This window comes from Schistocerca americana, chromosome X (assembly GCF_021461395.2).
Source record: "Schistocerca americana isolate TAMUIC-IGC-003095 chromosome X, iqSchAmer2.1, whole genome shotgun sequence".
NCBI lineage: Eukaryota > Metazoa > Arthropoda > Insecta > Orthoptera > Acrididae > Schistocerca > Schistocerca americana.
The window spans coordinates 184037477-184614192 of record NC_060130.1 but is presented as its reverse complement, the minus strand read 5'-3'; the positions used below and the strand labels follow the sequence as shown (position 1 = coordinate 184614192).

Here is a 576716-nt window from a genome sequence, read left to right as displayed (position 1 = left end):
TCACAGCAATGCAGGCTGCTATTCTCCCATGGAGACGATCGTAGAGATGCTGGATGTAGTCCTGTGGAACGGCTTGCCATGCCATTTCCACCCGGCGCCTCAGTTGGACCAGCGTTCGTGCTGGACGTGCAGACCGCGTGAGACGACGCTTCATCCAGTCCCAAACATGCTCAATGGGGGACAGATCCGGAGATCTTGCTGGCCAGGGTAGTTGACTTACACCTTCTAGAGCACGTTGGGTGGCACGGGATACATGCGGACGTGCATTGTCCTGTTGGAACAGCAAGTTCCCTTGCCGGTCTAGGAATGGTAGAACGATGGGTTCGATGACGGTTTGGATGTACCGTGCACTATTGTGTCCCCTCGACGATCACCAGTGGTGTACGGCCAGTGTAGGAGATCGCTCCCCACACCATGATGCCGGGTGTTGGCCCTGTGTGCCTCGGCCGTATGCAGTCCTGATTGTGGCGCTCACCTGCACGGCGCCAAACACGCATACGACCATCATTGGCACCAAGGCAGAAGCGACTCTCATCGCTGAAGACGACACGTCTCCATTCGTCCCTCCATTCACGCCTGTCGCGACACCACTGGAGGCGGGCTGCACGATGTTGGGGCGTGAGCGGAAGACGGCCTAACGGTGTGCGGGGCCGTAGCCCAGCTTCATGGACACGGTTGCGAATGGTCCTCGCCGATACCCCAAGAGCAACAGTGTCCCTAATTTGCTGGGAAGTGGCGGTGCGGTCCCCTACGGCACTGCGTAGGATCCTACGGTCTTGGCGTGCATCCGTGCGTCGCTGCGGTCCGGTCCCAGGTCGACGGCACGTGCACCTTCCGCCGACCACTGGCGACAACATCGATGTACTGTGGAGACCTCACGCCCCACGTGTTGAGCAATTCGGCGGTACGTCCACCCGGCCTCCCGCATGCCCACTATACGCCCTCGCTCAAAGTCCGTCAACTGCACATACGGTTCACGTCCACGCTGTCGCGGCATGCTACCAGTGTTAAAGACTGCGATGGAGCTCCGTATGCCACGGCAAACTGGCTGACACTGACGGCGGCGGTGCACAAATGCTGTGCAGCTAGCGCCATTCGACGGCCAACACCGCGGTTCCTGGAGTGTCCGCTGTGCCGTGCGTGTGATCATTGCTTGTACAGCCCTCTCGCAGTGTCCGGAGCAAGTATGGTGGGTCTGACATACCGGGGTCAATGTGTTCTTTTTTCCATTTCCAGGAGTGTATTTATTCACAACTGATACAAAAGAGTTACAAGTTTGTACCTGTTACTCTCCTTCAAAGTAGTCACCAGAGTTGTGTAGAACCCGTTGCCATCGATGTGGAAGGCATAGTATACCGTTAGCAGAGCCTGTTCTGTTGATGGTGTGAATGGAGCTGTCTACTGCCTGTCGAATCTCTGGAACAGTTCTGAAGCGAATGCCACGAAATGGTTCCTTCATTTTTGGAATTAAATCAAAGTCACAAGTCCGGGGAGTATGGGGGATGGTATAGCACTTCCCAGTCCCATCGACCGAACAGAGCAGCCACGACTTGCGCTGTATGCGCCCGCGCATTATCGTGCAAAATGATGGGTGCGTTGCGCAGGAAGCGTCGCCCCTTCTTTCGCAAAGCTAGTCGCAGGTGATACTCCGAAAACGAACAGTAATACTGTGAATTGACGGTCTGCCGTGGAGGAACGTAATGCGTTAGGATAACACCAGCACAGTCGTACACGAGAATCACCAGAACTTTAGACCGCTCCATTCGCACCATCAACAGAACAGGCTCTGCTAACGGTATACTACTCCTTCCACATCAACCGGAAATGACGACAGAGATTCTACCAACCCTTGATGCTGCTACAGCTGAAATATACGCTTCGTATCAAGTCCTCAACCATTTCGTTCATGTTTGGGCCCCCAATAAGCAAAGCATAAACAAAATGGCTGTAAATATTACAAGTTATGGTACTTTAACATTGCGCCGTGACAGCATGACATTACCAGTTCATAGAGGCGATAATATCAGCGCCATAATACACAGACAACAGTGACAAAATAATGTGATTACAGCAGCAGTAGTGGTGGGGAATTACCAGTAATTATCAACGTAATGTAATAACATTCCATAATAGAGCAGCTGAAATGAAATCTACAAGTCATCATGTGCATATCTATGCAGTCTTGCACAGGGAGCGAACAAACGACCCATTTTGTAATGGACCCCAGCCTGGTAATACCATGTTCTATAGCCAAGGAAGACATAATAATTCGCTGTAGTCGCCTGTCTTGACACCTTGCAAAATCTGTAAGGAGGATACGAATAACGTTGCTCGCTCCTTGGCTTGTGATTTGACATAAAAATATATTAAATAAATTTTACTCTACTTTTGGAGGTCATCCATGTTAGTCAGCCCCAACTGTCTTATTGTACAGTATAATCCTAGGTGTCGTTTTATATCCGAGACGTCATCTCCAAGCGAACATTACACTCTACCTAGGACACTTTATAGAACTACCAATGCAGGCTTCTATGACTGCTGCATGGTGGTGAAGAACCATAGAGAGCGTTCAAATCTGTTAATGTAGATTTGAAGTATAGTTTAATGAGGAAGGGTAGTTTGTGTATCTGTCATAATGTATGTATAAATTAATGATGTCATAGGATATTCCTCAAAATAGTCGAGCACAACAATTAAAGAGAGTAATTTAATGGTAAATTCCATGATTTATGTGTGACAGAGCGTCAAATCACGACGGACAGACAGTGCCGATGGTGTATTGTAGAGAACAATGTTTTCCACTATTTTAGTATAACATCCCTGCATCGTATTTGTCGAAGTCGGAGTAGCTTAGTAAAGCCATGTGTACATAGAATATAGGTACTGGTCTACCTGTTCACCGGCAGACAAACAGCAGAAACGTTGTTAAACACCATATAGCACCTCTTCTGTATGTTATTCGTTACTTGGTACCTCACGAAAGCAGTTGCCCAAAAGTAGAAAGAAGTGTATCGTAAATGCTGTCTGATGGTGTTCCATACACTTGAGGACACTTGGACAGGGTCGAAACACACGATCCATACTGTTCTCAGCTATAAGATTCTGCAGTACCCTACATTTTATGCCACCACATGCAGGTAATGGTACAGAGTACAGCGAACAAATTGTAAGTAGTATTGTTGTTAGCATTTAGATATGGGTAGTCAGATTATGGTAATTATGGATAGTCAGATTATGGTAATCGAATAAGATGATGTTTAATATAACCCCTACATAGGTATTAAACATGTACAAGCCGATTTGATGCATACAGGACAGATTCTTAAGTCCTTCCCACAATACTAGCAATTTACAGGACACGTGGAGGTTGGGAGGAGGGTGCGGATCAGGAATGTACCTTACCGGTTTTATAATCCACTTGGGAGCAAGTGATGTTTCTCTAATATGGCTCCTATTCGGCCGCTCCTGCAGATGCTGCGGCTCGTGACGACGCCGGGAGCCGCCGGTGCAGCAGCGGGCAACGCCCTCCGCCGGCTGGTCCTCGGGGATAGCGTCACTGATGACGACGTGACAGCGACAGAACGCCCAGTCGGTCGAACCGAATGCCGACGCCCACCTCTGATGCCCTTAAATAGTGCAGACCGCTGCTGAATCCGCCAGTTACGCTGCGCCGTGTTTATTAGAATGTTCTTGATGAGTTGGCTAACGCAACCGCGCCACACGCGGCCCGCGCCTGCGTAATTCTGCTAACGCTGCGCTCTGGCTGTTGATGGCTGCTGCGCGCGTACACACATTGCGACGCTCGTTGCAAAACTGTAAAACTGTGTCACCTGCATAACACGCCGGCCAGCCTTCGTCTGCCGTCTGCCGTGAGGCTGGCACATCGCGCACTGAAACACACTAAATTACAATGTCGCACCATATTTCCTAAAAATAATCACTTGTCCTATACAATACCACCACAGATTGCTTACACATATCTGAAAAACTTTCTCGCGTCTCGCCACTTGTGCAGACTACCTGGACTCAGGGTCCGCCGGAGGGACTTGTAAGCACCACTCGGCGCACCGCACCACTGTTGGCTGTTATCTCAAGTTGTCACGTCCTGTTTCTGCATGCGTGAACCAACGTGACACACACCAGTGCATGCGAGAGACACCTCCTCCAAAGCAAATACCTCACTGGCAATCGATCCTGAAATACTGCTGTAGTTAATAAGTAATTAATTTCCGGTCACACTGTCGTGATGTATGGAATATAAGCAAGACGCAGTAGCTATTTCACACACACACAAATAAAAGATGTCACAAAGCTCTTAGCAGGTCGACTCGAAATACGCTTTAAAAAAGATAGGTGCATACATAGAAAGGGAGAGGGAGAGCTTTAATTTTCTTTTCAGATGACATAAGAATTAGTATGGGATATTTCTCTCTGCCATAGATTCTAAACTACCTCAAACTTCTTGAAGCACTTTCTTGTGGTACATTTCGTGAACTTCTTCAGGACATACACTACTGGCCATTAAAATTGCTACACCAAGAAGAAATGCAGATGATAAACGGGTATTCATTGGACAAATATATTATACTAGAACTGACATGTGATTACATTTTCACGCAATTTGGGTGCATAGATCCTGAGAAATCAGTGCCCATAACAACCACCTCTGGCCGTAATAACGGCCTTGATACGCCTAGGCATTGAGTCAAACAGAGCTTGGACGATGTGTACAGGTACAGCTGCCCATGCAGCTTCAATATGATACCACAGTTCATCAAGAGTAGTGACTGGCGTATTGTGACGAGCCAGTTGCTCGACCACCATTGACCAGACGTTTTCAATTGGTGAGAGATCTGGAGAATGTGCTGGCCAGGGCAGCAGTCGAACATTTTCTGTATCCAGAAAGGCCCGTACAGGACCGCAACATGCGGTCGTGCATTATCCTGCTGAAATGTAGGGTTTCGCAGGCATCGAATGAAGGGTAGAACCACGGGTCGTAACACATCTGAAATGTAACGTCCACTGTTCAAAATGCCGTCAATGCGAATAAGAGGTGACCGAGACGTGTAACCAATGGCACCCATACCATCACGCCAGGTGATACGCCAGTATGTCGATGACGAATACACGCTTCCAATGTGCGTTCACCGCGAAGTCGCCAAATACGGATGCGACCATCATGATGCTGTAAACAGAACCTGTATTCATCCGAAAAAATGACGTTTTTCCATTCGTGCACCCAGGTTCGTCGTCGAGTACACCATCGCAGGCGCTCCTGTCTGTGATGCAACGTCAAGGGTAACCGCAGCCACGGTCTCCTAGCTGATAGGCCATGCTGCTGCAAACGTCATCGAACTGTTCGTGCAGATGGTTGTTGTCTTGCAAACGTCCCCATCTGTTGACTCAGGAATCGAGACGTGGGTGCACGATGCGTGACAGCCATGCGGATAAGATGCCTGTCGTCTCGACTGCTAGTGATACGATGCCGTTGGGATCCACCGATTCCATGTTCTGCTAACAGTCATTGGGTCTCTACTACCGCGAGCAGCAATGTCGCGATACGATAAACCGCAATCGCGATAGGCTACAATACGACCTTTATCAAAGTCGGAAAAGTGATGGTACGCATTTTTCCTCCTTACACGAGGCATCACAACAACGATTCACCAGGCAACGCCGGTCAACTGCTGTTTGTGTATGAGAAATCGGTTGGAAACTTTCCTCATGTCAGCACGTTGTAGGTGTCGCCACCGGCGCCAACCTTGTGTGAATGTTCTGAAAAGCTAATCGTTTGCATGTCACAGCATCGTCTTCCTGTCCGTTAAGTTTCGCGTCTGTAGCACGTCATCTTCGTGGTGTAGCAACTTTAATGGCCAGTAGTGTATTTAATCTGGTGCGGAATATCACATCTTGAAGATGTCACAAATGTTGCTTCAGAAGATGTGTCACAGGAAATATTAATTAAATCGTTAATATAGGCGTTTAAACAATTTGTTTCACATAGTTTAAAACTACTTGAATAAAAAAGATAAACACTGCACAGTAGCAGCGTGCGTAAGTAACAGTGTCATGTTTCTGATGAGAAATTTCATTAAATAATCCAAACCTATTGTCATCTGACGTCACAACTGGAAGCGGTGACGTATGATATGATAGTTGGAATTTCAAATTTCGATATGAATTTATACAGTCACAGTTATGGGATTTCCGACAACTACAGGTCTGCTAAGCGTATTTTCTTTTTTAAAGCGCTATAGAATTTCTAAATTGGCTCTCTTTACTATACCAGGAGGAAGAAGGAGGTAGGGAAGGATCTACCACATGATGGGTTAGTAACAACAACAACAAATAACTCTGCAAGACAGAGCTCGCTGTGAAGTATTGAGAAGCACTAAAGATGACACACTTAAACCACGATCTGATCCTTAGCAGTACTTTTCATAGCCTTACGTCGGAGCCCGCTTAATCATTCGCACGTCTCACATGCCCATGCCCTGAGGTCCACTCTCAGCACGCCAATCCTCTCTCATACGCCGCTGGCGCCAGCGCTTAGAGATAAGTGAAAACTACCGCCGGCCGCAGTTATGCACGTTCTTCTGTGCCATGGAGGGCATCAGGAATGATTGGTGTAGTAGGAATTTGAAAGTTATCAATATGTCCAGCGCAAACAGCAGTTATTCGAATCTTCTGTCACTCAACACACACGTCCGCTTCTGTCGCCATTCATCCAGCACACTGGTCACTTCGCTAGCCCCTGCTACCACAGACAGGATTGGACAGTTCGGCGCAATCTTTGTATCTAGTCGCCTGACACAGTCTGAGCTAATCTATTCCTTCCTGTTGCTGACTCCTAGCGACTGCCCTTGCAGCCAGCTGCGCTGGACTGCAAAACAAGCAGCTTGGACATAAACAATAGCTCTAACCAATTCCACCACAAGATAGAACCCCCAGTTTAAAAATGCACTCTACCCAATCCGAGACAGTGATGTTGTTGACCATTATACCTCGAATTCCTCACGCGAAATGTAGATTCTCTCTTTTATACAGGTCATTTTCGAAGACAGAAGAAATCAGGCATTTACGCGTTTTCACGTCGCTAATGTATTGTTACTTGCTGTGAAAATCCTATAACAATACGGCATAGGCTACATTTCCTTTATTTTCTCCTCAGGTAGGAAGAAATCTTTTTTTTATCTGTTACGTCATGTATCACAGTGTAACGTAGAAAGTTATTAAGAAATAACATTTGATGCAGTAAGGCATACAGCCGTGTAGCAGGGTGGCTTCAGAAGGCTGTTTTTTCTTCACTCTGACTCACAGCGCAGCTGTTACCAGCCGTGAGAACGGTCTCAAGTAACATTCAGTCGACTGCGCAAATTAATACCCCTTACGAATCTAAATAAACCATAGTCATTATCATCCGATATTGTTCACACTTGGTACGCAATATTTCGTTCTTAAGTAAGGGATCCTGTCAAAATTTCAGATTTTATCTATTATAGTTACAGAGATGGAGAAAATTACTTAAAAATGTCCTAAAGCCAACACTTATGTTACAAAACTCAGTTAGGAACAATAACTAAATGTCTTTTATTATCATCCGAAGTCATAACAAAGCTCACAATATATAAAATCACTTAATTGGAATTTTCTTTTCACAATTTTAATTACTCTAGTTATGTAGTATAAAAAATCATTCAAAATTATTATTTGCTTATTATTTTGTTGTGTGAATACATGGGAATGAATGAGAGAATGTATGCGTGACATGCGTTTAAACTTAATGTCATTTTATGCAAAACCTTATATAATTGAACTGTGGGAAAATTGAGTTGCAACCACGATGCTGATGACGTATGTCGATATGCGCTTGCTTTTACATCTACATCTACATCTACATTTATACTCCGCAAGCCACCCAACGGTGTGTGGCGGAGGGCACTTCACGTGCCACTGTCATTACCTCCCTTTCCTGTTCCAGTCGCGTATGGTTCGCGGGAAGAACGACTGTCTGAAAGCCTCCGTGCGCGCTCTAATCTCTCTAATTTTACATTCGTCATCTCCTCGGGAGGTATAAGTAGGGGGAAGCAATATATTCGATACCTCATCCAAAAACGCACCCTCTCAAAACCTGGCGATCAAGCTACACCGCAATGGAGAGCGCCTCTCTTGCAGAGTCTGCCACTTGAGTATATTAAACATCTCCGTAACGCTATCACGATTACCAAATAACCCTGTGACGAAACGCGCCGCTCTTCTTTGGATCTTCTCTATCTCCTCTGTCAGACCGATCTGGTACGGATCCCACACTGATGAGCAATACTCAAGTATAGGTCGAACAAGTGTGTTGTAAGCCACCTCCTTTGTTGATGGACTACATTTTCTAAGCACTCTCCCAATGAATCTCAACCTGGTACCCGCCTTACCAACAATTAATTTTATATGATCATTCCACTTCAAATCGTTCCGCACGCATACTCCCAGATATTTTACAGAAGTAACTGCTACCAGTGTTTGTTCCGCTATCATATAATCATACAATAAAGGATCCTTCTTTCTATGTATTCGCAATACATTACATTTGTCGCAATACATTACATTTGCACTGATGCTTTTGTAAGAGAGCAGCCAGAATAAAAGTCTGAAGTGGAATAAGTTTCTATATTAATTTAAGGAGTATTTTGCATTTCGTTCTATTTTTCTAAACAATCCATTAGAAATTGAAATTGTAATGACGTAAATGACTATCTCATTAGTTGTTGGCTAAGGCAAGTTTTGCCACGAGAATGATCTGGAAGGATCATTCTAATTGGTCATTCAGATCAATAGCCAGTCAGAATTAAGCGATTCCCGCGCGCAGATAGTTAGGCAGAGAGGAGAGGAGCATCGAGATAGTCGCTCGCTAACCTGTTTCCGAGTAACACCCAGCTAAATGTCTCCACGAAAATAGTATGAAAAACGACGAGCTAGTGAGATCATTTCAAATAAAACGTGTCGTGACTAAAGCGGTTTAAGTTACGAACATTTTGAGGAAAGTGTGGTGTTTCGGAACTAATTAGTTGAAGTTTTATAAGCATGTGATCTTTTGGTTGTAGAGACAATTCCGTGTGGCATATTCCGTTTTCTTGATGGAATACTTTGGCGAGCACTTCTAACATAGAAGACCACTGAAACGACCGAATGTTCAACTCACTAATACTGGTGGGCCAGTGACTGTTAAAATTAACCGGGTCAGACATGCAGCAATTCTGGCTGCTTTTACGTGTGAAATATGTTGGCTAGACAGTGAACTTTGAATGATAGTGTATTACCATAGTAAATACGGACTTGCTAGCCATTTCATGTGCTTCCTTATGAATAAAAATACGTTAATAGAATTTTCAAATGCTTACTGCAGTTAAACTGCACTCTCCTATCGCCCGAAATTTGTGAAAATGAACATACAGGAACTGATTTGCAACTTGAGCTACGCAGCCTCTGTGTGGTAGTGGTTTCATCAACGCTGCTTTACGCTGCCTAGCGTGTATGTATTACTGTGTCACCTTCTTAGAATCTCTCTGCTAAGGACCTCAGACAGCAAAACTCCAGTGTAGTTTTAGACAGACCCTCAGCATTTTGTACCTGCTGTCCTTCCTGCAGCTTTATCCATGTGATCGTCAACTGATTGAGCAGAAGTCGAAGAGCACTACATCTAAGACCTTCTGCATCCCATGGAGAAACAGGGTGAGCTGAGTTAATGCGACAGGACCGTGTTCTGACCACTCGGTGAAAGTGGGAACATGTTGTCGAATATATAAAGCGAAACGTAGTATAAACTTGATTTTTACAACTTCCCTATGCTGTCACCTAAAGAGACTTCGTATGTGGCGAGGCATTTGTCTCTTTTAAGAGAGAGTTCGAAAGTGAGGAGGTGTCCTGTGACAGTGGTAGATCTTATCATTCCGTAAAGAGACAAAAACGAGTTTAATATTCTAGTCCTAGTGATACATGACGTAACAGATAAAAAAACATTTCTTTCTACCTGATGAGAAAATAGTTAGAGGAAATGTAGCCTACGCCATATTGTTATAGGATTTTCACAGCAAGTAACGATACTTCAGCGGTGTGAAAACGCGTGTATGCCCTGATGTCTTCTGTCTTCGAAAATCACTTGCATAAAAGAGACAATCTACATTTCGCGTGACAAATTCGAGGTATACAGTCAGCAATATCGCTGTCTCGGATTGGGTAAAGTGCATTTTTTAAACTGGGGGGTCAAAGTTGGGGTGGAATTGGTTAGAACTATTGTGTGCGGCTGATTGTTTCTCAGTTCACCACAGCTGGCTGCAAGGGCGGTCACGAGGAGTCAGCAACCGGAAGTAATGATTAGCTCAGTTTGTGATGGGCAGTTAGAAACAAAGAATGCACCGAACTGTCCGATCTTGTCTGTGGTAGCAGGGGCTAGCGAAGTGACCAGTGCGCTGGATGAATGGCGACAGAAGCGGACATGTGTGTTGAGTGGCACATCTTCTGAAGCAACTTTTGTGACATCTTCAAGATATGATGTTCCACACCAGATTTAATAACTACTGGAGCAGTTCATGAAGTGTACCACAAGAAAGTGCATGAGGCAGGCTTGGGCGGTTTAGAGCCAATGGCGGAATGAAGTATCGCATGCTAATTCCTGTGTCATCAGCGATCCAAACTACAGTTCTCCCTCCCCCTCTCTCTCTCCTTCTTTGATGCAGCGATCTTTTTTAGTGCGTGTGTGTGTGTGTGTGTGTGTGTGTGTGTGTGAGAGAGAGAGAGAGAGAGAGAGAGAGAGAGAGAGATAGCTACCATGTCCACATTATATTCCCTACATCCCGATCATGTGATCAGAAATTAATTGTTTATTAACTTCAGCAGTATTTCAGGATCGATTCCTAGTGAGGTATTTACTTTGGAAGGAAGGCATCTCTAGCGTGCACTTGTGTCCGACAGGTTGGTTCATACATGCAGAAACATGACGTGACCACTTGACGTGGCAGCTGACAGACGACAGTGGTGCAGTGTGCAGATGCTTCCAAGTCCCTATGGCGCACCCTGACTCCAGGCACCCAGTGCGGGCGGCGAGGAGTGAGAAAGTTTTTCAGATATATCTAAGCGATTTCTGATAATGTAATTGAGTGTGCTCTTATGCGATCGGAATGAAAAACCACCAAAATTGTTTGAATATTCCATACACCACCTCGCATCTCGTACATTGTTTAAATAAACAATACTCCACACATTGTCTAAATTGTTTGAGCAAACAATATTCCACATGTTGTCTAAATTGTTTAAACTATTCCATACACTGCAATCGATTTCCCACCAAAATCTTGACATTAACAAATAAATCATACTCAATACACCACTTCGTATCCCACACATTATTTAATTAAACAAGATTCCACACATTGTGTAAATTGTTTAAACAATTTTCTATACACTGCAATCGTTTTTCCGCCAAATGGCCAATAAACTGAGTCTCTTTACTGCCAAATTCCTGGTGAGGGAGGGGGGGGGGGATGGCTGGAGCATTTCCCAGAGGGGGAGGGGTTAATATTAATTGGTCGATTTAATTAATTAGTTGGTCAAATTGATAACAAAAGGGTGCTTGTATCGGCTAGGGGGGTTCGCAGGGGGATGGGCGAGGAGGAGGGGTTGGTGGAGTTACTTGAAACACCGCCTAACAAGACTGTAGGTTAAGGACCTCTCATTCTAAAGGACAGATTAGCCTCATGAGTCATACTTCTCTTAGCAGAACAATAGGTTAAGGACCTTTCAATCAAAAGAGAACAATAGGTTTGGCCTGAATGTACAGAGTCAGCCAGAAAAATGTATACACTCTTTGTCAGGCTCTATTGAGATATCGATACTGTCATTCAATTTGAGTTACGAGTCTGTTGTAGTATGGTCTTTGGCTCTACAGATGTTAGTACTGTAAGTAGGCTGTTTAGGTTTTTATATTGGTAACACCACGTAGTGCTCTGTATGAAAATCACTGGCTGTGCTGTGTGCAGTATGTGGCTGGGTTGCATTGTTGTTGGCTATTGTAGTGTTGGGCAGTTGGCTGTTAACAGCGCGTAGTGTTGCACAGTTGGAGGTGAGTTGCCAGCAGTGGTGGATGTGGGGAAGTGAGATGGCGGATTTTTGAGAGTGGATGATTTGGACGTGTGTCCATCAGAAACAGTACATTTGTAAGAATGGATGTCATGAACTGCCATATATATTACGACTTTTGAACACTATTAAGGTAAATACATTGTTTGTTCTCTTTCAAAATCTTTCATTTGCTTACTATGCCTATCAGTTGTTAGTGCCTTCAGTAGTTTGAATCTTTTATTTAGCTGGCAGTAGTCGCACTCGCTGTATTGCAGTAGTTCGAGTAACGAAGATTTTTGTGAGGTAAGTGATTTGTGAAACGTATAGGTTAATTTAAGTCAGGGCGATTCTTTTGTATGGATTATTAAAAGTCAGATTGTGTTGCGCGAAAACTATTGTGTGTCAGTTTCGTGTTGATCAGAATAGGTAAAGAGCGAACTGCCTGAGTACGTTGAGTTTTGCTCAGCTGTTTGAAAATCAACTAATGTAGGAGATTTATCAGCACAGTAATTCAATAATTTTTCTAAGGGGACGTTTCAGTACTTTCATCTCGGTATTGAGAAAACAAGATGGCTGGAGTATGCTTGACATTCGAGCAACGAAAATGTATTGTGAAGTGGTTTTACAAGTTTGATAATGCCATTGAAGTGCAACATCATTAGAGGTGGGAGTTTGAAACAGAACCGACAGCCTGTCTGACACTTAAATGCATCATTGAAAAGTTTGAATTACATGGAATGATTTGTCATATTCACAAAGGAATATCAGGAAGACAGTGTACAGCTACAAGTGCTGCTTTGTTGGCTCTCATGTTGGAAAGGTTTGTTAATAGTCTACTGAAGTCTGTTACCCAATGTGCAAGAGTACAAGTGTACAAAGAATTCTAAGCTGCAAAGTGGAAAGTTTACATCCCACAATTATTGCACGTGATTAATTATGACGATCCTGATCGCTGAATGCAATTTTGCATATGGTATCAGCAAATGTTAACTGATGATCAACAAATTGTGATGATAGTAGTGTGGAGTGACAGAGCACAATTTAAACTTAATGGAACCATGATTGGCATAACAGTGTGTACTGGGCACCAGGAAATCCGCATGTTTATGTGGATAAAGCAGTCAATCTACCATGGTTCATCTGTGGTGTGGACTATCATCTAGTTGCTTAGTAGGACTCTTTTTCTTGGCGCTTCTGTCACAGATGAAGTGTACCTGGAAATGTCATGCACCACCTTATAGAGCTGATGAAGAGCTCTCATACCAACAGGATGGGGTGCCACCACACAACCACCTAGCCATACGAGCTTTCGTGGATGATAATTTTCTGGGACATTGGATTGGACGAAGAGGGCCCATTGAATTCCCTTCATGGTCGCCATATCTAACACCTATGGACTTTTACTTGTGGGAAACTGTGAAAGATAATATCTATCAATGTAAGCCACACACCCTGGAGGAATTTCGCCAGGACATTACAGCAACATGTGCAGCGATCTCCACTGTAAAACTGACTGACGTTGTGGTGACTGCTCATCGTTCTGTTATGTGTATAGCGGCCAATGGCGAACATTTTGAACATTTAAAGTAACCATGTGCTAAACTGAAGGTTGTACAACATGTGTGATCAATTATTATTAGCTTTATTTTCTTGCATCTAACATGCTGCTGGACTCACTTGCTTTTTGTATGCGTGGGAAGGCACAGTGCATTGGATTTGCGATGAGATGGGCAGAGAATGCAACAGAAAAAGAGGGGCTCTTGGTCACCATCGCAGACCAATGTTTCATGTGTTGTCTTTACAGAAGTCATCACGCCAGGGGAAGCCAGGGACTAGTGGGCTATTGTGTGGCTTTACAACACAGCCCTGCCCAGCAGTCAAACTGTGGCAGAAGAGAACCACTTTCTCATGTATTGAGGAGAACTTTTCAAAGATAACAATGAGACACTTTTTGAAAGAAACACAGCTTGCAGAAAATAATGGCCAAACCTCATGAGCTGCATTCCAGTTTCAGAGGACCTCTGATGTGAGGCTTATTGTTGGCCACAAGGACAAACTATAGGTGAAACAGTCAGTGACGTCACAGACATGGAGCTGAAGTAGCCAGATGTTAAAGGTAGAAGGAAGTTATGTTATTTTATGGGCGTTTTATTGCGACTAATTGTTTTGGCGGGATTTGCTGCTGTATTCTGCATTTTCCACCATTGGGGGCCAGGGACTGTTTGACAGGCAAACATAGCAGGGTATAAGAATCAGAAAAAACTAGTGGGTTTGGTAGTTAGGTGCAGAGGTGAGCAGATCAAAGAGGTCTGTGTGAAGTCATAAAGGAGAATGAACCAGGAGAGTATCTGGGAAGACATGGTGGAGGGCACATCTTGGCGGACAACCAAGGACTAGAGTTGCAGCAAAAGCAACATGTTCTTGACCACAAGTGCGATTTGCATGTCAGTGGATTTCACCAAGGCAGTAATTGAATAATGTACAGTGAGCATTAATAGCAGCACCTGTGTGATAGGGCATTCTTGATCCACACTTGAGGAGTTCTGTGTGAACCCCTGTCTCAGGTAGTAGGATAATTTTGTAGGTTCTGGCTCACAAGCTCAATTTTATAAAAAATAAAAAAATTGCTCATTAACACTCATATTTTGTTATTCTTCACAATATAGACCTAATTATTCATAACCTACAAAATCATCATACTAACCCTTTACCTAATAATTAATAATTATAATTTAATATAATAATAATATAATAATATTATATAATATATAATAATATAATAATAACTACACTCCTGGAAATTGAAATAAGAACACCGTGAATTCATTGTCCCAGGAAGGGGAAACTTTATTGACACATTCCTGGGGTCAGATACATCACATGATCACACTGACAGAACCACAGGCACATAGACACAGGCAACAGAGCATGCACAATGTCGGCACTAGTACAGTGTATATCCACCTTTCGCAGCAATGCAGGCTGCTATTCTCCCATGGAGACGATCGTAGAGATGCTGGATGTAGTCCTGTGGAACGGCTTGCCATGCCATTTCCACCTGGCGCCTCAGTTGGACCAGCGTTCGTGCTGGACGTGCAGACCGCGTGAGACGACGCTTCATCCAGTCCCAAACATGCTCAATGGGGGACAGATCCGGAGATCTTGCTGGCCAGGGTAGTTGACTTACACCTTCTAGAGCACGTTGGGTGGCACGGGATACATGCGGACGTGCATTGTCCTGTTGGAACAGCAAGTTCCCTTGCCGGTCTAGGAATGGTAGAACGATGGGTTCGATGACGGTTTGGATGTACCGTGCACTATTCAGTGTCCCCTCGACGATCACCAGTGGTGTACGGCCAGTGTAGGAGATCGCTCCCCACACCATGATGCCGGGTGTTGGCCCTGTGTGCCTCGGTCGTATGCAGTCCTGATTGTGGCGCTCACCTGCACGGCGCCAAACACGCATACGACCATCATTGGCACCAAGGCAGAAGCGACTCTCATCGCTGAAGACGACACGTCTCCATTCGTCCCTCCATTCACGCCTGTCGCGACACCACTGGAGGCGGGCTGCACGATGTTGGGGCGTGAGCGGAAGACGGCCTAACGGTGTGCGGGACCGTAGACCAGCTTCATGGAGACGGTTGCGAATGGTCCTCGCCGATACCCCAGCAGCAACAGTGTCCCTAATTTGCTGGGAAGTGGCGGTGCGGTCCCCTACGGCACTGCGTAGGATCCTAGGGTCTTGGCGTGCATCCGTGCGTCGCTGCGGTCCAATCCCTGGTCGACGGGCACGTGCACCTTCCGCCGACCACTGGCGACAACATCGATGTACTGTGGAGACCTCACGCCCCACGTGTTGAGCAATTCGGCGGTACGTCCACCCGGCCTCCCGCATGCCCACTATACGCCCTCGCTCAAAGTCCGTCAACTGCACATACGGTTCACGTCCACGCTGTCGCGGCATGCTACCAGTGTTAAAGACTGCGATGGAGCTCCGTATGCCACGGCAAACTGGCTGACACTGACGGCGGCGGTGCACAAATGCTGCGCAGCTAGCGCCATTCGACGGCCAACACCGCGGTTCCTGGTGTGTCCGCTGTGCCGTGCGTGTGATCATTGCTTGTACAGCCCTCTCGCAGTGTCCGGAGCAAGTATGGTGGGTCTGACACACCGGTGTCAATGTGTTCTTTTTTCCATTTCCAGGAGTGTATAATAAAAAATCACTTATTTTACATACAGTTCCAATAGGTGAATGTAATGAAATAAATAAAATGAATTAGTTAACAAAGGTAAAATCTGTTAAAAATTTTATACTTTGAACATAAGTAAATTGATTAAAATGTGTTAGGTAACATAGGTAAATTGTATTAAAAATAAAATGGACAACAAAAAATGGACAATGTTAAGAAAATAAATAAATAAAATGTATTAGTTAACAAAAGTAAATTATTTTTAAAGTTTTTTAACTATGGGCATAAAAAATGGTTTAAAACGTATTAGTTAACAAAGTTCATTATTTTAAAATTTTCAGTTTTTATTTTTTCTACCTTGCTTAAAATCTTTCAGAAATGTAGATAAGCATGAAGTTAACATTTTCTAACTTTTTTAAGTTTTTCATTCATTTATATACAAGCGAATGTTAATAATTAAAAACTTTCAGTAAGTAATCTGTGTTGTGCATCATATGTAGGATTCCTTTTACCATACATAATTACATAAGCAAGTGTATAATTTGGAATGTTATCGTTAAGATATGCACAAAGTTTCATAGTTGTTTTTTGTGTAGTTACTACATTCTTTCTAGATGTCATATTAATTACATAAATTGGATAATTATTTATAAAACTAAATGGACTAACATCAATATCTGATTGAAGTGAAGTTATTCGTTTAAAATCTAAAAATACACCATATGCGTTTAGAAAATTATTTGGTGGATTAATATTCCATATTTCTTGAGGAAAAACTTCATTTCCTCCATTTTTAAATAAATATTCTGTAATTTAACATGATAAAATATTGATGAATCAACTAATTGATTACTTTTATGATTTGTCCGAAATACAACAAAAACAAAACATGACATATCAAATTCTGTAGAGTTATAGTAATTTCTTATATCTAGTTCAAAACTGTTTTCATTAGATAAATCAGCAACTTCTTCAATTTGAAGTCCATAAAAGGAAATAGGAATTATAGGATTTTTAAAATATTTACACGTTGTTCAAGCTCAAAATTTATTTCATATTTAACAACAGGTACACGAATTTCCATAGATTAAATAATAATTTTACCTTCTTTGGGTAATGTATCTTTTGTTTCAACACCAGCATCATTTTTATCAAACCAACATAGACTTACATCTCCAGAAGATGAACTACATGTAAAAACTACAGTTAGGTCTCCTTCAAACATAATTTCTTTATAATCTTTAAAAAATCCACCAAGTACTGATAATGGATAAAGTACTTCATTTCTTTCACTGTTTACTTTTCCTGTATTAAGTATATGTCCTTCTAAACTTATTTTATCAGTAACAGATGAAGTTAAATGTAATAAAACTGTTGAAGAAATAAAAGGATGTTCAATTCTAGATAAAATATTATTTCTTTTTCAATTGTTATAAAGTCAAACTATTTAGCAACATAATTATCAATGAAATTTATTATTTGATTTTCCATCATAAGTTGGATAATCTATACCATCATTTCCAATAACATTAAAATTCATGTATAACTGTGCATTATTTGTATGTAGCCAATGATTACCAATATTTATTTCAAATTCTGTATATTTGTTAGGAACATTTAAATTATTTTTAGTTTTTTCATTGACAGGAAGTGAATAAACCTGATATCTTCCAATTTTATTCATTATTGTTTTAGCAATTATTAATTTATTAAGGAATAAATTAATTAAGCTATTTTTAAAATAATTGTTACAGTAGAACCATTCAAGTCAGTTAAATTATCATTTTTATCAATTACAATAACATCTGAATCTTGAATTGCATTCAAAATAGAAACATTTACAGGATAATTCGGTTCATAAAAAATTTGTCCACTAAATTCTGCATTATGTTTAAATGAAGCAATTATGTTAGTTTCACTATGAAAGTGATCGTTATGTTTTACATACATTCCATCAGCAAGATTATAATATATATTTACCAATTCAAAAAGAAGTATTTTAGGAACATCTTTAACTATAGCTTGATTAGTAAAACCAAGTAAATTTCTAATACTATCTTGTATATTCATATATAATTTTACATCAGTTTCAATATGAATTCTATTTAAAATTTCTTCTGCTTTAATATGTACATTAAGTTCTTTCGAAGGAATAATTGTTTTTAAATTTGTAAAACTATATTGCCCTACAAGAATTTCTGCCATTTCTCCATCACAATAAAGTTTATTATTTTTTGTTGTAATATTTGGTATTAGGAATGTTGAATAAAAACCAACTAGTGAAACATTATTATAATTATAATATATTGGAACAGTTAATATGTTTCTAAGTACAGATGATTTATTACTAAGTTGAAATAGGCGACAGCCAAAGCTATCATTTAGACTACATCAGGCAGCTCATTCACAACTGAAAAAGTATAAATAAATGTAAAAATATAAACAAATGTAAAAATATAAATAAATGAAAATGTAAATAAATAAATAAATTAGTAAATAAATGAAAAAAACACATTGGGAAACTAAACTAAGAATTCCAGACAATACGTTAAAAAATAAATGTGGTAAACGTTTACCAAATTCTATTAGATGTGCAATAATTCGACCAAGTGGTTGTGGAAAAACGACATTAACGATTGATAATTATATTATGGCACCAGGATGTTTAAATTGGAATAAATTTAACATTTGTACGTTTATTCAAAAAGATTATAAGAAGCAAAGAATCAAGAATTTGTAAAACAAGGAAAAAAATTGAAGATAAAATTAATAAACAAATTGTTAGTTTTATTGAAAAAATGAAGAAATTATTCCATTATGTGAATGCAAACAAAACTCAGTTGTTGAAATTGATGACTTTATTTTAGAAAATCAAGATGTTGTTAGTTATTATTTTACTAGAGACACGCACAAAAGTATGGATAGTTTTAACTTAGCTCAAACTTATTTAAAAATACCTACAGTTAGTTAGAGATAATTTAAATTTTTTAAATAAATTTAGACAACATGATACGAATTTAAATCATATTTATCATGAATTTGTTGGTGGAGATTTACAGTTGGAAAATTATAAAGAAGCATGTAGTAAATGTTGGAATGAAAAATTCGTTTTTTTTTACAATAGATGTGTCTAGAAAATCAAACGAAACTAAGTTTAGAAATAGAATATAACTCTTCTTAAAAACATAAACGTAACCATATATGTAAGTGTAAACATACACGTAAATGTTATTGATGCTATTGAAAAAGTAAAACAAGGTATTGGAAGGTTTAGGTGATAATGTTGTAAAAGCAATTAAAGAAAATAGAGAAATTGAAAAACAAAAGACTCTATATCATGATAATATAAAAGCTTTTGAGGTTTATCACCAATTAAACCATTAACAGATTGGTCTGAAGATATTCCTGGAATATATAATTATACATTGAGTGAAACAGAATCTAATGGTATACTAAATAAATATGAAGAAAAAATAATAATATAAATATGAATGAAAGTAAAAATAAAAAAATTAATGAAAATAAAAGTAAAAAGATAAATGAAAGAAAAAATAAAAGTTAATGAAAGAATGTTAAAGTATATTAATCATAATGAAGATGGTTTAAAATCTGTTGGTATGTTTAAATATGTTGGTACTTTACCTGATGAATTTAATGGTGACAATTTAAAAATTGGTGATGAAACATATGAAGGACCAGATGGATTAAAGAACCTTTTATGTGATCGACAAATGACCATCGAATATTTATAGAAAATGTTTGATGCTATAGATTTATCAAATTATGCACATATATTATTCAATTCAGGAGCATTACATTCTGATAATAATTCAAATAAAATAAGATCAAATACAGGTAATATATTTACTTCATAATAGAAATTTTTGATATTTATTTTCCAAATTTAAGAAAACAAACTATAGATTCCTCAGATACCAGTTCTCCAGAGTGTAAAGGTGAATGTTTGATTGAAAACTATACAGATAAATCAATTGAATATGTTTGGGTAAATGATGTTAGACAATTAATTAATAGATTAGCAGTAATTGTTGATGAAGTACAAGCAGGAAATAAGAATTGTCATGATGAAAAAGTTACTACTGCACAAATGTTAACAAATAAATTTAGCGATTTTGTAATTTATAATTCAAAAGGAATTACATAATTAATAAATTAATAATTTAAATAATCTTCCACATACGTTTTGGAAAAGTGATAATTAAAGAAAAGGATTAGTAAATATTTAATATATAAATTACTACTTCAAATGCATCTTCCAGGTTATAATTAGTGTGGTCCAGGTACAAAATTAGAAGATAGAGTAGCTAAAGGTGATAAAGGTATAAATCCATGAGATGAAGCTTGTAAAAAACATGATATTGCTTATAGAAATAATAGCCATTTAGAAAAAAGACATATACTTGATAAAGAACTTGAATTAGCCGAAAAGAAAGAATGTATGCAAATTCTGCTACATTTGGTGAAAAAGTAACAGCAACAGCAGTTAGGAGGAAAAAGAAAATTAGGTATGGGAATTAATGTTGATGAAAATGGTTGGGGATAATAAAATCCGCTATAAATTTTTAAATTATATAAAAATCATTATTCATTTTTAAACTATATATAATCCTGTATAATTTTTGAACATTATTAAAAATTTATACATTTTTAAAATTTGTAAAAAAAATCTTTATTAAATGTTCAACTATATAAATAAATAACTTTCCAATAAAATATACTTTGCTACCTAGTGTCAAAACAAAAACAAACTCAATTAAATTCAAGTTAAATAATGAACAATTAAATGTAGTTGAAGCATTTTTTACTAAACTACAAATACATAAAAAAGATTAAAAATAAAAAACAAGTGGAAATTTACATAATAAATTAGGTATTTCTGTTAAAAAATTATTGACTATTTAACAAAAAAGAAAGAAGGTAAAGAAATGACACAACATGAAGGTGGATTTTTACTATTATTATTAGTTGCGTTACCATATTTAGCAACAATTGGTTCCTTAGGTGGTGGTTCTACAGAAATTGCAAATGCAGTATCAAAGAAAAAGAAAATGATACAGAATTAATATAACAAAAAAGACATAACTTACAAATGGAAAAGAAAGCTGCTGTCGCTGGAATAGAGAAAACAAATTAAAATTTAGAAACTTTCGTAACATTTATACGATTGATGAATTGCCAAATAAACCATTTAAAACTGAATGTGGAATAGTTGATTTAGATACATCTGATAATCCTGGTACTCATTGGATTTGTTATTAAAAAATGAGCAACAACTAAAGCAGTCTCAGACTGCATCTATAAAAAAGTTGTTTTTCAATCATTTGGTGGTAATACACCAAAACAATTAGCTAACTATTTATGTTTATTTGTTTTAAAATTGCTATGTGAAAATTATTATTTCAATAATATTTTAGATTTAATAAATGCACATTTTTGGAAATAAGATACATTTATTTAAACAAAATGAACAAACATTAATACAACTTCATATATTTAGAAAAAATTGATAATAGTATTAAACAACTTCAATCATCAATAGATCCAAAGATAAAAACCGAGTGAGGTGGCAAGGTGGTTAGCACACTGGACTCCCAATCGGGAGGACAACGGTTCATACCCATGTCCGGCCACCCTGATTTAGGTTTTCTGTGATTTCCCTAAATCACTCCAAGAAAATGCCAGGATCGTACCTTCGAAAACATATGGCCAACTTCCTTCCCCGTCCTTCCCTAATCCCATGAGACCAATGATCTCGCTGCTTGATCTCTTCCCCGAAACAACCCAACCCAACCCATCCAAAGATAACTAGTTGTATTAAGCAATTTCATAAAGAATTTAAAGTAATTTTTAAAATAACTATAGGTTTTATTGGGTTTAAAAATAGAAGACTTTCTAATGTAAATGATCCAATCGATGCAAAAGATGTAGTTAACAATTATTATTTTGATAATGGAATATTAAATTTTATTACAATACCAGAATATACAAGCTTTTTAACACAATGTTAAAATTATTTTACTAAAAAAGAAGTAGAAAAGGTTTTTTCAGGTTATTCACAAAAACAGATATAAGTCAATATTTAAGTGAGTTAAGTAATCTTAAAGATAAAGAGTATCAAAACGAATAATTAAATGTACTTTTATGGCCAGTGGTGAACAAAAATGTACAATTTTGAATATGATTTCATACTTAAAAGGTATATTATCGTTGTTCAATATATATATATATATATATATATATATATATATATATATATATATATATAATTTAAAATCTGATGAATGTGATATAACAGTAAGATTAGCTGATAAGGTATATTAAATAAATGATAATAATCAAACAATAATGGTAAACAAATCAAATTTAATAACTGCAACATTGAAAGATTCTGTTAAAACTGTTGCTGTAGATGTAAATGTAATTGTGAATTAATTTAAAATGTAATAAATTTTTTATCTGTATAAATGAATAATTACAATTCACATTTACTTCATATAGATGATCATATTTATTGATGAAAATAAACAAAGATTACAGTAACAAAAAATTCACATACAGTATTAACTAAAATTTGGAAGACAAGAATTGATGGTCTTTGTACAACTTCTAAATCTAAATAAAGTAAATATGTTCAAAAAATTTTCTGAATGATAACGGTTTAAAAAATAATTATAATAATAAATAATTGTAATAATAAAAATATTAGTGATAAGGTAATTAATGAATTACATTAACCAATTAGAAAAAAATTTTAAAGGAGAAATATTGTTTCTTTTAATATATATGATATATGGGAAACTGATTTAGTTGAATTGGATTCAGGTAATGTTTCAAGTAATTAATAAATAATTAAAGGTTATAAATATTTATTAACAACATTTGATGTTTTTTCAAAATATGCATAGGATGTTACCATTAATATTAAAATAGCTAAAAATATAGTTGTTGCTTTACAAAAAGTTGTACCAGTTACACAATCAAATAATTTACAAACAGACAATGATAAATTTTTTGATAGCTAAGAATTTTCAGGAATTAATGAAAAAATTATCATTAATCATTATTCAACTTTATCAGAATTAAAAGCATGTGTTCTTGTTGTTGTTGTTGTTGTGTGTGTGTGTGTGTGTGTGTGTGTGTGTGTGTGTGTGTGTGTGTGTGTGTGGGGTTTGAGGTTTTCGGGTGCTAAACAGCGTGGTCATACGTGCCCACCTGTTGTTGAACGATTTAACAGAACACTTAGGGAAAAGATGTCGAAGAAATTTGATTTACAAGGATATTATAATTCGTTAAATTTTGTTAAAGATTTAATTTATGAATATAATAATACAAACATTCTACAATAAGAATGAAACCAATAGCAGTTAATGAGAAAATTTTGAAATAAATAATATTTTAACTATTGAGGAATCTAAATGTAAAACAGATGATAAAGTTAGAATTAGTAAACGTAAAGGTCTTTTTGAAAAAGGATATACAGCTAATTGGTCAACAGACATATTTGAAATTGAAATGTTATTAATTCTAATCCAATTACATATAAACTAAAAGAGATAAAACTAAATTTTGATGAACAAGAACTACAAAAAACAAAATATCCAGATGTATATTTAGTTGAAAAAGTTTTAAAAAAGAAAGGTAATAAAGTTTATGTTAAATGATTAGGTTTTGATAATACATGTAACAGTAAGATACATAAAGATTAAGTAATTTTATAGTAGTTCAGTTTCATGAAACAGTTTAATATCATTAATCAATTGTTATTATGTATAGTTATCCAAAATATTGAAATAGTTCAGATGACAGACAATCGTTAAAATTTCTCTCATTATTTGATACATATTTATTCAGTTAGGATTATAGTTCAATCTTAATATTTCTTCACAATTTTGATATCTATCTTCGATTTTATATAGTTGTTTCAGTAATGAAATAATAGTAATATACACATTCATCATCAAATAATTTTAAAAGAATGAATGTTGGTCTTAAACTGTCTCCAATTGTTTTAGGACCTACATGTGGTAAAAGCCATTTATTTCTTCATTTTTATCTATTATTTCTCAAGTGGTATGAACAGTTTCTGACGAATATTGAATATGTCGATCTTTTAATTGATTTATTTCTATGCTTAATTTATTTTATGTTTGCAGTTGTTGAGTATAACTATCTTTATGTTTTATTCGACCTTTGTAAAAAGTTTTAATTTTATATTCTCCATGATTTCTAATTGATGGTAAAACTTCATGTGTAATCCTTTTTTTAACCTTTTTAGCATCTTCTTTGTTAGAAGCTAAAATTAAAAAAATAATCCACAATCAGTACCAAAAATTTAAGATTTTTTATTAACTTTAAACCCTGGTAATTTACAGGTTTAGATAAATCTTCATATTTTACTTTATTATCAATATCAACATGTTTTCTAATAGTATCATAAGTGTCCTTATACTCTAATAGCTGTGCGATATTTTTGCTTTAAACTATGGATTATTTTCTTCATCAATAATCATGAAAACTTGTTTATAGTTGTATGTAAGCTTTCTATTGATTAGACCTACAATCGGTTCCATTTAAGAGACACATTTTTTATTAGTTTTGCAAAAAATACACACTATGGAAATTTGTAGTTTTTTGTTTCTTGATGATACTGATTAAATTAAATTATAATGAAAGTAACTTTATGTATTATATTATTGTTTCTTTTAATTTTTAACAAATTAATTGTAATTCATTTTAAAATTGTTTAGCTTTATCAAGAGAATATTATACGTATTAATCAATGAATATAGTACTTTTGTTTTCCATTAAAAGTTAGACTTGGCAACTTACCAGCTATTCTTAAATCTTCATATTTTATTTTATTTTCACTATCAACAAGAATTAGTTTAATATACAGTTTAACAATCAATTAGTTTAACAATAAATTAGCTTCTAAATAATTAGTTCTTAAAAGAATTAGTTTACTATTTAGTCTAAAAATTAATTGTTTTTAAATAAGTATCAACTATTTGCATGAAATATTGAATTTGAATATCTTCTGATTTAATTATTTCCTCTTTTACTTTAATTCTTACATCTGTTAATTTAATTCCAAGACTAAGTTATCTGTGTACCGTTCAATCTTGCGACCAACTTTGCTGTATGGGAGCGAAAGTTGGGTGGATTCAGGTTAGCTTATCAATAAGGTTGAGATTATGGATATGAAAGTAGTTTGGCTGATTGCAGCCACTAGTAGATAAGAACAATGCCAGGAGGGTCTCCACAAGGAGGAAATCAAAGAAAAACTGGGAATGAACTCTATAGATGTAGCAGACAGGGCGAACAGGCTTAGTTGGTGGGGTTAAAACTGAGTTTGAAGTAATAGGCTTAACATCAGAAGAGGCACCAGTGTTATCACTGAATAGGGGATCATGGAGGAATTCCAGACTGAACCCTGTAAGGCATAATCAGTCTTAAATGTTGATGATGATGGTGATGATGATGATGATTATTTATGTTAATTATTTCATTGTTTAATTTATTTAAGCTTTCGAGTTTTGGAATACAGTTATCTATATGTTTTATTTGATTTTTGTAAAACTTTATTTTACCTTTGTGAAAAGTTCAATTTGTATAGAAAATTTTTATATATAAATTATTTTATTAATTTTCTTTATAAATAATTTTATTAATTTAATAACTTATAATGACCATATAGTAATGTGCCTATTTTATTTTCCAGTACATATCTTTTATTATCATGATGATTTAGAGCTTTTTAGTTTACTTTAATTTTGTATATTTCGTGGTTTTCATGTTTCAAATGGCTTTGAGCACTATGGGACTTAACTTCTGAGGTCATCAAGCCCCTAGAACTTAGAACTGCTGAAACCTAACTAACCTAAGGACATCACACATATCCATGCCCGAAGCAGGATTCGAACCTGCCACCATTGCAGTCACGTGGTTACAGACAGTAAGGTCTAGAACCACTTGGCCACCCCAGCCGGCTTTCACTTTTAATTAAATTAAATTTTCTGCATTGTTCTATATTGATAAACAAACAAAGTTTATAATTATCTAATCTTATTTTGTTTTTAACGACATATTTTTAATCCCTTTAGTTTTCTTTTCTATTTTTAACCAACTTTATAAACATACATCTTTGCTCTTAAAAGACAAAATCCTTCTGTTACTTTTCCAGTACTTTCATCTTTCGTTTTAGCAACCACTGTTTTGTTTTCTTTTGGAATATTATATATATTATCTGTTGTATAATCACTTGTATAAAAGTAATCAATCATTGATTTCATATATTCATAGAAACATTCAGTTGTAATATTATTAATAGACATTTCTGTATCTTGATAACATAATTCAATATTTTCTCCATAATTAGGTTTCATAGCTCTCTAGTGAAATACATACATTAATTCGTTAGATAAATCACATATACATAATCCAATATAAATAGGTTTATTAAATATAATTTTTGTTTTATTCATATATAAAGCAGCAAGGTTTTCATTAAATACAGATCTACATTTAAAGTATGGTTTAGCTAAATGTTTAACACATACTTTACTATTTGAAACTAATTTTATATCATTTCTGTTTCTTATATTTTTGATTGTTTTTTAACAAATATAGAATTATTCATTACTTGATAGAAATCTTTTTCAGAATCATTTGTAGCTTTAGTTCTTATCAATGTGTTTAGTTCTATATATTTCTTTAACCAATTAGATTGTTTAAATTTTTAAACTTTGTGTAAATTTGAAAGTTGTATTCCTAAAGATAAACATTGTTTGAGATTTCTAAATGTACTACATAATTTTTATCTAAAGTAGTCATTATCTTACTTTCATTTGTATGTGGAACAATTTTTGATTGAGGTACTAATGGTAAATCTTTATGTAAATCATGTATTTTTTTTCGATATTCTAAATCTATTTAAACTATATAACAATTTTCACATTTGTTTGACATATATTATTTTTGTGCAATGAAAGTTAATTGGTTCATTCCATTGATTTCCACCAAATGGTAAGTTTTGATAATAGCGTAACCATATAAGTTATTTGTCTCTAGTTAATTAAACAATTTTATATTTGTTTATTATTAAAATCTATTAAATATTTATTATTTGCTTTTAAATATCTTTTAAAACAATTTGAAATTTCACCTCTTCTTCCTTTTTCAACCATTAGAAGCGTATCATAATCCTATAAAAATAAAGTTCTTATTCAATAAATTTTGACATTGCATCCCAAGATAAACCTGGAGTTGCAAAATACCAGGGTGGATCTTGGATCTTGAATTACTATAAAATCTTCCTTTTATTGATAATTTTGTTTCTTCAAATTTATTCCAAGAATCTGTAACATCATATGGATAAATACCCTTTTTAACTACTAAATTAAATAATTCTGTATAAAAATACTTTTTTAATATTCTTTAATTGATTTTTCTTTAAATTTGATGAAAGTTTGTTAAGTGATGACGCCAAATATATCAACAAATCTAAATTTTAAATCTTTTGTTTGTTTGCTATTAGTTTGGTATCTTTATTATCATAAACATGTTCTTTTACAAAAAGATGTGAATCATAACCAGATAAATTATGTAAATAAATAGTTTCATAATCAGGTTGTTTTAGTTTTAAACTCAATTACAACATAATGTAACAATATATTTTCCACTTAAATGTTCATAATGATGAATTTTTTATTGTTTGTTTCTATAATAATATTTACATAATGTACAAAAATTATTATGATGTTTATTTTCTTAAGTTGGAAATGGTTTCATTTCTTCAATTTCACAATTAATTCTTCCAATTTGTTCAACTTCCTGTTTTATACATTCAGTAAATTTTTATGACAATTTGGCCCTATATAAACATCAAGATCTTTATATTTTCCATATATGTACTTAATCTAATAGAGAGACCCAACTGGCTCATGATTTTGGTGTTTTTTATTCTTTATTGTGTTCTGAATTTGGTTCAAAATTATCCATTTTTAAAATTAAATTTTCAAAATCGGGAAAATAACAAATGGAACTTTGTTTATATTGATAATTTTTGAAATATACATATTCTCCATCCATTGGCATTTCAACTTTTAATGGTTTTTTTGGTTAAAAAATTTGGTTTATGATTAATTAATTTTTCTTTACTATTAAAATGTAGTAAACATATATCACAAATTAAATTTACTCTTCATGTTTGGTAATTTGTTTTGATACTTGTCTAGATAAATTTTTATATAACAACAATATGAATTAATATCCTTCTTAATAGAAATTAATTTTACATGTTTTTTCTCTTTTAGATTTTGTTATTTTTAACGGATTCACATAATATTTTCCACCTTCATCATCAAATGAATAAAAAATAATAGATATATTATTTAATAATCCTATTTTTGGAACATGATCGACAAATACAGGAAATTCAATTTTTTCAGTTATTTATCAAGATCAAGACCAACATCTTTTTTATATTGTTATTCCTTCTACATTTTTATCTACAGGAAACAAATCTGTTTTTATAGACCATAGAAAACAATTTTCATCACTAATACAACTTTTATTACTTCAGGTAAATCAATATAAGATATCCTTTTAATGCAATATATTTATTAATTGCTAGTAGTAAATCAATAATTCTATTTAATGCCAATCCTGATATGTGTCTTGAAAATTTGAAATATTTTGTAAATTATGTCTTTTTCCATATTTAAATTTTTTATTAAAATCTTTTACTGTTATAATAGTGTAATTTGGTGTTTGTTCTCCAAAACCTTTTACCTATTTCATTTGTTTTCTCTTTTTCTAGTATATATTGACAATACAAATTAAAAATTATCCTTATGCTATGATGTACTTACAAATATTTTTTAACAATTCCAAAATTTTTTGTTTTTCTGCGTTTATGAAATGTTTGAAATTAATTTTATGTACATTATTTTCAAGATTTATTGCTTGTGATCTGGTTTCAAATGCTTTTAATTCTAAGTAATCTTTTGGCTTCGGTTTTACAAATATATTTCTAGAAAATGTAAATCTTATTTTTAATGGTTTACCTTCTTTAGTTAGAAAAACGTCATAGATATCATTAAATGGTAACTTTTCCCAAAGATTTTAATGACAAGCAGGTGTATAATTTTTAACAATATTTGTATTATCTTGTTGAGGTATATCAATAGTAACAATATTTTTATCATTTTTACCTACTTTAAGTATATTTACATTTTATAATTTTCACTTATTTCCGATTATCATTATAATTATTTTGTTCATTTTTTATATTACTTTAACTTACAACAGTTGTATTATTTCTTACAATATTTGGATGTTTACTAATAATAAAAGAATGATTACTAGTAATAAATCATATTAAATTAGCTTTACATAAATTTGAATATCCTCGTAAATTATTCATTTTATAAAACAAATGAAATCTTGCAACATTAAATTATTGTAGTTGAGCAGTGATGTTAGTTTCCTTTTTACCCTTCTATTTATTCCAAAAATTTCATTAGATTTGTAAAAATCATTTTTATTAATATAATGATAGTTATTTAATTGATGGATAAGGATTATTATTTAATAAATTATTAATTAAAAAGTGCATTGGTTTATAATTTAGTTTACAAATTATTAGTTTTTAAACAATTAGTTAACAATCAATTTGTTTAACAAATAATTAGTTTAAATAAATTATTTATTAAATCATAAAGGATTATTATTTAATGAATCATAAAGTTAAACCTCCCTTATTCCTAATATATTCTAATGTACATGTCTTGCATTTTACTTATTTTTATCTTTATGTGAAGAATTTATGAAAAAACAAAGTAAATCTCAAATTTGTTGACAACTTTTACTTTTCCTTGTTGATGTAGATGTACTTGTTTCTTCAGTTACATTTTCTTCATTATTCATTGTATATGTTGATTTTTCTTCATTATCTATTTTTAATAATATTTTTAATTGTTCTGTACTTGGATTTCATCGTAAATGTTCTTTGAAATAATATTTAGCAAAACTTTTTCCACATACACAAGAAATTCGATTATTATTGTAATTTTGTATTTGTTTTTTTTTTCATGGCCTACATGTAGTTCTATAACAGTCTTTTGTGTATTTTTGTGAAGTGAAATTATCAATTGATTTCTTTGTATTACCATATTTGCAAAATTTATATTTCACATAACAATTTTGTTGAACTTGACACAGTTCTAGGTCTTGTTCAGGTGATGATTGCCACATTTCTAAGACTGTTTCAGTTGCTTTATGTATATAGAAAAACATATTAAATTTGTGATGTAAATTTTTAGAATTTTTATTATTTTTGTAATTTCTTACATTTTAATTATTCATATAAATTATTTTAAAAACAATCATCACTAAGAATCATCAGATCAACATCAGATTCATAATGCTGATTCCAAAGATTTATATGTTCAAAAGATCCAACTATACTTGGTAAAGAATCAAGTGCTGCTATTATACTTTCTAATGATGTTTCATTCTTTTCTATAATACTTCTACTAAGTGGACAATTCTCTGATTCCTTTATCCATTTATGAAGAATATGATTGCAATTTGTTTTAAGAAATTGATTATTATTTTCATCACTTAAACAAATAGGACAATCAATATCTTTGTCACATACCTCAATTATTTCATAAGTATCTTATTCTTTAGCATGCATTCCTTTTTTGTTCTCCACATATAAGAAATAATTTTGCTTTGATTTATAAAAAAAGTAATAATTGTCAATGAATCATTGATTTATAAGTTCATACATACAACTGTTTAAAAAATATTTTAATACAAACTATAGATTTATTTTTGTAATACTAAAAAAATTTGTTATGTATAAATGGTAACTACTTTAATTAAGAAGCTAAATTATTTAAGTATTTCTAAAGAAATTAGGAAAGTAAATGAGTTAGAGATAAATGTTTTATACAATATTATGAACTGTGAATATTTAAAAACTAGATTTGGAGAACAACTTTGTCTAGAACTCAATAATAATTTTAAGGTTATTTTACCGAATAGATTTTCTAAATTAATTGATGATTTTGATTTTGATATAATTAAAAAAGTACAAATGAAATTAAAATATAAAGGAATGAAGAAACTTAAAAATATAAATTTTACTTAAAAATAGAAAGAATTTCATTATATAGAGTTTACAATGTATAATGGTTAAAATAATGTTCTATCGTTAGTTAATACATTTTAATTATTTACCTACATTCACAATGTAAAATTTTTTTAAAAAATATTTTTCTCATTAATTTAATTTATTAAAATGGACTACACTGGACCACTATTGAGACAGTCAAGTGAATGTATGATAAAAATAGTATTGAGGAAATTAATAAATATAAATACCAAACAGGTGGACATAGATATGTATGTAAAGAATGCTGCAAAAAACATCAGAAAATTAAAGTTACTTGTGAATGTGGTTGAACTGGAAATAGGTATTCCCTCAAAAAACCTTTACAAACAACAAATCATAATAATCTTATGGCTGCTAAAGCAGAAAGTAAATAATTTTATATTTGTAATTTCTTATATATTATATATGATATATATTTATTACATTCATCTATGGGAAATGTATGTTAAATAAGTGATTTTTTTATTATAGTTATTATTATATATTATATTCTATTTATTTATTATTAATTATTAGGTAAATGGATAGTAGGATGATTTGGTAGGTTCTGGATATCTAGTACAATTTTGTGAAAAATAACAAAATATTGGGTGTGTGCAAGCAATTTTTTATTTTTTATAAAATTGGGCTAGTGTGCCAGAACCTACAAAATCATCCTATTTCAGGTCTAGCATTTCCATATTTATTGTATGAGCTTCTTAGTTTGCCTGGAGGTTTACAGTCACAGTTTTTTGTTTCGGTTTAACAAAGTTTGAGACTGATTTTCTGATAGTCATTTTCGTCAGGTTGGTACCAATTTCTAGATTAGCGGTCTGCAACTGGCGGACCGCGGTCCAGGTCTGTAGATAACAATTCGTTTGAGCGCCACTCCTATATTTTTTCTAATAGTTACAATTAAGTGCTGAATATTTAGAATTCTGTATGGCTAGCGAATTAAATGCATAGTTGCATGGGGCAGGGGCAGAGGCAGAAGAGAACAAGCTGGCCGGCCAGTGCAGCACATTGTGTTGACCTACATACAAGCCCTGAACATACGAATGCAACACAAGAATTTTATATGACGAACAAGGAAATTTAATAAATTGATTTTGGCAACGTCCGAAATTTCTATTAAATCGGAGAAGACATACTCATTTAAACGCCATTTTTTGTGCTCATGGCTCAAATGATGGCTTAAAGTTACAATATGAAACTTCGGACGAGTTCACTCGGCAGCGGCGATCCTTTACTATGAAGCGCCTCCTTTGCAGTGAGGCTCCTTTGGCGTGGGGCAGCATACACTCTGAGACAGTAGTACCTCCTTTACAGTGCGCTGGCACGTGCTGTGTCCCAGGTGACAGTATTTTTTTTTGTTGTTGTAAAGAACTGATCTAAACAAAGTATGCAAATTTTATCGCCACTTCCTCAGTAGTTGTTTCGATCTCGTATGGAGCGTTTCATTATTATCGAGGCTAATAAAGTTTCTTTTGCATCGATATGGATCCTAAAAAACATAATGTTGATAGTGAAAATAGGAAGTTTTTGACTGAGTGGATTGAACAGTATTGTTTTACACTGCCTGATAGCTCTGGAGCTGTTCTAATTTGCCTCATATGCAACAGAATTGTCGCTCTTGTTGAAAGTGGCAATGTAAACTGACACTACAAAGCAAGTCATATGCAGTCTCATAAAAATTTTCCTCTAGGTAGTGAAGCTCATCAAGAAAAACTCCAGGTGTATCTAGTGTCTTACAAAAAACGCACAGCCTTCCTAGTTCACTCTATGAGCGAGCAACAAAAATGTGCAAGAAGAATGATGCATGTGTGCTGGATGCTTAACAAACACCACAATCCATTTTCAGATTCTGACACAGTAGAAAAATGTATGGTACAAAGTAGCAGTGGCACTTTTTAAAGAGAAGAACTATATTGTTGCAGCAATTATGGTATTCCATTGTCGGCAAAAAGTAATTCAAAGAGAAGCGATATTTTGGTTGCTGACAATAAAAGTAGTTTACTTGAACTTCTGCAGAATACGCCTTGTTACACCATAGCACTAACTGAGCCATGCGACGTTGTTGATGAAGTACAAATGTACATTTTCGTGCGAATTTTGGATATTGAGAGTAACGAATGTAGGGAAGAATCGCAAACAATATTGCCATTGAAAGATGAGACTCACAGAGAAGATTTATTCAATACTTTTGATGATCAAACATTAGTTATGATAAGACTGACGGAGCCGCAGCAGTGACCGTCAAAGAGAAGAACTAGCAAAGAGAACCCAAAATAAAAATGCTGCACTACTATCACATCACTGCATAGTTCACCAGACAGTCCTTTGTGGGAATCTTCGTGTGATTCTGAGAGAAGTAACAGACAGGCTGTCAAAGTGGTTACTTTTTAGAGATCTCGTTCTGCTCTTCAGAACAGACAGTTCAAAGAGGTTCTTTCTGAGAGTGATTCAGCGCATTCTGACTAACTGCAGTACAACAATGTTTGTTGGCAAATAAAAGAAGAAGTAACATCCTTCTAAGAGAACTTGGATTCACAAGAAGCAAAAACCATTTGAAGTTCCTAGCAAACGAGCGTAGTGTGCTAGCTGTGGCTTTCTTGAAAGACATTCTGAAACATTTAAATGTGCTCACTATTGAGCTACAAGGAAATGGAAAATTAATATGTGATAAAAAAAAAGTGTGTCTTTGGTCAGTACAAGATGGATATATTTTAAGAATACATAGCAAATCAAGAATTGTTTCTTATAATTATATTTCCCCTGAGACGTTTAAGTCTCTTCTTTATCTGCGATAATGATGTTCAAGTCCCAGCCACAGCACAAATTTTAATCCATTTATTCTGCTTCAATCATTATTGCAGCGAAGAAAGGTTTCACTTTCCAACAATTTTTAATGTTAAAATAATTCTGAAAGAGACATTTCAGTATTCTCAAGTTTAATGTCAGATGTTAAGATGGAATTTGCAGCAAGATCCCAAGACTTTTCAGAGATGGCGATTCTTAAAATTAAAGTTTCTTCAATGGCGGTTTGAACAGATGTGACTGCAAAGTTGTTCTGCATTCCAATGACTTCGCTTTAAATGAAGATAATAGACCTGCAGAAAAATATTTCCTTGCAAACGTATAAAAACGCAACCGCTGAAAAATTTTAGAGTAAACATGTCCCCAAAAGATATGAAAATAGCAACAAAAAAATTAGCTGTGTACCAAGATATTATGTTTGGTCTACATATATTTGTGAAATCGCTCATGATAAACGGCCGCCCATCTTGAAGACACTATTCGTGTAAACTGCTCCCCATATGAACTGTAGGAAGCGACCACTTCTGACACCAAATCTGTAGGTGCCCCGGTGGTCCAGGTCGCCTACGGTGGACTGGATGGCCAAGCGGTGACCTCTCCAGTTGTCAGGATGCTAGGAAATGGCTTCCCCGAGTCCTAGCTGACTCGTAGCGATGACACCAGATCCGGGCCGCGCAGTCTTGCTAGCGCAGCGCTGCGTGCTGTGACGTAGCGGTGGAATGGCCTTACTTCGGCCACGCGTGTCTGGCGGCGCCCGGCTGGCCGTCGGCTGCGGACAGCAAGTGGCTCCAGGTTGGAGTCCCGGCACTGTCGGCACGAGAGGCGTTCTCGTAGTGCGGAGTGTACTCTATCCCACCCCGTCTTCTTCCCTGCTCCTCCTGGTGGCTCGTCCGCGGTGGACGGGCGGAACGGGCTGCAGTCCCTCAGCGTCGTCAGCTCAGCCGATTGTGACGGCGGATGCATAGGGCCTAGGCCCCGCACTATCTCGTCGACGGCTCACTGATGTGGTCAGCATTGGCGACGAGCGAGTCTGCCGCGATGCCTGCTAATCCTGGGTTGATGATTGACAGCGGCAGCAGGGAGGACCAGAGCTGGTACTGTCCCCTCACATCTGCTGCTGGATGGACCGCCCTTACTGCAGCATCTCCTTAATAAAGATTAACATGTCGATCACCGAGCTGAGCGCTATGCAGCGACCCAGTACACATCTAACTGCAAGTCTAACTGAGAGTGCGAGTGCGAGTTGCTATCAAAGCTGGCGTATTTAAAGAAAGCACGCGCGACGTCCTGACGTCATGCTCGTTTGTAATGACCGCATTCGTTCCACTTATACTGCTGATTCATCTGTCGTACTCGCCCCTTATGTGTTCTTGCGACAGAGTTACGTGTTGTTGCGGCAGACTTACGCTAAGTTGTGAAATGCAGTACAGCTGACGCTATACCTCTGTCTTGCACTCACGAAAGTAACACAAACCCGTGTGTTAAGCACTTCTCTCTCGCCTGTTGTGCATAACCAGGCCATTGCCCCTGCGTGACGACACATTCCGATATATGTGCAATTCTCTTAGCTCTTGGCGAACCTACTGGCTCTGGCTCTCGGCATAGGCAACGAAACTTTGACAATATTCCACGTTTCCAACTCTTTACTATTCTGCGACACTACAGAACCAAGCTTTAGGAAACAGGCTCAAGATCGCAAATGTAATTTCTCCCATTGATTTTTTAATACAAATACGTCTGTATATTGTATTTCATACTTTATGAGTGAAAATTAAAGTAAAAAACAGTAGTGCATATACGTTTTTCTGGATTTTTAAATTCAAATATGCCTATCTATTTACTGCATTTCATATTTTTTTTGAGTGAAAATAAAACCAAAAAATAATGAAGAAGATAAGTTTTTCTGGATTTATTAATACCCATAAACCTATCTATTGTATTTCATATTAGTTTGAGATTGAAAATTAAAATAAATAATTAGTAAGGAATACGAGCGTTTTCTTATGGACCTCCATAAAAATTTTCAAAACTATCCAGACCACATTTAAAATTACTTGCCGACGTCTGTTTCAGCAGAATCGAGTAACACTGCAATCCGAACCAACTCTGTAGCTGGGTAAACACCGTGTGCTCCCTATTGGATTATCAACTGGCATAGTATATTCCTTCACCCCCGCCTCCTCTCTTCACCACCACCTGTGAATTGTTAGTATTGTGGGAAAGACATTCTGTTGTATATACCTCAAATCAGCTTGTATGCGTTTAATACTTATGTAGATGCAACATCATCTAATTCGATTGTTGCAGTGTGACCTTGCATGTCTAAATGCCAACAACAATAGTGTTTACAATTTGTTCACCATATTCTATACCATTACATGAATATGGTGGTGTAAATGGTACTTTAGAATACAATCTTGTAGCTGGGAACAGAATGGATTGTGTGTTTCGATCATGCCCAAGGATCCTTAAGTGTATTAAAAACTATAAAACAGTGCTTACGATGTGCTCCATTCTATTTTGTGTCAATTGATTCCATGAAGTGGCAATTAACGAATAACTTACAGAAAAGCCGCTGTATAGTGCTTAACAACGATTCTGTTGTTTTCTACTGGTGTATAGGTAAACCATTACCTATATTCCGTCTCAAATAACTTACAGGAATTCAGATTGGTGACGTCATCTATAACCACCGATACTTCGGCAAGGGCGCACCCCGCCGTTTCCAAGGCAAAGCTGCAGTAAGTAAGCACTCTGCAAGCGAATTTCATATCTCGCTCTTCACAGGAGCTCTGTAAAGATAAAACACACACACACACACACATTGTAAACACTAGCGCCATCACAAACCGAAGACGGCCGATGTTAGAAGTTATCAATAGTGAAATTAGTCATCAATGGATGAGGTGGCTTAAACTCGGTCCCTCTGTTTTTTGACAAGTGAAAGAGCAGGATCCCATATAGCATTTAGACAAAAACCACCACCTCTATTTATAAGGTTACTTGCTAATTTAATTTCAACAGCTTCCTTAATAACACTATCCCGATACCTGCAAGTGCATGCCAGACTCTCCATACTGTTATATTCCATAGAATGACTGGTGCCAAGACTCTGATCTGCAATGGCGGATTTGCTTGGCTGTTGTAAGAGTGTGTGCCGCTTATGCACAGTATACCGATCCTCCACTGTGGTAATAGTCTGACCAAAATATGTCATGCCACAGCTGCAAGGAATACGGCACACACACACCCTACACAAACCAAGATCATCCTTTACATAACTTAAAAGGACGGTGATCTTGGATGGAGGTCGAAAAACACACTTCACATAATATTTCCGCACAATATGAGCGATCCTGTTCGAAATTTTTGAAGCAATCATTAAATGAAGCCGCAACAATTCCTTGCAAATTTCGTATTTTCTCCGGATTCACTGGACGGTGCTTCATTGTCGCAGTCTGAAGGAGTTTCATTCTGTAACTGCACAGCATTTGGAGAAGTTTGAACGTTTCCATGTCTTGGAGTCTATTACACACATCAAAAAAAGTTTATATCATCTCGGTTCCGAGTGTTCCGGAACCTGTACAGAAAATTGGAATAGAGATCAACATAAATATCATTTCCGCCCTTTTTATTGCTCATGAAAACCACACATTGAATGTTGTACCAACATACAGCGAGATCTTCAGAGGTGGTGGACTAGATTGCTGTACATACCAGTACCTCTAATACCCAGTACAGCGTCCTCTTGCATTGATGCATGCCTGTATTCGTCGTGACATGCTATCCACAAGTTCATCAAGCCACTGTCGGTCCAGATTGTCCAACGCCTCAACAGCAATTCGCCGTAGACCCCTCAGAGTGGTTGGTGGGTCACATCGTCCATAAACAGCCCTTTTCAATCTATCCCAGGTATGTTCGATAGGGTTCATGTCTGCAGAATATGCTGGCCACTCTAGTCGAGCGATGTCGTTATCCTGAAGGAAGTCATTCACAAGATGTGCAGATGGGGGAGCGTCGAATGCCTCGCCAATATGCTGCCTATATGGTTGCACTATAGGTCAGAGGATGGCATTAATGTATTGTACAGCCGTTATGGCGCTTTCCATGACCACCAGCGGCGTACGTCGGCTCCACATAATGCCACCCCAAAACAGCACGGAGTCTCCACCTTGATGCACTCGCTGGACAGTGTGTCTAAGGCGTTCAGCCTGACTGTTTTGCCTGCAAACACGTCTCCTACGATTGTCCGGTCGAAGGCGTATGCGACACTCATCACTGAAGAGAACGTGATGCCAATCCTGAGTGGTCCATTTGGCATATTGTTGGGTCCATCAGTACCGCGCTGCATGGTCTCATGGTTGCAAAGATTGACCTCACCATGGACGTTGGGAGTGAAGTTGCGCATCAGGCAGCCTACTGTGCACAGTTTGAGTTGTAACACCACGTCCTGCTGCTGCACGAAAAGCATCATTCAACATGGTGGCGTTGCTGTCAGGATTCCTCCGAGCCATAATCCTTAGGTAGCGGTCATCCACTGCAGTAGTACCCCTTGGGCAGCCTGAGGGAGGCTTGTCATTGACAGTGGACACTTTCCTTGTCCCTTGTAGAGAGCCCTTCCTGGCAGAAAGTATTAATGCGGACGCGTTCGAACCGCGGTATTGACTGTCTAGGCATGGTTGAACTACAGACGACACGAGCCATGTATCTCCTTCCCGGTAGGATGGCTGGAACTGATCGGCTGTCGGACCCCCTCTGTGTAATAGGCGCTGTTCATGCATGGTTGTATACGTGTTTGGGCTGGCTTAGTGACATCTCTGAACAGTGAAAGGGCTATGTCTGTGATACAATATCCACAATCAACGCCTATCTTCAGGAGTTCTGGGAACCGGGGTGATGCAAAACTTTTTTTATGCTTGTACTATTTCTCGACATTCTGTGATAAATTCCACGGAGATAGCTTTTGATGGCGCAGCTTTATCTGTGCAAGAGAAAGTTTTAAACTTGGCACCAGCTCCTAAGCGTTAGCCAGTTGTTGATTTTCTTAGTTCTGTTGAACAGGCTGGTTTTTAACTGCCTCCTGATTTTGTAGAGGAGGCAAGGAGGGAGGTATGTCGTGTACTGACTGGGGCATGTCCACCCAAGAGAAGTATCGCAGCGGCTGAGAGGGTTTGTTTTACGTTCACTTACAGTTTATCTGAATATTGTCATTTTACCTACAGACAAGGACAACGCTGCCATTGTTTTTGACAAGCAGGATAACGTTCAGACGATGCAGTGTTTACTGTCTACTTCAGCGTATAGCATGATCGGTTCTGACCCACAAAAAGTGTTAATAGAAAGACTAACAACCTTCTGAAGAAAAGTTCCTTATCACAGGAGACCGTCAAGAGTCTCAATTCTTATTGTGCTGTTCCCCCTAGGTTATATGGCCTCCTTAAGGCCCACAGGGAAGGGGCTCCTCTTCGTCCGATTGTAACATTGGTGCACCAACACATCGTGCAGCAGAACATCTGACTACCGTGTTGATCCCTATAGTAGGTCGGTGTGAGCATCACATTAAAAACGGCGGGTTTCTTACGTCGATTAGAGGGAATACGTTTGAATGATTCTGAAATTCTAGTAACTTTTGATGTGATGTCTCTTTTCACTCGTGTTTCTCTGTTTGATTCATTACAGTTGATTGAGATTTGGTTTGGTGCTGAATTAACCAATCTATTTCGACATGTGTCAACTTGCACATACTTTTTGTTTGATGACCAGTACTGCGAGCACACAGCTCGAGTTTTGATGGGAAGCCTGTTGTCACATATTATTGCCAGTTTGTTTAGGAAAGATTTCGAGGAATGTGCCTTGCAGTCGGGGACTTTAAAACTAACGAGTTTTTTTCAGATATGTAGATGATACTTTTGCTCTCATGGCCTCATGGCAGTGAGAATCTGAACGACTTTTTAGAACGTTTGAGTTCAGTCCACTTGAATATTCGTTTCACAGTGGAAATGGAGAAGAATGGCCGTCTTTCCTCCCACAATGCGTTGGTCAGATGGAAGGTGGATGGTACGTTCGGACATGCTGTTTATAGGAAGCCAATTCACACTGACTCGTATCTGCAGGCTGACAGTTGTCACCATCCAACTCAACGTGAAGGAGTATTTCATACCTTCGTCCACAGGGTGCTTGTCATCTCAGACGCTGAGAGTTTTTCAGCTGAATTAGCCCACCTCGAAGTCACCTTTGAAAGACAGATGAGACATGTTTTGGGATATTAACCAACTGCGCACTGAGTGTATGTTGATAATACCGAGGTGGCAGCAAAGTCTATGGCCTTTTTGGCTTATGCGTTTTGTACAGAACTGGTCTTATTTTACGGAAACATGTTGTGAAGTGTGTTTTTCAACTACTATCTAAGATCAGGGTCCTTTTAAGTTCCGTAGAAAATGATCTTGGTTTGCATAAGGCTGGTGCCTATCACTTTCATTGCAGTTGTCTCATGTCATATATTGCTCAGACTATCAGCACTGGAGAGGACCACTGTACTGAGCATAAGCGGCACACATGCTTACAACAGCCATGCACATCCTCCACTGCAGAACATTGCCTTGGCAGCGGTCATCCTGTGGGACAACGCGAAGATTCTGGCATGCACTTCCAGTTATTGCGATAGTGTTATTAAGGAAGCTGTTGAAATTTAATTAGCAGTTAATCTTATAAACAGAGATGGTGGTTTTTATTTAAATTCTGCATGGAATATTGCTCTCACTTGTCAAAAAACACAGGGACAGAGTTTATGCCAGCTCACTCGTTGATTATTAATTTCGCTATTGATAACTTCTGACGTCGACCATTTTTGGTTTTTGGTTTATGGTGGAGCTAATGTTTAGTATGTGTGTGTGTGTGTGTGTGTGTGTGTGTGTGTGTGTGTGTGTTTGCCGGCCGGTGTGGCCGAGCGGTTCTAGGCACTTCAGTCTGCAACCGCGCGAGCGCTACGGTCACAGGTTCGAATCCTGCCTTGGGCATGGATGTGTGTGATGTCCTTAGGTTAGTTGGGTTTAAGTAGTTCTAAGTTCTAGGGGACTGATGACCTCAGATGTAAAACTGAAGTGATATCAGGTGCTCCCCAGGGAAGCATCCTGGGACCTCTGCTGTTCCTGATCTACGTATATAAATGACCTGGGTGACAATCTGAGCAGTTCTCTTAGGTTGTTCGCAGATGATGCTGTAATTTACCGTCTAGAAAGGTCACCCGAAGACCAGTCACAGTTGCAAAGCGATTTAGAAAAGATTGCTGTATGGTGTGGCAGGTGGTAGTTGATGCTAAATAACGAAAAGTGTGAGGTGATCCACATGAGTTCCGAAAGAAATCCGTTGGAATTCGATTACTCGATAAATAGTACAATTCTCAAGGCTGTCAATTCAACTAAGTACCTGGGTGTTAAAATTACTAACAACTTCAGTTGGAAAGACCACATAGATAATATTGTGGGGAAGGCGAGCCAAAGCTTGCATTTCATTGGCGGGACACTTAGAAGATGCAACAAGTCCACTAAAGAGACAGCTTACACTACACTCGTTCATCCTCTGTTAGAATATTGCTGCTCGGTGTGGGATCCTTACCAGGTGGGATTGACGGAGGACATCGAAAGGGTGCAAAAAAAGGGCACCTCGTTTTGTATTACCACGTAATAGGGGAGAGAGTGTGGCAGATATGATACGCGAGTTGGGATGGAAGTTATTAAAGCAAAGACGTTTTTCGTCGCGGCGAGATCTATTTACGAAATTTCAGTCACCAACTTTCTCTTCCGAATGCGAAAATATTTTGTTGATTCCAACCTACATAGGTAGGAATGATCATCAAAATAAAATAAGAGAAGTCAGAGCTCGAACAGAAAGGTTTAGGTGTTCGTTTTCCCCGCGCGCTGTTCGGGAGTGGAATGGTAGAGGGATAGTATAATTGTGGTTCGATGAACCCTCTGCCAAGCACTTAAATGTGAATTGCAGAGTAATCATGTAGATGTAGATGTAAGTCCCATAGTGCTCAGAGCCATTTGAACCATTTTTGTGTGTGTGTGTGTGTTTGGTGAAAACTGTGGTATTAAATTCGCTTCAGATAACTCTCTCAAATGCTGTCAATACCCTTTCTTTGAATTCAAGCCACATCTGATCTACTCTTATTAGTTCGTTTTGAAGTAGTTGAGATTGTATCTTGGGAAGGTCTCAAGGAAATTTTTATCTGTTTTTTTAATAGATAATTTTTTGAGTTTATTTTTGACGAACTTGGATGTTATTGTATTCATTCCCACTATTTACGATATTGTGGTCACGTGTCTGTGTATCAGTCACGATACTCTCTATTTGCATAGGATTATTTATTTCCAAGGAGTGAAGTATGTTTTTGCATCCGTTTACACTTCGAGTGGGCTCTTGAATTAATTGTTAAAATTAGTTTTAGCAGAATGCATTTATTATTATTTTGAACGACGTTTTGTGCTTACCGCCGACTTTATATATGAGTTCCACCAACATACCGATAGATACTGCCTATAGGAAAATTAAAGAGACCTTTGGAGAAAAGAGAGCCACTTGTATGAATACCAAGAGCTCAGATGGAAACCCAGTTCTAAGCAAAGAAGGGAAAGCAGAAAGGTGGAAGGAGTATATAGAGGGTCTACTCAAGGGTTACGTACTTAAGGACAATATTATGGAAATGGAAGAGGAGGTAGATGAAGATGAAATGGGAGATATGATACTGCATAAAGAGTTTGACAGAGCACTGAAAGACCTGAGTCAAAACAAGGCCCCCGGAGTAGACAACATTCCATTAGAACTACTGACAGCCTTGGGAGAGCCAGCCCTGACAAAACTATACTATCTGGTGAGCAAGATGTATGAGACATGCGAAATACCCTCAGACTTCAAGAAGAATATAATAATTCCAATCCCAAAGAAAGCAGGTTTTGACAGATGTGAAAATTACCGAACTATCAGTTTAATAAGTCACAGCTGCAAAATACTAACGCAAATTCTTTACAGGCGAATGGAAAAACTGATAGGAGCCGACCTCGGGGGAGATCAGTTTGGATTCTGTAGAAATGTTGGAACACGTGAGGCAATACTGACCCTACAACTTATCTTAGAAGAAGGATTAAAGAAAGGCAAACCCATGTTTCTAGCATTTGTAGACTTGGAGAAAGCTTTTGCCAATGTTGACAGGAATACTCTCTTTCAAATTCTGAAGGTGGCAGGGGTGAAATACAGGGAGCGAAAGGCTATTTACAATTTGTACAGAAAGCAGATGGCAGTTATAAGAGTCGAGCGGTATGAAAGGGAAGCAGTGGTTGGGAAGGGAGTGAGACAGGGTTGTAGCCTATCCCCGATGTTATTCAATCTGCATATTGAGCAAGTAATAAAGGAAACAAAAGAAAAGTTCGGAGTAGGTATTAAAATCCATGGAGAAGAAATAAAACTTTGAGGTTCGCCGATAACATTGTAATTCTGTCAGAGACAGCAAAGGACTTGGAAGAGCAGTTGAACGGAATGGACAGTGTCTTGAAAGGAGGATAGAAGATGAACATCAACAAAAGCAAAACGAGGATAATGGAATGTAGTCGAATTAAGTCAGGTGATGCTGAGGGTTTTAGATTAGGAAATGAGACACTTAAAGTAGTAAAGGAGTTTTGCTATTTGGGGAGCAAGATAACTGATGATGGTCGAAGTAGAGAGGATATAAAATGTAGACTGGCAATGGCAAGGAAATCGTTTCTGAAGAAGAAAAATTTGTTAACACCGAGTATAGATTTAGATGTCAGGAAGTCGTTTCTGAAAGTATTTGTATGGAGCGTAGCCATGTATGGAAGTGAAACGTGGACAATAAATAGTTTAGACAAGAAGAGAATAGAAGCTTTCGAAATGTGGTGCTACAGAAGAATGCTGAAGATTAGATGGGTAGATCACGTAACTAATGAGGAGGTATTGAATAGAATTGGGGAGAAGAGGAGTTTGTGGCACAACTTGACAAGAAGAAGGGGCAGGTTGGTAGTACATGTTCTGAGGCATCAAGGGATCACAAATTTAGCATTGGAGGGCAGCGTGGAGGGTAAAAAACGTAGAGGGAGACCAAGAGATGAATACACTAAGCAGATTCAGAAGGATGTAGGTTGCAGTAAGTACTGGGAGATGAAGAAACTTGCACAGGATAGAGTAGCATGGAGAGCTGCATCAAACCAGTCTCAGGACTGAAGACAATAACAGCAACAACAACATACTGAGGGTAGGTTGGGTGGATCTGAATGGTTCAAATGGCTCTGAGCACTATGGGACTTAACATCTGCGGCCATTAGTCCCCTAGAACTTAGAACTACTTAAACCTAACTAACCTAAGGACATCACACACATCTATTCCCGAGGCAGGCTCGAACCTGCGACGGTAGAGGTCGCGCGGCTCCAGACTGAAGCGCCTAGAACCGCTCGGCCACAGCGGCCGGCGTGAATTTGAAATGAGACTCAAGTTTTCTTCAAACCTTTCAGCAGCTATATCACATGTGTTGGTGGGTCGATAAAAGGAGCCAGTCATTAAGTTACTCGCGTTTTCAAGTATAACTACAATGGCCTTCGTGAAAGAAAGGCTGCGACTGCTTGTAGTGACGTCCAGCTGGAGTGCTACCCACAGGCAGAGATGCGACAGTTGCAGCAGTTCACGATGCGATTTTCAGTACAAAATATTGCTGCGAACGTATAAACTGTCAAACATTGTGTATTTCCTATAGACTAAATTACCATGGAGATAAAGTGAGAAGGGGGAATTCAAACTATAAATACTTTTCTCCAGTATTACTTTTAGTACAACTTACGTTTCAGGTAATTATTTTCTTTATTTTCGAGAATTTTTGAAATGTGATGCCTTGGAACATGATCTAAAGTGAAAAAAATCTCTTTTATATCACGTGGTTCAGTTAAACAAACAGGCAGGAGGGGAAACCAGCAAGAAAGATGCACACTACTGTACACAAATCTGCACTTATTTTTGCAAATGTATATAACTTCCGTCTACTGTTCTTTGCGAGACAGTTATTTCTTATTTTCTAATAATTATTTGTGCAAATAGTTCTCAAAATAAGACGTTTTCTAACTGGTGTGTTTCGCACCTTTATCACACGTACATGTCTTAATACAGTCGTCTGTTCCAGAAGGTGTTTAAACACTTCTCTAGGATTTACCCAAATGTTTTACATTTATCGCACTCATTAACCAATTTTAATGAAGAATGTGACAACTGGTATGTAGAATAGCATGTTGAAGTCATTCTCAGAGGTATTTGTACCTTCACAAACGTGCTCTAAATGCCTAATAGGCATTTCTACAGAATTTAGTGTTAAGGTCTGTTCCACAAAAGTTGACAACCAACACATACCTCATTTGTAATACACTCATTACTTTAAATTTCTTTTCAGAAAAGATCTGCGAAGCTGACAGTTGGTAGCATGCACCACACATTTTTTTGTAGGGACCAAACCTACTCTCTAGAGCAAGGGCAGCCAAGATTTCAGCTTAGAGCAACGGCGGCTAAGATTTCAATTTGCAGACCATGCCTGGGCACCAGTACCAAAGCGCTCAGCCTCACTTCCCATGTCCCTCACCGCCACGCCACGCTGTCTGAGGGTGGAGAGGGGGGAAGAGAAAAAAAACGGCGAACGCGACGCATTTAAAAGGCAGTGCAGTCACACTTCTAGAGTTTCAATCACTTCCATCTACTGTGGCTTATATCAGTTTGTTATCAGCGTTTTTTTTAAATCTTGAATGCACCCAACTGTCCTTGCACAAACGTTAAATGCTTACTGCAGGCATGAAGCCCACAACCGCAGCCTATGCAATTACGACTCGCCCATATCCTAGAGGATTTCACGTAGTACTTGTGTTGACTAGGGACTGGCTACATGACGTATCAGTCATCGCCAGTTCCAATCCCCCTTTAGGTGCATTTACATCTGTGCACCATGTGGCTAGTCACCCCCACACAGAAATATAGGTTTCCAGCGTAAAAATAGGTGTGAGTGGAATCAGTCACATGCGCATTTTGAGGAAAAGGTGTGCACTGAAAACGATTTTGAGGCAGCTGTAATCGAAAATCTGGAAGCAAATATAATCATAACATGTATCTATCGTTCTCCAACAGGCAATGTATGTGTCTTCCTAAAAAACCTTGAAATACTCCTAAACAAACTTCACCAAAACAAAAAGGTACTAGTTTTATGTGATGATTTCAATGTTTATTTCCAGTTTACAGGGCTTTTTAAAGGATCCTTACTGAATCTCACTAACTCATTCAGTCTGAATTCCACAGTAACATTCACCACAAGGTGCAAAAACAACATCCAAACCACACTTGACCAGATATTTATAAACTGTCCCTACCACAGAGTCGAACCTCTGGACACAGGCTATAGTGATCACTGTGGCCGAGTGCTATACCTTACAAATGTTCTCCCCTTAGACTGCAACAACAAATACACAAGTAAAGTAAGAAACTACAGCAACGAAAACATGAAAATCTTCAGTGATTCCTTAGCTGCAGAAACATGGAACAAAGTATATGAAGCACATGATACAGACAACAAAATGGAATCGTTTCTAAACACATTTCTATATCGCTTCAATATTGCCTTTCCTCTTAAACTCAAACGCACCACATCAAAAGAACCCAATAAGAAGCCATAGACAACAACTGGTATAAAGATTTCCTGCAGAAGGAAGAGAGATCTGTTGAAGTATCTACAAAATAGCAACACCATCCCCACCCCATCTGAAGAAAGATACATCAAGCAATGTGTCAAAATCCTTAAAAAAAGTCATAGTACTGGCAAAGCAAACAGCAAATGACAACTATGTGGCAATATCCACAAACAAAACCAAGGCAGTGTGGAACATTCTAAGGAAAGAAACAAATCAACAGCCACGTAAACATGAAAACACTATCCTGATCCACAACAACACCAGAGTTACTAATCCACAAGAAGTTGCAAATATCTTCAACAATTACTATGAAAATATTGTTAAAAATCTGTTACCAAACTTCAACAAACCCACACCTAACCGACAAAACAAAATCTATATTCTTCTGGGAAACTACTCCTGAAGAAATTGTACTAAGTGCAAAGTACTTCAAGAATAAATTCTCATCTGGAATCGGTGACATCCCAGCTTTTATCATAAAAAACTGCATAAACAAATAGCTCTCCCACTTTCAAATGTGTACAACTCATCGTTGATGGCAGGTACATTTCCAAAATGCATGAAAGTGGCTAAAGTCATCCCAGTCTTTAAGAAATGTGAAAAACTCAACGCTGAAAATTACAGACCCATATCGCTGTTACCTGTGTTTGGTAAACTTTTGGAAAGACTAGTTCACAAAAAACTAATAAATTTTCTTGATAAGAACCAGATACTATGTGATGTCCAGCAAGGTTTCAGAGAAAACAAACCCAAGACAAGTGCCATATGTGAGTATTTACACTCCACCCTAGATGCTCTAGACAAAAAACAAGAAGCAGTTGGGATCTTCCTAGATCTGTCCAAGGCATTTGATGTCATAGACTACAAGATTCTTTTCAATAAACTGGAGTCATATGGCATCAGAGGCACTCCACTAAACTGGTTCAGCTCATACCAGACAAATGGGAAATAAAAAGTGTCAATAAAACATAACAACCAAGGGCATATCGAAACATACCACTCTGACTATTGCAGTATTACACAAGGTGTCACACTGGACTCGCATTCGGGAGGACGATGGTTCAATCCCGTCTCCGGCCATCCTGATTTAGGTTTTCCGTGATTTCCCTAAATCGTTTCAGGCAAATGCCGGGATGGTTCCTTTGAAAGGGCACGGCCGATTCCCTTCCCAATCCTTCCCTAACCCGACCTTGCGCTATGTCTCTAATGACCTCGTTGTCGATGGGACGTTAAACACTTACCACCACCACCACCACAAGGTGTGTCCCAAGGCTCAATACTTGGACCAGTGCTCTTCCTTGTGTTCATAAATGACCTACCGTCAAACATCAATGCCAGCACCAGTACACTCTTTGCAGATTATACCAGTATCCTCATTACAAATGAACATGAACTCCAAGAGGCCATAAATGGAAATACAGACGAACTTAGTGATTGCTTTGAGAAAAACAAGCTCATAGTTAACACAAAGAAAACCACTTACCTTAACTTCCACCTAAGATCAAATAAGATTATGCGTGATATGAAATTACACGGTTCCCAAATATCCTCAAATACAGAAACAAGATTTCTAGACCTGTGGATTCAGGATAATCTAAAATGGAAAACACAAATTAATAAAACTAATAGTAAGCTAAACCAAGTGTGCTATGCCCTACGAATACTCGCATACTGCACAAGCTCAGAAACTGTTCACACAGCCTACTATGAACAATTCCACAGTGTAATGCAGTATGGTATTATATTCTGGGGAGACTCTACACATAGCCCAAACATCCTCCTCACCCAAAAGAGAGCCATAAGAATAATGAACAAGGCAAAGCCGACAGATAGCTGCAGACCTCTCTACCAGAAGTTGCTCATCCTACCCCTTGGCAGCCTGTATATACTAGAACTATGCAAATTTGTAAAAAGTAATACTACAAAATTTAATAAAAATGTAAATGTCCATGACTACGGTACTAGACAGAAAATGGAACTCCGTGTTAAAGAAATGCGCACCTCTGCCTTTAAAAACTCTCACTTCAACAAAGGCATTAAAATAGATAATAGCCCGCCATCAGAAATAATAAACAGTAAGTCCCTGACTGTATTTAATAAAAAATTAAAGTCATTCCTACTTGATCATTGTTTCTACAGTGCAAGTGAATTTCTGCTCCACATGGGTGGAAAGAAACATGAAACAAATTGCAGCAAGGAATTTTGTAAAGAGTAAAACATTGATGCAAGTATGTGCAAAAAACTTGCATCTATATCATCTGCTACTAAGCAGATTAAGTGCAGAAAGAATATCCAACCAGGTACTGTTGTATATATGTGCCAGAGGAATATAGCACTAAAATACAAATGTGTAACTGAGTATGTCATGTGTGTGTCCATAAATTTGTGTGTCCATAACTTCTCAGAAAATATGTATGTAAGCTCATGTTTGTGTAAACTTTTGGCACATTACTTCATGCCAGCAAATTATCACAATGTCCAACATCAAATGTATGTTTGTGCATCACCATGTGCATGTCATGTACAGTATTGATTCAGCTGACAATAAATAAATAAATAAATAAATAGTTGTGTGTGAGGCAAGCACAGGCGAACAGCAGTTTGGTGCAAGGCGCACAGGTGTAAAAGCACCTTTAGGCTAGACTTCTACTCACATTAACTCACAGGAGTAATCTACTTCAATTTCACTACATCATAAAGTATTCCTAACAGCAACAGTCTTTCACTACTGTAACCCATAGGTGCCAAAAACTGCGTAAGCGGCCTAGACACTTCGACACATTGTGATGGGAAGACTGTGACAGCGTACATGAGATTAGAAACTTCAATAATTCACATACAATTTCGAATTTCGCGTGGAATAAATCAAACAACTCCTTGGCCTAAAGGCGAATGTAACTGTTCACAGCCGGCCTTCAGAAGATGCTACGAGCTGCAGACCCAACGCCAACCTAGCACAGCTGATTGGCTCATCCGATCGGCATCAGTGTTGCGAATTTGGGGAAAAGTCGCTAGATATGGGGTGTTTGACAAGCACAACAGTCACAAAAATTCGTGTTTGGGATTGGCGACATTTTGGGGTCTGCTTGAATATATTATGGAAAATTTGAAGACTTTTCACTATCATAACTCCCAATTTATACTCTGTATTTGGTACTTCTATAATACTTTTGCAGTTATGTAGAGAGGCATATGGTGAAAATATGAACACTAAATACTTCTCTTGCAATTGTGGGCTCTTTAGCGCATGAGAAAAAAACTTGTTTTCCATTGTAAGAGGTGAGTAAGCCTTATTTCAGCTTATTCCTAACGCTAGCACTCACCCTACATTCGCTGGCCGGGGTGGTCGAGCGGTTCTAGACGCTACAGTCTGGAACCGAGCGACCGCTACGGTCGCAGGTTCGAATCCTGCTTCGGGCATGGGTGTGTGTGATGTACTTAGGTTAGTTAGGTTTAAGTAGTTCTAAGTTCTAGGGACCTGATGACCTCAGACGTTAAGTCCCATAGTACTCAGAGCCATTTCACCTTACATTCCAACAATAATCAGTAAGAGCATTGCTGAGTAAATGAACATGAGTCTTTCCTGTATTTCAGCACCCACGAAGCAAGAGCAACTTGCACTTGAACTCCCTGATTCTAGCCTGAAGAATATAACAAACAAATTACAACAATGAGTCTTGCAGAATGCTGTGTACTGTTATACAATTTGCTTGCAGTGTTGAGTTGAGTTATGTTCACTTCAAAGTTTGATTCCAAGTGTGTATGTGTGCAAAACTGTGCATTTCACTGATGTTTCATGGTGGGACCTAATCGTAAATATGAACAACATTACACAGGTCTGGGAGTTGTATCCTCCATTTAAAGGGTGGTTACATTATGTTGAAAATGACACTACAAGAGCCTATTGTACTTACAAGTGCGAAATTAATGCAAAATTAACAGACATTAAAAAGCATGTTAAAACACAGGAACACAGTCAGTTTTCGGATCCTTTCAAAAGTTCTCAACAACAGAAGCTCCCATTTAAAAACGAGACTGAAACAAATCTAGATAAATTATCAGAAGCAGGAATCAGCACATTCATTGCTGAATACAGTTTATTTCTGTCGTGTGATCAGTTCTAAGAATTATGCAAAAAATAATTTTCAGATAGCAAATGTTGGAGAGAAATCCAGTTGCACAGAAGTAATTGTAGAGAAATTGTCGTAAACATGTTAGCTCCGCACTTTTCGGATGTGTTGCATCAAGATATATGTTATATAATTGCTTGGCATTTATATACGCTATTTCAGTATTAAAGTGCAAAAATAGCATGCACATTCTTGGGATGGTGGAATTAGAATTTTGCACAGATGAAGCCATTGTCAACTCAATAAAAGCTTTGTTGGTGTGTCATAAACTCAACCCAGAAGATATGATTGGTGTAGGGGTTGACAATGTTTTCGTAAACACATGAATAAACAATGGTGTATATGAGAGGTTGAAACAAGATTTGAACTTACCACAGATGATTATGATGCATTATGTTTGTCATTCATTGCAGAAGAAACGTTGCCAAGAAATGTCGACTTTTTGGTTCGAGAAACCTACAACTGGTTTTCACATTCTTCTAATCACCAAGCAATGTACAGGGACATCTGTAGAACATTAAATGAAGGGAAGGAACCTATGAAAATTCCAGGTGTGTGTGAGACACTATGGCTTTCGATTGAGCCGGTTATTATTATCGCAATAGGAGGAAAAGAAACTCCATTTTCAGATTACCAGATCTAAAGAAAACTGCTACACAGCAGAAATGCTGTGCAACAAGTATTCCGAAATGGTGAATAAGCTATATCTGTCTTATTTAAAACCAATAGTATAGGAACCGCAAAAGACAATCTAGGCTTATGAATTTGAGAAAATAATTTCAGAAACTAAACTCAGACGTGAAACTAAAAATCTCCTTTGTAAATGGTGTATAGATTTGACAATAAAATTCGCTATAGAACTAAGAATTGGGCTTCCTAATTCTAGTCTCTTAAAGACTTAAATGGCTTTTGGTAATACTAACTCCGACGTAACTGAATCCATCATTAGACAGTAGCAGAATATCAGTTTCATAAAATGGCGCAGCCCTAGTAACATATTGGAATTTTGGGCTGACGTAGGTGGTTATAAAGATTCCACAGGCATGAATTCCTTCCAAGAGTAATTGTGTATCGCAGTTAGTGTTAAGTCTTCCCCATTCAAATGTAGAAGTGGAGAGGGTTTTCACTCAAATGAGCATTGTGAAATCAAATAGCGTATTAGGGTGACTATCGATACTCTGAATTCGATTCTTACTTTAAGAAGTGGGCTTAGGCACAGAAGTGTTGTCATTCATATGAACCACCTGGCTCCGACACTACGTTTACATGCGACACATCTTCCGAAAGACGAAAACCGAATTTTGAAAACCGTCTTTCGCTGTCGTGTCTGAAGCGAATTTGCTAGCCTGGCGCCTGAAAAAAAGCTGTTACAGTTTCTGATTTAGTCAGTACAATTAGAGGAGGTATATACAGCTTCAGTCTAATATTTCTACTTATCCTTCATTGTACAAAAATTCACTCCTTCCATATTAGTCAAAAAAATTTAGAAGCAAGACGGAACCTGACAGCCCAAGCACAGTGCAAAACCGGTTGCGTTTTCATGGGAGCTAAAACTCATTGCGGAATTGGAAAATCCGTAAATAGAAGTGGATTACCAGAATCGATTTTGTAGTGCTTACGTGATCGACCAGAAGGGGTATTGAGAAATCGGTTTACGAAATCCGGTTTTGAGAGCCCCATATAAGCGGGGTGTGTGTTAAGTTGATAGGGTCATCGCCATTAGTGTTTCATGCGTGTGCCTTCGTTTGTGTTTAGTGTTTGTTCGCCGAAACGCCGCCACTGTTCACGTGTACCATCGCCATCATCCCTGTTTTGTGCGCCGTGTCAACTGGTGTCAGTGATGTTTTCTCGTCAGGCGTGAACGGCTCCGTGTTTTTTGGTGTCTACATTGTTTTGCCCTCCATTTTGGTTGTATTCTCTGTGCCCCCTCTATTTATTACTTATTGTAAATCTCAAGGCTGAAGAGCGGCGTACTCAGCTGCTGACAGCCCGCCTTGTGTAAGGTGATACAAATCACAATAAAGAAAAAAAAAATAAGTTGATAGGTACAATGTAAAGTTACACTAGACAATCTGCTCCTGACAACAGAGCAGCTGGACCTAGTCAGTCATCTTCAAGAATGGAGGGATATGGAAGTGAGGATGAGGACTTACTGTAAATGTAAGTTTTAAAAAACGCTTTATTTTAAGTAGTATCTGATTATCGTTATCAGTTTTGTTTAAATATAATAGTAAGTTTTAAATATAATTTGTTATTTTGTATGTTTCTATATTTGTTTTAAATTTGGGGTATTTTGTTTCGAAATGCTAACTTAAATGGCTTTTGGGAACTTTCAGGATCATCTCGTTGGCAACACTGATCGGCACCAACATTTTCTGTCAGTGCTAACTACCTCGCAGTTCAGATGTTTTGGTGTTCTGGGGTTTGCGTCGTGTTTGGCGGGACTTACAGACAGTAATGTGTCGTAAGCTCGCTTGGTAGTGGGGCGTGTAGTAAGCTTTGTGGGTAGTATAATTTGAGCAAAAGTAGATAATCGTGTGAGACATGGATACCATCGAAGTACCTTTGTCTGTCAATGGTGTTGACGTTATAAACGTGATATCCTTAGAACCTAATGATACCCAGAATGACACCAACACAGAGGAAGTTGGTGAGGAGATGGTGAGTGAATTACTTAATGCTCTGCCGTATTTTCTCTGTCGATAGATAGCGACACAATAATGTAAACATTGTTGGGGTGTTACCCCTGAGGTCACAGCCTCCTTCGTTGTAGTATGTTGAAATGTTCTGTACTTATCTACTATTTAGGATTTTTATGTGGGGGCGTGGTGCTGTCTTATATTCCTTAAAAATTAAATACTGCGCCCTTATTTTTATGAGATTAACATTTCATTTATTTGCGCCTTTCGTTCAGCACAGTCGTTTACCGTTGTTATTAGTTTTTATTTTGGATGAGTTGGGTGACATGACAAAAGTGAGTGAGTGTGTATTTGTTTTTAAAATCCAATCGTTTTTAAAATAGTCAACTTTACAAAATAGTAAGATGCACACCGCGTACATGATTGATCGAAGCCATCTTTTTAGTACCCATGTAACTAAGTAATAGTATTGCAGATTCATTCATAAATATACCCCAAATGAGGTAGATAGTGTCAAGCAGCTATTATTTCTGCCTTGTCTTGGAGTTAATTTTATTATCTCCATTTAAACTGCACAAGGATCGTTTTGCAACTCCTAAAACAAGTTGGTTCAGTCACATTTGCAACAGAAACTCAGTAAGTCGACATATTTTGCATATTTCCATTTAATAATGTCATATGGAATAAATAGTGTTCTGAGGTAACTCGCCTTTAAGAAAGAAAATCTTCATTATAAGATACATATTTACGCCAGTGGCTGTAACACTTTTTTAATCTCACGATTGCAATTTCGGCCTTAGGCCATTATCAAGTGCAGCTGAAAAATACAGGTTCTTTATAAATTATTTAACAAAATCGTTGTGTGTCTTCATATTCGGGCGATTACACAGAATTAAAAATGAAAATTGCGTAAACATGTTGCTTACATCTTTGTGGCTGTAAGCCATGTCAACTTAGTGAGCTTACACATTTATGCCATTGTCATTACTATTAATTACATTAGTGACACTGTTACATATTGCGAGCACACAAATCCATATGTCATAAAACAACATAGTCTGTAGACACTCATGTTCGTTAACCCATCACTAGTCACTTATGCTCTAAACAGCAGTAAATATGATGTATTTTATAAAGTTCTACATGATTGTGAATCCCAGGTATAAAAAGTTAAAATCTTCATTGTTCAAAAACGTGCTGCAAGAAAATATATATATTGCTCATCCATGAAGTAAATAGCAAATAGTGTAGTCAAAGATGGGTTAATGAAATTTTCATGGACTTTAATAATAAATGGTTCCTAACCAGTTTTCTGACACAAAACTTTGAAAAAATACACTACGTGCAATTCAGAACATGATTACAGCTTGATAATACAGAACTGCTGAAGCGGCCAAAGAAATCTCTATTTGCAGTGTGACTGTTGTCAGGTATAGAAGATATGAAAATGAAGAAGCAGACATAATACGAATACTTTCATCCCGTAATGCCATATAGGGTAATTTTTTTGGTGTAGATTATCAAGCCAAGCGAATATGTTCCAGGTACAAAAAAGTGTGATAAGAATTATTTGTGGTGTGAACTCAAGAACATAGTGCAGCGGGAGCTGTTTAGGGAACTAGGAATATTAACTACTGGTTCCCAATATATTTATCCCTTAGTGAAATTTGTCATTAAAAATACTTTTTTCAAGCAGTGACTCAGTTCATGGAATCAATACTAGAGGTTGCTGCTTCGCTCATATCTACATCTACATCCATACTCCGCAAGCCACCTGACGGTGTGTGTCGTTTGTAAATAATCCTCTGCAGCTCGAATGACCATTGATGCACATAATTATCAGGAGAACAAATTGTATTCATTATTCCAAATTAAGGTTGTCTTTGGCACAGGAAGGGGTGCACAATGTTGTGACAAAAATTTTTGATCACATATCCATTGATATAAAATGTCTGAGACAGCAGAGTGAAGTTTGAAAACAAACTGGAAGAATTTTCTCTGTAACATATTCTGTTCTGTAGAACAATTTCTAATATTGTAACCTACACGTGAAGGTGAAAGATGGTAGTTAGGAATTACTAACACAATCTGTTAAAAGAAAAGAAAAGTGGGGGGAGAGGGCTCAGCATGTATCCATATTAACAAAGTAATTTGTTGTTTGAATGTATATTACTTGTGCCACATTATTACAGTTTTCTTTCAAATTATCAGAGGAACATGAAACAAACCAACTTCATGAAATAATTCACATCACTGGGTAAATGGTCAATAACTTTAATGGCTGAATACCTCGCTCATTTTTGTGTGACAAGAAAATTGGGTAATGTGCATCATTTCTCCTTCAGATATTATAGTTATGAATTTTACTGTTTTCAGATTTTAATCAATTGTTGACAACAAAATTTTGTGAGGCCCTCAGTACGCCCAATTGTTTGAGGATTTGTCTGTAAGAAGCTATTGAGTGGACGCCACGTATTAACCTTATTACTCACTTCTGTGCGACACAGACCTTCTTGAAAAAGGCGTATTACTGTCTTCAGATGCTGGTAAAATTCTTTATTTACAGAACCATTTTTGGTCAATGGACCCTCAGGTTCCCATGTATCAAATAAAACAACACACAAGTAACATTACAGACTTAAAGTGTCACAAATCTGTTAACTGGTGTAAATGTTAACAACACACATTTGCACCAATTAAAGGATTCATGGCAGTTTGTGCCTGTGGTGTTAGTTATGTATTATTTTATTTGACATTTAGAGAACTTATAAATGGTCAGTCGACTGAAACTGGTTGTGTAAATAAAGAATTTAACCAGCAGCTCAAGGCGGTAATGTCATTTTTCAAATATACATTTTGACTGAAGACACTGAAATATCTTGAAAATGACACACTGTATCAAAAAAGTTATAACTCTAATTTGTTTTTGGGGATCGTCAAAAAATACCACACTCAACCCACCACATCACCCCCTGTTTGTGTGGTAGGGGGCAACTTTGAAATCTTCCATGGGGACCCCCATTTTTTATTGTAGATTACTGTTCTATAGAAAAATCGACAAAAGTTTTGTCTGAAGCATTTTCTTCATTGGCCACAGGTGATGCTGTAATAAGAGGAGCAGAAATGAGTGCACAATTGTAATTTACGACATGCTACTCAATGGCACGTGGGATGCCACCTCCATGCTGCGAGGGTAGGACAGGCCAGTATTTCATAACTTCTAATTGGAAACCCCATTCGCAACGCCCTATTCCTCCAGCATATCAAACAGTGGACTACTCAACGCACGATGTTGTATCAAAAGAAACTGGAACTCATGCATTGTGCAGATGTAGAACAGACAGCGGTTCTAAACATTACAATACTTGTACAGTGTAAATTGCTTGCACACCTAACTATCGTTTGCAGAATAGATGTGCAAGTGGATGATTACTGTTGCAACCATGGAAGAAAAAATTGAAATGGTCTTGACTTATGAAGAATGTAGGAGAAATGTCACCTTGTATGCTGAGAATTTTCCGGGGAAATCTCATTCTCACTGTTCTTTTACAAGGTTGTGAATGCCTTTATATCTAATGGCACTGGCAAAAGGAAACAATGCAAATGTGTTACAGGAGAAGCTAATGAAATAGCTTTAGTAGAGACAGTGCTACACATCCCGTGGATAAGTGCCAGCAATTATACCACAATTAGTATTTTCACAGTAATACACATTTATAGGTATCACCCATAACACGTGTCAGTGAACCAAGAACTTCATGGTGTTGATTTCCATAACTGGACAGTGTTACGTGAGTGGGCACGTCAACAAATACAAATGACCCTCACATTCTTTGCCGAGGTACTATTTTGTGATGAGTGTATATTCACAAACCATGTTAGTGTTGTCTGGCAAAACATGCATTATTAGACTGTAGACCATCCCCACTGGTTATGGCAAGTTGACCATCAATGGCCTTCATCAGTTAACGCATGGTGTGACATCATGGGAAACAAACTCATTGGTCTGTGTTAAATCAATGCATGCTGAATGGATGAAAATATCAAATGTTTTTGGAACAGAAACTACCAGTACTAATGCAGGATGTTGCCCCGAAAGTTCGACAACATATGTGGTTACAGCACAACGGTTGCCCAGCGCTTTACGCAGCTGAAACCCAGGAAGTGTTATACTTTGTTTACACTCTCAGCAGATCGGCAGAGGTGGCCCTATTAATTGGCCTGCGAGGTTGCCAGTTTGATGTCGCCAGTTTCCTTGTGTGGGGATATTTAAAAGATAAGTTGTACTAGCAGGTACCAACAGGCCACCACATCAGAAATGCCTGTGCTGACATTCCCACGGATATGCTTCTGCCATTTGTACAGTCATTTGAAAAGAGAATCGCGAGGTGTTTTGAAGTTGGAAAAACAATGTTTTAACACGTACTGTAATTGGAAAAGTAGACTAACGTTCGCATTGAGCCATGGTGGTACATCGAGTAGTGCCCTGTTCGATATGTTGGAGGAATACAATGTTGTGGATGGAGTTTCCACTTGCAAGGGAACCTCCCCATCGCACCCCCCTCCGATTTAGTTATAAGTTGGCACAGTGGATAGGCCTTGAAAAACTGAACACAGATCAATCGAGAAAACAGGAAGAAGTTGTGTGAACCATGAAAAAAATAAGCAAAATATACCGAGTAGTCCATGCGCGAGATAGGCAACATCAAAGATAATGTGAGCTCAGGAGTGCTGTTGTCCTGTGGTTAGCGTGAGCAGCTGCGGAGTGTGAGGGCCTTAGCTAAAGTCTACCCTCGAGTAAAAAGTTTAATTTTTTATTTTCAGACAGTTATTCCTGTGGAGGAATTGGTTGACCTATGACCTTGCGATCCAATGTTTTCAGTTCCCATTGGAGAGGCGCGTACTTTCGTCTACTAATTGCATGGTTTTGCGGTGCGGTCACAAAACTTATTACAGTGAACAGAGACGTCAATGGACAGATCATAACTTTGTGAATATAAAGAAAGTAAACTTTTCACTTGAGGGAAGACTTGAACCAAGGACCTCGTTCCACAGCTGCTCACACTAACCACACGACCACGGCGCTCCTGAGCTCACTTTATCCTTGATGTTGCCTATCTTGCGCATAGACTACTCAGTTTGTATATTTTGCTTATTTTTTCACAGTTCCACACAACTTCTTCCTGTTTTCTCGATTGATCTGTGAAATTTTTCAAGGCCTATCCACTGTGCCAACTTATAACTAAATCTGAGGGGAGTGCGATGGGGAGGTTCCCTTGTTAGAAGTTATGAAATACTGACAAGTCCTACCCTCGCAGCATGGAGGTGGGGTCCCACATGCCATTGGATGTTAGAGGGCCATTGAGTAGCATGTTGTAAATTGCAATTGTGTACCCATTTCTTTTCCTTGGGTTATAGAACCATCTGTGGCAAAACGAAGAAAATGCTTCATACAAAACTTAGGTAGATTTTGCCGTAAAATCATAATCTGCAATAAAAAACAGGGGTTCCCATTGGAGAGTCCAAATTTGCTCCCCGCCACCTACACACGGGGTGGGGTCGGGGGGGGGGGCGCGGCGAATTCCTGTGTGGTGTCATTGGATATCCCCCTCAGATACAAACAAATTGGAATCGTAACTTTTTTGATCTGATGTGTAGATTTTGAGATACATCAATGTCTTCAGTGAAAATGAACACCCTGTATATGACCTGTGGGACACCACCACCTGATCACTGTTCTCCAAAGATATGTTACCCCATAATTTGATGCCATAAGGTATTACTAAATGAAAAGTTGGGCAATAAGTCAACTTTTTGACATTTTTTTCTCCAAACTATGCCTTTATCTCTAATGCAAAAGCTGCAGAGCTTAGAAGTTTTGGAAGATATATAAAATATTTCCAGCTCAAATTCTTATGAATATAAGCACCAACAAATTTTGAATATTGCGTTTCATTCATAGATTAACAGCTGTACAATACATGTGAAGGTGTGGTCAAGAATTTTACATGACAGCATATTGTTCCTGCCGTGCTCCTTGCCTAACTCAAGTCTTCTTGGATAGCTGTAAACATCCCACTTTTCTGCATGCCCGCATTTGTGTCCTCCAGTCAGTCCTCCCAAAAAAACTGGTTCAGGATTTCCCTGTTAAAAGTGAGATGTTGCGGTCACGAGAATGAAAAGGCACTTCTGTGACGAAGGCACTACTTTGATGCACTTACAGATGCTGAAATGCAAGTGTTGCCCTATTGTAATGTGACAATGTGTTGTAGTTAACCCCTTTCATTCTTAACCACCACTCTGAAACCCCTAAGTAATCGCTGATTGAGTAGTATGGGTTACTTATGAAAATAAACTTTTTTAAACAGTTGTATTTAGTAGGTCCTAATCTTCTTTGTCTCCTTGGGAAATGTATTATATATTTTTATTCTGTAATAGAACATCCTGTTTTGACTATTTTTGTCTTTTTCCTTGGCAAATACAAGTGCAAACTGGCCGGTGTTCCACGGTTATGTACATAAATACTAGCAAAATACTAATTAATGCTTCCCGGAATTGCAGATTGGTAGATGTACTCACTTGGTGCATTAAGGATATCAAGTTTCTTAAACAGTTCCTTTCAATGAGCCAGAACACTACTTGTAGTTAATATTTGAATGACCTTTCTCTGCATCTGAAAAATTTATTTATTTATTTACAAGTTAAGTTCTGTAGGACCAAATTGAGGAACAAATCTGAAAGGTCATGGAACGTGTCAGCACATGAAATTACAATTAGAAGTTTAGTTTCACTGAATTCAACTGCCACTCCACAGCATTCAAATACCTGTTCAGTGCAGTGCCATGATATGTCTACAAACTCAAATCAAATACTGTTCTTTACATGCATGTCCATTCCCCCATTCCGCAAAGAACTCCTTGAAAAACAGCCAGCTAATCTGTACCCTGGTAAATGAACCCTTTGAATTGTCAAATTATTTAAGTGGTGCTCTGATATACCAATAATTTCAGAGTCAACATCTATAAGCAGTTCACTAACTTTATCTCTAATACCTCTTATATTTTGATGAAGCAGGTATACCTATCAGCTGACTCAAATCTAAAAAAGGTGCAGCTCTAACACCAACTACTATAGGAATTTTTTTGTGAGTGATACCACCACCCACTGCACTGTCACCTCTAAGCTTTGCAGCCTCCCATTCCCATACCTATTGAGGTGCAGGACATACCTAGTGAAACCCGATCTACTGATAGACTCAACTTGCACCATTGCAATGTGACCCACGCGCTCTGCCATCAGTGCCTTCTCCAGCCCCATGTTAATGTGCGTAACGGCCGCATTAAGATGAGGCTGATCGTAATGCTGAAACAGTTGTACGAAATGCACATTAGTACCACATCACCATGTACATCATATTCCCCGTCCCTATCAAGACGATTTCCTGCTCCACCCACTATGACTACCTGATCTTCCTTTGTAAAATTCCTACATAACTCCCCTATGCTGTCAGTCACCTGAGCCAACCCTGCACTATGCTTCACAATACTGGTGACCTGATACTACGTTCCCAACACTTCCTTCAACTGCTGGCACACACCTCTACCATGCGAACTACCTAGCAGCAGAACCTTCTTCTTTCTGTTAGACTCTGCAACTGACCTAGGCCTCCTGACTGCTGAGGACTGCTGCACGTTTCCTACATCTACAGCTACAAGAGGCTCCTCTCCACTCAACTCTGATAGTTGGTCAAATCTATTGCATATACGTAAAGTGTAACTGTCTGAATACCTCCTCCTCCTAGCCTTCAATCTCCAGAAAAGACTCCCTTGTTTTAGAACTGTGTGTACAAACGAGCAGGTCACCATGACCCACTGGCTGTTGCAAAATGATGATTGAACAGCAAGGGCAAACATTGCTGATGGTATTGTTTTTACCAGTGTCTTGGCATGTTCATTCTGTGTTACGTGACAGTCAACGTTCTTTCCTAGAAATGTTATTTGTTACACAGCTGATAGCTTTATCATGAATGCTGAATGTGACAGAACAGTCTCCCCTCTTCATGCCGATGTGCATAATGTTTGTTTTCCTTATGTTCAATTTTAATTTGTTAAACACTACCTAATTGTAAAGACCCTTGAGGGTCTCATTTGCTTTCTCTAGTGAGAGTTTTTATGTTTGATCAGTGACTATGAGGATGTCACCAGCAAAGGGAACATTTTCTCAATGTCTTGTACTGCTGGAAAAATCCTTGGTACATATCACGAACAGAATTGGACCTAATACACTACCCTGAGGAACTCTGCCTGTTTCTTGCCAGGTGGACCTAATACATTACCCTGAGGAACTCTGCCTGTTTCTTGCCTGCTAATTGTTTTACTAAAAATTTATCAGTGGATGTTTGAATCCTGTTTTCTTAATAAGACTGGAACTTGTCATTTCCTATTCCTCTTGCACCTAGTGCTTCTAGCTTGTTTTGTAGTAATTTATTTTCAACAGTGTCAGAAGCCTTAGACAGGCCTAAGAATATGGCTGTAACACAGTCATCCTTGTCAAGAGCTTGAGGTACCACTTTCATGGACTCAGCAATTTCTGACATTTTACTTCTCCCATCTGTAAAAAGGTTGCATTTATTCATGATTGATTCAATTATTTTTGAGAATGCAGACAGTAATGAAAGTGGCCTGTAATTTTAATACTCTCCACAGTACCTTCCTTAATAACAAAGGTTCGACTTGTGCATGCTTTAGATACTCAGGAAACATACCTGAACTAGAGGACTCATTTATCATGTTTATTAATTAGGCTTGTTACTCCCTGCACATGCCTTCAGAACAAAGACTGGAGCCTCACCTATCTCTAAAAACTTCCTTTTTTATTTCTGTGTTGTGCTCCCGACTTCAAAGTCTGTTGGGGGGGGGGAATCATTATTGTGGTTTGCTGTGTAAGTAATTGAGGGTGCTAAAAGTGCTTTAGGAAGAAATTGTTTCAAGTTCTCTGAAATACCAGAAAAATAATCATTTACAAAATTATCTAGTTCCCGAGGATTTTCTAGCTTCGGTGAAGTCGAGAGCTATGCCGGCGGTAGCATAGCTACTGGCAGGGTCTCCCAAGCCGGACTGGTCTCGACAGAGGAGCCAGACAAAGTGTGTCCCTCAACATAGGGCAGGGAGGGCTCTAGAGGCGTAGTGAAGCCAGCTTCCCTAGAGGAGTAAACCTCATACAAATCCTGGTCCTCCAGGTTGGGGGTTGGGCGTGGGGCTAATAACCCCATACTGTAAAAAAAAAAAGAATATTATGGAAATTCCAAAGAAGCCTCGGAAATTGGATGGAAAGCATGTATCACGACCCCGGCAAAGGAAACCGATAAAGGATCTAACAGTAGCATCATGGAATGTGAGGACAATGCTTCAGCCTGGAAAAATGAAAGAAATAGCCAATGAAATTTTAAAATTCAAATATGATATTGTAGGGCTACAGGAAATAAGATGGCAGGGGAATGGGCAGATAGATAAACCTGAGTACTCTTTGGTATATAATGGACCAGAAGAAAGAACAGGCCAACTTGGAACAGGGTTTATAATAACTAGGGAAGCTAGGAAAAGCCTTCTAGAATTTGAACCCATAAATGAAAGGACGTGCAGACTCGGACTAAAAGGTAAATTTAGGAATATATCAATAGTTAATGCACATGCACCAACAGAGGAAAAAGAGGATATAATTAAAGAACAGTTCTACGAAGACTTGAAAAAGTATACTGTGCACTACCTAAATATGACCTGATGCTAGTAATAGAGATTTTAATGCAAAAATAGGGAAGAATGAACATCTGTATGGAGTTTCTGGAAAATATTCACTACATGAAGAAAACAATGAGAATGGAGACTTACTATGCCAATTCGCAGCAAGGAATAATATGACTATTTAAAAGTACCTGCTTTCCACATAAAAGGATCCATCTGGGTACTTGGAAGTCTGCAGCCAATGGAGTAGTCAATCAGATTGACCATATTTTAGTGATTGCACGCCACTCCACGTCAGTTACGGATGTACGGAGCAGCAGAGGACCAAACTGGGATTCAGACCACTTTTGATAAAATCAGTCTTGAGAGAGAAACTGTCACTAACAAATGGCAACAGAATGGGAAAGATGATGAAATGGAATACAGACAAACTGAACATCCCTGATGAAGTAAAAAAAAAATAACCAAGTAACACTAAGCAGAAAGTTGAGCAATGAAGAGACCACAGTAGGAGTAGATGAAAGGTGGAACAGGTTTGAAAAAGCCATTAAGGATGCTGCAGAGGATATAATAGGCATAAGAAGGAACAGAAGAACCCAGGAGTGGTTTGATGAAGATTGCAGGTCAGCAATAGAGGAAAAGAACAGGGCAAGAACAAAAATGCTACAGAGTGAAACCAGAAATAATGTGGAACAATATAGAGAATTAAGGAGAAGAGCTAACAGACTGTGCAAGAGAAAGAAAAGAGAGTGGAATAAGAAGAAATTTCAAGAACTAGAAGAACTAAAGGAACAGAGTGAAATACGAAAGTTCTATCATGCCATAGGCAAAATGAAGAATAGATTCCAACCAAAAACAATGGCCTGTTCCAGTAAAGATGGGAAAATGATAAGGGAGGAAGAACAGATAGTGGGAAGATGGGCAGAGTATTTCAAAGATACGCTGAGCACCAGCCTAGAAGATGAAGAGACAGCAGCACAGGAGGGGAGAGTGGAGCTGGAAGTAGACAATGAAACCAATGAGGCAAGAAAGCCAACACTACAAGAGGTCTCCCAGGCTGTGCACAAGTCAAAAAACAATCGAGCCCCTGGGGAAGACAGCATAATTGCTGAATTAATTAAAAACTGGTGGTGAGGCTGTAATAAAGGAACTGCACACATTAATATCAGATATATGGGAAACAGAAACTATGCCAGATAATTGGAAAATTGGAATAATAGTCCCCATTTATAAGAAAGGGGACAGAACAGCATGTGAAAACTATAGAGATGTAACACTCCTAAGTACAGCTTATAAGATCTTCACAAGTATATTAAATGAAAGGATACGGAAGTGTGCAGAAGGCATACTAGGGGAATATCAGTGTGGCTTTTGACCGGGCAGAAGAACAACTGATCAAATATTTGTGATAAGGCAAATGATGGAAAAGTTCTATGAATATGATGTAGATCTGCATTTCTTATTCATCGATATAGATATAGAGTACTGAAAGAAGTTGGTATATGTGCTAAATTAATAAGACTAATCAGAATGACAATGACAGAGACAAGAGCAAAAGTAAAGGTCCTTAGCAGAACAAGTGAAAGCTTTGACTTTAATAAAGGTGTGAAGCAGGGGGATAGTCTCTCCACTGTCCTATTCAACGTAGCCCTGCATAGTGCAGTAAATAAAATCAACAAAAGAGGCACCATATTTATGAAAACTAGCCAGATATGTGCATACGCTGATGACATTGCTATAGTAGGAAGAAATACCAATACACTCCTAGAAACATACTGGGCAATGGAAACAGAAGCCTTAAAAATTGGTCTCATAGTAAATGAATACAAAACAAAATATATGGTAATGTCACAATCTGAGGCCAGAAGAACCCCTAAAAACCTAAACATCAATGGGAAATGCTCCAATGGAGTGTCCTCTTTTAACTACTTGGGAGCCCTAATAACAAATAACAGTATTGGAAAGGCTATAAGGGAAAGAATACAAGCAGGAAACAGAGCTTACTTTGCAAATATGCAGCTATTCAAAAGTAGCCTTGTTAAAAGAAAAACTAAATTGCTAATATATAATTCCCTAGTCTCACTCACCTGGGCACCTCACCAGATGGGGTTTGAATAACGCTGGCTGGTACTTGTTCTCCTACATTGCCACTCTTGAGCCTCTTTCTCATGGCGCCATTGATGTGGTGGTTCACACGATCGCCACTGGCATCATTTCTGCTACGAAATCTTCAATTCCCTGTTCTTCCTCGTCTCCTCGGCGGAGGACTGTGCCTTGGTGGTCACCGGAGATCGCTGAGGCAATTAGAGATTGCAGGTAGGACCTCCAGCATCATAAGCGCCACCCATCATTGGAACACCTAATTACCTTTAAACAGCTCCATTCCCGAGCCTGGCGCCTTATTCACCGAGGGAAGCAGGAGTGCTGGGAACGGTATGTCTCCACCATTGGCACCTGTACCTCTGCATCGCAGGTTTGTTGCAAGATTAGGCGACTCTATGGGTACCAGACACCCGTCAGCGTACCTGAATCAGACACGATTGCAGAACTCTTAGCAGAGCATTATGCTCACAGTTCTGCTTCTACAAATTACCCACAGGCCTTCTGAGCCCTGAAAGAGTGGTTGGACAGTCAGAGCCTTTCATTCCATACGCACCTACCCAAATCGTACAATGCTCCATTCAGTGCGTGGGAATTCCACAATGCCTTAGCCGCTTGCCCTGATACGGCTTCCAGGCCGGATCGCATCCACTATCAGATGCTCAAACACCTCTTGGTGGACTGCCAGCGACACCATTTCGACTTTTTCAACTGTATCTGGGATGAGGGTGAGTTCCTTCTTAATGGCAGGAAAGCGTTATCGTCCTAGTTTTGAAGCCTGGCAAGAACCCCCAGGAGGTCGACAGCTACCACCCCATTAGCCTCACCAACGTTATGTGCAAGTTGCTGAAACACATGGTGAGCCGGAGGTTGAGTTGGCTACTTGAGTCTCGGGCCTTCGGGCTCCGTCCCAAGGTGGGTTCCGTAAGGGTCGCTCTGCCACTGATAATTTGGTCTGGCTGGAATCTGCCATCCACATGGCATTTGCCCGCCACCAGCATCTCGTTGCCGTCTTTTTTGACATGCGGAAGGCGTACGATACGACGTGGTTACATCACATTCTCACCACACTTCATGGGTGGGGTCTTAGAGGGCTGGCTCCCACTTTTTATTGAAAATTTTCTGTCACTTTGTTCCTTCCGCGTGCAAGTTGGTTCCTCCCATAGTTCCTCCCAAGTCCAGGAGAATGGGGTTCCACAAGGCTCTGTCTTAAGTATCTGCCTCTTTTTAGTTGCTATCAGTGGGCTAGCTGCAGCTGTGGGAATGTCCATATTGGCTTCTTTGTATGCTGATGACTTTTGCGTGTACTATAGTTCCACTGGCATTGTGGTTGCTGAACGGCAGCCACAGGGCACAGTCTTGGGCCACCACGCACGGCTTCCAGTTTTCGGCTGCCAAGACCTGCATCGTGCATTTCTGCCGGAATCGCACTGTTCACCTGGAGCCACTGCGAACCTCTTGCCATGGTGGAGAGACATAGGATTTTGGGCTTGCTTTTTGATGCATGGTTGACTTGGCTCCCTCCTATTGGGCAGCTTAAACGAACATTGTGGTGCCGTCTTAACGCTCTCCATTGCTTGAGTCGCACCAGCTCTGGTGGCAATAGGTCTACCCTTCTACGACTGTATCAGGTGTTGATTCAGTCCCGTCTTGATCATGGGAGCCTGGCTTATGGTTCGGCATCGCCTTCTGTGTTGCAGTTGCTTGACCCCATACTTCACTGTGGGATCCGACTCGCAACTGGAGCTTTGTGCACAAGCTCTGTAAACAGCCTGCTTGTGGAGGATCCGGCGCCAATGACTACCGGCCACTTATGCTGCACATGTTTATTGCTTGCTTGGGCATCCAAATTACTGTCTTCTGTTCCCCAACTCGGGCGTCTATCTTCCAGAATGCTGGCTCTGGTCAGGGTGTATGATCGCGGTTGGTGTCCGGGTTCTTCTCTCTGGGCTTGAGTTTTTCCCTCTCCCACCTCTTTTCCAAGCCCATATACGTATACCCCCATGGTGTGTGCCCCGACCATGCCTTTGGCTGGATTTGGCACAGGGCCCGAAGGACTCAGTCCCTCCTAAGGCCCTCTGCTGCCACTTTCTTTCCATCCTTGCCGCATTTCACAGCTCTGACGTGGTCTATACTGACAGTTTGATGGTTGCTGGTCGAGTTGGTTATGCTCTTATTCTTGGGGATCATTCTGAACAACACTCGTTGCCTGCTGGCTGCAGTGTTTTCACTGCTGAGCTGGTCGCCATCTCTCGCGCCCTAGAGTATGTCCGCTCCTGCTTAGGTGAGTCCTTCATTATCTGTAGAGTCACTCCCTGAGCGGTTTTACGAGCTATCGACCAGTGTTTTCCTCATTCTCGTCTGGTGATGGCTATCCAGGAGTCCATCCATAGTCTTGCCTGTTGCGGCCACTGCCTGATACGCTCCCTGCACTTCTAACGGATGACACTGCCATGGCAGGCTTAGTTTTGAGTTTTATTCTTGCAGGGGGCTTTTATCACTTGATCTGAGGGTTTCTCTCTTCCTTTTGTGTTGAGTCTGGCCTTTGGCCTACGGTTTTAGATTGGGCTTTTTAGTGTGTCTCTTGGTGGTTGGCTTTTCTTTTCCATGGTCGGCCAACCACTGTAATACTCTGTGTGTTTTTAATTCCTCTTTTCTGGTCTTTTCTATGTCTTTCTTCTTCTATGTCATCCCATGTCGTCTCCGTTGCTTGTTTTTGTTCCTTGTGGACATTTCATGATCGTGGAAAATGGGACCGATGACCTTTGTAGTCTGATCCCTTCAATCCCCACAAACCAACCAACCTTTGACCCATGATGTACCAGTGTTGTGTAGGGATCACGTTCATAGAGGGCATCTTGGAAAATGTGTTGGCATTCTCTAGTGTGGGACATTTATGTTTTTCAATTATTTATGGGTGCTACTCATGAGTCATTGGACTTCTTGAGTGTTAAGTTAAGAGAACAATATTGACAGTGTTTTGTGGCAGTTTGTTAGGGAGTTATTTTGTTATTGGTGGTTATGGGCAATGCATTTGTTTTTTGGTATGGAATTAAAAGTGCAGAGTGTTGTTTACAGCTGATATTTAATTGCACGTTTTGGTTTTTGTTAATTACGGATATGGCAATGAACTTCACAAGCAGGCTCCTGCATGCTACAATGACAACATGTTAATCACGATTAAATTCCTACAATCATTTGATAAAATTGACAAATATGTGAAGTACAGTGTTTGTGGAGAAGGTATGAGATGCACCAAAGCTGCTGCATCTCGGACCATTATACAGTGTGATCCAAAAGTCGGTATAAATTTGAAAACTTAATAAACCACGGAATAATGTAGATAGAGAGGTAAAAAATTGACACATGCTTGGAATGACATGGGGTTTTATTAGAACAAAAGAAACAAAGTTCACAAAATGTCAGACGGATGGTGCTGGACAGCAAAACTGCTACCGTGACGGGTGAGAGGTACGCCGATACGTTACAGAATCACATCATCCCCTGCCTGGCTGATAAACACCTGCTGGAACGTACGATGTTTATGCAGGGTGGCTCTCCACCCCATATTGCTAGACACGTGAAAGATCTCTTGCGCCCGTCATTTGGTGATGATCGTGTGCTCAGACGCCACTTTCGTCATGCTTGGCCTCCCAGGCCCCCAACCTCAGTCTGTGCGATTATTGGCTTTGGGGTTACCTGAAGTCGCAAATGTATCGTGATCGACTGACATCTCTAGGGATCCTGAAAGACAACATCCGACGCCAATGCCTCACCATAACTCCGGACATGCTTTACAGTGCTGCTCTCAACATTATTCCTCGACTACAGCTATTGTTGACGAATGATGGACATATTGGGCGTTTCCTGTAAAGAACTTCATCTTTGCTTTGTCTTACTTTGTTATGCTAATTATTGCAATTCTGATCAGATGAAGTGCCATCTGTCGGATATTTTTTGAACATTTGTATTTTTTGGGTTCTAGTAAAACCCCATGTCATTCCAAGCATGTGTGTCAATTTGTACCTCTCTATCTACATTGTTCCGTGATTTATTCAGTTTTCAAATTTATACGGACTTTTTGATCACCCAGTATGTGGTGTTGTTGGTGTGACAAAAGAATGGTGTTATATCTGGAGTGGTTTCTGGTTTGAGAAGCCTAGGCTGGCCATTCAAGAGATTGGGTTAATGAAATATTATTTTTACTCTAGCTAGATTGCTAACTGTGTGTAATCTGACTTTGGTTATTAGTATGTTTTAGTTTCATTCATTTCCTGTAGTATGTAAAGTGTGGGTGTTAATGCACGTAATAGTGTTTCTTGTATATTGAAATTTATGTAAATGCAGGTTTTTTTTATGGATTAGTGCATTTTGTTGTTAGGTGTTGATAATTATGTGGTATTGTGATTTGTAGGGGTCATCATGTTTTTTTCTTACATGGGTGAGGTGAGGTAAGGTCTTTAATATTAATTATATTGGCTTGTTTTGGATTATGGTATTATGTGGTGTATCATTTGGCCCTCTGATTCCCACACTTGTCCCATTGGTTTCATGTTGTTTCTGCAGTTAAATATTTTTAGTGTTATTTGTCTGTCTGTGTGTGTATTAAGAGCTGTCATGGTCACCATATTTTATATGCTTGAAATAGGGGTGTCCACTATCTTGGTGATGTCAGGAGTCAAAGCTGGTGGGTTGTACTGCAGTCTTTGTGTCTGCCCACTTCATTTCAAGTGCCCAAGAAAAAGTATGTATTTTATGTTCAGGGAAGATCCTTTTGTAGGCCTGCAGTTTTGCAAGATTTGTCAAGCGTCTCTTTAGCTTTGTAATCTGACAATAATGATCAGAAAGGCCAAGAACATTTTAAAATATTTATAAATGTTCCGTATTGATATCTGTTAAGTACATGGTCTAACACTGGCATTGAGTTTTTGATACCCTAGAGGCAGTGTTTGATACCCTAGAGGCAGTGTTTGCTATTTGTGCCCTGCCAAAAGTGTTCAGAATGTTTAGGTAGTTATTACAAATTTTGCCCTTAATGCCTGTGTTAATTTACATGTCTCCACACAGGCCCTATTATTATGTGCATTTTGTGGGTGAGGCTACTTACAGGACTTAAGGTAATATGTTGAAGAAAGTGTCCACATGACCACTAGGTCAGCAATACACTTGCAGAATGATAATCTTCTTAGAGGTATGTAGCTTTGTTAGTTCAATGGCTGCCAATTCAAAGAATGAATTTCAAGAGTTAGCTGAATTTTCTCCATTAGGCTTGAGTCTAATACTTATCATCAGCAAATACAACTATTTTGCATCTTGTGTCATTGTGTACATTACCTGGGTTTGTTGATATGAAACACTGAATTGATTTATTTAAATGGCTGAAACCCAATTACCAACAAAGATGCTTGATACCCCAATATTTAAGCTTGTGGGTTGATCTGTACCAAGTGGTCCAGCACTGGTTGCTTGATCTCAGAAAATTGACATTAGCTGGCTGTATTCCCTCATGTTTGGTGCTAACAAACATATTTTTAAAATTTTTTATTGGATATCATTTAGAAACAGTGGCCATTTTTTTCAGACTGCTAGCAGTTTTTTGCATTTATAAGCATATGTGGTTTTTTAAATTATTCAGTAATAGGTTACCTCAGACCTTCGAAATAAGAAGCATGGAGTTCAGCATATGTTGGACTTGAAATTAAAACTGTGGTCACCTATCTGAATGTATTTGTAATGGCTCAATGTGGTGTAATGGTGTGTCGTTAAACTACACAGTATAGTTACTTTTTATAGAATGTCAATGGCGAGAACCTTACACTTAAAAGAATACACATTTTAAAAAAAGGCTTTTGAATTTTTTCATTCTTTGGCCTAAAATATCTGTGTTAGGGGACCACATAAAAATGTAGAAATTACACACTTACTAGACCTTTATATCAGAATTCAGTAAACATTTCAACTTTGATATTCAATGGGAAGTTGAGGAAAAAAATACCAAAGTGAGTCAGAAATGTGTTTCTTAGTATCTGCAATATGTGGACTAATGAATAAAGTTTATCAATTACGTAATTTAAACATATCTATGATAACTTTTTTTAAATGAGTCAACTAATTACTTTATCTTGTTCTCATCTTATTTGTTTTTGCTGCGTTGTTCATTGAACAACAGAAAAAGTTTGGGCATTTGGTGAAAAGTTGGCCCAGTTGCAGTTGTAAATTCCAGGGGAGACAGCTTCTTCAGTACATTTCTCACAGGCATCCAGACTTAATCCTTTCCAACTTTTTTGTAAGTGAGGTTCTTGGTTTTGGTGGGTGGTAAAATATAAGGTGCAAATCTTTGTTTTGACAAACAGTATTATCAACTTCAGCAATCCATCACTGTTTGCCACAAACAAAATCTGCTGTCTCCTTATTTGGAAGTGTCAGTGGTACATGTTTTCCACATTCATGTTCAGTATCATGGGCCGTTAAAGTGAACTTTGAGCAATTAAACAATTAAATGCTCGGGTGTCTTTAATCTTGTGACAATTATTGAATCTTTCCTCCAAGACCTTGGTGTAGAGTTCTTGTATTTCCTTGTATTTTACAAAAACATGGGTATTCCTTTTTACCTGTTCTTTACAGATTTTTTAAATTTCTCGAGGTGGCGAGATCTGATTCTCATAAGTCGACTGCAGACTAGCTTTTTTGACAGCTTGCTTTGTTGTATACCTGATGCCATCACACACGTTCTTCCCATGGTATGATGCAAAAAAAGTACCATTCTGCATCAAGTCCATGGTCTTCTTCGTGAAAGTGTGTGTGTGTGTGTGTGTGTGTGTGTGTGTGTGTGTGTGTGTGTGTGTGTGTGTGTGTATATAATTTTTGTTACATTGGCTTGCATCACCATCAGAGAATCTCTGTTGCATTGTGTTAAAGGTAGTCACTTATGGCACAAAAATTGTGACTCTTTATTTTAACTTCGTTTTTATAATAGAACACAAATGGATCGACTGTGGCGTGTTTGTTTACCCAATAGTGCCTTGTACTTCATCTTGAACAACAAAGGAATAGTTGCCAGATAAGTCAGCAAGAATGAAGCATTCATCAGTTTCCAAGGTTTGCATTTTGTCTTTCAGAAATTTACCCTGAGATTTGGCAATAAAAGATGCATTTTCGGGTTTTCAATGTAAGCTAAAAAAAGTTAAAAAAACTCTTCTCATGGTTTTGTAATTGTCAGAATTTCCATTCTGTCTTGTCACCCATTGTTTGTATTCTATATTGTTAGGCATGAAATTGTCTTCTTCAGATTCTTCAAGCATGTCAAGTAAAGCTTGTTTATTGGGACAGTATTGACATTTTCCCATGATCATACAATTGTCGCTGTCAATATTGCAAATTAGAAATTCCAAAAAGTCTTTATAGTTAACTCGAAGACTGTCCCCATCTATCATCTGGTGACACAGACTAACTCTTAACATTATGGGTATCAGATGCCCCTGCAACAGTACAGCATTTCAGTCTCAACTTGCAAAATTTTGACCTTCCAATTTTAATGTCAGAATTTTCTTTTTTGATTTCAGTGAATAGTTCATTTAAATTACACAATATTAACATTTTTTGTCTCTGAACCTTGGTACCATTTTCTGTCACAGTAACACAATCTTTTTAACCAGGCATGAAATGGCTGTGTCATCTTCATAAAACCTAATAACCTTTTCAATCATGTTTTAATCTATGCAGTTACTCATTTTTCTTCTGTAATGTGGGTAAAATTCCCTGCTCTTCAACCGCCTTGTTAATTTAACCAAACATGTTGACACATTAAGTTCATCACTAACTTTTGCTAAAGTCCAAGAATTTTGGTAGTAAACTGATAATCTTAACTTTATCCGCTTTGTTTGAAATATGAAATTTAGTTTTTAGCTTTTCCATCAAATCACCATATTTGCACGGAGAATTTTTAGAACTTCCATCTGCTTTAGTGCAACCTTTCTTTTGAAATGAAACTTCCAAATTCTTTTTGACAGTGGTTGACACTTTCTCAATTTTTGCATTCAGTGCAAAAAGGTCTTTTTTCTTCACTTAGTTCTCTAATTTTAGTTGCAGCTGATACACTTAGGATTTCAGAAGCTAAATCCACTTTTTCTATAGTTTCTGGTGAGTCACAAAGTTCTATAACTGAACTAACATGATCCCTTTATTGTTAGTGACAAATATCTTAGAATAACATGTTGGACATAATGAATTTCCCAGTATTATATTGACAAAAGGGCTTTTATTTTTAGAATAGTGATAATTTTTTCTCTCAGACCTTCTGTTACAGGCTCCTTATGTTTCTTAAAAGGGTCCAAGCAAGACAGGCCAAAAAGATGATGAAATTTCTGTAAGTATTTAATTTCATGCTATTTTGCTATTTGCAAGTTGGGTTAACCTCTGGAGCCAACACTTCAGTGAAACAACACTTTTTCTTCTTCATTGTAGGCTTCAATTAAAGTAATGTCTTTAGGAAACACACTACTCACACTTTCAAGGCAAGCTTCATTAATAAGAACACCAATAGAACACTGGGACTTCATTGTTAAACTGCACACTTCAAAAGCTTATTGTTATCTAAGTGTGAGTGACAGATGTTGGTGGAAGGGGGAAGACAACACACAGACTTACACAGGCTTGTCTGTGAACCCATACAGTCTTGCAGATGCTGTCTGCTAGCCTGTTGTAACTTCCTGCAGAGAATTGTTTCAATAAATTATCATTTATTACTTTAACTTCATGGGTTTTTTCGTGCATTTAAATTGTATGATTGATATACCTCACTCCAGTTGCTACTCGACGTATAGTGGCTAGTGGAGATAATGAGTCGCAGATAGGCACAACTAAGAGACTGTCAGAAAGTGAGCTTTTGGCCAACAAAGACCTTGTTAGCTGAAAGCTCACTTTCTGACAGTCTTTTTGTTGTGACTATCTGCAACTCAGCATCTCCACTGTATGGTGAGTAGCAACTATCCTTTTCATGATATTGTTACATTCCATCCTCGATTTTCCATTGTTTGATATACTGTAGTCCATTAGTCCAGAGATTGCAGATATTAAGAAACATATTTTTGATTCATATTGGTAATTTTTTTCATAACTTCCCATTGAATCTCAGAGTTGAAATTTATACTGAAGTTTGATATCATAAAGGTCTGTTAAGTATGTAATTTTCTGGTTTTTATTTGGTCCCCTAACAAAGATATTTCAGGCCAAAGAATGAAAAAATTAAAAAATCCTTTTTTTTAAAAAAAAAAAAAAAAAAAAAGCTTGTCACCATTAATACTCTGTAAAAAGTAACTATACTGTGTAGTGTAGTAGTGCACAAAATATTATGGATGATAAATTACTACTCCTTTGGAAAAATGCTGTTCAGAAATTGAGTTTTTCGTAATTTTGACCAGTAAGTTTGAACCATTACAAATACATTAAGGAATCCATCCTATGCCAACCTATTCATGGGCCATTTAGAGGAATCCTTCCTAAACATCTAGAATCCTAAACACCTCACCTGGTTCAGATTCATTGATGACATCTTTGCGATCTGGATTGGTGGTGAGGACACACAGTCCACATGCCTCCAGAACCTCAACAATTTGTCTCCCGTTTGCTTCACCTGGTACTACTCAAGCCACCTTCCCAGATGTTGACCTCCACCTCAAAGGTGGCTTCATCAGTACCTCCGTCCATATCAAACCTACTAACCACCAGCAATATCTCCACCTTGACAGCTGCCATACATTCTATACCAGGAAGTCCCTTCCATACAGTCTAGCCACCCGCGGTCGCCGCATCTGCAGTGATGAGCGGTCCCTCTCAAAATATACCAAGGCTCTCACTGAAGCCTTTACAGACTGTAATTATCCTCCCAACAAAAACAAATCTCCCATGCCTTATCTTCCCAGTCTCCCACCACCTCCCAGTCCCACTGTCCGGCCACAGAGGAGCATTCCCTTCGTAACTCAGTACCACCCAGGACTGAAGCAACTGAATTAAATTCTCCATCAGGGTTTCGACTACCTGTCATCGTGCCTTGAAATGAGAAATGTCCTGCCCACTATTGTTCCCACACCTCCCACAGTGGTATTCCGCCATCCACCGAACCTACACAATATACTCGTCCATCCAACCTACGCAATATACTCGGCCATCATTACACAATGCCTGTTCCCAACCGTGTACCTCATGGCTCATACCCCTGTAATAGACCTAGATGCAAGACCTGTCCCATACACACCACCACCACCACCACCACCACCACCACCACCACCTGCTCCAGTCCAGTCACAAACATCACCTATACCATCAAAGGCAGTCATGTGATCTAAAAGTGAAGCTGCAACCACTGTGCTGCATTTTATGTGCGCATTACAACCAGCAAGCTGTCTGTCCGCATGAATGGCCACCGACAAACTGTGGCCAAGAAACATGTGGACCACTTTGTTGCTGAGTCACTGCCAAACATGACATCCTTCACTTCAATGACTACTTCGCAGCCAGTGCCATACGAGTCCTTCCCACCAACACCAGCTTTTCTGAATTGCTCAGATGGGAACTTTCCCTACAATTTATCTTACATTTCCATAACCCTCCTGGCCTCAACCTTTGTTAGTCATTATCCTCTCCCATCCAGCCCCTTCCCTGTTCCCATTCCAGTACTACACAGCCCTCATTCCACCATTGCACTGAGTCCTTCCACTTCTCTCCTTTCCCACTACTTCCTCCCACCTCTCCCGTGCCCTCTGCCTAACCTACCGTCTGCACATAGCTGCCCTACCCTGTCTCCATGTTATCGCTGCGTGCTCCCCACCAGTGTGTCATTGTCCGCCACCCCTCCCCTACTATCCCTCCCCTCCCCTTCCCTGCCCCAGCCTCCTCCTTACCCTCACCCAGTCGCCACACCCATCATGCACTGGTGCTGCTGCTTGCGACTGCTGGCTCTGTGTGTGTGTGTGTGTGTGTGTGTGTGTGTGTGTGTGTGTGTGACAAAGGCCTTACTGGCTGAAAGCTTCCTTTGTGGCAGGCTTTTTGTTGTGCTTATCTGTGATTCATCTTCTCTGCTATATGGTCACTGTAATTCGGGATAGATGAAGCATTTTAATTTTTGACGTACGTTACTGAAAATTGGTATTGAAGAGACTCTCTCTCTCTGGCTTCCCATCTCCTCCATATATATGGTCCAGCTGTGGACACAGTGGCACCGATATCAGTAGATTCCGCTGATGGCTGACATCCTCTGAAGGTGACTGTTCTTTCAAAATCAGTATGTCACAAAACTGATCTCATAGCTTGATCATACTAATTTCAGACGAGAGTCGGCAAAATTCAGATCAGTTTGTTTGATCCGGTCAGATCGGTTGACGCAACACTAAATATGGACTGTGAAAAGGTGAGAAGTTTAGTCAGAAAAAGAGTTTGTGGTGTCCAGGGGGATGAGAAATATCACAATCGAGATATAGTTTGAGATCTGTGGACTGAAATCACAAGCTTCTTGGAAACTGCAAGACGAAATTTTTCTCAAAAATTTAGGCTTTAAGTATAACCTCAAAAATAATTTGTTAAAGTGGGAAGTGTGACATATCTGGTGTTTAAAGTCACTGTGGTGGCTCTTTTTTTTTCTGTTTTGGTGGGGGATGGGGGGGGGGGGGGGGCTGACATTAGGTGCCTACAGATTAATATTATTACTTACTGGGATTTTAATACCAGTAGGAGGGTGATTGTGTTACATCAAGTTGTTTGCAAATGTAATATGGATTACCACTTTTCAGTGCTTTGTGGTCAGAGTATCTTATTCTGAACTTCATTTGTCTTTCACACACGTGCTGAGTGACAGTCATTGAAGAATTGAAGATTACTTGACGTATGTCTGCACGACTTCAAATAAATTGAACATAATTGTGTCTGTAATCTTGTTTTTCAAGGCCACCGTGAGGTCTTGATTATGTTGCAGAATGTTTTTCGCTTCATATGTTTGTAAAGCTTGTCCTCATTCACATGCATTCAAAATCCGCATTGCAGCACTCATCTCAAAGCACAGAAGCATCATAATATCCCTGCACTAACAGGTTAAAATGGAACTTGCTTCAGACATAGAACAGATTCTAACCTAGACTAATTTCCTTGACCCTGCCAAAAATTGATGGAGGAGATCAAACCCAGTGTAACCAAGCTGTTACCGGGCAACCTCTGGCGACAGCTTCTGGGTGCCACTGTGAAATGCAACCTTAGGAGTGGTGACGGCTTGTTTTCATATTGTCCACCAGTCACCTCCACCTCTGGAGCCAACCAGGTTGCGATTCTCGTCATGGCCATGAGATATCTTTCCATAACCCATCAAACAGATTTTTACATTTATATTACACGCTTAGTATTTCAATTACAATATTAACTCTTTCTTAGTTCATTTCTCGATGTACGCAACTCCTGGTGCGAACAGCTGAGAATATATGTTTTTGTACTGAGAAAAACGCTCCAGTAACAAATGGGCCATTCAACTGTATACTCTTACTATTTTCCAAGATACTGAATTTGTTACTTAATTTAATCTGATATGCGTTGCTATTCTTAATAGTGCTATAATCTGCATTTCTGATTTTGTGCCTGATTAAGCTTCTTTCTCTCTAGTTTTGTAACTGTTCTTTTACTCTTCATCTTTCTAATGTATGATATTTTGGAAGTCTAAAATAATTTAGGAATGTCACCTTCTATACAATTCCTTTATTTTTTGATAGTGTTTATAGCAACTTCCATTTGTATTACCATTGATTTTTTTTTTTCCAATTTTATATTTGTCTACGGGGGTTGAATAAAAAGTAATGCCTCCACCGTCGTTAATTGGGTTTTGATGGGAATATTTTAACAAGTGCAGAAATAATCCTTAGAATGTGAACTTTAATTACCAATTAGAATGTGAACTTTAATTACCAATGTTCACTTTTCCACATAATCACCAGCCAATTGGATACATTTCTGCCAATGATGAAAAAGTTTTCTGAAGCCATCACGGAAGTAGTAGACACTCTATTTCCACAACCACAGTCTCACAGCTCTCTCAACGTCTTCATCAGAAGCATAATGATGTCCCTGTAGATCGTCTTTCATTATCAGGAACCAATGGAAGTCAGACTGTGCTAAATCTGGACTGTATGGAGGATGCCGTACGGTGGTGAGATTCAGTCTTTGAAGTTCTGCTGTGGTGGCACCTGAAGTGTGTGGTTTGGCATTGTCATGCTGCAGGAAAACTTTTCCCTTTTCCTTTCGGAACTCTTAGCCATCGTTTCAGAGTTCGCAGCATTGCAATGTAACGCTCTGTATTTATTGTTGTTCCATGATCAAGGAAATCAACATGGATAACACCATCTGCATCCCAGAACACTGTGGCCATGAGTTTTCCAGCTGAGGTCTGTGTCTTGAATTTCTTTTTCTGGGGGCGAGTCTTTGTGTCGATATTCCATAGACTGACGTTTCGTCTCTGGGTTGTAATGGTGTACCCAATGGTGTCACAATTGAATGGAGAAAAGCATCACCTTCATTCTCGTAACGCGAGAGGAGTTCCTGGCAAGTTTCAAGTCTGTGCGCTTTCGTTTCAGGAGTCAGCATCCGAGGTACCCATCGTGCACAGATCTTCCAATAGCCAAACAAAGCAATAATGTGACCCACACGTTCCTGTGAAATACTGATTGTGCTTGCAATTTCTCTCTGAGTGATACAACAATCGTCCTGAAGCAATCTGCCAACATTTTCCTTGTGAAACTCGGTGGATGCTGTCACAGGACGTTAAACTCTTTGTTTGTCGCGCAACATCTTTAAACTTACTTCCCCAACAATGCACAGTACTCGCATCAACACACTCACCATAAACTGCCTTCATTCTCTGATGAATCTCCTTTGGGGTGACACCTTGCGCTGTCAAGAATTCAATGACTGCATGTTGCTTAAATCACATAGACCGGCCGTCTGCGTAAGGTCCTATACTTTACACTGTAACAACACAACCGTTCAGTGCTAAGGTTTCCCGCCAACTGGAGCTGTAGAGAAGAGGCTACGGATCAAGCCGCATACTAATGCTGCCAACTGATGAAGAGTTATGAAGATGGAGGCATTACTTCTCCGTCAACCCTCGTAGTTTGAATGAAGATTTTAAGGGTAAACATGTTTTTCTTCTTCATAAATTATAGGAATGGATGGCCTCTTATAATATGTGCTGTCATATTCAAAATTTCCCACATAAAAAGTGTTGTTTGGTTTTTGTCTTACTTCCACATCAAAATCTCCCAATTCTTGAAGTAGTATTTGCTGTCATTTGAGAGTTTGTATAACTATTAGTAGAGCTGATCTACTTCCTGAATATAATGTGCACTTATAATTGGAACTATATTCTAACAGCATTTTTATAGCTTTTCAAATTATGAGTGTAGTGTCGTTGGTGGTGAATATAACGAGAGGCTGGCACGAGAGCCCAACTTACTAAAAGGAGTCTTACATGTTTCAGCCTTATGTGATGGTCCCCTGTAGGGTTTGACCTCCATTCTTTAAAATTTTCCCAAAGAGCGAGCCAATTGGGGAAGGGCGCCTTACGTCGTGCATTGTGTCAATCGTGCTTTGAGATATTCAGCCCACTTTCTCGTCGTCACATTGCAGTCCCACCCATTCTCCATCCCTTGGGCGAGGACACCTTCCTGAGTGAGTTTTCCACCAAACACTATGCAGTCTCGCATTCTGCGTCGACGATGACTATGGACTTCTTTGCACCTTATATCCAGCACTGCAGCCAGTCCGTTTTGGTGGGGCTGCCATGTACCATGTTGGTTGTCGCCCCCTCACCACACAGGGATCGATCTGCTGATGCCTGCGCCATTAACTCTCCACATATGCCAAGGGGTAGATGTCCATCCCCCTGGGGCATCAGGACTCCCAGCAATGGCCGTCCTGCCAGGTGGCCTTTGCTGCGGCTGGGTGGTGTCCGTGGGGAGGGCCCCTGGTCAGAGTGGGTGACATCAGGACGGATGATACGCGATGAAGCATAGTCCATCATCTCTTGCTGGTGGTGAAACACCAGCAGTCTCTAAGCGTTTACAAGCTGAATTCAGTGCACAGAAGTACGGCCCTAAATTGTTACTCCCCCTGGCCACACCATGGTTGGAACGTCAGGCTAAGGATGGCAGCGGATCTTATTCACCCCGGTACCTTGTATGTTGGAGACCTGATGGGGAATCTGTCATGACAATGAAGCCTCAGTTTTTTGTTGAGCATTTAGAGGACAAGTTTGGGGAGGTGGAGGGCTTGTCCAAAATGAGGTCTGGGCCAGTCTTGATCAAAACAGCATCCTCTGCTCAGTCACAGGCTTTACTCACTTGTGACAAGCTGGGGATATTTCTATAACCATCATGCCTCATTGATACTGTGGTCTTTAGTGCAGAGACTGGTTTGATGCAGCTCTCCATGCCACTCTATCCTGTGCAAGCTTTTTCATCTTCCAGTACCTACTGCAATCTACATCCTTCCGAATCTGTTTAGTGTATTCATCTCTTGGTCTCCCTCTACAATTTTTAACCTCCGCGCTGTTAAGCTGTGCCACAAATTTTTCTTCTCCCCAATTCTAGCTAATACCTCCTCATTAGTTATGTGATCTACCCATAAGAGTTTAAATATGGTCCAGGGTATCATATTTCACAGGGACCTTCTTTTGCAGTCTGACGATGAGCTGCGCACCAATTTAGAGCGGCGAGGTGTACATTTCTTCCGGCGTGTCAACTGGGGTCCGAGGAATAATCAGGTTGCTACTGGTGCCTTCATCCTGGCCTTCGAGGGCGATACATTGTTCAAGAAGGTCAAGGCGATGGTCTACTGGTGTGATGTGAAGCCATATATCCCTCCCTCAATGCGGTGCTTTAAGTGCTGGAAGTCTGCATCCTGCACGTATGACATCTTATGCCGCCGCCACAACAGTTTTGGCACCATCAGCTCCGCCAACCCAAGTCACCTCTCAGAGCTGGAATACTAAACCTGTCCCCTTGATGGTGGGGGGCATTTCCCTCGTTGCTCCTGCACCACCTACTTCGGGAGCACCCCCCCTCCCCCCCCCCCAACCATCGAGGATGTCCGTCCCCACTTCTAAGCCGGAGAAGCGTAAGTCTTCTTCGGCTTCTCTCACTAGGAAGGGGTCCCTTGGGTAACTCCCTTCCCAGGTTTCTGCTATTGGGAAAATGATACCTGCAAATAGCTGAAGAGCCCAAAAGCAGCTGGTCATAGAGCTTCACGTTCATCCTCAGTCGCGGTCACTGAGCCAGTGAATTCCTCCAAGCAAGGGAAACCCAAGCAGCAGCGAGAGAAATCCAAAAAGAAAACCCCTAAGACCAAGGAAAATGGGGTGGCACCCACACCACCGCTATCTACAAGCTCTGCATCTGAGGATGGGGTGGAGATTTTGGCATCCACTGAGGACCTAGATCTCGCCAGACCCTCAGACAATGGATATAGACTGCTCAGGCAATAAGTTGGTGGCATCAGGTGACCCTGAGGTGTAAACTACCTCATTGAATGTTCCATGCCTTCCCAGTCTCACGATGTCGTCATCCTCCAGTGGAATTGCGGCATTTTTTTCCACCATCTGGCTGAGCTACGGCAACTGTTAAGCTTAACACCTGCTATCTGCATTGCCCTCCAGGAAACGTGGTTGCCGGCAATGCAGACCGCTGCCCTCTGTGGCTATAAGGGACATTGCAGGAATGTAGCGACAATAATAGTGTCAGGTGGAGTTTGCATTTGTCCTAAACTCAGTCTAGTGACACTGTTCCCATTCAAACCTCTCATGAAGCTGTGGCTGTCAGAATAAGCATGACAGAGGAAATAACTGTCTGCAGCGTATATCTTCCTCCAGATGGTGCAGTACCCCTGAATGTATTAGCTGCACTGATCTACTCCCTAAACCTTTCCTACTTTTGGGAGATTTTAATGCCCATAACCCTCTTGTGGGGTGGCATTGTGCTTACTGGCCAAGGCAGAGATGTCGACACTTTAATGGCTCAGCTCAACCTCTGCCTCTTAAATACTGCGGCCGCCACACATTTCAGTGTAGCTCAAGGTAGTTAATCAGCCATTGATTTATCAATTTGCAGCCCAGAACTTCTCCCATCTATCCACTGGAGAGCACATGATGACCTGTGTGGTAGTGACCGCTTCCCTATCCTCCTGTCACTGCCCCAGTGTCAGGCACAAGGACGCCTGACCAGATGGGTTTTGAACAAGGCGGACTGGGAAACTTTCACCTCTGCTGTCATCGTTGAATCTCCCCAACACTGTAACATCGAAGTGATGGTTGAGCAGGTGGCTATAACAATTGTTTCTGCAGCAGAAAACGCGATCCCTCGCTCTTCAGGGTGCCCAAGGCGTAAGGCAGTTCCTTGGTGGTCATCAGAAGTTGCTGAAGCAATTACGGAACATTGGCGAGCTCTACAGTAGCATAAGTGGCACCTTTCCCTGGAGCAACTCGTAGCCTTTAAATGGCTCCGTACCTGTGTTTGCCAATTTAGCAAATGACGGAAGCAGGAGTGTTATGAGAGATATGTCTCGACCAATGGGTGCCATACGTCACCTTCCCAAGTCTGGGCGAAGATCAAACGTGTTTTCGGGTACCAGGCCCCAACAGCTGTTCCCGGTGTTACCATAAATGGCGAGTTATGTACCGACACAAACGCGATTGCCGAGCCCTTTGCCGAGCCCTTTGCCGAGCCTATGCATTGGAGAATTACCCCTCAGCCTTTCGCACACTCAAATGGCACCTGGAAGCGAACATCCTCTCATTCACTACATGTCACAATGAATCCCATAACGTTCTGTATTGACTCTCTCTCTCTCTCTCTCTCTCTCTCTCTCTCTCTTATTTTTAGTGGCCATTAACGGTCTAGCAGCAGCTGTTGGGGCCCTCCTTCGCACCTTCTCTGTCTGCAGATGACTTCTACATTTCGTACTGCTGCTCCAGTACTGTTGTTGCTGAGTGGTTCCTCCAGGGAGCCATCCACAAGGCCAGTCATGGGCTCTAGCCCACGGCTTCTAGTTTTCATTTCGTACTGCTGCTCCAGTACTGTTGTTGCTGAGTGGTTCCTCCAGGGAGCCATCCACAAGGCCAGTCATGGGCTCTAGCCCACGGCTTCTAGTTTTCAGCTGCAAAGTCATGTATCGTGAACTTCTGTCGATGTCATACCGTTCATAGGGAACCTGCACTTTACCGTAATGACAATCCACTCACTATAGTGGAGAGAGATCAATTCCTAGGACTGGTTTTTGACACTTGATTGACTTGGCTTCCCTATCTCCATCAGCTGAAGCAGAAGTGCTGGCAGCACCTCAACGCCCTCTGTTGTCTGAGCAACACCAGTTGGTGTGCAGATCGCTCTACGCTGCTGCAGCTCTACAGAGGCCTTGTCCAATCCCGAATTGACTATTGGAGTGTGGTTTATGGTTTGACAGCGCCCTCAGCGTTGCATTTCCTTGACCCTGTGCACCACTGTGGGGTTCGATTAGCGACAGGAGCTTTCAGGATGAGTCCGGTGACCAGCATACTGGTGGAGGCTGGTGTCCCTCCACTGCAGATCAGACATGCGCAACTGCTCGCCAGTTACGCAGCACACTATCATAGTTCCCCTGAGCATCCGAATTACCATCTCCTTTTCCCGCTGACAGCAGATCATCTCCCGCATCGGCGGCCCAGGTCGGGACTAAAGATTGCGATTCGCGTGCAGTCCCTTCTCTCAGAACTGGACTCCTTCCCTGTACCACCTCTACTTGCAGTCTGATCATGTACGCCTCCATGGTGTACGACTCGTCCGCAGCTTCCTCTGGACCTTTCACGTGGCCCTAAGGACTCTGTTAACCCTGCGGCTCTCCGCTGTCATTTCCTCTCAATTTTTTACATGTTCCGGGGCTCTGAAGTGGTTTACACCGACAGCTCGATGGCTGATGGTCAGGTAGGCTTTGTGTATGTTCATGGAGAGGACATATGGAACAGCACTCCTTGTCAGATGGCTGCAGTGTTTTCACTGCAGAGCTGGCAGCCATATCTTGTGCCCTTGAGCACATCTGCTCATGCTCTGGAGCATCATTTCTGCTCATTTCATTGAGAAGACTACAAGCTATCGACCAGTGCTACCTTCACCTTCTTCTGATAGCGTCCATCCAGGTGTCCGTCTATGCCCTGGAACGGTCCCGTCATTCAGTGGTGTTTGTGTGGACCACTGGACATGTCGGAATCCCAGTCAATGAACTTGCTGACAGGCTAGCTAAACAGGCGACGCGGAAACCACTTCTGGAGATGAGCATCTCCGAAGCTGGCCTGTGTTCTGTCTTACGCCGCAGGGTTCTGGGAGACAAAATGGCATAACAGTACACACAAGAAGCTGCGTATCTTTAAGGAAACAATGAATGTGTGGAAGTCTTCCATGCAGTTTTCTCGCAGGGAATCACTTCTCCGTTGCCGGCTCCGCATTGGCCATACGTGGCTAATACATGGTCACCTACTATGTCGCGAGGACCCACCTCAGTGTCGCTGTGGCTCCCAAATGAGTCGTCCACCTCTTGCTGGACTCCCACTTGTAGCTGCACTGCAACAGACTTTTAACTTTCCCATCACCCTGCCTTTGGTGTTGGGGGACAAGGCCTCCACAGCAGCTATAGTCTTACATTTTATCTATGAGAGTGGGTTTTATACTTCATGTTGGTTTTAGTGCATGTCCTTTGTCCCTCTGTATCACCCTAGTGCTTTTAGGGTGGAAGTTTTAATGTGGTGAAGAGTGGCTGGCTTCTCCTTTTTATTCTCTTCGTCGGCCAGCCAGTGTAATTTCCTTTCTTGTTTTACTCTCTTCTGTTTCTAGCATCTGTTGTTTTCTTGTCCTCTTTTGTTCCTTTTAGGGTTCGTTGCCTTTCCTTTGTTCTTGTGGTTTTTCCTCAATTTCCGTTTTGTGTTATATGTCTCATCCATTTTAGTCTCTCACGTGTGGCATTGTTTTATTAGGAACAAGGGACCAATGACCTTGTACTTTGGTCCCTTCCCCCCTGTTTTAAACCAACTAAACTCAACCCTGTCTTTCGATGTTTACAATTTTTCGGTTGTTAGATGCTGTACCTACTAGCATTCAACCATACATACATGTCCCTTGTACTATGTAACTGTGTGTTACATGAGTACATGTTATCATCTTCAGTTATTCCCATGTTGACTCTTAACTCGTGTTATCTGCGTTTTGTGTTCCACAAGAAATAAGACCATTACATACAGGCCATGGCACCAACTTCTGAGATTCAGAGGAATTTGAAGTGATCTGTTTAGAACAGAAAATGCATGAACATTTTTGCACAGTTTGTATTTCACGCATAGTACATGCATCAGAGCTTTGCATATGGTAGTGCACCAGCAGTGCCTGTAAGTATGCCAACAAATATTAAGGTTACTTGTATTATGCCTTTGTAGCAGTACATTTATGCTGCCAGGATGACTTTCTGATAAACACACTTTTGTCTGAAATTGACTCAGAAATACCTAGTAATAACTACAGTATTAATGTTGTTGCAAACATTCATTTCTATTGTATTATGAGCCTTGTAGTGTATAAAAACCTTAGAAACTAATGCTCTTTCACAAATATTATCAGTTAAGAAAAGTAATGGCTTGACACTACTATTATATTTTTCTAGAATGGAAAGGAAAAGACATTACCCATACAAGAGAATTTGGAGAAAGCTGATGACGACTTGCCCACAGATGAGCAGCCATACGGTAATGCAAATAATGACCAGGCAGATAAAGCAGAGAAACTGGTCCGTTTGCCTATTGGGAGAATTAAACACTTGATGAAAATGGATCCTGATGTTTCTCTTGCCACACAAGAAGCAGTTTTCCTAGTAGCAAAAGGAACTGTAAGTTTTATTGATTAATTATGCTATAAATTAATTTTATTGTTGCTAGTTCTGGAAATTTAGAGTTGTATTGCCACTTTGTATAATGTTGTACTGGCAAAATTTGACTCGGACCTCTTGAACATACCATTTTATAAGACACTGACTTTGTAACAGTAATTACATATTCCATGAAGTTTTGAGATTGCAGCCAGATGGCATCAACTACTTGTCAGCTGAAATATCATGTCAACTATTCAGCCACCTTCAGGTGAGTGTTTTGCACTGAAGACTGCTGTTTGACATCACTAACTTCTTACCTAAAGCTGCACGGAGACGCATTTGCAAAGGTAGCTGCTACGTGAAAGACTTCTGTTGAGTTTAGTGCAGTCTTCAAAAAATTGCTCCACATATGCAGTGCAGGCACATGTGTAATGGTGATCATACATGTATGCTCCCTCCCCCCTGCGGGTCCGGGGATTAGAATAGGCCCGCGGTATTCCTGCCTGTCGTAAGAGGCGACTAAAAGGAGTCCATCCCCCTCACGGGGGTAGTTCGCGCCTGCGTCCGGAGACGGACGGTTCCACGACCTATCATCGTGGTCCTTTTGGTTTTTTCACTTCTCGTTTCTTCCTTCCTTTTGTTGGTTCCTTTCTTTGCTCTTCTCCACCTCACTGTCTTCCTTACTCTTTCCCTTGCCTTCTCCTTGCCTTCTCATTGCCTTTTTCTCCTTGCCTTCTCATTGCCTTTTTCTCCTTGCCTTCTCATTGCCTTTTTCTCCTTGCCTTCTCATTGCCTTTTTCTCCTTGCCTTCTCATTGCCTTTTTCTCCTTGCCTTCTCATTGCCTTCTTCTCCTTGCCTTCTTATTGCCTTCTTCCCGTTGCTTTCTCATTGCCTTCTTCTCCTTGCCTTCTCTGGTCTCCGCCTCGGCGTTTGAGACAGTCTGTCCTCTTTCTCCCTCTCTCTCTTCTTTTTCCTCTTCTTCCTTCCTCCCTGTGCGTGTCTGAAGGCCGACCCACGCGTTCGCACGCGTAGCCGGTGACGGGGTAACGCGTAAGTCCCCGCCCTGGGTAGACATGTAAGGCACGCGCGTACCCCCTGGTAAAGGCCAGGCCCGGGGAGGGGTGATTGCCTGAGCTGATACCTTCTGACCATGCCGATTGGTCCCTCCGTCTGTTTCTCGGGAGGTGTGACCTGAGGTGTAAACATTCACCTAAGGCGGGAGTGCCCTCTGAGAGGGTCCCCACAAGGAAGGAGCGCGCCATCGGAGACGCTGGCAATCATGGGGGATTCCTCCGCAATGGATTCTACTCCATCTCTTTCGACTTCGACCCAAAAACGGAAACGTGACCAGCCAACAGTGACAAAAGTACTACCGCCTGCCCCACAGTTCCTCGTAGTTTCTCGAACTGAGGACGGAAAGGATTTTTCCTCTGTCAACCCTTTCGTTATTCAGAAGGGCGTAGATGCCATAGCCGGATCTGTCAAATCCTGTGCCAGGTTGCGTAACGGCACCTTATTACTGGAAACTGAGAATGCCTTTCAGGCACAAAAACTGCTTCGGGCCACCCTCCTGTACACGTTCCCTGTCCGGGTGGAGGCCCACCGAACTTTGAATTCGTCTCGTGGTGTGGTCTATACTGACTCCCTCGACGGATTGACTGACGAGGAGCTTCAATCATTCCTCGCTGAGCAGGGCGTGACGGCTGTCCATAGGGTCATGAAAAAGGTCAACAATGACCTTGTACCGACCCGGACAATTTTCTTGACCTTCGATAGTGTTAAGCTGCCATCGCGCATCAAGGCGGGCTACGAGGTTATTTCTGTTCGCCCCTATATCCCGACACCTACGCGCTGCTACCAGTGTCAGCGTTTCAATCACACTCGACAGTCTTGTTCCAATGCGGCTAAATGTGTCACCTGTGGCAGGGATGCCCATGAGGGTGACTGTCCACCTCCGTCTCCTCGTTGTGTGAACTGTCAGGGTGACCATGCAGCATCCTCCCGCGACTGTCCTGTATATAAGGAAGAACGCTGTATCCAGGAAATTCGGGTCAAAGAGAAAGTGTCCACCTCGGCTGCTCGCAAGCTATTGGCTAGTAGGAAGCCCACGCTGCTCCCAGCGGGGAAATACAGTACTGTCCTCGCCTCTCCTCGGACTACCCGGGAGGTAGCAACCCAGACATGCGATCTGACCTTCAGCACCACGGTCGTCCGTTCGGCCAGTGCTAAGATCGCGCGGTCGACGTCTCCTCTTCCTCCCATCACCCCACAGACACGAGCACCTTCTTCAGCTTCTGCTAAAACGAAGACACCGAAGTCAGATGCACGGGCCTTCAAGAAGGAACCATCCCGTGCAGACTTCCTCCGTACCTCGACCTCACCGCCTTCGACCGGTACTTCCACTACACGTCCTTCCAAAAAGGCGCATAGGAAGCACAGTTCTCCTTCCCCGCCACGGCGCATTTCTTCTCTTGCGCCACCCAGCGGCTGCCGCCCCAGGCCGTCTTCCGTTTCGCCTGGCCGCACCGCTGGTCGCCGTACATCTGGCCGTTCACTGGCGGAGGAAGCTCCCCCTCCCGGCCATCCTCCCGAGATGGCCGATGACCCTATAGACCCAATGGACGATGACTGTCCGCCTACTGATAGCGGCGGCAGTGCTCGCTCGAAGCCAGGCCCTAAGCGGCCTTCGAGGTGACCACTTCTCTCATCTTTCTTTTCTTACGATGGCACTTATTCACTGGAATATTCGCAGCATTCGCTCCAACCGAGAGGACTTGAAGTTGCTGCTCCGCTTGCACCGTCCGCTTGTCGTAGCCCTCCAGGAAACGAAGCTACGCCCATGCGATCAAATTGCCTTGGCACACTACACCTCTGTGCGTTTTGACCTACCCCCTGTGGTAGGTATCCCAGCTCATGGAGGGGTTATGTTGCTGGTCCGGGATGATATTTACTACGATCCCATCACGTTGCACACCGGCCTGCAGGCAGTTGCCATCCGCATTACTCTCCCCACTTTTACGTTTTCCTTTTGTACCGTTTACACTCCATCGTCATCTGCCGTTACCAGAGCAGACGTGATGCAACTTATTGCTCAGCTACCTGCACCATTTTTGTTAACTGGAGACTTCAATGCCCACCATCCCCTTTGGGGCTCTCCAGCATCCTGCCCGAGGGGCTCCTTGTTAGCAGACCTTTTCAACCAGCTCGATCTTGTCTGCCTCAATACTGGCGCCCCTACTTTTCTTTCGGACACATCTCACACCTATTCCCATTTAGACCTCTCTATATGTACTCCCCAACTTGCACGCCGGTTTGAGTGGTATGCACTTTCTGATACATATTCGAGCGACCATTTCCCGTGTGTTATCCATCTCCTGCAGCATACTCCCTCTCCGTGCTCCTCTCGTTGGACCATCTCCAAGGCAGACTGGGAGCTCTTCTCTTCCAGGGCTACCTTTCAGGATCAAACCTTCACAAGCTGCGATCGTCAGGTCGCACACCTCACGGAAGTCATTCTCGCTGCTGCTGAATATTCCATCCCTCACCCTACTTCTTCTCCACGTCGCGTACCGGTCCCCTGGTGGACCGCAGCATGTAGAGATGCTTTACGTGCTCGTCGACGTGCTTTACGCACCTTTAAGCGCCACCCTACAGTGGCGAATTGTATTAATTATAAACGATTACGTGCTCAGTGTCGTCGTATTATTAAAGAAAGCAAGAAAGCCAGCTGGGCTGCTTTCACAAGCACCTTCAACAGTTCTACCCCTTCTTCTGTTGTCTGGGGTAGCCTGCGCCGGCTATCTGGCACTAAGGTCCACTCCCCAGTTTCTGGCTTGAAGGTCGCGAATGAAGTCCTTGTGGCCCCTGAGGCTGTCTCCAATGCCTTCGGCCGCTTTTTCGCCGAGGTTTCGAGCTCCGCTCATTACCACCCTGCCTTCCTCCCCCGCAAACAGGCAGAGGAGGCTAGGCCACCTGACTTCCGCTCCTCGAATTGTGAAAGTTATAATGCCCCATTCACCATGCGGGAACTCGAAACCGCACTTGGCCGATCACGGTCCTCCGCTCCAGGGCCTGATTCTATTCATATTCAGATGCTGAAGAACCTTTCTCCTGCGGGTAAAGGTTTTCTTCTTCGTACATACAATCACATCTGGATTGAGGGACATGTTCCCGCATGCTGGCGCGAGTCTATTGTTGTCCCGATTCCTAAGCCGGGGAAGGACAAGCACTTGCCTTCCAGTTATCGACCTATCTCGCTTACCAGCTGTGTCTGTAAAGTGATGGAGCGAATGGTTAACTCTCGATTGGTTTGGCTGCTCGAGTCTCGACGCCTACTTACCAATGTACAATGTGGATTTCGAAGGCGCCGCTCTGCTGTTGACCATCTGGTTACCTTGTCGACCTTCATTATGAATAACTTCTTGCGGAAGCGCCCGACCGCGGCTGTGTTCTTTGATTTGGAGAAGGCTTACGACACCTGTTGGAGGGCGGGCATTCTCCGCACCATGCATACATGGGGCTTTCGCGGTCGCCTCCCTCTTTTTATTCAGTCCTTTTTAATGGATCGACAGTTTCGGGTACGTGTGGGTTCTGTCCTGTCCGACACCTTTCGCCAGGAGAATGGGGTGCCACAGGGCTCAGTTTTGAGCGTCGCTCTCTTCGCCATCGCGATCAATCCAATAATGGATTGCCTCCCAGCTGATGTATCAGGCTCCCTTTTCGTGGACGATTTTACCATCTATTGCAGCGCGCAGTGTGCACGTGTCCTGGAGCGCTGTCTTCAGCGTTCTCTTGACCGTCTTTACTCCTGGAGTGTCGCCAATGGCTTCCGTTTTTCTGCCGAGAAGACGGTCTGTATTAACTTCTGGCGCTACAAAGAGTTTCTCCCACCGTCCTTACGACTCGGTCCCGTTGCTCTCCCACTCGTGGAGACAATCAAATTTTTAGGCCTTACCTTTGACAGGAAACTTAGCTGGTCTCCACATGTGTCATATTTGGCCGCCCGTTGTACCCGTTCTTTAAATGTCCTCCGTGTTCTCAGTGGTATGTCGTGGGGAGCGGATCGAACCGTCCTACTTCGTCTATATCGTTCGATCGTCCGCTCCAAGCTGGATTATGGGAGCTTCGTATACTCCTCTGCACGGCCATCCATCTTACGCCGCCTCAACTCCATACAACATCGGGGTTTACGACTTGCGATCGGAGCATTTTATACCAGTCCCGTAGAAAGTCTTCATGCTGACGCTGGCGAATTGCCACTCACCTACCGGCGCGATATACTGCTTTGTCGGTATGCCTGTCGGCTACTGTCAATGCCCGACCATCCGTCTTATCGTTCCTTTTTTGACGACTCTCTTGACCTTCAATACGGGTTGTATGTCTCTGCCTTGCTACCCCCTGGAGTTCGCTTTCGTCGCCTCCTTCAACACCTTCGTTTTTCACTCCCTGCAACCTTTCGAGTGGGCGAGAGCCGCACGCCACCTTGGCTCCAGGCTCAGGTCCGCGTTCACCTCGACCTCAGCTCGCTCCCAAAAGAGGTCACCCCCGGTTCGGTCTACCACTCCCGTTTTTTGGAACTTCGTTCGAAGTTCAACAACATGACTTTCATTTATACAGATGGCTCTAAGACCAATGACGGGGTCGGGTGTTCCTTTATTGTCGGGGCACAAAGTTTCCAATACCGGCTCCATGGCCATTGTTCGGTCTTCACAGCTGAGCTCTTTGCCCTCTACCAGGCTGTTCTTTACATCTGCCGCCACCGACATTCTGCTTATGTCATCTGCTCAGATTCCCTGAGCGCCATCCAGAGCCTCAGTGATCCGTACCCGGTTCACCCTTTCGTACACCGGATCCAACGCTCTCTTCAGCAGCTGGTGGACGTCGGTACGCCGGTTAGCTTTATGTGGGTTCCTGGCCATGTCGGTATCCCTGGGAACGAAGCTGCAGATGCCGCGGCCAAGGCTGCGGTCCTCCAGCCTCGGACAGCTTCTTGTTGTGTCCCTTCGTCCGATTTTAGCAGGGTCATTTGTCGGCGCGTTGTGTCGCTGTGGCATGCCGATTGGGCTGCACTTACCGACAACAAGCTTCGGGCCTTAAAACCTCTTCCCGTGGCTTGGACGTCCTCCTCACGCCCTTCTCGGCGGGAGGAGGTCGTTTTAGCAAGGTTAAGAATTGGACACTGCCGGTTCAGCCATCGCCATCTGCTGACGGCTGCGCCGGCGCCGTTCTGCCCATGTGGGCACTTGCTGACGGTTAGACACATTTTAATGTCCTGTCCTGATCTTAACACACTGCGCCTCGATCTTAACCTGCCTAATACTTTCGATGCCATTTTAGCGGATGACCCACGAGCAGCTGCTCGTGTTCTTTGTTTTATCAATTTGACACACCTCGCTAAGGACATTTGATGATGTTTTTTAATCCTATGCCTGTCAGTCTGTCTTTTATTGTGTTTTCCCCTTTCGTTGTTGTTGTCAACTTGTGCCTCGCGGTGCATTCTTAGAGTAGTCAGGGCGCTAATGACCATTGAAGTTGTGCGCCCGAAAACCACAAAAAAAAAAAAAAAAAAAAAAAATGTATGCTCCCTGTTTTAATGTTGGCCCCTATTTCTAAATATATGAAAAAAATCACTAGGTCCCACACCTTATCCAGTTGAAAGCCACCATCTTGATTACAAAGGTATTCCACCAACATGTTTTCACAATTCATTAATAATTGAATCCCAGAATCATCTTGTCGAGACCAAGATTTTCTTTGCAGAACAATCTGTAGAATATATGAATATGATGATTGAAAGAACATACGCCATTGGTGACCTTGGAGCTCCTTAAGTATGAAATTACATTGAAATCCAGACCCTTGTAGCTGCTGACAGATGTTCATAAATATTAATGAGGACAGTTGAAAGTGTGTGCTCCGACCAGGACTAGAACCCGGGATCTCCTGCTTATATGGCAGGTGCTCTATCCGACTGAGCCATCGAGGACACAGAAGATAGTGTGACTGCAGGGAATTATCTCTGGCATGCTCCCCGTGAGACCCACATTTCCAACTTACAGGATTCGATAGACTGAATGTCGCGAGTAATGGGTATAGTGGGCAGGAGCACTACAAATGTAGTTTGTGGACAATAAGTTGGAAATGTGGGTTTCATGGGGAGCGTGTCCTTGATGGCTGTCGGATAGAGCATCTGCCATATAAGCAGGAGATCCCAGGTTCGAATCCTGTTCGGGGCATACATTTTCAACTGTCTCCATTGATATTTATGAACACCTGTAAGCAGCTGAAAAGTCTGGATTTCAATTTAATTTAATCAGTAGAATGTCCTGTGGAGATACAATGCTCAGCTATGGCTGACTTACAGGGTTGCGATAGAATAATGCGACGATCATGTTTAATGCAACTTTCACATATTTTGCATGTAGTCTGACCAGTGTAGGCTTTTCCATACTGGCAAGGCATTCTACAGATTCTAGCCCCCGCAATCCCAGGTTGTCCTTCATGGAACAGAGAAGAGCACAAATCTTTGTAGGTGGCCAGAAGATTACTTTGACATAATGTTTCCTCATCATTCTGCATAATTTTGCCAAAATATTGCTGACACAGGAGGAATGGCCTGGACTTGAACAGGCCCTACTCCTTTGGATCTTGTGGGTGGTTTCATTTCTTCTTCATTAAAGCTGTGCTGATCTGACACGTGGAATCTCCAATATTTCTGAAGAGTTTTCAAGCCCACATACCAAGAAAGAGCAAGTAGTGGGGCAATGTTCATCCCGGCGTCCTGCATTGTTTACAGATTATTTCAAGATTTCTGACAATGATGTCGTGTAGTGTTGCCAAATTTCTTGTCCCCATCTGTCCTTATCATGCAGTTGACTGGCTGTACTTTTAAACTGGCTTATTGGCATCACCCCTTCACCTCCAGCCCACCTTTTCAGGCGATTTTGTTGTGACAGCACAAGATTGCTGCGGAAAAAATGGCAGTGGCAAAAAGATAAACAGGGTAATACAGTGGAACCTCACTTAACAAGCACCTCCCATAACACACAATTGGCATAACAACAAAAACAAATTGTAAAAAAAGACATTGCTTAATGAGGTGATGTTTCACATAACAATTGACAATGATTTAGTATGACTAGTGCATCTTGTGGTTGCACATTTTGCTAAACTTGTGTTCACACTGGTTTTTTGTGTGTGTGTGCAAATTTTAATATTGTGGAAGTGTCCCTGAAGATGAGTCACATGAAGACGACCATAAGAGAAAGAAAATGACCTTAGCAACAAAACATAAAACCATTGCCACCCCCCCCCCCTACACACACACACACACACACACACACACACACACACACACACAATACATCAACCATTTCCATTATTCTCAAGAACAAGGATAAGATTAAGGAGATATATGCTTCAAAGGGAGTGACAAGAATATCTAGACAATAATTTTGTATTCTGGACGATGTCAAGCAGTTGCTCCTTATATGGATAAAAGAAAAGTAATTGCAAAGCGACACAATTAACAAGAATATCATTTGTGAGAAGGCGAGACTGATTTTTGCTGACCTCAGTAAGAAGACACCAGGATCATCAGCAGCCAAAGAAGTGTTTAAGGGAAGCTGTGGGTGGTTCAGGCAGTTTAAGAGAAGAACCGGCTTCCTCAGCGTTGTAAGGCATCGCGAAGCAGCCAGCTCTGACACAAAGGCAGCAGAGAACTTTTATCAGTAGCTTCCAAATGCTCATAGATTCTGAGGGTTATCTGCCGTAACAGGTTTTTAATTGTGACAAGACTGGTCTATTCTGGGAAAAGATGCTGCAGCGTACCTTTATAACAGCAGAGGAGAATGCATTGCCCGGTCACAAGCCAATGAAAGACCTTCTTGCACTGCTATTATGCGCCAATGCAAGTGGTGATTGGAATCTAAACCACTGCTTGTTTACCATTCAGAAACTCCATGAGCCTTCAAGAAGTGTAAAGTCCACAAGAGTAGGTTAAATGTGATGTGGAGGTCCAACAACAAGGCTTGTGTGACACATGTTTTTTTTAGTTGGATCAATGAAGTGTACGGTCCTTTGGTGGAAAAAATATTTGCTTCAGATGAATCTGCCACTCGTCTTACTCGTTATGGACAGTGCTCCTGCCCATTCTCCCGTCCTACAAGATCACTTCCTTGAAGAATTTCAATTAATCAATATCCATTACTCCAGCCTGTGGACCAGCCAATTATTTCTAACTTTAAGAAGTCTACACTAAAGCACTCTTTGAACGATGCTTTGAGTTGACTAAAGCTACCAATCTCATTCTCAGAGTGTTTCGGAAATATCATTTCAACATCATTGTCTGCATTGAGATGATTGTAAAGGTGTGGGAAGGGGTTACCAAGAGATGTCTCACTCCTACTTGGAAGAATATTTGGCCAGTGTGTGCCATTGAATGTGTGACTGAATAATTTGAGCATTTAGTCAACGAGATTGTGTCTCTGGCCAAGAGTGTGGGACTAGAAGTGACTAACAATGATATGGATGAGCTTGTGGAAGATCACAGTCAAGAAATGACCACCGAAGAGCTTATGGAGTTGCAGTATGTTTCACAGCCGGAAGTTTTTGAGAGGACTTCGGAGGAGGAGGAGGACTAGGCGGCAGTCACAGCAAAGGAGCAAAATCTGGCGTAATAAGAGAAATGCCGACAACATGGGAATCGATTGCGTCTAGTCCTAGTAAAAAAGAATTAGTTAAGTATTGTGAATAATAAAATACATAATACTGTATGTATAATTTTCTTTGAATAAATGGCATGAATAAGATAAAACTTTTAGTGCTTTTTCTGCGTGGAATGCATTGTTGTATTTTACATCAATTTATATGGATAAATTGTTTCAGTAAATGAGTGTTTCGCCCTACGAGTAAGATTCTTTAACGAATTATGCCCACTATGAGAGGTTCAGTAGTGGTGGTGGTGGTGGTGGTGGTGGTAATAATACCTTGTCCTAAGGTAAAGCCAGCTTAATGTCTACCAAAAAGCTGTAGGTCCTTCAGGTTGCCTGCACGAGTTTAAAACAATGCGTTTACACACACACACACACACACACACACACACACACACACACACACACACACACACACAGTATTTGCATGCTTTAAGTTTAAAAGAAATGCCCATCAGCCACTGCAAAACAAAACGTTGCACTCTTATCACACATTGTAGTTGATTAAGCTCTCTTACCTGAGTTTAGAAAGAACACCCACAATACACCACTGTTAATTCCCTCACCATAGGAAGTATGGAGAGGGGATAAGTGAAGTTGCAGACTGTGTCCTGGCCATCTCATGTCACTTGAGTCCAGCATGCAGTACAATGAGGAATAAAACTGCTACATTTCCCTGTCTTCCACCTCACCCCTCGATGCCTGAACCGTCACAAAGTCGCACACAAGGTGGGAGGTGGCATTGTGAAGTGACATGCCCAGATATGCCTGTTGCTCCTTGTCATTCAGTTAACACAGATAGGGGTGCCGACCCCAGCCAGCATCGACAGTAACGGGAAGACATTGTATTTGGTAGGAGCCACACCAAGGCCAGAAGCCTTCCGTGCACATTTTTCAACACGTTAATTATCCCATATAGGGATCCTGACAGCGGATTCTCAGGCAGGTGGCAGTTTAGTCAAAAGGTGGCCGCTGACTACCAAGGTTACATGCATAGTACAGAGCAACTCTAAATCACTCTCGCCCTTAGCTGGTGTGGTATACCATTCACCTCACAACAAAACTGTGCCTCAGTGCAGGCTGCCTCTCTGGAAAAAGTTTCGCAATTATTTCAATGACATATTCAGTCACCTCACAAACTTGCCTTCCATGCAACAAAGGCAGGGTTCTGCGCCCGCCATGTCCTGTAGGTTGGCAAATTGTCGCAAGACAGTGTGCCTGTATTTGATGCTCACCTGCATGGTAGAGAAAGGACTATCATGGCAGGGAGGAAAGAGTCTACACTTCTGACTTCAATGTCCTTGTGTTACAGATACTACCATCACCACCTTCATGTATTACACTGACCAGGCTAGACGTGTAGCAAGGGTAGAAGTAGACTCCAGCACCTGACGTATACACACATGTGGCTGTGCTATGTCACCTGTAGTGGAGCAGGAACATTACTATGCCTAATGTAGTGTGGGAAGGCCTTTGGCATTCAGAGAGTTCCCAGTTGTCTTGGAATGGATAAATACACATCCATGAACACATCTTGTATGGTTTTCTTTTTTCAAGGGAATCTTGTTCCATTCTCGTGCAAAATACTAACATGATCAGGTGACGATAGTTTTGGAGGTGGATAGTGATCATGCACCCTTCTCTTTGATGTAGACTGGAAAGGCTCAGTAATATTGTGATCTGACAGAAACCAAACACTGCCACTAATAATATGTTAATGACAACACACCTCCCACTGATTGTGGTGGTCTAAAATAGATCACGGCAGACTACAGTAGGCTGTTGATATCAGTTCCTTATATGGCTTTTTCCATGGCACTGTGGTAATGGGAGAGGGCACACAGACACGCAGCAATCATATTCCATATATCCTCACACAGCTGACGTGTTTATATGATTCACTCTAGGCATGTAACAATATGGAGGAGCATATGCTATGGAACCCACAGTCCTTCACATATCTGTGCAGTAAAATTGCCAAACTGACTGCGTGCAAATATATATTAAAGCAAATTATCAGACCAGAACTTCTGATTAAGCCTCTTCATTTTCAAATAACTACTGCAACCCATATACATACATATATTTGAAGCCACTTACAAAAAACAAGTGCTTGCATACATACACATTTATAGTTGCTACATTCAGAGAGGTACTGTATGCTTTCTGTGTGTGTGTGTGTGTGTGTGTGTGTGTGTGTGTGTGTGTGTGTGTGTGTGTGTGCGCGCGCGCGCACGTGTCTGGAGGGGGGTTTATTCCTCAACTTGTGTTCTTGATATTTTTAATGAGTACAATGTATAGATGACTTACTTTTGTTTCTGATTCATCTATAAGAAGTGCTTCTGTCATATTTGTAGACCACAGTCTGATGCATACAAACATGCATTTGCGACTGCCATCAACACACCTCACGCAAAGAGCTTGTAGATGTGGGAAAAGCAGTACTCGTACACCAGTATACACTCACTAAAGCATCTTTACTTGATAGCCGAGACCTTGACAGGCCGGCCGGAGTGGCCAAGCGGTTCTGTGCGCTACAGTCTGGAACCACGCGACCACTACGGTCGCAGGTTCGAATCCTGCCTCGGGCATGGATGTGTGTGATGTCCTTAGGTTAGTTAGGTTTAAGTAGTTCTAAGTTCTGGGGGACTGATGACCACAGATGTTAAGTCCCATAGTGCTCAGAGCCATTTGAACCACTTTGAGACCTTGACTCAACACAGGAATTCTATTTGATGGGAAGATATGTTGATTACATGGAACACATGAAATATATAGCTGTGCTATCTCTACTTCAGATATAATGAAAAATACCCTGGACCTTTGTAATTTTTGAGTCATAGGGCTCACAATGTGCATACTGCTATAAACACTTTTCTAGAACTTTGACATTGTGACACCACCCCACTGCCAACTGGTCCCTAGACTACAACAGCACATGAGAAGACTTACGCTACATTCAGATACAACAGCTCTTAAGGTTTCTTTCAAAGATGTCTGTGAGGTTAATGAATAAGAAAGAAACAAATATTCTTGTACAAAATGTTTATTAGTTTGTGCATATAACATGGTGACCATTCTGTAAGTTATCAAATGTTTGTGGAGTGATATTTCTACACCTTTAACTAAGCAAAATGTATTCTAATGGGCTCAGTGGATATGGCTCAAGGAATGTAAAGTAGTTCAAACCGTATCAAAGCACCTGGTATGTAAAAACTATTCATCTACATAGGATCAAACTCTGCATCTCCCACGCTATCGCAAACACGAATGCCGAGCAAGGAGTACCAATTTCTCTCTCCTCGATATACATCTGCCTTTGTCACCCTTCGAACCCTTTTCATGCTTCACCCACGTAACACGATTTTTCCATATAGAGCCTTCCATAACGACTTCAGATCGAAATGTCTGCCAACTAAGGCTGGCAATTGTCAGAAGCAAGTCACTCCTGCTTGACTACTGGTATGGCCAGTACTAGCATCCCCCATAATTAACTGCAAGCTACACACATTATTGTCAATATTTCTACATGTTTGTGACACATAATACAAAACATTCTATAGATGTGGAAATAACATAATAATTTCCCTTGCACATGGCAGTAGTTGTCAGATTTTAGACAATCACACTTCTCAATTTCATTAAAAATCCAAGCAAAATCCTACATCATAGAATGTAAAGTGTGTAATGATTTTGGTGCAGCTTTCCTTAATGAATTCTGGTCAAAAAGCAAACAAGATGGCATAAATTGAGTATCCTTGTTATGGAAATATATAATGATATGGAATACAGTAATCATTCACTACATTTTTCAGGGAAATTGTAAATCATCAGTATGTGAACACACTTTGAGACCCATGAGAACTAATTTGATTGTGTCATAACTTTTTTAAAAACTCTGCATACATCGTACACGTGTGTTGGAAGTCTATGTAAAACCTCAGATCACTGCAGATGGAATTCAATGCAGCGCAATGTGCAAGCTCGCCTGTAGAGAGGATGAAACAGCCTTGCCTCTACCGGCATATGTTGATCTCAAATTTTGTCTAGTTCAGACTGGGTGAACACTCTCCATCACACCCAAACACTTACCATCAACACTGCTAAAATGCATGCACACAGGTCATAACGTTACGTCACTTTCTGGAAAAATCACCTAGCCCAAATCCCCCCTCCCGCCAGGGGGCTCTAGTCACTTTCATGAGTTACGTGCTTGGCAGTCATGGACCATCATCCCTTGCAGTGCTGCTTCACTTTCCATGCTGCAAGTCCAACTATTCTCTTTCGCCATCTGCCTTACCATTGGATGATCTTCGTGATGCCAACCCTACTTTGATGTGGTTTTCAGTTTTGGACACTTGGGTTTCCCGAGCTGGTGGCCAGAGTGCGCTGCTAGTTCTTTGTAACCATAAGCTGTGGGCACGTTTAAGTGACCACCATATAGCACGGTGTTGGAAGGTGGTATGTGACAGGTAATGGGGAGCTTGGCTTAGTCGTCTGGATTGTGAGGATGGTAAAGACCTATATAAGAAAATCCGTCAATCTCTAGGTGTGCTACGCACCAGTGAAATGGATGTCTTTTAATCTGGAACAGTTGTTGGGGGCAGCTTGTAGGAACCTGTCACACCTCAGTTGTGAAACACTTACCCAGGCAAGAGGGGCTTTGTCTGGGTGGACATTCCATGCGTAGTTTCTCTTGGGTACATCATAAAATGACTAACTTTCTTCTGTTGTTGGCTGCAAGGCCCCAACAGTCTTTTGAGATAGAGAAGATTCTTACAATGCAGAGGGATTAGAGCCCACAAAGTTTCTTTCATGGCTACACCATGGGAAGAGGGGCAAGCCAGATATCTGGGAGTGGCCACTTCACACAATACTTTGTGTGAACTCTGATTGGGAGACACTTCCTGCAATGAAACCATTTTTTGTTGTTGTTGTTGAAAACATTGAAGAAAAATTTAGTGAAGCATGGTTCTATTTAGTTAAAGGTTCCTCTGCTGTTGAACCAACAGCACTTCATACATGATTGTCTAGGCAACGTACCTGTGAGGACTGCCCCACACACAACTTTGAATGTGCTTCAAGTAATCAGCTTTCATAGAGCTCTTGCACTCCAAAAAGATTAAGAACTTCACACTAATCTCCAGTGGCAAGGGGTACATTTAGTCACATGTGTACAAAAAGAGCCCAAGGATAATTGTCAGGATACAGGGAATGTTCTCCTGGAGAAGGTTAAGGACATGTCACACAGGTGTGATGTGAAACCATATGTCCCACCACCTATGTGGTGTTTCATGTGTTTGTACTTACGGCATATGTCATATAGCTGCATGACACTCTCAAAATTCAGCAGTTGTGAACAATCACTTCAAGAAGGTATTAGAAAAAGGCAGAGGAGGAGAATTGGGACAAGTCTCCTCTAGTGCCCCCAAAGGTGCTAGAGCCCCCCACAAAGTCGGATTCTGGGCCAATGTTTGTGGATGTGGTTCCATTCCCACTGGCGACAGGCAGTGCTGCTTCCTGGTCCCTTCAAACCAAACCGGGCTACCAATCATGTGATCATTCAGCAGTAATGTAATGAGTATTACTGTCACTTACCAGGGCTAAAACACCTTATTTCCTCCTCTTCTGAGATTTGCATTGCTCTCCAAGAAATGCACTTCGCTAGTGACCAATCTCCAATGCTTCGTGATAATTGTGCGTTCTGTCGGAACTGTATTAGTCCTGAGAGGGCATCAGAAGGGTCAGTACATTGATTCGCACAGATGTCATCAGTGATTGGATTCCCCTGTGTACTGCATTGGAAGCAGTAGCAGTGTGGGGCGCAAGCAACATGAGCAATCAGCATTTGCAACTTTTCTCACCTGCATTCGGGCCACCTTCATCCAATAACTTTCCTCTCCCCTCTCCCCTCCCCCACCCCTTTTCTCCTACTTGAGGACGTCTGTGCACGCCACCCCTTGTGGGGGGAGTACTACTTTGTCATATAGGGTCCTTCTGATTGAACAGCTTCTCATGGACCATGAACTGTGCCACGTCAGCAATGGTTCTCCCACCCACTCCAGTGCCACCCGTGGCACCTTTTCAGCTGTTGATGTAACAGTCTTTTCTGTAATATTGTGGCCTTGGTCATTTCCATGCCAACGCCAGAGTGACTGACTGCCGTTGTTGGGTGCTTCAAAGAACCAACTGACCTTTGTATGCCTATGCTGGCTCTTGTCCACCAGGGTAGTCTTTGCACCGGTTCATTGCTTCTTGCAGAACACCGTGCAACCCAATTTGCAATGGCATTTTCACCTTCTTTCTATCCGGCTAAGTTTCTACTGCAGAAATAACAAGTTGAAGCCCCCTTACAATATTTCTGATATATTATTTTTTTTTTTTTTAATGGTATTATAAACTTTATTAATCACTTCTGCTGGTGGCAAAGCTCCTGAAACAGTAAAATGGTGCATAGAAATTTTTTTTCGTTTGGCATGAAATTGCATTCCACCATACAGCATCAGATCGATGAGAACATTGACCGACAGCATTGTTTAGAGACCAGCGACAGATCTCAGTTACACAGTTTGTGTAATTACGATTCCTGGATACTGATACCAAAGATCGGTAAAAGAGATCTTGAGGACGCTGAAATAAAAGTTTGATAAAGTAAATGCCAATTGAACACTACTAGCGTTTGGCTGTGGTCACCAAACAATTCGTTGGCAACTCTCCTCCTTCGGTGCAGCCTGAAAAGTTCGAAAATGCAACATAATAAATTGAGATGTGGCATTAATGGAAAACAGGTTCTTAATTCAAACGTGGCTCTTGTAGTTACATTGGCATAATTATTTAACCAAAAGTTACAGATACGATAGGAACACTTGCATTTTGTGAAACAACCATCGAAAGCAAGAGAGAGAGAGAGAGAGAGAGAGAGAGAGAGAGAGAGAGAGAGAGAGAGAGAGCTCCCAGCTCCTGCTTTTATATAGTCCAAAAACAAATTATGGTGACTGCCTTCAACTTGCTTTACAGAGCAATATATAAAATTTCTCTGGAATATTCTGTATTGGAGCAGCACATAAATACATTCCCTACCTTAATTCGTGACCTTTTCTCCTTATTTTACAGATTTATTTACACAGAGGAAATTTATTCTCGATGTATTTTAGCCTTAATTAAACGATTGGGACATACTCTATTAATTATTCAAAAAGCATATTTCACCCTTATAGGCTGAATCCTATTATGAATCTTTCACTGCCTGGTAACCACTCCAGGCTCTTGTCTCACCCCACATCGCAGCTCCGGGACCTGATTAAATTCACAATCAGATGAATCCAACACCTGAACATCTCCCCAAGGCAACATGTACTAAAGGTCTGCAATCGTTGGCTCGCTCTTCAGCAAAATTTTGAAGAATGGAGGTCAAACCCTACAGGGGACCATCACATCAAGGCCGAAACATGTGGAACTCCTTTTAGTCGCCTCTTACAACAGGCAGGTATACCTCAGGCCTATTCTAACCCCCGGACCCACAGAGGGAACACAGCGTGGTAAAGAGCAAGTGTGAGCAATGGAATGTTCTGCAGCAGTAAGGATAATGTTGGTGAAATAGTCCACCTGGTTATCACAACTGGGGAAATCTTGTTTGTTTGAAGGTTGCCAGGCAGAAGTAAAGCCTCCAGTCGGCCTTAGTAAGCTGCGATTTGGGTGTGCATGCAGGTGGGGTAGGAGTCAGCAAAATGATAGCACATGGGAAATGGCCACTCTAGTAGGCATCAGAAAGAACGGACCACTTGAGATGAAGGGCAAGCTGGGCAGTGCAGAAGGACAGGCCCAAATGGGAATAGGTGTGTGAGGAGTCTGAAAGGAATGTGGGTGGTTATGTTGTTAAAGGATGTCGGCCACAAGGTCACCTCTCAGACAGGTTCTGGAAGAACCCCAGAGAGGATGGTGCACATTAAGGTCACTGAGCAGCAGAAATGGGTGAGGCAGCTGTCAAATAATCTGGAGGAAGTCTGCCCTGGTGACATTGAATGACAGATGGATGTAAACGATACAAAGGGAAGAGGTCAAATGAGGAAGGAAAAGAACGGCAACAACTTTAAGATGGATAGTCAGGGAGATGGGTTAACTATGACTGTCATCCCCTATGAGCAGCACAATTCCCCTATGGCTGCGTTCACACTGCCGGCCGGGCCGGGCCGGGCTGACGCATACTGGCTCGGCTCGTGCCTAGCCAGCTCAGGCCGACGAGTAGTGCATTCACATTGCGCGCCGCGCCGAGCCGGGACGGCGAAATGGGGGAAAATCCACTTCTCCGATTTTCATGTTTTAAAAATTCTTAGCGGTATATAAGACTTCGCCACATAGTTTTATGAACTTATTTTTTCCTTAAAAGCTTTACTTACGTCGTGAAATAAGAAAAAGTCTACTTTTCGTTTCGCGTGATTTCTTAGTTTCGTAACGCTTCCCAACCGATTTTGAAGAAAGTATGCGGCTAAAAAGTCTGATTATTGTACACGTGGTAGTGCAACATCTTAGCTTCGTATTGAATCATTTATCTTTCCATATTTCTTAACAGTCATTGTGAAATGATGCTATTTGTCAACGTTCTGCACTTGAGTTACAAATCTTGTAGTGAAAAAGTTATGTAGCGGGTAGCTTACTGTTAGATCCGTTTTAGACCATACATTGTTGGGAATGAAATGTAGCTAAAAGTACCAAAAAGTTTTTGAAATGATAATGATACTGATATCTGTCTCTGGTCTCAAGTAATGCGAGCTATTCAGTGGCGTCAGTGCCGCGTCCTCAAGCCACGGAGTTCGCGCGGTTACAGCTTGGTTTAGTGTAGTCATATAATGCAGGACAGAAAAAAACTAATTACTAGTGATCAGCGCAGACCTAGTGCCGGTCCCTCTTATTATTTTAATGGTCTCATTCTCTAGATAAATCCAAATGTATAAGAATTTTTCCCTCGGCTACTGGACAATCATCTGCTATGCTTTTATAATTGGCCACACGTCGCATCAGAAAAGACAAACAATTATTTGTCATCAACATCCTACAATTAGTATGATGTACATTTCGTATTTCGAACTAAAAGATAACTGAAGCGCAATTCTGTAGTCTCGTTGTCTACTTTGATGGAAAAAATAATGGAGAGTTAATGAAACTACTGTAGATCGGCACAGATGTGCGTTTCATTGTTCTTCATAGTTTTTTTTTTTCCCTTCCTTGGCGGGCTGCGCTGCACTGTCAAGGTAATCCCCACTCTTTGGCTAAATGGCTGGCCGGAGGCCAAATAAATAAATTTAAAAAGATCCCCACCCTTCGACAGCTGACAAGCAAGTCAGTAGAAAACGCAGCTGCAGTCAACAGTTGCTCGCCTTTAGCTAGTCTGTGCTGTCGTGTAGAACAATGTCTTCACTCTTTTATTGGTATTGTTTTGACTCTGCAGTAACTCGTCGAGTTTTGAAGTACAGAAGAACTAGGAGGTTATGGGTTCATCCCATAAATAGCGACAGACATTTAGGAGAGTTTTTTTCTTTATATGAAGAACTTAAAAACTATCCTGAAAAATTTTATTCACATTACAGAATGAATCATAATACATTTCAGTATATGCTGCAGAACATTCATGACAAAATTTCTAAACAGAATACAAATTTTCGCAGAAGTATAACAGCAGAAGAAAAATTGTGTATAATGATAAGGTAAGATTCGTTAGTACACACTTTTTGGTTTGCAGTAGAACTTTGTACAGCATTCACTACATCCAATTAATTGTAGCCATGCTTTTGTATTTTAAATTTCACAAACGCTTACCTCTGAGGGGAAGAGAGTTTATGGGACTCCTGAGAATCATTAGGAAGTAATTAGCTTCGTCATTTTGGGTAATGTCTTGCTGTGCCTTCAACAAAGAATCGCAGAAATACTCCTTCAGAATTTTCCAACTTTTTTCTTCTTTTTTCTTCATGATGCAGCGCTTGGCAGTGGTGATGGTTCATCATGTGGAGCCACTGATGACCTCACAGAATCCTTTTCATTACCTTGTAAGATAGACAGATTGATAGGCGAAGAGTTTTCAGATAATGCCCTTTGACTCAGTGGTTCTATTTCCACTGATAAGGAGCTGCCACAGCATGACTTTACAATGCATTATCATCTGGTAGGGACACATTTCCGTCCCTCAGTGACACTCATATCTGTCTCCGTTTGCAAGTAAATGCGAACTATTCAGTGGCGGCAATGCCGCGATCGCTGGCAAGCTATTGTTGTAAATGCATGTAAATACGGTAGATTAAATAAATGAAATAAAAATAATTTCGCATGTATCATTATAATAAACGTAATTTTTCCTCACTGATTGTGAAATGTGAGGTAACATCTTAAAATAAAAGATGTGTGAAGTCACACTTGTGATGAAAGCAGAAGGGAGACGTGTGATGCGTGTACTGCAAAAGCTGTAGTGCTGCTCCACAGGCTCGCGCCTGCGGTCGGCTCGCGCCGGCAATATTAAACACTCGGGATGTCGCCGGCTCGGCTCCGGGAGGCTCACGCCGTGTCGGCGCGGCCCGGCCGCCAGTGTGAACACCGCAATTCAAAACCATGTGTTTGATATCGAAGCGGGCGGCGGCCCGGCCAGGCTCGGCTCGGCCCGGCAGGCAGTGTGAACGCGGCCTATGAGATAGGATGCCGACCTCGGGGGTAAGGTCAAAACGGATATGGAAGAAATGCAATAGCTCAAAGTGGTCTTGAGGATGCAATTTTGTTTCCTGATGGCAGAGTACAAATGGATGCTGCAATTCTAAAAGCAGCCATAAATCCTCTTTGTTGGGTCGAAGGCCACGAACGTTCCATTGGAGGAGAGTCAAGACAAGGAAAACATGAAGGGGTGTCATGTCGGTGCCTGCCAAGTGCCAGCCTTCAAAGGTTCACTGCTACAATGCACAGACTGGAGGATCCTGTTTCATGAAGGCTACAGAGGCATCGGCATTCTTCTTCTGTCTGTCTGGGGAGTCCAGGGCAGAAAAACAGTTGGTGGTGCGCACCAGCGACACAGATGTTGGCCGGGCGAGGGTATCAAGTTGCGCCACCGTCGATGAGGACATCAGAGTCTCAAAGAAGACCGTTTTCCTTTGTTGGGCATCTTAAAGCCTTTCCAGTTAGCAGAGGAAGACTCAGGTGTTGGTTCGCTGGAGGGACGTGGGAAGCTTTCGCGGGAGTACTCCTTCTGTCCTTTCCGGCCCGACGATTTTGTAGCAGGTGACTTCACCCCATGAGGCGGAAGTTTGGTGGCTTGTTGCACAGCTGAACGAGGAGACTGTGACCCTACCTTGAAGAAGGGCATTTCACACTGGCAGTGCTAAATTTAAGGTTGCATGTCTGCATGACAATGTCCTCCATGGAGCAAGATGTAGCAAAAACAGTACTATAGGTGCCAGATGGTAGAATGCAGCATTTCCAACTAGCCAACAACTGGGTAAGGCATGTTTTCCTCCACCTGGATCTCCTGGACAGCCTGCTCATAGAGATACACAGGACAATCTCAGGAAGAGGCGGATGGTTGCCATTGCAGTTGATACAGTGGGGAGGAGGTGAACAATTGCCCTCAGGAGCATCCCTACCGCAGGCTACACATTTGGCCAGGTGTCGACAGGACTCTAGACTGTGGTTGTAACAATGACACTGGCAGCAATGCATCAGGTTCAGAATGTACGGTTGGACTGTGTTAATTTCATAGCCTACTTTTATCTTTGACAGAAGCACCACTCTATCAAATGTGAGGAAAAGAGTGCGTGTGGGCACTAAGGTTGCACCTACCTTTTTCATCACCCAGTGGACTGCAATGACACCCTCATCAGAGAGGTACGTTTGGATTTCTGTCTGTCAGACCATTGAGCAGCCTAATGTAAGTAACACAACAAGAAGAATTCAAGGTTCTATGGGCCTCAACATGAACAGGATAACCATGGAGGAGAGAAGCCATAAAATGTTGTTGGACTTGATAATCACTACTGGTTTCCAAAAGCAAAGTGCCATTGCGTAAATAAGAGATACAATAAACAAGAGATAAAAAAACGGATTGATGTAGCGAAGGACTGACCGTCTTCAGTATGTGAAATGAAGAGGAACCATGGTGCAGCTGGGAGCATCTTGAATCATTAGCCTCATTCTGTTTACATTTGGTAGATGTTCACAGTGAAAAAGATGATTGGCTCATTGGGATAAAATCCTTCATGTTTCCAGGATCTCCGATGGCATGCTCCTTCCAACCGAGGGGAGCCACTCAGAGTGGGGCACACCCACTTTAGGTGATTGTTCACACCTCAGGTCATACCTCCCTACCACCTGACAGAGGTACCAAAACCCTGGGCCTGGCTTTTACTGGAGGTACATGTGAACCCTACCTGTCAACCCGGGGCAGGAAAATACGCATTAACCACTCACCTGTTATGAGTCAGATGCATGGGTTGGCCTTCAGAAGCACACGCGGAGGAAGAAGAAGAAGAAACTCAAACACCAAAGTGGAGAAAAGACAGGAGAAGGTGAACAGAGAAAGAAAGGTCGGGGGGGGGGGCGGTGGTATGACAGTGGTAGTTTGGCAGTTTCTGCCTACAGACTCTCAACTGGGCTTGTGTAAAAGGCCAGTGGCCAAACGGATGCCACAATGAGGGATTGTATTGAGACTGCGTGTAATGGACAGAAGTGCAGATGCATAAAGGAAACACCTGTAGGCTAGCTTTGAACAGACAAAGGATCATTACAAATGGAGGAGGGTGGTTCAATCTGTTCCCCAGGAAGTACCACTGAGGACACGTGGGATACTGAGGGACCGCATACAGCGGGCTGCCAGGTAAGATGTGGGAGGAACCAGAAAGTTTCCTATAGAGCATCAGCCCCAGGTATTTCGTAGTTTCAATGAAAGGAAGAGCAACAGGCCCAAGATGTGAAGATGGTGGAAGAAATAACTACACTGCCAGAAATTTATACAAACAGTTTTGTCAGTGGAAAAACGAAAGCCATTGTCGATGCTCCATGAGTAAAGATGATACATTGCTGAAGATGCTGCTCATGGAGACAAGTCCATGGAGAACTGTAATAGGTTGCAAACTCATTAACGAAAAGGGCGTGGGAGATGCCTGGAGGGAAACAGGCCATTATAAGGTTAATGGCGATAGCAAAGAGGATGACGCTCAGGACGTAACCCTGAGGCACACTGTTTTCCTGGTTAAATGTGTCCAATAAGACAGACCCCACACGTATCATGAAGACTGTCTTTTAAAATTTCATGAAGGAAGTGTGGCAGGTGGCTTCAGAAGCCCCACATATAGAGAGTACTGAGTACACCAGTGCTCCAGCAGGTGTCATAGGCTTTCTCCAAATTGAAAAACATGGACAGTGTCTGGTATTTCTACAGAAAACCATTCATGACATGGGTGAACAAAGTGACGGGATATTCAACTGCATAACAGCTTCCTCGAAATCCACACTGTACAGTGACTAGTAAATTGTGAGACTTGAGCCACCATACCAGCCAGGCATGAATCATACATTCCATCACCTTCTACACACATCTGGTGAGAGAAATGGGACAGTAGCTAAAGGAAGGTGTTTGTCCTTACCAGGTTTAGGTATGGGTATGACTGGCTTCACGCCAGCATCTGGAAAATGTGCCCCCCTTCCCAGATGTGATCTCACGTACAAAGGAGAAAGTGTTTGCCTTCAAGAGAAAGAAACTGCAACATCTGAATGTGAATGGCGTCCAGCCCTGTGGCAGAGGATCGGGATGAATCAAGAGCGTGATCTAGCTCCATCCTAGTGAAGGCGGTATTGTAGCTCTTACGATTCTGAGAAGAGAAAGGTATTGCCTGAGCCACCTCCACTTGTTTCTGATAGAGGAAGGCAAGGTGATGGTGAGTGGAGCTCGAACTCTCCACAAAATAGTGACTCTGCCATGAGACTGAATGCCATCCTCAATGGGAAGGTCAAAGCACAACAGAAAGGAATGCGAGAGGTCAAAGCAGTCACGAGGATGCAATTTTGTTTCCTGACTCCTGTGATTCGAAGAGCAGTCGTAATTCCTCTTTGTTGGATCTAAGGCTGTGAACGTTCCATTGATGGAGAATGATGATGGGGGAAAGGGCATTAGGGAAAAACTGAAGAGGTGTCACCTCGGCGGTTGCTGAGTGCAAGTCTTCCAAGACTAACTGCTACAGGGTGCAGAGGTTGGAGGATTGTGTTCCATGAGATCTATGGAGTCATCGGCATTCTCTCTGGGTTGGCCTGCAGATTCCAGGACAGAGAAACAGATGGCGGTGCCCACCAGCAATTAGAAGTTCAGATGGGTGAGGGTATCATGGTGACACCATTGAACAAGAACTCTTGAAGTTGGCGAAGGAATGGACCGTTCATTTTAGTCTGATTTTTTTAGAACCTTTAGATGAAGATTCAGATGCTTGTTGGCTAGAGCAAACAACCAGTGGGATAAAAACTGATTAGTAAAACTTGTAGGGTGCCTTGAAACCTCCAGTCATGGAGAGCAAGTAAACTGTGAGCCTGCCATGCTGTGTCATATGCCTTATGCAGATCTAAAATATTGTGATAAGGTGTTGGCAGTTAGAAAAAGTCTATGAGATTGCTGCTTCCCATCTAAGCAGATGATTGGTTGTGGATCATCCCTCCTGAAAACAGGACTGATAGGAGGTCAGAAGGCCACAAGATTCGAGAACCCATAATAATATGCAGTTAACCATCCTTTCAAGCAGCTTACAGACTATGTTGATCAGGCGACTCAACCAGTAGCTGTTGAGAGAGATTGGGTTCTTGCCTGGCTTAAGAATTGGGGCAACTATGCTGTTTCGCCTTACAAAGTGCTACGTGTCCATCGTGCATTGAGATCTTCAGCCCGTTTTCTCGTCGTCGCATTGCAGTCCTGCCCATTCTCCGTCTCTTGGGTGAGGACACCTTTCTGGGTGTGTTTTCCACCACGCACTATGCTGTGAAGATTTCTGCATCGACGATGAACGTGGACTATTTTGCACCTGATATCCAGCACAGTAGCCAGTCCATTGTGGTGGGGCTGCCATGTACCCTGTTGGTTGTAGCCCCCTGGCCACACAGGTCTCCCTCTGCTAATGTCTGCTCCACTAACTCCCCACCTATGCCAAGGGGTAGATGGCAATCCCCCTGAGGCATCGGGACTCCCGGCAATGGCCATCCTGCCAGGTGGCCTTTGCTGCAGCTGGAAGGTGCCAGTGAGGAGGGCCCCTGGTCGGAGTGGGTGGCATCAGGGTGGATGATACGCGATGAAGCGTAGGACATCATCTCTTGCTGGTGGTGAAACACCAGCAGTCTCTAAACAAGCACAAGCTCAATTCAACGCACAGAAGTACGACCCCAAATCGTTCCCTGCCCTGGCCACGCCATGGGTGGAACGTCAGGCTAAGGATGGCAGCAGATGTTATTCACCCTGGTGCCTTGTATGTTAGGGCGCTGATGGGGAATCTTTCATGACAACGAAGCCTCAGTTTTTTGTTGAGCATTTGGAGGACAAGTTTGGGGAGGTGGAGGGCTTGTCCAAAATGAGGTCTGGGTCAATCTTGATCACAGCAGCATCCTCTGCCCAGTCATGGCAGTTACTCGCTTGTGACAAGCTGGGTGATGTTTCTGTAACCATCATGCCCCATAAGAGCTTAAGTATCATCCACGGTATCATGTTTCACAGGGACCTTCTTTTGCAGTCCGACGATGATTTGCACTCAAATTTAAAGCGCCGAGGTGTACATTTGGTCCGGCGTGTCCACCGGGGTCAGAGGGATAACTAGGTTGCCACCAGTGTGATGTAAAGCCCTATACCCCTCCCCCGATGTGGTGATTTAAGTGCTGGAAGTTCGGCCATGTGTTTTCCCATTGTACTTCCAGCCTCACATGCTGAGATTGCGGACGCCCATCACATCACAATACACCATGTGCTCCGCCTCCCATCTGTGTCAACCGCAGAGAGCACCACTCGCCTGACTCCAGGATTCTCCAGAAAGAAAGGAAAATCGTGGAGTACAAAACCCTGGACAAACTGTCCTACACTGAGGCTAAGAGAAAGTTTGAACACCTGCATCTTGTGCATATGACATCATCTTACACCGCTGCTACAACAGTTGTGGCACCATCAGCTCTGCCAACCCAGGTCACCTCTCAGAGCCGGAAGACTACACCTGCCCCCTTGATGATGGTGAGCATTTCCCTCTCTGTTCCTGCACCACCTACTTTAGGAGCAACACCCCCCACCCCACCCATCGGGGATGCTCGTCCCCACTTCTAAGCGTAAGTCTTCTTCGGCTTCTCTCGCTAGGAAGGGGTCCCTTGGGTCACTCCCTTCCCAGGTTTCTTCTAGTGGGAAAGATGATACCCACCAGTGGCTGAAGAGCCCAAAAGCAGCTGGTCGTAGAGCTTCACACTCATCGTCAGTCCTGGAGAGTGAGCCAGTTAAGTCCTCCCAGCCAGGGAAAACCAAGGAGCAACGAGATAAATCCAAAAAGAGAACCCTTAAGACCAAGGAAATTGCGGTGGCACCCACACCACAAGTACCTACAACTCTATGGCTGAGGATGACGTGGAGATTTTAGTGTCGAGTGAGGACCTAGATATCGCCAGACCCTCAGACAAAATGGATATAGACTGCTCAGGCAATAAATCGGTGGCAGCAGGTGACCCTGAGGCATAAACTGCCTCATTGAATGTTCCATGCCTTCCCAATCTCACGATGTCATCCTCCAGTGGAATTGTGGTGGTTTTGTCCACCGCCTGGCTGAGCTACGGCAACTGTTAAGCTTTACACCTGCTATCTGCATTGCCCTCCAGGAAACCTGGTTCCCAGCAATGCGGACCCCTGTCCGCCGCTGATATAAAGGATATTACAGGAACCGTAGCGACTATAATCGAGTGTCAGGTGGAGTTTGCATTTATGTCCTAAACTCGGTCTGTAGTGAACATGTGCCCCCTTCAAACCCCTCTTAAAGCTGTATTAGAAAAGTTCAACCTCTGCCTCTTAAATACTGTGGCCGCCACGTGTTTCAGTGTGGCTCATGGTAGTTACTCGGCCATTGATTTATCAATTTGCAGCCCAGGACTACTTCCACCTATCCACTGGAGAGCACATGATGACCTGTGTGGTAGTGACCACTTCCTCATCTCCCTGTCACTGCCTCAGCATCAGGCATAAGGACGCCTGCCCAGATGGGCTTTGAACAAGGCGGACTGAGGAACTTTCACCTCTGCTGTCACCGCTGAATCTCCCCCACACGGTAAAATCGATGTGATGGTTGAGCAGGTGACTACAACAATTGTTTCTGCAGCAGAAAATGCAATCCCTCGCTCTTTAGGGTGCACGAGGTGTAAGGAAGTCCCTTGGTGCTCGCCGGAAGTCGCTGAAGCAATTAAGGAGCGTCGGCAAGCTCTACATCGGCATAAGCAGCAGCCTTCCCTGGAGCACCTCATAGCCTTTAAACTGCTCCGTGCCCATGTTCACTACCTTATCAAACAATGGAAGAAGAATAGTTAGGAGAGATATGTCTCCACCATTGGGTGCCACACACCACCTTCCCAAATCTGGGCAAAGATCAAACATCCTTTCGGGTACCAGGCCCCAACAGCTGTCCCTGGTGTTACTATAAATGGCGAGTTATGTACCAATGCAAACGCAATTGCCGAGTACTTAGGCTCGAGCAAAGTGCTCAGCTCTGTGTTGGAGAATTACCCCCCAGCCTTCCGCACACTCAAATGGCCCCTGGAAGGGAATGTCCTTTCGTTCACTACACGCTGCAGTGAATCGTATAACACCCCATTTACAGAGTGGGAGCTCCTCAGTGCCCTAGCACATCACCCCGACACAGCTCCTGGGCCTGATCGCATCCACAGCCAGATGATTAAAAATCTCTCATGTGACTACAAGCCACATCTTCCTGTCATTCAACCGGATCTGGTGAGCTCCTGGGCCTGATCGCATCCACAGCCAGATGATTAAAAATCTCTCATGTGACTACAAGCCACATCTTCCTGTCATTCAACCGGATCTGGTGAGCTCCTGGGCCTGATCGCATCCACAGCCAGATGATTAAAAATCTCTCATGTGACTACAAGCCACATCTTCCTGTCATTCAACCGGATCTGGTGCGATGGAGTCTTTCCATCGCAATGGCAGGAGAGCACCATCATTCCAGTGTTCAAAACACTGTAAAAACCTGCTTGATGTGGATAGCTAATTGGCCCATCAGCTTCACCAATGTTCTTGGTAAGCTGCTGGAACGTGGAATGTATGGTATGTTGGCGGTTGGGTTGGGCCGGGTCCTGAAGTCACGGGACTTGCTGGCTCCATGTCAGGGCAGCTTCCGCCAGGGTCGCTCTACCACTGATAATCTTGTGTCCATAGAGTCTGCCATCCGAACAGCCTTTTCCAGACAGCAACACCTCATTGCTGTCTTTTTTGACTTACGTAAAGCACACAACACAACTTGGCGACATCATATCCTTCCCACGTTGTATGAGTGGGGTCTCCGGGGCCACTCCCTATTTTTATCCAAAACTTCCCATCGCTCCGTGCTTTCTGTGTCCAAGTTGGTGACTTCCATAGTTCCATCCATATTCAGGAGAATGGAGTCCCACAGGGCTCTGTATTGAATCTCTCTCTCTTTTTTAGTGGCCATTAACGGTCTAGCAGCAGCTGTCAGGCCCTCTGTCTCTCATTCTCTGGATGCAGATGACTTCTGCATTTCGTACTGCTGCTCTAGTACTGTTGTTGCTGAGTGGCACCTCCAGGGAGCCATCTACAAGGCGCAGTCTTGGTCTCTAGCCCACTGCTTCCAGTTTTCAGCCGCAAAGTCGTGTGCATGCACTTCTGTTGGCGTCGTACCGTTCATCTGGAACACGCACTTTACCATAATGATGATCCACTCACGGTAATAGACATATCAATTCCTAGGACTGGTTTTCGATGTTCGATTGATTTGGCTTCCTCATCTTCGTCAGCTTAGGCAGAAGTGCTGGCAGCACCTCAATGCCCTCCGCTACCTGAGCAACACCAGTTGGGATGCAGATCACTCTACGCTGCTGCTGCTCTACAGAGCCCTTGTCCAATCCCTAATTGACTATGGGAGTGTGGTTTGTGGTTTGGCAGCACATTCAGCATTGCGTTTACTGGACCCTGTGCACCACTGTGGGGTTCAATTAGCGACAGGAGCTTTTAGGATGAGTCTGGTGACCAGCGTGCTGGTGGAGGCTGGTGTCCCTCCACTGCAGATCAGACGTACACAGCTGCTCACCAGTTACGCAGCACACTATCATAGTTCCCCTGAGCATCCGAATTACTGTCTCCTTTTCCCACCCACGGCAGTCCATCTCCCGCATCGGTGGCCCAGATCGGGGCTAACAATTGCAGTTCACGTGCAGTCCCTCCTCTCTGAACTTGATTCCTTCCCTTCACTACCTCTACTTGCGGTCCGTTCATGTACGCCTCCATCGTGTACGCCTCAGCCGCAGCTTCGTCTGGACCTCCTGGCCCTAAGGACTCCGTTAACCCTGCCGCTCTCTGCTGTCACTTCCTCTCGAATCTTGGCGTGTTCCGGGACTCTGTAGTGGTTTACACTGATAGCTCAATGGCTGATGTTCACATAGGCTTGACATATGTTCATGGAGGACATATTGAGCAGCACTCCTTGCCAGTTGGCTGCAGTGTTTTCACTAAAGAGTTGGCGGCCTTACCTCGTGCTCTCGAGTACAGCCGCTCATGCCCTGGCGAGTAATTTCTCCTGTGTACTGAGTCCGCAGCTTGTGGTCTCGCGATTGCGTTCTCGCTTCCTGAGCTCTGGGTCCCGGGTTTGATTCTCGGCGGGGTCAGGGATTTTCACCTGCCTCGAGATGACTGGGTGTTTGTGTTGTCCTCATCATTTCATCATCCTTCATGCAAGTGGAAGATTGGACTTAGAAATGGTTGAGAATTTGTACGAGCGCTGATAACCGCGCAGTTGAGCGCCCCATAATCCAATAATAATAATAATAATCATCATCATCATCCTGTTTACTGACTTATTGAGCAGCCTACAAGCTATCTTCCAGTGTTACCCTCGCCACCATCTGGTAGCGCCCATTCAGGAGTCCATCTATGCCCTGAAACAGTCCCGCCGTTCACTGGTGTTTGTGTGGACCCCAGGGCACGTTGGAATCCCCGGCAACGAACTTGCCAACAAGCTGCCCAAACAGGCAGTGTGGAAACCACTTCTGGATATAGGCATCTCCGAAGTTCACTTTCTGTCTTACACTGCAGGGTTTTCCGGCTTTGTGAGATGGAATGGCATAACAGCACGCACAACAAACTGCGTGTCATTAAGGAGACTATGAATGTGTGGAAGTCTTCCATGCAGGCCTCTCACAGGGAATTGGTTGTCCTCTGCCGGCTCCGCATTGGCCATATGTGGCTAACGCCTGGTTACCTACTCTGTCATGAGGACTCATCTCAATGTAGCTATGGCTTCCAAATGACAGTTGTCCACCTCTTGCTGGACTGGCCACTTTTATCCGCTCTGCGGCAGACTTTTAACTTTCCCAGCACCCTGCCTTCGGTGTTGGGCAACAATACCTCCACAGCAGCTTTAGTTTTATGTTTTATCCATGAGAGTGGGTTTTATACTTCTATGTAGGTTTTAGTGCATGTCCTATGTCCCTCTGTGCCCTCCACACTAATGCTTTTAGGGTGTAGGTTTTAATGTGTTGCAGAGTGGCTGGCTTTCCCTTTTTATTCTCGTTGTGGGCCAGCCACAGTAATCTGCTTTCATGTTTTACTCTCTTCTGTTTCTAACGTCTCTCTGTTGTTTTCATGTCCTCTTTTGTTCCTTTTAGTGTTTGTTGCCTTCCCTTCGTTCTTGTGGCTTTTCCTTTCTTTCCGTTTTGTGTTATGTGTTTCGTCCGTTTTATTCTCACACTTGTGGCATTGTTCTATTAGGAACAAGGTACCGATGACCTCATAGTTTGGTCCTTTCTCCCGCCTTTAAACCAACCAACCAACCAACCAACCAACCACGCTGTGTCCCGGTCCCTTAGTGGACTGAGGCATGCCGTGACATGATTCGCGTGTAGATACATGCTGTGTGTTTTTAACTGTCATCCTATGATGGCAAACTGCATTCATTATAAACAGATGTGTACAAAGTGTTGTCACGATCTTCAGGATAGCAAAAAAGCTAGCTGGGGTTCTTTTAGCAGCTCTACTCCCTCTTCGGTCATGTGGCCCAACCTCCAATGGCTCTCTGGGAGCAAGATTCATTCCTAAATTTCCAGCCTGACAGTAGCGACGATGTCGTTGTGGATCCTATTGTTGCCTCCAACACCATTTTGCAGAAATTTCGGGCTCCTCCCACTATCACAGTTCCTTCCTCCGTCTGAAATGAGTGGAGGAGGCTCAGGTGATACCATTCTTTTCTCAGGATCATTAATACTACAATGCCACCTTTACTATGACGGGGCTAGATCATGCTCTCACTTCATTCTGATAGTCTGCCCCCAGGGCCAGGCGATGTTAACATTCAGATGTTGCAGCATCTTTCTCTTGTGGGCAAGCAGTTTCCCCTCCATATGTACAACCACCTCTGGGCAGAGGGCCTGTTTCCCGGATGCTGGCGTGAAGCCACAGTCATGCCTTTACCTAAGCCCAGTAAGGACAAACGCCTTCCTTTAGCTACTGCCCCATCTCTCTAACCAGCTGTGTTTGCAAGGTGATGGAACATATGATTCATGCCCGGTTGGTATGGTGACTCAAGACTCGCAATTTGCAAATGTTTGCACAGTGTGCATTTTAAGTGCACAGTTCTGTGGTTGACCATCTCGTCACTTTGTCCATGCATGTCATGACTAGTTTTCGGCGGAAATCCCAGACTGTGGCTGTGTTTTACGGTTTGGAGAAAGCCTAAGGCACCTGCTTGAGTACTGATATCCTCCGTACTCTCTACACATGGGGCTTCCGTAAGCACAGACTCTAGGGATACCTGTATCTGTGTTGAGCACCATTATCAAAATCAAAGACTTCATTTTAGGAAGTGCAAGTGCAAGTACAAGTAGGCCAAATTTTTAAAAAAAGGGAATTAAAAAGAAAAGTCCAGAGTTAATCTCGGTCAAGCACACAGTTTTAGTCTGCCAGGGAGTTTCATATCAGCACACACTCGGCTGCAGAGTGAAAATCTCATTCTGGAAACATTCCCCGGCTGTGGCAAAGCCATGTCTGCAATATCCTTTCTTCCAGGAATGCTAGTATTGCCAGGTTCGCAGGAGAACTTCTGTGAAGTTTGGAAGGTAGGAGACGAGATAGTGGTGGAAGTAGAGCTGTGACGCCAGGTCATGAGTCGTGCTTGGGTTGCTTAGATGGTTGAGCACTTGCCCATGAAAGGCAAAGGTCCCAAGTTTGAGTCTTGGACTGGCACACAGTTTCAATCTGCCAGGAACTTTTAAAAAAAAGGTACTCTAAATATGTGGAGTTGGAAGAAATCACGGAGAACTGATTTCGGACAGCAGATGCTCACAACATGCCTCTGAACAGTGTGATGATGCACAAATTACATTGAAGATGGCCAGTATGCTTGGAGTCGAGCACTTCTTCACATCCAACAGATGCATCAATATATTTGAGAAGAGGTATAATATGGTGTACAAAACTATACATCACAGAGGAAGTCCTGTTGGTTCACCGCTACTTTGCTAACATTGCTGCAAAATGATGTAATTGTGTAAGAGATTTTGCTGCATAGTCCTGTTCACATAGCATTCACCTGTCCCACTTGTATCACCCTCACGCTGCAACTCAAGAGTTCCAGAGTCATATTTATTTGCTATGTTAACCTTCGATTCTGTTTTGTTCATTTCAGGAGCTGTTTATTGAGTCATTGGCAAAGGAAGCTTACAACTTCACAATAAAGGGGAAGAGGAAGACCGTGCAGAGAAAAGACATTGATGCTGTGATTGAAACTGTAGACCCTCTTGTATTCTTGGAGGGTGTACTTGATGACTTGTGTTGAATGTTCCAAATTAATTTCAATTAGCAAATGTGCTTATAAAAATGCATGAGCTATTTCAAAGTATGTTATTTTTTTAAACAGTTGTAGGGGTGCTAGTGTGAAGTTACATGCCTCCGTTACCTTTAAATGCCTGTAGCATGCTAGTAAGTTTGTTTTGTCACCACCTGTGGAAGATTATATTTCAAATGATATTCATATGCAAGGTGAAGTTTGATACTTGAAATGTGCGTGGAGATTGATATATTATGCTGTTATCTATGTAAAATCCTTGCGATCATGCTTTTGCTTGTAATATCAAATGTCATGTTTTAGCACAGCTAATGGTTTTGTCAGACATGTATTCATAGTTTAGATACAGTTATTTATGATCCTTCCAAGATGTAGTATTCTGTTAGAGTGCAATAAAAACCAACTTCCTACCTGATATAGGATAAAGCTATCAAACCTTACATACCTAATGTTTAAAATGGTATTTATTCTATGTATGTGTAGTTGGAAGAAATTACAAAGAACTGTTTTCAGACAGCATTTGCTCCCACCTTTCGTGTGGTTCTAGTTAAATGAGTTTCTGCCATGAGTACAATAGGAGACTACTGACTATACCAAACACAAAAAGGAAGCTAAATGGTAAATCATAGCAAAAACAAGGAATAAAATAAAATTCTGCGAAACTGTTTCACAACAGGAAAATTGAAATTATAATTTTAGTCAGATAGCTGAGACAGTGGTAGGCTAAATAACCAAACAAATATTAACTATTAAATATTGAGAATTACTTCAGTTATGCCACTATAGAACTCATATGTATAAGTGAATAAATTACTGGTCACCAATTAGGAATGATGATCTGTGATGAACAGTGCCCAAAAAAGAAGAGAATCGGGTTTGGGACAAAGCCTTTGTTTGAAATTGCTTGCACGTGCGTGTGGGGAGAGGGATTGCCATGTATTTGTGTAGTGACCCATATGTTACTGCACGTTCGCTTTCACTGCCAAGGTGCATGTCAGAGTGCACGGGTGTGGCTGTGGGTGTTATGCTATGTAGTGACCCATCCGTTACTACACCTTCACTGCCAAGGCGCACACACACCATACAGTTGGAGTAGTGCGCCTTTGGGGTACACCAGGCTGCTGCTAGAGATTGCTGATTGTGGTCCTTCGCCTCAATCACCTGCAGCCAAGAGCTGGTGGTTCTCCCTCATTGAAATCTAGGCAGCTGGAGGGTCAAGGATGTGATCCTTCCCTAGCACCCAACAAAGCCGTTTATCAGTGCACCCTTCACTGTGAGGATCCGTCCTTGCCCACAGTTCTTTGCACTGCAGGCCATCAAATCAAAGTGGGCAGAGAGGGAGGTGAGCAGCACATCGAATCAGGCTCGCCAAGCGAAGGGGAAGTTGCTGTCGATCACACCTGTCGGCAGTGGACAACCCTGTCAACAAACAACAACAACAACAACAACAACAACAACAACAACGGCACCGTGCAGCACTTCTGTCATGCTGCTCTAGTTTTGCACAGCTTAGAGAGCTGCATGTGGATGTCAGAGTGGCTGCTTCGCTCCTCAACACTCAAAACAGATGCATGACTGAGCTCCCCACCATTGGCTCCTGTCAAACACAGTTTGTTAACCTAAAATAAACAGCATATTCCTGTTCTTGATCAATTTACCACTGCTATGGCTTACAAACCTGTAGTCCATCTTGGCACTCACTTGGTTGTTAACAATCCTTATATTGAGAAATTGTTTTAGTTTGACACTTTCGTTGCTTTTGAATTTTTGGTTATTGTGACATATTATTTGAAACTTCCTGGCGGATTAAAATTGTGTGCCAATCCGAGACTCAAACTCGGAACCTTTGTCTTTCTTGGGCAAGTGCTCTCCCGATGTAGCTACCCAAGAATGACTTGTGATCTGCCCTAATAACTTTAGGAAGGCAGAAGATAAGGTACTGGCAGAACTAGAGCTGTGAGGGTGGGTGACGAGTTGTGCTATGGTAACTCAGATGGTAGTTGCCTGCAAAAGACAATATCCCGAGTTAGTCTCAGTCCAACACACAGTTTTAATCTGCCAGGAAGTTTCATATCGGTGCACACACTGCTGCAGAATGAAAATCTCTTTCTGGAAACACATTCTTTTTCTTTCCACCTCACATCATATGGGATGCCCGTGGGGCCTGATCTGTTGTTTGCTCAGGACAAATCATTTCATTTTCACTTGCTACAGAAGCATGACAGACTATTGCTGGTTTCTCCATTGTGAGATGCAAGATTACATCTCCAGTAACTACAGATGCAATGCTTAAACACATTGATTGTGAGATGGAAAGCTTGCTCATGGCTTGCCACAAGTGTTCAAAGCAACATACGGCATCATGCAATGTTTTTTTTCCCTTTGCTCGGCACTGACACTACATTGGCACAGAATCCCTGTTGATTTTGTAGGGCCTTCTAGAGGCAGTTTTTGGTTTTTGGTTGTTGACTCCTTTTCTAAGTTTCCTATGTTCTTTATCGTTCATCTGCCACAGCACTGTCGACCTTTTTTTTTTCTGTCGAACACCTATCTTGTACAGTGGTTTCAGACAATGGTCCTCAATTTTTGCCTCGCCCCCTTCAAGATTTTTGCTCCCTCAGTGGCGTCTACTGACATCACAGTTTGTTGTTGGCAATGTAGGCACCCACTGAACCTCCTACTGGTGGACTCCCACCATGTGGACAGTGTGATCCACTCACTGTCTCTTCTTCCTTGGAGAGGGGGCTTGGAGGGTGGACACTGGGGCTTCTTCGTTGTGCCTGCAAGTACCTGCCACCCTCCTGCTGGCACTGCCTTTCTTTCTTCCAGACACCGTGGCTGACCAGCTCATGGCATCTGGGGATGAGTATGCCTTCTTCCTGCCTCAGTCTACAGGGTGCCGGGATCATCCACCTGCTCTCTTTATGCCCTGTTAGGTGTAAATTGGCCATCCGCAAAGCAGATATATCTGACCAATTTCTCATTCTGCCTATAGCCAACACATCATTAATGAATACCATTACATCCTCTGTTTTGCTGGAGAAGGATGTGATTAGGTTAGCTGCTGAAGGATCTACTGAAAAGTGGAGCATTGCTCCTGGCAACTTAAATTCACTCAAACCCGACTGTGGCACTTGCACATCCCTCAAAGATCCTGCACTGACAAAAAAAAATCATAACACCAAAAAATAGTTAATGCAGAGTAATGATATTTCAGGAATGGATGTGTCTAGGTAACATATTTAAGTGATTAACATTGCAAGATGACAGGCTAATTTAAGCACGAGATAGCCCATTGTAAATGTGAAAAACCAGTACATTAATAACTGGTGTAACCACCAGAATGTTGAATGCAAACATGTAAATATACGTACATTGTCATATAGGTGCTAGAGGTCAGTTTGTGGGATGGGGTTCCATGCCTGTTGCGCTTGGTCAGTCAATACACGACAGTTAACATTGTTCATTGATGACGCTGGAATTGTCATCCAGTGTTGTTCCATATGTGCTGGAATGGAGACAGATCTGGTGATCAAGCAGGCCAAGGCAACACGTCCACACTCTGTAGAGCGTGTGGGTTACAATAGCAGTATGTGAAAGTGTGTTATCCTGTTGGAAATCACACCCTGGAAAGCTGATCAATGGCAGCACAACAGGAAAAATCACCAGATTGAGGTACAAATTTGGAGTCGGGATGTGTGGGATGACCACGAGAGTGCTCCTGCTGTCCTACAAAATCACACCCCAAACCTTACCTCGAGGTGTAACTCCAGTGTGTGTAGCACAGAGACAGGTCAGTTGCAGGCCCTCAGCCGGCCGCCTCGTAACAAACACGTGGCCATCACTGGCAGAACCAGCTTTCATCAGAAAAGTCAACAGAAGTTCACCCTGCCCTCCAGTGAGCTCGTACTTGACACCACTGAAGTCACAAATGGTGGTGGTTTTTGGTTAGCGGAATGCACATTACAGGTTGTCTGGCCTGGAGCTGTCCTTGAGGTAACAAAATTTTAACAGTTCATTGTGACATTGTGGTGCCAGCTGCTGCTCAAATTACTGCTGCAGATGCAGTACCATGCGCCAGTGTCGTGCACGGAGTACAATGGTATTTACTTTTGGTAGTGCCCCATATCTGTCCAGAGCCCAGTCTTCTTGTGAGCATACATTCTCATGACCACCGCTGCCAGCAGTCGTGTACAGCGATTACATTCCTGCCAAGTCTTTCTGCAGGATCGCAGAAAGAACATCCAGCTTCTCGTAGCCCTATTATATGACTTCGTTCAAACTTGGTAAGTTATTGGTAATGACATCTTTGTTGCCTTAAAAGCTTTCTTGACTATTATCAAATAATTGCAACGAGTCTTGAAGGTAACTGTCTCTCACAACTAGTAATGTGGGTCAGGCAAATGTCCAGTGGGCAGGACATTTATAAAGTCATTTGCCCGGGAATTTACCCAAACCAGTTTTATATGCCCAAAATCTGGGCATTTATAAAACAAGTACTTTTTAATGTTTTTACTGCTATAATGTATAAAGTAGGGAAATAAAATGAAACTCAGTATTAAAAGTTAGTAAATATTTACACTTTCCTTAATTACTAAGAACAAACTTCTACAAAGAAAGGGCACATGTTGCTGACAGCTGCTTGTCATTGATAATGTCCTGTTTATTTTTACCTGTTCTACTCTTCTCTCTCTCTCTCTCTCTCTCTCTCTCTCTCTCTCTCTCTCTTTCTTTCTTTGAGATTTTGAGTGAGTGGATGGTAATTTCAGGTAATTCATGAAATGCTGTGGGTTGTTTAGTTACATGGAATTGGAAACACTGCTCTGATCATCTGACATTCATTCAAATCTATGTGGTTGAATGAGAAGGAACATAACCTCGTCTCCGTTTTATTCACAGTCCCATACACATTATGCTATTGAACAGTTGCAAGATGAGGAAAAAAAAACCTGTTTGGAACTTTTAAACAGAAAAAGAGAAATATTTTTGTAAAGAATACAAAGTCACATTCCAACAAAATGGAAAAGCAAATCAAAAAGTGTTAGTGTCCTCAGAATTCGAAAAAAGTGCTTAAGTTGGGCACAGTGATTGAGAACAACATTTTAATTTTTTTATGCAATAGTATAGTATAAGTAAAAATGCTATCTACAGGTTTGCTACGTAACATAAACTATACTTTATTACAAAAACTACCTTTAAACTTGCGTCTCTCTCTCTCTCTCTCTCTCTCTCTCTCTCTCTCTCTCTCTCTCTCTCTCTCTCTCTCTCTCTCCCCCCCCCCCTCCCTCCCTCCCCCTCCTCCCCCCCCCCTAAAAAAAAATTGACCTCATTCAAGATGTAAAAGTTAAGTTTACAGTGCAATTTATTTCCCATTATAAGTCTTCCCAATGCTCGAAGCAGCTTTCTCAGCTTGGTTACCCAATCACAGAAGAAAATGTTGCAAAACACCTTTTCCAATACAATATATCAGCTTAAAATTTATTTGGAAGTGCCACTTATCAATTAATCTTTAAAATGCATAAATGACTGGGCATTTACAAATTTTGGGCATTTGCCCCAACTTACAAATGTCTAGGCATGTTACACCACTGGTTTGCATTCTCATAGTGAAAGTAGTAGTGCCACTCTTATGCAACTGGTACAAAAATTGAACAGACATCATCTTTCGGTTGTAGAAACATGCCTACCAACTTTCGTTCATGTTACACAACTCCTCCTTGGTGTTGCGATTTTTTTTTTTTTTTTTTTTCCGTCAGTGTAATTGAGCCATCAAATCATCATGGCATAACTTCTGTTGACCATTCTCTTCTAATAATTGTGACAATTGTTCAGAGTAGCTATACTGTTGCTAGTAATCGCTGATGTAGCACCTAGCATTTTTGCACAGTTTACCACTATCTTATATGAGGTGGGATTGGAAAGTTTTAAGAATGGATCCGTTACTGCTTACTGGTTTGCGGGCAGATACATGGAGGGTGGGGAGTGAGTCATTGCCTTATCCTTGAACACCCTCTGACAGAAAACTGCGTTTCCTTTATTCAGTTCGTTGTGGCAGCTGGTTGAGTGCGGGTCTGTTGGAGCTTGTTGCTAGATTCTGCCTGCGTGAAAATGGACGTAAAAACGGAGCAACGAGTTTGTGTGAAATTTGGTTTTAAGACCAGGAAATCAGCTTCTGAGACTTACGAACTGTTAAAAACAGCTTTTGGAGATAATTGTATGAGCCAGTCAAATGTTTTTGTAGATTTAAAAATGGCTGCTAATCATTTGAAGATGAGCCCCAGTCTGGCTGTCCTTCCACCTCAAAAACGAATGAAAATGTTGTGAAAGTTCATGATATAGTGTGCTCTGATCGTAGACTTACAATTAGGGAGATGGTTGATGAACTTAATTTAAGTTTCTATGCAGTTCAGTCAATTTTTACTGAAGATTTGAACAAGTGTCTGCAAAATTCATTCCAAAAGTGATGTCAAGTGACCAGAGACAATACTGGCTGATGTGTGCCAAGAACTGATTAATCGGACTAAAAATGACCCAGATTTGTTAAATAGGGCAATGACAGGTGACAAATCGTAGGTATATGGATACGATCCTGAAACCAAAATGCAGTCTTCGTAGTGGAAGACTCCAGGTTCACCACGACCGAAAAAAGCACGGCAAAGTCGGTCGAAGGTGAAGACAATGTTGTCGATTATTTTTGATTCTACCAGTATTGTCCATCATGAATTTACCCCTGGAGGACAGACAATTAACTAGGGCGTTTGTGCGAAAAGGTGCGGAGGAGGTGGTCTGCATTTTGGAAAGACGTGCTGCGCGACTATCGTCTACAAGCAGAACAGGTTACTGGTATGAACTAATGCATGATTCACTATGACCTGCCAAATTACAAGTAGTACATCTCACTAGTACCATTATGTTTCTTTACAATTTCCTATGAATTCTGATAAATCAACAGGTTTTACAAAAGTTAGTTGCGATGCCCATCAGTACACCTAAATTCTGCCATTTCACAACCAAAGTAAGAGAAAGATGTCTTTCATGCTTATCACACTGCGGTTACTGCTGCAATGTCAAACAGTAGAGATGCTGACCACTGCCCCCAAATTCCAGTCGTTGGAGTCTTAACACCTCTGATTCCAAATCACTCTGATGAGTGCCAGAGTGCACACTTCGGTACCAGTTTATGGAGGAACCAAGCAGAGACACCTCTGCATGAAGTCAGGGTACCTGGTGGAGCCTGTGAAGCTCCTTGAAGCCAGTAAAACATTATTACAGTTACATTATTTATTCACAATGTTTACAAGTTGTCAACATTCCACGCCAGCCTCAGTTGATGCTTCAGTCAGCTGCGTGTTGGATTCTGGCCGATGTTAGTCAAGTCATCTCCGCATTTGCATGTCCAGGTGGTGTTGACAACCCCTGGCACTGCGGTGGGTTTCCGGCGAGCAGGCCTGACCATTGTCCCACCTAAAACGGTCTCGTACCAGCTGCTGGAGTGTCTTCCGTCTCACTCCAAATTTTCAATGACCCATTTGCGATGTACCAGGTGTTGCTTAGTTGATCTCTTCCATAATGCCTGATAGGTTTCATCACCGAGGCACCTGAGTGTTGAATGGGAACATGGACCCCCAAGAGGCTGGCTGCCATGTTAAAGTTCAGTGCTGACAGCACCCTGCAATATGGTGTAGTTGAAAGTCAGTCAGTTTCTCCAACAGTAGATAGTAGGTGTCAAGGAGCAGAAAGTTCATCAGCAGAAGACCATCATATTAAATATATCATCATCTAGTTCATAGACCGTGATGGAGCACCTAGGACATAGATTCACTGCAGTATTGTTATCGTGGAATCAAGTGCTATTATTGTGAATGCGTCCATCACAATGATCAACTCATCACGATAGCCGGAGACCTGAAGTATTTGAAGGGAGCTAGTGTGAGGGTATGACACGAGGCCCGGTTCGTAATTACTACGTGTGTCGTCCTTATTCTTCCTATATTCACCAGGCCCTGATGCAGAGGGACGCGGCGGCGGCAAACAGAGATATCTGTCCCGGGCGGCAATTTCATGCTCTTGAAGAGAGAGTGAAAAAAAAATTGTTTCACAAAGCGCCTAGTATCCAGCGCATGTTGCTCTATCGATTATTTAAATGATTTTGAAATGTATCCCTGTTGGTTTCTGAACACATTCTAAGTTGATTTCTGAACGACTCAGAAGTTGATTGGTGAACGCGTACATAGTGTACGTGATGTCTCTGCCAGGGGAAGCCCCGTCGCATCAAAAAATAAAAAATTCCCACAGACAAAAGGAGAGGGGGCTATACGAGCTGAGCCAAAGAAACCCGAATGGGTGAATACCAATCGCTGTTTGGGTGATTGATTGGGTGTGCAAATCATAAGCGTCTTTATAATAGGGTATTTCACTGTTTTTCTGGAAATCATCGTAAATGGCTGATTGTCATTTTATTCTCATAATATGCTTTTTTTTCCTTCTTGAATTTCAGTATTCCTTTATAAAAACGCGAATGAAATTCAAATAATTTGAAAACCCGCTAAAACGCTCCATTCGAATCGTGATGCCTGTGACTTCACTGGCTACCTCGCTGCTCCTATTGGCATAATCCTAATTCACAGTGATATCTTGTTTTGGAATTCACGTTTCGGAAAATGGATTACAAATTGTGTGTAGCACCGCACTGTATAAATACACCCATAAAAACTCTTGAAAAATTGTTTTTGAGTGTTTCAGAGAATGAGAATGTGCGTAAAAATTGCTTGCACTGTACCGGCAAAATGCCACCACGTCGATGCCCCAGTTCCCGTAATTAATTACTTAATTAATTAATTAAAATGTCTTGCACTCTGAAGTTAACATTAATTTACCTCCGAGACACACTTTCCTACAGTCACAATGAAGCATAGCATCAGTCGACAAAATTAAACCCATAGTAAAAATATTGTTATATCCGCTGATGTGCACATCATTGGTAGCTCGGCTGATAGAGCGGTGGAATTTCTAATATTAAAAGACATCCGTTAATCGCTGATTGGAACCTAGCCTGCAACAATATTTTGATTTATTTGTAAAACAAATCACAACTACAAAAATTCAGCACACAGAGTACTATCGTGTTTCCCTTGGAGTTTACATGCGCATACATTTGCAATAGCTTGTCACACATGTCACTTTCGAAAAGATATTTTCTAGTTAATGTGACCACACACTTTTTACTGTAATAGAAACAATGTTTTTTTAAACATCGTACTGTCCAGCAAGGATCCTTATTGTTTTAAGCTTCTGAAGTTTCATTGTTATACGTAAGACGAAGTAAAGTCTGCTTAAGACACTGACTTTAATTTACACTCACAAACAGCACAGCTCTTAAAGTTCATTACCTCCATGTTGCATATGCTTTATATCTCGCCGCATACAAAACCTCATCGTCCTACACCTCATTTTACTGTGGGATTATGGTTGATACCTTCATTGCTAGCAATGCTTCCCAAAAAAAGGTAATTGCTTTTACCCAAAGTAGAGGCATTTATCCTCAGTTATCCATTTCTCAGACTAAGATCAATGTGAAGCTGTACAAAATATATATTCCACCATCGAAACAACTGCTGCAATTAGTTCTTGTGAAACTATTAAAAATGTCTGACCTTTCCAAGACTGGAACCTGTTTTCTCATCCATAGTTACATGCGCTAGCGGATGCGCCACAGCGCGCACCTTGTACACCGCAAACCAGCGCTATGACTTGCCAAGAACAATTCTATTGTGCTTTGGGTTGTATTTCACGACTGGTAGTCGACACTCTATGTATAAGATACGGACCTATTTGTAAAAGTTCCCCAATTCCTTGGTTTTGAGCGTGTTTAATGATGTTGCAGGGAAAAGAATCCCCAAATAAGTGGAGCATAAACGCATCGATTTTCGTAAGGTTTCCACTATTCCTTTCTATCGTTACTTAAAAGTTGTAAACGTGTTTTCCCAGTACTAAATAGCTAAAGTATTTGCGGAAAAGTACGTAAGAACCTAATAACTTCGTCTAACACTCCTGTAACACACTTGTAGCTTCGTCTTACTCCTAGTCTGTGACGTCACCAGAGCTTCAGCCAATTAGTTTTCGATCACGTGAACAAATCTTGATGTTTAATGATTTGTTAAGCTGTAATTACATAAAAATAAGATATTTTGTGAGAATATTGACCGTAAACGCGATTTGAATGCTGTAATCTCTCCGAATAACAATAATCCGATCCATACTTTGGACATAGGTAAATAGCCTATTATTAGCGAAATCCGTAGATTCACACTACCAGAGTGGAAATAAACGACCAACAGGAATAACAGGTTAGAAAGATTACGTATTATCTTCTCTGTGTTTCCAAGAAAATATAATTTTGACAGAAAATTTTGCCAGATCGCTACACTACTGAGGGCCATGTTGTACAGTCCCCGGTTAGCAGCCGCTTAAGTTCTATTCTCGAATAGCGCGGAAAGCGCGTTATACGAGCACATAATAATACCTAACCAGAGAATAAACGCGGGATAACTGAAGCGATGATTCTGGCAAGGTTAGCGAAGTGAACCGGAGAATAAGCTTTGGCAATGGCAGGAATAGTTACAGAATTAGTGATGACAAGATTGTTTGTTAGAATGAGCAAGGAGAAGAAACGGGGACATCACACAAATTATATGGAAGAATATGACGATTGCAAATTTACATAAAAATTTCATACAACCACCACCACCAACTACTTTCGATCTTATGCTTGAGAAACTGGAGCGTATGAATGAAATGTGGAACTATTTCCAAACTTAAACCTATTTGCTTGCAGTAAGCCTATTAAGCGCTTTATGCTTGTACGTCGTGAATTATGTTCTGTCATGTTATTTATGAGATAGGTAAAAATGGCAATTTGTGCCAAAGCAGTCTCGCTTATTTGGCGTGTGTTACTATTGCTACAATATTAGAAAGGCCTATTTCGTTTAAACTCTCAGACAGCGTCAAAGTAGACGTAATCAAATCGAGAAACCACACCAGTCTTGGGTGCTATTCGTATTGACAGCTTTTTCAGTATTAAACTAAGACATTTTGAATTTTCATGTAGAAAAACGTTTGATGAGCTTTCATGAGGTAATAGATTCTTTCCCAGAAAGGACAGCAGAGAAAAACTGTAACAAGATTACAGAAAAAGATTGCTGGGACCCAATGATTGAAAAAATGCACTGTCTTGCTTCTCTCTACTAGTTTTTTATTTCCCATATTTAATTTTATGTCACACAAAAGGGAAAGTTGTTAGCTAATAGGCAATAAAGAGTACAAATTTTCTGAAGAAGTCTTATTCTCCCGGTCACAAACAATCCCACCCAGTATTAACTGTGAGGACTATACATGGTAGGATGTCAAACCGTTCAACTTGAAGTAGGAGAGGCAACACAGGACATCTTGATTTCCATGTTTTGAATGTATGGTTCAAATGGCTCTGAGCACTATGGGACTTAACTTCTGAGGTCATAAGTCCCCTAGGACTTAGAACTACTTAAACCTAACTAACCTAAGGACATCACACACATCCATGCCCGAGGCAGGATTTGAACCTGCGATCGTAGCGGTTGCGCGTTTCCAGACTGTAGCGCCTAGAACAGCTCGGCCACCCCGGCCGGCTTGAATGTATGTTTGATGGCTTCCATTACATAATATACACGTTTGAATTCCATAGACCGTAGTACAGTGACAAGCGATAGAAAAACGCTCTGCGAAGGGGCGTGGCACTGCACTTTGGCACACTTACGACCAAATAACATGTCTTACATTTCCTCGAACATATGTTTTATATAACAAACTCTTCAGAAATATGTGCGCTACAAAATGAACATATTTTTGAGAAAGTGTTTTTATTTTATTTTTGACGTCCTGTCTCGAACACTGTAATAGGAGGGGGCGGGGGAACCACTACCATAGTTTTTACCCTGGTTCGGAAATACCGTAGATCCAGGGCTGATATTTACTTAACAGACTGTTCACTGCTGTGTCAGTTCCTCGCCATGTGCTCTTACGTAAGAGAGAATTTTCTTGCACAAAGTATTACGAGCTAAAAAATATGCTTGTCTCACTTCCTTTGGTTTTATGTCGCAGTTTCCTTTCTGTTGAATGCATATCCTCACTTGGCAGCCGGCCGCTGGTGGCCGAGCGGTTCTACGCGCTTCAGTCTGGAACCGCGCGACCGCTATGGTCGCAGGTTCGAATCCTGCCTTGGGCATGGATGTGTGTGATATCCTTAGGTTAGTTAGGTTTAAGTAGTTCTACGTTCTAGGGGACTGATGACCTCAGATGTTAAGTCCCATAGTGCTCAGAGCCATTTTGAACTCACTTGGCAGACGGTGGTCTAATGTGTAAACGACCTGACCCACTTGTGACGTACTGGCTCGCTTCCTCCTCCATCTCTGGCATGACACACATTTGCAGTCTTAATTGCTTTTAATAAAAATGTGCCGTAGCAATTTGCACGTTCCTGGAAGAAGTGTAACGGTATACCAAGTGCACTACTAATCGCTGTATACCATCCGACAATAGCGCAGTTGTGCTGTTTGAGGCTTTCCCGGCGCTGCATCTGCTTGATAGGTTCCTGGGAATTACGCCGGATAATTCTTCTACAATATTATCCGGCGTAATTCCCGGGACCTATCAAGCAATAGCGCAGTTACATGCAGTCTAGCAGCACCCTCCACGACATTGTGTCCACATTGATTTCCAGTATGCTATGGGTCAAACAGCAGCCGGTATCGATCCAGGCAGCCAGCTTTACCAGACCAGTTGATGATTCTCAGTCCACCATCGCGGACTTAGGCAACAGTGGGAAGTCATCCCTGAGAGGCCACAGCAGCAACAAACTTCAGCCTTGGAGGATAACAGTTCACAGCAGGACGAACATACAACCTAGTAACTGGGGCCACCTACGGGAATTAAGTGGACGAATATGTCACTGGCTCTGCTAACTCGGGTCCACACGTTACTAACGCAGGCAGACACACTCTTCTTATTGATGTAAACAAAGCAGGACACGGATGCCAAGTGGCCATCACACCGCTGCAACTTTCTGACGTCGTCAGTATTCCTGTTGACCACAAGGCAACAGAGGGCGTACCCAGGAGCACCACAGCACTCTGATGTTGTGATGGAGGAAATCTGTTGAATGACTCACCACCGAATTTAGGTGTGGAAGAGGACAGTGCATATTTTCTGTCATATTCATCAGCTTGTACCTCTTAATTAGATCATAGATCTGGCTTCATGTTGTGTTATTTAACTAAAGGAATGTAGACTGGATGCTGCAAGTGGCATATTGTGGTGGCGGGAATTTACTGAGCGATTTGCCAGTGAGGTAGGGTCCTGACCATTAATCTGTCTTCAGGTTTTGTCACTGAACTAAAGGAGCGTATTATGTTTGCTCTAAATGGCACATTGCGATAGGGGAAATTTATTAAGTTATTAACCTATGAAGTTAGGAACCTGGGTGGCTGGCGCGTATTTTTTGCCGTATTTAGCTACCAGCACTCCCGAATTGGACCGTTAATCTGGCTTCATGTATTGTTATTGGACGCCGGCCGAAGTGGCCGTGCGGTTAAAGGCGCTGCCGTCTGGAACCGCAAGACCGCTACGGTCGCAGGTTCGAATCCTGCCTCGGGCATGGATGTTTGTGATGTCCTTAGGTTAGTTAGGTTTAACTAGTTCTAAGTTCTAGGGGACTAATGACCTCAGCAGTTGAGTCCCATAGTGCTCAGAGCCATTTGAACCATTTTTTTGTTATTGGACGAAAGGACTGTAGACGTCGAAACTACAGGCGACAGATAACGCTTGTGTGAATTTATTTACATATTGACCTCTGAAGTTAGGGATTGTGGCTCGCCGAGTGCGTATTTTCTGCTATAAACGGTCCGCCCCCGGTACCTGGTCAGCGCGACAGACTGTCAATCCTAAGGGCCCGGGTTCGATTCCCGGCTGGGTCGGAGATTTTCCCCGCTCAGGGACTGGGTGTTGTGTTGTCCTCCTCATTTCATCCCCATCGACGCGCAAGTCGCCGAAGTGGCGTCAAATTGAAAGACTTGCACCAGGCGAGCGGTCTACCCGGCGGGAGGCCCACGTCACACGACTACATCATCATCTGCTATAAACAACTGCCAGTATCACCTGATTGGACCGTTAATCTAGCTGCATGGTTTGCTATGAAACTAAAGAATGTAAGTCGACTGGGTGCTGCAGGTGATATTTGTAACGTCAGAAATTTTTAGAATGGTTGATCTTGGGAATCTAGGAGCTGGAGCGAGCAGCACTTATTCTGTGCCATGTTCAGTTACCGGTATCTCTAAATCCAAATGCTACTCTGGCGTCATGCTTAGTTATCAAACTAAAGAAGACTGCTAAAGTCTTGAATGCAAGACTAAAAATATTATGAAAAAATATGCCTGCAGAGAAATCGGGTTTTAGATATGACATTCGCCAACTGACAGTGTTTTTACACTACAAGAAGTAATAGAAAAGATACTTGAATTCAACAGGGAAACACTTTTATAGATTTTATAAGAAAAGGATTTGCTAACATGAACAGAGAAACGATGTGAAATATTATGCCAGTATGACGTTATCCATCTCACCTCATAAATGCCATAAAGAGTTATAAACAACTCTGAAATTGTTACAGATATGGGAAATATAAACTCAAAGTCATTGAATACAATGCAACTCTCGTAAATCACCGAAATAATGCATGTAAAATGCTCTGCAGACACGCTCACTAATTATAAGCTGTCGCCCCTCTAGTAACTCAGCTCCCTCCCCCTCCCCTGCCCCCTTCAATCTGACCCCTCCACTCCTCTACCTGGAAATTGGCGGCTCTGCGGTGGAGAGGAAGGATCTCACGAAGGAAAATTCAAGGATATATTGTTTATTTATAAAAAATTCACTATGTGGGGGTTGGATTTCTCTAGCCCATCATTCTCTGCTGTTTGGTAAGATTCAGGTATTGTAAGAAGTACGCGACTGGCCATTAAAATTGCTACACCTCGAAGATGACGTGCTAGAGACGCGAAATTTAACTGACAGGAAGACGATGCTGTGATATGCAAATGATTAGCTTTTCAGAACATTCACACAAGGTTGGCGCCGGTGGCGACACCTACAACGTGCTGACATGAGGAAAGTTTCCAACCGATTTCGCATACACAAACAGCAGTTGACCGGCGTTGCCTGGTGAAACGTTGTTGTGATGCCTCGTGTAAGGAGGAGACATCCGTTCCATCACGTTTCCGACTTTGATAAAGGTCGGATTGAAGCCTATCGCGATTGCGGTTTATCGTATCACGACATTGCTGCTCGCGTTGGTCGAGATCCAATGACTGTTAGCAGAATATGGAATCAGTGGGTTCAGGAGGGTAATACGGAACGCCATGCTGGATCGCAACGGCCTCGTATCACTAGCAGTCGAGATGACAGGTGTCTTATCCGCATGGCTGTAACGGATCGTGCAGCCACGTGTCGATCCCTGAGTCAACAGATGGGGACGTTTGCAAGACAAAAACCATCTGCACGAACAGTTCGACGACGTTTGCAGCAGCATGGACTATCAGCTCGGAGACCATGGCTGCGGTTACCCTTGACGCTGCGCCACAGACGGGAGCGCCTGCGATGGTGTACTCAACGACGAACCTGTGTGCACGAATGGCAAAACGTCATTTTTTCGGATGAATCCAGGTTCTGTTTACAGCATCATGACAGTCGCATCCGTGTTTGGCGACATCGCGGTGAACACACATTGGAAGCGTGTACTCGTCATCGCCATACTGGCGTATCACCCGGCGCGATGGTATGGGGTGCCATTGGTTACACACCTCGGTTACCTCTTGTTCGGACTGACGGCACTTTGAACAGTGGACGTTACATTTCAGATGCGTTACGACCCGTGGCTCTACCCTTCATTTGATCCCTGCGAAACCCTACATTTCAGCAGGATAATGCACGACAGCATGTTGCAGGTCCTGTACGGGCCTTTCTGGATACCGAAAATGTTCGACTGCTGCCCTGGCCAGCATATTCTCGAGATCTCTCACCAATTGAAAATGTCTGGTCAATGGTGGCCGAGCAACTGGATCGTCACAATACGCCAGTCACTACTCTTGATGAACTGTGGTATCGTGTTATAGCTGCATGGGCAGCTGTGCCTGTACACGCCATCCAAGCTCTGACTCAATGCCCAGGCGTATCAAGGCCGTTATCACGGCCAGAGGTGGTTGTTCTGGGTACTGATTTCTCAGGATCTATGCACTCGAATTGCGTGAGAATGTAATCACATGTCAGTTGTAGTATAATATATTTGTCCAATGAATACTCGTTTATCATCTGCATTTCTTCTTGGTGTAGCAATTTTAATGGTCAGTGGTGTAAATAAATCGATCACCCTTTTTTCTGATCACGCAAGGAATACAGTCATGAAACACACATTACACGTAATTATACAGTTAAACATCTTTCGATCGCGAAGCACGGACCACCCGCCGCCACCCTGTCCACTGGACCACACAGAACGCCACCACACACACCTACAGGTGTTGGGGTGCGCCAGTGGCCCTCGCGAAGTGACGACACGGCTGTCAGCTGCCGAATCAGGCACAGGTGTCTGGTCGGGTCCCACAAGCATGAGGCGGCGGCATTCCTTTTATACTTGACACCTTAGAAATTCCTGTTGAAATACGTGTTCACCTAGACACCAGCGAGATGTTTGCATAGTGGCACACCCTCGCAGGCGCAGCTAAAAGGTTGTCAGTGTTACACTGATGTCACATCTCTATGTAAATAAGAGCCAAATCTTCCACCCAGAAATCTTAAAGTGTTGCAGAAATAGTTAACGGTTGCTTTTGTAGGAGTTTTTGTAATATCTCAGCTTGTCTGCATGGAAGTTCTGGTTCTAACAGGACCTGTTCACGAAAATAACCCAGAATAACACCGACTGCATTCTTCCTCACGAGCCTTATAGGACAGCCCGTCCATTACTTATCAGTCCCTTCTCAGAATTCGTAAAGTGTCACAGAAATAGTTAACCGTCGCTTTTGTAGGAGCTTTCGTGATGTCTCAGCTTGTCTGCATGGAACGTTTTGCCCTAACAAGACCTGTTTACGAAAATGCTCAGAATAACACCGAATGCCTTCCTCCTGATGGTTCTAACGAGAAATCACATGTTCCCTTCCTGAAAATCGTGACCTCCTGCGTTCAACACACGTCTCAGGAATGGTAAACGTTCTCACCGCTGAAAGCCTTCACCATGTCTTTGCACCCTCGCGAAAACACCGTTAATCATAAGAGCATTCTTGTCGTTTAGAAAGAGAGCACTGTCTAAGCACAGACGGGAAAATCGGAACAATTATGCAAACAGAATTCGAAGCACTGTCCTACAGAAGAGAAAAATGGCTGGAATTTTCGGTGCCCTACAGCTACTGGTCTGGAGATGTTCTAATGCCATAGTGGCGGATGAGTTACGGCATCCCCGCTGGAGATGGATGGACTGCTTCAACTTGTCTCTGAACACTTGCTTTCTCAGAACTTTCCATAGATACCTTGCATCCATGTTGCAAGTTTGTAGAGGCTCCTATGCCCCAGCACGAAGGACATCTGGTGAATGAATGGAGCATTCTGACGGGATTTTACTGAATTTACCCTCCAAATTACTGATGCTGCCGGTGTGGTAGCACTGTCCGCCTCTTTTTTCTGGAGACGAGACTTTCAGCGGCAAAAAACTATTTTGTAGGTGGTGGTTAGTGTTTAACGTCCCGTCGACAACGAGGTCATTAGAGACGGAGCGCAAGCTCGGGTTAGGGAAGGATTGGGAAGGAAATCGGCCGTGCCCTTTCAAAGGAACCATCCCGGCATTTGCCTGAAACGATTTAGGGAAATCACAGAAAACCTAAATCAGGATGGCTGGAGACGGGATTGAAACTATTTTTTACAGATCGTCATATTGCACTGACAGTTAAACCTCACAAGGTGGTCTACATATGTCAAATACATTCCATGTACTCACTGTGCCCCTGTGGAGAGCCGACAGAGGAAACGGCCGCCATAAACGCGGCCCATGACCGCAGCTGTGGAAGCGCATGTCAACCAGAGAAAGGCCAGCTGGCCGTGGACGACCCTCACACCCCAGGAGGACTTGAGTGGTAGCAGTTCGACTGCTATCAATATTCTCAGCACAAACACTCGTTGTATTGAATCTTCTCAATTTTCCACAAGCTATATAGGTCCCAAAGGCAGCTGGGTATTAGTCCACCATTTGCCCGCCCAGGGGGAGCCGCGAGCCAAATCGTCATAAGCCAGAAGATTTCTCGGACTCTCTGAACTGGTGTACAAAGGATGGGCAAGCCCCATCTGGGAACAAAGGCGTCCACAGAGATGCTGTTTCAGGCGCTGACCTGCTTGCTTACTGCTATGCTCTCTATGGGTATTTCCAGACTCTCAACAATATTTGTAACCGGACACATATTATCAGTGTACCTACAATTAATTATTAGGAATGCTGCCGCAGTCTGACACCGAGCAATGTACTGGATATGTCTCCTCTTTACGACCGTGGTTAAGGAACAATCTCAGTATCTATAGTACACATAATTTTCAACGTAAAAAAAATCTTTTATTCACCTTATGACTATTGATGTGCTGAATCTATACCTCCCTCACGATAGGACACGCAGCAGCGGCCACCACACACTCACACATATACTGCAATGACAGTTGGACAAAGTCTGGGTCAGTTTCGCCTTGGCACAAAGGCATCACTGCTTCTGGCCCTGACCTATTTGCTTACTTGCTTTCTACACCCATCTCCAGACTCTGGGATTACAAGAACACATGTATTTTCACACGGTGTGCCAGAATATTATACCATTTACGCGATACTTCTTGATATCAAGCACATAGCAGTACGCTCCCGATCGCTCACGCAACATAATTTCGTAGATATAGGCTGGAAATTATTTCTCTAGAAACCCGAAACTTTAGCGAGGTGGAACGTGGGGTAAAACATTGAGTAACTAGAAAGACCTTAACGTGAAAACTCGAAAAAAGAGGCAACTGATATTTCCACTAGCGAATACCCATGTTGGTGATTTAACAGATTCCAAATCATCCCTATAATTTACAAAGTCAACTAAGGTGTTTCTCACGTCTAGAAAACCTGTAATCGTGTCTTCTGCCCGTCATTCACCTGCTAGATGCACACACCACAATCGATATTCTCTCAACTAAATAAAGGCGCGAAATGTGTAGAAGCAGTCAACAGGACAATTTACATGGGAGGGAGTAATAGTCCAGCGCAAACACACATCCATATTGAATCTTCTCAAATTTCCACGCGATCACGAAAGCTATCCACCACATACTGTTAGATCGCTATTCGGCCGTCTAGAGGACGACACGGTTAAGTCAGATACATTCCTGCATCCCAACAGGCCTCTCCATTCGAACACCTCCTACCACTAGCCAGAAACGTGAATCATTCCCGCCACAGGCCACTGGCGCAGACAGAATCATCCTAGGAAACCGGCCACATATATATTTTATCACTGTACTTACAGATAATATTACGATCGTGGTCTCAATTGGACGACATTCGACAATGAGCGAAGTATCGGAAATACACCCTGCTGACGGCTGTGTCTCTGGAAATATAAATATCTGTACCATTCTTATGACCTTCAAAGGGTACAGTATCGCCCGACATTGAAAATCGGTACAACATTCTTCGTTATTCTTGTCAGTACAACATACTTTTTCTAATAATAACTCAATTTCAATTAATACAGCGAAGCCGGATACCAGTGTGGGAAAGAATGACTATTTATTTATTTAATTGATCACATGTGCACTCCCACAAAATAAATCCCTACATCCAGTTTGGTGAGATCTGTGAAATGAATGAATGTATGGTCGTCTGCTAACTGCAGGTAGTGAATGTGAATATATGATCATCTTTGAGACGATCCTTTGGTCACCTTTGGTGGAACCAAAGAGATGAAACTTACCGGAGCTTTGAGCGCCTGAAATGTGGCTGACCAATACGGTAGCATGGTCTTCCCTCACCTCGACAGAGGTGCGAGATGACCTGAAGAACAGCCATTTTTCAGCACTCTGCCGCTGGATCTAGTGTTGGTAAGACCTGTCTTAGGTGTGCTCCGTAAAGACAAAAGAGTGGAGACATGGTATGCATGTGAAATACTTAAGAGTAGTTTGGAATAATAATTTCTCTATTTCAGGAACTTTTGTGGGGAGAATTAAATGTCAGGCATGTAATATTAAGGGGATCGTAGTAATCTTTGGAAGTGACCAATGGTCACAATGAAACCACATGTAGCAATAAGTTGAAATGCTTCCGAGAGCTTAAGTTAAGCTGAATTACTAGCGTGTGTACTATAAGTTGGAAATATTTAAGAAATGGCGTGTGCAGGACTTGAAATTAGAGACGAGTACTTCCACGAGGTGAGTACTGCGTGAGTCTCAATCTGTGTATGAGACAAGGGATAAAGAGAAGTACTCGTCCATGGCATCAGTTGAGGACTCGCGTGTGTGATGAATATGTTCTTAATATTACTTTGCGTGTTATGTTTCCGTGTGACGCTTGATTGAAACTATAATACTCTGAGAATGAAGCAAGGTGAGTCAGCCGTCTATCCAGCAACGCCACTTGGCTTGCATTACACAGGAAGACGTGCATATATCCTCCAGAGTCCATAGTAGCAAAGAAAAGTTACGAAGTGGGGCAGTGTCGTGTGAAACTGGGATGAATACTAATTGAAGTGGGAAAGCTGAAAGTGATGTGATTATAACGTTGTGACTATTCTTTGTATTGTATGCTGCCAGTGTGATGTATTTCATGAAATTTAAGTATGTGTGATTGGCATGGGAGAGTAACAAGATAGTTTCAGAGGCAGTGGGTTACGCATGTTCCTTTTTTTTGTACCACTTGGTCTGGAGGAAATTTTCGTGATGATGGGTGTGAGAGTCGAAGAGTGAGATATAGAAAAAGATCCATCATCCTACCCAGGAAGTGCACTGTAGCGTTAAATAATTACGAGACCATAAGATAGAGAATCACCAATGTAAAGCCATGCTCACTGGGCGGAATTTCTCATGTGTTATTGTTGTACGTTATAGAATTTGTGTGTTTAGGTTATAGAATTTTTCGGAATAAATAAGATAGTGAAAAGAAAAAGATTGGTGGCCTTTTCCTTCGAATAGTATGTTGCCATGATACCCAGAATTTATAATGTGTGCGCCATTCATATTCAGTGCGCTGGCCATGTGTTGATCAAAGCCGTTGAATAAGAACGAAAATGTGGTATTGCCAGTGCGTAGTGAACAATCAGAGTTGTGTAAATTTTTAATAGTCAGATGTGCGTTATCCGTTTCCATTGGTTAATATTCAAACAGGAAAAAATTTGTAACTTAATTGTGAGTACTAGAGCTCATGTTACTTGATAAATAAAAAATGAATCCACTCGCTTGGCAGACCACTCATCTTGCAGGCCTGACTGCTTGATGCCACAGTATGAGCAAGGCATGTTGGTGCCTCTCAACCCGACATACTGTCCCCTTTGCTATCACACTATTCCACGTCAAATCCATACCTTCCTCACGACTGGACATAACCATTCCCTTTGCCCATCTCGGAACACACACACATACTTTATAAGCTGGATGCTCAAGGCGAACCTATCATGCATCCCCTGCTACTAAATATAATACTCCGCCAATAACTGATTGCTGGCGATATGAAATAATACTGACCGAAAATCAGCGATGGGTAGACATGTCTCACAAGTTTTTCTTGCGAGTGGTACCACTGTGTCTTAGAAAGAGAGACGCAATCGTCTTATAAACCACCAGATGTTAAAAAAACATGACCATATTACTATCACAAGCGGTCTTGGTTCTGCAAGTATCCATGTTAAACGCTATATCGGCTATATAAATCGAGGTATGGCATTACCTCCGAATGAAATGGTTTTTCCAGGCAAATACTGCGACACTGAATACTGATGGTGATCACCGGAGTGTATATTATCAAACCAACAGAGCGATTACACATCGGAAATGGTGTAAACTCGTAACACAATTACCAAATTTAGAAAGTATTCGGCTAAGGAGTGTCGTATGAAACTGATATTTGCAACTCTCTCATGCCGCCGCTAGATATTTCTCCAGTATTTATATCGCATTCTGTCTCAATGCCACGTCAGAGGTTCAGTAATATATCGACTGGGTTATAGGCGATGGTTGATTGAGAAGGTACACGAACAGTAGATGGTGTGCTGATTGAGGTCGTAAGGAATGTACACTAGCTTTCCAGATCTCTAGTGCTACGCTTTCGGTAGAAATGATTTCTATGATTTGGAATCAAGTCTTTCCATTTAACCACATACCTGCGTTGTATCCGATGGAGAAGGTCTTTATTGATTACAGCCGCTAGTGAATCATATTTCTGGCACTCTCATATCTCGAAACGAGCCACCTTTTTCGAACCTATTTGCTTCAGTAAAAGTTTAGATAGTTCCTCTATCTCTTGCAACTGCTGCCATTTCTGCAGCTTTGTGCATGTGATTGTTCCAATTTAAGTCGGAACTAAGCAGAAGTCGGAGAAAGCTATATCTACCACCTTCTGCAACCCCTGTAGAAATAGGCTAAGCTCAGTTAGTGCGACAGGACTGTGGTTTGACATTCGATGGAAACAGGAACACGTTGTCGTAGCTCCGCCAACTGTGCAAGATGTGTAAGGTCAGAGCCAAATGAAACCTGCTCCTGCAGAAAAGTAGTATAAAAGACAGTACGGGAACTGGGAGAAGGGCGAGGATTTTGCTATTGCATTGTTGTGCTTCTCCAAACTACATACAGATACTGCATTCCGAAGCAGATTCGCGCCCTCAGGGCCCATTCACGTCTATCATCCCGACTTTCTATCATTGTTATTCTATACCATCCAACAGAGAAAATTACGACCTATGAAAGCTCCACTAACTGCATCCGATAGAGAACTCGATATGATTTTTACTGCATCGCCCTCCTCCTATACATCGAAAACAAATTCCGTATGTGTTCCAGCACCAAATGCATGTGATAATCCTATTAAATATACAGGTATTGATCCACTGCACAGACCAATTTAAAGTTTCATCACCTGTATGGTAGGATGGTTACCTTATCCCACAGACTATACTGTAGTTTGGCAGTGTTGTGGAGAGTTTCCAAACTGCTGTCCGAAGTGACGACCTCTGCATTTATATTCATCTGTCACAGTGACGGAGTAGCGGATGGTTTTGCATTCCATTTCGACTAATTCCTCATATTGCAGTCATGTACATTATCACTTTTTCGGTGCTAGTCATCCCCAAAAAGCTTCCACCAAAACTTTTTCTCCATCTCAAACAAACGATGCCAGTCAGTCATTATGTGGTAACCAACAGCGTACCAGTGGATGGATGGGATGGAAAAGACACCGTCGATATACTGTAATAATAAGCATCACAGTTGGTAGTGTGAACAGTTTTAGCAATTTTACAGTAATTTCAACACCGACCAATGATGCGACAGTGTGTTTCCCAGTTTCAGTATCATCGCTAAACCGCCCATTCTCTATTTTGCGAGTATCACTGCACATGTAGATATATGACTGTGCAGGACATCCATTAATTGTTAATTCTCGAACATATGCATCATCAAAGTGTACCAGACAGTGCTTTACGTATTTCTAGCACCTTGAGCATAGTGCATAATTTACAATCTATCTCTATGCACATGGGAGTCACAGAGCATTCTCACAGTCGTGGGATAAAATTAGAGACTGAAAGACCCCTTCACACTGTCTTTGACCAACCCGCCGTGCAGCACCGTCACCGATTTAATCTGCAGCTGACCAGAAGTAGACCGCTACATTCCGTGTCTCGTGAATGAATGGACCTTGCCGAGTCCTCGTCCATCCAAGTGCACAAGATTACTCCAGAAGCGCCCATGTCGAGGAGGTTAGCACCCCTTATCGGTGTATACTAACAGATTTGAAAGTGTTTTAATAGCAGACTATTAAGAAGAACAAGAAACAGGTAGTTGTTATGCATAATGGAGCTCCAGACTGATGGGGTTCAAAACATTTTATGTACATCAACTACGCTATCAATTTTAAAGTATTTTTCTATTGTGTTGGATCAGTACCAGGAGTTTATTGGTAAGAGAGAACATAAACACACAATAGTCGTAAGGCTACATGGTTCTGTACTTAAAACAGTTTAAAATGTTAGATCGCTTCAGTTTCCGACCTATCAGTCATGTGGAATGCATCGTTGTTAATATCCCATTGTAAGAGAATATATTTCCAGCGCATGACACACATCCTTCTTGCAGGTTTCTCTACGATAAACTATGGTAACAAACTGTAAAATGAGAAAAACTACTTCTTTAAAACATTGGCTCTGTGTGATACATTCATAATATAACTTTCCAGAGATGTATAGCATCCACTGTTCACATCCAATCACGGTTCAGAAATTATACCATGCCCGCATCAGTCCTATATAAAATGATTGTTAGTAACAGAGAATACCTCTTACAAGGAAACAGATAAACGCGTACCAGCAGCATCTGACATGCGAAATTACATTTCATGCCGCCACTAACTCTGTAAACAGCACATCTGTCAACCAGATGTATACAAGGGGATTGTGGTGTCTCACAAACGCCTATCACTAACTTAGAATCATCTTAGTTATGAATCTGAAGTCTCGATTTTATAATCAAGATGCAGCAGGGAAATTGAGTACATCACATAAATCTTCGTTCGTTTCGAGGAATGTGTCGAAACAGGATCGACACATTTCATCACACACGAGATGGAAGTTCTCTGATGACCAAGAGGTTTGCTGTTATCGATAACAAGTAGACAGTGCTCTAAGTCACAACATAAGGAACACATGGTTGTATACGAGTCGAACGAAGGCTATGTCACGCAACTGATGCATCCTGAGAGAACAGCAGAATAAATGGTCATATGATCTGCAGCAACATCTCCCTATCTAGAATGCATCATCAGTCTACCATTAAATTGTACCTCGTTACAGCTGCATCTCAATCGATCACCCCGTCCACACTCTGACATCCTTTAACGCAAATTCATGTAAGTTTAGATGCAGATGGTTCTCTGTTTTCCTGAAAATCGTCAAATACAACAGTCAGCTCACGTGTATCACTGTTACATCAATAGACATAGAGTAGAATGCTGCCTCGAAGGGAAAAAAGTGACTGTTTCTGCGAGTAGAGGGACAAGGTTCGCGTCAAGACACACTGTATTGTTGCCAAATTTATTCAAGATGGCGGCGATGACGTAATCCAAGATGGCAGCATGTAGACTTGGCAACATCGCATGACGTCATTCAAGATGGCGGATTTTGGCGGGACAATAGTCCAATTGTGCTACGTCCACTAACCTAAGCCTCCAGAAGAAAAAATGGCGGGAAGTTTGAATTCCAGTACGATAATGCATGCAAAGACCATACTTGTCTTTTTATTATTATTGATTATCATTCATTAACATTCATTATTATTTATTATCATTTATTATTATTGACCTGCCTCCACTAGAAAATGCCCTCCTAATTCAAATTCCAACATGATAATGGCTGCAAAACCTTACTTTTGTTTATTATTATTCATTATCATTTATTAACATTGATTATCATTCATTGTCATTTATTATCATTCATTATCATTTATTATCATTTATTACTATTCGTTATCATTTTTTATTATTATTATCATTTATTACCATTCGTTATCATTTATTACTATTATTATTATTTATTATTACAGGTTTACCTCGACTAGAAAATTGCGCCAAATTCAAATTCCAACACGATAATGTCTCGAAAATTGTTCAGCTATTTACTATTATCAATTATTATTTATTCAAGATGTCCGATTTTCTCGGCGAGAAAGCCATTTTCATTACATCCATAACAAAAATCTATCACAAGATCAAATCCCAACACCATAATTGATCACACGTACGAACTATCTCCGTCACTTAACTTTTTTCACCGGTAGCCTATCATAATTGCGTCAAATAATAAACTGCACTTATAGTAACGTCCTTTGACTTTGCAGGGGGGAACGGACTGAACACTTTATTTCAAGCAGTACGGTCATCACATGTTCTCCAACACAGTCAGCACACACATCTTAGATATAGCATTGCAGTCACCACGACGTCCGCGCTCCAACAGAATTAGTTCAAATCCTCGCCACCCCGCTGGCCAGCACGCGGAGACACTGCCTACGCCTGTCACGTGAGGCGGCCGGCCAGTAGCGCGGGGGGCGAGCCCAGCGATCGCTCCCACGTCGTAAACATGTTTTCACTGGGCACGCTGGAACTTGGCGAGTTTGACGTCACAGCGTCCCCTTGTCCGCTCTCCACTTGCATTCGTCGCCTCCGCACGTTTCCCGCCAAAATTGGCAGCCCCGGAGCTGAATCACACAACGGTCGGCCGTTTCCCTGCAACACTTTCGGCGCCACGTTCAAACGTGTCTATGCCGACCGCTCACCATCCACCACGTGTCCCTGTGCGAGCGAGAACGCAGTGCTACACTTTTGGCAGCAAAATTTGCTCACACAGTCGCATTCGCACCTATCGCCGGAGAAATTGATATCGCCTATGCGCCTTAGATTACGCTCCAAGGCGGGTCGCGCGCGCGTGCGGTCGGCGGGGAAGGGGATTCCAAAGTCTGCAGCCATGTTCAGCTTCCGAGCGCTCGTGACAGCCGACACATGTAAAAGCTGCATTGTTCTTCTCATTTATACCGCCGGTGTCCCAGGTCTGGACCTGCCTTCACGTCTATTCTCAGAATAGCTCATAGCTCGTTCACCGGATTGGCCGAGCGGTTCTAGGCGCTACAGTCTGGAACCGCGCGACCGCTACGGTCGTATGTTCGAATCCTGCCTCGGGCATGGATTTGTGTGATGTCCTTAGGTTAGTTAGGTTTAAGTAGTTCTAAGTTCTAGGGGACTGAAAACCTGAGATGTTAAGTCCCATACTGATCAGAGCCAGCTCGTTGACACACTCGATTAACGCGGCCAGGAAAACATTTACTACTCGCATGCAACCGAGATGGTGACGGAAAACTAAATCACTCTGATCTGTGCTGCAGGCGCGTGTAATCATTGAGAACACTCTATTTATTTTTTTCGAACAACTTATATAACCATACAGTGTATCTATCACGCTATCACAAAACACCAATCCCAGATGTGCCCTGGGCCATGTTGCACAGCCCACAGACACACACCCAATCATAATTTCAGTACACACTACAGCAAACTGCTACTAAATAATACATCACACAGATGTGTAGATACGCTCAGTACTCGTAAATTATCCTAATAACACATAGCAGCGCCTGCAGATCTGCTCGCAAAATCACTCAGCAGACGTGCGCAGGTACCCCTACTCCGCACCCTGCCCACAGGATCGTGAAGTCACCCATCCGTCTGATTTCAGACCTCGCACAGCCCCTGCTCGGCTTCCGCAAGCGTGAGTTGGCGCGGTCAACGCGCTCGTCAGCGGTCAAAGCACACACATACGTCCGTCCAGGACCGCGATCCCGAGCCGCGGCCACCGAACGCGGGTGAAAGTCAACTTTATGTCAACATAGCATAATTCCAAAACGCAGTCTCCATACACTAGACACATCATAGCAGCACATGTCCTTATCTCCTATGACACTGTAGCACACTGCACATTGCTCCTCGCAAGACATTACACGGCCCTTTAACTAAACATAACTACACATCCCTGCCCTCGCCTCATCGCGTGACCAGCCATCTAAAAACTTTCTCAATATTATTCTTACTTAACAACATTTTTTTTTAAATACACTCCTGGAAATGGAAAAAAGAACACATTGACACCGGTGTGTCAGACCCACCATACTTGCTCCGGACACTGCGAGAGGGCTGTACAAGCAATGATCACACGCACGGCACAGCGGACACACCAGGAACCGCGGTGTTGGCCGTCGAATGGCGCTAGCTGCGCAGCATTTGTGCACCGCCGCCGTCAGTGTCAGCCAGTTTGCCGTGGCATACGGAGCTCCATCGCAGTCTTTAACACTGGTAGCATGCGGGAGGCCGGGTGGACGTACCGCCGAAGTGCTCAACACGTGGGGCGTGAGGTCTCCACAGTACATCGATGTTGTCGCCAGTGGTCGGCGGAAGGTGCACGTGCCCGTCGACCTGGGACCGGACCGCAGCGACGCACGGATGCACGCCAAGACCGTAGGATCCTACGCAGTGCCGTAGGGGACCGCACCGCCACTTCCCAGCAAATTAGGGACACTGTTGCTCCTGGGGTATCGGCGAGGACCATTCGCAACCGTCTCCATGAAGCTGGGCTACGGTCTCTCACACCGTTAGGCCGTCTTCCGCTCACGCCCCAACATCGTGCAGCCCGCCTCCAGTGGTGTCGCGACAGGCGTGAATGGAGGGACGAATGGAGACGTGTCGTCTTCAGCGATGAGAGTCGCTTCTGCCTTGGTGCCAATGATGGTCGTATGCGTGTTTGGCGCCGTGCAGGTGAGCGCCACAATCAGGACTGCATACGACCGAGGCACACAGGGCCAACACCCGGCATCATGGTGTGGGGAGCGATCTCCTACACTGGCCGTACACCACTGGTGATCGTCGAGGGGACACTGAATAGTGCACGGTACATCCAAACCGTCATCGAACCCATCGTTCTACCATTCCTAGACCGGCAAGGGAACTTGCTGTTCCAACAGGACAATGCACGTCCGCATGTATCCCGTGCCACCCAACGTGCTCTAGAAGGTGTAAGTCAACTACCCTGGCCAGCAAGATCTCCGGATCTGTCCCCCATTGAGCATGTTTGGGACTGGATGAAGCATCGTCTCATGCGGTCTGCACGTCCAGCACGAACACTGGTCCAACTGAGGCGCCAGGTGGAAATGGCATGGCAAGCCGCCGTTCCACAGGACTACATCCAGCATCTCTACGATCGTCTCCATGGGAGAATAGCAGCCTGCATTGCTGCGAAAGGTGGATATACACTGTACTTGTGCCGACATTGTGCATGCTCTGTTGCCTGTGTCTATGTGCCTGTGGTTCTGTCAGTGTGATCATGTGATGTATCTGACCCCAGGAATGTGTCAATAAAGTTTCCCCTTCCTGGGACAATGAATTCACGGTGTTCTTATTTCAATTTCCAGGAGTGTAAGATCTAATTTACACCTCCCACCACACCTAACCTCACACCCATCACACCATCAGCATACGCAAATGTCCTCAACCCTATCTTGACACTCATATATTACCCCACAAACCATGCCCATCAATCAATTTACCATTCTCATCCCCACTTTTCGAATTACAAACGTAGCCTCTATCTAAACACCAATCAACTCATCTTTCTCGCACTTTCAACAGTAAAATTAATTTTACACACACCCAGAAATACCAAACGCAATTAAAGAGTCAAACTTTTATACAGAGCATCAAGCACATACGACAATATTCAAAGCCTGGTCCATATTTACCACCTCCACCTTGAATTAAATATTATTACCATTGCCGCAATATTCTGCCAGCGCTCGATTTGTACCTATTTTTCCGCTCTTAACTGTTGTCACTAGTGGTCGAATATCACTATCTGTAGATTGCATAAATTTCCACATAAAAAAAAAATCTCGCCCGACCGTTTAGAGGCTCCTATATCCGAACACATAGCATCATTCAAGTATCACTTGCTCTTATCTAATAACTCTTCCATCAGGTCTGGGGACAAGGTCATCCCTTTCTTTCTTTCAGCAGCAGACAGATATTTTTTTTACAGTGGTAGCTAAACTGCGCCATCATCTTAACATCACCATTCGCGAAACTTATCTTCAAATACGTAAACACACTTACTCAATTACACAGCGGTCCCACTGAGGACATGACCTTCAATATTACAGTTCTTAAACCAATAACCACCGAAACAAGTACTAAATGCTCAAACTAATCCCATAGCGCCTTACAAAGCGAGTGTCCGAGCGCCGCTGGCGGCATGTCAAAGCCACATAGCTGTCCATCTAAACAGCTGTCCACTCAGCCCCAGGACCAGAATGCTGAAGTGGGCTCTTCCTATACCTGCTCTCCAGCTATTGTCTTACGACATACAGTGCACAAATGGATTCCTGAATAGCTCAGATCTGTATCTCCCCCTTGCATCTCCAACAGGTCATGTAAACCGTGTCTCCCCCAGCCAGCGAACCCGACGTCATTTACCCGTCGCTGATAATTTCCACTCGCATATATAAAACCATATTCACTCCTGCCAAAACTTACTTAATAATAAATAAGCATCTCCCCTTCTAAGCATAGATGAATATGCATTTATCTTCACCCATCTGATCTTTGCAATTTAAGTCAGAGAAAGACATATCTATTACCTTCTGCAACCTGTCTACAAACAGAACGATCTCAGTTACTACAACAGGACCTTGTTTTGACCATTCGCCGGAAATGCGCGCAATGTTGTACGCCTCAAACTAGGTACAAGTACAACAGATCCTCAACACCCTATCATCTTTATCCTCTACCATCAAACAGTGAAAAAGTCACGAAGGCACCAATGTGGTCCACCTCCAGTGCGGACAAACGGAATTCACAATACTCCCCCCGAATAACTCACAGTGCAACCATTTTAGAACACAGAACTATAACTTATGGTCGCATGGATAGATCTGACATAAAATCGAAAGAAATGCGAAAACTGATTAGCGCATAGATATAAACTAACCTAATATACACCGAAATGCGGTGAAAATGAGAACGCACTTGCTTATCTTCTGGTTCGCAGGGTGGAATTTGTACATGGAGTCAAGTATGCGGCAACAAGAGGAATGCAGGAAAACGATGACTTCGAAGCGAGCCGTATAAGGAAGGCAGTCAATTTTTTCTCGTTGAGTTCGTTTTATAGTGTATGTCTACTGAGGTAGCAGTGATACACGCGAGTTGAATACTGTATTTGATGCTTTTCAGGAGGACAGAGAATCATTCACGTCTAAACTTACCCACATCTGTGTTAAATCATAACAGAGGGTGTACGGTATGGTCGATTGAGACAGAGCTGCAACTAGGTACGATTCAAACGTTGACTCATTTATTCTAGAAAAGGACAAGTTGCTGAAGGTAGATTTTTTTTCCAGTATTCTATTTGGATGCTTTAGTCACGTGATATAGCCAGTATTCTAGTCGTATGCGGCTCCGTGTTCGGTATGTGGTTTAAAGCGCTCTCTCTCTCCCTCTCTCTCCTACCGGAACCTTTGATGCACCGATCATGGACTCTAGAACAATACTTTACACATGATAGATTGGATGATTTGCTTAAAAATCTATCGAACTACGTTGTGTATAAATATCGCTCCGTTCTTGTTCTTCTTAACTGTATACTATTAAATTAAGGCACTTTGAGATTTGTTACTATAGAATGATATGGTGTGCTAAGCTCCAAGACTTGGTTACATTTCGAGGAATGTGGTGCACTTGGATGGATTACGACTAGGAAAGCTCTATTCAGTCAAGAGAGGTGGAGTGTAGCTGTATTCGTCTGCTCGGTTGAGGAATAATTGAGTAGCGATTTTGCGGGGTAGGTAGGTCAATGCCAAGGTGGGGATGGTCTTTCAACGTAAGAGGACTAGATTGCTCTGTGACCGCCATACGCAGAGAGATTGATTGAGTGCTATGCGCGAGGTCTTAGAAATATGTGTAGCGTTGTCTGGTATAATTTGATCTTCTTTATGTGTTGGAGAATTAAGTGTGAATGGACGTGCTGAGCAGTCATCTTTGAATGGTCGCAATGATACTTGCAAAGTAGAGGACGTATGGTTTAGCTATGATACTGAAATTAAGAAAACAAGCTGTCACATGATTGGCCAGTGTTGGATGTACTGTAAAATTTTTCGCGATATCAGCTGTGATGGATAATATTACAGTGGATCGGTGGTGTCTTATCCATTGCATCTGTGCATTGGGTACGACATAGTGATTGACTGACAATGCTTGCTTGAGTTGGGGGGGGGGGGGGGGGGGAATTTTGGTTGATGGACCGCAACTTCCAGGGTTGCTAGCACCGAAAACGGTAATACTGTACTTGTGTGCAAAAAAGACCAATCACTAGAAATTGAACGCAGAGTTATTAACTATTCAGTCACTGCGACATATGAGTTTAAATGTAGAGGTGGTCAATCACTTTCAAGGGAAGTGGCTACAACGCCAGCAGGCTCTTCTATTTTCCTTGTGTTGTGGGTGTCCTTTATTTAAAATCATTCAATGTTATGCTATATGCCCACTTCAGCATTCTGGTCCTGGGGCTGAGTGGACAGCTGTTTAGATGGACAGCTATGTGGCTTTGACATGCCGCCAGCGGCGCTCGGACACTCGCTTTGTAAGGTGCTATGGGATTAGTTTGAGCATTTAGTACTTGTTTCGGTGGCTATTGGTTTAAGAACTGTAATATTGAAGGTCATGACCTCAGCGGAACTGCTGTGTAATTGAGTAAGTGTGTTTACGTATTTGAAGATAAGTTTCGCGAATGGTGATGTTAAGTTGATGGCGCAGTTTAGCTACCACTGTAAAAAATAGCTGTCTGCTGCTTAAAGAAAGAAAGGGATGACCTTGCCCCCAGACCTGATGGATGAGTTATTAGATAAGAGCAAGTGATACTTGAATGATGCTATGTGTTTGGATATAGGAGTCTCTAAACGGTCGGGCGAGATTTTTTTTTATGTGGAAATTTATGCAATCTATAGATAGTGATATTCGACCACTAGTGACAACAGTTAAGAGCGGAAAAATAGGTACAAATCGAGCGCTGGCAGAATGTTGCGGCAATGGTAATAATATTTAATTGAAGGTGGAGGTGGTAAATATGGACCAGGCTTTGAATATTGTCGTATGTGCTTGATGCTCTGTATAAAAGTTTGACTCTTTAATTGCGTTTGGTATTTCTGGGTGTGTGTAAAATTAATTTTACTGTTGAAAGTGCGAGAAAGATGAGTTGATTGGTGTTTAGATAGAGGCTACGTTTGTAATTCGAAAAGTGGGGATGAGAATGGTAAATTGATTGATGGGCATGGTTTGTGGGGTAATATATGAGTGTAAGGTAGGGTTGAGGACATTTGCGTATGTTGATGGTGGGATGGGTGTGAGGTTAGGTGTGGTGGGAGGTGTAAATTAGATCTTATTTTTTAAAAAAAATGTTGTTAAGTAAGAATAATATTGAGAAAGTTTTTAGATGGCTGGTCACGCGATGAGGCGAGGGCAGGGATGTGTAGTTATGTTTAGTTAAAGGGTCGTGTAATGTTGTGTCAGGAGCAATGGGCAGTGTGCTACAGTGTCATAGGAGATAAGGACATGTGCTGCTATGATGTGTCTAGTGTATGGAGACTGCGTTTTGGAATTATGCTATGTTGACATAAAGTTGACTTTCACCCGCGTTCGGTGGCCGCGGCTCGGGATCACGGTCCTGGACGGACGTATGTGTGTGCTTTGACCGCTGACGAGCGCGTTGACCGCGCCAACTCACGCTTGCGGAAACCGAGCAGGGGCTGTGCGAGGTCTGAAATCAGACGGATGGGTGACTTCACGATCCTGTGGGCAGGGTGCGGAGTAGGGGTACCTGCGCACGTCTGCTGAGTTATTTCGCGAGCAGATCTGCAGGCTCTGCTATGCGTTATTAGGATAGTTTACGAGTACTGAGCGTATCTACACATCTGTGTGATGTATTATTGAGTATCAGTTTGCTGTAGTGTGTACTGAAATTATGAATGGGTGCGTGTCTGTGGGCTGTGCAACATGGCCCAGGGCACATCTGGGATTGGTGTTTTGTGATAGCGTGATAGATACACTGTATGGTTAAATAAGTTGTTCGAAAATAATAAATAAAGTGTTCTCAATGATTGCATGCGCCTGCAGCGCAGATCAGAGTGATTTGGGTTTCCATCACCATGTCGGTTGCATGCCAGTAGTAAATGTTTTCCTGGCCGCGTTAATCGAGTGTGTCAACGAGCTATGGGATATTCTGAGAATAGACGTGAAGGTAGGTCCAGACCTGAGACGCCGGCGGTATACATGAGATGAACAATGCAGCTTTCACATGTGTCGGCTGTCACGAGCGCTCGGAAGCTGAACTTGGCTGGAGACTTTGGAATCCCCTTCCCCGCCGACCGCACGCGCGTGCGGCCTGCCTTGGAGCGTAATCTAAGGCGCATAGGCGATATCAATTTCTCCGATAGGTGCGAATGCGATTGTGTTGAGGTCATGTTTGGGGGAGGCCGAGCAGAGACGTTTTGTCGGTTTGGCAGCTGGGGGTGTTTGGGCGCGTCTGTTCCACTATTTTGCGAGCATGTCTGTGCACTGTGCGGTGCTTTATTTGGAGAGTTTAAGAGTACAGAGCTCGTCTGCTGATATTGTGTACTGCATTATTTAAGAGCTGTTTGCTATTGTGTGCTGAAATTAGGAGTGGTTTACGTGTTTGTGGCCTGTGTCAGATGACCACAGTCGGATCAGTGTGGGTGTTTTGTGACAAATATACTCCACGACTAAATAAAAGGGCTCCAAATAAACAGAGTGCAGCCCTTCCTTACTTCCCCGAGCAGCACAGCGCAGTCTGAGCTGTTTTTGCGCAATAACGGCAATCTGGTCAGAATGTGGGTGAGTAGACAAATAACTGGACAAATTTATCTGTAGAGGAGTTACAGGTCTGGATTGGAACGAATATCTTGATGGGTGTGGTTGTGTTGCCAAGTGTAGTGCACTACTGGGGTTACGAAACTGCCTTATGTCAGCCTTACATATCGAAACCTATGGGAAGTAAAAGTTTCAAAAAGATATGTCGCAAATGAATAAAGTACACTCGTTCTTCCTTCTATCAGCCTATGCACTGAAATTATTTCCGAAAATTAGCAGTTGTTTGGCTATTTGGAGGTAAATGTTTTGCATTATTTATGAGTAGTTCGCATGTCTGTAGGCTGTGCTATGAGTTATTTTTAACTGTATACAATTAGCAAGTGTGTGTCTAGAACATTCTAAATGAGTTATGTAGGACTGTTTTGCAGGTCTGTATGATGTGGGACATGTCGGTGTGATGCATATACTCCATTCCTAAATAAAGTAAATTCGATCCTTGGTCCATGGACCTAGTGCAGGGTGTGTCCGTTTACCAGAAACGTGTAGGAAGAGATTGAGTGCTGGTGGCTTAGTTTGAAACAATTTTCTTAGGTTGGTGGCGGAAGCGCAAGTAAGCTTTGTTTACTGGCAGATTTCAAACTTGGCTCTGGTTCCTAGGAGGAGGCGGTGGCGGTCTGGTCCTCGAAAAGTAGTTGAAATTAGGGAGTTGAAGACGTTTGCATACGTATATGAAATTGTAAATTCAATTATTTAATATAGCGGGGTGGTGAGAGTGAATTAGCGAGCGTTCTCGCGATGAGCAAACGCGCTGTTATACGGTCATGGTGCATTCCACCGTCGATCAAACTCTAGCGCCAAACTTATCCTTTGTCCGGCACACGGTCGACAGGTTCCATCGTGTCCAGCGTTAAGTGCTTGCGGGCGCCGATAGATGTTTACGTAGTCGGACTCTGAGGCACCGCTCGCCGCCTACCTGGTGCGCTGGCTGTGGGGGTGTGCGGGCACTGTTGGTTGCTTGACGTCAGCCGGCCAGGGAGCTGTCGATGGAGCGGGCTCAGCCGGCCGCGCGTACGTCAGCTGCGCTCTGGAGTTTCGCTGTGTGAGCATGGAGAAGTCAGTTGGGACACACCTGCATGACCGTAATGTCTGAAACAAAGAGCCTTTTTCCAGGTATTTACAGAAGGCTATGTCCGTCGCGTGTATGGAGGGTGTGTGACATAAGCGGAGCAGCGGCGCAGCGATTATACAGTTATTACGCGCGCGTGAGAGCGAGTCAATTAGCGGGCATTCTAGTGCGGTCCAAACGTTCTGTTATATAGTCATGGCGGATTCCACTGTTGAGCAAACTTTGCTGCCAAAAGTGTAGCACTGCGTTCTCGCTCGCACAGGGACACGTGGTGGACGGTGAGCGGTCGGCATCGACACGTTTGAACGTGGCGCCGAAAGTGTTGCAGGGAAACGGCCGACTGTTGTGTGATTCAGCTCCGAGGCAGCCAATTTTGGAGGGAAACGTGCGGAGGCGACGAATGCACGTGGTGAACGTACAAGGGGCCGCTGTGACGTCAAACTCGCCAAGTTCCAGCGTGCCCAGTGAAAACATGTTTACGACGTGGGAGCGATCGCTGGGCTCGCCCCCCGCGCTAGTGGCCGGCCGCCTCACGTGACAGGCGTAGGCAGTGTCTCCTCGTGCTGGCCAGCGGGGTGGCGAGGATTTGAACTAATTCAGTTGGAGCGCAGACGTCGTGGTGACTGCAACGCGATATCAAAGATGTGTGTGCTGACTGTGTTGGAGAACATGTGATGACCGTACTGCTTGAAATAAAGTGTTCAGTCCCTTCCCCCCTGCAAAATCAAAGGACGTGACTTACGTTACTATAAGTGCAGTTTATTATTTGACGCAATTATGATAGGCTACTGGTGAAAAAAGATATTCTTGTGAGCCTGGAGATGGCTATAGAGAGCGAAGCAGCAAGCCAGCTGGTTAGGGCTGGTAACAGCATCTCAGCGGACGCCTTTGTTCCGAGATGAGGCTTGCCCATCCTTTGTACACCAGTTCAGAGGGTCCAAGAAAGCCTCCGGTTTATGACGATTTGGCCACCAGCTCCCCTGGGCAGGCGAGTAGCGAACTAATATCCAGTTGCCTTCGGAACGCGTGTGTCGCCTGTACACTCTGCGGAAATTGAGAAGATTCACTACAACAAGTGTTTGCACTGGGAGTATTAATAATGGTCGAACTGCTACCACTCAAGTCCTCCTGGGGTGTGGGTCGTCCATGGCCGACTGGCCCCTCTCTGGTTGACACGCACTTCCACAGCTGCGGTCGTTGGTCACATTTAATGCGGCCGTTTCCTCTGTCGGCGCTCCACAGCGGCACAGTGAGTACAAGGGATGTATTTGACGATCTGTAGACCACTTTTGCGAGGTTTAGCTGTTAATGCAATACGATGATCTGTACAAAATAGTTTCTTGCCGCTGAAAGTCTCGTCTGCAGAAAAAAAAGGCGGACAGTGCTCCCACACCGGTAGCATCAGTAATTTGGAGAGTAAATTCAGTAAGATCCCGTCAGAATGCTCCATTCATTCTCCAAGATGTCCTTCGTGCTGGGGCGTAGGAGCCTCTAAAAACTGATTCGAGCAAGATAGATTCAAGGTATCTACGGAAAGTTCTGAGAAAGCAAGTGTTCAAAGACAAGCTGAATCTCTGGTGGGGATGCCGTCACTCATCCGCCTCTGTGCCCTTAGGACATCTCCAGACCAGTAGCTGTAGGACACCAAAAATTCCAGCCATTTTCCTCTTCTGTAGGAGAGTGCCTCGAATTCTGTTTGCGTAATTGTTCCGATTTTCCCGTCTGTGCTTAGACAGTATTCTCCTTCCAAACAACAAGAATGCTTTTATGAGTAATGTTCTTTTCGCGAGCGTGCAAAGAGATGATTGGGGCTTTCAGCGGTGAGAACGTTTACCACTCCTGAGACGTGTGTTGAAAGCAGGATGTTACGATTTCCAGGAAGTGAACACGTGATGTCCCGTTAGAACCATCAGGAAGAATGCATTCGGTGTTATTCTGGGCTATTTTGGTAAACAGGTCCTGTTAGGGCAAGAATTTCCCCGCAGACAAGCTGAGACATCACAAAAGCTCCTGCAAAAGCGACGGTTAACTATTTCTGTGACACTTTAAGATTTCTGAGAGGAAGACTTGGCCCTTATTTACACAGACATGTGACATCAGTAAAACGTCGACAACCTTTTAGCCGTGCCTGTGCAGGTGTGCTGCTATGCAAACATCTCACTGAGGGTGATCCTCTATGAAAACATCTCTCTCAGCTATGCGTCATCATGTCAGCAACGGTGCCCAGGTGAAAACGTTTTTCGACAGGAATTTCTCAGGTATCAAGTATAAAAGGGATGCTGTCGCCTCATGCTTACGGGACTCGAACAGACACCTTTGTGTGGCTCGGCAGCTGACGGCCTTGTCGTCACATCACTGGTGCCGCTGGTGCACCCCAACTCCTGGGTGCGTGTGCGGTGGCATTCATTGTGGTCCAGAGGAGGCGGCGGGTGGCACGTGCTTCACGATCTAAAGATATTTAATGTGTAATTACGTATGATGTGTTTTTCATGACAGTATTCCCTGTGCAATCAGAATAAAAAAAGGGGTGATCGATTTAATTTTTCTTACAAGACCTCCATCTTTCCAAACACCAGAGAACGATGAGCAAGAGAAATCCACCACCCTCAGAGTGAATTTTTATAAATAAACAATATGCTCTTAAATTTCCCTTTGTGAGCTCCTCTCCACTGCAGAGCCGCCAATTTCCACGTAGAGGAGGGGTGGGGGGAGAGGGAAGGGGGCAGGGGAGGGGGGAGGGTGCTGCGTTACTAGATGGGCGACAGTTTATAATTAGTGAGTGTGTGAGTGTGTCTGCAGAGCGCTTTACATGCATTATTTCGATGATTTACGAGTAGTTTGTAGGTCTGTAGGCTATGTATTGTGATACCAAGCACATCAGAGATAGTGTTTTGTATCACTGTGAAATCCATCCCTAAATAAATCGTTCCAAAATAAATAAAGTACACTCCTTCCTCTCTCCAGCAGCCCATAACAGGCTGAGTTGTTTTCCCGCCAATTTCCAGGAGGGAGGGGAGGGTGTTTACCAGAGGGGGTGAGGTTAATTAATTGATCAATTTAATTAAATCGAATTGATATCAAAAGTGTATCTGTAGCAGCTAGTTGAAGGGGGTGGGTTGGAGGTTTCCTGGGGGAGAGGAGTGGGAAGGTGTGGGGGAACGATTGATTAAGGCCATGTCAATCAAAGGAAAGGATCCTTTTAGCAGAACAATAGATTAAGCACCTGTCAGTCAAAGGAGAACAATAGGTTAAGTACCTTTCAATCAAAGGAGAACAATTGGTTTGCCCCTGAGTGCGTACCTGCCCCTGATGTAGGCAACCTGCACTAACAAGATGTGCTGGTACGAAGTTTGTTCCACTACTATCATATACTAACAGGCGATAATCCTCCAGTCTGTAGGAAACCACACGGAATAGCGAAGCACCTGGAGCCAGTACTAGACGAATTTATTGGTCAAAAATTACGTTAGGGTTTTATTGAGTATAGTGATTGTTTGGTGTCAGCAAATATTGTTACAGTACCCAAAAAGTCAGATGATGGTTATCAGAAATGTCGATTTCGTTGTGGCTACCTTTACTTGAATGCACAAATCACAACGTTCATATCTGATCCCAAACATCACGAATATATTAGACAACCAAGGAAGATGTAAATGGTTCAAATGGCTCTGAGCACTATGGGACTCAACTGCTGTGGTCATCAGTCCCCTAGAACTTAGAACTACTTAAACCTAACTAACCTAAGGACATCACACACACCCATGCCCGAAGCAGGATTCGAACCTGCGACCGTAGCAGCAGCGCGGCTCCGGACTGGAGCGCCTAGAACCGCACAGCCACCGCAGCCGGCAGATGTAAATGTTTTTCAACCATTGATCTTAGAAGTGGTTATCACCAACTGAAAGTGTTCCCCAAAGACAGAACGAAAACTGCTTTCACAACACCTTCAGGTCATTACCAACATCGAAGAATGCCGTTCTGATTGCAAAATGTTTCGGCTATATTCCACCACCTGAATGTGTTTCCTCTATCTTGACAACATAATCGTGTATTTGAGAGGTATAGAAGGTCATGTTAAACATCTGAATGAAGTATTTAGTGGATTGAGGGCAGTACACCTTACTCTTGAGGGTCGAAAAATAGCATTCTTCTGAGACACAAATAAGTTATTTTGGGAATATTACCAGTGAAATTGGAGTGAGGACGGATCCTCGACTTACTTCCGCCATGTGTGTTTCAACGCCACAAACCACTAAACAATTACAGCCGTTTATTGGATTATGCAATTATTATGAAGTTTGTGAAGAGGTTAGCTGAAGCTGCACAGCCGTTAACTAAGTTGCTACGAAAAGCTGTTAATTTTCAGCGAACAACACAGTGTCAAGAAGCATTCAAGAAACTCAAAGACATATTTATATCAAGACCTTTATTAATATTCCTTGACTTTGAATAGGAATTCATAATTTCGTGTGATGCCTCCAACAATGTTTTGGATTGTATTTTAAGTCAGAATGTAGATTGCAAAGAACGTCTAGTGGCATAGGCCTCTAGACAGTTGGTTAAGGCTGAAACTAATTATTCAATTGCAGGAAAGGAAATGTTAGCAGTTATTTACAGAATCTCTTTTTTTCGTTGCAGTTTGTAAGGTCGGAAATTCAGTCTTTAAAACAGTTATTAGTGTTCAAAGATCCATTGAGCTGATTAATAAATTGGGCGTTAAAAGTGAGTGACTTCGACTATGAAGTAATTCGTAAACTGGGAGTGAAGCACACAAATGCCCACACCCTAAGCAGGGAGATAGCAGATTTACAGCTAGTAGGTGGAAGCCAGGTAGATTGGATAAAGGCACAGTCAGCTGACAGTGAGTGTAAATTTTGCGTATGCGACCTCTGTGAGAAATGCAAGAAGGCATATTATGCAGATCGATGTGTGGATCTTTCGTTGTAGTTCCTGCAGTGCCGAGAATGGAAGTACTGCATAATGCACGCATGAGGTCATGGTGAGAAAATAACGACTGATAGACGTGTAGCTGAAAGGTTTTGGTGCAAAAAGTGACGCAGTGATGTAGAACAATATGTAAGACAACTGCATCCCGAGTGCACAAAAAGCAGATTGGAGTCATCAGAAGATCTAAGAGACTGCCATAGTTGATGAACCATTTTCAGCGCTAGGATACGATGCATTAGTGTCTTTTAATCGATCTCAAGCTTGTGATAAATATATTTTCAAAATGTTAGATCATTTTTCACAATATTTAAATATGATAGTCATCCCCAATCAGAAGACAAGTACGGTAGCACAAGTATTGGGACAAAGTATGTTCTGCACCAAAGTACCGTTATCCAAAATGGCGGTGGTAACGTCATCAATTGACGTCAGTTGATGACATCATCCAAGATGGCGGTCGTGACGTCACCCATCCCCAAGGCGGTTTCTGGCCCAAGTAACATCATCCAAGATGGTGGGAAAATGCCATGCACCCTGCCATGACCCACCACCCCCCAGGCAGAAAATTCAGATTCCATCAGGACAATGCAACCTCTACTATCCTAAGAAAATGGCGGGAAATAAAGGTCACTTGGGTTACCTCCACTAACCTAAGTCATCCGACCGCCACCTCATCCTAGGAACTGCAACCAAGTTTGAGTTTTGGCAGTAAAGAAAGGTCATTTGGGGTTTCCCTACTAAGGTAAGAAAATGGCGCGAAAGAAGGGACACTTGGACTACCTCCACTAACCTAAGTTACTCGACTGCCACCTCATCCTAGGAACTAGCGCTAAGTTTGAATTTTGACAGGAAGATAGGTCAATTCGAGTATCTCTACTAAGCTAAGAAAATGGCGCAAAACAAAAGACACTTGGGCTACCTCCAGTAACCTAAGTCATCAGACCGCCACCTCTTCCTAGGGATTGGTGAGAAAAGGACTCAGCCTGCACTGGGCTTATTTTGGAACAATTTATTTAGGGATGGAGTATATTTATTACACTGAAACAAAATACAAGCTCTGACATGCTTGGGTTCACATCACACAGCTTACAGATGTGTGAACCACTAAAAGACTCTGCAAACATGCTTGCTAATCATCAGCTGTCGAAATCGTGCACCTGTCTTTATTTAAACAATTTGAACCACTACCACTATCCGGTGTGTTCGCCAACTGGCCAAAGACCAACTGACCTAGTACACAGTACCACCGCCAGAGAGGGCCACTCTCCTTCAGGCTAGCATGTTATGGCTATAGCAACCAGCCTGATCACAGCACCGCCTTCTCCGCCGTCACGTCCTCGCCAATTGCGTGAGGAACAGCACACCCACCCTGTCCACCTAGCCACAGTACTCCAAGGTGCACTCACACTCAAACCTGCTAATTGTAAACTGTCCAAATAAAGCATTCCGGGACCTACACTCATACATGCTACTAAACAGAAATAATTTCAGTAAAGACCTGCAAACTTCTTCTAAATAATGCAGCACAGTGATGTGTAGACACTCTCAGTACTCATAAACTGTCCAAATAGCTCACAGCACAGCCTACAGTCCCGCTGGCAAAATAATGCAACAGACAAGCAATCAACGCACACAAACACTGCCCCCCACCCCCTAACCACTGGACCACGCAGGAGGTTAGTGGCAGTCCACGTGAAGTGACGTGGCTGACAGCTGTCAAACCATGCAGAGATGCCCTCAAGCAGGAGGCGGCGACATCCTTTTCATACTAGACACTTGAGAAATTCCTCTCAAAATACGTGTTCACCTAGACACCATTGCTGACGTGACCAAATGGGAGCGCACATCGGCTCCATCTAAAAGACTTCCCAAACACACTTGCTAATCGTCAACTTTTGAACTCATGCACTGCACACCCGTTCACAAAATAATACAACAAACACCAAAACAACTACTAAACCCTCAAACCATATTGCATCTCTAACGCTCACAGCGTTAATGAGCAGGGAAAAAATCCAGTGCACAAACACTCAGTGCATGTAAAAAAACGATTCCAAACTATAATCAACCGCAGCTATCAGGGCCAGTCGGCATGAGCCAGTGCGGGAGTATGTGTGTTATACTAACGTCACATGTATGTCTATCTAAATATTCAGGAAGTAATCCTCAGGGCCGTGCGTGCATGTGAACCCTCTCTATACCTGTGGTCCAGCAAAGACCTAATTGCCTAGCGACTCACCCTCACAGACACTGCAGAAATCGTTACCAGAATATCACAGGGCCCTTTGCTCCTCGCGTTCCTAACAGAACATGCGAGCTGTGTCTAGCCATGCCTGCATACCCAGCGTGGCTCACGCTTTGCGGTGCAATGTGTCAAAATATCTCTCAGAAACATTAACTGTCACACAGCTAAAAGCCTGTGCACACTTGCGAAAACACCCTTAATCGTAAAAGCATTCTCCTTGTTTGGAAATAGATCACTGTCTAAGCACAGCGATTCAGAACAATTATGCAAACAGAATTCGAAGCACTGTCATACGGAAGAGAAAAAAGTCATCAATTTATGGTATCCGACAGCTACAGGTCTGGAAATGTCCTAATGCAACAGTGGCGGATGAGTGATGGCATCCCCACCAGAGATGGATGGTATGCTTCAACTTGTCTTTGAACATTTGCTTTCTCAGAACTTTCCGTACGTACCTTGCCTCCACTTGTTGAAATCAGTTTGTAGACGCTCCTATGTCTCTACACATAGGATGTCTTGTGAATGAATCAAGCATTATAATTGAATCTTATCGAATTTACCTGTGCAAATTAATGATGCAGCCTGTGTGGAAGCACCGTCCGCCTTTGTTTTTTCTTTCTGCAGGTGGGACTTTCAATGGCAAAAATCTATTTTACACCAATCGCAATATTGCACCTACAATTAAACCTTGCAGACTACCCCACACATCGTCAAATATGGAAAGACACCTATTCAATTTCACTGTCCTCCCACTGGGGACAGGAGCTTGAATATTAGAGCCTTGAAACTCAGCAATATATCAATGCGTACCGTATCGATGTAGTAAACATGCAATTCGTATACTAAGCCATACAAAATCAACCCATTTACATCAGGAAGCCCTCAGTGAATCGAAGTCATTCTCAGAACTGATGTGCAAAGACTGGCTCGTTTCCCCCTGGATACAAACGCGCTACTGTTTCTGGTCTGGACCTGCCTGCTTGCTTGCGTTTCTACACCCATCTCCAGACTCTGGGATTACATAACACAAGTATTTCCGCATCGTTTGCCATAATATTATACCAATTTCGCTGTACTTCTAGATATCAAGCACACAACAGTACTCTACCGATCACTTGCTCAACATAATTCCGAAGATATAGACAGGAAATTATTCATCAACAAACCCCAAACTTTAACCAGGTCCAGTGTGCTGTAAACCACTGAGTAACTGTTAAAAAACCCAATCGCAAGAACTACTGTATGTTACTGTCACAAGCGGTCTTGGTTCTACAGGTGCACACAAGTATCCGTGTTAAAAGCTATACCGGCTTTATAAATCGAGGTACGACGTTACCTCTGAATGAAAGGGTTTTCCGGACTAATACTGAGATGGTGATCGTAGGAGTGTATAGTATCAGACCAACACGTCGCCGACGGTGCAATCTCGCAATAAAATTACTGCATTTTGAAAGCGGTTCGGCTAAGGAACATGGTATAAAACCGATATCTGCAACTCCCTCACGTTGCTAGATATTTCTCATGTATGTGTAATGTATTCCATTACAATCGCAAGTAGATTTCTATTGCATAATGTGTGACGTCCGTATGCACGTCACATACACATGCCGCGAGCGGTGGAACAGTTTTTCTTTAGCGTCTGCAAGGGTGAGTCGCTCTGCAAATAGGTCTACGCTGGAGTGCAGGTATAGATGGGAATTACGTCAGCAGCGGTGAACACGCAGGCGCACGGCCCTGAGGACGACGTGGCACTTGTGACGCCCGTATGCGAGTGCAGGCTATATGCTGTGACGTCACTATGCGCGCACTCAGGCTAGGCACGTCAGACGTCTCCCGTTAGAATCGCAGAAGAGAGAAAGCGGTCAAACAGATGAAAGCGCTGATAGCGCTCTCTGACGGTGGTACTGTGTACTAGGTCAGCTGGGCTCTGGACCTCATGGCGAACACACTGGATGGCGGTAGTGGCTCAAATTGTTTACATCTACATCTGCTTCTACATTTATACTCCGCAAGCCACCCAACAGTGTGTGGCGGAGGGCGCTTTGAGTGCCACTGTCATTACCTTCTTTTCCTGTTCCAGTCGCATATGGTTCGCGGGAAGAACGACTGCCGGAAAGCCTTCGTGCATGCTCGACTCTCTCTAATTTTACATTCGTGATCTCCTTGGGAGGTATAAGTAGGGGGAAGCAATATATTCAATACCTCATCCAGAAACGCACCCTCTCGAAACCTGGACAGCAAGCTACACCGCGATGCAGAGCACCTCTCTTGCAGAGTCTGCCACTTGAGTTTGCTAAACATCTCCGTAATGCTATCATGCTTACCAAATAACCCTGTGACGAAATGCGCTGCTCTTCTTTGTATCTTCTCTATCACCTCCGTCAACCCGACCTGGTACGGATCCCACACTGATGAGCAATACTCAAGTATTTAAATAAAGACTGGTGCATGATTTCGACAGTTGATGATTATGAAGCATGTTTGCAGAGTTTTTTAGTGGTTCACATGTCTGTAGTTTGTGCGACGTGATCCCAAGCATGTCAGAGCATGTGTTTTGTATCAGTGTAATAAATATACTCCATCCCTAAATAAATTGTTCCAAAATAAATAAAGTACATTCCTTCCTCTCTCTGCCAGCCCAGTTCAGGCTGAGTCCTTTTCTCACCAATCCCTTGAAGAGATGGCGGTCTGATGGCTTAGGTTAGTGGAGGTAGCCCAAGTGTCCTTTCTTTCATGCCATTTTCTTATCTTAGTATAGATACATGAATTGACCTATCTTTCCGTCAAAATTCAAACTTGGCGCCAGTTCTTAGGATGAGGTGGCGGTCGGGTGACTTAGGTTAGTGGAGGTAGTCCAAGTGTCCCTTCTTTCACACCATTTTCTTAGCTTAGTAGAGAAACCCCAAGTGACCTTTCTTTACTGCCAAAATTCAAATTTGGCGCCAGTTCCTAGGATGAGGTGGCGGTCAGATGACTTAGGTTAGTGGAGGTAACGCAAGTGACCTTTATTTCCCGCCATTTTCTTAGGTTAGTAGAGGTGGCATTGTCCTGATGGAATTTGATGTCAGTTGATGATGTCATTTCCATCAACTTGGATAACGGTTGTTTGGTGCAGAACATAATTTGTCCCAATACTAGCACAGGCAATGGTAAACAACTGGTTACTGAAATCTTGCATCTCAGAAACCATTATTATGGTCCAGGGAACTAACTTTGTATCTAAAATAATGAAACAGTTACCTGCATCTACATGTAATCTGTAATTCACAGCTAAGTGCCTGGCATAGGGTTCATTGAACTACCTTCAAGCTATTTCTGTATCTTTCCACTCTCGAATGGCATGTGGGGAAAAATGAACACTTAATTCTTTTTGTGTGAGATCTGATTTCTCTTATTTTAACATGATGATCATTTTTCCCTATGTAGGTGGGCGCCGGTAGAATATTTTCGCAATTGGCAGGGAAAGTTGGTGATTGAAATTTCATGAAAATATCCTACCGCAACAAAAAACGCCTTTGTTTTGACGATTGCCACCTCAATTAATGTATCATGCCTCTCTCCCCTTTTTCGCGATAATACAAAACGAACTTTTTCGATGTACTCCATCAGGTCCATCTGATGAGGACCCCACACCACGCAGCAATACTCCAGAAGAGGGTGGATTAAGAGTGGTGTAAGCGGTCTCTTTAGTAGACCTGTTGAATTTCCTAACATTACCTATGTGATTGTTCCAATTTAAATTATCCAAAACTGTAATCCCTAAGTATTTAGTTGAATTTACAGCCTTCAGATGTGTGTTAATTATCGTGTAATGGAAATTTAATTAATTTCTTTCACTACTCGTGAGTATGAACTCATACGTTTCATTACTTACAGTCCATTCCCACTCTTTGCACCATGCAGGTATCTTGTGTGCATCATTCTGCAGTTGGTTTTCATGTTCTGGTGCCTTTACTAGACAGTAAATGACATCATTTGCAAACAATCTAAGAGGGCTGCTCAGATTGTATTATGTAGGCTATGTACATCAGGAACAGCAGAAGGCCTATAACACTTCCTTGGGGAGCGCCAGATATTACTTCTGTTTTACTCGATGACTTTCCATCAGTTACTACGAACAGTGACTATTCAGAGAGGAACTCACGAATCCAGTTGCACAACTGAGGTGATACTCCATAGGCAAGCGATTTGATTAGAAATCGCTTGTGAGGAGCGTAGTCAAAAGCTTCTGGAAATCTAGAAATGTGGAATCAGTTTGACATCCCCTGTCGATAGAACTCATTACACTATGAGAATAAAGAGCTAGTTGTATTTCACAAGAACGATGTTTTCTGAATCAATGCTATTTGTCAATAAATCGTTTTCTTCAAGGTAATTCGTAATGTTTGAACACAGTATACGTTCCAAAATCCTACCGTAAGTCGACGTTAGTGATACAGATATGTAATTCAGAGGATCACTCCTATTTCCATTCTTGGAAATTGGTGTGACTTTTGCGACTTTCTAGTCTTAGGTATGGATTTTTCAACGAGCGAGCGGTTGTACTGTATCTGACTGGTAAGTATGGGGTTACTGTATCAGTATACTGAGAAAAGAACCTGACTGGTATACAATCTCGACCGGAACCTTTACGTTATTTAAGCTGCTCCGCACTGAAGATATCTGCTTCTAAGGTGCTCAAGTTTGCAGTTGTACTAACTTCAAAGTTTGGAATATATACTTTGCCTTCTTTTGTGAACAATGTCTCTGTCACCAGTGATATTATCATTGTTATCGCGCAGTGAAGACATTGATGGCGTCTTGCTGCTGGTGCACTTGACAAATGACAAGATTCTATTTGGGTTTTCTGTCAGATTTTGAGACAGAGTTTCGTTGTGGAAACTATTAAAAGCGTCTGGCATTGAATTTCGCGCTAAATTTCGAACTTCGGTAAAACTTGGCCAATCTCGGGGATTTTGCATTCTTTTAAATTTGGTATGCTACACTTTTGGTTGCTTCTGCAACAGTGCTGACCCGTTTTGTGTATAGTGTGGGATCGGTATCATTTCTTGTAAATTTATTTCTGATATATTTCTTAATGACCATCAATACTATTTCTTTGAATTCAAACCACATCTGGTCTACGCTTACATAGTCAATTCTGATGGCTTATTGGCTTTACAGAAAGGGACTACAACACGTGCCTATCACAAGTAAGAATGTAGTTTTATTTTATCACATAGCTGATGTAAGAGTAGTACAGATCACAATAGATTGCACATTAAAGTACTATGTCCAGTAGCAGGAGCAAATGAGTAATACCATTGTTACACAGGAGATCTGTGTCCCATTAAATGGAATACAGTTGGAAAATGGATACAGATACAAACTCACAAAGTATTAGTTTCTAGACAGAGAGATCTCATGTCATTATGTCTGTAGCTGTCATGTGAAATGCAGTTGTTCTTAGGGAAAATGGATGCAGTAGAGTGCAAGAGAAAAGTCTTAGTTCCTCAGCCAAAATTCCAGAAAACTGGAGATCACAGGACTTAACTCCATATTTACACGTGAAACAGTAATGATCATTGCTATAGAAACACTAAACCAACTGGGATAATGAAACTAAAACTACATGGCAATGGATTGTTAATCAATGGCACTAGATGCGAAGTAGCTGGGGACAGTGTCACCTTCCAGCTACCATCACGGTCATACAAGTGATAAATGTGTCCTGCCCAATTTTGCATTGCCCAGAGGAATCACCACGCACATTACCTACCCAAAACCTAACTTTCATTAACGATACCTTAGACTCCACTTTGCTGTAATACTTAGGCGATTTAATAACTTCAGAAAAAGGACAAATTTCAGTCAGTCGAATATAGCAACATGTGAAACAATATCACGAGAAATGTAGACAAAATAAATAATTTTTGGAATCAGTGTCAAGCATAATCTTGGTTCTAATCTTTGTGTAACTTACCTTTGTATAAAGTGTAAGATATCCCATTCAAATGAGGCAACTAATGTAAGTGTAAAGTGGAAATAGTGTCTGCAAACAGGAGAGAATGACAAAATAGATTAATTAATCCAACTAAGTTTCAAGACTTAGGTTGAAAGCAACCAAGAAAATAATATAGAGTGACTGTTTTAAATACAAGGCAGGTACAGATAATTAGTAATAAGTGAAAGAAAGGGAAAACTTGGGACGAATTTATTTAAAAGAGGAGGGTTGTGCTACAGCACAGAATAGCAAGGGTTAGGAAAGTAGAAATTTTTACTAAAACTCATTAACACTGCCACTTGCAAACTCAATTCATGCCAGAGGCAGAAGCAGGAAGTGAGCTGATACGTCGCAATTGGATCAGGTCACCAACACATTACCGGTACGACACCATCTGCTGAATAAAGATATGCATTCAGCAGAAAGGAGACTGGGACAAAAAAACCTAAGGAAGCCAAACAAGCATATTCATTAGCTTATAAGGCCTGCTGCAAGAGACTCTATCTCTGATACAAGAGCACATACGCGGGCAACTGACACAGTAGTTAACAGCCTGTTTAGTGAAAACAGCGGAATGAGGAGGACACATATGGTCATCAGAACTTATGCTTATGGTAGCTTCCTGTGTTCTACCTCTCATGATGAGTTGATCATTGTGATCGAAGGCATTTACAGTAATAGCACTTGATTCTGTGGTTACAATTAGGGCTGTTGATAAAATATCGATGTATCTATATATCAATATTTTATCCAAACAATATCGCTATATCTATATATCCACATCTTACCCAGATAATATCGATATATATCACTGATCACCTTTCACCGATCATAGATATCGAAATGGTAGTATCGAGTGCAAATTTTTTTATTTTATATTTTTTCGCAATTTTCGTTGAATATTTGACACTGTTCTTCTGAAACTGTAGTAGTAAAACACAATTATACTTTCACTGTGTGTAGGAGTCTTACTAGTTTTTGAGCTTTCATCACATGCAGTCTTCCTCTTAAACCTTGTGAAGCATGTACAGGTGGCACCAAGCAGAAGCCCGATTGCACTGAGGGGAAGGGGGGGTGAATAGAATGACAAGATCCCAAATGTAAAGAAATAGCACACCAGTTCCGTTAAAAAACAACTCGGGACTACCAACAGAAACAGCAGTGTTTAACTTCACCATGCAATTTTGACACTGCACCTGCTGGGTTTCTGGCGTTTGCAGAAGTGAAATAAAAACAGGAATGTTGACATGAAGTGTCCGATATATAACGAAATCGAATGAAGTATTCTATGAAGTAGCTGAAGATGTTTTCGAGATGATGGCCTTCTCTTGATGAACTTCCTGCACCTCACCACTTACCATCTACTGTTGGAGAAACTGGCTCCCTTCAGAGAACACCACATCGCAGCATGCTGCCAGCACTGAAGTTCAACACAATTGCCAGCAGCAGAGCCTCTTGGGATCTATATTCCTGCTCAATACTCAGGTGCCTCTGGGTGCTGACCTACCAGGCTGTAGACAGGAGAACAACCAGCCACACAACTACCACCATGAGATACATCGCAAATAGGTCGTCAAGGGTCATCGTAGAATTCTCAGTGGGACCAATAACATTTGAGCAGCCAGCATGAGACCGTTTCATGATGGACAACGGACTGCCCTGCTCACCAGCAACCCACCACTGTGCTAGGGGCCACTAATACCATCTGGTCATGCAAATCTGGAGCTGCCTCGGCAGATGTCAGCCAGATCCAACACACAGCTGAGAGAAGCATCATCCAAAGCTTGTGTGGAAGAACAAATTGTAAATATTATGAATACTAGCGTTGAGGGTCCTTCACAGGTTCCCAACAGCTATCCTGACTTCATACAGAGGTGTCTCCTCTCAGCCCCTCTGTAACATCACCACCTTGGTGTCCTGACAGGGTGGAAATGTACCACAGGCCGGTCTATTGCTGCAAAGCCTTTCTGCGACATCACCATGATTGCACAACTTAACCTAGCTCCTATTTTATGTACAGACAGGCATCTGCTTGCCTAACCCATGGATGCAGTGGTGCTGCTTCAATTTAGTAATGCCAAAAATTTAGTGATTGTATTACGTATGTCCCCTCATTGGGAAGACCTGTACCCTGGGTCTAAACATGTGACCAATCTGCAACGTAATACTTCACCACAAAGTTACAATGTAGGTTATTTACTGTTTCTCCTCTTACATCAAACATCAAAACTCTGAAAGTGGGGCACATCCCCCTTACAATTCTCACCACACTGGCTTGATTGGTCCTTACACTACCATATAAAATCTATGTTCTCATCTGAGATACTCACTGAGCGACGTGTCCCAGTGGTTAGCGTACTGGGCTATTCAGGAGGACGACGGTTTAAATCCCTGTCTGGTAATCCAGATTTAAGTTTCCTGTGATTTCCTTAAATTGCTCCAGGTGAATGCCAGGATGGTTCCTTTGAAAGGTTACAGCCGATTTTCTTCAACATCCATCTGTAATTTGAGCTTCTGCTCCCTCTCTAATGACCTTGCTGTTGATGGGATGTTAATCTCTAAACTCCTCCACCTCCACTTCGTACTCCTCCTTCTCCTTCTTCTCCTTCTCCTTCTCCTTCTTCTTCTTCTTCTCCCTTCCGAATTACCCCTTAAACATTAAGCAACCATTAACACGAATATTTCCTTATCACGCCCCTATGGTGTCACTTACTGCAATCAATAATGCTCATTTCAACATTACCAACGCTTCTTGTCTTTCAAACCATGATTAATTACATCTTAATTATGTCTTATGTCTAGTTTTTGCGCTCACCAAACCTTCTCGTGTAGGAATGGTTAACCAGTCCACCAGCATCTGACGTACTAGAGGATCGCATTGTTGACAGCCCTCCACTTCAGATAGACGACGGCTGCAAAAATAGTCAACTTTACCATGGTGCTTGTAGTTGTGACTCTTATGGTCTTAATCGTGTTCTGCTGAACATTGAAAGCACTTGTTCCACTGAAAATTAGGTTAAGTTTCAACGTTTGATTCACGTAAGTCAGAACTTTCACTGGAAGGATCGCTAGTGGCTCCTATTGCCAATACAACTGTGACTGCATAATGTTCAACATGGTTTCCCCCATAACAGAAGCTGACACATGAAGCGTTTGCCATGTTATATCACAGTCTGTCCCGTTAATAACTATTCTGCTCGCATGCAAATGCAAACATTCAGCTCTCTCGAGCTTACTTTGTTTGTAGCAGCTTGCTACTACAATTTTGGTACTGTTTACAGAAAACACCTAGTGCAGACCTGCTTGCTGAAAATAGGGTAAAGCTCCAGTCCATCTAGTGGACAATCCTGACCTTCTGCTTTACCTAAGCACGACTGTATCTCCCATGTGCCATTACCCATATGTGCCATTGGGTGGGGCAGCTAGTAATCCTCTCTCTCTGACAATGTTCAAGCTTGGTTAGCAACATCACTGCATGACTACATCTTTTGCAGTCAGTAGTGTCTCCTGTGTTTTTACTTGTATGAATTTCCTCAAAGTTCCCCACTTTAGCAGGTATGTTTGTATGGTGTAACATTTCAATCTGGCTCACTCATTGCAAATTGAAAACCAGCGGCAGAACAGTGTCTCAAGTGCGCTGGTATATACAATTGTGCTAGCTCTGTTTTGAACTCGACTGCCACCATATAGTGATACAGTGGTAGAGTCAACTTGTCTGGTGGCAACTCCTTCTGCACTTTCTACAGGCCTACCAAAAAATGATTCGTCATTAACAGAGCTGGGTTATGTTGACTATGTCCCACATGTACGATTGCCTCTTTCAATTCCTTACTTTTACCTGAGTATCCCACAAGCTTTTGGCCAAAGATTGCAACAACCTTCCTAGACCCATTCTCCTATCCAATGTATCCATCTGAGCTTTTATAACTTCCAAGGCCCAGTTCGCCATGTTTATTCCTGTATTTACCAGGTGTGTTATCTCTGTCGCACCTTTACAATACCTGTGTGCTGTTCAAGACACCTTGTTCCTAACTGGTTGACTGTATAGTGTGCCATTCCAAAGTGGCGTCATTCCTCCTTGCTATGGCATTCATTCTCTCCATTGCACAATTCAGCTTCCAGATGTCACCAACATCTTCAGTCCGAAAATCAATTTTAATAACCATCCCCTTGTGTCTATCCAACCCCGCTTGGACGTCATACCATGCATGGCATTCTGCTACATTTGCTCTCATAGTCACTCATATGACTGGTGCAATTTACTGTACCCACTCCTCATTTTTTTTTGTATGTCTTTTCCTTCCTCCCTCTGTACGTCAATAAACCCATTTTCCAAATGTTCTCTCTCATTATGCATTTTCGAAATGTTTAGAGTCAGCTTCAATGCTCCCCACCCCCTGCCCAGGAGCTCACAGTTCTTTTGTGGGTTCGTGCATGCTTCATATTGGGCCCTGAGCTTTTGCAGCCCATTCTTCCTTCCCAGCTACATTTTCCTTCACAGTGCCCCTTCCTTCCCATCCTAGCCTCTTCCCTGCTGCCCCTCCTTCCCCTCTCTCGGTATTTTTATTTATGTTGACCTGCTATCCACTTGGTTCCCTGTATTCCTTGCAATTTTGATTCTCTTACCTGTTCTCTATCATCCTTTTTGGCGTTTTTGATTCCCCTTGGGGTTTGACATCCACTTCTAAATTTTCTGTCTTTAGTGGGAGCCATTTCAGAAAGAACTCCCTCCCTAGTGTCTACAGCATGGATTTCTCTCCACCTTCACTTCGTTTCCCTCTTCCTTCCCAACCATAGCCTCCCTTCCACCCCACTAGGTCATTAGCACAAGTAGCCAGCCATGTGGTGAGGCTGTTATGTACCCATCAGGCTGAGCCACGTGACAGCACATGGTTCACACTAGTGATACGTGAGGTGTTACATCCTCATGTATGTCAAGGAGTGGTTATTTGTCATCCTGGAGCATTGGGACTCCTGAAAACGCCATCATGCCAGGTGGTCCTTGCTGCAGCTATGTAGTACTCATGGGAAGAGCCCCTCATCAGAGTGGGTGGAATCAGGTGAATGCATGGCTTGGTGCATGAAACGTATCAAGCTGCAAGAGTCTGTCTGTTTTCAAACAGTCATCTGTTCAAATGGTAGTGGATCATTGAAATCTCCTGCATATGACCTGGATACAGCCTGGGAGGATAGCCAGGCTCGCCATCTTGGGGTGAAACACTTTCCCCACTACCTGGTCTGTACTAGGTTGGACAAGGACACATTCACCACCACGAGGCCGTTATCTTTGGGAAGAATATCGAGGACAAGTTTGGCGAAGTAGAGTCTCTCAATAAGATATGGCAGGCCCCTGTTGATCAAAGGTTCTTCTGCCACCCAATCTGCAGTTCTTCATGCTTGTGATCACCTTGGCGACGTTCCGGTGTCTATTCCCACAATCAAATTGGTGGTGTCCAGCAACCCCACATCTAAGGTGTCCAACGACCACACATCTATTATGCTGTGGATGGCAACATTGCTTCTGATATATCTAATTCTCTCATACCTGTAACACTTCATGTTAGTGGAGAATGGCCTCTCTTATCCTGTAAGCTGTTACTACATCAGTTTCTTCAAAGTTCATGGCTAATCTGACTGCATAGTGTAAATCCCTTAGGGTACTTGTCCTCGCCACTCTAGCCATATCAGGTGGCAAGTCCCTCAAGACTTGTGTCCAATACCCTCTGCTCCACTTCATGAAGTATGTATTTGCTTCGCCACGTTCCCCTAATTCGTATGTCTGCACATTCACTTTCCCTATTCTCTCTGCAAAACTCTGTGCCAAATTATTATGTTTCGTTGACATGCTACCTAACTGCTCACGAAACTGTTTTGCTGCTTGTACCATCGTAACGGGCCTTTCTTCAACTCCTCAAATCTCTGTGTGCCTCTTAATCCCTCTATACAACTGACATACACCTTGTCATACCCTGCCAACCAGTACTTTGTCACCTGTAATAACTGATTCCTCGCAGGTTACACTGATCTCGTCTTCCAGATTGAAAATAATGCTCCTTCACGTTACTATGGAATTGTGAAAGAATGGGTGGCCTTCTTATTATACAAACATAACCCTCAAAATCTTATGCATTACTCGCTTAGACTCCATGCACTCTATATGTAGAACAGGAAACAAATGAAACTGCATTTTGCAGTTATGGAGCTGTGCTGCGTGGAGTTCAATGTGCTAGCACCAGTTGCCAAGTGTGGTCCGCAAGTACTTTTGACACACAATATAGTGGCCTGAGGGTGAATAGGGCTGTTATGGTGCAGAGGTGGTGAAGTAGTTAGTATTGGAGGTGAAGTGTTAGTCAGGGGTGGCTAGAAAAACAACACTGCCAGAGACAACGTATTTTATTCATCTTGGATTACAATGACAGAGTGCTGTGGTTCCTCTAGATATGCCCTCTGGAGGCACATGTTCTATGGGTGATACCAATGACATTGGAAAGTTGCGGCAGTGTGATGACCAACTGACATTCATGTCTTGCTTCGCTAACACTGTTTACCTCACTCAGCAGCGTGCTACTGAGTTAGCACAATGTGGTCTCGAGTGAGTAGTGTCAGCCACACATATGTCTGCTTAATTCCTGTGTGTGGCCACAGTTACTGGGTTGGGGGATACACTGGTGTGAGGGATGGTAGCAGTACAGCCCTGGCTGTGAGCTGCTGTCCTTCAAGACAGACATTCAGTGCTGCTGTGGCCCCACAGGGATAACTCCCCATTGTCACTTAATTCCACAGTGATGAACTTAGGGCTGTGAGCTGGTCTGGTGGAGCTGGCTGCCAAGACCAGCGTTGGCTGCTGTCTAACCTGTAGTATGCTGGAAACCAAAATGGCTAATGTCATGGAGGCTGCCGCCACACTGCACGTAACTGTGCTCGAATCAGAGAGTATTTATAGCGATTGTAGCACATTTATTGTGATGATACCTACTTCCAGGCACGTACAGATCAACACCTTGGTGTAACGGTGTAAAAATACACTCCTGGAAATTGAAATAAGAACACCGTGAATTCATTGTCCCAGGAAGGGGAAACTTTATTGACACATTCCTGGGGTCAGATACATCACATGATCACACTGACAGAACCACAGGCACATAGACACAGGCAACAGAGCATGCACAATGTCGGCACTAGTACAGTGTATATCCACCTTTCGCAGCAATGCAGGCTGCTATTCTCCCATGGAGACGATCGTAGAGATGCTGGATGTAGTCCTGTGGAACGGCTTGCCATGCCATTTCCACCTGGCGCCTCAGTTGGACCAGCGTTCGTGCTGGACGTGCAGACCCCGTGAGACGACGCTTCATCCAGTCCCAAACATGCTCAATGGGGGACAGATCCGGAGATCTTGCTGGCCAGGGTAGTTGACTTACACCTTCTAGAGCACGTTGGGTGGCACGGGATACATGCGGACGTGCATTGTCCTGTTGGAACAGCAAGTTCCCTTGCCGGTCTAGGAATGGTAGAACGATGGGTTCGATGACGGTTTGGATGTACCGTGCACTATTCAGTGTCCCCTCGACGATCACCAGTGGTGTACGGCCAGTGTAGGAGATCGCTCCCCACACCATGATGCCGGGTGTTGGCCCTGTGTGCCTCGGTCGTATGCAGTCCTGATTGTGGCGCTCACCTGCACGGCGCCAAACACGCATACGACCATCATTGGCACCAAGGCAGAAGCGACTCTCATCGCTGAAGACGACACGTCTCCATTCGTCCCTCCATTCACGCCTGTCGCGACACCACTGGAGGCGGGCTGCACGATGTTGGGGCGTGAGCGGAAGACGGCCTAACGGTGTGCGGGACTGTAGCCCAGTTTCATGGAGACGGTTGCGAATGGTCCTCACCGATACCCCAGGAGCAACAGTGTCCCTAATTTGCTGGGAAGTGGCGGTGCGGTCCCCTACGGCACTGCGTAGGATCCTACGGTCTTGGCGTGCATCCGTGCGTCACTGCGGTCCGGTCCCAGATCGACGGGCACGTGCACCTTCCGCCGACCACTGGCGACAACATCAATGTACTGTGGAGACCTCACGCCCCACGTGTTGAGCAATTCGGCGGTACGTCCACCCGGCCTCCCGCATGCCCACTATACGCCCTCGCTCAAAGTCCGTCAACTGCACATACGGTTCACGTCCACGCTGTCGCGGCATGCTACCAGTGTTAAAGACTGCGATGGAGCTCCGTATGCCACGGCAAACTGGCTGACACTGACGGCGGCGGTGCACAAATGCTGCGCAGCTAGCGCCATTCGACGGCCAACACCGCGGTTCCTGGTGTGTCCGCTGTGCCGTGCGTGTGATCATTGCTTGTACAGCCCTCTCGCAGTGTCCGGAGCAAGTATGGTGGGTCTGACACACCGGTGTCAATGTGTTCTCTTTTCCATTTCCAGGAGTGTATATCGCAGGCTGGTCTGTCATTGCAAAGCATTTCTGTGATGTTGTCATGATTGCGTGGCTTAATGCAGCTGCCTCACAGTGCGCAAACAGGTTCACGTATGAAATAACATATGTAGCTGTTCTGTGTTAACTTGCTTGCCTCACATGGCTACCATGGTGCTGCTTCAATTAAGTAGCGCCCAAAATTTAGCGATGGTATAACTTATGGTAGAAAATATACTCTGGACACCCACAATCGCTAACTTCAGAGTTTAATGACTCAATAAATTTCCACCATCCTGATATGCCTCTTGCAGAATTCATAGCAGACTTCTTCTTTAGTCAAATTACAAAACACAAAGGGATTAATGTTTTCAATAGGAGATACCGGCAGTTCATTATTGCAGAAAATTCACACAGGCCATTCCCTGCCCTAACTTTGTGTGTCAATACCTCAATAAATTTCCACCGTCGCAATCTGCCCGTATCAGCATTTAGTCTACGCTTCTTTTTTAGTTCAAGAACAAAACATGAAGCGCCGCACGTTGTAGCCACGAGGTCTGAGGCCCTCCTCGTCGGAGGTTCGAGCCCTCCCTTGGACGTTTGTGTGTGTGTGTGTGTGTGTGTGTGTGTGTGTGTGTGCGTGCGCGTGTGCGTGCGTGCGTGTGTGTGTGCGTGTGCGTGTGTGTGTGTGTGTGTGCGTGTGTGTGTGTGTTTTGTCCTTAGCGTAATTTAGTTTAAGTAGTGTGTAAGCCTAGAGACCAATGACCTCAGCTGTTTGGTCCCATAGGAACTTACCACATATTTCCAATTTCCAAAACGTGAAGCCACATTGACGGTTTGATTAGGAGGTACCATCAGCTGAGTATGGCGGCTAACAGGTGCTGAATGCCCCCGACCATTATCTTCATAGTCAGTAAATCAAGAAATTTTAGCTGTCACAATATACCACTTGCAGCATGTGTAGCATGTTCCATCTTTAACTGTCTGACTAGGAGTGCCTAGCAGCTGAAAATGGTAGACAATAGGCACTGAGCACCCCTTCAGAGGTCAATAACTTTTTCCACCATTCCAATATGCCAGTTGCAATATACATAGTAGTTTCTTTTCTAGTTCAGTAACTAAACATGTTTCCAGGTTCATGGTCTGATTAGGAGATACTGTTAGCCAAATATGACAGAAAATACGCAGTGGGCGACATCAGGCCATAACTGTGGACGCCAATAACTCATTAAATTCCCCATCTACACACTTCCTTTATCTCAATAAGAAAACATGAAGCCAGATCAATGACCGATTTCGACAAATGGAAATGACAGAAAACGCTCGTTGGTGGGCCACTGTCCTAAATTCAGTGGTCAGTCTGTCAATAACTTTCCACTATTGCAATATACCACTTACATCATCGAGTCTACCTTCTTTCCTTAGTTCAGTAACAAAGCATGAATCCAGGTCAGCGGTCCCATTACGAGATACCAACAACTGAATATGCCAGAAAATACAAGCTGGCCGACATGTCCCTAGCTTTGGAGGACAGTCTCTCAATAACTTTTCACCATATCAGTATGCCACTTGATGCATCCAGTCCTTTAGATCAAAAAAATGTTTCAAATGGCTCTGAGCACTATGGGACTTAACATTTGAGGTCATCAGTCCCCTTGAACTTAGAACTACTTAAACCCAACTAACCTAATGACATCACACACATCCATGCCCGAGGCAGGATTCGAACTTGCGACCGTAGCGGTCGGGCGGTTTCAGACTGAAGCGCCTAGAACCGCTCGGCCCTTAGGGTCAATAATAAAACATGAAGCCAGATAAGCAGTTTGATTAGGAGACACTAGCAGCTGAATACGATTGAAAATATGTGCTAGGTGCCTCCAACCACTAACTTTGTAGGCCAATAACTTAATGAAATTCCCCCATCACAATATACCACATGCAGCATGCATATAACACTATTTTTTTGTCTTCTTCTTCTTCTTCACTTCATGTATTAGGCAAGTTACATGTTATGGTACTCCATCACTTGTCAGGTCTTAATACATTTCTTCTTCCATTGAATTTATAACTGAGAGCCTCTACGACACGTCTTTCTCCACCCTTATTGTCTACATGTTCCTTCCATTTTCTCCTATTTTCCTCTATTTCTTCGTTTATATTATACAGGGTGGAGCACAGAGAACGGAGTACCAGCGTACAGAGAAACACAACAGAGGAAAGGAAATACAATACTAACATGATTATAGCAGATGTTGAAAGTGACTACCATTCATCTCTTGGCACTTTTGGGCCCTGATCAGCATGTTACTGAAGGTGGATCAGAGCTGAAATTCCTGCAGTCTCATCCAAAATGTTCTACTACAGTTCTTAAAGCATATGAGGGTTCTTGCGATACACCTTAGTATTCACACATTGACCTGTTGGCCAGCTAGGGACACGACCAAGCCGGCCGGAGTGGCCGTGCGGTTCTAGGCGCTACAGTCTGGAACCGAGCGACCGCTACGGTCGCAGGTTCGAATCCTGCCTCGGGCATGGATGTGTGTGATGTCCTTAGGTTAGTTAGGTTTAATTAGTTCTAAGTTCTAGGCGACTGATGACCTCAGAAGTTAAGTCGCATAGTGCTCAGAGCCACTTGACACGACCAGACTGACCTCTGCTACCAACTCTGTCAGGCATGAAGATTGTGTAAATGTGTTTGAGGGTTCAGCCGTTTGTATGGGCAATTGCTCCATCCTGTTGGAAGTAGCTGTAGGTCTTTTCCTCCTTGTTAATGTTGCCACAGATGCTTTCAAAGTGTTTCAGTGTAACTCGCGGAAGGCATTGTCTTTTGAAAGAAGGGGGGACCAAGGCAAATGATGATTGTTTTTATTGAGGTTAGTTCTACAGCAGAGATTTCAAAATCACCTTCTTTTCCTAACTTTTCCAGAGATTTTACGCAGCAATATCCGATACTGTCTTTCACAATTATACATGCTCCTCCGAGTGTAGATATTTTTCTACAGGAATGAGATGTCATAACACAACCCTGTGTACTTGTGATTGCTAACATCTGATCAGTTAGCCAATGTTCGCTAAAACGCATTACAGATATCTCTTTTAATTGATCTGACAATAATACTTCTAGCTCATTAATTTTGTTTCTCAGTGATTGCACATTTTGATGGACAACTAAAAATTTGGGGTTTCTGCTTCGCATATTTCATTCATCACTTACCTTTACTTGTGTCTGCCTTACATTCGCTTTCATGTGAAGAGCACTTCTGAGATGAACTGTGGAGGTGCTGTCTTCATCTGTGCCCAGTAAAAATCCTCTCTTCTTGATAGTGAATGTCTTGCTCTAACAGGTTGTGTTCTTGTCATGAATATTTTAACTGTTGCATCTGATGATGTAGCTGACTCATGTTGTTTCATCTGCTGCCACAGTTCTTATAACTTACCTTTACTTGTGTCTGCCTTACATTCGCTTTCATGTGAAGAGCACTTCTGAGATGAACTGTGGAGGTGCTGTCTTCATCTGTGCCCAGTAAAAATCCTCTCTTCTTGATAGTGAATGTCTTGCTCTAACAGGTTGTGTTCTTGTCATGAATATTTTAACTGTTGCATCTGATGATGTAGCTGACTCATGTTGTTTCATCTGCTGCCACAGTTCTTATAACTTCTTCTCTCTCAACGCTTTGTACTATAATTGCTTCTTTTGGTTCTAGTAATGCTGTAACAGGATTTGTTCGTAGGGAAGATACTTTGCACATCTCCTTTACAGTTGGCAGTGAAATTTTATCACATTTCTGGCTTTTACAGAAGACACTTTTCAGTGACACTTTGATTTTCTGGCTGTGTAGTGATTTTCCCCATTTATTTAGATGCCTTCTGTGTGTTGTGAAGTGCTTTCTTTCTAGATCATTAACAGGGAGGGGAAAAACTTGAAGTGACCTTGCAGATATTGCTTTAACTACTGTTTGATTTTTAAGTCTCTATTTACACAAGAGGATTATATTGTCATGCCTGTGTGGTATGCGTATCACAATTGCTTTTTGATCACCTAATGTACATACTGGTAGTGCAACTCTTAAGATTCTGTTTGCTACTTTTAGTTCATTGTTATACACGTCATTTGGGACACCTAAAATTATAGTACACTGATTTTGTGAAACACAACTATTGATTTTATAGCCTTTTAGAACTTCTTGCAAACCTGCTCCACAACGCTTGTTAACATTTAAATATTGCTGATAACGAAGAATTCCCGCATGTCCTCTTCCGTGGCTGACAACAAGCAAAACTGCACTAATATCGATATTTTTTGTCTCGCTGTGTTTACATTCTCGCGAAAACCGTATTTTACTGATGTATTGCACATTTTACTTTTTGTTCCTGGGTATTCACATCGATACACTTCGTCTGTGTTGATAAACTCGTACGTTTCCAGAATGAGATTTTCACTCTGCAGCGGAGTGTGCGCTGATATGAAACTTCATGACAGATTAAAACCGTGTGACGGACCGAGACTCGAACTCGGGACCTTTGCCTTTCGCGGGCAAGTGTTATACCAAATGAGCTATCCAAGCATGACTCACGCCCAGTCTTCACAGCTTTACTTCTACCAGTAAAGTTTGGAAGGTAGGAGACGAGGTACTGGCAGAAGTAAAGCTGTGAAGACGGGCCGTGAGTCGAGCTTGGGTAGCTCAGTTGGTAGAGCACTTGCCCGCGAAAGGCAAAGGTCCCGAGTTCGAGTCTCGGTCCGGCACACAGTTTTAATCTGCCAGGAAGTTTCAACTTGTACGTTTGTTCCCCATCCTTAAAAAGATGTTCGAATCGATTTCTTGAAGGAACCTTAAATTCCTTTGAAATATGTTTGGATTTTGGACATTTCTTTGCTTCACTGTACGTCTGAAACTATCAGAGTTTTCATGTGGTTTTTCACACTTTCTAGTGACTCTCAGTTCTTTCTGTAATCTTTCAAGTACTTTAAGTTCGTGATTAGCATGGCCCATTTCATTTGCGGCTAAACGACGTTTATACTTTGTTCCACGAGGACACGATATGTTGTCATGAGCTACTTTCTCGGATCAATGCCAGTGAGGCCACATCTGCATCACTGAACACCAATTGATACGATTTTGTCGCATAATACACACTTTATAGACACTGAATACTCGCTGTTTACTACTACTACATCTACAAGTGCCGTCTACTTGCTTCAGGCCTATTTTTCTAACAGATTGCCACACACGATTTTCAGTGTCATTTAATAAATGTAAACCAACAAGAAGAAGATACCACATCTGTCTTTTTTTAGGTTTCCTAAGAACCCTGAGAGGTATATACCATCACGTTACTAAATTGTAATGTCAGGATTCACTTACAAACTACATGTTTATTAATGACCAATGTTTCGTTTTAGGAGCAGAAAATGGCCAGTGAATAGCAAAAGATAAGATCTTGTGAAAAAGACCCTGTTTACCTTCCCTTCGAACAAAACCAGTTCGTGAATGCAGACAATAACAAACTCATGAGGAATGCGGTACCCACACTGTTTGACATCCCAAATAAGCCACCTCGACTGACAGTGAAGAAGGCCAGTCGCCGTGGCCGAGCGGTTCTAGGCTTCAGCCAAGAACCGCGCTGCTGCTACGGTCGCAGGTTCGAATCCTGCCTCGGGCATGGATGTGTGCAATGTCCTTAGGTTAGTTCGGTTTAAGTAGTTCTGAGTCTAGGGGACTGATGACCTCAGATGTTAAGTCACACAGTGCTCGGAGCCACTTTTGAACAGTGAAAAGGATACTGCCACAGAGGTTCGACAATTTATCTAAAGCTGTAAAACACTCCTATGGCACAAAAGTAGCCACTTCAAATCTCCATATATCTGTGCCACATTCATCAGAATCGTCAACACCGACCTGCATTGACTATGAAGTGGTTAGATTAATTGCAGTCATTCGTGTCTTGCAAAAGCGTGTGAAGTTTCAGAATGTGCAGATCGCTAAGACTTCGTGCAAAACTATTACAGGAAAAGGAAAGTGCCTATCATTTTAAGTACAGACAGCAGCAGAAACTTTATCAGAAGGGTAAAGTGAAAAAGGACAGACACATTTTGAAGACTATAGGATCCTGATTTTTTTAAAAATCATGCCGTTGACTTGTTGTTAAGACAGATTAGAATACCACTGAAGGAGAAACGTGCTGCAAGACGGAAAGACGAAAATAAAATGTTTGCTCTAAATTTATTATATTACAGCACTCAGGCATAAAGGTTTTGTCAGAATGTTTTGTTTCCATCAGTGCGTACACTGTCGCATTACAGAGGTATGTGGAAGAGATACAAATAAAATGTAGGATAAGTGACAATATATTCCCCCTTTTATTGCAGACGGTACAGCATTTCTCCGATATTGATAAACTAGTGACTATATCATTGGATTAAATATCTCTAATGCCAAATTTAACATATGACAGAACTTTTGACAGTGTTATTGGCTTTGAGGATTTGGAGTTTGCACGCACAACATATTTCTCCCACTTTTGACAGTTACTTGTCCCCTTAGAGTAATATAATGGTGAAGGTCGTACTTGTGGCAACAGGCGACAATGTTTAAAGCACAGTAGGCCTACGGACGACAAATGGGGTGTTGATCCCTTTTGCATGTAGAGGTGCTTCTTACTTGAGAATCTGTATATTTATATTCTTTTGTTATCGACGTGGTAAGCTACAGTTCTATCCAACGCCACACGTGTTTCTTCACGAATGTGTTGTAGCTTGCCACTGGGTTCATGAATTTTATCCCTACTTGCGCTTATTTTAAAATTATTTTTAGAAACATCTATATCTTCTGCTATTACACAAACTCTTTGAGCAAAAAAATAATCCACATATTTCGTCGATCACGTAGGACAGGGATGCAAAAGAAACATTATGCTTACGCCGCATCTGACGTTCTCCTTTCTCGCCTCTTGGAGCGCCAGTGTCTCTCCAGCTATCAAACTGTTACAACTTTTACATCAGTGAGTATTGCGACTGTTATGTTAGATTGTGTTTATACTGTGGTTAGCTTATTCCACTGTCAGCTAGCCTTGGATTTAGCCAACGATTGTACAGCTGGCGCTAAGTCAATCCTCTGGACGCTTTTTAAGCCACTACTTCCCAGTAGAAATTTCTTCGTTTAACCTCGTAGTGTTTGTTTTTCCCCAATGAAATTCCTTACTGGACTAGTTGTATGTGTGGTTTCTGTCGCAAATCTATATTCCGTGAACAGCGTCGTCTATCACTACCACATTATAGTCGCGACACACACTCTGGTGTGAAAGTTGTTACCATTTGACAACTGGAGTGAAATTAGCGCTCCAAGCGGTGAGAAAGCAGATAGCTACCTGTGTCGTAATGACGTTTGTTTATAATTATTTTCTTCTTAATTAACGAAATAGTCTTTATCTTCCGTGTTCCATGCATTAGTAGATTACCAAGACATAAATTATTGTGAAAGAAATGTAAAAACAGCCAGATCTCACTGATTGAACTTACACATGAAGAAATACCTTCGAATATCTGCATAACTGCAGCTTATACCATTGAAAGCAAGAGAGTATAAAGACATATTCATACCTGAGAAGCATACATTTCTCTTATTGTCTGTTCTTATTATGATAGGGACTTTCCTTGACATTTCAAAACTTTATATGGAATCTAACGATTCGCCCAATTTTACTCTTCACTCGACTTTGTAATTCAAAAATATTTGTGTAAATGCAATTGCTTTTGCTTCAAAAGCGAATATGTTGAATATTCTTGCAGTTGTGGTTCACATGTAGCAACTATTGTGGAACTGGTTTTTTCAGTGTTGAGAGACAGTTTTATTCTTTTGACATGTTATTATCACGTCTTTGTGGCTTTTTCTTCAGCTGCAGGTGTGATGGCTTATTTTTTGTGTTAAGTAATGGAGGTATTACATTTCAGACAGGTGTCCTACGTTCCACATGCACTGAAATGGTTGAAAGTGTAGCGAACAACACTTTGTGATGTTGGGTAGATAAACGATGTCTTTCTGCAATAGGTCATATCTTCTGGTGTTTACTAGCAGTCTTCTGTTATTAAAGGAGTATGCCATTCTTCGGTAGATATATGTATGTTACGAGAGAGTCAGAAATAAACTGTGCTGTAAAGTGCCATTTCAAACTCCCCAGTGTCCTTAGGAAACTAATGAATGACAAATATGCTGTCTTTTTTAGTTATTGTCGATTTCTATTGCACTACATACGCTCGCTATTGTATAAACTATGTTAAAAATCAATATAAACGATAGTGTTCGCAGTTATGCAATATTGCATTCAGAAGTGTAGCTTGCTGGCCACTTGGCGCTGCTATCCCAGAGAGTAACGAAAAACAGATGGAGTGTCGCGACTATTATGTTATACTGTGTTCATTACTTATAAATCACGTGATAAAATGTTTTCATTCATTTTTCAAACATGAAGCTATGGTAATATGTTAGTCAGTACCACTGACTTCTCCAGAAGATATGTGTATGACAGATAAAAGCTTAACATGACTTCATACTTCCTTGTCACTGTTTTCATTTTATGTGCTTTCAGTCTTTCGATTGTATAGAACAACATAGATTGTGGACAGCTTCTTTGCACCCAAACGAGCGAAGGAAGTGACATCAAAATGACGTAGCCAAGTGGTCACGGCGTACGTTGATTAGCAAATACAAATCGAGGTGATGTGAAAGTAGTTTAAGCCAGCCAGGGCCGTTCGTGTGAGGTCTCTCACGGTGTAGATTGGCTGGTTGTTGACCAGGCAATAAAACAATGTAGTTAACATTAAGTCCCGTGTTGTATTCTAATTAACTCTACAGTGTTTGTTGATTCATACATGGTAAGTTATACATACGATACATATCTTCCAATTATATGTACAAAATTTTACGTGCTTTCCATACTTCAATAACGAAATGCAGTATGAGCAGACATACTCTAGAAACAGTGCATGGCCGCGCGGGGTAGCCGAGTGGTCAGAGGTGCCTTGTCATGTTCCTTTCACAGGTCAGCACATTACCATAGAGCTAATGAAGACATATGTGTCTGGGTATAGTCTTACGACGCTGATAGTGACTAGAACTCGTAAACCGCTATTTAAATCACGAAATTTGTTGCGATTTCCACGTGCAACGACTTTCCTGGACTGAAAACAGTAAATTTACAATCTTTTGTTACACCTCAAGCGATAATAAATCTGATTATTCAATGGAAATGACAGGAAAAATCAAGTGGATTTTGAGGCTTAATTCCGTGCACATCAGGAAGTAAGTCGTCGATCACAGAGTTGCCAAACATACCTTGCCTTGTTGCCAAGTCTCAGTTACAGTATCAGCAGGAAGAAGACGAACCGATGTGATCCTACAGCGGACTGGGAAGTGACCATAGCTGGCATCTCAAAGAAGCGGATGCTATGGTCTGGAATACATAATGTGCCTGATTCGCATTTCTGTAACTAGGTTTAGGGACTGGAGCATAGTTACTAATAATACTCAGAACTGACTGTAAACTAAGCATAATAAATCAGTAACTCTCATAGTTGTTTTTATACTTCTTTCGTAAGTGTACTCAAAACTAAGAAACTCATTCACAGACGTTTTCGTCCTCGCCGATAGTAGAGCACAACAAACAAATAAAATAAAAAAAGAATGTGTGTGTGTGTGTGTGTGTGTGTGAGAGAGAGAGAGAGAGAGAGAGAGAGACAGAGAGAGAGACAGAGAGAAATAAAAAAGAATGAGAGAGAGAGTAATAAATTGTTGTAAAGAAATTGAATCATGATATTTAAAGAAATCTTTCATTAAAGTGACACGTTCCATATCATTACAAAATGTCGTATTCATGATCTATGGAACAAGTATTAATCTAATCTAATCTAATCTCTAATCTTGCTGCTCCACCTGTCGGATGTTCGAGTCCTCCCTCGGGCAGGGGTGTATGTGTTGTTCTTAGCGTAAGTTAGTTTAAGTTAGATTAGGTAGTGTGCAAGCTTAGGGACCGATGACATCTGCAGTTTTGGTCCCATAAGACCTTACCACAAATTTCTAATTTTCGAAACAGTGCATGCAGTATCCAAAAACGACTGTAATTGCTTTGACACCAAATAAACAGGCAATTTGTTGCGATGTATCCACTAAAGTCTGATTACGAAACAAAAGTTGTCACAGATGTCAAGTTTTTTACCGACAGAATATAGGAAACTACTTGTATCAGCTCACCATTTATAACATTCATTCTGCTGTTATCTAAATTTCCGAATGTAATGTGGATGTTGTACACACAACTATACAATAAGAAACATAAAATTATGAGCCAATTACTGGTAACGTTATGTAAATGTTATTTTTGTAAGAGATTATTTATTTGTTATGAGATTTTCATTAACGTCAATGTGGAGTCCCCTCCTATGCACAGATTATCACGGCTCCTGACATACAGAACTGTACCAATAGTGTGAGATGTGTAAATAAAAACTGAAAATAATATATGCTATCTGCTGCATGATAGCAGGTTAGGTAACTGTGAAATTTGACGGGCTGTTGGTTGGGTACAATATTTGCAGGTCATGAACCTTTTTTCCCTAGTGATGGGGTAAATTCCGTCAATAACAATTTGTTTTATGTTTCAAAAAAGTGTATGACTGCATTTATTTATTTCTTTATCATTTACAAATTGCTCATCCTTATTTGGAGTGTATTCCCATACACGAATATTGAATTGAAGTTGCCAAAGTAGTTGACTTATTTGGAAAGACACAGCAGTCTTTTAAGTTGCTTCATTTATCGCATCCTGTAACTGGTATAGAAAGACTGTTTTAACAGAGTGACAATATTGTTTTTGCGTTGTCTTTTCTGTACTCCCTGACAAGATTAAGCATGTGCTGTTAATTGCAATTTCCTCAGTCTTATAAAGGTTGCTATTTGTAATAGTTTTAGCCACACTTGTCTCAAGGTATTTTATACAAGGACAGTGGGAACCTTACTCTTTGGTGGCATAAAACCACTGTCATCATTTTTATGAAAGTGAGATCTAAAGCAAATGTTGCAGAGCTCACTCCCTTGTAAAAAGGTAGTAGAATAAGGAAGGTCCAACTCAGTCTGGTGTAAACTTTATGATTCTCTGTATTTTATTTATTGTGATTAAAATTGTGTGTGATCATTGTTAACAAGACAGACTGGCAGGCACTGTATACTGTACAGAGATTAGTGGCAATAGTAATAGGAAAAAAATGTGATAGGGATGTATATATATATATATATATATATATATATATATATATATATATATATTCATATATCTATCTATCTATATATATATATATGAATATAATTGAGGGAAACATTCCACGTGGGAAAAATATATATAAAAAACAAAGATGCTGTGACTTACCAAACGAGATAGCGCTGGTAGGTAGACACAATAAAAAACACACAAACACACACACAAATTTCAAGCTTTCACAACCCAAGGTTGCTTCATCTGGAAAGAGGGAAGGAGAGGGAAAGACGGAAGCATGTGGGTTTTAAGGGAGAGGGTAAGGAGTCATTCCAACGCCGGGAGCAGAAAGACTTACCTTAGGGGGAAAAAAGGACAGGTATACACTCGCACACACACACATATCCATCCGCACATATACAGACACAGGCAGATATATGTAAATGCAAAGCGGTTGGACAGAGATGTCAGTCGAGGCCAAAGTACAGAGGCAAAGATGTTGTTGAATGACAGGTGATGTACGAGGGGCGGCAACTTGAAATTAGCGGAGGCTGGTGGGTAACGGGAAGAGAGAATATATTGAAGGGCAAGTTCCCGTCTCCGGAGTTCTGATAGGTTGGTGTCAGTGGGAAGCATCCAGATAACCCGAACGGTGTAACACTGTGCCAAGATGTGCTGGCAGCGCACCAAGGTATGTTTAGCCACAGGGTGATCCTCATTACCAACAAACACTGTCTGCCTGTGTCCGTTCATGCGAATGGACAGTTTGTTGCTGGTCATTCCCGGGATTGGAATGACTCCTTACCCTCTCCCTTAAAACCCACATTCTTCCATCTTTACCTCTCCTTCCGTCTTTCCTGATGAAGCAACCTTGGGTTGCGAAAGCTTGAAATTTGTGTGTGTGTGTTTGTGTGTTTTTTATTGTGTCTATCTACCAGCGCTTTCTCGTTTGGTAAGTCATAGCATCTTTGTTATATATATATATATATATATATATATATATATATATATATATATATATATATATATATATATAGAGAGAGAGAGAGAGAGAGAGAGAGAGAGAGAGAGAGAGAGAGAGGGGGGGGGGGGGGGGGGAGAACTCTTGCAGTTCGGTCCAGAATGCAACTATCATTTGGAATAAAAATCTGGAGAGGGCAGAGAAGGGAAACGAATGTAGTGTATGCATTTGGAGGGAGAGAGGAACACAGTACGGTGGAGTGTATAGGAACTAGAATGCCAACAGGCACAGGGCCAGGAGGTTGTGGGGCAGGGAGGTGGGGAAAAAAGAAGTGGAAACAGAGAGAAGCAGGGAAAGATGGGCAAGTGCATTGGCAGAAGGAGCAAACATAGAGGGTAGGAGCCAAGAATGGGAAGGAGATGATACAACAGCGGGGGTGGAAACTAGGGTGGAGGGAGTGGGGACTGTATGGTACTGTAGCTTGAGGTTGGGATAAATACAGGAGCAGAGAGTGTATTGTAAGGATAACTTCCATCTGCACAGTTCAGAAAAGCTGGTGGTGGATGGGAGGATCCAGGTGGCTCGGGTAGTGAATCAGCCATTGAAATCAAGCATGTCATGTTCAGCTGCATGTTGTGCCACAGGGTGGCCTACTTTGTTCTTGGTCACAGTTTCGTGTTTGTCGTTAATCCTGGTGGACAGCTGATTGGTAGTCACACTAATAAAAAAACTGTGCAACGATTTGAACAGACCTGGTAAATGACATGAGCGCTGTCACAGGTGGCCTGGACCCAGATGGGGTAGGATAAAACTATGACAGAACTGGAATAGGAAGTGCTTGGCAGCTGAATTGGGCAGGTCTTGTTCCTGGGTCTTTTACAGGGATATGATCCTTGTGGCAAGGAGTTGGGAGTGGGAGTGGCATTGTGATGCACTATGATGTTATAGAGGTTTTATGGGCGATGTAAAACCACTTTAGGATGGAACGGGAAGGATCTCGTGTAGGATGCCCATTTAAGGATATGATGATACGTAACCAAAGCTCTGGCGAAAGTTGTGGATTAGTTTTTCCAGTCTGGTGTGTTACTGGGTGATGAAAGGGGCACTCCTTTGTGGCTGGGTCTTGGGGATGGTGGGAGGATTGGCGGTGTGAGGGAAACTGGCAAGGGAGATTTGTTTGCGAACTAGGTCTGGAGGATAGAACCTGTCTGTGAAGGCCTTGGGGTGACCCCCAGCATACTGAACAAGGAAGCTCTTTTCACTGAAGATGTGCCATCCCCAGTTTGCCAGGCTGTATAGGAGGGATTTTTTCGTGTGAAAGAGATGATGGCTAGCAAAATGCTCATAGTGTTGCTGACTGGAGGGTTTAATGTGGGCAGAGGTGTGGTTGGAGACATCAGAGAGGAGGAGGTGGCACACTATGTTGAGGAGGACTAGGTGAAGCGGATGAGAGAGAAGGTGTTGAGATTGTGAAGGAATTAAGATAGAGTGTCTTGGCCCTAAGTTCACATCCTGGAGGTATCATCAATGAAGCTGTACCAAATTAGGGGTTTGGCGTTTTGAGAATCTAGGACGGTCTCCCCTAGATGGCTCATAAACAGCTTGGCGTAGGAGGGTGCCATTTGGGTGCCCCTGGCTGTACTACAGATTTTTTTGTGTACCTTTCCTTCGAAGGAGAAGTAGTTGTGGGTTAGGAAGCATGGTGAGGCTAAGTTGGAGGTATGTAATTCCTGGAAAGTGACAAGCGATTGGTGGTGGTGGTGGTTAGTGTTTAACGTCCCGTCGACAACGAGGTCATTAGAGACGGAGCGCAAGCTCGGGTTAGGGAAGGATTGGGAAGGAAATCGGCCGTGCCCTTTCAAAGGAACCATCCTGGCATTTGCCTGAAACGATTTAGGGAAATCACGGAAAACCTAAATGCGAGTCCAGTGTGCGACAAGCAATTGGTCAGGTGAGGGAGGGATCACGGTTTTATGGTGGATATGAACTGGGAGAGGCAGGGTTCAATGTTGGAATTAGGTTGCTTTTAGTTGGAGGAATTGGCAGCAAAGGAGCGCTTCCATTGCAGGGGTCAGGTAAAGGAAAGTAGGATTTGACAACTCCAGCATGGTTGAACTTGGATGTAGAACTAAAGGTGAGGCCCTTGGATAGGACTGAAACTTCTGTGGAGCTAAGGGTTTTTCTGGAAAGGCTAACACCAGTGTTATGAGAATGTTAAGGCTTTTGATTTGGTGAAGTTTTGGGGGATGTAGCAAGTTGAAAAAGTCAGCTAGGCAGGGTTTGGGTGCTATGAGAGGAGGATGAGGAGGAAAACTGAGGACATGATAAAGGGTGGATAGTGCAAGCCCTGGGCTGGTAGTAGGATGTCAGCAGCTTGGATAACTTATGGAGGTGATGTCTGGAACGCTCCTCCAGGTGCTGGAGGACAAGGGATTCAATAGCAGAGAAAAATGTTCATCTCTCCTCCCACACATATACTATTAACCCTTCCCCACCCCCTCCAGATTTCTGCTTTCATCCCACATGATGCATTCTGGCTTGAGCCGCCAGAGTTGGCAGTCATGGGTACATAAAGTGTGCTTTCTTGTGTGTATGAATGGTGTGTGTTTCTCTTTTGCAGATTAAGGCAGTGACCAAAACCTTTGTGTTAGTGTCTTAATTGAACAGAAATATAGCAGTCTATCTTTCCCTACATTGTTGATGAGTTAGAATTTATTGTTGAACAGTTTTCGTGTTTCCCTAATTATTATCTTGTTCTGAATAATTAAGATCTTTCTCAGCTTTCATTTAAAAAATGTGCATTAAAAACTCTCTTCAAGAGTATTTTTCATTTTTTAGTATTAGATGTAGCAAGTATGTTGTTTACCATAAAAGTACTGAACTGATATATGGGTGTTTCATAAACTGACAGCTATCATCAGCATACCATCAACTTTCATCTCTCCTGTACGGGATTAAAATTGCTAGTGTGCAATCATTTGTTAATTTTTATTTAAATCTATATATTTTTGCACATAATAATTACACAGCTGGTCTACACCAATGGGCTACATGGGTGTATTGTCATGTAGCATTTTGTGATATATTATGAGAAATTCTGTACACAGTTTGTGTTGCTGAAGCACCCAAGCCGGCCGCGGTGGCCGTGCGGTTCTATGCGCTCCAGTCCGGAGCCGCACTGCTGCTACGGTCACAGGTTCGAATCCTGCCTTGGGCATGGGTGTGTGTGATGTCCTTAGGTTAGTTAGGTTTAAGTAGTTCTAAGTTCTAGGGGACTAATGACCACAGCAGTTGAGTCCCATAGTGCTCAGAGTCATTTGAAGCACCCAATGAATAGGTTCATTTGTGCTCTTCAGCAAGAGGATGGCCCAGCACTGCTTTAATGCTAGTCATACTTTTAAATGTAATTTTTCATTACAGTAACTTAATTATGGAATATTACACTGCAGTTATCAGTCCAGCAAATTTCTTTATTCCTTTCACACACTACTGCCATGTCGCCACCAGCAGCCTCCGCAGAACTGGATTCCTGACACCGTGTGGCTGCTGGAGGCCACAGCAGAGTCCATGGCGGTAAAACATCCATCCCTAAGAATGTAGCAGTCAATGCATTAAACCCCCTGACAATATTTCAATTTATAGCCAGTTGCAAATGTGTGTACATTATTTGAAAAACGTTAGATATCTTCCCTGTGTGAAATTTTGTGCCATGGCTATCTTGTCAGAACAGAGAGATAAGTGACAACTCAAAGCAGATCTTGAGCTGAATGGGAATACTGCAAGAGTAACATTTGTAAGATATTCCCTGTCAGACCAACAACCCACAAACACGCCATAGCAATCCCCACAAAAGAATTGGAACATGAGAATTATTATAGCAGTTTGTGTCAAAAGATTTCCATTTTGGTCCATTTAGGTAATGAGATATGAAGCCAAGTAGGCCCACATACATAGATTTTTCTTTACTTGATGTTCTAGCTTTAGTAGTGAAATAAAATAGGAGTGCAAGATTTAAAAAAAATGAAGTACCACAATCAAAACACTGTGGACTCATTTTTAATCGTTTCCACATTCCTTCCACCATGTTACACAGGAAAACATTAGTGGCCAATACTGAAACTGAAATGCTTACGGTACCTACAATTTGAAATATACTGTATGTAATAACATAGGAGAAAGGTTATGCAATTTGCTGTAAAGACTGGCAAACTGCATATGAATGATTGTGAGTTACAAAGTAAAATAAATTTTAGAACTGTTATTGCTTCATCTATTACAGTAATATGCAGGAGTATTTACCTACAACCTGAAACATATCTATTAGAGAGTAACAGCAAACTCACACTCATGAATTTATTGATGGCACAGGAGTACCTTTTGCTGGGCTATCAAGATTTTTAATGACTTTCAGTATTAAAAACCTTGAGTTCATTCTCCCCCCCCCCCTCTACCTGGCGTCCGCTTCGTGGTACCTAGGAAGAATGGAAAGTTTACGGAGATGCCTCAGAAATGCGAAAGAAAATGACAAATGACAAGCTCAGGTTAGAGATACCAGATACAGAAACTCTTTGACTAGACTTCTCACTAAGCGTATATGCTACCATTTTTTAATTTCTCCTAATCCTTTTTTGAAGTAAACAAATCCAAAATGTCTAAGTTTCTTAGATTGCTAACATTGCTCAGGCACCACCATCAGAAACTACATTAGTTTCCTATCTGGATTCTAGAGAATAAATTGAAGACATTAAGGTAACTGCTCATAATTATTTATCGCAGATTGTTTTATTATAATAAGCTTACTTTTCCAAATACATTGACATATACAATAATATCACATTTTAAAGACACCATAACTACTAGTCAGTCTGAACAATGGATTACGGATAAGCCTAAAGGAGCAATGCTTATACAAGAGTATACACTGATTAAGATGATAAAAACATTGTTATTCCATCTAATGTGATAACACATTTAGCTCATATGATTCAACATCAAACAAAATTATAATGACATTATTGAACTGATTCATTCCACTAGGGCATACTAATGTCATACTTAAGAGGCTGTATGTGTATTCAGACTGCACAAAAAAATCACAGCAAAGCCTAAATGAACAATTCATGTAAAGCGTTTTTGGCTAATACAGGATCCTAAATGAAAAACATTTTCTCAGGTATTAACTGTCTTACCACATAGATTAAACAACTGATATCCATGTGCAGAGAGCTTATTTGTTGTAAGGAAGGCAGTGAGTGACCAAGATGTACTATAGAAACAGAAAGACTAGCTGGAAATAGAACATCACTAAACTTTATTTGTTACCACGTTCAAGGTTTTTGCACTTTAATTTTCCAGTGGAAAACAGACCAGATCATATGAACAATTTTCTACCCTATAGAGTGACTCATTTATCGCTCTGAGTAAAAAAAAAAAATGTTGGTGAAGCTGTATAATGGAGTAAAATTAATGAGTGGGAAAAGGAATCAGAGGATGAGATTTTTTTCAAATGACAGAGACAAAAGGAACTAATAAAGTGATGTGGTAGGGTACAATTGCATGATACAACTTACAAAACAATGAAGTGCGACATTCCACATTTTTCTTGATATTGAAGGCTAGTGTATGCTATTTAGTAGTTGACATGGTCTTTGTTGAGGTAGGAAATACAAGTTTTATTTAAGAAACTATTCTCTGAGTCCTAGATTCATACAATCGAAGGAACAGTTCCAGTGTCTGAGGTTTACTTGTGTTGACATCATTAGCCAGCATGGCAGCGGTGGCTTAGAAGGAAAATTTAGATACAGCAGAAGATAGTAAGTAAAATATGAGCGTATGGTGACGATCCTGCACCACTATTTGAAGAACAATTCATACAGGAACCTTCAAGACTCTTTAAGTATTTATAAGAAATAAGAGTGCACTTGTTAACTTTGATAAGCACCAGCTATCAGTACTTGCAAGGCAGGTGACAGTTTGCGAGGACAAGTATAACAATATTAATACAACTAATAGTGGTGAATGAATGAAACTTTTTGTCATTGGTCACACAACAGATAAAACATTGACACATGGTATTAAAGTTCTAGTAAATGATTTCCTCCCCAGCCTGTTTAAAAATCATTGTCTCAAGAATTCATCAGTCAAATCTTATCACTAATTTCTTGCATATTAACATATGCAAATTTGTGAATCATGCAATGAAAACGCATTCTTAGGCGCAAACTGAACTTGCCAAAAGTTCAGTGAGAGAAATGGGTGATGGACTGAATTGTGTAGAAAGTGGTGTGTCCAGAGACTTGCTACGTGGTTCATTTTACAAAAAAAAAAATAACACATTAAGACTTTTAAAAGTGGAAATACCCATTTCTGTGCCACTTTCATTTATTATCGAAAGTGGAGGTTTCAAAAACTGAATGAAAATTATAGTATTGGCCCTTTAAATTGTCTTGACAAACTGGGTTGGGCCTGAACAACAGCTACTTTGCACATATGACCTCCATATTACAAAGTTCAGAGGATACCAGCAGTGAGAAGATAAGAAACCAAGGCACAGACAATTTCATAAGCCCAATTTCTTCACCTGAAGAACAAAATGCAAGGGAGTTAACTAGACAAGTTATAAATCTGACATTGGTCACACAACAGATAAAACATTGACACATGGTATTAAAGTTCTAGTAAATGATTTCCTCCCCAGCCTGTTTAAAAATCATTGTCTCAAGAATTCATCAGTCAAATCTTATCACTAATTTCTTGCATATTAACATATGCAAATTTGTGAATCATGCAATGAAAACGCATTCTTAGGCGCAAACTGAACTTGCCAAAAGTTCAGTGAGAGAAATGGGTGATGGACTGAATTGTGTAGAAAGTGGTGTGTCCAGAGACTTGCTACGTGGTTCATTTTACAAAAAAAAAAATAACACATTAAGACTTTTAAAAGTGGAAATACCCATTTCTGTGCCACTTTCATTTATTATCGAAAGTGGAGGTTTCAAAAACTGAATGAAAATTATAGTATTGGCCCTTTAAATTGTCTTGACAAACTGGGTTGGGCCTGAACAACAGCTACTTTGCACATATGACCTCCATATTACAAAGTTCAGAGGATACCAGCAGTGAGAAGATAAGAAACCAAGGCACAGACAATTTCATAAGCCCAATTTCTTCACCTGAAGAACAAAATGCAAGGGAGTTAACTAGACAAGTTATAAATCTGACATACAACACTAGAAACAGAGAAATATTATGTAGAACAGAGAACATTATACCCAGACTTGCAGAATATGCACACAAGTTGTGTCATCTTACCCTGAAGATTATGTTCTTGTAGCAGCACCATCAACAAAAATTCAGAAACTGAAAGTGGCATTTCTGTCTCAGTGTCACTTCTGCAGCAATCTCAGTTATTGTTTTAGGAATATCAATAATCTGTAACAACACAAAGGTATCAAATTATGTATAGTAAAGTGCTTAGTCGAGGTGTTCCTACAAGTATACCTCAGAACCAGATACTCACTTTTGTCTCTGACGTATCATTTGCTCACAGACTAGAAAACCTGGGAAATACTAACATTAGCTTAAAACCATAGTGAGCACACTCTCATTTGAGTCCATTATATTTTTCCTTGGACTGATATGATCTGCCTGTAAGTATAATAAGCAAATTAAAATTTATTTTAGAAAATTCTCTGTAAGTGATATATACCGATGCAAACACATGTTACCATTTAACATACTTTGATCTTCCAAGCCAGGTATTGTGACACAGTAATCATATTCGTAATGGAAGGGTCTACCACATGCGTGCATGCGTTGTGTGAGGAATATGCTTCCCATAAGGGAAGTAGGTACAGGGGTGTGACCATAATATTGCATCTCTGATGCTGGGAGATGACATCTATGTTACCTGAAAATGAATACAGTGACATGAATTTTCGAATAACTTGCAACTTATATTTCAATCAAAAGTCATTACAGATAATAACATACCGTGATGTTACCACAGAATGTGGTCTGCAACTGCAACTCTTTTGTGAACAGTGTCTTGTCCACTGATTACATACCACATGAAAAATCCAACTGCAAGAATAAGTATGTACAAATAAATTGTACTGTGCATACATTTTCTGAAATGAATACACTATATGAATAAAGTTAGATCCTTTACTGATAGCTTCATTTCGCTTACGTCTACTTCCCAGTCTACAACACAATCATCAGACATATTCGCAGAATTCTCCATAATTAAAGCGTCTGACATCCAGTAGCTGCAGACGCACAGCAGACGACTCTCCTACCGTTTCACGTCAGCTCGGTTTCTACCAACATCTTCTAACATACAGACCTTGAGTAAGCTACTCTGACATCATTTCCGGTAGGCCGTTTGTGGACGAACAGAAACTGGTACAACTAGCGCTACTGGTGGCCAGAGCTGGATTTAATGAATCTAAGGTGACCAATTTAACTTTTCGTTCATTTAATTTAATATATGAAACACTGAAAGAAAAAAGCGACGGTTACAAAGCAATATGGAATGAAAACTGCACTCTATAATAATATGGCTAATTTATGCGTATAAACAATTTGGAATAAAGTGTTTATGTTGGCTAAGCTATTCACTAAACAAAACTTTGGTTACCGTTTACGTTGTTTTGAAAATATACTGTTTGATTGAAAGACTCAATCTTCAGAAATTTATGTTTTTAATTCTGAGGTCTCGACATAATCATTCGAAATGGTGTACAAATGTTGTGTGCCACGTTGCAAAGGAAATTATGAAAATGATTTTCGTTTCGTAAAAGCACAGAACTCTAGCAGAAATGGATAGCTGCAATACACCGTGAAAATTTCCAGGTTACACAGAATTCGAAGCTAAGGTCAGCGTCTTTGCAGTTCATTTAGACTGTCTTAGGGTATGTTGCTTTAATGTAGAGAGCATGAGCAGCTTATCGTGTGTTTAAGTTAGCATGATGTCTAGTTGTTTAGTAACAACGTGATTTCGGTTGACTTGATGCCTTTCAGCAGCAGAGCGTGTGTACTGCATGCAGTATTGAATCACTGGCAGATGAGATATATGTATACTTAAAATACTGAGTCAGTATAAATCGATTTCTTCTGAAAGTAACTGACACTAATCCCCTGTTTACGTTAGTACTTAGTGATATTTCCCTTGGGCGTTATCATTTCTAGCTGATAAAAGTTCTTCTCATTATTTCAAGGTCTGTGAGCTCCACTTCACTTAGGGTCTCATTCCGAGACATAGTGAATATTTTGACAGTTCCACAGCGAAGAAATATTCTGTGCCTCTTCCGAAACCTCGCCTTAAAACAGGAGTCATACCAGCGATTCTGTCTAACTGTCTGAAGTCTCTTTCGTCAGCTTTTTGTTCAGGGAAAAATGGAGATGAGAGACGGGGTGGCTAGAAAACAAAAACTTGGAAACAGCTATTGCAGCCTGTATAGCAACTCATGCCCATTGTAAAGAGGAAAAACGTTTCGTGGACTTTAATGGCTTTCTTAGTGGGGCTCAAGCTGCACAAAAATTGGCATATTATAAAGTCAGATAGTGCCATTACTGTTCTAGTAGAAACAACAGATATTCTACAGTTTTATGTTCTGTTGTGGCGAATACTGACTGGAATATGCATTTATATGTTGGGAAAAGTCTAATCACAAACCTTGGTACAAGAAAGTTCCCATTAAGTATAAACCACTGAAATGATTTAATTGACTTTATTGATAACTTGGAAAACTTCACCGGTAAGAGCAATGATAGTTCAGTAACAAACCACTTGCTATTCATAACGAGTTACTTGAAAAATAAGGCAAATTTTTTTGATGAAACTGAAAGGAAGAAAATTAATTTTTTATGTGAGCAAGTGAAATTAATGGGTAGTCAAAAGGAGCATTACAGATAATTGTCAGATTGTATTACATTTTGTAATATTTTATTTTCAGTTTCACCACATGCTTACAAGTTTATAAGACATGGTGTTAGGGAGAACTCCGCTCACAGCTGGTAAAATTGTTGTTTATTAAAACACGACCAGTTTCACGGCTTTGAGCCACATCATCAGGTGAACCTACGTGGTAAAAAGCCAAGTACAGTGTCACCATTGTTTATAAATATTAAAGTTAGTAAAGTCAAAAGTTACTATTCAGAGAATATCGTCAGTACTATGGAGAGCGAAAGGTAAAGAAGAAGTGCCTCATTCTTTAAAATTCGCCTGCATCTAAAAAGAGAAAATATTTTACAGTGAGAGGCTGATAATTTTTTTTTTTTAAAAAAAGAGGCCATATTGGCGATAAAGAATTGTCACTGCTCACACGATTAGTTGCGGCACACGCAAATTAAAATGTGGAAAGAATCAGGGCAAGGCAAAAGCTGCCCACACGACAACAAAGAGAGACTATAGTCCGCGACAGCGTTAATGGCCTGTCCCCGCGCCACGCAGCTTCCAAGGAGTGCTGCGCTGTCAACTCGGCGCTGAGCGAATTGACGGCAGCTATGCTATGGACAGCTGCTTTAGCCAATGTTTGACCTGTCTCGCTACTGTCAGGTTCATGGTGCTCTACTCCCCATTCCGTGATAAATTTATTAAATGTACCTAATAACTGCGACATACAGATAACAGAATGGAATGTCTGTTCAATCTTTCCCAGTCATAACTACATTACAAAATAGTGATACATACTCTAATACTGCAGAATGGATTCTATAACAAATTGCACCTTACAGAAAGATCACTCCTTCTGTTCCTCTTGCTTTATAAATAAAAAGACGAAAGATTCAAATCTAAAATACCCACCCCAGTCCTCAGGACGAACAGCGTTTTAATCTACATTATATTGTAGACGGAATAGAGAGAGAAGTAAAATAAACAAATTTGTTTGAATGGCCATTATCCGCAGCAAGTATATAAATAATTGTTGTTTGAAGTAAACGCCTTATCTAGCTGCAATCTGTTTTATTAATCCAGACGCGTTCCACATTTTATTTTAAGGCATTATCGGTGGATATCATCTGAAATAGTACACTGTGGCTATATGCCGTCATTGTAGATTTAAGAACAGTTCACGTCCTTATTTTTGCATATAATCGTAGGTAATAATTTATTTATGCAAAAATAAGGGCGTAAACTGTTTAACTGTTTTCAAATCTACATGACGGCGTATAATAGCTACAGTGTACTACATCAGACGATATCGAGGCCTGTTGAGAACAATAGAGTGATAGCTTGCATTGTCCACAACAGTGACAGAGTCTGGATGCAAATAAGGCAACAGCCAATACTGAAACCATTCTCGAAATGTTTCTCCATTCATTTAGGTATGGTAGTCAGATGTGATTTTTGATTTTGATTTGAAAATAAGTTTACTTTCATGCGCAAACCCGGTAGCAGCAGAACCAGCGTGACATATTATAAGACGCCCTCCTTTTCCCACTGGAACTTTCAAACCGCCTTGTCCAACTGTTGTTTGCCAAATAAAATTTCTAGTATGGTTTTGATTTACCCAAGTCTCATCCAAGTAATAGACAGTTGACGTTCCTTTTGCCCTGATGTCATGCATTTTTCTTAGAAACGTAATCCTAGCAGCAGCAATATCATTACACTCCATTAAAAATTTGCGCACATCATTGGACGTTACATACACTCCTGGAAATGGAAAAAAGAACACATTGACACCGGTGTGTCAGACCCACCATACTTGCTCCGGACACTGCGAGAGGGCTGTACAAGCAATGATCACACGCACGGCACAGCGGACACACCAGGAACCGCGGTGTTGGCCGTCGAATGGCGCTAGCTGCGCAGCATTTGTGCACCGCCGCCGTCAGTGTCAGCCAGTTTGCCGTGGCATACGGAGCTCCATCGCAGTCTTTAACACTGGTAGCATGCCGCCACAGCGTGGACGTGAACCGTATGTGCAGTTGACGGACTTTGAGCGAGGGCGTATAGTGGGCATGCGGGAGGCCGGTTGGACGTACCGCCGAATTGCTCAACACGTGGGGCGTGAGGTCTCCACAGTACATCGATGTTGTCGCCAGTCATCGGCGGAAGGTGCACGTGCCCGTCGACCTGGGACCGGACCGCAGCGACGCACGGATGCACGCCAAGACCGTAGGATCCTACGCAGTGCCGTAGGGGACCGCACCGCCACTTCCCAGCAAATTAGGGACACTGTTGCTCCTGGGGTATCGGCGAGGACCATTCGCAACCGTCTCCATGAAGCTGGGCTACGGTCCCGCACACCGTTAGGCCGTCTTCCGCTCACGCCCCAACATCGTGCGGCCCGCCTCCAGTGGTGTCGCGACAGGCGTGAATGGAGGGACGAATGGAGACATGTCGTCTTCAGCGATGAGAGTCGCTTCTGCCTTGGTGCCAATGATGGTCGTATGCGTGTTTGGCGCCGTGCAGGTGAGCGCCACAATCAGGACTGCATACGACCGAGGCACACAGCGCCAACACCCGGCATCATGGTGTGGGGAGCGATCTCCTACACTGGCCGTACACCACTGGTGATCGTCGAGGGGACACTGAATAGTGCACAGTACATCCAAACCGCCATCGAACCCATCGTTCTACCATTCCTAGACCGGCACGGGAACGTGCTGTTCCAACAGGACAGTGCACGTCCGCATGTATCCCGTGCCACCCAACGTGCTCTAGAAGGTGTAAGTCAACTACCCTGGCCAGCAAGATCTCCGGATCTGTCCCCCATTGAGCATGTTTGGGACTGGATGAAGCGTCGTCTCACGCGGTCTGCACGTCCAGCACGAACGCTGGTCCAACTGAGGCGCCAGGTGGAAATGGCCTGGCAAGCCGTTCCACAGGACTACATCCAGCATCTCTACGATCGTCTCCATGGAAGAATAGCAGCATGCATTGCTGCGAAAGGTGGATATACACTGTACTAGTGCCGACTTTGTGCATGCTCTGTTGCCTGTGTCTATGTGCCTGTGGTTCTGTCAGTGTGATCATGTGATGTATCTGACCCCAGGAATGTGTCAATAAAGTTTCCCCTTCCTGGGACAATGAATTCACGGTGTTCTTATTTCAATTTCCAGGAGTGTATTTAAATCCGATGTCCTTCAACGTTCTTTGCATTGATCTTGCACTTCCATCAAACCCAGTAGTTTCGTGCATAACAGTACACAATTTCGCTACTATGGGGAACTCGCCTCTTTCATAAAATTCGAAAACCTTGCGACATAACACATTTTGATCGAAGTCGTCGATTCCTGTTACCCTCTTTGGAACGCTATGTTTAGCCGGCCTTTGTGGCCGAGCGGTTCTAGGCGCTTCAGTCTGGAACCGCGCGACCGCTACGGTCGCAGGTTCGAATCCTGCCTCGGGCATGGATGTGTGTGATGTCCTTAGGTTAGTCAGGTTTAAGTAGTTCTAAGTCTAGAGGACTGATGACCTCAGATGTTAAGTCCCATAGTGCTCAGAGCCATTTGAACCATTTTTTGAACGCTATGTTTCTTCCCTGGAGACCGAAACACCACATTGCCAACTGCCTGCTCTGACAACTTCACCTCCTGTATAACTCGCCTGACAGTTCGTACACCAATATCGCCACAGGCCACTACAGTGCATTCCTGCACCTTGGCAACTTCGCATGTCGGCTCGCCTGAAACTGCCTCACGCTTGAAGAAAGAGTACACTCTAAAAATAAGGCCTCTTGCCTGATTGTGAAACACTTGACGACATTTAGGTGTTTCAGCCATTACGACAAAACTCAGAGAAGACTCAGTATACAACAGAAATCGGCCAACCGCACTTTTCCGCACGTAAAACACGGTAGAACTCTGAAATATGACCGACCTTCGGACAGCACGAGGCTCGGAAACAGAATGAGCGCTCATTGGCCAGCTGCGCATCATCGTCCGAGAGGCCATCAATGCTGTCGCGAAGTATAGCTGGCTGGCAGAATGGAAGATCTCCATGTGGATGAATGGCATTGAAGTATTTAATTTTTACAAAAAAGAAAAAAAGTCATATTTTGAATGTATTTGAGGAAGAGAAATTTTTAGAGAAAACGCACAGTTCACGTTGAATAACCGATTGGAATTAAAGTACCATAGCATTCTGGCTAATTTTGATTCTTTGTATGATTAGATGCTAGAAGGTAATAAAATGCTTTACTATTCTCGCTTGTAAAGGTAGTGTCTCAGCGTCCTAGTCATAAGCATATGACGTCACACTATCCACATGGATAGCTTCTGTTCTGCCAGCCAGCTAGTCTCTTTTTGTTGTTCGTGCAGGCTGCTTTGTCTTGCCCTGCACTGAGCTGCCGAATTCTTTATCGCCAATGCGGCTTCTTTTTTTTAAAAAAAAAATTATCATCCGCTCATTATAAAATATTTTCATTTCTCCTTTAACTTTCGCTCGCCATAATATTGGCAATATTCTCTGAATAATAACTTTTGACTAGGAGCGATGGGTATGCCCGTGATCTTTTAACATTGTGAGTATATTTTAGACTTTCCTTTACTAATTTTAATATTCATAATGTTCCAGCATAGCGACAAGCGCCGGCGCGGAAACGAAGAACGCAAGGGCAGAGAAGGCTCTGAGACGATGTCAGCCAATAGTACACTGCCCAAGGCCGCTCCACGACAGGAGCGACCTCTATCCGAAGAGAATATAAGCGCCGCTCCTGCCAGCCACGGCCGGCCAGTAGAAGACGCGCACGAGCAGAGGCACTAGTAGAGCAGTGATTAGTGATCCATATGAACTTGAATGAATTACTTGCATGAACATTGTGTATAGTGAAGGAGATTGATTATTTACATGTCGCCATTTGCTCGCGACACAGAGTTAAATATTGTCAATCTACTTTATCGTAATAAAAACCATTAATGTCATTTTCTTGAATTGTTGTATAGCTATCTGAGAAAGCAACATCCTTCAGGCACCCTATAAGAGACAATTGAGCAGGATACCACACGTAAAAAGTCGTGACACTGTACTTTGCTTTTTACCACATAGGTTCACCTGATGATGTGACTTAGAGCCACGAAACCAGTCGTGTTTTAATAAACAACAGTTTTACCAGTTGTGAGCAGAGTTCTTCCTAACATAATGCCTTTCAACAGCTGCTGTTACCCAGAATATAAAATAGTTTGTGAAGTTTATAAGAAGCACACAGTATCTTGTGCTACCCATCCTAATGCTCTGCATAAGATTTGTTCACATTTTCAAAGAAACTCAGCATCTGAGCTGCTAGGTGACAGTTTTCTGTTGTATAAAAAACAGAAGTTCCGGTTTCTTCGTTAATCAGATCGTGTTGTTTCGCTAATGGTTGATGAAATTCATTGGAAGGCTTGTATGGACTTCACGAGAGGTAACATTTTGGATGCTGCATTCAATGCTAAAAATATGGCAACTTGTGGTCAGGTTTTCATGATACAAAGTTGGCTTTCTTCGTATAAAGATGTAGTTCGCATCCTTCCAATGAGAAACATAAATGGTGAAGAATTTTTCAGTCCAATTTAGAAAACAGTTTCTGGACTACATGTAACAATTTTTACAGTGGTCTGTGTTGATAGTGACAACAATTCAATTAACAGACAGGCAATGTCATTCTTTGCTTTTCCTCCTCAATTGTCAATTGTTTGCAGACGCCCTTGTGATGACACACAACACTTTTTTATGTTTTAGATTCTGCTTACATATTAAAATGTATGAGAAACAATTGGATCAATAAAAAAGATACTGATCAGACAATAATGTACCCCAAGTTTGAAACTGTTTCAGAAAGTACTCAACTGCTTGTGGTCAAGTTCTCTGCAGGTAAAAAGCTACATGGCATAGAAAATACACACAAAGATAATAAAATTTTCCAACAAACTTAAAGTCTCTTCATCAAATCAATCTAGAGCGCCAAAATGTCAAACTTCTGCTTAATATTTTCGATGAGGTGACTGTCCAGGGTCTGTTAGCATTGAGGGAACATCACCTTACTGAAAGTTTTGAGGGCACTGCTAAATTCATTAAATTAATTTTGCACATGGCAGAAGATTTTAAATGTTAGCTCACCTCATAAAGATATCCGTTTTGAGGATGCACTGCAGAAACCACTCCCCAACACAGGTGGTGAAAATATAAGACATTTAGAAAGATTTTTATCATGGCTGGGTATATAGGAACATTTTCCTGGTTGTACATTTGGATTATCCTGTGGCACACATTTGGCCATATCACATACCACTCATGCTCTTAAAGAGTGACCGAGTATTGCACTGAGGACTTGAATTTTAAATATCTTTAGCCAGGAAAGCTTCAGGCAGATGCTCTAGGAGCAAGATTTGGAAAATATTGAACAATGGCAGTATCCCAATATTTGGTATATTTGAGAGAGGTATTTAAAACTGAATACAAGCTAAGAATTCAGACCCAGGTATCCTTGAACATTTCATCATCTGCTCTTGGAGAAGATGGCATAGGTTTAGATTCCTTGGAAACTGACTATGTAGGTGATGTCACCTTACCATCATCACCACCACCACCAAACTTTGACAGTGTAATGAGTTTCAATGAGGAACAAATTCAGTCTGTTCATGATACTTGCCTGTTTGCCCAAATGTGTGAAGGATACTGTTCCACAGCTCTTATTGAGAAGCTGAAATGAGAGACATGTAAAACATATTTAGTGCTAGATAAAACATTATCAATAATAGAAAGTGATGAAGGCTATGGACTTATAAGAAAGGTGGACAGAGGTGGGTTGTATTGTCCTGTTTCTCAATAATTATGTTAAAAAATTGACAATAACCATAACAGCAATAACCGAAAAAAGAAAAAATTGTCAACTGTGAAGTAGTTGGGAATAAATTTTGTGCCACGTTAATAAGCATATGTCATTTTCTTCTCATTCCTACTTTTCTCTTCTCAATATGTGTAACTGCATTGTTAACACTGAATGTGCATAAAACTAGACCTACATTTTATTTACAAAGAATTTATTTCACTAAAGCAGTATTCTGGTGCATACTTGATAGTTCTGATGAAATAGACAGGCAAAGATATCCTGGTGGTGTGATCGGCGTGCCATAAAGAAAGAAAGCGCTCCAGAGAGGAGGAAGGCTGCAGCATTTCCAGCACGACAGGAAGTATTTAGTGCACTCTTGTGGCTGCCGCATCTCAGATTCTGGTTGGTGCCTCGAACCCAGCACGTGGCTCCTTCCACCGGCCATGACTTCAGTAGGCGGAGCATATTTAAGAAAGTTTTCCAGATATGTTTAGCATGATTTGTGACAGTGTAATTGCATGGTTCCTTTCACTATCATAATAAAAAAAGTACTACAGCTGTTTAACATTGGCAAAATTCTTTAAACAGCATCAATTTCGAGGTGTATCGCGATTTCAGAAACAATATTCTTAAACAAATTGTTTAAACAGTGCCTTATGCACATTATATTACGCTGCAGTTGTGAGGTTCTCCCAGTTCGGCAGCTCATCATGGATCAAGCGAATTTCCCGCCATTTTTTCCAGACCACCATCTTGGAGTACATCATGGGAAGGAGAGGGGATGGGTCTGAGAGTTCCCTGAGGAGGAACCCACTTGCCAGCTGGGGAAAACCCATGACATCATCAGTGAGTGGGGATTATTAATTGATCAATTAATTAATTTGCATAATTAATTTAATATCAGTTTAATGTCAAAAGCAGCGTGGAGCTCACTTTGTCCAGCTACTACCATCAGGAATGGTGCAGGCACCTTTCTCACCATTTGCAGCAGTGACACCCACACACTGCAAGTTCTTGTGACAGTACCATCAGTACTCATTCTGTTGAACTCCACCTGCTCGGTCAGTAGTTTATCTGGAAGTAAACGACATTACTGACCAGCAACAGGCTGCCCCTATGTGGTCTGGATGGGATATTGCATAGAACAGCGTAGCGTGTTTTTTTCCCACGTGTGGGCCTGTGAGCACAGGGAGTTCCTAAAGCAGCTGCTGAAAGAATTTATCACCCACGTTTGTCATGACCTTCACGGCCTGCAGCTTTGAGTCGTTATAATTGTAGTCATCAGACCTGGAAGGCTGGCACATCTGTTGCAGTATATGTTTTGCATTGTCCACTACAGCCTGTATAGCAGCCACTCGAGCTCTAAATCCCGCCATTTGCCTCATGCTGTTTAGCTGTTAACATTTGTACTTCTTTACGTTTCAAGTTGGTATCACATATATTTGCCTCAAGTGAGTGAAATATGGTTGAGCACTTTGAAAGTTCCTTTGTGTTGAACAGGCATCAACCCCTGCTGTTCTGGCATAACGCACAAATGTGTGTTCCGCATTTTGTCGAGAACGGCAGCGAATTTTGCAGTACCGAAGTTAAACAGCATATCTTCATGCAATGCGAGACAGAACCAATGCACAAAACGCGTCCCTAAGCGGAAGAGAGGTGTAGAGAGTATGTCGTTTTCACTAAACAGCCGTTTATTATATATGGTATTAGGCGAAAATGACAGAGAAGTCGGCGCCAACAATACCACTGCTCACGTTGGCCACATAGGGGGGAACTCATCATCTAAGAAGAGTAAACTTCTTTCCCATGTGCGGTAATCCTAGAATTATTCGCCATTGTGATTTGTCGTGTGCTGATCTGGGCCCTTAAGGTACACACTAATTTCCGATCCAGTGTCGATAAGAAATTGTTGACCAGTTATAATTTCCTGTACAAAACGATGACATTAACTATTTACTGCAGAGACTGTGGTGTTCTTGCAGCATGTAAAGTACTTATCCTCCATTTGATGAGAATGTGCAGATTGTACCATTTGTCATTGAAGTTTGGGTAGTGGCATGGTATTGTATATTCCGTGGCAACAGTGTCGAAACGTTTATGGTACCAATACCAGCTGAAGGTTTTATGTCTATTACTGTTTGGAACACAGGTTCTTCTCTCATTCTTGTGTCATTTCAGACTAGAATGAGTCTTGCTAGACTGTTGGCCAACAGATGGCTGTGTGTTTGCCAGCTGCTGTGGCAGTGATGCCATGTGTGATTCCTGGCCAGTTACATCCGTGTGCGTGGATATGCTCGTTTCGGGATCACCAGCCATGATGCACATGCACATGCAGTGCCTTTGCTGATTGCAGATGCATCAGTTTGCGTGCTAGTTCGTCCAGAGGCAGGTCGGTGAAAGCAGAAATAATCACTGTAATACTCACTGGTGATCTGAAGAGTCAGAAGATCTGCAGTGAAGGTTCAGATAACATTTCGTTGCCACGAGGCGAAGGTAAAACTTGAAAACAGGAGCTACCAACACATGCTTTCTCCTCTATAATTCTGTAAAGATGTGATTCTGGTGGCATAACCAAGCACTGCAACACGGTCTTTTTGAATACTGTAAATGATTGTTGTTGCAATGTGTCGTCGATCTACACGATTACATTAAGGTCCACTGTGATGCAACCACTGTAACTTGATCTGAATCAGCACTGATTTGACGCTGGCGAAAAATGTCTTCCAGCTGTGTGAGCCAAAGCTGTGCTGTGGTGGGCCAGAATGCTGGATTCTTCACGTTTTTGATCCTGTGTGAGCAGCCTTCATGTTGACTGTTATTCACTGAAGCAACCATGGCAGCACATTATGTGCTGAAGGCAAACTCGTCTGCTCTTATTTGATCATTGTGTCAATATGAGTCCCCCATTGTCTGACGCACTTGAAAATGATAACATAATGTAGTTTCACTAAACAGTTCAGTTCAGGATAATAGTTAAGGGGTAGTTTGCACCCAGCCTCAATATCAAACATGTACATGGCACGTAAAGCACAATAGAAGTACAATACAAACTTATTTGCATTAATCATACTAAATGACAACTAATTATGTGACAAGCACTTCCAACATACACAAGAATAAGGAAATGAAGACAGTTATATATTCCAGACATCAAACACTAGTCAATGATAAAATATCCGCACACACACACACACACACACACACACACACACACACACACACACAATGGTATTATTTATCGCAGTTGGCATGACAACAACAACAAGAAGGTGGAAGATGTTTTACCAGGTTATTTCAAAGATACAGATGGAAAACCATGTATCATTGGAATAAATACTCTTTTAAATAACAGTAATGGAAAACAACGCCTTGAATTCATTTTAACAAATCAGAAGTTGCTTTGGTCTGTGTATGATTTTTTTTGCATAATTACATCAAATGTTTAATACAATGCATAATATTAATGCCATTAATAATTTTATCTTAAAGGTTCATATTTTTATATTTGATGTATTAATAACTAGAGGCTTAGAGAATTATCTTTTATTCTGTATACATGGACTTTTTTCTAGGAATGTGATAATATTACCACTCTTTCCAAGAAAGTGTTATAGTACTTTGTGTGCTTCAAATCTTAACTTCACGCATGACGTTTTGGTGGAATTATAATTAATGATACAGAGCTGTGAGAGATTTCAGTTGAGCGCCTAGATGCTGTTAAACCAAGAATCCTATCTTTATTAGCGACAATTATGTCATTGAGCCATCCAAACACACTTTACAGTCAATTTCGTAATGATGCTACAGTTTGAAACTGCCTGGAAACTCTCAAACAGTGCCATAAGATGAGGATAATGGAAATGCCAATGTGATATGGTTGTAAGTAGATACATTTCATCATCAAGTTTACTGAATGATATGCCTATGAGTATTTCGATGTGGTGATATCCATGTTATATGATGACGCACGCTTTATGGTGTGGGTTTCCAGCCATTCCAGTATTCTGGGAATCCTGATTTTAACAAATTTTCTTGTGACTCCAAATGCATTGTTTTGTGTGCTGTTCTTTTTTATTTTCAAATTAATTAGTTTGACTGGACGAAGTGCCTTTGCAGTAGTTTAATTATGGGGTGAATTTGAGGAATCATAACATTATATTTTGTTCTTTCAAAAATTAAGCTGAGTTGAGCATCGAGTTTAATACATAATATTGATGTAAGTAAAAACGTGTAGGTGTCGCTGTCCTTCCAGCAATGTGACTAGCAGACATTCAAAATAAGTTTCCAGATTAGTAACTTCATTTGCATGTGATACAGTAATGCACCACCATTGATGGAGCACACCATTAATTCAATTAAAACGATTTTCAGCCAGAAGTTACTATCCAATCGAACTGAAACGAAATGAGCTGACTCAAATGTAACTACACCATATGTTATAGGACACCCAATCAACAATCTTAAAGAAAAATAGTTTATGTTAGCATAACTGTTGACTCTTCCAGCTATGCAGATTTCAAGGTGGATCATCTACTTGCTGTTTGACCAGATAAACATGTCATAGTTCTTGTAACGAACATACTCCAATAACTGCATTTCAGAACATGTAGTATTTATGTTGATATCTAAGCTGTATTCCGAATAACGTTAGTAATCTACTATTTTGGCCAAATGGGTTAGTAGAATCTGTCTATGACTGAAAGTACAATTATCTAGGCTACTGACTTTAGTCCCTTGTCCTGGTTTCTTTTGTGCAATATTTTGAAAAGTCCTGATTTTACCGAAACATAATATGGCAATCATATGTAAGATCTGATTTGATTTTTTATTTGGCCTTGTTGATTACATATTGCTCAAGTGGCATACTAGTAACATGGGACAGAACAAGTGAAATAATACATTATTACATGATAACTTATATACCATTTTACTTATTTTCTAAAAACTGTTGGTTGCCTTAAGATTAAAAACTGCAGTTTACTGGTGTAGGTTTAAGTGAATGGTGAAAATAGTAAAATAAATGAAAGTACACATTTTTACCCTAATGACATATGTAAATAAATAAATGTACATTTTCATATTAAAATACAAAATTTCTTATGAGGGTACATATTTTTATCCTAATTATATAAAAAAATTTAATGATAATTTGAGTTAAAACATAAGTTCGTTTTTTCATGACATATCACATTTTTTTCTTTTATGACTGTGGTTTTAGCTAAGTGAGTTCATTTACTGTTACACTAAATAACGCCTTATTACTCTATGAATTCACTCATTATATAAAAAGTTTATGTGGTGCTACAGAAGGATGCTGAAGATTATATGGGTGGATCACATAACTAATGAGGAGGTATTGAATAGGATTGGGGAGAAGAGAAGTTTGTGGCACAACTTGACTAGAAGAAGGGATCGGTTGGTATGACATATTCTGAGGCATAAAGGGATCACCAATTTAGTACTGGAGGGCAGCATAGAGGGTAAAAATCGTAGAGGGAGACCAAGAGATGAATACACTAAACAGATCCAGATGGATGTAGGTAGCAGTAGGTGCTGGGAGATGAAGAAGCTTGCATAGGACAGAGTAACATGGAGAGCTGCATCAAACCAGTCTCTAGACCGAAGACCACAACAACAACAACATAAAAAGTTTGTCCTATGAGGGAAGTTTTTAATTTCGTTTTAAATACCTGTAGATTTTAATTTCCCTTTTTTGTTGATGGGCAGCATACTATATCCTTTTATACCTGACTCAGTAACTCCACTGTGTACTTTCGTGAGAGCAGCAGACCCTTGGTGGAAATTTTTCACCTGCTTTATGTAGTTATGAATGCCACAATTTTACTAAAATAATTTCCTCTTGCTGACTTCAAAAATCATCAGTCAGTATATATATAAACCTGTAACACTGAACATCCTTAGAGACTTGAAGAGATCCCTGCAGAACGTTCTGTTAGAAACCCCATATGTTTATCTCACTGCTTGTTTCTGAAGTTTGAAGACTTTTTCAACACCTGCAACATTTCCAGCAAAGATTATACAGTAGGAGATTGTAGAATGGAATAAGCAAAATATCACATTCACATTATTTCTGTCAACAAAGTAAGAAATGGCACTTAGTGCCAAGCATGTTGAGGTAAGTTTCTTGACCAGCTGATCAATTGGCTCTTTCCATCTTAGCTGACAGTGTGCCTGGATGTCTAGGAAGTTTGTATGTGTGGTTTCATAAACTTTCTGATTGTTAATGTACAGTTCAGGAGCTTGAAGTTATTTATTTGTTGACTGAAACTATATCATGTTCGTTTTTGAAAAATTTTGGATTACAGTATTAGCTGTGAACCATTTGTGTACTCGTTTAGTGACCATCAGCCCTGTATCCTGCGTTGTGGAGTCGGGCTCTTTGATCAAATACTTGTATTATCAGCAAAGACGACTATTTTTGCCCTGTCGTTAATTGTAATAAGTAGATCATTAATGTATCCCAAGAAAATCAGTGGCCGAAAGATCTAGTGCTGGGGGACTCCGTATTTTACATTTCCACAGTCTGAGTTTATTTTTACACCTGCCTCCTGTAATACAGCCCTTTGTTTTCTGTTGTGTAAGAAAGATTCTAACTAGGTCAAAGGTTTGTCTGTAATTCCATAGTGTGGAAACTTCGTTAGCAATGTGTTATGATCAACACAGTTGAATGCCTTGGCAAGGTCACAAAAGACCCCATTAGAACTTGAAATTTAGTTCACCTAGAATTTCACCTGTTAGGCTAACTATAGCCCTCCCTGTGGGGAATCCCTTATGAAAGCCAAACCGTATGGAGCGTCAATAAGCCATTTCGTTTACTGTGGTTAGAAATTCTGTCATACACTATTCTTTCAAATCATTTTGAGAACGCTAACAGTTGAGAGATGGGCTGACAGTTGGATATTAGATTCCTCACTCCACTTTTGTGGATTGGCATTACAATTGCATTTTTCAGTCTATCTGGAAATAACCCAGTTTTCACTGACTGGTTACGCAAATAGCACAATATGTGACTGATTGAGCCTAAACATCACTTTAGAAACCTACTATATCCAGAGGATTGATAGCTTTTAAGTAATTTTATGATTTTTTAAATTTCTATAGTAGTTTAGTAGTTGTACTTTTCAAATGAAGTGCTACATTTGGTGTGATTAAGCAGCTGTATGGCTTCTGTGGGAGATGGTTTATTACGGTTTCCTATTTTTTTCATCTATAGTGAGAAAAAATGTATTGAAGACTGAGGCTGCACAGATGCTGTGGCATCCCTGCTTGTTCTGAGTTTATGTTCCTGTTTGTCTCACATTTCATGATGTCATGTTGTTGTTGCTGTGGTCTTCAGTCCAGATACTGGTATGATGCAGCTCGTCATAGACGTCCATAATACTGCCACTTTCTCGTGTTGGGTAGTGCTAGGTTATGGATAAATTAAGGTACATTATTGTTGCCCACACTCAGCAAGTAGAGGGTACGACTCTTTAATGACATGGTAATGTCATTGCATCAAACGACAGCTGGTCTGTTGCATGTAGTAAATCATTCATCCATTCTAGCCAGAGCCCTGTGCAACACTATCTCAAACATTGCTTAGTATATAAATATTATCGGCTTTGCAAAAACATCGAAACTATATCCATTCAACTTGGACTGGAGAAGACATAAGACTGTGGACTCAATTGGAATGACATCCACATCCAGTATTGCAAAGTGGTATTGTTGGATTAGATTACCATTGCATATCACGAGAAAGAGAAAACTGTACAACATTTCATTGATTCATTTATTTACTTATTAATTTGTCCATAGATCATCTGGTAGAATAGTAGAAACATACAGAAATAATATATACATACAAAACATTAGCAAAATAGGATAGGATAAGGTAAGGATAGGGCAGGAAGTCGACCATGGCGTAATCAAAGGAATCATTCCAGCATTTATCTTAGTGAGAAGGGGAACCCATGGAAACCCAAGTTGGGATGGCTGGGCAGGGAATAAACTTCGGTCCTCCCAAATGCAAGTCCATGACATTACAATTCATATAGCCATCTCGCTCCATACATGATTAGAAACGGAATCACAAATGCATTGTCCACGTAATGAGTGCAACATGCACAGTAAGGAAATAAATGAAAAGGTAATTTTGAAAATAAAGACACTACTGAAAAAGTGAGAACATGTGAGCAAATTACATGTCGTAAACAGGGACAACTTTGCCAATTCCTTTTTCTTCAGCATAGTTTGTTGCCTCATAACGCAAAAATCGTTTGAAACCATCCTAAAACATGAGTCTTGATCACTTAGTTTCATAATCCGTGAATGAACGATAACTTATATATTTATATATTAAAAAAGTGAAAAACCCGTTTGGCAAAGTTACGTGGCAACTTTGCCATCTGTGATAAAATAAGTGGAAATCACTAAAAAACTACCGAAAAATAAGTTTATAGCATTGAAAACAGTTTACACATTAGTATTAAATACTTTAATGCAAAGATAGTTACAAAGAAATGATACAGAAAGATACAAACAAAATTCAAATCTTCAAGTTAAAAGTTAAAAGAAAAGTGTAATATTTTCATCAGAAAAGAAAAATTAGCCTCTGTTTTGGTTGTAAGGGTTATTAATGGCGACAAGATGGCCGCCGAGTGCGATCACAGGTATTTTCTTCGTCTGATAAAAGAACTTATTGAAGAGGACATAGTGTCAAATTTAATTTTTCTTTGTTTCGTATATTTGCTGTAGTGCCCGTTCTTGTCATACAACTGCATATTAGCGTCCCAGCAGAACTTATTCTTGAAAAAACTTCGTGTTATCAGAAGTCCAGATAATCGCGATATAACCCGAAATTTTGCGTGACATAAACACAAAAAATTCGTTTAAGAAAGACAGCTACTAGTTTCATCAGTCGCAATAAAAGTGTAATTAAATGTTTCTAAATCGTATTTAACTATCACATTTCGTATTGTTTACTAGTTAGATAGACACGATCTAGGCCTACATTTTCCGAGTTATAAACGTTTAAAAACCTGACCAAACACGCTTGATAACGTAAATTCTCTAAAAGCAAAGTAATTACTAATTCATTTTTCTGTCATTGTATCTCTAAATCAGTACAAAAACAACAAAAACTGCACATAAGACCTTTGTGACGTTTTTTGGTTACAATCTCGCATCCTTCACAAATTTAAAACATTCTTTAAACTTAATTATTCTTTCGAAACTGACCATGAGTGAGAAATGTAGGAGCTGTTATACGGTGGTGAGTAGAGGGATTTGTTGACAATCTCATAGGAAGTATTTTCACTTGGGGGGGGGGGGGGGTTAGTGGGGAGAATGTTGGGAGAACAGAAGAAGCTCTCTCCTAGAACTGCAGAGTATGCAGTAGGAACATTTTGATTGGGGAACAAGAAAGGAAAATCTTTGCCTTTCAGGCAGAGTTGGAGGAAGCAAGGAAGGAACTCATAAGGATCAAGGGAGATGGGGGGGTGGGGGGAGTGTGGTTGGGAACTGGTAGCTGGTAGGAGGATAGGAAGAAAGACAACGTAATCTGATTTTATCATCAACACCAAAACCAGGTATATACCACTGCCAGGGTTAAGTGGAGAAGACCATCAAGTAGAATGTCGAGCAAGAAATGTGCAGTACTCTTCTACCGAGGCCAAGAAGCATAGGAATATACAAAATGTTAGGAAGAAGAAAGTGCTGCTGTGATAGAGATCTTAGGGTCTTTATGTAATTACTTTACAAAAGAGGACCATGTATTGATAATGGGTGGGGCGGGAAACATTTTGGACAGGTATGGGGCATATGACATAGGTGGTGACCTGGACAAGATAGCGTCCTTGACTCATGGCACCAACGTACACTTTATTGAACTGTTCCGGCATCATGATAGACCACACCTTGATGGAGCTGTGAGGCGAATGAGTGTGGGGTTAGGGATGGCTCTGAGGGCATCCAACTTTGCTCATGTTTCTCTGGTGACTGTCGGGATTATCTACAGATGGGGTTTCACTAGGCATGGCCTACACCGAAACAGTACTGGGAAGGGAAGATTGGTACAGCTGATTCATGAAAGTGTAGGGGGTGGATCTTGGGCCACATATGGCCAAATACCTGTTGTCATGGGTAGGAGAAGTAGGTCTTATTTTGGATAATTCCAGACAACAGGTTCCCCTGCCAAAGGAGTATCTCCAGCAGTGTAGAAAATACTGAAACAGGCAATCACAAGACAGATTTTAACACTTCAAATATCACACATACCAGATGTCACAAAGAAAAACAAACCATTGGAAAGAGTAACATGGGGGATTTCACAGACTCAACAGTCCTCCACCAAAACATGCAATGAATAAAAAATAAAATACAACTATTAGAAGTTGAGCACCAATCTTTGAACTACACAGTAGTTTGTGTTACTGAGCACTGGTGTAGAGACACAGAAATCCAACATGTAGTATTATCATTGTATAAAATGGCATACTCTTACTGCAGAACTGCTTCAGGTGGTGGAGGATCGTGCATTCATATCAGAAAAGGAACACAGTTCAAATTAAGACATGACCTCAGTACAGTAAGTGAAGACAAACACTTTGAAATATCAGCTATTGATTTTACAGGGCTTGATATCACTCAGAAATTATTCATTTTGTGTGTATAGATATCCCAGTGGCAGTGTGGACACTTTTTTCAATAAATTAACAGAAGTTCTAGATAAAGTTTCAAGTACAAAAGTCAGCAAAATTCTGTGTGGGGACATTAACATAAACACTAATATCATAAATGAATCCAGCAGCACCCTCATAAATATCCTTCAAAGTTTTGACATGTCCCTATCGGTCACTAGTGCAACAAGGGTTACTACAATGACTTCATCAGTAATTGACCATGTAACCACAAATATGGACAGGGAAAAATATGATGTAGCTGTAAAATATCTCGGACGGTCAGACCATCTCTGTCAAATAACAACAGTAAAATCAGGCATTGAATGATTCCCTACACTACAAGCCTACAAACGACATCTATCAGAAATCAAAATAAAAGTTTTTCAAAAGAACTAGCAAAACAAAGGTGGGATGAAGTGTATAAGGAACCCAATGTGAATAAGAAATTCTCTAAATTCTCTATATTATTTAAATTGAACTTTGACAAGGTATTTCCAAAATTATGCATGTCAGTATCAACATCACACAAAAACAGATGATAACAGCAGGTATTAAGGAGTCCTCCCAAACACTTAAATACCTCAGTTCCATGAAAATGAGTCACAGTCATCCAGAATTCTTAAATTTCTATCATAGATACAAAAAGATCTATAGGAAGGTGTTGATTGCTGCAAAAAAGCCATTTAATGACAAAATAATATATAATGCAGAGAATCAAAGCAAAGCAGTCTGGGATGTTATAAAAAAGGAAACAGGGAGAAGCAAATGAATGCAGAATACCATCGTGCTAAAGGAGGGGGATAAGGTAATAAATGATCCACAAAATTTACCAAACTATGTAAATGAGCATTTCTCAAGTATGGCAGTGAAGTTACGTCAAAAATATCCCAAAACAAATATAACACCTGTAAATAATGTTGCACAAAATACATTGATGTTACTACCAACCACACGGAATGAAGTCAATGTCAATAAAACTGTTCAAAAACGAAAAAATAAAAGTCAGTAGGCTTAGCTGAAGTACCAACGTGTGTACTAAAACAATGCATACAGGTTATACAAGGCCCCTTAACAAATATAATGAATGAATCCTTCACATCAGGCACATTTCCAGAGCAGTTAAAACAGGTAACAGTTGTACTCTCGCTTAAGAGAGGTAATGCAGAAGAAATAGAAAATTACTGGCCCATTTCCCTGCTGTCACCATTCTCAAAAATAATAGGAGCAATTATGAAACAAAGATTAATGAATTAGCTGAATAAATAAAATCTTTTAAGCGAATCACAGTTTGGTTTCCGAAGTGGCAAATATATGGAGTCAGCCATAGTAGAATTCACAAAAGTTGTACTTGATGCTCTTGATAAAGATGAGTGTTTCACAGGCATATTTTTGGATCTTTGTAAGGTGTTTGATACAGTCGACCACAAGATTCTATTAAATAAATTAGAAGTATTAGGAATAAGAGCGTTAGCTAATGACTCGTTTCGATCATACCTAGCAGATAGGGTACAAAGAGTAGAGATAACACATACTTCAAATATATCTAAACACCTAGTAAAACACTTATCAGAACCAAAATACATTAATATAGGGGTTCCACAAGGTAGCATATTAGTAGCAATACTATTCCTGATATACATCAATGACTTTCCCAGTAATGTTACTCACGGTGAAAAAATTCTCCGAACTCGCCGATGACAGCAATATTATAGTCACTGAGAAAACAGGAGAACTCTTCAGAGAGAAAGCAAATGAAACTCTCAAGGAAGTTTATGATTGGTCAATAAGCAATAAAGTGACATTGAACATAAAGAAAACTAATGCCATGAATTTTAGTTTGAAGAGGGAAAATGACAATGTTAAATTAAATATAGATGGCACCTCTATAGACTGTGTAACAAATGCAAAATTTTTAGGAATGAGTATTGATTCTCAGTTGGAGTGGTGTGAACACACAAAGGTAGTTGCAAACAGAATGCCATCAGAATGTTATGCCCTTAGAATCCTATCATCAGTGTGTAACATGCAATGTCTTTTAGTTACATACTATTCATATGTACACTTAGTTCTCAGCTATGGCAGTCTGTTTTGGGGAACAAACGCACAAAATATGAACACAATTTTTAAACCCCAGAAAAGAGCCATAAAAATAAAAACCAAAAATACTAGTTGAGCTCATTGTAAAGATCTGTTCACAACATTGGGGTTTTAACTGCACCGTTTGAATACATTTACCAGTCAGTTGTACACATAAAAAATAATATTGGTAATTACGGCACAAACAGCTCTGTCCATAACCGTGGAACAAGAGCTAGACTCAACTTACATTTATCAAGTAAAAATTAAACGTAAAACTCAAAACAGCATTTTCTACCAAGGAAGAAAACTATGCAATAAATTACCAAAAGAGATTAAATAAATTACAAAAATACACTTATTTAAAAAGGCAGCTAAAAATTACCTGTTATGCAATACACTTTATACATTTGTAGGATTGCTTAGATAAAACAGATTGGGGTTTGGTAAAAAAAAAAGTTATACAAATAAATAATAATAATGATTATAAAACATCCAAAATTCCATTTAACACCTTCACACTATGTTTTTTTTCATTCTTTTTTCCTTTTCCGTAAATACTTACCCCCAAGCTATGCATAGCACAACAGTAACACCTGTTCCTCTTTCTGAGCTCAACATCTCACTCGTAATAGAGGGAAGCTGACTCAGTTTTTCAGGATAGCAAATGGGACGTTATGGTAGAGAAAATGGCCCAGAGATCACTGGTGTTTGTGTTTGTGTGTGTGTGTGTGTGTGTGTGTGTGTGTGTGTGTGTGTGTGTGTAGTGAGTGAAGGGCTGCAAAACAATGTGTGTATAGTGTGTGCAGAGACTGATAATAAGATGTGAGTGAACAGTGTGCATTACATTATTTAATAAGTTATTTGTAAAAAAAAAGTATTGTATACCAGGAGTAAAGCTAATGATTGTCTCTAATTGGAAGTCTGTAAATGTATGTGTATACCAATTAGCTTATTTTAAATTGGTCTAAACTTGTAAATACTTTGACATGTCCAACATCCTTGAAAAAAAAAATCTACAGATGAATGAAGCTACTACTACTACTAGTACTACTACTACTAGTACTAGTACTACTACTACTACTACTACTACTATTACTAATTATGTACACAATGTCTTTCACATTCAGGGATGCTTCATTTGGCACATCTGAGAAGCAAAATCTTTCTCCCCTGCATGTCGTATGCAGGTACATCTCGAACTACCAACTCCGTAGAAATTCAGATTTACCAACAAAATGCTTGACAATTTTGTTTGTCAGGAATTTTACAACAACAAACATTCCAAGCTTTAGTTTTGTAAGATCCTGGACCATTCTGGCATTAATTTTATTGTGTTTGCGAATGGCTGTATTACAATCCTCTTCGCAACAAAAAGCGAGATCAACAGGATCAGCCAATTCCTGATTACATAATTCTTCGGTAGGTTCCGCATGTTGTTCAGGTTCAGATGTGTCATGTAAAGAAAAAGCACAGTCAGATTCATCGCTGCTCTGATGGCTATTCTTCTGAGTGTTCTTCCTTCTACTAGTCTCCTCAGTTTGTTTCTTTACAGAGATACTCAGAAGAGACTAGTGGTTCATCAAGTGTGATTAATCAACAACTTCCCATGGTGCCACATCAATTCTCCTTCTTCTCCTCTTCTGTGGACTCTGGCCATTGTTTCCATGTCAGGCTTGAAGGTAATTCATGAGTGAATCTCCGCATCTGAGATTCTAGAGCGAACTTCTTCAGGGTTTAGTGGCACAATGCCGCATTTCTTGAGCCCTGATATGATTTTCAATTTCATTTTGTCTCCTTCATCAAGAGCAATGAACACTTTTGCCAACTGTTAGGTAAATACACTTTTATTGAGTGGTTTGGAACTAGATGATTTTCTCATCTTATAACCTGTTAGTATGGCTCTCCATTTCCTTTTACAGGAAGCAAAGACTGAAACATCCAGAGGTCAAACAGATGAATGGATGCTGGGGGCAAGAACACAAAGCGAATGTTGTGAGTTCTGCTTGCCTTGATAACATTTACATTCACATGGTAACTAAGATTATCACTTGTTAACCATTTGGGGGTCAGACAGTTTTTTGTCCACAGCACAGCAACAAGGAAAAACCACTTTCCAAAATGCAGAACATCAAGCCATCCACTGGTTGCATTGTCATATTTTGTTCCTTTAAGTCCTAAAATCCATGTGTCCCATAACTGCTTTGAACGATAAGTTCCGAAAGGAGAAAGCAGTTCACCTGATACCGAAGCTGCAAACATGCAAGAAACACTTACTTGGTAGAATATATAACTCTTTCCGGATACTTGTATGCCCTACGAAATAACACTTTTTTTTTACCTTGGATCATCAATCAAATTTGTATCGTAATAGTTTAATATGTGGGATGGAAGAATTCCTTCTAATAAGTCTTTCATATGACTAAAGCTTGCTTTAAGCTGATCTATTCTAACGCTAGCTCTAGCATGAGGAACGTTGTGGTACATATGAGAAGAAAGTCTTTGTTTATGCCATTTCACAAAAGAATACTACTGGTCATCACCAGGTAAGTCATTTTTGAATTGTAAAATCTGTTTTACATCAAATCCAAGAAATTTTCCATAATGAGTTGTAGAACAAGGGCATCAAGAGGCATTTCCCAATATGCACACACAAGGACTTGTTCGAGGATCTCTTCTTCTACACTACTCAGTGCAGTCTGATGCCTTGGTTTCTTTAAATGGAGACGCTTCAATTTGTTATCAGTTGTTCTTCGAGGAATATTGAATTCTTTTACTGCTTTTCCACTGACCATTTGTTTGTTAATCGCTGGAGGGACTGGTAGCTGTAGCATAGTGTCATCATACTTTTGATACCAGTGTGATCTGAGATTGGTTCTAATGATTCTTGGCATTTTAACGACCTGTACAGAGACCCAAAAATCCTCGATTAAGAAAAGAAAGCGTGAAAGTGGTAAGAAAAAGGCAAAATAGCAGGTTGGAGAAGTTTTCCCATTTTTACCAAGGTTCCTGGTGCAACACAGCCAAACTATATTATTACTTCATATACGTCACACAATTTTATTTCTAAAAGTGATTCTGAGACGTAATCATGTACTGCACTGAACAAAAGAAATAGTTTTCACTTGCGTTAGAATGCATAAGCAGGGCGAGACGCTGTAGACTACCAGAAAACACGTGTTCTACAAGTTGAAATAAAAAGCACTGACGAAGACCAGGAAACAATGAATAAATGTAAAATGCGCGCTAATTCTTTCATTGTTGCCTCGTTCAGTGAGAGCATTGGCACCTCTATCCGATGGTTCAGGAACTTTGTAGGACGAGGAAGATATTCTTATTCAAAAAGTGGCAAAGTTTCCCTGCTTGGCGAAGTTGTCTCAGTTTACAGCAAAACAGTAGAAAAGTACAAAACGGGAAAGTCAACCAATAGAGTAGGTAAAACCTGAAACTTTGCTTTAAAACAGCCCTTAAAAAATAAAACACCTGAGAACATTCTGTACTACTGCTAAAAGTTATAAAGCACCGAGCACATAAAACCTCCCGACAATATAACCATCATAAATAAGTTATCACCAGATCCTTTCACAGAAGAGGTATGTCGCACCGCATCTGAAACAGGAAAAAGAAAGCCAACAGCAGAAACGTTCTTCGCAAACATAAACGCAGCATCGATAGTATATCAGTTAACAGAATCAAAGAAAACAACTATATATATACTTCGCAACAAGAAATGATTTTTTGACTCTGAGCTAAAGGCCGTTTCCAACCCCTTTATGTATTTTAGCGGCGCATTATAAAGAATGGCACCAAAGTGGCTCACATGTCTGAATGGTTCTTTAAATTGCATGAAGGCAGTAACAGCGTGTTGAATATCCACAGTAAGTATGCAGTGTTATTGAATTTATCATGAACACCACTAACATTCAAAATTCAGCTTTCAGTAAGCAATTTAAGAAAACGTATTCCCTTCGTGCTAATATATCTATCATGAGCATACAAGTGACATTTCTCTCATGGTCGTTGCATGAATGGAAAAGTGAAATGTACGGTAACAACGGTTTTTTAGCGTTTGTTATTACGAAAAATGATTCTGAAAATAATTTGCAACTCTCACACACATGGCAGTCTTCAAATATGAGAGTATCAGTAGCTTATTCGTAAACTGATTTGAGTTTTCCATTGTTTCCCCAAGTGAATGCTCGGATGGTTGCTTGGGAAAAGTCATTGCTGACTCCGCGCTGCAGCCTTTTGTCCAGAAAATTGCTTGTGCAAAATGGGGCGTAATCCGATCTTTTGTATATGATGTGCCCCATACCGTTGTGTTGAATAGTCGAAGGTCGAATAAATAAACAAATAAAATAAATCAAACAAAGTAGTTACAAAATCTGTTACATGCTTCATGTACGAGTCGCTGGTACGTCAGTAATAGGAAGAATTGATTTCTTTAAAACTTTGAAATTAATGAAGAAAATAAAGCTGGCAAATCAAGTATACAGTTTTCTTATTGTTTGATCACAAAAAACCTGAACGAAACATCGTTTAAAGATTAATGAGACGCTGTTAATGACATTACATAGGAAGCAACTTGAGAAATGCTATAAAAATTGTCATTTTAATTCAAGTCGTCACAATTTAGCACAATAAATAAACAAATAAAATAAATCAAACAAAGTAGTTACAAAATCTGTTACATGCTTCATGTACGAGTCGCTGGTACGTCAGTAATAGGAAGAATTGATTTCTTTAAAACTTTGAAATTAATGAAGAAAATAAAGCTGGCAAATCAAGTATACAGTTTTCTTATTGTTTGATCACAAAAAACCTGAACGAAACATCGTTTAAAGATTAATGAGACGCTGTTAATGACATTACATAGGAAGCAACTTGAGAAATGCTATAAAAATTGTCATTTTAATTCAAGTCGTCACAATTTAGCACAATTTTCTCATAATTTTAAAATATATTGCTTAAAATGTATTTGAGCTCTTTATAATGTTTGTATTTCGCTGTAATACGTGGATAGATCGACGCTTCAAATCGCCGATGTTTATATCCTGAGATGTATATGATATTAGACAACAAAATCAACGGTTCCGTGTGCGGCATGACCTGAACACAGATTTTGTTCTCCGTGATGTTGAAGGTATGAAAATTTTCCGGGTAGAATGTAAATTACTTTTTGTCGTGAATATTCTGTCAAACAAAAAAGCAATTTTTTTAAAAAAAGTAGCCTTTCGGTGTCGAATGTGTGTGTGCGGTCAGTCGGTATGAGAAATGAAATTTGTGTGAAGGAAATCGTAAATGTCATAAATTTAAAGTGATTGAATCAGCTCGTGTTTAATAACTGTGGAGAGTTGCCAGTCCTGTGTTCAGGAAAACTGGCGAACTTATAGTTGGACATAGGACTTGGCCGCGGAAGTATACAAAGTGTTGTGGTGGTTCATCGAAAATACAGTACCGCACTTTAGAATATGAAACCCGCTTTGCGGTTAGGAATATTTACGCTCGCAGTGTAACCTTCAGCTGTCAGCAGCAAGTGACAGAAGTGCAAGTATAAATATACTGCTAGTCAATTACGTTGGACGCCCGAAACTTATTTACAAATAAAACGAATGACAGCGCTGCGCGTCGATGTACTCACCAGGCCCGGCATCAGAGTGCACAAGTGGTTTTTAGTAGTGTGTATCATATTAAACGTATTCTAACCGCATTGATTGCCCTCCTGTGCGTGGAACTGTTTGCACTTGAGAAAACTGTACCGAAGTTGAGAGGATCAAACATGGCAGATCCCTTTTTGCTTGAAAGCTATTTCTACAATAAAAACTTGTTGCAGAAGGTGTGTTGTTCAAAGTGTTATCATAGAGTAACAAAAATGTGCAGTAGCAAGTATCAGACATGCCGTGCAGGAGCTTATGCTGTTTCGGTTGTTAAACCAGAACGTTCAGCTTTCAAAAACGTGTTGCTGCAACCTAAAATATTAAAACACTCCCAGCTGTATCTGTGGCAGAAGTATAATGTTGACGTCCCCTTCCAGCCATCCAGATTAAAGTTTTCTGTGTTTTTCCAAAATTAAGGCAAATGTTGGTATAATTTCTCTGAAAAGGACACAGCCACTATCCTTCGCCTTATGTTCCCATGCCGACTTTGCCTTTAATGACATCGTTGTTGACAGCACATTACATTCCAATCCTGTATCCTTTTCTCACAGAAGTATACTGTGGATATAGCAGGACATGTGCATAGTGTGTCATGCACAAACTTCTTAAGTAGTCATGATTTCTTTCTTTCACCAGCAGCACATCATTCAAATTACATATATTTATCATATTGCAAAGGTAAAGTACCTCAAAGGATAGGATGTTAATCATGATTCGTCATTTCAGGACAGAAATCAGTTGATGTTTGAGGATAAATGGCCATCTATGAGGCCAATTATTCTTAAACTCCTTCAACAGGAACCTGTTACACAAAATGAGTGGCAAGATCTATTCTATTCTGTTCATTTGGTGTGCTTGTGGGATGAAAAAGGGCCACCTAAGGTTAAGGATGCACTTAAGGATGACATTATGGATTTCATCAAACAGGCGCAACAGGTAAGATAAACCAAAATTATTGTAATATTGTTATTATTGGTATTAAGCTGTAGCTTTGAGAATGCTTGTGAAATATTCCACTTTCAATAGGTAGGGAAAGTGGTATTTGTTAATGAAGAACTGCTTTAAATGTTTAAAACTTCCATACTACAATACTGTCTGCTCTTGTTGAAGTTGCTGTGTGATTTGCCTCCTAGTAGCACTTGATCAACAGATACAGAAGTGACCATCTATAAATTGATTGAACAAAAAAACCAGCATCTCTCTCACATTTTTGAACTCTGACCTAGTGATTGATGGTATAACATTTCAATGATCTGCCCTCTCTTCTGGTTGACCCAAGGTCAGCATCTGCACCAAAATATAGATTTTTGTATTCCTATTTGTAGTTGTACACTTCTTTTCTGGAGTTCATTTGCTGTGGTATTTAGTCCATGGAAATAGCTTGAAGCACAGCATATCATCTTACTATTCTGCAAACCACTTTACGGTGCATAGCGGAGGGCACCCTTTACTGCTACTAGTCATTTCCTTTCCTGTTACACTCTCAAATAGGGTGAGAGAAATGACTTCTATATGCCTCTGTATGAGCCCATATCATATCTTCACTGCCCTTATGCGCTATGTACGTTGGAGGCAACAGATTTGTTCTGCAGTCAGCATCAAATGCCAGTCTCTAAATTTCCTCAATAGTGTTCCTTGAAAAGAACATCGCCTTCTCTCCAGGGGTTCCCATTTGAGTTCCCAAAGCATCTCCATAATACTTGCATGTTGTTCAAAGCTACTGGTAAAAAAAATCCAGCAGACTGCATTTGTATTGCTTTGATGTCTTCCTTTAATCTGACGTCGTGTGGATCCCAAACACTTGAGCAGTACTCAAGAATAGATTGCACTACCATCCTACATGCAATATCCTTTACAGGTGAACCACACATCCCCAAAATTCTCCTAATAAACTGAAGTTGACCATTCACCTGTCTAATACGGACTTTGCATGCTTGTTCCATTTCATATCACTTTTCAATATTTAATGGGTATGGCTGTGTCAAGTGGGCCACTGCCAGTACTGTACTCGAATGTTACATGGTTGGTTTTCCTACTCATCCGGAATAATTTAATTTTTTTCCATTTAGTGCAAGCTACCATTCATTACACAAAATAGGAATTCTGTTTTTCATCCTCCTAGTCACATGGAAACACTTCCCTGTCCCTGACAGCATCATCAGCAAACAGCCAGAGATTGCTGCTTACCCTGTCCGTCATATCATTTATGTATATTGAAAAAAACAGCAGTCCGGGCACACTTCCCTGGGGCACTTGTGACACTACCTTTGTGTGTGATGGCCATAAGTCATCCAGGACAACGTACATGGTTCTATTACTTAAAAAGTCTTCAAGCTACCTGCACATCTGGCAACATGTTCCTTATGCACAGACCTTCATTAACATAGTGCAGTGTGCCACTATCTGGAAGTAAGTAATCTCCTCATTGTTCTTCGTCTGTGTTTCAGAGCATATCGTGCGAGAAATGGCAAGCATAGTTTTGCATGAGGAATGCTTTCTAAACTTGTGATGATTTTATGGAAGCTTTACTGCCTCAAGGAAGTTTTTTGTATTTGAACTTGGAATTGTGACCTGTATTCTGAAATTTGTTCATAATAATTATGTACAGTTCATTAGTTACCTATTTTCAAAGTGCAGTTCATTGATAGATTTGCACTTAAATTTCAGGGATGATTCTTCAGTTCACCAGGGAATATATGTCTGCTTCCACAATGCAACTATCCCTCCCCCTTCCCTCCCCACCCCCACCCAGCCACTACAACTAACAGGATAACTTGAGTTTGTGATAAATTGCTACATAACAAGATTGCAAGACACAGTTCTTATTATGGAGAGTAAAAAAACCATATTTGTTTGCAACCAGCAAATTTTGAAACAGAGACTTCACATTATGTATGTGAAGTTGAACCTTTTATGCTTCCAGTTCAGTCACATATAGTAAAAAAAGAAATAAAGTAATAATAGAATAGAGTAAATAGTTCTCATTCTCAGTAATAAAATATTTAGCAGCTAATGTTTTCATCTTTCCCAGCACTGTACAAGGAACAAAATATACGTACAATTATGGTAGCACAAATATTGTAGTAACTTGGAAGACCCAAAATTTTTGGGACTGAAGCAAGATGGTAGAGTTTTGTTGGAGGCACTTATTCACCACCTCCTGCAGAAGCTGAATGTAGCTACATTTATAATTAGACAATTGCTTACAATGGCATCAGCAATACAATGAAAAGAGTTTACTTTTCACACTTTTGTTCTTTGATTTCATGCACTGTTTTATGTCATCTTATTTCAAGCACAAAAAATATTTCCAGCCCAAAAGTCAGCCATCGGGGCCACATGTGTTACTAATTCATGAACTTCACGTAGAGCTGTTTTAATGAAGAATGACATTCTAAACACTGACCTTGTAGTCCATCTGCTGGCTTAGGAGGTTTGTAGTTAGCAATATACACGTTTTTTTTTTATCAAGCAGGACCATCCATACAGTGAATAAAAGACAGACTACATCCTTAAGCATTATTTTAAAAACTGTGCAGCACTTTGCAACAAAGTTTCAGTTGGGTACCAAAAGGGTGAGACTTCTGCGTTGTTTTTTCTTTATTACATCTTGTAAAACATAACAGGTGTGAAACTAGAATTCTCTATTTATTGGACGAAAAAATATTCTTTGTTTATTAGGCAAAAATTGTGATGTGGGTATATGGTGACCGGGGGGGGGGGGGGGGGGCAGCAAGAAGGAATTCTGCTACATAAACAAAAGTTGGTAGGCATGTTATGTTTCTGTATATGAAAGGTGATGTCTATTAAAATTTCATGCCACTTGCATAAGAGTGGTGCCAGTAGTGCCACTATGAGGATGCAAATCAGGTTTGCTTTAAATACACACTGTAACGGTCATGAGTGTTAGTCACCTTTGAGATTGGATGTAGTGTATTATTGATGTTAGTCAAGAATGTCTTTAACATGACAAGTATGCCATTATCAACACTTCACTGATTTTGAACAAGGTCATGTAATAGGGCTACGAGAAGCTGGATGTTCCTTCTGCGATATTGCAGAAAAATGCGGCAGGAATGTAGCAACTGTACATGACCACTGGCAACAGTGGTCAGGAGAATGTACAGTCACAAGACGACCTGGCTTTTTACAGTCACGAGAGGGGAAGACCATTGTGTTAGACATATGGCTCTGGTGCATGGTACTGCATCTTCAGCAGTAATTTGACCAGCAGTTGGCACCGCAGTGACACAATGAACTGTTACAAATCAGTTACTTCAAGGACAACTCGGAGCCAGGCTCCCTGTAGCGTACATTTGCGACTTCAGTCGTGTTAGGTGACAGCTCATTCGAGGGGAAGGATTTCTGATAAAAGCTAGTTCTGCCTGGGTGCCAGTGATGGCCGTGCGTTGGTTAAGAAGAGGCCAGTTGAAGTCCTCCAACCAACCTGTCCTCGTGCTAAGTGTACTGGACCTGTACTTGGAGTTATGGTATGGGGTGCAATTTTTTGTGAGAGACCGAGCACTCTTGTAGTTATCCCATGCAGCTCGACTACAAAATTGCGTGTCAATCTGGTGATTCGAGCTGTTATCTTGCCGTCGTGAACAACATTCCAGGGGGTGCTTTTAAACAGCGTAACACTCACCCACATGCTGCTGTTGTAACCCAGCACGCTTTACAGTGTGTCGACATGTTATCTCCACCTGCTCAATCACCAGATCTGTCTCCAGTTGAGCACACATGGGACATCATCAGATGACAACTCCAACCTCGTCCGTAAACAGTATTAACCATCCATGTGTTGACCGACCAAGTGCTGGAACTCCCTACCACAAACTGATATCTGGCACTTGTATAACACAATGTGTGTTGTTTACATTTAACTGTCTGTTGGGTACACCAGTTATTAATGTACCAGCACTTCACATTAGCAGTGCCTTATTCCATGCTTACATTATTAACCTGTGATCTTGCAATGTTACCTAGACAAATGTATTCCCAAAATTTCATTACTCTACATTAACAATGATTATTGGTTTTCATCTGGTACACAAATCATCTTCAGCTCTAAAACTAGTGCTGCAAAGTGCAGTTTTTCCAGAAGGGTGAGGAGATAAAAGAATGCATTCAGTATGAGATTTTCACTCTGCAGCGGAGTGTGTGCTGATATGACACTTCCTGGCAGATTAAAGCTGTGTGCCGGACCGAGACTCGAACTTGGGACCTTTGCCTTTCACAGGCAAGTGCTCTACCGACTGAGCTACCCAAGCACGACTCATGCCCTGTCCTAACAGCTTTACTTCTGCCAGTACCTCGTCTCCTACCTTCCAAACTTAACAGAAGCTCTCCTGCAAACCTTGCAGAACTATCACTCCTGAAAGAAAGGATATTGCGGAGACATGGCTCATTCTGGAAACAGCACCCAGGCTGTGGCTAAGCCATGTCTCCGCAATATCCTTTCTTTCAGGAGTGCTAGTTCTGCAAGGTTTGCAGGAGAGCTTCTGTTAAGTTTGGAAGGTAGGAGACGAGGTACTGGCAGAAGTAAAGCTGTGAGGACAGGGCGTGAGTCGTGCTTGGGTAGCTCAGTCGGTAGAGCACTTGCCCGTGAAAGGTAAAGGTCCCAAGTTCGAGTCTCAGTCAAGCACACAGTTTTAATCTGCGAGGAAGTTTCAATGCTTTCAGTGTTGCGTACTCACTCTTTTGGATAGACTGCACTAGTTTTTGATCTGAGGACGATCTGCACACCAGATCGAAAGCAGTAATCAAAACAAAGAAGAATAAATGTTTCCAGTGTATCAACAATCATCAGTTTCCCGAAGTCGAGCCATCGATTGTGTGCATTAATATTTAAGTTGACAATATTATGAGAAGGAAAGTTGATACTCACTATACAGCAGTGATACTGCATCGCAGATAGGCACAACAAAAAGCCTTACAATTATAGCTTTTGGCCTGTGTGTGTGTGTGTGTGTGTGTGTGTGTGTGTGTGTGTGTGTGTGTGTGTGTGTGTGTGTGTGTGTGTGTTGGGGGGGGGGGGGTTGTATTGTTGAAGATAGCCTTAATGGCTGAAAGCTATAATTGTGAGAGTCTTTTTGTTGTGCCTATTTGAGACTCGGCATCTCCACTATGTGGTGAGTAGCAACTTTCCTTCTCATAATATTGTTACATTCCATTCTGGATTTTCCATTGTTTAATATTTAAGTTGAGTTTGTCGTGTTGTTTAGGCTGTAAAACTGTCCTATTCTAAATGTATTTAATTCTTTTCCAGAGAGTACTGGCACACCAGGAGGATCAGGCCCTGTTGAAAGCATATATTGCTGAGTGGAGGAAGTTTTTCACACAATGCAATTATTTACCAACTCCCTTCAGACAACTTGAGACTGCTTTAGCTGGAAAGGCAAGTTCATCAGGCCAAAAAAAGTCAACAGCAGACGAGAGTATTGTGAGGAAGGTAATAATTCATATTCTGTTGCATTTGCGCAGTTGAACAAAGCAGTTTGACCTGATTAACACATAAAATTACTTCAGATCAAGGCGATTCAAAAATTTGCATTATATGAACGTTCATCTTAGATTACTTCACCGTGAAGTAGGTTCATCTTTGACTGGTGAAATTTTGATGATCAAGTGTAAGCTTACGTGCAGTCATCAGTTTGCATCCTAATGCTTTTTTTGTGAAAATAAAAGTTAAAAACAGTAAAAAAATGAAGTTATTACTAACACAGAAATATTAAGTAAATATGCCACCCTCACACAGCTAAAGCTCGGACTGGTAAAAAAATTATCAGCTGTGTAAATAATGAGTGCAGATAACAACTGACCACGTAATAGCTAATTTAACAGTAGTGTATGAAGGGGGAAATTAAAAATGAAAAATAAGTGGGGCTAGACAGCAGCCAATAACGACTGCCTACATCTTACAAATATGTTCTCTTGGCTCAAATGGCAGTAACTACACAATCTACATTAAATGTGCAATTTATCAGAGAAAACGATGATAACCAGTCTACGGCAGAACTAAAATTACAGTCACTTAGTCGTGTCATTTAATGCTAGTCTGTACAAGCAAACTTGAAGCAGAAAAATTTCATAATATATTTGTTTGCAGTCATCTTCTCCAGCAAAATTTCGGTTTAGGGGTAAAAACAACCTGTAATTTCTCGCTGTAATTGGTAACCTGACACTATCTGCGTACTTGCTACACGAGATGCTGCATTTCTAACTGATGAGCAAATTATAGCAACACAAGCTGATTCCAAATTAAAGAAAGAATGAAAAATAAGAGCAGATAAAAAGTCAATACAATTATGAAAATGATATGGCAAAGTATTATAAATAAAAAAGGTTACATCTAAGCCAATTAATTGAATAAAAATGATAATTTAACTCTTTTGATTAGATTTAGAAAAATAATAGAAATTCACTGCATTTTACAATATTCAAACCTTCAACCTTCTACACATCATGTTTATGTGCTAACCACTACGCTGTGCCATTACACTGCAAAAGGCTTTTGTATTTTTGACTCTGGTGTTATAGTCTCAATGATTGACAGCCTTCAAAAATTTGGCTTCGTGCAGTGTTGTGTGAAGTTTATCTAAAGCAAGCAATCTCAGTTATTATAACAGGTGTACAAATCACAGTGAATTGTACCTCGTGCAGGATTCAGTAGTGTTTGGTTAGTGCCGCATATGAAAAGTGTGTGTTTTGGTAGCATCATCGTGTGTGTGTGTGTGTGTGTGTGTGTGTGTGTGTGTGTGAGTGTGTGTGTGTGTGTGTGTGAGTGAGTGAGTGAGTGAGTGAGAGAGAGAGAGAGAGAGAGAGAGAGAGAATTTGGAGGGCAAGAAAGAAAGCGGGACAAAAAATTTGAAGTGAAGTAATTGTCGAGGCAGTTTGGCAATGGGGGATGGTTTGGGCATGATGTTGAGCACACTGTTTGGAGGAAACCAGATACAATGCATGGAGTGTCAACTATCAACTAATTTTAATTGGATTATAGTGCCCGACGTCAGCCACCATCACCATAATCCTTGAAGAATGATAATTCAACCAGACAACTATATTGTAATCCAGCGTTGTTTATTCAAAACCCACTACCAATTTCAACACACAAAAGTGTCATCTTCAGGTCCCTGTATATGGAAACATAAATAGCAGTATTATAAAGTATTGAGTACAGACAACAAAAATCACAGTTTGTGACTAAAATGGGGATAAATAACATCATAAAATTATGTAATTAAAAATACGCAATCATTATCCATACAGAACAAAATTCTGAAGCTAACTTATATTGCTTAATTATTTTCTTTTCTGTTTTTTATTTTTTTATTTTTAATATAATTTAAAAAATCCAGTGATGTAATTTACCTAAAGGGACCCATGTGCACAATGAATTAGACCAGCAAAGCAATTGAAGTTGCATATATTCCTAACTGTAACACCAATAAATATGGGATATACCAAGAATAAAAGAAAGAAACAAACCAAAACATAATACCAAATGGCTGGAGTAAACAAATGCAACAAAAACTAATGGACAAATTTTTGTTGGATAATGTAAACCAACCGCAATAATAATATATACTTTAATGAGCTCTAATACATAAGCAATGTAAAACACAGATCTAGTTTACAATTAGCATTCGACTCACAAAAAACTATAAACACATGCTCCATTGATATTGCTATACAGCAATCCAGTTATATCCTTAAGGTCCACGACCACACTAGTGTAGCAAATATGTAACTTATGTGAGTAAAAGACCCTCCAAAGTAGCAATGAAACAAGTCACCAATATTTTTACTGATTCCAGGAAATTTACTGGAGGTCAAACAGCATTGCCAACATTAGTAACTTACACCATCAATATGTACCCACAGGGTTAAAAGTAACGTACGTGAGACGTGTCGACAAACAGTTGCTGAAGAAGAGCTCATGTGGCAAATGCTGTATTTATATGTAAAAATATCCTATAAAGTAACATAGTAGTCAAGAGTAAAACTAAAAACTGCATATGTATAACAAGCACATACAGGACCATGAACTTAGAAACGTCCACATGGAAATCCAGCAGAATACAGCCAAGAACATGTGTGTATTAACATAAAAGAGCAAGAAAGTGAACTCCGGAGATTCTGTAAGAAAGGGAACCCAGATAATAACTTAACACAAATGTGACAAACACTGAGCACATCCTTATATGGCCTTGCAAACCAAGAAAAATGTGGTGCCATCCCTCCCATACCCACTTGCAGTCTGCATGAAGTAATATTAGACAAAATGCACAATTCAAATTTTGCACACCTAAATTACACTATGATAGCAGAACACCAGTGAAAAACCAAATTGTGCACCCAAAAGGCACTTCGACCAGAGAAAATCAAGACTGAACCCACTCCCAGTTACCAATGAATCAGATTCAACCATACATTTAAAACAAAAATAAAAGTTGCAGTTGAAGTCGACCATTATATAGCATAACATCAACTGCAACAAAGTCGCAACTGAACACCACACAAGCACGCACAAAGTAGTAAAAGAGCAAACAAGTGACATACTTGCACACCTTAAAAATAGGAAGTGGTCGTTAAATATAGAGACCGAGTGTTTCAAACAACCATTCCTATACTACACACCGGGAAACTTGGTAGTGACACACCCAGTAACCATAAACTACAAATGACCTCAGTAGCCACTTGGAAATAACCACAACATGTGTCAGCCACCAAAATGAGCAGTTTTAGACAAGCACCACATAAACCTTAAAAACATAAAAACTTTAGAAAACTGAATACACATTCACACTGGGAACGGCAATTCAGAGGAAACATATGCACATGTTTAAACCACAGACTAATGAAACATTTGAGCACATACAAAGTAATAAGTGACATCCACATAATCAACCAAAGCAATAACACAAAAGTACATTCAGAAGGTAAAGTGACACCACCTGGCTCGAGGAACTACCCACAACTTTGCACTTTGTGACACTCACAATACTACCACAAACCCAGAAGCATCCAAAAATAACAGGTCACTGCATGTGTGCGTCATGTTTCGTGACTTCAGCACTAATTGTATATGAGGTTTTAGACTGTGTTTTACATTGTTTGTGTATTAGAGCTAATTAGAGTATATATCATTATTTTGGTGGGTTTACTGGTCCAATGAACGTTTGTTCATTAGGTTTTTTTTGCGTTTGCTTACTCCAGCCATGTGGTATTGTGTTGTTGCTTTGTTTAATTTGTTTGTTATTGGTCCATCCCATACTCGTAGGTTTTATGATTAGGGATACATGCGACTTCCAATTCCTTTGCTGGTGCAATTTGTTGTATGTGTGAGTCCTTCAGGTACATTATGTCATTGGAATATGTGATTAGTGGATTAAAAAACAATAAAGTAAAAAATATATAAAACAGAGAAAAGAAAAAATTAAGCATTCTAAATTAGTTGCTGAATTTTGTTTTGTATAGATAATGGTAGTATATATTTATGATGCAATTTTATGATGTGACTTATCCCCTTTCTAGTCACAAACTGTGATTTTTGTTGTCTGTACTCTTACTTTACTGCCGTGTTATGTATGTTTCTGTATACAGGGGCTTGAAAACAACTCTCTGTCATTGAAACTGGTAGTGTGTTTGAATAAGTGATGTTGGATTACAATACAGCTGTTGATTTCAGTTATCATTATTCAACTACTTCTTGTCCAGCTGCAGTCCCACTGTCCTCGATGGATTACGGGAGACACCAAAATCTTTTGTCCTCTCCACCCCAAGCACCTCACATCTATTTTGTGAGTTTGTGCTAGGTTTGGTTTATGATTTTGGATGTGCGCTCTCTCTCTCTCTCTCTCTCTCTCTCTCTCCCCCTCTCTCTCCCCCTCCCTCCCCACTTTCCACTTCTGGCACTTTATACAACTTTTCATCCTGCACTGCATGGTCCCCATTGCTGGGTTTGACCACTCATTCCTTCTCCAAATTTTACAGAAGTGCCGATTGTGTGCAGAAGGCTGCCCGGTGTGGTGTACATCCCAGCTTTAGTGCTTTTCTATCTGTGCACCCTTCCTCTCTGGACCCAAAACCCAACATGGTAGCCACCCTATTGTGTGTGTGTGTGTGTGTGTGTGTGTGTGTGTGTGTGTGTATGGGGGGGGGGGGGGGTTGATGAGCAACCCCCATCTTGTGGTTGTGGGGTCTTGCAGACAGTAGCTCATATCTTGGTGGACTGCCCCCTACTTTTGGCTCTCCATGCTAAGTACGGACTTCTGGACTCATTGCCGCCGATAATTTTTAGAACTTGTCATCTTGCTTTCAGCTGTTAGAATTTTATTTTATCATCGCAATTTTCGCATTTAAACAATTTTCAAGCATAAGATTTTGACACACAGTTTTACATTAGGCAGGGCATATGATTCATGGAGGGTTGAACTGCTTCTCAGTTTTCTCTGTGACAGTGGTTTTTATTCTTACTTAGAAGATATTAATCTTGCTCTCGAGCAGGGGCAGGGTGGTTGGGGATGGGACATCTCCCACTGTATGCTAGATCTGGGGGTTCCCCGACCCTACCTCCTTGACCAGGCTACTGTTTCATTCCTCTTTTACTTTGTTTTAATCACTTTTAGATTTGGTTTGCATCCTTTCTGCCACACGTAATTTTCTATTCTAGGTGTCATACACTATTGAATAATGGTTATTCTTGATTGTAATGGATGGGCAGTGGAACAGATGTACGTGGGACTATTTCTGTGACATGCAAAGCCCCGGGGACACCCACCTGCTGACTTTGCTGTTTCTCTCCTCTTGCTTTTATTATTGATGATACAAAAGATTTCCAGTACATTTTTAGCCTTCTCGCTTTTCTAGTTAAGAATCTCCTGACTAGATAAGAAAACAATCTCTGTTTACGTCTCTACCTCTAGATGCACCTCTCTTAGATGGAGGGACTGATAAACTTGTTGCATTTTACGCACCTCCAACCAAACAACCATCTTCCTCAATGACCAGATGCTCTATGTGATGGAGTCTTACCACTTCCTGGGACTGATCTTCGATGCCTGCTTGATGTGGCTTTGCCATGTTAAACGAAGTCCACCTGGTGCACAGACTGCTCTACACTTCTGCGGCACTACAAACTTCTTATTTTGCCCTTTCTTTTTTATGGGTGTGTGGCATATGGCTCAGCACAGCTTTCAGCCTTACGAATGCTGTACGCGATACACCATTGTGGGGTCTGACTTCTGACAGGTGCTTTTCAGACCAGGCCTGTGAACAGCTTACCTTGAGGCTGGGGTGCCTCCACTACAGATCGGGCTCCAACAATTGCTGTTCAACAGTGTGATATACATTTGCTGCTACCCTGAACATTCAAACTACCATGTCCTTTTTCCTGGTATGGAGGTCCACCTGACTCAACAGCAGCACAAGACTGGATTCACAATTGCAGTTCAGGTACAGTGTGTGTGCTCTGAACACCAACTTCCCCCACTGTCACTTCTTGTCAGAGAGTGGCTGCATGGCGTGTAACCCATCCTTGGATCTGTCCTGACCCTGACCTATCTTTTTGACCGAAGGACTTGCTTGACCCCACAGTTTTTCCCCACCTTCATGCATTTCTGGGTTCTGAGGTGGTGTACGCCAGTGCCTCTGTGGTCGACAGATGAACTGATTTTGCCTACATACAGGCAAGGTATAGTGAAATACACTCCCTGCTCAATGGATGCAGAGTATTCACTAGAGCTCTCAGCCCCCCAAAGACTCGGCATTCGTTTCCTGGGTAGGGGGTTGGCGACCCCCCGGTACCTGAGTAGAGAACTCATAAGCAGCATCAGGCCTCTGTTACCGTAACCTTCAGAAATGCTTCAGCAACCACTGTGTGATGCGGCAGTGGAATGTTGTGTGTTACGGGGAATGGGGGCCTTGGCTTCACTGCCTGGACTGCAAGGAAGGTACACGCAGCCTCAAAGTGCACTATGTGCTGATGAGGTGAATGGCTGTTTAGCTAATACAGTCTCTTGCACACAATGTGCTGTGGGGCTCGGCTGTCTCTTGCTCCAGGGGTCGAATTATCGACCAGCTCGTCCATTCTGAGAATATCTGCCTTTTGAACTTGGTTAAGATGACATACTTTTCCACAGCAACGGTATCTTCTTCAGCCATTGACCTTCGTTTTTGCTCCCCAGCTATTGCAGACCTGGTTCAGTGGGAAGTGACTACAGATTTGCATTCTTGTGACCACTTCCCAGTGTGGATCCGTCTGCTGACTCGGACGGTGGTTGATAGGAGACCACTAAGATGGATGATTCAGAGGGAAAATTGGTATAGTCAACAGGCTATTTTGGCACAAAAGGATTGTGCACTGGAGACGGTGCACCTTTTCACTTGCGAGATCCGATGGGCTGCCGCAGAGTCCATCCCCATGTAGCAACCACCTCAGACGACGACCTGTACCTTGGTGGAACGATGACTGTCGATTCGCAATCTGAGCCAGACAACAGCTCTACGGAACTTCAGACGCCATTCAACTACAGAAAACCTTCATGCCTTCAGCTCTATGAGAGCATATGCGAGGCAAGTCATAAAAGAACGGGAGGGGGATTGCTGGAAGGAATTTGACTTTCATTAATTGGTCCACTTCCACTGTGAAAGTTTTCTTAGATCAGTTTATTACAGACCACGACTTGTGCCTTCTTAATGATGGCTCCTCTACTCATTGCAGTGCCGGTCATGGTACCTTTTCTGCCATTGATCTTTTTTTTCTTCTCCCTCTCTCCTCCCTTCATTACACTGGTCGACACACGATGACCTTTGTGATAGTGACCATTTCCCGTTGATTCTCTCTCTCCCTTCCCACTCCCCGATGGACAGGTTACCTTGTTGGTCTTTCCAACACGCCGATTGGCCTCTATACTCTGCACAGGTCATGTTTTCTCCCTGTTTGTCGGGTTGTATTGATGACGTCCTACGTGACGTGTCTGACGCGATTGTTCGCGCTGCTAGCCTTGCTGTACAGCACTCATCTGGACCATTTTGTCGCCGGCGAGTCCCGTGGTGGAGTACGGCCATTGCCATTGCCACCCGTGATCGCCGTCGAGCTTTGCAACATCTTAAGAGGCACCCGTCCGTTGCCAGCCTTCTTACCTTTATAAACGCCTTCGCGCTAAAGCCCGTTATTTAATCAAACAGAGCAAACGGATATGTTGGGAACGATTTGTTTCTTCCCTCGGTTCTACTGTCCCTATGTCACGGGTATGGGCTACACTTCGCTCTCTCGAAGGTTGCCATCGGCAGTCCACCGTCCCAGGCCTCCACCTCCCAGATGGCGTTTGTACAGACCCGTTGATTCTTGTGGAACATCTTGCGACCCATTTTGCAATGGCATCAGCATCAGTATCAGCCTCCTATCCGGCCACTTTCCTTCGCCGGAAACAGTGGGCCAAAGTTTCCACCTTATGTTTTACCCCTTGTCAGTCAGAATCTTACAACGAACCTTTTACTGAATGGGAATTTCTTTCTGCACTTTATTCTTCTCATCATACAGCCCCTGGCTCAGACTCCATTCATAACCAACTGCTTCAACATCTCAGTGCTTCACAACGGCAACATCTTCTCCGGGTGTTTAACCGTATCTGGCTCCAGGGTGACTTCCCTTCTCAGTGGAGGGATAGCATCGTGGTTCCTGTCCTTAAGCCTGGTAAGAACCCCCTATTTGTTGACAGCTATCGGCCAATTAGTCTGACAAATGTTGTTTGCAAGTTACTTGAATGGGTGGTAGCCCGTCGGCTCAATTGGGTCCTCGAATCTCGGGATCTATTGCCCCCTTACCAGTGGGGCTTCCGAGAGGGACAGTCTCTGATCGATCATTTACTTCACTTGGAATCTGCAGTTTGGCAGGCTTTTGCCCAGCACCGCCATTTGGTTGCAGTATTTTTTGATCTACGCAAGGCCTATGACACGGCCTGGCGCCATCACATCTTACTTACACTTAATCAGTGGGGTCTTCAGGGCCCACTCCCAATTTTTATCTGCCAGTTCCTGTTCCATCGGTCATTCAGGGTTCGGGTTGGTACTGTTTTTAGTTCTCCATGGACCCAGGAGAAGGGCATCCCACAGGCTTCTGTCTTGAGTGTACTTCTTTTCCTCATTGCTATCGATGGACTTGTGGCCTCTGTCCATCCTGTGGTCGCCCCTGCCCTGTATGTGGATGATTTCTGCATTTGGGTTAGTTCCTCTTCGATGGCCTCTGCAGAACGGCAGCTCCAGGGAGCTATACGGTGTGCCTCTGCATGGACCCTCTCACACGGGTTTCATTTCTCTCCTTTAAAATCGCAGGTGGTCCACTTCTGTCACTGTACTATGATCCACCCTGATCCAGAGCTCTATCTAGATGCACAACGATTGCCTGTGGTCCCACAGTTTCGACAACAAGCTCACTTGGCTGCCCCACATCAGACTTCTGAAGGTAGGATGTTTCCGTAAACTCAGTGTCCTTCGCTTCCACTCCACTTCGGGTGCGGACCGCTCCCTCCTTGTCCGTCTTTATCATGCTCTAGTTCTGTCTCGCTTGGACTATGGTTGTGAAGGTTATGGTTCAGCTGCTCCTTCCACACTGCACGTGCTGGATCCAGTCCACCATCGTGGTATCCGTTTGGCCACTGGTGCTTTCCCTGCTAGCTCTGTTGATAGTCTCCTGGTTGAAGTTGGGATCCCCCCCTTTCTGTTCGGTGGTCCCAGCTTCTGGTGTCTTATGCACTCACTGTCCGTTGCTCTCCCACTCATCCTCCCTATTCTCTCCTGTTCCAAGACCATGGGCATCGCCCACCTGATTCCCGCCCTCGGGCAGGTTTACCGGTTGGGCTCTGCCTTGCATCTCTTTGCCATGATTTTCAGCTTCCTTCTTTGTCTTTCCTTCCTCGTGAGGTCCGAAAGATTCCATCCCCCCGATGGTGTTCCGTTCCTTTTTCTGCCGAATTTTATGGGAGTTTCGGGATGCTGTTGTTTTTTACACTGATGGCTCTAAATCTGCTGATCATGTGGGAGATGCCTTCACGTCCTCTATTGGAACGGAAAATCATCTGCTGCCACCTACATGTGGGGTGTTTACTGCTGAATTGACGGCCATTTCCCAGGCCCTTACCTTTATTAAACAGTCCCAACACAACCATGTTTTGTTATATACGGACTCAATGAGTGGCCTTCTGGCTATTGACCGGTGTTTTTCGCACCATCCCTGGCCATGTGGGTATCCCGGGTAATGAGCTTGCTGATCGTTTTGCTGGGGGAGCAGTCACTGTCCCCCCTCGTTTTCTGTAACCCCTCCTGCAGCAGATTTACGGCTTCACATCAAATCTCACTTCGCACAATCATGGGCCAACTCTTGGGAGGCTACTTTCCTGTCTAATAAACTTCGTGCGATTAAGGCGACACCAGCTCCGTGGCGTTCTTCCTTTTACCTCTCTCGAAAGGACTCGACCACACTGTGTCGTCTCCGCATTGGCCATACCAGGCTGACCCATGGTTTTCTTTTGCGTGATGAGCCACCCCCACTTTGTGGTTGTGGAGCCTTCCAGTCAGTAGCCCACATTTTGGTTGAATGCCCCCTTCTTTTGGCTCTGCGTGCTAAGTACAGGCTCCCCCGCACTTTACCTTTGATGTTGGCTGACGATTCCCGGATGGTCGACCTGGTTCTCGGTTTCCTCCGGGAAAGTGGTTTTTATTCTCAGTTTTAAGGTTTTTAATCTCTCTCTGGTGTTGGGGTAGGGCGGTGAGTGTTGGGGTATCTCCCACTGTAAGCCGTGTTTGGAGATTCCCGACTCCACTCCCTGACAGAGATCCTCTTTTCTCCCCTTTTACTCTGTTTTTATCATTTTTTAGGATTGGTTAGTCTCCTCTTCCCATATGCACTTCTACATTCTAGCGGTTGCACCTTTTAAGTCGCAGGTGGTCTTGCCTCTGCTGCTTCAGAATTTGGATATTTCCTGCCTCTATCATAGCGTTGTGTTCTCTCTCTTGCTGACTTACCTCATTTTGTTTTTACCATTGACAACATGACTGCCCTTTTACATTTTTTAACCTTTTTCCTTTTATCGTTCTGAGTTTTCTGAGATGTCACACTATCAGAATGGACCACATTTGAAACAAGGGACTAATGATCTTGCTGTTTGTTCCCTTCAACCCCAACCAACCAACCAAATACACAACCAGGGATAAAACACATTGCCGCCTTGGTGTCTTCAGAGGCTCAAATTTATTTTAAGCTTGAGACGGTACGAGAATACTTTTATTCCAGGTTACGTTTTTACAACTTTGTTTTCTTCCATGCCAAGTACATGCCTCAGTTTTACCATTGTTTTTACTGATGGGTGCCAGCAATAGAATGTCCTTGGTTGTTCCGCTGTTTTCCCTGATAGCGTTTGCAAAGTGTCTTCCAGAACAGTTTGTAAATTATGATGCAGAGTTAGATGGCATTATGATGGCACTGGAGAGGATTCACAGACCTCACTGTACGAGGTTTCTTATCTGTTGTGACTTACTTAGTGTACTACAAGCTCTTTACCAAATGTATCCTGTAGACCAGTTGATTCAGCTCCTCCATGACTCCTTACAGTGGCACCAGCACTGTGGCAAGGAGGTGATCTTTTTCTGGGTACCAGGCCTCATCGGGATAGAGGGGGAAATTACATGGCCGACAAAGTGGCCAAGGAAAGATGTAAGGATGGTGTTGTCAATGAGGGTCCCATCCTGTGGCACACTATCATCTCATTTTGTTGCAGACACATCATACATCAGTGGGAGACTAAATCTGTGAAGGTGACAGGAAATAAACTGCAGTCGTTCAAATTGACCACGCAGGCATGGCAGACTTCCTGTCAGCTTCACCGCTGAAAGGAGGTTCTACTTAACAGGCTGCACATTGGACTATAACACTTGGCTTCCTCCTCCAGTGGGAGAATCCACCACACTGTGAGGTTTGTGGTGTGCCACTTGCAGTTCAGCATATTTTGCCAACATGTGTCTTATATACTGATATCAGGGCAGCCTTCAGTCTGTCGAGATCGGCTCACTATCCTTGCCATTACTGATTCAACTGTTAAAAGAGTGGTGACATTTTGTGAACTGTCAGGCCTCATCTCTAAATTGGTTGGGAAGGAAGACAGACTTTAATCCATCTTAAACTGCTCCACATGTGGGGACAGCTGTTGCCCCAACCATGAGGTTGACATGTTGACTTTTCATCAGGTTGCTGATGACCATGACATTGAGTGCCCCTCACCCAAAAATTGTCGTCACCACCACCACCACCACGCCCCCAGCCGTGTTCATTCTTGCACAGGCAAGATGTTCTTAATTGGCAGTGACTCCCTGAGTAGTCTTCAGGCTATCAACCAGTGCTACCCTTGTCAACCATTGCTTTTGACTATCCAGGATCTCCTTAATGACCTCCAAGCAGGACAGTTCATCATCTTAGCATGGACCCAGGTCATTTTTCGGATCCCAGGGAATGAACATGCTGACTGGTTGGCCAGGTTGACTGCCAGGATACCGACTGTGGAGGTGGAGATACTGAAACAGGACCTTCAGTTGGCAGTACACAATAAATTGTTGGAGGTTTGGAACACAGAATGGTGTGCCCTGATTTCTTCAAACAGACTGCGAACAATGAAGGTGACCATGACTATGTGGCAGTACCTTAAACTTGCTGATACACTGTTTCTGGTGCTAGTGGGCAATGCCAAAGTGGCTGATCTGGTCTTAAGTTTTACTCGTGGTTGTTTCTACTCCTCTCTGAGGTGGGGGACATTGGCCTCGTTAGCCACTTGGGAGACTGGAGGGTTGCCCCATTGCCTACTCTAGCTCGGTAACCTGGTGTGGCTCCTGCCCTTCCCACCTTTTAAATTCTTTTTTATATGTTGTTTGTTTACTGGCCTATCATTGTCGTTCTCTTTCCTGAGGTTTCCTTTCCGTGTCCCTGTTGCTAGCTGTCTTGCGGCAATGGAGGGGTGAGGAAATCCTCCTCGGATGCAGAGAGTGTGTCCCCCATCACTTAACATGCCCTGGGGCCTCTGGCTGCTTTCTGTACAGAGCAACTCACCCATTTCACCCTCTTACCCCTGTTTCAGTGCTACTTGCTTGTCTCTCTTGGTTTTATTAATTCTCACGTACAGTCTGGTTCGTCAGGATTTGTCTTCTGTGTCCTTCTCTGAGGACTCTTCCCTGCTTGCCATTTGTAAGATGGAGGGACTGATGACCTTGTAGTTTGGTCCCTTTAACCCCATCAATCCAATCCAATAATTTGTCCTCTGCCCCCCCCCCCCCCTCCCCCAATCTCTGATAACCTTGGAGCTACATCTGTTTGCCCAGCTTTAGGCTCTGTGTGGTTATGGGTGGTGAATGCCTATTCCAAATATCTGTATGTGGTAGGCAAGGCATCCATATCTCCAGATTTTAACAATGGATGGCATCCCCAAACTGGCAATGGGGCCCCAATTCACAGGAACTGCTTCCAAAGAATTTTGGATATCAAACAGCAGTTTTGCTGTCTGACATTCTACCCATCTTACAGGACAACACCCATCCAGGACCACAGCCTAGCATAGCTTCTCCATGGGCCACACCTGCAAATGCTCCTTCATCTCCTAGCCCTGCAACTCCAGGAACCTAGGGCCCAGCATTTGGGGTGCTACGTGCCAGGAACAGCTTTGTGGACAACTATCTATAGAGTGAAAGGCACATGGTAGACACCAATGAACAGCTCATCACCTGGGTCGACTTGTCGAAGGGTTTGGAACATCATCGTACAAACCAACTTTTTTCACACCTATTAATCTCATCAGTACCACCACCACTGGTATACATGAACCAGAATGCACTCCATTACCATTTCTGCAACCACACAGATACAACCTGTGCCCAAGACAACCAGCAGGAATACCAATAGATGCAGCCAACAACACCAACACCACTGTGACCCAACTCAATGCTAACATTTTAAATTCCACACACCATCCAGCATGCTTAAGTGTCAGGACATCAAACACACCACCAGTCCTCCGCCTGAAACAGAATCCTGGCTGCTTCTGGCCATACACACCAGTTTCAGGGGGAAAGATCTGATATCCCAACTCAGAAACTTCAGAGACCCACTGAAATTGTGTAGGTGGACTTCGGCTGCTAAACTGAGTAACAGGCCCACCCTCAACAGTTGAGACGAACATAGTGTAGTAAGTCCTAAAACAGAACATCCATTTGGCCATTGGCAAGAAAATACAACATAACTTGATAGTTATGACAAAAATGCAAAAAGTGACTAATTGTGCTATTTACCAGTTTCCAGTAGTATTAGTATGGGACAGAAAAAAATGACTGAGGTGAAGACATGGTTATGACACTGGACTCACATTTAATTACAGTCTTCCAGCTGAGGTTGTGCAAGTTTTGCAAGAGTTCTATAATTAATTTCTAGTGAATGCTGCAGTGTGAAGATTTGTGTAGGAAACAATCCCCCTAGTACGTTGTGAATCAATTTCTCTGCAGTAGCCATTCTTCTGGAAATGTTAGTTCTGTAAGGTAAAACTGCTGCCGAGTATGGAAGATTGGAGAGAGGTAGGACTGGAAGAAAACCAGGTCATGAGTCGTGTCTGAATAGCTTAGCCAGTAGAGCATTTGCCCACAAAAGGCAAAGGTTCCAGTTTAGAGTCCTGAGTTTAATCTGCCGTGAAGTTCCAAATCGACACTTGCTTGACTGCACTGTGAAAATTCATTCTGAAAGCTAGTATAGATTTTCTTCCATATTCTTATATAAATCAGTCTAATACATTTCCTCAAATGTCCTTCATGTACAACTGTAATTGTCCACCCTTTGATAAATGTTTGTACTAATTTCACATTTGTGACTGTTTTCAGTGCCGCAGAATTTCTTTGCCAAACAAAGAAATTACTTGTGTATAGCTACTGGTATTTAGAAATTACTTGTATATAGCTACCGGTATTTGTGACTCTCAATGCTATGTTGTTGTTATCATCATCATCATCATCATCATCATCACCATCATTATTCTCTTCCATCTATTATCTTCCATCTGAAGCTGCTTTGATGCAGCTATCTATGTTAATCTGCCCTGTGAAGACTCTTCATCTCCCAGTAACTAACACAACCTATATTCATATGACCACACTAACTGTATTCATCTCTTCCCTCACTGGGGACACCACCTTATCAAATCCACCTTCAGTGCCAGGCTGGAGGATCTGCATGCCTCAGTGATGCTGAGGGCCACGCCAGTGGTAGCATAGTTACTGGCAGGGCCACTGGAGCCGGAAGGCCTCATCTGGAGGGCTGATGAAGAGTGCACCACAGATTAGGAGAGGGAGGGCTGTGTTTTTTGCACATAACTCTGCCAGCAGTGGTTACATATGGACGTGGTGCACCCAGATTTCCTAGAGCACCCATACCTCTTCTACTGTAAACTCTGGGCATACGTCAGGGATGCTTGTTTGGTGCAGCAGTGAAACATTGTGTTTTTTAGAGGCTGCACTGCCTGGACAGTGAAGAAGATAATACCTTTATAAACAAAAACCTCAGCTTCATGTAGTGAAGAGCTGTCAAGGAAAACTGACATTAGTGGGCAATCTCTGGGACACCTGCCACTCCCCAGTTGTATGAGGTTTGCTCAGGCATGCAGGGCTCTGCCTGGGTTATTTTTTTGCCTAGCATCTCACAGGATCCCGATGGTGCGACTTCAATTCACATCTACTCCCGACAGGACGATTGTAACACCAGGTAGACCTACATCGCTCCGACTAAGAGAGCTTGTTTGGTCTGCCTGCCAGAGAAATAGTTTCAGAATTAGAGTAAATGGTCACTAGTCTGCCATAACATATTCATCATAATTGAGAGAGCAGAGAGAACCTTTGAGAAAGTCTCTCTTTTTTATATTCACAAGGCACTGGAGGGTATTGCTCGGTCCTTCATTCTGCATCTGCTTACAAGAAAATAATGTAAAGTCTCCAACGTACCTGGGTTAAGAGCCTACTACTTGTACTGGAAGGACGACCTTAATGGAGACATGGCTAAGGGTAGGGTGGCCGCTTTTGTTGATGACAGATGCCACTCCTCACCTGTCTCTTACCAATGTCATATAAGCAGTTACGGTGGAAGTTCTCAAACCAGTTAAGATCACAGGGTGTTTTTTGTATCTTCCACCTCACAATCCACTGGATTTACTGAGCACCTCGTCCATGTAGAGTATGTCTACCTTTTGAACTCTGGTCAGATTACACACTGTTCTGCAGCTATAGGGTCATCTTCAGCCATTGACCTTTGGTTTTGTTCCTCAGCTGATGGAAACTCGGTTCAGTGAGAAGTGGCCACAAATTTGCATTCTAGTGCCCACTTTCTGGGTTGATTAATCTGTTGACTTGGGTGGGGGTAGACTGGATATGGCAAAGATGTATGTTGCAGAGGGCAAATTGGTCACAATACAATCAGTAGGCCATCTTTGAACAACAGGAATGTGGCCAGGAAATGGGAGACCATGTCACCTGTATAATCCAACAAGCTGCCGCCGATTCCAAGTTTAGCAACCAGTTCAGACAGCGGGCTGGTACTTTGATGGAATGAAGAATGTTGCTCGGCAATCAGAGCCAGACGTGCAGCTTTGTGGTAATTCAAGCACCATCCAGCTATAGAAAATCTCCTTGCCTTTAGCTCTGCGCAGACAAATACGATTGTTCAGAGGGACTCTGGGAAGGAATTTGCAATTTCCAGTAGTCTGCCCACTTCTACCTCAAAATTTTGCGACTTGGTAAGGTGGATTGCAGGCAAGGGCAGTAAATCACCCATAATGGCCTTGTTGAGAAGCAGAGTCTTGGTGGGCATGCTTAAAGACATGGCTCAGGTTTTAGTTGAACACATTTTTACTGTCACTGTGTCATCTGGAGAAACTCCGAAGTTTGACATTTTGTAGGACTGTGGAGATACGGAGTCTCTGCTTCTCCTTGTGTAATAAGGTGGTGTACAATCTTCCATTCTACATGTGGGAATTTCAATTAGCTCTGTCTATAGCTAGACACTGCTCCAGAATTAAATCAGATTCGTTGTACCAGGCTCTGCCATCTGGGCTCGGGAGCCAAAGACAAGTTTGTATCTTGTTTTGATCAGATCTGATTTGATGGACTGTACCCCGCCACTTGTTAGGAAGCAATAGTACTTCTTTTATGGAACCATACAAGGATTGTGCAAGCCCTAGTAGTTACCAGAGTGTAGCGCTTACCAGCTGTACGATAAAGGCACCAGTTCGAAGCCCAATTCGTCTGCCAACCCATCCCACTATGTGTGGACACAGAATACTACTTGGCAGACTTTACCGGCCTACACCGATGGATTGTGGGTCAGCAGGTAGCAGTTGGGGCTAGCAGGTAGAGGTCCAGCGGTCAAACGGACGGACTTGGACCACCGACCCAACTGCAGGCCCATTGCCCACACACAGGTAAATGGGTCAGGGCAGATGGGTCAGTGGTCTCATCTGCCTGTGTATGGGGGCCTTAAGACTCTCGAATCTTTGGTCAACTGCTGCCTCATCTGACTCTTCAAATCTCAGGGTCACCTGTGCTCTTCAAATGTAGTGTCTTTCTTATACCAAAACCATTCAGTCAGTGTTTTTTGATCTCCAAAAAGCGTACACCACCACTTGGAGGTACAACTTCCTTTGCCAACTTCACAAATGGGGATTAGATGGACGTCTGCCACTTTGCACTTAATCATTCCTCAAAGATGGGTGCTTCTGCTGTCAGACGGATGATTCCCTGTCTGACTGCTTTGTTCAGGAAAGTAGGGTCCCCTCGAGGGAGTGTACTCACTGTCGCACTGTTCCCTGTCACTATCAGTGGTGTCTCCTCTGCAGAGAGAAGCCCAGTTAAATGTTATTTGTTTGTGAATGATCTTAAGATGACAACAAGACCATGTCAGCTGACCATATGGAGGTTGGAAATATGGGTCAATAAAACTGGTTTTAGGTTCTCACTCGAGAAAGACTACTTAGGTCAACTTTAACCATGTTTGTCGCAGTCTTTACCCAACAGATTCCATGGTGGGACAGTGTGCACTTTTTGGGTTTACTATTTGACTATAAATTCACCAGGCTCCTACACCGGCCTGTGAACAGAGGGCTTAAAATTATTGAATATTCTGAAATGCATCAGCAAACAGGAGTTGGGAGCTGACAGTTTTATAAGGCTTTTGTCAGATCACAGTTAAATTACAGCAATGTGGTTTATTTTTCTTGTAGTTCTTTTCTTTTTCTTATATTTCAAGATGCCTACACTGTCCAATTTGACAGCATTCGTACCTGTCCAGTTCAGAGTCTGTGTGCAGAGGCTGCTGAACCACTGCTGCAGATCTGGGTCCTAAAAATCTATCACCTTAGTCATTGACATTTAGTGCAGCAGTCTACCCTAACTTTGAATGGGTATTCAGGAGTTAACCCCAAGCTACCAAACCCTTTGGGATAAGTCTACCGACTGCTTCGGGGATCTGAGTATATCGGACCTCAGAATACAGAGCCAAGAATGGAACAAATGCCTTGGTCTCTTTGGTGGCCCAAAATAATTTTAAGCTTGATGCAGTACAAGAAAACTTATTAGATTTCATTCTTATGCCTTATTTACCAGTTTTTTGATCATTTATACAGAAGGCTCCAAGCAAGGGAATGCCCTTGGTTGTTCAGCTGTTTTTCCCCTATACAGGTTTCAAAGAGCACTTTCCAGAACAATTTACAAATTGTGATGCTGAGTTATATGGCATTATGATGATCCTGGATTGGATTCAGACACATCGCAGTGGGAGGTTTCTCATCTCTTCTGACTCGCTCAGTGCACTACAAACAATCCACCAAATGTACCAGCTAGACCAGTTGACTCAGCTCTTACATGACATTTTACAGCAGCTCCAACACAGAGGCAAGGAGTTGGTTTTTTGCTGGATACCTGGACACAATGGGATACACAGAAATGATATAACCGACATAGCAGCCAAAGAAGCTTGTCAGAATGGTGTTGTAAGTCAATGTGCTGTCCCCTTGCACACAGTCATTTCATTATCTGACAGAAGAATCATGTGTCGGAGGGACATTGGATTGTTGGATGTAGCTGGCAACAGACTTGGGTCATTTGCATCAACCACACGGGCACGCTACATTCGTATCACCCGTTTACTACTCCTGCGGGAGGATCCACCCCTGTGTGAAGTTTGTAGTGTGCCATTTCCTGTTCAGCATATTTCAGCAGTGTTTTATACTCTGACCTGGGCGGCATTTGCTTGGGCTGGAAATTGACTCGCCATCCTCACTGACACTTGTGTCGCATGGGTTCTGAAATTTTGTAACTTTAGGGCCTTATCCGTAGAGTGCTGGAGAGCCAGCTGGACTACAATGCATTATAAACAACTTGGCTCATAGGGACAGCTTGGGTTTTCCAAGATTGGCATTCTGACTGACTCTTCATAAAGGTGCTGATGACTGTGCTATTGAACATCCCACATCTAAAATCACAAACTGCTTCCATCTCTTGGTCTCCCTGTATGATTTTGATTCCCCCACTCCCTCCCCCACTCCCTCCCCCACTCCCTCCCCCACTCCCTCCCCCACTCCCTCCCCCACTCCCTCCCCCACTCCCTCCCCCACTCCCTCCCCCACTCCCTCCCCCACTCCCTCCCCCACTCCCTCCCCCACTCCCTCCCCCACTCCCTCCCCCACTCCCTCCCCCACTCCCTCCCCCACTCCCTCCCCCACTCCCTCCCCCACTCCCTCCCCCACTCCCTCCCCCACTCCCTCCCCCACTCCCTCCCCCACTCCCTCCCCCACTCCCTCCCCCACTCCCTCCCCCACTCCCTCCCCCACTCCCTCCCCCACTCCCTCCCCCACTCCCTCCCCCACTCCCTCCCCCACTCCCTCCCCCACTCCCTCCCCCACTCCCTCCCCCACTCCCTCCCCCACTCCCTCCCCCACTCCCTCCCCCACTCCCTCCCCCACTCCCTCCCCCACTCCCTCCCCCACTCCCTCCCCCACTCCCTCCCCCACTCCCTCCCCCACTCCCTCCCCCACTCCCTCCCCCACTCCCTCACCCACTCCCTCACCCACTCCCTCACCCACTCCCTCACCCACTCCCTCACCCACTCCCTCACCCACTCCCTCACCCACTCCCTCACCCACTCCCTCACCCACTCCCTCACCCACTCCCTCACCCACTCCCTCACCCACTCCCTCCCCCACTCCCAAGCAGCATCCATCATTGGAACACGTCATCGCCTTTGAACGGCTCCATGCACGAGCCCGCCACCTCATTTGCTGATGCAAGCAGGAGTGCTGGGAAAGGTATGTCTCCACCATTGGCCTCTGTATCTCTCCATCGCATGTTTGGGCCAAGATTCGGCGCCTCTATGGCTATCAGACCCCCGTCTGCGTACCTGCGCTTTCACAGAATGGAGCAGTTTGTACTGACTCTGACATAATTGCAAACCGCTTAGTGGAGCATTTTGCTCAGAGTTCCTCTTGTGCGAATTACTCGCTGGCCTTCCCCTCAGTGAAAGTGCAGTTGGAATGTTGGACTCCTTCATTCCACATGCTCCACTCTGAATCGTGCAATGCTCTGTTCAGTGAGTGGGAATTCCAAAGTGCCCTATCCACTTGCCCTGATACGTATCCCGGGCCAGATCGCATCCACTGTCAGATGCTCAAACACCTCTTGGTGGACTGCCAGCGATGCCTCCTAGACCTTTTCAACCGTATCTGGGTTGAGGGTGAGTTCCTGTCGCAATCGTGGGAAAGCATCGTAATCCCCGTGTTGAAACCTGGCAAGAACCCACAGGAGGTGGACAGCCACCACCCCATCAGCCTCGCCGTTATATGCAAGTTGCTCGAACGCATGGTGAGCTGGAGGTTGAGTTGGCTACTTGAGTCTTGAGTCTTGGGGCCTTCTGGCTCCGTCTCAGAGTGGGTTCCGTAAGGGCCGCTCTGCTGCCGATAATCTGGTGTGCCTGTAGTCTGCCATCCGTACAGCCTTTGCCCGCTGTCAGCATCTGGTCACCATCTTTTTTCACATGCGGAAGGCATACGATAGGACATGGCGACATCACATCCTCACCATGCTTCATGGGCGGGGTCTTCAGGGTCCGCTCCCAATATTCATGCAAAATTTTCTGTCGCTTCATTCCTTTTGCGTGCAAGTTGTGGCCTCCCATAGTTCCTTTGAGTGTCTGCCTCTTTTTAGTTGCAATTAATGGGCTCACTGCAGCGGTGGGAACATCTGTCTCAGCTTCCTTGTATGCTGATGGCTTCTGCCTATACTATAGTTCCACCGGCATTGCAGCTGCTGAACGGCAGCTGCAGAGCACTATCTGCTACCCGCAAAATGCAGTCTTGGGCTGTAGCACATAGCTTCCAGTTTTCGGCTGCCAAGACCTACGTTATGCTTTTCTTCCGGCTTTGCACTGTTCATCCTGAGCCACGGCTTTATCTTGACGGCAAACCTCTTTCTGTGGTGGAGATGCATCTGTTTTTGGATTGGTTTTTGATACCCGGTTGACTAGGCTCCCTCATATTCGGCAGCTTAAACAAACATGCTGGTGGCATCTTAATGCTTTTCATTGCTTGAGTCACACCAGCTGCGGTGCCGATCAGTCTACCCTTTTACGGCTGTACCAGGCATTAATTCAGTCCCGTTTAGATTATGGGAGCATGGCTTACAGTTCAGCATCCCCTTCAGTGTTGCGGTTGCTGGACCCCATCCTTCACAACGGGATCCGACTCACCATTGGAGCTTTCCACACAAGCTCTGTCGCCAGCATACTTGTGGAGGCTGGTGTCCCTCCATTGCGGTTCCAGCGCCAACGATTACTGGCCGCTTATGCTACACGCGTTTGTAGCTTGCCTGGGCATCTCAATTACCGTCTGCTGTTCCCCAACCCCAATTCGGTCATCCATCTTCCAGATTGGCGGCCCCGTTCAGGGTATATGATCACGGTTCGCATCTGGGCTCTTCTCTCTGGGCTTGAGCTTTTCTCTCTCCCACCTGTTTTCCGGGCCTTATGTGTCTACCCCTGAGGTGTGTGCCCCACCCATACCGTTGGCTCGATTTGGCACAGGGTCCGAAGGACTCAGTTCCTCCTGAGGCCCTCCGCTGACGCTTTCTTTCACTCCTTGCCGCATTTCAAGGCTCTGACGTGGTCTATACTGACGATTCGATGGTTGCTGGTCATTATGGTTGTGCTCTTACTATAGTGGACCATTATGAACAACACTCATTGCCGGCAGGCTCCAATGTTTTCACTGCCAAGCTGGTCGCCATCTCTCTGTCCCTAGAGTATATCCACACCTGCCCTGGTGAGTCTTTCATTATCTGTTGTGACTCCCTGAGGAGTTTACGAGCTATTGACCAGTGTTTCTCTTGCTCTCGTCTGGTGATAGCTATCCAGGAGTCCCTCCACACTCTTGCCCGTTGCCGCCACTCTGTGATCTTTGGACCCTGGGTCACGTCGGCATCAGAGGAAGTGAATGTGTTGACACGCTGGCCAAACAGGCTGTCAGTGCATTGGCCCTGGAGATCGGCCTTTTGGAGTGCGATCTTCAGTTAGTTTTGCGGCAGAAGGTCCTTGGTACCAGGTATGATGAATGGCGCACCCTGCCTTAACCCAACAAACTTCAGGCCGTCAAGGAGGCTACCGGTGTGTGGTGCTTCTCGTTGTGCGTCTGTCTCGAGGACCCTGTTGTATGGATGCACATTGGCCACACCTAGATGATGCACGGGTTTTTATTGCGCCATGAGAACCCACCTCTCTGTCGTTGTGGTTCGACTTTGATGGTGGTCCACATTTTGTTGTACTGCCCGCTTTTAACTTCGCTCAGGCAGACATTTGCGCTGCCTATACACTTCTTGCACTTTTATCGGATGATGTTGCGATGGCAGACTTAGTTTTGAGTTTTATTTGTGCAGGGGGTTTTTATCACTTGATCTAAGTGTTGGTCCTTCTTTTGTGTTGAGCCTGCCCATTGGCCTACGGTTTTCTATTGTAGTTTTTAGTGTGTCACTTGGTGGTTGGCTTTTCCTTTTTGTTTTCATGGTTGGCGAACCACTGTCACACTCAGTGAGATTTTAATTCCTTTTGTCTGGTGTCCTTCTCGTCCTGTGTTGTCCCTTGTCATCTCCAATGTTCGTTTTTATTCTTTGTGGGTGTTTAAAGTTCGTGGCAAAAGGGATCGATGGCCCTTGTAGTCTGCTCCCACAAACCAACCAACTAACCGACCATCCCTTTCGCCCCTGGCCCTTCCCCCCCACCCGCACCTCCTCACCATCCCATTCTCTCCCCCTCCCCCCACCCGTCCCTTTCCTTCCCCCTCCCCCCACCCGTCCCTTTCCTTCCCCCTCCCCCCACCCGTCCCTTTCCTTCCCCCTCCCCCTCCCGCTCCCCCTCCCTGTCCCCCCTTCCCCCTCCCCCCTCCCCCTCCCCCCTCCACCCATCCCCCCTCCCCCCATCCCCCCTGCCCCCCCCCCCGCCCCCACAATTTGAATCAAGAACAGCTGCAAAATGAATAACTTAGTAGATATCATCAGTCCAGCGAAGTAGCGTATATCACTTAATGAAGGCAAGGCCTCCGGTCAAGTTTGTATGCCAATAAGGCTTTGTATTTAGCTGTAAGATAGTCATATACAGCAGCTCACTCAGTGAAAGATGTTACCTAAAGACTGGAAAGTTAAATAGGTTACACAATACTCAAGAAAGGGAATAGGAGTAATCTGATGAATTACAGACCAATGTCACTGATGTCGATTTGCAGTAGGATTTTGGAACGTCTATGGTTATGAGTTATCTCAAACAAAATGACGTATTGACATAGTCAGCACAGATTCAGAAAATATTGTTCTTGTGAAACAGCCAGCTCTTCATTCTCAACAAAGTAGTGAGTTCTGACACTGTGTACGCCAAGTCGATTCCCTATTTCTATATTTCCAGAAGACTTTTGGCCCTGTTCCTCACAGGAGACTTATAATCAAATTGCATACAGCTGTGTGACTGGATTCATGATTTTTTGTCAGAAAGGTTACAGTAAGTCATTGAATAAGACAAAAGGGATATCTTGCATCCCTCAAGGAGTTGTTATAGGCCCTACACTGTCCTAATCTATACAAACAGCTTACAAGGCAAGCCGAGAATACCTCTTAGATTGTTTGTAGACGATGATGCCATTTACCATCTAGTAAAGCCGTCAGAAGATGAAAACCAACTGCAGAATGATGCAGACAAGATTTCTGCATGGTGCAAAGAGTGGCAGTGGACTGAAAATAATGAAACATGTGAGTTCATGCACATGGGTACTGAAAGGAATTCATTAAATTTCCATTACACAATAAATCACACAAATCTAAAGGCTGTCAATTCAATTAAATACCTAGGAATTAAAATTATGAACAACTTAAATTAGAATGATCACATAGATAATGTTGTGGGCAAGGCAAACCAAAGACTGCATTTTATTTGCAGAAAATTTGGAAGATGCAACAGGTCTGATAAAGACACACTATGCTTGTCCCTCCTCTGTTAGAGTACTGCTGTGTGGAATGGGATGCTTACCGGATAGGGTTGACAGAGCACATCAAAAAAGTCCAAAGGAGGACAAGTCATTTTGTATTAACACAAAATAGAGGAGAGTGTGTTACAGGTATGTTTTTCATTGCAGCAATAAATTTCCATGAAATTGGAGTCACCAACTTTCTCCTCTGAATGTGAAATATTTTGTTACCAACTTATGTAGGGAAAAGTGATCATTGTAATAAAATAAGAGAAATTGGAGCTTTTACATAGTGAAACAGTAGAGAGAGAGTCTGAAGATGGTTAGATGAACCCTCTCCAGGCACATATGTGTGAATTGCTTAGTAGTCATGTAGATATAGAATATGTAGTGCAACCCCTTTTTTTGTTATGTGTAATGGAATTTCAAAAGTTACTGATAGAAATTGTCACACAACCCCTTTTTTTTGCTATCTGTAACGGAATTTCATAAACTACGTATAGAAATTGTCACCTTCCCTTGTCTTACAGTACTTTGAGTTTCTTCAGAAATCCTGATCTTCTTGTAATATGGCTGCCATCATGACTTGAAGTCTAGTATTTCAGTAACAGCAACATCTCTAACTAGAAATTTACTGGTTTGAAACTTGTAAGAATCACCTTTGTGACATCATCCACAGTAAAATATGACCTGTTTTCGTAGTTTCTTTTTTCTAATGGCAAAGTCCCTATTACAGGGTAAAAAAACAGTGTCCTATCACTGCTAGTTAATGTTATAATTTTGTTGTATTTTCCAGAAATGGTTAGATACAATCCATACCAAATAGGACTAACAGGGGATATTACATGTGTACAGAGGGGGGGGGGGGGGGGGGGGGGGGTGGCACGAATGGTGACAGGTTTGTGCGACCCATGGGGGGTGGGGGGGGGGCGTTTAATCAATCATTTTTCCTACACTCCATACGTGAATGGAATGGGAAGAAATTCTAATAACTGGTACAGTAGGATGTACCCTCTGTCATGCACTTCACAGTGGTTTGCAGAGTATAGATATAGATGTAGAAATCTGCTGAGACTGCTATTCTTATTCTGAGCTGAACAGTTATCTGAGAATAGATTAAAAATGATGTATTATTTTGATATAATCTTGGAATTACTCATTGTATTACAAATAATTGGTAAACAATACTGCCAATGTATAATGCACTTTACATTTAACTGTGTGGATAACAAAGATAACACTGTACAACAGCAAAACAATTGCTGCATATTGTTTGCTTGTGAACACTACTGGTAATGCTATATAGGGGTGCAAGTGGAAAGTTTTAGATGATATGAGGCATCATCAGTGCTGCTACCTTTGAAAGGGGATGAGTCGTTGACTGATACCTCTATAAAAATAGTATTGTTTTTTAGAATCCTATAGGATGCACACTGACAGACTGATGCGTATTTAACACCAATTGGTGCAGTTCCAAATATAATGTCTGAAGCAATAGCAAACTCAAAATCACTGAATTATGAACTGATGACCCATTAAAAATATAAAATTCAATTAGAGTTTGTTAATTAAATAACTTGGTTTCATTGTACCCTACAGTATACGATAACCAAATACCCTTTTTTATGTGTGCTTGCGTGTATATATTAATGTTGTCTTTTTACATTATTTTCAGTTAATGCTGGACAGTTGGAACCAGAGCATATTCTGTGACATTAAACAACGTCTTCAGGATTCTGCCATGAAATTAGTGCATGCAGAACGAAATGGAGAAGCTTTTGATTCCCAGCTTGTTATTGGCGTTCGAGAATCGTATGGTAAGATCTGACTTGTGTTTTATCAGTAATTTATTTTAAACAGTGAAGATGTCTGTGCCATGTAGTCATATAAAAGACTGAGATGGTGAATTCCCAGAAGCAGTAACACATTACCCTCAAACTGATACGACAAAAGTATTCACAACTAAAAATTTGATTAAATTGCTTGGATAGCAAGTGGCACTTTCTCGAAATGTGTGACAGTCAATGATCATAAAGAAGTGAAACAAGAATGATTTCTTATTGACTCAGTTGTTGATAAATACTGCTTGTGACAGCATACATTAAACTTATCAGTAGTACTTGCAAGACACCAATAAATTACTACATTATAAGTCTTACTAGCAGAAATGGCAAACAGTAAGACCAATCATCACATGACTTTAATTGCAGCAATATAAGACAGTGAAACCTAAAGTATACTCTGTTGTTGGACTTAAAAATAGACAAAAAGTGATAAAGGCCCTATGTGCTCTTTAGATGTGTTAGCACTGATGATGGTCGGCCACTGTGGCCGAGCGGTTCTGGGCGGTTCCGTCAGGAACTGCACGGCCGCTTCGGTCACAGGTTCGTATCCTGTGTGTGATGTCCTTAGGTTAGTTAGGTTTAAGTAGTTCTAAGTCTAGGGACTGATAACCTCAGATGTTAAGTCCCATAGTGCTCAGAGCCATTTGAACCATTTGTTAGCATTGGTGATTATTCATGACAGTAATCAAACAGATATTGGAAACAGAGAATTGAAGATTTTCTTGTGAATCATTACTTATTGCAGAAACCACATAAAATGTAAACTTACATTTTAATGAACCTCAATATACTGCTTTCCTCAAACAGTCCCCTTACCGTTAGGGTATCCAAGCATGTTTTCTCCCCTCAGCCAAATCACAATTTCACTCGATGATCCCTCCTATGCACTGAACACTTTTATACACGTATCTTCTCCCATCATGGCGATAGTGTTGTGTTTGCAGTGAATACTAAAAAGGAATAGAGGTTGGGTGTTCCTAAGACAGACTTTCTTGGACAAAATTGTACCAGATGTAAGGTTGGAGAAATGAACACAAATTTATATGCAGAAATAACAGTAAGATAAAATGCAGCATCATGTAATTGTAAGCACAGTTCTTGTCCAGCTTTATAACTAGAACATTTTTATTGAAAAACTTTAAGTATGAAATGTATTTTATAGTCAGGACAATTCTAATCAGTGCTTCCTTGCTTCAGTTAATCTCTGTTCGAATCCTGAGGATAAACTCCAAATATACCGAGAAAATTTTGAAAAGGCCTACATTGAAGCAACAGAGGCATTTTATCGAATGAAAGCGCCTCAGTACCTCCAGGCAAATGGTGTTCAAAATTATATGAGGTATGCTGATGCAAAACTGAGGGAGGAACAGCACAGGGCGCAGAAGTACCTAGAGCCATGCAGTGGATCAGTGCAAGTAGTAAGTTCATCTATAAATGTAATTACAGGTAATTAAAGATTTAATTGTGAAGACTAGTGTATGGTGTGTGTGTGTGTGTGTGTGTGTTTGTGTGTGTGTGTGTGTGTGTGTGTGTGTGTGTGTGTGTCTATATATCTCCTGTTTTATGTGCTTAACCTGCCTCACACCACCACCTCTCTAAAATGATAGTTACCTGTGCTCAATCTACTGATTTTATTCCATATTATTTTCATTATTTCCGAGGCAAACCACTCTACTTACTATTCTTAAGACCTCACAGTATTTCCTGTAATTAGCTACTGCAACTGCCAATAAATAAATTTCTATGCGCTGGCTTCATGTCAAGTGTAAAGTCCATTGTATTTTATCTCTTTTTCATCTATTCTGTAACCAATGTAATGAAGGCAGTTATTAACTGTTATGAGAAGTGAATGGCAAAAGGGCAAAAACAAAGAAAAAATGAGAAGAGAAACAAAATTTACTTCACAGTGACATCGAACCTACACCCCTCCACGTATCAGCTCACATAATGCGCAATACGATTCGGTGCTGTTACAGAGACAGTAGTTATTTTAATGGATGGTGAGTACATTTATATTGTTACCATCCCTTGAATGATGGATCACCGGGATGAACGGTTTTATCGTAAGATACTGAGCACTGTAAACACCACCAGCATTCAGTCCGTTCTCAGATCCTCATCCCCGATCGCGTGCACTCCCTTTGACAGAGTTTCTCTGCTAGCTTTGAAGCCCAGTGCAGTATCATATAATCTCTGAAGTGCTCAAAGTTAATTTCTTGTACTGCTAGTGACATCACAGAATTTGCTGTGTATTGACACATTCATCCATATCAACAGGATATTTATCGTGAGCACTTAGCTGCTTTTTCTTTGTGGTAAATATTTCAATTTCACTCCCCTCAGCAGTGTGTCCCTTTGGCCCTAATTCACATAGAATCGACACTCCCCCCCCCCCCCCCCCCCAACCCCCTCCCTCCCTCCTTCCTGTGGGGGTTCACCACTCTTTGATGGGTACTTGCTTGGATACCACAGAGCCCAAGCCTTTGAAGCTCTACTTCCCTTTCCATGCTGTGTGTCTATCCTCCTGCTATTCTTTTCGCCTCCCTTGTGGATCGAGTGATATGCCTTCTTCGGGAAACCGAAGTTCTCGGTAAAACTGTGTATGGATTTGTACTGTCCGCCCGTCTTCCTTTCCATGTGCTTTGCTTCTTATCCTTCCTTTGCTTTGGTTATTGAGGTATCTCTTATTCCATTTTTTCATCATCATCTTCTTCTTCTTCTTCTTCTTCTTCTTCGTCTTCGTCTTATTTTTTGAAAAATATGTAAAAATCAGCCAACCGGTTGCATAGGTTTTCTATATATCTTGACCAGGTTTTGTCACCTCTAAGGGTGACTTCATCAGACTTCAGACATTAGACCCTTAGAGGTGACGAAACCTGGTCAAGGTATATAGAAAACCTATGCAACTGGTTGGCTGATACTTATGTATTTTTCAAATTTGTGTATATGGTTGCTGCAAACGTCAGCCATGTTCAAAGTTGTATTATTATTATTATTATTATTATTCCTCCTTGTGCATTCCTGAAGGCTGGCCCGCACGTTTGAGACGTAAAAGGTGACTGGGTAACACACAATTTCCAGCCCCGGGTCAATAAGTGGTGCTCGTACGTACTCCAGAAGGAAGGAGCACACCATTGAAGATGCTGTGAGGGATTTCTCTGCCATGAATTCACCACAAAAACTTAAATAGGTTGAGATGGAAAAAGTAGACGCCCCTCCTGGGTGCATCCCGATAGTTCGTGGTGTCATGCCTGGAAGGTAGTCGCAATTTCATGACAGTTAATCCATTTGTTGTTCAGAAGGGTGTAGGTGCCATTGCCACTACTGTGAAGTCCTGCTCTCATTGCATAATGGGACCTTGCTTTTGAAGATGGATAGTGCTCTTCAGGCACAGAAAGTGTGTAATGCAACTCTTCTCAACAACTGTCCTGTTAAAGTAGAGACCCACCACATTCCCGTGATGTAATATACACTGGGCTGCTTGATGGGCTGGCCGAGGCTGAAATATCAGCCTATCTCACTGAGTAGGAGTGGCTGAAGTTCACTGAGTCATGAAAAGGGTTGGTACAGAATTCGTGCCAACCTGCACTCTATTCCTCATATTTGACTGTGTGGTACTTCCATCAAAAATTATGACTGGCTACGAAGCTATTGCTGTCAGACCATATATCCCAAATCCTATGTGTTGCTATAAATGTCAGCGCTACAACCACACCCTTGAATCTTTAAAAATGCAGCCAAATGCATAATCTGTGGTAGGGGTCCTTCCTCTCACTGTATCAATGGCAATAGTGATCATAGTACTTCCTATGTGACTGTCCAATCTACCCCAATGAGAGAACTGTTCAGGAAATCCAGAAAAGGATAAGATTCCTACTCACATTGCTCGGAAAATGGCTAGCTGCAAACCTTGTACACCACCGTCTGGAAATTATAGTACAGTTGTCGCTACACTCCAACCTGATGAAGGACTTGACTGTGCAGACTTGTAACTTCCAGTTCAGTGCTACGGTTGTGAAATTGTCCAGCTCTGATGTCACATCCTCATCTTCTGCTATGAATGCACACCATATGAACAAACCTTCACTTTTGCTAGTGAAATTGCATGCCTTGCAAACAGAAGCATGGAAATCCAAAAAAGAGTACTGTAATGACTTTCAGCACACGTCTAGCCAGCCAACATCTGTGTCTGCACCCAAGAAACACCAGGGTTCTAAGCAGTCAGATAAAGGCAAAAGATCTTCCACTTCTCCACCTGGGTGTTCTTCAATGGTGCCACCACGTCATCCTCACCTGCCGACCTCCATTTCACCAGGACGAACTGCCAACAACCAGTCTGCTGGCCAGTTGAAGGCGAATACTGACACCTCTGTCAAACTATTGGAACAGGCTCCTTCAGCCTCTGAACCTGGACATTGTGCACGTTCAAATTCTGGCACCTGGCAGCCTATGCATTAACTACCTCCTTATTTGACACATCTCCTGTTTGTCACCTGATACGGTTATTCTCCAATGGAAGTTTCACGGCATTGGATCCAACAGGGTTGAATTACAGCTCCTCTTCTGATTATACTGTCCAGTTGTTTCCTGCCTTGCGAAACAAAATTGTCCACTCGTGATAGCTTTCACCTCCCACTCTTCGCTTCAGTCCATTTTGACCTTCCTCCTGAGGTGGGGACTCCAGCTCATTGGGGGGGTCGTGCTGCTCATTCAAGATGTCTATAATCACACTTTTTCCTTGCACACACAGCTTCAAGCTGTTGCTGTTCATCTTTCCCTTTCCGGGTTCTCGCCTTCATATTCTGCTGTCACCAGGGTATACATTTTGCATTTTATTGCCCAGTTTCCTCTTCCCTTTTGCTGCTCGGTGACTTCGTTGCACACCATCCCCTTTGGGGGTCTCCACACCCTCTTTCCTAATAGATTTCTTTAGCTAGCTCAGTCTAATCTGTTAGAACATGGGTACGCCCGCATTTCTTTCTGATTCCGTGCACTCCTTTTCCCACTTGGATCTTTCAATCTGTATTGCCCAGCTTGCTTTTCGTCTCGAGTGGTCCGTTCCGACGCACACTCGAGTGAACATTTCTCCTGTGTCATTTGTTTGCTAATTCCTGTCCCATCTGTGTGTCCAACCAACTGGCAGCTTGCCAAAGCTGACTGGCAGCTCTACTCCTCACTGGCCACTTTCGACGAACGCCATTTCTCCTGCACTGATTACCAGATAGAATACCTTACAAACGTTATCCTTACTGTCGCAGTGTGTTCCATACCTCGCACCTCTTCATCTCCACGATATGCCCCCTTCTTCTGGTGGACTGAAGCATACCACAATGCAGTCTGTGCCCAGAGATGACATGTCCACATTCTTAAATGCCATCCCATGATGACGAACTGTATCTGTTATAAGCAGCTATGTGGGCAGTGTCATTGCAATTTTAGGGATACCAAAGAAGTTAGTTGCCTTTCTTTTCAAATGGATTTTAACAGTTTTACTCCATCTTCTGTTGTCTGGTGTAATCTCTGTCGGCTTTCGTTCCCCACTTCTGGTCTGACCGTAGTGAACAATGTTGTTACAGACACTCTTGATATCTCCACCACCTTGGGCTGATACTTTGCAGTCATTTTGAGTTCCACTCACTACCATCCTGCCTTGCTGCCTCTGAAATGGGCAGCGGAGGTGAGAACGATATCTTTTTCCTCTGAGAATTGTGAATGTTAACAATACTGCTTTTACTATGAGGGAGCTTAAACATACTGTCTTTGTCCAGGCTACTCACTGCAGGAACAGACGGTGTTCACAGTGTGATGTTGCAACGCCTATCTCCTGAGGGCTTACGCTTTCTCGTCCATACATACAACCACATTTGGACAGACGACACATTTCCCAGTCGTGAGTATGAGGCCATTGTTGTTCCCATAACTGAGCCTGGTAACAAAGAACACCTCCTTTTCAGCTACTGCCCAATTTCCCTCACTAGTAACGGCTGCAAGGTGATGGCAGGCTGTCGTGGTGCCTCAAGTCTCGGAATCTCCTCACTAACGCCCAGTATGGATTCCGTAGGCACCGCTCTGCAGCTGATCATCTTGTCACCTTGTCAACTCATATTATGAAAAATGTTTTGCAGAAGTGCCAAACTGTGGCTGTGTTTTTTGATTTGGAGAAGGCGTATGACACCTGCTGGAGAACAAGTGTCCTCCGTATTATGTACTAGTGGGGCTTCCAGGGTCACCTGCACCTTTTTATCTGGGAATTTTTAAAAGACCGTATCTTTAAGGTATGTGTTGGCCTGGCTCTGTCGGACACTTGTATTCAAGAGAATGGTTTGCCTCGTCGTCTTATTTGCCATTTACCCCATTATGGATTGTCTCCCACCCAGTATCTCGGTCTCTCTTTTCGTTGATGATTTTGTGATCTATTGCAGCTCTCAGTGAACCTGTCTGCTTGAGTGGTGTCTTCAGCGATGTCTTGATCATCTTGACTCGTGCAGCATCAACAATGGCTTCCGCTTTTCTGCTGACAAGACAATATGAGCTTATGGAAGTGCCAAGAGTTTCCTTCCATGTCCTTACATCTCAACCCATTCCTTCTTCTGTATGTTGACACAATTAAATTCTTGGGACTCACGTTTGATAGGAAACTCTGTTGGTCTTCCCACATCTCTTACCTGGCAGCTCGTTGTACCCGCTCCCTCAGTGTTCTACATGTTGCATGCGGTACCTCGTGGGGAGTGGATCAGACCATCCTCATCTGGTTATAGCAATCCCTTGTCCATTTAGAATTGTATTACGGATGTATTGTATATTAATCTGCATATCAATCTATCTTACGTTGTCTTGACGCCATCCACCATTGCAGGATACGTTTAGCCACCAGTGCCTTTTGTCGTAATCCTGTTGAGATTCTTTATGCTGAGGCTGCTGACCTACTATTGTCCTTCTGGCAGGATGTTGTCGTCAGTTGTTCTGTGAGTCCTCTGTCTTCTATGCCTGGTCACCCATCCTAAGCGCCCTTTTTTTTGCGATTTCGATGACTGCAAGTACGGGCTGCACCTGTCTTCTCTGTTGCCTCCCGGAGTTCGAATTGTATTGCTTCAACAGCTTTGCCTTACTCTCCATGTCATACTCCCCTTGGATGCGAGCTCTTCACTGCACTGGCTTCGTACCGAGGAAGATGTTCATTTTGGACTCCATTCACTTCCTGAGGACACTACCCCTATCCTGGTGGATTGCAACGAGTTTCTCACACTTCGCACAGTGTTTGGGACTGTGTCTTTGTCTACACCGATGGTTCCAAGACCAACCATGGCATTAATTGGGCCTTTGTACTTGGAGATGATATTTTCCAGTATTGGCTTCTTGACCAGTGCTCAATTTTTACTGTGGACCTCTACGCCCCTTATCAGGCCACCCATTACGTCTGTCTTCCAAATTGTGTCATCTGCTCAGATTCTCTCAGTGCTCTTCAGACTCTTCTCATGCTCTACTCAGTCTGCCCTTTAGTACAGTTGAGCTAAGAATGCCTCGAATCGCTTAGTATGGGGGGAGCCAACGTTGTGTGCATATGGGTTCCTGGTCATGTTGGTGTGTCAGGGAACGTGGCTGCTGATGCTGCAGAGGCTGGAGCTCTCCTCTCTCGGTCTGCTAATAACTCTTTTCCCTCAAATGATCTTAGTCTCACTATTTGTTGGCATGTAGTATCATGTTGGAGTGCCCAATGGTCTTCTCTCCAGGAGCACAAACTCCAGGATGTTAAATCTCCTGAATAGCATGGTTGATTTCCTCATGGTCCTCACGCCATGAGGAGATCATTTTAGCCCAGCTGGATATAGGACATTGTTGCTGTAGTCACCGGCATTTATTAAGTGGTGACCCTGTCCCACTCTGCACCTACTGCTCTCAACCCTTGACGGTAAGTCGCTTTCTGATCCAGTGACCATTTATTAACTGTTTGTGTTTACGTCTATGTTTACTGTCTAGTTTGTCATGTTTCAAGAAATTTTCGCAAGGGACATCCTTGTCCTTAGCTGCCTGCTTTTAAAGTTGCTTGATTGTTTTTTTTTTTTTTTTTTTTTTTTTCTCCTTAGGTTTTTATTTATTACATGTTTCTCTTATATCGTGATACGGGTGCTTATGACCTTAGCAATTTTGTGTCCTAAAGCAAAAGATAGAGAGAGAGAGAGAGAGAGAGAGAGAGAGAGAGAGAGAGAGAGAGAGAGAGAGAGAGAGAGAGAGAGGAGATTGACTTTCTCAGCTTTAACATTGTCGCCTTTTCTGTCTGTATGTCAGTGCTTTCTTTTTCTCATTGCCAATAAATTCAGTTTTGTTAACGGCGAGGTTGTGTTGTAAGGTAACTGTGTGTGGCTGTAGCTTATCATATGAGCAAGTTAATCCCTATTGCTGCTGCTTCTATGATATGCTTGATGTTGTGTGCCAGACTATGTAGGCTTAATTGAGACTTTGAGGAGAACATTATTTGAAGAATGAAGTGGCCAGTAGTGTCTTCCCACACACAAATTGTATGAGCGTTAGGAGGCAAGGATACTATTAGTTTTTGGATGACTTTATGCATACTCGCATACTCCACGAACACTAGAGAATTTCGAAGTGCTGTTTGTTAACATTCCACAAGTAGACTGATGGTGATGTTGCATACCCTTATTAACAATATATGCAGTGTTGTTTCAATTGTCACTCAGATTGATTGCATTTTGTGAGATTTTACACTGGTGTTGACGGAGTTGGAACTTTCTAACATATTGTCTTACTTCAAAACACAACTAACATTCATTTATTTCAATATACACGTGTTGTACTTGTAATGTTCCCTCAATCACGAGTAAACAACATGTAACATAATTTTGTTGTTTTCAGTTGTACTTTTTGATTCACTTTTGTTTTAGAATTCTTTGTCCCTATATCACATAGCTGGGTCATTCCGTGTCGATTCACCTAGACCTCCCTGCCTGACTGTCTCAGATTTCGTTGAAGTTTTGTGTGATCATTCGCAAGAGTCCCCAGTGAACATTGGTTAAGTGTAACATTCGTTGAAGCGACACTTGCTGAGATACTGTCATTTGTTTGACTCCATGCATGACTTTGCGCGTAGCGAGCACGAATTTCTGGTGATTTTGAGCTATTGTGTATTGGGCAATAGTTTGTTGAAAGAAATGAAATTTAGTCATCTTGTCCAACATGGTGCATTCTCTTAAAAATAATAATGAAAAGAATGTTGAGGGATATGCTGCCAGAAACTTGTAGGAAAAATTGCCTGAAAAAATCGGTGCCCAAAAAAAAGTCAAAGTTTGACTTCTTATATCTTGGGGACTGAAGTTAAGATGATCATGAAACATGATGTGTAGTAACCTAACACTATCAGGTTCTCAAATATTAAGTTTCATTTATGTACCACTTTCCACTACTGAATAAATTAAGTGAAAAGTTGAAGGATTTGAGAAAAGGTAAGAAGTGCTGTATTTTTGATCTGATTTTGCAAAAAAACTTTGTTCTGTAAACCTATCCAAACTGGGCTCATTAGAAAGGCCATAGTTCGAACCACAAAACAAAATGGATTTTATTATCCAATACTAGATACTGTGAATCCCCTTTTTTACTTTTGCATGAGGTCCAGACTTAAAAAACGCAAAAATGAGGAAAATGCAGAATTGAAGACAGTATTAAAACTCCCCAAAATATAAGCAAAAACATATGTACTTGGCATATATAATTAAAAATTGTAGTCCTTTCCAATACTTCGTTTAAATCTGTGTAAGTGAAGGAAATTAAATGTGCAATGCAATGTTTATACAATAATTTGTGGTAATGAATTTCATCAGCTCTTAAAAAATCACAGGTGTGTAACAGCAAGTAAAAACTCGCCAAAGAAACTGAAATTGGTATCTGGGTGCAAGTTAATCGAGCTGTTTTCTGACGTGCTAGGACCACACATTATACATTCAAAACATGTGTTTTTGAGAGATCGTCCTTTGTGCTCACCCAGGAAAAAGCAAAAATTGATGTTCATGTGGAATTAACCCAAAAACATCACAGCAGCAAGTGTTCAAACCATAAGTGTAAATGCAGACATCTGCTTAATGACATACTTTGTCACCATTCCTGTTACTATTTAATGCTTTTCTTACAAGCCACACTTTATATGTTCACCATTGTTAAAGTGTTATTTTAGCCATGATAAGAGAAACAGAGACATGAAAAAATGAGTTTACTTCCCTAATTGACATTACAAGCTTATTAGAAATTAGCTCAGTGAATTTCTGTACACTGTGTAAAATGTAAATATGAAAGAAAACTCAGGTGCTACAGTTTCACTTCATGCCATCTATCTCTGCTGCCAATCTTTACAATCTACAATGTGTGGTGCAAAGTATATGCATGAGTAGCATATGTAGTTGTTGCAACTGTATCATGTCAGATTTGAACACGAAAGCCTTCAAAATGTGCTGTCACAAAACCCTTGTTCCATTTCCATCCAAAATCTCACATAGTACGTCATCTGTGCGAAAAGTATGTTTCCAGCACTTGACAAAATGCTTTAACCCCTACCAGCACTCCTGTCGCTGAAGGACCACTTCAGCTCTCCACACATTCAGTAAGCTAGTTCATTTAATGTGTGTTAGTGTGGTGTGGTGGTTGCACTGGCTATTGAGTGCCTTGACAAGCCAATAAGAGTTCACTAGCCAGAAATGAGCAATGTTTCCTTGATTGTGACCAAGCATATTCTTCGTGAGTCAGTGTTTGAATTTAAAAGGTTGACGATTGATATTGTTGCTGAATACAGTACATTGAAAATGCATGCAAAAAGATGAGATGTTAAACATTATATCATTCTGCACAGTACACAGAAAAATATGTTAATGGTCTGTGATCATTGTACTGGATAGTGGCATGAAAGTCGAAGTCTAGATTGTACACAGGAAATATACAAAAATATACACTGTACACAGGAAACATACAAAAATACACACACAAGTGGCAGTCTATTCCTTATAAAAAAATGTAAAACCAAATTGAATGAGCTCTATTTCTAGAGGAATAAGATTTGGACTGATCATGTGTAAATTTGGAAAGCAGTACATGAGTGGCATTTTATATTAGAAAACTTTACATTCCTAAGTTGTTGTGTCCAAAGTTTCATGTTTATCATGCCTTTAATCAACGCTATATAAGAAGCCAAAGTTAAAACTTGATTCACAGTTCGATTTTTCAATTTATGTAGTACTATTAACCCAGGCTGGAAATTAAACCTACTGTTATGGCGGGTGGGGGGTTAATACATGTTGTTTTGATTGAAACCAGTTTTGAAGCTTTAGTAGAAAACTGTATTTGTAAAAGAAGTGTCAGATATACCCAATTCTTAAGAGAATGCATAGAGTTGTACGATATGGCAAAATTTCATTTCTTTCAGCAAAATATTGCCCAAGGTATAACAGCTCAAAATCACCGGAGATTCATGCTTGTTCTGTGCCCAGTTGTGTGCGGAGTCGGAAAAATGACTATGTATTGGCTAATATTGCTTCCACCATCATTAAGCTTTACCCATGTTCATTGGAGAAATGCGTGATGTTCACATAAAATTTCATAAACGGTCAAGCAGGAAAATGTTCAAAAACTGCGATAGGGTTTGGAAACACACGGTATGTTTTCTGTTAGTGAGATGTAAATTCTCTGTGCTCTTATTCCTTTCTCACTCTTCTCTCTCCCACACCACCTCCCTGTTTGCTGAGGAGAAATAGTTGTTAGTGTGAAACGATGGGTGAGGGGGGGAGGGGGGCTTCCTGATGTATCTCATTACTATGAGACTAGTGTAGGTCTCAGCCCAGGTGACCTTCGTGGATGCATCTCATTACTGTGAGAGTAGTGTAGGTCTCAGTTGAGGTGGATTTCGTGTCATTTGTTGTTCAAAATTGATGTAATTTCTGTAAAACAAAACATAATTTTCGTTTAGGTCACTGGTTCTGAAACTTCCCGAGTCCATGACACCTGAATGCAGTCACAGTTATCATCATCTTGAGGTTCAAGCTCTTCTGTCCATGTTTGCTGACAAATAGAGTTGTTTCTGGAGAGGTTCTGCCTCGACCAAATCACAGGGCAGACCCTCTCCAAAAACTTGCTGCCTCTGGATCATCGGGTCCCGGGTCTGATTCTCGGCCGGGTTGGGGATTTTCACTGCCTGGAGACTGGGTGTTGCTCTATTTTGGGAACCCTCTCTCCTGAAAGACACAGATCAGCAACATGACACAAGCCAGTGACTGATGCAGTGCTGTACTTTGGGTCCCAGGACTGCCCCTCTTCATCCGTTCAGACACCTACAGTAGATAAGCCTTCACAAAATTCTCGACTACCAGAAATTATGAAGAAGAAATCTTGGGAGGAGGCTGCTCCAGTGACCCTGGAGGTGCCAGATCTCCTCGTGCCATTAGGCTGTAAACCAATCTTCATTGACATTGTTCCATCCCCACCAGTAAGAGACAATGATTCTGTGGCACGACTTGTTCTCCTGGTGCCGCTTATGCTTAATCGGGACACCCTAACTTGATGATCCAGTGGAAGTGCTATGGATATTCTGTCATCTCGGCAATTCCATGCCAAATGGTCTAATTTGGGAAAAAATTCCCTCATAAACATAATGAATTTTGCTGAAATTTTGTGTGAACATTCACACATGTTCCCAATGAACAATGCTAAAGTTTCAATTTCATCACTATAATACTTTGAGATAGTCAGTTGTTTGACTCCATAGTGCGGCTGTCACAAGTGCATCCTTGAATTATCAACAAATTTGAAACATAATATATGTGGCAATATTTTCTTGAAAGAAACAAAACTAGGCCATCTTGTAAAATTTTTGAGCTCTTTTAACAGAAATAATAAAAAAAGTTTCTTGATCAGTTACCATATGGCTAATGTGAAGTTGAGACAGCCAAAAAAATAGACACTTGAGAAAAATGTGAAGTTCAGCTTTTTATATCTCTGGGAGTAATTTCAGAACAAACCTGAAACTGTGCATGCAGTACAAAGTTTTAGAATACACAGTTTCACTCCCCTACTGCTTTCCAGTAGTTTAAAAATTGAGGGCAAAGTTGACGATTTTTGTAAAAACACCAGAAACAAATATTTTTGCCCATTTTTACTAGAAAAAAAGTTCTAAACCATCTAAAAACTAGACTTGGTTTTGCAATGCAAGCATATATGGTTCATGGTGTGGGTTCCTGTTGTCATGTCCTAGTTCATGAACCACGGGCAACGTATGAGTGGCCAAGTAAGTGGTCCTGACAGTCGGGGATACTAGTTACTTTGGAATAAGGCTGGGCATCTCGGACATATTCTGAGTCATGATCACCTTTGTGCTCAGACGGCAAAGACTCCCAAATCCACCGGTTAGTCCCTCAACAGTTAGGGGTAAATCTCAGTGGGACCTGGGGGCAAGTAAGGCTAGCACCCTGCTTCCCTGGTACTTTAAATATGATGCTGGCAACAGTCAGAGCAAAATGCCTCGGACCTTTGGAGGTGACAGAGTCCCACCTCTAATTGACAAACCAGGGACTCCTAAGATACGACTCGGCTAACAAATGGTAATGAGATGGGGAGCTATTAATATCAATGGGGGCTACTCTGGGAAGAAGGTAGAGCTGGCAGAGGCTGCAAGTGAGGTGGGGTTGGACGTTTTAGCTGTTAGACGTTCGGGTAAGGGGTGAGAAAGAAGAGGAAGTGGGAGAATACAAGGTCTACCTGTCAGGAGTCAAAGCAGGAATAGCACAATGGGGTGTAGGGCTTTACATCAGGAAAGAAATGGAACCCAGCGTAGTTGCAGTAAGGTATGTAAACGAAAGACTGATGCGCATAGATTTGACAGTGTCTAGCAAGAAAATTAGGATTGTGTCAGTATATTCGCATTGTGAAGGGACAGATCAAGATAAGATGGATAGTTTTTATGACGCACTCAGTGATGTAGTTGTTAGAGTAAAGGACAAGGACAGTGTTCTGCTCATGAGTGATTTTAATGCCAGGATTGGAAATCGAACAGAAGAGTATGAAAAGGTTATGGGTAAATTTGGAGAGGATATGGAGGCCAACTGGAACGGGAAACAACTCTTGGATTTCTGTGCCAGTATGGGCTTAGTAATCATAAACTCCTTTTTTAAACATAAGAACATTCACCAGTATACTTGGGAAGGCAGGGGAACCAGATCTGTCAGTGACTATATAATAACAGATCAGGAATTCAGGAAGGCTGTGAGGGACACAAGTGTATTCAGGGGATTCTTTGATGACACTGATCACTATTTAATCGGCAGTGAAATTGGTATTGTGAGGCTGAAAGTGCAGGAGGTCAGGTTCATATGTAGGAGGATAAGAGTGGAGAAACTTCAGGATAAGGAAATCGGGCACATGTACATAACAGTGATCTGAGAAAGGTACCAGTTAGTTGGATGTAGTCAATTACAGTCATTGGAAAAGGAATGGATGAGGTACAGGTACACAGTACTAGAAGTGGCTAAAGAATGTCTTGGAACAGTAGTGTGTAAAAGTAGGATGAAGCAAACAGCTTGGTGGAATGACGCAGTCAAGGCAGCCTATAAAAGGAAAAAGAAGGCGTATCAAAAATGGCTACATACTAGCCAAACAGAGAAAGTTATATTGAAGAAAGAAACAAAGCCAAATAGATAATTGCAGCATCCAAGAAGAAATCTTGAGAAGACTTTGGAAACAGGTTGGAGACTTTGGATCAAGCTACTGGAAAACCATTCTGGAGTGTTATTAGCAGTCTTCGAAAGGGAGGTAAGAAGGAAATGACAAGTATTTTGGACAGGTCAGGAAAACTGCTGGTGAGTCCTGTTGATGCCTTGGGCAGATGGAGGGAATATTTTGAAGAGTTGCTCAATGTAGGTGAAAATACGATCAGTAATGTTTCAGATTTCGCAATGGGACAGGAATGATGATGGAAATAGGATCGCATTTGAGGAAGTGGAGAAAATGGTCAATAGATTGCAGTGCAATAAAGTGGTTGGGGTGGATGAAATTAAGTTGGAACTCATCAAATACAGTGGAATGTCAGGTCTTAAATGGCTACACAGGATAATTGAAATGGCGTGGGAGTTGGGACAGGTTCCATCAGACTGGACGGATGCAGTAATCACACCAATCTTTAAACATGGAAACAGAATAGATTGTAACAACTACAGAGGTATCTCTTTAATCAGAGTTGTGGGTAAAATCTTCTCAGGTATTGTTGAAAGGAAAGTGCGAGTATGAGTTGAGGACAAATTACATGAAAATCAGTGTGGGTTTAGGCCTCTTAGAGGTTGTCAGGACCAGATCTTTAGCTTACGGCAAATAATGAAGTGTTAAGATTGGAACAGGGAACTGTATCTATGCTTTATAGATCTAGAAAAGGCATATGACCAGGTTCCTAGGAGGAAGTTATTGTTTGTTCCACAAGATTATGGAATAGGAGGCAAACTTTTGCAAGCAATTGAAGGTCTTTACATAGATAGTCAGGCAGCAGTTAGAGTTGATGGTAAATTGAGTTCATGATTCAGAGTAGTTTCAGGGGTAAGTCAAGACTGCAACCCGTCTCCACTGTTGTTCATATTATTTATGGATCATATGTTGAAAACAATAGACTGGCTGGGTGAGATTAAGATATGTGAACACAAAATAAGCAGTCTCGCATATTCGGATGACTTAGTTGTGATGGCAGATCCGATTGAAAGTTTGCAAAGTAATATTTCAGAGCTAGATCAGAAATGTAAGGACTATGGTATGAAGATTAGCATCTCCAAAACTAATGTCTGTGGGAAAGAGATATAAACGGATTGAGTGCCAAATAGGAGGAACAAAGTTAGAACAAGTGGACGGTTTCAAGTACTTAGGATGCATATTCTCACAGGATTGCAATATAGTGAGAGAACTGGAAGCGAGGTGTAGCAAAGCTAAAGCAGTGAGCACTCAGCTATGATCTACTCTATTCTGCAAGAAGGAAGTCAGTACCAAGACTAAGTTATCTGTGCACCGTTGAATCTTTCGAGCAACTTTGTTGTATGGGATCGAAAGCTGGGTGGATTCAGGTTACCTTATCAATAAGGTTGAGGTTACGGATATGAAAGTAGCTAGGATGATTGCAGGTACTAGTAGATGGGAGAAATGGCAGGAGGGTGTCCACAATGAGGAAATCAAAGAAAAACTGGGAATGAACTCTACTGATGTAGCAGTCACGGTGAACAGGCTTAGATGGTGGGGTCATCTTACGTGCATGGGAGAAGCAAGGTTACCCAAGAGACTCGTGGGTTCAGCGTTAGAGGGTAGGAGGCGTCAGGGTAGACCAAGGAGAAGGTACCTGGATTCGGTTAAGAATGATTTTGAAGTAATAGGCTTAACATCAGAAGAGGCACCAATGTAAGCACTGAATAGGAGATCATGGGGGAATTTTATAAGGGGACTATGCTCCAGACTGAATGCTGAAAGGCATAATCAGTCTTAAATGATGATGATATATATTAAAAGAAAAAACCATGGTGGATGTGCATTTAAAATATGCCCATTTTCTGATAGCCTTGAAATTAAATCTGACATATTTTATTATGTTCTACAGCTGTTCAGTAGTCTGTGGGGAAAGTAATATTGAAAGTCCTGATGGCTGGGAAGTGAGATAGTCAGAACAACTTGAAAAAGGGGTGACTTTTCACGACTCATCATGACATAATTCAGCCTGTTTTTCTGCTATGATAACTACAGAATCAAACTGGTTATAAACTGTAAAATCTTATTGTTTGTTACCAAGGCACTGGACATAGTAGTGGTAAACTTGTTATATAAAATCTGCAACACACATCATATAAACTGTCATAATGCGTAATATTTAGGTAGGTTCATAGCGCACTTCCTGATACTTTTTGGAAAGGATTGAATTTAGACAGAATTTTGAGTATGTCTTTTTATTGTGAAATGTTATTGACGTGCTAGTTTTTCATTCCAGTTTAAAATAAAACACATTATGTGTTTACGTAGTTTGCCGTTTATGTGAACTGATGAAAAATTGTGTTAATGTGTTGCTATGATCCATGGTGACTTAACCACAACTGATTTCTTTTAAAGTGAGAAAACCACCATACACCATTGCAATAGGTACTTGAATTTTTTGCAGGTTTCATTAATTTATTGTAGAATGTCATGAGGAAAACTATGCTGCCAGCTAGACAATGTCACTGAGGATGCTGGAATAACTGCAATAATGTGCTGTTACAGAACCCAGGACTTGTCACTCCTTGATAGCCAATAAAATGAGTTTACTTGGCCATGTGAGTGCATACATCTGATTAAAGCATCCTTCTGCTAAGCAGAAGTCACACAGATATTTCCAGTCCACCACTCTTTCATTAATGCATGCAGCATATTGTCCTTACTGGACGTCTGATCTGTTTTGCTTCTGCAAAAGGACATTATTGACATAAATCTGTTGTTGGCAGGGAAGAAACTGAAAACTTCGCTGGCAAAAATTAGTGACAGTAGTTAAGGAGATATATTAAAATCAGACCTCCAGCCAGGACAAATGCTGCATGCATTTATGAAAGAGTGGTGGATTGGGAATATCTGTGAGACCTCTACTCAGCAGAAGGATACTTTAATAAGTTTTATGCACCCACATGGTCTTGCAAACCACATTCATTGGAAAAACAATGTTGTAAACCACATAAAAAAGCTAGATTTGGTTTTGCAATGTGAGCATATATGGCCCTAAAAACATGGTGGATGTGCATTTTAAACATACCTATGTTCCGCTGGCCTTCAAATTAAATCTTTCATCTTTTATTATGTTCTACAACTGTTTAGGAGTCTTTGAGAAAGGTAATATTGGCAGTCCTGATGATTAGGAAGTTAGATCGAGCCAGAAAAACTCAAAAAATGTCCATTTGCCAGTAGCCTATCTCTATGTCCATATTTGAGAATACATTGCTCATTTCAAGCCATCCAGGGTGTCCAATGCACAAAGTGCATAGATACCTTTCTTTGTGATTTTGCTCAATCATCGTTAGCTGACGCAGAAACACATCTGTCGTTCAGTCGGACATGCAGAGCAAAGATGTTTATGCCTGTGACTCTTCAAGCTTTCCCGGCAGATGTGATGTAAATAGTCTTCACAGGTTTGCCTTCTTAAAGGCAAGGAAAGATCTATCTTGCACCTTGTTCCAGCAAAATTACATGTCTCCCTGCAGTAGTTCTTGTAAGGGGCACCTCCTGGTACAGAAGTCCTTTGGGAATCACCATTAACACGAGCTCATTCTGAGAAAACTTCTCACATCATCACTAATGTGTCGTGAAGACAAAAAATTTGATTGCTCTTATTTTCTGGATTGGGATGGACTCCATCACCATTCACAAAGTACCCCAATGTTTCTAGTTCTTGGGTGCCAAAGAGGGACTTTTTTGGATTCAGATGGAGACTCGCAGTCTGAAAACACTTGGACCCCATTCTTAGGTGCCATCGAAAAAACAAAATCTCTGATCTGTTGTCCATTTAAGGTGATGAAGCAGGTTGTCCATCATACATTCAAGGGTGGCTGCAGCACTACACAGTTCAAATAAATTAACTTCGAGGTCACAGAGGCCATCAAGAGTTACGAAGGTGGTTTTGTCTGTCAATATACGAATCAAGGCTCCTAGTGTGTGAAATGCCCTTCTGTACATTTCTTGAGAGATTTACTGTAATCTTTTTGAAGTGCCCACATTGGAAAGCTTTTATCTGCCCAGAAAAGATTTCCTCTTTGGTGGAAGACAAAAGGCATTGTCATAGTTGTTGGCAATGACTTTGACTGTTCACATAATCACAACACTTTGGATTGTAGACTGTGCTGCCTGTACATTATTCAAAATGTAAGTGTCCCAAACATGGCCCATGTTCCAAAAAAACCAGTACCCACATCTACATCTACATCTACATCCATACTCCGCAAGCCACCTGACGGTGTGTGGCGGAGGGTACCTTGAGTACCTCTATCGGTTCTCCCTTCTATTCCAGTCTCGTATTGTTCGTGGAAAGAAGGATTGTCGGTATGCTTCTGTGTGGGCTCTAATGTCTCTGATTTTATCCTCATGGTCTTTTCGCGAGATATACGTAGGAGGGAGCAATATACTGCTTGACTCTTCGGCGAAGGTATGTTCTCGAAACTTCAACAAAAGCCCGTACTGAGCTACTGAGTGTCTCTCCTGCAGAGGCTTCCACTGGAGTTTATCTATCATCTCCGTAACACTTTCGGGATTACTAAATGATCCTGTAACGAAGCGCGCTGCTCTCCGTTGGATCTTCTCTATCAACCATATCTGGTACGGATCCCACACTGCTGAGCAGTATTCAAGCAGTGGGCGAACAATCGTACTGTAACCAACTTCCTTTGTTTTCGGATTGTTTAGGATTCTTCCAGTGAATATCAGTCTGGTATCTGCTTTACCGACGATCAACTTTATATGATCATTCCATTTTAAATCACTCCTAATGCGTACTCCCAGATAATTTATGGAATTAACTGCTTCCAGTTGCTGACCTGCTATTTTGTAGCTAAATGATAAGGGATCTATCTTTCTATGTATTCGCAGCACATTACACTTGTCTACATTGAGATTCAATTGCCATTCCCTGCACCATGCGTCAATTCGCTGCAGATCTTCCTGCATTTCAGTACAATGTTCCATTGTTACAACCTCTCGATATACCACAGCATCATCCGCAAAAAACCTCAGTGAACTTCCGGTGTCATCCACAAGGTCATTTATGTATATTGTGATTAGCAATGGTCCTATGACACTCCCCTGCGGCACACCTGAAATCACTCTTACTTCGGAAGACTTCTCTCCATTGAGAATGACCTGCTGCGTTCTGTTATCTAGGAAGTCTTCAATCCAATCACACAATTGGTCTGATAGTCCGTATGCTCTTACTTTGTTCATTAAGCGACTGTGGGGAACTGTATCGAACGCCTTGCAGAAGCCAAGAAACACGGCATCTACCTGGGAACCCGTGTCTATGGCCCTCTGAGTCTCGTGGACGAATAGCGTGAGCTGGGTTTCACACGACCATCTTTTTCGAAACCCATGCTGATTCCTACAGAGTAGATTTCTAGTCTCCAGAAAAATTATTATACTCGAACATAATACGTGTTCCAAAATTCTACAACTGATCGACGTTAGAGATATAGGTGTATAGTTCTGCTCATCTGTTCGATGTCCCTTCTTGAAAACGGGGATGACCTGTGCCCTTTTCCAATCTTTTGGAACGCTACGCTCTTCTAGAGACCTACGGTACACCGCTGCAAGAAGGGGGGCAAGTTCCTTCGCGTACTCTGTGTAAAATCGAACTGGTATCCCATGAGGTCCAGCAGCCTTTCCTCTTTTGAGCGATTTTAATTGTTTCTCTATCCCTCTGTCGTCTATTTTGATATCTACCATTTTGTCATCTGTGCGACAATCTAGAGAAGGAACTAGAGTGCAGTCTTCCCATGTGAAACAGCTTTGGGAAAAGACATTTAGTATTTCGGCCTTTAGTCAGTCATCCTCTGTTTCAGTACCATTTTGGTCACAGTGTGTCTGGACATTTTGTTTTGATCCACCTACCGCTTTGACATAAGACCAAAATTTCTTAGGATTTTCTGCCAATTCAGTACATAGAACTTTACTTTCGAATTCATTGAACGCCTCTCGCATAGCCCTCCTCACACTACATTTCGCTTCGCGTAATTTTTGTTTGTCTGCAAGGCTTTGGCTATGCTTATGTTTGCTGTGAAGTTCCCTTTGCTTCCGCAGTAGTTTTCTGACTCGATTGTTGTACCACGGTGGCTCTTTTCCATGTCTTACGATCTTGCTTGGCACATACTCATTTAACGCATATTGTACGATGGTTTTGAACTTTGTCCACTGATCCTCAACGCTATCTGTACTTGAGACAAAACTTTTGTGTTGAGCCGTCAGGTACTCTGTAATCTGCTTTTTGTCACTTTTGCTAAACAGAAAAATCTTCCTACCTTTTTTAATATTTCTATTTACGGCTGAAATCATCGATGCAGTGACCGCTTTATGATCACTGATTCCCTGTTCTGCGTTAACTGTTTCAAATAGTTCAGGTCTGTTTGTCACCAGAAGGTCTAATATGTTATCGCCTCTGTTTAACTGCTCAAGGTAGTTTTCAGATAAAGCACTTAAAAAAAATTTCACTGGATTCTTTGTCCCTGCCACCTGTTATGAACGTTGGAGTCTCCGAGTCTGTATCTGGCAAATTAAAATCTCCACCCAGAACTATAACATGGTGGGGAAATCTACTCGAAATATTTTCCAAATTATCCTTCAGGTGCTCAGCCACAACAGCTGCTGAGCCAGGGGGCCTATAGAGACATCCAATTACCATGTCTGAGCCTGCTTTAACCGTGACCTTCACCCAAATTATTTCACATTTTGGATCTCCGTCAATTTCCTTCGATAGTATTGCACTTCTTATTGCTATAAACACGCCTCCCCCTTCTCTGTCCAGCCTGTGTCTGCGGTATACATTCCAATCTGAGTTTAAGATTTCATTACTGTTTACGTCTGGTTTCAGCCAACTTTCTGTCCCTAGTACTATATGGGCATTGTGACCGTTTATTAATGAGAGCAGTTCTGGGACCTTTCTATAGACGCTCCCGCAGTTTACTATTAGCACATTAATATTGTTATTCCCTGTTGCATTTTGCCTACTCCTACCTTGCCGCGTCTCAGGAGGCGTCTTGTCGGGCCTAGGGAGGGAATTCTCTAACCTAAAAAACCCACATGTGCACATCAGAGTCTTAGAAAAATGGGGCACTTGTCTCTTGGTGGAATAAGTTTTGTTGCTTATCAGATAGTTCAGTGAAGCTAGAATAACATTCAGTCTACAAAAAAATTTAGAATATGTTCTGTAGCAAGGCATAAAGAATGAAGAATCAACAAAGAATGGAACAAAAGATTACTGCCCAAATTCCTTAAATTAATGTGCTGTCCCACTTCATCCACAGAAATGTAGACATAATGAAAATTTTGCAAAAACCTGTTAATTCACTCAGTGTCTTATTAATTCGGAGCTTACAAAAACATGAAGAGGGGCATTACTGACAATTGTAGAACAATTATAATTTAATATCATGAGAGGGAGCTAGAACCTAGACTTGTACACAGGGAATGAACAGGTTGAACTCTAATTTCAGTTCTAGCAACACTGACTACTCGCCACGAGTGAACTGTCACCCAAGTACAGCTCCTGGACTAAATTTGGTTCAGTACAACATATTCAAGGGATCTTCCTTGCTTATTATTTTTCTGCTCGCTCCCTACCCACCCCAAACCCCATTCTCCCCCCCTCCTCTAGAAAAATATTTTCCTGAGGACAGCATTTAACATTGTGGGGAACTGCTGTAGTGACCCCTTTAAAACCAGGAAAAGAAGGCTAACACTCAACTAATTATTAAACAGTTTAGGAAAGACACTAGAGTGCACAGCTAACTACCACTTAGTCTGACTTTTAACAACCAGAAATGTTGTTAGTGACTTCTAGAAAGTGTTTCGGAAGCACTTACCCACTCTATATTTACTAAGTCCATCGAAGTGACCATTCAAGACTCCTGCCTATGCCAACACCACATTTGACTTGAGGTGGTGCTTGGAAGAACTAAACCATCAATTCCTCCTGTGTGGCAACCACCCTATTTTATATTGATACTTCCATGCACCATTATTGTTTTAGATACATTATCTGGAATTGGTACACATACAAGTTTAGGAGAAGGGCATCCTTGAGGACAGTGTTTTAAGTATCAACTGCGTCCAACCCGTTACATAAGAGATGGGGAAAAATGACATCAACTCACTTCATCGTAATATTAAGGGAGTGAAAATCATGAGTTGCTTTATTTAGAAGATCGCGAGAGGTGATAGGGAACAGATTTTTGTTTCTGAATACTTAATAACCACAGGGATTGAAAATTCTAATGCGGGTAAATTAGTTGTATGTAGTAAGTGTGATGGAGATGTTGTCCCATCCATAAAAAAGAGATTATAAATTTTGTAAAAACACAGAAGTAAGTAAATTCTGTATGGCCCTCGATATAGAAACATGATTTAGATTTCATATTAGAAAAGAGAAAACTTCTTGTTTTTGTAGTGGATAATTGTGAAATTTTTTATGAGAAGTTTTTCATACTATAATATTCTGGCATGAAGAAACATTTATTTCTTTAGAGACATATCAGTGTAAATTTCATAAAGGAATCTTACAGAAAAAGATATTTACAGATGCCGTTATCCCATTATAATTTAATGTCAGTTACAAATTACCATGCTTTGTAATTCAGAGTAATACTATTCCCACAAAATGTGGTGCATGCAGTATGTAGTGTTAGCATTGCTGGCCAGTGTGTTGTGGTGAGCTGGTTCAAACCTGACCACCAGCAATTATTTGTTATTTTGGATTTATCATTGCTGGAAGAGTCTTGGAATATCTTAAGTTTATTGTGTTTGTGTATATGGAATATTTGATGCTTGTATAAATACTAGCATTCTGGAATATTCTGTGTTTGTGTCGGTCCACTCTCTGTCAAGGAGTTCAGTTTTGTTCTGACTGTATGTCGGTGTCAGTAATAAACATGAGTTCTGTTCTAAGAAGGGGACCATACAGCAATGGTATTTTTGTAATTTGTTATATTTATGGTACCATAAGTTCAGAGCTCAAATATACCCCTCCCAGCATTTCCATGTAACTGTCAAAAGTTTGTGAGAAAATCGACTTGGAAGTTTTCCGACCACATTTAATATGCTAAAATAAGGAGGATAGATTTTTACAAGCAGTGTGGTTCTGTGGTAGAGTACTCACTCGCTTGGTGTGTGGGGGGGCCTGGGTCCAAATCCTGGTGGAATCAGATTTTTAAACAAACGTCCAGGTTCTAAGAGCATGTCTGTGAAGTATAGAATACACAAGGTGTGTGAGACTGGTAATCGATGGTCAAGTCTCCTTTTAGACATTCAGTGCAAGTACTTCCGTCATTTAAATATAAAATTAGTTGAATATACGCTGATTCACACACCTGACAGCCATTTTTATAAAAAATGCACATCATCAAAAAAATCCAGAGCTCATTACAAACAAAAAATTCATAATTACTGATATTGTATAAAAGATTGTTAATTAAGAATGTATAATTAAAAGATATTACAAATTAATTTTTTCCTATCTTTCATATTTTACACTTCATGTAAATATTCATAGAACGTGTACCTTTATTTAAAAATTTGAGTCCACAAGGATTCAAACCTGCCTCCCCCCCCCCCCCCCCCCCCCCCCCCCCCCCTCATGCAGTGGGCACTCTACCACAGTGACACACTGCTTCTCGAACTATATCTACCATATTTCAACATATGAAATGTGGTTGCAAAACTTTAAAAGTAAGTTTTCTTGTGGATTTTTAAGAGTTGCATTGTATTCCTTTTGGAGAGGTGTAATATAGCTCTGAACTTTGTTTGCCATAAATATAACAAATTACAAAAATCCAATTGTTGTGTCGTACCCTTGTAAGTGTTGTACTTCATTGACAATCCTGCCTTTGGATCTGGACTTGATAGTGCTTCTCATGTGACGTTGTTAGCTGGAGATACCAGGTGCTTCGAAACTACCCACATCACAGTGGTTCCAATTACGCAGTGTAAAAGTTGTTGCCTAGACAGCAAGAACCGGAATGCGAACAGTACATTGATTGTAAGATATGTATGGATATGTATGGATTCCAAAACAGCAGTAAGTCAGCTGCACTTCAAGCATTTCTCAGCATTTACCAGAGATGCTGGGTAGGATCTGACAAAATAGGTGAAAGGATTCCACCAAGTAGTTAAATACAACTGATGAGTGAATTGATATGTTTGCCAAATGCGTGCTTTTAGTTGGATGGCGCAGCCCAACAATGGTTTGACAATAGTGAATGAAAAGAAGCTTAATGGCTGAGACAAATGCCAGGCCAAACTGAAGAAAACATTTGGTCATAATGAGCAGCAAGTCCGCTTAGCAGAATGACAATTGTAGAAAATGTCTCAAGGTCATGGTGAAATGACAAAATCGTACATGCAGAATCTTTTGGACCTCTGCAATATAGTGAATCCAAATATGATAGAAGCTGACATTTGATGAAAGAAGTCACAGAAGGCATCTACCGAGCTCTTGTAGTAAAGGGCATCACAACTACTGAGGAATTTTTCAAGTGGTGCTAGCGCACAGAAGAAATGCAACAGGAAAAGAGTTGGGCGAAAGAACTGTGACTGACTCCTGAATGTGATACCTATTGCAGATGTGGAAGACCCCCATGACCTCGCTTCTCTTTATGCCTAATAGATAAGAGATGCAGCAGTGTATGGCAGCCAGAAATGTCAAACTGAGTACAAAAGAAGTAGCAGCCATTAATGTCAGTCCCTTTTATCAGGAGGTTATAGAGAATGTTTAACAGGTGTATTAATCTTTAACATCGATCTCCAATGCCAGTCGAACGCACCATGAGGAATGGCCTTGGGGATGTTGCTGCTGTCAAATGACAACATGGCATCCGGCTGACGCAGGTACAACCAACTCGCAGGAAGAGACATTTGGATGATGGAGGACCATTCGCCAGTCTGTTTTCACTGTGGACGTGAGAAAGAAGACAAGTGTTCAATGACTATTACAGTGAAAGACGTCAATCATCACAACAGTGTTATCCATGACAGTCAACTGCGGATGATTGTAGTTGGCCTGTGGGCCGAACCTCATCACCATACCCTGGACGAGGTTGCTGCCCGACACAACGTAGCCATTTCTTGTCGTAGTATAGAGGTACCAGCCACTTGTTTAGTTGCTCATATAGAGCATCGCCGACTGAACGACAGATGTGTTTCTGCGTCAGCTACTGATGATTGAGCAAAATCACAAAGAAAGGTGCCTATGCACTTTGTGCATTGGACACCCTGGACGACTTGAAATGAGCAATGTATTTCTCAAATATTGACATGGAGACAGGCTACTGGCAAACGGAGGTTGATGAGGTTGACAGACAAAACCACCTTCGTAACTCTTGATGGCCTCTGTGAGCTCAAAGTTAATTTATTTGAACTGTGTAGTGCTGCAGCCACCCTTGAATGTATGATGGACAACCTGCTTCATCACCTTAAATGAACAATAGATCAGAGATTTTGTTTTTTCGATGGCACTTAAGAATGGGGTCCAAGTGTTTTCAGACTGCGAGTCTCCATCTGAATCCGAAAAAGTGCCTCTTTGGCACCCAAGAAATAAAAACATTGGGGTACTTTGTGAATGGTGATGGAGCCCATCCCAATCCAGAAAATAAGAGCATTCAAATTTTTTGTCTTCACGACACATTAGTGATGATGTGAGAAGTTTTCTCAGAATGAGCTCGTGTTAATGGTGATTCCCAAAGGACTTCTGTACCAGGAGGTGCCCCTTGCAAGAACTACTGCAGGGAGACATGTAATTTTGCTGGAACAAGGTGCAAGGTAGATCCTTCCTTGCCTTTAAGAAGGCAAACCTGTGAAGACTATTTACATCACATCTGCCGGGAAAGCTTGAAGAGTCACAGGCATAAACATCTTTGCCAGTTCTAGCAGTGTATGTCAGGGATGCCAAAATTGAACTTTACATCATGCTAGCAGTTTTGGGGTTGGGGTAGTTCTAGTACAAATTCAAGAAGGTGCTGAAAAAGTGATAGTGTATGCTGGCAGAGTACTGTAGCAACACAGTGTGAGTGGGGCTGCTGTGGTGTAGAGGTAGCAGGTTGTTGGGGCAGTTTCACTGCCCAGTGGTGCCTAGAAAAACTCAGCTGCAATGTAAAACATCTTTATTCAGTCTTGCGCTACAGTGATCGAAATGCTGCAGTACCACATACACGCGCCTGTGCCAGCTGCGCCATCAGCTGTGGAAGGCTGTGGTGGCATGCTGTCCATGTTATGTCACGTCCTGCTTTACAAGCACTGTTTGCTTCATTCAGCAGCCCATGGACTGGTTAGCCCTGTGTGGCTGTGAGCGAGAAGTGCCAGGGTGTGAATGCCTGCCTGGATTCTTGTATAGGTCCACTGCTAGCAGTACAGAGCTCAGCACAATGTGGGTGGATGGTGATGGTATCACTGTGGTTGCAAACTGCTGCCCTGTGAGGCAAACGTTTGGATGCTGCTGCTGTAGAGCGTGGAGATGGCTCATCCATTCTACTGCTCTCAATTTCACATGTGTAGACTTAACCCCATGAGCTGATTTGTTGGAAGTAGCTGCCTAGACCAGCATTGGCTGCTTGCTGGCCCATAATATGGCGGAGACTTGCAAGGCCTCAGTGTAACAGAGGTTGTTGGCAGACTGTGCATAACTGTGCTAGAATCAAAGGGCATTTATAGTGGTTAGTGACACATTTGTTGTGCTGATACATTACTTCCAGACACATAGAGATACGCACATTTGTGGCCCAGTGCTGTGCAAACTCTCCTCAGGTCAGTTGTAGTTGCACTATTTTCACACAATGTCACCAAGATCACATGACTTGACCTGGCTGACTTGTGATAGGTAAACAGGCCCGTTTATGAAATCATGTAACAGTGGATCTGTACCTACCTGTTTGCCTCCCATACTGTTGCAGTGGAGCTGCTTTTCCCACAGTAATGCCCAAAATTAGCAACAGCATTATAGGATTCTCAAAGGCCAAGAAGATATCCTGTGCTTCTGAGAAGAGTTCCTTGCAGTTGCTTAGGCCAACAACAAGTTCCAGCCATATTTATTTGGCAAACCATTCACTGTTGTGATTGAATGCCATTCTCTATGCTTCCTGACTAGTTTTAAGGATCTGTCAAGTTGACTGGCAAGATATGCAATGAAGCTGGTGGAACACAGCAGTGTGAACAAAGTCTGTCAGTGCTGCATTAAGTGATACTACTGCTAAACAGTGGGTAGATCCAACACTGTTGAAAACCAAATAAGTCTTGAAAAGTGAGTAACTGATTAAAGGAAGATTCCAATTAACAGAACATTGTGTATAAGGAACTGTGATGAATGGTGGCAGAAATGGTTGCTCATCATCCCAGCTCATCTGTGATCCTGAAATATTTCCTTGATACTCAGACATTTGGTCACATTAGATTCGTGACGACTCCAGACAGAATGAGACGCAGGTGTCACTGGCTAGGTCTGTACCGACCTGTTAGACATTGTCAGTCACTATAAGGAATGTCAGTGACGGAAGTGTGTGCCACAATTACCTACAGGGCATCTGGTACCGTTCCCGCGAGCAGCAGCCCCATCCCACCAAACTGGAATCGATCAAGGGGTGGAGGTTTCCGAAGCTGACAAATGGGAATCAAGGGATGCACCAGCTACCTCACCCACTTTGCTGTTGCCACCTGCTGAAGCCCTGGAAATTGCAAAACTTCTTGTGGAAGACGACATTTTGAAGTGTGGAGCACCCCATGTGATCGCTGATCATGTAACAGTTTTCTGGTTGAAACTAATATGAGAGGTAGTTTCACGTTATGACATCACCCATAGGATGACAATTGTCTACCATCTACTGGGGAATGGCCTCACAGAGTGGTACCTCGAGAGGATGACGGTTCAATCCCGTGTCCGGCCATCCTGATTTAGGTTTTCCGTGATTTCCCTAAATCGCTCCAGGCAAATGCCAGGATGGTTCCTGTGAAAGGGCACGGCCTACTTCCTTCCCCATCCTTCCCTAATCTGATGATACCGATGACCTCGCTGTTTGGTCTCTTCCCCCAAACAACCCAACCCCAACCCCTCACATTCGGGAGGACGACGGTTCAATCCTGTGACCGGCCATCCTGATTTCTGTTTTCCGTGATTTCCCCAAATCGCTCCAGGCAAATGCCGGGATGGTTCCTTTGAAAGGGCACAGCCAAATTCCTTCCTGGTCCTTCCCTAATCTGATGAGGCCGGGGGAAAAACAAGACAGTCAAGACCAAGTGTTCTGGACCAAGCCAATATGTGACGGAGGGGCAAAGCCACAACCTTTTTGTATGCAACTTATCAGTCTCATCTTGTGCATGTATTCCCAATGTACTGTATTCAGCAACAACATCAATTGTCAACCTTTTAAATTCAGACCCTGAATCTCAAAGAATATGCTCAGTCATAATCGAGGAAAAGTGGCCCATTTCCAGCTAGTGAACTCTTATTGGCTTGTGAAGTCACCCAATAGCCAGTGCAGCCTCCACACCACACTCACACACATTAAATTAGCTTGCCTACTGGGTGTACGGAGAGGGGAAGTGGCCTTTCAGTGTTGAGAGTGCTGGTAGGGGTGAAGGGGTGAAAGCATTTTGGCAAGTGCTGGAAACATACTTTTCACACAGATGATGTAGTACGAGAGATTTTGGCCGGAAGTGGAACAAGGGTTTTGCAATAGCACATTTTAAAGACTTTTGTGTTCAAATCTGACATGATACAGTTGCAACAACTACATATGCTACTCATGCATATACTTTGCACCACACACTGTAGATTGTAAAGATTGGCAGCAGAGATAGATGGCATGGAGTGGAACTGTAGCACCTGAGTTTTCTTTCATATTTACATTTTACACAGTGTACAGAAATTCACTGAGCCAACTTCTAATAAGCTCGTAACATCAATTGGGGAAGTAAACGCATTTTTTCATGTCTTTGTTTCTCTTATCATGGCTAAAATAACACTTTAACAATGGTGAACATATAAAGTGTGGCTTGTAAGAAAAGCATTAAATAGTAACAGGAATGGGGACAAAGAATGTCATTAAGCAGATGTCTGCATTTACACTTATGGTTTAAACACTTAGCTGCTGTAATGTTTTTGGGTTAATTCAACATGTTCATCAATTTTTGCTTTTTCCTGGGTGAGCACAAAAGACGATCTCTCAAAAACGCTGGTCCTAGCATGTCGGAAAATAACTCGATTAACTTGTACCCAGATACCAATTTCAGTTTTTTTGGCGAGTTTCTACTTGCTGTTACACATCTGTGATTTTTTTAAGAACTGATGAAATCCATTACCACAAATTATTGTATAAACATTGTATTGTACATTTAATTTCCTTCACTTACACAGATTTGAACAAAGTATTGGAGAGGATTGCGATTTTTAATTATATATACCAAATACATGTGATTTTGCTTCTATTTTGGGGAGTTTTAATACTTTCCTTGATTCTGCATTTTCCTCACTTTTGCGTTTTTTAAGTCTGGACCTCATGAAAATATTAAAAAAAGGGTTTGTCTGTACTAGCATTCTGCAATATTCCATGGTCGTATAAATAACGGCACTCTCCATCCAGGGGATAAGTCCTTTTCCTGGCTGTACTTTGGTGTCAGTAGTAAATATGCTTTCAGTTCTAATTATTGTATTTCATTGACAATCATACCTTCTGATTTGGACTTGATTGTGGTTTCAATGAGACATTATTCTGACAGATAATGTTCTCCTGCAGTGAGGGGAAACTTAACTCGCACATGCATATTCTGGTAATAAATGGATTATCGTATCATGATATACAGTCACATTAACTAATTTATTTACATGAACAGTCTTGAAACAAGAAAACTGAGGCTGTTTAATGATAAACCAGTGGAAAATTCAAAGAAAACTTAAATTTGGATTTTGTTTAAATGTACAATGAATATATTGCTAACTTTATATTAAACTTTCTCCTGTGTGTGTGTGTGTGTGTGTGTGTGTGTGTGTGTGTGTGTGTGTGTGTGTGTGAGTGAGTCCTTCTCCTGGCTGTACTTTGGTGTCAGTAATAAATATGCGCGCGCGCGCGTGGACCCATAAATTGGAATTTTAATAAAACTTTTTAAAGCCCCCAGTCCTGTTGGATTATGGGTATGGAATAGTACAAACCCCATGTCCAGCCTCTGTTGACACTGAAGCTGTCACTGGCTGGGTCTTGCATTGAGGTGTATTTTTTACAAATTCGAAGGACACCCATAGTCGCCCAATTTTAGAATTATTGTCACATAACAGCCTTCAATGTGCATAGTTATTTAGGATCAGCATCTGGCGTACCTTTGGCTGTGAAACGTAGAAATCTTGACTGACGATTGTAAAAGATTTTCTCTTTGGGTGTTGAAGAAGTTCAGTCCCTTCTTTCTTTAAGTTTGCTGGAGTGTAGAAGTAGTGTCACTCCAAGTGGTTTTTTAGTCGTAAATTTTTTACTATTTGAGGTGATAATTGCATTGATGGGTTCTATCATGAAGGCACAATTGACTGCTCATTGTTCCCTCATCCTGTGTATCTGTCCAATAAGTCATTTCACACTGAAAGGGCTGCCATATGAATGGCAGCAGTACACATTGTCAGGAGGTACATTGCGTGAGAGACTTCATACTTGCCTGGCGAATGCTGTGGCATGTTTAACAAAACTCAGCTGTGGGAAAACGGGAGACCCACTGCCACAACTGGCTGCCGTTGACATCAAATGGAGCTGGACAGTGGTTTGGGGGCTGCAGGGCATTTTGGCATTCATATCTGGTAATGTTTGAAGTCTGTGTTTCTAGTCTTTATTGCTTCTGTGTCCTTTTGTATGAAATTATACTAGTTCAAACAGTTGTCACTCATTTACATAGTGGTGGAAGTAGACAGGGAAGTACCAACTGTATTGGTGACTGATTAGTCCATTTTATGGGACAAAATACTTCCAAGAAATGCTTCCATATAGATATTCAAAAAAATAAATGGTGGTTTTAAAGAGAGAGATGAAAACAAAAGAAATGAGTAAGGCAAGTACAGTCCTACATTTTAAATACAATGCATTAAAATCCCCATATTTTCCTGCTTTGTTGACACCATTGGTGTTAAAAAAATCCATCATCCATGTTTTAACCTAGAATTCACTTATCTGATGTGGTGATCTGCCAGAAACATGGTTCAGATTCTACATTAAACTGTATGTCCCTGTACCCCAGTTGGGTAACTGTGGTATATTAGGGACATGAGAGGTACCAGAGTGGTCTCCAGTTGAAAGACTTGCACCAGGCCATTGAACCACATGAAATTATTATTATTATTTTTCAGACATTATTTGCCGATTCCCCCCCCCCCCCCCCCCCCCCCCCCCCACACACACACACACACACACACACACACACAGAGTTGGTATTTTTTATTTGTGGATGACCAGCTTCAATCTACTGCAGGGATCATCATCAGATATCTGTAAATTCCTAGGTGGTAGTAGGGCATGGAGCAGGCCCATCTGTGTTAGCATTGAGAACACTCCGTGCCAGCACGGATGCACCTGCTCAACAGAATATTTTCATCATATTATTGGTTAAATAGTAAACCGAATGATGTCTAATTCAAAATTCACATTTATATAATATAATGGATAGATAAAAAAAATCTACTCATTTGATTAATTACAATTCACATTTAGTGAGATGTGCAAGTCAAACTTTCCATCCTGCAATAAACCCTGCTCAGCAGTGTTCTAGAACCACTTAATTGAATTGATCATTGAAGTGAAGCATTAATAAATTAAACTGTTCACTTTGCTCAAACCAAAGTAGCAGAAAAAGCTGTCATTGATATTTGTGAAGTGATGCCAGTTTACACATGTCTGAAGCCACATTTTAATGCCTGATAAAAGTAGGTGTTTTAAAATCTGAACATACTGTCTTTTCATTGCAAATTATAAAATAACTGAAGTGTGAACTGTTCTCAAAGTGCAGTGCATTAAATATGTCAGGACAAGGCATGCATTCTTTGCATAACAATATTTTGTGTGGATAAATGATTCATTTTAAAACAGTGATAACGCTGAATTTATCTCCTCCTCCTTCTTTTCTCCTTCATCAGTACAGGGTCCCATGATGACAAGCTATCATCCACACATTTAGCAATTAGTGTGTTTATTTTAATCCTCAATATGCCATACCTTCTTATGATGACTGCCATCAGTTATTTTAAGGGAAAGGTGTGGAGACTATCTCCAGTCTGTGAGTTGTGTGCATTGCCTGCTGTGTGTGTTCACACTTTCGCTCTTCATGTGTTATGAGAGAGGGATATGCAACACTGGTCCAGCATATTTGACTCTAGGAGTGAGTAAAACTGCCTAAGACCACACTTAAGCTGGCCAGTACATCAAAGTAACAGTAGCTGAACTCCTTCCATCTCAAAAGCTATCACACTATTTATTAGGCTATGGAAACAAGTCCTGTTAAAATGTTCAGATTACAGTCAAAAAATTAAAAAATAAAATTAAAAATTAAGACAGCTTTCATTTCTAAATTTGGACACAAACAGGAAAGTATAGCACAGAATCATTCATTGAAATGCCTTAGCTGTTTATTATGGGTTTCTATTTATGGACTTCCCTACAGTAGGGGACAAGAAAAGGTGAGTTATACCAAACTCCTTGTAGACTGATGGATAGTCAAAAAAATATTAGCAGTGTCATTGATTTTTCCTGTTAGCAACAATGGCATTTTCTACAGCAAAGATTTTTGACAAAAAGATTACAGTAAATTACCTGGATACACAAAGGTTTCAATGAAAAAGAAATTGTGGCATATGTGGGGTGAACATACCTGCATTATTTAGTGCCTTGAGCACCATGACAATACAGCCAACAGTGCAACCAAGAATGAGGAATTGACTTGATTGCATTCAGTTAACGCTTAACAATGACCAAGGAGAATTTAACCACTTCATGTACGTAGATCAAAAACAGCCTATTAAGTCATATATCTTCAAGACCATGCATTGGTAATGTCAGTGAGGTGAGTTATGTTGTCAGAGTCACTGCATTGGTAGTGTATTGAGTAATTCATTTGTAAATTAGGTTATTTGGGAAAGGCACACTATCTAGTCACAAAATGGTCTGTATCAAGACAGGGAAACATTATTTAACAAACAGTTGCAGAACCCTAACAACCTTTCCAAACTTAAAAAGCATAATTTGTTATTCTTTGTTCGTATACTTCCTTTATTAAAGAGGGGTATTCCTGCACCACACAGGTGACACTCTGAAGACATTATGAACATGCCATCACTTGCTCACTTGTGTTCAGTTTGCATTTCCAGCAAATAGCATAATCCTTAAGGGATAGTAGGATAGGTGCAAACCTGTGATACTCGATGCAGCACACTGAATTTGCAATGTAACTTATTTGTTTGTTTGTGATTAGGATGTTCAACTGCTATGTTATTAGGAAACCTACAAAATTTGTATGGGATGACTTAAGCTAAATCATGAGTAATATTTCTTAAACAAACAGAATAATATAAAAGAACAGACTTTTTTCAGATAAATGTGGCTGGCTGTCCGTGAATGAAAAAGTAGAAGAGTCAGCCACTCAGACATACATTAGAAATATGCCCCAACTGTTTAGGAGAGTGTCCCAACACCACACACAATTTAAACAGGAACCACAATCAACACAGGGATGTCCTTCAGCAAACAAATAAAACACAGATAGTGTACTCAGAGCTGCAGACTGAAAGCACTAACAAAAAGGGTCCTCTTACCATCAACAGAAGAAGCCTAGTGTCAAAATGTAGTCCCCTCTTTGCAGCCTAATTTATTTCCCTCTCTGTGGTTGGAAGAACATATGCCATGGCACCACAGAGAGATGGGGACTGTGGCTCAGTGCCAGCCACATTGGGGCATTCAGTCTGGATTTGTGCATGTGTCTCTGACAATGATACTATAATGTAAGGGGGAAGCCCAGTGATTTACACAATTAAATCCACTTACCTAGCTTGCTGCACTAATTTTCATTTTCTTTGCTTCCAACATGGCTTGGTACCTAACAAAATGACAGACTTTTGTCTATTTCTGCAACAGGAAAAGTGCATCATCACTGTTCTGGACTGTTTCACCTGCTAGGAAAACCTGCTGAATGACTTGGTACAGTACTTTGTGAAACTGGACAGACGAACTATTCTGGCGCTGCAACAAAAACTGCAGCAGAAAACACAGGCTGTTCTCCTGCAGCTTGTTTCTCAATAGCAACATCCGTGTAAATCTGTGGTCGTGGCTATGACCCCCACCACTGTTTGCTGCATTCAGAGCGCCGGCAAATCTACCTCGGCCATTCTGAACTGTACTGTTTTGCTTATGGCATTTCTGGTAGACAGCAGAGTGCTGTGTGTTTGTCTTCCAGTAGTCGTTTATACAAATTGATGCGGAAATTGCAACCACCTTGGACCCTAATGAATTGCTTTACAGTGATCTCTGTGCTCTGTTAACCGTGTACTATGGTCAACAGATGCACCTTTCTGTTGCTACGCTTTGTTGTAACCAGTGTCGTGAACAACAAAGATAGTCATATGTGCCCCAGTTGGCCAGTTTGGTGGGTCTTGCATGCAAGTGCAGTTTTATGTACCAGAACCGTGAAGTTCTGTGTGGAATCATCAATTTGAGATGCAGATGTGCACTTGTGCGCATAACTACTAAATCTTTCAAACTCTCTTTGGCAGCTCAGCCTGCTTTTACAAATGAGGTTAAAGTTGCCCAAGTTGTAAGCCACAATCACAAGCAGCAGTCACCTGACAGTTCTGACTAGTCAGCCTGTAATTCTGTCTCTAAGTCGCACCCGAGTTCAGAGGCATTTGGCTCGTTGGTGTCTTGTGAAAGAATTTTCCCTGTCACCACAGGAGCTCTTGTCAGACTTGACTCTGCTCTCTCTCTGTGGATTTCCAGCTGGACACCAGTGCACCTGTGTCTTTAATCAACAAGGTCACACGTAGCAGGCTGAGTTTGCCTCTGTGGTAATGGAGTCCTATCTGACTGCTGATAGGCCGTTCCTCTCCTTGGAGAACTGTCACTAGCAGCTAAGGTGAAAAAGTTTGAATGTGTACTAACCTTTTCACTGCTGCACATCCCTGCTGCTATTAACATTTTTGCTTCAGACAGTTTATCAATGTCGGGCTCATAGTGGATAAGCAACTTAATTTAATGTCAATGACAGTGCCTTTTCTGACATATAGAGAGATTTTTGAATTAACATTCTAGTGTGTACATAATTTATGGCTCACATTTCTCTGTAGCTTTCTGCAGTGCCTAAATTTTGTTGAGCTCACCCACTTCTGTTTGTGACACACAAGACTGTTTATGCGGAACTTGTCTGACTCCGTGACCGTGGCATTATTTCCCCCACTTTGCACCAGTTGATGAGCAATGCCTATGGTGGACATGAAAAAACTGAACCGGTTATTAGATATTAGTGGTTATTTTACATCTACTAATTCCCAGCCTAACAGTCCTCTTTATCCCCTGCCTCACCAGGAGAAGTTGTCTAAACTGGCTGGGGGACAGTACTATTCAAAGACAGAATAAAATTATGCCTGTCTACAAATGCTTCTCGATACTTCATGTCAGCTGCTAGGCTTAAATACATCATTCGGCTTGCTCAGGTACAGTTGCTTATCGTTTGGGGCTGTGAGAGTGTGTGCTGCTTTCCGGAGGTATTTATAACTGCACTGTGTTAATTATTTGGGAACTTTAATGTTGGGGCAGTGGGAGGGGAGGGGGGGGGGGGGGGTTGACATGTGAAATATTACAAGAATCTCAAATTCATTTTTCGATGGGCCAAGGACAATGGTTCATGCTGTTGGTTGGAAACATGCAGTTTCTTTGCCCTTAGTGTCGGATATCTTGGGCACATTTTTAGCGATAAGTGCACCATATCCGCATGCAACCACGTCAGTGGAATTATCACATACTGTATGAAGTTCATTCCTCAAGTGTTGCAGAATGCACACCCACTCAATCAGCCATGCAAGAAGGGTATGAAATTTGTGTGGTTGGCCACCTGTCGACAGGCTTTTCAGCACATTGACAGAGATTACAGTAATGGGTAATTAATTAAAGTGTGGTAATGAAAGGATCTTACGACAAACTTAGTTCCTGCAGCAGTTACACCATTACTGTGGTAGGTTGGAAGGGGGGGTGGGGGGTGGGGGGGTAGTAGTAGGCCTACTACAGTCCTGTACTCACTCACACAGTGGAACTTTTAAGAGACAGACAGTGCCTTTCAAACCCAAAAAACTGCTTAAAGCTGTGCTCTTTGATGGATACACTGTTCATGTAGAGGCTCATCGAACACTGAATTCTTCACGTGGTGTCACACACATTCAGATGCTTGATGGTATGATTGTGAGAGATAAACAACATTGTCTATCTGATCAGGGTGTAACCGCGGCCCATCAGGTTATAAATAGGGTTAATGCAGAACTGGCGCCTACCAGCACCCTTTTCTTAACATTTGATTGAGTGGATCTCCCATTGAAGATCAAGGTGGGCTACGAATTCATCATCAGATCCTACATACTGAACCCAATACATTGCTACCAGTGTTGGCATTTTAACCATACTCGCATGTCCTGTAAAAACACAGCCAAGTATGCAACTTGTGGCAAGGATGTTCGTGAGGGAGATGGTCCACCATCTTCTCCCCATTGCATCAGCTGCAGTGGCAACTATGCTGCCCCATCCCGTGAATGCCCCGTGTACCTCGATGAGCGAGCTGTTCAGGAGATCCAGGTGAAGACAAAGGTACCCCTCAATGTTACTTCCAGAATTTTAACTAACCGAAAGCGTCCCCATCCCGTGAATGCCCCGTGTACCTCGATGAGCGAGCTGTTCAGGAGATTCAGGTGAAGACAAAGGTACCCCTCAATGTTACTTCCAGAATTTTAACTAACCGAAAGCCTTGCATACAGTTATCCAGTAGTTACAGTACTGTTATTATGTCACAGCCCATGAAAGGTATGGCTACACAATCCTGCAACCTCCAGTTCAGTGCTATGGTTGTGAAACTGTGTAGTGCTAAGGTGACTTCCTCACCCTGCCCACTACCATTCCTCTTGCCACCAACAAAACCTTTGCCCACACCGGCGAAATCACTTGTGACGCAACCTGAAGAATGGGAGTTTAAAAACAAATACCTCCAAGATGATTTTTTGCGTCCCTCAAGTCAGCAAATGTCTAGGTCCAAATCTGAAAAACACAAAGATACAAAGAAGTTGATAAGAGACAAACGTTCTTGCCCTTCTCCATCTCGGAGAGCCTCTACAACAGTGACACAATGGGGCACCTCTGTTCAGTCGTCTTCCGTTTCACTGGTGCAAATCACCAAACAGTTCTCCACACTGGAGTCAAATGAACAACCCAAGGAGGTTAGTGGTACCTTTGAAGAAATAATGGAACAGGATCCTCGAGCTTCAGAATCCTGTAGTAGTACTCAGCTGAAATTTGGCACACTCAGCTGCCAATGAAGTAATTGCCCCTCATAAGATAAATATCTCCTGTCATCTAATACGGCTATTCTCCAACGGAACATTCGTGGCATCAGATCACACTGGGCAGACTTACAGCTACTGTTGCATCAAAATGGCCAGTTGTTTTATGTCTCCGAGAAATGAAATCAAACCCTCGAGAATGCTTTGACCTCTTAAACTTTGCTCCAGTATGTTTCAATCTTCCTTCGAGAAAGGAACTCCAGCTCACCAGGGGAGTCACGACACTCATTTGGGATGACATCCGTAGCCAAGCCATTTCATTGAACGCACTGCTAAAAGCTGTTGCTGTCTGTCTTCCTTTACCTATATCCGCTGATTTCACCCGGGCAAGCATGCTGCAGCTTACTGCTCCGCTTCCTCAACCCTTTCTGCTCCTTTACAACTTCAGTGCCCACCATCCCATTCCAGGCTCTGAGAACCTGCCCGAGAGGCTCTCTCCTGGTACATATTCTCAATCAGGTTACTCTCATTTCTCTCAACACTGGTGAAACAAAATTTTTTTCATATGCCACACACACTTTATCGCACCTGGATCTCTTGTTCTGTACTGCACAGCTTGCCCACAGTCTAGAGTGGTTCATCCTCTCAGAGACATACTAGAGTGATTGGTTTCCCATGCATAATACATTTGCTAACTCATGTCCCATCTGTGTACAAGACCAGCTGGCAGCTTTCTAATGCTATCCAGTCACCTAAGGTGTGTGAGGCCTCCTCCCCTCCTATCCGAGGTGGGCCACCAGCAGGAAGTAGCACGCCATCGGAGAAACTGACAATTGTGGAGGATTTCTCTGTGACGAGTTCCTCAACTCAGAAATGTAAATTGGTTGAGATGAAACAATCAACGTCTCTCCTGGCTGCACTCTGATACCTCGTGGTGTCACGCTCGGAAGGTGGTCACAATTTCATGACAGTTAATCCATTTGTTACTCAAAAGGATGTAGATGCCGTTGCCAGTCCTGTGAAGTCCTGCTATCGTTGTGTAATGGGACCTTGCTTTTGGAGATCGATAGTGCTTTTCAGCCTCAGAAACTGTCTGATGCAACAGTTCTCCGCAGCTGTCCTGTTGAAGTAGAGACCCACCACACGCCCGTGATGTCATATACACTGGGCTGCTTGATGGCCTGGCTGAGGCCGAAATATCAGGCTATCTCGCTGAATAGGAGTAACTGAAGTTAACTGAGTCAAGAAAAGGGTTGATACAGAATTCGTGCCAACCCGCAATCTATTCCTCACATTTGACTGTGTGGTACTTCCATCAAAAAATTAAGACTGTCTATGAAACTGTCAGGCCATGTATCTCAAATCTCACGTGTTGCTATAAGTGTTTGTACTACAGCCACACCCATGAATCGTGTGAAAATGCAGCGGAGTGCATAACCTGCGGCAGGGTAGCTCATGACGGTGTGCGTTCACCTCATTCCCCTCACTGTATCAACAGCAAGGACAATTGTGCTGCTTTTTCCTGTGATTGTCCAATCTTCCTCAATGGGAGAACTGTTGAGGAGATCTGGGTGAAGTAATGGGGTTGTACTCACATTGCTTAGAAAATGTTTGCTAGCCGCAACCCTTGTACACCACCCTCTGGCAATTATAGTACAGTTCTTGCCACACCCCGACCTACGAAGGACATGACTGGGTGGACTTGTGACTTCCAGTTTAGTGCTACAGCTGTGAAATTGTCCAGCTCTGAGGTCACACCCTCATCTTCATCTGCAGTGGGTAAACACCGTACCAACAAACCTTCACCTTTGCCAGTAAAATTTCATGCCTTGCAAACAGAAGCATGGAAATCCAAAAAGGAGTACTCCTGCGATGACTTTCTGTGCAAATCCAGCCAGCCAATGTCTGGATCTGCGCCTGACAAACACACAGGTTCTAAACATTCAAACAAAGGCAAATGATCTTCCCCTTCTCCACCTGGACATTCTTCAGTGGTGCCACCATACTGTACTCTCACCCAGCCAACCTCTGTTTCACCAGGATGCAGCGCCAACACCAGTCTGCTGGCCAACCGAAGGCAAATATAGACACTTCTGTCGAACTAATAGACCAGGATCCTCCAGAATCTGAAACTGGCCATCGTGCATGTTCAAATTCTGTTACTCAGCAGCCACTGCTGTGACTACCCCCACTCTGGAGTTCATAAAGATATTGTGACATACATATAAAGGCAATCGAATACTTTGTTTGATGGTGATACAGTTGAGAATCCATATGTCAGTCAGGCAATATCTCCGTGAACACTGAAACAATCATTCGGTCAATGTATCGGGTTGAAGATATCAGTTTGGTAAAACACTGTGTTCTGCTGTGTGAAGATGTCCCTAGCTGCCTGCTGTGCATCCTCATCCAGCAGGAATCCTCGTACCTTCGAGGCTTGGGGAGAGGTGAGGACTACTGGACGGGTGTCAGTGTCAGTCACTAGAGTTAGCGTAATTTCTGCCTTAGGACATTTTCGATATGGGGAGGTGCAGTGTTGTGAAGCAGCACAGAACTTGACACACCATTCCACAATAGTGGTTTTAGTCAGACATGCTGCCCCATACACATTCTTCATCCTATGATGGATGTCTACTGGTGTTTGTCCTTCGGAAGTCAAGAAATAACAACAGAATGTCGTTTAGATGCATTTGGAAATAACATCATCATAATTCACATTTCTGCATCTACCGCAGGCACTTCAGAAAGACATGAATGCCACACTGATCCCTTGCCTTCAAGTCAGTGCTTATATAGCAACATTGGAGTCGTGCTACATCGCATATATGTTGCAGCAGCGCCCTCAAACGGAAATTTTTGATCACCTTAGTTTTGTATCTAAGTTTATAGATTGCAGAAATTGATTTGTAAGTTAAAATAGAAATTTCATGCAAACAGTGAACTAAATTCATCAGTGGTGTGTAGTATTTATAAACTGTGTGTATTGTATATGTCAGTGTATAAAACTATAGACTAAATAAAAGTACAGAGTTTATATCAATGCACTTCTCCTATTTCTTAAGGAGATGCGAAGTTAATGTGTTAAGATTTTTATTTGTTTCTTAAAGATTACAGTTAGCCAGCTTTGCTGTGCTCACTCTCCACATTAATATTGTTTCTTCCTTTCCAGCTGACAGATTGTTGTGTGAAAGTTTTGGTGTCCACGTTCAAAACCACAATACTTGCTGAATGTGCTGGAATGATTAAGGCAAATGAAACTGAAAGTAAGTGACAGATTTTGTTTATTTTTTTATATTACTTACATAAGTAAATGAACTTACGTTAGTCCAGAAAAGTTTTCAAACACATACCTGAAACAGTTACTGAAATGGCTAAGTGGTTAGTAGATGGAATCTTGGTTCTTTGAGGCAGGCTTGCGGATGTCTGGATGACTATTCAGTGAGAGCATTGTCCACTGAAACCAAAGGACTGGGCTAAAGTCTCAGTCCAGCATCCACTTTGGCTGTCGGGAAGTTTTAGTGTACAGAATAATGACGAATAAGCAAAAGTAACTCCTATTGAGTATAAATGTGATTTGGCTAGAAGCAGGTGATTGTTGAGCATTGTTGTAAATATAGACTATAAAATCAGGTGTGTTGAGGTACTAATGTTCATAGGGGAGGAAATACTCTTTAGTTCCACAGTTACAAGAGCTGAGAATTGGAAGGGGGGTACAAATGGTCAGATTCACTATTAATAGGACCCCTGTCATGTTTTAATAATAGTTAAATTACTGTAGCTTGTTATTATTTATATTATTGCATTAAAAGTATAGACTTTCAAACTGTGATTCATTATCAGAAATGAATAGACCAGCGCAAATAAGATTCATTGTCATATCTAGGGGGATCCTGATGACTGCTGGTGTGCTTGTGCTGGCATTCCATATGGCCATTAACCCCTCCACCACTCTGCTCCTGTTGCTATCCGTGCAGCCATTGCAATGGGTGGTGCCGGTGGCAACACTAAACTGTTAATTGCGGTCTCCACACTCTACTCTATCACCATCAGGTGCAGACCTCACTGCACAGGAACACTTTGCGTTTTCGTCCATGCATGACTCAGTTGCAGGCCACTATCTATGTTAATTAGATCATCTTTGACCCTCATTTTAGTGACCTCTGCAATCACGCAATCCCGTATTTGAGGGAGACTGCCTAAGCATGTTTGTTTTGTTTGTATTCTGTAGTACAGCCAGTTTTTATACCACAGTCAGCCGTCTGGCGTGGTTCAGTGCAATGTTATGTTAATGGCACCTCTTTTTACCATGCGTACAGTTTCCCCAAACAAATGCCTTGATGCATTGGCAGGGGCTATGGTAGACCCCTGATTTCTGAAGGCCTAAATCCCCTTCATTGAACCAAGTAGTGAGAAGCTCTTAGTGAGTGGGCAAAATACAAATTTGACATTGTCACTCCGAGACTGCTGACTTTTCTGAAGGTATTGCTGATAAATGGGATGAACATTATTGATTTGTGCCTAGGTACAACCTGTCTAAATGCACACCTTATTCTCCTTGTTGCTGTATCCATTCCTTCAGAATGTTTACTCCAGAACAGCACGCAGCAGCAAACAGATAAAGCTTGTGTTCAGACATACTAGAAATATGCCAGGAAAATATCAGATCAGTTATGATGTACGTAGTACTGAGAGTCTGTTTGAAATTAATACACCAAGTTGCTGTAACACTGAACACGTTGTTTGATGTAATATTTATGGAAATTCTTTCAGAAAATTCAGTTGCTTAGCTAGTGATTCTCCTTAAGCATAAAATACCTTGAGAATATCCTGTAGTCAGAGAACTACACACAGCCCCCCCCCCCCCTCCCCTTCCCATTTCAGTAGCATTGCGATAATGTATTGAGTATCTGCCCAGATAGCTGTGCATGTTAAAGTGCTGCTTCTGGGACAGGGAGGTGTGCAGGCCCCGAATCAAATCTGCCCAGCAGATTGACAGTGAAATTCGCCGTGCTGGTCAGCCTGGATGTGGTTTTCAGACATTTCCCCACATCTGACTAGGTGAACACCAGGCTGGTACTCATGTCCTGCCTTAGTTGGATGATGATGCAAACATTTAGAAAACTTTTTCACACTTCCACATGCATCACTCTACGTGCAGATGTTTGGGGTATACACATTCTGTCCCATTGGTAATGGGTGGTGATAGGAAGGGCGATGACATCCAACCACCCAGTAAATTAAATGTGTGTAACACACACACACACACACACACACAAAGGAGAATAATGGTAGTGTGTCAGGTTGTGTTCCAAAGTATTTGCGTGAAACAACTAGGGGTGACAGACATGTCATGGTGAACAACTTTTGTTAGAGATATTTTTTCTGACTATTCCTGGCAATGCTAGGCATTTTTTTATTGAATTTTCCAGCCCTGGGATGACGAGATTTCACCAAACCAGCAGGGTCTGCTAACAAGGTGTGCTGTGTCTGCACACTACCTACCCCAGTATATTGATAGTGATTTTCAACAAGAAAACCATGAGAATAAGTGTGTCTAAGTGGAGAAAAATATTTTAGAAGCTTGGGTTATACCCTTTCACATGGAGCAGACAGTTGGATTATAGGCAGCACACAAAGTATACAAACACTGTAGCACCCTCTGCCCAGCGGGCATCTCAGTGGTGTAACCACTTATAAAAGACACCTAGTATCACTGGGAAACATTAGCGAACATTTTGTCTCTAACAAGTCATTCCCTGTGTCATTTGATGAACAACCTTTATGCAGGAAGTTCCCACTTAACATAGATCGATGTATATTAACAGTCCATATTGAATGCAACTCAGTGATCAACACTGTAATACATTATTTATGGGAAAGTAGTAAGAGGAGAAATTTATATAAAAATTAACCTACTTATATTGTAGTTGGCATCAGTATCCAGACGTTGGCATAGCCTTAAAGTGGGTGGAATTCTGGTCCTTGGTCTTGCTCTAGAAATAACTGAAGTATTGATTATTAATTTTCAAATATCCAATTTTATTTACACTTATTCCAGTGCAATAGACATATCACATACATTTTCCACAGCAAATAAATTCATAGTTTTCATAAAAAAACTTAGTGTGTAGTAGCTCTTTGTTCACACTATATGTATCGGAGACTTTTGTGAACTCAGCCTGAGCATAGTCAAAAAACTAGTGACTCTTTTTGGTGCCAAAATTACATAGTATCTCTGAGAGACATTGTTCTAGAAGCATCTAAAATATTTGATGGCTCATTTATATGTTCACATTTCCACTTTTATAATTTAACTCCAATCAGAATAGTTGTTTCATTTCACATATGAAAATGCTTTAAAACCATTACAAAGGTAAGATATTTATGAAAGTGACAGAAGTTCTTACCAGTATCAACTTTAGTTTAAACTTTCATTTAATTTCTATATTTATCATCAAAATCATTAAATTAAAATCTGTTGCAGAAATGCTAAAGGAAAATATTTATATAATACTGTTCAACATCTAGAAATAAAAAAGTATTTTGCATTTGTTTTACATTTTAGTATCAGATTTCAATTTATTGTACATAGTAGCATTTTCATGTGATTAATAATTGAAAATAAGATGATGATTTTTATTAAAGAATTATTGTTTGTTAAAGAAGGCTGAAAGGTCATACAGAGTTCCCGGAAGAATGATCAGCACTGCGGGCCGTAAACTTTCTGGATATAAATGTTGCTGTTCATATTGTCTTCCATAAATAGGAATCGAGAGCATGTGCTGTACCCAAAGTCTATCTCAGATTATAGCGTGTAGTGTTCTTCCTCTATGCTGTTCAATGGTGCAGGCTGCCTAACACGTCTGCGACCATCACTGTAGAACATGTTAAAGCTTAAGTCATCTGAAAACATTAAAATTTGTATCTCATCATGCCGATGATGGTGCTTGCATGCCATTTGCTGCCACACTGTAAGATAATTCACCCTGTGCTGTGTTTACATTATACAGTGTAGGAGTGACTTGTCACAGCAGCAACCCTTTTTGAACCAGAAGTTCCATCCATATGTACATCATCACTGTAGCAGTGTGCCCTATACAGGGTGAAGAAAAATTGTCACAAAATTTTAACGTTGGATAGCTGATGCCAGTAGGAACCAAAATTACGAATGTTTTGTAGGTTGACAATGCACAATTTTTAAACTACGGAAAATTGCCTCCACGCACTCCCAATTGGCCGCGGGGTTGCCCTGTTGCCAGATGCTCTGGACAACGCATGACCGCGAATGCTTTGCCTGCTGGAGATCACGATGCGTCCCAGGCGGCCCACACCCTTGGTGGTAGCACACCAGCCTTCCACTCTGGGGGCCCAGGAGCGAATCCGCTGGGGTCCCGGCACAACCATTGTAGTTTCGTGATAAGACGTACTGGAACAAACTCGTCAACAGCAGTTAGTTCGCATACAGAAAGTCGTTTACAAATTGTGTTGGTCCTGAAAAGGGCCTTCTTTGTAGCTAGGACATTGTTTATTTAAAGCAGGTGCTCGAACTGGTGACCCTCTGATGCGACATGAGCTTGGTAACATCAAATGGTGTTTTGCTGAACTCTTTCAAAGATTACTGGCATTGCCTTAATGTGATTGGCAACTTGTTCAGTGTGAACCATTAATTCCTCCTCCTATCACATTGGGGCAGTGATAGGGTGAGGAATGTTTGTACATGTGAACTGACAACCATAGTGTTGCCTGTCACTGAGGAATGGCAACAGGGCAATCCCACAGTCAATCGGAGCACGTCGTGCCAAATTTCCGTAGTTTAAAAATGGTGCATTGTCGATCTACACAACATTAGTAATTTTGGTTGTTACTGGCATTAGCCATAGAAGGTAAAATTTTCATGACACAGTTTTTTTCCACCTTGTATAAAGTGAAAGGTTGCTTTATGAAAAAAAGTTTCAAAGACAGATCATTCAGCTCCAGTAGACTGATATTGCATCCTCTGACGTCAGGAAGGCATACTCATCCATGCTTCTGTTTCCATTTCGTTACACAGATCTTCACTGACTGAGCTTCGCTCACACAAGTCAGCCCTGCTGAGCCTATATGTACACCATTACTTTGAATTCATCACTAATGTGTTCTACTTATCTTCCAAAATTAGATTCATTCTGGTCATTAATTCTGGGTGTTACATTCTCATGTTCATTAATGCATAATGGAAAGAGTTGCTCAGATTGAGAGAAGTTGCAATTTTTGTGCAAATATCTTGATACTTAATGTATCTTTATTAGGAGACAGTCTCACTCAACAAATAAAATTATTTTTTCTAAATGACATAAATTTCTCACTGCAGTGCCGCTTAGACATGTATGACCTGCGACAACACAATTGTAAGTGTAAGTCTGCATCAGTTGCTTGAATAACCTCCGGATCTATAACAGGAAATGCCCAGTCTGCACTGAGAAAGATGCAAGAGTGCAAAATCATCAGATGCATCATTTGATTAACTAAGGAAGGCAGATATACAGTGGAGCTGCAATAATTCCCATGTGACTTGCAGGAAGAACACATGCTTCAGACTGACAAAAGCAACTGATTGAATGATTACAAACTGGAATTGCAAGTGCAATTTCAAAGTTTCACTTCCTAATCAAACAGATACCTGTGCCACATAGAGAATGATCATCTGAAACCATTCAGTTCCATATGTAATAAACTTTCGCAATCACCAGTTCACATATTACCTTGAGCCATCTGTTGAGATTGTTGTTTTGCTTTGGGTGACAACTACTTAGAGTTTTCTATTTTAGCTGGAGGTGAGGTCATGGCTGTAAAATATAATAATTTTGCTGACCCACATAAAATCTGCGACAAGATAATAAGCCACATGATGCGTTTTGAGAGAAGGCTCTCATCTTCAGGCAAAAATAGAAAAAAAAAAAAACTTCAAAAAATGTTCACACACCAACAACATAAAAACTCATTTAGATAAACACCCAAGCATTTGTCTCCAGGGCCAAGTCTCAACTGTTGCGAAATTGGTGAGGCTCCCACTTTTATGCCCAGAGGGTGAAATCCAGTGGGCTGTATTAAACCATGGAGGTGTTCTGTGTTGCTTGCAGTGCCATCACTTACAAGAAGTGGTAAATTGTGTGAAGTTTTCCTCTGTACTCTTTCTTTATCAAGTGCACGATTCCATGAACAGTTAAGTGCATAGCCGATGTCTCTATTAAAGCTGTTCTCACACAATTTCATCTGTTTCCTTGATCAGAGTCCCAATAGTTCAGCGCATGAGCAGTAATTATCATTTATTCAAACGATTACATGCTGTGTGTCAGTCCTCCTGACCTGGTTGAATGGCATTGCTTCTCAGTTTCCTTGACAGCATTGGCCTAACATTGTGGACAGAATACCTGTGCCTTCTAAAGATGGTATTCCCGTGCCTGTGTAGTAGGGTGTAGCATTATCTCTAGGGCATAAATGTAATTTGTAGGTGCAAAGGTCACCACATCAGCATGCACCATGTCTGTGACGTAACCCAGCCAATGGAATGTCATTCTCCAGGTATAAGAGATTATTTGTGGTTTCACAACAGATTTGGCCCCTGACGACGACGACGACAGTGGAGGCCGTCATTCAAAGCTTCGGATTTTATCTGAATTTGCTGTGGCAAGTTTACCAAGAACTTTTTATCCAAGTATTCCATCGAAAAAGACTTCGTAGCCGATGTAAAACCCACTGAAACTGTCAGAATAAAGTCTATCTTACTGTACATTTGAGCCTGTTCATATCCTGCAACTGTGGAAGATCACTTCACAGAGTTCGTCCTTGCGGATAATTGCCTTTGTGTGTAATTTTTACTGGACACTATCCCCCACATTCACATCCCCAATATTTAAAAACAAAAGAAAGTACAACAATGTGAAACTGTGGACTGCCTCTAAAATGCTGATGCAAGAAAAAAAAATATGCTCACACACATCCAATCAACATCACGAATTATGCGGTAGTCACAGCTATCACCACATCTACTTCATCTTTTTCAAAATCAAATCCACCAACTGCTATAAATCAAGAACATGCAACCAAAATGGAAAAATTACGTGGAAGAGGGATCTCTACCCCTCTTGACTTCCAATCTTACAGAGTCAGCTGGAGCCTCTCTGTGGGTACAGGAGGAAACAGTTCATATCAGTCCGACAGCACAAGATAGGAAGACCCGCTCCACAGTTTCTTCTTTCCAAAATGTAACTGATGTACAATCATATACTAGTTAGAAGGTAAGAGAGATGAAGATGTCAGGTCGAAAAAATGTCAGCTTGAATTCCTACCCACACCTCCAACCTTAAAAATTATTTGAAAGAAAATAGCAAAAGAGAGACAAAAAGGCAAAAAAAGAACTGGTTTGTTGGTTCTGATGAAACCAGAACTCTCCTTGCCAGCAGAAGAATCTGTGGAAACTATGCTAACCACACAGGAGGCATTGAAGCGTTCTGTAGATAAATGTACAGACTCCCATCTTCACTGTACATGCAGACATCTTTGCTCTGATTTTACAGTGGTGTTGCCATGGCTACTATTGTCACCTGGAAGAAATTTGACCATCACAAACTCTCCCACAATATGTATAAGAATACACGAAACAAACAATGGAAAGTCCTGGATGGAATAACAATAATATTACGAAAAGGATAAATTGCTACTTATCACATAGAGGAGACATTGAGTCGCAGACCCAACAGGAAACACACGCACACACACATGCATGAGTGTGCCCACCGTCTTCAGCCACGGTAACCAGAGACCTTTCAGCCCAGGACTTAAATGTGTAGCAATCTTTTCCTTAAGCCTTTCTGCGACTCATTGTCTCCTCTATATGGTAAGCAGCAATCTATTCTCCTAAAAATATTTTAATATGTGAATCAATATTTTTAGATGAACGTCTTCCTACACCTAGAGGATATAACACATACGGTAAAAAGAGAATAAACTAGCATCAGGAAGTGTTCGCACCCTAGTCAAATCGAACACCTTCAGTGAGATAATACCTATGAACATTACACTTGAAGCAGTAGCCATTATAACACAATTGACAATAATGATGACAGTCTATAATACATGCACTCCCCCTGACCAAGAAATTACATACAGAAAAATGGAAGACGTAATGAGTTATTCGCGAGTTTCATTCTTCTGGGTAATTTTAATGTACATAATCAGTATGGGGGCAATGAGTTAATGACTAACAGAGAGCGAATACCTGAGAGATTATCATCAGATTTTGATCTCTACCTAATAAACCTGGGAGCCCCAACAAATTTCAGCAATGCCTATGTCTCCTATTCCACATTAGATTTGACAATCTGGAAACCTAATCTTACGCCTCTGATCCAATGGAATGTTCAGTTACCCCTGCAGTAGTGACTGTACCTGATAATTATATCAGTCCAAAATCTACAGTACACTGATTTTTTTTTTTTTTTTTTTTTTTTTTTTTTTTTTTTTTTTTTTTTTTTTTTTTTTTTTTCCCATGTTGCTCACTGCAAAGAGCCAGTTGGAATTCTTTCAATATTAGAGCACAGATCACAATAATTGCAGATAAGAGGATCGATGAAGTGGTACAAAATGCAGCAGAAATAATCTGATGCATATAAACACTACAGTACCATTCTCTTCAGACCCTCTTAGATGGAAATCTGTTGCGTGACATTGCATAGAGATTGCAGATGCCCTCAGAAAACAATGGGCTCTAAGATGACATAATTACCATCCATTTACTGAACATTTAATTTTATTCCAAAGCTAAAGGGCTACAGTATGTCACTTAGTGATACAAGGGGGGAAAAGAGTGTTTGGAATGATACGTTTTTCTGTGAAAGCACATACCACAGCTTCACAAGCGTGGTCCAAACTATATCAGATTAGTGGACTCCAGTACACTGGTAGAACCCAGGGATCTTTGACAAATGGTAAATTAACACCAGTTCCTTTGACATTGCTGAACTTTTAGTAATATATTATGCAGAAATGTTGACATCTAAGAATTATCATCATAATTTCACTTGACATGACCTTTTATTCCAACAGACGTGGCAATCTACAATGCACCTTTTGCAACCTGAGAATTAAGTAATGCTTTCAAACAGGCACAGGCAACCTAGGATACTTGAAGGCTCAATTTGCATATGTACTTAAGCTCGTGGGCTGCTTTGTCACGTGATGTAACTGCACTATTCGTACTGCGTAAAGTCAAAACTGTAGTGCTTGTGATGTTTATCTTTACAGTGTAATGCACCAATATGAATGGCACCCCTTTCCCGACATGCCAATCCATCACATTAGAGTATACTCATTTTATGTTCATCCCATCTTCAGATGTTTATATTTATTTACACATCGTGAACATTGTATCTTTACTTGTTACATTTTAGAAGAGCTGTCTTAAAAACTTTTGCTGTGAAACTCTGCAGTGATGTTAGTGAAGAAACAAAATTTACGACATATAAGCAAATGTAAATGTCTGAAGATGGGTTTCCAGGCACCTTGAAATGATATTCTGCAAAAATTAACACTTAGAAAAGCAACTGCTTGCAGCTAATTCATTATAAATTACCTTCAATTTCAGCAGTTGCAGTGTTCTAATATGTCCATAATAGACAAGAATTATTTACTAATGTTAATATCAGCTAGATCAGAAGACCAAAACATGGTAATGAGCCTGGCAATCACAGTCAACAGATAATTGCGGGTAAATTTGTAAATTCCTTCCACGACCCCCATGTGGGTCCGGGGGTTAGAATATGCCCAAGGTATTCCTGCCTGTCGTAAGAGGCGACTAAAAGGAGTCTCTCACATTTCGACCTTTGTGATGGTCCCCTGTAGGGTTTGACCTCCATTTTTCAAAATTTTCCTGAAGAGCAAGCCAACTGGAGAACAGCACCTTACATGGTGCATCATGTCCATCACGCTCTGAGACCTATTGGATCATTCGTTGATGTGGATCTGCACTTCTGCTCATTCTCCAACTGTTGTGCGGGGTCACCCTCCTGGGTGTGTATTTTTCCATCAAATGTGCAGTATCTTTTTCTATGCTGACGATGACAATTCATAAAGAAAATGTGCCGTGAAGACCGATACTAAGTGCCATTGGTTCGCCCACCTACTCGTTAGCCAAGTTTTTGACTACGCTGCTAAAACCACGTGTGGGCTGTTCGGACTCTTATAAAAGAATTCGACACATTTCATCAGCAGATTGAATGGCATAGTGGTCCAGCCGGAGGACATATTGGTCAGCTTCGATGTGGTATCGCTGTTTACCATGGTTCCACTTAATGATGTATCGGAACAGCTGGATCGAATTTTTCCTGCTGATATTTCAGAACTGTTTAAGTGTTGTTTGACGATCACATACTTCAAGTGGAATGAACAGTTTTATGAGCAAACGGATGGCATGGCTATGGGAAGCCCCCTAAGTCCTGTAATTGCAAACTTCTTAATGGAGAAATTCGAAGAACAGGCCTTAGGTACTGCCAACAAAAAACCAAATGTATGGTTCCGATACGTGGATGACACGTTTGTGCTGTGGAGACATGGTAGGGAGGAACTAAGCCGGTTCCACGAACATCTGAACAGTATAAACTCGAGAATTCAGTTTACAGTGGAGGTAGACAGCAAGTTAAATTTCCTCGATGTGCTTGTTTTTAGAAACGAAAATGGTAGTTTGGGCCACTCAGTATACCGCAAACCCACGCACTCGACAGTTATTTGCAGCACCGGGATTCGAACCACCACCCACAACAGAAGTGGGGTGTTATCAAGACGTTAGCGGACAGAGCTAGAAATATTTGTGAACCTGAGTTGCTCGACGCTGAGATGGAACATCTCCGCAATGCACTAATGAAGAACGGATATTCGTCCGCCGAAATAAAACGTGCGTTGAGGCAGCCACGCAGAAATCATACTGACGTACTGGCTACTGCAAAATCTAAGGTTTTCCTGCCGTTTGTTAAAAATGTAACGGAAAGAATAGGGAGGATCCTGACGAAGGGGAATATTACCGTAATTTACAAGCCCACCAGGAAGATAGAGGAATACCTTAAGCCTGCCAAGGACGCTCGCAAACCACTGGAAAAAGCTGGAGTGTATAGGATCCCATGCAGCTGTGGTGATGTTTATGTGGGTACCACTAAAAGAACTGTTTCTAAACGTTTGGAAGAGCATAAGGGAAATTGCAGAAGAGGAGAAACGGAACTATCAGCTGTTTCGGAGCATGCTTTCCAGCCAGGGAACCACAATATTCGTTTCGAGGAGACGCAAGTACTAGCGGCCACAAGCGGAGGCAATCGAAATCGCTAAACACCCAAATAATTTCAACCGTAAGGAGGAGGGTGTGATACTAAACGGCATATGGATGCCAGTGTTCAAGAAGATGTGTACCACCCGCCCACTACTGGGTGATGGCAACGGCGACGGACAGCGGCCAATTGCACTGACGTTTTCAAAACACATGACGTCATGCCGCGGCGTGGGAGCGCGCGGACGCGGAATTTAGCGGCAGTCAGTAGCGAGCCAGTGGGTGTGTTGGACCTTCCATTGAGCTATGGACCCCCTTGAAGATGTCTCCCGCAGTCGGAGACGAAACGTTGGGAATCGACACAAAATTCATCAACCAACCATGGCATAACAGCCCGGATAATTATAATGGACATGATATTTCCGGCCGTGAAAGTCTACATTTTAGTATCAGTTCTAGCCCCATCAGCTCTGCCAACCGCAGTCACCTCTGAGACAGAAGACTACACCGGCCCCCTTGATGTTGGAGGGCACTTCCCTCCCTATTGCTCCTGCATCACCTACTTCAGGAGCAACACCCTCCCAGCCATCAAGGACGTCCGTCCCCACTTCTAAGCCGGAGAAGCGTACAACTTCTTTGGGGCTCCTCTCGCTAGGAAGGGGTCCCTTGGGTCACTCCCCTCCCATGTTTCTGCTAGTGGGAAAGGTGACACCCACCAGTAGCTGAAGAGCCGAAAAGCAGCTGGTCGCAGGGCTTCATGCTCTTCCTCCGTTTCGGACACTGAATGAGTGAAGTCCTCCCAGCCAGGGAAACACAAGGAACAGCGAGAGAAATCCAAAAAGAAGGTCTCAAAGACCAAGGGAACTGCGGTGGCACCCACACTATTGCTACCTCCATGCTCAGTGTCTGTGGATGAGGTGGAGATTCTGACGTCTTCTGAGGACTTAGATCTTGCCACACTCTCAAGACAAAATGGATATAGACTGCTCGGGCAAAAAGTCAGTGGCAGTGGGTGACCCTGAGACTTAAACTGCCTCATTGAATTTTCCGTGCCTTCCCAGTCTAACGATGACGTCATCCTCCAGTGGAACTGCGGTGGTCTTTTCCACCGCCTAGCTGAGCTACAGCAACTGTTAAGCTTTACACCTGCTATCTGCATTGCCCTCCAGGACACCTGGTTGACGGCAATGCGGACCCCTGCCCTCCGCAGCTATAAGGGATATTACAGGAACCGTGGTGGCTATAATCAAGTGTCAGTTGGAGTTTGCATTTGTCCTAACTCAATCTGTTGTGAACCTGTGCTCCTTCAAACCCCTCTTGAAGCTGTGGCTGTCAGAATAAGGATGACACAGGAAATAACGGTCTGCAATCTATATCTTCCTCCAGATGGTGTAGTACCCCTGAATGTATTAGCTGCACTGATTGATCAACTCCCTAAACCTTTCCTAGTTTTGGGAGATTTTAACACCCATAACCCCTTGTGGGATGGTACTATGCTTACTGGCTGAGGCAGAGATTTTGAAACTTTACTGTCTCAGTTCGACCTCTGCCTCTAAAATACTGGGCCACCACACATTTCAGCTTGTCTCGAGGCAGTTACTCGGCCATTGATTTATCAATTTGCAGCCCAGGACTTCTCCCATATTTCCACTGGAGAGCACATGACAACCTGTGTGGTAGTGACCACATCTTCATCTTCCTGTCACTGCCCTTGTGTCAAGCCCAATGATTTCTGCCCAGATGGGCTGTAAACAAGGCGGACTGGGAAACTTTCACCTCTGCTGTCACCATAGAATCGCATCCACACGGGAACATCGATGTGATGGTTGAGCAGGTGACAACAACAATTGTTTCTGCGGCAGAAAACACGATCCCTCGCTCTTTAGTGTGCCCCCGTCGAAAGACAGTCCCTTGGTGGTCGCCAGAAGTTGCTGAAGCAATTAAGGAGCGCCGGCGAGCTCTACAGCAGCATAAGCGGCACCCTTTTCTGGAGCACCTCATAGCCTTTAAACAGCTCCGTGCTAGTGTTCACCAACTTATCAAACGACAGAAGCAGGAGTGTTAGGAGAGATATGTCTTAACCATTGGGTGCCATACGTCACCTTCCCAAGTCTGGGTAAAGATCAAATGTGTTTTCATGCACCAGACCCCAACAGGTGTTCCCAGTGTTAACATAAATGGCGTGTTAACTACTGACGCAAATGCGATTACTGAGCACTATTCTCGAGCCTCTGCATCAGAGAATTTCTCCCCAGCCTTTCGCACTCTCAAACGGTGGCTGGAAGGGAAAGTCCTCTCATTCACTACAAGCCACAGTGAATCCTGTAACGCCTCATTTACAGAGTGGGAGCTCTTCAGTGCTCTTTCACATCCCCGACACAGCTCCTTGACCAGATAGGATCCACAGTCAGATGAGTAAACATCTCTCATCTGACTACAAGTGACATCTCCTCATCATCTTCAACCGGATCTGGTGCAATGTCGTTTTTCCATCGCAATGGCAGGAGAGCTCCATCATTCCAGTGCTCAAACCCAGAAAAAACCCACTTGATGTGGATAGCTACTGACCCATCAGCCTCACCAACGTTCTCTGTAAGCAACTGGAGTGTATGGTATGTCAACGGTTGGGTTGGGTCCTAGAGTCACGTGGCCTACTGGCTCCAGGTCAAGGCGGCTTCCGCCAGGGTCACTCTACCACTGATAATCTTGTCCCGAGAGTCTGCCATCTGAACAGCCTTTTCCAGATGCTAACACTTGGTTGCCGTCTTTTTTGATTTATGAAAAGTGTATGACACGACCTGGCGACAACGTATCCTTGACACATTATACGAGTGGAGTCTCCGAGGCCCGCTCCAGATTTTTATCCAGAATTTCGTATTGCTTCATACTTTCTGTGTCAAAGTTTGTGCCTTTCGTAGTTCCCTCCATATCCAGGAGAATGGCATCCCGCAGGGCTCTGTATTGAGTGTGTCTCTATTTTTAGTAGCCATTAATGGTCTAGCAGCAGCTGTAGGGCCGCCTGTCTCACCTTCTCCGTATGCAGACGACTTCTGCATTTAATACCACTCCACCAGTACTGGTGTTGCTGAGCGATGCCTACAGGGAGCCATCCACAAGGCGCAGTTATGGGCTCTAGCCCACAGTTTCCAGTTTTTGGCCACAAAGTAATGTGTTATGCACTTCTGTCGGCGTCGTACCGTTCATCCGGAACCAGAACTTTACCTTACGGACAATCCCCACATTGTACTGGAGACATATCAATTTTTAGGACTGGTTTTCGATGCCCGATTGACTTGGCTTCCTCACCTTCGTCAGCATAAGTGGAAGTGCTGGCAGCACCTCAGTATTCTCTGATGCCTGAGCAACACCAACTGGGGTGCAGATAGCTCTATAATGCTGCAGCTCTACAGAGCCCTTGTTCAATTATGCCTTGACTATGGGAGAGTGGTTTATGGTTCGGTGGTGCACTCAGTGTTGCGTTTACTCAACTCAGTTCACCACTGTGGTGTTTACCTAGCGACAGGAGCTTTTAGGACGAGTCTGGTGACCAGTGTCCTTGTGGAAGTCGGAGTGCCTCCGTTGCAGGTTAGGCGAGCACAACTGCTGGCCAGTTACGTTGCGCACATTCGTAGTTCTCCTGCGCATCCGAATCACCGTCTCCTTTCCCCACACACAGCGGTTCATCTCCTGCATCGGCAGCCCAGGTCAGGGCTTCCAGTTGCAGTTCGCGTCCGATCCCTTTTATCTGAACTTGAGTGTTTGCCTTTACCACCTATACTTGAGGTCCATTCACGTACACCTCCATGGTGTACACCTAGGCCACACCTTTGTCTGGACGTTTCACTTGGCCCTAAGGACACAGTTAACCTCGTGGCTCTCGGCTGCCACTTCTTCTCGATTCTTGACAAGTACCGAGGCCACGAAGTGGTTTACACCAATGGCTCGATGGCTGATGCTCACGTCGGCTTTGCATATGTCCATGGAGGATATATTGAACAGCATTCCTTACCCGATGGCTGCATCGTTTTCACTGCCGAGCTGGTGGCTATATCTCGTGGTCTTGAGCACATCTGTTCATGCCCCGAGGATCTGTTTGGTGTGCGTACTGAGTCCTTGAGCAGCCTAAAAGCTATCGACCAGTGGTGCTCTCGTCATCCTTTGGTGGGGACCATCCAGGAGTCCATCTATGCCCTGGACCGGTCCCATCGTTCGGTGGTGTTTGTGTGGACCCCAGGACACATAGGCATCCCAGGCAATCAACTTGCCGACAGGCTGGCCAAACAGGCTACGCAGAAACTGCTGCTGGAGATGGGCATCTCTGTACCTGACCTGCATTCTGACATGGACCGCAGTTTTTTTTTTTTTTGCTTTGGGAGATGGAATGGCATAACAGTACACACAACAGGCTGCGTGTCATTAAGGAGACTACGAATGTGTGGAAGTCTTCCATGCTGGCCTCTCGCAGGGAATCAGTTGTCCTTTGCCAGCTCCGCTTTGGCCACGCTTGGGTGACCCAGGGTTACCTCTTGCGGTGTCAAGACCCACCTCAATATCAGTGCGGTGCCCGGTTGACAGTGGCCCATATTCTGGTGCACTGTCCCACTTTGACTGTGCAGCGATGAAATCTTGGGTTACCGGACTTGTTGCTGCTCATTATATCTGACAACGCCTCATTGGCTGATGTACTTTTATGTTTTATTCATGAGGGTGGGTTTTATCATTTGTGGAACCACGGCAGATGACTGACTTTATGCCGTTGTGTCCATCTTCTGTCCCTGCGTCAGGTGATGTGGCACCCACTGCCCGCAAATTTTGCAGTATGGAAAGTAGTATTTGGTGATGGCATGCATCAAGCTGTCGCCAATGCTGACCTGAACCACAAATCACACCCTCTGTGATTCGTCTGTCATCCTGGATAAGGCCATCAATCTGTCCCGTTTTAGTGAATGACACGCGGGGTGTCAACTGCATTTTACTGTTTATTCAGTGTAACAGTATAGTGAAGGACTCTACTCTTTAGTTCAGGACCTCAGTTTCTCTATGGTGTATTTTATAGACCTTTGTCCACATCTCTGTTTTTAGCTGTCCTCTCTCCCATCGATTGGGATTAATGTGTAGTCATTTTTAACTCCTCTCTTTGTCTTCATGCTCTACAGTTCTGACATGGGTGTGTATGACCTTAGTTGTTTTTGAACTCTAAAACAAAACAAAACAAACAGTATTTTTTGATTTATGCAAAGCATACAACACTTCGGGGAAGTATCACATTTCGTTAGCTCTGCACAAGTTAAATTTTTTATGAAATTTGCATGGCTTCATACCAAATGGCTTCAGTATTAAGTGATGTACTTTTAGCAGTTTCTATAAATGGCATTGTAGATCTGTAGTACATTGTCACACCAGCATTATAAGTCAATGATCTTCGTTTATATTATAGTTCCATATTGCTATGTACATCAGAATGGGAAGTGCAGACAACTATACATTAGACATTAAAATGGCAAAAAAACCATTCATACTATTTGTCACCAACTAAATCATGTGTTTTGTACTTTTGTAGAATATGGTCTGCCCATCCTCATCCAGAACTTTACTACTGGAAATAGTAGCCCAGTACTGTCTTCTTGGACTATTTTTGATAAAAAAAACTTACTTGGTTACCATATGTATCACAATTTAAGACTTCAACACAAAGAAGTTTGATACTCTCCTCGGTAAGAGTTTCTAGGATGTGAATCGAATGGTTTTGTTAACACTTTAATAGGTAGCTCATTTTATCCCATTTGGACTATGGGAGTGCTGCCTATGGGTCAGCAGCACCATTCACCTGGAAATATTTGACCCTTTCCACCACAATGGAGTCTGTTCGGGAAATACAGCCAGTAAAAATAATACACTAACAACATTTATTTAATCGTGTAATCACTATTAACCAGATGCCAAAACACCCTTGTCAGCACATTTTATTTTACAGTCCTGTGTCCTGGTTAATCATTAACTGACTTAGAACAGGATGACCAGCAACCTTATGACCTGAAAATATGATGAGAACATAAACTTCCTCTGATTACCTGCACGCATTACTCCCTATCATGAATGCTTCCACGATACGTTATGCAACCAGAAGTAAGGATGGACTTGTGGTGCGACACTAAAGACAATGTAACTCTTGGTGCATTTGTCATCCAAAAGTATACACACCTTGATCGCCTTTACACAGACAGTTCCAAAGACAATGAATCAACTGGCTACCCGTAAGTACAAAACCTGAATTGAGAAACGCATTCTCTACTCTGAAAGGAAAGCAGTATTTATATTGTAGAGTTAAAAGCCATACCAGAAGCACTACAAAACATAATGACTTTTCCTCAACAAAATTTCATTATATGCAATAGCTCCTTCAGTGTGTTGCTAACAGTAGCCAAGTGCTATCCAAAACATCCATTGCTCTGTGTACATCTGTGACCAACTGTATGCAAACAGCAGAAGGGAGTACCCACTGACCATTAACAGCTGCCCACTCTACTGTGTGCTATGCATCACAGGGTTAAGGACACTCATTTGACACTACATCTTGAAGAAATGTGAAGACAGAAAGCAAGATAGTGCACGCTCCAATAAATATGGACCATGACCACCGAGGCTGGGCAGGTTTTTCTACGAAGCTTGAGGAAAAGGTATTGTGCTACGCTGTCTCAGAATTGGACATACCAAAAAACTCATGAATTTAAACTATGACAGCAACAACTCCTGCAGTGCTTACATGGAGAAACATTTATCGTTTGCCACATCCTCAAAGACTGCACACCTACCCAGGATCTGAGACATCGAATTGACCTAGGACACTACCTGACAGAGATTTTAGACAGGTGATGAAACAGATTTAACGTAATGACTACATAAGGGGATATTAATGTGAGCCCGAGCAGTGTACGTCAGCAGTGCCAACAACAGGCAATCACGGGATGCCATCCCATAATAATTCGACTGGGATGACGTTGCGAGGCACATTAGCATGTTGAAATGGCAAAGTTGGTGGTACTGCACAGAGTAAAGTGGCGAGGGGCGAGGTAGGTTTCCACACTGTCAGTGACTGTAGTGTTTTGGGATACATGACTGGCAGTGATGCGTATGGATGAGTGCACCACTGCCGACCGTAAGTACTGGTCATTTTAGTAATAGAATAATTTAGTCTCGCAGGGCGACTGGGATGATGGGGCCGTGCCAGAAAGAGGTGCCACGTGGACCTGTGAGTAAGGCACCCATTCGCGGCCACAGCAGTGCGAACGCTCTCCTCACTGAATCCCTCCCCAGTCTTACTGTCACGGTGTTGCAACTGTCCCAGGTCATCTCCGGCAGCACAGTAAACTCTTGCTCAGTGGGCAGCCGGTCACTCCCCATGCACACTGGCCATGTACCGCTGTCAGAGGACGGACGTCTCAGCACAGTTGGCGTCCTCTGACACAACATCTGTCTTGTGACAGTGGTAAATGGGCTGGTGTGCATGGAGAGCGACTGGCTGTCCCCTGGACAGGAGTCAGCTTTGCTGCTGGAGATAACCTGGGCGAGCCGCAGCACCACGGCACTAAGTCCGGGGAGGGATTGAGTGCGAAGAGTGTTTGCTCTGCCGTGGCTCAAATGGGTGACTTACTTGATGGCGCATGTGGCACCTCGATCTGGCACAGCCCTGTCAAACCCGGCCGGGCTGCGAGACTCTGAATAATTCTATTACTAAAATGACTGCTACTTACAGTCAGTTGCATAAACACTGCAGCCGGTCACGTATCCTGGAACACTACTGTCATTGTGCCTGAACCCCTCACTGCAGTACTCTATGCAATACCACAGAGTTTGTCGTTTTGGCGAGCTAACCTGCCGCGTGACGATGTGCCGGCCTCGGCAAGTTATTATGGAAAAACTTCCTGTGCTTGCTTGCTATCAGTACAGGTGATGTACACTGCTCGGGCTCACACTAATATGCCCGTATGTAGTCATCACGCTACATTTGTTGCATCTCTGCTGTGTAGTGTCCTAGGCCAATTTGATGCTTCAGATCCTAGGTAGCTGTGCAGTATTTGATTATGCGGCAACCCATCAATGTTTCTCTATGGACGCACTACGAGGGTAGTTCTTGTCGTAGTTGAAATTCATGTGTCTCTTGGTATCTCCAGTTCCGAGACAGCATAACGCTGAACCTTCTCTTCTTGAGCCTCGTAGCAAAGCCTGCCCAACCTCAGTGGTGTGTTTTGTGGTCCGTATTTAATGAACTGTGTACTATCTTGCTTTCTGTCTGTCCATTTCTTCAGGATGTGGTGTCCAATGAGTGTCCTTAACCCTGTGGTGCATAGCATACAGTACAGTGGACAGCTGTTAATGGTCACTTCTTTGGCATTTTCGACCAGTTCTGAGGCTGGAAATGCACACAGCCCACCGCAGTGCCCACTCCCTTCTGCTGTTTGCATACAGTTGGCCTCTGCTAGCAACACACTGAAGGAATTGTTGCATATGATTAAATTCGGTTGAAGGAAAGCCATTGTTTTGTAGTGCTTCTGGTATGGCTTTTAACTCTACAGTATAAATACTGCTTTCATTTCATAGCGAATGTCGTTCTTAATTCAGGTTTTGTCTGTGTAAAGATGATTAAGATGCAGATACTCTTGGATGATGGAAAATGCACAGCGATAAAAACTGGTAGCTATATTGTCTTCGGTGTCGATTCGTAATTCCATCCTTACTTCTGGTTGCGTAACGTGTGATGGAAGCATTCGTGATTGGGAGTACTGCATACAGGTAATCAGAGGAAGTTTGTGTTCTCGTCATATTTTCCGGTCATAAGGTTTTTGGTCATTCTGTTCTAAGGCAGTTAATGATTAACCGGGTTGTAGGATTCTGAAATAAAATGCAATGACAGGGCTGGTTTTGCATTTGGTTAATAGTGATTGTATGATTAAGTAGATGTTGTTAGTGTCTTATTTTTAATGGCAGTGTTTCCCGAACAGAGTCAATTGTGGTGGAAAGGGTCAAATATGTCGAGGTGAATGGTGCTGCTGACCCATAGCACCACTCCCATAGTCCAAATGGGATAAAATGAGCTCCTTATTAAAGTGTTAACAAAACGATTTGATTCACACCTTATGAACTCTTACCGAGGAGAGTATAGAGTTAATTTGTGCAGTAAGTCTTGAACTGTGGTGCATGTGGTAACCATGTAAGTTTATTATAAAAAAAAAATTAAAAAAAGTTGTAGAAATCAGTACTGGACCACTGGTTTCAGTAGTTGGGTTTTGAGGTACAGTTCTGGATGAGGATGGGCAGACCATATTCTACAGCAGTCCCCCAAGGGGCTCAGCATTTGTTTGCTGGATATTGGCCTGGCGATTCCGGGTTCCTGAGCTGGGGACTCGTAAGCACTGGGCCAGTCCTCTGTTACCTTAAGCTCTGGGCATGCCTCAGCGACCACTGTGCAGTGCGGCAGTGGAATGTTGTGTGTTTTGGAGGACGGGACCTTGGCTTCACTGCCTGGACCACGAGCAAGGTAAAGACCTCTATAGAAAACCCCTCAACCTCGAAGTGTGCTATGTGCTGTTGAGGTGAATGTTTTACCTCAAAAGTCAGTCTGTAGCAAGTAACTTCTGGGGCACCAGCCATCCCCCAGTTTTATAAGGCTTCCTCAGGCATTCAGGGCTCTGCCTGGGTTGACATTTATTTCCTGAGCATATCGTGGGGTCCCTTTCGAATGGTCTTGTCAAACCACTACTGCTGCTGGCGCGACAGGTGTATCATCACGCAATACCTACACCCATTAATCAAAGAAATCTCAGTTGGTCAGTCATCCCGAGAAGAAGTTTCAGAATCACAGAAACAGGGCATTAGTGTGCCATAATACTTTCATTGTAATCAAGAGAACAGCCATTGGGAAGGTCTCCCCTTTCTATATTCACAATTTATTGGAAGATATTTCTGGGTTTCTACAAGAGTCAAATGACATTGTAATGGAACACTTCTAGTTGAAGCTGCTAATTCAAACAAAGTGCTTAAGCTTCTGGAATGTAAGGCCTTAGGTGAATACCCAGTCAAGGCTGAGTTGCATTACACCCTTAATTTCTGTAAAGGCGTAATTGCCTGCTTTGATATAATGGAGATGGGCCCTGAAGAGTTATGTGAAGAATGGAAAAATATGGTCATCATGAAAGTGCAGAACTATATGAGGAGAGACACATTGGAAAAATCTACAATATTTATTCTAACATGTAGCACTCCAGATTTACCTGAACACATCCTTGTAGGCTACATCTGTCTTAAGGTTTGCCCATTCATTCCTATCCCAATACAATGATTCAAATGTCAAAGATTTGGCTATACCAACATGGGATGTAATGGGAGGGATATGTGTGGAAACTGTGGAAGCTCAGCTCATGAATTGGGCAGTTCTTGTACACTTTCTCCAAAATGTATAAACTGCTGTGTGGATCACCCAGTATTGAGCAGAAAGTGCGAGGTGTACGTGGAAGGGAAAATTCAGGAGTTGAAAGTCATAGATGCATACCCTGTTTTGAAGCTAAAAAAAACTTTCAAAGCTATGCAACCTCCAGTTTTTGCTACTTCTTTGGCATCGGCACTTCAGAAGCCAGTTGCCAAGCGTGATACCTCCAAAGAAACTCAGACCACAAATTCTTGTGTGAGTGCATGCAGTTGTCGTACCTGCAGGGAAAACTCTACACTTGAACCATAAATCATTCAGAAGCTACATACCACTGCCCATGATCAGAAGCCTACTAAGCTGTCCCGTTAACTCAAGCAACCAACTCACCTCATAAGTAAGGAACTACGTCCTTCAGAAAGTAGTTCAAAGATGAAGAAATTGACAATTAAACCTTTGGTTCAGTGAGCTCTCTCCCTCCCTCTCAGATAGGGATTTCCAATTGGATTAACTGTAGAGCCGGGTGCTGGCTAACATTCCCCCTGACCTCCAGGGTAAATCATCACCTCCGAGGCAGAAAGACAAGAACAACCATCACTAATAAATTGTGATGGGGTGGCGAAGGCACCCGTTACACAACCGGCGATCGTAAAGAATGAAAGGATTACTCTTGCGAGGATTTCCTACATCCCTCCAGCCAAAAAACATCAGTCTTCCTCTGTCAACTGGAAAGGCTCCAAGAAGTCAAACAAAGGGAACAATGTACTTCTTCACCGACTCAGATCTTCAACAGTGTTGCCACATAATACCCTTGTCCAGCCGACCTTCATGTTGACGGTGCACACCACTAACCATTTTTCTGCCCTGGAATCTGTAGGGGGAGAATGCCAATACCTCTTTAGATATCATGCAGCAGGATCCTCCAGCCTCTGCACCCTGTAGCAGTGTGCCTTTGAAGGCTGAAACCATGGCTGGAACCATACAGCTGCTGAGGTAACACCCCATCATTTTTTTCCATCCTCCCCTTTCCTCGATATGACTCTCCTCCCAATGGAATGTTCAAGGCCTTCAATCAAACAATGAAGATTTTTGGTTGCTCTTCAAATTGCAGCTTCCGCTTGTTCTCTGCCTCCAGGAAACAAAATTGTGTCCTCTTGATCACTTTAGGCTCTCACATTCCTTCTTGGTCAGTTTTGACCTTCCCCCCTGAGGATGGTATTCCATCTTGTGGAGGAGTAATTCTGCTCATACGAGAGGACGTTCATAGTCAACCCATCTCCCTGACTAACTGCCTTCAAGCTGTTGCAATTTGCCTTTTCCTTCCTCACTTGACCTTTTCCGTTTGAACCATTTACATCCCTCCATTATTCAATGTCACCAGGGCAGCTACCCTCCAGGTTATTGGGCAGCTACCTCACACCTTTCTGCTGTGTGGTGACTTTAACATACACCATCCCCTTTGAGGTTCTTCCAGAACCTGTCAGATAGGTACCCTCTTGGCTGACCTTCTCAATCAACTTAACCTCCTCCTCCCGTAACAAAGGAGCACCCAGATTCCTTTCAGACTCCATGCACACCTATTTCCATTTGGACCTCTCCTTCTGCACTGCCCAACTTGCCAATCATCTCGAGTGGTCCATTCTCCCTGACAGATACAGGGCTATTACAAATGATTGAAGCGATTTCATAAATTCACTGTAGCTCCATTCATTGACATATGGTCACGACACACTACAGATACGTAGAAAAACTCATAAAGTTTTGTTCGGCTGAAGCTGCACTTCAGGTTTCTGCCGCCAGAGCGCTCGAGAGCGCAGTGAGACAAAATGGCGACAGGAGCCGAGAAAGCGTATGTCGTGCTTGTAATACACTCACATCAGTCAGTCATAACAGTGCAACGACACTTCAGGACCAAGTTCAACAAAGATCCACCAACTGCTAACTCCATTCGGCGATGGTATGTGCAGTTTAAAGCTTCTGGATGCCTCTGTAAGGGGAAATCATCGGGTCGGCCTGCAGTGAGCGAAGAAACGGTTGAACGCGAGCGGGCAAGTTTCAAGCGTAGCCCGCAGAAGTAGACGAATAAAGCAAGCAGGGAGCTAAACGTACCACAGCCGACGGTTTGGAAAATCTTATGGAAAAGGCTAAAGCAGAAGCCTTACCGTTTACAATTGCTACAAGCACTGACACCCGATAACAAAGTCAAACGCTTTGAATTTTCGGCGCGGTTGCAACAGCTCATGGAAGAGGATGCGTTCAGTGGAAAACTTGTTTTCAGTGATGAAGCAACATTTTTTCTTAATGGTGAAGTGAACAGACACAATGTGCGAATCTGGGCGCTAGAGAATCCTCATGCATTCGTGCAGCAAATTCGCAATACACCAAAAGTTAACGTGTTTTGTGTAATCTCACGATTTAAAGTTTACGGCCCCTTTTTCTTCTGCGAAAAAAAACGTTACAAGACACGTGTATCTGGACATGCTGGAAAATTGGCTCATGCCACAACTGGAGACAGACAGCACTGACTTCATCTTTCAGCAGGATGGTGCTCCACCGCACTTCCATCATGATGTTCGGCATTTCTTACACAGGAGATTGGAAAACCAATGGATCGGTCGTGGTGGAGATCATGATCAGCAATTCATGTCATGGCCTCCACGCTCTCCCGACTTAACCCCATGCAATTTCTTTCTGTGGGATTATGTGAAACATCCAGTGTTTAAACCTCCTCTACCAAGAAACGTGCCAGAACTGCGAGCTCGCATCAACGATGCTTTCGAACTCATTGATGGGGACATGCTGCGCCGAGTATGGGAGGAACTTGATTATCGGCTTGATGTCTGCCGAATCACTAAAGGGGCACATATCGAACATTTGTGAATGCCTAAAAAAACTTTTTGAATTTTTGTATGTGTGTGCAAAGCATTGTGAAAATATCTCAAATAATAAAGTTATTGTAGAGCTGTGAAATCGCTTCAATCATTTGTAATAACCCTGTACTTGAGTGACCATTTCCTGGGTGCTCTCTGTTCCCTGACTCCTACCTCACCTATGTGCACACTCAAATGGCAGCTTACTAAGGCCCACTGGTGGCTTTACTCCTCCCTGGCGACCTTTGATGAATAGCATTTCCCCAGGTGTGATGACCAGGCAGAATATCTCATAAACATTGTCCTTACAGCCGCAGAATGTTCCATTCCTCGCACTTCCTCTTTACCATGTCATGTCCTGGTCCCTCGGTGGACCGTAGCATGCCAAGACACAATTTGCATGTGAAGACATGCTCTCCACATTTTTAACCGTCATCCTATGATGGCCAACTGCATTCACTATAAAGAGTTGGGTGCACAGTGTCGTCACGTTCTTTGGGACAGCAAATAAGCTGGCTAGATTTCATTCATTAGTTCCTTTAACTGTTCGACTCCCTCTTCCGTCATGTGGGCCAACCTCTATTGGCTGTCTGGGATCAAGATCCATTCCCCAATTTTTGGCCTGGCAGTAGATGATGTCACAGTGGACAGTATTGGTATCTCCAACACCCTGGGCCGCTATTTAGTGGAGATTTCAAGCTTCTTCCACTATCATCCTGCCTTCCTTCCATAAGAAACGAGTGGAGGTGGTTTGACCAATACCTTTCTATTCTCAGAATCATGAGTGCTACAATGCCGCCTTTACTATGAGGGAGCCAGATCATGCTCTCACTTCATCCCAATCCTCCACCCCAGGACCAGATGAGCCCTCAGGGGCTTAGCATTGATTTGCTGGGTGTGGGCATGGCAACCCCAGGGTTCCTGAGCTGGGGACTGGTAAACGCCGCCAATCCCATCACCGTAAGCTCTGGGCATGCTTCAGTGACAACGGCATGATGCGGAGGTGGCACGTTGTGTGTGTCAGGGAATGGGGATCTTGGCTTGACCACCTGGATCATGAGGATGGGATAAACAAAAAAAAGACAACCTCTGGGGAACCTGCCGCACCTCACTTGTATAAGGCTTACTCAGGCATGCGAGGCTCTGTTTCAGTGGACCATTATTTCCCTAGCTGCTCGTGGGACCGAGATGGAACCCTCAAAACCATTTTCTTCTCCTCCCAGCAGGACGGGTGTACCGCCAGGAAATTTTCACACTCATTCATCCGAAAGAATGAGAGAGGCTAAACCTCCTGATAATAAGAATACTTTGGACTGCAGTAACAGGGCTCATGGAGTCATGAATAACAATGTGTTTCTGGTGATAAAGAGGAACGAGGTGACATTTAAAAATGTGTTCCCCTTTTATGTCCATAAGGGTTTGGAAGGTCTTGCTGGAACATTAAAATCTATAAAATGATAGCGTAATGGCTCATTGTTGGTCGAAACTAACAGGTCAAAGCAGAAACTGAGTGACTACAATATCATTGTAGAGAAGCACACCTCTCTCAACTCCAGTAAGGGCGTTGTCACATACTGAGATATCAGAGGCATCGCACAACTGAAGCAAGAACGGGCATCCCATGGAATAGTCGATGTGGAGCAGTGAACACACAGGAATAATGGAGGAACTGAATAGACTGCCTCTTTCATTATCACATTCAATTCCCTGACACTTCCTAAATATCTTATGGCTGGGTTCCTTTGACTTAATGTTCGGCCTTACATTCCAAACCCTATGCGATGCTATAAATGCCAGCATTTCGGCCATACAACCATGAGTTGTGGAGGTGAAGTGATCCGCGGGAACTGCAGAAAAGCTGCTCATGATGCTAGGACTGGTTGCCCGTCTCCCACGATGATCTGCATCAACTGCTCTCGGAGCCACCCAGTCTGGAGCTGAGAGTGCCCTGTTTTTGCTGAAGAATGCAAAGTACAGGAGTTAAGTGACCAAGCAGATCCCCTGTGCCAAAACCAAAAAAGAATATTAGATGATGAAACCCCCTCTCCATGCCATCTCATATTCCTCTGTGGTGCAGAAACCTATTACCAAGGTGGACTCTTTGACACAGACGATGCCTAGTGTGCCTGTATCCACCACAAGCACCTGTACTTGAACGTGTACATATCAAGGGAAAAAGAGTAGGGACAAAGCAATCTAGGTAGCTGCACCAGAAAAGACCAACAACAGTTCCGCAGTGAGCATCCAGAAAGTACAAGAAAAGCAGAGTGTCTCTCAATGCCCCCTTCATCCTCGAAGGGACAGGGTGTAGGGAAAGGCTCACAACGTTCGGGTCAAAAGCTGCCCCGAGCGCTGTCAGACGTCACTCTTTCCGATCTCACTGATGAGGAGGGTATCATGGAGTTAGATGCATGGGATCCAGACAGCCCCTACACTCCCCTCGCTCTCCAAATGCTTCACCTCCCGGTGCAAAGAGAGGGGTAAATTAAACCCGCACTAATGACATGGCTTCCATACTACAGTGGAACGTGATTGGGTTCAGGACTCGTGGAAGAACTGAAACTCCTAGCACAGCCATGTCCCTTGCGCTGTTATTTACAAGAAATACATTTTAAAGATACAGATGTCCCAGTGCTAGGGGATATACGCTATACCGCAAGGATTACCTATCGGGAGAAAGGGCCAACTGAGCTGTCGCAGTATTTGTCACTAATGCGTACCACTCCTCTGCCCTCTCCTTAGCTACTGACCTGCAAGCAGTTCAAATTCGTGTGTGTATTTACCGCCGCAGGATGCACTAAACTCTGGGGCTCTCTTGGATCTTATCGCACAACTCCCGCGACCATTCCTCCTCCTGGGAGACTTCAATGCCATCATGTCATGTGGGGAGCGACCAATACTTGCCCTCATGACATTTCACGAGCTGTGTATCCTCAACACGGGTACTCGCACACATTTCTTGACTGCTACTGGGTCATTCTCAGCCATCGGTCTCTATTTCTGTTCTCCTGCCCTCACCGACTCTGTTAAGTGGGACGTCATTGATGACCTTCATTCCAGTGACCACTTCCCAATCCTCCTTCACCTACTAAATGGCCACTTGAAGTTAAGCCCCCAAAATGGATGGTCAGCAGGGCTAAATGGACGCGTTTCAGCCAGCTGGCTGTGTTCAAACACTGCAGCACCATCCAAGGATGGGTGGACCATATCACAAGAGTGATCCATTGTGCAGCTGACCGCCCCATACCACAGTCCTCAGGTCATCTTAGGAGGCGACCAGTACCGTGGTGAGCAGATGAGTGCTGTTCTGCGATCCGAAAATGGCATGCGGCTCTTTGACATTTTAAATGCTGACCATTGGCAGACAATCTTAGGGCCTTAGGAGTCGCGAGGGCCAAGGGTCGACGTGTCATTAGGAAGAGTAAGAAAAGGTCATGGCAATTCTCTGATATTTTATCTGAGTACTGTGACCATGTAGCTGTTTTTACAGATGGGTCTAAGCATGGGGGGACTGTTGGTTGCTCTGTCGTTTTCCCAGATCATGTCGTCAAGGTCAGACTGCCTCTGAAATTAACGTCTTTGACGCAGAATTATATGCAATCTTGCGAGCACTGAAGCAGATCACACATTCTCCTGGTGTTAGATTTCTCGTCTGCTCAGATTCTCTGAGCGCCCTTCATTCTCTTCAACGTTTGTGCCCAGCAGATACAGTAACCCAGAACGTCCAGGATGTCCTCCTACAACTACGACGACTGGGGAAGGAAGTGTCAAAGGGTGGCTGGCTCACCCTAGTTTTTTGTAAGTGGTCAGCCAGTCACATTTCCCTGTGCTTTTCTTTTAGTTCTTCTGTGTTTTGTTTTCTGTGTTTTATTCGTTGATTAGCTCTCTTCCATACTAATCAGTTTTAGTGCATGTGATACAGTGTGACTGTGTGGTCATTTCGAGTGCATGCGTGTACAAACACTTTTAGTTCATTTCCACATTCTTTTGTTTTCATAAGTGTATGGGCACTGATGACCTTGCCGTTGGGTGCCCATCAGATCCAAACACACATGGACCAGACGATGTTCACATTCAAATGTTGCAGCGCCTTTCTCTTGGGGGCTAGCACTTTGTGCTTCATATGTAAAACTGCGTCTGGGCAGAGGGCACGTTTCTCAGACACTGGTGTGAAGCCACTGTCATCCTCATACCTAAGTCTGGTAAGGACAAACACCTTCCTTGAACCTACTGCTCCATTTCTCTCACCAGCTGTGTTTGCAAGGTGACGGAATGCTAGATTCTTGCCCGGCTTGTGTGGTGACTCAAGTCTCCCAATTTACTAACCACTGCAAAGTGTGGATGTCAAGTGCGCCATTCTGTGGTTGACCATCTCATCACTTTGTCCACGCATGTCATGAATGGTTTTCTGCGGAAATCCGAGACTGTGGCTGTGTTTCTCGATTTGGAGAAAGCCTAAGATACCTACTGGAGGACTGGTATCCTCCGTACTCTCAGAATGTGGGGCTTATGTGGCTGTATGCCCCATTTCCTTCAGGACTTTTTAAAAGATAGAGTTTTCAAGATACGTGTGGGTTCTGCCAGGAAAACTGTGTGCTTCAGGGTTCCAGCCTGAGCATCGTCCTCTTTGCTATTGCCATTAACCATATAATGGCCTGTCTCCCGCCAGGCATCTACGGCTCCCTTTTTGTTGACGATTTTGCCATCTACTGCAGTTCTCCATGGACTTGTCTCATTGAATGGCATCTTTAGCGATGCCTTGATCGTCTTTACTAATGGAGCATCGACAATGCCTTTCATTTTTCCAATGTCTTTGCTTTCTTCCACCATCTTTACATCTTGGGCATGTTGCTCTTCCGTTCATTGAAACTATGAAAGTCCTGGGGCTCATGCTCGATAGGAAACTATCTTGGTCCTCCCACGTGTCTTACCTGGCAGCCGACTGTATGTGGTCCCTGAATGTCCTACATGACCTCATTGGCACTTGATGGAGAGCAGATTGAACCACCCTTCTCTATTTGTACTGGTCCCTCGTCCAGTGGAAACTAGACTATGGGTGTTTCATTTATCCATCTACATGTCCATCTCTATTATGCCATCTCAATAGTATCAACCATTGTGACATCCATTTGGCCCCTGGTGCCTTTTACACTAGCCCGGTTGAGAGTCCATATAGAGAAGCTGCAAAACTACCACTGTCCTACCGCTGCGACTTTCTCCTCAGCAGATGCCAAGCCGTTTGTCTGCCATGTGTGGTCACTCATCCTATGCCTCTATCTTCAACGATGCCTTTGATCACCTGTATGTGGCATGTCTCTCTTCTCAGTTACCTCCTGGAATTTGCTTTCAGCTCTGGCAACTTGACTTCATGCTACCTGCCACTTTGACAATGGGTGTGAAACCCTTCACCACCTTGGCTTCGTGCGGCAGTGTGTCCATCTTGGCCTTTATTCACTCCCTAAGAACACTAATCCAACCTCACTCTATCCCCTTCAGTTTCATGACCTTCGCATGAAACTTCGCGACAGTACTTTCGTGTACACAGGTGGCCCTGACTGACAATGGCTGGGGTGAGTCTTCATCAAAGGCATTGATATTTTTTGAGTATCGGCTTCCAGACCCGTGCACAATATTAACAGAAGAGCTCTTCGCCCTGTATCAGGCCATGCAGTACATCCAGTGACACAGGCTATTCAATTGTGTCATCTGCTCCGACTCTCTCAGTGCCCTTTATAGCCTGTGTGTGCTGTACACTGTCCATCCCTTAGGTGCAACCTGTCCAGGAAAGCTGTCACATGCTCACTCGTGATGGAGGCACTATGATGTTTATGTGGGTTCCTGGTCACATTTGTATAACAGAAACAAGGCTGCTGTCCTCATACCTCAGCCAGCTAGTTTTCCCTTTCCCTCCGATGATATCTGTGTTGCCGTCTGTCAGCGGATGATGTCACTTTGGCATCACCACTGGCCCTCCCTTCAAAGGAACTGTGCTCCTTGCGCTCAGCCTTTGACAGTCCACCATTTCCTCATGGAATGCCCTTTTTTAAGCGCTTACGTTCTCATTTGTGTTTGCTGTCTGAGTTATTGGCCGTTTTAGCAAACAAAGTTCGGGCTGTCGACCGCGTTTTACTTTTTATCTGTTGTAGTAGAATGGAGAAGGACATTTAATTTTTAGTTCAGGACCTCTATTTCTCTATGGTATATTTTTTAGACATTTCTCCAAGTCCCTGTTTTTTAGCTGTTTTGTGTTCCATCAATTGGCATTAATGTGTAGTCGTTTTTAACTTCTCTTTGTCTTCGGGTTTTACAGTTCTGATATGGGCACATATGACCCTAGTTGTTTTTTGTGCTAAAACAAAAAAAATCAGTGTACACAATGTGCTTTGGGGCTGGGCTATCACTAGCTCCAGGGATCAAATTATTGAGCAACTTGACCATTTCGAGAATATCTGCCTTTTGAACTCGGGTCAGATGACACACTTTTCCGCATCTACAGGGTCTTTTTCAGCTACTGACCTTTGTTTTTGCTCCCCAGCTATTGCAGACTCTGTTTAATGGGAATTGGCTACAGATTTATGTTCTAGTGACCACTTCCCAGTGTGGATCCGTCTGCCGACTTGGATGGTGGTTGACAGGAGACAATGAAGGTGGATGATTCAAAAGGGGAATTGGTTGCTGTACAGTCAACAGGCTATTTGTTGTGTCTAGGAATCCTGCATACACAGTCCACTAGACAAACAATCAAACAACTCATTAATATTAATTTGAGTTTTATTATAACAAGACAAGTACAAGTACTTAACTATGATAGATGCGTCGCGAGCAAAGGGCGACATACAAAATAAGCAGTCCTCTTCAAAATATACAAGCACAAGTCTGTGCTATGTAGAGCTTGCTAATGATAGTGGTTACAATGCATTGGCTAACAATGTGGCTAATGTTGAAGCAGCTATCAAAGTGGGCTGTCACCAGTTGGGGGCAGTGCTTACGTCCTCTTCACCTATGGGCTGATGCTGTTGCGTTGTCGTCCTGGAGGGAGGTTGGTCAGCGTGTGATCGGTTGACCATTTCTCACAGCCACCTCTTCTCTGTCGTTCCTGACTGGCGTGCCGGCACTGACTTTGCGCTGTAACATCCTTCCCTTCCCCCCCTCCCCCCCCCCTCCCCAAGTGAAGGACTGTCGTCATATATGGAGCAAGACAAAAGGGGGGGGGGGGGGGGAGGTAGGAGTGTGGATGCTCTGATGGACCGGAAGTTGTGGCTGCAGGGGACGTCAGACTTCCGGTCATACCCCACAATCCGGCCTGCGCTCTGGTGGAAATGTCCCCCAGAAAATGCCCACAAGGGTATGTATCCACCTCCTGAGGTCCATACAAATATGTAGAAGCTGTTGGCTGCTGCAGTGTGGGCAGATCTAGCGCCATCGGTAAGACGAGAGGAGGCGGAGGAGGCGAACGCTCCATCTCCGTGGAGTTGTCCCACGGTGTCGTGATGACACCATCTGGTGGCTGCTGTGGCCGCCCTGTTCTCAGGATCCATGAATCTGGGGGAAGAGATACAGAAGAATCACTGTGCACATGACAGTGGCAAATTAGATTGTTATGTCGGCACTGCAACTTGTCTGGGCCTGAAATGAGATACATGCATGTGCCAAGTTGACAGAGGATCTCGCAATACGCCGACCATCTGCTGCCGCTAAGAACCCTGTAAAACATATCATGCAGTGCGAAGTGATACTTGTGGCCCACCTTGGCACCGGATGCTGAGGAGGGTGGAGTGGGTAGAACAGTGTCCGATGGCAGTGGCCATGAAGTACTTCCACCGTCGAAGTTCCGTCTCGTGAATGCGAACGATAGGAGATGAGAAACAGCTGCAGTGCTTGATCCCTGGTGTGTGCGGTGCGAAGTTTGGCTATCAGCTGCTGGAAGTTTCTGACAAAATGTTCCTCTTTGCCATTTGACTGTGGATGGAACGGTGCACTAGTTAGATGCTCTATGCCATTGTGTTCACAGAATGTTTGATTCATTTGATGTGAACTGGGGGCTGTTGTCAGACATTACAACTTCAGGCAAACCTTTGAGGCAAAAAAATGGAGGACAATGCATGAACTGTGCTATGTGACATTGTCGACTTCATTGGCACAGAAAAAGGAAACTTGCTATAAAAGTCTACCACAATCAACCAACAAATGTTCCAAAAAGGTCCTGCAAAGTCTGTGTGCACACGATGGTATGGCGATTGCGACTTAGGCCAAGCAGAGAATTTTTGAGGTGGAGGGGACTGATTTTCCGCCTATGTGTGACAATGTGTCGTCATCTGTTCCGTTTGGTTGTCCATACCCTGCCAAGTACAGTGTTGACACACTAACTGATTCATACAAACAATTCTCAAGTGTCTTTGGTGAAGTAATTGCAACACTTATTTTCGGATTGACACATGACTGTCCACTGTCATTTTGAACAAGAATCACACCTTGCTGTATAGTGAGGCTGTGCTGACGTTCAAAGTATTGGCACATTTAAGAGTTCTTTGTGCTATGCAATGAGCAAGGCCAATACGTGCTAAAGTATTTTAGCAAAATGTTCAAATCTGAATCAACTTCCATGGCCTGTGTAGCGTGCTTATAGTTCATAGGAAAGGATTGAAGCAACTCAGAATCATGAACATCTATGTGACAAGAAGATGCAGCAGAGACATCAAAGTCTGTATCAGGACCCATCAGAAGACATGAAAGTACGTCTGCATTACCATGTTGAGCTGTTGGACAATACTCAATCTCGTACAGGTACTGAGGTAACAAGAAGCCCCATCTTTGCAATTTTTGGGCAGTTTGTACAGAAACTGGCTTCATCGAATGAAACAAAGACTGCAACAGCTTGTGATCCATTATTAAGTATAATTTCATGTCATACAAATAGTGGTGGAATGTGGTGACACCATACATAATAACCAATGCCTCTCTCTCTATTTGTGGATAGTTACACTGAGCTTTGGACAACACTTTTGATGTGAATGCAGTAGGCCTGTCTTTATCCCTAAATCTATCCCTAAGCACCAATTCCATAAGGGGAAGTGTCAACTTGCAACACAAGTAGTTCATCAGGCTCAAGTGAACCAAGCATTGATCACTGAGCAATGCATCTTAAAGTTTTTAAAAAGCTTCTTGGCATTGATCTGTCCAAACAAAAGGGACGTTCTTGCGATGCAAGCAATGCAATAGAGCTGTGAATTGTGCAGCATTTGCTATGAACCGAATGTAATAGTTCAGTTTTCCCTAAAACTGACTGCAATTCTGTGACATTGCGAGGAACTAGCAGGTCATGTATGGCTAACAAATGTGGCTGAAGAGGATGTACACCTTGACTGTTCATGACATGATGAATATACTGCAACTCGGGTTTTAAAAAAAATCACACTTGTCCAGTCTACACTTCAGTCCTGCATCAGATAACACATGAAACAAAGCACACAGATTTGCAATATGTTCCTCAAGTGTACAATCTGCTAAGACAATATCGTCCAAATAGTTTGAACAGTTCTGTACTTGAGCAGTCAGCTGTTCCAAATACTGTTGGAAAATGGCGAATGTGGAAGCACTGCCAAAAGACAAAGGCAAATATTTAAGCATGCCCAAATGAGTGTTCACAACACACACAGTTTGAGATTTTTCATCTAGTGGTATTTGAAGATATGTGTTGCGCAAATCAATTTTTGAAAAATAGCGACCAGCACCTAATCAGTCCATGAGGTCTTCTGGTCATGACAACGGGTAATTATCAATCGCAGTGTGTGGGTTGACTGTAGACTTAGTCAACATAGAGGCGAATGCGATCTGAAGGTTTGGGCAGCAAAACCAGTGGACTTGCCCATTGACTAGCTTGTGTGGGTGCAATAGTTCCGCTGTCTTGCAATTCTTTAAATTCAGCAGCCACTTTGTCCCGTAATGCAATGGGAACAGTTCTGACCTTGCAAACTTTTGGCTGAGGATTGTCTTTGATAATAACGTGTGCAACAAAATTGTTAGCCTTTGCCTAACCCTTCAGAAAAAAAAAAGAGTTCCGGGAATTCTTTCAGCAAGCCAGTTACACTGTCTTTGGCATTAAATGCAGGCACTGACAAAACATTGTCCTGAATTTGAAATCCAAACAAATCATACGAATCAAGGCCAAATATGTTCTCTCAATTGTGTGATTGTAGCCCAGTGAAAGTCACAGTTCGCATATGCGAGTGATATGTGGCAGGTAAAGTACATTTTCCAAGGACGGGAATGTCTTGTCCATTATAAGAATTCAGGTGCATGCTAGTTTTAGACAGACAGGGTCCCCTAACAGTTCATAAGTGTTAAGATTCACCATTGTAACAGAGGCACATGTGTCCAACTGAAATTTCAAAAGTTTTCCACTAATATGCAAATGAACAAAAAGTTTGTTTGACTGGTGTAACACTGAAGAAACTGTTGGCTTGCTAGTGTTGCTAGTGTTGCTAGTGCCTGCAGCAGGCTTTGAATACACTGCATTGATTACATGGGCCTTGGGACTAGATTTTGTGAATGGGCAGCATTCTTATGTTTGTTCTGTTGCAAACATATGGATTGTACGTGACCTTTCTTTCCACAAGCATTAACACTGCTTGTCTGGACGGGCAATCTTGGCGTTTGTGCCATGAGTAGTACCGATGGCATGACTCTATTCTATTCACTGACGTAGCCGCCTGTTTAGAAAACTGTTTACACAGCTTGGCGAGCACGTGCTGTTGCTGCCTATTGGGCCGATCATGAGCTAGGGACCACTGACAAATTGGCGGCTGCTGAAATTTATCGGCCGCTACAGTACTGGAATCGTACTGATCTAGAATTTGCACTATGTGATGAAATGCTTGATCTGATTGTCTCAAAATCTGTTCTCAAAGTTTGACGTCAGCTACATTGTACACAATCACATCATGCAACATAACGTGTGAATATAAAGCACGACAAGCACATTTGACTTTGCATTTCCTTGCCATATTCTGCAAATCTATTACCCACTCACAATAAGTTTCTTCTGACTTTTCCTGCAATGAAGGAATTGATACCTAGCTGCCACCCCATTCACCTGTTGGTCATAGTAGTTAGAGAATGTACAACCTGACCATAGGAAAGTTCACTTGGAGTGGCGTTAGGGGACAATTTCTGAATGAGACGAAAGACTGCACCTCCTACCGTTGACAAAAAGTAATGTAGTTTCACAGTACCTGACACTTTGTGAGCAATGATGTGGGCTTCATACTATTGCAACCACTCGAGCCATTCCTCTGCTTTTTCGTTAATCTGGCAAAAAGGCAGTATGGCACACAGAGCTACAGTTGCTGCATGTTGGTCCATTGGGTGCACTGCATGTGTAGCTTGGTTGGCCAGTAACTGCTATACCATGTTTAGAAGGGTTGCAATCTGTTGTGCCTGAAACTGAAACACGTGTTAGCTGCGATACATCTATTGCTTGCAGCTGAGGTGCCTGAACGAGGGGTGGGTTGCTCATTGTGGGATAGGCAAATGCAATAAATATACAATGCAAGCTATAAACATAAGCACATAAGCAAAGAAAACGTCTACATCACCACCTGAAAACATGGGCGGAGAGGAGGCACTATAAGAGACACTGCTGAAACGTGTAAACACACCCCTGCAAAATAAATAAATAAATAAAAAAAAAAAAAAGGTAGAATTAAGACACCAGCAAAACACAAAAGCCCATGACAAAACAAAACAGAGACAGTCTGGGGCAGCTGATACCTCTGGGTTTCAAACATTAGCAGCTTGTTGCTATGTTATTGCTCCTATATTGTTGGCACCCTGTTATTTGGACATCATCATCGCCATGTTGTTGTTGTGTAGGAATCCTGCATACTCAGTTCGCTAGACAAACAATCAAACAACTCATTAATATGAGTTTTATTATAAGAAGTACAAATATTTAACTTCGATAGATGCATCACAAGCAAAGGGTGACATACAAAATAATCAGTCTCCTTCAGAATAAACAACCACAAGTCTGTGCTACATAGAGCTTGCTAATGATGGAAGCTACAACGCATTGGCTAACGAAGTGGCTAATGTTGAAGCGGCTATTGAAGTGGGCTGTCACCAGGTGGGGGCAGCGCTTACATCCTCTTCACCTATAGGCCTCTGCTGTTGTGTTGTCGTCCTGGAGGGACATTGGTCAGCATGCGATGGGTTGACCATATCTCACAGCCGTCTCTTTTCTGTCGTTCCAGACTGGCATGCCGGTGCTGACTTTACGCCGTCACGCTGTTTTTGCAGAAAAGGATTGTGCTCTGGAGACGGTGGCCCATATCACTTTTGAAATCCGACAAGTTGCTACAGAGTCCATCCCCTGGTCTAGGAATCGCATCAAATGACAACCTGTACCTTGTTGGAATGGTGACTGCTGCTTGGCAATCAGAGCCAGATGAACAGCTGTGTGGCGCTTCAAACACCATCCAACTACAGAAAACCCTCATGCCTTCAGATCTACGAGAGCACATACAAGGCAAGTGATAAAAGAATGGAAGAGGGATTCCTGTAAAGAATTCACGACAGCCGTTGGTCCACTTCCACTGCCCAAGTTTGTGAATCAATAAGGCGAATTTCAGGCAAGAGTGTTACGTGTCCCCTTACCGCCTTGTGAGGAAATGGGATCATGGTGGACACATCAGAAGACATGGCTCAGCTTCTAGCTGAACACTTTTGTACAGTCACTGCGTCATAGGCAGGCTGCTGCATTTCAGGTGTTCCGTAGGATTGCGGAGATGAGGGAGCTCCATTTCTTCTTGCATAATAAGGAAACCCACAACTTTCCATTCTCCATGTGGGAACTGGAATCCGCTCTGTCTGCGGTCGTAGACACTGCGCGGGACCTGATGTGATTCATTATGCCATGCTCCATCATCTGTGCCCTGAAGCGAAAGGACAGCTCCTCTCGTTTCAGTCAGATCTGGTTTGATTGACAGTACGCCCCGACTTCGAAGGAGGCAATATTAATTCCATTATGGAAACCAGGCAAGGACCATAGTGCCGCTAACAGTTACTGGAATGTAGGCCTTACCAGTTCTTTGGGTAAGACTCTTGATTGCATGGTTAACTGCTGGCTCATCTGGCTGCTCAAATCCCAAGGTCACCTTAGCCACTCCCATTGGGGTTTCAGGTGCTACTGTTCTACCCTTGACAACTTAATTTGCTGGAGACAATGATACAGGAGTCCTCCTTACACAGAAACCATTTGGTTTGTGTGTTTTTTTACCTCAAAGAAAGTGTACGACAGAACTTAGAGGTACAACATCCTTTGCCAACTGCGTGGATATGGAGTATGCGGACATTAGCTGCTTTTTGTCCAATCGTTCCTCGAGGACTGGCACTTTAGATACCGCATTGGTGATGCCTTATCTGACTGCTGTGTTCGAGAGAGTGGGGTCTGTCAAGGCAGTGTACTCAGTGCCACATTGTTTGCCATTGCTGTCAATGGCATTTTCTCCACAGTCAGGAGCCCTGTGAAATCCTTTTTGTTTGTGGATGACTCTGCAATCTTCTACTCCTGCTCTGATCTTACAATGACAATGAGGCAGCTACAACTGCTCATCAGGAGGCTGGAAACATGGGCTTAGACAACTAGTTTTCGGTTCTCACCAGAGAAGACCACATACGTCAGTTTTAACCATTCTTGTTGAAGTTTTAACCAACCAGTGCTCACAATGGGGGACAATATTTTATGTTTTCAGGAAACTGTGTGCTTTCTGGGTTTATTGTTTGACTCAAAATTAACTTGCCTCCCACACTTGAAAGAACTACGAACAAAGAGTTAACAGTTATTGAATATTTTAAAATGCTTCAGCAGAAAAGTATGGGGAGCTGACGGGTTCTGCCGTCTGCAGTTTTATAGGGCATTTGATTGATCATGTTTATCTTATGGCATCGTAGCCTGTGATCAGCCCATATTTCCTACCACAAGGTGTTAGACGGTGGCCACCATTAGGACATTCGGATATTGACTGGAGCCTTTTTGACCAGACGAGTTCAGTGTCTTTGTGCAGAGAGGCTGGTGAACCATAATTCTGGATTTGGCGACATATCCTTTTGGCTTGACAGGCACTGAAAATCTCAGTGTCACCTCAGTCATTGGCATTTAGTGCAGTGATCCAACCTAATTTTGAACAAATCAGAAATCGGGCCCCATGTGACCAAGTCGTTAGAGATATCTGCTACCGACTGTCTCAAGAATCTGAATTTTTCAGACCTCCAAATACACAGCAAGAGATGGAATGCATTGTCGCCTTAGTGTCTTCAGAGACACAAAGCGATTTTAAGCGTGACATGGTATAAGAAAACTTGTACTACAGATTATATTTTTACTACTTAAGTTTTCTTCAATTTTGAGTACGTACCACAGTTTCATCATTGTTTATATAGATCCCAGCAAGAGAATGTCCTCGGTTGACCCTCTGTTTTCCCTGATATGATTTTCAAAGTGCAGCTTCCAGAACAGTTTACAAATTATGATGCAGAGTTATGTGGCATTATGATGGAACTGGAGAGGATTGACAGACATCGCTGTACAAGGTTTCTTGTCTGTTCCAACTCGCTTAGTGCACTACAAACACTGTGCCAAATGTATCAAGTAGACCAGTTGATTCAGCTCATCCATGACTCCTAACAGCTGCTCCAACACCATGGCAAGGTGGTGGTCTTTTGCTGGGTACCTGGCCACATCAGGATACAGGGAAATGATATGGCCAACAAAGCAGCCAAGGAAGCATGTTGGGATGGTTTTGTCCATCAGTGTCCCGTCCCAATGCATGCCATCATCTCGTTTTCTGACACACACATTCTGTGTCTCTGGGAGACTGAATGGTTGAAGGTGACAGAACACAAACTGTGGTCCCTCAAATCAACCACACAGGCATGACGGAATTCATGTCAGCCTCACCATTGAAACAAGGTTCTGCTTATCAGACTGCACATTGGACTAGTCCTGTAACACATAGCTGCCTCCACATAGCTTCCATGCAGGAGGATCCACCACACTGTGAGGTTTGTGGTCTGCTGCTTGCAGTTCAGCATATTTTGCCAACATGTGTCCTATATACTGATATCAGGGCAGCCCTCAGTCTTAATGGAGACTGCCCACCATCTTCGCCAACACTGATTCCAGTGTTACAAGAGTTGTGAAATTTTATGAACAGTCAGGCCTCATCCCTAAATTGGTGGGAAAGGGAGGCAGACTTTAATGCATAATAAACTGCTCCGCATGTGGAGTCATCCTTCATCCCCACCCATGAGACTGGCATGCTAACTTTTAGTCAGGGCGAAGATGACCATGCTGTTGAGTACCCCTCAAATAAAATCATCATCCTCCTACAAAAGTGCAAAACATGTGAGAAAACTGAGAAGTTGTATACGTGGTTTTTTGCCCATTCAATGTTTGCTGTATAGTTCTCTGCAGCTGGCGTTCTTATGTACATAACTCCACTTATAATGGTGGTGTGACTATGTACTACAGACAGCTCTACTATGTCATTTATTGAAATTTTAAAAAGAATGGTACTTAATACTGATCCCTGTGGGACTCCATTTTCGTCCACATATTGGTTACTAATGGTTGTGCTCACAGTGACTGTAAAGCATCCAAGTGATAAATTTGGTATGAACACAGGGAAATTTCATCAAAAATCTTGCTCGCCGAGTTGATGAAATGAAATGTGATGTTTCCGCAATATGTTGTATGCTTTGCATAAATCAAAAAATCCTGTGATCAAATGTCAGTGATGCACAAAGGCCTCGCTAATAACGAAATTCAATCATATACAATATCAGTGGTAGTTAGAGATCTTCGGAATCCACATTGGAATAGAGACAACAGATCTCTTAGACTATGTTGTTGTTGTTGTTGTGGTCTTCAGTCCTGAGACTGGTTTGATGCAGCTCTCCATGCTACTCTATCCTGTGCAAGCTTCTTCATCTCCCAGTACCTACTGCAACCTACATCCTTCTGAATCTGCTTAGTGTATTCATCTCTTGGTCTCCCCCTACGATTTTTACCCTCCACGCTGCCCTCCAATACTAAATTGGTGATCCCTTGATGCCTCAGAACATGTCCTACCAACCGATCCCTTCTTCTGGTCAAGTTGTACCACAAACTTCTCCTCTCCCCAATCCTATTCAATACTTCCTCATTAGTTATGTGATCTACCCATCTAATCTTCAGCATTCTTCTGTAGCACCACATTTCGAAAGCTTCTATTCTCTTCTTGTCCAAACTATTTACCGTCCATGTTTCACTTCCATACATGGCTACACTCCATACAAATACTTTCAGAAATGACTTCCTGACACTTAAATCTATACTCGATGTTAACAAATTTCTCTTCTTCAGAAACGCTTTCCTTGCCATTGCCAGTCTACATTTGATATCCTCTCTACTTCGACCATCATCAGTTGTTTTGCTCCCCAAATAGCAAAACTCCTTTACTACTTTAAGTGTCTCATTTCCTAATCTAATACCCTCAGCATCACCCGACTTAATTCGACTACATTCCATTATCCTCGTTTTGCTTTTGTTGATGTTCATCTTATATCCTCCCTTCAAGACACCATCCATTCCGTTCAACTGCTCTTCCAAGTCCTTTGCTGTCTCTGACAGAATTACAATGTCATCGGCGAACCTCAAAGTTTTTATTTCTTCTCCATGGATTTTAATACCTACTCCGAATTTTTCTTTTGTTTCCTTTACTGCTTGCTCAATATACAGATTGAATAGCAACGGGGAGAGGCTACAACCCTGTCTCACTCCCTTCCCAACCACTGCTTCCCTTTCATACCCCTCGACTCTTATAACTGCCATCTGGTTTCTGTACAAATTGTAAATAGCCTTTCACTCCCTGTATTTTACCCCTGCCACCTTTAGAATTTGAAAGAGAGTATTCCAGTCAACATTGTCAAAAGCTTTCTCTAAGTCTACAAATGCTAGAAACGTAGGTTTGCCTTTCCTTAATCATTCTTCTAAGATAAGTCGTAAGGTCAGTATTGCCTCACGTGTTCCAGTATTTCTACGGAATCCAAACTGATCTTCCCCAAGGTCGGCTTCTACTAGTTTATCCATTTGTCTGTAAAGAATTCGAGTTAGTATTTTGCAGCTGCGACTTATTAAACTGATTGTTCGGTAATTTTCACATCTGTCAACACCTGCTTTCTTTGGGATTGGAATTATTATATTCTTCTTGAAGTCTGAGGGTATTTCGCTTGTTTCATACATCTTGCTCACCAGATGGTAGAGTTTTGTCAGGACTGGCTCTCCCAAGGCCGTCAGTAGTTCCAATGGAATGTTGTCTACTCCGGGGGCCTTGTTTCGACTCAGGTCTTTCAGTACTCTGTCAAACTCTTCACGCAGTATCGTATCTCCCATTTCATCTTCATCTACATCCTCTTCCATTTCCATAATATTGTCCTCAAGTGCATCGCCCTTGTATAGACCCTCTATATACTCCTTCCACCTTTCTGCTTTCCCTTCTTTGCTTAGAACTGGGTTTCCATCTGAGCTCTTGATGTTCATACAAGTGGTTCTCTTATCTCCAAAGGTCTCTTTAATTTTCCTGTAGGCAGTATCTATCTTACCCCTAGTGAGATAAGCCTCTACATCCTTACATTTGTCCTGTAGCCATCGCTGCTTAGCCATTTTGCACTTCCTGTCGACCTCATTTTTGAGACGTTTGTACTCCTTTTTGCCTGCTTCATTTACTGCATTTTTATATTTTCTCCTTTCATCAATTAAATTCAATATTTCTTCTGTTGCCCAAGGATTTCTACTAGCCCTCGTCTTTTTACCTACTTGATCCTCTGCTGCCTTCACTACTTCATCCCTCAAAGCTACCCATTCTTCTTCTACTGTATTTCTTTCCCACATTCCTGTCAATTGTTCCCTTATGCCCTCCTTGAAAATCTCTTTCAGTTTATCCAGGTCCCATCTCCTTAAATTCCCACCTTTTTGCAGTTTCTTCAGTTTTAATCTACGGGTCATAACCAATAGAGTGTGGTCAGAGTCCACATCAGCCCCTGGAAATGTCTTACAATTTAAAACCTGGTTCCTAAATCGCTGTCTTACCATTATATAATCTATCTGATACCTTTTAGTATCTCCAGGGTTCTTCCATGTATACAACCTTCTATCATGATTCTTAAACCAAGTGTTAGCTATGATTAAGTTGTGCTCTGTGCAAAATCCTACCAGGTGGCTTCCTCTTTCATTTCTTAGCCCCAATCCATATTCACCTACTATGTTTCCTTCTCTCCCTTTTCCTACACTCGAATTCCAGTCACCCATGACTATTAAATTTTCGTCTCCCTTCACTATCTGAATAATTTCTTTTATTTCATCATACATTTCTTCAATTTCTTCGTCATCTGCAGAGCTAGTTGGCATATAAACTTGTACTACTGTAGTAGGCATGGGCTTCGTGCCTATCTTGGCAACAATAATGCGTTCACTATGCTGTTTGTAGTAGCTTACCCACATTCCTATTTTCCTATTCATTATTAAACCTACTCCTGCATTACCCCTATTTGACTTCGTGTTTATAATCCTGTAGTCACCTGACCAGAAGTCTTGTTCCTCCTGCCACCGAACTTCACTAATTCCCACTATATCTAACTTTAACCTATCCATTTCCCTTTTTAAATTTTCTAACCTACCTGCCCGATTAAGGGATCTGACATTCCACGCTCCGATCCGTAGAACGCCAGTTTTCTTTCTCCTGATAACGACATCCTCTTGAGTAGTCCCCGCCCGGAGATCCGAATGGGGGACTATTTTACCTCCGGAATATTTTACCCAAGAGGACGCCATCATCATTTAATCATACAGTAAAAGCTGCATGCCCTCGTTCTACCAAAAATGTGTCGTCTGCAGATCTGTGTACTACCTCTAACTGTTAAACTGTTTTCCAGACTGAAACCACTCCTTTTCCTCTTACATATAGTGCTCCTACATTGTTTAGTAGTAATTTGTGGTGTACATTGTCAAAAGCTGTGGACAAGTCTAAGAGTATGCCTGTAACAGTAATCCTTGTCAAGAGTCTTCTCTCACTTATGGAAACCAAACTGTTCTTCATCATAAAGGTTTTATTTATTCGTGTAACTCATAAGTATTTCATGATGAATTGCAATTATTTTTGAGAATGAAGGTATTAGAGGTAGTAGTGAAGCCAGCCTGAAGTTCTCAATTCCTTCTGCATTACCTTTCTTTTAATAAGGGCACAACTTGTGCATGCTTTAGGTAATCTGGGAAAATACCAAAACTAAAGGACTCATTTCTCTTGTTGCCTTCAGAGCAATCACTGGAACCTCATCTATGCCTGCTGACTTTTTTTAAATTTCTGTGTTGTCTCCCAGACTTCAGGTTCTGTTGTGGGGAAACAACATTATTGTGCTTGCTGCGTAAATCATTGTGGGTGCTACATGTGTTTTAGGAAGATATTTGCTGCAACTTCTCTGCTATACCAGAGAAATAGTCATTTACAAAGTTTGCCAATACCTTACCATTTTCTGTTATTTTGCCCCCTCTTTGGTTTCTTAGTATACTTGTGTGTCTGACTTTGTCAGTTTCCTGTTTTAAGAGTTCCCACACTACTTTGCATTTGTTTTCTGCATTATATATTGTTTTGTCTTTGAATTTTTTTTACAGCAAGCAATATCCACCTGTATATTTTTTTATGCCTGTGATAGAAATCTACGAACTGTGAGTTAGTGTAGTGCTTTTGTAATGAACTGAGATATTTAAAGTGTCTGGAGGGCTTCCTAATATCTGCAATTATCTGTCTGTTTTCCTTAGCTGCTGCTGAAGAAGTGTCTGCTTTTGCAAATGTATCCTCAAAAATTAATTTAAACCATGTGTAGAAATCAGAGCTTTTCATCTATATTGTTTTCCAGACTCCCTCCATCCCATGTTTGATTTGACAATGCTCTAGAAAAGTACGTATTTTACATTCAGAGAAGATCCTTTTGAAGGCCTGCGGTTTTGGTGGTTTTACCGAGCCTGCCTGTAATTCCATCATCAGACAGTAATGATCAAAAAGGCCAAGATCTATTATAAACTGTGAAATGAACACTACTTCTTCAAGCAACTGCATTCTTAAGATCCTTTACTACTAGTTGAACCAGGTAGTTACAACATGTAGCAAAGTGCTTATGAATTCTTTGAATCTGCACTAATCTGACCTAATTGGGACAGAAAATACTTCAGCGGTACGAAGAGTGGCTCAAGGTTAAACGTCAGATTATAGATTCATAGACATGATGTTCATAACTGTCAGTTCTAGCATATTTGTCTGTCACAGACCAGTTGTTTCACCTCCAGCAGTATTTCTTAATGTGAACCATGCTAAGTTGCTTCATGATTTGGAGCTCACATTAAACTTTAGTTCCTCCAATAACTGATTGGGTAAGGAAATTTGAAGGCCTGAGAAATAAAAGTGCGCATCACCTCTGACAGGACTGTCTAGAAAGCACTATGGTGTTCAAAACGACATTCAGGTTGACTACAGCTTCACTGTACTCATATACAGACTGAAGGAGTGTCTCATATGTGGTCTGCTTTTTTGGCAACTGCGCTACACTCTCCCAATGTCTGTTATGTACTTGTTCTCTCTCAACTAATTGTATACATTTGTCCCATTTGATATTACTTTCCAGGTATTTAGTAACTGTAATGGAGAGTAGGTGAATATAAATACGGATCTCCAGAGTCTTCAGTACTGTTCCAGTACCCGTAAGACTTGAACTGGCTATCTGACTTGTACCTGATCCACACTATCCTCTGGGCCTTGGCTTACTTTGATATCTTTCCCCTAGCTTCTCTGTTACCCTGTCTTCCTCTTCTCCATTTAAATTCTGCACATTGACACCCCATTTTTCATTATTATTATTATTATTATTATTATTCTGTTTGTCTTTTTTTTTCAAATTTGCCTCTCCTCCCCTTTCTCTCTTCTTTACTTTTGAGCTTCAATCATTTAAATTTCTTCTTGCAGCCCATTAACATTTAGAGCATAATCTCCGCACTTATTTCTAAGCTGTTATTCCATTGTTAATAAAAACTCTATTGCACCTAGTTTCTAATTTGATCTATACTTTGGAGCAAATTCCTACTCTGGAAGCCCTTTACAGCTTATCCTCCTCCTATCATATCATTCTTCTAATGAAGGGATATTCTAATTTTAAAACATGTTTTATTGTGTGGCTGTCTCAATCATGTTAAAGTATGTCATCTTTTGGCAGTTGTAAGCAGATACCCCTATTCTGACTGAATACAGGGGTTGGACGAAAAACTGGAAACACTGAAAAATGTGTGCTTGAACATAAATGCATATGCTAGCAAAGCCTGTACATTGCACTGGTGTATTTGCCTACAAGTGGCAGATCTGTAACATGTCTGAATACATTGCAAGTGTCAGTCGTAGTCAGAATGATACGTGTAATTGTTGAGAGCATTGTGTTAGAGCTAAGTGATTTCGGATGTGGGTAAATTGTTACTCGTATGATGGGTGCTTCTATAAACAAGGTAGCTGAAGTGTTTGGTGTTTTATAATGCACACTGGGAAAGCGGCAAAAGATCATCTGCTAAGTCGCAATGTTGACAAAAATGTGTGTTGAGAGATTGTGACAGAAGATTCTGAAAAAGAAATTAGATGACGAAACAGCAAGGGTCACTGTCGAATTGAGTCTGACTCTCAAACTCTGTTAGCACCAAAACAACATGAAGAAGAAAATAAGGCAATCTGGAATTCCAAAACCAATTAGTGATGCAAATGTGCATAACAGGAAAACTTGGTCGTGAAGGCGTACAACCTGAGCTGTGGAGCTATGGAAGCAAATCATTTGGTCAGCTGAGTCTTGTTTCACAGTACTTCCAACTTCTGGCTTAGTTCACATCCCAAGGATGAACTGTGGGAGTTTGATGATGATTTGGGCAATGGTATCATGGTATTTGGTCAGCCCCATGGTTACTCTGCAAGGTCACATTAATGCTGAGGATTGTGTGACTGTTTGGGCCAATCAGGTCCATCCTATAGTACAATATTTGGCCTCCAATGTTGAGGCTGTGTTCCAAGTGAATAGGACATCTGTTCACAATGCTCACATAATGTCGCATCTCCCTTGGTCATCAGTCAAGAGATCTCGATATTGTTAAGCCTTTGTGATCTGTTTTGGATAAGATGGTGCGTGATGGCTGTCCACCTCCACCATCATTATGTGCACTTGTCACTGTTTTTGCAGGAAGAACAGTATAAGATTCTATTTAAAACCATACAGAATCCGTATTTATCCATTCCGAAATGACTGAAAGCTATTTTGACTGCCAGTGGGTTTCCTGCACCATATTGGGCATGGTAATATGTGGTGGTTTTTGTGTTTACTTATTTTTGTCTACCCCCTGTACATCAGTTTGTAGTTAATCCAATCCCATCACCCTCTCGAAATGGAGCCAGAGTAACCTTAGATTTGCAAGATGGTGGCACCTTTTAACCTTTAGTTTCAGACAAATTATGATCTTCTGTATGTTGCTACAGATTGTGAGTTCATTGATTAGCACTCTTGATGCATGTGCAAGAGGAGAAGAGTTCAAACAGTAATCTGACCATCCTGATTTGGGTTTTCTGTGGTTTCCCTCAATTAAGGCTATTTTACTTACCCATGATAGTTCCATCACCAGTGGGCCGTTGAACCCTTCCTTCCTCCCCTTCAGAATATTTAGTGGATACTGTTTTTAGTTACTGTCTATAATTGGTGAAGATATTGTTCATTTCATTTGTCTGCTTTCATATCGTTTATGCATTTTCACAATAATTGCTGATATTTTCTGATCTATTAATAGAGCTGCGGCTGATGTTTAAGCTTATGGATCGTGTTCCCGACGGAATAGCATCAATGTTAAAAGATCTTGAGGATCACATTATGAGTGCTGGATTAGCTGACATGGTTGCTGCTGCTGATATAATTACACAGGTACAACATCCAAAATTTCTATAATATATTTGAAATACTGTCTGTAAATTACTCACTTCATTTCCATTTTTGCATTTTGATAGATTTTTTAGAGGTCCATTAGTTCACTACTAAACATTACCTCTTACATTATGAAGATTCTTTATGCATTATATAAATGAATTAAGCAATATGTTTTTTCATCACCTGGATTCATGATTGATAGCCACTTGATTCTTATTTCTTTGTCCCAATAACTGTTTTATAGTTCTTGTTGTGAAGTCATATATTTAATGGTTGTTACATTGCATTCACTGTGAATTCTGGCTAATGATATACTTAGGATAAATATTTATTACCTATGCATGTTTATGATGAAACAGACCTATCACTAAATGAAATCCGATACACATGAAAGCCGGCAAATGTTGATAAAACACATGATCATTTGTTCGTGAGTTACATGCTAATCCACATACGTGTTAAGCAGCTTTACTTCCACTAGCATCAACTGTAGCATCAGAGTTGGAATGTAGATCAGTGTAATTTAAGCTGATAATGAAATCAACAGATGGTGAGTGGCATAATGTGTGTGTCCATCATTACCTTCTTGCATCAGTTTCAGGCTCATGTGACTTGGCAAATTTCCTGCTCCTTTGTAACTGTATACTGGCGCTTGTAATCTGTTGCCTTTGTGCAAAAAGTTACCATTTTATAAAAAAAATGCAGTGATTATAACATGGAGGCCATGACATGTTAAAAAGCATTGTCAATAACATAAACGACAAATGAAGTACATTACCTTACTATTTATTGTTCATGGTGAAAAACTAACATACTGTTATTGATGATAGAACACTAAATATGAGCACCATTTAAAATCATGTAGAATTCAAATTTAAGGACACCAGTCAGTTGCAAAAATGTGTGGTTTATTGCAGATCTAGATTTTGAGTATAACATGGTTATCATTGGTGTCAAAATACAAACATAGGTAGAAGCAGAACAGGTACAAAATATGTATATAATGCTGTTATACAAATACGTATACAGTGGAGATTCAGTTATCTGGAACTCATTTGTACGAACTTGTGATTATCTGTATTGTAAACCTCGAGCAAATATGTTTGTGGTCTAGTCCGTGCGTGCACATACATGCCGTGCTGGTGTTTGTGTAAGGCAAGGCATGGGTGACCTTTGGTGGCCTGCAGCCATCATTCACATACTTTGCAAGAACTCCCCCCCGCCCCCCCACCCCCCCCCCCATCTCTCTCTCTCTCTCTCTCTCTCTCTCTCTCTCTCTCTCTCTCTCTCTCTCTCTCTCTCTCTCTCTCTCTCTCTCTCTCTCCCCTCCCCCCCCCCTCCCCCTCCCTCCCTCCCTCCCACACTTGTACTAAACCTCCAGGAATGTATCGGTTTAGCTGGTGAGTTCATAAATGGTGGTATAAGGGGCATACAGTATAACTGGCCATGCTTCCCCGCCCAAGTTTTGTGATAGTTAAACCAGCTTGTCCTTGAATTGACTCGGTGAGGCGCCACATAGGAATTCTTCCTACCTGTTATGTGGAGATGCTCTCGTAGTTTTGACCCCCTTGCAGAGTTGTAGCAGCACCGATGGATTCTGAAAGTGCAGTACTACTGTATGTTTTATATAATGAAGCAGGAAGAAGCTTTTTGTGCAAATAATTTTTACGCAGGATGCCATTATCTTGTTGTTTAAGAAACACCCTAAAAGGAACTTGTCCACACTGATTATAAGCTAACAATTAATGGTATGAGAGCAAGGTCTACTGCATGACTAGATCAAAAGGCATCCTATCGACAACTGCTGTCTATGGCGCCCAGTCTGTAACTTGAGCGAACAATTGGTGTCATCTTTGATTATGCCAAAGTTATTCTTTTATTTATTAATAGCAGTGTTTCCTCGCATTGTAAAAGTACTGGAAGATAGAATTTAGACCCGTATACTTCTTATAATGTCTGAGTGACAAAAGGCAACTTTTGTTCTCAAATATTTATTAATAAGAATTACTTGATTCATGCCAGAATAAATGTACTTTCCCTACGTATCTTTGCTGATGTCACGAGTGAGTTTTGCATCGGCACCTCATCCCACTGGCTCTGAAAGTGGAAGATGGCCAGCCACCTCTACTAGCCAGCTTGGGAACATACCACTTGGTCCTTACTCCGTGCATACTGCAGTGCAATACATTCACTTCACATTTGTGAAGTAGCAGAACTGGAAATAAAATAAAATGTTTTCTTATATGTGAAAAAGGGGAACCTTAAAACTTACTTAAGCCCGCAGGCCACATTGTGACAATGCGTCAGCAACTCTCCTAGCACATGAAGTGAAAACTGTAGCATCCGTGAATTTAATATTTTTGGGATAATGCACCAATATGAATCCCATCCTGTTCCTGACCCACCATGCCAACTACTTATGCCCCAAAACTTGTGTCTCTAAGAAAGTTCATTTAAGCTTCACCCAGACTTTCTTCAATGGTCTGAATTAAAACAGGTTGCCCACCTGTGAGTTACAGTGCGCTTTTCGTCATTGTGGGAATTACAGCAACAGTCATCAAACTTCTTTACTGAGGAGCCAATGCTGAGTTATGGAGCAACACATCGGGCCATATATGAACCATTCTTATTATTAATTGGTAACCTACAATAATTAGTTTGTTATCAGCCCTCCCCCCCCCCCCCCTCCCCAATAGACTAGCTGTTGTAAGAACATGATAAGTTGGTCTCCAACCCCCAGGTGTTGATGGAAAAAAGTTAGCACATATCAGGACACGTAGTGTTGACTGTTCTATTTCTGGTAGCTACCACCCTCAGTGACCTCAAAGTTTGGACACTGTAATTGCTTGAAGTGGTGTTGTGCTGTCTGTGTGAACAGATATTAATAACAGTAATTTTACTTATGCGAGGCATTATGCAATATGAGACACAATCCAAAATGTTTAGTTAATGTTGGAAATGCATGTTTCTTCTGCCCTTTGCATTATGTTACACCCCCCCTTAATGCAATTTCATATTCCTTGTTGCAAATATATAAGAAATTTGTAAACAACCGTCTCTTTTAAGTATATTAACAAATCCATGTTGCTACTTTTTGGAATTTATTCTCCAGTATATTTCTGAGTCAAAGATGGGACCAGGTAAAACCAACAGTTACAGATGATACGGTGTGGAAATAAATATGCTATCCTCCTCGAGCAGCTATTAAACTAAACACCTGTTGCAAATAGAAATGTGTATTTGAAACTGGTGAAGAAAAAATACAGACTCCTACATCAAATAAAATTATTGTGCACTTGCTCACAATGATAAGCAGTGTTTATTATATATTGAAGTCCTCCAATATAGGGAATAAGAGTTTTTAAATAGCTGCACACTGGTTTGTCGACAGTTAAGATTTTGATACATGTAATCATGGGAGTAGTGTGTTGCTGTTAACTGGAATAATCGTTGTGATAGCATGGATGAACAAGAAGAATCACCACTAACAGAATTTCACATTTATGACTGCCACCATGTTTACTAATATAGAAAATAACATAAAGGGCTGCTGATCAATTTTTAATAAACTGAAAGAAAGAATGCACACCATTTGTTTAACTGAATCCAATCCACCTTTATCCCTTTGAAAAGGAAATTCATTGCAGTGCGTAATCTTATAATCTTCATGTCATCTAACAGATTCGTATGAAGGATGTGAGATAGGGAGGGACTGATTGGAACTTTGATCATTTTGAGTTACTATCATAATCAGTCTGAGCTCAGTGTATTTTGTCCCTGAAGTGGATTTCAGAGCACTTTTATGCCAGGTCACCCTGTTGTCATTAAAAAAAATTGTTACATTATTCATATGGCCACATAAACTTTATTCTAATGCCTGTATGCTCAAACTTTCATAGTGAAAAAATGCCCTTGAGACCCTTCATTTCCAATACCCTTCATATTCCAAAAGCTATGTAAAAAAGCTACATGTTTGTTCTTGAATCTGGATTTTCATTCATTCTAATTCCAAAGCAAACTTAGTGTGATATGTGATGGATTTTCTTTTTGATACTTTCTCTATTTTTGTGTTGTTTGGACCACATGCAATCCTCACTGCTTCTTGCAAGTGATGTGACTACAGATTATGATATTTATTTTTCAAGTTGTTCATTTTTGAAAGTAAACTATCACAAAGATGACTTGAAGAGGAAATAGTGTTAACATAAACTATGCACAGTCTCGTAAATTGCTCTTTTAATTGTTAGATGCATTTCCAAGGTTCAGGCACTCTGATATCATGATGTACTATAAATTGAGCCTTAAACTGTGTGTCTTGTTGAAGCTACAATATTTTATGTGTCAAATGAACTTTATGAAACCTAAATTGGCAGAATTGGGATCATCATGTTCAGCATGCCAAGGGTTCTCTACAAGAATGCAACAGCCTCGGATATTTCTAATGTCTGCAAATCTATCTATCTATCTCTCTCCCTCTCTTTCTTTCTTTCTTTCTTTCTCTTTTTCCCCCCTACCAGATATTCTTTCAAATAGGACGCCATGCCTTGGTAAATACTATTGGCTACAGTCAAATCTGGTCGGAGCATTGCACAGTTGGAAAATTAAAGAAATCTTTTTCTCAAGGTTCAGTTGTATACAACTGCAATTTGGCTTCAAAGGAAAATATTTTATCAGTCATTTTCCCAGTTACCTGTTCGGACCGTGCAATTACAAATTAAGTTCCTGGAATTTTTGTGTAATGGAGATATGGATGACACGGGCAGTATAGCACAACCTCTGCACAAATCCGAGAAAACCGCATGGCCTTACCAGTAAGGGGGGAAGCTGCTGTGCACTGTAGCACATGCATTCGTTACAAATTGGCTGTTGTGTAGAAATGGGAAAAGTTGGGCCTGAGAGGTAAGTAGCTAGCTTCACTTAACTCACCACTGATATCACCAGTGTCAATTAAAATTTCACACGCCTTAAAATATTACTTTCTCTGTAATTATTGTTTATTAATGGGCAGGAAAACCACACTCTTAGTGTTAGTTGATGTTGTTGGATTAGGCTGTTAGCTGTTAGTTGCATATTATTATTATAAAATAAAACTGAAAATCACGCGCCCCACGAGTACTTAGTGCAGGCTGCAGTTTGATGACCACTGACTGAAGCAGTTGCCAATTGCTACACCCTTGTGCTGTGTTGCATCTGTGCTTAAAAATGTCAAAGTGCAAGAGAGTGGTGTTATCACAAAAGACAAAATAAGCATTATTGAGCCATTTAATAAAAGGAGTAACTGGTTGTATGTTAGCCAATAAATAGCATATAGGTACTTCTACGATAAGCAATATTAAGAATATTGGTTCGGTTTTGTAGTACACCTGCCAGCTTGATAGTGAACTTCAGAGTGAACATCAAAAAATTATGAAGAAACTGAAAAATGAACTGTTGGAAGAAGCTTTGTATTGTTGCTTCTTACAAAAATGATCGACTGGGCCACTGATATGTTGTTGTTTGCCCTTTGAAAAGGCATTACAGTTAAATAAAAACAAAAACAAACAAAACCAAAACAAAAAAATAGATGGTGATGTGAACCATTTGTGGCAAGTAACAGATGGTGATACAGATTTAAATCTCATAATGGCATTCATGAATTGTAAATACAAGGAGAAAAATGTCAGCTCATAATGGAGGTGAAACCAGTTTAAATTGGGAATCATTAACTTCAATATCTTTAGCTTCTCAATAAGATAGTTCAGCTCCAGGATATAGAACTGATAAAGAGTGAGTAACGATATTAGTTTGTGCAAATGATAAAAACCAAAAAAGGGCAGGGATGAAAACCGAAATATTCATTGACTGGTATGATAACACTTTTATTCATGAAGTAAAAAATTTCAGAACAAAATTGGTAAACAAGGAAAAGTCCCACTTTTGCTGGATAGTGCACCAACCTGTCCTTCAGCTGAACTGTAAGAGAAAATGGAATGTTTATTGTAAACATTTTGCGTCCTAATTAACATCCTTGCTACAACCAATGAATCAGTGTTATTTAAACATTAAAATGACTTTGTAGAAAACAACTTTAACTTAGACTTATCTGTTGATGAAGGTAACATAAGTCATTTTGTCATTTTTTAAGCAAAATAATTTAAAGGAACTTCAATATTTTGAACATGGCTGCACTTCAGCAATGGTTACAGAATATCGGGTGAATAAGACAGATGACTAGTTGCAATAAATGGTGATACTTATTTAACCATAACCATGGTTTCAGCAGATTTAAAGAAGAAGAGCTACTTGCCAGCAAGTAGCTGTTAACATGGTCTGGCATTTTATATGATTGATTTTACCGATGTGACAACACCTTAATTTTAGGGGCCTTAACTTTCACAAAAGGATGTACAGATCGTTGCTGACAAATTTCATGTGGATGTTTTAGATCACTTTACTAACACTTCTTTTGTGAAGTTTGTTTCTTGTCCTTCTGAAGAAGATGGGTTTAAATCTGTTGAAACCATGGTTACTGTTAACTGAACACAACCATTTATTGCAGCTGGTCGACTGTCTTATTTGTTTGCTAATTTAAAGAAGTGTTGTTACCTGTTTCTACAGTATAATCATGGGATTTGATTGAAAGGAAAACTTTGAACAAAGCTAGGAACGGAATACTAAAATGGAGCACGAAAATTCAATAACCAATAATGGATGAATCTGTTAAGGAGGATATAAATGAGCTAATGACAAATATACACACATGCCAAGAATGTAATGCTTATGGTGTGAAAGAATGACTCATTTGTGACAATAATGACAGAGATTTTGAGATCGTGTCAGATGACAAAATTGTTGAAAACATATTGCAGGCTAACTACAGTAGGAAGTGCAAGAAGACAAAACAGATGAAAAAATTAGCTGCAGAAAATATAGAAGCATTTCCAGCTCTGGAAACAGCTTTGAAATGTTCAAAAAACAGTGTCTTGAATTGCAAGTTAACTACTGTTAAAATGAATTTGTGATGTAGCTGCAGTGAAGAGAAAAAAATTGCTTATATCAAATGACAATTACCAAATATTTTAAACAAAATTAAACTGCAGTGACTGCCCTATATGACTCTCATTAGGTATTTCAAGATTAGGGTTGCGTTATTTTAGTAATGTTAAGGAAATGTGTATGTACCTGTGAAATTGTGTCTCTGATCTCTTAATGAATGCTGATTTTTGTTGATTTTAATAAGTTTAATTTTTTTATTGTTTTGAATAAACATCTAACATGTATTAACCCTAGAAAGATAACCATATGATAACAGACATAATAGATAATCATACATGGGTGACACAGGTTATCTTTCTAGAGTTAATAAGACAAAATTTGCTTTTCTTCATACAGTCAGCTATCTGTATTTTCAGTTATTTGAATGAGTTATGACAGCAGTTAGCCTGGTTAATGGAGTCTACATAGAACAACCACACACCTTTATCAGAAGAATCATACAGTACCAATATCTCAGAGCATCAGCTTGTGACAAACGACCCTAGCCTTTACATGGCAGAAGTAAGATTGAGGTCATCACTTACAACGAGCACAGATGAAATGAGTATGCGTCATGGAGGACCAGTAGTGCCCTCTGTTGGAGTATACAATCATTTGGAAGACAAAAACAAGACTGAAATAAATATGGGCAGTGGACTTGTATGAGAAATTGCTGGTCTGTCGTATGATGGATGGCCAATGCAGATGTTGGATGTATTCCTTATGGGTCAAAAAGCCCCCCCCCCCCCCTCTTTTTTTTTTACAAGGTAGTCTTCAAAAAGCTCCCAAGAGTGAATATTTTTTACTAGCACGTGCTCACGAAGAAGGTAGATGACAGAAGGTCTGTGATGCCAAAATATCTCAACCTCCTCCAGAAGGTCCATAAACCATTCCTTTTCAGCTCAATGCAGCAGCTTCACATGCAGCGAGACAGAGGGAACCCTGTGTCCACTCTCAACTAGGTGGGCGACACAATTAGATTTATATGCTGTATCCCTCCTTTACAGCGCCACATGTACATTAAAGCGAACTTCTGTTCTATACCCAATCTGTCCCAAGTAGTATGCATCGCAGTTGGGGCACTGTATTTTATATATGCCAGACTTGTGAAAAATATTTTTCTTCTTGACAGCATTAGCCAAAATCAGCCTGGATTGATTGTTGTCAAAAAATAAATATTAATTTTGTTTTTTAGGGACCACTGCAATTTTTGTGCTCAATGTTCCATAGTATCATAAGGAGCTGTATTTTTTATTATTTTTGGCTTCCAAATTAATATTCTCATTTGGTGCTGTGTGATCATTATATTTCCTAGCAATTTTACTATAAATATTAAGCCCATGATTTGTTTGGTAGTTATTCACTCTAGCAATTTGGTTAACTGCGTCCATTTCTAATTCTCACGCTTTCTGAGACAATAGAAGGAAACCAAAATTAAAAACTGCATTTTTATGTCTATGTGGATGACTTGAATTGTTGGCTATGCGGTTTGTGTAGGTTTTCTTATGGAAAATCCAAAAACTGTGTTTGCTATTTACATTTAAATTTAGAAAGTTAATAGCACCATCATTTTCCACCTCACATGTGAAATTTATTGTCTTGCGCAATTCATTAAATTTAATCACCAACTCTTTAATTTCATCGCCACCATTTACTAACAGAACCATATTGTCAGCGTACCTAAAAAATGCACAATTTTGCTAACTAAGTGGACAATATTTATTCCCAAGGTGGTTAATGAAAATATTGGCCAGAAGAACTGAGGTGGCACATCTCATTCTTAGGCAATTTTTTTGAGGACAAGTTTCATTATTAAATTGAAAAGATCAAGGACAGCAAATTGAGAAATGATTTTATTTCACTTCATGGTAGCCTGTTGTGAGCTACTAGATTACCTCTAATGATTTCAGTTTTATCTTCAGTGGGAATATACAGATTCACAACATTCAGACACACAAACTTCATGTTTGTTGTTTCCCGGAATGTCACAGATATACTTGTCCAATTCGTATGTGTTTTGTGCTGTGTGCACGGTTGACTGTAAAGGTAATGTGTCTTCAAGAAATTTAAACATTTTCAGACAACTTTATTGTAGGTCCCCCAGTACCATTTACCCTAAGTTGTGCTCTTAAAGTGGGTTTATGTGGATTCATAACCCTTAGCTGTTGTTTTTTCCCTGGATGAAATTATTTTCTAACATATTTTGAGTGTATCATTTAACTTTTTATGCGCTTCTGCATATAAGTCCCTATCGATTCCTACTATGTTACTCTACAGTGATCAGTACACAGTAAAAAACAGTTATGAATTGGGCAAGTATATTGGCCACATTTCAGTAACTACCATCATGAAGAGAGAGAGAGAGAGAGAGAGAGAGAGAGAGAGAGAGAGAGAGTGTCTGGATATTGTGAATTTATATACCAATATTCCAGTTGATAATACTATTTAAATCATTATAGATAATCTAGGAGCTCAGAACAGATTATCGCGATAGTGAAATAAATGAGTTTCTTGATTTTCTGTCTTTGAGTTTGAAATATACCTTCTGGCTGATACTTTGAGTAACCACCTTGAGAATAGATATTTTCTTGAGAACATCAACTTAGCTAAGAAAATTGTGTATTATTTTATGTATGCTGACGATTGCTCCTGCTAGTAAATGGTTGTGGTGATGAAATTAAAGAGGTGGTGATTAAATTTAATGAACTGCACAAGAAAACAAATTTTACATTACTGGTAAATATAAAAATGACACAGCACAAAGTGAGAACATTAATTTGCAAGCCAAGAATAAAAAATACATTTCCTTGCCATATAATGTAATATTTAGCATGAACATTGCAGCAATCTTCAAAAAAACATAAAGTTAACATTTCTTTTTTGGCAACAGACAATCTAGGCTGGTTTTGGCTGATGGTTTCAACAAGGAAAGTATCTTTCACGAGTCTGGTGTAAATAAAATCCAGTGTCCCGATTGCGATGCATGCTATGTGGAACAGACCAGGCATAGAACAGATCACCACTTCAGCAAATACTCTGGCTCTGGAAGGGAAGAATACCACAGATGAATCTAATTTTTCCATCCCCCAAACTGAGAGTGGACACAGCACTCCATCTATCGCACGTGAAACTGCTGCATCATGCCGAGAAAGGTTGGTTTATGGACCTAGAAGAGCTAGGGATATTATCCCATCACAGACCTTCTGATGCCCACCTGCTTAATGGGCGGGTGTTAGTAAAATATATCCACTTTTTAGATCATTTTGAAGACTACCTTGTCAAAAAGAAAGGGTGTGTTGACCCACAAGGAATATGTTCAATGTCTGCATTGGCAGTCGGTTATACAACAGATCAGCAATTTATCACAAAAGTGTGATGTTTGTATTTATTTCAGTTTTTATTTGGTCCAGATTGTTGTTCCCTGGTAACCTTTACTGGTTTTAACATGAATTGACATTACAATGTAACTGCTTTCATAATTCACTTAATGATTCTGTTTTTACATATTAGTAGTATGACTTGATATTATGCCACCAGAGAGGTGGATCTCTATCAGGTGTGGGAAGTGCTTCAGCTTTTTGTCTACGGTTTGTGTATTGTCATACTGTGAAAATCATCTTTGAAAGAAAAGAAATTGTTTTTAAATTTTAAGTTTGTAATGGCTCCTTTTGTAACAGATGTAAATATGAAATTGTGCAAATGAATGTTTGTCCAAATATTTGGTTCTTTAACATAAAGCTTTTTACATTATTACCTTGTTTAAATTTAATTTCAGAGAGGGCACATCGTGACTCTTATCACACGATTTTGTTGTTTTATTTCACTGTGCATTTTTCAGGTTTTATTCAATATATCTATGTGTCTTTTGACACACACAAATGAAATACATTGTATAAAACTTTTTAAAATTGATTTTAATTTATTAGTCTCATTATAAAACTCAAAATACTTTTGTCACACTGTAATCCCACAGGAGATGCCACATGTCCTTTGACTCTATTTGCATGTAAACTCTGTTACTTTCTTTTATACATTTATATATTCATTATTTAATTTGCATATCCTAGTTGTGCCTATTTTAAGATTCATTTACTACTTACAGTCTTCAATGAATAATATACGGTAGCTTCTTGGATGAGCACTCCAGTAGAAGGCACTACTAGTCCTCCATGACGCATATTTGTGCCATCTGCACTGGTTGTAAGCAACTGCCTCAGTTTTGTTTCTCCCATGTAAAGGCTAGTGTTATTTGACACAAGCTGACACTCTCACATGTTGGTACGTATATGACTCCTCTGATGTTCATACATTACTGCTGTGTCCCCACTTACATGGATTCGTATAATTGTGTTGTATACATATTTTGAAGCTGTTCTGATTCTCTCTCTTTTTATATATTAGCACCAATGATGACTATTTTATAGTCAGACTCTAGATCTGCAAAAAACTGCAGTGTTTTGTAGCTGACTGCTGTCCTCCTCTAAACTTAAATAGTCAGCGGTCACTGTTCACACGTGTATCCAGTGGATTCCAATTTAGTTGTGTGGAACTGTTATTTCCATACACACGTACAGATATTTATTCCATGGTGGCTTTCTTACACCTTTTATTATGTTCTGAAGTTGGACTATTTTGTTTTCTGACCGTGAGATGAAGATGCTGTTCCTTGCAAAAGACAAGGACCAATAAGAATTCATCAAAACTGACTGAAATTTTGCATCACATAAGTACACTGCAGTGCACTGAACTAGTGGTGTAGGTATATTTTTACAAAGCTGTTTTTGCTATCAAAACATTTTGAGTTTATTATATTAATTGAAAATTTCACACACAGTGACACAGGCCAGCTGATTTTGCAAGCAACTGCAAATTGTAACAGGCCAATATGTCACAAAGGTAAATGCCTTCAATACAGAATTTGTGACTGTGCTTCACCGCATCACAGATTTATTTATTCTGACATTACATCAGAAGCTCAGGAGGCTGTTTGTTTATTGGGAGAACACAGTGGCTTGCTCTTTATTGAGGGCAGGTGTGCATTCTAGAAATTCACAGTGCTGAGAGGAAACAAAACTTTTTGCTGTCTTTAGAGTCCTCAAATCTGAAACACAGTATGTAATTAGGGAGAATAATTTTGATTCTTTAGGACCGGCAGTATAGTATATGTTTGATAACGACATGATTATTAGAGTAGATACACCAAATAGCTGCTTATAATAAGTAATCTTTATTTACAATGGACTGTTTTGGCTTTATTGCCATTTTCAAGTATCAGAAATTACAATTTTGGTGAGAATGTAGCTGTACTGTACTCACGCCTAGAACGACGACATCCATATTAGGTCATTAGTAGATTGTTTTATAACTGTCACTGCCTTAATAAAATGGTAAATGATGTCAACATGTCGATAATAAAATGTTAATTATGATGTGACAGCAGTTTGACAGTTCCACTCTTATGACACTATATTTGTACAAAGATTGTGCACATGAACAGCAATATCGTAAGAGTTGAACTGTCAAACTGCTCTTACCTCATAATTAACATTTTATTTTCAACATCTTGACATCATTTACCATCTTATTAAAACAGTGACAGTTATAAAACAGTCTACTAATGACGTAATATGGACATAACATAAATCTAAACACGAGTACAATACATCTACTTTAATGTAGATGACATTGGCATCCATACCTGTTCTCACCAAAATTGTAATTGTAAGTACTTGAAAATGGTGATAAAGCTGAGAGAGTCTGTCATAAATAAAGATTACTCATTAAAAGCAGCTATTTGGTGTATCTACTCTAAAAATAGGGAGAATAAGGAAATATTGTGGGAATATTGTCTGAGAGTTAATAAAATATTCGAGCTCATTGAATTTGTGGCAGCGGCAGATTATTTTTGGTTAAGTGTAGATGGGATTCGAATCTCATGAGCTACTTCTCCATGTGGGAGCTGAATTGTGCGTTGTTTGAGGGGCTGAGACTTGGGAGTCCATATTGTTTTTATTGCTCCCAGCTTTTACCATATGCTAATCTCTTTGACATTGCCTATCAACAGTTCTCTATTGCCTGATTCTTTCTACGTCATACTTCCACCTCTTATATTATATTAACACCCCTTCTACTATTGTGGCCAGCATTTCCTTTACTTTTTATTTTTGTGTTTTTGCTTCTACTTTCTTACTTCCTTTGTGTCTGTTTCTTCAGACTTCCATTTAGCTTCATTAAAACATTTTAATTTATTTCTCACTTGTCCATTTCCCATCCTTAATATCCTTTATCTTATGATGTTCACAAGTATTTTCTGACTTCGATACAGTCTTCACACTATCAGATTTCTCGAAAATGAGCCTGACCTGTGTTTTAATTTGTTTGATTCCTAGACTCAGGCTTTTGAACAACTATTTTATCTGTTGCCGTTTTTGCAAACTTCTTATGTCGTATGTACATTGTGTGTTCACCTTCATTATTGGAGTTAACTTAATGTGAAATAAATATGAGATTGGAACAAATGGCATCACATTTCCGATAGTAAATCAGCAGCAGTTATTGATAGTTATTATTGAACAAGAAGAAAGATAACAAATTTCCTACAACTAAAACATGCACGTGGGTGCAGATAGACTGCTTTCAGGTAAAATATTTTTGATGCAATATTTTGTGTATGGGGAGTGGGGGGGGGGGGGGGGGGGAGATTATTTGATGGGGAAGGGGGGCATTATTTGATGGAAAAGAGAAAATATACATTTCCAAACTATCAAATATTTAAGGTGTAGTAACTGAGTGGTTAAGGTACATGTATATGAAATTGTGTTGTACTGACGACTATACATGGCCTCTCATGTCAGCCATTGTTTATTACAGCTCCTGTAAACTCTCCAAGTTAATTTGGAAAGATGTTTTGGCACAATGAAATTCTTGCTTTGTAAATAAATGATGGAAAGAGATTTCATTCCTTTCACAGTAGTAGCAATAGTAATCCATTTTGAGACTATGAAATTTAAAGTGAAAGTAGTGTGTGTAATCACACATTTAAACAAATCAGCAAGCTATCAGTTTTCCAGCTTGTGTGTGTTGCTATTAGGTACTTGTTTTATGTGTAATGTATGAACACATTTCTTTTTCCATTGTGTAAAATCAGTGGCAGCAACTTCTTCTTCTTCTTCTTCTTCTTCTTCTTCTTCTTCAGATACCAATTGTTTAGTTGTTTTAACTTAACTGAGAAAATAATTTTTCTAACCCCTGATGTGACAAACTTATTTATCCGCATTATATTTTCTGAAATGTAGATTTTTTTCCTCCTCGCTGATTGGAAACTTTACCTCTTATGAGTACCTCTACGTTGCCATATATTAGGCATAAAATTAATGGTTTTTAACTTCAGTTGTTTTATAACTATTATATTCTGTCATAATAATCACTGTTTTTCTAATTGAAATCTCTGTTCGCAGGATTCGGAAAAATATGTTGAAAGGCTTCTTGAACTCTTTCACCAGTTCAGCGTTTTAGTTTCTGACGCTTTTAATGATGATCCAAGGTTTCTGACATCTCGGGATAAAGCATATAGGCATGTTGTTAATGATACACAGGTGTTCAGGCTAGAACTGCCATCAAAACAGGTAAGTTAATGTGCCATTATTAACTTTTTATAACTTCTTGCCAGTTTTTTGTTAGCATCAAATTATTTCTCCATCTTCTTTGACTATGAGTTCTTATTGTCTTGTTTAGTACATTGGTTTTCTTTAATATACCTGTGACATCTATAAGAAGGAGTGGTTGGTTCCAGAGGTTCATGTAAGAATATCCATGGTTTTGTATCATTTAAACTCTAGCTGTCAGTGCCATCTATTAAGTGTAATCTTGCTGTCCTTGTTAATTACTGAGTGAATAAAATACTACAAAGGATATTTTTGAGTTTATTGTGAATACTGTTTAATATTAATTACCATATATAGTCATCGTTTTCTCAATTGATAACCCTTAACGTTGTTCTGAGAATGATGTACTGAAAGAGTGCAACAACTCAAAATTCTATATGTTGATTTGAACAGTACTCATTACAGGACTGTGTAAGATGTAAACAATAAATTTCACACAAAGAATTTATTTTCAAACTCACAATATTGTCAACCTCCGCCCCTCCGCCCACTGCCGCCTCAATTGAGAACTTCACACACTTTCAAAAACTGTCAAATATGCATGTGAACATGCAAAGAAAATAGATAATAAAAATAACTAATTTTGAAAAGTGAGTCACAGTTAGGCTGGTGTCAGGGAATAGATTGCTGCTGAGATGCAAGTTGAGCCAAAAATTTTTGAACCTATTGTGGCTTATAATTGGTGCAGAAAAGAAATTATAAAGTATTGATACTTTCCAGAATGGTCACCCAATTTTGGCTTCCTCATGAGGTGCACAAGAATTATTACCACAGAAAACAAGTAAATACTTTCAATTTTTGACATATTCCTCTTTTTTTCCGCTCAGATGATTGATTAAAATTAAAATTGGGTGAGGCGACAGAAAAGGAATCGAGTAGCATCAGTGATTTTCCAGTTTTTGCAAAATCACATGAGATATAGCATGATCAACAATCTGTTACTTATATACTTTGAAATAATACTGAAATAGAAATAAGGTGCTTCAGCCTCTGAAGAATCTTGTCTAGACATACAAAGTGATAAGAAGAATACAAATATCACAAATTGCATACTCTTCTTGTTGTGATAATTGAGATTCATCATGGAAAATAAACATTTTCAAACAATAAATAGCTTTCACAATCTACCTTGCACCATAGGCGCTGGAGTGCAGAAAGTTGCTCCATGAGATGGTGCTGCAACAAGAGAGAATAGTGTTTCTTCTAACCATTCAATATAATCCTTATTAGGCTCGTGAATTATATCAAATAAAATTGAACATCTGAGACATATGGACCAAAGTGGTTTTTGACCTTTCTTTATTATATTCCACTTCAGAATTTATTGACATAGATTGCAAATGAAGCAGTTTTAATTCTTTTCATGAATCAAATAAGTGAACCTGCATTTTTACAGAAAATGATTTCTTCAAAAACTCTTTTAAAGCATTAAGATCTGCTGCCTGCAATATAAATATGAGAGATCTCTTTCTGATAAGTTTTTAATCAAAATACGTGCACCTCTAAAACTGCCCGTGTTTAATGCTGTAGAATCAAAACTAATGCTCTAATAGAGAACAGAAAACCCTATTCAGCTAGTTTTTAATACACATTTCAATGCAGAGCTTCTAACTTTGTGTAGATGTGTTGTCTGCTCTTTCTGACATATCCAAAAGAACAGATACCGTTATGATCCTGCAGCCACTATCAGTCAAGACGTGGAGGAATTAAAAAGAATAGCAACAAGTGGGCATTGATTTACATCAATGGGACAAGTTGAAAATTCGTGCCACAGTGGATTTTAAGGATTTTGAACCCGGATCTTCTGCATATTAGGCAGTTGCGCACTGTGTCCGGTTGGTGTAATGGCCAGCACAGCTGCCTAGTAAGCAGGAGACCCTTGTTTGAAATCTGGCCCGGCGCAAATTTTCATCTTACCCATTGATATAAATCAATGTCCACTGGCAGCCAATGTCTTTCATTCCTTTCTGTCTTCTAACTTTGGCATGCAGTTTCTCAGCTGCTGTGTCCAAATTTGTACTTTTTCAATAAATCATCACTTCCTGCAGAGCTAATACTACACTTCAGTGCAGAATTAACTTACACATTTGCAAACAGTAAAAGAAAACAATATGTTTGTTCAACAGATTGAAGTTTATTTCTATTTATTTCATTAAAGTAATAATCAAGATAATTAATTCTCTCTCCTAAATAAAATGAAGGTGGGTATGTTGCACTTGCTTTGGCTGTTACGTTCCCTCCAAAGTGAAAGATATTGGGGCTGGTGGAGGTGGTTCGTAAAGAGGCATGGCTCAGCTGGCTCTGCCATCTCTGTGCCTGCCTTTGGGTCACCGAATTGTTATGTCGCCTGACCAGTGTTTGACAACACATGCAGTTAAGGAAAATGAAATAAGCAATGGACCTGCCTTAGATAAATAATGAATTTCTTGTGCATAAGTAATATTCAGCAATGTTGTCTGATTTTGGAAGGCCAAGGATTACCCCTTCCACCAAACTATCGCATAGCTCAGTTTTCCATGAAATGGGGTAGGTAGTCTAAAAAAAATATCAAAAATTTTGAAGTTCCATGTAAGAACCACCCTAATGGAACAGATTATTATTCCAACAGAAAAACAATATCCCAGGAATGCACAAAAAGACTTAATACTGTGCTCAGTTAAATTTCTGTTCTTTATCTATGATTTATCAGTGAAATTGGCTCACCATCAATTTTGTTTTCAGATGATACTTGTACGTAAGTTGGAAATCAGGATTCAGAAAAAAATTCCTGAATCATAGGTTAGTTCATAACAGTTAAGAAACTTGATTTCGGCAGCACGGGTTGAATCTAAACATGTCTAAAATTTGCAAGGTGCAGTTCCAAACCAAACAGTCAAAATACAACCAGATTAAGGTGATTCACAAAAACCAAGACATACAAGAAATTGGCTGTGTCAGATTATTAGGATTGAATGTAAACTGAAATTTGAGCTGGTGGCACATGCACCAGGTATATAGAAGTTGATTTGAATTGTATATCTCACACACACACACACACACACACACACACACACACACACTGTAGTTGATATCAGTTTTAACTATTTTATTTGTTATTAACCAATGTTACATTTAAGAAAAAATTTTTGTTCCACATTCATAGCAGTTCCTAGATGTAACAATTTATGAGAAAATCATTTAAACTTATCTCCCACATTTGTGGAACCTCAAGGTGGGGGTCATTGGTAAATTGATTGTATAGGGTGTTTCAAGATTAATATAAGAGGTTTTTAACAGTTTGTCGCATTTATTGCATTGAGTATTGTGTCAGCTACTGTGGGAGTCAGCACTGACACAAACAAGGAAGGAGAGAATTTGTGGTGGTCGGTAGCAAGAATCCAAATGATCTGTACAAAGAAAAGAACCATTACTTGTTGTGCCTCTTATGTGCTAGTACTTTGACAATCAATCACTACTTGCAGTACACAGGCTAAGTAACGTCTTCCTATTACTCAGCACTGATGCTCTCTCAAAGTCAGTGGCCAAACTGGGCTGACCAGTGATGAGTGGCTGGTTGAGTCAGGGGGCACTGAACTCTGTCTTCCAGGAGATGTTGCGCTGCCCACTCTTTCCATTTGCACACGGTCAACACCTTCTTGATGTAGTTTCACGGCACTGCCCTGGTCTGCACATTAAGCTTACAATTACAAAAAAGACAGAAAACGAAAGAGAAACTCTGTTTTGTGTGTCTACATTTGCACAAAGGGAAGAGCATTCAATGACCAAGAGTAACTGAAGAATGTGTTTAATGAGTGAGTCTTTCACGTGTAACCCCAATAAATCATTTCGGAAATTTAGTTGTGAATTAGCAGTTCCAGTGAGGCCTGTGTGGAGAATTTAAAGGAGACATTTACAACTACAGCCATATTGTTTGCAGTTTGTACCAGTTCTAAAGCCTGCAGACTACAGTTTATGTGCCAACTTTGCAAATGAAATGTTGCTGGAAATTTTCTGGATTGTGGCTTCAGTGCTGAATCGACATTTCACCTAAGTGTAAATGTGAACACACACAATGTGCATGTCTTGGGGTCAGCAAATCCCCACGAGATGCTACAGTTGCAATGAGACACTCTTAAATTGAATGATTTTTGTGCCATATCCCGTTAGAAGCTTTATGGGCCTTTCTTTTTCAGTTTATTATGATATTGTGCATCAATTACAACATATCCAATACACATTTAAACAAAAAATACACATGTGCCAGTATTTACATATACAAATGCCAAATGGCCCAGACTGTACACGAATGTCAGAAGATTCAGCCCAGTGGAGTGCCTAATTGGATGCTTTGTGTAGACTCTTGATTCTACCAGGGAAGTTTCTGCTGCTGTACGTCGCCGTAGTCATATTTACAATACTGTCAATGAAAAAGCCCCACTTCTCCCTGTTATATTTGCACATACCTTCTTCAGTCCAGTATCTGTTAAGCTGTACCTACACTGTTCTTGAATGATGAAAGTCTGGAACTTTAACTGTGGGGTTGCCTGTTGTTGTTGTTGTTGTTGTTGTTAACTGTAACTGATGTTTTTATCTTGATGCCCTAGAACTACAGTTCTTTCCTCAATTGGAAGAAGTTTAACCATGGAACTTTGTTTTGCTGCAAGATGGAGCACCACCTCACTGGCATAATTTAGTATGTTATTGATTAAACAATGACATACCCAACCGCTGGATTTGCCGCTAGGCACCAGATGACAGGCTTATTTTACATAACCACCACATTCACACACAATTTGAAGCCATGCAATTTTTACATTTGGGGGCTCATAAAGGATCATATGTATGTGCTTCTGCTACCAGATGATCTGCCTGACTTAGAAACAGCATTGTTGCAACAATTAATGGCTGTCAATTTGACTAAATACTTAGGAATTACAATTACGAGCAACTTAAATTGGAAAGAAAACATAGATAATATTGTGGGGAAGGCGAAACAAAGACTGCGCTTTGTTGGCAGAGCACTTAGAAGATGCAACAAACCCACTAAAGAGACAGCCTACATTACACTTTTCCATCCTCTGCTGGAATATTGCTGCACAGTGTGGGATCCTTACCAGGTAGGATTGACGGAGGATATCAAAAAAGTGCAAAGATGGGCAGCCCATTTCGTGTTATTGCACAATAGGGGTGAGAGTGTCACTGATATGATACGCAAGTTGGGGTGACAGTCACTGAAACGAAGGCAGTTTTCTTTGCACCGAGATCTCTTTACGAAATTTCAATCACCAACCTTCTCTTCCGAATGCGAAAATATTTTGTTGACACCCGCCTACGTAGGGAGAAATGATCATCATAATAAAATAAGAGAAACCAGAGCTCAAACAGAAAGATTTAGGTGTTCCTTTTTCCCACGCGCCATTCGAGAGTGGAGTGGTATGGTAGAGTAGTAGTATGAAAATGGTTCGGTGAATCCTCTGCCAGGCACGTAAGAGTGAATTGCAGAGCAACCATGTAGATGCAGATTATGTGACACACACCTTGATGGTGCTCACATTGAAGCCTTGTAAGAAAAAATTAGTTAATCTTTCATTTGATGTATTATTTATAATTGTAAGTTGACTGCAATAAATACTGCAAAGCATTAAAACCTGTATATTCATTTTGAAACACCCTGTGTTAAAAGTGTCACGGTAGTGGAGTCTTGGGGCAAAGCAGGTGCTACTTAAAAGGTTTTATTCTTGTGTTGAAGGCAGTTGGCAGTGTCCTTTTTCCTGATGATGAGTCCATTGTGTATCACATGTATAGAGACCCAGGATTGTCCACTCTCCAACTTTCAGTACAGTTACTCACATGCATTATCTTGAACTGCAAAAGTGCCACGTGTCCACTTAAAACTGGAATGTTGAGGTGTGACAGGAGTTGATGAGAGAACAGACTTTCACTACCTGTATGTAGCAGTGTTGGAGGAACATAGGCCTATCAAATAAGGAGAGGTGGAACAGAGCCTGCTTACACAGTGAGTATGTGATTAGAAGGGAATAGGGTGGAGTGAGGAGGAGGGGGAGAGTTTGCAAGAAATGGTATCCAAGGAATAAAATAAAAAAGAAGTAAATAGTAAAAGCAGGAACAGCAAGAATTGTTGAGGGCCAGGTCTGATGAGAGATACAAAGAAAAACCGATGGGTATCAGAGCAGTTTAATTGGAAATGGGGATAGAATTGAGCAGAGGTTGATGCAGGGCAGGAACTGTTAAAAGCCTGGATGGGACCGCTGAATTTGTTGGAGGAACAGTCCCCTTCTGTGCTGATGTTGGGTGTGAGGACTCCAATTGCATGCAATTTCATCATAAATACAAAGTAATGTCATATTCACTTTGTATCAGCATATCTTGGATAACAAAAACGATGACACATATGTAGTCATTAACATTTGAATGAAAGAGACTGTATATCTTCCCCACTCCATTGTGTAAATGCAATTGTTTGCTGAAGTGTTATACTTTGTGTTATTTAGTTATGACCAGAATCTAATTCAGTTTCCTTTATTTGTGGATTCTTACATCATATGGTAGAATAACTACATATTTAAGGTTGAAAAAGTAAAACTGTGTTTTTGTTTTACCAATATTTGTTCCTATCAGATCGGTTTTTGGCTTGTTGAGCCATCATCATTTGTTTCCTGACAATGGCCCACTAAATGTAAAATCAGTTCAAAATAAAGACGTAGTAGTAGTAGAACAAAAATGCTGTTTGTTTGTTCTTCAGCCTTAAATAGTTTACATTAATAAACAGCCACTGAGCTTGGTGACACATTGTACTTATACCTATGATTAGCTTCTACCCTATTTGATGCTACCACAGGGATTGCTTGCTTAATTTAGAAATACAGAATCAGAGTGACATTTCTTAATATTTCCAGAATTCATTGTACTTCCCTCCATTTATAATACAATTTTGTTTGAGTGTACTACTACTACTACTACTACTACTGGTTCAGTGAATGTATTTTTATCAATGTAGAGTGCAGGCCTCAAGTCCCAGCCAGAATCAAAGTGTCCTGAACTTCTAGCAAATTATTGTGACATGTTATTGAGGAAAACACCATTGAGCAAAAAGCTGACATCTGATGAGATCGAGAATAAGCTGCGGGATGTGGTAAGATATAATAAATTTCTCATTACTTAATGCTTAGTTCTGGTATGAAATACGACGTAAGTCTTTCTAGTGATGAAACATTCTAAATGTGTAATTCCTGCACACACAAGCTGTAACGCTACACAACAATTTTCCACAACTTAGATTTTCAAAATTTTTAAGGGTGGTCCCAAACTTGTTTTCACACAGAAACCTTCTCACAAGTATTGGTATAAGTACTGTCCTGCAGAGGCAGTTTAATGTAACAAAAAATAAAAATTAAAATGTTAGTATTGAAACTGGTTTGGATTATTTTCAATTTCTGCAAACACTCAGCAGTTTGAACCGTACAATGTGGGTTACTTCATTAGTTTTTTTTTTTTTTTATTAATTAGTTGACTGTGTATTCTATTAATTGTGTCTACAATAATTATTTATATTGTCAGAGGTGCCAGATGGTTCACAAACAACATGTTTTCACTAGGCTTGTGCATTTAACTAAATCTAAGTTAAAACACACACACACACACACACACACACACACACACACACACACTGGTCTGTAAGATATTTTATACACCTTAAGATAGGCAACCCAACTTCCATCTTGTGCACCTGATGTGGATGATCTTAAAATGCATGAAATATTTTCCAGACCAATTTTAATTTGCCTACCCTGTGTATTCCCAAATTCTGGTGAGAAGTAGATTTTGCCAAAGAATTAAATGTGCTGACAGGCATTAAACTCATTTTCAGTAAGAAGTTGTTATTTCTTAAATCAGTTGGCGTGAACTGCGATATAAGAAAATACTGTGAACTTTAACAGTGAAGTGGATAAATAACAGTTTGTCTGTCAGAGCCTCTTAATCCTCAAGCATGGTGATCAGAGTTGTTTGGCTACACAAATCACTCCTTCATGTGCTAGAGTAAGCGTGTAATAAGTTTTTATAGACTCTCACCACTACTCTCAGTTCTTCATGAGTTTGGAAATGCTTGCCAATGAGGATTGTATTTAGACGGAGGATGCTATAGTACTCATCAAGCACAAGCTGTGGCCTACGTGCAGCAGGTTGAGTTACTGCTGTCAGAAAGGTTTTCACGAAAAAAGTTTCTTCACAGTCAGGTAATATGTTGTTGTGTGGACTATCCTCCTCCTTTATAAGAAGTTTGTCAGAGAAACATACCTGTTGAGTAGCAGGGTACTACCACAATGTGAGAAATTGACACTGCTTATCTTTTGTGGCATGTGATGTGTATCATATTCTAGTGGCTGTTGCTTGCATTTTGGGGTTATGTGGAATACATTAGTTTCCAAAAGGCCTTCTTCTGAAATATGATCCCCCCCATACAGGGCTGAGATGGAGAGAGGGTGTGGCAACTAGGTTAATTGCAGTTGGGTGGTTAGAGGTGGGGGGGGGGGGGGGGGACCTGAAAAGGGGAGATGTAGAAAGACTGTGATTGCATTGGTGGGGCTGTGTTGTGCTCGATTGGGAATAGGGAAAAGGATAGGTCAGTGGAAAGACAATGAGTAACAAAGGTTGAGGCCAGGAGGGTCATGGGAAAGTAGAATATATTGCAGGGAGAGTTCTCACTTGCACAGTTGAGAAAATCAGGTACTGGTAGAAGGGCACAGGCTGTGAAGCAATAATTAAAATGAAGAATGTTGTGTTGGGCCACATGCTCAGCAACTGAATGGTCCAGCTGTTTCTTGGCTGCAGTTTGGTGGTGGCTATTCATGAGGACAGGCAGCTTCTTGGTTGTTATGCTCACATAAAACACAGCACAGAGGTTGCAGCTTAGCTTTAGATCACTTGAATGGTTTTACAGGTGCCTGTCTTTGATGGGATAGGTGACACTAGTGACCCGACTGCAGTAGGTCCCGTACATTCCTCTTCCACCACCACCACCACCACCACCTACTCCAGTTCGGTGACTGGTACCATACAAAAAAAATAAATAAAATAAAAAATGTAAGAGAGAGGACTATTGTATTGCAAATGGTCCTAACACTATTGGTTTCTTTACTTACACCATCCAAAAGAATTCTTCAGAGATAAGAAGTTAAGATTTAAAATAAAAATATTACAATAATTCATTCCTACTCCTTTCAAATGGATGGCTCCTGCACAACCCATCCCGCTTCTGCACAGTAGAGCATTGACTTTTACAAACGTGATTTACTGAAAGCTCTTGTGGACAGGTGGTGCAAATGAAAGGGGCTTTATAGGCTAAGGGAAGGTAGTTTTTGTTAGCTAATAATAAAGTGTGTTCACAGGCATTCTTTACAATTTCAATGTTTTGTGGATGGTTATAGTTACAGGGGAGTTTTGCTTGAAGTTCTTGCCTTACAGTAAGTTTTGGTCGACAAAGGCAATGGCAGAACAGTGCAGTATGTTGGGGAAGTGCGATCAGTGACTGGCGAGGTGGATGCATGACCACTGAGAGTAGATGGTGCTTGACAAACTGCTCTCGTCTTACAAATTGTCAGAGACAAGCACTGTAACATTCTGTCTGGTTTCTGTGGGGGTTAGGGGAAATGTGTAAACAATAAAGATGGTGCCTCATTTAGCAAAAGCTCTCTCACGTAGTTGTTCAGCGGTTATATTTTGAATGGAACTAGTACAGCTTTATCTACCTCTAGTTCTTTGTTGTTATGACATGGTGCAGTATGACTGAAGGTCTGCTAAACTAGACTTTGACAATCAATCAATATGACTAAGTGTATGTAAATGGTTACCTTTTGCATTTTTTAATTACTGTAACTTTAGTTACTTCCCAAAGAAATCTACACTCTAGTTGTCTTTCTCAAGAAATACTCTTTCCCCAATCTTTTAAGTAAAGAAAAAATTACTCAAAGCACAACAATAGTTGGATTACAGACTACATCTCACATTCTAGGTACAATGTTTCTGACGTATGAATTAATAGTTCAGTGAAGAGGGATTCACTTTCGTTCACGTGCACAATTGGGCTTGGGTATGCAGTCCTACTGTCTCAGAAGAGATGCACTCCACCCATGGATACAGCTTTACTAGGAACACACTGCTATTAGATTATATGTACTTTTGTTCAAATTAATCCATAGTGATGCGATCCTCCCGGATGCAGATTGTAGCAGAACAACAAGAATACACATTGATGTGGAATGAGTCACAAAAATTTAAAACTTTTTTTCATTTAAAGGGTAAAAGTACTAAATTGAAAAATCATTTGACAAGACTTACGTACTATAAAACTGATTCCATTCCATGCAGGGCACCTGGTACAGCAAGCAGTTATGAATTTCTTGAAATAAGACAGTCTTGATGGCAAATTGTTTTATCTATTTATTGCTAATGACACGTTTTGCCCTTGTGGAGCATCTGGAGATTAACCTAGAGGTGTAAAACAACATTATCAGACATATGCTATGTGGTCAAAAGTATCCGGACACCCCCAAAAACAAACATTTTTCATATTATGTGCATTGTGCTGTCACCTACTGCTAGGTACTCCATACCATTGACCTCAGTAGTTAAGGGGACAGAATGAGGTGCTCCGTGGAACTCACGGACTTCGAACTTTGTCGGGTGATTGGGTGTACAGCCCAACCTTGTCCGTTGACTGACAGAGATCGCAGGCAGTTGAAGAGAGTCATAATGTGTAATAGGCAGACATCTATCCAGACCATCACACAGGAATTCCAAACTGCATCAGGATCCACTGCAAGTCCTATTACAGTTAGGCGGGAGGTGACAAAACTTGTATTGCGTGGTCAAGCGGCTACTCATAAACCACACATACCAAACGACGCCTCGCTTGGTGTATGGAGTATAAACATTGGACATAAGGAGTGTAATCATTGGGCGATTGAACAGTGGAAAATTATTGTGTAGAGTGACGAATCATGGTACACAATGTGGCGATCTGACGGCAGGATACAGTTACGGCGAATGCCAGGTGAGTGGTATCTGCCAGCTTGTGTAGTGCCAACAGTAAAATTCGGAGGTGGTGGTGTTATGCTGTGGTTGTGTTTTTCATGGAGGGGGCTTGCACCCCTTGTTATTTTGCATGGCGCTGTCACAGCACAGGCCAACATTGATGTTTTAAGCACCTTCTTACTTCCTCCTGTTGAAGAGCAATTCGGGGATGACGATTGCATCTTTCAACATGATCGAGCACCTGTTCATAATGCGTGGCCTGTGGCGGAATGGTTACACAACAGTAACATCCTTGTAATGGACTGGTCTGCACAGAGTCTTGACCTGAATCCTATAGAAAACTTTTGGGATGTTTTGGAATGCCGACTTCGTGCCAGGCCTCACCGACTGACATCGATACCTCTCCTCAGTGCAGCTCTCTGTGAAGAATGGGCTACTATTCCCCAAGAAATCTTCCAGTACCTGACTGAATGTATGCCTGTGAAAGTGGAAGCTGTCCTAAAGGCAAAGGGTGGACCAACCCCATATTGAATTCCAGCATTACCGATGGAGGGCACCACGAACGTGTAAGTCATTTTCAGCCAGATGTCTAGATACTTTTGATCACATAGTGTAGGTACATTACGAATGGGGGATGGGAGTACTATGAGACAAAGTTCCAGGCTGTGTAGCCGTCTCTGCAACATATGATATTAAGATAAAAATTATAAGGAAACATCATCATATCATCATAAGGCAAATAAAAACATAAGGGACCTGAAACTTTGAATAAAATGCCAAGTATAACTACAATATCTGTTGCAAAGGGGAATCGTGGCAAACCAAGAAAAATACACTCCTGGAAATTGAAATAAGAACACCGTGAATTCATTGTCCCAGGAAGGGGAAACTTTATTGACACATTCCTGGGGTCAGATACATCACATGATCACACTGACAGAACCACAGGCAACAGAGCATGCACAATGTCGGCACTAGTACAGTGTATATCCACCTTTCGCAGCAATGCAGGCTGCTATTCTCCCATGGAGACGATCGTAGAGATGCTGGATGTAGTCCTGTGGAACGGCTTGCCATGCCATTTCCACCTGGCGCCTCAGTTGGACCAGCGTTCGTGCTGGACGTGCAGACCGCGTGAGACGACGCTTCATCCAGTCCCAAACATGCTCAATGGGGGACAGATCCGGAGATCTTGCTGGCCAGGGTAGTTGACTTACACCTTCTAGAGCACGTTGGGTGGCACGGGATACATGCGGACGTGCATTGTCCTGTTGGAACAGCAAGTTCCCTTGCCGGTCTAAGAATGGTAGAACGATGGGTTCGATGACGGTTTGGATGTACCGTGCACTATTCAGTGTCCCCTCGACGATCACCAGTGGTGTACGGCCAGTGTAGGAGATCGCTCCCCACACCATGATGCCGGGTGTTGGCCCTGTGTGCCTCGGTCGTATGCAGTCCTGATTGTGGCGCTCACCTGCACGGCGCCAAACACGCATACGACCATCATTGGCACCAAGGCAGAAGCGACTCTCATCGCTGAAGACGACACGTCTCCATTCGTCCCTCCATTCACGCCTGTCGCGACACCACTGGAGGCGGGCTGCACGATGTTGGGGCGTGAGCGGAAGACGGCCTAACGGTGTACGGGACCGTAGCCCAGCTTCATGGAGACGGTTGCGAATGGTCCTCGCCGATACCCCAGGAGCAACAGTGTCCCTAATTTGCTGGGAAGTGGCGGTGCGGTCCCCTACGGCACTGCGTAGGATCCTACGGTCTTGGCGTGCATCTGTGCGTCGCTGCGGTCCGGTCCCAGGTCGACGGGCACGTGCACCTTCCGCCGACCACTGGCGACAACATCGATGTACTGTGGAGACCTCACGCCCCACGTGTTGAGCAATTCGGCGGTACGTCCACCCGGCCTCCCGCATGCCTACTATACGCCCTCGATCAAAGTCCGTCAACTGCACATACGGTTCACGTCCACGCTGTCGCGGCATGCTACCAGTGTTAAAGACTGCGATGGAGCTCTGTATGCCACGGCAAACTGGCTGACACTGACGGCGGCGGTGCACAAATGCTGCGCAGCTAGCCCCATTCGACGGCCAACACCGCGGTTCCTGGTGTGTCCGCTGTGCCGTGCGTGTGATCATTGCTTGTACAGCCCTCTCGCAGTGTCCGGAGCAAGTATGGTGGGTCTGACACACCGGTGTCAATGTGTTCTTTTTTCCATTTCCAGGAGTGTATTTAAAAGAGCTTACACAATATGGAGCCAACTGCATTTCGCCATACACAGCATGGAATGTTACGTACAGCGGATGAAATGTAAATATAATGCGAATGAGAACACAAGATATAGCAGACCTTGCAGCCGGCCATGCAAACACAGAGCCATAAAGACGAGTTATGCAACTGTAGTAACAGACATTAAGGGTAGATTATGTTGGATACACTTTCTTACGAAAAGAGGTCGTACAACTAAATTACATATGCGGAAAACATTAATGAAGACTTCTGTTAATATACAATTGGACGAATGGTGCCTCCATGGGAGTTTACTACTTGTATACATTTGTGAATATTTGAACAGATGCAAGGATTAGCACCCCAGTAAAGACTTCGTGAACTGTAGTAAGGATTTCCAGTGAAATTGTGCAATTTTATAAAGAGAAAGACAAACTCAATCTTTTATCGTACAAAGCGTATTCTACTGCTGTAAAGTTATTAACCTGTGATCTTTTAGATAATTTACCAAAAATTCTTAATTATATTTTACGAGACTCTAGCCAATCGATCACTCAAACGCATGGTCAGAAGTTGCATAAGCTAAAACAATCTGGGTACCACCCCACTAAGAAGCAATATGCCATTACAGCAGAAGATTTTCCCTTTGCCGAGTGGGTGGTGAACCTAACTGAAACAGAGTTCAGTATGCAAGAAATGGAGCTATTGAATAAAGCTTTATAGTATTGCAATCATCTGAGGCTAATGAAAAGGACACTACAGCCTTAGTTGCAGATTTGAAAATCGCTCTTGATGCCACCCTATGTGGTAAGACCAACAAGGTAAAAGTAAAGCGTAGACCAAGTGAATTAACCCAAAAGGCTAGTCAGACTGGACCTAAAAATAAAGAATATCTTCTACTTACATAATACCAGAATGATAAGCTAAGATTGGATAATGCAATGTTAATTTGTGGTGATAAGGGTAATACTTCAGTTGTTCTTCATAAAGAAGACTACTTAGCTAAAACACTGTCCTTTTTTGAAGACAATAACATTTAATAAATAGATGTTGACACAACTGAGTCATATGCTTAAGAGTTAAAAACTTGTCTCGAGGCCTTCCCTAATATTGTAGGCCCTAATATTGTAGGCCCTAATGTTGTTGCAGAGATGAAAGTGACAAACCATAAAGCCCCTACGCTATGTGTGCAAGTGAAGACTCGTAAATCAGCCTGTCCAATTCTCCCAATTTCCAATGGGATAGGGAACACAGGAGATCCAATATTTAGTACATTTGTTGAAACAAAATCGGATTTTTGAAGAAAATTTTGCAATTCATAACAGGGAAGAGGTGGTGAATTTATTGTGTGACAAATCCAACTATGTTCTGGTGTCTTTAGATATTAAAAATCTATATACAGATATCCCCGTTAATGAGACTATTATCCTTATTGAAAACAGTGTCCGTAGACAGCATCAACTCACTGTAGATAAGGTCACTGAAACGATGTTGCTACTGAAATAAATCACTTCATATAATTATTTTTCATTTAATAATCAGTTTTATAAGCAACACAAGGGCCTAGTCATGGGTAGCGCTCTAGCAGGTTGCATTGAAATTGTTTTTGTTAATCATTTAGAATGTGGTTGTTTTAGAAATGGCACAGACAGATCCAAGCAGATCCATTTCTGTAGGCAATATGTTGATGACATTTTAACTATCTTTGATGGTATTGTGGAAGATGTCCTGGGACTAGTTGGAGATTTTAATTCGCTACTCCCTTGGATGCCCCTCACATAGAAGCTAATGGATGCCAACGAGATTCTCAGTTATTTAGATCTACAATTATAACTAGAAGGAGATTGTGCCAAATTTGACATCTTTCAAAAACAAACAACAAACAATTCCACTGTTCGTTCCTGTTCTTGTCATTCATATCATCGTGAGATGAGCTTTTTCATATCATTGATTTACCTTATCGCAGATCTTCCATTGAGAAAGGATTGCCTAACCTTAGATATGTTAAAATGGGCAACGAATACAACCCTAATATTATAGATGATCTTTATCAACAAAAAACTAGTCCTGATGTATCTAAATTACCACTAGGTCTGTTACCCACTAATGCTAGACGTATCAAAACCCCTTTTGTAGGCACGCTGTCGTATGACCTTGCAAAGCTGGGACATCACCTTCTTGTCAACAAATAAAATACATATTGGATTCATCCATAATTAACTACCTACCAAAGATGAGTATGTGGTTTCTACAAAAGACAAGTATGTGGATTTATGGGTGTATAGAATTGAGGGTGTCAACTGTGAAGCTTCATACGTGGGTGAGACTGGTAGGAAATTTCAAACAAGAGTTAGTGAACATTTACTTAACTTAATAAAAAAGACAGATTAAACAACATTCGGCTTTTGCTGAACACTTCAAATCTAGTGGTCACCAGACCCAATGTTGAAAGGGGAAAAGCTAAATCTTCTAGAAGAAATGGAAATGTTAATGTTTAGGCATTCCGGTGCAGAGAATAATAGATTATTGAATGATCAATTGGTTAGCAGAAACCAGTTTTATTATGGTACCCACTATACTAACACATCAGTAGTTCTTTATTGTGAATGTGATGCTACTTTAGTCATTCCTTTATCTTCTAACTATTTTTTTGTGTGTTCTGACATATGTTTTACTTCCATTTTAAATGTTATTGTTTCTGCTTATTTTATCATTATAATTTCACTAATTTAATTTTAATAATTTTACTGTTTACCTAATTTATTGTTTCCTACATCCATAATTTAGTGATGCAACCTCTTTTCTTAAATATGTTGGTTAACCAATGACATCTACCCTTAATGTCTCTTACTGTGGTTGTGTAATATTGTATTTATGGCTCTGTTTGTGTGGCTGGCTGTGAGGTCTGTGACTTATCTTGTGTCCTCAATTGCATTATCTTTACATTTTGTCTGCTGTATGCAATGCTCCATGCTGTGTATGCCGGAATGCTGTTGGATCCATATTATGTAAGCTCTTTTCAGTATTTTATTTGGTTTGCCTTAGTTCCTCCTTCCAGCAGATATTGTTGTGCCACTTCCATTTTATTCCCAGTTTCAGGTCCTTATGTTTTTATTTGCCTTATGATGATAGGACAATGTTTCTGTGTAATTTTTAATCTTATTGTCTTCTGCTGGCATTAAAGGGTGGATGCTGGCATTAAAGGGTGGATGTTGGCTCATCACATTACTTTTTATGTAAGCTCAGTTAATGTTAGTTGTAGAGCTAGCTACACAGCCTGGAACTTTGCCTTATACCACCACCACCATCACCACCACCACTTCTCTCGTTTTTAATTTAACTGATTATTATTGGTACTAAAACTTTCAATGGTTGCTGTCAAGTAATTGAAAATGTGTGTCCATGAGTAATGGCTACGTTTTTGGATTAAAGTAAGTGACTTAAGATATTTGTGGAGATTATTCTTATTTCTAGTTCTGGTTCATGAACTGAGCCATTGCCATTAGTTTCAAAAATAGATATTTTTGCTGACAAATTTCATTAAGGAATAACTATATTGGGAAGCAGAATTTAATAGTCCTAGTTCCCTAAACATGCCTGTGCAGAATATTATTGAGCACACACCACAAATACACTGTTCGATATGGATTCTGTTTCTGATATTAAAGTGTGTGCTTCTAAACCAGTTTACCATGAGAAATTCAAATATGTAAACAAAATATCGTCATCAGGGATACTATGTGTCAATCTTAACGAGTGGGTGTTTTGGCTGACAAGTAACAGTCTCTATCATATTTCTGAGCACAGCTGAACTTACAAGTTCCTGTGTTTAAACTGATTTAGCCTCGTGCTGAAGGTAAATTGACTGCTTGTTTTTACATATCAGCGTTTCTGTAGTTCTCTAGTGTCAATGTAGTACAGGTGTATTAGTGAAGAGATATTTTAAAATTTTCAGAAATGCCATGTCGTCGTGGATGTCAATCTGCTATATCTGTGGGAAGTTCACCTTTGTCAAATATAGGAAGAAAATTTCAACAGTCTTTAGAAAACGCATAAACATTTCTCTGGAGTAGAGGTAGAAGACCAAGATAAAGAATTGGCACAACATTTCTGTTGTGCTACATGTTACTGCAAACTAATTCAGTGGTGGAAAGGTAGAGAAAATGCGGTGTTGTTCACTATGCCTATGGTGTGGAGAGAACCCAAGGACCACGTTACTGACTGTTATTTCTTGTAACAAAAATTCAGGGTTTTACAAACAAAAAATCAAAGAGGCACATTGTTTACCCAGATCTGCCTTCAGCAAAATGCCAGTGCAGCATTCTGACAGCCTTCCAGTACCTTCAAGAGCTCCAGTTCATATTCGGAGTGACAGTGAAGTAAGTAGTACTGAAGAAATCACAGATGATGATCCTTTGTATCACTGAACAACTGAGTCATTACCACATTTGTTAACACAAGCAGACTTAAATGATTTAGGCTAAGTAAACAAAAGGTGCAGCTGCTTGGTTCAAGGTAACAAGAGTGTAATTTAGTCCACAAAAGTACTAAAATCAGTGTGTTCAGGCACATAGAACATGCTGTTATTCACTGTTTTGCAACTGACGGAGCACTGATATTTTGCAGTGATGTTGCTGGCTTAATGAAAGTGCAGAACTTCATCTATATTTCACAGGAGTGGAGACTTCTCATAGATGCATCGAAAACAAGTCTCTAAGGGTGTTTTGCTCCATAATGGAAATAAAATACCATCTGTTGCAGTAGCTTATGCCAGCTTGACCAAAGACAATTATGAATTTCTATAAAGGATGCTAAATTCATTACAATACAATGAATACAAATGGAAAATATGTGCAGATTTCAAAGTAATTGTGGTGGTACTGGGAATGCAACAAGGCTACACGAAGTATACCTATTTTCTTTGCGAGTGGGATAGTCGAGACAGACATTCTCACTACGTGAAAAAGAAATGGTCTAGGTGGAGATGGAAAGTGGGCGAAAAGAATGTACAATGTGAATGTCTGATAGCTCCTGAAGATATACTACTTCCACAGCTTCACATCAAACTTGGCCTAATGAAAAAATTCGTAAAGGCCATGGATCCAACAGGCAGAGAGTTTGCATTTCTAGCTACCAGGTTCGCCTGTCTTTCAGCTGCAAAAAATAAAATATGGTGTATTTGTGGGCCCAAAACTCAAGGAGCTGCAGAAAGATGCAAATTTTGAAGCATATTTAACTGACAAAGTAAAGACAGCATGGGACTGTTTCAAGATGGTGTCAGAAAACTTCCTCAGAAGAAGAAGGGCTACTAACTACAAAGCAATGGTGAATGACATGATCGAAGCATATCAAGATCTGGGGTGCAATATGTCTTTGAAGGTACATATGATGGACTCTCCTCTGGACTACTTCACAGAGAGTTGTAGTGACGTATCGTATGTACATGGCGAAAGATTCCATAAAGACATTTCTACCATAGAAAGGCATTATGAAGGGAAGTGGGTACCTTCTATGTTAGCAGATTATTGCTTGACTATCATTCGAGAAAAGAAAGATTCATAATACAAGAGAACAAGTGATGTGCATTACAATACAGTTAATTTTCTGTAATTTCTCATGTCAAATAAATGCTACAAAGCGTATAAGCAAAGATTACTGTGTTATATATTAGTTCTCACTTTCCATTAATGTGATGAACTTATAACATCATAAAAACATGAATTTGTTTTATCGAATTTCACCTAATGTTTGCTGCACTGTATTAGAATCAGAAAAGAGGAATAAAATTTTGGTTATTAATAAACTATCCCTGACAGAAAAAACTAAAAACAGTTTTGAATGTAGCACTCAAAGCACAACTAGGATAACAATTTATTTTTTCAGAAATATAATTTTTTATTTTATTTATTTTTTTAAGTATGTATATATAACAGTGAATTCTTATTGCACATTTTTGGACCCAGAAAACTTTTGCTAGAATTCATGAGTTATCCCAAAAAATAATCCCATTTGACATTGTGGAACGAAAGTAATCATAATCTGACAGCTTTTACAATTTTGTATCTCCTATGTCTGACAACATTGGCATTGCAAATAGAGATTTATTTATTTGCTGTAGCAGTTCTATGGTTTGCTCCTCCCAGTTGTATTTATTATCAAGGTGTAATACCAAAAATTTAACAATGTCCACTCCTTCTATCTGATTGTTATATTTTAGGCATATATTGGTGGGAAACCACCTCAAAGTTCTGAATTGCATGTAGTGTGTTCTTCAAAGTTTAGTGACAGAGAACTGGCTACGATATACATGAGAATTTCATTAACTGATATTTTTAAGTTTACACTTAATTTTTCCACTTTACTGCCTGTTGAGCTCTGTCACTGTGGATTAATTATTTTAATAAATACAACACCCAGTGTCTTTGTTACGTTATTTTTATTTGATCTAGTGTGTGTTTCAGGCTTGCAACCATCTTCAATTAGTGTGATAAGAGTCTTCATTCAGTACATAGTTACATCAAAAGCAGATTGGATGCTGCAGCTGCCCTGTGCAAAATAACGATTTTGTTTAGCTACTACACTTCATGGGTTGTGTATTGATGATATATTGCTTTTTAAGTGTACTTACTTTCTTCTCTGTGTGCTGGTTTTCCAATTTTCACATTTATGGATGTGGTACAAACACTTTTCTTACTTCAGTTTTGCACAGAAACAGCCCAGTATTTGCCATCTTGCCTACTGACGTCTTTATTTACATCAGAAAAACATCTATGATCAATGATTATATTTTGCTTAGGGTTCTGCTATGGTCAAAGTTTTATTTTTCTTCCAGCTTCTGTGCGACTCAAAAGAACTGAGTATTCGTTAAAATCAGTCTTGGTTGCAATTTTAGTTTTTTATTTTTCAACGACGCGTTTCGCTTTATTTGGGCATCTTCAGGTTATCTTTTCTAAATGGACGCGAAAGGCACCAAGATCTGCATAACGTGTTCTCGTTCACAGGAGCGAGTAACAGAGTAAGATGAGCCCCCGTCTTACTCTGTTAATTGTTCCTGTGAACGGGAACGCATTATGCAGATCTTGGCGCCTCTCGCGTCCATCTAGAAAAGATAACCTGAAAATGCCTAAATAAGGCGAAACACGTCGTTGAAAAATAAAAGACTAAAATTGCAACCAAGACTGTATTTAACCAATACTGTTAAGCACTGGTTTGCTGTATGCCACATATGAATTGGAAGAATTTCAAAAGAACTGAAACTGTTCAGCATTAATGTAATTAGTACTTCATATGCTTATTTAGTAATTGCAATTAGTGACGGTTTTATAAGGTGGTATGGACTATTATAAAAATAAAATAGTACATTTTATATAGAACAACTATGTAATGTTTTTCTCATGATAGCCCAGAGTATTTTATTAATTGTGACATTTCCGACCTTGAAAGTTAACATACTACAAAAAGCGTTCTCTTCATTTGTAAACAAACTGTGCACAATTTAAGCATGCTGAAATGGCTCGCACATTAAAGGCATGCTTCAACCCTACTACAGTCCCAGAGCTGTGGTGTCAAGAACTGACAACAGAATCCGGTGGGAAATTCCAAACATCCTAATAAAGTTCGGAGCTACTTTTTGGCCCTACCTTTGCTGTTGTGTAAACCCATTACTCCAAATCTTGAAACTTCCTGGTAGATTAAAACTGTGTGCCCGACCGAGACTTGAACTCGGGACCTTTGCCTTTCGCGGGCAAGTGCTCTACCATCTGAGCTACCGAAGCACGACTCACGCCCGGTCCTCACAGCTTTACTTCTGCCAGTATCTCGTCTCCTACCTTCCAAACTTTACAGAAGCTCTCCTGCGAACCTTTCAGAACTAGCACTCCGCTGCAGAGTGAAAATCTCATTCTGGACTCCAAATCATGTTTATTCTTAATGATGAAAGGAAAATATTTAAAAATATGCTATGTTTATATGACAAGTAATGATGAACATTTAAACACATCTCCAAAAAGTATAGAAGTGCTTGCCATTGAAAGCAGTGGGCCATCAGAAAATAGAATGGGTGTATGTAAAGCATTTTGGGCTGCATTGGCATCTATGCAGATGTTAAGATACCTGTCAGCTGTGTACAATCTCAGCACAAGAGGTTGTGACTGTCGCTGGCAGCCATCTTGGCCGGTATCATATTGCCACCTAAGCACCACCTCCACACTATCTCCTCATGGCCCACTATTTACATGCAGTTAAATATCCAGCACACCCAGTGCCTAACATCTCAACGTTAATATTTACCTTAATAACACACCTCTTCGTAAATGAAATGATAACTTTTGTTACTCACTACATGGTTACTAATGAGTAGATCATTAATATATTGCATTAATTATGCTTAAAATGTATTTATGGCACCAAATGAAGGTAACAGCATGGCTCATGTGTGTCCGTACTAGCCCAAGTACAATATATTTATAAGAAGGGGTAAAGGTGTTAGTTCACATAAGTGACACGATTTTTATCAGAGGTTGCATCCCTTCCTATTGGGAGTGTTGACATCCATTGCATTTCAGGGGATGGAAAGCCAATCTGGGAACGTATCACACTGTGTAAAGACTCTGTCATACTCTATCAGTAAGTATTAGGTGATTTTTAATTGCTTGTCATGCAAACCACAGCAAAGTGAATATGAAAATCTCTATTCACCACCTCTGTAACTGCAACAAAAGAGCACATTGAACATAGGCATTTATTTTTTTTAAAACAGAACTGCAGGCAAATGCAACAGTACAAAGCAAAACAAGGTAATAAATGGCATACCAGCTCTTCATCCCTGAAACGAGGAAGACAGGAAACTGATCGGAGCATTGTAGCAGTAGGCAGCACAACACAGAGCAAGAGCCTGTTCAGTGGTAGTCCATAAGGGTATAGAACAGTAACTAGTGAACCTAGTACAGAAATCGCTATGGTGGAACTGCTACATCTACGAGGGTAGGTGCTTGATAAGAAATAAGACACGGGTAAAGAACAACAAGGATTTCTTATGACTGTGGTAGAGAGATTTAATAAAAAAGGAAAACTCTTCTCAATAATAAAATAATATAACTTCTCAATAATAAAATAACTTCTCAGACACTGGAACACATTGTGAATAAATGTAGTGGGATGTGAAGACTATGCCACTGATTAATCCCTAATGATGGAGGTTGACCGTTTGGCGTAGTTGGCCAAGAGGTATGTATTGGGATATCGCTGGGAGGTTGTAGTTCACTCTGTAGTGGCTTCTGACTGACGAGCTGCTAAGAGCTGATGGGTGAATTGGCTCAGAGTTCTGGCGAAGCAAACTGCTGATGTGTTGAATTGCACTGCCCTCTGTAGCTGGGGTGCAGAGAGATTTGTGCCAATCCAGCTCCACACACATTACATGGTGGAGGAAATAGGTCCCTGGCACAGAAGTCCTCTGGTGGCACTTGTCATGCCATCAGTCATCTTTGTTACGATTGACGAGTCTGGGGAGGCAATGCCTTGTACATGTGCAAACCATTATGCTCCATTGTCTGAGGGGTTGCCAATCCTTTTAGGCAAATGGTGGGGACATGGCAAGTACGAGCAGAGAAGGCTTCCTAAATTCTATCTCTCTGCTAACACAGTGTCAGAATGTTCTGCAGTCCGCAAGGAAAGTCACAACAGGACTATCGAAATAAAAGATTATTGCGAATGGCTGGGTTACATCCTGTTCGCCAACTGGTGAACTAGAGCTTCGTAAGTGAGAGTTGCTGGTGTAGGTGGTCTAAAACATTCTTAGTTAAGGCAGTAGAATGCTCCAAGCAACACGACTGCAGTGCGTAAGGAAGCTTGAAATTTGGGGCATACCTAGGCCGTGATGGGGCAATGGCTTCGCCCTCTTCAGCTTTCCTCTTACAGCGTGAGCTTTATCTCTTGACGATTCTCCACATATGGCACTCAAGGGCGGCACAGTATTTCCCTGATAGGACTTTAATCTATCAGTGTTCCAGCACTGGACAGGTGGCCAGCTGTATTTCAGCACTGACAGGAGACATTAAACATATAATCTTATACGGCCATTCCTAACATGGAGAGAATTTTTCTTTCCCTTTTTAATCGATAGGTTTCGCAACAATACCCAGTCACTTGGCCTATATGGGGATAGAGCTGCTACTTTATTGACCTTTTGTATCTGTTTGGAATTTGTTTTGAAATTGTTCCATTGAATTTTTTTCCAAATCATTTTAAGTTGATGTGCCAAATGTTTTACTTCCGTTGGGTCAGCACTCCAAAGGTAGTGCATCTGTTTCAAAGGGTCAACCCGTAGGACGGCCGTACACTACCTTATAACATGTATGCCCTGTTGACTCATGGATTCTGCTATTTTAAGCTCACATAATAGGATACCATTCAAACAATCTTCCTATTGATGTGTTCAACATAGCCATTAGCTGTGAGATGGAAGAGGGTGGCTACCCACTTTGTGATTCTTAACAGTTACACACTTGAACAAATAATGTGGTCATAAAATTTGTTAACAAAATTGTACAATAAATTGCAGGGAACTGTCAAAGTTGCAGTATTAATTTCCATTATTACTTGATTAGTTTCAAGCCTAAGCTTATTATCAAATCATCCAAGAAGCTATGCAATATCATACATTATGATAGCCACATTGTCCGCCCCCAGTAGTGGAGTGGTCAGTGCGTCGGACTATCAGTCCTACAGGCCCGGGTTCGATTCCTGGCTGGGTCGGAGATTTTCTCTGCTCAGGGACTGGGTGTTGTGTTGTTGTCCTAATCATCATCATTTCATCCCCATCGACGCGCAAGTCGCCAAAGTGGCATCAAATCGGAAGACGTGCACCAGGCGAATGGTTTACCCGACGGGAGGCCCTTGTCACATGACATTTCATAGCCACATTAATGTTTATTGTAGTTAAACACATCTTTAGTGTAAGAAAGTACAGGCTGGAATTTCATTCATCTAATTTAATGAAGTTAACCTGTACTGCTTTAACTACAGTGCACATTCATGTGGCTGGTGTAATGTACATGGTTGCATAGCTTATTGGATGATGTTCTAATGAGCTTAGGCTCGAAACTAGTCTTCAAGTAATAAAGGAAATCAATATTGCAACTTTGACGGTTCTCTGCAGTTTATTGCATAATTTGATTAACCAGAATACTTGCTGAATTATGCCTTCCAGAATTCTGGAGGTTAGTAGCATGTAAAATTTGTTCACTATTCCACCTATATGGATGGCATCAGGGTTCCCAAACGGTAGTACCAAGTGATACACAAAAGCTTTCATCAGTCTCTGTCATCATAGTGTCCATGAGCACTAGTGCAAGACACTGGGAAAAGTGGCCAATAATTGACAGGCTATATTTATTTTCCTCCTGTGTCAGAGAAAGGGCCCCAGGATATCCAGAGCTATGATTTCAAAAAGTCTAGAAGCTTCTGGCTAAGTCAGTAATGAAATTCGCAGCCATGTATATTGCTCACGCTGCAAGCACATGCATATGTATCTTTCTACATTCCGCTGTAAATTGCGTCGCCAATAGCATATAGCAATTTGAGCATTTGTGGCCCTTTTGCTGCTTCATCAAGCATGGATGGTATCATGGCATTGGGTAATAAGAATTTGGAGAAATTTGGACATTACTAACTTTCCCTTTGTATACTTAGGAGTGGTTGCTTGTCATCCTAGAGCTTTGGAATTCCCAACAACAGCTGCTGTGCCAGACTGCCCTTTCTGTGGCTGGGTGGTGCCCATGGGGAGAGCCCCTGATTGGAGTGGGTGGTATCAGGGCGGATGCTTTGCGTATGAAACATATTGAGCTCCAAAAACCTGGCCTTTCTTCTATGGCCCTCTCTTTGGTTGGTAATGGATCATTTAATGCTGCTTCTAACAACCCTGTGGCCTTCCATTCCCTGACTATACCCTGGTAGGAGGGTCAGGCTCACGGGCTTGGGATGAAACATGTTCCCCACCACCTGGTCTGTACTAGGATGGACGGGGATATGTTCATTGCCACCAAGCCATTATTTTTTGTGGAAAATATCGAAGGCAAGTTTGGAAAAGTGGAGTCTCTCAGTAAGATGTGATCAGGTTCGCTGTTGATCAGGACATCTTCTGCTGCCCAGGTTGCAGTCCTTTGTGCTTATGACAATCGTGGCGACATCCTGGTGTCCATTACTCATCACCAGTTTTTGAAAATGGTTCGGGGAGACTTTTCATAGGGACATCATCCTTTAAAACTGATGAGGAACTCCGGGCCAGTCTGTAATGATGGGGCATTTATATTGTTCAACATGTGCAGGAAGGTCATAAGGACAATTGCGCTGATACTGGCACATTTATTTTGGGGTTTGAGGGAGATACCTTCCCAGAGAAGGTCAAGGTTATGTGTTATTTGTGTGACGTGGGTCATACCATCTGCCAACCATGGGATGTTTTCAGTGCTTTCTGTATAACGAACCCTCTCTGCGGTGAATGTGGACACTCGCTTCGTGAGGGGAACCCCTAAGTTCCGCCACCCTTGTGTGTTAATTGTCAAGATTGTCTCTCTCTGCACTTGGTTTATATGAAGGAAAAGAAGATACAGGAGTATAAGTCTCTTGATCGTTTATCCTACACTGAGGCTCATCAGAAATATGACGGACTTCACCCTGCGTCAGTAACATTTAACTTTGCCCCTGTTATGTCCTCTCCCCCTCCTCCCTCCTTACTCCAGTCGCAGCCCTCTCCTCTCTCGCTTCCCTATGCTTCCCATGCTCGTTCCTCTGGGTGCCGCTCTCCCTCCCCAGCTGGAGAAATGGCCCCTTTCTTCAGTTTCCACTTGTGTTGGGGCTCTCTCCTGACACCCCTCCCTCCTGCATCTCCCAAGTTGCATCTAACAAAGTTAGCCTTGGGACGAACAGTCTGTGTTCCCCAAGGTTGCCCACTCTCTTTCGGTTCTGGATTATGAAGAAGCCTGCTCTCCCTCCATGCCCTGCCCCCCTCATCCTATGAAAGAGGAAAAGAGAAGAAACACAAGTTGCAAGACAAGACTCTCCTGGTGCCCCTGGAGGAGCCATGTCCATCCTCACAACCAGAGTCTGACCTCTTATTGTCATCCTATCCTCATTTGTGACAGATTGTGACCCAGCAGTGTGATTGGCCCCAGCCTGTATTTGGCAGCTTGTGTCGTTCTCCAGGAATCTCATTTTACTGATGCTCACTCACCAACCCTTCATGGGTTCTGTGCTTCGTCAGAACCAGGTCGGCCCTTTGAGGAGTTTGGGTGGTGGTTGCATGTTGGTTCATACAGATGCTGTTAGTACATGGATCTCCTTTCATACCACATTGGGAGCAGTTGCCGTCTGGGTCCACTTGGACTCTGCGGTCACGAATTACAATGTCTGTCTCCCTCCTGACAGGCCACCTACACCTGCTGCCCTAACTGCCCTCCTTCAGCAGCTCCGCTCTCCCTCCCTCCTCCTTGGGAATTTTAATGCCTATCACCCTAAATGGGGCAGTGCTTTCTGGTCTAGTCAGGGGCTCTTCCTTGACTTCTTGACCAGTTCCATGTGGACAATAACCTGAGCCTTCCTGATGATGGTTCCCCTACTCATTTTAGTGCCGCATATGGCACTCTCTCTGCCATTGATGTTTCATTCACTTCCCCTCCCCTTTTGCTTACTTACACTGGTTGTCACATGTCGACCTCTGTGATACTGACTCCTTCCCATTGATTCTCTTGTTAGGTGAAGAGTGCCTTCAAAATTTCCTTTCGAAAGTTAGAAAGAATGAACAGTCCATTTCCCATATCACAGCAGGTGATAATATGGTCAGCAAGTTATCGTAAAAATTAACCATTTCCCGTATCACAGCAGGTGATAATTTGGTCAGCAAGTTACCGTAAAAATTAACAAAGCTCGCCGGCCAGAGTGGCCGTGCAGTTCTGGGCCCTACAGTCTGGAACCGGGCGACTGCTACGGTCGCAGGTTCGAATCCTGCCTCGGGCATGGATGTGTGTGATGTCCTTAGGTTAGTTAGGTTTAATTAGTTCTAAGTTCTAGGCGACTGATGACCTTAGAAGTTAAGTCGCATAGTACTCAGAGCCATTTGAACCATTTAACAAAGCTCTTTCAGAAGCATCGCACCTGGCAGCTTTGGAACACACCGAGAAGTTGGATTGAAACAGAAGTACACTGATCAGCCAGAACATTATGACCACTGACCTACTATTGATATAAACCCATCCAAGCAATAACAACGTTACTTGGTGAGGAATGACTGCTAGTCAGATGCAAGCCGGGTGCATATAGTATCAGTTAGCATGCTGTCCATGTGTAGAATGGGGAAGATGCATGATCTATGTGAGTTTGACCAAGGGCAGATTGCGATGGCTCAGAGGCTCGTCACGATCATTTCAGAAACTGCACGACTTGTTGGGTACTCAAGGAGTGCGGTGATGTCTTCAACACGTGGAGAAACCAAGGTGAAATCCCATCCAGATATTGTGGGTTGGGCAGCCACCCCTCATTACAGATGTCAGATGTCGTGGGTGGACAGACTGGTAAAACAGGATGGGCTGCGAACTGTGGTGAAACTAACATCAGACTTTAATGCAGGGCAGAGTACAAGTGTGTCTGTACACTGAGCACATTCTAATGCTGGGACTGTGTATCAGACAAGCCATGCATGTGCTAATGTTAACGCAATGACATCGACAATCGATGTCTGAAATGGGCATGTGACCATCAGCACTGGATGTTGGTGCAGTGGCAAAGCACTGCATGGTCTGATGAATCCCAATATCTTGTTCATCATGGCAATAGGAGGGCGCGAATCTGTCGTATTCTAGGGGAACAGCTTCTTGACACCTGTACCATGTCATGTATTGTTGTTTTTCTGACATGTTCCACATCCTGGAGGACCTCCTCACTACGGATCAATTGGAATGAAAGTAAATCTAATCTAATCTAATGTGATGGAGACAAACGGACTGCAGCTCCATTATGCTCTGGGGAACATTGACATGGGCATCCATGGGTGCAGTGGAGCTCGTGCAAGGCACCATGACGATGAAGTAGTATCATACACCGGTTGCAAACCACATACATTGCTTCATGATGACCGTGTTTCCCGATGGCAGTAGCATTTTTCAACAAGATAATGTGCCACGTCACAAGTTCCAATTGATGTGCTGGCAACCTGACTCACCAGATCTGAATCCAAACAAACACATCTGGGATGTGATTGAATGTGGCATCAAAGCTCATGGCCCATCTTCCCAGAATTAGCGGGAATTAGGTGACTTGTGTGTGCAGATGTGGTGCCAACTCCCTGCAGCAACCTACCAAGGCCTCATAGCTTCCATGCCATGAAGCATCACCGCTGTTGTCCGTTCCAAAGGTGGGCAGATGGGCTATTAGGTAGGTGGTAATGATGTTCTGGCTGACCAGTGTATAATTATGACTTATTTCAAGTATTTGCTTTTTAGTACATCAGGAGTTAGCTCTTACAGGTCATGAAGATTATATAGCTTTGTGCTATCTTAGTAGAAGCATGTAATTAATTTACTTTTACAATCTTTCTATTTTACAGGTTTTTGTTTTTAAGATTCTTTTTTCTTCCTTCAAAATTTGCAATCCTCAGCCTACCCTACAAAAAATGCTGTTCATGCTAAATGAGGTCAATAGTTGGCAAATTTTGTTTTTCATTGAACATCCGTGTGTACTTCTTTAAGACCAGATGCAACAGATGCTGTTCAGACTCACTGAATGTGACAGCTTTCCCTGAAACTGCTGTTTAAGGGGTGATGTGATTGTGTACACTTCTGATGGGAAAGAACCTCTTTTATATCTTCTGCAGAATTTTTCTCTCACGGAGTTTCTCTCTTCACTAATTGGTTCATGCATACTGACCAATAGTGTTCCATGGGGTATTGTAACATTTCTTACACCAAAATTATCCAGGCATATGGGGACACTAACTCTCCCATTCCTAAACTCAGCACTGCAAAGTCCTAACCTTACATGGGCTAAAAGTCCATCCAAAACTTCATTCTGTCTTGAGTGGGTCAACCCAAAATCAAGTTCTATTAGGGCTCGGTTTTGCTTATCACCCAGAGAATTTTTCTGGTGCCACCTTTTATTGTTATAGGGTTGGTTGCATTTAACGCCAAGATACGCTGTGTGTTGTAATCTTGGGGAATGGTGCCCTTCCCAAGGGTACGGATGTCTGGAAGGTGCTGTTACCACCAAAGTGGTGGCTACTCCACCGAATTTGATAGTAAATGACCGGTAGTCAATCAGTCCCTGGAACTGGCAAAGAAAATCATTTTCAAAGATGACCTCAAAATATTGACATCACTTGTTCAAAACTTCCATTTCATACCCAAATATTTTCCCATCAAATACCAATTCAACATAACAGACTACCAGCGGTTTAATTATCTCAGTTCCTACACCACTAATATGGCAGCATGGTGGCTTCAGCACCTGCTCATAACCAGGAGGCAGGAAAATTAAACTCGTGTGTGTGAACCTTTGGCTGCCAGAATTTGGACCAGTCTCCTTCGCACAGTGCCAGTCGCTCTCACACTTGACACATTTTGTACCCCAGAGAAAATGATAGGGTTTCTTACTCGGTCTGCATGAAAGATGTGGTTATACCAAAAACAGGCCTGACTATCAAAAAGTTAAGATCAGTAAAACCAGAGCAAAACTAAACAGGTTGATTCTGTAGGGGAATGATCTGTGCTGCTATAGGAGCGCATTGACAACAAATAGAACCGGACATTAGACATTGAGATGGTGACAACAGGTGGTGACATGGGACAGAACTGTGGGGCAGCAGGAACTTGGCATGGCCAGTGGTAGCAGTGACCGGTGCAGGAGTGCTTATGGCCAGCATGTGTGCTGGCACCGGACAACCATCATCAGGATGTGTTGGGTGGTGAGGATAGATCTGGTGTATTTATTTGCTATAAAGGTCACATAGAACTTTGTAATGTGGGCGGCTACAGCTATGAACTGAAGGCAGCTGTAATTGGTGATTTCTTTGTCATAACCAGTTTTGTTTCATTAAAGTAGCATCCTCCGGTGGACTACATAAGAAGGAAAGGATCCCATGTAATACATACGATCAAAATACTATAAGAATCTTTTGAAAATTTCTAAAAAAATTAAATTTGTTCGACTTTTTTTAAGCAAGATTTTCAAAAATGTCCTTACTTATCCTTTTTAATATATGTAAACAGGCAAAAAAAATCGAAATTAAAATGTACTAACGACAGTGTCACATTAGTGCACTAAGACGCCCCCAATGTTCGTAGTCAAAAATCAAACCCCTGAAGGGCAGGTGTCATCAGGATAAAGAAAACTGGACATCAGGGCAAATAATGCTGTGGCACACTATGAGAAGAAAACCATATACAAGTACAGTGAGTGAAAAATAAAAATATTGATAAGGAAAGATCAAAATTGCGGCTTCCAGCGAGGTAAATAACCAACAGCCCACATCCTCCATCACTTTCTCACACCCTCCCCCTTACTCACCCTCACACCATTATGAATGAATGTCAAGACCCTAAGACTGATTGAGTGACAAGCCAATTAGTGTATCCATGCGGAATCCACGAAATGGAGGACACTAAATTAAAACCACAACATACTGACATAGGTACTGACAAGTTGTTGATTTTTGTTATTATTATTTTTTTTTTTTTTTTTTTTTTTTTTTTTTTATTTTTTGTGTCAGGCAGTCTATATCAAATGAAAGAACTCCTAACATGACAGAAATTTATGATAATAAGACAGTAAAGGACTAAGATAAGCCAGATGGGGTGGCTGGGCGGTTCTAGGCGCTACAGTCTGGAACCGTGCGACCGCTACGGTCACAGGTTCGAATCCTGCCTCTGGCATGGATGTGTGTGATGTCCTTAGGTTAGTTCAGTTTAAGCAGTTCTAAGTTCTAGGGGACTGATGACCTTAGAAGTGAAGTCCCATAGTGCTCAGAGCCATTTGAACCATTTGACTAAGATAACTTGAAGTAACATAAAACAGGAGTGTATAAATACCCTGTGGTGGTTGCAAGGGTACAGCACGGTAGGCGGTAAGATGTGTACTAACACAGAAAGATGACCTACAATGGGAGGCATTAGTGAGTGATGGTAAAACCATCACGTAAGGTAAACACAGCAGGATATTTGAATACAGGGAGCATCCTTACAGTGAAAGAAGTATCCAAAGATAAAATAATAAAAAAATTAAAAGATAACAGTTGCTCATTCAAGGAAAGGTAAATATAATTATTAAAACAGTAACACATATAAAAATTAATAGTATCACAAAGTAGACGAGATTAAAATACACTTTTATGACAAAGTTATTCAAAATACTACAGTGCCTTAGTTCCATTTGATTCTTCAGGCTGTGCAATGGGAGGTTGTTATTACAGCGCATGATTTCCAGCTCCTCAAGGAAGTTGAGAATTAAACCTTTTTCTTGGCAATATGAAATACACTCCTGGAAATGGAAAAAAGAACACATTGACACCGGTGTGTCAGACCCACCATACTTGCTCCGGACACTGCGAGAGGGCTGTACAAGCAATGATCACACGCACGGCACAGCGGACACACCAGGAACCGCGGTGTTGGCCGTCGAATGGCGCTAGCTGCGCAGCATTTGTGCACCGCCGCCGTCAGTGTCGGCCAGTTTGCCATGGCATACGGAGCTCCATCGCAGTCTTTAACGCTGGTAGCATGCCGCGACAGCGTGGACGTGAACCGTATGTGCAGTTGACGGACTTTGAGCGAGGGCGTATAGTGGGCATGCGGGAGGCCGGGTGGACGTACACAGTACATCGATGTTGTCGCCAGTGGTCGACGGAAGGTGCACGTGCCCGTCGACCTGGGACCGGACCGCAGCGACGCACGGATGCACGCCAAGACCGTAGGATCCTACGCAGTGCCGTAGGGGACCACACCGCCACTTCCCAGCAAATTAGGGACACTGTTGCTCCTGGGGTATCGGCGAGGACCATTCGCAACCGTCTCCATGAAGCTGGGCTACGGTCCCGCACACCGTTAGGCCGTCTTCCGCTCACGCCCCAACATTGTGCAGCCTGCCTCCAGTGGTGTCGTGACAGGCGTGAATGGAGGGACGAATGGAGACGTGTCGTCTTCAGCGATGAGAGTCACGTCTGCCTTGGTGCCAATGATGGTCGTATGCGTGTTTGGCGCCGTGCAGGTGAGCGCCACAATCAGGACTGCATACGACCGAGGCACACAGGGCCAACACCCGGCATCATGGTGTGGGGAGCGATCTCCTACACTGGCCGTACACCACTGGTGATCGTCGAGGGGACACTGAATAGTGCACGGTACATCCAAACTGTCATCGAACCCATCGTTCTACCATTCCTAGACCGGCAAGGGAACTTGCTGTTCCAACAGGACAATGCACGTTCGCATGTATCCCGTGCCACCCAACGTGCTCTAGAAGGTGTAAGTCAACTACCCTGGCCAGCAAGATCTGCGGATCTGTCCCCCATTGAGCATGTTTGGGACTGGATGAAGCGTCGTCTCACGCGGTCTGCACGTCCAGCACGAACGCTGGTCCAACTGAGGCGCCAGGTGGAAATGGCATGGCAAGCTGTTCCACAGGACTACATCCAGCATCTCTACGATCGTCTCCATGGGAGAATAGCAGCCTGCATTGCTGCGAAAGGTGGATATACACTGTAATAGTGCCGACATTGTGCATGCTCTGTTGCCTGTGTCTATGTGCCTGTGGTTCTGTCAGTGTGATCATGTGATGGATCTGACCCCAGGAATGTGTCAATAAAGTTTCCCCTTCCTGGGACAATGAATTCACGGTGTTCTTATTTCAATTTCCAGGAGTGTAGATAAATTGTAGAATAGGTTACTGACCGTATGTTCCGTTTCGTGAAGTTATGCCTGAAGATACTGTTTTAATGCAGTGAAACCGGTGTGACAATAAAGAAATCACCAATTACAGCTGTCTTGCAGTTAATTTTACTTCCATTCATTATCACTGTAAAGGGATACCGACTGCGCACCTAGGAAAGTCGCCATCTGTTTTGAGGTGGCCGCTGTGGCCAAAGTCCTGAGTAGAACGTAGGAGAGCAGGAGAGAAGTGTGTTAGCAGATTGGAAGCCAGAAGTTGAGAGAGCGAATTGTCTCTGCCACAGCCCTCGGCTACTCGCTCCCAGGACCCCACGTGATTCTTCCCTGCACTCCTACCTGTCGAAGTGTGTGACTGATGCTCTACTAAGGCATCCTTCTGTCCGCAGTCCACAGACATGAGAATCATGCTTAGGCCACATGCTGGAGCTATTGGCAGGCTGTGAGTGATCTTTACAGCAGCCAATTGAAAACAGAAGATTTAAGATAAAAATCATAAAATATTTCATCCCTACTCCCTCCAGATGGGTGGCTCATTCACAGTATAGCATGAGAACAAAAACAGCATTATCTTCTTGGGCTTACAAATCTCCAGAAAAAACCATAAACAACTTTTTTTATGTTTACAGAAAACAAACCGTCACCGATTTGTGAATTAGTAGCACATTCTGCCACCCAAACCAGCATAAGATGATGTATTTTAGGTCCGTATTGAACTATCAGCTTAAATTTCCATTAGAATGTGTTATGCAGCAAAAAGAACTTAATATCGTTATATCTACAGCTTCAAACAACGGATACATGCATTCAGTGACAGATAAATTATCACAAAAAATTAAGTTCACAGACAACAAAACTTCGGCTTTTTTAGGATGCTCATCATTAGACCTTGGATTTTAGGTAAAAACCTATTTTGTTCCTCTTTAAATAAAGGCAATAAAAGTAGTACATACACAAATTATGCCAGTTTATGAGCGAAAATGCTAGTTTTATAGCACCTAAAAATTAATAGCACCTAATTTCAGGTTAGTATCTGATTGTACCTAAATTTTAAAAGTCCAATTAAGTAAAATTTTTTATGGTCTTCCCAGCTAAGAATTACACAAATATTTTATCGAAAATTGTACTTTTATAGTACCTAAAATACCTAATTTCATGTTAGAACCCGACTGCATCTAATTTTTAAAAATTCAGTCAAATAAAATTTGTATGATGAGAGGACTACTCTTCTGGTCTTCCCGGCCACTTAGAAAACAGTAGTCGAATGATAACTGGTTTGTTTGTATGTGTGAACGTCAATCATTATTCAGATGACGACAGCATACGCCAGGCTGTTCCAACCTACCCTGCTCCACAGAGCGTTGTCGCATGCTGTGAACCGTCAAATAGGCTGATAGGGCACGGAGGACCTTGTGATCTACCTCCAGTGCCTTCCTGCCCTGTCGGAACAGCCTGTTTTAAAACACCTGCCCTGTCTACATTCAGTTGGTCAGTGTGCTGCTTGGTTGTGGTGAAATATTTCATAACGAGTGTATTTGTGGAAAGTGGAGCATGCCGAAAGTAGCCAGCTCCAAATCGTCTCTGATTCGCCAGTGGTTACAAGAATTTCCTGATTTCTCTACAGATGGCAGAGTTATTCACTGCAATGTGTGCAACAAAGGCAAAAGTAAAATGTTAACCTTTTATCTGCTACACCCCCTCAGAGAACAGTGATGCCACTGTTTTTCCTGAGTTAACTTGGACCAGACACATGTGAATATGTGAATGCAAAAATATTAGCCGCCCAGAGTGACCGAGTGGTTCTAGGCGCTTCAGTCTGGAACTGCGCGACCGCTATGGTCGCAGCTTCGAATCCTGCCTCGGGCGTGGATGTTAGTTAGGTTTAAGTAGTTCTAAGTTCTAGGGGACTGATTACCTCAGATGTTAAGTCCCACAGTGCTCGGAGCCATTTGAATCATTTGCAAAAATATTGTTTCTAAACCCTTAATGTACGTTAATTTTGCTAAGTAGGTCTTGTACATAAGTTCTTCCACAAAGTATTTCTCATTTCTTTTTGTTTGTAGGTACGTTCTGAACAGAGCTTGCATTTAAGTCAGCATGTTGCAGGGATTAAACACCAGAAATTTTTTTAAAATAAATCAAACTTGAACAAATGTTTGTGACTAAACCAACTGCAACAAACAGAAACAAATTTCGTCGTGAACTGTGTGGAGCCACTATTGCAGCAAACGTAGCATTCAATGCAGTTGAAAATAGCCAATTCAGAAGTTTTCTAGAGAAATACTGTTACCTCAGCATTCCATAAGAATCCACACAGAGAAAGAACTATTTAGATACTTTATATGAAAATACATTGAGCAGGATAAGGGAAGATGTAGGCGATTCATACATGTGGGTCTCTGTCAATGAGACAACTGACAGACAAGGTCGATATATGGCTAATTTAATTGTTGGAAAGTTAGATCCTGACACTCGCTCTGTACCTCATCTGATCTGTAGCAAGCAGCTAAAAAAGACTAACCAGGAAACAATTGCTCACTTTGCTAATAAAGCCCTCAAATTACTTTTCCCTAACAGTCTAGATGAAAATAAAGTACTTGTAATGTACACTGATGCAGCCACATAAATGATTGCTACTGTTAAATTGTTGAAAGTATTTTACCCAACCTTGCTCCATATGACATGTCTTGCCCATGCCACGAATCATGTAGCTGAGACAAAAGTCTCGAATTTCCACATGTAAACAAGCTAGTTTTAACCATCAAAATGGTTTTTATTAGAGCACCTTCAAGAATCCAGTTATTTTGAGAGGAACTTCCCAACATACCACTTCCAGCTGAACCCAAACATACTTGCTGGGGAATGTGGCTAGAGGCCGTGGAATATTACAGCGAGCATTTGAAAGACATTAAGAACATTGTTCTTAAATTTGGGAGAAGGCAGTGAGCATTACTTCAGCTCAAGACCTCATAAAGGACCCAACAATTTCCAACAACACTGCATACATAAAATCTCATTATTCATTTTTAGTCCCTATTATTGAAGCTCTAGCGTGTTCAGGGAAACCAGCCTGCACACATCTGCGATCACTAGGAGAGGCGACAGAAAAAAATCAGCTTGGTCGCAGGTTCTATTGGTATGAGAGTTAGTGAGAAACTAAAGACACAGGACTGACCACCCTCCGCATAGTGGCTGGAACCTAATCATGTTCAACAGAACATGAGTGTGCGGTTCCATTGCGCTTAATACCATCATTTAAATATGCTCCGGTGACATCTGTTGACATAGAACACTCATTCTCAGCATATAAGATGCTATTAACAGACAAGAGATGCAGTTTCTCAACGGAAAACCTGGAGAAAATGTTAGTTATTTACTGTGACTGGAATTATGGGCATCGACATTGATACAGGGTGATTCAAAAGAATACCACAACTTTAAAAATGTGTATTTAATGAAAGAAACATAATATAACCTTCTGTTATACATCATTACAAAGAGTATTTAAAAAAGTTTTTTTTTTTTTTCACTCAAAAACATGTTCAGAGATGTTCAATATGGCCCCCTCCAGACACTCGAGCAATATCAACCCGATACTCCAACTCGTTCCACACTCTCTGTAGCATATCAGGCGTAACAGTTTGGATAGCTGCTCTTATTTCTCGTTTCAAATCATCAATGGTGGCTGGGAGAGGTGGCCGAAACACCATATCCTTAACATACCCCCATAAGAAAAAATCGCAGGGGGTAAGATCAGGGCTTCTTGGAGGCCAGTGATGAAGTGCTCTGTCACGGGCTGCCTGGCGGCCGATCCATCGCCTCGGGTAGTTGACATTCAGGTAGTTACAGACAGATAAGTGCCAATGTGGACTCTCCATACAGTTGATTGTGGAATTTACAGCTCTCTGCTAGCTCTGCGAGTTGATTTTCCTGGGCTGCGAACAAATGCTTGCTGGATGCGTGCTACATTTTCATCACTCGTTCTCGGCCGTCCAGAACTTTTCCCTTTGCACAAACACCCATTCTCTGTAAACTGTTTATACCAACGTTTAATACACCACCTATCAGGAGGTTTAACACCATACTTCGTTCGAAATGCACGCTGAACAACTGTCGTCGATTCACTTCTGCCGCACTCAATAACACAAAAAGCTTTCTGTTGAGCGGTCGCCATCTTAGCATCAACTGACGCTGACGCCTAGTCAACAGCGCCTCAAGCGAACAAATGTACAACTAAATGAAACTTTATAGCTCCCTTAATTCGCCGACAGATAGTGCTTAGCTCTGCCTTTTGTCGTTGCAGAGTTTTAAATTCCTAAAGTTGTGGTATTCTTTTTGAATCACCCTGTATAATGTGGATTTTTGTCAATCTATTTATCTTTCTAGACAATAAAATATCAGATTTTGGTCACCTGTTATCTGATTTTTATAACCTATTTTTGTAAGTGATAGAACCTATTTTAGGTACCTAATTTAAGATTTTTAGAACCTAAAAGTCCGAACAGCCTGGCATATGCTGTCGTCGTCTGACTCACAATTGGCGTTCATGCGTACAAACAAACCACTTATCATTCACTTGCTGTTTTCCAAGTAGCCAGGAAGACCAGAAGAGTAGTTTTAGTTATACAAATTTTATTTGACTAGATTTTTAAAAATTGGATACAACCAGGTTTGCCCCCTGCGGGTCCAGGAGTTTGAATAGGCCCGAGGTATTCCTGCCTGTCGTAAGAGGCGACTAAAAGGAGTCTCACATGTTTCAGCCTTTATGTGGTGGTCCCCTGTAGGATTTGACCCCCATATTTCAAGATTTTCCCGGACAGCGAGTCAGTTTGGAAAAAGTGCCCTACATGGTGCCTGTAGGGATGGCCCCTGGTCGGAGTGTGTGGCATCAGGGAGGATGACACGCCATGAAGTGTGGTACGTCATCTCTTGCTGGTGGTCAATCAGCAGCAGTCTCTAAGCATTCACGGGGGCAATTCAATGCACAGAAGTATGACCCCAAATCGTTCCCCTCCCTGGCCACACCATGGGAGGAACGTCAGGCTAAGGATGGCAGCGGCTCTTATTTGCCCCGGTACCTTGTGTAATTGAGAGCTGACGGGGAATCTTTCATGACGTTGAAGCCTCAGTTTTTTGTTGAACATTTAGAGGACAAGTTTTGGGAGGTAGAGGGATTGTCCAAAATGAGATCTGGGTCAGTCTTGATCAAAACAGCATCTTCTGCACAGTCACAGGCGTTACTCACTTGTGACAAGCTGGGGGATGTTTCTCTATCACGACCCATAAGAGCTTAAATATGGTCCAGGGTATCATATTTCTCAGGGACCTTCTTTTGCAGTCTGACGATGAGCTGTGTGCCAATTTAGAACAATGAGGTATACATTTTGTTTGGCGTGTCCACTGGGGTCTGAGGGATAATCAGTTTGCCACTGGTGCCTTCATATTGGCCTTCGAGGGTGATACATTACACGAGAAGGACAAAGGTGATGGTCTGCTGCTGTGATGTAAAGCCCTATATCCCTCCCCCAATGCGGTGCTTTAAATGCTGGAAGTTCGGCTATATGTCTTCACGCTGCACTTCCAGCATCACATGTGGAGCTTGCAGACGCTTATCACATCCCAATACTCCATGTGCCCCACCACCTATCTGTGTCAACTGCGGAGAGCACCATTCGCCTTGCTTGCCAGACTGCAGGATTCTCCAGAAAGAAAGGAAAATCATGGAGTACAAGACTCTGGACCAACTAACCTACACTGAGGCTAAGAGGAAATTTGAAGCCTACATCCTGTATGCATGACATCGTCTTACACTGCCACTACAACAATTTTAGCACCATCAGCTCCACCAGTGCCAGTCACCTCTCAGAGACAGAAGACTGAAACTGCCCCCTTGATGGTGGAGGGCACTTCCCTCCCTGTTGCTCCTGCATCACCTACTTCAGGAGAAACACCCCCCCCCCCCTCCCCCAACCATCTGAGACGTCCGTCCCCACTTCTAAGCCGGAGAAGCGTACAACTTCTTCGGGGCTCCTCTCACTAGGAACGGGTCGCTTGGGTCACTCCTTTCCCAGGTTTCTGCTAGTGGGAAACATGACACCTGCCAGTGGCTGAAACGCCCAAAAGCAGCTGGTTTTATGGCTTCACACTCGTCCTCAGTCCCAGAGACTGAATCAGAAAGTCCTCCCAGCCAGGAAAACCCTAGGAACGGCGAGAGAAATCCAAAACTAAGATCCTCAAGACCAAGGGAATTGCGGTGGTACCCACACAACCTCTGCCTACAAGCTCTAGCCGGCCGGTGTGGCCATGCGGTTCTAGGCGCTTCAGTCTGGAACCGCGTGACCACTACGGTCGCAGGTTCGAATCCTGCCTCGGGCATGGATGTGTGTGATGTCCTTAGGTTAGTTAGGTTTAAGTAGTTCTAAGTTCTTGGGGACTGATGACCACAGATGTTAAGTGCCATAGTGCTCAGAGCCATTTGAACCATTTTGAACCTACAAGCTCTGCATCTGAGGATGAGGTGGAAATTCTAGCATCTGCTGAGGACCTAGATCTTGCTGGGCCCTCAGACACAATGGGTATAGATTGTTCAGGTAATAAGTCGGTGGCAGCAGGTGACCCTGACATGTAAACTGCCTCATTGAATGTTCCATGCCTTCCCATTCTCACGATGATGTCATCCTCCAGTGTAATTGCAGTGATTTTTTTCCACCGCCTGGCTGTTTTACACCTGCTTTCTGCATTTTTCTCTGGGAAACCTGGTTCCCGGCAATGCGGATCCCTGCCCTCTGTGGCTATAAGGGATATTACAGGAACCGTAGCGACTATAATCGAGTCATGTGGAGTTTGCGTTTATGTCGTAAACTCAATCTGTAGTGAAACTGTGCCCCTTCAAACCCCTCTTGAAGCTGTAGCTGTCAGAATAAGGATGACACAGGAAATAACTGTCTGCAACGTATATCATCCTCCAGATGGTGCAGTACCCCTGAATGTATTAGCTGCACTGATCTACTCCCTAAACCTTTCCTACTTTTGGGAACTTGTAACGCCCATAACCCCTTGTGGGATGGCACTGTGCTTACTGACCGAGGCAGAGATGTCAAAACGTTGCTGTCTCAGTTCGACCTCTGTCTCTTAAATACTGGGGCCACCACACATTTCAGTGTCGCTCATGGTAGCTACTCAGCCATTGATTTATCAGTTTGCAGCCCAGGACTTCTCCCATCTGTCCACTACAGAGCACATGACGACCTGTGTGGTATTGACCACTTCCCCATCTTCCTTTCACTGCCCTGGCATCAGGCCCACAGATGCCTGCCTAGATGCGCTCTAACAAGGTGGACTGGGAAACTTTCACCTCTGCTGTCACCGTTGAATCTCCCCCCATGTGGGCTCTTTAGGGTGCCCCGGTGAAAGGCAGTCCCTTGGTGGTCGCCGGAAGTTGCTGATGCAATTAAGGAGTGTGAGCGAGCTCTACAGCAGCATAAGCAGCACCCTTCCCTTTAACACCTCGTAGCCTTTAAACGGCTCCGTGCCCGCGTTGGCCAACTTATCAAACTTCAGAGTAGGAATGTTGGGAGAGATAAGTCTTGACCATTGGGTGCCTTACGTCACCTTCCCAGGTTTGGGTGAAGATCAAACGTGTTTTCGGGTACCAGACCCCAACAGGTGTTTCTGGTGTTAACATAAATGGCATGTTCTCTACCAACGCAAACGCAATTGCTGAGCACTATGTTCGAGTCTCTTTGTTGAGAATTACCCCCAGCCTTCTGCACTCTGAAACGGTGGCTGGAAGGGAAAGTCCTCTCATTCACTACACGCCACAGTGAATCCTATAATGCCCCATTTACAGAGTGAGATCTCCTCAGTGCCCTTGCACATTGCCCTGACACAGCTCCTGGGCCAGATTGGATCCACAGTCAGATGATTAAACATCTCTCATCTGACTGCAAGTGACATCTTCTCGTCATCTTCAACCGCATGCTTTTTGTTGTTTTTGTTGGTTTCTTCCCCCCAGTCCTGTTGTCTCACAACATCTGGTGAATTTCGGGATGTGCTGTGACAACAGGGGTGTGTAGTTGTTGTAATTATGTAGGCGTTAGCTACTAACTAATGCTAAGTACTGATGTCCAACTTTTTAATGGCGTGGGAGAATTGCACCACACCAGTCCCGTGTGTTCTCCAATAAAATACTTTAAGGAAAGAGAACAACATATTATTAGAACATTTATTTTTCCCCCTCAGTCAGTTGATAATGGACACTGAATAGTGTTGGATTGTGCATGTATTTAGTCTTTTGTGTTTTTTAAGTGTTTTCTGAGCATTAAGGCGTGTCTGAGACTGTCTCCCAAGGAACTGAGGTTACTACTGCAGGACAGCTTAGTATCACATCATGTGCCAATTTTAGATTGGCTTTGTGGTTTTGTAAGTGAAAAGCTCGAACTTTGGTCCTTGTTGGAGTTGCTGTAAGATTGTTGTGTGTCTCGCATATTATTTTGTTGGGCTGCCTAGTAGAAAGAGATTTGTGCTGTTTGTTCAATTATTTCTGTTTTTCTCCTGTTACAGTTGCTAGTACTAAAATACGTTCAGAACAAAGACGTATTCATGAGATACCACAAAGCACATCTCACAAGACGTTTAATATTAGATACATCAGCAGACTCTGAAAAAGAGGAAAATATGGTGGAATGGTGAGAGAATGAAATAAATCTGAATTCTAGATTACTGTGCATGTTGTTCTAAAACAGTAATTACAAAGCCAAATTATTTCAGGCTTCGAGAAGTTGGAATGCCTGCAGATTATGTAAACAAATTAGCGAGAATGTTTCAAGACATAAAAGTCAGTGAAGATTTAAATCAACAATTTAAGGAACAGTACAGGAATACTAGAGGTAGCATAGCAGGTAAGATACTGTACATGGATAAAATTCTTTTAATAAGTTCCATTGTTCATCATAAACAATTCTGTCACTGTAATTACAGACATCATTACTTGTTCTTGGGTATAGTTGCACATAAATTGCTGCAAAAGTATTTTGTATGCTCACAGGGCAGAGAAACAGTTGATATTTTTATTGAATTTCGAAACTGCTGTTTTGTGATTTCCAGATAAAATCCAAAATAACACCTACTGTCTAAGACATTTATTTAGCATCTTGGCTTTGTTGTGAGGGTGAGTCAACTGAAAACAGTAAAACTGTCAACAAAAAAAGGGAGGGACACGAAAGGTGACAGTAGCCTGCTCTCAGCAGTGTACTATACATTCATTAGGTAGCTGCATTGTCCAGATGCACAAACACCAACACTGGAGTATTGTAAAAGGTAACTGCTGCACTAGCAACTTGCAGCATGGACAAACAACATTCTGTTACTTGATTTCTGCATACTGAAGGTAGGAACTTTGTTGAAATTCATAACAGAATAATGATGTGTCATCGTCACTGCAGTGTGTATATAGTTAAGTCATAAGTTCGAGACATTTGTTCAGGATTAGAGATGTTTTGTGTTAGTGTCCAGCAATCGCAGCCACCATTGAAACCAATCTTGATGATGGGGAAATTGGTGACACTGGATGATGTTGCAGCAACAGTAAACATTATTCATAGTTCAGTGCACCACATTCTACACAGTGTGCTCCAATTTAGCAAAGTGTCTGAGAGATGGGTGCCTTTGCAACTGACTCATGAACTGCAATGTTGAAATATTTAGTGGCAAGAAGTATTCATTTGACTCTTCCTTGTATATAATATTACACAGAACACAGTGAAGTATGAAAGCTTTAAATGTGAAAAGATTTAATAAGTGAAACACTCATCTCAGATAATGTAAATGTATGAGAAAGACTAATTTTTATTTGCATTGAAGATAGTCTCAGCTCATCCCAGTCTATGTTACCCTGATTTCATATAGATATACAGGGTATATCATAATTAATGGCATAAATGAATACAGTTGAAAGTACATGATGTTGTTGTGGTCTTCAGTCCAGAGACTGGTTTGATGCAGCTCTCCATGCTACTGTATCCTGTGCAAGCTTCACCTCAGAGTAACTACTGCAACTTATATCCTTCGGAATTTGCTTAGTGTATTCAACTCGTAGTCTCCCTCTACGATTTTTACCCTTCATGTTTCCCTCCAATACTAAGTTGATGATTCCTCGATGCCTCAGAATGTGTCCTACCAACGAATCCCTTCTTTTAGTCAGGTTTTTTCACAGATTCCTCTTCTCCCCAATTCTATTTAGTACCTCCTCATTAGTTACTCGATCTATCCATCTAACCTTCAGCATTCTTCTGTACCACAACATTTCAAAAGCACCTATTCCCTTCTTGTCTAAACTATTTATTGCCCATGTGTCACTTCCATACACTGCCACACTCCATACAAATACTTTCAGAAAAACTTCCTGACACCTAAATTTATCCTCAGTGTTAACAAATTTCTCTTCAGAATCGCTTTCCTTTACATAGCCATACTACATTTTATATCCTCTACTTCGACTGTCGTCAGTTATTTTGCTCGCCATATAGCAAAACTCATCTACTACTTTAAGTGTCTCATTTCCTAATCAAATTCTCTTTGTGTCACCTGATTTAATTCGATTACATTTCATTATCCCCGTTTTGTTTTTGTTGATGTTCATCTTATATCCTCTTCAAAGACACCGTCCATTCCATTCAACTGCTCTTCAAGGTCGTTTGGTGTCTCTGACAGAATTACAATGTCGTCAGCAAACCTTTTTGTTTCAGCTCTATGGATTTTAATTCCTACTCCAAATTTTTCTTTTGTTTCCTTTGCTGCTTGCTCAATATACAGATTCCCCCCAGGGGGCTCGCCACTCTTTGGAGGGTTTGTGCTTAACTACCACGGGCCCCCAGCCTTTGCAGCATTTTTTCCCTTGCGTGTCGCATATCTATCCTCTTGCTAATATTTTTCCCCTCCCTTGGAGAGAGCATGTCTGGAGTATTATTGGGAATGTTCTGCATTCTGTCGCTGACTTAAGAACAGCCTCACCATTGTTTTTCGCTCCCTTTTCCCTTTCTTCGTTTCCCTTCTCCTCTCGCTCCTCCGCTTCGTCGTTTAAGGATCTTCTTTTTGCTTCTTCCTCCCTGCGCGCACCTGAAGGCCGGCCCATGTGTCTGCTGCGGAACAGGTGGCTGGGTAACAGGTAATTCCCAGCCCCGGGTCGACAGATAGGGTTCACACGTACCCCAGGTACAGGCCAGGCCCAGGGAGGGGTGATTGCCTGAGCTGCAACCTTCCCAAACTGCCGATTGGTCCCTCTGTCAGGTGTTCAGGAGGTGTGACCTGACGTGTGAACAATCAACTAAGGCGGGTGCGCCCCCTAGTGAAGGGGGCCCTCATTTGAAAAGAGCGCGCCATCGGAGATGCTGGCAGTCGTGGGGGATTTCCTTGCAATGAGTCAATCATCTTCCCACTCAGCATCTACAAAATGCAAACATAATGAGGCTAAATACTCAAAGACCCTTGCCGCTCCATCACGGTTACTCGTGGTCTCACGTACTGAAGACGGTCAGTCCTTTGCCACGCTAAATCTGTTTATTATTCAGAAAGGTGATGATGCAATTGCTGGCCCTGTGAAATTCTGTTCTCGTTTATGGAATGGCACTTTGTTTTTGGAGACCACTTCTGATGCCCAAGCACAACTACTGCCTGCTGTCTCGCTTCTCCACAGTTATCTTGTTCATGCCGAGGCCCATAGAACTTTGAATTCTTCCCGTGGTGTAATTTACACCAGGCTGCTCGACGGTCTAACTGATTCCGAAATCCAATCTTACCTCTCTGATCAAGGTGTCATCGCTGTCCATCGTGTAATGAAAAAGGTAGATTCCTCCTTACTGCCCACCCGAACTCTTTTTCTCACCTGTAATAGAGTAGTGCTGCCATCCAAGATCGAAACAGGCTATAAAATTATCACAGTCCGGACGTACATTCTGAACCTGATGCGTCGCTACCAGTGTCATAGTTTCAACCACACCAGAAAGTCTTGTCGACACCCAGCCAGATGTGTCACCTGTGATACGGATGTGCAAGAGGGCGATTGTCTGCCATCTTCTCCCCGTTGTATCAACTGCAATGGCGACCATGCCGCCTCCTCTCTGGATTGTCCCGTGTATCTTGATGAGTGGGCTGTTCAACAGATCTGGGTAAAGGAAAAGGTGCCTTACGCAGTGGCTTGCACGTTACTGGCTAGCCGCAAAACCTGCGTTCTGCCATCTGGTATCTATAGATAAGTTCTTGTTACCCCCTCACTCCATGAAGGACATGGCCACGCAGATATGCAACCTAAAATTCAGCTCCGAGGTTGTGAAATCGCCCATTGTCACAGTAGCATCACCATCCCACTGTCCAAGTGTACAACAAGCCGTTAAACATTTGCCTCAAGGAGCGCAGCTACCAACTACCCAACCGTTAGGCAGGAAAGGACAGGAGTCCTCCTGTGAACACTTCCTCCATCCTTTCAGCCAAACCCCACCTGAATCTTCCTCTAACTGGAAGGGCCCGAAGTAGTCCACCAAAGGCAAACAGTCTTCTGCTTCACCAACTCGAAGACCCTCTTCGAAGGTGTGGCCATGTGGTACCCTACAACGGCCGGCCCCCGTATCGCCGGTGCGCACCAGCAACCGTTTTTCAGTATTGGACTCCACAGACTGACTGCACAAGCATGCCGATGCTTTTGTGGATGCCCATGGACCAGGATCCTCCTCCTGTGCACTGTAGTGCCCGCTGAGTTGACACCCCTACATCTCTTCCTTATCATGACTCTCCTCCAATAGAACCTTCGCGTCCTTTGGTCCCACAAAGAGGGTTTACAGCTGCTTTTAGCATTGCAGCATCCCCTTGTAGTCTGCATTCAGAAAACGAAATTGGGCCCTCATGAATGCTTTGGGCTTTCGCATTATTTCGTGATTCGTTTTGACCTTCCCCCTGAGGTCACCATTCCATCTCATGGGGGCGTCATGCTGCTCATAAGGGATGACATTCATTGTCAACCAATCTACCATCTCCCTGATTACCCATCTTCAAGCTGTTGCAGTTCGCCTTTTCCTTCCCCACCTGACTTTTTCTCTCTGTACAATTTGTCCCTCTGCCATTCAGTGTCACCAGGGCAGACTTCCTTCAGCTAATTGGGCAGCTATTTCCTTCAGCTTATTGGGCTGACCAGATGGAATAGCTCACAAACATTATCCTTGCTACTGCAGAAAATTCCGTTCCTTGCACTTCCTCTTTACCACATCATGTCCCCATCCCTTGGTAGACTGAGGCATGCCGCGATGCGATTCATGCATGGAGACGTGCTCTCCGCATTTTTGACTGTCATCCTACGGTGGCAAACTGCATTCATTATAAACACATGCATGCAAAGTGTTGTCGCATTATTCGGGATAGCAAATGAGCTAGCTGGCTTTCATTCACTAGTTCTTTTAACGGTTCCACCCATTCCTCTGTCATGTGTACCAACCTCCGATGGCTCTCGGGGGCCAAGATCGATTCCCCCATTTCAGGTCTCACAGTAGCAGACAATGTTATCGTCGACACTATTGCTCTCTCCAACATCTTAGCTACCATTTTGCGGTAGTTTCGAGGTCTTCCCTCTATCACACTGCCTCCCTCCATCGGAAACAAGTGGAGGAGGCTCGGGTGATACCCTTCTACTCTCTGTATTGTGAGTGCTACAATACCACCTTTACTATGAGGGAGCTAGATCATGCTCTCAGATCATTCCAATCCTCTGCCCCAGGGCCAGACACCATCCATATTCAGATGTTGCAGCACCTTTCTCTTGCGGGCAAGCACTTTCTGCTTCACACATACAACCGCATCTGAGCAGAGGGTACAGTTCCCGGATGCTGGCGTGAAGCCACCGTCATACCTGTACTTAGGCACGGTAAGGACAAAAACCTTCCTTCTAGCTACCGCCCCATTTCTCTTACCAGCTTCATTGGCAAGATGATGGAATGCATGATTCGTGCCCAGCTGGTATGGTGGCTAGAGCCTCACAATTTACTGACGAATACACAGTGTGGATTTAGAGCGTGGTGTTTTGCAGTTGACCATCTCGTTAATTTGTCCACCCATGTCATGAATGGTTGTCTGTGGAAATCCCAGACTGTGGAGGTGTTTTTCGTTTTTTAGAAGGCCTATGACACCTGCTGGAGAACTGGTATCCTCCATACTCTTTACACATGGAGCTTCCATGGCCACCTGCCCTGTTTCCTTCAGGCATTTTTAAAAGATAGAGTTTTCAAGGTGCGTCTGGGTTCTGCCTAGTTGGACACCGTTATCCAGGAAAACGATGTCCTCAGTGTCGTCCACCTTGCTGTCGCCATTAATCCTATCATAGCCTGTCTCCCAATTGGCATCTCTGGCTCCCTTTTTGTCGACAATTTTGCCATCCATTACAGTTCTCCATGGACCTGTCTCACTGAGCGGTGTCTTCAGCAGTGTCCTGATCATCTTTACTCCTGGAGCATTGACAGAGGCTTTTGCTTTTCCACTGACAAAACCATCTGTATGAATTTCTGGTGACACAAGTGATTTCTCCCACCATCTTTACATCTTGGGCCTGTTGCCCTTCCGTTCATTGAAACTATGAAATGCCTGGGGCTCATGCTCGATAGGAAACACTCTTGGTCCTCCCATGTCTCTTACCTGGTAGCCCACTGTAAGCAGTTCCTCAATGTCCTACGTGTCCTCAGTGGTACTTACTGGAATGCCAATTGAACCACCCTCCTCCGTTTGTACCGGTCCCTTGTCCATTTGAAACTCAACTGTGGGTGCTTTGTTTATGCATCTGCACGCCCATCCTTCTTACGCCGTCTCAACACTATCCACCAATGTTCTATCCGTTTGGCCACAGGCGTCTTTTACACCAGTCCAGTTGAGAGTCTGTATGCTGAAGCTGCTGAACTACCACTGTCCTATCGCCATGACTTTCTCCTCAGCAGGTATCCGTGGCCTCCTTCTTTGATGATTCCTTTGATCATCAGTATGTTGCTTGCCCTTCTTCTCTGTTACTTCCTGGAGTCCACTTTCAGCACCTGATACAGCGGCTTAACTTCGCACTACCTGCACCTTTCCCGGTGGGTGTGAACCCTTCACCACGTTGGCTTCGTGAAGGGGTCCATGTTAACCTTGGCCTTCATTTGCTTCCTAAGGACACTACTCCAGCTTGGGTCCGTCACCTTCAGTTTCAAGACCTTTGCATGGAATTTAGTGATAGTACCTTTGTATACACTGATGGCTCTCTGACTGGTGGTGTCAGGTGTGCTGTCATCATTGGTACCCATGTCTTTAAATATCGGCTTCCGACACACTCCTTAGTATTTACGGCCGAGCTCTTCGCCTTGTATTAAGCCACGGAGTACATCCGGCGACACAGCCTTTTCAACTGAGCCCTCTGCGCAGACTCACTCGGTGCCCCTTACAGTCCATGTGTGCTGTACCCTGCCCATCCCTTAGTGCAGCGGGTCCAGGAAAACTGTCAACTGCTCACACTTGGTGGAGCCAGTGTGATGTTTCTGTGGGTTCCTGGTCATGCCGGTCTGCCAGGAAACGAGGCTGCTGACGCTTTTGCCAGAGCTGCGGTTCTAGTAACTCAGCTTGTGAGTACGTATATTCTCTCTGATGATCTCTGTGTTGGCGTCTGTCAGGAGATGGTGTCCCTATGGCATTGCCAATGGTCCACCCTTCACGGGAATAAGCTTCATCATATTAAGCCTCTCCCAGCAGCTTGGACGACCTCCTCTTGGCCCTCCCGCTGAGAGGAGTTTATTTTATCTCGTCTGCATATTGAACACTGCCTTTATAGCCATCGTCATTTGCTAAGTGGTGCTATCCCTCCACTTTGTACACATTGCGCCCAAGTTTTAACTGTTCGCCACTTCCTGATGGAATGTCCATTTTTTGACCTTTTATGTTTCCGTTTGGGTTTGCCATCTGAGTTATTGGCCATTTTAGCAAATGACACGTGGCTTGTTGATCGCGTTTTACTTTTTATCCGCCAAAGCAATATGGCGAAGGCCATTTAATTCTTAGTTTTGGACCTCTGTTTCTATATGGTGTCTCTCTTTTTCTTTAGCTGCTCTTTTTCCACATGCCTGTTTTTTAGCTGTCTTCTGTTATGTCAGTTGGGATTGACGTATAGTCGTTTTCTTACTACTCTGTGTTCAGGTTCTGTAGTTTTGACTTGGGAGCGTATGACCCCAGTTGTTTTTGCACCCTAAAACAAAACAAATATACAGATTAAATAACAATGGAAATAGGCTGCAAGCCTGTCTTACTCCCCTCTCAACCACTGCTTCCCTTTCATGCCCCCTCGACTCTTACAACTGCAGTCGGGATTCTGTACAAATTGTAAATATATTTTCACTCTGTTTATTTTACCCCTGCCACCTTCAGAATTTGAAAGAGAGTATTCCAGTCAACCTTGTCAAAAGCTTTCTATAAGTCTACAAATACTATACATGTAGGTTTGCCTTTCCTTAATCTATCTTCTAAGATAAGTCGTAGGGTCAGTATTGCCTTGCGTGTTCCAAAACTTCTACAGATCGAAAACTGATCTTCCCAAGGTTGGCTTCTACCAGTTTGTCCATTTGTTTGTAAAGAATTCGTGTTTGTATTTTGCAACCATGACTTATTAAATTGATGATCATGGTATCAGAAGCAAAAAAAGTGTAGTAAGCATGGACTTTAAAATTCATGCCTGAAGAGCTACGGGCACTTCATCTTCGATACTGTCAAACAAATCTCTTCTTCCACAAGTCCTATGCTTTTTTAAGTATATCTAACTACTGTGAAACAAGAGTACATAGCTCACAGGTATGATTTTAGAGGCCACACTTACTAGATTTTTTTTTCTTGTTTTGGTTCATATTCCTCTCAAAATATGGAAAGCAAAATATAGCTTGCAGTAGAAGAGATTTGTTCAGTGTCTTGAAGATGTAGTAGTGCCCTTAGCTCTTCAGGTATGCATTTTAGAACCCATGTTAACTAGACCTTTGTGCTTCCAGTATCATATACTCTCAACTATATGTGTTTATGCCATTAATTATGATACACCCAGTGTATATACGGGCTGTACTGTGTCAGTAGTTAGGAAAATTTGAATTTGTATGGGGGATTACAGATGCTGCTAAATGAACTGCCATTCACAGTACAGTACACGGTGGCAGAGTAGGGATGTAGACGTATAACTTAGTTATTCAAGATGAAATTTGATTTCTGTATTCTTCACCTCAAAGCAAACTCAGCCAATAGAGCAGTATCATATTTGTCCACCAAGTTGACTAGAACTGCCAAAGATTAGAGTTTCAGTTCTAAATCATATGGAAACGCTCTGATGGGACATAAATGGTTTACTGTGTGTTAACTTTATGGCTCTTTGTACATTGTCAAAATCTGAGGAAATTCCTTCATGGGATGTTTAAGTGTTTAACAGCCTTTGTTATTCAGAAATAGCAGTGAACAGCTCAGAATCTGTAGTGTCACATTGTTTCTATAATTATGCACCTCTACAACTGTCTGACCTTCTATACATGTAAACATATGGCAGCTTATGCAGCAGCTCAATCTGAAAAGTTTTGACCACTAAAATTATAGTTGGAATGTTTTGATTTCGGAGTTATTGCCTCATTATGAAACTGAACAGATTTTTGGGAGCAAAATTTTACTCAGTCTTACAGACATTTTCATTTAGATAGTAACTGTGTAGAATAGTAATTGTAGCTTGGCAGACATAAAATAAAACACTTCATTGCAATAATAGTTGCTGCATGTGATTGACAGTTAAAGCTAGAATAATGTTTTTGATGTAGGATGATTGTTGAATAGTTTCCATTGTTGTATACTTTCCTGCCACATTTGATTTATGTACGATTTACTGTCACATTCTGTAAGGTATGTTGCTCCCTCAGAGCCACAAGCTTCTTAATTTTGTGTTACAAAAATTGTCCTTAACGATGACTCTTAATGCAGTTGTATTCATTTAAGTAACAGGATAGTGGCATGCACTATTTGCAACATGAAATAGAGATCAAATAAGTTCTGTAATCATTGCTGAGTGATGATATAACAAGCTTTTACTCCAGACATTTCGGGCGTATAATGATGATTTCAGATCTTTTTAAAATGATAATTAATTATGGAGTCCCCTTCAACTCCAAACATAATAAAGAGTCATCCAAAAAGCAAGGAACATTCTGATTTAACCAAATAAAAACATATCAACACAAAACTTTATTTACAAAGTTACAGTACCTTACTCTGTTTTTCAATGTAGTTACCACCGCTATCGAAGCACTTATTTCAATGTGGGACCAGTTTTTCAATTCCCACCTACTCTTGTACTGCCAAAGATGTGAGTCATGATGGCCCTGCTCATTTGAGGATTATGATTTCCGAATCCTCTTCCTTAATGGTGGCTGTCTTGTTTATTGCACACAAGTGTCCATCAGTTTTGACGACTAGGTAGCAGCTGTACTACATGCATGACATTGTCACTCCCTGCGAGTAACCACATACCAGATAGTTATGTGCGCCTGTGGGATGTAATGGGTAAAGGTTTTTGTGCGAAATGAGGCACGGTAATGTTGTATTGTCTAGGACAACAGTTACAAATGTGGAAAGTGTGCAACTAATAGGCTGTGTTTTGTGGATGGTTGTTCAGTCTGCAGTCAGTAATACACAGTGGTAGGGACAGCATCATGATCAAAGTGAGATAATGTGCTTAATAAGGAAGTCTCGGTTTCCAGGGAGACATGCACAAACCTAATAATTCGTACCCTGGACATCTGACTAGTGCTCTTCTTAGGATTAGGCAGGAATTGAGGGCATATCAGCATACAAAACACAGAAGTGCATGCTGACACTAGGTGGCATTTCATGATTGGCAAGTGGTATTCTCCAGAAGTGAATTTCTTTGCCCTTCTCTTCTCAGTCGCAGGATCCCACAGTAGTACTCAGTCACCCGGCTGATATAGGGATATTACTGCTGCTTTATTTCCCCTCTGTACTTGTCTGGTTGTGGCTTTAACATTATTTTGCTGAACTCGATTAAAGATCATTTTAAGTCGGTGTGTCAAGCTTCTCACTTTCATGGAGTCTGCACCCAGTGGCAGCTTTGCTATCTCAAAAGGCGAACTCATAGAAGTATTGGATATAATAGTCCCAGTGGGACTGTGTTTTATTCACATAATAAGATAACATTTGAACTATGCACATGTGTGCAAATAATGACATAAATTTTGTTACCTGATCCGCCAGTAAAGTATAAGGACTGCCAAAAGGTAATACCTATTGGTTTCTCCTGTAATATTTGCAAGCAGTACTAGTGCTAGATACGGGGAAAAGTGATCAAAATCGACAAGATATATCCAAAGCTACAGTTTCAAGAAGCCTAGATGTTTCTGGTACAGCCTACAACAAAATTTGCAGCCACTTCTGTTGTGACCACTATGTACACATCAGGCACCTGTGCCAATACTTATCTATATCTCAAAGTCTGCCTTTTCACCAACAGCAGGTAGCAGTAAGGGGGTGTGTAGCCTGTTTACCATTGTGGCAAGCTTGTATACTTTCATGGCATTGAGCAATAATATGAGGCTGAAGTGCCTTCAGTTTTACTAACCAGTTTGCAAGAGGGGTTTTATAAAATCCATAGGAGTTAATTTCAGCCTTATTGAGTGGCAAGAAGTATAACAGTCAGTTTTCTTCACCATTGAGCTCTTTGTTCAGAATACAACCTACAGCAAAATCAGAGATGTTGCAGGATGGTATAAATGGCTTTATAAAGTTAGGGTGTACCGGCAAAGGTGAATTTGTCAATACTTTATCTTCTTTCAATGCAGTTTCACACTCGGTGGACAATTCAGAAGTTATTCCTTAATTTAACATCCTTGTTAAAGGTTTAGTCACAGTAGCATGGTCTTTTACAAAGCGACAATAGTAATTCACCAGCCTCAGGAAACTCTGTAGTTCTTTTACATTCGAAAGAGCGGGAAAATTTTCTATGACTTCTGGAAACCACTGTTCTGGCTTTACCCTGGCTGATGATGTGTCTCAAATAGTGAACTTGTGACTCGGCAAATGAACATTTTTCCAGCTTCAAACTTCAGTGAACATTCTACAGCCTCACTAACACATTTCTTGAGTGCTCATTGTGCTGTTCGCTTGTTCAAGAGAACACTGTAATGTCATCTGAATAGATCAGGCAGAAGGTGGGTTTCGGTCCCCGCAGTAGCAAATCGCCAAATTTCAGGAATGACAGCAGTGTGATTTTAGCAACTGCTTGTCTGTGGGAGAAAGAAAAACTTAATTTATGTAAGTGCTCGTGTCCGCCAAAATTCATGTTGGCTTACCTTGCATCTTTCTTTTCACAGTCGCACTTGTCACCTCCTTCCCACCTCAATAGTTTACTGGGATTACTGTTCTTACAGGGTGGCAGGGTTGATGGCTTGCTTACCTTCGGTATTTACATGATCAAAATACCCTTGGTCTCTGTTAGGGGTAGGGCTGTTGTGGCCAAGGATTTGTCTATTTCAGGACTGCAGGCAGTGCACTCCTAGATACATGAACTCCCAGCAGTAAGGGCAGTAACAGACAAAGCACTTAACAGCTGTATGGCCGGCTCACCTACATCATACACAGACCGTCTTACTAGTGAACACACGGTGTGGCTCATTGTTCTGTATATGTACAGCAACAAAGCGTGTTGCTTCTTCATGCAACAGTGCAAAACGGACTGCCTCGCAGGGTGATGCTGGGGGAAATGACTTTGACCTCTACACCCATCTGTGGGTTAATATTACAGATAAAAAAAACGTCGATCACATGCACCTCTGCTTCTTCTAGAAGCACATCATTACAGGTTGTATCCCAGCCAAGGCTATAGGTTTTACAGTTTGCAAATTGTTCAGAATCTTCCCCTGATATTTCCGGAAGTATGGAAAGTTTGTCATGGTAGTAACTGACATTCCACTTACCAAAAGAGCAGTCTGCTAACATTTTTGCTAGAATCTCGAATCTATCTACACTCCTCAGTGCATCAGCTGACTTGACATAGGTGCATGTGTCCCAACACAATTTTAGCCTTGCCAAAAATAGAAGAAAACTATCTGGCCATGAGAAAATATGACCAAAGTTGCAGATATTTTGCAAAAATGTATCAAGACACACTACGTTTCCTGAGAATGAAGAAATAAAGTTAACTGCTGGGAAACTGCTTACAATAACAGATGGTGACACTGCTGCACCAGCTTCAACTCGTCTAGCTTCATAGAGAGTAGCTTGAACATTAAAGTCTGCTCTCAGTGCAGTTGCCTGTCTTCGGAGTTGGTTATTATACTGGTCTTCTAGCTCTACATTTTTTAGCCAAAAGTTTGTGCACCTGTTCTTACAATTCTACATTTTCAGCTAGTAACTTACACACCTGTTCCTGGGATTCCCCAAAAAGATCCATATTTTTGCCCACAGTGGCACCTTTATGCTGAGGAAAAACACACACACACACACACACACACACACACACACGGGTAGATCACAGTTAATGATCACTGGTGATAATGCAGAGACTGGTGGAACAAACAGACGGTTCCTGAGGTTGGTGACAGTGGAGTTCACAAAGTAAACTGCTAGCCAGAAACGAAATCCAGGGCATAGCAAAGTCATCATAAATGTGCACGAACAGTCCAGGGAGCAGTCTGAATCACAACGTAATAAATGTAAGGCCAAGCATTCTACTAATTGATAGTGTGTATGATAGGCTTCAAGGAACTGATGAGAATGACTGAGAAGTCAGGGCATGGTATTTACCAGCATGCTCGAAATAGTGGAAGGGGCCAAGTGATATGTCTCCACCTGCAGCAGCACCCCTCGTGGGAGCCAGCTGTGGCCAGAGTATGAAGCCTGAGCATCTCTGACCTGTCCTTCATATTGATACTAGGGCTGGAAGTCCAAATCACTGTCAAATACTAAAGTATTCTTCACAGTTACGTAGCACTTTTTGATGACTAAGGGTAAATTATGAAGATGTGTGTAAATTCCCTGAACTAAAAGTGATCATCAGTTGGAAATTGGAAAATGCTTGAGAAAACCATATGACAGTGTGAAACGTGTGAAGTGTAGTCCCAGGATGTTTCCAACAGTATCGTTAAGATAGTAGATATAATTTGGGAGAAACAAATGAAGAAGTATATGAAATATTGAAATTTATTCGTGAAATCAAATTTAACTATAATAGGTATAGTGACCTACCTAAAGTGACATGTGAAAGTTTATACTGAACTGGGACACAAGGCCAGATTTCCCTTTTATCGCGAGTGGTCACCTTACTACTTACACCATCTGGTGGTACTCTCCAGATCAATCCAAGCTTTAGTATGTCATACACCTATCCATTTCTTCTCATAGATTATTAATTCATTGCCCACACTAGCACATCTCATGATCATTGGGAAATCCGGGTCCGAGTCCCGGTCCGGCACAAATTTTCAAATATCGCTTTATGCAGTTCATATGTGTCTATTACAGTTAAGTTGAATTACAGGAATAAATGTCAATATTTGAAAGTGTAGTTCATCAGCAAATATAAATATACATGAAATACTTTCCCTGCATTCATTATTATTATTATCATTATTATTGCTATTGCTATTGAAAATATACAGGTAGCAAATATTGACTTTTCAAAACTGTGTGTGTTAATTTCTCTCTCTCTCTCTCTCTCTCTCTCTCTCTCTCTCTCTCTCTCTCTCTTTTCTCTCTGATGTGGGTGTGTAACTTTCGATAGTCTGCTTTGCTTTGACTTAATGGTGCTGTATTAACATAACAGAATTTCAAATACATTTTGCAGGAAGCATTAAAGACAACTTTTCAGTTATTTTGAACTTAAGTATAAGGAGAGTGATCTGGAGATGACAGAAATGTGCTTGTTGCCTTACATAATTCATATGTGGCGGAGTTTCACCAAAAGCATGTTTTGTACATGGTAAACATCCAGGAAACTTGACCCTATAATGATAGCTGTGTCATTTCTGAAGAGGGATAAATAGTAACTTTGATGAAACACAACCAGACCTGGTTTTTTCCCTCTTGTTCTGGTTCATTTCAGATATGAACTAAAAAAATGCAAATTTTTGCAATGTTGTAATAGACTCGATCAACATCAAGATCTTGAATGCTGGGGCTTGGGCACGTGGAAGTGAACGTGTAACTGTGTCATTGCCTCTGGAGCTAGAAGACTACATTCCGGAAGTAGAAGATTTCTACAAAAAGAAACACAGTGGGAGGAAACTGCAATGGTACCATCATATGTCTAATGGGACGGTATGTAAAATAATTATGAAGAATTAAACTTTTTATGTTTATCCCCTGTTGAATTCATAAAAAGTTATGCGATGTCTAGTGTGTGTGTGTGTGTGTGTGTGTGTGTGTGTGTGTGTGTCTATATATGAATAAGTCAGAGAGTCATCAGTTGCATTTTCTCTGGTGTTTTGGGAGATATTTTCAGTTTTGTGTTTGTGGTGTGTAGCTAGAATCAGCCCAAAGAAATTCTGCTCACCAAATCTTTCATGTGTCCTCCAGTGTAGACAGAAAGTGTTGGTTTGTTTCCGTTCTGAAGAAAATTATTTTTAAAGCGGATTTTTATACGCCCATTCAATAGAATATACCCAAATTAGTCTACTGTGATATTTGTTCTATAAATATGTATTAACAGACACAGTAAAATATTAAGAATAACCAGTACTCCAACAGCAACTGACAGCACTACTGCATGGCGGTAGCAGTCAGCCCGGGTCAGGACAGTGATGTTGCTGTTGGAGTACTGGTTATTCTTCGTGTTTTATTCTACATGTTAATACACATGAATAAAATGAGTATTAAACTAGACTAGTTTGGGATTGCTCTACCAAATGGGCATGTAAAATTCCACTTCAAAAAATTTTTATTTTTTTGCCCCCCCCCCCCCCCCCCCCCCCCCCCACACACACACACACACACACACACACACACACACACACACTCCCTCTCTCTCTCTCTCTCTCTCTCCCTCTCTCTCCCTCTCCCTCCCTCCCTCTCCCTCCCTCTCTCTCCCTCTCTGTTGACATTGGTTGTTGTATGAAAGATGTGACGATTAGTGTTTATTCAGGCTGTCTCCAGCTACCAGCTACACATTGCAAAAGCGAAACTGCAAATAGCTGCCGAAACTCCAGAGAAATTGCACGCGATGACTCTTAGGAGAGACACCCAAAGTGTGTATATGTATATAAATGCTTTTGTCAGAAGTTGTTGCTGTTGGGTTCTGACCAAGAAGAAAATTATTAAACATAATGTAAGATCATCATCTGATGTTTATCATTCAGTGTTTCTCCGTATAATAATTTATGGAATGTTTTTATTTGTGCATCTGAGAGATGAAAGATGAATAATCGAAACAATCTTATGTGCACTGGAAGACAAAAAAGATGACGCACCATGAAGGAGCTATGCAAATTGGTTACAAATTGACTTTCATACAAGTATCAATGGAAAACGCAAAATTATAAACTTTGGTGGCTAATGAATGGATGTGTGATGCTGCAGTGCAATTCACCTGCAGCTGGAAAGGACAGTAAACAGGGGACATGTCGATAACAGGGCACGAAGTATTTGCGAATTTCATTCTGCACAGTTGGTTGGACAGTAACTGTGCCTTCCATACAGGCGGGTGAACAATGTACACAGACGTCCACATTTGAGAGAGAATGTGTACTTGAGGTCAAAGCAGCCAGTTGGAGTAATTTGCCAGATGCTCAGCATTTGAGCAGGAGCGATATCGCCATTCGGTAATGTTGGTAGGAATTGGTGAACCATGACAAAACTCAGTGTGAAGAAGGAAGCAGCCAACCTAGAGAGATGGCAGAACATGAGGACCGAGCAGCCGTCAGAGGCACTTAGAGCTCCCGAATCATCATCATCATCTATACAATGTGCAACTGGTGCTTCAGCGACCACAAGGACAACTAATAGGTGAGTCACAGAAAGGGGGCTGAGATGTCTGCACCGCTTGTGCCAACTACCATTGACAGCTGTACACCAGAAAACCTGTTTTCAGTGGTGTCGGACACATTTGGTCTGTAATATCATTGACTGGAATATAATAGTCTTCAGTGATGAGTCCTGCTTCGAATTGCATCACAATGACCAGCCAAGGCATGTCTGAAGACGTCCTGGGCTGGGGTTGGATATCAACTTGACTGTCGCCTTCTATACAGTCCTACAACCAAGAATGATGGTCTGGGATGCAATTTCATTTCGTAGCAGGACCACTTTTGTCGTCGTCTGCAGCACTCTTGCAGCGCAGCAGTGCATAGATGATGTTCTATGTCCCGTTTTGTTGCCCTTCCTAGCAGGCTGACCTGGGCTTACATTTCAGCAAGGCGATGACTACCAGCACATGGCAAGAGTTTCTACTACTTGTCTTCATGCTTGCCAAACCCTATCTTGATGAGCAAGGTCAGTGAGTCTCTCCCCAGTTGAGAACATTTGGAGCTTTATCGGGAGGGCCTTAAAACCAGTTTGGGATTTGGATGATCTAATGTACTAACTGGACAGAATTTGGCATGATATCTCATGGGAGGATATCCGACGACTCCATCTATCTACACCAAGTGAATAACTGCTTGCATAAGGGCCAGAGGTGGGCCAATGTGTTACTGACTTGCTCAATTTGTGACACTCTTTCTCTTGAATAAATCAGAGAGTTTTTCTAGAATTTAATCATTCAATTGTCTTTACACGTACATCACAGCTACAGATTTCTGTCCCATTTGGTTAATTCCTTTGTAGTGCTTCATTTTTTTGTCTTGGAGTGTGTTTTGTTTTCAGGTGCAGTAATTTCTTATATAAAAGTATGAACCAATGAATACACAATAGTTTCGCTCCCTACTACCCTCACGCTCTCTCTCTCTTCCCCCTCACCTTCCCTCCTCCTTCTCACTCTCACCTTCCCCTCTTTTGCATCGTCATACTGTACTAATGATTCTTCCAATTGACAGTTTATTTGTACCTTCATCTCATCAGTCTTTTCAAATGTTTCGTGAAATGATTATTCATCTAATTCCTGGGTTTTCCTTCATTTGTTCAGTTGACTTGTAAATGTGTTTTATATTGGGCAAGAAGAAGAAAAAGGAAGATTTAGGTTCAGCATCCCATCAATATTTTGGTTTTTCTGTCAGAACTAAGCAGATGTTAACTAAACTGTGGAAGATAGAGATCATCATAAGATCATTGGAATACCCAATAGCCTTGTGCTAGTGGTGAGTGGAGAGGGTTAGGGGTTAGGTGCTGAATCAAGTCTCAATCAGAGCTGAGGTAGTAACCATCCATTACTAACCATTCTCGGTAAGTCCACTGGAGGTCTAAACTTAGCAAGTGTAGTCAGCTGATAGATCCATTCAGCATAAACTGGTAGAAAAGACTAACAATGGCCTGATGTTGCAAAGAGGCACCGGCCGGAGTGGCCGAGCAGTTCTAGGTGCTTCAGTCTGGAACCGCACAACCGCTACAGTCACAGGTTTGAATCCTGCTTTGGGCATGGATGTGTGTGATGTCCTGAGGTTAGATAGGTTTAAGTAGTTCTCAGTTCTAGGGGACTGATGACCTCAGATGTTAAGTCCCATAGTGCTCAGAGCCATTTGAACCATTTTTGCAAAAAGGCTTAAAGTCTTGAGCAAACAAGCATTGCCAACCAGCGTTGCACGTCTTCGTGGAAGTTGACAGCATAATGACAGCACAAAGACTTTTCTATCAACAGCACATACCGACTGTGTGCACCACCTGTCGGGATGCTGTCCCCATTGGAACTGAGGCCACATACTCTACATCATTTGCACTTTCTGGTGGCACTGAGGTGTGCTGCCCCTGAAATTACCATAAGTGGATTTGGTGTTGCTGATCTTAGACTGGCAGACGACATTGTTGGTAGGATCACTGGGACCATATCTGATTTTGGTGGCACCAAACAATCCAATATTTTATGAGTGATACTTTGTGTATGTGCTGTAGATGACCAAGAGTTTTTAATCAATTAATTTTATATGGAAAGGATAGATTGTTACTCACCATATAGAGGAGACGTGTGTGTGTGTGTGTGTGTGTGTGTGTGTGTGTGTGTTTTTTCTGTGACTCAGTGTCTCCTCTATATGGTGAGTAACAATCTATCCTTTCCATATAAAATTAATTGATTAAAAACTCTTTGATAATCTTATGTTTGCAGGCTTTCGCAGTTGGAGCCACTTTCATTAAATTCTTGTGGGTTGTAGATCACATGTCACACAAGTGAAGTTCAGTTGCAGTAGTTACTGAAACATCAGTTTGCCATTTTACAATGTGACACATTCTACAGTCTCTGAGAATTTCATGGAATATGACAATTGTTGACAAAACTTCTTTGATGTGAAACTTGGAGAGGCTCGTGTCATATTGCTGTGGAATGCAAATGTAATGGTGTGTCACTTACGTGTTGTTATTGAATTAAAATTTTATGCTTTGTTATCAACTTAAATTTTTCAGATAACATTTGCAAATAATGTTGGAAGATATGATGTAGATGTCACCACTTTCCAAATGGCAGTTCTTTTTGCATGGAATCAGCGTCCATACGATAAAATACCATACGAAAATTTAAGGCTGGCCACAGAGTTACCTGATCCAGAGCTTAGAAGAACATTGTGGGTAAGAAGTTAAACAGAGTTAAAATGTTGTTGCTGTGTACATTGCGATTGCCTTGTACTAAGAAGAGTCATTACTGAGCTCATTTGTAGTGGACTTTTAAAGGAAATGTTACTTGTGTTCTTTAGGAAGCTGACAACACCCACTTGACAAAATATTGTGAAACATTGTTTTGATCCAATATGTGAGACACTGAGTGATGAATAGTATAATGAATTGCAATCACTGTAACTCTTGCAGATACTTACATTGTCAGCTACATTTTTTGCATCACTGTTATTAGAGATTATGATTTCCAGATGCTTGGAAAAACTGTGACTTCTTAGACACTTAATGTCAGGGTTGGCGGTATAATTCTCTATCCATCCATCACACCTGCTCTTTGAGGCTATTTTTGTACATGCACTATGATCCACATGACTGCAGTAATATTATGCACACACCTGCTTGTTTTCAAGAGTCGCTAATAATGTGATACGAGGTGCTATCCAAAATTTTTGGGACTGTTGCTGCCATCTGTTGAAAACCTTACCTTTGGACTAATGGTCACCATCACCCTTGAAGTAGTTCCCATCCACACGTACACACCGGTCCCAGCATTTGTGCCATTGGTCAAATGTTTTCTGGAAGTCCTGGTTTTTGAGGGCGTTTAACACCGCTAGCGATGATTCTTGAATCCTCTCTAGAGTGTCGAGCCGCCGGCCTTTCAACTTGTTTCAGTTTTGGGAATAGCACGAAATCGCAAGGTGCCAAATCTGGTGAGTATGATGGGTGGGGTACAACCGCCATATTGTTTTTTGACAAAAAGGTTCTGGTGAGCAAGGACTTGTGACAGGGTGCATTGTCGTGATGGAGCAGCCAGTTCCCTTGATGCCAAAGTTCAGGCCGTCGTCGCCGCATGTTTTCACGGAGCCGTCGCAAAACGTCACAGTAGTACGCGTAATTCACTGTTGGGTTGGGTGGGACGAATTCTTTGTGCACAATTCCCGTTGTAACAAAGAAAACGATGATCATGCTCTTCAATTTGCCCTTCACCTGTCTTGCTTTTTTGGGTCTTGGGGAGCCCGAGCTCTTCCACTCAAACACATGCATACAGCTCATGCTCTGTCCCCCAAACACTTGTTGAATCATTGCAAGGGTCTCCATAGCACTTTTCCCAAGATTCACGCAGAATTTGACACACACACACACACACACACACACACACACACACACACACACACACAGTATTATGGAAATCACTGTGGACACGCAACATGTCCTCCCAGCTGAATGCTACTCCGCACACTGAGTCGTCTGATATGCAGCTCTCACCACCTAGCGGTGCAAAGATCTACCACTCCTACTTTCCAGATGGCAGCACCAGTCCTGAAAATTTTGGATTCCGCCTCATAATTATAATCTTCTGAAGAAGGGCACTGGGTGCCTGAAAGTAATAGAGAAATAAAATTCCTTTTCTATAACTAGTTTCTGATTTTTCAGCTAGTAGACAGATAGTTGTTGAAGATGGATAAAGTACTATCTTTGAGACATGCCCAGATACAAATGGCTCTCCTATTCACCTTCTGCTTCCATAGCTTCAATAGACCACGCAGCGAGACTACAGTGTGAAATGACTACCGTCTTGTTTGAAGGGCGATAACAGACTGTATAAGTTTGTCCACAATAGCGGCTCGATATTGGAGCATTGCAACCAATAAGACATACCTGCACTGATAAAGTGATGCTGCGTACTGCAGGCTGGATTTGTGCTTGGGTGTTATTGAGTAGATTTCCATTGCTTGAAAGCCACAAAACTCTTGAGACTGAAATGAGCCTTTGAAATCCGTGAATGATAAGCAAGACTCACTGCTTGGACAAGTCAGTCCAGTATTAACTTTATTAGTTCATAGTGTTATTTACTCACATAGTCTCTACAGACCCTCAAATCATTATAATACTATTTGTCATATTATAATTGTCATTTATTAGTTAACTATGATGTAAAAAAAGTACTGCATGTATGAAACCCAGGTCCGATGTAAGAGGGGGCCTGATGGCCCTAACCTGATCACTTTACATAAATAAACAAAAATAAAATAAATACAGTGATGTCTACAAACATGTTAGATGCTACCATAATGACTGCAATCTGGAAACCTACATTGTTGCCAGTACAGTAAGCAAACGCTAAGACCATCCACACACAGAGCAACTGAAAAGAAATGCAACAGGCATGCGATTTAAATGGCAGCAGGTTGCTGAGTAGCTGGCAACGCAGTTCCTCACTTAGTGCAACTGTGAAATGAGAATCTGTAGTTGCTGTGTGTGAATGAGGAGGAGGAGAGGTAATATTATTTCTTGCACCTGAACATCGTTTGTTTACACTTGTCATGTCAAGTACAGATTTGAGATCAGAGGAACATGGGGGTCTGTTACTGTTACACATGAGTGAGAAAACAGAGAAAATTCTGGATTCATCCACACATCCAAAGAAACAAACTGCAGTCTGTATGTAGCAACCAAGGAACTGCAACAGACAGATTAGAAAGTCATAGTTTTTTTATAGAACAACTAAACAGTTATACAGTGATTTTACACAGCTGATTTCTTCCACCATAGATCAGATTAGTTGTACTTTTGTTTTCTGTAGATCTGTAGTGAGGAGATCTTCCAGGATGTAATTGATATCAGTAAAATGAGAATACACAATAACTATTTACAAATAAAAACAAATAAACTAATATAACTTCCACATATCTCAAGTTAAATGGTCCTAGTGGATGTGTAATAAGCCAAACAAATCTTAAACATATTCTCTTCTAAAAGGCAATAAATAAGTTGTCGCAAAACATGTAAATGTTCAATACTCTGAGGGCCTATGATAATTCTTAGGCTATTGTAGCTATGAATCATCATCTAGAAAAATCATTTTAAATGCCGTATTTATAGTGATTGCATTACTTACTGAACTGACTACAGATGATCTTGTAGGTAGGGCAACTACAGTTATGAGTAATCATGTTAGATATTATTAGTAACATATACTCATCAGTTAGTTCTACTAACAAATTTGTCAGTGGAGTAGGATTTGGCCACAAATAAATCCTTCAGGTGCCTCTTAAACTGAACTTTATGAGTAGTTAAACTTTTTATGGCTGCATAACAACAAGACTTTCATCAACACGCAGCTGTTGATGAGGCGTATAATGGTGATGAAACACATTATTGGCAATGTTCAGCATAATATCAAACTTTGCAGTGGGGTCATACGTGGATGCCCAGGAGGGTGCAATTTTGTATTATCTGTCAAGTGGAAAAATTTTAGGAGCAACTGAAATCTATTTCGCGAAAACATACGGGTTAAACCATGGAGTTGCCATATTTTCATCTGTGAACCATTAACTAAAAATTGTTGGTTTCTTTATGAGTCCCATATATTGTAAACAGTTGCACTTAAAAAAACGAGTTAAAAAATCAATTGGTGTAGCATTTATTGGTACATGTTCGGGGCCTGGTAATTCCGAAAACGTGAAGCGGTGAGGAGCAGGATTGTCCAACTCATCAGTTCCAAATTCAGCAAATGTGTTGCTGGCTGCAGTCAATTCTTCAACATAGTCTTCATCGCTGCTGGGTGCAGATTCGGCTGTTGATGACTCACATGATGAGATGTCGCCACTAGACCACTCATAGGTCGATCCACTGTCTGAAAAACCTGCAAAATCATTCTCACTTTCACTACTTTCCACGGTATAAATCGCACTGAAATGAGACTTCTTCCTTGGCGGCGCCGTGGTATGTTCAAAACGAACGAAAAACAATCTTGTGTTTGGCACTCGAAAATATCAATTATTGGCATTGACAATTGAAACAAAGTACTTGACGACTATCTTTCAACCTTTGTTTGTCTTCCTGACATTGATATACCACGATCTGGCCTTAGTTTGAAAGAAAAGTGTGTGAAAATGGCAGTACAATTAGATCATACGTGGCACTTTTTGTGCATACAGCACGATCCGATTAGATCTTATTTGGCACTAAAAGGGTTAAACCCTCGTAAAACTGAACTGTACATTTGATAGCAAATTATGTGATATAAAATGGTCAATTTTCCTTATCTATACAGCCTTTTCAATAACTTTAGCAAACACTGATGGCATAGAAATAGATCTAAAATTGTCTACATTATCCCTTTCTCCCTTTTTATAAAGTGGCTTTACTACTAAGTACTTAAATCATTCAGGAAACTGACCATTCTTAGAGGAAAAATTACAAATATGCCTAAGTACAGGGCTAATATGTACAGCACATTACTTCAATATTCTACTAGGCATTCCATGATATCTGCGAGAGTTCTTAATCTTCAGTAATTTAATTATTGACTCACTCTCCATCTTGTCAGTATCACAGAAGAGTATTTCAGACATCAATGTCCGAAAGGCATATTTCAGGAGTGTTATATGATTCCCTGTAGAAACTAAGTTTTTATTTAATTCGCCAGCGATGCTCAGAAAATGAATGTTAAATACTGTACAGATATCTGACTTATCAGTAACAGAAATATTTTTACTGTGAAGTGGCTTCATATCATCGACCTTGTGCTGCTAACTAGACACTTTCTTCACAACTGACTATATGGTTTTAATTTTATACTATGAATTAACTGTTGTATTTGGATATCACATGCTCTTTCCCTTTCTAATAACATTTTAAGCTCCTTACAATACTGTTTGTAATGGGTTGCTGTAGCTTGACTGTGACCACATCTAACATTTTGATATAATTCCCACATTGTTCAACATGATATCCTTATCCCACTAGTCAGCCACCCAGACTGCCTTTACTGCTAGTACCTTGTTTAGAACATTCTAATGGAAAGCAACTCTCAAAGAGCATGAGAAATGTCTTAAGGAAAGCATTATATTTGTCATCTGTGTTTATTGGCATTATAAACATCCTGCCACTCTTGTTCCTCAACGAGGTTTAAAAAAAATTCTCTATTGACGTTGGATTAGCTTTTCTTGGGGATTTGCACCTTTTTCTGTCATTTTCTTACTAAATGTAGTTAGTTTGTCTCTTAAGAAGTGATAAAAATACAAAAATAATACTAAAAGCATGTCAGCATGTGCTTTTGGCATAAAAGAGAGCATGGGGCACAGGTGACAAAGCATCACTGTCCATTATCTAGAAAAGTTGAGTGGTATTGTTGACACTCGGAAATTCATTAGGTACTCTGAAATGCAAACCTTGTAGTGAAAATGATTATTCATTGTGATGTTATCGTCCTTACTAATAAGAAAATGCTGCACTTTATTGCAGTGGAATTAGAAAACACCCAAACTTTTGTAAAATTTGGCTTCAGGTAGGAGAGGAAGAGAAGGATGTAGTTGTGTGTCTTTTTGTCTGAGCACTCAAAATTATTCATACCAGACCTAATTAAGCAATATCTTGTGGGCATCATCTGCTCATTACCTTATTTATATAATGAACATTTGTCTTTTCCTATACCATCACTGTCACTATTGTGGGGAGAGGTCAGTTTGAGGCAGCACACAAATGTCAGGGTGGAGCATAACTGAAAATGTAATTTTCTTTTTCAATTTGTAATGAGCAATGATACTTTGTATAGTGTTCTTTTTTATTTTCTTGTGATTTTTGAAATTAAAAAGCCGAATTTTGAACAAAAAGGCCAGAAATTCACTTGAAGTTTTACATCAACACAAAAATACTATTTGGTGGCAAGTGGCAGATACAAATACAGTACACTTTCCACTGCTGCGAATAAAGAAAAACATTACTTTGTCACTGATAAAATGAAGCACTCCTACAGTTATTTTCAGTATTGTTAATGCATTCACATTGCCATCTTTTCCCTCTCCAAGGCTTTCTTGTGTTTTACATTCAAATTTTGGTTTCTTGTGTTTCTTGTTGCCACACTGTTACCAAAGTTTGTGTGAGACTTATTGAAAAGTAAATCAGTGAAACCAAGTACTAGTAAAGATAGTTTCATTTCAGTAGTTCCTTACTTACAGGGAATGTTAATGTATATTTAGGTGCCATGGCATCTTGTTTTACTCTTTTTCTGTCCTTTGCCAAATTAATAATTGATAATTATCACTTATTTCAGTCTCTTGTCGCATTCCCAAAGCTTAGAAGGCAAGTTCTGTCATACGAACCAGAAGTGCAGTCACCAAAGGACTTTGAGGAAAACACCATGTTCTGGGTTAATCAAGAATTTGCTCTGGTGTGAGTATTGCATTTAGTCATCTAACTTTTCTGGCTAAGTTTATGTGTAGTGTTTATTTCTGTAAGTAACATAATTTTAAAAATGAGGTAAGATGTTTTTATACGTTGCAAATAGAAGCGGGTAAAAAATTGGAGATGATATTATAACCACATATTTCACACTTTCCAAGTCGTCTTCAAAATAGGTAAGATATGCAAAAATAACTATGGACATATCACTTACAGACACAATGCAGTAAGCAAGGCAAACGTGAAAGCTGCAGTGTGTCTGGGTGTACCATAGTCTGTGGGAGGGTCGGACCACAGCAACATACTTCATTTGTGCACTACGAGAGCAGCTTTATGCCTGATATAGCGCCTGCCGATGATAACAGTGGTACACTTCTAATTAACTATAAACTAGCCCGCCCGGCTAGCCGCACGGTCTAATGCACTGCTTCCCGAGCGGGAAGAAGTGCCGGTCTCCGGCATTAATCCGCCTGGCAGATTAGTGTCGAGGTCCGGTGTGTCAACCAGCCTGTGGATGGTTTTTAAGGTGGTTTTCCATTTACCTCTGTGAACACGGCCTGGTTCCCCTTTTTCCACCTCATTTACACTGTGTTGGTGATTGCTGCGCAAATACCGTTTCCATGCACGCGGACACCGTAATTATTCTACCACGCAAACATTGGAGTTTCACTTGTCTGATATGAGACGACCCGGGGGGAGGGGGGATGTGTCCACTAGGGGCCAACTGCACAATAACCCTGGGTTTGGTGTGGGGCAGCATTGGGGTGGGTGGACTGCTGTCACCTGTTGTGGGGTTGTGAACCACTGAGGGCTATGGCAGGACGGAGCCTCCCCGTAATTTCTAGGTCCCCGATTTAATACATACATCAGTAATTTCTTGAGAATGAAAATGTGCCTCTCAATTATATTGTATTTATTAGACATGAAACATCACATTTATGTATGTTACAATACAGAAAGGTAAACATTTATATTAAACAAATTGATTTCCTCAAATAAAAATTATTACTTAACTGTACACCATGGGCACTTTTTCATAAGAAATAATTGTCATTAGTGCTAAGTTCCCTTCTGAGGAATTGTACTGCTGGTCTCTTAGTACTTTCATTATATTGTGAAAACCACTCTGTCTATGTTTGAACATGCACTCCAAATTGCCTTCAGTGCAACTGCAGCAGATTATGGGTTGTCAAGTTTAGTTGCCTGCCGGCATTTGACAATGTCCACAGTTCCTGCTGAAAGCTGTCATTCAGCTAAATGGAGAAGAGATATGTATCCCTGCAGAATATCCATATTGTTATGAGCTGCCATGCCAGGTATACATGAGATTCTTTGCCACGTCAGAATTAAGAGTTTGTGATTACCATCCTAGGGTTGAAACACAATCCTAGGACTGAGAACAGAGACTTCGGTGGATCTGTAGCCATGAGCATCATCAGCTTTGTTTGGAGATGCAATCTAGTGTGCTTAAGTGTTTTTCTCATATCTGCCTCAATTTATACCTCTTCGCTTTATTCACAAGCTTGCTGGTTTCCTCGCCAAAGATTTAATTTGCCACTGTACCAAACTTGTTTTCCAGTTGTTTTAATGTAGAGTATATGTAGAGGAAATTAAAGTCACCCAACACATGTTGTACTCTGACGTAAAGAAGGCATTTAAAGTCATAGAGCCACTCACATTGCTAAAATTGTTTGCCTCAGCATTGAAGCAGCCTCTACAGAAGGCTAGTGCTGGCACACAGACTTTGACAGCTGAGCAGAGCACATCAACCTGCACCTTTAAATGCAGCTGCAAGCTTGTACTACTTGTCCAATAACCAACCCTTCCTGCCATTGAAATAATGCTGGTTGCAGAACCTAATTTTGAAAAGGATAACAGACATTCACAACAGGCAGAAGAAGAATGTTAGAAAAATGTTTCTTTTAAAAAGGAATTACCACCACCTCAAAAATCCAGGATGGGGCGAAACGCAATATGCCCGAGTGATTGGGTCTGAAACCATCAGACGTTGTGCCCTTGGTTCATTCCAACTGCTTGAGTCACTGAAACATCAGTCTCAAAGTAATTTTAATCAGAGTATAGAATAAAGACACAAGATATACTTCCTAGATTCTGTATAGAATACACAAAATAATGTATTCCCTTTCTAGCAGCAGTCTACCTTTGATTTCTGAAGCAAAGAAGTGTGTTAAGTAATTGAAAAAGGCACAGGTATTCTTGTTTAAAAAAAGGATTGTACAAGTGTTCGTAACTATAGGTCTCTTGCTGATTTCTCCCTTGTATGGTAATAAGACACGTTTTATTCTTGCACATTATGACCATTCTGGGGAGCAGATCTCATCTGTACATTTTTTTGTAACTGAGTTACACAAGAGCTAGCAGGGACTCATCCTGATGTGTTTACAGAAAGGGATATATACAGGTTGCTCCTCACGAACAGTGCAGACTAACTTAAGTCCTGCTGATGTGTTCTGTACATATGTTACAACAGGTGATGCCTATGTTTGCCCCCTCCTGGACTGAGGCATGCTGCTACGCACTTCGCGTCATTGTACAATAACAAACTGCATTCACTTTAAACAGATGCATGCAAAGTGTTGTTACATTCTTAGGAATAGCAAAAGAGCTAGTTGGATTTCATTCACTAGTTCTTTTAGCAGTTCCACCCGTTCCTCTGTTGTGTGGACCAACCTCCGACGGCTCTCTGGGACCAAGATGCATTCCCCAATTAATGGCCTGAAGTAGCAGACGATGTTATCGTGAACCCTATGGCTATCTCCAACACCTTGGGCCACCATTTTGCGGGAGTTTTGAGCTCTTACCAGTGTCACCTTGCCTTTCTCCATTGGGACCGAGTGGAGGTGGCTCGGGTAATACCCTTTCCATTCAGAATCGTGAATGCTACAATGCCGTCTTTACTATGAGGGAGCTAGATTGCACTCTCACTTCATCCTGAACTTCCACCTCAGGGCCAGACAACGTTCACATTCAGATGTTGCAGCAGCTTTCTTTTGTGGGCAAGCACTTTCTCCTTCAGACATACAATCGCATGTCGGCAGATGGCACATTATCCAGAGGCTGGCATGAAGCCCTCCATCTAGCTACCACCCTGTTTCTCTCACCGCTCCCCCCTCTCCTCCCTCGCTCCCCCCTCTCCTCCCTCGCTCCCCCCTCTCCTCCCTCGCTCCCCCCTCTCCTCCCTCGCTCCCCCCTCTCCTCCCTCGCTCCCCCTCTCCTCCCTCGCTCCCCCTCTCCTCCCTCGCTCCCCCTCTCCTCCCTCGCTCCCCCTCTCCTCCCTCACTCCCCCCTCTCCTCCCTCGCTCCCCCCTCTCCTCCCTCGCTCCCCCCTCTCCTCCCTCGCTCCCCCCTCTCCTCCCTCGCTCCCCCCTCTCCTCCCTCGCTCCCCCCTCTCCTCCCTCGCTCCCCCCTCTCCTCCCTCGCTCCCCCCTCTCCTCCCTCGCTCCCCCCTCTCCTCCCTCGCTCCCCCCTCTCCTCCCTCGCTCCCCCCTCTCCTCCCTCGCTCCCCCCTCTCCTCCCTCGCTCCCCCCTCTCCTCCCTCGCTCCCCCCTCTCCTCCCTCGCTCCCCCCTCTCCTCCCTCGCTCCCCCCCTCTCCTCCCTCGCTCCCCCCTCTCCTCCTCCCTCGCTCCCCCCTCTCCTCCCCCCTCGCTCCCCCCTCTCCTCCCCCCTCGCTCCCCCCTCTCCTCCCCCCTCGCTCCCCCCTCTCCTCCCCCCTCGCTCCCCCCTCTCCTCCCCCCTCGCTCCCCCCTCTCCTCCCCCCTCGCTCCCCCCTCTCCTCCCCCCTCGCTCCCCCCTCTCCTCCCCCCTCGCCCCCCCTCTCCTCCCCCCTCGCTCCCCCCTCGCTCCCCCCTCTCCTCCCCCCTCGCTCCCCCCTCTCCTCCCCCCTCGCTCCCCCCTCTCCTCCCCCCTCGCTCCCCCCTCTCCTCCCCCCTCGCTCCCCCCTCTCCTCCCCCCTCGCTCCCCCCTCTCCTCCCCCCTCGCTCCCCCCTCTCCTCCCCCCTCTCCTCCCCCCTCTCCTCCCCCCTCTCCTCCCCCCTCTCCTCCCCCCTCTCCTCCCCCCTCTGCTCCCCCCTCTCCTCCCCCCTCTGCTCCCCCCTCTCCTCCCCCCTCTGCTCCCCCCTCTCCTCCCCCCTCTGCTCCCCCCTCTCCTCCCCCCTCTGCTCCCCCCTCTCCTCCCCCCTCTGCTCCCCCCTCTCCTCCCCCCTCTCTCCCCCTCTGCTCCCCCCTCTGCTCCCCCCTCTCCTCCCCCCTCTGCTCCCCCCTCTCCTCCCCCCTCGCTCCCCCCTCTCCTCCCCCCTCGCTCCCCCCTCTCCTCCCCCCTCGCTCCCCCCTCTCCTCCCCCCTCGCTCCCCCCTCTCCTCCCCCCTCGCTCCCCCCTCTCCTCCCCCCTCGCTCCCCCCTCTCCTCCCCCTCGCTCCCCCCTCTCCTCCCCCCTCGCTCCCCCCTCTCCTCCCCCCTCGCTCCCCCCTCTCCTCCCCCTCGCTCCCCCCTCGCTCCCCCCTCTCCTCCCCCCTCGCTCCCCCCTCGCTCCCCCCTCGCTCCCCCCTCTGCTCCCCCCTCGCTCCCCCCTCTGCTCCCCCCTCTGCTCCCCCCTCTGCTCCCCCCTCTGCTCCCCCCTCTGCTCCCCCCTCTGCTCCCCCCTCTGCTCCCCCCTCTGCTCCCCCCTCTGCTCCCCCCTCTGCTCCCCCCTCTGCTCCCCCCTCTGCTCCCCCCTCTGCTCCCCCCTCTGCTCCCCCCTCTGCTCCCCCCTCTGCTCCCCCCTCTGCTCCCCCCTCTGCTCCCCCCTCTGCTCCCCCCTCGCTCCCCCCTCGCTCCCCCCTCTGCTCCCCCCTCTGCTCCCCCCTCTGCTCCCCCCTCTGCTCCCCCCTCTGCTCCCCCCTCTGCTCCCCCCTCTGCTCCCCCCTCTCCTCCCCCCTCTCCTCCCCCCTCTCCTCCCCCCTCTCCCCCCCTCTCCCCCCCTCTCCTCCCCCTCTCCTCCCCCCTCTCCTCCCCCCTCTCCTCCCCCCCTCTCCTCCCCCCTCTCCTCCCCCCCTCTCCTCCCCCCTCTCCTCCCCCCTCTCCTCCCCCCTCTCCTCCCCCCCTCTCCCCCCTCTCCTCCCCCCTCCTCCCCCCCTCCCCCCTCTCTCCCCCCCTCCAGAAGACTAATGGACAGGCCATCTGATGAGAATGAGACATCCCCCACTCCCCCACTCCCCGCTCCCTCCTCCCCCGCTCCCCCCTCCCCCCTCCCCTGTTGAGAGCAAGATTCAATGTTCACAATGTGTGTGGAAAGGTTCTCCAAGACCAAAAAATGTCAGGTCAAATGTCAAAGCCATGCTGATAGTTTTCTTTGTCTTTGAAGTATTAGTGCCACAGGAACAAACTATTAATCGATGATACTATCAGATGTGTTGTGGTGTCTGGGAGAAAATGTGAGAAGGAAACGGCTTGAAATGTGGTGAGACAATTCATGGCTCTTGCATCATGATAATGCACACGCACATTCATCCTTGTTGGTGCATGACTATTCCACAAAAAACGAAATCACTGTGGTGCCTCATCCTCCGTACTCTCCAAAACCGGCCCCTGCGGAGTTTTTTTATTTTATTTTATTTTTTTATTTCCAAAATTGAAAATGCCATTGAAAGGAAGAAGATTTTGCAATGATAGACAAGATAAAAGAAAATTCACAGCTGGCACTTTGCGCAATCCAGCAAGAGGCATATCAAGACTGCTTCTGGAAGTGGAAATGACATTGGGAGCGGTGTATCAACTGCGGAGGAGAGTATTTCAAAGGAGACTGTGCTCAATGAGTAAAAGGTAAGCGTAGAAAAATGTTGTGGACAATGTTCTGGAATTTTTTGAACAGATCATCTACAGTAAAAGTAGTTTGCACGTCTTGAACACATTTATCAAATTTCTAAAAATTGTATCTCTTTCACTGATGCAGGGCTGTGTGCACACAGTAGGCCTGCTGATGGCAGCCATATTCTCAGATAGTTACTACACATCTTTGGTGTGTTCTATAAATTAGTTTCCAGGAATTTCATAGTCAAAATCGTAAAACTTACTTTTTTCGCAAAGTTATGCTGACCTTTTTGCAGCAAGCGTTATGAATCACTGCACACATGTGAGGAGGGGGGGGGGGTTGTTTGCAAGAAACACATGTGGACAGAATCTACATAAATCTCTGCACATTGGTCTATGGTGCCCAGCCGAAATTGATTCTTAATAGACCTGGATGGCAGTTGCAGTGTTCTTCCAGGAGAGGCGAATTCCACCACCTTGATCACTGCTCACTTTATAGTTTACAGACTGACTATACCTTCCCAGTGTTTCCTGTCTAGTTATCTTTTATGAGTGTACAAAAAATTTCTGAGCTTGTGTTTATATAGTGGGGTTATTTTTGGTTTATTAAGTGAGTACTTATTTTCAGTTGTTAAGTGGTTTATTATGTAAAAAAAAAAAAGACAAAACTCTGCAGTTGAAGCTATCAACTGTCTACCACACTGAAGAGCACACCCCATGTTTAAAATGCTGTCAGTATGTATTCAGTAATGTCACTTTCATTGTCTCCACTATCAATGGCTTTAATACTTTCAGCAACATAAGCTGCGTCAAATACTTCACCCCAGTTTAGCTCTCCCAACATCAGAAGCAGCCCAGAGGCTTCAGTTGGTTCCCTCTGTAACAGAAGTAAGTCAATTAGATTGTTATGGAACTTCAAATATTTTGTCATAAGTCAAACTACATTACAGCAGATTACTGTTCTAGACTTGTGATTAGCTGCAGTACATCATACATACTCACACCCTCATTGCAAGATATACGGTGGATATGTGATAAGTGGCTTCACTCAGTGCAACCCACTCTTCAAGTGCCAGCGATTCCTGAATGGAAAATATTTATGCAGTCTAACAGTAAAACAATTAATAATGTAATAAGTGCAGTAACTTTCTCTTCATTTGTTAATTCATCACCAACTGCCTACAATGTGGTTACATGGCTTTACAATATGTTGCCACATTTACCAGTCCAATCCCTTTGCTACAAACACTTTGTAGGTCACTGACAACATCACGTGTACAAATTAAAAATTTCTTAGTCATTGTCTATGTGAATATTCTGACACGATAGATTGTTGCTCACCACATTCAGAAGATTTCAAGTGGCAGACATGCACAATGCAAATGCCTGCATTTTCCATTGTTTGATTGTTTACATAAAAGCTTACTTAACAAATGCAAATAAGTACTCAATAAACTGAAAATAACTCTGCTATATAAACAGCAGCTAAATGAAATTTTTGTTGTCTCTATGCATACAATGACTGAACCAGAAGTGCTGGGGTGGTATAGTCTGTAAACTGGAAAGCGAGCATTGTTTCTGGTGAGTAACCTTTCCCAGAACAACACTAAAACTGCCATACAGGATGACCGAAGAATCGACCTCCCCTCTTGCAGCATATAAGAGTGTGCAGAGATTTACTTAGAGACCGTCCATATGTATTAGTTGCTATATTATTATTATTATTATGGTTATTATTATTATTATTATTATTATGGTTATTATTATTATTATTATTATTATTATTATTATTATTATGGTTATTGTTGTTGTCTCATATCTGTGTTCCATGTAGTGATAATGCACTTTGTGGAAAACACACACACTTCCCAGGCATATCTGTGCATTGCATTGCCAGGGATTCATCAACCAAACTGCAGAAGGCTCAGTATAACTTTCTGAAATAGCCTTTAGTTGGTTCTTGTGGAATTGTGGGGCACATAGTAAGGACTCGTCTGTTCACTTTTCAGCTTGTAGACTCATGGAGGAGGGAAGTGCATGATCACAATCCAGTGACACACTATCCCTCACACGTCTACAATTGCTCCTCTCCAGCCTGTCACACTCCGAGAACACAATTTATCCCTTAATACAACTCTACTGCATTTGAATGTTGTTCACACATTTAATATCTGTTCTTACTCCACTTCATTTAACAATAACCATTAATTTTATGTCTCTGAAACACTGTTCAATAATTTGTGATATTTTTTCATCCCCAGCAACGCAGAACTATTAGTCCTAGAGAAAAAATGACTAGGAACTTTCTGTGGGAAATTTAATGTACTTTAGTATTGTACTAGGAGTCCTTTCCTCTAGAATGCGTGGTTTCCAATTATTCAAGAAAAATGTTAAAAAGTGACCTTTAAATGACCCTAATCCATGCTCGCACCCTAATGGTAGGATTTTTAGTAGGTTGTTTCAGGCACGTCATCCTACCGCTGTACAAAAAATTGTGAGTACACAAATTTTCCCCTAATCAACCTTTTTTGGTCTTCGTTGACTGGACTATAGAGTCTGGTCACAGCCTTACACCACAGACTTCACCTTTACCCTGCTATTTCAGAAATCTCAAAGGGGAAAAAAAAAAGAAAGTAAAAAAAGTGAGACTTAAGAAAAAAGTAAATAAATAAAACTTGTGGAAATTGTTAAATATATAATTCACAAAATTGTGGATGATTGGCTTTATACTTGATCACTAAAAGACAGAATTTAGTGGGTTTTCTCTGAAGAACTTAATTCAGATGTGCATTTAGCATTTACAAACACATCAAATGGTAGACCTGCAGATGAAATGTATAGCAAGAGGAATCAGATGGTGAAAGTTAAACTACTCTGCCCAAACCGATAGCAGTACTATTCATATTTGCTGCTGCCTTTTTTTAGGCATCTAGTTTCCACAGTGTCACTACAATGGTATCGTATTTTTTCCCAATGTTGAGTGTTTATGGAAAAAGTTCAAGGCAATCGTAAAATGTGTCTTAGACAGGTACATGCCGAGTAAAACTGTGAGGGACGGGAAAAACCCACCGTGGTTCAACAACAAAGTTAGGAAACTACTGCGAAAGCAAAGAGAGCTTCACTGCAAGTTTAAACGCAGCCAAAACCTGTCAGACAAACAGAAGCTAAACGATGTCAAAGTTAGCGTAAGGAGGGCTATGCGTGAAGCGTTCAGTGAATTCGAAAGTAAAATTCTATGTACCGACTTGACAGAAAATCCTAGGAAGTTCTGGTCTTACGTTAAATCAGTAAGTGGCTCGAAACATCATATCCAGACACTCCGGCATGATGATGGCATTGAAACAGAGGATGACACGCGTAAAGCTGAAATACTAAACACCTTTTTCCAAAGCTGTTTCACAGAGGAAGACCGCACTGCAGTTCCTTCTCTAAATCCTCGCACAAATGAAAAAATGGCCGACATCGAAATAAGTGTCCAAGGAATAGAAAAGCAACTGGAATCACTCAACAGAGGAAAGTCCACTGGACCTGACGGGATACCAATTCGATTCTACACAGAATACGCGAAAGAACTTGCCCCCCTTCTAACAGCCGTGTACCGCAAGTCTCTAGAGGAGCGGAAGGTTCCAAATGATTGGAAAAGAGCACAGGTAGTCCCAGTCTTCAAGAAGGGTCGTCGAGCAGATGCGCCAAACTGTAGACCTATATCTCTGACATCAATCTGTTGTAGAATTTTAGAACATGTTTTTTGCTCGAGTATCATGTCGTTTTTGGAAACCCAGAATCTACTCCGTAGGAATCAACATGGATTCCGGAAACAGCGATCGTGTGAGACCCAACTTGCTTTATTTGTTCATGAGACCCAGAAAATATTAGATACAGGCTCCCAGGGAGATGCTATTTTCCTTGACTTCCAGAAGGCGTTCGATACAGTTCCGCACTGCCGCCTGATAAACAAAGTAAGAGCCTACGGAATATCAGACCAGCTGTGTTTCTGGATTGAAGAATTTTTAGCAAACAGAACACAGCATGTTGTTATCAATGGAGAGACGTCTACAGACGTTAAAGTAACCTCTGGCGTGCCACAGGGGAGTGTTATGGGACCATTACTTTTCAAAAAAAAAATATATATATATATATATATATATATATATATAAAAATGACCTAGTAGATAGTGTCGGAAGTTCCATGTGGCTTTTCGCGGATGATGCTGTAGTATACAGAGAAGTTGCAGCATTAGAAAATTGTGGCGAAATGCAGGAAGATCTGCAGCGGATAGACACTTGGTGCAGGGAGTGGCAACTGACCCTTAACATAGACAAATGTAAAGTATTGCGAATACATAGAAAGAAGGATCCTTTATTGTATGATTACGTGATAGCGGAACAAACGCTGGTAGCAGTTACTTCTGTAAAATATCTGGGAGTATGCGTGCAGAACGATTTGAAGTGGAATGATTATTTGGTAACCGTGATAGCGTTACGGAGATGTTTAGCAAACTTAAGTGGCAGACTCTGCAAGAGAGGCGCTCTGCATCGCGGTGTAGCTTGCTCGCCAGGTTTCGAGAGGGTGCGTTTCTGGATGAGGTATCGAATATATTGCTTCCCCCTACTTATACCTCCCTTGGAGATCACGAATGTAAAATTAGAGAGATTCGAGCACGCACGGAGGCTTTCCGGCAGTCGTTCTTCCCGCGAACCATACGCGACTGGAACAGAAAAGGAAGGTAATGACAGTGGCACGTAAAATGCCCTCCACCACACACTGTTGGGTGGCTTGCGGAGTATAAATGTAGATGTAGATGTAGAAAAGAAAGAGGAAAGAAATGATATGAAACTTCACGATATGAGAGGGTAAGTAATGTCAAATTTACCATCATTAGTATGAGCCTACTTACCATCATTAGTATGAGCCTACTTACCATTATGACATTGCACTCTCTATGGCCTGGCTGAATGCATCGATTCAGTTAGGGAGGATGTCTAAAACCATTTTATCCTTTACTGAGGCAAGCTGGCCCACAACTGTTGCAGTTGATCGTCAATATCTCAGATACTGGCACTGCGACAAAGTTCACATTCTAGTCAGTACCACACATTCTGTCAGGCAGATCTGGAGATCTTGCTGGCTATGAAAGTAACTCAGATCACACAGACAGTTTGTGGACACATGTCGTGTATGGTTGAGCATTGTCGTTTCAAAAACTGGGATCACAATACTGTCACGTGAGAGGTAACACCTGCAGGTGCAGGACACCTGTGACATAATATTCCGCCATCAGAATTCCCCAAATCACTACCGTCCGTGATCTGAAGCAGTACCTGATGGCTCCCCACACCGTGAGAGGGGGAGTAACACTGCCGATCCTCTCCAAAATATAGGACTTATGGGATCTCTCTCCAGCTCACTGCCATACCTGCTGACAACAGTCATCTGGGTAGTGCAAAAGCGCAATTCATCACCGAACACGATGCATCGCCATTCATCGGCTGTCTGTACTTCCCAGTCATGGCTTCTGTCTGAATGCAACCGTTCGTGTTGTGGTTGTAATGGCAGCCTGTGCATGGGATGGTAATTCCTTAGTCCAGCTACTACTAGTCTCAGACCAGTGTTGTGGGGTGGTGGAGAAATTTGCAGAGATTCTTTTACTTGTTCTCAGATGTGAAGGGGCTAAGATGTACTTGCACGACATGGTAATCCTCCCCTGGAGTGGTAGACAGGAAACTTGACGACGAGTATGCCTCCCCTCACATTCCCATACGGTCTGAGATCGGGTCACTGTCACATCTGAATGCCCCACAAATTTGGATATTGCACGATTCAACTAGCTGACCAAATGGGAAACCAGAACGAGGCCTCCTTCAAAGTCTGTCAGGTGCCGATAAGGTCGTCTCGCCCGAGTGTGTGGCATCCTTGTGTCCTTTGGCGGTCCCTTGACATCTCACGCTGCTTGTACCCTTTATATATCCTACTAGGCTCAGTAATACTGCTAAACACAAACAATCTAAAGCACTTTGGTGACTGTTCTCTCTGTCCGAGAGAAGGGCAACAGTAATCATTCATGTACCCACTCCACTGACGGTGTATAATTTATGAAGTTATGTTGACATCTGACCACGTATTCACTTTTTTCATCAAGTAGTGTATATACTGTTTAATTTGCCATTTTAGACAATTAATAGGGTAAATTTTCTGTACTTCATAATAATGTGTGTGGAAAGAATATATTTAAATTTGTAAGGTATTTGTTGAGGTTACTTAATGTTTGTTTCACTAACAAAAATAATAATCCTACCTCATTTGCAACTAACTCTGAAACAATTGTATGCAGATACCTTCTTACCAGGAAATCTGGCATTTCAACTACAGGGAAAGTAGGCCATTAGAAAATTGCCATTTCATGCAGTGGTGCCTAGTTTCATTCTTACCACAGTGACTCGATCAATGTCGAGTATCATTCTCAGGAAAGTTTTCAGGCTGAAAGACTGAGTGAATGTCTTGTTCTGCATTAACTTCTCTCCTCGATTATTGAGTGGTTAGTGGAAGGTTTGAGAGACTGCGAAACATGAGTCCAATCACCTAAAAGAACTAAAAGGTGTACAACTTTGCTTCCGCCATTTTTCTCCAATATTTGAGGCTTTAAGGAAACAAATTGGTTACACACGTATCATTCAGAGTGTTTTCCATTGCTGGCCACTGCTTTCTCCCATCTTTCGGGCAATGTACGAATCCCGCATCTAAAAAATTATTCATCTTTTGAAGCAATCCGTGAATCGATCTAATTTGTAACTTCTTCATGAGATCGGAAGTGTTGGTCAGCCAGGCTATGCGCCATTGATCTAAACAGGCGATAGTCAGAGGGAACAATGTCTGGAGAATACGGCGGGTGGGGTAGGACTTCCCATTTTAACATTTCCAAGTACGTTTTTACACCTCTTTTGCAACATGGGGTCGAGCGTTGTCGTGATGCAAAATGACTTTATCGTGCCTCTTGCTATATTGTCTTTTAATGCTCTGCTCAAACGCATTAGGGCTAATTGCGTTCAGTAACGAGCACCTGTGATGGTTTCATTTGGTTTTAACACCTTGTAGTATTTAACACCTTGTAGTATTCAACGCCGAGCTGGTCCCACCAAATGCAGAGCATGATCTTGGAGCCGTGAATATTTGGTTTGGCCGTCAATGTGGAAGCATGACCAGGATATCCCCATGACTTTTTGTGTTTAGGGTTATAGCAATGAACCCATTTTTCGTCCTCGGTCACAATGCGATCCAGAAATCCCTTCCGTTTTTGCCTCTGAAGCAACTGTTCACAAACACAGACACGCCATTCAACGTCTTCTTAGTTTCAGCTCATACAGGACCCAAGTTCCTTCTTTCTGAATCATGCCCATAGGCTTGAGACATTTTGAAATGGCTTGCTATGTCGCTCCCACTAATTGTGCCAGTTCGTATCGAGTTTAACGTGAGTCTTCACTCAGCAATGTCTCCAATTCTGCATCTTCGAAAACAATCTCTATTCCACCACTATGCCGGTAAGACGTTAAAATCACTGTTCTTGAAGCATTGAAATCACTCATGACATGTTCTTTCACTAATGGTATCCTTACTATATGTACTTGAGAGCATTCGATGAGACTGAGCCACGGTTTTCTTCATATTGAAACAAAACAGTAACACCTCCCACAAGTGACAAGAATTAGGCTCATAAACTGACATTTTCGATCAAGAACAACTTTATGATGCATACACAAATTAAATGATGTTATGTTGACCGAGGTCCAAGCTAACTGCCTGACATCTGCGATCTGTTTCTTTCGACCGCTACTTACTGTTGTTGCCACCTATCAGCAAACGGCGGAAGCAAAGTTGTACATCTTGTAATAAAATGGGTTGCAGAATATGAAAATGCAGTGTATATGTTGTTGAAGAAACTTCGCAAAATGTAGTGCAGTTTCTGCAGATAAGTCACTGTAACGAAGTTATTTTGAAGGCTGTGTTGTCATTTATTTTCTTAAACCAAAACTACTTGTCATTTACAGTAAACACACACTTACCCCATTTGCCGTCTGCTATTATCCTATAGGAAGAATGGAAAGCTTCAGAAACGGGGGAAAATCAACCTCGTTGGACGGCTGCAGCTTTCCACTGAGAGGAGCAAGGAGGAAGATAATGAAAGTATAGTGCAGCTGAGAATACTTCGTGTACAGGTAAAGGATATCATATTATTTCTAAAAAAAAGTTCTACTTCTTAGTAAGGCAGTGGTAAAAAGAAAAGAAACTCTTGAAGCCCAATCTATATTTGAAACTGGGGCAATATTTTATGAACTTACAGAGACCAGTTTTCAGCTGTATTTTGCAGTTTATATTATTGACTTTTCACATTTTTTTAATGATGATGTCGTTAGGGCTACAGAAAAGGAAAGGGACTAGTTATCTGACAAATATAAATAGATTAGCAAATACAACAAAATTTTTCAAAAAATTTAGTCTGGTTCGGTGCTAGTTTCCCATTGTTGCAATATATTTTTAAATAATTCAGTTATAGTTATAAACAAATAAAGAAAGGAACAAATAAATAGAGACTGAACTACAATGCTGACCTGAAATACAGAGCCTGGAGAAGAAAATAGAATAGGAAAGGCCAAAAGCGATGGAAAGACTTGTCATGAGCAGGATAATCTCTGAAAAAAATCAGCATAGTCTGTAAAGAGTGTTACATCAGCCACACAATACACGACTATGAAAGCAAGTGGTTTACTTGATGGAGCTTCAGATGGCAGGTGTAAGGAATCTAGCAATTTGAAAAATTCCATGTACGGGTGGTATGTCGCATGTCGTTTGAGTTGGTGCTGCCATATACCATGCTCTCAATGAAAGTGTCTCCTCTTTTGTCAACCGACAACTGTGACCAAGTGTCTGCCTAGCCTCCACTTCCTTCGCAGACTCTCAACCATCCACATCCTGTTACCATTTAGATCCCTACTCCTCAATATTGATGCCAACTCCCTGTATGCTAATGTCCCCCATTCCTGTGGCCTCGCCACTATCGCGCACTACCTTCTTGAATCCACAGTACTGCTGCAAGCACCCACATGCCATCCTTCTGTGCCGACCTGTTAGTGGACCATTTAGAGGAAACTTTCTTAGCCTCCCAAAACCCCAGATCTTTTGTCCAGTTCAGGTCTACTGATGATATTTTCATGATCTGGACCCTGGACTGAGACACCTTTCTGTCATTTCTCTGTACCCTCAACTCCTTCTGTCCCATTTGTTTCATTTGGTCCTCCTCGGCCTGACATGCCACCTTCCCAGATGTTGACCTCAGCCTCAGTGACAGCTCCACCCATATTTCTGACTATATTGAGCTCACCAAACAACAACAGGATCTGCATTTTGACAGCTGTTATCACTTCTGCACCAAAAAATCGCTCCCAACATACTCTGACCACTTGTGAAATATGCATATGCAGTGATGAAAATTCCTACTTCAGTATACTGAAGGTTTCACTAAGCATATTCCTGTTTGGTTGGCAATTATTCAAGACTTGTTGCATGTGACAATGCAAGTTAGAAAATTGCTTTCTTAGCATAAACTTTACTTCTGCAGTATACTAAATGAATTTAGCTGTTTGTGACGTATCGTTGCATCATAACAGTACAGTAAGATTGGTCTGGTGATTTTGGAAATGTCACATGGGCAGTAGAAAAAACGGTCTCCATAACGTTAGAAAACATCTTTCCTTCCATGTTTATTAATTTGAGATACGGTTACCACATAACCTTCATAGGTAGTAAGTATTTGGCACAGTATTCACAACATGGGGGTAATTGTCCTTTGAAGGGTAAAAATGAAAAGGGTTCAATTAGAGAGTAGCGGCCACTCAAAATTATTTTTATCAAATAATCTTTATTGTCAGTGTTTTTATGACTCTTATTATTTGGTATTAGCATAACCAATTATTTGATATCCACAGCTGGATAATGTCTTCCCCTATACACTCTGAATTGTTTTGATGTCTTCCTTCAATCCAACCTGGTACGGATCCCAAACACTCTAGCAGTACTCAAGAATAGTTTGCACCAGCGTCCTATACAGGGTCTCTTTTACAGGTGAACAACACTTTCCTAAAATTCTCCCAATAAGCCGAAGTCGACCATTTGCCTTCCCTACCACAGTTTTCACATGCTCATTCCACCTCGGATCACTTGCAACGTTACGCCCAGATATTTAAACAACTTGGCTGTGTCAAGCAGGACACTAGTAATACTATATTCAAATATTACAGGTTTGTTCTTCCTACTCATTTGCATTAACTTATATTTTTCCACATTTAGGGCTAGCCGTCATTCATCGCACCAACTGCAAATTTTGTCTAAGTCGTCTTTTATCTTCTTTCAGTCTCTAAACTTCAACACCATACTGCACCACGGTATCATCAGAAAACAACTGCAGATTGCTGCCCTCCCTGTCTGCCAAATCATTTATGTATATAGAGAACAACAGAGGTCCTATGACACTTCCCTAGAGCACTCTTGGCGATACCCTTATCTCTGATGAACACTCGCTGCCGAGGACAAGGTACTGGTTTCTGTTATTTAAGAAGTCTTTGAGCCACTCACATGTATGTGAACTTACTCCATATGCTCATACCTTCATTAACAGCCTGCAATGGGCCACTGTGTCAGATGCTTTCTGGAAATCTAGAAACGTGGAATCTGCCTGGTTCCTTTCACCCATAGTTCTCAGTATATCATGTGAGAAAAGGGCAAGCTGAGTTTTGCATGAGCAATGCTTTCTAAAACCATGCTGATTCATGGATGTAAGCTTCTTAGTCTCAAGAAAATTTATTATATCCAAACTGAGAATATGTTCAAGGATTGTGCAGCAAATACAAGTTAGGAATATTGGCCTGTAATTTTGCGGGTCCATTCTTTTATGTTTCTTATATACTGGAGTCACCTGCACTTTTTTCCAGTCAGTTGGGACTTTTTGCGGGGTGAGAGATTCACGATAAATGCAAGCTAGGTAAAAGGCCAATGCCATAGAGTACTCTTTGTAAAATCGAACTGGGGTTCCATCCGGACGTGGTGGTTTATTTGTTTTCAAATCTTTTAGTTGTTTCTCTATGCCAGCTGTGCTTATTTCTATGTCGTCCATACGGGAGCATGTCCAATGGTCAAATGGCAGTATGTTTGCATGGTTCTCCTGCGTGAATGATTTCTTGTATGTGAAATTTAAAACTTTGGCTTTCATTTTGCTATCTTCAACTGCCACACATGACTGGTCAACAAGGGATTGAATATAAGCCTTAGGCCCGCTTAGCAATTTTACACATGACCAGAATTTTCTCGGGTTCTCTGCTTTTGCTAAGGTGTAACAGTGGTATTGTTTTGTGCTTCGCGCATAGATCTTTTCACAGATGCACGAATCTCTGCTAACCTTTGCTTGTCATCATTTGTGCATCCTCTGTTTCTTCAGCATCCACTGAATTTCATTATTAAACCATGGTGGGTGTTTTCCATCCTTTATGCACTTACTAGGCACATAACCCTCCAGACCACGACTTGCAATCTGCTTAAACTTTGCCCATAATTTCGCTACATCCATCTTACTGGAACTAAGTGTTGCCAATTCACTGTCTAAGTGAGATGTTAATAACTGTTCATCTGCTCTATCTAGTAGAAACACTCTGCTACCCTTCTTGATTGACTTTTTAACTTTAGTAATCACAGTTGCTATACTAACATCATGATCGCTAATCCCCATTTCTGTACTGACATTGTCAACAAGGTCTAGCCTATTTGTGGCTACAAGGTCTAAGATGTTTTCATTGTGTGTGGGCTGCTGAACTAGCTGCTCAAGACAGATTTCAGAAAATGTGTTCAAAAGTGTTTCACATGACTGTCTGTCTGTTCCCCCCGCAATGAATCCATAGACACCCCAGTCTATACTCGGCAGGAAATGGGAAGAACCCATTGTAAAACCACTAGTGTGTAGAGGAATACTTGTATACTTACTTACTACTCAGCTCCACATCCCTTGAAGAGCCTTGGCCTGCAACACAATGTCCTGCCGTGCTATCCGGTCCGTTGCTTGGTGTCTCCATCCTCTGGCACTTGGCTTTTTCATGTTTTCTTCAATTCCATCCACCCATCTCTTTCTGGGACATCCCTTCCATCATCTGCCTCCAGCCTTGCCATCAAAAAATGCTCTTACATGTTCTGTCTTACTCAATTCTGACCGTGTGTTGTGCCCACCGCAGTCTTCTTATTTTAATGGTGATGACATTGTCAGTTTCTTCAAAATGTTATCTAGTTCTACATTTGTACGGATGAGCCAACATTCTTGATCATATATTGGGCAGTATATGTTACGCAGAACCTTTCTCTCCTAAATGCTAAGGATCCTTTCCTTATTTGCAGTCATGGTCAGCATCTCAGCACCATACATAACAGCCGGTCTTATAATTGTTTTGTAAATGAGGATTTTAGTTTTTAGTTATAGAAGTGAGCTCCTAAGCATGGGTAGTGCAGCAAGGTACCATCTGTTGCCTGTTGCTATTCTAGCTTGCACCTCAATGTCAAGTCCGCAGCTCGTGGTCTAGTGGCTAGCGTTGCTGCCTCTGGATCACAGGGTCGTGGGTTCGATTCCCAGCTGGGTTGGGGATTTTCTCTGCCCTGGGACTGGGTGTTAGTGTTGTCATCATCATCATCATCATCATCATCTTCATCATTTGTGACAGTGGTTAGATTGGATTGTGTAAAAAAAATTGATTGGCAACTACATGGAGTGTCCTGTGCACCACGACCAGATAATGGATATACTTAGAAGGAGAGACAGCATTGGACGTATTTTTTTGTTTTATTAACCGCAAAATCGATTTTCGGTCACTTAGGGACCATCCTCAGTGCTGTAATATACAATTTAAATTGGTAGGCACTGGTGTCAACAAGCTTAGAGCGATCACATAAACTCAGTGTATCCCCACTATATTTGAGAAGTTCTGCCTGGATCTGATCTGCTCCAGGTGCCTTATTGTTTTTTAACATCTTAATAGCGCATATCACTTTCTTCAGTGTGGGTTCTGGTGTTAAGACCTCTGGTCCGTAATAAGTTATTTCCACCAGTTCTTATCATTCAAATCTTTCTACTTCTGGATTCAGGAACTCTTGGAAGTATACTGACCATCTTTCAAGTATTTTATTACTCTTCCCTATCAAATCCCCTTCTTTTCTCCTACACATATTTGTTCTGGCTTGAAACCCAGGCTTTCCTTCTTTAATCCTTTGGTACATTTCATGTATTTGCTTCCCATCTCCTAGCTGTTTAACTACTACCAATTTTTTTCTAGTGCTCTTTTTCTTCTGTCTGCAAACCCTCTCAGCTGCATGGTGCTTCTCATTATATTCATTCAGATATGCTCTACTGCTTCTATGAAATAATTCCATTCATTCTATGTTATGTTCCTTAGTTCTTCTTGTACATTCTTCGTCAAACCAATCTGCCTTCCTTTGAGACTGTATGCAACCCAAAACTTCTCCAGCTGCCTCGAGGATTGCAGTCTGACATTTCCACATTATTTCTGTAAGTTCATTTGGCATGTTGATATCATTCTTAATCACCTCTTCTATTTTTGTCTGATACTCTCTCCGTATTTCTTCTAACTTCAGTTTCTTAATGTTAAAACTCTATTGTTTGTGACCTTTTTGTCTCCTCAACAGTGAAATACTTTGCCTAAACTTAATTCTCACTAGATTATGGTTTGAACTGCAGTGAGCTCCATGTTGGCTCCCAAAATACATTGTCTGATCTGTGTCTTCAATCAGGCAATGTATGGTCTATATGATTTCTAGTTTGTCCATCTGGAAGAATCTTTGTTTCTTTGTGTGTGTTTTTGTGTGGGAAACATGTACTGCTGACAATCATGTTTTTGCTTATAGCAAAATATGGAGGCTATGTCCTCCTAAAGTTGGCTGATGGGCCTCTCCTTTTAATATTTTTGCATTCAAGTCTCCCATTAACATCTTATCATGTTTGGGAGCCTGAACATACAATTGCTCTAACTTCGCTATAAAACTCGTCCTTCTGTTGTTCATCTGCCTCCTGTGTGGGTGCATGTACATTTATCACTGTTAAGTTTGAAAATTTTCCCCTTAATTTTAACATGGAGCTCCATTCATTGATTGGTTTGAAGCCCAACACTGCATGTTTCAGTTCTTTAGTGACCACAAAACTTGTTCCAATGGTATTTGTTGTCCTGCCACTATAGAAGGTAGTGAAATTTCCCCGAGTTCATTATGTCACTCCCCTTCCACCTAATTTCCTGGAGAGCCAATATTTTTATACTGTAATTGTTTACTTCCATTAGCAGCTGACATGGGCCTCCAGCTTGGTATAGGTTCCACACTTTCCATGTTCCCATGTACATTTCTTGTATCCTCTTTTTTTTTTTTTTTGTGGTCGTCATCAAAATATCTGTCTGGCTTATTCATTTGTTAACATTCGCAGCAACTGGTTTTTACAGGGGAAGACTGTTGATCTTCCACCCAACCATTGGGGGGGAGGGGGGGGCGGTTGCCCCCTTACAGCTCGCCAGGTAGCTGGCTCCATTTTCAAGGGAGCATCCTTAGCCTTTCAAAACCCCTCTGCGGACTTCTTCCAAGCCATTGACCCTCATACCTGCTGATTTTGGTCTGCTCAAGGTATTTTATTTCCCTGGTACCCTCCATATCAGTAGAACATTCTCCTCTCCGCCGCTTGGGGAGGCGTCTGATGGGGGACCAGCATCCCCCACACGGGGTAAAGGAATACAGGGTGGTTCAAATTGAATGGGACAAAAATAAAATATTCCTGTGATTACAGTAATTACTTTAGTTCAGAAATACATGTATAACCTGGAAGACTAGCTCTCACAGTTTAGGTTGGCAACAGTGAAATAATGGAAAGTCGCTGTTGTTGTTAATCACGTGCATTAGTATTCAAAATGGTGGCATCCCTGATAGAAAAGGCGTATTGTCATAGAATACATAAAAACATCATCAATAATAATTGTTCAAAGACATTTTCAGACCTAGCTTTTGCAAAGTGGCACCACACCATCACAATACTGCTAGATGGTCAAAGCAGTTCAAGGTGACGGGATACATATGCAAGAAGAAAACTGTGAGAGGACCATCCATTGACAATGAATGTGATGCCCCAGAAAATACCTATGTCGTGCCAACAGAGAAGTGAATGTTTTGCAGTGAACAGTATGGCATGCATTGAGCAAGGGTATGCAGTTCAAATCTTGCAGGTGCTGAAACTAGTTGATAAACCAAAATGGAGACTGCTCACATCTCCAGAGTAGCGAGTTACATATTTAGCTATCCCTGTGTTCTACTAGTAGTATATTTCTTAAATTTCATGTGTGTTTTTCTAATTAAGAGGTTTAATAATGCATGATTAACTGTGTGTGAAAATTCAGGCAGCCAGCAGTGTTGCTTTCATTTTTTCAGAACAGCCAGCTACACAACTCATTTTTTCATCAGCGTTCATTGGTGACATATCAGGAGGGTAGCAAGTTGTGTATCTAGGCTTTTATAACTAGTGCTTCAGTTAGTCTTGCTAGCATGTGTAGGATGCATGCATGCATGCATGCATGCTGCGTGTGGACACCAGAGTACCTGGCTGCAGTTCACAAACAACTGAATGAATTTTTGGCTATGGTCAGACACCTTCACACTGCTGCCTCAGGGTGTAGCGGTTGCAGAGAATCACACACATCATATGGGACACCGCCAGGTGTCGCTTGTTTCACCCCCAAGTTCTGCTTCCAGGTCTCCTCCCAGTGTTCCTGACGTGATAGATCAACCCTCACAGCAGGGTGATTGGCAGGTGGTAACACTTTTGTGTTACTAGAGGCAGAGGGCCAATGTGGGGGTTGACTTTCTGGCCTCATATATTTACACTACGAGTGAACAGATGGCCTTCCATTCAGCAGTATCCGAGCAGGCACTCGTCGGCGGGGGTTTGCTAGTTATCAGCTGATCCAATGTTAGGCGCATTATGGAGCCCCTTAGGAAGGTGCCATTCGAGGCTGGAAAGAAAGCCAATGTGTACTTGGTACATCTGCCAGAGCACCTCATCTAAAATGTGGAGGTGGCCTTGCCTGAGGCTATAAAGTTTGCAGGGCGCAGAGATCTTAAAGTTGTGGCTCACGTCGGCACCGATGATGCCTGTCGCACGGGTTATGAGGCAATCCTCAGTTCTTACAGGTGGCTGGTGGAGGTGGTGAAGGCTACTAGCCTCACACACTGAGTGCAGGCAGAGCTCAAAATTTGCAGTATTGTTCAGAGATGATCAGGGTCTTTTGGAGTGGAACTGAGTGGAGGGTCTCAACCAAAGGCTTCATTGGCTGTGTGACAATCTTGGCTGCAGATTTGTAGACCTGCATTATCAGGTGGGGATTTGTAGGAATCACCATGATAGGTCAGGGGTGCACTACACAAAGGAAGCAGTTACTTAGGTAGCAGTCTACTTGTGGAGTACGCATGGATGTTCTCTAGGCTAGGCAGTAGTTTGAGGTACTCTGATGAACACTCACCTGTTGATCTGAAGACAGCAAAGTCAGACCACGTTCAGAGTAGACAGACTTTAACTGTAAAAATTTTATCAGTAAATTGTCAAAAGTATCCGTAACAAAGCTTCCGAAATTTATTCTCCTCCAGGAAATGTCTCATGCTCAAATTATTCTTTGGATCAAGAGTGGCAGAAACCTGAAGTAGAAAGCTTTGAAATATTTAGTGATTCATGGAACATCTGTCTAAGAGACAGATTAGATGCCATAGGAGGAGGTGTGTTCATCACAGTTGACAAAAATATTTTCACAATTGAGGTTGAAGTTGAGTATGACAGTGAAGTTGCCTGGTTGTGTATTAACAGGTCTAAGTGAAACCAAGTTCATTGGTGAGTGTTATTACTAGCCACCCGATTCCACTTTGACAGTTCTGGAGCTTCAAAGGAAGCCTGTGGTCAGTAGTGTGCAAATACCCAGATCATGCACTACTAGCTGGAGGTGACTCTAAGCTACCAAATATAGAGTGGGATGCCTATGGGTTTATCGCAGGGGGGTGGGGCATTATAATCAGTCAGTCTTGTAGCCTTGCAAAGTACTTTTGAAAGTAGTTTTCCGAAAACTATCTTGAGCAACTAGTTTGGCAGCCCACAGGCAATGGAAATACTGTATACTTTGTAGCTACAAACAGGCTAGAGCTTATCAACAGCTTCAGTATAGAGACAGGGATAAGTGATCGTGGTGCCATCATAGTGACTTTACTTATGGAAGTTAATAAATCAGTCAAATAGGGTAGGAAAGAGTTTCTGTGAGAAAGAGAAGATAAGCAGTTGTTAGCATCTCACTTTGAGAATTAATTGACATCACTTAGTTCAGTAATATGGACATAGAGGAATTGTTGGCAGTGTTTAAACAGATAGTAGATTGTAGTCTGGAGAACTGCGTACATAGTAAGTGGATTAAGAACAGAAAGTGCCCACCATGGTTTAACTGTGAAATTCGGAAAATGGTGAGGAAGCAAAGGCTGTTGCACTCTTCGTCCAAAAGAGAACACACAAATGACGACAGGCTAAAAAGTGTATAGAGATTCGTGCATCCGTGAAAAGAAACCTGTGTGAAGCGTACATCTACAACTTAGCAAAAGGTCTGGCCGAGAACCTGAGAAAATTCTGGTACTATGTAAAATCATGAAGCAGGTCTAAGGCTTCCATACACCAGTCTGGTGTGGCAGTGAAGATAGCAAAACAAAATCTGAAATTTTAAATTTTGCATTTCAGAAATCATTTGTGCAGGAGAATCGTACTGTTATTTAACCATCAAACACTCCCATATGGACAACATAGTAATAAACATCTCTAGATGCAACTGAAAGAGTTGAAAACAAATAAGTAGGAAAGTACAGATGGAATCCCAGTTTGGTTTCACAAAGAATACAGCATTGCCTCTTTCTTAGCTTGCATTTATTGCAAATCTGACACCAAGTGCAAAGTCCCAAGTGACTGGAAAAAAGCAGTGGTGACTGCTGAAGATAAGAAAGGTAAAAGAATGGGCCCACAAAATTACAGACCAGTATCCTTAACATCTGTTTGCTGGAGAATTTTTGAACGTATTCTCAGTATGAATATAATAAATTTCCTTGAGTCTGAGAAGGTTATGTCCACAAATCAGCATGGTTTTAGAAAGCATCGCTCATGTAAAACTCGGCTGGCTCTTTTCTCACATGATATATGGTGAACAATGGATGAAGGGCAACAGGCAGACTCCATACGTCTAGATTTTCGAGAAACGTTGGGCATGGTGCCCCACTTCAGACTCTTGAGAAAGATCTGAGCATATGGAAAAGGTTCACAGATACACTAGTGGCTTTGAAGGCTTCTTAAGTAATAGAAGCCAGTATGTTGTCCTCGATGACGTGTGTTCATCAGAGACAAGGGTATCATCAGCAGTACCACGGGGGAATGTGATAGGACCACTATTGTGTTCTATATACATAAATGATCTGATGGACAGGGTGGGCAGCAATCTGCGGCTGTTTGCTGGTAATGCTGTGGTGTGCAGGAAGATAGTGGAGTTGAGTGACTGTAGGAGGATACAAGATGCCTTGGAGAAAATTTCTAGTTGTTGTGGTGATGGCAGCTAGCTCTAAATGTATAAAAATGTAAGTTGATACAAATGAGGAGGAAAAACAAACCTGCACTGTTAGACAGCATTAGTAGTGTCCTGCTCGACACACTCATGTCATTTAAAAATCTGGGCATAATGTTGCAAAGCAATGTGAAATGGAACGAGAATGTGAGGGTTGTGTGAAGGTAGTAAATAATCAGAATTCTGGGAAAGTGTGGTTCACTCTAAAGGAGACTGCGTACCCTCCACTACGCACCATACGGTGGCTTGCAGATTATGTGTGTAGTTGTAGATGTACACAAAACCGGCATGCCTGTCTGGAACATGGACATGATACTCTGAAACAATGTTTTCTGCGCCATAACCAACCGCAAAGTCTTCGGTCCTTTCTTCTTCACAGAATATACTGTTACAGGCATAACCTATCTTGATATTCTCTCTCTGCTGGTTACCCCAGTTGAAAGAAGAGGTACCAGACTTCATTTTTCGTCAGGACAGAGCCCCACCACAGTGGCATAACTTTGTACCTAACCATCTCATTGAGCATATTCCACAGTGCTGGATTGGTCATGCTGGCTCAAATGATGTACCATTCCTGTTGCGGCACCCCATTTCTCCTGACCATACACCACTTGATTTTTTCTTTTGGTGATGTGTGAGTACATGGTTTACGTACCCCCATTTCAACAGGATTTACAGACTCAAAGCCAGTGAATCAGCGGCGCGATTAACTCCATTGATCGGGCTAAATTGGATTGGGTCTGGCTAGAAATGCAGTACCGGATAGACATCTGCTGTGTCAAAAATTGAGTCCACAGTGAACATCTGTGAATGTCCGTAGAAACTCTTAAGAGTTAAACTTTCTGTTTATATGTGTGTTTCCTGATCTAAAACAGTCAATCAGTACTGTAGTCATAGGAATACTTCCCCCCCCCCCCCTCCTTCATTTTTAATCGCATTGTATTTTCAGGTATCGATATTCAATCAAAAGTAGAGTTTCTTGAAATTCATGAAGACAGCAAACTAGAAGAAAATCTTAATAAAACATAACTTGAATTATTTTAGTGGAAGGTAGGAGGCTAGTACCTGGTGTTACTGGAAAAAGTTTGCAAATGACCATACCATCCTCCACAACTTACAGGTGTGAAAGTAGACTTTGATGTATTTGTTGTGACAGTGCCACGACATTTAACAGTGCCGCCACGACAGTACGCGCAAACGGCGATAGAGGCGCTCCGCAACTCCGCTGAGCGCGGGAGCGCCACCTAGCTACGAACGGCGTCGGCCGCATGTCACGGCACGGCAGTCGAATAAGGGATACTGAGTTGTTGTTATGCAACCAGCTATTGTTTCTAAGTGAGAGTGTTTGAACATCCACACAATTGTTGGTGATTAAAGGTTATAACAGTTTTTGGCGATGAGGTTGGATATTTTCACTGCGTTGTGGATCTGTGTGTTCGTGACGGGGCAGACATGGAACAGCTTATGCAAGTGCTCATTGAACAACAAACACAGCTGACTGCTGCTATTCAGGCGTTGTCGACGTCGCTTACTCGTCATCTGTCTTCCTCTTCTCCGCCTCCATTCCCTCCTTACGACGAGGCCGCTGAAGACTGGGAGGATTATGAGAAGAGTTTGCGGCAACACTTCTTGGCTTTCGGCGTTGTCGACGCTCCTATGTGTAAGTCGTTATTTCTATCTTGGATTTCCCCACAGATCTATCAGCTGCTATCTTAGTTAGCCCCTCTGTGGGAACCTGCCTCTCTGTCCTTCCAAGAAATTTGTGACTTATTGTCTAACTATTACCGGAAAAACACCCACGTCGTTGCCGCCCGTGTGGCGTTTACCGGTGTCGTAAACAGCCCCAACAATCTTACCGGGCTTGGGCGGCGGAACTACACGGTCTGAGTAGGAAATGTCAGTTTGTCACTGACACTCATCACGAGTCTTATGCTGATTCAATGGTTAGGGATGCTATTCTACGGCTTGCTCCTGATAAAGAAGTTCGGCAACATGCCGTACATCTGCCAAACCCGTCGTTGTTGGAAGTTCTAAGCATCGCTCAATCCTTTGAAGTGTCTCACAATGCTGGCGCGCAAATAGACGCATGGTGTGATGTAGGCGCTGTACAGTCAACTTTCGATACGGACAATTTGCCTGTTTCACAGGAGAACGAAGATGTGGCGGTGGTTCGCTCGCGTAAACGACGTCGCGTTGGGCCACAACACTTGCAGCGAAAACAGCAACCACAGGAGCAGGTTCGTTCCGCACTTCCTTCTTGTCCACGTTGTTTCATACAGCATGACAGGGCCGCGTGTCCAAAACGTTGGGTCACGTGTAATTCATGTAGGAAAAAAGGCCACATTGCTTCTGTGTGTCAGTCCCCTAAAGTTCCTGTCGACGAGGACGAGGCATCGGACATGGATGTTAACTGTATGCTTTCGCAAACAAATAAGTTGTTTGTTACTGTTCGTGTTCTACATCTACATCTACATTTATACTCCGCAAGCCACCCAACGGTGTGTGGCGGAGGGCACGTTACGTGCCACTGTCATTACCTCCCTTTCCTGTTCCAGTCACGTATGGTTCGCGGGAAGAACGACTGTCTGAAAGCCTCCGTGCGCGCTCTAATCTAAAGACATTCGCATGCAAGTGGACACTGGCTCTGCAGTAACTCGCATTAATTCTCACACGTATTTGGAGTTGGGCTCCCCTCCCTAGTCTCCAGTTATGCGAAATCTGAGAACTTATAATAAACAGAAAATTCCTATCATTGGCCAGTTTGATGCTTCCACTGCCTACAAGTCTGTTGTTAGGCCCCTCACGTTTTATGTGGTGGATCATGCGGGCACTGAAAACCTGTTTGGTTATGATGCTTTCCAGTTGTTCGGGTCCTCCATTGATGATGATGTGCACCTCATATCTGAGGATATTCCGTATCAACAGCTGGATGGATTGTGTTCTGAATTTTCGTCCGTGTTCTCTGCTGGTCTAAGTTGTGCCAAGGATTTTGAAGCCCACATTACTCTTAAACCTACAGCTCGCCCTAAGTTTTTTCCGGGCACGCCCTATTCCGGTGGCGTTGCGTGCACCTGTCAAGGCTGAGATAGACAGGTTAACAGCTTCAGGGATTCTCCTTCCTGTTACCTCCAGCGAATGGGCATCGCCAATCGTGTTGGTTTCTAAACCAAACGGGAGTCTGCGATTGTGTGGTGATTTTAAAGCCACTGTCAACACTCAGAGCCTCATTGACACTTATCCTCTTCCCCGTCCTGGGGGCCAGTTCTTTTCCAAACTTGACTTACCGGAGGCGTACCATCAGTTGCCGTTGGATGCTTCTTCCAAGGAATTTCTCGTCATCAACACTCCTTGTGGGTTGTATCAGTACCAGCGGTTACCATTTGGCGTCGCTAGCGTGCCAGCCATTTTTCAGCGGTGTTTGGAACAGCTCACGACTTCCGTTCCCGGCTGCATAAACTATCTGGATGACATTGTTGTCACGGGGGCCTCCACTGAGGAGCACCTTCGCAATTTGTGTTCACTGTTTCGGGTTTTGCATTCGGCTGGGTTGAGGTGCAATTTGGACAAGTCACAGTTCTTCCAACCCTCCATTGTGTATCTTGGTTTCCACTTGTCCCGTGAGGGTATACGTCCTCTACGTCAGCACGTTGCGGCCATTAACGCTCTACCCCGGCCGTCTACGGTCAAAGAACTTCAGGCGTTTCTAGGCAAGATTGCTTATTATCACAAATTCATTCCATCCACGGCGGCGGTAGCTCATCCTCTGCATCAGCTGTTACGCAAAAAAGTCCCTTTCTGTTGGTCCGACTAGTGTGAGCAGGCTTTTGTCCGCCTGAAGGCTCATTTGCAGTCGGCGCCTTGTCTTGCCACATTCCGTCTGGGTCAGCACTTGGTTCTGGTGACTGACGCGTCACAGGGGCTGTTCTCGCCCATCGGTATGAGGATGAGTCGGAACGACCCATCGCCTATGCTTCCAAGACCCTCAACGATGCGCAACGACGTTACTCTCAAATCGAAAAGGAGGTGCTCGCTATCATTTATGCTCTAAAAAAGTTCAGCGTTTTTTTGTTTTGTTCTAAGTTTCACCTCATCACCGACCACAAGCCGCTGGTCTCTCTGTTCAGCCCATCGGCGTCGCTTCCGGATAAGGCAGCTCACCGCCTGCAACGTTGGGCCTTATACTTGTCTCGTTTTCACTATGAGATTCACTATCGCCCCACGGCCCAGCACGCAAACGCTGACGCATTGTCGTGATTGCTGATGGGCCCCGACCCGATTTTCGATCGTGATGAACTACTGTTTCCACATTGATGAGGAAGAACGTCGTGCGGTTGAGGGTTTTCCACTTACATGTTCACAGGTCGCGTCGGCTACTGCGCGGGACCCGGTCCTGCGTCAGGTGATCGGTTTTGTTCAACGGGGTTGGCCGGAGAGGACCCAAGGCCGGGCATCGGATCCCCTTCGCAACTACCATGCCTTGCGCCTTCATCTGTCTGTTCGTGATGGTGTTGTTCTTCTGGCCATGAATGGCACATCTCCACGGGTCGTGGTGCCAGCCTCTCTTCGCAAAGATGTTCTCAAGCTGTTGCATGAAGGCAATTGGGGTATTTCTCGGACTAAGTCCCTGGTCCGCAGGCACATTTATTGGCCCGGTATTGATTCGGACATCGCCCACATGGTTGCTGTGTGTGGTCAGTGTGCTCAACAACTGGCTGCACCTCGTACAATGCCCTCTCCATGGCCTGATCTGGCGCAGCCATGGGAACGGGTGCACGCTGACTTTGCCAGCCCTTCCTCGGTACTTATTGGCTACTGTTGATTGACGTCTTCTTGAAGTTTCCATTTGTTGTTCGATGTCCGTCGCCCACCACGGCGGCGATGACGCTGGCTTTGTCCAAAATCTTTGCACTAGAAGGTCTTCCATCCACGATCGTCACGGACAATGGCCCTCAGTTCTCTTCGCAGGCCTTCCGTGATTTTTGTACTGGACAAGGGATTCATCATGTTACAGCACCACCCTTCCATCCGCAATCGAATGGGGAGGTCGAGCGCCTTGTCTGCACTTTCAAAAGCCAGATGAAAAAATTCTGTAGTGATTTTTCCACGGCCATGGATGTCTCCGCACTGTCCATGTCTCCACGGAAGTGAGTGTTTTTTTTTTTTCAAGGGGGGGAAAAGTGTTGTGACAGTGCCACAACATTTAACAGTGCCGCCACGACAGTATGCGCAAATGGCGATAGAGGCGCTCCGCAACTCGGCTGAGCGCAGGAGTGCCACCTAGCTACGAATGGCGCCGGCCGCATGTCACGGCACGGCAGTCAAATAAGGGATACTGAGTTGTTATCATGAAACCAGCTATTGTTTCTAAGTGAGAGTGTTTGAACATCCACGCAGTTATTGGTGATTAAAGGTTATAACAGTATTGTAACAACAACAACAACAACAACAACAACAACAAAATTAGAAGCTGAATGAATTTGAAGCATTACTTAAGAGATACTTGGCTGATATTAAAGCAAACACAAAAAATATATTACAAATAAGCAGAACTAACAGTCTCAGTGACTCATTATTTCTTGGAATCTCAACCCTCCAATGTACATGTCACGTAGCAGCCAGACTTTGTTGGAAGTGTTGTCTAATATCTGATCTCATTCATCACTAATGGTCTCAGAAAGGTTTAGTTATAACTGAAAAGTTGATTTTGAATTTTCTTTATTTTATGCGAGATCATGGATAATGAAGTCTAGGAAGAGGAAAATAAAATGCTGAGCATCATGTAGCTATTGTTCCAGTAGAAATTTGATCAACACATTGAACCATGATACCAGTATTCAAAGAAACTGTTGCTATACAAGCTTCTATGATGATTTCATTGTTCTCTATGTTGTGCATTGCAAGCTAGACATATTTTCAGTTACAACTTTTGATCCTACTCTTGTAGAGGACTGGGAATGAATTGTTGGGAATATTGAGAAATGGTAATTAATTGATTATGAAAAGGACAGATTACTACTCACCACATAGCAGAGATGCTGATTCACAGGTAGGCACAACAGAAAGACTGTCAACGTGAGGGGTGTGTGTGTGTGGGGGGGGGGGGGGGGTGTTGTTGTTGTCTAATTCTGATGAAGGCTTTTTGGCCGAAAGCTTTCTTGTTTGACAGTCTTTTTGTTGTGCCTATCTGTGACTCAGCATCTCTGCTATATGGTAGCAGCTTTCTATACTTTTCATAGTATTGTCATTATTCCATCTCAAATTTCCCATTGTTTAATTAATTGATTGATTATCATATTGTTTTCCATCTGTGGTGAATTATTCACTTCTGAAGCTTGTGCTAATCATTGTTATTGAATAGTGTTAGTCAAAGCCAGCATGGTAATCACATTCCCTGGCTTATTTGTTTTTGCTCCTTCTAGTCACATTTAGTTGTTGAGTGTTAACTATTATTACTCTGATTCTAGGAGGCTGTTATCAAAATTCTGAAAATGCGTAAACGAATTACAAATGTCCAACTTCAAACAGAACTTGTAGATATCTTGAAGAATATGTTTCTACCCAGCAAGAAGATGATCAAAGAGCAAATAGAATGGCTTATAGAACACAAATATATGAGAAGAGATGAAGACGATATTAACACATTCATATACATGGCATGAAAGAAAATGTAATGGTATGTATTTCATAGTTTGTTTTCGAATGGCTATTGCAGAAAATTGCTAAGTGCTTGTGTTTCACAGCAGTCCTTGTGTCTGGTACTGGGAGTTGTGCAGTTTATTTGGTTCCTATTATTGCCAAATAAGTGCTGAGGGGTGATTTCTCTACCAATGAAACACAGTCTATTTCGCACTCTATCACTCTTCTGTTGTTGATTTAATACTAACATTTCTGCACAACTGTGCCATCCTCGGTAGATGTCTTAAGTTACTTATTATTAAGAAATGTCAATAAAATGGGCATAGTGCATTAAATGCAGTACTACTGATTTTGGTTTGGCTATGTTATATATTGTGACTGGCAAGCACACACACACCTGCTTGCTGTTTGCTAATGAGCACACCGACAACCTTCTTGAACTCATGTGTCTTGAGGTATTTGCTGTTTTGGACACACAGTGGTAAGTGTGTCAGCAGTCCAGATTACAGCAAACAGTGCTGAACTCTCTCTGAGAGATTTGTACTCATTGCAGTACTCGAGACTTGATCAACCTCTGGGCAAAACTGTTCCATTTATGATGGCTGTTCAGATGAAGTGACAGTCATATCACACTGTGTGATCCAGTCCCATCTTTTCACTGCACTTCAGCTCTCTACTGGATCTGTGTTTGCATCCCTGACATGGCAGCACATCGTGTACGAATCAGTGTGTCATGTTACTTCCCATAGACATATAATCCTATATCATTTGAACTCACCTGCTTGTATTGTATCCTTTGACATTAATGTTGCTTTCACATTTCCACATTGTTCAGTGGCTTGTCAGTAATAGAGCTTGTTATAACACAGACCTTTCTGGCTTCACGAGAGAGGATGCTACTAGCTGTCTCTCTGCAGTTGTAATCACTTATTGACAATATGTTTTCCTGTAAATTGTTGAAGTTTCAGTTTATTCAAACTATTCATTTTAGGTCTTGCTGTTTCAAAACTGTTAAGAGCACATTCCGAAACTCCACTATAAAAGTGGCGAGGAGCAACTCTCTGTCTATTGATTGTGATTTAAGTTTTCATCGGTGTACCAAAATCACTTCAGGCAAATGCCAGTATGGTTCCTTATCCCATAAAAGAATATTTTGTGTGAAAAAATATAACCAAGTTTATATTTTCCCTCAGTGGAGAACGGTGTCGTCTCATGAAGTACCTCCCGCATGCGCAAAAAACTTTCTATATAGGTTTTAATCTACAAACCAATGTTATGGTGAATTCAAGAAAAATGTTTTATTTTGACATAATTACAGATGATACTATGTGTGAAAAAATTTAAATGTTTGTGTTGCACACAAACTCTACATTTCAGGTACCAAACAGGCACTTTATTTGCATACTTGACCCCTCCTGTTCGTCTTTTATGTATTGTGTTTGTAAAAGTCTGGAAAATATTTGCCTGTAAGATGTGTCACTTTCGGTCTACACCGTGTTTGTCAAGTGGATGTGTCTTGTAGATTAGAGGACATAGGCAACTTTTTGGTGAAATTAATTGGTCTTTATTTTCTGATATTTTTTGACTATGTTCTTTTATACAGGAGGTATGTGTTGAAACACACAACCTACAATAAATGGTGATAAAAGTCTGATAGTATCAATCTGATCTGGGATATACTTTGTCATTCAGTTTCAAAGTCGACCTTGTATCTGCATGCTGTTATTTATTCTCCCTTCTTCAGTTTTTCTGAAATTAGGGAACTCTAATGTATGCAACTGCATTGTGCCGACAAAACCAGCATATTATTTGTTGACAAATTTTGGACTAGTGTATCACTTGTCAAGTTAAATGCAGTAACCATTTCCAAGAAAATTGTGTGAATGTTCCTTGAGAATTTGGCATGTTATTTCCTTCTCAAAATACTGACTACCATAGCTGATGAAATTTCATTCCGTATCTTCTACTCTTCAAAGGAATAGATTAGCTTCATTCAAGGTGTCTGTTTCAGAGCCACAGCAATGATCATGAACTTATTGTAGCATATGAAATGATCTGTATTTAATATTATATACTTCATAATTGTTTGTGTTTCGAATAGTTTGATGCCATTGAAGTATTTGTCTGCAAAGTGGAGGAATTTCAACAGAAGAGGAAGTTTCTTCATCCGGATTCCTAAGAAAGGTGTGTCGAGCAACTCAGAAGTATGGTTTGTGTTATCAAGCACTTTTTGTTAGTGGCACATTTGTAAAAGTGGGACTCATGCAGATACAAAAGCACATGGCAGCATTTTGTTGCAGAACTGTATTTTCACCAGATGGTTTCAAATCCAAGTGCCTTTCATGTTTATCATTGACAACTCTCAAATGTACCTCGTAAGTTGTTATCACTTCTTGGAAGAACTGCTTATCCATTGCATGAGATCACTCACTAGCAAACAAGTTGCACTGTTCTAACATGTCAACAAGTGCTAATCAGATAGGAAATGAGACTATTATGTAAGTTACAATATGCAAAAAGTTGTTTAGCTGCCGCAGAGGAAATGGAAAGCTGCTTCCAGAATAATTTTTACCAACAATTTTACTAACAGTCAGGTGCAGTTAAACATAATGCATGTTGTAAAGTAATTTTTTTCCTTGGAAATTTTACGCACTGACCTATCAGTGCTGATCCAAAAGATGTAATTATGAAATAGCTGAAAAAATTGTACATTTCAGTTTTGTGAACAGTACAAGATTAGTTAATTCTTAGCAGGTATATTTTATTGTTGTCTTGTTGGTCTCAGAGTATCAATTTATTGGTGGTAATGTAAAATATGAGAGAGCAAACTGACTGTAAAAAGTAATTGCTAAAGGCTTCAGAGGTTATCTAAGTCTTGATACAGATCTAAGCTATTGTAAACGATGATTTTTCTCAGGAAATTTTCAGTGAATGCTTTTCAATTTTCCAAATCACAATTGTCTTCTGTAAACCAAACAGTGGAAGGCGAAATACCTCACGGATGTGACTTACACGTGTGTGCATTTTAAAAATGCAAATAAATTTTCCCATAGCTCACAAAACCGCCACACGTCTCACAACACTCTCGTTTCTTCACCACTCACATTTATTTTTGAGCCTAATTTGTTTTCATTTCAGTATCAAAAATAGTAATAGATGTACCAGACTAAGGGTCGCACTGAAAAAGTAATCCAGGTTCTTGCAAAGTTTAACGCAATTAGCCACAGTTGTCACTCAAAAGTACGGGGTGATTATAATTAAAGTTGAACTTTCAAACCGCTGGAGAAATAACACCACTGGTCAGAATGACGTTAAATTGCAATGGAATTTTACTGGAGGAGGGGGAAAGCGTATGGCAGAAGAAAGATAAATAGTTACAAAATGTAGCAATAGATGGCGCTGTAAGCATGACAATTTAATAGTGGTCGACTACAAATGATAAATGAATCATGCAACGATGCCTAAGGTGTACTTTTGACATTAAACAAACTATAGTACTCAGTGTGCATGGGTGCACAGGTGTAATACTGTTAGTTACGTAAGCCCATCCACCACAGCAAGGTCGTATCACATTGGATGGAAAAAATCTGTTTTTAATTGTCCTGAGCCCAAAAGCAAGCATGAATCAAAACCAAATCAGATTATTAATTTCCGTGTGACTGGCGCAAAACATGTTCAGTATGCTGTCCACTGTTTCCTGCAACAAGTTGAAATCAAGAAATAGCGTGCTGCACAACTGATCAAAGCGTTTCCAGTGAGATGTTCAGAATGTGTTGCACAATGCATGCCTTCAGTGCAACTAAGTTTGCAATCAGAACACTGAACACAACATCTTTCGTATAGCCCCACAGCCAGAAGTCACGTGGATTAAGGTCAGGTGATCGGGACGGCCTGGCTGTAGGGAAATAGCGGTTGATAATTCTAGCATTTCCGAAATGGCGCTTCAGCAGCTGCATAGTTGGATCATGCATAAAAATGATCCCACCCGCACATCCACACTGTTGGGGAACTGGAATGATGTGGTTGCACAAAAGACACTCGTAGCATTTACCAGTGACAGTACAGGTAAAAGGATCGGAAGAACCTGTCTCTTCGAGAAAATATGGCCCTATGATAAATGATGCTGTAAACCCGCATCACACAGTGACCTTTTCAGGATGAAGTGGTACTGGTTGATTTGCGTATGGATTTTCCATTGCCCATATTCAGCAATTCTGTGTATTGACATATCCTGTCAGATGGAAGTGGGGCTTCATCTGTCCATAAAATCTTCCACAGCTAATCATTGTCCACTTCCATGTGAGCAAGAAATTCTAAAGCAGAGGTCTCTTGCTGGCAGGTCAACAGGAAGTGCGTAGTGATGGGTAATTTTGAATGGGTAGCAAAGAAGGATGTTTTGCAGGATTTTACACACCATGCTCACGGTTGTGTCCAGTGTTCGGGCAATTCTCTGTGCACTACACGTTTGCGTACCACCACTCGTCTCCCCCTGCATTGCTGTGGCCACTGATGTTGAATCAATTCGTTTCCTCCCTCTACCAGGTTATGCACCAAAGGAACCTGTCTTTCCGAATTTCTTAATCATTTTCTCCAGACCCATGGCAGTCATCGGCCAATGCCTTTTTTCAAATTCTTCAGTGGCCAGAACTTCTGCAGAGCGATGTATGCACAGTCATCATTCTTGTAATACAGCTTTACAAGCAGAGCGCGATCCTGCATTGAGACAGTCATGGTAAATGTCGCAGACGCAAAAGGAGGAAAAGCCATGTACCTTGAGAGTTTATATCAACTTCAATGGGTGATGCGCATGACAGGTGTTTTCATTTACATATCCTGACATACAGTGCCATCTGTTGATCAATTTTCACACTATTTTTTTTCTTCTGCTATACGTTTCCACCTTCTCTGATAATATTCCATTGCAATTTAATGTCATTCTGACCAGTGGTGTTATTTCTACAGTGTTTTGAAAGTTTAACTTTAATTATAATCACTGTCTATCTTTCTGATGGGAGAATTTATATAAATGAAAGTTTTGGGAAAAAATAAATGAGAAGAAATAGGGTCTTTCTAGGCCCAGGTGTAAATATTTTATTTGTCAGTACTGACAGATATGCTGTGTGTGACTGAAATAGTGTATAGAAAACAATATCAGTGAAATCTATGGCAATAATTAAAGAGAGGGTACAGTTTTCAGGGTAGTGGGTTACAGTAAATACACTATTTGTTGGGGCTCGTCTACTTCATTGTGAACAACAGTCACATTTAACCTGATTGTAGTTACATCTGACTTTCTGCATGTTCAATAGTAAACAGGCTTATGTTTTTTTAAACTCGTGAAACTAACAATTTTCTTGTTGCATAGTTACAGTTTCAGTTGTTTACTTGTTAGTATGTGCTTGCACTTTTGTCAAAACTGTACCCTTATTTGTAGGTTGGGAGATCATTGGACTGAAATGATGACCATCAAAACGTGTGGTCACCATCTCTCTGTAACAAAAAAACTTATTGTAAAAAGTGGAGGCCACTTGGTTCTGTCTAACACCCTTTCTTTAATGAGTGAATCATTTAATGAGTGAAGACTATAAAATTTGAATACATATATCATTGCAAATGGCACACAGATTCTGTAAGATACCAGATGCAGTAGGACAGATTAGGTATTTCCAGTATGTTGCAAATACCAAACAGAAGGCCACAGCTCTTGGTCATTAAGCTATTTCCTTTGTGTTTCATGTATGACTGACTTGCAAAATTTGTATGTTTACTTAAAGAAATAACGATGCTGGTACTAAAATCACCAGTAGTTCCTATAATGGTCGTAGGAAAATATTCAAAAACAGTATATCTGTCAGGCATTGCTATCAGATCTGAAACATGGAGAAAAAATGCACCCAATGTGCGTAAAATCGCGCTTTTGACAGAACTGTTGACCTGAAAGAGTATTATTGTTCACCTACATTATCAAATACTCGAAAGTTTACTAAAAATACTACTGTTACAACATTGTCAGGCAATTCCATAACAGCATAAACTTCTTTGCAGAATGAAAGATTCATTCTGGAAATTGGGTATATTTTTTGAAAACTCTCACCACAGAGGAATAGAAAAAGTTCCACATGCTTTGCACTCCCCCCTACTTGACTTCTTAATCCCTGTTTTGTCTTTAATAAGTTTCCTCTATAACCTCACACTCTGCTGTGATATATTGTCCAACACCCAGTTCTATCACAATAGTTATACTAAAGAAGTAAAGGGTCTTGCTATGTGTATCACACATGTACAGTAGTGTACCAGCTGACCTTGACAAGAGCTTTGGTCTAAAGCAAATATGGAATTTGTGTCCTAACTTTGAGAGACTTTGGAGCCAGTTACGTTTATTTAATGTTTATTTTAGATAAATAAATGTTGTTTGTTTTGCATATTGTAAATTAGCCAAATCTGGAGATCATTATACCACACTCATTGGAAGCTAAGTGACAGCTAAAGATGAAATTTACTGTGAAATAGATGTAAACAAAATTTAACAATGATTGAGGATTGATCTATTTGGTAGCTGTATATAACATTTTGTATGAGTAAAATAGATTTGATGAAAGTGCCTCACAGCACAAAAATACCGAACTCTAGTAGCAGGTTATTCTTTTATAACACTTACATAAAAGTACAGTGGAAAAAACAGCTAAATTTAAACTAAATACTGTAAATTAATGTCAGAAAATGTGACTGTAATGGAGAGGAAAAATAAAATTATACTTGAAAATGGAGGAGCTAATATGTGTAAAATAGAAGATGAAAAACTATAGGTCAAATAAATTTTCCTCCTTTGACATTGTGAAACAAAAAAGGTGATGGAATTATGAATTTCTGTCAAAAACATTTCCACTGTTACTTCAGGCATTTGGTGTGGGTGCCTAGGAGAAACCTGAATAAAAAAAGTAAATGCTAAATGTCATGAGAAGTTAGGGTGTGATCAATTGAAGAATGGCTTTGCACTGTTTATTTCAGGTGCTGTCCGAAGGCATCCTGTGGTAACTTTGAAAAACAAATATCAGATATATGGAACATTAGTTGAATTAAGCTCCCGTCAAAATGGGAGTAGACGTGTGCAAAAAGTTGCATAGGGAGTCTCCCTTTCTTCAACAGTGGGAACATTAAAAATGAAGACTCGTACTTTTTATTGGCTCATATCCTGTGACTACATGACTCTGTGATAGTGAATCAGTGTTTTGTTCATTTGTGACTTTATTTGTGAACTCAGTGAGAAATACATACATGAAAATGTGTAAAAACAGTCAGACATAATTATAAAGAGCTATGGTTGTATGAATGAAGTGGAGACAGGGTGTTGCTGCTCGTTGATCTTAACCCTTTCCGCTCCTTTGTTGCACTCGTCCCAATATTTCATGGGTGTTGTGAATCTCTCGTGAACTTGAATTATGACTGTTTGTGCTTGTATTCATAAGTATGGAAGTACTGTACCAAATAGTGGCCAATGAATACATCAATAGGGGTCATAATGTAATAAAATCATCTTGCTTTATTGACTGCGTCAGTGTGCAGGTTGTTTGCAACTTAAGTCGATGTGTCACTGTGTAGTAACTGTGTGTCAGTATGCAAATAATTCATTTCTTTTTCCACTACCAATCCTTATGCATAATATTCAAATCTGAAATGCAACTCTGTAACATTTAACCTGAAGACTCTGTGTTACCCAGAGAATCTTCACATCTTTATATTGCCATTCCTACATGAACATAATTCATTCTCAACTGTCTCTCCTTTGTCCAACAAGTGTCACTGTAGTAGCTGGTCACTTCTTCAGAGTTTTTTCCACATGTTTAAGGCAAAATTTCAGAAGTTTCTGATTGCTTGACATCAGGTGCTATTACATTATATAATTTTTTGGGTAATTTAATATTATTTTGTGTTTTTTAATGTGAGATTTAATATGCATTTGCAAAAAACCATTTTTTGTGCTATGGCTTCCTGCCACACATTTGCAGTCATTAAATACTTCTGTTAAATGTTAATAGTTACCAAAAATACTTTTAAAATATTGTGTGAAAGTAGTGGTATCAGGTGTCTGCCATTGTCGTGAATATCGATCACATGCACTGAAATTTGTATTTGTGGTATCCTGGCTTCAGCTTTAAAAGAAGTCACTATATATTTGAAAAATATGCAGTGGATGAAATTTTTGGGTACTACTCAGAAATTTTGTTTTGGTTTGTTTCGTGATGGATGTTCTGCATTATCTCGATTTAGATACTGTGTATGTGTGAATAAGAATATCTTTACAAAGAACAATGAGTGTCATCAGACAATGTTCCATGTTTGTCATTTGGAAAGTGAGCACTATGTGAGTGTTTGCATGTATTGATTTGTTATTTAATAAAGAATATGTGTAAACATTATTCATCATTTGTTTACTGTTATTTTGTAATCCTACTATGTGCAGCAAAATAAATTTTCTTATATCTATAATTATGAAAAGCATAGATTGCTACTCACTGTAAAGATGACACATTGAGCTGCACACATGTTCAGTGAAAAGACTGTTACACACTCACAGTGAGCTTTTGGCCAAAGCATTTTTCAGAGAAACAAACACACACACACACACACACACACACACACACACACACACACACACAGGTGCCACCATATAAGTGCAATTACTTTCCAAAACAAAAACATTGAGAAGAATGCCAGTCATTATTACCAATAAATAATAATTGAACAGATCAGTGTAAGACATACTTCATGCACTGCTTAAAATTGTACTCATCATTTCAAATGTATGCAATGAAAGGAAGGGTACAGTGTCCATAACATTGAAGAAAAACTTAGATTTTGTGCAGAGTTCAAAATTTCAGACAGTTAAATGTTTTGGAAAACTGAAGTCTTATATTACGAAATTCAAGAAACCAGTTTGACTCCTCAGTGAGCAGTATGAATTTGAAATGGATGCATGTTTTAGTATTTGATAATTGTTCAGTTGAACTAGTTGTGACCTGCATGTGTGCTCGAGCTGGTGGTGGCTTGTTTTTCCTGCACTGTGCCACCTGAGCCAGATCCCCACTTCTGAGAATTTGTCCAGTTGACATACATGCCTTGCGACCAGAAGAGGAGTTCCGTAATCTCCAACAGAATGTGGCAGTGTGCCACCTGAGCCACAATCTCGCTTCTAAGGGTACAGCCAGTGATGCAAAGTGACAGTCACCAGAAGTGCAGCACCACCAGTATCTATAAACAGCAAGAAGTCGAGTACCACCAGTATCTATAAATAGCAGGATCCTTATTGCAAACAAAGATCTTACTCTGTTTTTAAAATACTGTGTGAATGCAGGCCTAGTGTTACAAACTCTAAGGAAAGTTGTAAAAATCTGTTTATTATAACTTTTTTATTTATTTATCGCAATGAAAATTAGCCAGGTTTTGCTTTTCCAGTAGGGGATGCACATATCTGGGGCAAAGATTAGGACCTGTGGTTTTTATTTATAAATTTGTTTGCCAAATGGTGCATAAGATTTACAGGGACAAACTAGAGCTTACCAGAAGTGACTGCAATGATTCCAGTTGTCCATCTGGAATATTTCAATGCACCCTCAGGCCAGATTATGTTCTTTGCACCCAAGAACCTTAAAGTAGGTAAATATGTGTTAAACATGACTGGTTTCCCATTTAAAAAATCAGGTCACAACACTTGTATTCCCTACAGTAATAAGGGGGCATGTTATACACAGGTATAAAATGGGTTGGAATGGAACAAATTATTTCTAGACAACCACATATAGTTTGTATAATTCCCCACCGCAAGTCTCTTTTATAATGGACGTTAATTGTTACTGATTGCAAGTATTTCAAAGCTAGTACTGTAATGCTGGAGGTGGTAAATGTTGTAGCTATACCACTAACACCAGTGGTGGTAACCATTTTATTTTTTTGTTCCTGTAACAAAGGTACTAAAATAGTGGGGTTGTAGAAACAGAACCAATATGCAGCACACAGTGTTCATGCATGTTCTGCTTCTCTTTCCGGCATTCCTATCCCATACACCTGTTGCCTCTCTCTCTGAGCTGGCGTTTACCCCTACTTCTACATACATACATATACATACTCCACAAGCCACTATATGGTGCATGGTGGAGGGTGCCACGTACTACTAATATTCATTTCCTTTTCTGTTCCACTCGCAAATACAGTAAGGGGAAAAAAGACTGTGTATATATCTCCATGCGAGTACTAATTTCTTGCACCTTATCTTTGTAGTTCTTACGCAAAGAGTATGTTGGCAGCAGTAGAATTGTTCTGCAGTCAGCCTCAAATGTTGGTTCTCTAAATTTCTGCAGTAGTGTTCTTCAAAAATCTCGCTTTCTCTCCAGTGATAGCCATTTGAGTTAACGAAGCATCAGCATACCACTTGCCTGCTGATCAAACCTACTTTTCTCTAGTCTAGCATCATGCCTCTGAATTGCTTCTATGTCTTCCTTTAATTTGACCTAGTGGGGATGCCAAACTCAAGAATGGGTACGGGAATGTGCCAGGTGGCACCCTACTAATGCTGTATTAGAATGTTACGGGATTGTTTTTCCTGCTCTTCCACATTAACTTACATTTTTCTACACTTAGATCAAGATGTTATTCATCACACTAACTAGAAGTTCTGTCTAAGTCCTCTTATATATTCATATTCACTCAACAGCGACAGCTTCCAATATACCACAGCGTCATCAGCAAACAGCCATAAATTGCTGTTCACAGAGTCTGTCAGATCATTTGTGTATATAGAGAACAATAATGGTCCTATCTTACTTCCCTGGGGACCCCTGCATTCTGTTACTTAAAAAGTCTTAGTCTCTCACATGTCTGAGAACCTAAACCATATGCTTGGACCTTCACCAACAGTCTGCAGTGGGGCACTGTGTCAAATACTTACCAGAAATCTAGGAATATGGAATCTGCCTTTTGCTCTCCATCCATGGGTTGTTGGATATCCTGTGAGAAAAGGGTAAGCTTTCTAAATCCATGCTAATTTGTGGACAGAAGCTTTTCTGTCGCAAGGAAATTTATTGCATTTGAACTCAGAATGTGTTCAAGAATTATGCAACAGACAGATATTAAGGATATTGGTCTGTACTTATGCGGGTCCATTATTTTACCCTTCTTGCGCACAGGAGTCATGTGCTTTATTCCAAGCACTTGGGAATTCGCACTGGCTGAGAGATTTGTGATAAATGTAAGGGGCCAGTGCCGCAGAGCAATCTTTGTAAAACCAGATTGGAATTCCATCTGGACTTGGCAACTTATTTGTTTTCAGCTGCTTTGCTACAGCACAGATGTCTATTTTTGTCCTGCATGTGTATGGCTGTGCATAATCAAATGATGGTTTGTTTGTACCTCGTGCATTAATTATTTCTTAAACATTAAATTTAAAACTTAAGCTTTCTTTTTGCTGTCTTCTGCTGCCACCCCACACTGCTCGACGAGTGACTGGATAGAAGCCTTTGACCTGTTTAGTGATACGACCAGAATTTTCTTGGGAAGATCTTTCAATAAGCTATGACAGTGGAAGTTGTATGCTTTGCATACTAATCTCTTGGATGTACATATTTCTACTAACTTTTCCCTGTCAACATTTGCACGTTCTTTTTCTGCTTGCTCAGCATTTCCCAAATCTGTCTATTAAAGCACAGAGGGCTCTTTCCATCCTTAATCCACTTATTTGCAACATGTGTCTGCAGAGAGTGATTTACCATAATATGACAGCATATTGGAATTAAATAATGTCTATCGTAGTCTAAGTGGGATGCCAAGAACTGCTTATCTGCTTTTCCTAGCAGAAATACTGTGTTGGCTTTCTTGATGGCTTTATTAACTTTAGTAACCATTGCCGCTATGATACTGTGATCACTAATCCCTGTTTCCATACTGACACTTTAGAGAAGACGCGCTACAGGGTCTAAAATATTTCCATTGTGTGTGGGTTGTCAAAGTAGCTGTTCCGGAAAAAATGTTCGAAGGACTGAATGTCCGTACCACCTACACTGAATCCATAGATGTCCCAGTCTATACTCGGTAAATTTAAGTCGCCTCCAACAAAGACTGAAAGACCTGGGTATTTCTGCACTACTAAGCATAGACTTTGCTTGAATGATTATATAATTGGTACAGTGGAATCTGGTGGCTGTTAAAAAAATCTGATATTTAACTTTATTTCACCTAGGCCTGCAAGTTGTGTCCATTTAACTTGACAGTCAGACTCTATTTCAACCTCGATTGACTCACTCCCTCCTATGGCGTCTACTCTGTCTTTCCGATATACATTCCATGCCTTGCCAAGTAATTTTGGAGCTTTCTGCTTTTGGTTTCAGCCAGGCCTTGGTTCCAAGAGCAGTTTGAGAGTGACAACTGTCCTGGAGAGCAGTGTGTTCAGGAAGTTTGTTACAAATACTTTGATAATTTATTGTTAACATTTTGACAGTTGAATTGTGTCTACTTTGTACACAGTCTGATATTTATCTCTCTGTATCGACCAGAAAGCGTCTATAAGAGGACTTCAAACTCCAGCCAAGCCTAAAAAAACCATGCACACTCCACAAGTACACTGCTACCCGAGTAGTGGCTTCCTTTATTTAGTGCACCCCTGACCTGCCTAGGGGAGTCCTACAGCTGTACACCCCATAATGCAGGTCCAGAAACATTAAGCCATGACCATCACAAGATAAATGGAACCTCTGATTGAGACCTCTCCCACTTTCCACTTTTTTCTCCTTCTACCCAAACCACCCAAAACAGCCCTTCAATCCAGCAACCTGCGAAACTGCAGTCCCAGCCCTCTGTGTTCAGCACTTGCATTGGCCTCATCTGAGCGTCCCTTTTGTTACGGCAAGAAAACACACAAAAACGATATTTAGCTTCTACTCCCTTACCTACACTCCTGGAAATTGAAATAAGAACACCGTGAATTCATTGTCCCAGGAAGGGGAAACTTTATTGACACATTCCTGGGGTCAGCTACATCACATGATCACACTGACAGAACCACAGGCACATAGACACAGGCAACAGAGCATGCACAATGTCGGCACTAGTACAGTGTATATCCACCTTTCGCAGCAATGCAGGCTGCTATTCTCCCATGGAGACGATCGTAGAGATGCTGGATGTAGTCCTGTGGAACGGCTTGCCATGCCATTTCCACCTGGCGCCTCAGTTGGACCATCGTTCGTGCTGGACGTGCAGACCACGTGAGACGACGCTTCATCCAGTCCCAAACATGCTCAATGGGGGACAGATCCGGAGATCTTGCTGGCCAGGGTAGTTGACTTACACCTTCTAGAGCACGTTGGGTGGCACGGGATACATGCGGACGTGCATTGTCCTGTTGGAACAGCAAGTTCCCTTGCCGGTCTAGGAATGGTAGAACGATGGGTTCGATGACGGTTTGGATGTACCGTGCACTATTCAGTGTCCCCTCGACGATCACCAGTGGTGTACGGCCAGTGTAGGAGATCGCTCCCCACACCATGATGCCGGGTGTTGGCCCTGTGTGCCTCGGTCGTATGCAGTCCTGATTGTGGCGCTCACCTGCACGGCGCCAAACACGCATACGACCATCATTGGCACCAAGGCAGAAGCGACTCTCATCGCTGAAGACGACACGTCTCCATTCATCCCTCCATTCACGCCTGTCGCGACACCACTGGAGGCGGGCTGCACGATGTTGGGGCGTGAGCGGAAGACGGCCTAACGGTGTGCGGGACCGTAGCCCAGCTTCATGGAGACGGTTGCGAATGGTCCTCGCCGATACCCCAGGAGCAACAGTGTCCCTAATTTGCTGGGAAGTGGCGGTGCGGTCCCCTACGGCACTGCGTAGGATCCTACGGTCTTGGCGTGCATCCGTGCGTCGCTGTGGTCCGGTCCTAGGTCGACGGGCACGTGCACCTTCCGCCGACCACTGGCGACAACATCGATGTACTGTGGAGACCTCACACCCCACGTGTTGAGCAATTCGGCGGTACGTCCACCCGGCCTCCCGCATGCCCACTATACGCCCTCGCTCAAAGTCCGGCAACTGCACATACGGTTCACGTCCACACTGTCGCGGCATGCTACCAGTGTTAAAGACTGCGATGGAGCTCCGTATGCCACGGCAAACTGGCTGACACTGACGGCGGCGGTGCACAAATGCTGCGCAGCTAGCGCCATTCGACGGCCAACACCGCGGTTCCTGGTGTGTCCGCTGTGCCGTGCGTGTGATCATTGCTTGTACAGCCCTCTCGCAGTGTCCGGAGCAAGTATGGTGGGTCTGACACACCGGTGTCAATGTGTTCTTTTTTCCATTTCCAGGAGTGTAGCTATAAAACATTAAGTTATGATTTCATTTGGATGCTGAGAAAATTATCTGCATTTCTTATTGGCAAAATACACGTAGATTGCATACAAAACTAGCTAATCCTACCATAAAAAAAACCTACACGTGAAAGTGTTACCTTACACGTGCCTCCCCAGTGGAGATATTTTCTTCAGCACACATGGAGTTAAATAAATCCATATTATCTATTACATTAACCCATATTTTAAAAATATTTTTCTTTTTCTTAAATATTCAATAGATCTTTTTTCCATACAAAATTCCGAATGTAAAACTGTTAAAGCAATAGGAAAGTCGTGTACTACATTTAACATTGTTGTTCAATATATGCCGTCTTTTTAAATATATCTGGTAAGTGTAAATATCAGTTTTGCATAAAAATATTATTTCTTTCAGTAAACCAGAAAATTTTAGATGATTAATCATCTTATAACTGTTCACATCACATTCGTGCTAGTCCACATGTCAAGGATGTGGTGACCTAGCAGCATTAGTGTTCCAACAAGGAAATTCTTTGGGCAGTAGTGTAGCTCTGCTTTAGCAACCATCTCTTTCTCCAGTTGTCTCTAGAATTGTGTTGTGTATCTATGAGTTTTGTATATGTCTCCATGTGTTAATAAAGCATAGATATTTGGTATTTACAGTGTACTTTATTCCATCTGGAGTATCTCTCTCTACATCTACACTACAAGGAAAAGGTACAAAGTCTTACAGTTATTAATGAACATTTCTTCAGTGAATGGTGATCATGTCAACAGACAACAATTTACATGTGGAAGTCACATCTAGTTGAGAGATGTGATGCATCACATTCATATTCCCTTTTGTACTTAGCACAGCCTGAACACCACCTTTTTGCTAATAGAACTCTATTCAATATTGCCCTTCAAATCTTCCATTTTCTCAATCCAAAACTCTAAATAAGCTCTTTATTATTTCTACACAACTTGACCACATAAAGTGCTGTTGTGGGGCTCCCAAAATAATTTATTTATTTTTCTCTCCATAGCATAACAATCAGTTCTACATCATTTACCTAATAAATATACGAAACTGTTCCTCCCCTGAAGGACAGTTACTTGCTGCTCTTTTAACAACACACCCCACTAGCAAACATTGCCCTCTTGGACACACAATATTGAAATCTTACCTTCAAACTAAATACTCACTCACTTACTAATGTTATCACCACTCAATGAAAATATTTTGCCTCCCCTCTTCCTTGCTTGTCATGTCATAGGTTTCACTTATCTAAACTTCACTTAAAAATCCTCCTCTTTCGTATATTCAGGTTTGCTCATATAAATAGTCCTTCTGTATTGTACTACCTACTAATTCACACTACTTCTTGTGCAATGTGCATGGCATATAGCGTTCACTCTTTGTAAATGTCCAAAATACATCTGTTCATCATTGTACAATACGCAAAAAGTAATAAGTAAACCAGTACTAAAACCAAACAGTGTATTTTACGATGATGATGATCACACACTCCGAGCTGTGTTTAAAAAGTATTGGGAATTTTCATTTATTGGAAATAATTTTATTTATTCATCTACGTTGATGTTATCTCCTTCAACATAGTTCCCATTAGATATTCCACACGTCAAAAAAAGTTTTGCATCACCTTGGTTCCGAGAGGTCTGGAACCTGTACAGAAAATTGGAATAGAGATCAACGTAAACATCATTTCTGTCCTTTTTATTGCTTATGAAAACAACACATTGCATGTTATACCACCATACAGCGAGACCTTCAGAGCTGGTGGTCCATATTTCTGTACACACCAGTACCTCTAATACCCATTAGCACATCCTCTTGCATTGATGCATGACTGTATTCATCGTGGCATACTACCCACAAGTTCATCAAGGCACTGTTGGTCCAGATTGTCCTATTCCTCAACAGTGATTCAGCGTAGATCTCTCAGAGTGGATGGTGGATCACGTCGTCCATAAACATCCCTTTTCAGTCTATCACAGGCATGTTTGATAGGGTTCATGTCTGGAGAACATGCTGGCCACTCTAGTTGAGCGATGTCGTTATCCTGAAGGAAGTCATTCACAAGATGTGCAAGATGGGGGTGCGAATTGTCAGCCATGAAGATGAATGCCTCGCCAATATGCTGCCGGTACGGTTGCACTATAAGTCAGAGGATGTCATTCACGTATCGTACAGCCATTACTGTGCTTTCCATGACCACCACCAGCAGTGTACATCGGCCACACAAAATGCTACCCCGAAACGGCAGGGAACCTCCACCTTGCTGCAATCGCTGGACAGTGGGTCTAAGGCGTTCAGGCTGACCAGGTTGCCTCCAAACCTGTCTCCGACGATTGTCTGATTGAAGGCATATGTGACACTCAAAGGTGAGGAGAACGTGATGCCAATCCTGGGTGGTCCATTCGGCATGTTGTTGGGCCCATCTGTACCGTGCTGCATGGTGTCGTGGTTCCAAAGATGGACCTCGCCATTGATGTCGGGAGTGAACATACGTTTTTCATATTAGGTGCATTGTGCGTACCACCTACTGCCAGGTACTCCTTATCAGCGACCTCAGTAGTCATTAGACATCATGAGAGAGCAGAATGGGGCACTCCACAGAACTCATGGACTTCGAACGTGGTCAGGTGATTTGGCGTCACTTGTGTCCTGTCTGTACGCCACATGTCCACTCACAGGCTGAGCGGGCAATGCCACACAGCCAGCCTCCACATTGACCCATTCTATGTACAATAGCCTTATGTTCTCCTTGGCAGAATTCATGTAGCATATCAGAAAACTGTGAAGAAGTCGGGTTTGGTTGGTTGGTTGGTTGGTTGGTTGGATTAACAGAGGCGAAAACGTACCAAACTATGAGATCATCAGTCCCTTGTTCCAAATAAAACAATTCCACAAGTGTGAGAATAAAACAAACGAGACTGACAACTCAAAATGGAATGAAAGGAAAACTCTCAAGAATGATGAAGGGCAATAAACACGTAAATGGACAAAAGGGGACAAGAAAACCACAGAAACACAAGAAACGGGATGAAGAGATTAAAACAACAAAGCAGATTACCATGACTGGCTGACCGTGAGAATAAAAAAAGAGAAGCCAGTTACTTTGCAACACATTAAAACCTCCACCCTAGAAGCACTAGGATGGAGGACACAGAGGCACAAAGGACATGCACTAAAACTTAGATCAAATGACAAAACCCACCCTCACGAATAAAATATAAAACTAAATCAGCCAATGAGGCGTTGTCAGATAAAATTAGTGGCAACAAATCCGGTAACCCAAGATTTCGTTGCTGGGCAGTCAAAGTGGTACAGTGCACCAGAATATGGGCCACTGTCAACCTGTGCACCACACTGAAACTCAGGTGGGTCAGCACGGCACAGGAGGTAACCGTGGGTCTTCCAAGTGTGACCAATGTCGAGCCAGCAGAGGAAAACTGATTCCCTGCGAGAGGCCTGCATGAAAGTCTTCCACACATTCGTAGTCTCCTTACTGACATGCAGTTTGTTGTGTGTACTACTATGCCATTCTGTCTCCCACAGCCAAAAAACCCTATGGCATAAAACAGTACACAGATCAGGTTCAGAGATGCCCATCTCCAAAAGCGGTTTCCGCATAGCCTGTTTGGCCAGCCTGTCGGCAAGTTCATCGCCTGGGATACCGATGTGTCCTGGGGTCCACACAAACACCACTGAACGATAGGACCAGTCCGGAGCATAGATGGACTCCTGGATGCATGCTACCAAAGGATGGTGAGGGTAGCTTTTATGCTGCTCAAGGAGTCAGTACACAGAAGAAACGATTCCCCAGGGCAAGAACGGATATACTGAAGTGCACAAGAGACGGCCATCTGCTCTGCAGTGAATACATTGCAGCCATCAGGCAAGGAATGCTGTTCAAAATGGCCACTGTGGATGTAGGCGAAGCCAACATGGCCATCAGCCATCGGTGTAAACCACTTCAGAGCCCCAGAACATCTCAAGAATCAAGAGGAAGTGACAGCAGAGAGTGGCAGGAGTAGCTTAGTCCTTAGGGTCATGAAAAAGGTCCAGACGAATCTGCGGCCTAAGTGTACACCCTGGAGGTGTATGCAGATGGACCTGGATGGGAGGTGGTAAAGGGAAGGACTACAGTTCAGACAGAAGGGATCGTATGCAAACCGCAATCATTGGTCCTGAACTGGGCCGCCGATGCGGGAAGTGAACTGCCATGGGTGGAAAAATGAGATGATAATGTGGATGCTCAGGAGAACTACGAATGTGTGCAACGTAACTGGCGATCAGTTGTGCACGTCGCATTCGCAATGGAGGGACTCTGGCCTCCACCAGGACACTGGTCAATAGATTCGTTCTAAAAGCTCCTGTCGCTAGGCAAATGCCACAGTGGTGCACTGGGATGAGTACATGCAACACTGAGGGTGCCGCCGAACCATAAACCAGACTTCCATAGTCATGACTGGATTGAACAAGGGCTTTGTAGAGCTGCAGCAGAGTAGAGTGATGTGCACCCCAGTTGGTGTTGCTCAGGCAGAAAGGGCACTGACATCCTGCCAGCACTTCCGCTTAAGCTGACAGAGGTGAGGAATGCAAGTCAATCGGGCGTCGAAAACAAGTCCTAAGAATCGATATGTCTCTACTACAGTTAGTGGATCGTCATGAAGGTAAAGATTTGGTTCCAGATGAACGGTACAATGCCAACAGAAGTGCATGACACATGACTTAGCGGCCGAAAACTGGAAGCTGTGGATGTGAGCCCATGACTGCGCCTTGTGGATGGCTCCCTGTAGGCGCCGCTCAGCAACACCAGTACTGGTGGAGCAGTGCGACATGCAGAAGTCGTCTGCATACAGAGAGGGTGAGACGGACGGCCCTACAGCTACTGCTAGACCATTAATGGCCACTAAAAATAGTGATACATTCAATACAGAGCACTGCGGGACCCCATTCTCCTAGATATGGGGGGAACTATGGGATGCACCAACTTGGACACTGAAAGTACGGAGTGACAGGAAATTCCGGATAAAGAGCAGGAGCAGGCCTCGGACACCTCACCCGTATAATGTGGCAAGGATATGATGTAGCCAGGTGGTGTCGTATGCCTTCCGAAGGGCAAAAAAGATGGCAACAAGGTGTTGGCGTCTGGAAAAGCCTGTTCAGATGGCAGACTCGTGGGACACAAGATTATCAGTGGTAGAGTGCCCCTGGCGTGAGCCGCTCTGACGTGGAGCTGGTAGGTCACATGACTCCATGGCCCAACCCAACCGCCGACACACCATACGTTTCAGAAGCTTACAAACAACGTTGGTGAGGCTGATGGGCCGATAGCTATCCTGATCCAAGTGGGTTTTTACTGGGTATGAGCATAGGAACGATGGTGCTGTCCCACCGTTGCGATGGAAAGACGCCATCGCACCAGATCCGGTTGAAGATGACAAGGAGATGGCGGTTGTAGTCAGACAAGAGATGTTTAATCATCTGACTGTGGATCTGACCCGGCCCAGGAGCTGTGTCAGGACAATGTGCAAGTGCGCTGAGGAGCCCCCACTCCGTGAACGAGAGGACTTTCCTTTCCATCCGCTGTTTGTGGGTGCGAAAGGCTCATGGGGTAGTTTCCTGACATAGAGGCTTGAGTATAGTGCTTAGTAAAGTGCTTGGCAATTGCTTTTGTGTCGGTGCATAGCACGCCATTGATGGTAACACCAGGGACACCTGTTGGGGTCTGGTACCCAAAAAGACGTTTGTTCTTGGTCCAGACTCGAGAAAGTGATGTATGCCATCCAATGGTCGACATGTACCTCTCCCAACACTCCTGTTTCTGCCATTTTATAAACTGGCGTACACGAGCATGGAGCCACTTAAAAGCTATCAGATGCTCTAGGGAAGGGTGCCGCTTATGTCGCTGTAGAGCTTGCTGATGTTCTGTAATTGCCTCAGCGACTTCTGGCAACCGCCAAGAGACTGTCTTTCACTGTGGGCACCGTAAAGAGTGAGGGATCGCTGTGACAGCCACAGCTTCAAGAGGGGTTTGAAGGGGCACAGGTTCACTACAGACTGAGTTTAGGACATAAACGCAAACTCCACCTGACACTCGATTATAGTCACTACAGTTCCTGTAATATCCCATATACCCGTGGAGGGCAGGGGTCCACATTGCCAGGAACCAGGTTTCCTGGAGGGCAATGCAGAAAACAGGTGTAAAGCTTAACAGTTGCTGCAGCTCAGCCAGGCGGTGGAAAAACTGCCGCAATTCCACTGGAGGATGACATCGTCATGAGACTGGGAAGGCATGGAACATTCAATGAAGCAGTTTACATGTCAGTGTCACCTGCTGCCACCGACTTTTTGCCTGAGCAGTCTATGTTCATTGTGTCTGAGGGTCTGGCGAGATCCAGGTCCTCAGCAGGTGCCAGAATCTCCAACCCATCCTCAGACGCAGAGCTTGTAGGTAGCAGTGGTGTGGGTGCCCTCGCAAGTTCCTTGTTCTTGGGGTCTTCTTTCTCGATTTCTCATGCTGTTCCTTGCGATTCCCTGGCTGTGAGGATTTCACTGAATCAGTCTCCGGGACTGAGGGTGAGCGTGAAGACCTACGAACAGCTGCTTTTGGGCTTTTCAGCCACTGGCGAGTGTCATCTTTCCCACTAGCAGAAACCTGGGAAGGGAGTGACCCAAGGGACCCCTTCCTAGCATGAGAAGCCTAAGAAGCGTTATGCTTCTCTGGCTCAGAAGTGGGAACTGAAATCCCCAATTGTTGGGGAGGGGGGGGGGGGGGGGTTGCTCCCAAAGTAGGTGGCGCAGGAGTAACAGGGAGGGAAATGCCCCCTGCCATCAAGGGGGCAGGTGTAGTCTCCTAGTTCTGAGAGGCGACAGGAATTTGAGGATTTGGTGGGGCGACAGCTGTTCTTGTAGTTGCGGTATATGAGGGTGTCATAGCCACAGGATGTAGGCACTCAAATTTCCTCTTAGCCTCAGTGTGGGTCAGTCGGTCCAGGGTCTTATATTCCATGATTTTCCTCTCTTTCTGTAAAATCCTGCAGTCTGGTGAGCAAGGTGAATGATTCTCTCGGCAGTTGACACAGATGGGAGGTGGGGCACATGGAGTATTGGGATGTGATGGACGTCCACAATCTCGATAGGTGGGGCTGATTGTACAGCGGGAAGACATATGGCCAAACTTCCAGCACTTAAGGGGACACAGTCGCGAGGGAACTCCCATAAGGAATCAATGCTAAAATGAGCAAATGTCAGGTACACTTTCTGAAGTAACTAATGGAGATAAAGACCTGAAACTTTTACAGTGTACAGCTGAAACATCATTCTCAAATCACATAAAAAATGGTTAATGTATTTTATATATTTCATGAGTAATCATTTTTTTGTTCTATAAGACAAAAAATTAAAACTTTTCTAAACACCTTGGAACTTGTAAATCTGTTCTTTTTATCACTACTGGTCTATTTTTTATCTAATTAATCATCGTTGTATTAACAAAAGATACTGTAAGTCTGATGTCTGTAGCAGTCATAGTTTTTGAGAAAAGTGTACCGGAAGGTCAAAAAATGTAGTTTTGAGAAAAATGGTATTAAAGTTTTACATGCAAGAAAGTAATGTACAATGTCATACAGACACACTTTTAAAACATTCCAGGGCTATACTGTGGCTCAACTTCTTGATCTTTATCTTTTTTTCTTTGGTCTTCTGGCTATCCTTGTCTCCTTGGTAGCATTTCCTGCAGAAATATCAGCATAACGGATACGGTCCATGTCAATCTTTTTCAGTCCCCTTTCAGTATTGATACCATCCTTTGTTCCCAAGAATCTTAATACATCAGTCTTCTTTGACACACCAGCATTGAAGCACATCACTGCATCATGAACACCAAATTTTAGTGTTTCTTTTCTAACGAAAACAGTTTTTGGTAGCCTTGTCCAAATAACAGAATTCAAACTTTCATTTGGGTTTTGAGTTTTTCCACAGAGACACTTTTTCAAGAGCTCTTGTTGGCTAAGGTCTCTGAAAATGGGTTTCACAGCTAGCAGGATTTTTTCTGGAATTGAATGTTTGTGCTTATAGCTGGAAGATGTAGCTGGGTTGTTGAATTTGCACCAGCTGTCAGGTCCCCGTGGGCAAAGGTTATGTTGTGGTTCCTCATCTGTTAAAATTTTATGAAAGAATATAGCCCAGATGGCTCTCCTCATTGCTTCTACATTGTTGTAGTTATTTCTAATGGCCATACCATAATAAGTCTGGATCCTGTCTATTTCAGCCTTTGTCAGGCCCCCTTTACCACCTAACTTTTTTTCCTTACATATCTTTAGAAGTCATGATCCCATTCTTTTCTGTACATGTCCTATACATTCCAGTTTATTAATTTTGTCTCTAGGCCCATAAGGTTTATCTTCTACCACTTTCTGATAAGCCTTACTGTCCCCGTCCCCAAGATAGTCTGTATAGAGGATACCTCTTGACTGCACAGACCTTTTGAAAATGTTAACAACACCAGCCACTTCCATGCCTCCACTAGAACCATCATAGTCCTTTTTGCACATATGTTGTATAGTGGAATTTTTGCTACAGGTGTCACAGAACTTAGTAATAATTTCAGTATCTAGCGCCTTCCCAGTATCAAAAGAAGTAGCTGACACAATGCGATTTAGGGATGTATGCCCACGTTTCTGCCAACTGCCATCAAAACCAGCAGAAATTTGCCTTGGGTCAGATTTCGTATCATACAACTGAACTGCTTCTTTGGCTGCTTTCAACATTTACAACCTCAGCTACAACTGCACCAATAGTCTTGTTGTAAACATCAAACTTTCTTGGAGGTGGAGGAATGTTCATCACTGCACAAAGAACAGCACCTGCACTTTGCCCTTTTCCAATAGATCTAAGTGCATACACTAATCTTATATTGTTTTCATACAATCTGCTTCTTGTTATGTGGGATGACATTGTATTGGCAGTACAGCTACATTCCAAACATGTCAAAACTAAATTACAAACAATTCCCTTGGTTTTCACCACATCTTCGTGCAAAGTAACGTTTCCACCACAGTTTTTACAATTTGTGTGTTTTTCGATAAGTTCACATAATAACCTCGTGGAGATCAGAATGTTTGTGTCAGTAACAACAGAAACACTGTTCACACCACATATTGCATTGTCACGCATTTGAGAGGCACTTGGAAAACTGGCAGCACCTAGAAGCTTCTTGCTTGAAGCACTGACACTCGCACTGACTTCACTTTCAATATTATTTTCTGCCCTCTGTTCAAAACTAGCAGTTTCGCGGTTTATTTTTACGTATTTATTTCCACGAAACTTAGGCTTATATCCAAACTTCCTTATTCTACCCATTGTGTTATAACGTTTCACAAAATCATTACATTTGTATCACCAAAACGTAAACAACTAAGATGAAGAAACTGACAAACGATAGTCGACAATGCAGACAGGCTGGCAAACATCAGAATAAGAATTCTCTTTTGCAACCCAAATAAAGAGTATTTATATCCGTGGAACATAAATGATTGTTGTACTATAGTCAATGCTGACTACTGCGCAAGACACAGGATATATGGCTTGATGTCACAGTGGTAGACCATCACCTTGACCTTCTCGGGCAATGTGTCATCCTCGAAGGCCAAGATGAAGGCACTGATGGCAACCTGATTATCCCTTGGACCCCGATGGATGCGCCTGACGAAATGAACACCTCGCCACTCCAAATTGGTATGCAGCTCTCTCCAAATTGGTATGCAGCTCATCGTCAGACTGCAAAAGAAGGTCCCTGGACCATATTTAAGTTATTACGAGGCGTGATAGAAACAGAAACATCCCTCAACTTGCCACAAGCGATTAATTCCCATGACTGGGCAGAGGATGCTGTTTTTATCAAAACTGACCCAGAGCGAATTTTGGATGAGCCCTCCACCTCCCCAAACTTGTCCTCCAAATGCTCCACAAAAAACTCAGACTTCATGGACATGAAAGATGCCCCATCAACTCCTGAACATACGAGGTACTGGGGTGAATAAGCTTCACTGCCATCCTTAGCCTGGTGTTCCTCCCATGGTGTGGCCAGGTAGGGGAACAACTTAGGATTGTATTTCTTGGCATTGAAGTTAGACTTTGTCCACTTAGAGACCACCAGAATGAGATGATGTACTATGCTTCATGGTGTGTTATCCATCCTTATGCCACCCACTCTGACCAGGGGCCCTCCCCAAGGGTGCTACCCAGCTGCATCCTGGCAGGATGGCCATTGCCGGGAGTCCCGATGCCCCAGGGTGACAGGCATCTACTCCTTGGGATATGTGGGGAGTTAACGGCTGAGGCACCAGCAGAGCGATCCCTGTGTTGTCAGGGGGCTACAGCTAACAGGGTACATGGCAGCCCCACCACAATGTACTGGCTACCGTGCTGGATATTAGGTGCAAAGGAGTCCATGGTCATCATTGGCACAGAAAGTGGCACTGCATAGGCATGGTGGAAAACGCACCCAGGAAGCTGTCCTCGCCCAAGAGATGGAGAATGGGTGGGACTGCAATGCAATGACGGGAAAGTGGGCTAAAGATCTCAATGCATGATGGACATGATGCACCATGTAAGGCACCCTTCCTCAATTGGCTCACGCTTCAGGAAAATTTTGAAAAATAGGGGTCAAACCCTACAGGGGACCATCACATAAAGGCTGAAACGCGAGACTTCTTTTAGCCGCCTCTTGTGACAGGCAAAAATACATTGGGCCTATTCTAACCCCCAGACCCGCAAAGGGCAGCGGGGGAAGTCGGGTTTAACTTTGGTGATACATCTCAACTGGGCAGATGATGTTGTTGTTTTGGTCTTCCGTCCTGAGACTGGTTTGATGCAGCTCTCCATGCTACGCTGTTCTTTGTGAGCCTCTTCATCTCCATATATCTACTGCAACCTACATCCTTCTGAATCTGCTCACTGTATTAATGTCTTGGTCTCCCTCTACGATTTTTACCCCATACACTTCCTTCCAATACTAAACTGGTAATCCATTGATGTCTCAGAATGTGTCGTATCAACTGATCCCTTGTTTTGGTCGATTTGTGCCACAAATTTCTTGTCTCTCCAGTTCTTTTAAGTAACTCCTCATCAGTTATGTGTTCGACCCATCTAATCTTCAACAATCTTCTGTAGCACCATATTTTGAAAGCTTCTATTCTCTTTTTGTCTAAACTGTTTACCGTCCATGTTTCCCTTCCATACATGGCAACACTCCATGAAAATACCTTCAGAAAAGACTTCCTAACATTTAAATCTATATTTGATGTTAACAAATTTCTCTTCTTCAGAAATGCTTTTCTTGCCATTGCTAAGTCTACATTTTATATCCTCTCTACTTTGGCCATCCTCAGTTATTTTGCTACCCAAATAGCAAAATTCACCTACTACTTTAAGTGTCTCGTTTCCTAATCTAATTCCCTTAGCATCCCCTGATTTAATTTGACTTCATTCCATTATCCTTGTTTTGCTTTTGTTGATGTTCATCTTATATTTTCCTTTCAAGAAAATGTCCGTTCCATTGCTGTCTCCAACAGTATTACAATGTCATTGGCACCTCATAGTTTTTACCTCTTTTCCCTGAATGTTACAGAAATATTTTAGAATTACCCGTAATACTACAGGGCATATCATTTAAATAAATAAGGAACAGGAGTGGTCCCAACACTGGTCCCTGCACTAAGTGTAGTATAACACAATTATCATAATACATGTAATGTAAAATATGTAGAATGACTGATTAGATGTAAGAAAGGGCCTGACAGTCCTAATATTGCCAGGTTAACACAATGACTGTCACATGCACAGTGACAGACATTTCACCACCAGGAGTAAGGTTCCACTGTGGGCCTCATGGCAGTCAATGTGTTAAATAAATAAATAAATATTTTCCACTGATAAGATGTACTATAGACAAATGTGATGCACAGGCATTCGTACACAGTGGGTGCAGAGTCTGCTGTTCCTGCTTCTGAACTTGTGAGGGAAGTGATGACCTCTCGTGTTGGTGTTGTCCTCTCGGCTGTCACTGTTTACTTTTGATTTTCACTTGCTGCCAGGTGTATCACTGCAAGCAGGAGGTCTGGCCACCTCATAGCTGGGTGCCAGTTACTTGGTTTCCCAGTCAAATGACCAGCAGGTTTGCTGAGTTCCGCTCCAACGAAGACTGAAAAACTGATTCGTTGCATATCGTACAGAGATGTCACAATTATAATCCACAGAAAACGCAGATGAGTAACTGGTCTGTTTTTTGTTATTTATTGTTTCCTGCTTCATGATACCACTTTCACAAGCTATAACTCCTTTCTTTAGCCCTTCTCACATGGTTATTGTATAGTTTCCCTGCTAATCTCAATTTGTACAAGAAGATTCATCTTGGGAACTAATGTGTTTGTCTCTGATACAAGTGTGCAATCTGGGAACAGAGCAAGGTGATTGTAAGTGGAGCTCAGCATGAACATCAAGAACGTAAGCCAGAAAGCCGATGTCCGAAGCAGGGTTGAAAAGTGAATAGCAGCTAGACGAGATGTAACTGAGTTCATGCAGCATACTATATTGGACTGAGCCACAGCTATTTGCCTAGAACTGAGCTGCTGTTGGCTGATAACATGTGACTTAGTGGTCACAGCTCTGGTGGCACCTGACCAAGTGTAACTTAATTCCTCTGCTCTCCTATCCATCATGTTCACTGGCATGGATGTAAAAGCCCTCCCCTACCCCCGTGAAATTCACATGTAGGGCCAAAACAGTCAGTGCCAGTGCTGGGGGTGGGGGTGGGAGGGTGTTGAGGTAACTCTCCCCATCAGCGGATCTAAGACCACTGGCTTGGGCCCAACCGCAGCAATGGGCATAGTTGAGGGCTGAAGGGGCAGCAGACCCATTAGTGCACTCACTTCATGGGACTGTTCCTGTGCCCCAAGGGCAAATGAGGGGTGTGTTGGAGGGTGCAATTCTCTCTCCATAGATCCCCAAGCTGTCGTCCAATCACGTGCCTGCATGCGAGTGGGGAGTGTGGGGACAGAGGTTACACCATGGTGCAGGAGGTGTGGAGAGAGTGCGAGAGAACTGGTTGGAGTTCAGCCTGTGGGTCAGAGATTGGCGCAAAGGCAGGGGTGTCGATGGTGAGTAGGACTGTGGCTGGAGCTGGTTGTGGTAGCAGGTCGGGTGAACATGCCTGGTCATGACATCAAACAGCTGATGGTCCCTCTGGCCTACTATGAGTCCTTTGGTCCATTCTGCATGCTGGCTAAACGTTCAAGCCCAGACACAGGTGTCCCATTCATAGGTGGGCCTTATGCGGGATAGGCAAGCAGCATGGTGTGATGCCTGCACCCATGCAGAATATCAGATGAACCAGTACATCACAAGTAAGCTTTTCAAGGCATCCTAGGCCAACAAACTCTGTAAGACCTCCAGCATATGAGTCTTGAAGGTGCACACTATCCGCTCATCCTCTGCTTTGGAGGTAAGATAAAACAAGGCCATGGTCACATGGTTGATGTCATGGCGGCAACAGGAAGCCTCAAAATAAGTCAATGTAAACTGGGGCCTATTGTCTGACACCAGCATGCAAGGTGCTTTTTAGTAGCAAAAATAATCTCAAGTCAACCAGTAGCACCCTGAAATGGCTGCACAGAATCAACGTGAGCCCACTCCTAAGAGCTGTCAGTGTGGAGCCATGGTGAAAAACATTGAGCCTGGGACACTTGATTCAGCGTGCAGGCACAGCAGTAATGGCACGTGCATTGAATATCGGTATTGATGCCAGAGCAATAAAAATGCCACCTGACCAACCATGTGTGTCATCTCCCAGTGTGATGCATGAAGGAGCTGGAGGATGTGGGGCTGGAGTATGGGGTGGAATGGCAATGCAGGAGTTAAGAGTACTCCAGGGCCAATGTTAAGACACTTTAGAGGCATTGATCATGTAGCACAGTGTGAAATAACTGCAGAAAAGAAGATCAGCCTACCGGGAAACATGCTCTGGCCACCACTTCTGGATCGGTGACAAAACCTTGTACAGGACTGGGTCATGGGACGAGGCAGAGGCATCCTTGCATGCCTTCAGTGGAAATTCATTCGAGGTTGTTTGCAGCAGTTGATCCAGGGAAAAAAGAGACAATTGGGTTAAAGAGGGAAGTGGGATGAGGCTTTTGCATTGGCATGTTGAGCAAAATGTATTTTGTAAAGGCACCCACCTAAAAATAACACCCAGCACTGCTGATAGTGTGCCATCTCATCTAGGAGCTCAGACAGATACCTGAATCAGGAAATCAAGGGTTTGTGGTCAGTCAACAGGAGAAATTTGCTGCCATAAAAATAGACACAAAACTTCTTGACTATAAATGACACATCTGTCGCCAGCATAAAGGGCAGACCAGACGTATATGGCATCAGACACAGAGCCACCTTGAGATAATCCTTAAGGTGCTGAAAAGCCTGTTGACAGGTGGCCGATCACACGAGTCTGATGCCCATATTGCACAGCTGATTGAGAGAGTGCGTGATCTGTGCCAGTTGGGGAATGCGTGTGATTTTCCCCAGAAATAGCTGTGACTGTTTACAATTATTGGGGGCCAGCACAGTGATGATCACATCAACAGGGTCGTACATGGGTGTAATATGGTTGTGACTAAGAATGTGGCCCTGGTATTTGATGCTGGGAGCAAAGAAACTGCACTTTTCTAACTGACAGTGTACACCACCTTCCTGGAACCCCTAAAAATGTGATTCAGTATTCTTGTAATGTCCTGTGGGTGTCAGCCCTGAAAAAATAATATCGTCCAAATAGTTAACACAGTGAGGAATACCATGCATCTGTTGTTCTAAATATTTTTGGAAAATGGTGGGTGCACTCACAACTGCAAATGGTAAGTAATGGTGTATTTAAAACTAGGAACAGGCAGGACGTATCATCAGGAGGTAGTTGGAGATCACATCCTTTAAATCTATCTTCAAATAATACTGAGCCCCAGCCAATTTAAGCAATTCCTTCGGGTGAGATAGTGGATAAAAATCTGTATTAGACTGAGAGTTAATAGCAGACTTAAAATCACCACAAATAGGTAACATTCCATTCAGTTTTTTAATGACCACGATAGGTGTCGCCCACTGGCCGATGGAAACTGGGTAAATGATGCCACGGTTCTGAAGCCGTGCGCATTCCACCTGAACGGCCTCATGAACAGCAAACAGAATTGGGTGAGCTTGGCAAATTTTAGGTTCCACAGAAAGCTTCAGTGAAATGTCAGCTGTAAAGTTATGTGCCCACCCACACAACGGTTCAAAAGTCTTCCTATACATTGTGCACAGTGCGTCAAGATAAGTAAAAGACAATATGGTTGACACTAAATCAACTTGGTCCTCTACTGTGAACCAAAAAACTGGTAAAGGCATCTAAGCTGAGAATTTTAGTAGCAGTATGGAAGCACACTACTTAGAAGGTTAGTACATGTTCGACATTTACGTACTTAGCTGCAAGTGACAGTTCACCGATGAGAGGAATGGCCCTGTGGCAATAACACAGATTCTGGTGCTGGGCCTGTTGCAGATGAGGTCGATTAAAGACACGGCATCAGTGTCCAGCTGGAATTCTGTGGACTGGGTACAATGTTAACTTCCATAGCAGCAGGGAAACTGTCGGCTTCACAGTCGTGACAGAACAGACGGTTGTGTTGTCCTCCTGTCACAGCTAGTATGCAGCCAGTGGGCTTCTTGTTGACACGTGATAGCAAGGTGACCACTTCTGACACAGGACCAGCAGTTCACCACACGATGCGGGCATTGACCTCTGGTATGCCCACTACTGCAGTCAGGACAGGATTGAAGCTGCTTCTACATGCGTAGCCTGTGTCTCAATACTGAGGAGATGGGGAGATTCTGACCCACTAAATTAAATTACAGAAAAGCTCAGGTGGTGATGAGGAGGGAGCACAAGAATTGACATACTTATGTCTTTCACAAGACACTCAAGAGCCAGACACCTGTTAACTGTGGGGCAGGGGACTTAATGGCCGAATTAGAGGATGATGAAATGATGAATTGGAATCATCAGACGATTGCTGCTTGTGGCAGTAACTAACCAACTTGGGAAACTTTAAGTGTATCTTTAAAACCATGTTGAGCTGCTGAAGAAACATCAAAAGATTCAGCAATTTTAAGCACTTCACTGGGATTAGGACAGGACTTGACCAAAGCTTTAGCTGTGATATCCTTGTCAGGAGCAAGGCACACTGTCACATCTTGAATCAACAATTCCACGTACAATAATTTACAGTTCTGGCACACGAAACTGCACTTGCATGCAAGACCTGCAAGTCGGCTGCCCACACTGCATCCAACTGTCCACGTTGTTTACAACACTGATTAAATTGGAGCCTAGCAGCAGCAGCTAACCATAACATTTGGCTAATATAGCATTTTGAAATAAAATTCACTAGGATCCGAGAGAGTGTGCAATTTCTGCACCACTTCACTTCACATAAATGACTACTAGAAGACAAAATCAAAGCACTTTGATGCCTACCAGAAATGCCATAAGCGAAATAGTACAGCTCAAAATGACAAAGGTAGAGTTCTCAGCTCTCCACAAACTCATTGAATGACTGTGGGGACGTAGCCATGGCCACCAATTTGTGTGGGAGTTGCAACTGAAATGAGCTGTAGGAGAATGGCCTGCTGTTCTTTGTGCTGTTTGTTGCTCTTGAGCCATAAAACTACTGCTGTTGGAGTGACAGCTGTTGTTGCCGAAGTTCCATAAATTTGGGGTCCATAATACAGGAAACCGAAGTGAACACATTACCGTAAACATAATGGGGTAAGAGCTTGTCACCACTAAAGTGTCCATGCCTGATACAAATGAGTAATCTGAGAACAAGTTGAGATTATCGTGAGCAGAACACTGTATAAACACCAAGAACATAAGCCATAAAGCCAATGTCCAAAGCAGGGTTGAAAACCAAACAGCAGCTAGGTGAGATTTAACTGAGCTCTTGCAGCATACTAGACAAGACTGAGCCACAGCTACTTACCTAGAACCAAACTACTATCAGCGGAGACAATGTGAGCTGGTGGCTGTGACTCTGGTGGCATCTGACTGTAATTCCTCTGCTCCACTATCCATCATGTCCACTGTTGGTGATATTAAAGTAAAACTTCTGCATTATATCTTGGTTAATTGTACTAATTCCACTCCATTTTTGCTTCTATTGTTTGTGCATTGCAAAAGAAAAATAATCTTAACCTTTCACTAAAAAGTGGTTTGATTCATACGATGTTCCTCTTTGCATTCTACCACTGAAACATCTGATACTGGGGTTTTGCTTTGTAATAATATAGTCAATTATTGACTGCAAGTATCTCATGGACCAACTCTAGTTACATTTGTGGAGCGGAAAAAAAAAAAAAACCATCTGGTCTGCCGATCGCTGTTGGCAAGCAGGGTGCACTCAGCCCTTGTGAGGCAAACTGAGGAGCTGCTTGATTGGGAAGTAGCAGCTCTGGTCTTGGAAACTGACATACGGCTGGGAGAGCAGTGTCATGACCACATGCCCCTCAATATCTGCATCCAGTGACGCCTGTGGGCTGAGGATGACACGGCGGGTGGTCAGTACCGTTGGGCCTTCATGGCCTGTTTGGGAGTAGTTTAGTTTTAGTTTTTACTACCAATATATCCACTGAAATTAGCCATGAGCCATCACATTCTCCTTCCTCTTTTATGAGGCAAGATTGTCAATCTATAAAAGCGTTCACCTTTTCCCAAATATGATGCATTGTCTATTGGTGTATATACACCAATTTAGAAAATTTTATGTCCTGATGGTTGAATATAAACAGTTATTAGCTTTTCATTTACAGTGCCCCAACTGCAGATGTTTTTCATGTAGTTAGTTTGCAGAGTTATGGAACACCAACTTTTATCCTATTATTTTCACTGACTCCACTGTAAGAGTTACATGACCTCCTTCCATTTCATTATGATTACCCAGTTTCTTTGTTTTATTCTAAGACATCATAGTTCTTTGTACTCAGACCATGTATATTGCAACATTGAAAAGTCATAGTCGATTTCCTTTGTTCAAGGGGCTATTATTTTGATGCTAATGGAAGTGGCTATCCAACACTCATTTATCTGTAACCAGCTTTGTCTTCAATTTAGTGTGAGATGGATGTCTTCTTTATACTTTCATTTCAATCTCATTTTGAACCTGATGCTATAAAAGTATTTGATGATGTCTTTATCATTTCCTTGTTCAACTTCTTCAAATAACTTAGGGAAGGGGGGCAGGGTATCCATAGGCATTGTGAAGCCTGTCTTCCTACCCTACCCTGATTACAACTTCCAGTCTTCCAGAGTGGTAATTTAAGTTATCGACCTGCACTCTTATAGCAGAGTTTGTCCCAGTTGATCCCCAACAGCTGCAGTGGTCTGAGTGTGGCAGCTTTGCGGACCTACCTCAACCAATAACGCAATGCGATTTTGTAACCTTAACCAAGGGCTCTATCACAATGCCTCAATGTCATCACAGTTCTGTAGAATGGTACCGTTTTTGTCTGCAGCCATTAGCACTTTACAGTTGAAAACTGGCAGCAGCTCTGCAAGCTGTCAGGGATCTTCTTATGCCATTTCTACATAAAAAAACTTATTTCTAAAAGGACCCAGTCAGAAGTCTCTGCAACCAGTGACTGATCAACTAACTGACTGAATTATTATTATTACATTAGTATTTTACATATTTTTTTTATTACAGTAAACAAAGAAAATGAATTTATTATGCCAGGTTTTAGGTTTTACATTTTATCACTAGTTGGACACTTTCCAAGTATCTAGGACTGTGTGATGTATCAGCATATAATTCAAGCTGGTCCCAGTAAAGTGCCTTTTTGTAGCTGTCAGATGGATGTTTTATCGGTACCAATGGTTTTTAAGTGCCCACAGAGATCTTTTGGTACTGCTCTTAGAGAGCCGAGAACTACTGGGACCACTTTCACTGGTTTATCCCAGAGTCGCTGTAGTTCGATTTTCAAGTCCTTGTATCTGACAAATTTTTCAAGTTGTTTCCTCATCTATTCTGCATTCACCTGGGATAACAATGTCAATAATCCACACTATTTTTCTCCACAGTTGTGATGTCTGGTGTATTTGTTCCACCATCCGATCTGTCTAAAGTGAGAAGTCCAACAGTAATTTGGCAAGTTCATTTTTGACAACTTTTTCTGGCTTGTGGTCCCAGCATTAATTTGCCACTGATGGATGTAAATTTTAGCGTAACTGCCTGTGGAGCATTTGTACTGCTTCATTGCACCTCTGCTTCTATGTAATCTGGATGATCTAGTAAAAGCTCAAGGTATGATAAATTGTTTTGTCAGCTTCTTTGCAGAGTTGGCACTATTGGTGTTATGCTGATTTCTCGATTCTGGCTTTGATAGTATTAGTCCTGATAGCTGTTCTTGAGCAACAAAATTCAGTCCTTCCATTTCCTTCTCTAGGGTTCCACTGGTCAGCTGGGAATGGGTCTCTTGTTTATCTATTTTGCCTTCAGTCTTCTCCAAAACCTGCCCATGCAATGCTTTGTCACAATGGCTGTCAGTCTAACATTAGAGTATAGCTTTCTGGTTTTGATTCTTGGCATTATGTACCTTCAGAAACGATCTGTTGTTGTTTTCAATCTGAGATGATTCTTTGCTGTCTTTACATAGTCTGTCAATGCATGTTTTTTCTCTTCCACTGCCTGCTCCGCTTCCAACCATCCTCTACCACCTCCTTTTCTGGACAATACAGCCTCTCACTGCGAGGGTAGAGTGCATGATTTTTCTTGTTCTCCTGTTCATATTACCTAGATCTACTTGTGTCAAGTTGACAATGCCTGCAGTGTATCAGATGACAGGTATGGCTCAGGTATCAGGTGCCTTGATGATACTACCACCATTTAGTTTGTTTCTTAAAATTTTCCTGACCCTTCAGGTGTATTCTTCGCAGATCACGTTTCTTACATGCTCATTCTTGATGTTATCCACATGCAAAATAACTATGTATTTGTAAGCTTGTGACTGGTGGCAGCTGATGGTTTATCCAGTAGGCATTTTGATGCCTTCACTTTCTGAGAGTTTGTGCTTCTTTAATGATGATGTGGCAAAATTGCCAAAACCCAAACGCATGCTGAAATCATTTTTGAAGATTTAGGGATTATTATTATTATTATTATTATTATTGATGAAAATGAAACAAATATGTAAGAAATTCAGTTACATTTAAGGGGAGTTAGAACAGAAATATTTTTTTTCACAATTTTTGGATTTTTATCACATTTTAAAATTTGCAATTTTCTGAATAGAGTGATATATGTATCATTTATAAACTCACGTGGGAAATATTTTATTTTATTTTTTGTAAATATAATCTACACCGGTTTGAAATGTTAACATTTTTACTTGCATTACTTCAAGATCTAATAAAATCAGTAATTTTTTATATAGAAGGCTGTGTTATAAAGGTTAAATTATGTGTTTGTATTGGTAGCACTGTCAAAAACAGTATCATATCATTTCATAGTATAAACACGCGTTGTACGCCGAAGTGCTCCCCCTTATAAGAGGTAGGCTGACAGGCAAAATGATTGATGAACTACAGCAGTATTATGGGATGGCCATTAGACTTGATACTGAGGATTTGTTGAAAATGAAGCAGGCAAACTGTCAACTGATGAAAAACCAGTACACCACCTTTGCCCTCCTGGACCTAATTCATAGTACAATTACCACAATGCCCAGTACTCAAACAGTTCATACAGCCATAAACATTCCATCCCAGCAGCACTCATGGATATCATGAAACCTATTTACAGATACCTGACAAATACTGAATTACTGAAGAAGTGTCTGCATGGTCAGACTCAAAATCCCAATGAGTCATTCAATAATCTTATATGGACTTGCTTACCAAAAAATGTTTTTGTTGGAATGAAGACACTAAAGTGGGGGGTCAGTGATGCTGCTATTGCTTTTAATGATGGCAACATTGGTAGGGTGAAAGTGCTACAGCGTATGAGAATTAATTCTGGAGCAAAATGCATCAGAGAATTTGAATGGATGGACAAGGTTGATAAAGCGGAGTATGCAGCACAGTTGGCCAATAAGGAGTCCAGAAAGAAGAAAAAATTTGGAAAAAGATCAAGAGGATGATATACAGTATGGTGCGAGGTGCTGCTGAGTGACTAAAAATAAAAAATTAAGCAAATATTGAGTGAGTTACAGTCTTTTGAAACTTTAGAACCTGTTCCTGAAAATTTAAATTTTCAGCTGCATTTTTCCCTAAATCTCAGAAACCACTTCCAGTAGAGTATACAAATTTTCAGGGAGTAATAACATACATATCCTGAGTCTACTCTACTAAAAGAAGAACATAATGTTATGTATAATTAAAATTATTTAGGATAACATACAAAAAAGTACACAAAATTTAAACAGTGTATTTAAAAAATTGTATTTCCGAAAGCAGTGCCTGAAATGCAATTATTGTAGTTCAGTAGACTCAGAACATACAGTTTAATGCCCTGTAAAAGTTTCATGTCAATGGCTACAGTGGTTCCTGAAATACAGGGAAGCGAAGTCATTAGGGCGTTCCAACTCCCCTTAATTCAATTGCTCCAGACAGAAGGGGGACAGTGATACTCAGGCACCTGAAAAGGGGGAATGGAGTACAGAGCTTTTATTCATTACAGAATTCTCATACAATTCTAAAAGTGATTTCCCATGATTCCGCCAAACCTCTTGTTTAGCCAACTGATGCATTACGTGGTTGATTGCACTAAGACAATACTACATGGCTTTAGCAATCACTATTTATGTTGCAGTGATATAAGGTGATTAACATTCACAGTGAAGTTTCTGATAAAAACATGTATGACATGTGTGACTGGCTACAGCTGAAGCATGGACCCACTGCCTTGAACTGGAAGCTGGCCGGCCGGGCAGGTTCGAATCCTGCCTCGGGCATGGATGTGTGTGATGTCCATAAGTATTTCTAAGTTCTATGGGACTGATGGCCTTAGAAGTTAAGTCCCATAGTGCTCAGAGCCATTTGAACCATTTTTTGAACCTTGAACTGGATATTATAAACATACCATACGCTATTGGCTTGACCCGGCTCAGTGTGAACAGCACAGTCCATAACAATGGGTCTGATATATGAGGGTGGTTTGAAAATTTCTCAGAATCACCATGAGAGGTCAGCACTAGGGACTGTTGCCTGTAAACACACGCCATGTTAGTGCTCTTGGAAGAGAGCTGTGGCAGTGACATGGCTCTGTTGTTGTTCCCGCGTAGTGATTTGCGAAGGTGTAAAAAGTCAAGATTTGAGCAGTGATTAAGTACTTCGGAAAGAAAGGTATGAAAGCAAAGAACTTTCATGCTGATTTCCAGAATACACTAGGGCACTCTGCTCCTTCATATTCAACTGTTGCCAAATGGACAAATGAATTTAAATTTGGTCGGGAGAGCTTAGATCATGATCCGCGCAGTGGTTGGCCAAGATGTGTCACTACTCCAGAAATCATTGCAAAAGTGTACAAAATGGTCATGGAGGATCGCCGATTTAAAGTGCGTGAAATTGCTCACACTTGCCAGATGTCATCTGAAAGGGTATATCACATTTTAACTGAAGAATTAGAAATGAAAAAATTGTCTGCAAGATGGGTGCTGCGACTCTTGATGCTGGATCAGAAACGTATGAGAATGGACATATCGGAACGATGTTTGGCCCATTTTAGGAGAAATGGACAAGATTTTTTGCACTGGTTTGTGACCACAGATGAAAGTTGGGTTCACTACTACACCCTGGAGACAAAACAACAGTCAAAGCAGTGGAAACATGCTGATTCTCTGCCACCAAAGAAAGCAACGACAATTCCTTCAGCAGGAAAGGTTATGGCATCAGTGTTCTGGAATGCGAAGGGGATTCTGTTTGTAGATTATCTGCCCACTGGCCAAAAAATTACTGGAGAATACTATGCTAACCCTCTGGACAAATTTCAACAAAAGATACGTGAGAAAAGGCCAGGTTTAGCAAGGAAAAAGTCATCTTCCATCAATACAATTCACGCCCGCACACATATGCCATCACCTTGGCAAAATTACACGAACTAAGGTATGAATTGTTGCCGCACCCTCCTTATTCATCTGATACGGCTCCATCAGACTTCCATCTCTTCCCAAAACTGAAAATTTTTCTTGATGGATGAAGATTCATTTCAAACGAAAAATTGATAGCCTAAGTTGACAACTATTTTGTAGGCCTGGAGGGAACTCATTTTCGAGGTGGTTCAAATGGCTCTGAGCACTATGGGACTCAACATCTTAGGTCATAAGTCCCCTAGAACTTAGAACTACTTAAACCTAACTAACCTAAGGACATCACACACACCCATGCCAGGCAGGATTCGAACCTGCGATCGTAGCAGTCCCGCGGTTCTGGACTGCAGCGCCAGAACCGCACGGCCACCGCGGCTGGCTTTCGAGGTGGGATCAAGGCACTGGAACATCACTGGACCAAGTGCATTAATCTACAAGGATGCTACATTGGAAAATAAAAAAAAGTTTCAGTGATGTTAGCACTTTTTTTCCATTCCATTCCAAGAACTTTGCAAACCACCCTCGTGCCAACTACATGTACAGTGTGGACATGTCTAACAAGGGGAGGCCACGACATATGGATTTACTTCAAGCTTTGTACACTTTTAGTAGGCCACTAAAACAACATAATGTGCAAGTAGTAATGTGTATTACTCTGGCAATTCCAAGAAAATTGCAAGAGAAGTTTTACATGTCTATTATGTAATGGATCTATCTGTGCACAGGTGCTGGATGTTACAGTTTATAGTGGTTAAGTGATTAGTGGTCAAACTTCACAAGACGAATATCTGTGAGGCGACGGTTTGACTCCCACTTGAACATAATTTTTAATATATATTTCTTTCATCACTGGTCATATTAGGGTTTTGTTTTGTTTTGAGTCATATGCACCCATGTCAGAACCATAGAACATGACAATGAAAGGAGTTGAAACGACTACACGTTAAGCCCAATCGACAGAAGGAAAGACAGCTAAAAACAGGGACTTGAAGAAAGGTCCATAAAATACACCTTAGAGATAACAGAGGTCCTGAACTAAAGATTAAGTGTCCTTTGCCACATTGCTACGATGGATAAAAAGTGAAACGCGGTCAACAGCCCACACGTTGTTCTCTGAAAGGGCTGATAAATCACAAGGCAGACATGAATGTGAACATAAGTGGCTAAAAAAAAGGCATTCTGTCAGGAAATGGCAAACTGTTAAATGTTGAGTGCAATGAGCACAAAGTAGTGGGGGATCACAACTTAACAAATGACAATGGCTAAAACAACAGTGTCCAATATGCAGCCTAGCTAAAATGACCTCCTCGTGGTGAGATTGCTGAAAGGAGGTTGTCCAAGTCAGTGAGAGAGGTTTAATTCCTCTGAGCTTGTTCCCATGAAGGGAAGACTGGTGGTGAGGCCAAAGTGACACCACCTGTTGACAGATGGCAAAACACAGGTCATCAGCGGGAATGGAAGAAATAGCAGGCTGAGGTACGTGGACTGCAGCCTTGGCAGCAGTAGCAGTGGCCTCATTTCCCATCAGACCAACATGACCAAGGACCCACAGAATCATCACAGTGGCTCCATAAAGACTGAGCAAGTGAAAGCTTTCCTGGACCCAATGCACTAAGGGATGGATTATGTACAGCACACAGAGGCTCTAAATGGCACAGAGAGTTGGAGGAGATAATGCATTTGAAAAGCCTGTGTTGCCGGATGTACTGCGTGGCCTGTTACAGGGCCAACAGCCCTGCTGTAAATACTGAGCAGTGTTCTGGAAGCTGACACTGAAAATTGTCAGTGCCAGTGACAAAGGCACACCTGACACCACTGTCAGTCAAAGAGCTATCAGTGTACACAAAGGTACTATCGCAAAATTCCGTGCAAAGATTGAGGAACTTACGGCGATAGAGCGAGGCTGGAGTAGCGTCCTTAGACAATGAATGAAGTCCAAGGTGAACACGTGCTGCAGCACAAAGCCAAAGTGATGAAGGGTTCACACCCATTGGGAAAGTGGCAGGTAGCATGAAGTTAAGTTGCCAGGGCAATAGCCGAAAGCAAACTCCAGGAGTTAACAGAGAAGAGGGACGCACCCCATACTGATGATCATGGGAGTCATTAAAGGAGGAGGCGTAGGATGTGTGACCTGGCATGACAGACAAATAGTTTGCGTATTTGCTGAGGAGAAAATCACGGTGGTATGACAGTGGTATTTCAGCAGTTTATGCATGCAGACTCTCAAATGGGCTAGTGTAAAAGGCGCCAGTGGTCAAATGGATGCCACAATAGTGGATTGTATTGAGACGGTGCAAGACGGACAGATGCACAGATTCATAAATGAAACACCCATAGTCAAGTTACAAACGGACAAGGGACCTGTACAAACAAAGAAATGTGGTCCAATCTGCTGCCCAGGAAGGACCACTGAGGATACGTAGGACACTGAGGGTCCAGATACAGTGGGCGGCCAGAAGATATGTGGGAGGACCAAGAAAGTTTTCTAATGAGCATGAGCCCCACAAATTTTATAGTTTCAACGAATGGAAGAGCAACAGGTGTAAGATGTAAAAACGGTGGAACAAACCAATTGCACCACCAGAAATTCATACAAACGGTTTTGGCAGTGGAAAAGCAAAAGCCACTGTCGATGCTCCATGAGTAAAAGACGATCAAGACATCGCTGAAGACGCTGCTCAAGGAGACAAATCTGTGGAGGACTGCAATAGGTGGAAAAACCGTCAACGAAAAGGGAGCCAGAGATGCCCGGCTGGAGACACGCCATAATAGGGTTAATGGCAATAGCAAATAGGATGACATTCAGGACGGACCCCTCAGGCACACCCTTTTCTGTATGAAAGTATCCGACAAGGCAGAACCCACACAGAGCTTAAAAACTCAGTCTTTTAAAAATTCCTGAAGGAAATTGGGCATGCAGCCTCAGAAGCCCCACCGGTAGAGAGTACAGATGATACCATTTCTCCAGCAGGTGTCATAGGCTTTCTCCAAATCAAAAAAACACAGCCACAGACTGGTATTTCCACAGAAAACCATTCATGATATGAGTTGACAAACTGACATGGTCAACTGCAGAACGGCGTGCTTGAAATCATCACTGTGCAGTGGTTAGTAAGTTGTGAGACTCGAGCCACCATATCAGCTGGGCATGAATCATAAGTGCCATCACATTGCAAATACAGCTGGTGAGAGAAATGGGGCAGTAGCTAGAAGGAAGGTGTTTGTCCTTACCAGGCTTAGGTATGGGTATAACAATGGCTTCACACCAATGTCAATGTTCAGCAACATCTGAATGTGAACATTGTTTGGCCCTGGTGCAGAGGATCAGAATGAAGTGAGAGCATGATCTAGCTCCCTCATAGTAGAGGCGGCATTGTAGCACTCACGAACCTGAGAAGAGACGGGTATTGCCCGTGCTTCCTCCACTCATTTCCAATGGAGGAAGGCATGGTGATAGTGGGTGGAGCTTGAAATCTCCACAAAATAGTGGCCCAAGGTGTTGGAGATAGCAAAAGGGTCCACTATGACATCATCTGCTACAGTCAGGCTGGAAATTGGGGAATGGACTTTGGTCCTAGAGAGCCATTGGAGGTTGGTTCACATGACGGGAGAGGCAGTGAAACTGTTAAAAGAACTAGTAAATGAAATCCAGCTAGCATTTTTGCTATCCTACAGAAAAGGATGACACTGTGCACACAACTATTTATAAGGAACCCAGATTGTGATTGTAGGATGGCAGTTAAAAACGTGGAGAGCATGTCTCCACATGCGAATTGTGTCACTGCGTGCCTCAATTTAGCAAGGGATCAGGTCACAGTGTGGTAAACCGGAAATGTGAGGAATGGAAAATTCTGCAGTGGTAAGGATAATGTTTGTAAGATATTCTACCTGATCATCACAACTGGGGAAATGTTTGTTGAAGGTCACCAGGGAGGAGTAAAGCCTCCAGTCGGCCTTAGAAAGCTGTGATCTGGGTGTGCATGTATGTGGGGTAGGAGTCAGCAAATGGATAGCACATGGGAAACGGTCACTTGAGTACATGTCAGAGAGAACAGACCACTCAAGACGGCAGGTCAGCTGGGCAGTGCAGAATGAGAGGTTTAAATGGGAATAGGTGTGCGTAGCGTCTGAAAGGAACGTGAGTGCTCCCTTTTTAAGACAAATGAGGTTAAGTAGATTGAGAAGCTCAGCCAAGAAGGCACCTCTTTCACAGGTTTTGGGAGAAGCCCATAGCGGATGGTGTACGTTGAAGTCACTAAGCAGCAGAAAGGAATGAGGGGGTTGCCCTATAAGCTGGAGGACGTCTACCCTGGTGACACCGAATGATGGAGGGATGTAAATGGTTCAAAGGAAGAAGGTGAAGTAAGTAACGAAAATGTGGGCTGCAACAGCTTGAAGCCGGGTAGTCAGGGAGATGGTCTGACAATGAACTTCATCCCAGATGAGCAGCATGACTCCCTCATGAGATGGAATATTGTCCTCAGGGTGGGGATGGGGTGGTGGGTGAGGGGAGGGGAGGGGAGGGGAGGGGAAGGGAGGGGAGGGGAGGGGAGGGGAGGGGAAGGGAAGGGAAATCAAAATGGACCAGAAAGAAATGCGAGAGGTCAAAGCAGTCATGAGGATGCAATTTTTTTTCTTGGAGGCAGAGAACAAGTGGATGCTGCAATTCCAAGAGCAGCCATAATTCCTCTATGTTGGATCTAAGGCCATGAACGTTTCATTGGAGGAGAGTCATGACAAGGAAAGGGGAGAAGGGAAAAAAGGGGTGTGACCGTGGCAGCTGCCGAGTGCCAGCCTTCAAGGATTCATTTCTACAGTGTGCAGATGTTGGAGGATTCTGCTCCATGAGATCTACAGAGGTGTAGGCATTGTCTATCTGTCGGTCTACAGAGTCCAGGGCAGAGAAAAAGTTGGCAGTGAGCACCAGCAACATGGAGGTCGACTGGATGAGGGTATCACATGGCGGCACCGTTAAAGAGGATCTCCGAGTTGGGCGGAGGAGAAGACTGTTTGCTTTTGTTTGATTTCTTGGAGCCTCTTCAGTTGGATGTTTGTTGCCTGGAGGGACATAAGAAGTCTTTGGAGGAGTATTCCTTCTGTCCTTTCTGGTCTACCGGTTGTGTAGCAGGTAACTTTGGCCCGTGAGGTGAAAGTTTGGTGGCTTCTTATGCGGCTGTAGGAGGAGACGGGGATGCTTACCATGACACAGGGTGATGTGACAACTGCACTGCTGAATTTGAGGTCACATTGTAACGACGACGACGCTGTACTATTGTACATATAAGTAAATTTTTTCCATCTGATTTTTCGATAAGCTAGTGTAATTGATGTTCTGATTTCATTTCTTTTTTGTTTCATGTCATTGTGTTAAGAAAACTGTAAGCAAGTTTCAGTGTGAATATTAATGTTTATGTCAAATGTCAAGCAATATTGTAATAGAATTGAAATGTAACAAATGTTGAGACCGTTGTAAGATGTTTAAAATTGTAACTGTGCATCTGGTCCATACGTAGGCAATGTGTTAGGATATGTAGACTGCAAAACCTCGGGTGAATACCCGGTCTGTCAGGGAGCGGTAAAAGGTGGATGGCAGGCGAGCGCGGGAAAATGCACACGGGCACTGCACGGCACAACAGGCTCAGCAGTAGTAGTTGGAGTTTGGCACTGGTTTGAGCAACACCTTCTGGAACGAGGAGGCTCTCTTGGAAGATGTAGATTCACTGAGCCTCGGGTATGCCGTTCCAATGCCCACACAGCATGGCAAAATTCCATAGGCACTAAATGGAAAAGTATTGCGATGCTAAGAAGAATTAAAGTGCCGATATGTCAAGAGCCATAGCTGTGGTTGTATGTGTGCTCTGTGCCTCGTCATCTCGCCGCCCACCAACCGCTGCATCGATACAAGCAGGTTGAAACTTTTAGTACTGTATTTGTATGGACCATAGAGTGAACTGTTCAATAATAACCTAAATTTTACCAGAACTTTCCCATCATTTAATTATCCTCACAACTAACCTAGACAGGGTCCTTTCCAAATGTTGTGCAATCCGAGTGTCCCGAAATGAAAAATTAAATTTTTTGTTAATAATAATTACTTGCAGACCTAGCTATGTTAGAATGGTGTTTAAAGAACTGTTTTGTTAATGAACCAGTAAATGAATAACGAAGGTCTAACGAAGTTGAAAGATAACTTTAATATTGATATAGTAATGAAGTTTAATTATTTCGAGACAGATATAAAGGTATTTAAATGAGCAGTAGATAAGATAAAAAGAGTAGTAACTCATATACTGGAAATCTTGAACGCATAATAATTTCAGTAATCAATTTTTTAAATATAGTGATCATAACAGTTTCAGGTCCCCCCCCCCCCCCCCCCCCTTTTATTCATTTGAATTCTGAAGTGTTCTAAATTGATTTGACCAGCAAAAGTTAAAGTCAATATAAAAGCCAAAATTTATCAGTGTTTTATCTTTATCAAAATTGACATTTTGTGTGTGGCTCGAAAGTGCTATTTCTAGGGTAACCTATGCCTGATTTTAATCAGATCAATAGACAGTATAAAGTTTTGTAGTATACATTATAGTGTAGTGTTATGTATTCATGGTTTTTCCATATCAGTACAGAACGTGAAACTATCAGTTCAATAGATTTTCTGGTTCTAAAATTTTACTATATTATGCAGTGTTACTACGTGTTGTTTTGCATGAATATACACCAACTTGTACAGGGAAGAAACTCAGTTAATGCCTAATTAGGCTGGCGACCGTATTATTATCAAATTGGTAGCATCTTCAGTGTTGCTTTTGGTCCATCTTGACGTGTAATTGCATTTTGAACTTACTCGATGGATCATTGTTATTACAGAGTGGGTGTAAGTCTGATTTGCCACCATTCAGGTACACGTGGTCGATATCTATACAAAAATCCTTTCTCATAAGGTGAACCCTGCTCACTTACCATAGTACAGGCTTTAACGAGTATTGTGTGCCCTGCGCGCACGTTACAACATGTCTACGTGGCCAGGTCATTCATGGAGTGAGATATAGCAAGAACAATACTGTCAGTGCCAGATGGTAGAACAAAGGGTTTCTGACTAGCCAACAACTTGTACTTTTTCCTTTATGCGGACACGGACAATGTCAGAAGGAGGCTGCATGGTCACCATTGAAATTGATACAGTGGGGAGGAGGAAGTGGACAATTGCCCTCGTGAGCATCCCTGTGACAGGTTACACATGTGGCCGAGTATCTACAGGACTTTTGAGTGTGGTTGTAACAATGACACTGGTAGCAGCACATCGGGTTTGGAATGTACAGTTGGACTGTGATGACTTCATAGCCTGCTTTGATCTTTGACGGAAGCACCACTCTATCAAAAGTGAGAAAAAAAGAGTGCATGTGGGCACTATGGCTGCATCTACCTTTTTCATCACCCGATGGACTGCAATGACACCCTGACCAGAGAGGTAAGTTTGGATTCCTGCCTTGGTCAGACCATCAAGCAGTCTAGTATAAATAACATTACGTGAAGAATTCAATGTTTGATGGGCCTCGACACGAACAGGGTAGCCATGGAGGAGCAAAGCTGCAAGTCTCCAAAAGCAACGGGCCATTACGTAAGCAAGAGCAAGTTTTCACAGGACCAGCTATCGCATCAGTACCTTTCTGAATAATAAATGGATTTACTGTAGCAAAGGACTGACTGTCTCCAGTACGTGAAACCATGAGAAACCATGGTGCAGCTAGGAAGGTCTTTGAACTGTGAGCCTCATTCTGTTTACATTGATGTTGACTGAAGATGATGACTGGCTCACTGCGAGAAAACCCCCACGAATGCCAGGATCTTGAATGGCGTGCTCCTTCCAACTGGGAGGTGCTCTCAGAGGGTGGCACACCCGCCTTAGGTTATTGTTCACACCTCCTGAACACCTGACAAGAGGGACAAATTGGCAATTTGGGAAGGTAGCAGCTCAGGCAACCACCCCTCCCTGGGCCTGGCCTGTACCAGGGGGTACGTGCTAACCCTACCTGTCGACACGGGGTTAGGAATTACGCGTAACACAATCAACTGTTTCATGTCAGATGCACAGGGAGGAAGAAGGAAAAAAGGAACCTCAAACACTGAAGCAGAGGAAGGATAGGGGAAGGGGAACAGAAAAATGAAAAAGGAATGAAAAATGATGGAGAGACTGTTCTGATATCAGGCTACTCAAAATGCAGAACACCTTCCTAAAAACATCCTAGACATGTTCCCCAAGGGAGGGAAAAAAGAATAGCAAGAGGACAGACATGTAGCATGGAAGGGGAAAATGCTGCAAAGGCAGGGGTCCTGTGGTAGCCAAGCACGAACCCGCTAAAGAGCAGCGAGCCTCCCAGTTGTGATATGTGAAATCCCTGGTGCATGCAATCTGGTAAGGTACCCAGAACTACTTTGAACCTCAATGCTTCAAGCTGCAGACACAGAGTCAGGCCCACTCGATAGTTAACCTGCGTAGCAGTGAGACATTGCTAATGTAGCAAGAACGAATAGCATAGGTGCAAATTTCTTGAATATTACAGAATTTACACTTGTACTACAAAAATGAAGCTTTTAGTAGGAGTCAAACCATTGCCTCACACACGTTCATCTTATGAAGCTCGTATGCTAACCACATGACTACCTTGAACTCTTAACGTCTGGCACCGAAGCATATAGAGATCAGTTACATAACAGACGCGTAAAACTTCTCTTGTGATTCTCTCAGAATTGCCAGTTTATTACACCTTACTAACTGCACATTATGTTGTTTTAATGGCATACTAAAGGTGTTCAAACGTTGAAGTAAATCCATGATCCCAACATTGTGGCCTCTCTTTATAAGGTATGACATATTTCACCACTTCTGTGATAAGGGAAAAATCCTATTTAATTCATCATTTATGAGTTATGCACATTAGATATCTGCAGGCTAATGAAAATGTATTATCACCACTGTACACGGATAGGCCACTCCAGTCAACAGAGCGGCTTAAATTCAGCCCATAGAAGTTGATTACTACTCATTCCAGCCCAAACAGGGTGTATACATGGACAAGGAAAAAAAAAATCCTGGATTTCCCGGTTAAAAATACATTTTCTCCCGGGTGGAAACATAGTTTTTCCCTGTTAATTGACAGTATATTTTCTCTCGGAACTCTATAACTTATCAATCCTTTGAATGGTTATGGTTTTATACGTGGGTGTAGAATTTCCCGGCACTTTAAAAAATGAAACTCAGGGGAAAAACACCTTTTGGAAAGATGTTTGATGTCCAGTAACATGCACACTGCATATTTTCATATTACGAAAGTATAAATTCGAATTCCACCAAACACCGCATGTTACTTTCTGAAGCATTGAAATCGAGACTGTGATGCGTATTTGTAAGCCAGTCATAGCTCATGTCACGTGACCTCGCCAGCCGATGACAGTGGATATTCAGAGCTTCGGACACGTGGTGTAGTCAGCCAATAGCAACATCACTGTTAAGTAGCGCGAACACACGAACAGGAAAAGTTAATGGTTTAAATTAATATATATAATGTTGCTGCAAGAAAAACAAAGCTTTCACATATAATATTGGTCTCCAAGGCCAATATGCTGCAAGGGAAGCTAAGCTTTCACATATAATGTTGGTCTTTTATGCACATATTACATTTTAGGATATATCACACAAATGTGCCAGTAAATTTTTTAATAACATAAAAGTGTGATCTTCTGGGCTATAAATTCTTCTAAATGGCTCATCATCATAGAGCTAATTTTAAATGAGTCCCAAATTCCCAATGAAGTAGGCACCGACCTGATATTAAGCTTTTCAATGTGGTTTTGGGATGTAAATTTCCTTGGGTACCAATAATTTGTTATCTCGTGTCTAGTTCTTTGTTATGGCGTAGTGCCATACATGCTAGAAGATGAAAACATATACTTGAAATGCACCGAACAGTTGAAACTAGCCAATAGTTTGAAATTAAATCCTTTGTTTCAAATATATTGACTGACTCAGTGGAAAATATTAATAAAAGAAAATTTCTTCAGCAAACCGATAAAAATAACTTCATTGTTCTGCATGGCAATTAATGCTTGACTGTCAGAAAGGTGGAAATATAATAAAATCTGAAACTAATAACATATTTTAGCCTTCCGAAATTATGTGAATGTATTTTATTTCACATGATAGCTCCAGGCCAAAGGAAGTCAATTTTGTTTTCATTTGACGTGAGTGCAGTAGACAAAGAGGAAACAGCAAAATTACTAAATGTAAACACGGGTCACATAGAGACTACTCGCTTCCCTATTATAACTCAGACTGCTCTGCGCATCAGACCCAGTGGCGTCCCTCGAGCATTTGAGATAGGACGTCGAAAATTAAAAAAAAGAAAAAAAAATCAAATTTTCAAAAATATGTTCATTTTGTAGCGCTCATCTTTCTGAAGAGTCTGATACATAAAACATCCATGTCCGAGGAATTGTAAGATGTGTTATTTGATCTTAAGTGTGCCAAAGTGCAGCGCCACACCTCTTCACACAGCATTCTTCATCGCACGTCACTGTATTTCGGTCTGTGGAATTGAAACGTGTATATTTTGTACTGGATGCCATCAAACTATATTCAGGACAGTGGAAATTAAAATGTTCTATGGTGCCTCTCCTGCTTCCAGTCGGCCGGTTTGACATCTTGCCCCCCCCCCCCCCCCTTTTATTAAAAAAAAAAAAAAAAAAAAAAAAAAAAAAAAAAAAAAAAAAAAAAAAAAAAAAAAAAACTCTTCAGAAAATTTGCACTCTTTATTCCCTATTAGCTAACAACTTGCTGCTTTGTTGACATAAAATTAAGTAGAGGATACATAAAACCAGTAAAGAGAAGAGACAAGCAAGACTGTAAACATTTCTTGAATCCTTAGCTCCTAGAATTTTTTTCTCTCTAATCTTGCTACAGCTTTACATGGTGTGCTTTCCTTTCTGCAAAAGGATCTGTTACTTCATCAAACGTTTTGCTGCATGAAAAATCAAAATATCGTTGTCTAATACTAAAAAAACTATAATTACATATAGGCCCAAGACTGGTGTAGTTTCTCGACCTGATTACCTATATTTTGTCACTGTCTGTGAGATAAAACAAAATAGGCCTTTATAATACTGCAGCAATTGTAATACACACCAAATAAACGAGACTGTTTTGGCAGAAATGGTCATTTTTATAACACTGTAGAATATAATTCACAAAGTACCAATATCAAATGCCTATTAGACCTACTACAAGCAAAAAGCTTTACGTTAGGAAATAGTTTTACACTTCATTCATACGCTCCAGTTTCTCAAGCATGAGATCGAAAAGTGGTAGTGCGAAATTTTTATATAAATTTGGAATTGACATATTCTTCCATAATTTAAGTGATGTCACCGTTTCTTCTCCTTCCTCATTGTAACAAACAGTCTTGTCATCACTAATTCTGTATCTATTCCTGCCAATGTGAAAGCTTATTCGCCGGTTAACTTCACTAACTCTACCAGAATCACCAGTTTAGTTATCCTGCGATTATTCTCTGGTTAGGCATCGTTACGTGTTCGTACAACGCGTTTTCTGCACTACTTCCAGAATAGACCTTAAAGTGGCTGCTAGCCAGAGACTTTACAACTGGCCCTTGCTAGTTTAGCGATCTGGCCAAAAATTTTCTGTAAAAATTTCATTTTCTTGGATACACCGAGAAGATAATACGTAATCTTTCTTACCTGTTAGTCGTTTATTTGCACTCTGGTAGTCTGAATCTATGGATTTCGCTGGTAATCATAACAACGCTCATTCGCAAACCCAATTAACCACATAATCAGACAGTGGTTGGCTTTCTTTCGTTCGGCTATACTCTGCTCAGCTCGTATAGCTCCTTTTGTCTGCAGGAAAGTTTATTTCTAGATGTGATGAGGATTCCACTGACAGAGACATCACGCACACTATGCACACACTCACAAATCAACTTATGATTCATTCAGAAATCAACTTAGAACGTGTTCAACAATGTTCAAAAACCGGCAGGGACACGTTTCAAAGTCATACGAATAATCGATAGACCAATGTGCGCTGGATGCTAGGTGCTTTGTGAAACAAGGTTCCACCACCACCACTCCTAGATCCAGGGCTGCTGCGCAATCTGGCAATTTTTCCTGGTAGCACCTAGCTGCCTTTTTTCTTTTCTTTGCTGCAACTGCTTGCACAGCCAACAGCCACGTTTCTGTAGCCAGAAGCGGAAGAAGATACTACTCAACTGTGCATGCGCATGATCCCACTCATAACTGCTAAAACAAATCTAATGTTAACAATTGTGACGTCATGCTCATCGGAGGCAATTTGTTGTTACGAAGCATTGCATAGTCTTCCTAAAGCCTTTGACACATTTTGCTGTTGGCAGACACTTGTATGAACACTGTATTTTGTTGCTGTATGTGGCGCATTTCCTTTGCAATTAAAGTTTTATTTTAATTTTTTCTCTTGTTCATGTTTTATTGCTGCAGTATTATTCTGCAGTAGCAGGATACAGTAATACCCTTTGTTAGAGTATTGGTTCTTACCAGTCAAAATTACAAAAATTTAACTGAGAACAAAAACAATGGAAAATTCCCGGAATTCAAAAAAATTCCCAGGTTTTTCCCGGGTCGTAGACACCCTGCCAAAATGGAAAACATTGTCAGTGAGATGTAACGCAATCACAGGGATGTCAACACTATGCTGTCCGGTGACACCACAGTAGTGTCGTGCGTGAAATAGCGGTCAACGGCCGGCGACACCACAACGGTGTCGTCTGCATAGTATCACTCAGTGGCTGACGACACCACAGTGGTGTCGAGAGCATAGTATTGCACAGTGGCCAGCAACAGCACTTTAGTATCTTTCACATTCTGTTGGTGTTTTGTTTAGGTAACAATAAGTTGCGCCCCCCCCCCCCCCCCCCCCACACACACACACACACACACACACACACACACACAGATGTATGTAGAAAATGAACCCAACAATATTATTTCAACTGCAGTGAGGAAGTAGTAATTGTTAGTTAGTTACATAGTCAGGATATATTCATTATTCCCTGAAATATGCATACAATTTTTTTTACGATTCGCGTTTCAGTGTTTTGGAGATTTTTCTTGAATGTGAAGGACTTTTCCATCATGTATAGCTAACATGAGCTCTAAAATGCTGAACTGGAAATGGGGAGGAGGGGAAGAGGGGTGTTTAGTCTGTAGAGAAGCACAGAGTCAATTTTCCGCCACACAAATGCAATGGGGTGAAAAAACTCATAAATATGTTTCAATTGTAACAAGTGCCAATGCCCATGCACTATAAGAATGATTTGTCAAGTGTAAGTACAGAACTTCAAAAAAGATTCCAAGGAAATTTTGAAATTCTCTGTAAGCCATATCGGCAAATTCTTTTGAGGTGTTTCAAGCTGTGATATTTATGCCACCTGTTTCTCTGACACAGCAAATCTGAAAATGCTACCTGTCGTTTCATAGAGTGTACCTCTGCATTAAATAAAGAGAATGAAGATTACAACAGCAATATGGTTTACTGCATCTATATCATTACAGTGTGTTACATATAACATTTGACAATACATTAACATCATTATTAAAAAGAGAGGTTATGAAATAAAATGATTCTCTGCTTAAAAATATCTGACATGTATTCAAATCATTTACATAAAAATTAATGTTTGTGACTTTGAAAGTATGTGCTGGTGTGCACAAAAAAAAAAAAAAAAAAAAAAAAAATTGGAACAAATTCTACAGACCAGAACACTTTGGCAGTTATGTCCCACAATGCGAATTCCTGTATCTATAGCACAAAAATCAAATATGCTTCCAATTTATAAAATGGGACACTTTAATTTGCTTTAAAATGGATTTACATCCAATATAATGTGTGAACAAATACAATTTTACAACAACATTTTTAAATAAGATAATTTTTCTTTATAATGTAAACATGGACTGCACAAAGAAGGAAAATTAGGGATTAATGTCCTGTCTACAAGGATGTCATAGAGACAGAGTAAAAACACAGAATGGACAGGGATGGGAAAGGAAATCTGTCTGTATACTTTATACAGTTATGAAAAAATTAACAGCTGGAGTAATAAATTGATATGAAAGCAGGGAAACTTAAGCACATTTGTTGAGAATATTAGTATCTTAATACTAACAAATAATACATAGTATTTTGAACAGATTTGGATGATATGCTACCTCTCTCCTATGTCACAGCCAACTATATAAATCTCCATTCTTTACAGCAACATGCCTGTATTAATTATTAGGTGAAACCATAATATACATATTTTCTTCGATAATAGTATTTTCATCTACGGTGCACAAAACAATTGTTTTACACATCACCTCAAGCTTCAATCTTTAGGATGCTGTGTTCAAGGAAGAGTTCCAGAAAATACTGGTGAATCCTAGCTTTTTAATGCAGATCTAGTGCAGTCACCAATGGCTATGCTTAGTAGCACAGACTTCCCTAATCACTGTGTAATCGAAGCCTCAAGTGATGTATAAATATTTGCAATAAATATAACTTTTCTTTCATGTCAATTAAAACTGGGTTGTTCATGGTAACTTTAAAAGACACCTTAGTGCAACAGCCCTACTCCAAAAATATATAACATACTGGCCATTTATTCTTCTGTTAAAGGGGAATTTTATGGATCCATAGAGTAGTTATATATAAGAAATAAGTCATTCTCACTAGCACCAAAATATTCATGTCACGATGACTTCAAAATTATAAAAGAAATAATTTTCATATCTACATCATCAATATACTCTGAAGTACTTCACAATGTTTTGAATTGCCAACTCTCAAGGTTTCATTGACGTAAAATAAAATTATTATGTAAAATAAAATTATCATTAGTATAAATTATTACCTAAAATTCATTTGACTACATGCTGTTTTTCAACAGTAACATAGTTATAACTTTATTTTTTATAAACCATTAACCTCTAAAATCATAGAAAGAAAAATATGCTTTTTTGGTCTGTTAATGTGAAGAATGTCATTAACTGTAAATTTGCACTTCAATCACAACTTTTCTTGTTACATCCATCATAGCTATAGGGTACACTATTTTCCCTTCTCACAAGGGAACTTTTGATTTGTGCATTCAGAAGCAAAACATACTATGAACATTTCAACCAAATGCCAATAAACTCCTAGTAATGAAAGTTGTAAGAATCACCAACTGTGTTACATAAATAACTTTTCTGTTGCTACATGACATACCAATCATTATGTGCAAGACTTTTCTTCCTCCCTGATATGACAGCAGGCTGAGGGAGTGTCTAAGGCATATTACTGTTAAAGTTAAGTAAATGCTATTACACTTAAGGCCATTCATTGTAATTGCTTCCATGCCCTAAGAAATTTTTCTTCAAAAAGGTATATAGTTTTTAAAAACAGATAAACCAAAATGATCCAAAAATCAAAAATTGTCTGAGATTATGATCCTATACCTTTGCCCTTTAACAGCATTAATGTAACAGCTTGGTCAAAAAGAGCAATTATTTAACATACAAACAATTCATAGACTCTAGGCCGTAATACAAAATGACATCACTGAATTAAGTGGGTCTACCATCACATTTAACAAAGGACACTAGCACAACTTCTTGGACAGACTACTATTCTATGAACAACTGAAATCCAAATCACTTCTGCAACAAGATAGGTTCAAGTGACTCTGAGCACTATGGGACTTAACATCTGAGGTCATCAGTCCCCTAGACTTAGAACTACTTAAATCTGACTAACCTAAGGACATTAAACACATCCATGCCCAAGCCAGGATTCGAACCTGTGACCGCAGCAGCCGCGTGGTTCCGGACTGAAGTGCCTAGAACCTCTCGGCCACTGTGGCCGGCAAACAAGATAGGAAATACAGAACTGGCAGAAATTAAATGTTTTACATTTAACCCAAACAAAAGTAATTAATGCTGCCTTTTCATTCATACAAAAAGAAAAATCTTATTGAAATACCTCCAACATGAAATTCACACTTGCTGTTACACAGTAGATGGTCAGCTCATTTATTTTAATCACTGAATGCCTATGAAAAATAATTTTTGTCAAGACATTTTGGAGGGGTGGAGTGTATTGTACTATGAGTGAAGAATTTCCAGTAATTATGCTTATACCTATTCACCATTCTCCAGCATGCAGCAATCACAAGCTGATCAGAATCCTGGATATTGCATCTGGAGTCTACAATGGGGCATTACGTACAATTAAATCACATAATAATACTGCATTGTAAACATTAACCCTTTGAATACTTTAAGTACAAATTAAATTGATATGACTCAATAACAAAATATTGTGTATTTCAGTAACAGGACATTGTATGTCAACTTTTGGTTCTCCCTATTCGACTCAAACTCATCTGAAAATATTTTCAAGTGTGTGTGTGTGTGTGTGTGTGTGTGTGTGTGTGTGTGTGTGTAAAAACTGTACAGATTGGTACTTATGTCTGACAGAAAATATTATATACTTTCCTTAGTAATCCATAAAGTAGTACTTCCTTGATTATTCATTTTTCAATATGTAAATATATAAATCTAACATTTATAGGTGATTTAAATATCTGTCTTTATTTTTATTTTATAGCCAACCAACTTTATCCCTCACACAGTACTGTAACTATCTACATAAAATAAACCATTTGAATTTCTTTCCATTCATTCTTCTAGTCACTTCATTTATGTAAGCTACAAGAACTGCATTAAAAGTTCATAATACTAGTATATATTTTTTGCAAATTTACAACTGATGAATAATAGTGTTGTTTTATTACCTTAATTTTGCACTTTGGCATCAACAATTACACCCATGATTTTAATAGGTTATGTTCAGTCAACTTAAGAAATACTGGTGATGGGAAGAGGGTATATCAACCTGAAGTTTCAACAACATACCTTTAATAATGAACCTTCTCTCATGATATTCAGGGATAAGTTTTGGTGGTGGTGTTTCTTCTTCTTCGTTGTCTGATAAATTCCCCCTCCCCACAAGTTACATGAAAGATGAAATTAATTTCTCATGTTCAACAGTAATGTGAAATAAATGCTTACATGGCACATGCAACCCAGTTAAAGACAAGAGAAGTGTGAAGATAATTTATATTTTATGGAATCTGGGTGAACTGAAGTAGAACAGAAGAAAAACTACAGTGGAGAGAGAAGAACATAGTACATGACCAACTAAAGTAATGGTACCAAATTACAAGAAATGCTTCAGGTTATTAACCTCTAGAACTTTCTTTTCCAAATACATGCCATCCTTTTGCTTTGTGATCCCTAATCCTCAACAAACAATGATTTTACCAAATACTGCTTTGATAAGAGCCATTCCCTTCATACTGTTAACGACTATATCCTGTTTCCTTCTGATACTCCACAATATTTCCAGTCATCATTCAACTTTGTCAATGAACTCTCAATTTCTTCTCTGCACATTGCCCCTATTGAGTGCATAAACATTAATTAAGGTTCATTTTAATGAGAAAATGGCAATACATTTCTCACATGCTTTCTCTGTAAATACTTAACAAGAAGTAAATTTTTGAAATTAGATTTTCCCTTCACATCTTTTGATGAAGGCCAATGAGACATATCACATGAGTGCTAGTATTCCTTCCAAACATTATATATTTACCTTATGAATGGATCACTTCATTGAAGGGAAGAGAAAAAAAGCACTCCGTAGTTCATGTAGAGCCTTAAAAGCAACAGCACAATAAACAACCGTATATCACAAACACAATACTTATATGAATGTACATATCAAGAAGACACATGAACAAGACAATTTTAACACAAGTAACAAGATAACTGCTGCTATTTCTTTCTTCTTCTATTACAGTAATTATTATTTGATCCATTTACACCTTACACACCAGAGTTTCACTCAAACACAGGAGCTGCACCCCCCTCCCCCCAATCCGACAACCTCAACAACACAACTGGTAGTAGTGACACTTGTAAGAAAACTAATCAATGCCCATGGAAACCCTGGCTTACCTTCTGCAACATAACATTTAATAATTATGATATTCTGTATTAACTGACAACACAGAACACATTTACAATATTCAAACTACCATCTTTTATGAACTGACAATTTAAATCACTGTGATAGGTAGCAAATCTCAGTACACTCAAAAAATTCTGTGCCACACATATTGATATCCATTGACACTTTACTGGGGAACAGGGTATTCCCATGCTGAAATGTGTATATATGTGAATATATTTACAAAAACATATGTACGCACCGATTCTTACATTTTCAATTAAGTTAAGCATGCTATTCCCAAAAATAAATACACAGACTATGAAACTTCTTAGGTGAATTAGAGATTTGGACTAGTTTAGGAAGGTGCACCTATGCATCAAGCCTGTTATCCTACATTCACAAAGATGTAATTATAAAGTAACTTGTAGAACTGTACAATTCAGACTGTTAATACTTGTTCTGCATAGTATGACTTCCAGTTCTTTCAAATACATTTACCATTTTACAATACAACATACAGTTCAAAGTATCAGAAACACAAATATGTACAATGAATCACACTTATAATTTTATCTTAAAATCAGTAGTCATGTCATGCAATATCAATTAAAACATGCAACATTCATTAGAATTAAATTTTTACAGCCTTCTACTCAGTTATTCACTTGTGTTCTGGACATCGTGTCTGCGCTATTCGACCTTTTGGGTGCTGAGTTCCAGAATCTGACTCCTCACAGATGTGGACAACAATTCCTGGTTGGTCTCCTGATGGAGGATGCAATTCATGTGTTTCACCTGGTAACATTTTTACCACAACTTTTAATGCACAGAAATAAAAATATGAAAGAACATTACTTACTAGGCAATGCTGAATATTTGGTGTAACTTATATGAATCCATTACTATCATTTTCTTCATTTCTTCTCATACTGATAGATTCTCTTTAGATCATACAATGAGATGCAGGGCTTAAGGTAAAACAGATTAATACAAATTAACTGCACAGCTGTAGTCAGATGTCAACAGAACTTATCCTGGACAAAAGTATTTTCCTACTTATAACTATACATTTATTTGACATTGCGCAACATTGTTTCAAGAAAACTAAAGATGAAATTAGGGTGGAGAGAGTGATGTATTCAACACAGCGAAGACCCAGAATTCGAGTGTGTGTCTTTGTAGCAGCTGCCCCTACATCATAACAGGAAATGGTAATGGGTTGAAACCAGGAGTAGCATGCAACTAAATATCTGACAACACATGAGAGTATATCAGAAAGATACTGTAGACTCTGTGGGAGAAGGAATGATTATAGTATTAAGTAGAAATATTAAGTCTAGTGACGTCTAAAATGAATCAGAATGAACTAATATGGACAAGAGCACCAGTGGTCAGTGAACATAGATTAAAAATCTTATGTTTCTGTGGACCACCGGATTTAGACAAGTCACTCACAGTCATTCAAAAACAGCCTAAAGTTCATGGTACAGAAATGTCCCTAGCACACTGCAGTTGTAGATGGTGACTAATCATACCAGTATCAACTTGAAGAACTACAAATATCTTATTGGCAATAAGGACAAACAGTCTCAAGAAGTAATACCTAATACACTGTCTGGCTACTGCCTCTAACAATTACTCTGACACTCCATATCCAAAAGATACATTTTAGGGTACAGACCTTATCTTTTTCAGAGTGTCACACACAAAAGGATTAGTGACCCGACACTATTACAGAAACAATTATTACTGAGGCAAGAAAGTCATCAGGAAACTGGAGTATTTGTGTTTGGTAAGCTATATGCTCCCAAATTAGATCCATTCCTAGCTCATATTTATCGAGAATCTCTTGCACAGCAAACAATCTTGCATGACTGGTAAGGACCACAGGCCACACTCAATTGCAAAAAGAACAAGATATCAGATGCACAGAATTTCAGACCACTATCACTGACATCTGTCTGTCACATGGTCCTTGAGCACAGTCTACACTTAAATTTTATGACTTTCCTGGAGAAAACAAGCTTCCGCCAAAGAATCAGCATGGCTTGTAGCAAAATTTGCTCATACGAGAAACAGCTCACTTTGTTTATACAATCAATAGACACAGGTGAAAACGTAGATTCTGTCTTCCCAGATTTCCAAAAGACGTTGACACATTACTATGTTGTCAACTACTAACCTAAATACAATTTTATGGAGTATGGTTAGAGATATATGATTGCCTCAATGTTTGACTGATACAATAATGGATATTATGCTAGATGGCAAATGTTCCAAAGAAATGTTAGTAACATTGGGGGTGGTCGGTTGGTCGATTGATTGATTAAAGGGACCAAACTAATAGGTCACGAGTCCATTTTTCCTCTAACAGACAGGTTGACGTGACTGTAGATCAGAGAGAGCCTACGGTGCAAAACCCAGGAAAAGAAGACTCCAATGTCTACAAAAGATCAATGAAGGCACGGTAAGCGACAAAAAGAAGAAAGGGGAGAGAGGAAGAAAGGCAAGCTAGGTGCCCCATCTAGGGAGCAACTGGAAGCCCCTGAGGGCAGACTGCAATGAAGGGACATACATCCCCCAACCCTACCACTTACCAAAGGTACTCCACTTAGAAATAGCCTAGGAAATACTAGCAACACAGACAGGGCAAGAGAAGCACACAGAGACAAAAGATGAACAACAGGGGGAAAGAATAGTAAAAGAACAGGTGAGGGTGAGGATCAGGCTGGAACACCAAGCCCAGACAGCTGCAGTCCGGTCTGAGCAGTGGAGGCAACAAAGTGTTCTGCAAACCCCTTAATGGGCCAATGAGGTTAAGCGGCCCTCCCTCAAAGAGTGTGGTAAAAGGCCCCTTCATGAATAAAACTTAAAACTACCTGCTGAGGCATCATCTTCTAATGCCATGGGTAGTGAGTCATAGAGATTAAGTGAAAGCCACAGGGCAGCTAGGCTGGGACAGTCCAGCAAAATGTGGACCACCATCAAACGGGAACCGTGACAACAGTGGGGTGGGTCTTCGCGACAGAGGAGATGACCACGAGTCAGTCAGATATGACCAATGCGGAGTCAGCAAAGGATGGCAGAGTCCTTGTGAGAGGCCTGCATGGAGGACCTGCACAGTCTCCTTTGAAGCGTGAGCCATTCTGTATTCCTAAAACTTGATGACATAATACCAATCTGAGGTTTTTTCCCAGAATACTGATCTGAAAAGTTGGTTTGGTGGTAGCCACTTTGACCAGGCTATCAGCAAGTTCATTCCCTGGGATCCCGATGTGGCCTGGGGTCTACACAAAGGTCACTGAGCATCCACATTGCTCTTGGGCACACAGGGAATCCTGAAAAGCAATGACAAAGGGATAGCTAGGGTAATACTGGTCAAGAGCTTGCAAACTGCTCAAATAGTCGCTGCGGGTGGAGAAAAATTGGTGGCAATGGGCCCTGGGAGAGACTGAGCCTTTTGGACCTTATGATAGGTCAAGACAAAGCTGTGCCCGAGGGATACACCTTGGAGTACATGAGTGGGCCCGGAGGACAGGTGGAAAAGGAAACAATTGGAGGTCAGATAGGTCTGGCCAGATGGGGATTGGGCCACAATTGTGGGTGACGAATTTCCGTTTTTGGAAAGCGAACACGGTAGCTCGGACGCTTAGGGGAGCTGCAAACATGGGTAGCATAATTGACAAGCTGCTGTTGGTGCCTGATCCACAACAGAGGGACCCCTGCCACCACAAATACGCGGTTCAAAGGGCTAGTTCGAAGGCTTTTGTCGCAAGTCGATCCCCACAGTGGTGTACCGGATCCAGTATTTGCAGTGCTGAGGGTGATGCTGAACTGTATGCCAGAGTCCCATAATCAAAACGGGATTGTATCAAAGCTTTGTAAAACTGCAGAAAGGTAGTTAAATCTGCACCCCAGATAGTGTTACTCAGGCAGTGAAGTGTGTTAAGGAGCCGCCAGAGATTCCACTTAAGCTGACAAATCCAGGGAATCCATGTCAACCGAGAATCGAAGATCAGTCCTTTAAAGTTGTGTGTTTCCATCGTACTGTGTAGTTGTTTGTTGAGGTAAAGTTCTAGATGTGAACAGTACGACATCAACAGAAGTGCACGGCTTGAATCTTGGTGGCTGAAAACCGAAAGCCTTGGGTGAGGGCCGATGCCTGTGCCTTTTCTATGGTGCCTTGCAGTCAACATTCAGCGACACTCACACTAGAGGAGCGACAGTAGAGGCAAAAGTCATTAGCACTCAAGGAGGGTGATACTGAGGGCCCCACAGCTGCTGCTAGATTACTAGATGGCTACTAGAAAGAGAGACAGACACTCAGTAGAGCGCCATGTGGGGCACCATACTCTTTGATGGGGTGGGGCGGGGGGTGCGGGAGTGGGGGGGGGGGGGGGGTGGTGGTACTGTAGGAAGCACCAACTAAAACCCAGAATGTATGGTGCGACGGGAAATTCTGGATAAAAATCTGGAGCGGACCCCAGAGACCCCATTCGTGTAAGGTAGCAAGGATATGGTGTCATCATGTTGTGTCATAAGCCTTTTGCATGTCAAAGAAGATGGCTATAAGATGTTGACATTGGGCAAATGCTGTTCAGACAGCATACACCAGATTACCAGTAGTGGAATGGCCTTGGAGAAAACCACACTGGGGTGGAGCCACAAGACCACAAGATTCAAGGAGCCAACACAGCAGCCATCTCACCATGCATTCAAGCAACTTACAGAGAACATTGGTGAGACTTATTGGGCGATAACTGTCCACTCCTATAGGGTGCTTACCCAGTTTGAGCACTGGGACAGTGATACTTTCTCCCCACTATGATGGGAACTCCCCCTTGCTCCAGATGTGGTTAAAGCTGGCAAGGATATGATGCTGGCAATCCACCGGTAGGTGCTTCATCATTTGGTTGTGGATGCTGTCTGGCCCCAGAGTTGTATAATGGCAGTGGGCTATGACTGATGAATTACCACTCACTGAATGGAGTATTATACGGCTCCAGGTGGCATGTAGTGAAAGATAATTGCTTTTGCTCCATCCATTGTTTTAGAACATAAAAGGCAGGTTGATAATTCTCAGACACTGAGGCATGAGCATAATGTAGAGCAAAATGTTCAGCAACGGCATCTGGGTCAGTGTAGACAGTGCCATTCAAGGTAATACCAGGTACACATGCAGGTGTCTGGTATCCATAGAGACATCTGATCTGCGTCCAAACCTGGAAGCAGAGGAACAGGGTCTGGTGGTTGAAACTTACCGTTCCAGCATTCTCGCTTCTGTCATTTTATTAGGTGGCAGACGTGGGCACGGAGCCACTTAAAGACTATGAGGTCATCAATGGGTGCCACTTATGGTGCTGGTGAGTCTGCCTACGGTCTCTAACGGCCTCTGCAATTTCTGACAACCACCAAGATATTGTCTTCTGTTGAGGTGGGCCAAGGAACAGGGGATCGCTAAATCAGCTACCAAAAGAATGGCTGTAGTTGTATTCTGGACTACCTCATTGATATCTCCATGCGGCGGGGAGCTAAGGGCAACAACACAGGCAAAAGCACCCCAATCAGCACAGGTGACAGCCCATCTGAGCAGGAGTCCAAAGGAGTGACACTGATGGAGGGACAGGAAGATTGGGAAGTGGTCACTACCACACAGGTCATTGTGGACTTTCCAGTGGATGGATGGGCCTAGACGGTTTCTTGCACCACTGAAGTGTGTGGGGGTACAAGTATTCAAGAGACAAAGGTCATGTTGTGCCAGAAAGTTTTTGAGGTCTTTACTGCTGCCAGTGATTGTGGTCCATCCCACAAAGGGTTATGGATGTTGAAATCACCCAAGGTTAGCAGATGTGGGGGTGAGCTACGAAACCAATGCAAATAATATGTTCTGAGACAAGTCACCATTGGGAAGGAGGTAAAATTGCAGATGGTAATAGCCTGAAATTTCGTTATCCAGACAGCCACAGCCTCCAAAGATGTATTAAGAGGCACAAGTTCGCTACATAGAGTGTGCCCGAGGAAGTGTAATATTACCTCTAATGTTCTCCATGTGTACAAACTACTTATGAGCTTGGATCAAGAGCAATATAAGAGCGATTTCTGAGAATGCTGTTTACTGGAAAATATTGTCATTGGACAATCATACGGAAATGCAGAAAGGCTTTGACAAAATTTACACTTAGCATAGTGCTATTTAATGCAAGATAACAAAGAGAAACAGCCTGATCTGATTATGAGAGTAGTGGAGAATATCTTGAGCATGTTACCTCCTGCAAATATTTAGTAATAATACAATGTGTCCTCGAAGACCCACAATCATTTTAAAAAATTGTAGCTTGGAAGCTATTTTAGATACAGAATTGTGGTTTCTTGTAAAATGTTTAGCATATCTCAAAGTTTTTCCTTGCCTTTTGTAGAAGATTTGACTATGAGTGCATCAAAATTGTGGCAGACCAGCAGAAGGCACAATGTGTCATATGGTATGCAGAATCCAAATCTGTGACAACAGTACTATAAAATTATCAGTGCCAGTATGGTAGGGCACGGCGAGCAACTGACAATCAGAAAATGTGTGTTTTCAGATGAAGAAATGTTCGACATTTCTGGACATTTTAATCACCACAGGATTATGATTTGGGATGCCAAAAACCCACACAGCATAGATGAACCTATCAGCAGTAGTCAAAAGCTTAATTTTTGGTGTGGCCTTATACATCATAGTGTGATATATCCAATTTTCTTTGCAGAGAAAACCATAACACGAAATTTTTACTTGAGCATGCTCATATAGTTCCTGTTACCACAGAGAGAAGAGCTGCAGCTGTCCATCTTACAGCATGATGGTGCACCTCCACATTGGAGTCTGCCTGTGCGGGATGTGCAGAACATTTCCTGAGGCACAGATGGGTTGTCATGGCCACATCGCATGGCCTCTGTGCTCTCCTACTGTCATGCCATTAGACTACTACTTTTATGGGATTATGTAAAGGATACCGTGTACACAACACCAGTCAATAACACTGCTACCTTTTGTGCACGAATTAATGAAGCAATCAGACTGTTGATGTGGCAATGCTGACCCATACATGGGCAGAACTAATATTGCACTGATGTTCTGTGAGTGATGAGTGAGGCATACAATGAAAATCTGGGATAAGAAAGAGAGAGAGAGAGAGAGAGAGAGAGAGAGAGAGAGAGAGAGAGAGAGAGAGAGAGAGAGAGAGAGAGAGAGAGAGAGTGGGGGGGGGGGGGGGGGGGGAGAGAAATGTTTCACAGCAAACCATGATGCTCTCTCTCTAATAGTTTTCAAGTTACGATATTTTGAAATGATAGCAGAATTTTATGGACCCCATCCTAAGAAACAATATGAAATGGGAGGATCATGCAAAATTAGTATTAGGAACTGGAAATGAAATAGTTTAATTTGTTGGGTTTTTTTTTTAGAAAGTGCAATGTATGAGGTGCATCCAGAAAGCAAGTTTCCTGATGTTGTTTTCTTTAAAAATGGTTCAAATGGCTCTGAGCACTATGGGACTTAACTTCTGAGGTCATCAGTCCCCTAGAATTTAGAACTATTTAAACCTAACTAACCTAAGGACATCACGCACATCCATGCCCGAGGCAGGATTCGAACCTGCGACCGTTGCGGCCGCGCGGATCCAGACTGTAGCGCCTAGAACTGCTCGGCCACTCCGGCCGGCTGTTTTCTTTAAAGCAGATTTATTTAGCAGGCAAAATTGCACATGTGCTGGCCGGACAGATGAGCCAAATCAACTGGTCTACTCTATATATTTGGTGAAGTGTTTATAGTGCACTAACCAAGTGAATCCTCTCCAGTGCCATCATAATGCTATATAACTCTGCATCATAATTTCTAAATTTTCCCAGAAGATGCACTTTGAAAATCCTATGAGGGAAAACAGCAGAACAACTGAGGACAATCTCTTGCTGGGATCCATCTGCATGAACTGTGGTATGTACTTAAAATCGAAGAAAAAATTTGTAAAAACGTAATCTGGAGTACAATTTTTCTTGTACCATGCCACACTTAAAACCACTTTGAGCCTCTGAAGACACCAAGGTGGCAATGCGTTCCATCACTTGCTCTCTATTTGGAGGTCTGACAGATCCAGATTCTTGAGACAGTCAGTAGCACATATCCCGAATGGCTTGGTCGCATGTGGCCAATTCCTGAACAGCCGTTCAAAGTTGGGTTGGACCACTGCACTAAATGACAACGACTGAGATGATGCTGGGATTTTCAGTGCCTGTCAAGCCAAAAGGATACATCGCCGAATCTAAAGTTGTGGTTCACCAGCCTCTGCACACAGAGTCCGAACTGGGCTGGTCCAGTCAATATCAGAATGCCCTTATGGTGGACACCATCTAACATCTTGAGGTAGGAAATATGGGCTAATCCACAGACCATGCTGCCATAATCTAAACATGATCAATCAAATGCCCTATAAAATTGCAGGGGGCAGAACCTCTCAGCTCCTCATACTTTTCCACTAAGGCATTTGAAAATATTCAATAACTGGAAACTCTTTGTTTGTAGGTCTCGTGTGGGAGGCAAGTTAATTTTGAGTCAACCAATAAGCCCAAAAATGTAAAATATTGTCTCCCTTTGTGAGCAATGGTTGGATAAAACTTCAATAAGTACGGTTAAAACTGACAAATGTGGTCTTCTCTGGTGAGAACTGAAAACCAGTTGTCTTGGCCCAGGTTCCCAGCCTCCTGTTGGGCAGTTGTCGCTGCCTCGTCATTATAAGATCAGAGGAGTAAAGGAAGATTGTGAAGTCATCCACAAACGAAGAGCTCATGACTGTTGAGGAAATGCCACTGCCAGCAATGGCAAACAATGTGACACTAAGTACACTGCCTTGGGGGACCCCACTCTCTTGAACATTAATATTGCTTCCTTCAAAGTCATGGGGTACTATCAATCAAACTAGATCTAACTGAAATAAGAGAGGAGCTGCCCTTCTGCTTCAGGGCACAGACGACAGAGCATGGCATAATGAACCTCATCAGGTCCTGTGCAGTGTCTATGGCCACAGACAGAGCTGATTCCAGTTCCCACATGTAGCATGGAATGTTGTAGATTTCCTCATAATGCAAGAAGAAATGGAGCTTCATCATCTCTGCAGTCCTGCAGAACACCTGAAAAGCAGGAGCTTGCCTGGATGACACAGTGACTGTACGAAAGTGTTCAGCTTAAACCTGAGCCATGTTTTTAGGTGCATCCACCACGATGCCATTCCTTGACAAGGCTGTATGGGGATGTGTACTGCCCTTGCCTGAAATCAGCCTTATTCATTCACAAACTTTTGCAGTGGAAGTGGACCACTTAATGGATGTTGTTAATTCCTGCCAGGGATCCCTCTTCCATATTTTTATCACTCGCCTTGCATGTGCTCTCGCGGATCTGAAGGCATGAGGGTTTTCTGTAGTTGGATGGTGTTTGAAGTGCCCCAGAGCGTTTCATGTGGCTCTGATTGCCAAGAAACAGTCGTCATTCCAACAAGATACAAGCTATTGTCTGAGATGGTTGCTAGACTGGGGGATGGACTCTGCAGCAGCCCATTGGATCTCAGAAGTGATATGGGCCACTATCTCCTGTGCACGATCCTTTTGTTCAAAAATAGCCTGTCAACTTTACGGAAACCAATTTGCACTTTCAATCATCCACCTTCATTGTCTCCTGTTAATCACCATCCAAATCAGTAGATAGGTCCACAGTGGGAAGTGATCACTAGAATGGAAACCTGTAGCCACTTGCCACTGAACCAAGTCTGCAATAGCTGGAGAGCAAAATCAAAGGTCAATGATTGAAAAACACACTTCAGTGGTGCAAATGTGTGTCACCTGTCCACAGTTCAAAAGGCAGATATTCTAAGAACTCGATCCCTGGAGCAAGTGGTAGCTGAGCCTCACAGCTCATTGAGTGTCGTCCCCCCCCCCCCCCCCCCACGATTCCCGATGGAGGAATTGGAGTGGGAGTGCCCAGAAGAGCTCTGTCAGTGCATCTGAATTTTAAAGGATCATGATGTAGAAGAAATAAAGAACACACTGTGATGTTAAATGGTGCTACACTTCCACAGCAACCCTGTCTCCAGTCATATCCTCCTTCCTGTAGGGGTGGTAATCCCTTAATGCAGGTGTGGTTGGTTGGTTTTGGGGAAGGAGACCAGACAGCGTGGTCATCGGTCTCATCGGATTAGGGAAGGATGGGGAAGGAAGTCGGCCGTGCCCTTTCAGAGGAACCATCCCGGCATTTGCCTGGAGCGATTTAGGGAAATCACGGAAAACCTAAATCAGGATTGAACCGTCGTCCTCCTGAATGCGAGTCCAGTGTAATGCAGGTGTGTTGGTGACTTTAAAATGAGTTTCTTGCAAGCAGATGCCGAACAGTTTCTCCTGGACCAGGAGCTGTAATTCTTCCAAATGTGACCAGTATCCATGTAAATTCCACTGCAACACAGAAGTCCCTGTGGGAGCCGTTAATTAGAGATGGTTGTTCTTGACTTTCTGCCTCCGAGGCGGTGATTTACCTGAGAGGTTAGGGAGAATGTCAGCTGGTGTTCAGCTCTCTGGTTCCCCCAAGTGGAATCCCATATCCCCAAGAGTAAAGTTCCCAGCTGAGAGGGAGAGAGCTCAGCGATCTGAAGATTTAACCGCCACTTTCTTCAACTCTGAACTACTTTCTGAAGGGTGTTTTTCCTTACTTATAGGAGGAGTTGGTTGCTTGGCTTGAGGGGACGGCTTAGTTGTAAACCCATCACCGACAGCTTCTGAATGACTTCCGGTTCAGCTGTAACTTGTCCCCCCCCCCCCCCCCCCCCCCCAAGGCACAATGACAAGTGCATGTTCTCCTATTTGAGTCTGTGGTCTCAGTTTGTGTGGAGGCATCACACTTGGGAATTGGCTTCTTTAGGGTGGATGCAAAAGAAATAGCAAAACCTGGAGGTTGCATAGCTCTGAAAGCTTTTTTAGCTTCACCATAGGGTATGAGTATCATGACTTTCAGCTCCTGAATATTCCTTTCCTCGTTGTAAACCTCACACTTTCTGCTCCATACTGGATGATCCCCTCAGCAGGTTATACATTTTGGAGGAAGTGTACAAGAACTGTCTGATTTGTGGGCTGAGCCTCTATAATTTCTACATGAAGCCCTCCCGTTACATCCCACACTGGTATGGCCAAATCTTTGACATTTGAAGCAATGCACTGGGTTAGGAACAAACGGGCAAACCTTAAGGTGGGTATCGCCTGCAAGGATGTGTTCAGGTAATTCTGGAGTGCTAAATGTTAGAATATATGCTGCAGATTTTTACAATGTGCCATTGACTCTCCTCATAGTTCTGCACTTTTGTGATGCCCATATTTTTCCATTCTTCATGTAACTCCACAGGGTCCATCTCCATTGTATTGGAGCAGGTAACCACACCTTTACAGAAGTTAAGGGTGTTATGCAACTCAGCCTTGACTGGATAGTCACCTAAGGCCTTATTCCCCAGAAACTCAGATAGTTGGTTTGAAGTAGCAGTTTCAACTAGTAGTGTTCCATTACGATGTCATTAGAGACTTTTTAGGGACCCAGAAAACCCTCCAATGCCTTGTGAATATAGAAAAGGGACACCACCTCAAACATTCCCCCTGTTCTCTTGATTACAATGAAAGTGCTATAGCACACTAGTGTCCTGTCACTATGATTCTGCAAATACTTCTTGGGAGGACTGACCAACCAGCTCCCTTTGATGAGTGGTTGTAGGAACTACCTGACGGTACACCCGTCCCATCAGGAATAGTTGTTTGATGAGGTCGATCCATAGCTACATGCTACATCAGCATGTAGCACACTTCGAGGTTGAGGTTTCTTTTACGGAGGTGTGTACCTCCTTCATGGGCCAGGCGGTGAAGCCAAAGACTGCCGTTCTACAAAACACACAACATTACACTGCCGTGGCACACAGTGGTCACTGAAGCATGCGCAGAGCTTACGGTAACAGAGGACTGGTGGTGCTTACCAGTCCCCAGCTCAGGAACCTGGGGTCACCAAGCTGAGCACTTGGTGGGAAGTGTTTTAGAGTACACCATTCAGTGCACATTGTTGAACGTGGGGCTCTGCAGTCGAAGGCCCCTTCCAGTTCCCATGGTGACCCAAGAATATCATCCCTGCCATTGCAGTGGGCGTATGGTTATCAAAACTTGATACAGGATCATACTGCCTGGTTTTGCCCAGATACATGGTCATCCAGGCCAATGGATACTCTACACTCAAACCATGCCACAGAGACAGCCACAGCCTGCTGGGGGCAACATTATGCTATAGGGGACATTTGTCTGGTATTCCATGGGACCTGTGGTAGCAATCCAAGGCAGCACATGGATTCAACAAGTCCTTTGTACATTTCTCGAGGAATGTGGCACCAGATGTCTATGCGCCAGTCAAGCAATTCCTATAATTGGAACTGGCACCCATCAGCATCACAGATGCGTTCCATCAGGTGGGTTTGAAAGAGGGGAGCGGGGAGGGGGGGACAAAACTGCTAGGTCATCAGTCCCTTGCTCCGAATAAAACAATGTCACAAGGGTGAGAATACAACATGCTAGACTAACAACTGAAAAAGGAGAGAAAGAAAAAACGACAAGAACGACAGAAGGGCAACAAACATGTAAATGGACAAAAGGGGAGAAGAAAAGCACAGGAACGCAAAAAACAGGTAGAAGAAATTAAAACAACAAAACAGATCACCATGGCTGGCTTACCATGAGAATAAAAAGGAGAAGCCAGTCACTCTGCAACACATTAAAACCTCCACCCCAAAAGTTTTAGGGTGGAGGACACAGAGAGACATGCACTAAAACTTACATCAAATGATAAAACCCACCATCACAAATAAAACGTAAAATTAAATCAGCTGATGAGATGTTGTCAGATAAAATTAGCGACAGCGAGTTCGGTAACTGAAGATTTCGTCACAGGGCAGTCAAAGTGGGACAGTGCACCAGAATGTGGGCCACTGTCACCCGGGCGTCGCATCGACACTGAGGCGGGTCTTCATGGTGCAGGAGGTAGCCATGGGTCACCCAAGCATGGCCAATGCGGAGCCGGCAGAGAACCACAGAGTCACTGCGAGAGGCCCGCATGCAGGACTGCCACACATACATAGTCTCTTTAACAATACGCAGTATGTTGTGCGTACTGAGACTATGCCATTCCATCTCCCAAAGCTGAAAAACCTGGCGGCGTAAAAACAAACACAGGACAGTTATTGGAATGACGATCTCCATAAGCGGTTTCCGTGTTGCCTGTTTGGCCAGCCTGTCAGCAAGTTCATTGCCTGAGATTCCGATATGTCCTGGGGTCCACACAAACACCACTGAACGACCGGACCGTTCCAGGGCATAGATGGACTCCTGGATGGTCGCTACCAAAGGATGACGAGGGTAGCACTGTCGATAGCTTGTATGCCGCTCAAGGAGTCAGTTCAGAGAAAACACTGCAGCTATCGGGCAAGGAATGCTGATCAATATGTCCTCCATGGATATATGGGAAGCCAACGTGACCATCAGCCGTCGAGAAGTCGGTGTAAATGACTTCATGGCCTCGGTACATGTCAAGAATCGAGAGGAAGTGACAGTGGAAAGCCGCAGGGTGAACTCAGTCCTTTGGGCTATGTGAAAGGTCCAGGCAAAGCCGCAGCCTAGGTGTACACCATGGAGGTGCACGCGAATGGACCTTGAGTATAGGTGGTAAAGGCAAGGACTCCAGTTCAGATAGCAGGGATTGGATGCGAACTGCAATTGTAAGCCCTGACCTGGGTCGCCGACCGATGTGGGAGATGAACCGCCATGCGTGGGAAAAGTAGACGGTAATTCGGATGCACTGGAGAACTATGGACGTGTGCAACATAACTGGCGAGCAGTTGTACACGCCTGACCTGCAATGGAGGGACACTCCAGTCTCCGCCAGGATGCTGGTCCTGGACTCGTCCTAAAATCTCCAGTTGCTAGTCGAAGTTCACAGAGGTGTACTGGGTTGTGTAAATACAATGCTGAGGGTGCCGCCGAACCATAAATCAGACTCCTATAGTCAAGGTGGGATTGAACAAGGGCTCTGTAGGGCTGCAGCAGCATAGAGCAATCTGCATCCCAGTTGGTGTTGCTCAGGCAGTGGAGGGCACTGAGATGCTACCAGCACTTCCGCTTAAGCTGACAAAGGTGAGGAAGCCAAGTCAATCAGGCATATCAATTTTTAGGACTGTCTCCACTACAGTGAGGAGATCATCAGTAAGGTAAAGTTGTGGTTCCAGATGAACAGTACGATGCCGACAGAAGTGCATAACACGACTTAGTGGCCGAAAACTGCAAACTGTGGGCTAGAGCCCATGACTGCACCTTGTGGATGGCTCCCTGTAGGCACCGCTCAGCAACACCAGTACTGGTGGAGCAGTACGAAATGCAGAAGTCCTCTGCATACAGAGAGGGTGAGATGGATGGCTCTACAGCTGCTGCTAGAATGTTAATGGCCACTAAAAAAAAGAAATACACTCATTACATAGCCCTGTGGGACCCCATTCTCCTGGATATGGGGGGGGGGGGGGGGACTACAGGAGGCATCAACTTGGACATGGAAAGTAAGAAGTGACAGGAAATTCTGGATAAAAATTGGGAGCAGGCCTCGGAGACCCCACTTATATAATGTGGCAAGGATATGATGTCGCCAGGTGGTGTCACAGGCTTTTTGTACATCAAAAAAAGATGGAAACAAGGGGTTGGCATCTGGAAAAGGCTGTTCGGGTGGCAGACTTGAGGGACACAAGATTATCAGTGGTAGAGCGAGCCAGGTGGAAACCACCCTGGCACCGAGCCAGTCGACCACGTGACTCCAGGACCCAACCCAACCACTGACACACCATACGTTACAGCAGCTTACAAAGAATGTTGGTGAGGCTGATGGGCCAATAGCTATCCACATCAAGTGGGTTTTTGCTGGGTTTGAGCACTAGTATGACTATGCTTTCCTGCCAGTGTGATGGAAAGACGCCATTGCATCAGATTCGGTTGAAGATCACGAGGAGATGCCGCTTGTCGTCACACGAGAGATGTTTAATCATCTGACTGTGGATCCGATCTGACCGAGGAGCAGTGTTCGGGCAATGTGCAAGGGCACTGAGGAGCTTCCATTCTGTTAATGGGGCGTTATAGGGTTCACTGTGGCATGTAGTGAACAACAGGACTTACCCTTCTATCCACCGTTTGAGAGTGCAAATGGCTGGGGGGCAATTCTCCAACGCAGAGGTGCGAGCATAGTGCTCAGCAATTGCATTTATGTCTGTAGATAACATGCTATTTGTGTTAACACTGGGAACACCTGTTGGGGTCTGGTACACAAAAACTCATTTGATCTTTGCCCATACTTGGGAAGGTGACGTATGTCACTCCTGTTTCTGTCTTTTGATAAACTGGCGAACGTGGGCATGGAGCTGTTTAAAAGTTATGAGGTGCTCCAGGGAAGGGTGCTGCTTATGCCGCTGTAGAGCTTGCTGATGATCCTTAATTGCCTCAGCAACTTCCGGCGACCACCAAGGGACTGTCATTCGCCGGGGGCACTCTAAAGAATGAGGGATCGCATTTTCTGCTGCAGAAATGATCATAGTTACCTGCTCAACCACCACATCAATGTTACCACGTGGGGGGAGATTCAACAGAGACAGCAGAGGTGAAAGCACCCAGCATGCCTTGTTTAAAGCCCATCTGGGCAGGCACCCATGTGCCTCACGCCGGGGCAGTGACAGGAAGATGGGGAAGTGGTCACTACGAAACAGGTCATCATGTGCTCTCCAGTGGATAGATGGGAGAAGGCCAGGACTGCAAACCAAGAGGTCAGTGGCTGAATATGTGCCACGTGCCACACTGAAATGTGGGGGGGGGGGGGGGGGCACCTGTATTTAAGAGGCAGAGGTCGAGTTGTGACAGTGAATTTTCGACATCTCTGTCTTGGCCAGTAAGCACTGTCCCACCCCACAAGGGGTTATGAGCGGTAAAATCTCCCAAAAGTAGGAAAAGTTTAGGGAGTTGATCAATCAGTGCAGCCAATGCATTCAGGGGTACTGCACCATCTGAAGGAAGATCTACGTTGCAGACAGTTATTACCTGCGTTGTCCTTATCCTGACAGCCACAGCTTCAAGAGGGGTTTGAAGGGGCATAGATTCACTGCATACTGAGTTCAGGACATAGACACAAACTCTACCTGATACTCTATTATAGTCACTACAGTTCTTGTAATATCCCTTATAGCCGCAGAGGGCAGGGGTCCACATTTCTGGGAACTGGGTTTCCTGAAGGGCAATGCAGAAATCTGGTGTGAAGCTTAAGAGTTGCTGTAGCTCAGCCAGGTGGAGGAAAAAACCGCCATAATTGTGCTGGAGCATGACATTATCGTGAGGCTGGGAAGGCATGAAGTGCGCAAGGAGGCAGGTTATGCCTCAGGGTCACCTACTGCCACTGATTGAATATTTGTATCCATTTCTATGGTGGTTGAGGCATCATTGAGATCCAGGTCTACAGGGGATGCTAAAATCTCCACTGCATCCTAAGATGTGGAGTTGATAGGGTGTGGTGGTGGTGTGCCACCAGAGGGTGCTGTTTCTTAGCGGACTACTACTTAAGTTTGCTTGCTCTCTTGTTTCTCTTTAGGGGCTTGCTGGGAAGATTTCTCCAAAGCAGTTAGCAGTTTCAGGCACGGAGGAAGACCGTGGAGCACTTCTTCCACCAGCTTTTGGCTCCTTAAGCCACTGGTGAGTGTCCGCCGTGGCATTAGTGGAGACCTTGGGAGAGAGGGCCCCAAGGGACCCCTTCCGCACGAGAGGAGCCGGAGGGGGCTGTTGCTTCTCCAGCAAGGGGGAGGGGTCTTGCTCCCGAAGTAGGTGCTTTGGGAGCAACAGAGGAAGATTTGCCCCCTACCACCAAGGGGGCAGATGTATTCTGGTGGCCCAGAGAACCCACAGTTTGTGGCACAGAATGAGGAACCACTGGCACTTGAGACAATGATGTTGATGTAGCTGCAGCATATGTCGACGTCAACCCAATGGGGTGTAATCTTTCAAATTTACGTTTAGCCTCTGTGTAAGTCAACTGGTCCAGGGACTTGTACTCCATGATTTTCTGCTCCTTTTGGAGCACTGGGCATTCTGGCAAGCAGAGGGAGTGGTGCTCTCCACAGTTGATGCAAGTGGGAGGAGGCGCACATGGAGTATCTGGGTGCAGTGGACGTCTGCAGTCTTGACATACAGCACTGGAAGTGCAGCGGGAAGACATGTGCCTGAACTTCCAGCACTTAAAGCACTGCATAGGGGGAGGGATGTATGGTTTAACATCACAGTGCTAATCACCTTGACCTTTTCAGGCAATGAATCACCCTCAAAGGCCAAGATGAAGGCACCGGTAGCAACCCTGTTGTCTTTGGGTCCCCTGTAAACGCGCCGGATGAAATGAACACCCCGCCACCTCTAAATTGGCACGGAGCTCATCGTCAGACTGCACGAGGAGATCGCAATGGAAACAGGAATATCAACCAGCTTGTCACAGGCGAGTAACACTCGGGATTGGGCTGGGGAAGGCTACCTGAATCAAGACTGCGCTGTTTCGCATCTTGGACTGCGCTGTCACTTCTCCAAACTTATCCTCAAGGTGTTCAACAAAAAATTGAGGCTTCATACGTAGAAAGGAGTTCCCATCAGTTCTGCTACAGACTAAGAACTGAGGCGAATATGGCTCTCTCCGTTCTGTAGCCCTATGTTCCTCCCATGGTGTAGCAAGGCAGGGAAACGATTTAGTGCCATACCTGTTGGCATTGTGTTCGATCTTGCCCTTCTTGTAGACTGCTGGTGCTTTATGGTCACCAGCAAGAGATGACTTAGTGCGCTTCATTGCGGGACATCCGCCCTGATGCCACCCACTTTGACCAGGGGCTCTGAGGCAATTAAGGAGCAACTGGCACGATGGCCATTGCCGGGAGTCCTGATGCCCCAGGAAGACAAGCACTTACTCCTTGGCATATGTGGTGAGTTTACGGCTCAGGCATCAGAAGTGCAATCACTGTGTTGTCAGGAGGCTACCACCAAATGGATACATGATGGCCCCACCACAATGGACTGGCTAACATGCTGGATATTCGGCGCAGAGAAATCTAATATTGTCATGGGGGCGAAAGAGGACAGGAGACAACAGAAGATGACATACCCTGGAAAGGGTCCTCGCCCAAACAGTTGAAGCGCAGGTGGAGATGCAAAGCCACAACAAGAGATTCAGGAGATCGAATCTAAGAGCACTATGGATAACTTGTGCACCACGTAAGGCGTCCTTCCCCACACAGCCCACACTTCTGTAGAATTTTGAAAGTGGCAGGTCAAACTATAGAATGGGACTTGAACTCCTAGGACCAAAAAGTGTGAGACTCCTTTTAGTCGTTTCTTAAGACAAGCAGAGGAATACATCGGGCTTATTCTAACCTTTGAACCCACAGGGGGAGTTCCATCGGGCTTACATTAAGTGAATTTGGTGGCCGATACAACAATACAAGTTCACTACCGCTATCCTCGCACATCTATAGCACAAGACACCATCGGGGAAGATATATAGTGGGAACGGATCCAGGTAGCCTGCAATAATGTTCGTGTAAGCACAGCTTCATAAAAGAGCATTCTGGTCACTTTGAAGTATTTTAGACAGTGCAGTGCATGCACTCACCCTATTTGAAACGGAGCCCACTAAATCCATGAGAGGTGCACTAGAGCAACTCATGACGATATTATGGTCTCTCAAGGTGACAAACTCTTACTGGAATGGAATACATTGGAAACAGGGCTATTTTCATTTGATGTCATATATAGAGTCATGTTCTTCACACAGGAAATGAACTCTCACTCTAATATTATACAAGAAAAACTTGAGAAAAAAAATGTCAAAATGCAATTTTAAAATTCACTAACTATCTGCTACTGAAATTAGTACGTCTTCAGATTTACAACAATTCTACATGTGAATGGGAACATGCCAAAGTTTGCAACATTTCACAAAAACTGCCTATTTTACATTGTGTCAGTAAAAACTGCTGATTTCACATTATTTTTTGTGCTATCGTTTACATGAAATTTTCAAGTCCCTACCAACTGAGCATGGTGTAACACAGATTTTTGCGCAGTTAGAAAATAGTGAGGGGTCGGACCTAACCTCACATCTATGGAACAATCACTTATTGCCAGTGCACTCTTTTGCACATACTCTTTGAATTTAGAGTTTTTAACCATTTCTGTTGAGTGCTGCAATTTTCAGAAACACCAAAGTACATGCTGACCACTCAACTTTGGCAACTCAGTAAAGAAGGATGAGACTGGTCTACTACAGTTCCAGAGAGACCATTAATAAGACAATGAAACGGTCACTGTTGACTGTAATGACAAGAACAAAGCAAAGATTTAATCTAGTTTGTATAGAAATCATCTAAATGACAGAACTAAAGTGGAAAACATAATATTTGAATAGAAGATGGCTAACATAACAAATCTAGGACACAATTACTTAATGCAGTTAAGCGTATAAGCATGTAGCACAATGTGCAACAGTTAATACCAATTATCTTACTAGAAGGTACATACCTGGAGTGAGATTAGCTATCGCAGCGAGCAGATCATAGTTAACAAGTGGTTCACCCTCATCCCTTGGAACCCATCCAACAGGTGGAGATGCAGGTGGAGATATGAGAAACTGCTTTACAGGAGCTGGTGGTTGCAAGTGCTGATCTTCAAAGCCAATGGGTGAAACAGGCTGAAAAATGTATGCAAAATACTAAACCAGGCCATATACAAGTACAAAAACATTTTAACACACTCTGTTTATGACAGTAACTTATCAGTTAGAAATGCAACCACCTAATCTACGGAAAGAATAGTCTCTCTGAAAAATATTCTAAATCAAAATTGTATATAAAATGTTTCTGGTAACTTAAAGGAATATGCAAGCTCCTTGCATTTTTTGGAGCTTAAAATTTTAATTCACTTCAGTTTTACCACACAAGCTTGATAGGAGTATTAAGGGGAAGGGGCAAGGGTTGGAGGCATGCTGTTTACCCATCAGAACCCAGTTTGCCATATGTGGATCCACTTTGGTCATTTACTTTTTGGGACTGTATATACAAAGACAGTAACTTGTTCTCGAAAGAACAGTTACTGTTGATGACCGTGCAGCTTTTCCCTTTAATAAATGATGAGTAACTGAAAACCTCAGCTGCCGACAGGTGTTGTTGATAGACCTCAACGTGGACAGCTGAAAATGTGTGCCCCGACTGGGGCCATCTAAGCAGGAGATCTCGGGTTCGAGTCCCAGTCGGGGCACACATTTTCAGCTGTCCACATCGAGGTATATCAACAACACCTGCCGCAGCTGAGGTTTTCAGTTACTCATCATTTATTTTGGGACTGTGTTGTTTGAAATTAAGAACTAAGCCAAATTGTGATCAACTAGAATGAACACTTGTGACCACTTTCCACTGAGCCGTACAAGCATAGGCTGAAAGGTGGCATGAGAGTTCACCACCGAGGACAATTTTGCTGCAATGATAAAATCTATTATTTGTATGTGTTCACAATACGGCTATCTTTTCATAGTAAGAGCTCTCCACCATTCAACTCTTGAGGCAACAACTGGTGGAGTACATCTAGTGCACCTAAGTCTCTAATGACAGAAATGGATGAGGGAGTTGGCTGAGCAACCCACCGACACTGAGGGTTCAGTAACTAGAGTTGCGTACAATAACGCAGGAAAGATAAGAGCAAATGTTTTAATTATTGCACTTACAAAAATAGCAATGTGTGTCGACTAAAGTGCAGCCATAGCTTCCTTTGCACTTTTACGAGTTAGCTTCCTCTGCACTTTTACGAGTTATGTATTCCTTTCTATTGAGACTGCAGCTCTGTAACACAGCTGTGTATGGTGATTTCAAAGGAGCCTCTTAAGGGGCGCAAATTGGTCATTGTTTGCAATTATATTTTATACATAATTACACTAGTCCACTGGATTTAGTCTTGCACTGAAGATAATCACTCTGTGATTGAAATTGATATGCAATAATAAAAAAAGTTTCAAATTTATACAACCAATGCTAAAGTTTCTCTTGTTTTCCATACTTGCTGTGTCGTCATGGTGCACAAACCTCCTAATAGAATCCAATCTAAAAAATTAAAAATGTGAAAATGTGTGCCTGACCAGGACCCTGCTACTTATCACTAGCAGTTGCCTTAACCGTGAGACTATCAGAGTACCACTCAAGCCCTGACCCAAACTTTCACTGTCACACATGTTCTGTAATAGATTGGTATGCTGAAAAAAATTAGTAATTGGTTGCCGGAACACACTGTTACAAATAATAATACTGTAAGAAATTGATATGGAGTTGACTGAAAAGTTGGCACAGAAAAGCTTTAAGAGATACAGAAATACTTGCAATTGCATATATTTACAGACAATCTTAGAAGGAAGGCTTTGTAGTAAGTCTACAAATCAAGTAACTTACATATAAAATATTTCTACAATGCTTCATGATCTTCTTTGACAGTTCTTTTCCTTTGTACTATCATATGCTGAACTACTGCACTAATAAAAAACTTGTTTGGAAAACTAATGGCATTAAATATAACACATACGAAGAAACAAGAACTGTTTCATAATGAGGAAGACAGTTACAAACTGCTGGTAGAAATATTTTTTACTTTTGTTATTTTCACATTGTGGCCAGTGGTATCATATTTTGAAGTAGCTTTGCATTAATGAAGAAATAAGCAGTTTTAGACAGTGCTCCTGAACATGTTAATTTGGATTGGCTTTGGTTTAGGCTGCTGCAACATACAACCCTCACTTCACAGACAACCTGCAATTTCAAACTTAGAACTGAGCCCATTAGTCATCTGACAGAGTTCTTCTCCATTGCCTTTATGAGTTTTAGACTGTTTCCTGCATCAGAATGGTCTCTGCACATTTTACTTGAAAAATTTGCCCAAGACTGCACCTCAAAACTGAGATTGTCTGTATTCCATGTATATACTGCAATTCTGTAGTGGTTTTGGCATTGCTGAATGCCACTAGCAGCAGTTGGCACTGCAGCAGATGTTACATCTGCAGCAGGTACAGTACTTGTCTCTCTCTCTCTCTCTCTCTCTCTCTCTCTCTCTCTCTCTCTCTCTCTCTCTCTCACACACACACACACACACACACACACACACACACACACTTCACACACTTTTCAGGCACCTTATTGAATTAAATCTTTCAGTTTTCCTTTCTTGCTTTCCTCTGAATATGCTGAGTTTATTAAATAAGTTAAATCCTTTGGTCAAGCAGAATTCTTTCTGCTTTTTACACATACATAACAATCTTTGCACAGTTAACGAGTAAGTCTTACGTGGTGGCCACTCAACTACAATTCAGTCAGCAGAAGGAGCCAGGATCATACCCATTACAGTGTGAATTGCTTAGCTACAGACTGTAGTCAATGCAAATGTGTGTTCCAATGAGGAATGTCAATGCAACTGACCTGCACTTACAGGGCAACACAGACATTGTGACTTTCCTCATGAACGAGTAGCCAACACAAGAGCTCATTAGAAAGTCAAGATACCTCACAATGCACTGTGGCAGGCGCCACACGATTACACAGTTCTCTACAAGTTTTTTTTAGCATAACATCATTCTGGTTATTCCACTTTGCCCTCCAACTGCCTTTTCCCCATCACCTCAGCAATGAATTCTGCTGCAAATGACAGCAATCTTCCCTAACTGCTTTCTGACATAGGCTATTTGTGATTGATCACACCAAAACATAATGCAGGTATTACCGCAAAACGTGCCATCTGCTTAGCATATGTCACAATAGCACTACCCAACACTGTTTCCTCCATTGGCACAACAACGGTAAACACCACTGCAACTATGTAGATCCCATAAATTGACAAGTTGAATAGATCAGTTATTTATGTGCATATGAACTTCTTTCTTATCCTGTTTCTAGTGGCCACAGGTGTGTCAGCCTCCTTAATAAATTAGACATTCTACACTGTCCAGCCACATTAATGTGAAAACCTATCAAAAGCCTGACTAACCACCTTTTGCAGTATGGACTGCTGTGAGATATGCAGGAAGAGTGTCAGTGAGGTTCTGGAAGAAACCGACAGGGGTGTGAAGCCATGCTGACACCAGTGCTGTGTCCAGTTGCGCTAGATTTCTTGGGTGAAGATCTGTGGCTTGAACAGCCTGAGCAAGGTGGTCCCACAGATTATCAGTCGAATTTAAGTCTAGAGAGTTTAGTGGAGACGTGTAGAGTAATCTCACCCTGGTGCTATTCAAATTAAAAACATACATCGTGAGCTGTGTGACACACTACATTACCCTGCTGATAGATGCCATTGTGCCAAGGAAAAACAAAATGCTTGAAGGGGTGGACATGGCCCACAAGGATAAAGGCATACTTGTGTTGATCCATTGTGCCTTGCAGAATGGAGAGATCACCCACGGAATGCTACAAAAACATTACACAGACCATAACACTCTCTCCTCCAGCCTGGATCTTTCTGATGATTGTTGCAGGATGTTTGCTTGCAGTCCAATGGAGCATAAAATGTGATTCATCTGAAAAGGTCACCTGTTGCAACTCCGTGGATGTCCAGTTGTGGTACTGGCATGCAAATTTCACCCTTTGTCTCTGTGAACAGCAGTCAGCGTGGGTGCATAAATCAGGTGCCTGCTGCTGACACCTATAAGCAACACCGTATGCTGAACAGTCGTTGATGGCCCCTTGGTTCATCTGGGCAGTCAGTCACTCAACAGTGGCACGTCTATTCACCCACACACATCTCTGCAGCTATTGTTTACCCTTGTCAACTGTGGCCTGTGGCGCACCACAGCCCCATTGGTGCCACTTTCGGACAGCGCCATTTTTCCACAGTATACTTTAACTGTGGCAGCCTGCGAACAGTTCACAAACTTAGCCATTTCAGAAAATGCTTCCACCCTCAGGCAAAGCCAATGATGACGTTCTTTTGGATGTCAGATAAATATGCTCTGCTTCTGAAATATGACAACTGCAGTATTTTTTGGTCTCCCCCCACTGTGTAATGGTACTTGAATTACGTAACCTTTACGGCAGCTCACCTGAACCTCTCGATACCAGTAATATTCTACTATGCTTCTGTTAAGTAGTTGACATATTTCTGAGACAACATTCAGATTTGATTTCATTAATGTAGAGGTACTTTGATACATCAATATGTTTATATTGCAATGATATTATTCTTATGTGTATTCTTTCTTTTGTCACTATGATCTTTGTCGTACTTGTAACTCTGATTTTTGGGCGCGTAAGCGATTATTTTAGTTAGTTAGGTCGGACCTTGAGAAAGTCCAGTCTTGAACGTCATGTGGGAAAGACGCATAATATAGTCAGCTTATAAAATGTGAACTTTAACAGTGAGGAAGATGTTTTCAAGTATGTTTTGTATTGTGAAGTGATGTTTTGTGTGTTATGTGATATTGCAACAAAAGCAGTAAAAAGGAAGTGTAACTTAAATTCAGAGTGCTGATTATTTTTTTACATCAGCATTGTGCTAACTTTGAAAGGTTTAATCTTAAAGAATGGTTTGTGAAGCGCATCTACAAAACTTTTGAATATAGCAGAATAAAACCTAGGCCTCTTTTCATTCGAGCTTGGAATCATCACCACCTAGATTTTCGAAGATTGAGCCATGATTTTACAACGAGACCAGCGCGGGAAACACGAAAAGATGAGTGCCTAGTTTATTCATTATTACATGAAATGACTTTATTAACTGTGCTCTAATGACACCTGCCACATAATAACTTTGTTGTTGCCCAGAAATGCAGTATTTAGCAGTGTGAGCAACACTACAATCATTATTAAATTTTGACCTTTGTTGTGGTAGGGTTGTTAGAACTGCCAGTGATGCACCCTGCTGTCAGTCCGTGGTTATTGCATTAATGTTTAACATAGGTGGTGGTCACATTAATGTGACTGGACCGTGTATATTTGCTGTGGTTTTACAGTGCTTAAACCAGTGCAAAGGTGTTTACGAAGTTACAGAGTGCAGAAAATTCCTAAAAAGGGGGGCAGATGATGGAAATGTCATATGAAGAGGTTGCACATGTACTATCATCTCATGTCCAATATCAGAACTGATTTTATTGTATTTACGGCTTGCCACTTCTCAATATGTGAACAGGTTATTTTTTTTATCCCACTTGTGCTCCTGAGGACTGCACCAGTTGCCACCAGTGTCTAACATATGGTGGCTCACCTGCTGCCATCACCATCATAGCCTCACAATTTCTGGACTTGGCCTGCATCACACCACAGGCTCTCCTCGATCCCTTTGATCTTCCATTCACTTCTTGAAATGGAATGCAACTTGGGTACACCACTACTACCATCTCTCTCAACATATTCCCAACTAAGGCCATCCTGCTGCATCACCATCCCCCACACCTCTGCTGCAGGACATTAATGTGCAGTACAAGTCAGTACTTACACCAGATAAAATGTACATAGGCAACCAGGCTGCTACATTATATTCTCCACCTCCAAACAGCACTACACCCCAGCTGCAGCATTTCCACCTGTAACTGTCATTTGGGGGTTAATGTTACATCTCTGATAGACTCTGAAGAAGAAACATCAATTGGTACCCTGGAGATGCCGCTAACCTGCAAATTACAGTCAATGCTGTGACAGCAATGTACTACATGGCAGATATGCAACTGATGGACTAGATGTCATGAACGTGTAGCACAGTTCCATGTAAGAAGACGCTGCAGCAACAAAGAATGGCCGCACTCAGGTACTTGGTATTATGTCAAAAACCTTCCAGTCTGTGCTCCTCACGACATTGTTAATTTGGAAGTTCTTTGGTGTTTGATTTTGGAATGGATTGTGCTCAATTCATGGATAACCAGAGTTCCAGACTTGGACTGAAGTGCCTTAGCTACTGAAGAAAGTTCCTTTCCATTTACGATGACTTAGGTAGCTCATAACTGTTTCCTGGACCAGTAACTTTTTTCTGTGTTTGCAATAAGCACAACAAATTCGAATGAGATGGCATTTCAACATAAGACATTCCCCTGATGAACGTAAGCCAAATGTACAAACTACTTCCGAATATCAAAATTAACCATCACAAGGCACAGGTGGTCAAGAAAATTTAGACCTGACACAGTAAGAAAACAGTACAATGACTTCTAAGAATTCTTATTCAATGACACAACTACTGAAAGTGACCTCGGGCAATATGCATACTTGGCAGCAATGTACTATTACTGTATCCAGATGATACTTATGTTCCAAGTTGGAGAGAGTCTTAAAAGAAATTTTTGATAGCTGGTTCATCGGTCGTACTATTTACCACATTATAATGGCACACACGTTCTAAACGATGAAAATTTTGAACAGATATACTGAGCACTGCTCTTAATAAAACTGATGTAGTATCACACAATGCTCCTTACTAAACTCTAGTCGCAGATCCAAAGAGTGGTAGTGTGAGCATTACTCAGCTGGAAGAAAGACATTGTAAGAACAGAAACATAATGTCCTTCATGTATCCAGCTCTGGTTAACATTCCTTCAACAAACATTACAACTTTATGATAATTGTTTCACTAGGAAGCCTGGAGTTGGTTCCACATACTGCTACTCGATGCACTTCAGTAGTTGCTGCTCTCCTGTTCAACACAGCACTTGCAAACCATCACTGATGCCGAGAATTTTGTCTCATTGCTAAACGTAATTTTGCATATTTCATCTCCACATCATGATGATTGAGTGGAAGTTTAGCAAGCAGCATTATGCCTTACACCTAAGCTTTCAATAAGCCATTCTTGACTGTTCTAGTTGACACACTGGGTATTGCATAGGTAGCTCTGATTTGTACAATGATTGCTTTCTGTTTAGTGACGACCACTCCCATGATATGGTAAAACGAGTGCAAATATGGGTTTCTGCTGGATAATCGGCTTAAAAATCTTTTTTTCACCAGCACAAACGCCTTTTCAGTGATGTAATGAGGCAAAAAATGGAGAAATACTGAAAACAGCCTATCTCAAGGACTTAGACAATAGAGCTGCAAACAGAGGAGGATGGAGGAAGAGGGGGAAAAACTGTCAGAAGCATTCAGGGATCTCACTGAGCAGAAAGACAGAACTTTCCTACTTCAAAACTAGTGAAGAATAAGGTTTCTTCTTTACATCTGTATAACCAAGAAGTGAACAAGAAATCACCAGTAATACGAGCTGCTTCACAATTGTAACTGACATTGCCACACCTGGGTGAATTCATTAAGATTTGTGGCTCCTCTACCAAACAGCTCTCATACACAGTGAAACAAGTTACTCAGCAGTAATATGTTATTCCAAAAGGAGATCTATCACTGCCCATCAAGGATCTTGCCCCATCTGGTAGACATTACACAAGTTACACTGGAGCGAACTGGACAACATACGGAACAGGAGGCTACTCACTCTGTAGCACAAGTCTATAGTGGGAATTTAAATGCAAAACTGCAGACACACATGACGGTAAAGTGTCATCCCAGAAGAAGAAGAATGAGACTGACAGGTAATACCTCACAGCCCAAGCATTGGGGTTACTGGATTTAAATGCTCCCAATTTTAAGGCCACAACTTTATTGTACTGTCACATGTATCTCTCTTATGAAATGTTCTCTTTTTTCCACCACATATTACCAATGAAGAGACTACTCTTAGTCCTTTAGCACAGTAATTGTGAATGACCACTCAAAATTTTATGGATTACCTGCAACATCTCCATCAGAAGCTCGAGACACTACTTCCACTGCCAAATGGAGCTGCGCATTTGCACGCGAAGACTGCCACTATCGGCCACTGAGGGGGTGCGACTGTCATGTGAAATACATAGGATGTATAAAAGAAGTACAAGAAACACCTCTCTTTTATCCCCCTCCTGGCCAGAATCACAGTGGGATGAAGGGGCAGGGGCCACCACCACACAGAACAACTTTCATTAAATTCAATATAATGGGATAAATAAAAGACCTACTCATCAAGTGGCAGCAGGATAAAATAGATATAGAAGTTAAGGAAATGCGTAAGCTTCTGAAGCGAGTGGCTCCTTCTGGCAGAAGGGCTGAAGGAGAAGGAAGAGAGATGAACAAAAAAGAGTTATGGAAAAGTTGCTTAGAATCCCGAGTAAGGGGAGATGGACCAGACAGAACGAGAAGGAAAGGCAGATTGTTTGGGACTGCTGCCATAATATGGCAAGTAGATTTTTTTTTACCTATTCACTTATAGTATATTGTTATGAAATTTTCCCCAGCAATAGGGTTTAGCATTAAATGTCCATTTCCAACAAATACACTAAAAAAGAGACCAAGGTTTAAAGTGCTGCCAGCGCCAATACTAAAGTTTGAAAGCGTGCTTACTCGAGATTTTCTAGTTTTACCTGTTACAACTGCTAGGTACAACATTCAACAATCACACCAATAGCCTGTCTCCACAAAATTAGTACCAAATTAACACAGTACAGTACAAATACTGAGGATTTTGAGTTGCAGGTTGTCATGAACAGAGTTTAATACTGTCTTCTTTTGCAATATGGCATCAGCTCAAATGCAATCCACTTTAGCCAAACCTTGGAAAGACTATCTCATATATTAATGATGTTACAGTGTTCCTAATGTCTCTTATATGACTGCAGGTTTTGATGGCCAGTGTTTGCATTATTGCTGATATTTGTGTTATTGGCATAAGGCCGTGCTTGAAGGCATAATTCTCTACCTAATGTTTCATCTCCCAATGCTGGAGACATCATCAGAGGCTAACAACTCAAAGCAGTTACAGCCTGAAACAAGCTGAGCAAGCTGAACTGTGTATATGTATCCATGCAATGGTTGGTTTGTGACATCAGCCTGCTCCCTAAGACCGTGAAGTTGCAATGGGATATGTTATGGAGCTTGTAGTGTGGAAAAGCTAGTGCTGTTTGTTTTATTTATCACTAAGACCCACAGCTTATGTAATTTGTTTCTATTTTTAACTAAGGTCACAAGCACCCACATCAGAACCTTAGAACACTAACACAACAAAGGAGTTCAAAACGACGACACATTAATAAGCCCAAGTGATAGGAGGAAAGAGAACTACAAACAAGGACTTCGTCTTGGAGAAAGGCTCATAAAATACGCTGTTGAGGCAATGGAGGTGGTGGTATGTTCCTATGGGACCAAACTGCTGAGGTCATCGGTCCCTAGGCTTACACACTACTTAATCTAACTTAAATAAACTTACTTACACACACACACACACACACACACACACACACACACACACCCCGTAACAAGGTGCTGCACACAGCACAGCTACCCCGTGTGGTGAGAAAACAGATGTTCCAAACTAAAGATTAAATGTCTTTCATCATATTGCTACAATGGATAAACAGTAGAAGATGGGCGACAGCCCACACGTCATTTGCTAAAACAGCCAATAACTTGGACAGTAAACATACATTTGATTGCAGATGGTTAGAAAAAGGGGATTTGGTCAGGAAATGGTGAAGCGTCAAAGGTTGATGACAATGCACACAAAGTGGTGGGGTATCAACACTTACCAAATGGCGATGGCTAAAATGACAGGCCCAATACGCAACATAGCTAAACTGGTGATCTCATGGACAGAGGGCCACGAATAGGTAGACCAAGCTACTGGGAGAGATTTAATTTCCCAAAGCTCATTTCCATGAAGGGAAGACCAATAGTGATGCCAAAGTGACACCACCTACTGACAGACAGCAACATGGAGATCATCAGAAGGAGCGAAGAACTAGTGGCCCAAGATAGGATAACTCCAGCCATGGTCACAGTGTCAACAGCCTCGCTTCCTGTCAGACATGACCAGGAGCCCACATAAACATCACAGTGGCTCCCTCAAGAGTGAGCAAGTGGAATCTTTCTTGGATCCACTGCACTAATGGATGGACTGCACATAGCACCAGAGGCTCCGAAGGGCACAGAGAAACGGAGCAGGTGATGCAATTGAAAAGCCTGAGTCCCTGTGTGTACTGCAGGGTCTGATACAGGGCGAAGAGCTCTTCTGTAAATACTGAGTAGTGTTCCTGAAGCTGATACTGAAAATGGGTCAGTGCTAATGATGAAGGCACACCCGCCACCACGGTCAGCCCGAGAGCCATTAGTTTACACAGAGGTACTATCACTAAGTTCCTTGTTAAGGTCAAGAAACTTCCAGCGATAGGTCGAATCTGGAACAGTTTCTTTAGGACATGAATTAAGTGCAAGGTGAACAAGGACCGCCGCAAATAGCCAAAGTGGTGAAGGGTTCACACCTATCAGGAAAGTGACAGGTAGTGTCACGTTAAGCTGCCAGAGCAATAACCAAAAGTGAACTCCAAGAGGTAACAGAGTAGAGGGTATGTCCCATAATGGTGGTCAAAGGAGTCGTCGAACAAGGAGGCACAGGATAGGTGTCCGGGCATAGCAGACAAATGGTAGGCGTATCTGCTAAGTAGAACATCACGCCAGTATGACAGCAGTAGATCGGCAGCGTCTGCACAGAGACTCTCAACCGGGCTAGTGTAAAAGGTATCAGTGGCCAAACGGATTTCACGATGGTGGATTGTATTTAGACAGCATGAGATGGACATACATGCAGATGCACAAGCGAAACACCCATAGTCTAGTTTCGAATGGACATGGGATCGGTACAAACTGCACCACCAGAAATTCATACAAACGCTTTTGTCAGTGGAAAAGTGAAAGCCACAGTCAACGCTCTGTGAGTAAACATGACCAGACATCGCTGAAGAAGCTGCTCAAGGAGACAAGTCCACGGAGAACTGCAACAGACAGAAAAATTGTTGAGAAAAAGGGAGCCAGACATGCCCAGCTTGAGACAGGCCACAATAGGGTTAATAGCTATAGCAAAGAGGACGATGCTCAGGACAGAGCCCCGAGACATCCCATTTTCCTGGATAAAGGTGTCTGACAAGGCAGAATCCACACGGACCTTGAAAACTCGGTCTTTTAAAAATTCCTGTAGTAAAGCCACCAGTTGGCCTTAGTGAGCTGCCATCTGCATGTGCATGTAGGTGGGGTAGGAATCAGCAAACGGATCAAACATAGGCCGTGTCGGAGAGAACGGACCAGTCAAGATGATGGGCAAACTGGGCTGCGCAGAACGGGAGGTCCAAATGGGAATGTGTGTGCGTGGAGTCTGAAAGGAACATGGATGCTTCCATGTTAAGGCAGATGAAGTTGAGTTGATTGAAAAGATCAGCTAAGAGGGCATTTCTTTGACACATTCTGGAACAGCCCCACAGGGGATCGTGTGCATTAAAGTCACCGAGCACCAGAGAAGTGTGGGAGTTGACCAATAAGCTGGAGAAAGTCTGCCCTGGAGGGATGTAGATGTTATAAAGAGAAAATGTGAAGCGAGGAAGGAAAATGCGGACTGCAACAGCTTTCAGCCGGGTATTCAGTGAGATGGTTTGACTATGAACATCATCCTGGATGAGTAGCACGACACCCCCAAGAGATGGCATGCCATCCTCGGAAGGAAGGTCAAAGTGGACTGGAAAGAAATGTGAGAGGTCAAAGCTGTTGCATGGATGCGATTTTGTTTCCTGGAGGCAGAAAACAAGTGGGCACTGCAGTTCCAAGAGCAGCCATAATTCCTTCTTATTGGATCTAGTGCTGTGAACATTCCACTGGAGGAGTGGCATGACGGGGAAAGGGGAGGAGGCAAAATAGAAGGGTTGACACCTCAATGGTTGGTGAGTGCCAGCCTTTGAAGACTCACTGCTACAAGGCATACAGAATGGAGGATCCCGTTCCATGACATCTATAAAGGCATCGGCAGTCTTTCTAGGTCACCCTGAGGATTACAGGGTAGAAAAACAGTTGGTGGTATGCACCGGCAAAATGGAAATCGGCCAGGTGAGAGTATCACATGGCGACACCTTCAAAAAGGCTCAATGAGTTGGCAATGGAAAATACCATTTGCCTTTGTTTGATTTCTTGGAGCCTTTGCAAATAGTAGAGGAAAACTCAGATGTTTGTTAGCTGGGAGGATGTAAAAAGTCTTCACAGGAGTATTCCTTCTCTCCTTTGTGGCCTGCTGGTGGTGTAGCAGGTGATTTCACTTCCAGAGGCAAAGATTTGGTGGCTTGTAGCACAGCTGGAGGAGGAGGAGGAGGAGGAGGAGGAGACAGGGATGCTACCATGACACTTTGCAATTTTACAACCATGGTGCTGAATTTGAGGTCGCAAGCTGTGTCCTTCGTGGTGCAAAGTGTAGCAAGAGCAGTACTAAGTGCCAGATGGTAAAACTCAGGGCTTTTTAACTAGCCAACAACTTGTGAGCGTCAGGGTAAGGCAATTTTTCCTTCATTCGAATCTCATCAATGGCCTGCTCATCAAGCTACATGGGACATTCCCAGGATGAGACTGCATGGCCGCCATTGCAATTGATACAGCAGGGAGAAGCAGGCGCGCAATCGCCATTATGAGCATTCCAACCAAAAATAACACTTTTTCTGTGCTTTGGCGGGAAATTTGAGTGTGGTTGTAGTGTTGACAGTGGTAGCAGTGCATCGGTTTTGGAAGGTACAGTCGGGCCGTGGTGACTTCATAGCCTGCTTTGATCTTTGATGGAAGCACTATCCTGCCAAACATGAGAAAAAGAGTGCATGTGGGAGCTAAGGTTGAATAAACTTTGTTCATTACCTGATGGACTGCAGTGATGCCCTGATCAGAGAGGTAAGTTTGGGTTTCTGCCTCAGTCAGACCATCGAGCAGCCTAGTGTAAATAACACCATGTGAAGAATTCAGGATTCGATGGGCCTCAACACAAGCAGGATAGCCATGGAGGAGTGGAGTTGCAAGCAGCTGTTGGGGTTGAGAATCACAATTCGTCTCCAAAAGCAAAGTGTCATTATATAAACAAGAGTAGGATTTCACAAAGTCAGCAATTGCATCAACACCTTTCTGAATTATAAACAGATTAACCATAGAAAAGGACTGACCTCCTCCATTAAGTGATAACATGAGGACATAGACTGAGATAGTGAATCCTCCACAATTGGCAGTGCCTTTGATGGCTTGCACATTCAAACTGGGTTCCCCTCAGAGGAGAGGCTCACCTGCCTTAGGTGATTGTTTATACCTCGACACACACCTCCCAAACTTTTGACAACTGGAAATTTGGGAACGTGACAGCTCAGGCCATCACCCCTCCCTGGGCCTAGCCTGTACCAGGGGGTACATCCGAACCCTACCTGTCAACCTGGGGCTGGGGATTATGCATTACACAGTCACCTGTTACGTGGTAGACATGTTGGCCAGCCTTCAGGAGTGCACAGGGAGGAAGAAGAAAAAAAAGAGGAATTTCAAACAACAAAGTGGAGGAAAGATAGGAGATGGGGAAAAAGTGTGGAGACTGTTCTGATGTCAGGCTATTGAAAATGCAGAACACATCCCCAAAAATATTCCAGAAACATTCTCTGAGGGAGGGGAAAAAGAATAGCAGGAGGACAGACATACAGCATGGGATGGAAAAGATGATGCAAAGGATGTGGTCCCATGGTAGCGAAGCATGAACTCATCAACGAGTGGTGAGCCCCCTAGGGGGGTGGATTGTCTAATTTCAATCCTCCTCCTGTCCTATTGAAGTTGTGCTTTTGAATTTATATGGTCTCTCCATACATCTTAGCATACTAACAATTAGATCTTGCTAAAACCACAGCATCAGAGAAACAATTTTGGTGGTTCCCTAGCCCCAATGTATAATCTGTTACTACTGATTTATCTGTCTTGTCCAGGTGACAGCTGCTCACATTAATGCTTCCTTATGTAGTTCCTACATACACTTGGCCAGAAGGACAAGGCCTTCTCTCTCTCATTTTCCTATCGTCCGAGTATCCCATCCATGTATGGTTGCATTTCAAACAAATGCTTCTGTGATCCATTTTTTTATTTCAAACTGATGTTTCTGCTGGTGAGTAAGTTCTTTTGTAATTTAAATGTAATTTTCATGAGCTGTGTTCTGCTTATAATTTCTTTCTGGCTCCTACCATCCCTTGTGATCCTGCTTCACAAACAGGTAAATTCCTTTACCACTTCTAACTGCTCTCTTGCAATCTCACTCTTAGAGGTTCATATTCTTCAGTACTGCATACTATCACTTTAGTCTTGCTGTAATTTATTGTCGTACCATACCAGTTACACACAATCCTTTAATTGTGCTGGGGGCCTTTTCTAGACTGGATCAGTACAAACTAAAGAAATGTTATATAAAATGAGCTTCACTTTTCAGGTACAACTGGGCTTTCTGTTCTGTTGCACTGCAGTCAAAATCATATTATTATTCTTTAGTTTCCAGCTTTCCAACAACAGCTATTTATAACCTATAAAATATTAAACGAATTTTTGTTTCGAACCACTTGGTTTGAGGGGCAACCACAGCTGTGACGATACATTTCAAATGATGAAAACTGAAACAGATGTGACAAAATGATTTATTAATGATGACTTGTTTCATGATATTATAATCATACCTTCAGGTAACTGCTGACATAAGAACAGGTTTGTTACCTGAAGATGTGAATATAATGTCACATAACTAGTTGTAATTGGTAAGTCAGTTTGATGCAGCTGTTGTGGTTTCAATCATCTGAAATGTTATTGTTTATCTTTGATGTTTTGGAACTCATTCTTTCCTGTACACATCCACACAGTAATAAACTAATCAAAAATTGATTAGCTCAACATTTTGTGTGTGATGTACTTGTTAAGAATAGCATTCCAAATGACTAACCTTATGAAAAGAATGTGTGTCACAGGTCAAAACATGTACGGTCAAACATGGTACCAAGCATAATTAGTTGAATAGTCAGTTTAAAAGTTACGTTTGCAACATTATATATATAAAAAAAACACAGTATACTTGCTGCAGAAACAGAAGAAAATTTTCATTCTATACACAACAGTAGTCAAGCATCTGTGGTCAAAATAGAATTACTAAACTGTTTTCCTCCCCCAGGAATAAAAAGTAACTTGAGATACACACACATAGGACCACTCACTTTAAATGTATGGCAGTGAAAGGTAGTTACCTGGGCAAAATAACAGTTTATGACAGTTTCTCCAAACTGTGTCTGGTGCAACTGTATTCTGGCCTTTGCAGCAGCTGCAGGACAGTTATAATTTACCCTCAGTCTTCGGAAGCTTCGAAAATACTGAAATGAAATTGGCTCCCCAAACTGACGGAAGAGGTTTTCTAATTCTTTCTGCAACAATGATGAAAATGAAGGAACATCAGTCAACACCAGTTGGTAATTTTTAATTCTGCACATAAACAAGTACTGTAGGCAACACTAAAATTACATTAAAATTTATTTAGAATTATTATTCTAGCAGTCAGTCCCTGACATAGCTCTTGCAGGCATCTAGTAAAGAAATTTAAGCACATGATTTCGATCTACTAAACAAGCTTTCACTTTTATTAAAAGGAAGCTAATTAGCTACTCTACCAAAAGCCTGGAGTACAGCATACCATTTTGAGTGTATAGATTGGCAGTACTTGAAGTTGTGTGTCCTGAAGAGAAGTACTGGCCAGTAATTCTGTCTCTCTATGAACTGAATTTTCCCTTCACATGTTACAGATTAACGTAAAAAAAGTTCTCATGCTAATTATCTAGACATTTCATGTAGTTTACATGTAATTTTGGTACTATTATTTATGCACTGTTACTTATGAACAGCAGATTACAGATTAATACTAGAATATAAGTTGGCTCTCTTTCTCTACCTGTGCTTTCAAGAGACTTGGTCTTAGATGCAGTGATTCCAGTCTCCAAAAATCACATGGTGGTCTCTGATATTTACTTCAACTGAGATGGGGAAGAAGGAAACTTGACAATAACTGAAAATATTCACATTTTGAGATAATGAGATGAAACTGAAAATGATGAGTCAAAAGTCTGAGAAAGTCCTTTCTTGGCACACCTAATTGAGCTTTTCACTTAGCTATTTTTCAATATATGGAATTAAAAAGATTGTGTAACTAAAGGCAGAAATCAAATTAATAATTTAAAATTTCCAGATGGAAATGAAACATGAGACAAAAAGTTGAAAAAATAACAGGAGATTAAAGTTTGCAAAGAAGAATGTTCCTCATTTTATTTGCATGTCACCAATTTAGTCATCTATTCTTCCTCTCTGTTCAAGGTTGTTTTGGGGGGGGGGGGGGGGGGAAGACGCCATTGAACGACACCATTTTCATCTCTCAAATTATTGCTCAAAGTATATGCTGAAGTGTCGAAAACCAGAACTGTTCTAAGATATTGGTGCAATGATTAAGAATCAAATAAATCTTGTCGGCCATTCCACAGAATTAAATTTCACAACCTAGCATTTCTCACTAAATTCAGAAATCTGTAAGGAATTTGTCAATTAAATGGGAAGAAAACTTATTCATGAAGTACTCCAGCCTTCCCACTGCTGCATACAGGCCACCTACATGCTTCACAGTCTTTGGAAGTATTCATCCATGTTCTCACACATTTTATAATTTCCATTATGTTGTCATATAAAAATACTTTCAATCATAAGCATGAAATGATAGTTTAGATATATGTGAAATAACGATGCAAATATTTACGGCAAATTTTCTATTGTGATATACTGACAACAGATTTTCTTTTGTTTTTGTCTTGATAAAACTCTTACATAATATTGTTCTTTATTAAATCTTTAAGTCTCATTTCAAACAAAATATATGAAACAAATATTCTTGACCTCCAAAGATCATATACCGGCTGAAAAAAATATGGCTGAAATACAACTTTAATATTTCTAACAACAAAACAAAAATAATGGCATTCTGGGCAAAATATTTAAGCCTTCCCCACAGCATTATCTATGTTATCATTCCAACTTAAATTGTTCATAATTGTAATTTCTACGTATTTAGTCGAATTGATAGCCTTATTGTGTAATCAAAATTTAATGGATTTATTTTATGCTAATGTGGGTGACCTCAAATTTCTCTTTATTGAGAACAATTGCCACTTTTTGCACCATTCAGATATCATGCCTAAGTCATTTTGCAAATTATGATAGCATCATTTGCACACAATCTAATTAATGACTCCAGAACAAATGTTTTTAAGAATAGTTTACAAAGGATGACCTGGGATGAAATTTGTAATGAACCCAAGTGCTGCCATAAAATTCAATTAATTCCACAATAAATTCATACCTTTCCTCATAAACTAATCAGAAAGGACATTAGAGAGACATGTAAAAAAAAACCATGGATCACTATATGGATTAAAGTATCTTGTGCAACGAGAAGAGGGAAGAGGGCCATACCATTGGCAAGAACAAGTAGAGATCCTGCAGTAGTTGCATACAACAAAAATTACTCAAAATTACTGAGAAAAGTTGCTAAAAATCAAAGAACATACAAATAGTGTCAGAAATCAGTAATTACAACAATCGACCTAGGGCTATATGTAACATAGTGAAATGAGAGAGAGAACAACCAGTCACAGAACAAGATAATATCACTACTGAACTGAACAGTTCAAGAGAAAAATCACAGCAGTATGTCGATAAAGCAACTCTCATAAAATTCAATTACATGAACATATCACCAACTTTTTCTGAAATTAAGAAAATTATACATTCTCTCAAAAATAAAAGCTCATCTGGGCTTGATGATGTTTCCAACAGAATACTATTGATTTGTTCCCAAATAATAAGCCCTGTCTCATCCAAAATATGTAATGCATCACAAACACAAGGAAATTTTTCCCTGACAGTTTGAAATACAGCATTGCTAAAGCCCTCTGTAAGAAAGGTGATAGAACAGATGTCAGTAACTAATGACCTGACTTACACTACTGACATTTTCCAAAGTTTTTGAGAAGGTGATGTATTCCTGAATAATATCTAACTTGAGAAACATAAATATCCTCAGCATATCACAGTTTGTATTTCAGAAGAACTGCTCCGCTGAAAATGCCATTTACATGTTCACTCATCCAATTTTACAAGCATTAAATAACAAAATAGCACGAGTTGGTATTTTTGTGCCCTATCCAAGGTGTTTGATTGTGTGAATCACAATATTCCTAGATAAACTGAAGTTTTATGGGACTGGTGGTACAGCCAACCAGTGGATAATGTCAGATCTAACCAAAATAATGCAGAAAGTCATACGTAATAATTCAACCAATGTAGTCTGGGGACATTCTGCTGGGGAGAAATCACATCTGGGGTTCCCACAGGCTTGATCTTAGGTCTCCTATTGTTCCTCATATGTATAAACCATCTTCCACCTAACATACAACAAGCAGAATTAGTTCTTTTTGCTCATGACAGTAGTATTGTAATCATCCCAAACATACATACAGAAGAAATGATAAACAATGCCCTTGATAGTACTATTGACGTCTTTTCTGCAGATGGTCACAACCTCAGTTTTCAAATGGTACAATATTCAGTTCTACACATCTAGGGGTATTACACCAATAGTATGTGTAACACATAGTGAGGAAATAAAATAGGGCGGAAACTTCAAAATTCTTAGTAGAACTGTAATTTTACATTGTCTATGGATGAATAAATAAATAAATATTTTCATTCAATACTGTCATATGGAATAATGGTCTGAGCTAACTATTTAAGAATAAAAGTCTTCATTGCATGTGAGCAGTATGAAAGGAAAAACATCAAAAAGCTTAAATGATAGTACATGGCCAGTCAATCCCACACAACCATCATCTGTTCATTGGTTCAAGAAACATAGATCAGAATGATTCTGGCCATTAAACCTGTGTTATAACAGTAACATTTGTTGCAGAATCGTCACTCTCCCAATGGAAATACATTACTGACATTGTTACAGGTATTACAAGGTCCATTCAAGCTTCTCAATGCAATTCACGGTTTATTCACTAGGTGAATGTGCTGTGAACATCCAACAATGGTTCTTGCAATTATCAATGCTATGAAACTATTATCTGTTCTTCACACTGATCTCGTAACCTAAAACTTTCATATCCGAATTCACTGCCTACTTGTCACAAAACCATAAGCTTCTATACTTCCTTTTAAATACTCTACCAACACTCAAAATGTAAATGGTGCTACTATAAAGAACAAACTACAGACTCATTAGCGGCCAAGAATTACACAGGCTGAACAAAGATGGAAACATTGTGCACCCCTGACAAGATGTCAGATGTACATGAATTATTATTAAATGTGAGGGTCCATTCTTTAATGCAGTTCACATAATATATGGAAAACATTAAACAGGACAGTCACATCTGAAACTAATGATATGAACTTCCTTATTGCTTTTATGATTATCTACAATCTACATTCAAAATGATCCTCGCAGAGTTTTTCAGGAACTGATGAAGCCCTCTTGTTAGGGACTGTAGTAAGCTGCTTCATTGCGAGTATTTAATTGTTGCTTTATCCCTACCAGGAAGTCACAGAAAATGCTTCTTATCACAGCTGACATATTAATTTTATTTAATTCTGAAGAACAGCTGCACCCATTGCTATGGGGAAACTACTGCTTACTATTTGTTCACTTGCAAAGTCTCATCTTAAACAGGTTTGACTACTCTCTACAAACAGTGAGATTACAAGAACTCAATTACAACCATGTAGGAAAACAAAGCGTTACTGTGGCTGAAATGTCATTTCACCATCTATCAAAGTCACCTGTTACATTTTCCCACAGTTGAATAAGTTATTGAAATGTCAATTGCCCTCACTACATCAAGCTTACAAGTGTGAATTACTCAGAGCTTTCATACAGGCAGTCTCTAGAACAACTGGAATTTATCGATCTGCCATTTGTCAGATAGTGTGCGTGTATACTGATGGAAGTATTCATGTTAGTGCCCAATCTTCTATTTAAAATTCCCATAAGTTTCATGAAGGCATATACAAGCTTAATCATGAGTACCAGTCTGAAGACAAAATGAGAAAGAAAATCAGACAGACACCACAAAATTCAAACTCTTTTGGACAAGTATTTACGAATATCTACATTCAGTTATTGACCAAAACACAGGCTGAAGCACCACAATAAACAAAGAAGTGTATCATCTTTGTAGGTTATTCGAGACCAAGTACAACAATGAGTACAGAAATAAAGCTCATCCTTTTACAGAGGGACTAATAATGAAATCGCAAAAAAACTGGATGAGGCTCGTACCAGCTCCTCTCAAATGAGAATTCAGTGCCACAACCACTGTGAGTGTGTGTTGTGTTGAAACACTGCAGAAGCTAATGACAGGTATGTGTAAACCGATATCTAAATCGCAGCTCACAACCACAAGCAAATGAAAAGTCCTATTTCAGTAAAAAAGAAAAAAAAGCCCTAATTGATTAACCACCTAAACAGCTGCAAAAGGCATATAATTATGTTTTTGATGCTGTTTGCCTTTGTTTCCATGAGAAGTGAAGTACTCAATATCCATCAGGCTGTTTCTGTAATGATGGAAGAAACATCCAGAGATGACTGAAGGATAAAGGTAACACATGAATTACCGTATGATGGAAATCTCTGGACTATATTTAAGGAAAATTATCAAAGTTGTACCTCTCAGCTTTGCAGGCAAGACAAAGTCAACACTTTGAGCTGTTAAGTATTCCAAAACCTTTTGATCTGCGACAAAATCGTATGCACATGGGACATGGTAGTAGGAATGATCATTATTGGTGGTAGTTTCTCTTCACACTTTACACGCATTATGTAGACTACTTTTCACATGATTCAATAAGAAAAAAGTTGGTGGAGACTATTCATTCATTTGTATATGATATTTTTTAAGTCCCAGCCTAAAGGGGAGCCTTCAAGGGATGAGGAACAGCTGAGTCAAATACACTGTTCATTCAAAGAGATAAACACCAATTCAGTTTAGACAAGGATTACGGGTTAAAGAACTATTCTAACAGTTGCCTCAAGTTATTTAAGTTAACAATGGAAACCTAAACCAGGATAACACAAATCAGATTAGAGACTTTGAAATGAAAGTCTAGCATTTTTTAATTAAAACATCTACATTTCTTAAGGAGTATGACCACCACATCTATCTTTCAGAGTAAGTCTGGCAAGGATGCTCTAGCACTGTGTGGATTCCATTATAATGAACATTACAAGGTTACATTTGGTGTTCCTTGGAAATGAGCACCAAATTCTAGTTAACTGGGGTGGAACAAAAAACATGATCCTGTTAATTAATCCTTTACTATATAAGTCTGCAGACTTTCATGGCCATTGACACAGAAATTAAAATCTTCTGGATTGTTAGGCCGCATATAAAAAGTGTCCTAACAACCGAGAAGATTTTAAATTCAATCCTTTACTATGTCCACAAAGTAATCTTATCTTTGTCAGCAACTCTCCACGATGTTGACACTTTTGCCTAAATAAACAGATATAGGACTACTTTAATCATCCAAAAGGCTTCACAAGAGAAACAATTGGGAGCATGAAATTTAGGCTTGTTCGTACATCACTGTAAACCAGAGCAGGTGAAAACGTTCAATAAAAACATGAGGTCCAAAATCTGACTTTCCCTGCAGCCACAGCGTAGCTCTTACGATAGCAGAATTCAATATCCACACCAACCGACATTAAACTGATCAAGCGCCCATTTACTTACTCAATAAAGCATCGTCATTTCAGAGACACCTATCCTATTTTCCTCCATTTCATTGTTATTGTCAGAAGTGACTAATTTACTACAAACTTTAAAGCCTGGAAAATGGTACACTCTTGATGCCCCCTATTCACATCATACACTCTGGCTTTGAAACAAATTTTCTAGACATTCTGACATTGTCAGTACTGTAAGCAGGAAGGAAGGCACTCAATCACAGACAGATTTCATTATGTCCTCTATCGACATGTTTATTGGTAGTTATCCATGCAATTACCCAGTTTACTATTGAGGGACCTGATCACATCCTGAGTGGTTTAAAAATTCTTTTCCTTTCCATAAAAAGTAATCAGAATTGTCTAAACTACTGTCCCTTTATTGCTGCTGAAATGACAAATGAGCAATGAGAATGTTATCAAAAACCGATTTCTGAATTATACTGCAGTTCAGAACATAAATCCCTTAGCAGCACATTACTTTAATGACCAGCAATGATATGCCGATTACACAATTCAGTCCAAATTCTAAACTGCATGTGACCTAAATTTAAATAATATACAGATATCACAATCAACTAATTCAGGATAAGAGAAACATGTGGAGTTGTTAAGAAAATATATTTTTAAAGCGCACTAAAATATCCACAAACTTAATCAATAGGTCATATAACAAAACCAAGAGTAAATGTTTGGCAAGGTCACAGCAGGCCATACACTTATGATAAGAGCAATTTTCCTGTATTTCAAATCAAAGTTGTGAACATTGGGTAGTTTTTGCAAGTTTATTTATAGCAAACTACTTTGTTGTCACAATAAATATTTCTTATTATACCTACATCGAGCACTCTAGAAAATAATGCTATTTTACTGTTACATGCAGCATGACTGCTGGCAACTGTTTCTTTTAACTGTCTGGTTGATGTAAAAAGAAAAAAAAGGGGGAGAATTCAACATAAAATTAAGCTCTACAGCCTATGAAAAAGGAAAAAACCTAAATGATCTGACAAAGTAGTAACTAATGTTATTCTGTAAGTCAGTTTCATTTACATACATATAAAAGATCAGCATTGTGGTTGCAATTAGAGCTGAACAATATAGCATTTCATTAACTTTAAACAACTGAATGATAAACTTGCCACTTACAACACAAACTCTGAAAGTAAAAACCATGAACACTTAATCAGTAACAGCTGCAGAAAATACAACAGCGTTACCAGGTGCAGTGCTCTATATTTAAAAGCAAAGGATACTTTAACAATACCTTCCAGAACTAAAGGAATAACAGTAAATATATTCCATCACCCTTACAATTATGCACCAAGGGCGTAGACTAATAAGCATTTTAAGAGATTTTGATCAAGTTGCATAAAATCAAAACACAGGCTCCAAAGTCAACGCCACCAGGATTCTACTGAATAAATATTATATCAAATTTATGGGCAGGCACACAATAGTGGAGTACATTCAGGAATTTTGTCAGGAAAAACAAAACTGGTGGGTGCACAAGCAAAATAATACTGTACATTACCAGCTACTGTTTAATACATGCTCAATGTGTTTTGGAATACCAGGAGTCAACATGTATTTTAACAACATAATAAAAACAATGTAACTGCAGGACTTTACATAAACACACTACACATAATACACGCATTCACTGAATACAGTTTTAAAATATTCCTCCTGTTGACATGCACGAACAAAATAGACAACATAACAAAAACAACTTAACAGATATTTTTATTTATACTTTTCTCTCGTCGTTTTTGAAGAGTGAGCTCTCCAAATTAGTGACAATCAAGGAGGTTGGCAGATCTTCGTCGTGAATGAGGTCCTCCAACGACCGCTCACCATCTGGATTTTGATGTCTCATGTCGCAGTTCAATTCTAATTCCGTGTAGTTTGGGTGGACGTTCGGAAGTCCATCCACTTCGTTTATAATAATGTTGTTTTCGTCATTGGACATAGGCTCATCTGAATCAACAGCCATACGACCTTCTTGCTCTTCCATTTCAGAGTTCTTGAGTACAGATGCAACTGTAACAGAATGAAACAGATTATCTACAGTAAATATTTCGAATATACTAACTGCTAGTAAACCAAGTACGAAATTTTGCTAACGTATACGCCACTTATGTTTACAAATCAGTATCGTCGAGTTTAGACAGCTGTCTTAATTGTTCATCGAGTAACAACTATGACCTGCATAAAAACGCTGAGTTCTAAGCATGGCAACAACTTGTGTTTCAGCTGTAATCAGAAGCCGTCATTCCATTTATACTCACGTCGCTGCTGTGTAAACTAACGAAACGCTGATTTACCCGAAGTCAGGCCGTAATTCTCAAACTGCACGATACATGACGCATCATGAAGGATTTCGCAACTCGCAGCACCTACATTTCAACACTTGGGCCTTTAAATTATACGAACTGTTCAATGATACAACGCAGAGTAACTTCGCACTGCCGCAACTATCGTGCACACGGCACACCTCCAACTGTAAGACTGTCAGGCAGCACAGCAGTTGGCCCAAGCATGTGTGACACCGAGCTGTAGCTCAGCGCCGTGGGCGGTGCTGCTGGAACTACTCAGTGGCGCGCAGTTCGAATAGACTTTCTGCTGTGACGAAGCAGTTTCCAGCTACCCGAACCGTTGTAGCAACGAGAATTCCGGTAACACTCTCTTAGTGCGCTGCCAAGCTACTGGGAGCCCTGCAAGTTAATCAAATCTATCACCTCTGTTTCTTATTGGATGTTTTACAGACTACATCTACATCGATACTCCGCAATCCGCCGTACTGCGCGTGGGGAAGGGTACCCCGTACCACTACTAGCCATTTCTTTCCCTGTTCCACATGCAAACAGAACGAGGGAAAAACGACTGTCTATATACCTTCGTATGAGCCTTAATTTCTTGTATCTTATCTTCGTCCTCCTTACGCGCTATGTATATTGGAGGCAGTAGAATCGTTCTGAGGTCAGCTTTAGATGCTGGTTCTCTAAATTTTCTCAGTAGTGTTCCTCGAAAAGAATGTCGCCTTCCCTCCACAGATTTCCATTTTAGTTCCCGAAGCATCCCCGTAATACTTGAGTGTTGTTCGAATCTACCGGTCACGAATCTAGCAGCCCACCTCGGAATTGCTTCGATGTCTTCCTTCAATCCGACTTGGCACAGATGCCAAACACTCGAGCAGTACTCAAGAATAGGTCGCACTAGCGTCCTATATGCGGTCTCATTTACAGATGAACGACGCTTTCCCAGAATTCTACCAATAATCCGAAGCCGACCTTTCGCCTTCCCTACCACAATCGTCACATGCTCGTTCCATATCGTATCGTTTTGCAACGTTACGCCCAGACATTTTAATGTGACTATGTCAAGCGGGACACTACTAATGCTGCATCCGAACATTACGGGTTTGTTTTTCCTACTCATCAGCAATAACTCACATTTTTCTACATTTAGAGCTAGCTGCCATTCATCACCCCAACTAGAAATTTTATCTAAGTCATCTGGTATTCTCCTACAGTCACTCAACTTCGACGCCTTACCGTTCACCACAGCATCATCAGCAAACAATCGCAGATTGCTGCCCACCCTGTCCGCCACATCATTTATGTATACAGGGTGTTACAAAAAGGTACGGCCAAACTTTCAGGAAACATTCCTCACACACAAATAAAGAAAAGATGTTATGTGGACATGTGTCCGGAAACGCTTAATTTCCATGTTAGAGCTCATTTTAGTTTCGTCAGTATGTATTGTACTTCCTCTATTCATCGCCAGTTGGCCCAATTGAAGGAAGGTAATGTTGACTTCGGTGCTTGTGTTGACATGCGACTCATTGCTCTACAGTACTAGCATCAAGCACATCAGTACGTAGCAGCAACAGGTTAGTGTTCATCACGAACGTGGTTTTGCAGTCAGTGCAATGTTTACAAATGCGGAGTTGGCAGATGCCCATTTGATGTGTGGATTAGCACGGGGCAATAGCCGTGGCGCGGTACGTTTGTATAGAGACAGATTTCCAGAACGAAGGTGTCCCGACAGGAAGACGTTCGAAGGAATTGGTCGGCGTCTTAGGGAGCACGGAACATTCCAGCCTATGACTCGCGACTGGGGAAGACCTAGAACGACGAGGACACCCGCAATGGACGAGGCAATTCTTCGTGCAGTTGACGATAACCCTAATGTCAGCGTCAGAGAAGTTGCTGCTGTACAAGGTAACGTTGACCACGTCACTCTATGGAGAGTGCTACGGGAGAACCAGTTGTTTCCGTACCATGTACAGCGTGTGCAGGCACTATCAGCAGCTGATTGGCCTCCACGGGTACACTTCTGCGAATGGTTCATACAACAATGTGTCAATCGTCATTTCAGTGCAAATGTTCCCTTTACGGATGAGGCTTCATTCCAACGTGATCTGATTGTAAATTTTCACAATCATATGTGTGGGCTGACGAGAATCCGCACGCAATTGTGCAATCACGTCATCAACACAGATTTTCTGTGAACGTTTGGGCAGGCATTGTCGGTGATGTCTTGATTGGGCCGCATGTTCTTCCACCTACGCTCAATGGAGCACGTTATCGTGATTTCATACGGGATACTATACCTGTCCTGCTAGAACATGTGCCTTTACAAGTACGAGATAACATGTGGTTCATGCACGATGGAGCTTCTGCACGTTTCAGTCGAAGTGTTCGTACGGTTCTCAACAATAGATTCGGTGACCAATGGATTGGTAGAGGCGGACCAATTCCATGGCCTCCACGCTCTCCTGACCTCAACCCTCTTGACTTTCATTTAAGGGGGCATTTGAAAGCTCTTGCCTACGCAACCCAGGTACCAAATGTAGAGACTCTTCGTGCTCGTATTGTGGACGGCTGTGATACAATACGCCATTCTCCAGGGCTGCATCAGCGCATCAGGGATTCCATGCGACGGAGGGTGGATGCACGTATCCTCGCTAACGGAGGACATTTTGAACATTTCCTGTAACAAAGTGTTTGAAGTCACGCTGGTACGTTCTGTTGCTGTGTGTTTCCATTCCATGATTAAGGTGATTTGAAGAGAAGTAATAAGATGAGCTGTAACATGGAAAGTAAGCGTTTCCGGACACATGTCCACATAACATATTTTCTTTCTTTGTGTGTGACGAATGTTTCCCGAAAGTTTGGCCATACCTTTTTGTAACATCCTGTACAGAGAATAGCAGGGTCCTATCACATTTCCGTGGGGTACTCCTGACGATACCCTTGTCTCTGATGAACATTGGCTGTTGAAAACAACACGCTGGGTTCCATTTGCTGAAGACGTCTTCGAGCCACTCACATATCTGTGAACCTATTCTATATGGTCGTACCTTCTTTAACAGCCTACAGTGGGGTACCGTGTCAAACGCTTTCTGGAAATCTAGAAATATGAAATCTGCCTGTTGCTCTCCTCCCATACTTCGCAGTATATCGTGTGAGAAGAGGGCCAGGTGATTTTCACACGAACGATGCCTTCTAAAACCATGCTGAATCGTGGGCATAAGCTTTTCGGTCTCAAGAAAATTTGCTATATTCCGACTGAGAATATTTTCAAGGATTCTGCAACAAACCGATGTTAGGTATATTGGACTGTAATTTTGCGGGTCCGTTCCTTTGCCCTTCATATACACAAAAGTCACTTGTGCTTTTTTCTACTCGCTTGGGACTTCGCACTGGGAGAGAGATTCGCTATAAATGCAAGCTAGCTAAGGGGCCCGTGCTGTAGAGTATTCTTTGAAAAACGGAACTGAGATTCTGTCCGGACCTGAAGAAGGAAGGAAGACTGGGTTTAGCGTCCCGTCGACATCGAGGTCATTAGAGACAGAGCAGAAGTTCGGATAGTTTCAAGGATGGAGAAGGAAAGCGATCTTTTCAAAGAAACCATCCCGACATTTGCCTGGATTAATTTAGGAAAATCACGGGAAATCTAAATCTGGATGACCAGACTCGCGTTTGAACCTTCGTCCTGCCGAATGCAAGTCCAGTGTGCTAACCACTGCGCCACCTCGCTCGGTTCCATCCGGACTTGGTGACGTATTTGTCTTCAACAGATTTGTTTTCCGTTGTTTCTCTGTGCCACGGACGCTTATTACTATGCCGTCGATACGGGGGTCTGTTCGATGGTCAAACGACGGCATGTCTGTGCGATTCTCCTTCGTGAAGGATTTCTTAAACGTGGAATTTAAAACTTCGGCTTCCGTTTTTGCCACATCAGACTGGTCAGTAAGTGACTGGATGGAAGACTTGACCTATGTTGCCAGTTTTACATAGGACCAGGAATTCCTCGGGTTCTTTCCCAGATCTTTTGTTAACGTTTGACGGTGGTAGTAGTTGTACGCTTGGCGCAGAGATCTTTTGACAGAAGTACGGATCTCTACCAACCTTTACTTGTCGTTATTTACCCGTTCTCTTTTGAACCGAGAGTGCAACAGATTCTGCGATAGACTCAGCATTTTCCGAATCTCGTTATTAAACCATGTTGGGTCTTTTCCGTCCTTAATCCACTTACTAGGCAGATAATTCTCGAGACCACGATTTACAGTCTGCTTAAACTTTGCCCATAATTCCTCTATGTCCATCTTACTAGAACTAAGTGATGTCCATTCATTATCTAAGTGAGACGCTAACAACTGCTTATCTATTCTTTCTAGCAGAAACACTCTCCAAGCCTTCTCAAATGATTTATTAACTTTCGTAGCCATAGTTGCTATAATGACATCATGATCTCTAATCACCGTTTCTATAATGTCGTTGTCGATATGGTCCGGGCTATTTGTAGCTACAAGGTTAAAGATATATCCATTGCATGTAGACTGCCGAACTAGCTGCTCAAGACAGTTTTTGGAACACGTGTTCAAAGCTGCTTAACACGACTGTCTGTCTGTACCCACTCCAATGAATCCAGAGACATCCCAGTCTATACTCGATAGGTTAAAGTCGCGTCCAACTAGTAATCTATGATCTGTGTTTTTATGCTCTACTAGCTATAGACTTCCTTTGACTGACACTAGAACTGTCACAGCAGACAAATGACGTGGTAGATAGCCAACTAAATGCAACAATGAGTATTATATCAGGCACAATCAGGCCAACTCTTACAGTGTGGCTGCCCGTTCTCAGTAATATAGCCCCTCCTGACTTGCGCCGAGAACACGCTCTGGTTAGAGAATTTCAAAAAATCATGACCAACCCTCAATTACAAATCCATGAAGATACTCACGACATCCAAGGAAACCGACTCCGGTCTAGGCATCCTCCACTAATGACCGCACAGGCGCTGCACCAAACTTTAAAATAAATGACCGATGGAAAGAGGAATGGGAGAGCAGAACAGCAGTAAACTGCCACAGTACGCCATGCATCTTTAGTAAACCAAAAGGATTTGATTGCCCTCACAAAGTTTGGTCAATTCTTAATCGCATCAGAACCAACTGTGGGAGATGCGCCGACTCCTTACACAGATGGGGTAAACTTTCTTCGGCCGCTTGCGACTGTGGTGCTGAGAGACAGACGGTGAAACACATCGTGTAGGAATGCCCACTAAGGGCATATGAGGGTGACCCACAGGATTTCCTAATGGCGACCCAAGAGGCAATCGACTATATATTATCTAAGGTGGACGTTTGTTTGTGATTGCTCTTCTGTGAGTGTAAATTTACAATTGGTGATGTCCTTATATACAAATTGTTATTTATTGTTCTGTTTATACATATGTGATTTTTTTAATCGTGTTGTTTTCACTGTGATGTTATGAGCTAGACGCTAAATAAATGTCACATCAGAATCGGATAGGAGGTAAAAACGTCCAACAATGAACTTCCTAAATTTGTTTTGGTTTCGTTCTAAACAGAAAATGGTTTCATAACATTTTGTTCCTGATTAATGACTTTTGTGTGTATTACGCTCTTTAAATTGCATTATGATTTCTTGCTCCCATTGTGCTTGATTTTTGCTCACATTGGTAATATTGGGTAAAGGATTCCATATTTATTTTTGTTTTGTACAAACCAAAAGTGGGTTTCGTCGCGTAGTATTCTGGGGACATCTGTTCCTGCCTACGAATCCGTGTGCGAACTGCTCAATTTAAATCCGTTGTAAGTATATTGCGCCCGATTTTCGTACTTTCGTGCATTTAATGGAGAACTCCATATTAGTAGCTTTTGACAGAATTGGTATTCAACTTTTTACATCTTGTCACGGAATGATGTATGCATTTCTAGATTGAATGGTGCTACTTCTTGCAGCTAAATATGCTTTGTAGTCTTACAAGGGGAGGCCGCCAATTGTGAAATTCAGATTCGATTCATACTGCGCATAATAAAAGCTCATGGCCAGAGATGTAATGTGGCAAAGCACCAAGATGCACTTCTCAGCCGTTGTCGAGAAAATCGACAGTTAAAAGAAACCGTTGCGATGAAATACTCTCTACAATTAAAGGTTTACTAGAGCGTCATGGCGCAGCGGTAAGTGCTCGGGTTTGTAATCTGAAGGTCGCCGGATCGAATCTCGCGCTATGCAGTTTTTTTTATTATTAGTTTTTTGTAATTCAAATATATATACTATTAATGAATTGCTTATGTATGTTGGTGAAGGCGGATCGCTCTCCAATTGTACCGCCTCCATTTTTCCGTTTTTTTAACAGGGTGTACCAAAGCTCTCCCGTCCGCACTGATTTTCGACGATGTTATAAGTTGCGCTAGGGACCGCATCTACCTTCTTTCAAAGTTGGCAGGCAACTACGCTGTTATGCGGCGGCTCGTTTCGGCCCATTCAACATCTGTCCTTCAAGTGTAACGAGCGAGTAACGGAGTTTATATTTCATACCTGCCACAGCGAATTTGTGTTCGTGGGGTCTCTATTCTAATTCGAACGTTTGACTTACGCTATACGTATTCGTTTCGGAAAATCGTTTCTACGTCTTCCGTTAACTATACGTGGTTAACATTATGAAGACAATTAATAACATTTGTGAAATACAACTTTGCGGAAAACATAATGATGTTCGAAGCCGCCAGTTTTTCCACAACAAACGACTTTCAACAACTTATTGTATGCATAATTGTTGCAACTGATTGCCGGGAAATATATATATATATATATATATATATATATATATATATTTGAATCACAAAAAACAAATACTAAAAAAAAATATACTTGCATGGTGCGAGATTCGATCCTGCGATCTCAGGATTACTGACCGGAACGCTTACCGCTGCGCCACGACGTTATAGTAGACCTTTAATCGTAGAAAGTATTTCACCGCAACGGTTTCTTTTAACTGTCGATTTTCTCGACAACGGCTGAGAAGTGCATCTAGGTGCTTTGCCACATTACACCTCTGGCCATGAGCTTTTATTATGCGCAGTATGAATCGAATCTGAATTTCACAGTTGGCGGCCCCCCCTTGTTAGTGGCATAGTACGTAGTTATTGCACCATGTACTATAATGCAGCAAAGATATGCAGCATCGAAGCGCATACTTGTACGTGGTATTGTGGGGTATAGTTGAACGTACTTCTACCGTACTGAATTTTTATTGTAATGGGAGGATGATTGTTTCACATTTAATTCAGCTAGAATGTATTTTAGTAGACCCTGTTAATAACGTATAAGCATATCTGTGTAACTGCTGTTGCATCTTTAGCGTTTGCAAAGGAGAAAGACTCAGAAACCAAGACTAAAAAGCACACTCATTTGCAAGAAGCAACACCGTTCAAAGAAGAAATACATAATCTCTCGTGACAAGATGGAATAAGTTGAATACTAACTCTGTCAAAAGCCGCTAACAGTGAGTTCTCCATTAAATGTCAGAAACGACGAAAAACGGATGCAGACTAAAATATGGCAGAATACGAACAATATACTTACAACGCATCAACCTCTGTTTCATATGAAGAAAAAAAAAAGAATCATTTACTCCATCCACTATTATGGATCCATGAAAAAAGTACAATACAAGCAAATATATTACAGTGCAGTTCAAAGAGTGTGTAGCGACCCGCAGCCGCCTACCATGTGTGTGTGTGTCAAATTTTCGCGCGTGCGTCAGTAGTTCCGTGCTCACCGCCAGAGGCGCTGGGTTTATTCGCGCGAAACGTGGAGCATTTATTCCTCGTTTTTGTTACCTTTTATATGTCGATTATTCTACGTTTTTCTATCTCTCTTTCTCTTGTACGTGTTCCTTTCATATGTGTTTAGTAACGGTAGAAACGGTAAGCTCACTGAACCCGACTAGAATATTGCCTTTCTCCTGTCAGCCGACAGCATGAAGGTAAGAATAAACCTCCATGGTGTAGCTGTTTTACTAACGGTATGGCAGAGTCGGAGGACCTAATTCATTTACACTGCGGCTAAAAGTGCGTTGCACACAAGAAGTCTTAATGAGGGACATAGTGCGACTAAGCACCTTCTGTGTCATGTAAAGTCATATGGTACTTAGGTTTTGACGTCTGCTACGGAACAGTTATTTCCACTTGATAATGGTCACATGGTCGAAATTGCAATACTGGGTTTTGCAAATAAATTATTTTACAGTTAAATGGCGAGCACGACACTATTTACAAAATTTTACTTGACTGTCCCAACTACGAGAAGTTAATCTTACTTTTTGAGTGAGATTTCTCGAATACACTACTTTGCAAGCTCACAAAAACACTGCGGTTTCGACGCACGCACTTTTTACTTTATGGGTGGCCCTCGTAGTCTACAAGTAAATGGAAAATAATGTCATCTAACTTGCGTATTTCGGATGAGAAGTACAGATTTACGAGTCATATTTTCTCGTATTCGAAGTACGCTGCCAACACACTTGGTGCGCTGGTGTTGTTCTCTGTTTCTGTATCGTAAGATGGGCACTGTACTTTTGATACTTTGGTGTTCTGTGGTGGGAGCGGTGGAACACTTAACTAAAAAAAAAAGATAGTAAGTTTTCAGTTTTCCAGCTGAAAAGATAAAATGAGAAATAATGTAATCGAATCCTATCGGCGGGCAATTATTAGCACAATATAGAAACTTTTGCTACAGTCTTCTGAGTGGTAAACATGGGAGAAAATGGCTCTGAGCACTATGGGACTCAACTGCTGTGGTTATCAGTCCCCTAGAACTTAGAACTACTTAAACCGAACTAACCTAAGGACATCACATACACCCACGCCCGAGGCAGGATTCGAACCTGCGACCGTAGCAACAGCGCGGCTCCGGACTGGAGCGCCTAGAACCGCACGGCCACCGCGGCCGGCATGGGAGAATGTAGCCTAAAATTACATAACAGTGAAACAACATGCTGAAAACTCAATAGCGGAGTTAGCTATAGCTGCAATGTTTCTATATGAGGAATATCGTACCATTAATTCTGTGAAAATGACAGAACAGTGGTGGATCACACTTCACTTTGACGAAACAAAAAGTGCCGAAACTTTTGTTATTCTGCAGTAAATTGTTCCTGACGTTTTTACTTACGCCGATTTAATATTTTTTTCGAAGAACGAAAATACTGGCGAATAAAAGGCTGCATCGTGTCTAGTGCAAACAATAATCACAATTCTGGAATAATAAATTTTTAATGGTTTGAAATAAGTACTTAAGTATTGTGTCTTATCTTCCAACTCCTTAGGCAGATTTACATGTTATGAATCTGGATAAAATTCCATATTACATCATTTAGCCAAATCACTGACGAAAAGAAGTTAAAATGCCTTAATTATTATCCCCAGTATCCACTGGTACAAAAGTGGTGTGTGGAGATCAACGGGTAGAAATTCACATTTTCTGTCCGTACTTTATTCCATTGATTCAATGTTTTAAGTGTTTTTGTTGTGAGTGAGATTATGAAGCGAACAATATATGCTATTGAACTCGAGCAAAAGTGTTTGGAACGCGGTTGGAGAATGTCGAGAGCACAAAAAATAAAATGGGACATTATACACAATTAACCGTGGTGAATTCCGCAGAGGTGTTTTCCCCATGGATTTCACGCTCTCAGGGAAATCGTAGATTCACTGGCCGTGTTTTAACTGTTAGCAGATCTCTTAGCGCTGTTTTTTCTAACCAGTTTTGCGGTCCTATACCTAATTTTAAGTTCAGTGTACCTGCACGGTGTGTTTAGCTAACATGTTCTAACGTATTTTTGTAAAGTTTTTATTCATCTGCATCTATATTCCGCCTCCGCAGCGTAACGGTAGCGTTACCACCTACCACGCAGGGGGCCCGGGTTCGATTCCCGGCAGGGGACTTTGTGTTGTGTGTCCTTCATCATCATTGATTCGCAAGTGGCCGATGAGGCGTCACCTAAAAAGGACTTGCAATACGGCGGCCGAACTACCCCGAATGCGACATCCCAGCCAACAATGCCATACGATCATTTCCATTTCCATCTGCATCTATAGTCTGCAAACCACTGTGAAATATAATTGTACAAATTGCTAGGGCTGCTACTCGTTCCATTTGCATACGGAGTGCGGCAATAGTGATTGCCGGCCGAAGTGGCCGTGCGGTTAAAGGCGCTGCAGTCTGGAACCGCAAGACCGCTACGGTCGCAGGTTCGAATCCTGCCTCGGGCGTGGATGTTTGTGATGTCCTTAGGTTAGTTAGGTTTAACTAGTTCTAAGTTCTAGGGGACTAATGACCTCAGCAGTTGAGTCCCATAGTGCTCAGAGCCATTTGAACCATTTGAACCTGACGGGATTCCAATTCGATTCTACACAGAGTACGCGAAAGAACTTGCCCCCCTTCTAACAGCCGTGTACCGCAAGTCTCTAGAGGAACGGAAGGCTCCAAATGATTGGAAAAGAGCACAGGTAGTTCCAGTTTTCAAGAAGGGTCGTCGAGCAGATGCGGAAAACTATAGGCCTATATCTCTGACATCGATCTGTTGTAGAATCTTAGAACATGTTTCTTGCTCGCGTATCATGTCATTCCTGGAAACCAAGAATCTACTCTGTAGGAATCAACATGGATTCCGGAAATAGCGATCGTGTGAGACCCAACTCGCTTTATTTGTTCATGAGACCCAGAAAATATTAGATACAGGCTCCCAGGTAGATCCCATTTCCCTTGACTACCGGAAGGCGTTCGATACAGTTCCGCACTGTCGCTTGATAAACAAAGTAAGAGCCTACGGAATATCATACCAGCTGTGTGGCTGGATTGAAGAGTTTTAGCAAACAGACTGTAAAGTAACCTCTGGCGTGCCACAGGGGAGTGTTATGGGACCATTGCTTTTCACAATATATATAAATGACCTAGTAGATAGTGTCGGAAGTTCCATGCAGATTTTCGCGGACGATGCTGCAGCATACAGAGAAGTTGCAGCATTAGAAAATTGCAGCGAAATGCAGGAAGATCTGCAGCGGACAGGCACTTGGTGCAGGGAGTGGCAACTGACCCTTAACATAGACAAGTGTAATGTATTGCGAATACATAGAAAGAAGGATCCTTTATTGTATGATTATATGATAGCGGAACAAACACTAGGAGCAGTTATTTCTGTAAAATATATAGGAGTATGCGTACGGAACGATTTGAAGTGGAATGATCATATAAAATTGATTGTTGGTAAGGCGGGTGCCAGGTTGAGATTCGTTGGGAGAGTCCTTAGAAAATGTAGTCCATCAACAAAGAAGGTGGCTTACAAAACACTCGTTCGACCTATACTTGAGTATTGCTCATCAGTGTGGATCCGTACCAGGTCGGGTTGACAGAGGAGATAGAGCAGATCCAAAGAAGAGCGACACGTTTCGTCACAGGGTTATTTGGTAAGCGTGATAGCGTTACGGAGACGTTTAGCAAACTCAAGTGGAAGACTCTGCAAGAGAGGCGCTCTGCATCGCGGTGTAGCTTGCTGTCCAGGTTTCGAGAGCGTGCGTTTCTGGATGAGGTATCGAATATATTGCTTCCCCCTACTTATATTCGAGCGCGCACCGAGGCTTTTCGGCAGTCGTTCTTTCCGCGAACCATACACGACTGGAACAGGAAATGGAGGTAATGAGAGTGGCACGTAAAGTGCCCTCGCTACACACCGTTGGGTGGCTTGCGGAGTATAAATGTAGATGTAGATATCTATGGGAACCACTAGGCGGTGATGTGTTAGTAGGTTATCAAAGCCGATTCAAGCAGCGACCCAGTTATAACCGGATTCTAATCTCAGAGCCACTGACAGGGACTTCTGGTGTCAGGTTACACACTTCGCCAACTTGATAACCGTCCTCCCCCTCTTCCACTGGGAACTGGTCAAGTTCACCCAGGGGAATCCCCCACGCGCCTTAGGCAATCTTGCGGTTTATTGACAGTGGTCACGTAATATAAGATTTTCGGGAAACCCCTCCCTATCACCCTCAGCCAAAGAGAGCACAATAAATTTGTGGTATCGATAGCAACGACGCCACGGCGTATTAAAGTTGTTAGGTTGGCACTATGACATACACCGACGACAGCGCCCTCTAGTCGGTGCTGTGCAGCTCTACGAGCTCCGCTCCACATTCTCCCTATTTGCTAAAGAGCAGACGGCCGGAACACTTCGTACCTCATTTCAAAGTTATGTAACCATTTATTAACTTGTTTTTGCCAGTAGTAAACATATGATTTGACAAGCAGTACCGACATTTCCTGCTGCTACTCACTTTCTACATTCGGCCTACCCTTCAGTTTACAGTAGCAGACCCACGCGCCGCCTTCCAGACGGGATACAAAAAAAAAAAAAAAAAAAAAATGGCGGTAAACCCCATGGACCAATAGTAATTGAGCTATCCCCTCCCCTCCCTATATCATATTATGAATCCTGTTGGCTGAGGCCCCACATTCGGGATCTGATATTCATAGAGATATTGTTCTAGCACAGCAATGCATCCCTGAACTGGTGGTAGTGGAAATGCTGGATGAGGACACCCATATACCTTTGGCCACTCTGCCTGAGCAACAGTAATATCAGCAGCAGCAACCCACAGGTGGTCTTCCAGATTTATAGAACCTGGTGTCAATCAACTATACTGTATTGCCACAGTCACCTTTGTGCAACTATACTATACAGCGGCAACTGCCACGTTGGAACTCACAGAACTGCAGGCAAGTGCCCCATCGGAGTACTAGCATTCGTCAGCAGATAACATTACTGTGTGTGAATCAAAATGAGCAAATGTGGGCCTGGGTCCAGGTAATGACTTTGCAGTGGTTACTGAAGTTGAAAACGCGCAGTGTATTGATTCCAAAGTTTAATATTCATGATACGAGTGGGAATATATAAGCAATATGATGGGTTATACACTACTGGCCATTAAAATTGCTACACCAAGAAGAAATGCAGATGATAAACGGGTATTCACTGGACAAATATATTATACTAGAACTGACATGTGATTACGTTTTCACGCAATTTGGGTGCATAGATCCTGAGAAATCAGTACCCAGAACAACCACCTCTGGCCGTAATAACGGCCTTGATACGCCTGGGTATTGAGTCAAACAGAGCTTGTATGGCGTGTACAGGTACATCTGCCCATGCAGCTTCAACACGATGCCTCAGTTCAGCAAGAGTAGTGACTGGCGTATTGTGACGAGCCAGTTGCTCGGCCACCATTGACCAGACGTTTTCAATTGGTGAGAGATCTGGAGAATGTGCTGGCCAGGGCAGCAGTCGAATTTTTTCTGTATCCAGAAAGGCCCGTACAGGACCTGCAACATGCGGTCGTGCATTATCCTGCTGAAATGTAGGGTTTCGTAGGGATCGAATGAAGGGTAGAGCCACGGGTCGTAACACATCTGAAATGTAACGTCCACTGTTCAAAGTGCCGTCAATGCGAACAAGACGTGACCGAGACGTGTAACCAATGGTACCCCGTACCATCACGCCGGGTGATACGCCAGTATGGCGATGACGAATGTCTGTCATCTCGACTACTAGGGATACGAGGCCGTTGGGATCCAGCACGGCGTTCCGTATTACCCTCCTGAACCCACCGATTCCATATTCTGCTAACAGTCATTGGATCTCGACCAACGCGAGCAGCAATGTCGCGATACGATAAACCGCAATCGCGATAGGCTATTTATAGCGCTACACGAGGATGGCCTAAAATCTCAATACAGTTCGAAAACCGATGATACTATATGCTGCTCAGAAAAAATTTCGCACAACCACTCGAAACTAGCGACAGACACACTCAAACCTACAAGCTGGTGGGAAAAAGGCAGGGTGTAAGGTACTATCTTTATTCTTTTTGGTGGGAAATACGTTCAACTGACGAGATGCTGGTTTTGGACAGAGAGAAGTTTAAAAAGTGTATTACCTATAAGCATACAGTATCTATCATTGTCTGACGACAGAGTTCGCTACAGACACCTGCTCAAAAACCAACTACAGCCCAGGTAACCGATGCCAATGCATGTTACGACAACTGATGGAAAAATGCGTCACCGTTTTAATTACACTTCGAAATTGTCGTGAAAAAATTAACATTCGTAATCAACGGGTCATAGCGCTAATGGGGAAAATCATCGTCATAAAAGCCTGCAGAGGGGGCAGTACATCTACATTTATACTCCGAAAGCCACCCAACGGTGTGTGGCGGAGGGCACTTGACGTGCCACTGTCATTACCTCCCTTTCCTGTTCCAGTCGCGTAGGGTTTGCGGGAAGAACGACTGCCGGAAAGCCTCCGTGCGCGCTCGAATCTCTCTAATTTTACATTCGAGATCTCCTCGGGAGGTATAAGTAGGGGGAAGCAATATATTTGATATCTCATCCAGAAACGCACCCTCTCGAAACCTGGACAGCAAGCTACACCGCGATGCAAAGCGCCTCTCTTACAGAGTCTGCCACTTGAGTTTGCTAAACATCTCCGTAACGCTACCACGCTTACCAAATAACCCTGTGACGGAACGTGTCGCTCTTCTTTGGATCTGCTCTATCTCCTCTGTCAACCCGACCTGGTACGGATCCACACTGATGAACAATACTCAAGTATAGGTCGAACGAGTGTTTTGTAAGCCACCTTCTTTGTTGATGGACTACATTTTCTAAGGACTCTCCCAACGAATCTCAACCTGGCACCCGCACTACCAACAATTTATTTTATATGATCATTCCACTTCAAATCGTTCCGTACGCATACTCCTATATATTTTACAGAAGTAACTGCTACCATTGTTTGTTCCGCTATCATATAATCATACAATAAAGGATCCTTCTTTCTATGTATCCACAATACATTACATTTGTCTATGTTAAGTGTCAGTTGCCACTCCCTGCACCAAGTGCCTATCCGCTGCAGATCTTCCTGCATTTCGCTGCAATTTTCTAATGCTGCAACTTCTCTGTATACAACAGCATCATCCGCGAAAAGCAGCATGGAACTTCCGACACTATTTACAGTAGTTGAGCGTTGCGTTCTCCTCGAGAAGCATCCACAAACTGCCGAAAATCGAGACTTCTTCTCTTCCCTCCCTTCACCCCCTCCCTCTATCCATCTAAGGGTGGGGGGACAAAGGCTTCTTGAAAGGGCCAGCCGCTCTACCGACCGTCTCGCGGCACAGGCAGGCCACTGTCCACCCTTTACTGTTTTTCTGCCGACCTCTCTATGACCGCAGGCCTCACGAGGCCCTGCACGGTCAGTCGCGATACGCAGCTTGCCTTGAGGCGACGGTCCTAGACAACACAAAAGGGAAATTTAGTAGCATAACACCGCTAATCCGGAGAACGGTCCAGGTGGTCTGCAGTGCTCGGCTTTCAACCATCTGGCCGCCGCCTTAAGGCGACGCTCCTATACCAACACAATACCGTGTATAGTCAACTAAACAATAGCAGCTAAAAGGACGGCTGCCTCAAGTGTAATTTGTTCCTCTAAAGCATAGTGACTCAGACACCCCTAATGGTTAGGGAGCGCACCTGTGGCGGCGATCTGATACATACTACGTAAGAAGGCCCCAAACGACTCCAATACGCGTCTCGTTCTGTGATGGAAAACACTTTTATTTGATGTCAATGCATCTACGAGGGTCACTCCAAAAGAAATGCACACTATTTTTTTTTAAAATTTCATCTTTTATTCTACATGTTTGAAAGTTTTACAGTGTGTAGGTACATCCTTTAGGAACAATATTTTCATTTTTCCACATAATTTCCGTACCTGTCAACTGCCTTACGCCATCTTGGAACCAGCGCCTGTATACCCACACAGTAAAATTCTGGACCAACCTGTTGGAGCCACTGTTTGGCAGCATGCACAAGGGAGTCATCATCTTCAAACCTTGTTCCATGAAGAGAGTCTTTCATTTTCCCAAAGAGATGATAGTCACATGGAGTCAGGTCAGGACTGTAAGGCGGGTGTTTCAGTGTTGTCCATCCGAATTTTGTGATCGTTTCCATGGTTTTTTGACTGACATGTGGCCGTGCATTGTCGTGCAACAGCAAAACATCCTGCTTTTGCCAATGTGGTCGAAGACGACTTAGTCGAGCTTGAAGTTTCTTCAGTGTCGTCACATATGCATCAGAAATTATGGTGGTTCCACTTGGCACGATGTCCACAAGCAAGAGTCCTTCGGAATTGAAAAACACCGTAGCCATAACTTTTCCAGCAGAAGCTGTGTTTTTGAATTTTTTTTTCCCTTGGGTGAATTTGCATGAGGGCACTCCACTCCATTGATTGCCCCTTCGTCTCTGGTGAAAAATGATGGAGCCATGTTTCATCACCTTTCACAATTCTTTCAAGAAATTCATCTCCAACATTCTCGTAATGTTCCAAAAGTTCGCTGCATGCCTTTTTTCTTGTTTCTTTGTGAGCCACTGTCAACATCCTGTGAACCCACCTGGCACAAACCTTTTTTAACGCCAACACTTTCAGTATTCTACAAACACTTCCTTCCCCTATCGCAACGTAGCATGACAATTCGCTCACTGTGATGCATCTGTCAGCAGTCACCAATTCATTAACTCTCTGCACGTTGTCTGGAGTGTGTGCAGTACGAGGCCTGCCGCTGCGAGGACAATCCTCAATATTGCCGTGCCCGCTTTCATCACGTAACCTTCTTGCTGACTGAGTAACTGTACTGCGATCGACAGCAGCATCTCCATACACCTTTTTCAACCTCTTGTGGATGTTTCCCACTGTCTCGTTTCCACAGCACAGGAATTCTATGACAGCACGTTGCTTCTGACGAACGTCAAGTGTAGCAGCCATCTTGAAGACATGCTGTGACGGCGCCACTCACGGGAACAGGTTGAACTAAGTTTGAAAACAAGCGGGGAGGATGTATCTACACACTATAAAACTTTCACACATGCAGAATGAAAACTGTATTTTAACAAAAATAGCGTGCATTTCCTTTGGAGTGACCCTCGTATAATCATGCATGCACTAAAAAAAAGGACAACACATTTGTGACCATAATAAATGTCCTCTTTCCACGAAAATAGGCAAAGTCCATTTTCTTTAAGTTTTATGAGCAAAATCGGTACAGTTTTTACATTCAACCACAGGACGCAATTCGCATCTCATTATTTTGTTACGTCCAATGAAGTGCACCGCCACCGATCACAAATGATCAGCAGAGACACGTCCACCATGTGTAAAATCAGGACAAAAAACTTCGACTATTTTGCTGCGAAAATTATCGATCACCACAGAATCTTTTCGTTATCTCGCAACTATATCAGTTGCAGTGAGAGACAAAAAAAAATTCTGTGAAACAAGTAGGGGCCCCTTTTCGAAAACATCCTGTATTTGCCAGCAAGTGGATGGAAAATTGTACAGATCTATTATCTATAGGAACACGGTCTTTGTTCAGGCTGAGACAGATGGATAGTCTGACACGCCCAATGCATCCCTCGAAATGTATGTTGCTGTTTTTCTTAGGACAGAGCTGTGGGGGAAGACGCAAACCTTCGAAACCAACTCTATTGCTGGTGCCAATGACCAACAAAGCATGCCTTAAGAGCAGCATTGTACCCCCCCCCCCCCCCCCCCCCCATCACGACAGAGGCAGACAAGTGGTCACAGAATCTTTTCGTTATCTCGCAACTATATCAGTTGCAGCGAGAGACAAAAAAAAATTCTGTGAAACAAGTAGGGGCCCCTTTTCGAAAACATCCTGTATTTGCCAGCAAGTGGATGGAAAATTGTACAGATCTATTATCTATAGGAAAACGGTCTTTGTTCAGGCTGAGACAAATGGATAGTCTGACACGCCCAATGCATCCCTCGAAATGTATGTTGCTGTTTTTCTTAGGACAGAGCTGTGGGGGAAGACGCAAACCTTCGAAACCAACTCTATTGCTGGTGCCAATGACCAACAAAGCATGCCTTAAGAGCAGCATTGTACCCCCCCCCCCCCCCATCCCGACAGAGGCAGACAAGTGGTCATCAGTAGACCGCTGGACATGTGACCGAGAGGCGCTTTGTAAGCTATTTATGTAAACCGCTAGTTCGCTGGTCTACAGTGGGAGCTATTTCTATTTGTAGGTATAAGCTACACGTCGTAATCTTATCGATGTTAATGAACTGAATCCAACCATATTAAGTACCGAATTGCATCCACACTTGGTAAATATCTGCCGTTAAGCTACCATCAAAAGACAATTTTTTTTACAATAAAATTTACAGGGTCGCCACCAGCCCATGCCCTTCCTAACATACAAGAATGACTTAACTGGAATTAATTCAAATTTGCAATTAAATGGAAACAAATGAAGTAGCAGGAAAACCAGTATTATCCCTTACGGCATATTCTGGGTGTTACAAAAAGGTACGGCCAAACTTTCAGGAAACATTCCTCACACACAAAGAAAGAAAATATGTTATGTGGACATGTCAGGAAACGCTTACTTTCCATGTTAGAGCT

General features: G+C 41.9%; 3 protein-coding genes across 5 annotated transcripts; 2 read left to right on the top strand and 1 right to left on the bottom strand.

Moving 5' to 3' along the window:
- Positions 1 to 53527: 53527 nt before the first annotated feature.
- On the top strand, positions 53528 to 119721 carry LOC124555475 (DNA polymerase epsilon subunit 4). The gene is made up of 3 exons (XM_047129400.1): positions 53528 to 53819; positions 86341 to 86562; positions 119148 to 119721. Exons 1-3 carry the CDS (start codon positions 53703 to 53705, stop codon positions 119295 to 119297), a joined length of 489 nt encoding a protein of 162 aa, XP_046985356.1. The 5' UTR covers positions 53528 to 53702; the 3' UTR covers positions 119298 to 119721.
- A 103814-nt stretch (positions 119722 to 223535) lies between these two features.
- Positions 223536 to 466846, top strand: LOC124554764 (cullin-5). 3 transcript variants are annotated; one of them, XM_047128412.1, is made up of 17 exons: positions 223536 to 223664; positions 224905 to 225114; positions 230447 to 230629; positions 256417 to 256558; positions 257783 to 258003; positions 298012 to 298105; positions 345317 to 345447; positions 359922 to 360089; positions 367126 to 367260; positions 401885 to 402009; positions 402092 to 402222; positions 416490 to 416662; positions 420890 to 421051; positions 427155 to 427273; positions 441176 to 441299; positions 458258 to 458466; positions 465438 to 466846. In XM_047128412.1, exons 1-16 carry the CDS (start codon positions 223656 to 223658, stop codon positions 458450 to 458452), a joined length of 2322 nt encoding a protein of 773 aa, XP_046984368.1. In that variant the 5' UTR covers positions 223536 to 223655; the 3' UTR covers positions 458453 to 458466; positions 465438 to 466846. The 3 variants fall into 3 exon arrangements, with proteins under 3 accessions (XP_046984368.1, XP_046984369.1, XP_046984367.1); XM_047128411.1 differs by lacking the exon at positions 223536 to 223664 and adding an exon at positions 223791 to 224357; XM_047128413.1 differs by lacking the exons at positions 223536 to 223664; positions 465438 to 466846 and adding an exon at positions 223788 to 224357 and having other exon boundaries at positions 441132 to 441299; positions 458258 to 458394.
- Positions 466847 to 512398: 45552 nt separating this feature from the next.
- LOC124555192 (protein sarah) lies at positions 512399 to 558353 on the bottom strand. The gene is made up of 5 exons (XM_047129037.1): positions 558139 to 558353; positions 557604 to 557890; positions 549276 to 549449; positions 533720 to 533888; positions 512399 to 514849 (listed from the first exon to the last, which is right to left on the bottom strand). Exons 2-5 carry the CDS (start codon positions 557862 to 557864, stop codon positions 514716 to 514718), a joined length of 738 nt encoding a protein of 245 aa, XP_046984993.1. The 5' UTR covers positions 557865 to 557890; positions 558139 to 558353; the 3' UTR covers positions 512399 to 514715.
- Positions 558354 to 576716: the final 18363 nt, after the last annotated feature.

Excerpts from the sequence above, each read along its gene's own strand:
- LOC124555475 (XM_047129400.1), top strand. The coding sequence starts at position 53,703 with ATGGATACCATCGAAGTACCTTTGTCTGTCAATGGTGTTGACGTTATA. Across the intron at positions 53,820-86,340 it reads AGGAAGTTGGTGAGGAGATG|AATGGAAAGGAAAAGACATT; the intron begins GTGAGTGAATTA and ends ATATTTTTCTAG. Across the intron at positions 86,563-119,147 it reads TCCTAGTAGCAAAAGGAACT|GAGCTGTTTATTGAGTCATT; the intron begins GTAAGTTTTATT and ends TGTTCATTTCAG.
- LOC124554764 (XM_047128411.1), top strand. The coding sequence starts at position 224,301 with ATGGCAGATCCCTTTTTGCTTGAAAGCTATTTCTACAATAAAAACTTG. Across the intron at positions 258,004-298,011 it reads GCAGTGGATCAGTGCAAGTA|CTGACAGATTGTTGTGTGAA; the intron begins GTAAGTTCATCT and ends CTTCCTTTCCAG. Across the intron at positions 416,663-420,889 it reads ATCATATGTCTAATGGGACG|ATAACATTTGCAAATAATGT; the intron begins GTATGTAAAATA and ends TAAATTTTTCAG.
- LOC124555192 (XM_047129037.1), bottom strand. The coding sequence starts at position 557,864 with ATGGAAGAGCAAGAAGGTCGTATGGCTGTTGATTCAGATGAGCCTATG. Across the intron at positions 549,450-557,603 it reads TCAAAAACGACGAGAGAAAA|AAAGAATTAGAAAACCTCTT; the intron begins GTATAAATAAAA and ends TCATTGTTGCAG. Across the intron at positions 533,889-549,275 it reads TAAACTGTTATTTTGCCCAG|CCTGTTTCACCCATTGGCTT; the intron begins GTAACTACCTTT and ends TACATTTTTCAG.